Below are 554472 nucleotides of genomic sequence, written 5' to 3' on the forward strand. Positions count from 1 at the left end.
CGGAAAGATGAGTAAAAGCCAGGAGAAAGGGGGTTGGCACAGCGGGAATACGGTGTCCCAGGCAGTGGGAACGACCCACACAAGGGCTGGAGACAAGAGGAAGCAGACACCTTCGAGGGCCACGGAAGATCAGCGTCCCCAGGGCAGAGGGGACGAAGGGACACCGGGGACCCAGGAACCACTGGGGGATTTAAGCCTCCGCGTCACAATCAGATTCCAGTTCAGAGACATCTGTATCTTCTGTTATCTTCATCGGATTTTCTTTTTAATGTGTATTTATTTTTGAGAGAGAGAAAATGCAAGCAGGGAGGGGCAGAGAGAGAGGAGAGAGAGAATCCCAAGCAGGCTCAGCTGTCAGCGCAGAGCCCGACGCGGGGCTCGAACCCGTGAGCCTCGAGATCCTCACCGGAGCCAAAGTCGGAGGTTTAAGCGACTGAGCCACCCGGGCGCCCTTTTTTTTTTTTTTTTTTTTTTTTTTTTAATCGAAAGGGGAAAATGTATAATATATTTGACTATGAAAGCCGTTGCACGAATAGCCTGGCTTTAAAAAATATTTAAAATATTTTCAACAATCAAATCTCTCCCTGCGAGGTGCTTTCCGGCAGCAGGGGAGGCTGGGTGGCGATGTGGCCTCCCGGTCATACAAAGCGGCGTTTGGAGAAGGGGCCTCCGGGGAGGAGAAACACAGATCCTGGGAAGAACACCCACGGCTATCGAGAAGGCCTGTCGCTGTCACCCCAGGGCTAAAACTTACGCATTAAGGAGCGCATGGAACTCAACCTCGGCCGGCCGTCTGCTGCGGGCCCGGCCCGGGGAAGGCAAGTCCCACAAAGGTTCCACGAAGACGCTGCATTCGGGGAGCGGAGACGTGCTCATTTCTTTCCCTCTTAACACTGCCTCCCACCCCAGTCCTGACTGCACGTTTGTTTGAGTCAGGATCCAACGAAGGTCCACGCCGTGGAGGGTTAATCTAACACAGACGCTTAACATACGGACCATAGGTTTCTCCTTTGTTCCTTTCTGTCTCTCTCTTTCTCTCTCCTCCCTCTCTCTCTCTCCCTCTGTCCCTATCTCTGTTTCTGTCTCTCCTCTCCCCCTCCCTCTCTGTCCTTACAATGTATTTATTGATGGAACAGAGTTGTTTGTCTTGGAGAGATTCCCACAGTCCTGGGAGTCTATTTTCACATGGTCCCTAAGTAGTAATGCACATATATATTTATACATGTGTGTGTGTGTGTGTGTGTTTAAAAACCACTACACTAGGGGCGCCTGGGGCCGGGGTGTTCAGTCGGTTGAGCGTCTGACTCTCGATTTCGGCTCAGGTCATGATCTCATAGTTTTGTGGGTTCGAGCCCCGTGTCAGGCTCTGTGCTGACAGCTCACGGAGCCTGTTTCGGATTCTGTGTCTCCCTCTTTCTCCGTCCCTCCCCTGCTCGCACTCTCTCTTTCTCAAAAATAAATAAACATTAAAAAATATATAAAAATATGGGGGCGCCTGGGTGGCGCAGTCGGTTGGGCGTCCGACTTCAGCCAGGTGACGATCTCGCGGTCCGTGAGTTCGAGCCCCGCGTCAGGCTCTGGGCTGATGGCTCAGAGCCTGGAGCCTGTTTCCGATTCTGTGTCTCCCTCTCTCTCTGCCCCTCCCCTGTTCGTGCTCTGTCTCTCTCTGTCCCAAAAATAAATAAACGCTGAAAAAAAAAATTAAAAAAAATATATATATATAAAAATAAAAAATAAATAAATAAATAAAATAAATAAAGGGCGGGGGGCAGACTGCAGGACCCTGAACTCCGCCTGCAGGAAGGGCATGGGGAAGAGAATTCCCGTTCTCTGAGCACCCCCTTGCCCAGAGGCTTTGTGTGGGTACCAGATGTCGTGGCATAGTGGCTGAGAGCGTGGCTGCGTGAGCAGTGTGGGCCGTGAGGGGGCATCGTCCACACAGAAGTTAACAGGGATACCTGGGGGGCTCGGTCGGTTAAGCATCCGACTCTTGGTTTCGTCTCTGGTCGTGATCTCACGGTCTGTGAGTTCGAGTCCCACACGGGGATTCTGCTCGGGATTCTCTCTCTGCCCCGCCCACACACTCTCTCTCTCTCAAAATAAATAAACTTAAAAAAAAAAAGAAGTTAACGATGGAACCAGCTAAAAGTTGATCTGCTTTTCAATTTGTAATGGTGTCACTGAGGTATAAGTCACAGGCCACACGGGTCACGTGTCCCCGATTCGGTGTTTCTTAGTATAGTCGCAGGTGGTGACGCCTTCACCGCCACCTAATTCCAGAACATTTCTGTCAACCTGAAAAGAAATTCTCTATTCCGTTCTCACCATCCTTCCCCATTTTCATCCAAGTCGGTATCCCTACGCTACCTGTAAGCTGCCCCCTGTCCCTTGGGATTGGCCTACACTGGCTATTTCTTCAGACAGATGGAACCCTACCGTGTGTGGCCTTTCGTGACTGGCTTCTCTCACTCTGTGTGATGTTATCAAAGGTCGTCCGTGTTGTCCTTTCCTCTTTTTTATGGCTGCATAATATTTCAGTGCGTGGCGAGACCATTTTGGTCGATTCGTTCATCCATCGATGGCCGTTGGCTGGTTGACACGTTGGGCTATTATGAATAAGGCTGTCGGAACCATCTGCGTATAGGATTTTGTGCGGGTCTGTGTTTTCGGTCCTCCGGGTTGCAGGGTCATATTATAAGTCCACGTTGAACCTCCTGAGGCTCTGCCAGGCTCTCCAGAGTGGCCGCCCACGTGACACGCCCCTCGGCCGTGTGTGAAGCCTCCATTTTCTCTACGTCCTCACTAACCCTTGTTTCTATCTGCCTTTCTGGTGACGGCCACGTGTTCTGAATACAGGTCCCTTATCAGATACGCGATTTGCACATATCTTCTCCCTCTCTGTGAGTTGTCGTTTCACTTTCTTGGTGGTCACCTTTGGAGTGGGAAAGTTTTCAGTTGTGACAAAGCTCAATTTCCCTGTTTTCTCTTTCGTTATCTGTCCTTTCAATGTCATTTCGGAGAGCCGTTGCGTAACCCACAGTTATGAAGATTTTCCCCTAAGTTTTCTTCTAAGAACTTTTTTTTTTAATGTTTATTTTTAAGAGAGACAGATAGAGTGCGAGTGTGGGAGGGGCAGAGAGAGAGAGAGAGAAGGGGGGAGACACAGAATCCGAAGCAGGCTCTGGGCTCTGAGCTGTGAGCACAGAGCCCAACGCAGGGCTTGAACCCATGAACTGGGAGATCATGACCTGAGCCAAAGTCGGACGCTTGACCGACTGAGCCACCCAGGAGCCCCTCTTCTAAGAGTTTTGTAGTTTTATCCATTGTGGCACGTAAGTCTTGGATTCATTCTTAAGTTTGAGTGTATGGTGTGAGGTAGGGGTCATGCTTCATTCTTGTGCATATGGCTGTCGAGTTATCCCAGCCCCATTTGTTGAAAAGCCTATTCTCTCCCCATTAAGTGATCTCGGAACCCTTGTTGACAATCGGCTGACTGTAGAGGTGAGGGCTTTATTTCTGGACTCTCGGTTCTCTTCCATTGATCTCTGTGTCCCCAGCCTGAGTGACCGTAGGTTTGCGCCAGGTTTTGAAATCAGGGCAGTGACCCTCCTCCAGGTTTGGTCTTCATCCTGGAGATTGTTTTGGAATTTCCCATATGAATTTTAGGTTGAGGTTTTTCAGGCTCTTTTTTATTCTGAATAATATCACTGGTAAAATCTTAAGCGTGGGGCCCAAGCGCCAACGTGCCCGGGTTGATGCCTTTGGTCCTACCGCGTACTCGCCGTGTGACCTTGAGCAGGTTAATGGGCCTCTCTGTGCCTCATCCATCTCAGGCGTACGATGTGGATGATGAGTGTTCCTGCCTCGTGGGGCTGCCACAGAGATGAAATAAGCCGGGACGGGGGAAGGACATCTTTGCGTATAGCACACTGATGGCCCTTGGCGAGCCTTAAAATATACTCTTACCGGGTCCCCAACCCCAGAAGGTTCGATTTGATGTGTTCAGGTGCAGCCTGGGAAAGGTGTTGTGGCCTTTTTTTTAGTTTGTCTTTTGTTTTTTTTTTAACTCCCAGGTGATTTTACAGGGAAGTGCGTGAAGGACGACACAATCATCCCCGCGTGGCGAGGCACCTGTGTGCTCACACCAGGTTCGGGCTCCGGGATCCAGAGAGGACACCTCCCCTGACCTCAGGACGCCAGACAACTTGGCAGGCGGGCAAAGATTCAGTACGGTGAAACGCAACGTCACGACACAACGCGAAATACGGCGACGTGGCCTGAAATGAATGTAAACGGTCTCGTCAGAAAAATTTCGGGAACAAGGCGAGCCCCGGGGGGTGGACAGCGCACGGAGACCACCGGTCCGGAGTCCCCCCTCGTGAGCTGGTGGAGACCGGAAATGGCCACGCCTCCCTCCCGGGCCGGCCCTGAGGACTGAACGAGGCATCCACGTGGGTGCGGCCGCCCTGACATTCCGCCACAAGAGGTGTGGCCGGCGACAACACCGATTTATTGTCTTGCCGTTCTGGGGGTCAGCAGCCCTAACACGAGGGTGTGGGCAGGACTGCACTCCTTCTGGGGAATCCAGGGGGGACTTTCCTGCCCTTTCTCCAGGCCACCTGCACTCCTGGGCTCGAGACCTCTTCCCGAATTCTCAGGGCCAGCCGAGAAGCACCTGCCCGTCTCTTGCTCTCTGACCCTGCTTCTGTCACCCGTGTCTCTGACTCGGGCTCTCCTGCTGCCCTCCTACAAGGACCCTCGTGATGACATGGCCCCCCCACCCAAGCCGGGACGTGGTCTCCATCTCGAGATCCTTCCGTTACCTCTGCGAGGTCCTTTGCCAGGTAAGGTCACGAATTCGCAGGTTTCGGGGTTTAGGGTGTGGATCTCTTCGGAGCTGTTGTCCTGCGGACCCCGACGGGGATGGTTAGCACCTGCTGATCCCGTCTGACCTGCCGGGCAGTCTGTGTACCAACCCACAAGGCCGCTCTCGGGGTTGCAGTGTTCCCAATTCGTCAGCGGGGCCCCAGAGGCCCCGGGTCACCACAGCAGAGGCAGGACCAGCCGTGCGCGTCTTCCCTGTGGGAACGACCCAGGGGGTTTCGGGCCACATTTGAGTTAGAGGAGCTGTCGGAACCGATCGCGATTAGCACGGAATAAGCTTCACTGACGATCGGAGGCGAGATGGCGAGAGGGACGGTGGTCTCCCAGGCACGCGGGATGCTGGGGCCCAAGGCCTCAAGGGGTCGGGGCTGGAATATTTGGCGACAGAGAGGGGCCTCGCTGGAGAGAAGGCTCCCATCGGTGGGGAGGCCTGAGAAAGCCTTGAATACCGAGCCTCGGTGTCTACACTGGATCCCTTAGGCAGTGGGGAGCCACAGAAGGTGTGTGAGCAGAGGAGTACCATGAGGAAGGGGGCTGTTAGGAAGGCTGTCCCTCAGAGGCTTAAATGCCCCTCCCTTCACCCACAGCAACCTTTCTACCCCCGGCATCCCTGGGGACCGCCTGGCCCTGGCCCTTTGGGAAGAATTAGGTCCGCTGGCACCTCGTTCCTGTGCTCGGGGACCACTTGGCGGCCGGAAGCAATGCATTGTCATGCTGGCCTCCGGGATTTCCTGCAGCAGCCCAGCGGCCGGACGGGGCTTTGTGGAAATGCTCCCCGGAGAGCCCCATGCTGCCTGGCCAGGGTCAGGGTCAGGCCCAGCAGGCGGCAGAAGGGGGCGTTGCTCAAAGCAAAGGGGACCTTGGGGAAAGGGCCTATGCAGGAAGTGGGTGCTCTCTCCTCATTGGGCCTCGGGACCTCCAGAGCCCTGCCCACCGGCCTCCAGGCTCTGGGTGGGGGCCGCCCCCCAGCATCCTCTGCAGGGGGTGCCGTGGCTGTGACGGTGGCAGGCTCTCCTGACCCCAGCTGGCCGTCGGCTCGCCTGCTCTTTGCATCCAGCAGACATGACATCTGGGACCTCAGGGACCTCAGGACGTGTCCCCCTCCTCATCAGAAGGGCCCTTTGGACCCCCCTGCGCCGAGAACGTGTGAGGCTTGTCACTCCTGGCCTCAAACTGCTTTTGGCTGAGAGTAAGGACACACGCTGGCCAAAACGGAATTATATTTATACAAATAGTGTCCACCCAGTGCCGAGCAGCCAGGAGGGGCTCAATAAATGGGCGTCGGGGGACGGGGGGGGGGGGGGCGGTGGGGGAGGGGAGACATCCTGCCGGCCCACCACGCCCCCAACCACGACAGGCCACCTCCCGAAAGGCTCTGTGGCTCAAGGCTACGATACCCCAGGGGCCCGGCCTGCCTCCCTGCAGCCTCCAAACCCCAGCCAAGGCCATGTAACGTGTCCTATCGCCAAACGTCCTAGGCTCGTCCGCGTTCCCTGTGGCCTGGATCCGGACGGGGCCCCGGTGGTTCTATGAGAAGCCGGCCGGGGCCTTAGCGCGGGGCCCCGGGCGGAGGTGGGGGTCAGCAACCTGATTCCTGCCCCAGGGTGACTGGGGGAAACACCTCCTGAGCCCCCAAGCCTCTTTGGTGCCTCTGTCCCACCACCGGCAACACCTGGCCCCCCCGTTGTGCCCACGCACATGCCTGGAGCCCGGGGACCTTTGACAACAGCTGTCGTCCGATTCCCGTTACTGCCGAACAGGGGACCGATTGGGGTGTTTCTATCCACCTTCCAGATGCCTCTGAGCACCGCTTGTCTGCCCCGTGGACCAGAGTGGAGGGCAGGTGGGCAATGTGGCTGCGTGACCTTGGACGAGGCCCTGTCCTGCTCTGAGCAATGCCGGCTCCCCTGGAGAGTGCCCCCCCTCCCCGCCCCTGCCCAGCGGTGGGGCCCGGAAGCTCTGGGCCTCCCCTGACCCTCGGCCCCGCTGGAGAGAGGAGGAGAGGACAGCCGTGGGGTGTCTCTCCATTGCCAGGGAAAGCCACCTCCTCCTGGCCGTGCGCCGGGGTTCACCTTGGTGAAAACAAGAGCTGCCATTAACTGGTCACCTGCTGTGGGCGGGACCGTGTCGGGCCACCAGCCTGGGCGTCTTATTTGGCCCTCGGCGTCCTGGCAGCCAGGTGCTGTCATTGGCACTTTACAGACGAAGCCCCTAGACTCAGGGAAGGGTCGCGGCTTACCCAACGTCACCCAGCTGGTCAGGTGGGGCTGGACTAGAAGCAGGGACATCGGTCATCCTCTTTCTGTGAGGGCGCTGTGGATTCCCCCCCTCAGCGGGGGCACAGTGCTGTCCCCGAGAAGGTTCTGGAAAAAAAAACCTAAGCAATAAACGAAATGATTTCCAGCGGGGGGGCATGCTACGTGGGGGCATCTCCAGGAGGCGATCGGAGAGTACCTCTCGGAAGAGGTGACTTTCTCGTTGATGCTGTGCTGAGCTTGAGAACAAGTGGGAGCTTTGGGTCCAGAGGGCATGAGGCCGACCCCCGGGGCCGAGAGGGTGGGGAGGCCGCATGTGGTCCGGCTAAGCCCACACTGCACCGGGTGCTGTGGGAGAGACAAAGAGCCCTAAATCGGGTTTCCTGCCTTTGAGGAAATTCCAATTAGATGTGAGGTGCGATGCGGAGGCGTGATAAGTGGCTAACAATGGCAGGCAGGGGAAGAAAGCTAGTAGGACCAGCCAGTGAGGGCACGGGAACCCAGAGGTGGCCGAGGCCCTGCGTGGGCTCTCCTTCAGTCCTCGGCGCTGGGCAGGGTGGGGCGGGGAAGGGAGGGGAGGTGTGGTCAGGACCCCAGGGGACGTCGAGGGCAGGGTACGAGTGTCCTGTGGCTGCTGTGACAACCGGCCACAGTCACGGTGGCTTCAAGCATCACAGACGTATCCTCTTATGCCGCTGCGGGTCGGGCGCCTGACGTGGGTCTCGCGGGCCAGCTGAGGCCGGCAGCATAGCTCGTTCCTTCTGGGCACCCCAGGGGAAATCCGTGCCCCTACTTTTTCCAGCTTCCAGGGGCCACTGCCTTCCTTGGCCTGCCGCCTCGCCCTCCGTCTTTAAAGCCAGCCTCCCAGCGGCCTCATTTTCCCTCTCTCTGCTTCTGACTCTCTGGCCTCCCTCTTCTAAGAACCTCGCGATTGCACTGGGGCAACCCAGATACCCAGGCCAGATCCTTTCACGCTTAGGGGCGGACGGCCCATCCCAGGTGAGCAAGGGAAGGATGTCCCAAGAAGGGCAATTGTGGGGACAGCAGCAGTGGGGATGTCACTGCAGCACCCAGCAGGCGCTTAATGGATGGATGTGGAATGAACGAACGAGTGGGGTCGGGTGCGGGGGAGACAGCCGGAGGCCCGGGGTCCCACGCGAGGGAGAAGTAGGGGCAGCCGAGCTGTGCCCATGGATGGAACTGCTGGCTGGGGTTGGGGATGGACAGAGCCCCCCCACCCCCACCCCAACGGCGCCCTTTCCGCCATAATGGCCCTTGAATCTGACCAGTGACCTCGAGCCGGCTATATACCAGCCCGGGTCTGCTCTGGGATGGGGCAGCCAGGACTCACACCGTTGAGGGGCCCTATCGACTCCTCCCCCACTGATGGAGGGGCCGTGCCCTCGACAGCACAGGCAGTGGTTGGCTGAGTTTGTCCTCTCTCTGCCCCCCAGCCCGCTAGCTCGGTGCCGGGCGATCGGACCCACGACTGTTGAGTCAGGATGCCCCCCCCCCCGGGCTAGGTGATGGAAATCTCAGCGCCACCCTGCCCCCAGACCCGCTGAGTCAGACCCTGCATGTCGTCTTCTTTTTTTTTGTTTTTTAAAGTTTATTCATTGATTTTGAGAGAGAGAGAAAGAGAGAGAGAATCCCAAGCAGGTTCCGCACTGTCAGCGCGGAGCCCAACGCGGGGCTTGATCTCATGAACTGTGAGATCGTGACCTGAGCCGACTGAGCCCCCCCAGGCGCCCCCAGAAGCTGCATTTCAGTAAGGTTTCCAAGTGCTTTGGCTCCCGCCTGCCTGTCTGACCCACAGAGAATCGGGAGGCAGAACAGGGCGACCCCGCGGGCCGGGGGGCCAGGCGGGGGGACAGGCTGAGCCGTAGAAGGCGGTGTGCCTCTGGAGGGGTGGGAGGCAGCAGGCGGACGTCGCCGTGATGGGGCAAGAGCAGCGACACCGATAACATGGTGTCAGAGGCGCCAGCGTTGTTCCATTCTCCAGATGGACGGAGTGAGGCCCGGTGGCTTGCCTGACCCCACTCGGCTCGTCTGTGGCTGGGCCAGGATGCAAATCCAGAAATCCTGGCTCGAGGCCTTGCGTGGAGCCCACCTCCAAAATGCCTCCCTGAGGCACCAGGGAGCCCCACACGGTTGGAGGGCAAGGGAGCGATGTGAGCAAAATGGACTTTTTTGGAAGGCCGAGTGGGGCAGCGGCGTGCTGATGGGTTGGCTGGGGGGGGGGGGAACCCGTGTGTGTGTGTGTGTGTGTGTGTGTGTGTGTGTGTGAAGGGCAGCGGGAGGTGGGGGTGGGGTGGGGAAGGGGAGGCCCCCATGGGACACGGGCCTCCAATCCAGGCGGCAAGCGGTGTGACCGCGTGGGGCGGGGCCGGCGCGGCTGAGACGCGGCCAAGAGCGAGGTCTCGGGACAACCGCCAGGGGGTCGAGGTGGCCACCTAGGGCCGGGCACGAGAGGCCGATGGCTGAGTCCACGGGAGAGGTTTGGCCACCTGGAGACAGACGCCCACGCACGCGGGTTTCCCTGGCTTATTTCTCGCTATGCCTTCCTTACCTCCTCTTTCCCCGCGACTCGGAACAGACTGGAGTCCCTGGGAACTTCCTGTTGCCAGGCCGCCTCGCGGCCCTTCCTCCTGGCTTGGCCGGGGGGGGGGGGGGGGGGGGTCCCAGGCAGGCCACATCCTGCCACCCGCTGGGAGCGCACAGGGACACTGCTTGGCGTCCCCTCCCCTCAGATCTATTAAATTCCAGAGGGCAGAGGGCGGCCTGCAAAGGGGGCCCGGGGCACACGTGCCCCTCCGTGGAGGCCCTGAGCCCCCCAGATGTGTGTCCTGCCTGGGGGTGCGGGCCGGCCGACCGTGGCGGCCTGCTCACCTAGCCCCACGGGCTCACAAGTCTGCCAGCCTGGGCCGGTCGGTGGCTGACCTTGGGCGGGTTCCTCAACCTCTCCTGGTTTCCTTCTCAGTAAACACGGGGAGATTAATAATAATAAATGTTAAAAGATTCCCATCGGATGGGATTGTTTTGAAGATTTCTTGAAGATAATGAACGTGAAGGTCAGAGTAGCATTACAAACACGCTCATTACCATTTTTTCCTGGCAGGGATTGGCCTGAGGGCCTGGGGAGATCATGGTCAGAAAGCTAGCTACTCGCGGATTAACAAATGTTGGTTGAGCACCTACTACGTGCCAGGCGGTTGGTTGAGTACCTACTATGTTCCAGGCCCGGGGGAGAGAGCCATGCCTGGGAATAAGCCGACAAGAGCCCTGAACATCTCAGTCCTTTATCCTGGGGACTGGGAGCCCAGCCCTGCGCTCAGTGCTTCCGTGGGCCATCTTGTTCACCCTCCCCACCTTCTTCTGTGAAGAAGGCATTATTCCTGCCAGATTTTCTCCCCTTTTGAAAGTTGGGGCAAAATTCACATCATCTAAAATTCACTCTTGTAACCATTTTACATTAAAATTCACTATGAAATTCACTATTGTAACCACTTTAAAATAAAAAATATTTTATTTTTTTTAATGTTTATTTATTTTTGAGAGAGAGAGTGTGCCAGCTGGGGAGGGGCAGAGAAAGAGAGAGAGACACACACACACACACACACACACACACACACAAAATCCCAAGTGGGCTGTAGATTCTGAGCTGTCAGCACAGAGCCCGACGCGGGGCTCGAACCCACGAACCGTGAGAACGTGACCTGAGCCAAAGTCGGAAGCTTAACGGACGGGGCCACCCAGGGGCCCCTTCACCGTTTTAATATGCGCGATTCTGTGGCCTGTGGTGCATTCTCCGGCTTGGGCAACCACCTCTGTACCTAATTCCAGAACATTCCATCACCCGGAAAGGAGACCCTGTGCCCATCAGCACTCACCCCCGCCCCCTCCCCAACTCCCGGCCACCGCGGTCTGCTTTCTGGCTCTAAGGATTTGCCAGTTCTGGACAGTTCACGCCGATGGACTCCCCCACGGCGCGCCCCGTGTGTCCGGCTTCCGTCGCTCTTCCGTCGCTCAGCGGGGTGTTTCCACCGTCCAGCCACGTCGTAGTGGGTGTTAGGACTTCGCACCTTTTTACCGCCGAATAATGCTCCGCCGTGTGGATAGACTCCGTTTTGTTTATCCATCCACCTGCTTGGGGGCGTCTGAGTTGTTTCCACTTTTTCACCCCCATTTTATTTTATTTTTTTTAAACGTCTATCCATTTTTGGGACAGAGAGAGACAGAGCATGAATGGGGGAGGGGCAGAGAGAGAGGGAGACACAGAATCGGAAACAGGCTCCAGGCTCTGAGCCATCAGCCCAGAGCCTGACGCGGGGCTCGAACTCCCGGACCGCGAGATCGTGACCTGGCTGAAGTCGGACGCCCAACCGACTGCGCCACCCAGGCGCCCCTCACCCCCATTTTAAAGACAATTGGAAACTGCATCCAAACCCGCTACTGGCCTAAGGTCCACACCTGCCCGCGACCCAGAAATTCCACCCCGAGACCTTCACCCGAGAGAAACGAGAGCACACGTGGACCCCAAGAGCTGGTAAGCCACACCGGAAACAGGTCAGATGTGCAGGGACAGGGCGAGCGCGCTGTGCTCCTCGTGGGGCAGGGTCCTGTCCCTCCACAGAGAGGGAGGGATGACAGAGTCCCACGGGGCCTCGGAACAATCTCAGAAACCCGACGCGGAGTGAAGGAACCCAGACCCGAGAGTGCGGGTGGCTCCGTTTGTACGAAGTTCTCGAGAAGCCAGACGTGCAGTGACAGAGAGCAGATCAGCGCTTTTCAGGGGCCGGGGAGGGGCACCAGGCAAGATTTCGGGGGTGACGGAAGTGTCGTTTGGATGGGGGCGGCAGCCACACAGGTGTATACGGGTGTCAACCTTGACTTATTTTTTTAAGTTTACTTATTTTGAGAGAGAGAGAGAGAGAGAGAGAGAGAGAGAGAAAATCCCTAGCAGGCTCCGCACTGTCAGCTCGGAGCCGGGTGCGGGGCTGGAATTCACAAAGCGTGAGGTCATGACCCGAGCTGAAATCGAGTGGCAGCGCTTGACTGACTGGGCCCCCCAGGCGCCCCTGAACTTACTTGAAACGGATCTATCTTAGCGAATACACCGCGCCTCCGTAGAGTCGGCTCAAGAAAAGCAGCTGTGTGTCCCTGCCCCCACACCCACAGTCCTTCCTGGCCCCACTCTGGTCCCCATTCTCCGGACGGGGCAGGCTGGGCCCCTTTATTCTGCCCGGAGTCTGAGTTTGCTGAGCCCGCGGGGCCGGCACGTAGGAGGCCCTGCTGCCCGAGGCTTGTGACCCCCCCGATATACCCTGGATGGAGCGTAGAGCCCAGATCCGGAGGCTCCGTGTAGAACCCGGGCCCGAGGCCGCACCCTCCCTGGGACCGGTGGCCAGGCCTCCGTCTGGACCCTGGGGGCCTGACCCCCGGCATTCTTCATGCTGGTGGTGTAGACATGTCCGCACGGCGGGGCGGTCAGCCCGGCGGCACCTGCTGAGGCGCATCACTTCCCCCTGGCGGGTCCACGGCCACCCCCTCTCCACCTGGAAAGGAGGAAACTCAGGCTCCGAGAGGTGCTGTCCGTTGACCCGGGTCTGTCAGCGGGCGAAGGCAGAGCCGGGGTTCTGACGTGCAAGGAATCGGCCCGAGCAAGTGTGGGTCAGAACGTACAACGCTGATGTCGGGGGCGGTCTGGGCGGCCGGGGCACCCGCAGTCTCGGGTCACCGCCCCCGGGACGGCCCCAGGGTCTCCTCCAGCTGCTCCCCCAACAAGGGGCCGATTCGAGGTGATGCGGGTGACAGGCTGGCAAGGGCCGTGGGCAGGTCTCTGTCGGGGAGGTGCTGGGTCTCCGTGTGTGTGTGTGTGTGTGTGTCTGTTTCTGTCTCTCCCCGTGTCTGTATCTCTGACTCTGTGTTTCACCATGTAGGTGAGGTCGTTTTGTCTGTGTGTGCACCCACGTCCGTCTTCGGATGTCTCTGTCTCTCTCTGTTTCTATCCATCTCATCTGTCTCGTTTTGTTTCCGTACCTCCTACTGTCTCTTTGTTTCTGTTCTCTCTCTCTCCGCCTCGGTCTTTGATGAGTGTCTGCCTTTCCCTGACTGTCTCTCTCTGGTGTCTGTTTCTGTCTCTCTGTAGCTCTGTCTCTCTCTGTAGCTCTCTGTCTCTGCCGCTCTCTGGTGTCTCTGTCTGCTTCTGGCTCTGGTGGGAAGAAAGCCCTTCTCAGGGCGGGGACCCGAAGGAGGGGACGGGCCTGCCCTGACCTGGCGCGGCTCCTTCCCAGGCCGGCTCTGGCGCCTGTGGGCCGGTGGGAAGAGGCATTCGGCCCAGGGAGGCCAGGGCCTGGCAGGCAGGCCTTTCCCGGGACGGGCCCTCCCGCTCCCCGCCCCCCTGCAGCTGGCTGCCTTTCCCTCTCCCTGTGTTTCCAGGGCCTGCGTCCGTTTCAAGGGCTCCCACTCTGCGTGTCTTGGGGCCCTTTGGGGGGGGTGTCCAGGCCTGGGCCCCACCCCTTGGTGCAGCCTCTGGCCTGCCTTGTCCCCTCATGGGAACTTCCCAATCGAGTGCCCACCATCCTCCCCGTCCTGTCTCCCCTTCTTGGCCCCTGTCTGGATGAGCTGCTGGGGACCCCCCAACAGCTTTGAGGATTGAGGCCATTGGCAGGACCCCAGAGGTCAGAGGCTCCCCCCCTCCCCCCAACCCGGGCAGGGCTGGCCGAACCGGACTCCAGAGCCACCAGCCCGCCCAGAATAGCTATCTATTCAAAAAGGCAGAGCCCAGCGGGCCGGACGTAACTTCGGAGGTGACCGACCTGAATTCTCGGCCTATGTCAGTTACTGTGTGTCTCCAGGTTCAAGGTCGTCGTCTCCCAGGGAGGCTGAGACCACAGCCCGTGGCCGCACAGATGTCCGCAGTAAACGTCAGCCAATCATTCCCCACCGACCATCCTGCCTGGCAAGGGCAGTGCTGTGCCAGGAGCACCTGCCCTTTGATGGGAGGGCCAGAGGGCAGGCACGAGCTCAGGGCTCTCAATGCCTCCTCACGAAGCGCTCTTGCAACGGAGACTTGTGAGAATCAGCACGCACTGACAAGCCGCTGTGCGTCCCGGGCTCTGTGTCAGGCTCCTGGGGTTCCTTCCAGGCAGGCAGTTCCCACCCGGAAGCCCCCACCAAGGGCCGTCCGCGCGTCCCCTGGTCCAGTGTGGGGGAGGTACGTGGCCTGGCGGGAAGCAAGGGGTCAGGCCGGGCCGGCTGCCTGGAGGAAGGGGCCTGCGAGGGGGCAGAGAGTAGCACAGGGTAGAACACTGTAACTGTGGCTCCTGCCCGGCCTCCCTCCCTGCCTCGGGTGGGTCAGAAGCTGCACGCTTCCCCCCCACCCCCCCAGCGTCCCCCGGCGGCCTGGCCCTGGCGGCCACACACCAGGGTCCCAGCAGCTGGGAGGGTGACAGCTGGGCCCTGCCCTGGTGACAGGTTCCAACATGCTCCCTTCCAGGGTGGAGGCAGATTCGGAGAGGAAGGAGGAGGGGCCCCTCAGAGGGTCGAGGGGGGGCAGCTGGGGATCCAAGGGACTCGGGTCTGTGTCTGGGCTTGCCCCGCGCCTGCTGGCAAAACCCTTGGCGCGTCCCTTCCCCCATCTGCAAAGGGCCGATGATCGTGACCCCGCGCAAGGTCGTTCCAAGAATAAAATAAAAGTCTGTGATGCGGAAGCTGAATGAAAGGACCAGCCCGTAGCCCCCAGGGCGGTGACCTTTCATACCACCGCTCTGAGAAGTGGGGACGTTGAGGCTCAGAGAGTTTCACCCTCTCAGGTGTTCAGAGGCAGGGCTAGGGAACTGTGTTAAATTTTGCTGTCTATATGGCGTCTCCCCGCTGGATTTATAGGCTCCCCGAGGCCTTATTTCTGCAGCCGGCAGGGAGCCCAGTTGATAAACGGGGAATCAATGAGCGAATCGACCGATGTGAAGCTGTGTGATCCCCTTTGCCTCTCTGGGCCTGCCTTTCAGTATCTGTCAGGTAAAGGACGGGTGCGCCCAGCTCTGAAAAGCTTTTAGGCTGAACGCCGGCAACGCAGTGCGGAGAACTGCAGGTCAGGGCCTGAGCACGGGGACTTTCCAAGGTCCCTGGTCATTTTTAGCCTCCCTCCTAGGGGACAAGCGACCCGCGATCTGTCCTCTGCCCGGCCCGCGCTCAGCGAGTTCTTTTTCTGGCTGTATGAACTCAGGCCGCGTGCGCAGCCAAAGTTAAACTCAAGAGGGCTGGACACGTGGCTTGGGTGGGGAGTCAGAACAGATGGCAGGCCACCTGTCGGAGGGGTGGCTGTGGAACAGCAGCTCCCACCCAGTGGCCCCTCTGCCGCCTGCCCCCCCCCCTCCACCCTCCCGCCTGCCTCTAGGCCTGTCTCTCCTCCTCCCTGGGCTCCGTGCACCCCTGCATCCTGCAGGCCTACGCTGGTGGGGAAGGCAGCATTTCCTTAGAGCCCGCTCCTCAGAGGCTGGAGGGAAAGCGAAACTCAGGCGAACAAAGCCAAGGGGGCTTGGGTCACCCCCAGAAAAGACCCGAACGGGGCCGGGTGCCCATCTGCTCCTGAGTCTCCCCACACCCCTCACCCACCACTGCCTCCCCAGAGTGAAATGTCACCAAGTCTGTGGGCATTTAAAGATTTGAGGCTCCCAGGGCGCCTGGGGGACTCCGTCAGTTAAGCGTCCGACTTCAGCTCAGGTCATGATCTCACGGTCCGTGGGTTCGAGCCCCGCGTCGGGCTCTGCGCTGACAGCTCGGAGCCTGGAGCCTGCTTCGGATTCTGTGTCTCCCTCTCTCTCTGCCCCTCCCCGGGTCACCCTCTGTCTGTCTCAAAAATAAACACCAAAAATTTTTTAAAGATTCGAAGCTCCTATTATTTAAAAAAAAAATCACAAACCAATATATATGCACGGTTCGTGGTAGAAACCTTTGAAAATACAAAACACCTATGAACAAAAAGAAGGAAGCCACCCCCCTGGCGGGTACATCCACTCTCGGTGTCCTATCTTCTTTCCGTGGACGCGCAGATCGTGTTTTCCAAGCTTTTGCTCTCGCAGTATCGGTGTAATCCCCCCCATCAACAGTGAGGCTACCGTGGCAATCATTTGGGACTCCTGTGTCTTTACCCGGGACTCAGCCCCTCATCAGAAATGCCAAAATCGCAAAAGCTCGAGGAACGAAGTTTGCGTGGAACCCGACCGGTCGCAGACATCTGCCCTGAACTGACGTGAGGCCGTTTATAGCCTCTGTTTCCCTGCCTCAGCGCGAAGACGCACATGTTTTGCTGTAGAAATATCCGTGAGTTTGGTTCAAGGTGTTGTGTCGGACCCCACTGAGGTGAGTGCAGTAACACTGTGCAGGGTTAGCCGCGGAATTGTGAATTCCGGAACTCGTCTGGTGGCACGGAGGTGTGCTCTTGAGTTTTAACGGGGTGGATGTGTTGGGAGCTTGGCGTTTGCTGGGTGTGCCCTCTCTGCTGGTGTTTTGTATGTGATACTCACGTCAACACCGAGAGAGGGCCCTGTGTCCTGTTCACAGGTGGAAACACGGAGGCTCAGGGGGTCAGAGTTGAACCCAGATCCTTGGCTACCAAGTTCAAGCACGTACTGCCTCCCTGCCTCCCTCCCCGCTCTTTCCCGATACGATCTGAGACCCAGGGATATCAGCGTTTTTCTTTCTTTAAAAAAAAAACAACAAAACAAAACGTGTAAACCTGTTTTTCTTTTAAAAGTTTATTTATTTTTTTTCAACGTTTATTTATTTTTGGGACAGAGAGAGACAGAGCATGAACGGGGGAGGGGCAGAGAGAGAGGGAGACACAGAATCGGAAACAGGCTCCAGGCTCCGAGCCGTCAGCCCAGAGCCCGACGCGGGGCTCGAACTCACGGACCGCGAGATCGTGACCTGGCTGAAGTCGGACGCTTAACCGACTGCGCCACCCAGGCGCCCCAAAAGTTTATTTATTTTTGAGAGAGAGTGAGTGGAGGAGGGTCAGTGAGAGAGAGAGAGAGAGAGAGAGAGAGAGAGAGAGAGAATCCCAAGCAACCTTTATGCTGTCAGCGGAGAGCTCGGCACGGGGCTCGAACGCGTGAACCTCAAGATCGTGACCTGAGCCACACATCAAGAGTTGGACGCTTAACTGACTGAGCCGCCCGGGTGCCCCTGATATCTGTGTTTTTCGAACTGTGGTCCGTGCCCCCTGCCTCGGGGGTCCCCGGATACTCCAGGCAGCAGCTTGCCAAGCAGACTCGTGGCGATCCTGGGGCTCTTCAAGGTGGAGACTTTCTGCCCTGCGCCCCGGAGACTGGGGTCAAGGGAAATGCTGTCCATGATAATGGGGGCTCGGGGGCTCCAAGGTCTCTGTTTTGTCTCAGTTTTTGCCTCTGCACCCTGCTGCCAGATGCATGTCAACACCGCCGGTTCAGGAGCCCCAAGACTCTGGAGCAGCCCGAGGACTACCGGGCACGCCCTGTTGGCCTCAAAGTCATGGCTGGGAATGGGCTCTTCAAACCCAAGCCATTAATTTTGGGTCACAGAGCTCAGTTCAGAAGCTACCTCTCCTGCCCACTCCCTTTTCGGAGCCTGGCCTTCTTGTATGTTTTGGGGACACAGGACAAAGGTCCCATGTGAGCACAGCCACCCCCCTCCCTGTGCTTCTCCTCAAAAGAATAGTTGTATCTTTTGTCTTAATTCAGCCTGTCCGTCTTCCCTTGCTGCTTTCCTTTTTTTTTCTAGGAGTAAATTCTTCCTTCCTCCCACCAGCAACTCATCTATCCGTCATCCCTCCCCTTTCCTTCCCTCTGTCCATCCATCCATCCATCCATCCGTCCGTGCATTCTTCAGTAAATGCTTACCGAGTGCCCTGTCAGTGCTGGGCGTTATGCTAGGTTCTGGTGTTAGAGAGACAGTGTTGAACAACAACAAATGTCTGGCCCTTACTCTCATGGAGCTTGCAAATTTGGCAGGGGCTGGGTGGGGGGGGCGGGGGGAGACAGATGTGAATCGAATAACCACACTCATGAATTCACAACTGCGAACAGCCCTAAGTGCCCAGAAGGAAAAGAAATCACCTAGCATATCCCAGCGGTCCCTGAGCCAGGCCTGAGGACCAGAGAGGGCTCCCGTGAGGTCAAGACCCTCCCTCAGGAACCCAAAGATGAACCGGGCACCATCAGGAAAAGGACACCCACCCCAGGTGGCTCAGGAGAGGGAATTAAATGAAGGGACCTGGTGACAAAAGTGATAAGCCGGTTGTAAGAGATTAGGAACCACAGAGAGCTGCTGTCACCTCCCCCCTCCCCGCCCGGGCTGGAGGGACAGAAAGGAGTGTTACTGGAGCCACCGCAGAAATATGCCCTTTCTGGAGACACTGCCCGAAGCAGAGAGGGAGAGACGTGGAGAGGGGAGAGAGGAGAGAAGAAGAAAAAGGAAGAAATACCCGGCCTCTCTCTCTGTCCGTCCCTGGGTCTCCCTCCAGGGCCTCCATTGGCTGAACCTAGCGGGTAGTCACACGGCGGGGGAAGCTGGGGTATGGAGTTTGCAGGGCCCGCCCGCAGAGCAGGAGAAGGGTGAGGAACGACTTATGTCTGGCACAGGCAGGAATTAAACAGGCACAGAGGGGAGGGAAGCAAGTTCCCGTTCCCGACAACCGCGACAGCACGTGCAAAGGCCCTGTGAGGCAAAGCGCGTCGTGCCTCCTAGAAAGGCCAGAGCACCGGGAGGGCGGAAGAGGCCAAGCGGAGTCCTCGGGTCTCCGGGGGACCTGCTCAGGCTCCGGCAAAGAGGGGGTCTGACCACCTGAGAGCCATGAAACCTGAGAAGGAGGTTTTAGGTAGGAGGGAGGCCACGGCCGGATTTGTACTTTTGAAAAGATCACGCGGGCTCCAGCGGAGAGGAGAGCAGATGTGAGGTGCCCCCAGAGGGGAAGCAGGGGGGAGGCCTCTGCTGCCCCTCCCCCAACCTCGGCTTCCACCCCGAGCCAGGGCCCCCCCCCCCGCCCCGACTCCTCCCCACCCTCTGGCCGCACGCACCCCGCCGCTTCCTATAATGCGATGTTCTCTTCCTTGACCATGTGTTTGCCTTGCTCTTAAATCTTTGCCCCCGGAAGTGGCCTCCCGCTCAGCCTGCCTCACCCGCCCCCTTCCCCTCCGCTAAGCCCCCCCAGCTGCCCACAGCCCGGGCCAGGGTGCCAGCCACCACGCCACCTGTTCATGGCCGTTTTCCCCTCTCCAGTGGCTCAGCTTTCAGGCCCGATAAATATTAATGGCCGTGCAGGGTCGCGGGTGGCCCCACAGGGAGATAGTCTTTCTGGAAGGCGTGTCAGGGTGCCCAGCCCAAGTTGCCGCGGGACCCCGGGGGCCTGATCCCGGCCTCCTGCCTGCCCCCCACTTGCACCCCTTCAGGGGGCGAGCCCGGAGCCTCGGGAGACCACCCAGAGCATCAGACTTGCTCTGGTTCTCTCGTGAGGCCAGGGCCGGTCATCACGGGAGCCAAGCCCTGGGGTCCCGAGCAAGGCCCGGGGTCAGGAAGGAACACTGGAGCTCCTGGACAAGGGCACCTTGGCCTCGAAACCATAAACCCGCCTTTCCCGAGGGCTCGGAAGAGCTTTCAGCTGAGAGGTTCCCCCCGACGCCGCGTGCGTGCGGCCTGGAAAGAGCCAGGTCCCCGGGCCTCGGCCCCTCCACCTGTTAAGTAGAGGGGGTGGGCTGGAGAAGGTCCCAAGCCTCAGCTTTCCGAAAATACATACTTCTTTAAGGCAGGAGCCATTCGGGGAGCAGCCGGGGAGAAACAGACGGTCCCTCCCGTACCTTCCGCGGGGGCGGTGCGTCTGTATTCAGAGGGGCTCCGGTCGCCCCACGGCAGTTTGGGGAAGCGGCGCCGTCGTTCCCCACACGCGTGTGCGCTCGGAGGTGTGGCTCCGTTCAGCCACTTGCCCGGGGCCGCGCAGAGAGTAAGGGGCAGGGCTGAGACTTCCATTCTAGGTGCTGACATCCAGTGGGGACGTAGCGTCGTGCTTGGGAGGGTGGGCCCTGGGGCCTGGGTTCCAGCTCTGTCCCTTAGAAGCTGTGTGATCTCGGGCAAGTGGCTCCGCGCCTCTGGGCCTCACTCTCCTCATGTACGAAGTGGGAATAACCCTAGCCCAGCCCGCCCCACCCCCCGAAATACGCTTTGAATCCCGGGGGGGGGGGGGAGCGGAGTCAGGACTCCAAGTGGGAACTGGGGACTGTAAGTCACTGTTCCTGGTGAGCGCCGTCCTCTCGACAGCTGGAATGTTCTAAATCATTCTAAGACCTGGGCAGATTGGAATTTTAAAATGTGTTTCCCCTTTTAGAGCAAGCCATGCCGGAGTATTTCTGGCCTCTGAAAGGAATACAGTTTCAGAGCCGGGTCCGAGAAACCACGCGTGCTAACACCACCCAAGGAAAACACCGACCCCCGGGCCCTTGTCCTTTGCGGCCCGTGTGGGCTTCGTGGGGGCTGCCGGGCAGGGAGACGGCACACGGGGTCGGGCTGGCGAGTGGGCGGCTGAGAGCGGGGGCGGGGGGTGGGGGAGCCAGGGAGCCCCGGGTGTGCCGTAAGCCACCCCGAACGCGGCTTCCGACATCTCGGTACGCACAAATGCCCTGGGGTCTGCACTCGTGCACCCAGAGACACGGTGTGAGTGTTCAACAAAAGGCGTGGGCCAGAACGTTCAGAGAAGCTGTTCGTGTCAGCCTGAGACAGGACCCAGCCGAAAGCTCGTCTAGAGCGGTAACGGGTGACGGGCGCCCGGTGGGGGGGCTCGGTCGGTTGAGCGTCTGACTCTTGATGTTGGCTCAGGCCGCGATCTCACGGTCTGTGGGATCGAGCCCCACGTCACACTCTGTGCTGACAGCACGGGGCCCGTTCGGGATTCTCTCTCTCTCTCTCCGCCCCTCCCCTACCCCCTTTTTCTCTCAAAACAACTAAACTTAGAAAGAGAGCGGAACGGATCAGTTACGGCATCGTCACTGACGGAATACTATATAGCAAACAAAAGAAAAGAAAGAGAGAGAAGAGAAGAATCCAGTATGCCTCCAGGAGAAAGCAGACAGGGGTTTCACAGGCATAATACAGAGCCCAAAGCCAGACTCAAAGAGGATATATGACATACTTCTATTTATATAAGGTACAAAGACAGTCCTTATGCTAAGTGAAAAAAGTCGGGCACAAAGGACCACAGAGTGGACAATTGCGCTTAACTCGAAGCGTTCCGGGCAGGCAAACCCACAGAGACACAGCCGATTAGGGGTTGCCAGGGGGCTGGGGTGGGCGGGAGGGGATGGATAAAGGGTACGGAGTTTCTCTGGGGGGTGGTGAAAATGTTCCGAAGGTGGCCGTGGTGGTACACACGTCAACGTGCTAAAAGCCACTGAGGTGGGGGCTTGTGTGGCGTGAGAATCACGTCGCAATAAAGCTGCTAAAAAGGTGACAAACCAGTGTGGTGTTGGAAGCCAGGACGCCCGGGGCTCTGGCCGTGGGTCTTTACCCTTGGTGGGGGGCGGGGCCCGGAAGGGACCCAAGGGGGGGCTCCTGGGAGGCTGGACCTGCCTTCTTTCTGGGTGCTGGTGACACAGATGTGCTCGGTTTGTGAACCTCCCGCAAGCGGTCCCCATACGGTGATGCACGCTTTTCAGGGCCGCGCGGCAGCGAGAGGTGTTTAGAAACGAGCCCCCCGGGTTAGGACTAGACACGTGCGTCGGCCTCGCTTCTCGTCCCCATCGTGCGTCTGGCACCAACCGACCACAGAAGTGAAAGACCAGGGCAGGCGGGCTGGCGGGCCGGCCTTCGGTGACTCAGAGCAGCTGGAAAGAATCTGTCGCTGCTGGCCGCCAGCCCCCGCCCCCCGTTAGCCAGCGCCCAGGACCTGCCGCAGCCCCCCGAGGGTTCCGGGCCCGAGGGTGAGGGAGCCGGGCTGGGTGGGGCCCCCGGCGGAGCCATAGACAGGACTCGAAGGCGTCCAGGAAGCGCTGGCCGTTAGCCTCTCTGGCGGCCTCCGGCGAGGGACAAGGGTGCCTTTATTGCAGAGGATCGGGGAGGCCGGCCGGCCGGCCAGGAGCTGGGCACACGGCAGCGTGGATGAGAGCAAGACTCCGAGGCCACTTCCCAGCCCTGTGACCTTGGGGACGTGCTAAGCCTAAGTGTCCGCATCAGTACAATCGGGTGACAAGAGTGCCTGTTTTCTAGCCTGTCACGGAGGCTCATGAAGTCAGCTTGGAATCCAGCACACCTCAGCGGCCAGCGTGGCACCCTGGGGGACACGGGCTGGTTGGCGTGAGCGCCTCCCGCAAGCCATGCACCCCTGAGGCGGCTCGTCTGTTCCCAGCCCTTCTGTTCCCAGCACTCCCCCTCCCCCTCCCCGTGCCCTACCTTCTCGGGGAAACCTCCCTGACCTGGAAGGCTGGCAGCTAACCACATAAATGATTGCTGTGGATTCTGTGCAGCAGACCAGGGGGCTGCAGAGAACCCAGCAGCCCGGGAGCGTCTGAGTTCACTCGAGATTTATGTGGAGTGTTTGTCCCCGCATCCCCAGCCGCGGGGCCAGCCTGGCGATCGTTCATCAAAGGGGTTTTACGAGGCCCCGGGAGTTCCTGGCAACAGCCTTGGGTTTCGAGACGGAGGGGGTCGGGGGGGACGGTGTCACCCAAGGGGAGACTGGGCTGTTTGCTCCCGGATTCTTCTTCCTGGTGGACGGGAACCACGCGAGGCTTTAAAGGGCACCCAATTCTGCTCTTGGGATGTGCACCCCCACTCACGGGCGCCTCACTGGAGAATGCAGGCAGTGTTTACTTTGGTTTTTAACGAAGCGCTTTGCGGCTTTCCGGGGCGCATCTATCTGCACGGGGGTCTCGGGCCCCCGTGACGGGAAGGTCGCCCTGCCCCCTCCACTCCCCAAAGCTCTTGTATTAGAAAAACAAGGGGCGCTAAGACAGGGTCACCCAACATGCTGTGCGTTTTTAATGTTTACTGGCCCGCGTCGAAAGTGCAAGGACATTTCACTATGAGGGCCTGTGCCTCTGGGCCTCAGTGTCCCTGTGTCTCAAATGGAGAGGACGATTCCCGCTCTTCCTCCCCCCCCGCCGCCCCCACTGCTATGTCATGTGAGCTAACGGGTGTGAAACGGCTCGTAAGCCCGAGGCCCCCATAAATCCCGGGGATTTTTTTTATTGTTAATGGTTGCATTCCTTCCGTCTGAGGAGGACAGACTTCTGCCGGTGGCCTGCCATGTTTAAAGCTCTTTCTGAGAATGGCAAAAAAGTGCTTGCTTCATTCTTGGGGGGTGGGGGGAGGAGAAAGAAAGAAAAGAAAAAAAAAAAAACAAAACCAGGGCAGTCAGATGATAAATTTTGTTTTCCTGGTCCCCAGTGAGCCAGAGGCCAAACACAGCCTCTGAAATAGCCAAGACAGGCCAGCCTGCAGAAGGAAACGGCCCTGGGAGGGGTGCTTGAAACACACACATTGCAGTTTCGAGGGAGGACCCAAAGGGCAAAGGCCCCGGGGAGAAGGGGGGAGGCTGGGCGCCTGGAACGGACTCGGCCTCCATTGCCGGCCCCCGCGGGGGGAGCGGGACGCTGGCAGCCGGCAGGAGCGGCCGGGCAATTCTGGAACTTGGAAGGCCTGGGGAGGTTTTGGCATCCGAAGGTCAAGCACCGACGGAGCCCCAGCCACGTCCCTGGCCTTGACACCGTGCGACAGCACAGGGGAAGCCACTCAGGTTCGGCCCCAGTGGGAACAGCAGGCCCGGAGGCAGATGCACCAAATAACGTGCGGTAAGTGCGCAGAGCCTGGAAAGTCGCCTCGCCGGCAGGGTGAGGGCAGATTCCTGTGGTTTCTGGGCCAAGACAACCCCACAGGAAGCTGCGAATCTGAGATGCGCCCAGATGTTCCAAGCTGACGGCCTTCTGGTCTCCTTCAGAACCAAGGTGGGGCGCTTTCTTGCCGTCTGTCCATCCGCAGGACCGGCTCTGCCCTTGAGCACCTGTCGCTGCTTCGAAGCCCACCGTCCCCCACGCCCGAGGAAGGAAGATGGGGAGTGCAGGCAGTGGTTCATGGGGCCCGGGGGGGAGATGGGGACCCTCTTTCCAGCTGCAGGGAGGCCATGTGCTCAGAGCGGGAGCAGGGGCGTGGCTCTGCTGGGGCCGGGAGGCTGTGGCTCCCAAGCGAGGTTAATACAAGGGGGCCTCGACGCATCTCATCTTCTGGCACGTGTCCCACCTGTTTGCGTCCAGACGGGGACCCATCAGGGCCTCAGTTGCCCCGGGTGTGAAACGGGGAACACACGTGAGGCACCGGAGGCCATCCCTGCCCCGACGCACCAGCATCTTTGGACTCAGGAGAAAGCTCGTCTTCTTAGCTAACAGCCAGGGAGCTACAAGGTGCCTGGGCTCTAGCTCAGCGGCACCAGGCTGTGCGACCTTGGGCCTTGACTTGTCTTCCCTGTGTCTCTGTCTCCTCACCTGTAAACCGGGGGTACGGGACAACCTACCTCACAGGCTGGTCGCACAAATTTGGTGAGTTTACATCTGTAAGGCACAGGTCCCGGTGAGATTCACATTCCACCAATGTGTCCAAACACAGCTATTTCCGGGTCCGTGGACAGCGTGTTTCACCTGGATTGTCCCAGTTCACCCCCCTCCCAGCCCTCCGGGACAAGCCATTTTGTCATCCCTGTTTTGCAGATGGGGAAACTGAGGCTCAGAGAGGCTAAGTCGCAGACGAAGGCCACACAACGAGTAACTGTCACACCGCGCCAACAGCCCCACTCCTCGGTCACCCACCCACAGATGGCCAACCATCATCACCTGCCTTTTCCCTCTGATCTGTGGTCACCTGCTTCCTGGTTGCTGAGATGCGTGCCAGGGGACTTTCCTGAGTCACTGGTCATTGAGGGAAACAAAAACATCCAGCTGGATGCCTCCCTCCTCCCACCCCGGGTCCACTTCACACACACACACACACACACACACACACACACACAGAAGGCACATGCTGGGGAAGTTCCGCTTAAAGACCAGCTTAGCCAAGAAAACTCCCACCTCCCTCATTTTGTCCTGTTGACCCCTGTGGCCCTCCCCCCTCACACAGAGCCACAAAGGGGCAACACACACACATTCTCACTCCCAACGTGCCAGGCCTCTGTGCCCAGGGCATCACTCTGCCTCAGTTCATGGGCACACACACACAAATCTGGTAAGGGTCACCACCGCACCGTGCAGAGCAGGAAACTGAGGCCTGGGGCGCTAAGAGGTTCGTCTGACGCTCACACAGACAGAAGAGGGACGGGGCAGGATCGGGACCCCAGTGCACGGGACCCAGGCCCTGAGTGAGGCCCCAGATATGTGACCAGCAAGCAACCCAGACCTGGTTCCTGCCCCGGGGGTGCGGGGCCCGGGGGGGTGGGGGGACGGGTGGGTGGACCCAGGCTGCAGCTCAGGGAAGAGTTGGACAGAAAAATAAATAAAACCAACAGCAAATTCCTTTGCCAGTGAGTTGAGACAGAGAACAGCGCGGGGGACCTGCTTGGGATGGCGAAGGCAGGGAAGCCTTTGAGGGAAGACGCTGCAGCCGAGGCCGCAAAGGTGAGCAGCAGTCGCACAAAGAGAACCTGCAGAGGCATTTTGAGGAGGGAGGAAGCACGAGCTTAAGGGGTTCACGGGTAACCCCACGGGGATCTGCATTTCCAAAGGGGCACGGTTTCACCGGTAACCTCTCGGTCTGTGTGGGGCTTGACGGTTGTGCTAGGGGCCCAATGAGTGGACCTTGCCCCTTAACGTTTCCTCATCGGTTCCCTCCTGCCACCAAAATGCCAGAAGCAGGGAGAAACCCTTGCCCTGCCCCAGCATTCCTTGGGGACAGTTTTTGCTGACGCAGCTCTTTTCTGGGTCTGGGTAAGGAGCTGCAGTACTGGGTTTCCAGCGGCGTTGGTGCTGCTGATGATTTTTTTAACTCCTAGAGTGTGACCCCTGGAATACGCTCCAGGGGTTCCCAGGAGGTGGCCCCTCGCCCTTGTTCTGCTGATTTATAATGCGTGCCCCCCCCCCCATGCCAAGGGGGAAGCCTAGGTTTATTTACGTGCCAGTGTCCCGGAGGGCAGAGGGCCCACCTGGCACCTTTGTCCCTAGGCTCACTCTGGGTTCCAGCTGGCAGGCAGGGACAGCTCACGGTCAACTGCTCTGAAGTCAGAGACTCAGAGACTTGAAGCTGGAAGAGATGTCATTTCGTAGATGGGAAGAGGAGGCCCAGCGAGGCCTGGGTTCGCACAAGGGCCTCCCAGCCTGAGCCAGGGTGGTGGGGAGGACAGAAGGGGCCCGGCCACGGGACCACGTTTGCCTGGCGTGGGGCTTGGAGTCCACTGCCTGGGGCTGAATCCCTCCCGCCACTCCGGAAAAGTAACTTAAACCCCCAGTGGCTCTTTTTTTCCCATCTGTGAAATGGGCAGGTGTCAGCACTCAACCCAGAGTTAGTTACTGGGGGCAGGCACTGGGCTGATGTGTAGAAAGTGCTTAGCATGGCCCCTGGCACGCAGTCGGTCCCCTGCCAGAGCTCCTAGTTATTAGGAGGAAGAAAGGGCCCAGAGTTGTTGAGTCACTTGCTCTGGAACACACAGCTCCGAGACACGCAGGACCCTTTCTGTGCTGCCGGTGGGGCTGCAGTGGCCGCGGGGCAGCGGGGGGGGGGGGGGGGGGGGGGGGCGGAGTTGTGTGTCAGGTTAAGGACTCCGGCCCCCTGACGGCGCCTTCGCCACCACGTCCCGGGAGCCAGGGAACTGCTCCTGTTCCGTCTCCACATTCGGCGCACTGGACCCCGAAAGGTGCCCCAACCCAGGGCGCCGCAGGGCCGCCAACGGTCCTCCTTCGCCCCCCACCCCCACCCCCGCCGCTTTGAAACGGGGAGGGGGCCGCAGCGCCCCGAGCCGCCCCTCCCGAGAGCCACTCTCCCCCCCGCCACCCCCCCTCACGGGGCTCCTCGGAGTCTCGGCGCCGGCCGCGTCCTCACCGGGCTCCTCCCGCGCGCCCCGCTCGCCCTTTACTTAACCGCTGTCCGGGTCGGGGGGGGGGGGGCCGAGCGAGAGCGAGAGCGAGAGACGGAGAGAGAGAGCGCGGGCCCCTGCCCGGGGCGGGATCCTCGGCGCGCGGGCCCCCGCCGGACACGGCCCCGACCGCGGAGCCGCCGGGCCATTGTGCGCAGTCCGGGCGGCGGGGGGGGGGGGGGGGGGGGGGTGGGGGTGGGAGGGAGCGCCGGGGAGGCGGGGCGGGCGCGCGGGGGAGGGCTTCCCCGCCCGCCGCGCGCCCGCCCCCCGCCCCTCCCCCGCCGCCCTCCGCGCCGCCCCGCCCCCCTCCTCCCCAATTAAATGACCCCACGCTTTGGCAGGCGCCGGAGCTCGCACATGCGGCCGCCGCTCCAGCCGCCCGGGGCCCGCCGCTGCCGCCGCCGCCGCCGCCGCCGCCGCCGCTGCCGCTGCGTTCCGGGCGCGCTCGCCGCGGCGCCGCCGGGGGCTCGGCAGGCCGGGGGGGGGGCGCCCCCGCGAGCGGCCGTGCGCCCGCGCCCGCCGCCCGCCGCCAAACTTCGCGGCGCGCTCATGCCCCACGTCGGGCGCGGCGTGGGCGGCGTGGGCGGCGGGCGCTGAGGGCGGCCCCGGGGGGCGCGGGCGCACGGGTGGACGCGGCGCGGCCATGAGCGGGCGGCCGGCGCCGCTCTCCCGCAAGCAGCGGCTCATGGCAGCCGTGGGCGAGCGGGCGGCGGCGGCGGCGGGCGGCGGCGGCGGGGGCGGCGGCGGCGGCGGCGGGGGGGGCGCGCCGCTCTCCTGTTTCATCTGCGGCGGCGGCATCGGGCGCGGCAAGGAGCTGAAGCTGCAGGTGAGGCAGCCGGTGGCGGCGGCGGCGGCGGCGGCGGCGGCGGGCGCGGGCGCCGCGGCCCAGCCCTTCTTCCCGTTCCTGCAGCAGCAGGAGCCGGCGCCCGGCGCGCGCGAGCTGTGCCCGGCCGACGGCTGCGTGCTGGTGTGCGCCGTGTGCCGCTGCTTCCTGGGCGAGCAGTGGGCCGCGTTCGAGCGCGCCCGCACGCCGGTGGACAAGCGCATGTACTGGCTCAAGCGGCCGCACCAGTGCGACGCGGGCGCGGCCGGGCGCCGCGGGGCCGCCGGGGGCCCCCGCGAGTGGAACGTCGCCTACGCGCTGGGCGGCGCGGCCGGCGACGAGACGCGGGACTCAGAGCTGTCGGAGCTGTCGGACACCGACCCCCTCTCAGAGCCCGAGCCGGCCGCGCGCGACGCCGCCAGTCCCCGCCGGGACGGGGCGCCGGCGGCGGCGGCGGCGGCGGGGGCGGCGCGCGGCCCCCCGGGGCCCGGGCCTCGCGCGGGCCGCTGCCAGGAGTGGAGGCCGGCGCCGGGACCCCCTCCGGGACAGGGCGACGCGGAGGAGGAGGAGGAGGAGGAGGAGGGCGTCCCCTCGAAGCCGCGCGGGGACGGGGAGCCCAAGGCCGGCACGAGACGCCGGCGGAAGACGGCCGGGAGGCACTGGGTCCCCGAGGCCCGGGCCAGCGTCCTGAGGGGCGTTCAGGACCCTTGGCAAGGCCCCCCGGTCCAGGCGGCCCCCGCGGACGGCGCCAAAGGAGTGCCTCCGGGCACGGCCGCCAGGACTCCTCCGGAGAGCAGGCCGCGCGGGGAGACCCGCGGGAGCTACTGCATGTCCGAGGACAGTGACATCAACATCACCAGCGAGGAGGAGCCCCTGCCCGGCGCCAAAGAGAAGGAGAACGGAGGCGCCGGCCCCTGGGCTTCCCCGGAGAGCCGGGCCGCGCCAGCAGAGGGCCTCTGCTGCTACATCTGCGGGTCGCCGCTGGCCCCGGCCTCGCGGCACCAGATCCACGTGCAGAAGCAGGAAAAGTTGGCTCAGGCGCCCTTCTTCCCCTTCCTGTGGCTGCACAGCCCCCCTCCGGGGGCACAGCCCATCAGCGAGGGCGGCAGCACCCTGGTGTGCCCCTGCTGCTTCTCCTCGCTCATGCAGCAGTGGCAAAGCTTCGAGCTGGCCAACGTGCCGGTCCTGCAGCGACTCTACGTGGTGCCCCTGAACAGCCATGCCCCGGGCATGGCCTCCAAGGGCCGCCGGCTCCCCAGGGAGGAGGGCCCGCCCGCCGGGGCCCTGCCGGAGGCCTGCTATCTCTGCGGGGAGGATTGTACCCAGGACGCCCGGGCCGTGGCCTCCAGGATCCTGAACGGCACCCCCAGGGGCTCCATGCATTTCCCCTTCCTCAGCCTCCTGCCCCGCCCCCCCAACGCCCGGGGCCCCAACAAGCGCTGCGAGGTCCGGAGCTGTCCCAAGTGCTTCAGCGTCCTGGAGGACGTGTGGGCCCTGTACCGGGCCTGCCACAACGACGAACTTATCACCTCCGTGCAGGGCTTCCTGGGCAGGTACCACCAGGCCTTCTCTGCCTCGGACCCCGCCCTCTCCGAGCCGCCCGCGTCGGCCCCGGGCAGCCCGGCCTCCGTCTGCTACGTCTGCGGGGCCGAGCTGGGCCCCGGGAAGGAGTTCCAGCTCAACGTGAACCCCTCGGGCCGCCTGGGCGAAAAGGAGCCCTTCTTCCCGTTCCTCACCGTCTACCCGCCCGCCCCACGCGCCAGGCCCGCGGACTCCACCGGCCTGGTGGCCACCTGCGTGCTGTGCTACCACGACCTGCTGGGCCAGTGGCTGCAGCACGAGGCCCGCGGCGCCCAGCACACCGTCAGCGCCTGGTCTCGACAGTACCGGGTGGAGACTTTCGTGTGCTTCTTCTGCCGGCAGGAGAAGGAGCGGTGTCTTGGGCTGAGGGCCGTGCGGGTCGCCCGGCTGCCGCTGTTCCTCTACACCCTGCGAGCGAGCCACAGCCTGCTGGTGGACGATGGGCGGCAGCTGATCATCGGCGCCTGCGTGGAGTGTGGGACCCTGGTGTGCGCCGGCCAAGGGCTGGCCCGCCAGGGGCCCCTCGGTTGGAGCTCCCCGGCGGCACCGGCGATGAAGGTAAGCGGCGGTTTTCTCTTTGGTCTCTGCGATCCGAGAGGGGAAGGAAGACGTGTTGGTTTCTGTGCCTCTGCCGGAGAGGCGTTTGTACTGGTTCTGTGTGCCGCGTTCCAGTAGGAGGTGCCCTCCTGGGGCCGCCGGGCTGGTGCTTGGGGGACAGCGCCGGCCTGGCCGAGCTGGCAGGCGAGTGGAGTTGGGGGGGGGGACCGGTCTTGTGGCAGAACAGGGCCCTGCGGAAAACGGCAGGCACGGGCCTGAACTTGAGGGTGTTTGCGGCGAGCGGAGTCTGTCACACGGAGGAAGCTCGGGGCGCGTCTGTCATCCGCCTGATAACATTGGTAATTAGTGCGGCCACGCGGGTCACCGTGAGGTCTCTGCACTAACCCCTTTGGAAACGCAGCAGACGTTGGACGGTGCTCTCTGCTCCGGCGCTCACACTGTGTAGTTTCTGCAGCTTTCCACACCCAAGTTCACACTTGTCCTGTGAGACCCTTTGGTTGCCTAAGAGCAGATGGAACCACATTTTCAGATGTGGGGGTTTGGGACCCTGGGGGACAGTGGCCTGAGCAGACTTCCCCCCCCACTCCCCTCTGCAGCGGGAAGAGAGTCTTTCTTCTCTGCAAATCAGCTGTGCAGAAGGAGGTGGGGGGGGGGGGCGTGCTGGCGCCCTGTTTATAAGGCGCCTGCCTTCACGCTGCCTGCCCCGGAGGAGCCAGACGGGGCTCAGTTAATTTTGGATCTGCCTCTGCAGAGGCCGAGGCAGGACCTGCCCCCAGCAGGTCTGGGGAAGTAGGTGTTTGTGAGTTGGGATCACCGTCATGGCCGAGGGGGCCCTGAACCCTAATCCCCGCCAGAGACCGTGAGACCGGCCTGTTTGATCGGATGCCTGTCATGGTACGACGTCGCGGGCGTGGGGCCCGTGACCGGTGCTTGCTCTGTGCCGTCGCACTCTGCCCAGGCTACCTTCTCTGCACGCGTCCCCTTCGGGCCGTGGAGGTGTCACTGGGGGCTTTGTTGGGCCTCTCGTTCTAAACGGGGGCACACATCGCTCCCCGCTGTGGGTGCGGACTCCTCGTTAGCAGCACGCGGCGGTCCAGCCTGTGGATCTGCTGCTGGGAATCTAAAGCGGTTTCCGGAAGGGCCAGGACTTGGGAGGTGAGCCCGGCTTCTGCGCTTGCTACCAGATCCCCCGCGTCTGGAACAGTGCCTGGCTCAGAGTAGGCGCTCCGTAAACATGTGTTGCGCCACCAGCGCCATCCCCAAGCATCCCACCCCGTCTCCTGGGAACTGAGCACGTGAGAGCACGTGTCTGTGCTCGTCCCCCCCCGGTGCGGAGCGGAGGTTCGGAGCGCCTGCCGCGGAGGGCCAGTGTGCGACCGCCGTGGGCATTCGGATGCCCCCGGAAGGTCAAGCCCTTGGCGCCCGGTGGGACCCTCCCATCCACCTGATGTGCCGGGCAGACTGTTCTAGAAGGCAGGCCAGTTCCTCTGTGAGGCTGTCGCTTCGCGGGGTGGCCGCGGGTCTCGGGCTCCGTGGCGGTGCCGCGTGCTGGCCACAGCGCCCTCTCTGAGGTTTCCGAGTGCTCTCTGCACAGCATCCACGCCGTGGCGAGTTTTTCCATTGTTGATTTGCTCACTCATCGGGAGTTGATGAGCTGCCAAGCGCGGGCCTCGCGGGCAGGAACTTGAGGAAACAGTCCAGCTGGGAAGGTTGGGGTGGAGGGGAGCCTCGTGGGGATGAAAACGCAAGCCGGAGTCTGCCCGGAAGGGGTCAGCGTGAGTTGGGGAAGGCTGGCTGGCTTGCTCGGTTTGGCGCCATTTCCACAGCGTCTGCTCCTGGGAGGCCTTATTGCCCCCATTTCGCAGACGAGAGTCAGAGAAGTCAGGTGGCATCGGTGACCGTCCCACAACCAGTAGAGGCGGCTGAAGTGGGTCTTCAACCTACGTCTTCCCAGCCCCGAGCCCCACTCCGTCCTCGGGCGGGGTGCGGTGGAGAGGGAGGGGTCAAGGGTGAGGAGGTGCGGAGGCAAGGGGCGACCAGAGGTGCTTAGTGGGGATGACGGTGGGGGGGGGGGGGACGAGGCTGGTGTGCATGGAAGGCCCCAGAGTCAGGCACAGGAGGCAGTTTTGGAGTTGGAGGCACAGGGGAGAGAGAAAAAGTCCTTGAAAGAAGGCTTGGAACGCGCCGGGAAGAGATCCACCCAGGGCTGGGCCGTGGCAGCCGTCCAGGTGGGTGGCGAGGCCATCAGCCTTGGCGGTGGGGGGGCGGGGGGGGGAGGCGGGATGGGGAGGGCAGCCGCGCGGCTCCAGTAGTCAGAGGGAGGACGGGGGAGCATCAGCTCCCGCCTGTGAGAGGGTAGAATGCCGGAAACTCAGCCTCCTGCCCTTCCTTTCTTCCTCCCTGCCATTCATTTAACAAATGTTTATGGAGCGCCTACTCTGAGCCAGGCACTGTTCCAGACGCTGGGGATCTGGAGGCAAGTGCAGCGCCTTCAGTGTCGGGGGGAGGGGCGCGGAGCCCGGCCCAGAATACCACTTCCCGTGGAGCCGTAAACAAAGCGGGGCCGGGGCTCTCCAGAGGCGCCACGGTGGGCACGAGGCCTCAACACAGTGCGGCTGGAAACAGACCCGGGACTCCCGGCGGGGGCTGGCAGGGTTCGCTCCTGCCAGCCCCTGAGCCCTGTCTGTCTCCGCCGTGTGGTTTGAGAACTTGGGTGGGAGTGGCCAGGGGCATTGGAAGGTAGCCACAGGGAAACCACTGAGCCGGAACGGCATGTTCCGGAACCTCGGCTATACCGCCTCCCGCGATGCCTCTGTTGTTTCCTGCTCAACGTTCATTCATTGGTGAATCAGCTTTAAACAGTGTGAAAGAACATGGAGAAAGAGAGGGGACGGGAAAGAGAGAGAGGAAGAGAAGGGAAAGGAAAGAAGTCACCGACACCCTCTGTCGGGATCGCGTTTGCGGCTTTTCGGTCCAGCCGAGCGCACGCCTCCTGGAGGGCACCGTGCCGTGTAAACCACCAGACCTCTGAGCCGGCCGCGTGCACAGGACTGCGCTTGGGACGCCGAGGTGATCCTTCCTCTGGAAGGTCTGGGGTCTGAGAGTGGCTGGTGCCCGGTGGGAACGCGGGACACGCTCATTCCCTTCTCTGTCCCTGAGGTGCTGGCGACTCGGGGTTAGGTCTCTGGGCGGCCCCTGCATGCCGCCATGTCACGGCCTCTGCCCCCCAGCCTTTCTGCGGGGGATAAGGGGTCGGTCGTCCCTCCCTCTGGAGCTAGGGGGCACAGCCGGCCAGGCTGCCCGAGATGGCAGCTGGGGACGTGATAGGGATGATGATGCCTTTCTAGAATGTTCTCCGCGTTCCAGACCGTGCCACGTGCTTCCCCTGTGTTCACTCTTACTGAGCCCTCGCCACAATGCTGCTGAGGCAGGTGCTGCTGCCTCCGTTTCATACCGGAAATGACGACTCCAGAGAGGTCAAGTGACTGGCCCAAGGTCGCTCAGTTGGTAACCGCGGGACCAGCATTGGACCCAGGAGGCCCGCTCTGGCGTCTGTGCTCCAGCCTCTAGGCTCTCTAGACCCCGGGGCTCCAGCTGTGAAGGGGGGAGTGCCCTGGAGGGACGTGGTCCTAATTTCCCCTGCACGGGCCCCACCCCCTCCCCCAGAGCAGCTGAGAGGCACGAGGTCAGCTTGCACGGGCCCGAAGTCCTGAAGGGCCCCCGCTGGCCGGCCCGGACGTCCTGTACTCCCGTTCTCTGCCCTGCTGACTAGTGGCACCCTTGGGTTTTGCTCTCCCAGCCCGGCTCTGGTGTTCACATTGCAGCTGGGACCTCCCGCTGCTGGTGGGACAAGCCTGCCCCCGTCCCCGAAGGTCCGCCGCGGGACCCCTCGGCCTCCTTTGCAAGTCAGTTGGCGGGCGGGCCGCCCTGCCCTCTTCCCGCGGTCTGTCCGGGGAGCGTTCCGGGGACTGGAGTGTGCAGCTGCTTACCTAACCGCACCCTGGCCCCTCACGGAGGGGACACCCGGCCCGGCCCCCGGAGCGTGGCCTCCGCACCCAAAACAGGTGTTGCTGCCGCGGCCCCTTTCTTGTCTCCAGGCTGACATCTGAGGCCCGCAGAGAGCGCCTGTCATCACTTGCCTGTCGGGGCCGGCACGCACATCTGTTTCCCCTGTTCCCCGGCTCTCGGCGCCCACACGGCTCCGTGCTCTTCAGGGAGGGCCTGGCAGCCCTTCTCCCCAGCCCGGTGTGGGCTCGTGGGACACCTAGGCAAGGTGACTGGAGGCGGGGAGCCTTCCGGAAGATGCCGGGGTGGGCGGGGGGCGGGGGCAGCCCGGCTGGGCCGACACTGGCACCCTCTCTCCCTGGCGGCAGCTGGGCAGTGACTGGGCTTTGGGCCTTTCTCAAGCTCCCACCGCCTCCTCCGAGGGGAGGGCTGTGCTTTTCTTGGCACGTTGGAAGCCATCTGCTCAGAGGAGTGAGCTCTCCAGACGCGCCTTGTCCTAAACCTGGAGGTGATCGGAGGCAACTGGGAAAGAGGAGGTTGAGGCAGAAGGTTTCCAAAACTCATCCCTCCCTGGAAGCAGGGAGGGACAGGGGCAGGGCCGCAGGGTGGCCGTCTTTGGTGAAGTCCAGAATCCTCAGAGCTTTCCGGCCCCTTCTCTGCTTAGATCTCTCGGGATCTTACTCTTGGGAGGTTAGCTCTCTGTGACTGTCTTTGGAGGATTTGTAGGTTGTGGGCAGGTTTCCCCAGTCGGCACGTCTTCTGGGCTGGGGAAGCACCCATGTCTGGAGATCACGTTCATTTTCTGCCCCTGGTCCCTATCCTGGTAGGGACGGGGAGAGGGGTGATACGTCTGGCCCCCGGGAAGAGTATCTAGGAACTTGGCCTCCCATGGCCACGTAGCCCCAAGTAGGAGGTTGACGGGGGCCGTGGTGGAGGGAGCTTCTCGCCATGTGACCTTCGCTCAGTTTCCCCGTCTGTCAAAATGAAAGGTCAGGGCTTCAAGGGTCGCAGGTGGTTTGCATTTCACACGTGAGTGTGACTGACGGGTGGGGCTGTGTTGAGAAGGGATGCGGGGCCGTCTGCCCTTGCTGGTAGAACGTCGAGTAATTTATCGGCCGTCTCTTCTGCAGGGTTAGGAAGGAGAGGGCGCCTTCCCGGGGTCTAGGTTTTCTTTATTTTCTTTTTCTTTTTTTCCAGCTGTGCTGAGGTATGATTGGTATATAACATTGTGTGAGGTTAAGGTGCAACACGTTGGTTGGAAACATTTATATGTTACAAAACGATCACCACCGGTCTCACCACGTCGCTCTTTTCTTTCTTTTTTCTGTGCGTTTAAGATCTGCTGTCTTAGCAACATTCAAGTATGTGATACAGGATCAGTAGCGGTAGTTACCGGCTGTGCGTTAGACCCCCTCCCTTGGTGATCTTGAACCTGGGAGTTTACGCCTTCCTTCAGTATCTCCCCCGTCTCGTGGGGTCGGGGTTTTAAACTCAGGGTATGACGTGGGGGCCCCTCTCGTGATATTCTGTCCCACGTTAGGGTCAGGAAACCTCTTGGATCACCTTTTGGGGGGCGACACTATGCCAGGGGGCCCAACAAGCCCACAGCCTAATGCCACTTTGCTGGTGTACTTTTTCAGCAATACGAGCTGATTAGACGCATAGGTTTTGAAAGAAATCCCGGCAGTTCTGTGACGGGGACACAGCTGCCTCGTCCCTGCTCATGCTTCTACTCTTGTCCGTGGCCGCCCGGGAGAAACACACATTCCACCCAGCAGGTCGACAGATGTTTGCGTACCTACACGGCAGCAGGCGCTCTGAAGACGTGCCGTGGAGTCAGGCGGGCCCTGGGGGGCGGCGACAGGCTCTGGCCGTGGTCGTGCGGCGTGCCGAGTTCTGTGCTGGGACCTGCCGGGAGCTCGCAGGAGGGTGGGAAGCTGGTGTGTTCAGGGAAGGCTTCCTGGAGGAGGCGCTCTCTAAGCTGAGTCCGAAGGCTGGAAAGGACTCAGCCGGGTCCATGTGAGAGTCACGTGCTCCTGGGGAGTATGTACAAAGGCCTAGATGCGGGGAGTGGGATTTGCCTGAGAGCCAGTTTGAATCCATTTGAATTTTATACCAGTGACTGGGCCCTAGCCCAGCCTTTTAATCAGAATCTCTAAGGGGTAGCCCTGGGGCCCCTGGCATTTTAAAGCTTCCAGAAGATTCCGGCACTGCGGTAAGGACTGGTGAGGGAGGCCATTGTAAGCATAGCCCAGGAATTTGGGACTTTTATCTTGAAAGCTGTGCCGGTCGCTGAAAGGATTCTATTCTTTTGTTCAGTCTGTCTGTATGAAGCACCTGCTGTGTCCCAGGCACTGTTCTGGGCCCAGGATCCCACAGTGAGTAACCCAGATGGGGTGCAGGGAGGGCTGTGGCTGCGAGCAAATGAGTGGGCAGGGGGAGGGGGGAGGGCTGGGGGCTGTCACCTGAGCCAGGAGGACGGTCTGGGCAGGGGACCACGAGGAAGCTGGGGTGCCAGAGGGCAGGGGAGGGGGCCGGTCAGACAGGCCTGGCGCCCTGACCTTGCGAAGACATTGTTTTTGTTTCATCTGTTTTTCAGTTGAGATGTGATTCACACACCATAAAATTCACCCTTTTAGAGCCTACAACTCAGTGACATTTAGCTCATTCAGGGAGTCGTGCGGCCACCGGCACTGTCCGGTCCCCCCCACCCCTGCCAGCCCCGCAAGCACTCGTGTCCCTTCCGTGTGTGGGTGTACCTCTTGTACATTTCACACACACGCAGCCACGCGACTCGCGGTCTTCTGTGCCTGGCTCCTCGGACACAGCGCGCGTCCCCGGTCTGCCGCGGCCATAGCAGGTGTCAGCACGGCGTCCCCGCACCGATGGGCGTTTTGCCCACCCGCGCCTCGGCTGGCGGACGTGGGCACTGATTCTGTTGGCCCCCCGGGGACCATGCTGCCCTGAACGCGTGCAGGTTTTCGTGTGGACGCGTGTCTGCGTTTCTCCTGGGGAGACGCCCCTGAGCAGGGATTTGCTCAGTCCCCTGGGAGCTCTGTGTTTCACGCTTCCTGTTCAGACTTCCCACCAGGGAGTTTAGTTTTTGTTTATTTATTTTTAATGTTTATTGTCGAGAGAGAGCGAGAGAGAGAGAGAGAGAGAGAGAGGGAGCACGAGCAAGGGAGAGGCAGAGAGAGAGGGAGACACAGAATCCGAAGCAGGCTCCAGGCTCCGAGCTGTCAGCACAGAGCCCGACGCGGGGCTCGAACCCATGAACCGTGAGATCGTGACCTGAGCCGAAGTCAGAGGCTTAACTAACTGAGCCCCCCAGGCGCCCCTAGTGGGTTTTAATGACACAGTACGACTTGGGTGGTTCCGTCGGCTAAGGTCGACCAACTAAACGTGACCCCGGCCATGCTCCTAGCCTAGGTCTCCTGACGTCGAATTTGAGTTTGAAGGTGGGAGTTGGTCTTCTCCCTGGGATAAGAGGGACTGTGTCAGGAATTGGGATGGGGCTGGGGCGCCCGGAGGGCTCAGTCAGTCAGGCGCCCGACTTCGGCTCAGGTCTTGATCTCACGGTTTGTGGGTTCGAGCCCCGCGTCGGGCTCTGTGCTGACAGCTCGGAGCCTGGAGCCTGCTTCGGATTCTGTCCCTCTCTCTCTCTCTCTTGTAAATAAACATTAAAACAATAAAAAAAAAGAATTGGGAAGGGGCTTTGGACTCGCTCCAGCCTGGAAGGCAGAAGTCCCGGGTTCTGAGCGTCAGCACTCACAGTGGCCGCAGGCAAGACTCTCCCCCGGTCTGGGTCTCCGTTTTCTGTCTGTGAAATGGGAGTAGACAGTGGCCTGCTGGCTGGGCCCCTGGGCTCTTGTACCGCTGCCGAGCAGTAGCCATCTCGTCTTTCGGCCCCGTCGGCAGGAGCAGGACCGGGGGGTGTGTGGAGAAGACCCCCGAGACAGACGTCTGGCTTGGCTCTGAGTCCCGTGGTGCTCCGGTCCCCTGCCCCCGCCGCCCGGGCCGCGTGACGTTGCTTCCCTGCTGCGGCAGTGACCGCTGGTCGGGTTGGGTCTCTTCCACGAGGTGCCACAGCCTCAGACAACTGGCACAGAGGTCGCGGTCAGCGTGTGGCTCAGCTGGGCCAGGACGGGCGTGCTGGGACCCCGGGCAGGAGCGGGCAGCGCTGGGGGTGACTGTTTCCGCCTGGTGGGCTGTTGGGTGAGGGTGCAGTGGGGGCGAGGGAGCAGCCCGCGGCCCAAGGAGGGCCCCTCAAGGGTAGAGCCCACGGTGGCCACAACACCCCGCCCACCGGTTAGTGACAGCTGTGGGGCAGAGCCGGTGACGAGGAAGGGCCCTGGGGTTCCGTCCGTCCACCTGGTCCCCATGAAGACACAGCGAGGTGGGAGGGGACGGCGATGACAAGCAGAGCGTGTGCCCCGTGGAAGCCTCCACCCCTCGTGTCGGGCAGGTTCTCCGATTTTGTTGATGAGGAAGTTGAGGCACAGAGAGGGGAAGTCACTTGCCCAAAGTCACACAGCCGGGAGGTACAGGAGCTGGGATTTGAACCGGGCCATCCGGCGCCAGTGTCCAAAGGCTTCCCGTGGCAGGTGTGTGTGGGTCAGCGCGGGGAGGGCTCAGGGCCCAGCCAGGACCTGGCCCCCGTGGGGGCAGGGGAGGCAGTGGGGATCTAGGAAGCCTGCCTGGAGGGGGGGGTCGCATCCCCCCCCATGCGAGCGGGGGAGAAGCAGAGAGAGAGAGAGAGAGAGAGCGCCCCAGGCGGGTTCCATGCCACCAGCACAGAGCCCAGTGTGGGGCTCGATCCCATAAACCGTAAGATCATGACCTGAGCTGAAGTCAGGAGTCGGGCGTTTAACCGACTGAGCCCCCCAGGCGTCCCTGGGCGGGTTTTAAATCAGCGGTGAATCCACAGAGGTCTTCCCTTTTCGAGTTTATACGCCAGTCACGCCATTCTAAATGTTATTTTATTCTTTTAACGTGGTTGCTGCTGACTGTCAGTCGATTATACCGTAGGAACCGCCTCAGTGTTCGAAAGGTGTCTTCAGACCGCGTTGCGTTTTACATTAAAAATGTCACGCGCTTCATGGTGGGAAACGTGGGGCAGGTGACAGGTGCGGTTCACCCCTGCCTTGTGGGTCACCCGACCGTCTCAGCTCCGTGTCCACGGCTGCCCACTGATGGGTCGTCAGCCCCAAACCTCCGTGGGTCCCGTCATTGGCCCCACTCTGTCACCAGCCACGCGGGGGACCTTGGGGAAGATGCCAGTGTCCTCCCCGGGCTGCCGGTTCCTCCCGTGACTGTGGGGGGCGGGGTGACCTGCGCTGTGGATGGGTGGCATGGGGCCCATTTTTCAGATGCAGAGACCCCGAGACTCCTGAACCTGGGAGTTCGGGATCGAGTTACAAGCAGTGAGTGCGGGAGCTGGGACGCCGGGACGAGGGAGAACTGGGTGGTCCGGCTCCAGGGCCTTGGCCTTTCCACCCCCGCCCTGGCTTAAGTAGCACTTCCTGGGGCTGGCAGGGACCTGGCCTCTCTCCCGCCCTGCCCTGGGGTAGCCGCACAAGCACCCGCTTCCAGAAAGGGGTTTCGGGGGAGGGGGTCGGAGCATTGACACACGGCAGCGCTGTTTTATAGGCCGCCCCGGACCCGTAAACCTCGTCTCCCGGCTTCCAGACGAGAGGCTTTGTAGACGGGGATTAAGAGGCTTGTGTGGGTCCTGATGGGCTGGAGACGCAGGCAGGTGGGAGGCAGGCATGGGCCTTCCAGATCCCCGGGCCAAGCAGGACTGGGGCAAGGGGGCACCGGCGCTCCTGGGGACCACAGCACAGCGGCCACTCGGGGACAAGGGAGGCCGGGAGGAGCCTTCAGGCAGTGGGGGCTCAGCTGGCCTGAGAGCCTGGCTTCCCACTGGCCACAGCAGCAGCTCCTTTAATCCGATTCCTTTGGGCGACTGGGTTCCTCCAGGCTTGGCCTCTTCCCTTTCTCACAGTCCCGCGCTGTTCGTCCTTTTGTGCGATTATGCGACGTCCCGGGACCGTTGGACACGGGAGGCCCCGGGCCTTCAGAGCGAGGGGCTTTTTGCGGGGCTCCTGGCCGCTGCTCCCGCCCCGAGGAAAGCAGCTCGGCCGTGGGGGCCACCCGGAGGCACAGGGTGGAGTGGCCTGGATGTCCCTGGGCCACCAGCCCTGCAGAAAGCGGCCTGGCCCCTTCCCCCGGCCCGTTGCCTGCGGAAGAGAGGGGGTGCCGTTCTGGAGACAAAGCCCCCACTTCCCCTCTCGTGCAGGAGCTGAGAACTTGCCCACCGGACTTGTGCGTCCCCAGCCAAGCACGGAAGGGGGCTCCCGGACTCCCTCCCCTCAGCCCTGTGGTGCGGAGAAACCCGGCCCTGGGCTGGTGGTGACAGAGCATCAGACTGACCCCAGCGGCCTTTCTCCACCTTCTCACGCTCTGCGTGTCAACAGGGGGCTCGGTTGGCGGCCCCACCCTCCTGCTTCCCGTCACCCCTCGCCCTCCTCCTCTTGAAGCTCTGCATTTTCTTCCCTTTGCAGAAACGCGTCGAGGGGCGCCTGGGTGGCTCGGTCCGTTAAGCATCCGACTCCGGGTCTCGCCTCGGGTCGCGATCTCGCGGTTCCTGAGATCGAGCCCCGCTCGGGCTCTGCGCCGACAGCTCGGATCCTGCTTGGGACTCTCTCTCTCTCTCTTTCTCTCAAAATAAGTAAACAAACTTCACAAAACGTGTAGGGCGGTCGCGGGCCTGGTTTTGCCAGCTCCCGTGCCGTGCGATTGCGGGTTCCTCCCCACGGATGGGCGAACCCGGGTCCCCGGTGACCGGTTACCCGTCTCTCGCCAGGTGCCCGGGACACCGGGACCTTTCTCTGGGGGTTAAGGACTGGCTTCCGGGCAGCCCCACGGAAGGCGGGCGGGCGTCGCTGGAGGCCCGCTGAGTCAGGACAGCGGCTTGCGGGGGGTGTCGCGGGAGCCCGGAGGGGCCCTTCTTCCTGCGGCCTCCCCCGGCCCCCTCCACGTGCACAGACATCCTGCCCACGTCCGGCACCCCCCCCCCCCCGCCCCCCGCGTTCACATCCTTCTCTCCTACATCCTGTGCCCGCGCACCCGTGCGTGCCCCGGGACGTGTGCGCACAGGCCGTGCTGCGTTCTCGGGGCGAGTCGTCCCTTTTCCCCCCTCTAACGGTGTCAGCGTTTTCCTCCTCGCTGAGTCTTGTAGGCACCGCACGTTTATGACTGTTGTGTCCCTGATGCGTTGGTGCCCTTGTCGCGGTCCCGCGTCTCTCTCCGGTAGCATCTCGCGGTCCGTTTTCTCAGAATTTCCCCCGCCTGGAAACGAGGCCCCCGAGGCTCCGAGAGGGAGGGCGGCCCCCCCCCCCCGACGCCACCCAGCTGCCAACACCAGGCGGGATGCGCCCTTGCCCGCCGCTTTCTCCGCCCCGCCAGCTGCGTTGGGGCCGCACGTCTGGGAGAAGCCCCTTCCCGGTGACTCTCTGGGAGCCTGCGTTTCGATGTCATCGCCGTCAGGCGGCCAGAGCCGTGTCCCCGCCCGCCCTCGGCCCAGGACCCCCCAGGAGCCCAGCATCTGGCCCGCAGCCTGTGGGAGCTCAGCGGAGCATGCTTGGAACACGCTCTGGAAACTTCTCACCAGACTCTGCTCTGGAGCTCCTCGCCCTCCCCGCCCCGTTTGGTGGGACCGTCCCCAGCGTGTTGGGGCGGACCTTCTCGGCGCTCACGCGGGGGAGAAGCAGTTCTGTGGGCGGCAGGAGAAATGTTTCCCCCTCGCTGGCTTCTGCGTGGGCCTTTTGGAACCTGGGCCCAGTCCTCCTCCCGGTGGCTTCACCCCGGCCTGGCCCGCGGTCGGGAGCTCCCCGGGGGGGGCTCCATGCTGGGGGCCTGCCGGTGGCCTGAGGCATCCCGGCTAGCTCCCCTGGCCCGGGTCCTCGGGAGAGCTGCCTCCGTGTACCTCCGTGGGGCATTGTGGGAAACTCTGGGGCCCTGCAGGGAGCCTGGGGGGACGTCGCCTCAGAGCCGTGTGTGTGTGTGCGTGCGTGTGTGTGGGACGTGACGCGCAGAGTCCCCAGCGGGGGCCTGGCAGGCAATCAGGACTCCAGCAGAAGTGGCGACCAAACTGCTGGGAGCAGGGGAAGGAGAGGGAGGCGTCTGAGGCCCCGCTCACAGCCCGTTGGCCTCAGAAGGCCCCCACCAGGGTCGTGCCTGTCACGTAGGGGGGGCTCCTGGTTACCCTCCCGTGAACCTTGGCCTCAGCTGCAGGGAATCCGGGCCGTGTTCCGAATGACCCCACCACGGAGCTGTGGGAGGAGGCAGCACGGGGGATGCGACACCTGGAACTGTCCTGGGGCACCTGCCATCTGAGCTCTTGTCACTCCTTCTCTGGGTTCCTGGTGCCGCCTGAGGGAGCAAGGGGGCATCGGGGCAGACGGCGGAGGGCCCTTCCCGGGACTCGTGGCCCGGAGACGACCCACGTTCGCAGTTGGTGACGGTCGGCAGGCACCTGCCACCTGACCGCCTGTCTGTCGGTCTGTCCGTGGGCCCCGCTTCCTCTTCTGGATGTGGGAATTCCCACGGCACGTCTGCCACGGGGCTCGGGACATCGTGCGTGCCCAGCAAGTACCGTTTCGTAACTGTTTTTGCTACGGGCCGTCTCACTCCTCGTTCTGGAGAGCTGAGCCGTGGAGCTCAAACACACAGGGATCTGGACCCTGTTCGTGGAGGGAGGCGAACCGGGAGGGGCCGCGCTGGGGTCGGGCCCCAGGAAGACCCGTGCTTCTCACGTACGTGTTTCTCAGCCCTCAAAACGCAATGCAGAACCGGGTGCATACGTGTATTTTTCTGGGGAGAGGGTCCGTAACTCTTGTCATCAGGCTCTCACGGGGGTCGTGTGGCTCCCGGTGGGGACAGAGCCACTGCCACGGGCGCGCTTAAAAGCGCTACGCGCGTGCCCAGCTCCTCGTTATTGCTTGAAACCCCAGCCTCGTCCCCGCCGTCGTGTCTTGACGTCTGCTCTTTCTTGCACTTTGCCGTCTGTTTCTTGCTCCGGGACACCTTCCTTTGCTAACTCCCGCCCGCTGGAAGTTTCTCCTCCCTCCTGGCTGCCCGAGGCACTTGTCTGTATGCAGCTTGGTCACTCTCGGTAATAACTTTGTTCCGTGCGGTCTCATGTGGTCTTCTCACACGTGTGAGCCCCGTCTCTCCCACCGGATGGAGAAAATAGCTAAAATTGGGATCGGTATCCTTTGACCCTCGTGTATCGAACACGGTGTTTCCTTGCAGCCCACGGGAGCGGTATTCCTGAGGAACTTTGCGGCAAGATCAGAGTCTCAGAGGATAGGAGCTGGGGGAGGGAGGGATGAATGGAGATGGCATTAAATATATGTTTTTAAAAACCACCAGAAAGGAAAGTTCTGGGAGACGTCGCTGCCCGAACCACCTAGCTTTGTCCGCATTTAAAAACCTGCTCCAGGGGCGCCTGGGTGGCGCAGTCGGTTAAGCGTCCGACTTCAGCCAGGTCACGATCTCGCGGTCCGTGAGTTCGAGCCCCGCGTCAGGCTCTGGGCTAATGGCTCAGAGCCTGGAGCCTGTTTCCGATTCTGTGTCTCCCTCTCTCTCTGCCCCTCCCCCGTTCATGCTCTGTCTCTCTCTGTCCCAAAAATAAATAAACGTTGAAAAAAAAAAAAATTTTTTTTTTAAATAAATAAATAAATAAAAACCTGCTCTGGTCGGTGACCTTGTGTTCTTCAGCGGATAAGAGACTTGGCCGCCGTCTTGATGTCCTGAGAGAGAATTATTCCATGAGGTTTATTTCTTCTTGTGTCTGTTCTGGTAATTACTGTTTTGTCAGGAACTTATCCATTTCATGCAGGTAGTCAAATTAATTGGCATCACTTCTGTAGAATATTCCCTTAGTATTTTTCTTCTTCTTTTTTTTTTAATGTTTACTCATTTTATTTTATTAAAAAAAATTTTTTTTAATGTTTACTGTTGAGACAGAGAGAGACAAAGCATGAACGGGGGAGGGGCAGAGAGAGAGGGAGACACAGAAGCTGAAACAGGCTCCAGGCTCTGAGCTCTCAGCGTAGAGCCTGATGCGGGGCTCAAACTCACAAACCGCGAGATCATGACCTGAGCCGAAGTCGGACGCTCAACTGACTGAGCCACCCAGGCGCCCCTAAGTGTTTACTTATTTAATTTAAGAGAGTGTGTGCACTTGTGTGCCCTTGTGCAAGCAGGGGAAGGGGCTGAGACCCAGGGAGAGAGAGAGAATCCCAAGCAGGCTTCAAACTGCCAGCACAGAGCCCAACACGGGGCTCAATCCCCTGAACAGCGAGATCAGGACCCAAGCTGAAATCAAGAGTCAGAAGCGTGACCAGCTGAGCCACCCGGGCGCCTCTCTCTATTCCCTTAGTATTTTCCTAATGTCTGTAAGTTCTGTAGTGATGTCCCCTCTTTCTTTGGTGATGGTGGTAAGTGGTGCCTTCTCTTTCTTCTAGATCAATCCAGCTAGACGTGTATCGATGTTACTGATCTCCTAAAAGGTTTATATTTAAGAGACTGTGCCTTTTAAAAGTTTTTTAACCAGCCCATTCGGGCTTGGAATGTAATGTCTTTGGGGCGCCTGGGTGGCGCAGTCGGTTAAGCGTCCGACTTCAGCCAGGTCACGATCTCGCGGTCCGGGAGTTCGAGCCCCGCGTCGGGCTCTGGGCTGATGGCTCGGAGCCTGGAGCCTGTTTCCCATTCTGTGTCTCCCTCTCTCTCTGCCCCTCCCCCGTTCATGCTCTGTCTCTCTCTGTCCCAAAAATAAATAAACGTTGAAAAAAAAAAAAAAAAAGAAATGTAATGTCTTTTATGCTTGTAGCCTCCCTTGCTCTGTTTTTGCAAGTGTAGATGAAACGTTCGTGAGGCCACTAGGCCCTTTTCCAGGTTATTAATGCTTATGGGAACATTTTCCATGCCTGATCTCCTCTCTGTCTGTTGAGTCAGTGGAGGTGAGAGTGATTTCTGTCCATCAGCCTGCTCTTGTGACCTCGCTGGTAGTCAAGGTGGGACGTCCTTTTGCTGGAGGGGACTTTATCAAACCTTGCGTGAGTAAGGAACATACTAGACTTAAACATTTTTGAACGCGGAAGAGGAAAACTGTGTTATGTCAGAACCACAGATGCGAAGGATAACCAGCTGTCTCTCGTGTATTAATGGCTCTCTTATTTGGAACATATGCACGTAATAGCGACGTGTTGTTTTTTATTATACAAAATATTCACTGTTAAAAAGGCCCGTGTCTTCCCATACTTTGGCTACAAAGTATATTTTATCTGTGACCGTGGTTGCAATCTCTTGTTTCTTTTGTCTTTGCATTCATGGCAAATTTCAGAGCTAGACTCCTAGGACGGGGAGGAAACTTTGTGACTCTTGAGTCCGACAGCCCTCACTTTTGTCAAAGACCCTGAGGTCTGGGGAGTGGGTGGGCCTGGCCCCGGGCACGTTGGAGGCTGAGGCTGGACGCAGGTGCCCTGGGACATTTCTACTCCGTCAGCCACAGCTTTTCCTCTGGCGACAGGTGCTTGCGTTCACGATGTGAGGGGCATGGGATCCCCAGCCCTGGGTACAAAGGTGGCACTCGGGAGGGCAAAGCCAGATGGCGAACAGCACCCTCTGTACCCACCGCCCTTCCGTTTCCAGGACCTCCTTGTGTCCCCTCGGGGCCCTGGGAAGTTTTTTTCCTGTGGGAGTTGCATTCTCTAAAAAAAAATAATTTTTTTGACAATAGCTTTATTGAGATATTATGAAATTCACCCTTTTAAAGCATGCGGTTCTGTGGTTTTGTTACATTCACAGAATGGTGCAACCATCACCACTAATTGTAGAACATTTTTCATCACCCCCGAAAGGCACCCCAAGCTCCCCTCCCCAAGTCCCTGCGAGCACTACTTTCTGGATGGATATGCCTGTTCTGGACGTTTTCTAGGGATGGAATCATACCACACGTGGCCTTTTGTGGCTGGCTCCTGTAGCTTAGCGAAGGGCTGTCCAGGGTCACCCCTGCCCTCGTGCCCTGTTACGACCGAATGATATTCTGGCGTGTGAATGTGCTGCATTTTCGGTCCATCCATCCGTCGGTGGGCATTTAGATCGCCCCCACCTTTCGGCTGTTGTGATTCCCGCCACGAACATTTGTGTACAGGTGTTGGCGTGAGTGTATTTTTTTTTTCTCTTGGGTGTATTCCTGGGAGCGGAATTGCTACGTCCTATCATAACTCTGTTTAGCTGTTCGAGAGACTGCCAGACTATTTTCAGAGAGGCCGCGGAGGTTTAGATCCCCACCAGCGATGCGTGGGGATTCTTACGTGATTTGCTTTTACTGTTTTTTACTGTTTTTTAAATGTCTGTTTATTTATTTTGAATTCTGTTAAATGTTTTATTTATTTTTGAGACAGAGAGAGACAGAGCGTGAGAAGGGGAGGGGCAGAGGGAGAGGGAGACACAGGATCCGAAGCAGGCTCCAGGCTCCGAGCTGTGAGCACGGAGCCCGACGTGGGGCTCGAACCAGCGAACCGTGAGATCATGCCCTGAAGTCAGACGCTTAACCGACTGAGCCACCCGGCACCCCATCTATTTATTTTGAGAGAGAGAGTGAGGGTGCGCGTGTGAGTGGGGGATGGGAAGAGAGAGAGAGAGAGAGAGAGAGAGACTTTCCCAAGCAGGCTCCGTGCTATCAGCCCAGAGCCCGACACAGGGCTCGATCCCACGAACGGTGAGATCATGACCTGAGCCAAAGTCAAGAGTCAGAACCTTCACCGCCTGAGTCTCCCAGGTGCCCCAAGTGTGATTTGCTTTTAAATGAGATGCAGAGCAAGCCTTCTGGTTACACTTACTGATACAGCAGTGCACGTTCAACAGATGTTAGAGTTCTTTTCTAGTCTTGAGCCTTCATATCAAAAGAAGATTTCTGGGGCGCCTGGGCGGCTCAGTCGGTTGAGCGTCCGACTTCAGCTCAGGTGACGATCTCACCGTCGGCGAGTTCGAGCCCCGCGTCGGGCTCTGTGCTGACGGCTCGGAGCCTGGAGCCCGCTTCGGAATCTGTGTCTCCCTCTCTCTCTGCCTCTCTCTCTGTCTCCCTCTCTCCCTCTCTCTCTTTCAAGAATAAATAAACATTAAAAGGTTTTTTAAAAGGATTTTAATGCTTTCTATTTCGCTTTTAAAGGTGACGGATCCCGGCTCCGACACTTCCTGTGAGGTCTTGAGTAAGTAACTCCTGTGCCCCTTAGTTTCTTCCTCTGTAAAGCGTTTGTGATTGAATCAGCCTCGAAGAGGGGGCCGAGTGGATTCATGCGCCTCAAGCACTCAGCCTGGTCCCTGGCAGTCGGCAAGCTCCGCATAAGCGCTGGCTGTCATCTTGACCTTACGATCGCGTTGTCGCGGTGGGGATTTGGGGGAGCACTGCGCCCCAGCCCGGCCTCACAGCTCCGCGGCAGCTGCCGTCGTGGTTTCCTCCTCCTGGGCGCCACCGGGGCGTGTGTCCAGCAGGTTGAGACGGGGCCCCCACGCGGAAGGAGCGTCCCTAACCACCCCCCCACCCCCCACCCCGCCCCGAGCGGATTGGGACTCTGCAAAATGCATTCAAGGCGATGCTGGAGAAGCTTTTTAGCTTGAGAAGATGTCCTGGACCTTGTGACACTCAGACCCTCCCTCGGGGTGGGTGTGGTATGGCGGCCTGGAAGGACGAGACCCTGAGGGAAGCTTCCAGAAGGTGAGGGTGGGAGCATGCACAGGGAGGGGCCCGGGACGAGGGAGGAGTTGGCACCAAGGGCTCAAGGGATCTTACCTGACAGTGTTGAGTTTTTTCCCTGAAGTCTCACGTGTTCGGTGTTGAAAACTTAGGTGATAGAGACTCAAAGGACGTGATGAAAACTCCCCGTGATTCCATAACCCCGAGCTTCCAGCCCACTTGTGCTGTGACTTCCCTAGCTGAGAGGTGGGGGACAGTGGCAGGATTCGTAGGGGAGACGGGGCAAGTTAGAACGTGTCAGGGCAGAGGGCCGGCCGTGACACAGTCCTCGTGGCACGGAGCGTCCTTGGAGGAGGGGCCAGATAGTGACCACTGTTCGTCTGTTGCTGGACCCCCAGCTGGTTTCTGGGTTTTCACAGATGTGGGCTGCTGGCTAGTAAGCCTTCTCGAACCTCGTCTGCCCTCCCAGAAGCCTCTGCCCTGGGCCCGTCCCCGTCCCGGACCCCCCCCCCCCGCCCCCCGCCCTCTGGTTCCCATCGAGTGGCCCCATGGACCGCCCTGGCCTTGCCCCATCGGGCAGCGGGGAGCCTGGGGACTTCCTGGCCCCCCCGCCAGCCGTGCAGTAAGTGGCCAGAGGGGCATGAGACCAGGAGGGGGCAGTTTTCTTCGGCAGCCTCCGAGTGGTTTCCGGGGACTGGCAGCCGGCGAATGGTGACAAGCCCCCGGTGCCGAGAGACCACGGGAGCCCTGCGCTGACGGCTCCGCCGGGTTCGTTTCTCTGGGCTGTTGTTCAGGCTTTAGCAAGAGAATGAGGAAAGCTCCCGAACATCTCCTGTGTTCTCCACGTTCTTCCGTCGATCCTGTTCTTCAGGGTTGATTTACTGAACACCTGCTATACGGTTGGGCGTCCCAGAGGGAATGATAAAGACACCGTCCTGTTGAGTACGTGTGACGTCCCCATGCTACAGGTGTTAGTTGGCCGGCTTCATTTAAAACAAAAACAGAAAACTTAGGGGCGCCTGCGAGGCTCAGTCGGTTAAGCATCTGACTTGGGCTCAGGTCACGATCTCACGGTCCGTGGGTTCGAGCCCCGCGTCGGGCTCCGTGCTGACAGCTGGGGGCCTGGAGCCTGCTTCGGATCCTGTGTCTCCCTCTCGCTCTGCCCCTCCCCTGCTCGTGCTCTGTCTCTAAAATATATAAACATTAAAAAAAAAAAAAAAAAAAGGATGGGGGAAGGCGGTATTGTCTAAAAATTAAAAAAAAAAACAATCTTATCTTGAGATGATTGTAGATTGACATGTAGTTGTGAGAAGTAACAGACCTTGGGTGCCCCTCCCCTAACCTCCCCCAGTGGCGGTATCTTGCATAACCGCGGTCCGATGTCACAAGCAGGATATTGACCTCGACACAATCCCCCGACCTCGTTCAGATTTCGCCAGTCTTACACGCACTTGGACACGTGCCTCTGTGTGCGTGGTTTTTTTTTTTTTTTTTTTAATTAAAAAAAATTTTTTTTCAACGTTTATTTTTGAGACAGAGAGAGACAGAGCATGAACGGGGGAGGGGCAGAGAGAGAGGGAGACACAGAATCGGAAGCAGGCTCCAGGCTCTGAGCCATCAGCCCAGAGCCCGACGCGGGGCTCGAACTCCCGGACCGCGAGATCGTGACCTGGCTGAAGTCGGACGCTCAACCGACTGCGCCACCCAGGCGCCCCATGTGTGCGTGTTTGTGAGTGTCTCCGGGAGTGTTTGTGCCTCTGTGTTCGTGAGGCTGTTTCATTTTATGGGGAGGAATTGAAGTCCTGGGGCCCCGGCCCTGCCCAGGACCCGTCCGCCAGGGCTCACACAGAAGACCTGGGCTCTCCGTCTGGCCCCTCTGACTCCACGTCATGACTGGCTCTAGGAAGAAAAGTCAGGGTTACTCGTCGCTGCCCTTCCTGGACACGGTAACCCTATCGGTCTCTGCCGCGGCCGTGAGCCGAAAACCCAGACAGGCTAGAATCATAACACGTCGGTGCCGAGCCGCTGGCTTCTCCATCTCCCAGAAAACCGGGGCTCCCAGAAGGGAACAGTCGCCTGACCTCACCCCACCAGCTGGTCGGGGGCTGGTCTGAGGCCGTTTCCTCTAGCTCTGCCTGCGGCAGTAACCGCAGGGAACTTTTTCCGAGAGGCGAAAGGAGAGAAGTCCCTGTTGAGCACGAGTACCAGGCTCAGGATTCAAGTCAGTTACCAGGGAGATCGCTGGAGGACATTTGGGAAGGTTTCTGGGCAGGAGAGGACTCTGGACGCGTCCGGGGTGACCTCGGACGGTTAGCCTGCCCCCGGGTGTGTGCCAAGGGACACTGATGACTCGGGTGTTGGGATGACTTCTCCTCCTTGCTCACGTGTGTTTGGGAACAGGTTATAGGAATCTGTGCTGGGTTGTGCGCGGCAGGACTTATCAGTGCCTTTCATGCTCCGACGTTCGCTCTGACCCTCCGGGTAGAGGACAGATTGCTAATCTGCATCATGCATTTCGGGAACTGCTCGCTAAGACACTCTCCGACATGAGATTCTGAGAGTTCAGGACATCCATCGCTCTGCTGGGGCCGATCGTGGGACCGGCAGCTCTCAGATAAATGTGGAGGCTCTTTCTCGGCACGGGAAAAACAGCAACGACATGACGAATGGCAAGCGGGATGCAGATGTGCTCACCCCCCGTGATCACAGCCTTGTGCCTCTGCGTGTGCCTGTGTGGACAAGCGGGGGAGGTCGGCCGCCTTCGGTTGACAGAATTCCAGGTGATTTATTATTTTTAATATAAGATTTTTCTTTCTTAAACCAACAAAGGAGGTTGGGCTCCATTCACTGGGGCAATAAAAAGCCATTGTGTGTTTGAAGCAAGGGTTGAGGGCGACCTAACAAAAGCGGTTTTAAGAGAATTTTTCTGTGTGGTGTCGGGCAGGCGAGCTGGAAGGAAGGAGACAGGCAGAGACCGCTGGGAGACGGCGGCCGGGGTCCTGGCCTGGGCAGGGGTGGTGGCCGAGAAGGGAGAGCTGCGTGTGGCCTCACGGCTTCGCAGTTTCCCAAGGCCCAGAGAGGTTATGTCACTTGCCCTGAGTCACACAGCTGATGGCCTGCAGACCCGAGACTTGGAGACAGTTCTCCGATTTCCGAGTCTTGGAACATTGCCACCTGGCACATAGCTGTCTTCATCTGCCTCGCATTTTCGCCAGCATTCAGGGTACGTACTGCTAATCTACGCTGTAGAAAACAAGGCTTGTGTGTGTGTGTGTGTGTGTGTGAGAGAGAGAGAGAGAGAGAGAGAGAGGGAGGGAGGGAGAAGGAGAGTCAAGATGTCCGTTGCAGCATAACCCCCTGAATTTCTCTGTGACGGAGAACATTCAGCACATCCCAAGGCCCTGTGGCACCCTGAGCGTCACGGAAAGGTGGAGGCATTGAGACTGTGCCCTGTTTTAAGGGTTAGCAGCTGCTTTCCGGTCACTTCTGGTCTGTAGGCCCTTGTTGGATGCTTTTGGGGCCAGAGACGCTTGGGAATTTTTCGGCTGGTGGCCAGCGTCTTTCGTGCAGAGGCTGTATTTCACCTAACACCCAGTGGGGCCTGGGCCGCACAGGGTACTTGTGCAAAACATGTGAATAGTCACACCCAGTGTGCAAAAAGCTGAGACTACAAATAGCCCCCAGGCCAGGCAGGTTTCGCCGCCAAACGAGCTCAGAAAACTTTTGGTTTCCAGAAGTTTGGGCTGTGGGGGCTCTGGGGAAGGGTTTCGGGATGGGTGCTGTGATTGCCTCCACGCGGTAGATGCCCTTGAATTACAGAAAGCCCGGGGTACGGGAGAATCTCGGTTTCCGTGACTGGGAGAAAGGTCCGCTCCTGGATTTTTCCACAGTGTAGAAACGTGGGGGGCAAGGTGGTGGGCGCCTGGGGGGCTCCGTCGGTTGAGCATCTGACTTCGGCTCAGGTCATGATCTCGCGGTCCGTGAGTTCGAGCCCCGCGTCGGGCTCTGGGCTGACAGCTCGGAGCCCGGAGCCTGCTTCGGGTTCTGCGTCTCCCTCTCTCTCTGCCCCTCCCATGCTCATGCTGTCTCTCTGTCTCTCTCTCAAAAACAAATAATCACTTTAAAAAAAGTTGAAAAAAAGAAACGTGGGGAAGGAGTCACATCTGATCGTAAGCCCAGGCGGCTGCCGGGGTCGGGTGACAGAGAGCCAGGAAAATGATCGGCCTGCTGTTCACAGACCCCTGCACTGCTTGACTGCGGTGAGCGTGTTCCTTCTTAAATCTTAGAGAAGGAGAGGGTGGCCCCCAGTGTGCCCATTGTCCCCCCCGTGCCAGGGGGCGTTGGACACTCACTCGTATTCGCTCCGTTCTTCCCCGGTTGCTGGCAGCCGGGCCTGCCCGGGCCTCAAGCAGCTCCGTGAATCCGTCCAGCAGCCTGTTACCGTCCTGCACAAATGCCCCCGGTGGCCCCGGGAGGGACTCCCGGAGGCCGCGAGTCTAGACGGGATGCATCCCCACGTTCAGAAGCCAAGTGGATCTTTATTAAGTTCGGAAAAATCCATTTTTAACCGAATTTGAAGGTCACCCTGTGCTTAGGTTTCTGCCCCGCGCGCTGAGAGGGACCGTGTGACCGCAGCACTTGCGGACCGGCCACAAGCCTTGGGGCGGGCCACGCTGTTGTCAGGGGTCCCAGCACCCCAGGACGGGACCCCCCTGGCCGTCTGGTGTCCTCGGGCCAGCAGCCTGCTTCCCGAGGGATCAGAGGAGGGACTGGATGTGATTCTTCCATGGATCAAGCACCGATTGAGCGCCGACTGTGTGCCAGACGCAGGAAGGACCAGGGGCTGGTCCCAAGGGGCGCAGAGCCCGGTGGGAGAGCTGGACGGACGGACGGACGATTCCAGGACGGCGGAACGAGGGCTGGGCCGGGGCGGCATCCGGGGTGAAGAATGTGGGAACACACGTGGGGCGGGGAGGGGCGGGGAGGGGCGGGCCGGGCTCTCTAGCTTCAAAACCCCACGTCTGTATCCTGGTCTGGGGCCCAAAACCCCAAAGAGGTCCGCACCTCCAAGCGCAGTCCCAGAGGTTGGGTGAAGGGAGCCCCCGACGGTCACGAGAGAGTCAGCCCGTCCTCGGCGCTAAAGTAAACGCGTCCGTTCGCCGGGTCACTTGGCAATTCCCTCTCAGGATCGAGGTTCCGTGTCACCTTGGAGCGGGCCCCTTCCCTGGGGGCTCCTGTCTCCTGGACGGACAGCGGGAACGTTCTGAGGGCCCCGACCACGGCACGGCCGAGAGCCCGAGGCCGGGAGGGACCGGGGTGGGCGCGGACCGCACGGCCGGCCCGGGGCTGGCCCTCAGCTTTGCAGCGGGAGCCGGGCTGTCGTGAGCGGAGCAGCGGTCAGCACGAGCGTGTTCACACGTGGCTCGGCCACGCCTCCGGTGTGTGACGAGCGTACGAGGCAGCTTCTCAACGCAGGGTCCACGGCAAACCACCCAGCCGAGTGTGTTTTCTGTAAGGAGGCCTCAGTTCTTGCTGCCCAGGGCACCCTTGTGGTTGGGGGGGGCCTCACGGGCCGCGGCTGCCTGGGGCACCCGGCTGTGGCCCTCGGGGTCCTCGCTGCCTGGTTGCGAGTGGAGAGGTGGGGGGGGGGGGCAGGAGGCGGGATCAGGAGCCCCACCTGCCTGGGCCTGTGGCCTCCAGCCCTCTTCGTCCCTCCTCTCTGCTGTCACCCTGTTGGGGGAGGGGGGCCTCAGGGCCACAGGGCGCCCCGGGGGAGGAGCCCTTGTGTCCCTTGATGTACAAGGGGAGGGGACCCTGCGTCTGCCGGCTGGATGAAGGGCTGGGTGCCCAGCTGGCCAAGTGCGCACGTCTTCCAAGCGCCCGCTGGGGGCAGGCTCCCACCCGGAACCGGGCAGGGGTGCCCGTGGCCGTGGACAACACACGCCGGGGCCTCTGCCTGCTGGGAGCTGACCTAGCGGCCAAGGAGACGGGCAAAAGAGAAGCGAATGAGCAGAGCGTGGGCAGGTGCGCCTGACGGTGGCCGATGGGGTAGCTGGGAAGGAGGTGGCCCGGAGTCCTGCGGCCGGAGGCTTGTCCTGGGGAGAGCGCCAGCTGCTTCCCCCGTGGGGAGACCCTGGCGACTTTAGAGGTGCCGTGCACCTTTTCCCCTGGTCAACCCTGGACGCCACCGTTTGATTCTGAGGAGTACCGCAGAGACCCCTCCCTCACCTCCCAACGCCCCCCCCGCCCCCCCCCAGCTCCTGGCTCCCCGGGCCCCCGCACCGCCTTCCTGGCCAGGCCTTCTCTGCGTTGGCAAAGTATGAGCTGGGGCGTGGGGTGCCTTCTGTCCCCCCGTGGGGCTCGCGCGGAGCAGAGCGTGAATGCCTGGCCCGTCGTTCTGACCAAGACGCGAGGGAGGGAGACGCGCCGTGAACCCCCTCCCCGAGACTCCCCGAGACTGTGTATTGTCTCCCAGGCACGTTGGCCTAACGGCGAGGAGAGACCGGTTTGTTCGCCAAGACTCTCCTCCTCCGTTTCTGCGTAAATACGCGGTGTTTCCTTGTCCAGCAAAAAGCGTTGGGGGCGGGGACTCAGAGGTTGTGCCTTCTCTCTGAAGTCTAAGTGTGGGAGCTCGGGATCCAAAAAGGATTCGTCGGGCACGTTCTGTTCGGAGGGCGTACTTCGCCCACTTAGCCACGGGCAGCAGGGAACGTTTGCGAGCAGGAGTGCGACGTGACCGCAGACAAAGCTGACCCCCGTGTGGAGGCCAGGGTGGCATCCGGAGGCTGGTAGCCGAGAGAGCGGGGGTCAGGGGGAGACTACTGCACCAGTCCGAGCCCAGATGTGGGGGCAGCATGGATGGCCGCTGCGGGGTGGGACGGGCCGGGCCCGGAGACAGACTTCCAGGCCGGAAGACGTGGCCGCCTGCTCTCTCTGACTTCGCCCTGCTCTCTTTTCTCCTAAATAAAAATAGCCAGGACTGTCACCCTGTTCTCTGCCGTTTGGGGACAATCCCATCTGCTCCCCTGCCTGCTCCCTGACACTTTGTCACTCTCTTCCTCCCTTTCCTTCCACCTTCGGATATACTTGGGTCTCATCTTTGTCACCAGCAGTGTTTGTCCTTGCGGGCCCAGTTTATCTTTCCACGTGGGGCTCCAGGGTCCCTCGCGGCAGGGACCTCTCGGAAGACTCCTTGGGTGCCTGTTTTCACCTGGGCGCCCTCCTTGGAGCCCGGATGTGCTGCACGAGGGGCCGGGCCCGGCCTGGGGGGAGCGGGAGGCCGAGTCATGCCTCGTCCGGCCACCCCCTGGTGACAGGCCACAGGCTCCTGGCCCCGGACCGCCCCACAGAGGATTTCTCCCCAGAGGCTCACGCCTTGGGTCCCGTCCTTTCCTCTGGGAGCGGGTCCTCTGGGGCACCTGAGCTCACATCTGGCTTTGGGCCTGTCCCCGAGCCCCCACCTCCTCCCCTGGACCCCCCACCCCTGCCCTCTTCCTGGTACCGCGTTCAGGATGACCACTGTGGGCCTGGCCTTGACCTGCGGGCCTTCCACTCGGCCGTGCGAGGGGCGGGGAGCAGTGAGCACGGGAGGCTGGGACAGGAGGAGGGACGCGTGGCCTGGGGGGTGGTGCCACCGCAAACGCCCTGCTCCCCTCCCCGGGCTGGGCCTCCCCTCGGGAAGGCGGTGGTCTGGGCACACAGGCTTCGCAGGACACGGAGAGCACGGGAGGAGCGGAGGGCGGCCCCGAGGCCCATCTTGCCGGTCAGGAAACTGAGGCCCGTGAGGGGGGTTTTCTGTCGCGTAACAGCTTTGCTGAGACGCAACTCACTCATCCGAGGAGCACTGTTGAGCGGCCGTTGGCGGTTCGTGGCCCCACCTCCGCGGTCGGTTTTAGGACACCTGCGTCAGCCCGAAGGAAACCCCGTTAGCAGCCGCTCCGCACTGCCCGCCCCCAGCCTGGGAGGGACCCCCGTCCCCGCTCGGTCTCCCCGGGTCTCTCCGCTCGGCACGTCTCGTGTGAATAAAGCGACACGGTCCCCCGGCGACACCGCTTTGCACGTTAGCACAGAGCTGACCCTGAGCGGGGCTGTCCCCTCTGGGACTCCGGTGTCCTCAGCAGCAGAACGGGGTCCCGCAGCCCCAACTCCCCTGCCGCAGACACCAGGCCTGCCCCCCTGCCCCCCACGCCGGAGAGGTCAGACCGCTGGCCCCAGGCTGCACAGCAGGGCCAGGACCCCGGCCCGTGTTTGGCCCACTGCTCCCCGCTCAGGCTTCGTGGCCTTGCTTCTTTGTCTCTTCCTTTGGGTTCTTCCAGCCCGTTCGTGCCCACCGTCCTGACGTTCTGTGGTGGGGGGGGGGGAGCGGCAGCCATCACGGCCGCTGCTCGCTGCCCGCCCTGCTTGGGCAGCCCGTAGTGACCTCTTGTCCGCGGTGGGGTGTCCCTGCGAGCCCTGAGGGGAGGGGGGAGGCCGCACAGCCCGGGATGGGGATCTGAACCGAGCTCCAGGTCGCCCGCACCCCCTGGTTCGTTCATTCGGCAAGTACCTGTCGTGCCCGGTTGACGTCTGGCAACCAAGAGCCGGCGGTTCCCAGAAGCAGACGCCGCCCCTCCCTCTCAGAGCTTCCTTTCGCGGGGAGAGAGACAGTGCGAGTCACGGAACCACACCAAGTGTAAGCTCAGAAGGAGAGGAACGCGGTACCTGGCAAGTAGGGGATGGAGGCCTTTAACTTCGTGGAGACATCTGGAAGGCTTCCTGGAGGAAGTGACTGCTGATCCAAGGGCTGAACAACAGGGGAAGTGGACCAGGTGTTGGAGGGGGTGCGAGAGCATTCCAGGAAAAGAGCTCCCAGGGAGTGCAAAGGCCCTGAGGCAGGAGAGAGGCCCATGGTGGGGAGGGAGGCTGTGTCTATAGACGAGGCAGGCAGGGCTGGAAACACCAAGATACAAAGGGCTGGGGGGCTGGGGGGGTGGGGGCCCCACGGAAGGGTTTCAGCTGGGAGTGACATGGCTAGATTCGCCGCATGAGGAGCCTTGTGATTCTGGAAGGTACAACGAACACGAAGGCAGCAGGTTTTCAGCCTGATGTGAACCAGCAACCGGGGCCGTCCGGGGGCAGAGACACAGGGGCGACTCCCTGGGGCTTGTGTGACCACCTGGAGGCCCCAGGTGGCCTTTAGGCTGCGCAAAGCATCTATCTGGGGGGGGGGAGGTGTAGAGAAAGGCTCTCCCCCTCCCCCACCCTCTCCCCGCCCTTCTGCAGGCGACAAGGACTCCTGGCGCCCTCCCCGGGGCTGGTTCATTCACAATCTCCCGCTGCCTCCTCCAGGCCTCGAGGGTGGACGTGCTGGCCCCCCGCCAGCCCAGCCTGCGGGCCCAGCGCCCCCTCCCGCGACACCCCCGCCCCGGCCTGCCCTTTCTTTATGGCAGGCCCCGCGCTAATTCCCGGCGCAGAGAGGTGGGCCCGGGGCCGCGGCCAAGAGCGGAGAGACTGTTTACTGCCTCCGGCGGCTCTCGGCTCCAGCGGTCCGGCGGGCTGGCCTCGCGGTGACATGTTTATTCTCCAGGCCTGCCGCTGGCCCCGGCTCCTGGCAGGGTCCGGCGCGGGGCTCGCGGGGACGGGGACGGGCTGGCGGCTGGGGGCCGCTCACGTCCCCGAGCCGCTGTCTTCTCTTCCTCCCGTTCTCACGTTCAAGGAGGCAGAACGAGGGCTGAGGGCACCGTCCTCCCCCTTCAGCCAGGAGCCACGCGCGGGCCTCTCCCGGGAGACCCCCTGCAGGCAGGGTGTTCAGGGCCCGGGTCCGGTCCGTCTGCGGCTCGCCAGGTGGGTGGGTGCCGCTGGCCAGCCTCAGTCCCTCGGTCCTTCGGCAGATCCGGGCCCCCGATGATGGCAGCGAGCAAGACAGAGGAAGCCCTGTCCCCCGGGGCGGGCGGCCCAGCCGGGAGCGGCCAGTCGTGCCCCGGCGGGGATCCCCGAGGACCTGAGGGTCGTTCCCAGGCCCCCCTTTCCGCAGAGCCGTAAAGCACCACATACAAGATTCGGCACCGGCTGGGGAGTTGGGACCCTTGACTGGCCAGAGACCTTGGGTGATTCCTGCTGTCTTGCCTCAGTTTCCCCGGGGCCTCTCAATATTCCTTCCGGATCTGGGTTCTTGAGCTCCGGGGGCGAGGGGCCACCCCCCGTGGCTGGGGCCTCATCCCGCAGCGTCTCAGCAGGTGCTCCTGTGCACCGGGGAAGGACCAGCGGGCCGGTGCCCCCACGAGGCCTGCTCCCGGGCCCGGAGCTTTCTCTGAGACACCGGTCCTTAAAGGCAGCCCTTCCCTCGCCCACCGACCTCTTGCTGTCTGCTCTCCTCGCTCCTTTGGGTCTTTGCCCCACACGCCACCTGTCCCCTTTCAGATGATTCCACGGGAATCTCTGGGGTCCCCAGACCCCGAGTCGGCAAGCTGCCTCTTCAAAGACCAGCCGGTAAATATTTCAGGCCGTGTGGGCCTGTCTCTGGGTTTCTGCCTTATATTCTTCTTATTGATTGATTTATTTACTTATTTATTTAACGAATACTCTCTTAAAAATGTAACAAGTGTTCTCGGCTCAGCTGGTGGGTGGCAGACCGGCAGGGTGGGGTGGGGGCTGGCTCTGTGTGTCAGCGCACGTCCCAAGTTTGTGTCGTCCGGGCACTAACCGTGGCCCGGGCCCGCTGAGCTGCCTACACCCTGGCCCCATTAACTCTGATGACAGCCGTGTATGATAGGCGCCATGAGCCCATTTTACAGATGAGGAAACTTAGGCCCCAGGGGATTAGGGAACCTGCCCCAGGTGTCACAGCTGGTCAGGACAACACCAGGATTTGTCCCTAGACCACCAATGTCTTATTGGTTTATTATTTTTTTAATCATTATCAATGACCTCTTTTTTTTTTTAATGTTTATTTTTGAGAGAGAGAGACAGAGCAAGAAAGGGGGAGAGGGTCAGAAAGAGAAGGAGACGCAGAATCCGAAGCAGGCTCCAGGCTCTGAGCTGCGAGCACAGAGCCCGACTTAGGGCTGGAACTCACAAACCGTGAGATCGCGACCTGAGCGGAAGTTGGATGCTCCACTAACTGAACCACCCCCCAGGCGCCCCTCCAATGGCCCCGTTTTTAACCGCAGCGCCTTGCCACATGGCTGTGGGTGCCTGACTTCTCTGCCTTCTGCCCGCACCCGATTATCCTGAGTGTAAAGGAAGCCCAGGGTCTGTGTTCTGTCCCTGCCTTTTTCTGAGTCTCTCTTGGGCTCCAGCTGGCACGTATCCCCCTGGACATCTGCCCCCTCCCATCCTTTCCCCCAGTACCTTCGCCCGCCCCAAATTAGGGAGACGAGATGGCCTCTAGGGCAACCCAGAGTCCCAGGAGCAGCTTCAACAGCACCTGCTTCTCCACGGCCAGCCCACGGGTCACGCAAGGCAAAGCGGTGTCCCTTCGGCTGCTTGGCCCACACTCTGCAACCTTATATCTGAGCCACGTGGGCTCAGCCATAGCACGTGACCCGAGGCAGGGACGAGGAGCCCCAGGCAGGCAGCCCAGACGTTGCCTGCGGGGCCTGCCCCTGCGGTGGAGGCAGCTGAGGCTGGGAGGGCCCCTGGGAGAGGCTGTCCCTCACCCCTGGTCGGGTACCAGGCACCAAGAGTGACCCATTGGTGTCCTGAACCAGCGGGCCACCAGAAGCTGGTTCTGAACTTTCCAGCATCCAGGGTTGCTGTAAAAAAAAATTAAAAAAAAAAAAGGAATTCGGACAAGTAGTTGAAAGGAGAAAGAAGGCAAATAGTAAGCACAGACAGAAGCATTTCCGTGAAAACGGTTAAAATACCGGAAAAGCAGTAGGCTCTGATGCTGGTGACACTGCGTCAGCGTGGCTCATTCCCCCTGGGAGTGACAGCACGAATCTGTGTCATACGTTCTCTCCCCAAACCGCTCGTCCACACGCGCCCAGGGCTTTTCCAGCCCTCCGCGGTTCGACCTGCAGTCTCGTTTCTGAAAACCCATCCTAAGGAAGTAACTTGCAAGAAAGGAACACGACCAGGTGCGCAGAGGTGTTCTTTGCTCTATTTGTCATCACGGGGACAGCTCCAAACGTCCACCGGCACGACACGGTTAAGGAGAACTACCGTGGGCCCCGTGAGCGGAATAGGACGAGGCGGTGACAGACCGCCGGGGAGGCCCCTCCGGCACATCAGCTCCGTGCTGGGACCTAACGCTGAGTAGAAAGACGCAGGTTACACAGCCGCATCCGTGCCTTGGTGGCAGCCGTGAGGAAGCATGTCTGCGCGCGTTGGGGCTGGAGGAGGACGTGCGACGCCCATGACGCGTCTGTGTTCAGGAGGTGAGGGGCCCGCCCTCCCACCTGTGACACTGTCCCCAGCCCGTCTTCCTAAACGCGAGGGAGGCGCTTTTGCCGCTCCCGAGCTGGGACGGGTCTGGGCCTTGCTTCCATCATCTGGGAGACGGGGTGCACCTTCGCGGCTCCCCTGGCGGCTGGAGGGTCTGGAGGGGCCTGCTTTGCAAGCCCCCTGCGGGTGACCACGCGTGACTCTGCTTGGAGCTGGGTTATTACCAGCCTCCCCTGGTGAGACCAGGGGCCCCGGCCTCTCTGCTGGGGGCCCACCAGGCAGACACGGGGTGGCCTGTCCAAGGCCCCACAGCTCCCGCGAGCTGCAGCCGGGCGCTGGCCCGGGCCGTTACCCCGGTTTCCGTGCTGCCACTTGGGGTAGAGCATTCCGGGGCCTCCTTCCTGGCACCTGATGGGACCTTTGGACTCTCGGGGTCCCGTGGCCACGGGGAGCCGAAAGCTTCTGTGCCGCCGGTGCCCCTTGAGACACGACCCGTCACGTGGCTTCCATTTGGTGGCGGATGCCTGACGTGGGCTGAGTCGTGTCCCCCGAATTGCCCCAATCACCAGCGCCTCCGAATGTGACCGTGTGTGGACACCGGGCCTTTGAAGACGGGATCCAGTTAACACGAGGCCATTAGGGTGGGCCCTGGCCCAGCGTGAGCGTGACCGGTGTCCTTGTGAGCGGTTGGGACACAGGTCCGGGGGAAGGGCCTTGTGAGGACACGGGGAGAAGGCCACGTCTCCAGGCCACGCGGAGAGGCCTCGGGAGAAAGCCGCCCTGCCCCCCGCCGGGGTCTCGGACCCGCAGCCTCCGGAAGGGGTGTTGAAACCACCCGGCCCGCGGGGCCTGCCTGTGGCCGCTCTGGCAAGCTAGCTGCCCCCCAGACCTCGTGCCGGGACGCCCGCCCGCTCCCAGGTGACAGCGGAGGATCTCGGCAGTGCATGAACGCTGGACGTTTCCCGTCGGGTGTCTAGAGCACGTCTCCCGCTGTCACAGAATAGCAGTGCCCGGACCCCGGCGGCCGCCGCCCGCATCTCTGCCACCACCTGAGTGCCCTCGTCAGCGAGGCCGGCCCTGCCGTGCGTGCCGTGTAAGGAACGTGTCCCCGGCCCGGGGGAGCCCGGGCTCACACCCTCAGGAGCCCCCCTGAGGGGACCCCGTGACCTCAAAGGCCATCTTCCGGGCCCAGACTCTGCGCTGGGGTTCTCACGGGAGCTGAGAGCCTCTGAGGACCCCCTCGGCCTGGGGCAGGGGATAGGGGGCAGGTGTCTGCGGGCGGCCCGCGCCCACGGGCTCAGAGGGCGGAGGTCAGCGGGCTGCGCTGAGTCAGTTGTGTGGGAACGGGGGCCTGGGTCGTCCCCACTGGGATTTTCTGTGCCCGGGGAGGGAGGGAGGGAGGGAGAGGGGGCGAGCGAGCGCCGGTAAGCGAGGTGGAGGGTGGAGGCCGTCCCGGGGCGTCTCCTGCCAGGCTGGGAGCCGGCACCGGCGGCCTCCCTCCGGGTACACGGTATCCCATAATAGGGGCTGGCTGTTCGCAGTCCAGAGACAGAAGAAAGATTGACATCATGCGAGTATCGGGTTCGGTGACTGGAATGTCCGTCGGGCCCGTGTCCACAGGAGCGGCTTCTCCTCCCCCGGCGGGATCTGCTCTGGCGGCGGCACCGTGTGGGAGCCGAGCATATGGGGTGCCGTGTCCCCCTCGCTCACATCCGCCGACCCCGCGAGTGCGGCCTTATTTGGAAACGAGGGCTTTGCAGATGGAATCAAGTTACGGTGAGGCCACCGCCTGCTGTCCCCGCAGGGAGAAGGACACATGCACGCGCACACACACACACACACACACAGGCCACGTGAGGACGGACGCAGGGATGGGAATATGGCAGCTACGAGCCACGATCCCCAAGCGTGGCTGGCAGTCACCAGAAGCCAGCAAAGGCAGGAAGGATCCGCCCTCGGAAGGCAAGGGGCCCCGCAGGCTTGGACTCCTGCCAACTGAGAGAGGGGATCTGGGACCCACCCGGTTTGGGGAGTGCGATAACGGCAGGCCTGGGGCACCCTCCCGTCGGGCCTTCCCCTCCCCCCGCGGCCCTGGCACCTTCCCTCTGGCGGCCTGCGCCCACGCCAGGAGATGAGAGCGTCTTCCGTGCGGCCCCGTGGGATGACAGCGGGCGGCACGTAGTGGGGCTGCAGGAAGCGTTTGTTGAGTGGCTGCGGGGGATCCCGGGGGCTGTGGCAGGAGGACGGGGGCGGGGCGGGGGTGGGCGGGAGGAGGAGGGCAGGGTGACCCTCGGAGCAGACCCTGTGGCCACAGCAGGGCGGCCCCTACCCCTCCCGCGCGCGCCCTCTCCGCCGGGCCCAGGCCTGGCTTCTGCGCAGGCCCAGCGTGGGCCAAGTGTGCGCGTTTCAGCCTCCCTCTCCCGCCTCTTGCTGGCTGCCTGGCTGTGGGTTTTCTTGGGGAACAAGCGAGGCGGCCTACGGGAAGAGGCGTGCCTGACCACCGCGTGGGTCCCGACGAAGGCTGATCGGGTTGATGCATAGGTGGGGCTCCCGGAGGCAGGGGGGCACGGTGGTTGACGGCGTGGCGGTCGAGGGGGGGCCGGTCTGATCGGGACCTTGGCTGCCCCACTGCTGTCCTGGGGCAACTTGAACAACTGACTCTACCCCTCTCTGCCTCAGTCTTCCCGTCTGGAAAATGGGGGCGAGGAGGCCCCAACCTGACAGGTGGCCAGGAGGGGGCGAAGTGTGGCGGGAGCCTCGCACGGGCTGTCGGCGAAGCCGGGAGGTGGGAAGGGGGAGAGCGTGCCTGGCGAGGCCGTGCCTCGTCTGCGTTTCCGGGCGAGGCCATCCAGAGGCGGCTTCTAGGTGCAAGAAACTGGTCACCCCTTGGAAGGGCCGTGCCCTCCGCCTCCCTCTGGGTCTGGCGGAGGGGACAGGGAAATCCCAGGCTCAGAGGCAGCATAGCGCCTCATGGGAGAGGTGGTGGGTGTTCAGACCTGTGTGCTCCCCCCCCCCCATCCCGCCCCGCCAGGGGTACCATGGATCATGGGATCAGGGGTAAGATTGGGGTGCCTGCTCACCCCCACACCTCCCTCCTGGGACCCAGTGCCTGCCTCAGGGGACGCCTGGCAGGGTCAGAGGGCGGCCTGCTCAGCCGGCAGCCGGGGCCCCGGTCACCGTCTCTGTCCTTCTGGGCGAGATGGGGGGCTCCCCAGGAGGCGTCTTGCCCTGCCGTCCGTCGTTTCTTTCCTTCCTGTGTTTTCCGAAATTGCCCCGTGTGCCTGGGGATCGCCGGCCCCCATGCTTGCACCCCAGGGCCACCAAGAGGCCTGCCTGATGCCCATTGAACAGATGGGATCACTGAGGCCTGCCCAGCTGGTGTTTCTCATTCTTTGTTTCTGGCCTGGGCCCGGGGGAGGCAGGCCCCCGCTGGCGTCCCGGCCCTGCGGCCCCGGCAGGAGTTGACCTAGGGACAGGTGGGCCGCCCTCCCCAGGGTGGCCCCCGCCTGAGGGAGGGGCATCCCTGCTGCTGTGTTCGGTGCTCCAGGTGGGCCCCGGGCCGCCCGGCCTGCGTGTGCTGGCCCGGCGTGGGGCCATCGCCCCCTCGGCCCGTCCCCACAGGCCTTCCCCGTGGGCGAAGCCACGCAGCGTGACCCCGCGGCTGGGCGTTGGGAGCGCCTCTCGGTCCCCCTTTCCAGTGGGTGGCTGTAAACATAGCACTTGGTTTCAGTTAGGCCCGGGCGGGCGGGGGTCCGGTTTCCCTGCTCCTGGAGGAATCACCGGCCCACACGTTGCCAGGAGGCTTGGCTGGGAGAGGCCAGCGCGGCTCCAAGCCGGCGAGCGGGCGGCGGCACAGATGGAAACTCGATCACCCGGCTCAGCAGACTGTTTGATTTATTTTAAAATCAAGCAGATGGCTGCTACAGGGGTTTGTTTGAGTTCAGCGCGGAGCCGGGCCCGCGGCCAGGAGCCTCGGGCAGATGTGCCAAAACTTTTCAATGACTTTGGTCGTCAAACCACCTCTTCCCCTCCTGTTTGAACTCGAGCCTCGCCACACACACGTCGGCCTTCCAGCACCTTCTCCCGCGGCTGCGGTGTGCGCCTTGTCCGCTTCTCTTTGTCTGTCTCGCGGCCTGGGTCTCTGTCTTTGTCTTCCCGGCTTCTCTCTCTCCACTGAGGGTCTCTGTGTTTCTCTGCGTCTCTGTCTGTCTCTGTGTCTCTCTCTCTGTCTCTCTGTTTTTGTGTCTCTTTGTGTCTGTCTATCTCTGTGTCTCTCTTTGTCTCTGTGTCCCTCTGTGTCTCTGTCTATATGTCTCTGTCTCTGTCTCTATCTCTGTGTCCGTTTGTTTCTGTGTCTCTGTGTCTCCTTCTGTGTCTGTCTCTCTATCTGTGTGTCCTCTGTGTCTCTCCCCACCCCTTTCCTCAGGAAACCTTCTCCAAACGTCCTCCCTGCTCCCTGGCTCCTTCAGCTTCCTCCTCCCCCACCCCCTCCCCCGCCTGTGCCCCCACAGCAGCACCCCCCCCCCCCCGCCACTCCTCCCCAGCCCAGCAAGGCACATGGGAGAACAGCCAAGCCTTTGTGGCCACTCCGCGTCCTCTGGGCTGCCCTCTCTCTGAGACACCATGGCTGGGAAAACCAGGCCCCCAACCGTAAAATCCCAGAGGAGACCAGCCCTCCAAGGTCAAGTGGCTCGCCCCTGCTCTAGGCCGGGAGGCCAGGGGCGGCCTGCAGCTGTCCCTGCCGGGGGGAGGGGACCAGCCTGGTCACCCCTGAGGAGCCCCCTGTGTGGCTGGTTCGCCGGGGAGGTCAGCTGCAGGCTGCTGGTGTGGGCCACGCTCCCCCAACACACACGCACGCACACAGCTTTTGCACAGGACGACCCACCCCCCCCCACGCCCCCGTAGGGATTAATTGGTCCCCTGTTCAAATGGCATCAGGCCCCAGACCCCCAGCCGGAGCTGTCCCCTCACCCCCATCCCCTCGGGCTCTGCCTGCACCGCCCTCGCAGCAGCCCGGGCTTCCTAAACACGCCAAGGATTTAAAATAGCAGCCGGCTCTGTAAATAACCAGCGTCCAGAGAGCGGTGCTCTGCAGGCGGGTGGGGCGCAGCCCCCCAGCCGCCGGGGCACCGTGGGGGTGGGGGGGTGGCTGATGGCACTCGGGCTCCTCGCCTGGGCGGGGCAGGCCCTGGGCAGAGACGGGGTGGGGTGGTGGGGTGGGGTGGGGTGGGGAGGTCCGCTCTCCGGGTGACCTGGGGGGAGCTGACTCAGCTGCCGGCCCAGCCCTTCTTCCCCAGGGTCACTGCTATCCGCTCTCCGATCCCTTGGCCAGCCTTAGGGAGGGCGGGGAGGCCGACACCCACCTGGCCAAGGGGCAGCCAAGGGTCCCCCCGGGGTGCCTGGGAGAGGGGGAGAGGGCAGGATGCTGGCTCCGCAGCCCCCATGCTCTCGTCCGCGTCCTTGCCGGCAGGGGACCTGCCCTGACCTCCACTGCCCTGCGCCCCCACTGAGGCCTCCTCGCCGCAAGCTCATGTGCCTGAGGGCGGAGGTCCCGGCCTCTTCCTCCATCAGACGCCCTCCTGAGCTGGGCCAGCCAAGACCTCAGGGATAGATTTGCCCGCCACGGCCAGCCCCTGGGATGGGGCCGGACCGGGACTCCCCAACTCCGGCCGGCCCCGCCGGTGAGCTGGCGAAGTGACCGGGACCACAGGTTGGGCTGCGGGCGGTGCCTCTGGTCACCGGACCTCTCCGCCGCCCCTCTGTCTGCTCTCCGGTGCCTGAAGCTGGCCCACCAGCAGCTTGAGGTCTGGAGGAAGACTGGTGGGGGTGGGGGGGCGGGTTACACCTATTTTTCAAAACAGCCAATCCCCACTCGCGCCAGCCGTGTGCCAATGTCTCTGTCGGACCAGACAACTTGGAAATTGTAATGAAGTGTAGCCCTTCCTCAAGCCCAAACGAGGCCCTGGGAGCCGAAAACCATGGCCCAATTAAAAATGCCTCTGAGGCTCACCGTGTAGCCTGCGGAGGGAGGATGGTCCCCGCTGAAAACCCTCTATCCAGGTGTGGGAAGCTTCTGTTTATTTATTTTCTGTCTCACTGGTCTCCATCTGTCCTGGGGGCGGCCCCTCGGGCCCAGCCCGCCTTCCCTTCCCCTGCAGAAGTCTGGGTCCCCTGGCCGCAGGGCCCCATTCATACAGTGACCGCTTCTCCTCGCTCTATTTTGATTGCAGAGGAAGCTAAAAATTTTCAAACCGTGTCCTGTCTGTCCCAGAAGCACGCTTGTGAAACATTTCCGTGGGTGGCGTTACCGGGTTGATTTTGATGGTTTTCCGCGTCCCCGTACGAAGGAGAAGTTGGTTTGTTGACCAGGCAGGAATCAGAGCTGTTGCCACCTGTTCTCTCTCTCTGTCTCGGAGAAACGCAGAAAAACGTGTGCAGTCCTACCGTCATCGCAAAGTATAAATTCTTCAGGCTCTTGGACTTGATAATGCCACATGGGACCAGCACCATTTTTTTTAGTGTCTTTTTTTCTTTGTGTATAAAATAAACACGATGTAAAAGTTACCACTGTAGCCGCTTAAAGGGTATAGTCTAGGGGCGCCTGGGTGGCTCCGTCGGTGAAGCATCCGACTTCGGCTCAGGTTTGTGGGTTCGAGCCCCATGCTGGGCTCTGTGCCGACAGCTCAGAGCCTGAAGCCTGCTTCGGATTCTGCGTCTCCCTCTCTCTCTGCCCTTCCTCTGTTCGTGCTCTGTCTCTTTCTCTCAAAGATAAGTAAACAGTAACAAAAAACATATACGTCTTTTTAAATACAGGGTGTAGTCTGGCGGTATTAAGTACGTTCACGCTGTTGTGCCGACCCGTCTTTTTCCAGAGATTTCTCATCATCCCGTACCCATTGTCAGTACCATTTTTAAGATGCTCTGGAGGAAGATCGCTTCCCTGGACTTCGGCTTCCTGGGGCAATGCCTGGCGCATCTCAAAGGCAGAGGAGGGACCCTACAGAGGTTCGACACCCCGATGCCCTGCGGAGAACAAAGGAGTCGGAACCGTGTAGGAAAAGCCATGGCTGGTGATGGCAGCGAATATGCAAAGCCCGAGAAGGGAAGAAGTGAGGGAGACAAGCTTTAGGAACATAGAGGAGAGATTCCTGGAGCCAAACTCATTAAAAAAAAAAAAAAAGAAAAAAACTCCTCGGTTTGGTCGGCAGCCGAGAAACATTTTTATATTTGGGTTTAGCTCGAGGCTCTACAAATTAGCGTGGTCTGTTCCAGTTGGAGTTTGTAACTTCGTTCGGTTTGAGTCTGACTCCCCAGCTCCCTGGATGCCGTGCTCTTGGCAGGATCGAGAGGCTTTAGCGTTCATTCCGCAGATGCTCGGTGAGCGCCTACTGTGTGCAGGGCGCTGCTCCAAGCAAGGGAGATGTAGCCCTGAGCCACCCGAACCCACCCTGGCCCCGGTCGGGTGTATCTTCTGCCGGGGAGCAGTGGAGCCTTGGAGGGTCGGAAGCCGTCAGGGAACGGGGGCTCTTCAGACATTGACCGGTACATACTGTGGTCGAGGGGCCTCTGAGCAAAGCCCTGACTGGGGTGAGGGGCAGACCAGTGAGGAGCGGTCCTGGCAGAGGAAACAGAAGAGCCATCAGGGCGGGAGGCCCAGAGGTGGGAATGAGTTTGGGGCTTTTGTGGGGAAGCAGGAGGCCGGTGTGGATGGCAGGGAGGAGGGAGAGCGGGGTGTGGGGGTCTGAGAGGTCAGTAAGGGCTGGAGGACGTGGCTCCTTGGGAGTGCACTCTAAGCGCGAAGGGCGCGTGCTTGGGAAGTTCCCCGGGAAGTCGTGAGCTGATTCACGTAGCCCCCTGCCCCTGGCAGCTTGGGGGAGAGCAGACTGGAGGGACCTAATAATTAATATTATTTTTAAAAAATGTTTTAACGTTTAATTATTTTTGAGAGAGAGACAGAGCGTGAGCAGGGAGAGGGAGAGAGAGAGAGAGGGAGACACAGAATCCGAAGCAGGCTCCAGGGTCTGAGCCATCAGCACAGAGCCCGGTGCGGGGCTCAAACCCACAAACCGCGAGATCATGACCTGAGCCAAAGCCGGATGCTTAACTGACTGAGCCACCCAGGTACCCCAGTTAGTATTCGTAATGATATTGAAGGGTACATTGAGTCCTGTCGGGGTCACCTCTTCCCCTTCTGGTTGCTCTTTGATCGTCCTATTTCAAAGAAGTTCTCAGTTTGGAACTGCTGTCTGGAACGCCTCACGCTTGCTGTGTGAGTTAACCTGCCATGGTGTAATGTTGCAGCTTAAAGCAACAAATGTTTATTATCTCCGCAGTTGCGGTGGGCAGTGGCTCAGCCAGGTGATTCTGGCTCCATGTCTCCGGGGGAGACTGTCGCCAGTATGGCGCCCGGGGCTGCGGTCTCAGCGGAAGGCTCTACTGAGGCTGAAGGGTCAGCTGCCAAGGTGGCACCCGCACACGCTCCCTCACACTGGTGGCTGGAGGCCTCGGTCCGGTGCTAGCTGATGGCGAGAGGGCGCAGTCCCTTGCCACGTGGGGCTCTGCAGAGCAAGTGGCTTTACCAGAGTGAGTGATCTAAGAGATGACCAGGAGGTCTCAGAAGCCACACGCTGTCACTCCCGCCATGTTTCTTTTGCTGGTGGTGAATCACGGAGTCCGGCCCATACTCAAGGGCCCCACCTCGTGGACGTATTTTTAAACTACCACACGCTTGGTGATCTCTCTTTTTAAGAGAGAATAGGCCTCAGGCCCAGAGCCTTGGTTGGGAGAAGTATTTGGCTAAGGTTGAACAACACTGCTTTGTTTTTGTAGGATGTGTTTTTAGGGCTACCTTCTATTTATGTTGTTTAATATCAGTTTTCCTTTTACGGTGGCCACATACGTTTTAAGCTTTACTGCAGCTCAGAAAGTGAGTTGACTTAAGGAAAACCGTGAAATAAGAAATACTACGTAGAATTAAGGTGAAGACCAAAGAGAGCGAAATGCCAGGGAGCGGGCAGGTAGAACGTGGCGGCCGAGTCTGGGGACCGCTGGCGGCCGGGTGGCTAGGCGTGCGGGCTCCGGAGCCACACTGCATGGGTTTGCAGCCTGGCTCCGCCATCTGTAGCTGGGTGGTTGCGGGGAACGATCTAGCCTCTTGGGGCCTCCGTTTCCCCTCTGATAAAGGGAGGGAGCAGTGTGCCGCCCGGTGCTGCTTTGGAACTCAGGTTGCGTGGAGATTCCACGGCGAGGCTTGGCCCGGGGCCGGGTATGTAGCAAGTGCTCACCCAGCATCCCCTGCTAGGAGATGATTCGGTGCTTTCAGCCTCAACACACTGTCTGTGGGGCTGGTCCCGACGACCCCAGTGGGTGGGGTGTGTGTGCACGCATGTATGCACACGTGTGTGTGTATGTGTGTGTGGATGGAGTGCTAAGGAGATACCTCCCCCAACACCCGCCTCCTGCTTAGAGCAGCGGTAGCCTTTGCTGGTCAGGGTGGGGGCATCTCCTCTGTGGGGTCTTCATCTGGTCAGAAGACTGGGGTGCCCCATGAAGGAGTAAGTAACTCAGGCAGTGGTCATTCCCCCTACCCAGTTGCTTGCCTGCCTGCTCATCCACCCTCCCTCCCTTCCTCCATCCATCCATCTGGGTGGCCATCCATCCATCTGGCTGGCCATCCATCCATCTGTCCATCCGTCCATCCGTCCATCCATCCATCCATTCGTCCATCATCCATCCATGCATCTAGCCATCCATCCATCTATCCATCCATCCAGCTGGCTGGCCATCCATCCATTCATCCATCCATCCGTCCCTCCATCCATCTGTCCGTCTGTCCATCCATCCATCCATCCATCTGTCCATCCGTCCATCCGTCCATCCATCCGTCCATCCATCCATCATCCATCCATCTGTCCATCCATCCATCCGTCCATCCATCCGTCCATCCATCCATCATCCATCCATCTATCCATCCATCCATCCATCCATCCATCTGGCTGGCCATCCATCCATCTGTCCATCCGTCCATCCGTCCATCTATCCATCCATCCATCCATCCATCCATCCATCCATCCATCCATCCATCTGGCTGCCCATCCATCCATCTGTCCATCCGTCCATCCGTCCATCTATCCATCCATCCATCCTTCCATCCATCCATCCATCCATCTGGCTGCCCATCCATCCATCTGTCCATCCGTCCATCCATCCATCTGGCTGGCCATCCATCCATCTGTCCATCCGTCCATCCATCCATCCGTCCATCCATCCATCATCCATCCATCCATGCATCTATCTATCCATCCATCCATCATCCATCCATCATCCATCCATCCATCCATCTGGCTGGCCATCCATCCATCTGTCCATCCGTCCATCCGTCCATCCATCCGTCCATCCATCCATCATCCATCCATCCGTCCGTCCATCCATCCATCATCCATCCATCCATCCCTCTTGTTGCTTTCTGGGCAGCCATCCATCCATTTTTCTTTCCTTTCTATTGATCCATCCATCCGACAGCCATTAGAGTTTGCGCTGAGGACGTAACAGTGAACAGCACAACCCCAGCAGCCATCAGAGAGTTCCAGCCCAGTGGGGAGGCGTGCACGCTGTGAGGGAACGGAGAGGCGGTGGGTGTTCTGTAAGCGTAGTGGGCACCTCCTGGGTGTAGGCGTTATGTTCAGTGGAGACAAACACCTGTGGACCTCTGGACCTCACGGTGGGTGTGTCCACAGGACGCAAAGTGTCGGAAGCAGGTGTGGTCAGCTCTGCCTTGCAAAGGAGGCAGTACCTGAAGGGGCTCTTGAAGGATGTGCGGGAGCTGACCGGGTAGGTGGGGGAGCAGGGGTGATTCCGGCAGCATGAACGCATAGGCACCTTCGGGGGAGTCGACCCAGGTGAGGCGTGTCTGGGAGGGGAGTGGGCGGGGTCTTAGAGGTTGGGGCCAGAGTGGGGGTGGTTGGGTCCCGTGAGGGTTGGAGAGGATAATTGTAGGCCAGAGAAAACGGGGGAGGGGAGGTTCCTTTCAGGCCAGCCAGGTCGCGAGATCTGTGAGCCCCGAGAGACAGAGATTCATCCATTTGCACACTCATTCACTTAATTCCCTCAGCGTTTCCCCAACACCGACCATGTGCTGGCCCCGGGGGGATGCGGCAGGAAACAAGGCAGGCAGGGTCCTGCCCTCAGCAAGCCCACCGGCTGATCTGATGGGAGGCCTCACACATCCGTCAGTGCCAGGAGAGGGTCATGCTGAGCAGGGAGGGGTGTAGAGGAATCCCCGTAGGGGTGGGGGCTGCCGCCGCAGGGAGGGGCCAGGCCGGCCTCTCCGGGGAGGTGGCAGGTAAGCAGAGGGGCTGTGGGCAGAGAACAGCACGCTACAGGAGGCCCTGTGGTGGGTGTGGGCCTGGCCTGCTGGAGGAGGTCACTTGGCTCTGGTGACACATAAGGTGGCTTCTGGGGCTGCCGTCGGGAGTCAGGGATGCGGAGGACTCTGCAAAGGGTTTGGTTTGTTTCTTTCCCGTGGGTGCTGGGGAGCCACTGAAGGCTGCTGAGCAGAGGAGGGTTGTAAACACTGTTCTTGGGCAGCAGTGTGCAGGAGGGGGAGGGAGCCTCCCTGCGGCCGGAAGCTTCTGGGAATGCTGAGTCAGTGCAGTTAATGCCCTGGCTTTAAGGCCAGCCAAGCCCGGGTTTGAATTCCCGTCCTTCCGTGTGCTTGGCTGTGTCACTCGGGGAAGGTACTCGCACACCCCGAGCCTCAGTGTGCTCACCCGTGAGATGGGAACGACGACAGCGCCCGTCTCGGGGCCCTCGCGGCGAGGCGGGCGGCCTTGTGCGTAAACAGCCAGGCCCCTGCCTGCACGACGTGCCTGGCGTCGATCCTTCCGGTTTCCCCGCCCTGGGAGAACCACGGGAGCGGGCAGATAGGTGGGGGAGGGAAGCTCCCTCGTGTCTCATTAGCTCTTGGAAGAGGGGGGCCCAGCAAGGTCACATCCTCACGCCCCACGGACCAGAGAGTGGAAGGGGTCTGCTCGGAAAAGGACGTGGTGCGGAAAGATGGGAGCCGCCTTCTGCCTCGGTTTACCCTGCTGCAAAGCACCCCGGGCCTCCCCCCACCCCCACCTCCCGGAGCCCGGGGCGTTGGGCCTCGCTGGAGAGAACACACCCGAAAGAGTTCCCTGGCCCCCAGCCCAGCGGCCTCTCCGAGCCGTGCAGGCAGCCGTGCAGGGCCTGGGCATCCGCCGGGCCAAACAACTGTTTTTGACTCACTGCTGCGAGGCTGCTAAGTGCAATCGCTTCCACGCTCAGCTCCGGCGGGAGGGGTGGAGAGACACCCGCTTGCTCTGGCGAAGGTGGTGCCCGCTGGCCGCGAGCCAGAGAGCGCTGCCTGCGCGGAGCTGGGGGGGCATCTCCGGATCGGGGCCGAGGTCCCCCCTCCGCCCCCCAGGCGCACAGGGCGCCCACCTTGTGGGCTGCCGGCCTGGCTCCCGGTGGGCAAGGGCGGCCCAGCCAGCGGGCGGCGGGCACGGCGGGCGGGCTGCGTCATCGGCAGGCCGGAGCCAGCTGCTCCGGCCTTGGCAAGGCGAACACAGAGCAAGTCCACCGCGGTGCCAAGGCCGGGAGCAGACTCCCGGCTCCTGTTCGGCTCCCGCGGGCTGGGCCCCTGTGCGCGCCCGGCTTCCCCCGGCCCCGGCCTGGCCCGCCCCTACCCCCACGTTTTCTGAGTCATGGCACCTAATGTCAGTTGGACACTTTCCGTGTGCCACGCGCTGTGCTAGATGGTTTTCAAGCCGTGCTAAATTCTTTTTTTTTTTTTAATTTTTTTTTTCAACGTTTTTATTTATTTTTGGGACAGAGAGAGACAGAGCATGAACAGGGGAGGGGCAGAGAGAGAGGGAGACACAGAATCGGAAACAGGCTCCAGGCTCTGAGCCATCAGCCCAGAGCCCGACGCGGGGCTCGAACTCACGGACCGCGAGATCGTGACCTGGCTGAAGTCGGACGCTCAACCGACTGCGCCACCCAGGCGCCCCAAGCCGTGCTAAATTCTTAAGACTCACGGGTATTAGCCCTGTTTTATGGAGGAGAAAATGGAGGCACAGAGGGGTTAAGTAGTTTGCCTGAGGTCACACAGCCAGCAAGTAGTAGACCTTGGATCTGAACCCAAGAAGGCTGGTTCCGGAATCTGTGCTTTTTTTTTTTTTAAGTTTATTTATTTTGAGAGAGAGAGAGAGAGAGAGAGAGAGAGAGAGAGAGAGTGTGTGTGTGTGTGTGTGCATGCAAGCGTGAGCAGGGAAGGGGCAGAGAAAAAGAGGGAGAGTCCCAAGCAGGCTCCATGCTGTCAGCACAGATCCCGATGTGGGGCTCGATCCCATGACCACAAGGTCATGACCTGTGCCGAAATCAAGAGTCGGATGCTGGGGGCGCCTGGGTGGCTCGGTCGGTTAAGCGTCCGGCTTCGGCTCAGGTCATGATCTCGTGGTCTGTGAGTCCGAGCCCCGTGTCGGGCTCTGGGCTGACAGCTCAGAGCCGGGAGCCTGTTTCGGATTCTGTGTCTGCCTCTCTCTCTGACCCTCCCCTGTTCATGCTCTGTCTCTCTCTGTCTCAAAAATAAACATTAAAAAAAATTTTTTTTTAAAAAGAGTCAGATGCTTAACTGACTGAGCCACCCAGGCGCCCCCAGGATCCGTGCTTTGATCTGCTTCAAGAGACCACCTCCCGCAACCGGTAATGAGAGGGTAAACCCCCGCCCACAGTCCCAAGTCTACAAGAGAGGACTTTTTCCTTAAAGTAAATTCAAGCATGATTCTCTTGAGTCTGTCCTCATGGTGGTAAGCTGGCTGCCGTGGCTCCAAGCATCACGTTCTCACATGATAACATCCAAAAGCAGGATGGGAAGGGGAAGGCGGCTCTCTTGTCTTTTTCCCTTTTGGGGAAGAGTGTTTCCCAGATTTCAGCAAACTTGAGTTCACTCGTCCGGGGCTGGTCATCTGCCCATCTGTATTTGCAGGAGTGCTGGGAACATGAATATCTGACCTTCTCAGACTTTATGGGGGACAGACCGTGCCATCAAAAAAGAAGGGGGACGAATGGCTGGTGGGTAGGCAGCCTAGGTGGCTTGTTTCCATCACTGATCTTGGAGCAGCTCTGCACTGCAGGTGTTGTCTCCATGTAACAGATAGGGAAACTGAGGCTTAGCGATAACCTGCCTTCCCCTTTTGATCCCATGCTGGCATTGAACGTCTGGGCTCTGTGGCTTTCTTCGTTGTTTGTTTTAGAACTGCCTCTCCAGCTAGGGGGTCAGCCTCTGGCAGGGAAGACCAGGATCTGTGTGTCTTTTGGGTCTCCTTGTCTGATTCCGGGATGAGCACCCGGGAAGGTTCTAGGTCACCTTATACTGCATTAGGAGGGCTTGTGTTGCCCACGCCCCTCCCTGCTCACACGTGACATGAGCCCAGCTCCCAGCTGGCTGTAGCAAACAGTCGGGAGCTATGAAATCGACGAGGGTCGCGCGGGATTCGGTCACCCTCGGATCCTGGGCTCGTTGGGCTCTCTCCAGGCCTCTACTTCCTCCTGTGTGTGGGATTCACTCGTGGAGTGGGTGGTTCTCTTCACATGCACTCAGAGATGCCCACCAGCGGTTCCAGGCTGACCCCTGGCATGACCCAGAGTGGGCAGGAGAGCAGTTCCCTTGCTAGTGGCCCGGGGAAGATTCTGATGGGCCCAGCCTGGGCCGCCTGCCTGCCCCTATCAAGGGAGAAGGCGTGCACTCGTTGACCGCCCCGCTCGGCGAGGAGGGGCCCAGAGATGCTGGTTAGGTACAGGGAAAAAGCTGCTTACTACAGATGTGCGTGGGTAGAAGGACAGAAAGATGGAAAGACGGACGGGTGGATGGACGGATGGACAGATGGTTGGATGGACAGGTGGAAAGAACAGATGAGCGGATGGATGGCTGAGTGTGTGGAGGGACAGACAGACACGTGGATGCTTAGATGGACGGATGAATGGATCGGTAGTTGGACGCAGGGGTGGAACAGAGTTGTGACCGGACAGCCTCCCTTAGGGGCTGTGTGTGGAGCCACCCGTGTGAATAGCGTGACGGCTACATCGGGTCCTCCTTGCAGGCACGTGCCTGCCGAGGTCCCAAGGCCCATCTGAACCTTGACAGCTTCACTTCTGTATCGAGGTCACTTCTATTCCTTCCTGCCATGAGTGTCTTTTTTTTTTTTTTTTTTTAAGTTTATGTATTTATTTGAGAGAGAGAGAGAAAATGTGCCGGTGGGGGAGGGGCAGAAGGGAAGAGAATCCCAAGCAGGCTCCACGCTGCCAGCACAGAGCCCGATGCGGGGTCTGAGCCCACGGACTGTGAGATCGTGACTCGAGCCGAAGCCAAGAGTGGGACGCTCACCCCACCGAGCCGCCCAGGCGCCCTCCCCCTAGGAGTGTCTTTAATGACCCTTAACTGCTCCCCCAGCACAAAATATGCCTTGGTGGCTGCCGCTCGGTGCTCTCCTCTGACAGCTCCAGGGGCTGTCCCCAGCCAGACTTGCTTCCCCACGGCTGGGGCTGGGAGACGGAAAGCAGCGAGGCAGGCGTTGTGGTGGACAGGCCAGCGCGCAGGTGTTGGCCTTTGCTGCGTCCCTTACGGGGCACGTGCTTGTCAGCACAAGGCCACGCGGAGCCACGTACTTCCGTGACTCCTTCCGCGGGAGGCTACCCTAAAGGACGTGTACAAACCCCAGTGACAAGCCCTGACCACGAGGCACTTCCTGGGGGCGCACCCCCAAAACTCCAGCCCTCTTGCCTGAGTGCAGATGTTCTGCCCATGCGAGCCCCAGTCTGCTCCCCTCGAGCTTTGCCCAGGATGGATGGCGGCTCAGGGTGTGGACGGAATGGGGAGCAAAGAGGGACAGGACTGCTTCCTGGTGCCTTGTCCTGCTCAGGATGTGGGTGTGGGACAGGTCCTCAGGCTGGGTCTGCTGTCGGCAGGGCCCTAAGGCGGCTGAGCTGGGCTCCCGGGTGAGGGGTCAGGAGAGAGAGAAGGCGGTCCTCTTCCCCCACCCGGCGCCCTGACCCTCCCTTGCCGTTTCTTCCTGGGTCTGGGGCGGGAGGGGTCCTTCTACCGCAGCCCCCTGCCCTCTGTCCGGAGCACCAGCCCTTTTTCGTTGAATATTCAAATGTCACCTCCTCCTGGAGGCCCAACTGCTCCGCTGAAGAAACTTCTCTCCACCCTGGCTGCAGCTCCAGGATCTCAACCCTGCATTTCTGTGCTTTGTGGTATGAGCGGATGAATGAATGAATGAACGGCCCCAGGGTCCGGTGTGTAAGGTGCACAAGCCTGGGTAGGACACACACGGCTGGGCTTCCGGGGCCGAGAGGGCGGTGGGCAGGCGGGGGCGGGGGCGTCTGTGCTGTGGTCCCGGAGGCCGCTTGGGTGGGGGGGCTGCTGGCTCTGGACGGGGTCCCTTCCCGGGCCTTGTTCTCATCCGTGAGATGCCTTCTCACCCTGGAGAACCCTCACGGTCCCCTCCCTCCCCGCTCGCAAAGGCAAGGCCTCTGCCAAACCGTGCTTATCAGCCAATCATTAATTCATTTCCTCATTTTTTATTAATCACCCTGCCCACCAGCCCAAGCTTTGGCTGGGGACGAGAAGCCCCCGAGAGGGACCAGGATGACGGAACTGCAGCCCCAAGCAGAGGAATGTCAAGCTGGAACCTGGCGGGGGCCCTCCAGGGGACGCTGCGCGGGGTGGCTTGGCCTTCGGGGATGTTTCGAACTACTCCAGGGCCCTGCTGGTCTCCTCTCCCGGGGAGGGAGCTGCTTTGACAGCCGCGTGTGTGTCCGGGCATGTGTGTGCACGCGCGTGTGCACCACGTTGTAGGGGATACGTGTGGTGTGAGAAGCGTGTGCCTGTGTGTGTGGGTGTGTGTGGTGGGTATGTCGTGTGTGTGCGTGCACAGCCTGTGTGCAGAGCACGCATGTGGGGGTGCCGCGTGCATCTGCGTTCACAAGGCGCACGTATGTGTTTGTGTGTGCGTGGCGGGGGGCGTGGGGGGGGGGGGGCGCTGGCAACAGAGGGACTGACAGGGAGTTTCTTTGGATGATTAATGGCCTTTGGAAGGAGGCGCCGAATCCATCAGACGCTCCTGGCAGGTTCTGAGCTTGGCATCCTGCCCACCTTCTGGCTGGACCAGCCCAGGTGAGGCTGTGTTCCCAGCCCGGGTGGCCCAGGGCTGTGGGGTGGGCCCCAGCGGGGACAGAGAGCCCCCTTCAGAGTTGCCTTCGGCTTGGCCCGCCCCAGCCCCCTCCAGCCTCGCCCCCCACCCACCCCGTACACAGATGGCATCGGCCACCTGGGCAGCAGCACAGAACGCAGGTCATCAAACCTGCCCCCCCCCCCCCCCGCCGCCGCCTCTGGCCGTGACATACAGTCATAGTGAATGCAGATTCCCGGGCCTCCCCCACAGGACAGGCCAGTGCCTGGGAATCTGCATTTCTAACAAGACTCCCAGGGGGGGCTGATTCTGGAGGGCTTTAGAGCACATGTTGAGGAACTCACCCAGAGCTACAAGGGAGCCCGGGCTGGGAAGGCGCCCTCCCCTTGTTCCTCCTGTATTTGCCCCTTGGGCATCCATTCTCTCTGCCTCTCATTTGCTCAGTGCCCTGGACCACTGCCCTGTTTTAATAATAACCCTGTCTCTTACTAGCTCTGGGACCTTTCTTCTTCCGTGCAGTGGGGTTAATATTGGCACCAGCCTCCTTGAGTTCTCTCAGGTTCTTGGAAGGACTGAAGGAGCCTGCAGAGTTCCGTAGGCATCTGAGACCCCGCTGTTCTGTGCCCTGGCGAGGTGTGGTTAGACTGCGCACTGCGGCGGGGTGGTCAGGGAGGAGAGCGCCATCCCAGGTCCCAGTAGCATCTGAGCTATAGGACTTCTGCGCCTTCCTAATTTACAGATCAGAAGACCGAGGCTCGCCCAAGGTCCCAGGGGGACAGAGTCCCAAAGCCAGGGGCCTCACTGTGTCCTTGGCCCTCAGGTGGGACATGGGTGAGGTTGAGGCTGCCAGCGCCCCCAACCCCCACCCCAGCAGCTCTGAAAACGCCAGCCGGGCAGGCGGGGCTGGAGGGCTTGGGAGGCTCTACAGCCCAAGCCGCCAGCAAATCCAGCCCAGCTGGGGGATTAGACCGCATCTGGCTCGGTTTACACCCGAGAAACAAAGGCGGCTGCCGGCGCCTTTATCTAGGGAGGAGGGGGCAGGAGGGGGGCTGCCCTTGGCCCTGTCGGGGACCTAGATGGAAGGGAGGAGCGGAATCTGGGCTCTGATCCCCCAACTGCCTCCCTTACCGTCCCCCCGCCCACGACTCCAGGCTGGTGACCTCACATCTCCCAAATGGAGGGCAGGGTGTTCCCTGGGGTGGGGTGAGGTGGAGTGGATAGCCTGGGCGGGGAGGGGGGGCGGTGAGTTCCCTCATGGCAGGGACAGGGAATCCTAGGAGCCCCAGGCTCCGCAGCTGGGCTTCCCACGCAGCTGGCCCGACGCACAGTGGGGATCCCCAACCTAGGGGCACGTAGTATGCCTGCCCTTCCCTCCGGCCAGGACCCCAAACAGCCCGTGGTCTCTCAATCCCGGAAGGGAAGCGGCCAATACGGGAGAAAATGAGAAAATCAGAGCACGCCCCGCGCCCCCCCCTTCCCCCCCCCTCCGCCTTCCAGGGACGTATGGGGGGGCGGGGGCGCTGGGTGTTTTCGCTCCGCCCCCGGGGGGGTTGGCTCGGTCCCCCAGGGGTGGGAATGGGTTCTGACCTCCCCGCCCTCGCAGACACCCTGGTCCTTCCCGTCCCCACTGGGGGCAGGGGTGGGGGGGCTCCCCCGCAGCGGGGGGTGGGGCTGGGTCCGCCCCCTCCTCCCCCTCCCGCCCGCGGGAAGCGGGTGCCAGGCGGGCGGGGGCGGCCGGTGTGTGCGCGGCTCGCCGGAGCCAGGAGCTGACCTTATTAGCCGGGGGCAGCTGTGCGCCGCGCACATCTGGCAGCGGGTACCCCCCGCCCCCCCCCACGGCCTGGCGTTACCTTCCAGGAATGCTGGCAGCGCCGCGCGCATCTGGAGCGCGTTTCTGGGGGCAGCCGGCGCCCCCTCCGGCGCCTGGCCCGGGGCTGGGGGTGGGCGCCGCCCCGCCCGGATTTCCTGGCTCCTCCCTCCTCTTGCCGCCGCGGTAGCTCCCGGGCCGGGCCGCCCGCCGACCGGAAAGGGTGGCTGCCCTCGGCCTCCTCCCCGCCGGGCCCCGGGTGAGACCCCTGGTGGGGAGGAGGGAACCGCGCCCGCCCCCCGGGGCTGTGGGCCCTGGGGCCGCAGAGGCTCATTTCAGCGTCGAAATAAGATCAGAAAAAGTCTGGGAGAGCCCACAGCGGTTCACGGTCACATCCCTGGTGTGGCCTCGTGGGTGTTCATCTCTGGCCTGCGGGGCCGGAAGTTCTGGGGCCCGTAGGGAAGGAAAGGCCGCGAGAGAACAGTGCGGGCGGTCCGAGCGGAGCCGTGTAAGGCCCTCGGGAGGGCGGCCCTGTCCCTGCCCAGCCCCTCACTGCAGAGCCGTGTGGCCTTGGGTGTGTGGCTTAGCCTTTCCTTGCCTCAGCCCCATCTGTAAAATGGGCCGGTCAGGGCACCTACTTCAAGCAGTCCGGTTGCTGTGGTGTCACAAAGGGCCAGGGCTGCGGTTCAAGTGGAGAAAAGAGGGGCGTTTGGGAGCCAGAGAAAAGCGGGTGCCTGGGCCCTGGGTGATGGAGCCAGGGTCAGGAGCGGAGGTGCGTTGGGCCAGCATGAAGGCTGTGAACGGCCACTCCCGGGTGCCAACACCTGGCATCGCTTGGGCTTTGTGGCCGGACCGTGGGGAGCTCTTGAAGGTTCATGAGCAGGAGAATGGCCTGTGGCCCCCAGGCAGCATTTCTCCGGCTATGAGTGGAGGGGCCTGGGGTCTATAGCAGAATGATTTCTGCCACGTGCACAAGGCCTAGACACTGGGACCTTGCTGCCCCCGCCAGGCCCCCCGGGACCTCTGCCCGGCTCTCCCTGCCCCCCCTTCCGCGGGTCCCACATCCTTCTCCCTCCCCTGAGTGCACTCACCACTGCGATCTCACACCAGGAGTCTTTGGTTTAAAGCTATAGCATCTGCCAGAGGGGAGGAGGGAGGCTCCTGAAAGAGCCATGGGCAGAGGGGACAGGATGGGCCATACGGCGGAGGGACTGGCTCTGGCACAGGCTTGGAGGGGGTCGTGAGCGTGGGCACCGTGCAGGCTGTCTCGGGGAGGGGGATGGCTGTCCGGCCAGCTGGAGCGCTGGGTGGGGCTGGAGTCCTGAGAGCAGAGCTCAAGGCCCGGTTGACAACTTTGAATGCATGCTGTGGGGGTTGCCCTGTCCTGAAGGTAGTAGGGAGCCATTGAAGGCGAGTGAGCGGTGGGTCTGCTGGCTAATGCCACTGCAGCCACTCCAGAGCCTTGAGTGGGGCCTGGGGCATCCTAGGAGGTCCCGAGTGACTGGCTGAACGAATGCGTAAAGGGTGCCGGAGGGAAGCCAAGGGCTTGACCACGGGCAGGGGCAGAAGTGGAGAGAAGTGGACAGGAGAGGGCTGACCCCAGGGGTCCTGGGCTGGGCCCCCCAGCCAGCGGCGCTGGCAGACCCAGGATGGTGTGGAGTGTCAGCCGTGGGTGCAGGAGGACCCCTGCGTGGTGGCATCCTGCCAGGGGCACTTTCTCTGCCCAGGTTCCCTGCCCAACCGGAAGAGCCTGGGGGCCTCCCCGGCCCTGGCCTGGCGCCATAGGGCACCCGGGGGGCCACCCTCCAGCCCAGCCACCCGCCAGCCTGCCCTGACCTCCTCCAGACACCGTGTCTCGCCTGCCAGCATCTGCTGCCTCTGCTTCCTCCCTCCCCCAGCGCATGTTTGTTTTTCTTCCAGAACCATCGCCTCCCACGGAGGCGGTCATCCAAAGGAGGTGGTGTTCTGGAGACATCCCTCTGCCCTCCGCAGCCCCACCATGCCTTGCAGCCCTGGAGGGCATGGTGTGGGAGGCTGGGGCCCTGGGTAGGCAGGCGGGCAGGCGGCATCCTGGGGCAGCCGGGATTTCGTCAGCCCTTGGCTTCTGCTTCTGCCGGTGGCATCCGCAACATGCATGTGAGTGGCCTCTTGCCTGGGCGCGTCCTGGGAAGGGGCTCTGGATGGCCCTCTGCTTGTCTTGGCCCTTCTCCCTGCTCCGTCTCTCCCCCCTTGGAGGCATGAGGCCAGATTTGGGTCAGGGCTCCATCAGGGGAGGGCCCCGGGACCCTGGGTTCGGACTCTCCCTGGTGGCCCCAGGACCCTGGGCCCGGGTCTGGTCAGGGCAGGGGCGTCTGAGGGGTGCCGACGCCTGCGCCTCTCCTGCAGCTTGGCTGTGCCCCCTTCCTTCCCAGTTTCTACTCTCAGTCAGGTCACCCGACAGACACATGACACATCTACTGTGTGCCTCAGCTGGCGAGACCCGCCCTGCAGGGCAGCGCCTGGGGAAGGCGGTGTGGCCCTTGATCAACGTTAGGGAAAGCCACCGGAGGGCAGTAGGGAGGGTGCCACGACCGGGGCTGGGCTTGTAAAAGGCCAGCATGACTCGTACGAAGAAAGGAAGCAAGGTGGCAGCTTCCCAGGGACAGACGTACCCGGAGCGAGGCCGGGGGTGGGAGCAAAGCAGGCAGAAATGCCTCCCTGCCCCGCTTGGAAGGCAGGGTGCAGGAGGGGTGGATGAGAGGGTGCTGGACGAGCCACTGGAAGGGGCTTCGGTGGGCCCCGAGAAGTCCCGCCAGCCCTTCCCCCTCCCTGCAGCCTCTCTGAGCGAGGGCGAGGGCTCAGACCCTCCCAGCAGCCCCTGTGTCTTCGGGGCCAGACTTTGCTGCTGAACGCTGCCTGCAGCTGTCCAGGGAGGCTGTGACCGCCGAGGCCGAGAGAGGTAGGAGGGATGAAGCCAGCAAGGCTCCTTCTGGGTAACTCTGTCCCCCTCCGAACAGTGCTGGGGGGAACCACGCGGGGTCTGTGATTTGCCATTGCTTGTGGGCCAGCAGACGTCTGTTTTTGTCGCTCCTGAAGGCCCCACATCCCAAAGGGAGGGCTGGCCGGGGATGGGGTCCGGGATCTGTGCTCGAGAATCTATCCCAGGGGACCCCAGGACCGGCCGACCAACCCATCAGGACGACGATGCTACCTTGGGAAGGGACACGAGGAGCCCTGGGGGGCTAGAAATGTTCTGTGTCTCAGACCCCTAGCGACAGGGTACCTCCGTCAGGCGGGTCACTGAGTCGCGTGCATGCACCTGCGTGTGGGAGTCTGTACCCCGAGGGGGAGATACAGGTGAGAGGGCCTGGGAGATTGAAGTCTGCAGGCCTCTGGGACCGCCCGTCAGCGGGGTGGCTGTTTTTGCCCAAATCACCGAATCTCTCGGAGCCTCAACTTGCTCATCTGCAAAGTGGGGACGTTGGTGTTGCCCTCCCAGAGTCTGAAGGAGAAGCAAGTTAGCCCAAGTACAGTGCTCACCTGTTGTCACGCTCTTCCTGTTGGCACGGGCCGGGTCCTTCCCGCATCCCCACAGATGGCACAAGGGGTGTTCTCACCCTGCTTTCCACCATCCTGGCTCACTTTTGAAAATTGCCTTATTTGGGGCGTCTGGGTGGCTCAGTCGGGTAAGCGTCGAACTCTCGATTTCGGCTCAGGTCGTGATCTCTCTGCTTCATGGGTTCAAACCCCACATCCGGCTCTGTGCTGGCAGCACGGGAGCCTGCTTGCGATTCTCTCCCTCCCTCTCTCTCTGCCCCTCCCCTACTCATGCTGCCTCTCTCTCTCCCAAAAAATAAATTCAAAAAAGTAAAGAACGCAAAATCAGAAAAAAAGAGGCACCTTATGTTACAGAGCTGACACCGGAGGTCCTGAGGTCCTGTCGCCTCCCAGCCCAGCTCGGGATGCGTGAGGAGGCAGGTCCCCATCCTCCCGGGGCGCTTGTGCTAAGCCTGCCCACTTTGGAGCCAGACCAGGTTTGGACGTGACTCGGACCCCATCCAGCTGTGCACTTTGCCTGCCCTCTCTGAGCCTCGTCTGTGCATCAGTTAAACGGGGCTGATGGTCTCCACTCGAAGGGTGGCGGAGGGCTCGGTGCAGGGGGCCCAGGCCAGCGCCTGGGCCGCACAGACGCCATGTCGCCTGTGTTCCCCGCACGGCCTCTCGGTTCCTCCCGTCGCCCTGGGGCCCAAACACGCACACCTCTTCCCACCTCCACGCTGAGCTCGAACTCAGGTGCCGTGGGAGTGTTCCTACCGTGGAAATAGGCAGGTGCTGCGAATCTGTGTTGTTGTTTTGGTGTTGTTTCTGCGTTTCGGCGAGCTGGTGGTTAAGCATTTACCGCGCCCCATCGGGGGAGGGCTGTGGGTGACTCTCTGAAGGAAACGTGTCTTTTCGCTGGTGTTACACCCCCCCCCCCACCCCCCGCCCAGGGCCGCCACGGAGGAACAGGCCACACAGCCCTTCAGCAACAGAACGGGGGTTCAAGCCGAAGTCTGCAAGAATCCGGAACCCTTTGCTTTAGCTACCGAGCCCTGCAGAGAGAGTCAGGGAGGGCTTCCTAGAGGTGGCGGGGCTCACAGCCAGGCCCCAAAGGACTCTCTCCCCCAGATCTATCCCCAGCGCTTGCTTTAGGACTAAGAATGGGCCAGACCCTCTTCGTGGCGTCCTCCCCAAACACTTCCTGGCCCGGGCAGCCTGCCCATCCTTTGTGGTGGCTGCTGGGGAGGGAGCCAGCCCCTGGAAGGCCGCTCATCTCTCCCAGCTGCTGTCGGCAACCCCAGTCGGTCAGCTGAGTTCCCTGCTGCCCCCCACCGCGACACCACCGGCCAGCCCGCTGTGACCCGTCCTGGTGCTCCCGCGGCCACCCTGCTGCCTGCACCTCGGAGCTCCATGCTTCTAAGGGCCCACAGATTTCCTGGCACCCAGGGGTTTAATGCCTTCCTGGTCACATGTGCACATGGCTTCCGCCCCTCCCCAGCCACCCTCCTGTCCCTTCTCCTCCCTCCAGAATCCCGCAGCCCTTGGTGGCGCCCCCTGCCGGACCTGGCTCTGCCCACAGGCCTCGGTCGCCTGTTCCCTGGCCGGGTTCTGATGCCAACAGAAGGAACCAGTGGGGCTGGGCGGCCTGGGGGTGAGCACTGAACTGCCTGCAGTGGCGGCGGGTGTCATGTGAGGGGAGACGCGTGCCCGTAGCCCGGCCAGTGCTGGGGCGGGAAAGGGGGCTCCGGGAGCAGGAGGCATCAGGCAGCCGCCCCCCCACCCCCCCACCCCCCACCTGCTCTTAGAAAAACCCAGATGCCGGCGCTGCCTGGGGATCCGGATTCAACTGGTCTGGGGTGAAGCCCGAGCTCAGCTGGTAACTTGCAAAGTTCCCCCAACTGACAGTAATGCACAGCTAGGCCGGGGACACACAAGCGTCTTGAGGCTGTTGTAACAAACGATCACAAACCTAGTGGCTTAAAAACAACACACATTTAGGGGCGCCTGGAGGCACAGTCACTTGAACGTCTTTTTTTTTTTAATTTTTTTAACGTTTATTTTCAAGAGAGAGACAGAGTGTGAGCAGGAGAGGGGCAGAGAGAGAGAGAGGGAGACACAGAATCTGAAACAGGCTCCAGGCTCTGAGCCGTCAGCACAGAGCCCGACGCGGGGCTTGAACCCACGGACCGCGAGATCATGAACTGAGTCGAAGCCAGATGCTCAGCTGACTGAGCCACCCATGTGCCCGAGCGTCCAACTCTTGACTTCAGCTCAGGTCATGATCTCAGGGTTGCAGGATCAAGCCCCAAGTCAGGCTCTGAGCTGAGCGTGGAACCTGCTTACCATCCTTTCTCTGTCCCTCTCCCCAACTCGTGTGCGCTCTCTCTCCTCTGAAAAAAAAAAAAAAAAAGTCCTCGCATTTATCGTATTAATAAAAAGTGTGCCTGGGTAATTTCTGAATAGTAGTGTCTGGAAGCCAGAAGTTCAACATCAACCTCACGGGACTCAGATCAAGGAAGGTGTTAGCAGGGCCGCTTCCTTCCGGAGGCTCCTTGGGAGAATCTGTTCCTGTCCTTTTTCAGCTTCCAGAGGACTCCGGCCCCTAGGGAGAGAGACACATACGGGAGGGGAGCCCCGCTTGGGGACGTGCATCCCTTTGACCTGACACTTTTGCTGCCGGGACCACGTCCCCCGCTGTCGCTCTCCCCAGAGGGGCTCTCGGGGGGCAGCGGGCGCGTCCCAGAGCAGCCTGACCCGTGTCGCCCAGGCCCTGTGCACCTGGTGGGACCGCAGGTGCCGGTGTCCCGCCAGAGAGGGTGGCCTTGAAGTAAGCCGAGCCGTGCGAGGACGTCCGTGCGGCGGGCAGGGCTGGAAACCCCCAGAGGTGCTTCGGCGGGGGCCCAGGAGCAGATGGTTTGCGTCTTAACAGGTACGAATGGGTGTGCACACCTACACGTGCGTGCCTGGCAGATTTGCGGGGATGCACGGCCCGCTGCGGACAGCAGCCGCTCCTGGACGTCTGAGGGACCCTCACTTTGCGCTCCACGCTGTTTGGCCCTCTTAAAGCATGTGTCTCGGGGCGCCGGGGTGGCTCCGTTGGTTGAGCGTCTGACTTCGGCTCAGGTCATGATCTCACGGTTTGGGAGTTCGAGCCCCCGTGTCGGACGTTGTGCCGACAACACGGAGCCTGCTTCAGGTCCCCTGTCCCCGCCTCTCTGCGCCTCCCCCGTGTGCATTCTGTCTCTCTCTCTCAAAAGTAAGCATTAAAAAAAAAATTAAAAACTATGTGTCTTGGGGCGCCTGCGTGGCTCAGTTGGTCAAGCGTCCGATTCTTGATTTCGACTCAGGTCACAGCCTGACAGTTCGTGGGTTCTGGCCCCTGCATCGGGCCCTGCGCTGATGGTGTGGAGCCTGCTTGGGATTCTCTCTCTCCCTGTCTCTCCCCTGCTCATGTTCTCCGTCTCTCTCAAAATAAATAAATAAGCTTGAAAGAAAAAGAAGGAAGCTTCCTCTCACGGCCGGCCGTGGGAGGGCTGCTTTTGCCAACAGTGTCCCCGCACCTGCCCCATTGTTGTCGTTGCAGAGGGGCTTCCTGACACTCCCCTTTTTGGCCCTTTCGATGGGATTTATCGAGATAAAGCTACCTGCCTGCATCTTGGTTTTAAAGCAGTTACAGTACGTTTCTGAAATATTTAATTCTTAAAATAGCCCTTATCACTCCCTCCCACTACCAGCTAATTTAGTGCTTTTTCTATGTGTGTGTACCAGGATGGGTACAGATGGGGACTTCCAGTAGAAGTCGTCGTCGTCCCCCCCCCCCCCCGCCCCCCTGCCGGAGGGACGAGGTGGGGGTGGGGGGCCCTGCCTCCGGGTCCAGTCTGGCAGTTCCAGGAGATGAACCCTAGGTGGCGCCAAACCCCCAAACCTGCAGTTTGCCTTGCTTACCAGGGGTGTGTGTGTATGTGTGTGTGTGTGTGTGTGCACGCGTCTGTGCAGGGGTATGGGGGGTGGGGGTGGCTGTCTCCTGCCCCCACCTCACCCGTCCTCGGACGCGATTAGCAGATGTCTAGGGCCAGGCTGTGATTTATGTTCCTGGTCGCCTAATTATTCCCAGCCCCGGCGGAGGAAAAATAAAATGCTTTGCAGGACCAGGGAGCCCGAATTCCCGGCCTGGGGGCTCCGGGACACCGGGCCCAGCCCACCAGACCTGCCTGGGCCGGGAAGGGAGGCTGGGGGGCAGAGCTGGGTGGGGGGGTGTCTGTCACCACTCCGGAAGGCTGGCAGGTGCGGGGGTCAGCCTTCCTTCCAGGAGCTGCGGCCCGTGTGTGCCCCATACTCAGCCCCAGGCAGCTCTGTGGGGGGGGGCCGGGTTGGGTCACCCTCGCTGGCCCGGAGGCGGCTTCCCAGGACACTGGGAAGAGGAAATCGTAAATCCTCACCCCAGGACCCTAGCACGCCCCCCCACCACGCGTCCACCCCTGGTATGCTGACTGCAGGTGTCCTTGGCTCCCTGCGGGCCTGTGTCTGCCGTTCGTGCTGTCCCTGCTGCCTAGAAAAGCGCCCGGTGGGTAGGGAGTGCTCAGTAAATATTTGCGCTTGGGTTGGATGGACAGACAGGTGGACGGCGGGTGGTGAGCCCGCGCTTGGGGAGAAGCAGTGAAGCAGTGGGGCCCCCGTGGGTGGCTTTGTTCCGGAAAGGCACCCTGCAGGCGTGGGGCCGCGTCGCACTCGCCAGAGGGGTCCCGGCCTGGGCTGAGCTCCCGGTGGCTTCTCTGGCCTCCTCCTGGGGAAGGCTCAGGCCCTCGCGCCCTGGGGGCCGCGCTTTGTCCCCAGGGGACTTGATGCTCCTGGAGGCACTATGCTGGGGTTCAGGAGCGCGGCCCTGACCTTGGGTCGCTGGCCCTGAGCGCCGGTGTGGGGCGCCCCAGCCTGGTGGCCTCGGGCAGCCTGGCCACTGGGCCTCCGCGTGGAGCCCCCGTGTTGCCCCGCGGGGCTGCTCCTGGGACCCAGAGCGGGGGTGCGGGGAGGGGCTGGTCTGGAACTGCCGTGCAGGTGCCCGACCCCTGTCTTCTCCTCGGGACGGTGTCGGACAGCAGCAGCAGCCGGGCCGGACGTGCCCCTGAAGGCCTTCTGCAGAAAGGGCCTGGGCTCCTTTGGGCCGCGGGAGCCTTTGGGGAGCAAATCGCTCGGTGCCGTGGGGGTAAGGCCTGGTGCGAGCCGCCCTGGAAGGGCTTTCCTGTGGCCCGCCTGCTGTCCCCCAGCCCTTCCTGCCACCCCCCCCCCGACCCTGCCTGCCCCTGCCCCCCCACCCTTCCCGTCGGCCCCCACCCCCACTGTCTGCCCCCGGCCCTGCCCGCCTGCCTGCTTGCCTGCAGGGCTGAGGGCACTGTGGGGCCAGCACCGCTGCAGGGGCAGGCTGACCGGGATGCGGGATGCGGGGCTCTGGCTGCTCATCCGCAGGGGACCCCGATGGGCAGGTGGGCTGGCCCGTGCAGTGCCCCTCAGAGAGCTCACAGCTGCCGCCTTGTCCCTGGCTCCTCCCCCTCCTCCTCTCCTTCTCCCCACCCGTCCTCCCCACTCCTTCTCCGCTCCCTTCTCCATCCACTTCCTCCCTCCTCCCCTCCCCCTGCTCCTCCCCCCACCCATCGTGCTCCATTTCTCCTCTCCTTCCTCCCTCTCCTCAGCTCCCTCCTGCCTCCCTGGGCCCCTCTCCCTGCCTCTCTCCCCCATGTCTGTGTATCTGAATCTATTCCTTCTACCTATCCTGTCTCTCTCGGCTCTCCCATCTCCTCCTCCGTGTGTCTGTCATTCTCACATCTCTGTCTCTTTCTCTCCTTTTGTTTCTTCCCCTTTTTCTAATTTTTTTTTCAATCTTTATTTATTTTTGAGAGAGAGACAGCGTGTGAGCAGGGAAGGAGCAGAGAGAGAGACACAGAATGCGAAGCAGGCTCCAGGCTCCGAGCCGTCAGCCCAGAGCCCGACGCGGGGCTCGAACTCACGAACTGTGCGATCGTGACCTGAACCAAAGTGGGACGCTTAACCGACTGAGCCCCCTAGGCGCCCCATCTTCCCTTTTTTCTGTCTGCCCTCCTCTCTCCCTCTTTCCCCCCTCCCTCTCCTCCTCCTCCCTCTCTCTCTCCCCTTCTTTCCCTCTCTCTCCCTTTCCCCTTCCTCTCCCTGCCTTCCTGCTTCTCCTTCTCTCCCTCTCTCTCTTTTTCTCCCCCTCTCTCCTTCTCTCTCTCTCTCTCTCCGAGCAGCTGTTACCTAATAGGCTGTTAATGATGATACAGTAAGTAGAAGGCAGGGTCCTGGGGGAGCCGCCGTGATCTGTGTAACTGGTCTCGAAGGAGACAGAAGTATCTAATATTTACACACAAGCATTAGTCCTTTGGGAACCTTATCTTGGCTGGAACGGAGCCGGGAGAGGCGGCTCTGACCGGTTCCGTCTCCCCCCCCCCCCGCAAGCCCACTCCGAAGGTCTCTGGTCAGTGGTAACCCCCCCCTTGGGACCGGTATGCCAGGCCCTGGGCTGAGGGTCCTAGAAGGCACAGGCTCAATGCCGGGGGCGGTCGGGTCGGACCCGCCTGGCTGGGCGCTGAGCACTCAGCCTCCCCTCCAGCTAGCGCTCAGGGGGGGCATGTCGTGGCCAAGAGCAAGGCCAGTGCTGAAGAACTCAGGACCTGGGGGGGGGACAGGGAGACACAGACACAGACAGGAGATGTGGTTGAGCCTCTGGATCCAGCCATGCCTGAAGTCCTTCATGCCCCAGACTCTTCTCTTACCGAATCAACAAAACCCCTGCTTTGCCCAGCCTGCGTGAGGCCCAGTGACCCCTCCTGCCTTAGCCAAACACGACGGAGTCGTAAGCAAGAGTGGCGTTTGTTCACGTTTCGTCCAGCAGCCCAAATACCTACCGGAAGGAGCAAGGCTGCTCCAGGGGGAGGGGGCAGGGCCAGGGCCCGCTCCCAGCGGGCCCCTTCTCCAGGGGAACCCCGGCTTTAGACCTCCCCCGTGGCCTCACGGAAGGAGCCACGGGGCCCAGCAAAGCGAGGTCACTGGCTGGCCCTGACTAGCTCCTGCCACTTGCTGGGTCCGGGCTGGTCCCACGTAGGCAAGGAGGACGGCGTTGGCCAGCTTCCGAGGCTGGGGGACTGAGACACAGCGCCGGGGAGCAAACCGGGACCCCGAGTTCCGGGCGGCCGGGGAGCAGCTCTCTCTAAGGGCGTTGCCAGCCTACAGCACCGGGACCTCGCACGGCGGAAGTCACCAGCAGCAGGACGGCCCTTCAGAGGGGAGCTCTGGGCTTCCTGCCCCTGCGTGGGGCCGGCAGGCGTCCAGGCCGGCGCTCCCGCTGCCCAGCTGTCCACCCAGCGAGTGGGACACCCTGGCCTTCCATGCGGCCGTCCCCGAGCTGCGCCCTTAAGTCGTGCTTCCCCGGGTTCTGCGAGCCCCTCGAGCAATTTACCGAATGTGAGGAGGCGGTCGGGGGAGCCCCCAGTTTCTAGTGGCCGGTCAGTCAGAGGCGTAGGGGACCCGGACTTCAGTCGGCGTGTGACTCGAGGCGCTTCCCTGGGACTGAGCCGTCCCCCGGAGGGTCGGGGCCGACCGTGGTCATCAGTGGCAGGACACCCAGCCCCGGTCTGGAGCCTGCAGAGTTGCAGACGTGGTGGTTGGTGTAGCAAAGCCACACGTTTGGTGTGAGAAGCGTCCTGAGGGTGTTTCCCCGACCGCCTGATGGTCCGGCTTCGCGTGAGTTCTCTGTGCCCAGAGGCGAGTGCCAGGCCACCGCTCGGGCCCACGCGGGGGTTCGGCGGGAAGACGGACGGATGGGCCCCCACAGCCCGGCACCCTGTGGCTGCTGATGCCGTAGGGCTGAGACCGGTGTCGCCGGGTGCCCCTCCCTGCCTCAGTTTCCTCATCTGTGCAGCAGGGATGACACCAGTCCCTCCTCCTGGGCTGGCGTGGGGTCCACGGGCGAGTGTGCAAGGCGCCCGCCTGGACCTGCGTCACGCTCTGTGGCGTGTCTTGTTACGTTGGTCGCCATCCTGAGGCCGGCCCGAGCTCCCGGCCGTGCCCTCGAGAGACCCTGCCCTCATCCCTGCCCACCGCAGAGAGGGAACGCAGGCGGCCTTTCTTTCACGACGAGCTCAGACCCCTTTCTACAGGTCCTTGCCCCGGGTGGCCTCGTGGCCACCCCCGTGCCACACCGTCCTTGGCAGAGGCCCCTGGGGAGCTCCCCCCGCCGCCGCCCCGAGCCTTCCCCGCCCCGCCACCAAAACCGCCTTGCCACGGAAGCTGGGCGTCCGCACACACCCGTCTTGGTTCTCTGATCGTAAAACGACATGTGCTCGTTCCTCTTAATCTTAATAACGTCAAAATCACTCCCAACACCTGAAAACCATGCGTGTGTGTGAGTGCTGTTTCAAGTGCAGTTTTTAAAGGGCGACTCACCCGTTCAGAGTTCAGTGGGTTTTAGAATAGTCCCAGGGGCACCCGGGTGGCTCAGTCGGTTAAGCATCCGAGTCTTCTCACCTTTTGTGGGTTCGAGCCCCTTGTCGGCTCTGCCCTGACAGCCAGAAGCCTGCTTGAGATTCTCTCTCTCCCTCTCTCTCTCTTTCTCTCTCTCTCTCTGCTCCTTCCCCGCTCGTGCCCTCTCTCTCTCTTTTTCTTTCAAAATAAACCAACTTAAAAATACATACCTTAGAACAGTCACAGATACATGCAGCCATTGCCACTGTCTCATTCTAGAACGTTTTATCGCCCCCCCCCCCCATCCCTTGCCCTTAGCAGCTATTCCCTACTCCTCCGCCTCCCCAGCCACCAGCAGCCACGAATCTGCTGTCTTGGTGGGTCTGCCTGCTCTGGATGTTAGGTCATCCCGGCTTCTCTCACCTGGCAGGGTGTCGGGGGTCCGTCGACGCCGATGCTGTCGCGGGGGTCAGGGCTCCCTTCCTTGTGCGGCCGAGTATATACTTCACGGGATGCATATGCCACGCGCGGTTTGTCTGCTCACCACTGGTGGGCGTCCCGGCTGTTTCCGCTCCGGGCTGCCACCTGTTAGACCTGCCGTGACCGTGGCGCCTGCAGGTTTTGCGTGGACGCGGGTTCGCCTTGCTCTTGGGTGCGTCCCCCCCGGGAGTGGGGTTGCCAGGTGGCACGGTGGCTCCAGGCCTCGGTGCTCTTTTGTGGCAGAATCTCTCCCCGCCGTTCCAGGCTCGCCCCTGGGCTCTGTCCGGTCCGCTCCTGGACGCCCCGCCCCCGCCCGGGATAATGTAGCCTGTCCCTACGGGGAAGGTCTTGGGTCTTGTCTGCCACCGTGTCCCGGTCCCGAGTACAGCGGCAGGGGGTCAGTAAACACTGGAGGGTGGTGGCTGAGCCTGCGGCCTGGCGCCGCCCCCCCCTCCCCTCCCCCCCCCCCCCCCCCCCCCGCCCCTCAGCCCCACCCTGAAGCGGCCCCATCAGAGGCAACGAATTCCCTGCCCCCGTCTGCATCCGGGCCTTGCTCCCATTCTGCTGGTCCTCTGGGTAACTAGGCCCTACCATGTGCCAATCTCAGAGAGACTCCGTGCTCTCCCCTGCACCCCCCGGGCGGGCCCAGCCAGGCGTGGGCCTGAGCCGGCCGGGCCGGGAGCATCCCCTTGCCTGTGATGTGGGCATGGTCACCTGTCTGACACAGAGGGGGCTCAATGCTTGTTTGATAGATGGGAACGTAGCGGTCAGGTTGACCTTCCTGTCCCTTGCGCCAGCAGTGAACATTTATCCAACAGGGTCAGACTGCTGTTTCCTTATGATAAGTGAAAAAAGCCTCAATGCTGGGTTCCCAAGGACGGTAGCCTCCCGCCAGGCCACGCCCCCGCCAGACCACGCCCCTCAGGACCACGCCCTCGCACTAGGCCACGCCCCGCAAGGCCACGCCCTCTCACAGGCCACACCTTCCTGGTCTCCTCCTCTGCGGCTCCTCAAATAGGTTTCCTTCCAGCGCGTCGGGTGATGGCCTGGCTGGAAGATGTCTGTGCCACCCTAGAAGGTGGCCAAGGGAGCATGAACCCGGAAAGTGCCCAGGAACGCGGACGACAAAACTGAGCCCCACGCTGTGAGGCTGATTCCAGGCGCACAGCTCACTGTCCAAACCTTGATGTCCGCGTCTGTAAGGGGGGGGGGTCCCAAGTCACCTGTCTCAGGTGTCTGGTGAGGATCTGTAAACTCACGGTCTCGGAGCACTTCTGTGTGCCAGGCCCTGCGCCGAGCCCTGTCGGTGTGTGGAGGGGCCGGATGGCGTTTCCTGAGGTGTACGTTTGCCCGGAACCTGAGAGAAGGTGACCTTGTTGAGAAGGAGCGTCTTTGCAGATGTAACCAGTGAAAATGAGGTCGTACTGCGTTAGTGTGGACCTAAATCCAATGACTCGTGTCCTTATAAGAAGAGGGGACTTGGAAACAGACAGAACGGCACGTGAAGACAGCCACGCGGGGAGAGGGCCACGTCAAGACGGAGGCAGCGATTGGAACTCGTGGCCACAGAGGGCCGGCCGCAATCAGAAGCAGCAAGGGGCAAGGAAGGGCCGTCCCCTAGAGCCTTGGAAGGCAGCACGGCCCTGCCCCCACCTTGATTTCAGACCTCTGGCCTCCAGACAGTGCGAGAGGACACTCTGTGGTTTTAAGCCCCCGGCCTGTGGTCGTTGGGTGTAAGCCCTGGAAAAGTAATGCGGTCTGCTCGTCCACGTTGTCCACGCTGCCTTTGGCTCCCCCGAGAGATGAGGGGACTGAGGCACAGAGAGAGGTGGAGTTGGGCTGCACAGCCTAGCAAGAGGCAGAGGCAGGATTGCACCTCGGGGATTCAGATGCCCGGGTCCCCCAGTGAGCCCCTGTAGTGTGGGGTACAGTGACCCTGCCCAGTACCTCGGAGGTACTCGGTGTGAAATGCTCCGTGGAGCTGCCTCGGCCTGGCTCCTGCAGGGGAATCGGGCAGCATTCAGGGGCTGATTCTGTTATTACACGCTCAGTGTTACCTCCTGCGCGGTGCAGAGCTCTGGAATGTTCCTCCCCTCCCCCGTCACTGAGGACTTGTGCGCCCACGTGCTTCCTAAGGAAATCAGCGCCAGCTACTTTGTGGTTTAAAGGGACGAGCCCCTGCGTCTGTCCGTTTGCCCCTCAGCTCCCCACGCAGACCCCAGGCCTGTCTGCAGAACGCTGGAGCTCCGGGGAACCCAGTTTGGGAAGCAGAGTCAGTTTCAGGCTTCGGGCCCAGAGTGCCCTTCAGAAGACTTCCCTGCTGAGGCTGCCAGAACAGGAGGAGACCAGCTGGCTGTGGTCTCGGAGGGGGCCCTGAGGCTCTCCCAGGGGAGGAGGAAACGGCAGGGTGTCGTGGCGAGGGGACTCACGCAGGCAGAGCTTTGGACGACTGAGCGTCCCGCCAAGCCGAGAATTCCCCGGGGCGTTGCCCGCGCGCTGCTCAGGCTAGAGACGCTGGTCTGCCCCGTGAGCTGTGTGGCCGCAAGCAGGTTGCTCGGTGTCTCCGTTTGTGGTCTGTGATGTGAGCTCGTAGGCCCGCCTCCCCCACCGGGGCGCTGGAACCCCTCGGAGCGGCTCCGTGAGCGGCTTGCTCGGTGGAGCAGTTGGGGTGAGCTCCAGCTCAGAGGCACCCCCACCCCCGCCAGCAGGCTGCTTGCGGGCCCGCTGAGGATGCTGTGACAGGGAGAGCATATGGCTGGCATATGCCAGGCAGGAACACGGCTGCCCACGGGAAGAGGCAGGAGGAGTTCTGGAAGGGAGGGAGCTAAGCCGTCGGTGCCCGCGACACAGTGCGCCTGCCTGGCCTCCTTGGCACCCGTCAGGCCTGGTTCTCCCAGGGAGGGTGTGGCTCTGTTCTGTTTGGCACTTAGGGTGCTCTGGGGGGGCGGGGGCCTCCTGGGGTGATAGGGCAATGTGTCTTCTGCCCACTAGATGTCGCTGTGCCCTGCAAGATCCGGTTGAGCCTGTGGCCTAACAAGCCTGGGGGGCGGGGGGGGGGCGGGGGGGGGGCTCCTCTGCAGTTTTCGCCGGGGACCCCCACCCAGCCCCCTTCTCAGAGCCGGCGTTGCATGGGCTGATTCCTGGAGGAAGAGTTTAACTTAGCCATGCGGCAAAGTGGGGTAGGCAAGGGTGTTGCCGGTAGAGGGATCTGCATGTGCAAAGGCCGGGTGCCATGGGCTTGGGGACAGCAGAGGAGGTTCCGGGTGGCTGGAGGGGGACCTCGCCATTGTCCTGCTGCTTGGCCAGGACTGAGCTCTTATACGCGCCAGGCAGTACTCAGCGATCCTTGCAGTTACCCCAGAAGAGAGCACTGTTCTTATCCCCGGTGGGCCTGGCGCTCAGACAGGCTAAGCAACTAGCCTGTGGTTACCCAGCCATGAAGCGGCGAAGCCAGTGTGGAGCCCTCTCGCAGGGCAGTGTTGGAGGTAGGGGGAGCAGGGGGTGGTCCTGGGTGCCCTCTGAGCCCTCTGCGGCCCTTAGGACCCACCCTTGGCCCCTCTGGAGCCTTGCCTACCACCCTGTCCCGCCCTCTGCCCGCCTTGGCCCACGTGCCCTGCAGGCCTTGTCCTCTTGGTGCCCAGGCTGGGACATGAGTGGACCCTTAGGGATGATCCATCACCCCTCCCACAGTGCCCGGCACACGGCAGGTGCCCAGGCTGTGCCCTCCTGCCTCTCGGGTGGTCCCTCAACATGGCTGCACCACGGGGAGCTGTCCCCTGAACCCCCAGGAGGTCTGGCAGTGAGTGTCACAAACTGAGACAGATGGCCCTGGGCCCTCGGTGTTTAGGGACCTCTGCCACCAACCGGAAGACCTCTCAAAGGTCCCTCCCCACCTTGCTTGCTGTAAGTCGAACTCAGGCCACACGATGGGTGACAAGGATAACTTTCTGGAACAGTTGCCAGGCAGGAAACATCTGCAGTGGGAGGCTTGTGGACCCTGGGCCCCGTGGCCAGAAGAGGAGAGGACACAGGAAGGGGGCTCTGGCCCTGGGCTGTGCGTGGGAGCTGGCACAGGGCCCACAGCCACCCCGAGGGCACGCGACAAGGACACGGGGCGCATCGGGTCCTGTCCTGCTCACGGTACTAAGCCCCCTGGGGACGCCCAGGCCTGGGACAAGGGGAGGGTCCGGAGCAGCCCCCGCCGAGGCGGCAGCCGGCGTGCCAGGCAAGGGCCTGACGCGCACCCCGATCCCGGCACAGGAGCAGATGGGCAGGGGGAGGGGGGTGGCGGTAACAGTTGGCACCGCTGGCTTCCGGCTCCCCCGAGGCGGCGGGTGTGAGAGGCAGGGATGGGAGCCGGTGGCAGAAGCCCAGCCTGCTGTCGGCGCCTCCCCTCCCAACCTGCCTCCTCGGCCCTTCCAGAGGCTTGTCCCCGGGAGGCCCGAGAGTCGGAGGCTGGGCTCAGGAGGGCGAAGGCGCGGCTGGCAGCCCAGCGCAGCCTCGTCCTGGCTGTGTGGCCGGAGCCACCGAGGACACCCCTCCTGGCCCACCCCAGCCTCAGTTTCCCCATCTGTAGAATGGGGTGGCGGCAGTGAGTCTGGAATCCTGGCTCCTCCGTGCGGGGCTGTGTGGCCTTCGGTAGGTCCTTACCCTCTGTGTGTGTCCCCATCTGTTAAACGGGAGACTTCTCGTGAGCCCGTGGCGTGTTTGTGGGCAGAGCAGTCGGCGCTGGTAGCTGCCTGCAGGGGGAGGGCATGGCGGGAGGCACGAGCGGTGGGCTGGGTGCCACAGCACTCGCAGCCACGGTCATGGCACACACGGAAGGCGTGGTCTCCGTAGCCGGCAGTGGGCCCAGCGCTTTGCGCGTGTGAACTCAAACTCACGGCAGCCTTAGGTTGGGTCCCGTTACTGTTGCGGTCTTACGGACGGGGAAACTGAGGCAGAGCCCCAGAGGCACTTGCGTAGGGCCGGAGCTCTGCGAGTCCGCTCCAGCCCGGCAGCCTTCGCTCACCTTCCGTCCCGGGGCCTGGACCCCGATGCGCCTCCTGCCTCCGCCTGATCACGGAGCCCACCAGCCCAGACCACCTGCCTGTTCCCGTCCCCAGCCGGGCCGCCGGCCGCGGGGTCTCGCTCCCCGCTCGCCTGCCCTCTGGCCTCAGGACGTGCTCCGAGTGAGCAGGGAGGGTTTCGCTCCAGAGCCTCGGGGTCAGGCCACCAGCCACACGTGGCCCCGTGGCGAAAGGCCGTTCGCAGTCCAGTTCCTGCGATCCAAGTGCTCGGCGCACACACGCGGCTGGTGGCTGCCATGTTGGCCAGCACAGATCCGGAACTTTCCGTCATCACAGAATGTGCTCTTGGAGGCGCTGCCTAAGCGATTAGGCCTTTGGGTTGTTGGTGGGGGGGGAGGGGGTGACGTTTGCTGCCCTGTCTACGGGGCGGGGAAGGACATGCTGAAACCGGTCTCTGCCGGCTCAGCCCGTACGTTTCACCAAAGCTCAAAGCGGAGCACGCGGTCTGAGAAAGGGTAGCTCTTCACGTGTGCGTGGTGTGATTTGTGGCCGTCTCAGGATACGAGCGATGAAATCATATTTGGTCCAGCAGTTTGCCGATCGCTTCGAGCTGCACCGTCTTTCTGGACACATGGCACGTTTATCTTCGTTCTTGCAGGCCTTGGTTTCCACATCTGCAGGAGCACCATCTCCCGGGCCCCCAGCTCGGAGACTGCGGGAGGCCCGGTGCGGCGGCGGGGAACGCAGGGCCCGGAATGTTCCTCGCTTGGCCCGGTGACCTTGGGCAACTTTGGCTCGCTCCCGGGCATCGGTTTCTTCGTCTCTAGAATGGGTAGACTCACCCTTGCTGAGCTGAGCATCCAATCAGGGAGTGCACGTGCAGGCCCCCCGGGGAGGCCTGGCGGGAGCAGGGGACCTGAGGGACAGAACGGGCACACTGGGCCGGGAGGCCCCTGCGCCTGCCCGCGCACCGTGAAGGCCGCACAGGCCCCATTTGTCACAGGGCCCGGAAGAGCCCAGGGCACGTTCTCCGCGGTGGGAGGGAGAAGGACCCGGACGGAGCTCCCCAACACGCATTTTCCTGGCACTGTCTTCAGAGCGGGGCTCCACATTCTTCCAGGGGTGCAAGTGAGAGCAAGAAACATCCCGAAGGGTGTGTGTGTGCTTCCTCCCGTGTCCGCAGGACCAAGTGTGATCTCAGGGGATCCCTGGCCCAGCCCGGCACCCGGCAGCCTGCCGTGGTTAGGAAGCTGCCCGTTTGTTCCTTCTGCCGTGGGGCACCTACTCCGTGCCGCGGGAACAGTGTGCGTGGCCCGTAGGGTGCAGCCTCCCGGGGTGTGCAGCCCGGCCCCCCCTCGCCCCTGCCCTTCCTGGCCAGTCTCCGGGGCTCAGGAGGCATCAGAGAATTCAGGCAGGGGCCCCCGGCTCCACCCCCGGGTGTGAATGTCCACGTCCCCAGCGTCCAGCCCTGCCGGGTCACTGACCCCTGCGGGGTCACCACGCGCGCTCTTCGGAAAGTGACACGGCCCGTCACCGTCGGCACTGGCGGCCCCCAGCCCCACCCTGCGTGGCCCCTGGGCCCCAGCCCGCTCCCTGGGGGGAAGCCAGCCCCGCTCCTCTGCTGCCAGCTGGCCTGGCCCTGCGCGGTTGCCATGGCAATCCTTCAGCACGTCGGCGGGGCCTGCTGCTCCCCCTTTGCCTCTCTCTGGGGCCAGAGCCCCTTCTGGGAGGCCCCGGGGGCTGCCGGGCCGAGGAGAGGTTCTCGGAGGCCCCGTGGGGTCCTGGGCCCCGGCCAGGCCTTGACTCCTGCTGACGGATGGGAGCTCCGGGCAAGGAACCAGGGCTCTGGGGGCGGCCAGCGAGGAGGTGGGAGCCGGGCGACAGAGACATAGAGGAAGATAAGCCAGGGTGGGGCCTGGTGCCCCTGGATCTCCCAGGGCCTGGTTGACCGCTCCCAGCTAGTCGTCTGCGGCACCCTGACCTCCTGTGCGCAGCACCTGTGACCTTGTGTGCTCCCTCCTGTGTGCCCCCCCACCGTGTGCTCCCCCCCACTGTGCGCCCCACCCCCACTGTGTGCTCCCCCCATGTGCCCTACCCCCACTGTGTGCCTTACCCTCACTGTGTGCTTCCCCCCCCCTCACTGTCCTCCCCGTGTGCCCCCCACTTAGTGCCCCACCCCCACGGTGTGCCTCCTCCTGTGTGCCCCCCCACTGTGTGCTCCCCCCACTGTGTGCCCCACCCCCACCGTGTGCTCCCCCCACTGTGTGCCCCACCCCCACCGTGTGCTCCCCCTGCCGTGTGCCCCCCCACTGTGTGCTCCCCCCACTGTGTGCCCCTCCCACTGTGCGTCCCCTCCCACCCCCCCACTGTGTGCTCCCCCCACTGTGTGCCCCACCCCCACTGTGTGCCCCTCCCACTGTGCGTCCCCTCCCACCCCCCCCACTGTGTGTCAGAAGCCAGAAGACTCTTTCCTTCTGAGGAAGCCTAAGGTCCAAAAGCAGCCCTAGAGGGACGTCAGAATAGAGACCCCAGGCAGGGCTGCCTGAGAAAGCTGGAGGCCCTCCTGGAGGCGGAGAGGGCTAAGCAACTAGACGGAACTGCACGGGGTCGGGATGTGGGGCTGCTCTGGGCTGCAGCCAGACTCCCTCTGAGGGGCTGCTGTCCCTCTGGAAACCTCAGTGGCAGAGGTGGGGACCCTGGGAGAAGGAAGAGCCCGAGGGAGATCCATGTGTGAGAGGCGGGCGGGCCGGACCCTTGTGGGGGGCTCTGCTGGAGGGGGGGCCCTGATCCGGGCTTCCTGGAGGTGGCCACCACCCCCCCCCTGGCGTTAATTTGGCTGGAGCTGAAAGGACAGAGGAGGTGGGGGGGTCTAAGTAAGGGATGGGACAGGGCCACACACCCCCCCCCCCCCCAGCACAGCCTCTGAAGGACCCTGGGTGGTGGTCCCAGACCTGGGAGGCTCACGTGAGGGGCCCCGTGGCAGTCCACTTACCCTCCCAGCAGCACGGGGGTGGGGGCTTTTGGGGGGGAGGGGTAGCTCCAGCCCCTCCCCCTCCAGCAAGCCCTCCCAGCCACCTAACTTTCCCATCGCCTCTGGTCTTGGGGGTCGCACCAGGGCTTTAATTTCAGTGACCTTGACGCTTGTCAGGTCAAATATTTCAACTCGGCGGACTCATCTGGCAGGAGCGGGTTTCCATGGCAACGGAGGTTGACCCACAGGGAGCCTCCCCGGCCCCCTGAGCTCTCCCCCCAGGACGGACACCGCCTCTCTGCTCCCGCCTGCGCGTCCACAGTCCCGGCACTCTGGGCGTTGAGTCGCCCCTGCCCTCTGTGTGCCCATCACCCCCCAGGCTGCGCCACGCAAAGCCCAGGATTGTGTCTGGTGGGGCCCCCGCTCCTGGCACCGAGCACATGTCACACGAGCACAGGGGGCTGTTGTCCATGAGGACACAGGGAATCCATCTGTGGCCTCGGTCGTCAGCATCAACATGAGCTCTTGTGTTTTTCTGGGGACATCTGCTGACCGTCCCTGGCCCCGCCGCAGCGAGAAGGGGAGGGTGCGGAGAGGATCCGAGGCCTGGCTCAGCGTTTCGGGAAGGATTCAGCCGAGACAGCCCGTGACACCCGGCTGCACAGAGGCGGTGTGCCAGTGGGCCTCGTCCCGCTGTAGGGGCGCGGGTCACCTGGAAAGGGGCCTGCCGCGTGAGAATGGGCTGTTCAGCCGCTATTTTGAGCGACCGGCGCTCACTTCCACCCCGCAGGGCCTGGCGGGCCAAGGCCACCCCCGGAATTCAGGTGCTGTCCTCCCGCCCTGGGACGCCGTGTCTCTGCCTGCGTTCCAGCAGCCCCGCTCGCTGCCTTCCTGCCGACTGCACCTGCACCGCGGCCCCGACCGGCGCTTGCTGAGCGCTTGCTGTGTGCCAGGCATGCGTGGAAGCCGTCGTGTGCGTGATCTCGCCCTTGCTGCACCCCGCGAGGGCTCTTGGGGGGGTGGGCGTCCCGGTGCCACCCCTCCCTGGGTGTGTGACTTCGGGGACGTGACTGCCTCTGGGGGCCCCGGCGTTCCCGATCCGCACAGTGGGCTGCTGCCGGACCTCAGGGAGGGAATTCGAGTGGCATTTCGGACCCTGCCTGGCTTCCGGTCCGGGTTGCATCAAGGTCGGCAACTCGCGTGCTTCTTCCTGGCCTGCGGAGAGGTGACCTTGGGTCACGTCTCCAAGGTTCTGACCGCCAGGCAACGCTTCCAGCCGGTTCTAAAATGGGGTCCCCTCGGGGGAAGTGAGAGCAAGCCCGGGGTGAGGAGGATGTGGCAGCCAGCATTTATCGGTCCCCTTCTGAAGCCGTCCGTCCTCGGCTGTGTCCACGGGACCCAGCAGATGCCCTGGAACAGGTGCGGGACAGCAAACATCCCCTCGGGTGTGTCTGTGCTTCTCGTGTTCACTGAATTCTCCTGATGACCCTGAGGCCGGAGCTATTACGATCCCCGTTCTGCAGATGGAGAAACTGAGAGGGGTTCAGGGTTGGGCCATCTTCGCGAGAACCCCCTGTGACTTGTCACGCGCTCATGCTGTCCCCGTGGTGCTGAGCACACCAAGTGCATTCGTCTTCTAGGACCCCACCCCCACCCCCAACCAAACCTTATGACGGAGAGGCCGTTACCACCCCCGCTCTACAGACGGGCACACTGAGGCCCGGGAGTGCCTCGCCCCAGGTCACACAAGTAGCGAGGGGCAGAGCCGGCCGTGAACCCGGGGCCCCCGGCGCCTCCCGGAAAGCCCCGCTCTTCGAGAATAATGTCGTTCTGGAAAGTGACGATGACAAATTATTTTTTTAATGGTTTTAATTTATCCCCCTTTCCTGGGAGAGTGTCACAGCCAGTCTGCCGCTCCCTGCCTCCGCGAGCCTCCCCGTCTCTTGTTAGTGCCTCGGCTTTGAACATATTTCCTTTTATCATGTGGTGACACACGGTGGCAGAGGGCGATTCCGGGAGAGATGGTCGGGGAGGGGCCGGGCTAGAGTTTGCCTCGCTCCTGACAGCTAATTAGCTGTGTGTCTTAGCACCGGGGGGCCTCTCGTATGGCAGACATCGTCGCACGGCCCTGACGCTGCTCGCCCCGCTCGCTGCAAAGCAGAGGAGACACGCCGTGGCCTCCCTCCCGCATCCCCCCAAGATTTCCAGGGTGACGCTTTCCGTTTTGGCGATGCCTCTGGACTGCTGGGTTCTGTCTGTGTTGGCTGGGGGTGGGGGGAGGCGGGGGCAAGGCCACAGAGGCCGATCCCTGGGGACCGACTTTGCCAACAGTCAGCGGGGCCCTCCGGCTCGGGACACAGAGCAGAGCGGGAGTCCGAGGCTCCGTGTGACCTCGGGCAAGTCCGCTGTTCCCGAGGCTCACTTTTCCCACCTGCATGTTGGGTGCGGGAGCCACACCGATTCGGGCGCCCTGAGCCTGTCGAGAGACCGTCCCGTGGGCGAATGTGCTGCGGACGAGCCAAAGGAAACGAGCAAGCCTCCGGTTCCTTCATTCCTCCGATCGGTGTTTACTGAGCACCTACTGTGTGCCAGGTTCTGCTGTAGGCGCTGGGCTAGCGCGGGGATGGAAATGGCTGCTGACCTTCCGGGAGGAAAGAGACAGAAGGAAGGATAAAGGAAGGAGGCAGAACGAAGGATAAAAAGGCTCACGTATGATGGGCTGTCTGGGAGGGGTGCCGCAGAGCTCGAAGCTCCTGACAGCTAATTAGAGGTGATTAGAGGCTTGGAGGGAAGTGTGGGTGGGGGGCGGGCGGAGAGTTTAGGGCAGGAGATGGGGTTACACCTCCCAATAGCAGTCAGGAAAGGCCTCATTGACATCATCGTCATCATCCTCATCAGTGAGTGTTACTCTCGTGTTTATTTACAGGGATCAATAACAAAGATCATCAGCCCCCTCCCCTTTTTTAAATAAGTTTCTTCCCTCCCCTCCCCTCCCCTCCCCCTTGTCAGAGAAACAGTCTGTGACTTTGTATCTTTTCGGGCGGGGGGTTCTCACGGGAGCAGCGTCAGGGGCCCCTGGAGAGGTTGTTAAAACACCGAGAGCTGGGCCGCCCCCAGTTTCTCATCCCCAATCTGCATTTCTAACAAGTTCTCAGGTGAGAATCCCTTGTCTGGGCCAGGAACAGGCTTGGCTCATGCATTAAAGCCTGAATTTCTCGTACCTACAGGATGAGAGCCCCTGATTCCTGGGGCAGACGCTGCAGAGGCATCGAAGATCAGATCAAACTGTGAAATCGCCACCTTTCGCGGTTCGCGTGGGCTGGCTTCATATATGCCGGGTCTAAGCAGCCACCCTGGCCTCCCAGAGCTGCTGGCCAGCAGGGAGCACAGATAATGCTCAGCCTGGGCATCAAGGAGGGCTTCCAGGAGGAGGAGACGCCTGAGTGACGTTTCCATAGACTCCCAGTGCCTCCGGGTGGGGAAGGTGGGTTGGCTGTTCCAGGGGACGTGTCGCTTGAAGGTTAGGAGTTGGCGATCCTGGGGCACAGCCTGCTGGGGGGCTAGAATGGGGCCCCGCTCCAAGGCCTCCAGTGCCCTGCCGGGGACATTTCACCCTAAGGGGCTCATCCTGGGGGCTTCGGACAGATCAGGCGTAGCATCTTTGTGCAGACATGTGTCCTGGATGTGGAATGTGACGTCTGCCCCCTCCCCCAGATTCTTTCTGGAGCCCATGGGCCGCCCTGGCCTGGGGGGCGGGGGGCGGAAGTCCTGGTCTCGAGACCAGACATCCTAGGCCCCGACGCGGGTTGCTGTGTGAGGCCAGTCTGGTGGCTTGGCCTCTCTGTGCTTCCACAGCGGCCTCTGAAAAGTGGGCGGGTACCAGCACAAGGGGCGTGTCGGGCCGTGGCGGAGGGTGGTGTGGGGCCAGCGGGTGTTCACTGTGCAGCTGACGGGGGCAGGGGGCGGGCTCCTCCCCGTAGCGCCACATTGGGAGTGGCCTGAAGGGGGGACCGATACCATTTGGTTCCTCTCAAGAGCGCACGAGCAGGGGAATCAGACCGCCCAGGGCCTTCGGGTAGAGGCAGGGAGCGTAGATGGGGGCCGGAACCCGCATCCGTGCCACAGGACCCGGGTCCGTGCCCAGGCCGCCTGGCGCGATGGTTTCAGGAACGAAGCAGAGAGGACCTTGCGGCCGCCCTCCTGTGGGGGAGGCAGGCGGGCCACTGGGATCTGGCCGCCCAGAAATGCCGCCCTCCTCCCCCTAAGTCTGACCTCCCAGGACTAGTCTCTACCCTCCAGACCCCGCCCACGCAGACCCCGGCCCAGCCTGGGCCCTCTTCTGGTCTCCTGAGTATGCCCAGCCTATCTCTTGTATTGGGGTCCCCCCAACCCCTCCTTTGCCCTCAGATGAACTCCTTTCAGGCATCACCTCCTCCAGGAAGTCTCCCTTGATTGCCCTCTCCAGGTTGACTTTCTGGTAACCGGTTTCACATCTGTCTCCCCCGCCACCAGCCCCTAGCCCCTTGCTCCCCTTGCCCCTGCCTGGGCCACCTTCTCTCCTTACTCTTTGTCTCATTCCAAGGCCGGCCTCATTTCCCCTCCTCCAGGAAGCCCTCCCTGACCTCCACAGTCTCTGCAACGCGTTTTATTTCTCAGCTCTGAGGTCCAGGGCCCTGTGCCTTCCCTGGCCGCTGCCCCACAGGGTCAAGGCCCTCGATCCTGAAGCACAGGTCCCCGAAGAGCCACATGGGGATTCACGGTCCACCTGGGGCCACAGACCCGTCCCGGAGGCCCTGTGCCCTCAGCGTGTGGGGAGCTGCCTCAGTGAAAGAGAGGTTCGGCCACCTGCTGGGGCACAGGGCGGCTGTGGGGCGCACACTGAGCCACCGGCTGGCCCTGGGCCACTGCTCCCTCGCCACTGCCGGGGTGGGGGGAGGGTTCTGGCTTTCCTCAGGGAGGAGGGTTCTGATCAGCTTCGGGGGCTGTCTGCTGTTCACCGGGAACAACGTGCCCAAGTCCTACCCACACCCTAGGTGTGCGAGCTTCACGTGAGCTGCAAAAGCAGTTTTCCGACGAACATCCCAAGGTTGGGAGGCGAGGTTCCAAGTCCATGGTCACGGGGCAGGTGTGGGTCCAGATCCAAGGCCCCGAGCCTTGACGTTCTCTGGGTACCACGTGCCCCGTGCTGCTGGAGAACATTTAGCGCACTCCCCGTGAGAGTGGCTTGGTGGCCTGCGGAGCCCCAGGCAGATGACACGGAATGATGGATTCCAGGCCTTGGCTCCAGGCTCCAGAGGGAGGAAGGGAATCATTCATGCTGTCAGGGGAAGGCCGTTCCAAGGAGGCCACGGCTCCCCGGGGACGTGGAGGGGCACCCACCCCACTCGGCCCAGGAGAGGCCTCCCCCTCGGGCTGCAGGGCACCTGGGGGCTGCGGTGGCCTGTTTGTGCCGCGGGGCGAGGTGCCCCCGTCCCGCATCTTTTCTCTTTTCGTCCAGGAAGGAGGGCTTTGAACGGTGAGGCATGCGTGGCCTCGCTCGTTGCTCAGTTAGGGACACTGAGGCCCGAGGAGCAAATTAGCGTATGGCAGAGCCCGTCAGGACGTCAAGGAGACCTTTGCCCCTTACTTACTCTTACTTTTGTTTGGCCACATCGGGGGTTGCTAACAGGAAGCCCTCCGGAGCCGCCCCAGGGCCTCCCTCTTCGCGGGCAGGGGTGACAGTGTGCCCCCGGAAAGGAAGCCGGTGGTGGGAGTTGAGCACGCCCTCCCAGGGCTCGACAGTGACTCCTGCGGTGGCTGTGCCTCCGTCCGAGGAGTGGGGCGGCCTGTGGCAAAGGCCTCCTGCATGTGGACCCGTCCCCTCCCGGCTTCGAGGTCACTTCCATTGTCGCACCCACTTCACAGATGGCAAGACCGAGGCCAGCAAGTCTGTGTTGCTGACACAGCACGTGGGAGACAGAGCTGGGGCCCAGCCCCTCCAGGATGGGGAAGGGGTGGCTCGGGGACTAGGAGAGCAAGGGGGCGGCGGGATGGGGGGCCCGTGGCTGTGTTGGGGAGGGTGGCAGGCAGAGACGAGGAGGTTCCAGGGGCCCCTGACGGATGCGGCCCCTCCGACTGTCCCGGGATTTCATCCCAGGAGAACCTCACCCAGGCCACGTCTGACACCCGACCCGAGTCACGGAGTTAGCGGGTGGGGAGCTGCGTGACTGCAGGCACCCCCGCCCACCCCCTGCCCCTTCCCCCCTCGTCCCCCTTCTCCCCTGCTACCAGGGGGTGGGGGTGGCTGTGCCCTGAGCCACAGGGCTGTGGGTCCTGGAGCAGCCAGCTCCTTCATGCCGCAGCGCCGGGGCTGTGTCTCCCGCTCAGCTAATTATGTGGAAAATTGGAAGAAATTGCACGAGCCTTGGTGGGAAATGAGGTCAGGGCTGAAGGTTATCGGAGCAGCAGCGGTGGCCGCCCGGCCGGCCTCCCTCGAGGCGCCAGGCCCCTCGCCTGAAGCAGAGCCGTGTCCCCCCCCTCCCGTCCCAGAACCGAGGTCCCCAGGAAGGGGGGGGGCGCAGCAGGCAGCTCCCCTCCCCCCAACCCCAGTGTATCCCCCCAATCTTTGAAAATCCAGAAGCGAAGCGGGCCAGCCTCCCGCCCCCTCCCCGCCGGCCCACCGAGTCCGCTCGGTTCTCGGTCACGCCCTTGGCCGCTCCCCACGGATGCCCTGTGGGGGGGGGCGCTGGGCAGTAGGGGGCTGGCCCTGGGCGATTCGGGCACTGCTGGGGGCTGGCGGGCAGCGAGGGCAGTGAGTGGGCCCGTAGAAGGGGTGGGGAGGTGCCTGTGCACACGGGGTAGAGCCGCGCCCCTCAGCCGCCGCCTCCAGGCTGGCACCTTACCCTGCCCTCTCTTGCTGCGCCCTCCTGGACAAGAGGCAGCCGCGTGTGTTGGTTAAACGTGGCCGGTGGAGCCAGATGCCTGCTTCAAACCCTGTGCCGCCACAGACTAGCTGGTGACCTTGGCCAAGGTGCCTGTCTGCGCCTCAGTTTCTTCATCTGTGAAATGGGGATAGCAGAAGTGCCCGTGTCAAGCTTAGATGAGTACTTTGTATACGGGGCTCGGTTGGCCGCCGGGACCTGCTGGGGTTTGTCATGGTGGGTGAGGAGGGGGTGGTTTTCCTAGCCCCCCCCAGCCCCCCCCCGGCCCCCAGACAGCATTCTCTCCTGCCTCTGTGCCGGCCCAGCGCTGGCCCTCCTGACACCCCGCTGGCTGGTCCATGCCGAGGCCCAGGACCGGCTGCTCTCCAGGGACGGGTCCCTGAGCCTCTGGTGCCAGGCGGGGCCCGGGGCACGGCGGTGTGGAGAGGTCCTCCAGCACAGGGCACCTGTCAGCTGTGACACCCCGCAGCCGTACCCCAGACCCTCCTCCTGTTAGTAAAGATGTCAACAATGACAGTGCCGGCAATGCTCATCATGTCACACGGGGACCGCGAAGCCCCGCCTTACCCACCCTGCACTTTGCCCGCGGCCCCTTCCTCCCCTCCCCTCCCCTCCCCAGCCAGCGCCCTGCCTCCACGTGTGTCCTTGGTGGAGAGTGGCGTGGGGCACTGGGTCTCCCTGTTCTGGGGACAGCGATAAGTCAGAAGCTACAAACCCCTCAGGACAAAAGACAGCCTTTATGGGCGTCCAGGTGTCTGACCGAACCCTGTGCAGCTGTCCGGGATGGGAGTGAAGCCCCGAGGCTGGCCTGCGACTCTGCTCCTGTTAGGATCTCGGGGTGTGGCTGTCCCGAGAGCGCCCCCACCGGGGCCTGGACGGTTCACTCGCCTGTGCAGACTGAGCTGGAGGGGTCCTAGCTGTCCCAACTCTGCATCCGTGTGGGAGACCAGGCGTTTCCCTCCAGCCATGCCTGCACTCGGGGCGGGGGGAGGGGGGGGAGAACCCACGGCAGACTCTGGGGTCCCCACGCTCTCTGCACACTCAGGGCTGCCCAGACTCGGGGTCTGAAAGACAGGATCCGGGAAGCCTGGGGGGCTCAGTCGGTTGATCGTCCGACCCTTGGTTTTGGCTCAGGTTATGGACTCACGGTTCGTGGGTTCGAGCCCCACGTTAGGCTCTGTGCTGGCAGCGAGGTGCCTGGTGTGGATTCTGTCTCCCTCTCTCTCTGCTCCTCCCCCGTGCTCTCTCTCTCTCTCTCTCCCTCCCTCAAAATAAATATTTAAAAAACTGAAAAATAAAAGACAGGATCCGTCTGTACCCCAGGTACACGGGAAGGATCTGATTTTAATGACCGAGGTCCAGGGAGGGCAGGGGAAGAGCGGGCTGCCGAAAACACAAGAAAAGGGAAAAGGAGGCAGTGACCTTCTCTGCTCCGAGGGCTTCCCACGCGGTGACCCCGGGGTGGGCATGAGCTCCATTCTACAGATGGAGAGACCGAGGGCAGGGTTCAGAAAGTTGCCCACGGCTGTGCTGAAACCCCACCATTCCCACCATTTTTTCTCTTTTTTTTTCCCTTCCTTTTTTTTTTTTTTTTTTTTAAATCACCGCACTATTTAATATGGAGGTTGAGGGATGAAAATAAATGAGCTGCCCCCACCTCCAATTTCCTCCTGATTGAGAGGTGGCGGCCTCCCGAGGGCTGGCGGGCCCCTCCCGGGGGAGCATCCCACGTCCTTCGTCGGTGTCCCGACACGGTGAAATGCCTGCCCCTGGCGGCATCAGAGGCTGGCTGGGTGGTGGGCGTAATTGACTTGTAACATGCAGACCGTGACAGGCTGTCATCTGTGTTGGGCTCAGGGTAGGAGTGCACCTGTGTGTGTGTGTGTGTGTGTGTGTGTGTGTGCGTGCACGCTCTCTCCCTCTCTCCCTCGTGTTTTATGGAGATGACAAACAATCTTTCCTGATTAGGGAGAGCCTTGCAAACGCTGTGCAGGTGGCACGCGGGGCTGGGGAACCTGGGCACAACAGGGGATTCGTGACCCCCTGGAGCCTCCTCTCAAGCTCTGCCTGCCCAGTCCCTCCCCTGCCCACCTTCGAACCCAAGCCATTGGCGAAGGGCTCCCAGTGCCCCTGAAAAGTGCCCTTGTGGGGTACTCCTCTCGGCAGCAGACTGCCCTGGGGTCTCGAGGCAGGCAGTGGCACCGTGGGAAGGGTACCTGTGCCCCCCCCCCCCCCGCCAGACACGCACGCCCTGTGTCGCTGATGAAGCAGCATGTGGGCTGGCACAGCCTGGAGCTGCCTTCCAGAGACACCGTTGAGGGCTTTTGGAGTCGCCCAGCCCCTTTTGCAGCTGTGGAAACTGAGGCCCAGAGAAGGCAAGTGACTTGCTCAAGGCTGCACAGCTGGGACAGTGGGTCTCCACCCCCATGCTCTCCCTGTGATGCTGCTGGTGGCCTGCCCTTCAGGGCGGGGGAGGCGTCCTCCTCTAGAGCCACCATGGCCACCGGGGACCAGGCAGGTGCTGGGGAGTGACCTTCCTGGGGCTCCCGCTTTCCGAGCAGACGCCTAGGACGCCGACCCCTCGTGGTGCCTGCCGCCACACGGCCCCTCGGTCTCTGCGGGTGACAGAGGCTGCCCTGGGCACTCCTCCTCTCCAGGGCCACCTCCGCCCGGGCGGTGACCGGTTTCCTGTCCCACTGACGTCCTTTTCCTCCCCGGGGCCATTTTTCTTGGTGACCCCAGGGTTTCGCTCCCTCTGCCTGGGTGACTCTGCGAGGACACGGCTCGCGTGGGCATTTGGCACAGCGAGCTCCCGACGCCGCCGTGGCCAGAGGTGGATTTTTCCATTCGCATCTTCTTTTCAAATATTTTCAGAATCTGGAAACAATTAAAGCGGCCCAGTGGGGGCCGATTTTATTCAATCAAAGCTCACAGGCTGTCGCGTTTGTTGGATCGATGCTGCCCTGGGCCGGCCGCTTTGTTAATGCTCTGTCCTGCGTGCAGCCTTGAAGGAAACTCAAACCGGAGGGAGGAAAAATCCATTTAATAATCCTTGGAAGCCCGCCTCCCACAAGCTGCAGAGACTGTCGCCCTGGGTGTTTCCGGGGTGGGAGAGGTTCCTGCGTGAGGTCTTGCCATCCACTCCAGAAAGAGCAGTTTCTAAATGTGCCCGTCTGCAGGCTGCGACAGCCTATCCATCCGGGCCAGGCAGGCAGGAGGGGGCGGGAAGCGGGCGCCCTGTGCCAGCCACGCCTGGCTTCTGATCTCCGCCTCACCTTGTAGCAGCGCGGCCAGCCCGGATGCTTTATTTCTCAGCGGGAGCCAGTCCCCCCGGGACTCGTGGCTCGTGTGGAGGCACAGCAGATGCCGTCAGGCCCCGCCTGTGCCCCGTGTCCCTTACCGCTTCATCTGCAGGTCTCTGGGTGCTTCCGGGGCCCCGGGAGCTGAAGATGGGCTACTGTTCTCTACGTGCCTCTCTCTACGGTGTCCTTGCCCCCCCCCACCCCCGCCTCCGTCCCCGCACCTGCTCTCCTGACATCCCTGTCACGCAGAGACCCCCGTGTGCTCCCGGGGTCGAGGAGGGTGCGCAGGCTGGCCCGGGGACTCGAGGTCCTGGGAGCTGGGGGCGGACTGTCATTCTAGTTACTGGCATCGGTGATCTTTAAGGGGCAAAGGGAGAGGCCTCCCCAAAGCCTGGAAACCCTGCCCGCACCAGGGAGTAACCGACACGGTGAGCCCTTTACAGATTGGAAAGCCCTCAGCTGTCACTCTGCGTTCTGGGACTCCATTTTCGCCCCTGTCCCGAGTGGCAGGCGGGGCTGTGAGACCAGGAGCTGGAGGGAACCAGGAGCTCACAGGGGCCGAGGGGCTGACAGGGTCACAGGCCAACAACGGGTCTTCTGACCTTTTGCCCCCCTTCCCCCTGCCTGGGTGCCTGGGACAGAGACCAAGTGGGGAGGGCAGCGTTGCCTGGAGGGAGGGGTGGTCTGGGTCACGTTCTGGGTCAGTCTAGGGAAGCAGGCGGAGGCCCCAGGGCAGGGGTGGGGGGACCTCGGGAGTACCTGCGGGGCCCTGTGGCCAGGCCAGCATCTGTGGGATGCCTTCTTTCAAGGACGCTTTCCAGGGCGCCTGGGGGGCTCGGTCAGTTGAGCGTTTCAGCTCAGGTCACGATCCCAGGGTCACGAGATCGAGCACCGCCTCAGGTTCTGTGCTGAGTGTGGAACCTGCTTGGGATTCTAAGACTCGCTCTCTCCCTTTGCCCCTCCCCTGTTCATGTGCCTGCTCGCTCTGTCTCTAAAAATATTTAAGGACTCTTTCCTTTTGAACACGCAGCCCCCCCCTCCCCTCCCTTCTGCTGGAGGTCGCTCCCCGAGCAGCCTGTTGTGTGGGCAGCTGCCAGCCGGACACAGGTGCACGGGCGCCCCGCGTCCTGTGCGGCCTCGGGCCGGCCACTGGCTGAGGGACAGTCAAGCCCAGGCTCTCCTTGAGTGCATGGCTGTCCGTTCTTGGCACGAGGGTTCACTCTGCACACTTTGCGACACCGCCAGAGGTGCTTTCCATCCTCACCCGCGCCTGGGGACAGCTGGCAGCGGGGGTGGGGGCGATCCCACGCCTGGGGCAGCTGGTGGGGGGAGGAGGGGAGTGGATCCTGTGCCTGGGGCAGCTGGTGGGAGGGAGGGGGGATCCTGCGCCTGAGGACAGCTGGTGGGGGGGGTCCCGCACCTGGGGACGACTGGTGGCGGGGTGCGGGGGTGGGATCCCACGCCTGGGGACAGCTGGTGTCGGGCGGTGGGGGAGGTGGATCCTGTGCCTGGGGACAGCTGGTGGGGGTGGGGGGGATCCTGTGCCTGGGGACAGCTGGTGGCGGGGGACGGGGGTGGGATCCCACGCCTGGGGACAGCTGGTGTCGGGCGGGGGGGGGGGTGGATCCTGTGCCTGGGGACAGCTGGCGGCGGGAGTGGAGGGGATCCTGTGCTTGGGGACAGCTGGTGGCGGGGTGCAGAGGGAGGGGGGATCCTGCGCCTGGTGACAGCTGGCAGAGTGGGGGGGATCCGGGCGATCACTCCCCCAAGTCAACGGAGCCGCATCTGGCCTTCACCATCCTTGGAGTTAATCCTTTGACAACTTTGCCTGTTTCTTTCCGGGTCTGAAGTCTGTTCGTGTTTCTGCTTCTTCCTGGGTGAATTTTGGCAGATTTTACTTTCCTCGAAAACTGCCCATTTTTGGTGTGATCTTTGTCCGCGCCACCGTTCAGTTGCACACGGTGTTCCGTAACCCCTGGGCACCTGCCAGGTCCACGGATCTGCCAGCCCCTTCCCGCCCCAACCCTACGGCTCCTGGCGGGGCTCGGGCGCAGGCTTGAGGACCTCAAGGAGGAGCGGGAGGGACCCTCACGGCCCTGTCTGTGCTCAGGCATCCCTGCTTCTGCTCAGGCGAGATCGGAAGCCAGGACTGGCTGAGGGTTGGCACGATAACAGCCTTGAGGTGAAGGATGCCAGCTCCGGGGCCACGCAGACCTCAGAGCCAGGGGACCACAGGCAACGACTCAGCTTCTCTGGGCCCCAGGGTCCTCGTTTCCAACATGGGGTGACCATAGCTCTGTGTCGTCATCTCTACCGCGGGGTGACCGTCACCGGCTGCACAGAGGGTGGGAGGGTGGGAGGGGACATCACAGCCAAGTGAGGTGAGAAGGGTGAGTCTTTGTGTGTAATTAACCCTAACAAACCTGACTTTGAAGCATTTTTAAGGAGCCGGTACGGCAGCATGAATCCTAAGAGCCAGAAGCTAGAATCTGCCCAAATGTCCATCAACGAGTGTGAAACCAAATGTGGTCCATCCGTACTGTGTGGAAGATTTGCTCGGGCCCCGAAAACCTCCCGCCGAGTGACAGACGCCAGCCCCAGAAGGCCATGTGCGTGTGATCCCATGCATAGAAACATCCAGAACAGGCAAACCCGTGGGGGCAGTAGGCAGGCTGGGGCTTGCCAGGGGCTTAGAGGGAAGATGGGGGGTGAGTGCTGATGGGGACAGGGTCTCTGTTTCCGGTGAGAGAAATCACACCCAGGGAATGGAGTAAATGCTACTGAATCGTCGAAGACGGTTAACACGGTCAGGGTCGTCTTGCGTGCAGATAGAGCGGTATGCTCATTGACGCGTGGCCATGGTGGCCCTCAGGAGGGTTGTCTCCGTAGCTTTGGGGCCAGGGGCCCAGCACTGTGCACTCTGCTTCCTGCGGGGTTCCGGAACCGCAGCGGGGGTACTGGCCGCACCCCTGCCCTCTGCTGGCAGGGGTGGTAGCTGGCTCAGTCACGGCCGTGCTGACGAGGCCCAGCTGCCCCAGCCTCCTCTTGCCAGTGGGAGGAACCGAGCCCAGAGCGCCGGTCTGGTCTGGTCCGGTGACCGGCACCTGCCCCCGGGAACAGGTCACCTGCCACCCGCTCGGTACAGACAGCCGAGCCCTGGACCCCGCAGCCTCCCAGGGCCTTCTGTAGCTCGTGGGGGAGCGGAGGCACCTCCCGTGGTCTCTCCATCAGCAGACTGGAAGATCACAGCGCCCCTAATTACAGCTCGTCGGCTGCCCGTGTCCCGCGGTGGGAGGTTGTCAGACACGAGAGGCCACACGCGGTTCTGCCGGGGCTGGCCACAGGGCATGGCAGGCAAACGGCAGCCAGCCGCAGGCGCTGACCGGGGCCTGCTCTGGCCCCGCCTACCAGCAGAGGAAGATTCCAGAGCGCGCAGCCTCAGGAACGGGGAGGAGGGTGGACAGTTCCAGGCTAGGACGGCCAGCCAGAGCCCCAACAGTCCGGCTCGTCAGCCCTGAGGGAGGGCGGGACGTGGAAGCCGTGTGGAAGGCAGGCCGGGGGAACGGGTGGGAGAAGAAAGCCTGGGCCAGGGGCCTTGAGAAGCAAAGGCCTGGAGGCGGGGGGACTGGGACCCCGGGACGCTGAGGGGTGCGGGCCCCCCGGGCACTGGCAGGGAGCGTCCTGAGGGAAGGGCCTTGGCCTGAGTCTAGAGCCTTCTCACCAAACTCATAGTAAATATCCACTGTGAACCACACCAGTGAACGGAGAGAAGGTTCTGGAGCCATCCCCCCCCCCCCCCAACCCCCAGAGCCATGAGAGTCAAGGATGAATTCTGCGGGTCTGTCCTGGGAGGTGCGGAGCCATTCAGGGCGCGGGGACCCCCAGAGGCCCAACCTGGGTGCCTTAAGCTCATGCCTCCCTCCCAGGCCCCAGACCCACTTGGCCGCTGAGCAGAGGGCACACTGGGGTGCCGAGCCCCACGCCCCCAGCAGATGGCGCCCTTGGCCTGGGCAGGGAAGGGGCTTCTCTGGGACCGGGCAGATGGCTGAGCAGATGCCCTCTGGTCCCCGTTTATTTCTGCACTTTAGGGTGCAAGGCCTCACACAGGCCCTCCCTCCGCTCCTGCACGGCTGTGGGCAAAGCCAGAGGGGGCACTTCCTAAGTCCCTGGGCCTCAGGGTCCCCCTCTCCACAGTGGGCATGTTTCCTGCCTCAGAGGGCGGGGAGCCCGTAGGTAATTGAGCCGTGTACTGGCACAGCATCTGGTCACCGAGAAGGTCGTCCTAACTGTGAGACTGCGTTGGCAGGGTTCCCGTCCCCACCTTTCAGACGAGGAGAGCAATGGAGGCCCAGAGAGGTTGCGTTCCTTGCCCAAGGTCACACAGCTGGGGGGACTACGCCAGGCGAGCTGTCTCACCTTGTAGGGCGGCTGGAAGGCCCTTCTGGTGGCTGCTGACTTTTGCTGCACCCTTGCTGTGTGAACCCCTGACGCAGACCTTCTCACTTAGGCCAAAGGGAGAGACGGAGGCAAACCGAGGCAGGAGGACCTAAGGAAGTCGGCCCAGGAGACTCAGAGCTCCCGTGCGGTGGGCGAGGAGGTCTGATCCGCAGCGAGACTGGGTTGGAGCCACTCATTCAGCTGACAGTTTCCCGAGCCCCTGCTGTGACCCAGCCTGGCCGCACCCCTGCGCCTGGCGGCAGGGACATTGGTGAAATCAGTAACCCACTAAATGGTCGCGTGCTAAATGGGGCTGTGCAGGTGACCGAGTCACCGAGTCACCGAGGCCGGTGACTGCCTCGGGCAGCGTTCAGGATATTTGATTCAGAAAGGGTGGTGGGGTCGGGGAGGAGGGCGCTGAGGGCCGGCCAGGGGCAACTGGCCAGGAAGACAGTGGAGGATGCAGAGGTGGGGTGGGCCGTGCACCGGGGGGAGACCCCAGGTGGCCCCAGGACTTCCTGCTGCGGGGTCATTGGCTGGAGCCTGCTTGGAATTCTCTCTCTCCCCGCCTGTCCCCTGCTTGTGCTGTCTCTCTCAACATAAATAAAACTTTAAAAAAATAACGTAGGTTTTCAAAACAAAATTACATGATCTTGGACTGACTTACGCTTCCCCTATGAGCATGAATTTGTGAAATTTTTTGTTGCTCTCTTCCTGCTTCAAATGTTTTGGGGGATGTTTTCACCCCCAACGTCTTAAGACGCAGATGACGTGTTAACGTGGTGTTGAACGAGAGGTTTCCGGGCCTTTTCCTCCAGCTTTGGCGTGGAGCGCCGCGGCTGAGACGGAAGGGGGAACAGTGGGGAAGGAAAGGGCAAGCTTGGGGTCTGAACCCCTGCAGAGGGGACCCCTGTGTCCCCGCTCTCAGTGATGAAAATCCTGCTGCCGGGCCGGCCTGCCTTTCATCCCGCTGAGAGTCCCTCCCCAGCCCAGAGCCTTGGCTTCCTCGCGTGTAACGGGGCTCGTGCCGTCCCTGCTGCTTCCTGGGTCGTTGGGGCACATGTGTCCCGTATCCGGACACCTGTGAGGCTGCCCGGCGCTGTACCCGTATTGGAGGTGGTGGTTTTCTGAGCGCCCGTTTTTCTCGTGCTCACTCAAGTCCCTGAGACTGTGCCCCTCCCTTGCCCACGTTTGGGTCGAAATCTCAAGAAAAGCCCCTTCCCTGAATCTCAGAGCTGACGAGGGGCTTTCATCGGGCGGGGAGGGGGGGACGGATCATTAGCCAGGGGGATGCCTCGTGTTGAGTTTAGGCGTGTGACTCCGGGAGTCATTGGATTCCGTGCACCTGCAGAGTTGGGGGGGGTGCAGTTGAGGCCTCCCAGGCCCCAACAGCGCTCTTTACCCCAAGGTTTGCTGAAGTCAGCACATCCGTTGGCAGTATCCCCAGAGCGAGGTCCGCAGTGCTTGTCCCAAAGCCCATATTATTTCGGAGCCGATGGGCGTGGCCCTCAGGCCGCGTGCACCCAGCTCCTGCCTCTGCCTGCCCCGTGACCTTGAGTGAGTCCCTCGCCGGTCAGGATGAGGCCCCTCTGCCCCAGAACCCGCCCCCCCACCGCCCCCCGCAGACACCAAGGCTCTCCAACTCCACCAGTAAGGGGTCGTCTTCCAGAAAGGTGAAGAAGCAAATAAACCCACAATGCCAGCTGCCTCTCTCTGGACACAAGCACCATTAAGCTTTAGAGCTGCAAGGTACCTTAACAGGCCAGCAGTTCTGAACCTCGTGGGGCGGGCAGGACATCCAAGGCCTTGGGACTCCTCCGAGGTCATGAATTCTTGACAGCAGGAGGGCGATGGCTTCTTCCTGGAGCCACTGGGCGGTGGTGCTCACAACCCAACCCCAGGCTGGGCCACAGAACAACTCAAAGCGGTTCAGTTAATTAACCCTCCCAGCACCTCTCCAAAGGAGATAATTATTACTCATATCCCCTCCGTAGGTGGTTAAACCGAGGCCCACAGGGTTGAGCGAGTGGATTAAATGCCCAGCGGAGAAGTTACTGTGCATCGAGGCTTAATCTAACCTACCTCTTAATTAGTCCAGGCCGGGAGTTTCGAAGACCAGTCTCAAAGACTCTGTTTTTGTTGTCTTGTTTCAAAAACCACATGCACCACTCGAAAAAGCAAAAGAAAGTCCCAGAAGAATGTGAAGCTCGAACCCCTCCCCCAGTCCACCTGTGGTGGGGTTTCCATGGGCAGGACTGAAGCAGTGGGTGTGGCGGGGGGGGGGGGGACAGTTACATCCAGAAGGCTCGACTGCCCCTCTAGAGAATGAGCACCCTCCTGGGCTCTGGGTGATATTCTGGGACAGGAGGACGGAGAAGGGGGTGCGTTAGACTGGGGTGCTAAGCCTTGTCACCTGTGCTTTGGGGAGATCGAGGAGCGGGATGGAGTCACCTTGTCTGAGTGGGGCGCGATCACTATGACACGGGCAGGGTTAGTTAGCCGGAAATCACGGGGTCCCCGGGGTCAGCCCACATGCAGGTCGTCCTGTTCCCTTTCCCTGGAGCTTTGGGGGCTGCATTCGCCCCGTGTAGGATCTTGGGGGGGGGGCCACCCAAACATCCGGGCTCTTGGCCGTCATTTTTTGTAACCATCGCTTTACGTTGAGTGGGTGGCCCGCCTGCCTCCCGCCGGGGTTGATAGATGTTAAAGCCTTTCTCCCTCCAGACTTGTGAAAGTTGCTCGTCTTTGGGGGGACCCGCGGTGTTTACAGAACCGGGTTAGAGCTGCCAATCCAAGACCGTCGAATGTCTGAGTCAGAGAGGACCAGAGGTGTCCCGGTAGCCGGCTGGTTTGATGACGGGGACACTGAGCCCCCAGAGGAACGGGGCTTGCACAGTGCGCGTTGCTAGCAGCCGGGAGGAGCCCCGAGGCTCTTGTTTTCCTAGGAGGGGTTTTGTCGCGAGTTACGACTTCTCTCTTCCTGGTGGTACTTTCATACTTTTTCCACACCGGGGTTTCTTAAGTCTAGATTCACCTTTATCACCTATCGTATACGGTTTAGTTTCCTGGTTAATTTGTGTAACTCGGTGCTGCGTTAACACCCGACGCCACGTGACTAATCGCCCCCACCCCCACCAAATGCTTAAGACCACGTTGACTGTCTCTCACGATTTGTGTGGGTCGGGATTTCGGAAGGGGCTCCGCAGGGCAGTTCTGATGTAAGGTTTCCAAGAGGTCGGCTGGGTCTGGCGTCAGCTGTGGGCTGACCCCGGGCAGCAAGATTAGCTTCCAAGCTGGCGCCTTCACTTGGCGGGCGGGTTGGGTCCAGTCTACATGGTGGGTCTCTCTCCACGGGGCTGCGTGAGTGACCTTGCAACACGGTCAGCAGCTCAAGAGAGCACGGTGGGAGGGTAACACTTTGGTGACCAGTCTTAGAGTCATGAACTGGCCCCTTGTCGCGGCTTCCGGGCCACCCAGGACCCCGCCTTCATCTCACTAGACCTCCAGCGCCCCCTGCTGGCTCTGTCCCTAACCGAGTGCTGAGTTAGCCGAATCTGAAAACCCTGCTGGGGGGGGGGGGGGGGGCCTTAGAAGTCAGAGATGAGTGGGTGCCAGCCCTCTGTGCCCAAGTTTCACGTGAATCCCAGCTGGGTCTCTCTCTCTCTTGTTTTTTTTTGTTAGTTTATTTATTTATTTTGGGGGGGGGGGGGTGCAGAAGGAGAGGGAGAATCCCAAGCCGGCTCCGTGCTGTCAGTGCAAGAGCCTGATACGGGGCTCGAACCCATGAACTGTGAGATCCTGACCTGAGCTGACATCGAGCGTCAGATGCTTGAGTGAGCCACCCCCCCCCCCGCCCCCAGGTGGCCCTGGGTCTCTCCCTTTGCCTTCTACAACCACAGCAGCAGATGACCATTCGCACTCTTATTCTGGGGCGTGGGGGCCCCCAACACATGCTCTGAGTTGGACAGAGGGGTGCCTGAGGGCCCCAGCGAGCTGGCTCGTCCTGAGTCCTGGGACGCCCCCCGCCCCCGTCCGGGGGGGGGCTGAACCGCACCGTGCCGCCTCGTCAGGCCCGTAGCCCAAACCAAGAGGCAGCACCACAGGAGAGAAGAAAATATTCGCGGGTGTTTGCACAGCCGCAGCCGGGTCCTGTGCCCGGGACCCTCCCCGGCCTACTAGCTCAGCGCCGCCCCAGACAGCCCCTGGGGAGTGGATGGGGAACCCGAGGCCCAGAGAAGTGAAGTCTCTTGCCTAAGGCCGCGCAGCAAGGCAGCAGTGGCGCTGGGACTCGGCTGCAGGCAGCGTGGCCTCAGGGCTGGTCCTCTTACCCCTTTGCCGTGTGCCCTGGGGCCCGCCCCGCTGGGCCTCGGGTCCTGTGCGAGTAAAATGGATTGGAGGGGGTTGGGCAGGACTGCACGTCTCCTGCCCCTCCCGGCAGGTGCATGCCTGCCCTCCGCTGTGGCCTTCCTCCGGCTCAGAAACACGCTGTTGTGCTTTTTAAGGTGCCCCGGCGCGGGAGAAGGGCCTGCGGGTCAGCGGGCTGGGAGCACAGAGGATGTGCCCGACAGGTCCTCTGTAGCTGCAGGATGACTCCTGGCATGTAATCACAGCGTGCGGCGCGGGGACAAAGAACATGACAGCGGAGAGAGATCAGACGGAGAGCAGGCGGGAGAGGGCAGGGGTGGGCGGGAGCCGGGCCAGAGCCCCCGCGTCCGTCCGCTCTGCCCCGTGCCCTCCCCTCTGCTCCTGCCCAGACGCCTCATCCCCAGGCAAGCAGCACCTCCCCGGCCCCCAGGACTCTGTTCTCGAAGCCCTGGTCTCTCACGTGCGCCAGTTAAGGGACGTGCCGGCTTGACGATTCTCGGGGACGAGCCAGCGAGGGGGATGTCAACCCAGGGGAGGGTCGTGGTCTGCGGCCTGCTGGGATCGCGCAGGCGGGAGGGACGGTGGGGAAAATGGTGGAATAAGGAAGGGAAGGGTGGCCGATGCGGGCCGAGGGCCGGCACACGGGGCCACCGTGCGGCAAAGGTTGCCTTCCCGGCCGTGTGCGCAGACTGGGCAGCAGGCGGGAGACGGGCATCGCGGAGGGTTCGGCTCCCTGGTATCTGGGCTCCTTTTGGTGTCGGGTCTGTAGTAAGAGACCAGAATTTGGAAGAAAAAAACTGGTGAACAGAGAGGGAACGGGAGAAACAGCAAGTTCTCGTCTGCACGCAGCTTAGTAACCGCCGTCTGGGGCAGGAACCAGCAATGGACGCTGACATCGACGGACAGAAGTAGGATGGAAACGGGACGTTGGCATCGACGCAGTGTCCACAGGATTCTCACGGATCGCAAAGGGGAAAGTGATCGCTTCTGGGGCGCCTGGGGGGCTCAGTCGGTTGGGAACCCGACTTGGGCTCGGGTCACGATCTCACGGTCCGTGAGTTCGAGCCCCGCGTCGGGCTCTGGGCTGACGGCTCGGAGCCTGGATGGAGCCCGCTTCGGATTCGGTGTCTCCCTCTCTCTGTCCCTCCCGCCCCTCCCCCCCCAAAAAATAAATAAACAGTAAAAACAAATTTTACCAAGTAGTCATCCACATAGGTGGACGTATCTATGCCAGGTGATCAGTGATGCCATCACCAGGTGTGACGAATGACGTCACGGGCCCCCTGATGTCACACGCTGAAGGACACAGTGTCGCTTCTGGGCTCTTGCCGCCCACCGTGGCCCGTTTGATTAAGCAGGATGCTTCCTGAGCTCGCGGACTCTGCCCCGGGAGGGGGTTCGGGCCAGCCTCTCACCCCTCGGTGAGTCTGTGCCCCAGCGGCACGGCCTCCCCAGAGCTTGTCAGAACTGCAGAGTCCCGGCCCCGGCCCCAGAGCAGAACCTGCACTCTGAGAAGACCCCTGCCCCCCTGTGCGCCCCACACACCGTAGAGGCCGCCGTCCCGCTCTCGAGAGCTGTCACGCATCTTCCACACCTGGGAGTGCGTGGGTTTGATCCCCTTTGAGTCTCGACGTCACAAGCAACCACGCGGGAAAGCAGAACGTCAGGGCACGACCCTGGCAGGGGAGAAGTGGACGGGGAAGCCGAGGGCTGTTGGGGTGAGGCCGGTGATCTGGGAGACTGGGGGGTTCCCTGGACTCTTGGTGCACAAGAGCCGAGCGTCCTGACGAACCCCAGAACCCTGCCTCGCTCGCCCGGGAGGAGTCAGCAGACCCCCCCCCCCACCCGCGACAGAGACCAGCCGAGGCAGAGGGCTCCCCCGAGCTCGTTAGCAGGGAGCACAGTGGCCACTTGGTATTTTCCAAGGGAGAGTTCGGGGGGTCAGCCCGCGCGTTGGCACGAGTTCTCCATCTCTTTGACAAGTGACTCATTCGAAACGGGAACATTTATTTGAGGGAACGCGGGACAGTGGAGGTCTGGAAGGTGAAATGGGGGTGTCTGTGTCCACATTCCCGGCCGGTACGTTGTCTCCCCAAAAGTCCCTGCCGTCCTCCAGCTCGCTGAGCCGGGGACTTGGCGCCCTGGGGTGTCCGTCCACGAGGTGGGCTTCCAAATGCTGGGCTCTGCACCGGGAGACCCCCGTCCCGACAATACGTTATTGTGGAGCGTCTGGCCCGGAAGGCTGGGTCCTGTTATCATAAATTAAGAGCAAGCACGTCTGAGCTGTAATAATCATCATGAGGAGTTCTCGGGCTTGCCAGAAATTATTTGGCGCTGAGGTTTACATATCTACTGGTCCAAGTGCCCGACAGCTTCAGATCGGATTGTGCGTGCGTGCCTGTGTGTGTGCGTGTGTGTGTGTGTGTTTGGAAAGCTGAAAGATTGAGGGGCTATTTGAACATCTGTTGTGGCATCACTTGGGAAGTTTAAAGTCGGGCGAGTTTGTGTGATCAGCCAGAGGGGGATGTTTTATTCCCTGCGTAGGGAGTTAAAAAAAAAAAGCCAACCAACAAGTGAGTGCTTTCCTGGTCCCTGGGTGGGGGTCTCGGGGTCTCTCGGGGGCCGGGACACAGAAGCAGTTCCTCCTGAGGATCGGCTGTGGCAAAATGTTCTCTCACCTGGAAGGGCAGGGGGCTGCGGGCTCAGGGGTCCTCTCCACCTCGCCCCGTCCGCACACCCGGCTCTCGACGCCTCTGGTCTCCTCCCCCCCTGCGTCTCGGGGGACGGGGACAGCAGATGAGTGTTCTGCGGTATCACTGAGAACTCTGGCTTGTGCGAGGGACCAGCTGGAGGCAAGCGCTGGGGTCTGTGGGAGACAGATGGCTCTGTCAGATTTGGCTCCCGGAAACTGTGCAAGACAGGTGACACTTGGCGGGGCTGCGGAGGCCTGGGCTCCCAGGGTGGCCTTGGAGGCCGACTCGGTGGGGCCAGAGAAGCAGGAGAGTGGGGGGACCTACTGCCTGCCTGCACTTTGCACCACGCACTCCAGGATTTTGTGGGAGGACCTTGGAGCTTCATGACCACTCATGATCTCACGGCATCCCATGAGGCCTTTAGTGGTCGGCCATACCCCCACCTCCGGCCTGATCTCCTCCCCTTACTCCGTTCTAGCTCAGCTGTCTTCTTGATGTTCCTCCCCAACACCACCCGTGTTGCCACCGCAGGGCCTTTGCACGTACGGTTCCCTCTCCCTAGAATGCTCTTCCTCCTAATATCTTCGTGGCTCACTCCCTCACTGCCTCCGGGTCTTTCCACAGTTGTTGCCTTCTCTGTAGGGCCTCTCCTAACCACCCTCTGGAAAGTTCTAGCCCCCAGCTTGACAGCCCCCACCCCAAGTGCTATTTTTCTCCTTTACTTGTGTTGCTGACACGTAGTTTTACTTGTTTGGTGTCTGTCTCCCCGACTCCACTGACACCTAAGGCAGCCCCATAAGCCCCAGGTTGGCCCGCTTTGTTCATGCCTAGACCAGTGCCTGGCACACAGTAGGCGCTTAATAAATATTTGTGGAAGGAAGAAATTCAGGTCAGTGAGAAAGCAGTGCTCCCACTGCCCGCTTTGGGGCATAGTTTTAAACTTATTTTTTAATTTTATTCATTTTTGAGAGACAGAGCATGAGCAGGGGAGGGGCAGCGAGAGAGAGAGAGACAGAGAGACAGAGAGACAGAGACAGAATCCAAAGCTGGCTCCAGGCTCGGAGCTGTCAGCACAGAGCCTGATGCGGGGCTCGAACCCAGGAGGGCTTCCCGGAAGAGGCGGCGTTTGAAGGAAGGCCGGCCAGGGCGCTCCAGGACGAAAGGAGACCAGGTGAATCGTTCGAGGAATCTCAACGGCGCTTACAACACCAACACCGCCGTCCCCTCCCACGTGGGACCGTAGTCCGGTGACCCGCCCAGACTCCCAGGCCTCCTCTCCTCCCATGACCGTCATTCCTCGGAGCCCATAAGGCTGTCTCCTCTTTCGGGAGGTCGGGGATCGATTTCTGGAAACAGCCAGCAGTGGTTGCTGCTGAGCCGGGGATACACCAGCTTGTGGGGGCCACGTGGAGAAAAGCCAAGAAGCAAATGTCAACCGATGAGGCTCCTTCTCTGGGGTGACCCCCCCAACCAGCTTCCAAGGCAGAACCCAGAGAGGAAATACCAAAAGGGGTGAGGGAGGCCCGACTGTCCGAGAGCTGCGAGCGGGAGGTTTTGCCAAGGACGCAGCCGTCGGTCATGCGCTCGGCACATCCCCTCGCCCTCCTGACACCGTCTCCTGAGAAGGGATTTCTCATCCCTGTTGGCCTGATGACCATCTAGGCCCAGAGAGGCTGACGACTTGCCCAGGGTCACGCAGCTGGGTAATTAAGCAAGATTCAAACCTGGGCAGCCCCGCTCCCGGGCACATCTGGCCGTGAGGCCTCCTGGCACCTGTTTCTGCTTCTGGAACGGTGGCAGGCTGAGCAGGCTGTCTGCTGCTCACCCACAAGCCCTTTCCTGAAGCTTCTTTGGAGGCTGCTCCTGACCCACTGAGACCTCCCGGCCCCGCTGAAGCCGTGATGCAAGATACAGCAAGACGAGGTGGGAGGAGGGGCCCGGGAGGGAGCATTGACTCCCGCGGGGCCAGATGTGACAGCTGCTGAGGGCTGCGCATGGGTCAGGACTGGAGAGATTTAGGTGCGGTGCACGGGTCCCCCTGGGGTCCCCACCCATCAGAGCCCCCCCCCCCCCCCACCGACACGTACATGCGTGCGTGAAAGCTCCAAGCTGCTCATTCCTGTTTCCTGAAGGGACACTTTGCGGAAGGGGCCCCGAGCCCATCCCTGTTCATTGCCCCTCCAACTCCTCACCGGGAGAGAAGGCAAACCCAGAGCCGGCCTGGGCCCCGGGGTCTCCCGCCCGGCGGGCCTCAGGCCCCCCGCCTTTCACGATGGCCTTTCACGGCAGTGCCAGGAAGGGGGGAGTAGGCGGGCTGCGGCCGGGACCGGAGGAATGAGGCGGGGACGTGCCCGCCCTGCCGTCAGCAGCTGGCAGACAGAGGCCACCGGGACGCAGCGCAGGGCGGCAGCGGGCAGGTGGGAACGTGAACAAGTCCCATCCCTGGCCTGCCCTCCCTCCGGCGGGCCCAAGAGCCGGCGCCCGGCACCGCCAGTGCTGGCCGAGGGTCTCTCCAGGTGACGTGGGGGCTCTGTGTCGCCCGCTGTCCCTGCCGGGCCGGTCTGGCGGGCATGCACAGCGCCTGCACCCAGGAGCCGAGCGTGCGGGTCGCTGTGTGACCTGGGCGAGGCCTTTAACTTTACCGAGCCTCGGTCGTCTTCATCTGTACAATGGGAGGGTTGCCTGGTTCTTACGAGGTGCCGAGCAGCTGTCCGATGCTTGCCGAGTCGCTGGGGAGGCGGCCTCCGAGCCAGGGCCTGCACAGGGGGAAGGGATGGGGCCCCCGGCGGGACGTAGGAGAAAACGCAAGCCAGCGCTCCCTCTCCCCGCGATGGCTGAGGGCCCCTGAGCCCCAGGGTGGGGCGCCCCGACTTCCCCTCCAGCGAGGATGCTTGCTGACCCGGCTGGTCACCGGCTTGCGTTCGCGTCTTCGCGGTGCCTTCTCTGGTGAAGCTGGAGGAGGCCGCGCTTGGGGGACCCGGCCAGGAGCGGGGGGTCTCAGGGTGCAGTACCCCGGGGCAACAGGCCCCCTCTGGAAGGTGGGCTGGGGCTCAGGCCGGCCCGCGTGCCCCACCTGAAGGCCTCCTTCCTGCCCTTGTGCCCAGGCGCAGCGCCATTAGCCGGCCCCAGCTCGTCCCGGCTGGCCCGTCTCCGGTACTCCCCTTGCTGACCTCTGATCACGCCTCCTTGTCCGCTTTACGCCCCTGACCTGACGTGCCCTTACCTGGCTACCCACCCAGGAGCACGACGCCCTCGGGGATCCTTCTCCAGCGAGCACCACCTTGGTCTGGGCCTTTCCGTTCGGCGCTGATCGCCTCCTGCCTTACGCGGTTGACCGAAACGTCAGCGGGTCTCTTTCCTGCACCTGAACGCCTCTGGAGAGCAAAGGAACGTGCTTAAGACCTCTATCAGTCGGTGGGCACTCTGTTTGTGATTTGGGGGCTGCCATGTGAAGTTGTGCTGGTGCCGCACTGCACAAGGGTATCAACTGCAATCCAGCCTCTGAACGGCACACCGGGCCACGTGTCCTGGAGCGAGAAGGCCCCTCTCTCTGACTTAAACCTCTGGCTTACACCGGGCTCCCCTTTTTGATCATAATCTGTACTGCTAAGCGGCTCTGCGTAAAAACTTGGTGGGGGCAGAGGCAGACAGAAAAGAAGAAAGGATGCGGTCCCTTGCTTGCCGCCCCGTAGGCTCTGAGGTGCCTTTTCGTTTGTCCCGCCGACCAGATGGCCAGGAAGGGCCGCGTCCGAGACTTGTCTGCCCCTCCCACGGCCGCCGGGCCAGTGTAGGAACCCCTGCCCAGCCTCCCTTCGGGAGGACGAGCCGGGCAGTGTGTGCTCGCGACTCCGGGGAGGGAAGCGGGGAAGCGTTTCTTCACCGTCAGGCCCAGAGCTGCTCAACTCAGAACAGGGGCTGCTGGCCCCCCGAAGAACGGCAAGAACAAGGCCCTTACGTGACGCGTCCCGTGCACACGCAGGGCCTCTAGGGACTCGAGAACCCTCACCACAGCCCCGTGGGGTAGTTGCTAGCATGATCTCAGTTTCACAGCTGGGGAAACTGAGGCCCCGAGTGGGTCTGTCACTCAGCAGAGCCAGCGTCCAGACCGGGTCGCCTTGCTGTAGAACCCAGGCCAGTGAGGCGTCCGGGACCCCCAAGCCCGCCTGGAGCTTGGGTGAGGAGGGGTGGGGAGCCGCAGCCACTGCCCCCCCCCCTCCCCGCCCCTCCCCTGCCCTCTCGGCCCTGTCCGGCTCCTGCCGTATTTTCCGTCCTTCCTGAAGCAGTCAGGCGGCGCCTTCTGGATTCTTCCGTTCGTTGGAGCAGACCTATTGCCACCCTGGTGGAGAGCAGCGCCCCGCCCCGCCTCCCGCGTGGCCCCTGAGCGCGTCCCCGGTGTGAATGCGGCACTGTTTGCCCTCGGAGGGCAGATGTGCCCGCAGGCCCGGGGCCACGGCTCAGGCTCGCGGTGTGTGGCCTCGTCCCAGCCCTTCCCCGCCGAGGCAGCCCCAGCTGCTGACTGCGCCCCTGACCCCGGGAGCCCTTCCCCATGCTGTCCTCGCCCGGCAGAAGGCTGGGGGTGGAGGTCAGGGCCGGCACGGCCGTCCATTGGCAAGACGCGACAGGCCGCTCTGTGGGGTCATTAAACTCCCGGCCGGGCTCTGCCCTCCTCCCTCCCAAGCCCAGAACACACTTCCTTGTCACTCTGACCACAAAAGGCTTTTATTTCCCTCCATCTTTTATTGGCACTGACTCTGCGTTGCCGGGGTCAGGCTGCGGGGACTTAGGCAGGAGTGACAGGCCTGCTCTCGACCCTCAGAGCCCAGTAAAGAGGCCGGAGGTAAACAGAGCAACCGCCCTCCGGGGCGCCCGGGGGGCTCGGTCGGTTAAGCGTCCAACTCTCCGTTTCGGCGCGGGTCGTGATCTCGTGGCGCTCTCGTGGTTCTCGTGGCCCTGCGCCGTGAGCTTGGGATTCTCTCTCCCTCTGTCCCTGCCCTTCCCCTGCTCGTGCGCACACGCTCTCTCTCTCTCCCCCTCCCAAAATAAATAAGCATTTAAAAAAAAAAAAAAAAAGAATAACTATCCTCAGCCTGGGAGGTGCCATCGTCCCACATCTGTGGCTGGTTGCTGTGCCTCTGCGGGGAAGCTCCTCAACCTCTCTGGGCTTTGAGTTCTCATCTGGAAAACAAGGCTAATAATAGAGGATACCTCTCTCGTGAAGAAGTTTTTGCGTTTGCATACAAATAGCATTGTTTTCTGTTTTGGTTTTTCATCAGCTCCATTGGGGTATAACGCGCAACAGGGCGTGGGTTCCTGGCACGCCTGTCCCCCAGCACCTGCCTCCGGGTCTGCATTGTCCTCTCAGCGACTCGTGTGGGTCTGGCCAGCCCTTTGTCCCAGCTGCGGGGTACCCTGCGTGTGACATCTCGTCCCTGGCGCTCTGTGCTCACGCAGGAGACATCCTCGGGGGGGGGGGGAATGGGGGGGGCTGAATTTCTGGGGGACTTTGCCAAACCGGTTGCATTGGCCTCTCCTCTTCCAGGAGGGTGGGAGACAGTCCAGGCCACGTCCTCACCATTGTTCGCCCTCAGCGTTGGGCACTGGGACTGGAGGGGGGCCCCGTCCCCGTCTGCAGGTGGCAAGAATATTTCCTTGGGCAACGTCCGGTCATCTGCAGGGCATGACGAACGTCCCCGTGAAACGTAGTGGCTTAAATCAGCCTGCATTTCACCGTGACCTCCCAGCTTCTGGAGCCTGACTGGGCTCAGCAGGGGGCTGGCACTCAGGGTCTCTCATGCGGCACAGTCACGGCGGCCAGGCCGGGGGGGGGGGGGGGGGGGGACCGATCTTAGTGAGCGGAGAGCGGCGTTTGTAAAGCCCTCCCGTGTCCATCGAAGGCCGTTTTCGTTTTCAGTCGCACCTCATTCGTCACCACCCGATGGGGAGCCCCGTCGCCAAGGCTTCACCGGCATCTTTGAGATCTGTAGTCCCTTCTCTCCCTCTGTCGCTGGCACCCTGGGGGTTTTGTCATCACCCCCAGAGCTCATTTGGGGGAGCCCGGTGACTTGGAGGTAAATCGCTCTCCTGCATCTAGAAACACGGGGACAAAAGTGAGAAACGGGCCTGGTCACTTTGAGCTCGGTTCAAGGACCGCATCCCGTGAGCTCACGTCAGGACGGGCCACGTACAGGAGGTGAGAATCTCCTTCTCCAGGGGGGCCTGGACACCACGTGCCTCTCAAACTGTAAGGCAACTCACGTCCCCTGGGATCTCGCTAGGAAAAGCGGATTCTGGGGGCACCTGGGTGGCTCCGTCGGTTGAGCACCCGACTTCGGCTCGGGTCACGATCTCACAGTTTGGGGGTTGGAGTCCTGCATCAGGCTCTGTGCTGACGGCTCGGAGCCTGGAGCCTGCTTCCGATTCTGTGTCTCCCTCTCTCTCTGCACCTTCCCCACTCACGCTCTGTCTCCCTCTGTCTCAAAAATAAATAAACATTAAAAAAAATTTAGACAAAGCAGATTCTGATTCCCCTGGTCTGGGTGGGCCGGGGACCCTGCAGGTCCGGCAGCTTTGGGGACAGAGCCGCCGCTGGCTTGTGGAGGGCTTGCTCTCCGAGGTCAGGAGCCTAGACCTGTTGTCTGCCGCCTCCTCCGAGATGTCCTCAGGGGACACACCCAGGGTGTCCAAGAGGACACACAACTTTTTCTCTCCACCCCTCCAACCTGGTGACCTTCCAGGGTCTCCCAGCTCAGCCAAGGCGTCACCCCTGCCCACGTCCAGCCCATCCATCACCTGCCCGCCCAGGTGATTCCAGAACATTCCTGAGTCTCTCCTTCACGCCCCGTCTCTGCCACAGCTGTGGTTCCAACCGTACCTGCCGAGGGACTCCCGCCGAATCTTGGCCAGAACACTAGCAGGCAAGATGTCACCCCGGATGGTCTGAGATTCCCCCCTCAGAGTCCCCTAGGGGGCGGGGCTGCGGGCAGCAGCCCCCAGGACTTCTGTGCTCGGGCCCCGGCGTACCCTCCCGTGGCAGGTGGACCGGCACGTTCGTATTTTCACTGCTGTTGTCCGGGGGCAGGGGTGGGTGGGGTGGGGTTACACCTGCCTGAGCGTCCCCGACGTGGGCCTGTAGACCCCCGAGGGGTGCGTGGGAGCCCCGCTGTGATGTTCTGGGGACCGTTACTCTGCCTGCCACACCCGGCTGACCAGCGGCCCGGGAGCCCCGGGGACCCTCCCGCCCTGAGAAGGGGGTGTGGGCTGGCTGTGAACCTGCCACCCAGGGGCCGAGGGAGCCCCGAGCCAGGGGTGGCCTGGGGTGGTGCCCAGGGCCGATGACGCAGAGATCCGACCTTAGGTGAGTACCTTCTGTTTCTCAAGGTCGACGGGCCTGAAGAGCATCTCTGCGGCACTTTGCGGCCAGCCTGGGCAGTGGGACCTCCTGGGATAGAGATGCCAAATGCCAGGAAGTTGCCCTTGGGGTCTGGAACACCCTCTTCAGCTGGCTGATGTCCTTGGTCTGTGTGAAAGGGTCCCTGGGAGGGACATTGTTTTGTCCAGCCCTGACAAAAGAGACCTCATAATACTGTCAAGTAATTAAACGGATTCAGGCCCTGCTGATGGAAGGGCTTGGGTGTGGACACTCCACTGCGGGTGGTGAAGAGCCCACAGGATGGGCTCAGGGGGAGTCTAGGTATTTTCGTACGTGGCGTTGGACAGTTTTCCTTCTTGGCTGTCAAGGCCAGTCCCCTCCCCCACCAGTACCTATGGCTGTAGGCAGCCCCTCATCTCTCCGTGTCTTACTGACATTCCACGGCCAGCCCCGCACCCTCCCGCCGTGCGGCTTTACCCTCTGGTCAGTGAGTTCGTTTAGTGGACGTGGACCGTGCTGGTAAAACAATCAGACCTCGCCTTTGCGCGCTCATCCTTAGGAAGGAAAATGCGTTTGGGGTTGACCTGGCAAACCGAGGAAATAGGCGGGCCAAACAGCACCTTGGTGCTTAACAGCCTTGGTCCTGAATGTCAGCAGGTGCTGAGTCTGCTCTGCGGCAGAGCAGAATTCCCGTGTCGATCTGGGAATTGGCTGGTCTTCGGGGCAGAAAGCTGCTGGAGGGCAGAGCTGGGGGCAGAACCCAGGTTCCTGGGTCCTGGGCTGCCGTGCTTGTCCCATCGGGCCTCCCTGTGTACCCCCAGCCAGCAGCCCTCACCTGGCCACTGAAGCTGCGTCCTTGACCACGTCAGGTGGTGAGGTCAGGTGACTTGCCCGAGGCTGCGGGGAATGTCCTAGAGCAGGGCTGCGTTCTGGCGGGGAATGTCCTAGAGCAGGGCTGCGTTCTGGCGGGGAATGTCCTAGAGCAGGGCTGCGTTCTGGCATCCAGGGAGCTTGCACTTGCTTTCAGGGTTCAAGGGCAACGTTTTCCATCGGAGACCTCTGGCCTGCACCTTCCGGCACAGAAACGAAAATGGTTTTCGATGTACTTGACCATGCTGCTTTTTATCGTATTAAGGTACATATACACCATAAGGTTTGCCATTTTAACCATCACACGTAGTTTGCGGCCTTAGGTGCCTTCGTGGCCTTGCATCGTCACCACCCCTGTTTCCAAGACTTTTTCATCTTGGCAAACAGAAACCCTGGCCCCATTCAGTGATGACCTCCCCCCGCTCCCCCACCGCCAGCTGCCGGGAACCTCTACTTTCGGTCTCTGTGACTCTGCCTGTTCTGGATATTTCGTTTCGCAGAATCTCACGATATTTGTGCTTTTGTGTGCGGCCTCTGTCCCCTCAGTGTGGTGTTTGTCAGACTTGTCCCGTTGAGCCTGTGTCTTCCGGACGTTATTACTCTTCACGGCTGAGTAATATTCCATCGTGCGGCTAGACGCGATTTGTCGACCCGTCGTCTGTGAAGGATTGCGTTTTTGAGCGCTCCCCTTGCACGCACGCGCCTTCCTTCTCAAGGCCCTCGCCCCCCGAGGGTGCAGGAGGAGGCTGGAGGGTCTACACGGTGAAGAACCTGGGCCCCACCACCTGGCACGCTGCCGAGCCAGGACATACCTCGGTGGTTGCACTCCGCACCCCGTACCTCGAGCCCCTGGCCCGGCTGCCCCCTGGCATTTGGGGGTGCAGTGCCCTGGAGGAGGAGGAGAAGGAGGCAGGGTCGCAGGGACTGACTCACTTCTCTGGCCTTCTTGAGTGTGGGATGAGAGCGTTCGCTGAGAGGGTCCAAGTTTACCTTCCGCCGGGGCTGCCTCCTCCCTGCATCCTTGCACCATGCGCGCCTCCTGCACGGGTCCAGCCGATGGCTCTCCGAAGTGACACAAAACCTCCCCAGAGCCGTAGGGCTTGCCCAGGACCGCCCTCGCCTTTCCTTCCCGTCTCTCACACGGCGCCTTGACGTTTGGAGTCAGGGAGGTTGCCAAGCCCGCTGCAGGAATGTTTATGGTTGAACCTCCCAAGTTGCGTCCCTGTTGCGTTTTACAAGCCACGCGGGCCTCGCACGGCGTTGCCCTCGGCGAATGTTTGCTAATAACCCAGGCGGTTGGCAGAAGTGGCCTTCACCGGGGTGGGGGGAGATGTGTGGGATTACTGGGGGGCACTGGAGGGGAGCCCCCGGAATGGGGCAGCCCCCGGGAGATGGGCTTCGGGGATAATGAACGGTGTCCAGAAAATACAGCCCCCTCTGAAAAACCTGCCACTGAACACAGACTTTTTCTGCCCTGGCTTGTAGAATCCACAGCTTAGAAAAAATGAGACGGGGGCGGGGGGCAAAATGGGCAACAGACAGGAAATCCACCAAAGGGATATTGCGGGGGCCAGCCTGGCTTGTCTCCGTTTCGTGACTTCCAGGTGGGACAGTCTCCAGTTCTGTTGCTGTGTCTTACGTGTCTGTGGCCTTGCACCTGGGACCTGTCCCCACCCCACCCCCGCCCCCCCAGCCTGGGCACACCTTCCTTCCAGCTGCAGCTGGCCCAGAGACCCTCTGTTTGTCTCACGAGATGAGCACAGCCAGGAGCCCACCGCCTCGCCCTCCTCCCTGCCCGCGCATCCCCGGGCTGACAGTCGGGCGCCGTGCACGAGCCGGCTGCTGCCAGCGTAGCTCCCGGTGACACGGGTGACAGAGAGCAAGCCTCTCTGGGCTCCGTATGCCCCGGGCAGACGGCTCTGCCCACCTCGGTGGGTCAGAACATCCAAAGCCCAGCAGAACCCTCCAGGCGGGGGCCCTCGCAGACCTGCCCTCCCAGCTGAGCTGCACGGCGGCCTCCGAACAGCTGTGGACGGCTACCCCGGGTCCTCAAACCTCCCGTTCCAATTTCCCATCCGAGAATGTCACCTGAAGAAGGAGACGCGGCCCCGGCAGGGAGAGAGGAAATAAAAGGGAGAGAGAGCGAGCTCGAACGCACACTCTAATCTTCGCTCGGTGGCTCAGCTTTCAGGAGCCCCAATTAATCATTATTAATTTAATCCGGGATGACTCACTCGTCCCGACAAGACTCAGCCACGATTTATCCCACCTGCTAAGGGACGACCTTATCAGAATTCAATGAATTCGTCATTGCGTTAAGCGAGGACCCTAATGAATCTCTTGTCTGCCCAGTTTACTGAGTGACCGTCGGCCACAAATGGCTCCCAGCCTCCCCGCCCCCACGGCGCTGCCATCGGGCCTCTCACGGACTGGGGGAGGGGGAGCCTGGGGGGGCCGCACTCAGGCAGGAGGTCCCAGCCTGCCCCCTTCTCCAGCATCCAATGAGAGACGGCGATTCTCCGCTCTGTCACCAGCTGTGTTCTCACAGGCATTTGGGCGGCAGGATCACCAGGGGCGCCGATTGGAAATGGGGTTGCAGGGCCTCGCCCCCCCCCCCCCCCCCACCGGGAGCTTCTGGTCGAGAAGGCGTGGCCGGGGGCCCAGGAGGGTGCGGGTTTACCCAGCAGCCCTGGGGATTCCGGTGCGGGGCCCATACGTCTCAGCCCGAGAGCACCGTGAGCCCCTTGAGGCAGGGGCCTTGATGAGGCTCAGTGTGTTCGTCAGGACAGGCGAGGCCAGCTGCTGCGACAAACAGCCCCGCACCCTCACGCGTAATGCAGCAAAGCTTACCCTCATCCGGGCATCGTGGTTCAACAGGGGGTTGAGGGGGCCTTCCGTGAGATGGTTCGGGGCCCCGGGCGCTGCGGTCTCCCGGGGCCTGGAAGTCCCCTGCCGCTGGCCCAGCTGCCAGATGGTGGGAGAGGGTGCGGTGGTGATGTCACTTCTGCCTATACCCCGCTAGCCGGCTCAGTCCAGCTCAAGGTTGGGGGGGGGGAGATACTGCTTAGCTGTGTGTCCAGAGAGAGGAAGCCAATCTGGTGAGCGTCCAGCCACTCTCTGCCTCACCCGGGCCTCGGGGAGCGCCCAGCCCATGCCGGCCTCCGGGCAAGGCGGCCAGGTGACTGAAGGGCTTGCCATGGGGCGCGTGCCTTAATCTCGGCGGTCACTCTGATGAGGCCGATCCGCGGGGCTCCAGGACTCCCCCCAGCCGTGGTAGCGCTCAGGTCGGGGTGCCTCCTGGGAAACGGAGGCCCGTCCTTGGGTTTCGGTGGCCATCGCTACCCAGATGTTCCCAGAGTAGAAGGCTGTCGTGATGTCCCTGCTCAGCTGCGGTCAGCGGGTGGGGGCTGTCCTCGTCCCCTGCCTGTCCGCCTGGTGATGCTGAGCGTCGCCTCCTCCTGCAGGCAGACCTCCCTGTCGCCCCAGGGCACTGAGATGCCCCTTCCTCTGAACCAGACCCAGCGCCTGTGGTCCCGGGACGTCTGCCCTGCACGTGGGCAGCAGAGCCCAGTCCTCGCAGTGCTTCCGCACTCGTTGAGCGTTTGCTGTATGCCGAGGGTTCCACCTGGACTCATTCTCTTGGCCTCCACAACCACCCTGGCTAGCAGCTTCTGCGGTCACTCGCACTTTATGGACAAGGGAGCTGAGGCCCAGAGAGGTGAAGCGGGCTGCCCAAGGCCACACAGCTCAGCAGTTACAGACCGGGTTACAAGTACGAAGGCCAGGAGCAGGGCCGTGGAGCCAGGCGGCCGGTTCACAGCCGACAGCTCTTCTCAGGCTCCAGGAGACCCAGGGAAACCGGGCCCTGCCTCAGTTTCCCCATGACTGAAACGGGCTGTGAGGGTTACAGGAGAGGAAGTATATGACCCACCTGGCACGGGGAGTGCCCAGTAAGTGTGGCCACTGCCTGGCCCTGCTTGAACCCCGAGTCCCTTGGAAACTCTGAGCGCAAGGGCTGTACCCTATGCTTTTCCAGGCTGTCTGCAGAGCCAGCCACGGCATCCTTAGAGAGGAGACAGCAGAAGGTGCCTCTCTGCGGGCCAAGCATATGGGACTGGGCGGCCGCTGTGCATCCTTCTGCACCACGTGTCCCCAAATCATGGAATGTCAGGGCTCCCAGGAACCTCAGACATAGCCTTCCTGTTCCGTGGTGGGGAAACTGAGTCCCAGAGGACGGAGGGGATCAATCACATCACGGTTGTGTGTAGAGCTCCGAGTCGTCCCCCGGCTGATGCCTAGGCTTGTTTTCTTTGACGACCCACAGCCTGGGGAGGACGGGCGCTCTGGTGGGGTGGGGCGCCCTCTCCGGAGGTCACTGGGCCCCCTCCCGGCATCACAGGGGAGACAGGGTAGCCGCCAGGAGCAGCCCCATTCCGTGTGTCAGGAGAAACGCCAGGCCCGTGACTTCGGAAAGGCAGGGAAAGGGGGCTCTTGGGATTGGAGACCCCGTGAGCAGCTGCCCCGGTGGGGGTCCCTTTGCCCCGAGCCGACCAGGCCTGGCATCAGCTGAGACCGTGAGAAGCCGCCGGCTGGCAGCTGGGTGTGACGTTCCCGCTGGACCCAAGCAGCACGCACGGAATACAGATGGGGCAGGCCGGGGCGCTCACGACCTCGCTGGGAACAGTGTCCCTAAAACGTCCCGCGGCTCTGGATCCTGCCCAGCTCCGTTTCCGAATCCTCTGCGTGTGGGGCTGGGGACAGGGGGCGGGTGTGGATGCTCTGGAGTGCTGGCCCGGTCGGCAGGTGCGCAGGAGGGCGGCCCCACCAGACAGCAAGTGCCGGGAGCCGTGTGGCTCCAGAGAGGGGCGAAAGGGTCCGCGATGCTTCGTCCCGGGCGGCGTGGCCGTTGTGGCTGCGGACTGGGTGCGTGGTGTGGAGTGTGAGTGATTTGTTCTGGACGGGGCCGAGGGCTCCCCTGAGACTGCGGTGAAGTTCCACAGCTAGCTTGGCAGTTCAAGGCCGTCCAGACAGGGACCTGCGTCCACCCCGGGGCGAGGCCGCACCCAGGCCAGTTCAGGGAAGCCACCGGAAGCGGACAGGGTAGCTTTTAGGCCAAGCGTCTTCCAGAGAGAGGAGAGGGGCCAGACTGAGAGGTGGTTCACCGAGAGGGAGGGAGGGGGCTCCCGGCCCCCCTGCCCGTTAGGCCCTGGGGCACCAGCGCTGCTTTGGGAGAGAAGGAGGGAGGCCCGGCGTCCGAACCCAGCTCGCGCCTTCGAGTATCCCAGCCCCGAGTGCCAGGTGCGGGGTCTGCAGGGCTGGGCCGCACAGCCAGGCTCTGTGCTGAGGCAGATGGGCCGCCCCAGGCGCGGGGAAGGCTTGGCCACGGTGCACCTGCTGACACGCGGCCCCTAAGGGGCGTGAGCCGGTCTACGCGGGGTGGGAGGCGGGTGCTCCCCGTCGAGGCTGACGGCTCTCTGCCAGAGCCTCCACCTTGCTCTCCTTCCTCTGCCGTGTTCTCTCTGCTTCAGCATCCGCAAATGTGGGAGGAGGTCCGCAAGGCGGCCCCCGGCCCCCCACCCCCAGGTCCAGGCTGGGCTGTGTGCTGGGAGCCCTCACGGAAGTCCAAGCGGAAGGCTGTGACGCTCAAGTTGTGGTTTATGATCCTGAGCAGGATGGGCCGAGGTGAGAGGCACACAGGGCAGCTCTCGGCCGCCCCCTCCCGGTGGGATCAAGACAGTGTTGGCCCCTCGCGGCAACGAGGGTGACCCACCCATATGGCGTGCTGCCAGCTGGAGATGCTCCCCCGAGCCTCAGTGTCTGGAGGGTTTACTGGGCTCGGTCGCAAGGGCATGGCTGACCACCCAGGTGGCCAGGCCCCCCCCCCCCGTAGAAATCACTGACGCATGGACCATGCCGTGTGGCCCATGGCCCCAGGTAAACAAAGACCCTCTTGCCCAGGGCATCCCAGGGACCCGGAGGTCACCTCCCAGGAGCCTAAGGCAGGGGACCAGACCTCTCTGGGCGCTGTTCATTACTTGGGACTTTTAGCAGTTGGATTCAGCTCTGTTGAAGCCAGTAGAAGTTTCTCGAAGGGAAGGATGTGGTAATTTCCTCCCACAGTAGTAGTGGGCCAGCAACGCCAACGGCATCCTCCGGTGGCAGGGGGAGGGCAGGGGAGGGATTTGGCCATGAACTTCGAGGAGACCCTGAACGAGCGTCCGAGGGTCTGTGTCCTCATATTTGAACTAGAAGGTAGAGCTCCTGCCTCTCTGGACTCAGAGGAGGTGCCCGAAGGGGCCCTCAGGACCTCACTGCCGCGTGGCCGATAGCTCGGTGGTGAGGGCCTGGGGGTAGGAAGGGCTGGCTGGTCCCCTCTGTGCCGTGGACCCCAAGCCCAGCCCTCCAGGAGGACCCTGAAGGGGCCTTTGGGGGCAGCTGGGCCAGAGAACACATTTTACTTTTTCAGACCCTGGAGCGAGTGTCAAAACAGCCTCTCTGCTCCCAGGCCTGGAAAGCCATCCTGGGAAATGGACATGCGTGGTAAGCCACAAAGTGCACGGCTGACCACAGAGAGGAGGACAGAGCCTTCTTTTCCACCGTTGGAGAAAGGCTCCCAGGACTATCAACGTTCCTACGGCAATCAGTCCTTAACAGGAAATCTTTCTTTCTTGTTTATTAAAACTGACTCCCCACCCCCCTCAACAGGTCTTTGAGACGCAAGCCTGGCTTTCCACTCCTGCGTGTACCCCGAAAGAACGGAATATATACGTTCAAGTGAACAGTTCTCCGATTCTGCAGGCCAGACAGCCGCCCTGCGTGTAGTCTAAATCAGAGAGGTTGACCAGAAGCCTTTTGGGGGGGGGGACACGAGGGCAAGTTCAGCATTCTGAGATCCCACTTCGCTTACCACGACCCACAAGGGAAGGTTCCCCCGGCCGGGGACCACGCTGTCGTGGATGGGGTGATAGGCATTTCTGCCGACTCGGGACTCCGAAGGCGCTCGGACGGGTGCGTGGCGGTGCCGGCAGCCTGATTCAGTTCGGCGACGGGTCGCCGGTTCGGCGGTCAGCGGGGGCTCCCGAGTTGGCCTGGGAATTCGGGTTTGATGCTGCGGGCCCGCGTGGGACCCGGGGACCCGCATCCCCGACAAGCTGCCCCGAGGGATGCTGAGGCTGTGGGCCCGGGGCCCACCTTCAGCTGCTGCTCTCTTGAGCTGGCACTCGGGAGGGTCACTGTGCTGGGCCCCCCGCGTGCCGGGGCCTGGGGGTGAGGCGTGGACGCGGCAGAGAAGCACCCATTGTGCCCGTGGCAGCTGATGTGGTTCCAGCTGGTGGAGAGGCGGGCGCCCCCTCCCCCGCCCCGGCTCGGGAACAAACATCTCTTCTTACAAAAAAATAGAAAAGGAGAAGTGACAGGGGCCGTGGCCATGCTTTCCACATGACCTGCCGGGGAACAGAGCGCGTCTTTGTTAATCCAGCCGTCTGTCGGTTGGCCTCTGCATGGAGGCATAAGCCACTTAGCGCCGCCTCACCCCTGACCCGCGTCGGCGCTCGGCTGGGCCCCGGGCCCGGTTGGGGGGGCCTGGCCCGCGCCCCCGCCAGCTGCCCCCGGTGCCGGGGGGAGGGGGGCAAGCAGAGCCGTCCTGACGGTGACAAGGGAGGCCCCGGGGAGGGCTGTGCCCTAGCGGGGGCGCCGTGGGGCTCGAGCATCACCCGAGGTTTTGGGGCCTGTAGCTTCTGGGGGGACCTCACTTTCCTCCTCAGGGAAATGGGAACAATGGCCATGGCTACCCCGCACTGGGTGCCTGTGAACTTAAACGAGTTAAGGTTTGTAAGTCAGCCGGCAGTCCTCGAGAGGGAGGTGTGTTTATTAAACCATCCTTCCCCTTAGTATTTTCGTCGCCCTACCCTCTCTTTTCGTAAGGACGGGATCAGCCTTCCCTACCCACCGACTCCGCTCCCCCCCCCCTCCCCGGCCCTTCTCTCAGACCCTGTCACCTGTCCTCCCTGTTCCTTCTCCCTCAGTCGCCCTCCTCCCTGCTCCCGGGCATGCAGACACCCTCCATCAGCCGTCCCCGGGTTCAGGGGGGCCACGCCATCCGGGGTCCGGTGGGGCCTACGGAGGCCCACGAGGGCAGCTCGAGGAGGATTCCTGGCTGGGGAGGGCGTTCCCAGCCCCGTCTGGAAAGGGCTGTGCCCAGTCAGGACGCCCCAGGGAGGGACACCCCACCCAGGACCTCAGGTCGCGCTCCCGCCGAAGTCCTGAGTCCGGAGGTCTGTCCACGGGGCTTGGGGCACACGCAGGGGGGCCGGCGGGACCCCTCTCCTCTGCCACCGCAGCCCCGTACCCTTCAGCGCCTTCCCACTCGGATCCACCTGGGCAGGAACGATCTGAGGCTAAATATAGCCCCCGCCGGCCTCTCCTCCACGGCTGTCAGGAATGGCTGTAGGTCTGTCAAGAAGGATTAGCTCGCCTTCCAGCCGGTAGTGGTTCTGATCGCGGGGGAGGAAGCCCAGGCGGGAAGGACAGCCCGCTGCTGCCCGGTGCCAGCTTCCAATTCCAGAGGCCTCACAAGATGGCCCATTTCTTGGGTCCCCTCCTCCCCCAGCAGATGGGTGGAGACCTTAAGCCTAGGGCCAGTGACCCAGGAGGGCCAGAGCGAGGCCCAGAGGAGATGCCCCCTCCTTCTGCCAGGCGCTGGTCTCGCTGCCAGGGTGTCTGGGGGCCCCGGGCGTTCCTGGGTTTATGGCCACATCCAGCCGAGTCTCTGTCTCCACTGTCACGTGGCTTCTCCTCTGCGTCCCCACCTCTCCCTGTCCCTGTTTCTTATAAGGACATCTGTCATCGGATTTCAGGCGCACCCTAATCCAGCACGACTTTATTTTAACTCGAGTCCATCTACAAAGACCCTGTTTCCGACAAGGTCCCGTTTGTAGGTTCCGGGAAGACATTCGTTTCCGAGCGGGGGGGACTGTTTACCGCGGTACATGGGGCCACAAAAACAGCCCAGACCCCGAGACAGGGGCACAGGAATGCTGCCTCCTCCCAGGAACCCTCTGGAAAGTTCTTTAGATTGCTCTGGGTGTTTGCAGGAGCCGGAGGAGGTCTCGTCCACCCAGGTCAAGGAGGGGCATCCCTGGGTCCCTGTCCCCATGCTGGCCTGGCCTGGCTGGCCTGGAGTATTTACTGAGTGGCCTCCTGGCGGGCCCCCGAGCGGGGGATGGAGAGGCCTCAGGACCAACAGGGGCTATGGGTCCTTGGAGAAGGGGCCTTGCTGGGACTGATGCCCCAGGGACCAGTAGTCCCTCAGCCCTGGCAGGACGTTCCTGCCACCCAGACAGGAGGGAAACCAGTGGGGCCTCCCGGGGCTCTTTCTCAGGCCGGGAGGGGCAGGCCCAGCAGTGACCTCTTGTCCCCGAGACCACAGCTGGGCATCCACAGAGCGGGGTGGGTTCTGGGTTCAAGTCCCCACTCTGCCCCGTCCTGGCCGTGCCCCGTCTTCCCACCCAGGGAGTGGCCCCACCTGTACCCGCGGCACGAAGGCCGTTGTAGGGTTGAGTGAGTTAGTCTGCGACGTTCTCCTGGGAGCGCCTGCAGGGCCCGGGTCAGAGAACCCTCTCCCTTCCCACCATCCTGCTTCTCCTCCAGCTGAACCCCCATTGCCACGTGTGTCCCCTTCAAGGCCCCGAGACACCTTGCTCACCCCTTGTCCCGTGTGGTTCCATGCCTGGGAGGCAGGCCCCGCCCGAGGACCACCCTGGGTGGGTGTCCCGAGATGGCCTGCCTGCTTGGTCCAGGGCCAGGCCATCTTGGCTGTCTCTCTTTCGTGGACAAGAGCGCCTTTCATGTCGGGTCTGAGGAAGCCAAGCGGAATAATCCCACCCCTGCCTCAGTGCCCCTTCCTGCCTCCTCCCTGCCCTTTGCCGTGAGAGGATTTCCTGCCCTGCTGGTCACCACAGGACAGCTGCTGGGGCATCATACCCGGGGGGAGCAAGGTCTCGGCCTGAAGCAGGACTCCAGGGCCAGCTCAGACGGGCACTGAGGGCTGAGGCCAGGTGGCCCCAGGCCTGGGCAGTTGCACAGCTGTAGAGATGGGGTCTGGGAGCTGCTGGGGGCTCTCATGCCAGGCCTGGCCTCCGCCAGCCCGCAGCCGAGGCTGAGCTGACGGTATCCACCCCGGGCCGCTGGACCCCCACACCTGCTCACTTTGGGGGGCTGAGAGGCCAGGGGACCTAAGACAGAGGTGAGCAGGTTCTAGGGTGATATGATAATGCACTGGTCCCAGCCAGGGTGTGCTGGGGAGTGGGGGGTGAGGGTGTGGCGGGAGGGTGAAAGAGAGAAAGAGAGAGCTGGCTCAGAGAGGTCCCCCTCCCGCCCTCGCCCCCCCCCCCAGTAGTGCCTCATGCAGTGGAGGGAAGGAAGAAGAAAGGAGAAGTCAGTCTGCTAGCTGGGGCCACGAAAACAGCCCAGACCCCGAGGCTGTGTGCACGTGCCTCCCTGAAGTAGGGGGACAGGAATGCTGCCTCCTCCCAGGAACCTTCTGGAAAGTTCTTTAGATTGCTCTGGATGTTTGTTTTAAGCTCACAACTCGGGGTGAAAAGCAGACAGGAAGCACACACGGCCAGCACGGGGGGTGGGGGGGGAGGACAGCTGGGGGCCAGATGGCGGCATGGCAGGCACGGCAGGGCTTTGGTAAGGCTGCAGGCCTCGGAGGCAGCCAGGCCGGCTGCCCACTGTCCCCTCACGTGCACACACACACACACACACACACACGCACACGCACGCACACACACACACACCTGGGGCCCCTCCGTCCTCTGCTGTCTGCTCCCTGAGACCTGCCTGCTCTGGAACACTCCCAGAGGCGCCCTGCCATCCTGGGTCATCCCTCCCTGTCCCCCGGCACAGGCACCGGGCTCTCCCCAGCTTGCGGTTTATCCTTTCTTTCCCGAGTCTTATCTCCCCAGACAGGATTCCCCGAGGGCAGGCACCAGCGTGGTCTCTGTCTCTCGGGTACCTTTCAGGGCATCTGGTAGGAGAGACAGAGGCCGTCTTGGGGCCCAGCCTCGGTAGCTGAGAGATCCGGGGCCTTCACATCTCGATCACGAGGCCGACTGGCGCTATCCCCACGTTTACCCTGATGTATCAGAACATCCAGCACATTTGCATGGTGTGGAGGGACAGCCGGCCACAGTGTTTCCAATGAGAGCCAGCTCAGAAAACCTGCTGTGCGTGCGTGTCCTGGGACCAAGCAGAGGCCTGATTCAGAAATGTCCAGAGTTCCCAGCTCTGCCCCGTCTGGACACGAGCAGCCAAGGCGTCCGGTGACCTTTGGCTGTCTTTAGTCTTTAGTGTCTTTCTCAAGACTTGCAAGGACACCTCCTGTACAGTCAGATTTGACCACTGAGGGGCGCCCACGGGGCTCGGTCAGTTGGGCCTCCGACTTTGGCTCAGGTCACGATCTCACGGTTCGTGGGTTCAAACCCCACGTCAGGCTCTGTGCTGACAACTCGGAGCCTGGAGCCTGCTTCAGATTCTGTGTCTCCCTCTCTCTCTGCCCTCCTCTGCCTGCACTCTGTCTCTGTATCTCTCTCTCGAAAATAAATAGATATTTAAAAAAAATCACAAAATTAAAAAAAGTTAAAAAAAAAAATTTTGACCACTGAGAAGGAGACAGAGTTGAGGGAGAGGGGATGCGAGGCTGGTGGCCACACTTACCCCTGCCTAGCCCTGAGGGCCAAACAGCCTGGCCCATCCTTGAACCAGACCTGGGACAGCAGTGTGGAGCTGACAGGGGCCGCCAAGGCCCCCGCTCTCTGGAGGGCAGGGCAGGTGCGGGGCCCCAGGTGGGAGGGGAGAGGGGGGGAAGGGAGTGGCCGCACCTGCTACGGTATGTTGCCCTGAAGGGCTGTGCCCTGGCTGCTCCCAGGCCACTGCTCAGGGCCACAGAGTATCCCAGCCGGACCGACGCCAGAGGCCATCTGGTCTGTCTGCGGGTTTCCAAAGGGTCAAGTGATTTACTGGAAACTTCATAGCAGCCAATTAACTTCTACAACAGCACCCCTGCACGGTAGAAATACCACGCCAGGGGCGCCTGGGTGGCTCCGTCGGCTGAGTGTCTGACTTCTGCTCAGGTCGTGATCTCACAGCTCGTGAGTTCGAGCCCTGCATCGGGTTTGCTGCTTCGGTTCCTGTCTCTCTCTCTCTGCACCTTCCCAGCTCGTGCCTTCTCTCGGTCTCTAAAATAAATAAAAACATTAAAAAAAAAAAGTATCACGCAGGCCGCACATGTAATCTTAATTTTTCTAGTAGCCCCTTACAAACAAGTGAAAACATTCTCCTCCTCATCACAAGGAAAAACGTTTTGTAACCGCACGAGGTGATAGATGTTAACGAAGCTCATTGTGTTGATCGTTTTGCGGGACATACACACATCAAATCATTATGTGATGCACCTGAAGCCAATACAATGTCGTATGTCGATTATATCTCAGTGAAACCGGAGAGGAAAAGTAAAAACGGGTGAAATAAAGTTTAATATGTAGCCCAAATATAATCAGTTTAGCGTGTAATCACTGCATTGAGTTATCAGTGAGATCTTTTCATAGCAAACGTGGTGTGTCCACTTACGGCACATCTCGAGCGGCCCAGGGTGCATTTTGGGGGCTCCAGAGCGACATATGGCCCGTGGCCATGGCGCTGGATGAGCGGGTGTGGGACCCAGGCCCCCGACCCCTGTTCCGGGCACTTTCTCTCTCCCTGGTGCCCGAACCGGCGCAGGTTATCCTGCAAGTTCTCATCCCCGACAGCAGAGGGAGCTGCTCACAGACGGGAAGGGGTACTGCTCGTGGCCAGTAGGGGGCAGTGTTAGGCCAGTGCCCGGCGTCTTTCCGCGGGCCAGGCCACCAGCAAGGGCTGCACCTGTCCTCCGCAGAGGGGCCACAGAAATAAACAGTCGGTGGTCTTTTGCAGTAGATGGCGGGGTTGGGAGCCCCCGCTGCCCCACTCCCCCGTCCTGACCCCAAGGGGCTTTGCAGGTGTCACGGTCCCCAGTGGCGTGGTGACTTGTGTCCCTGTGTGTCTTGGGAGCGGAGAGGTGGTATCGTCTTGGCAGGAGGACCCGTTCTCTCGCCAGGGGCGTGCCGAGCAGAACCTGGGCAGGTGTGAACACCTGTCCGGCTCAGGTAACCCCATCCGGCTTGGCTGCGGCCCAGCACCGTGTAGGGGGGAAGGCTTCACAGAGTCTAAATATTGAATGAACTGTCACTTGAGTCAACGGTAATCACAGCGGGAGCCCAGCGGGGGCATCCTAATGCTCGCCTGCCCCCTGCGATCACGGGGCTCTGCAGGAGGGGACCAAGGCCCCCGCCCACTGGCGGCCTTCGATCCCTCCACGGGGGCCTAAGGCAGAGGCACATTTCTCCCCTAAGTGTACGGAAAGGTCTCCCACCCGTGTTGCTGTGTGTCTATTAAGCCACCAGCGTTTACTGAGCACCAACTGTGTGCTCTGAGGATAGCTTGGGAGCAAGGCTGCGCCTTTGTGGGGGAGCCTCAGGGAAGGTGGGCAGCTGGCAGGTGCTGTGGGGGCCGCCCCTCCCGCTGCTGACACCAGGCGTCTGTTCTGATTGGTCAGAACCTGTAGGCACCCCGCCCCTCCCAGGGCTTGCCCCTGTTCCCGCCTCCAGCTTCTGGAGGGGACGGGGGCCCATGTGTGCCAGCAGCTGGCAGCAGGAGCCGGGCAAACCCTCTAACCTCCTCCCCCTCGGGTGGCTCAACCCAGGTCCACACGGCCCCCTGCATCCCCGGAGGGACTGAGTCCCCGCCACCCACGGTGTAGCCTCAGGAGCAGTAATGTGCCCTCCTGGCTCCTCCCATTCTTGTCTCACCCCCACCCCCGTGCATCACGGTTCGGTTCCACCCCAGTCGGGTCTCAAGGTCAGCTTCTGGGGCACCCAAATGCAGACAAGAGCCCCCATCTTACCAGTTACCAAGTGTCTGAGTGTTCACCCAGTGCCGGGGGTCCTGGGGTGATGTGGGCCTGAGCGGAGCCTTTGAAAGGACGCAGAAGGTTCTAGAAGGCTGAGAAAGAGGTTGGCAGGCCAGGCAGGGAGAATAGCGTCTGCCCAGGTCTGGCGGTGGGGCAGGGCAAAGTTCAAACAGGGCAGGTGAGTATCCGCACAGAGGCCCTCCCGTGGTGACGCGGCAGGGACCTGCGTCCGGGCGGGCGGGCCACCGTGGGAGGGGGCTCCTATTGCCAGGCCCCGTAGGAGATCCAGCTCTGGGCAAGCGGTGGCCACCGGAGGGTTTGGCTGCCCCGGGAAGACCAGTCGTGGAGCCGTCCTGGGCCTCTTGTACCATCTGTAGGATGCAGATGACAGCAATGTCTGCTCACGGGGACCGAGCACACGGGTGTGCAAGCACTCGGCACGGTGGCAGGCTCGGCCGCACGGGCGGAACACGGGCGGTCACCAGGGGTGCCGGCGAGGCCTCGTGGCACATGGCTTCTCAGCTCCCCTCCCCCCTCCCCGGGGACGCGGGCCCCCCAGGACTGGCTGTTCCTGGGCCGACGTTAAGCGACCTTGGGTCTTAACGTCGTCACCTCTGATGATCTCGGAAACTGCACCAACTCCCCAAGCAGCGTGGCTCCCGAGGAGCTTATAAACCAGGCCTCGTTCTTTAGAGCCGGCGGGGCCGAGGGGGCCCCGGCGCTCACGTGGCGTGTGGCCAAGGGTCCGGTGGCCGTGTCTGTGCCGGGAAAGCCAGGGCGGCCTGTGGCTCGGGCGGGCGCGAGGGGGTCACCCCTGATTCGACGTAGGGCCTGACACCGCCCCCTTCCTCCTCGTCCGCCCTGCCCTTTGGGCAGCTGCCTGGGGGCTGGGCAGGGGTCTCAGAGCTCTTTCCCCGCCACCGGTGGACAGAAATCTGTGAGGCAAAGCGCTCGAAAAGTGGACCTCTGACCTTAGGCTTGCGGTCGGTGGGGCTTGCACACCAGTGGGGCAGCGAGGCAGGAATCCTTGCGGAAGCTTCCGGATTGAGTGACATCAGAGCTCAGGCTGCAGCAGGCGGGAAGGCAGCTCCTGGGCCCCCTCCGTATCCACCTGACAGCTGGGCCTCCAAGCGTCTCCCCCCTTCCCTGCATCCGGCTGGGGCGGGATGGCGTGGGTGCGGCCGCCCCACGAGGTCACTGTGGGGAAGGCTCCTTGGGCACATCCCGTCGGAGTTTTGTGGTTACCACAAACACACGTTCACAGGGGCCGCAAATGCCGGCCCCGGTGTCCCATTCGCTAGAATAGCGCTGAACCTTGGGCGCTGTTGTTTGTGGAGACACCTCGCTGGGTGCCTGGCAAACACAGGGTGCTTCATAAATGCTTCTTGAGTCGGTGGGTGATCTCTGCCTGCACCCCCAACTCGACCCGCCTCGTCCCCGGGCTTACCACTGGCGAAGCGTGTCGTCGACGCCACCTCTGACTCATCTCTCCTTCCGGGCTGTGTTCTTTGAAAAAAAAAATTACAGGTTCCGGGATGGATAATGACAGGCTCCAGCTTTGCAGAGGAAAAATCCGTCTGGGAAACTGTAAATAAGGCAACAGGGAGAACCAGTCCGGGCCGGCGGGTCCATTTTGCTGTCGTTTCGGGCCCCGGGGCCTCCGGAGGGGCCTGGGTGGAGAGTAGAGTGGGCGACTCCCCCCACCCCCCCCCACCCCCACCCCCACCCCCATGCAGGGCCCTGATCTCCCACAGACGGAGCGGACGCCTGGCATGTGGATGGCCCAGCAGACATGTGTCACTCGGGGGCTCTTGGGGGAGCACAGGCCACGGTTTCTCCTCCAGGATGCTGCCCCCATGAGGCGCCTCTGAGGCTGGGAGCCGGGTGTCAGAGATGCTCACCTGAACTCGAGAACTCAGAGTCAGGGCTGGACAGGGCGGGCCGCGCGGTGCCACGTGGCCCTGGGAGATGCCCATCGGATCGCGCCATCCTTGCATCCGAAGCACCCAGAGTCTGCGTTGACCCGCGTGGCTCCCCGCACGAAAGGAGAGCCCTGTCCCGGGTGTAGGAGTGCCCCACGTGGCCCTGACAAATGAGCACAGACTGGGAGGCTTACCAGAAATGTTTTCTCCCTTAGCTCTGGACATCAGAAGCCCCCATGCAGGCCCCGGGGCGGGGGGCGGACCTTCCTACCTCTTCCAGGGCTTAGCGGCCCTAGGCGTCCCTTGGCCTGTGGCCACGTCCTTCCAGTCTCTGCCTCGGCTTCCGCCTGGCTGCCTCTGTGTCTGTGTCCTCTCCCCTTCTCATTAAGACACTTTCACTGAATTGGGGCCTGCCCTCATCCGGTGTGATCTCACGTCAACTAATTATATCTGCAAAGACCCTACTTCCGGATAAAGTCACATCCTGAGGTCCCAGGGGGACGTGACTTGCTGGGGGATGCTGTTGAACTCAGTACACTCAGCCCACCGAAATGTGATGTGACCCCTCAGCTGGCTCTCTCGCTTCCTTTCTCCCCACGCTCCCCCACGACCAAGGTGCTTGTGCCTCAGGGCCTTTGCACTGCCGGTCCTCCTGCCAGGAAGGCACTCAGAGCTCCCCTCCTCACCTTCCTCAGGGGTTGGCCCTCCCAGAAATAACAGTTCATCACATCAGTCCTTTGTCCATGGCTCTGGTTTCCTTCTCGTGTGTCACAGATTCATTGTCAGTCTTGTCCTTTCTAGGAGTCCAGAAGACGAGGGACCCTGTCTGTCCTGTTCACAGCTGTATTTATTCCCAGCTCCTAGAACAGTTCCTGGCACTTAGTACATGCTCAGCTAATCTGTAGCCTGATGAAGGCTTACGTAGTTCGTGCTCAGGCTTTATGGGATACAAAAGGGTCCTTAAAATGGTGTATGCAGGGGCGTCTGGGTGGCTCAGTTGGTTAAGCGGCCGACTTCGGCTCAGGTCATGATCTCACGGTTCGAGGGCTCTGCGTTGGGCTCTGTGCTGACAGTGCGGAGCCTGCTTGGGATTCTCCCCCCCACCTCCACCCCTGCTCTCCGCCCCTCCCCCACTTGTGAGCACACGTGCCCTCTCTCTGTCTCTCTCTCTCAAAATAAATAAACTTAAAAAAAAAAACATATTCAGCAGCTTGACCTCAGGGGCCTCGGGCCAGGGGGGAAAGGGAGGGGAAGCCAGGAGGTCAGCTCCTTGCACCCCGCCCCCTTGCAGTGCGTCAACTAGCCTACCCGAATCTGTTTTGTGTGTTTGTTATTTGAAAGTGGGGGGGGTGGGGGGGGGACAAATTCTGCTGCGTGCAGCTGATTGAATTCCAATCTAGACCAACAGCCCCACTTTTCAGATGAGGACGGGGCGGGCGGAGCAGGGACATGCCCGGTCCGGTTGGGGGAGAGCCAGGTTGGGGGAGAGCCAGACGTGTCTCTGTGACACCAGGGCGGGGTCCCCGTCTGGGCCTGACTGCGGCCCCTCCCTCCCCAGGCGGCTACGGGGGACTCGGCAGCTCAGAGCCGGCACCAGGCTTGCGTGGGAAGGCGGCCGGGGCTCTGCACCCAGCAGCTTGTAGGTCAGAAGGCCTAGGTGGAGCGGACCCTCCCAGCCTCCCAGAGCACAGCGTCAGTTTCCAAGTTCAACACTGCTGTCCTCCAGAGGCCAGCTCAGTGTCACGGGGCACACTTCCAGGAAACAGAGCATCCCCAGCCGTCGCTGGCGGCCAGTCGCGGTCTGATAGCGCCTGATGGGTCAGCGCCCTGGACGCCAGGGGCGGGGGGCTGGCTGTGGCTTTTGGCGGGGGGTGGAGGGGGGGAGCAGCCCACCCAGAGTGGCCAAGAACTCCCTGAGCTTTCTGGAAACAGTGTAACCGGCCACACTGTTTGCACTGCCAAACCCTATTGCTAAGAAAAATAAATACATAAACCTAATCAGAGGTGAATTTGCCACATGCAGGGACCAGTGAACTGTTTACACTGTCGCCTTGCCATTAGCCAGCGTCCATGGAGGTCGGCTGGGTCCAAGCCCCGGGGCCCTGGGGACGTCGTTCTGGGCCCCCCAAGGGCTCCAACAGGCAAGGGCTGTTATCTCCACTTGTCATTTGAGGAAACCAAGGCTCGGCCAACGGGTGGGGTCGCGGCTGGTGAGAGACCCCCCAAGGACTGGACCCCCGCTGTCTCCGGAATAGCCGTCGAAAGGGAAAACAGAACAGGGCGCCATTGTTTGTGGCCTCCAAGCCCTTGTGGTTCACGGTGGAGCCAGGACCTCGGAGGACTGCCTGGGACTCTGAGCGCCACGGTCTCCAGACCAAAAATGAGGTCCGTGGTCCAACAGGGCAATTCTGTGCCATCGCCAAGGGGGAGACGCGGTCGGAGAGACAGCGTTCAGTGCCAAAGACTCGGCATTTCTGGAACCTTCCGATGGTAGGTGGGGACCACGGGAGAGCGGGATCGGATCCCCTGCCTGCTTCCACTGCCCTTAGAAAAGGTGAAAGGTTAGAGGTCAAGCGGGCCCCGGAAGACTAGAACTTTCAAATCAGATTCTCCGGAGGCCGTCAGGCTGAGCCAGCTTCTGTACATTTGAAAATGTTACATTTTATGATACAAATTATATCTCAGTTTTTTGGGGTTTTTTTGTTTTTGTTTTTGTTTTTTAAAGCGTAGGGGCACCTGGGTGGCTCAGTTGGCTGGGCGTCTGACTCTTGGTTTTGGCTCAGGTCACGATCACACGGTTCCTGGGATCGAGCCCCACGTCGGGCTCTGTGCTGGCAGCTCAGAGCCTGCTTGGGATTCTCCAACTCCCTTCTCTCTCTGTCTCTCAAAATAAATAAGTAAACATTAAATAAGTAAATAAAACTGGAAAAGCTTTGCTGGCAAGGGCATGCTTTGGGCCTGGCCTGCATGCCTTCTTTCTTTATGTTCCTCGCTGCTTTGACCTCTTGGGGCTCACTCTCGTCACCATCATGGTTTTCAGGCCAAAAACTGGGTCCTGTGGATTTGGTAAAGGGTATCTTCTCCTTGTTTTTTAGAACTATATTCGCGTGAAGATTTTTCCAGGCACAGAAAAATGGGCCTGACAGTTTGCGCTTACCATCTCTCCATTGGAAAAAGTACGTTTTCTGGAACCAGGGCCCTCCTGGCCTTGTCGGGATGTGGGACCCTCGCAGCCACTGGGTGGGTGAGGACTCTGGAGCCGGTGGCTGTGCCTCGGTTTTCTCATCTGTAAAATGAGAATGAGTGCTGTTGGGATGACGGGTCCCCTGGCCCTTGCCACACAGGTGGGGGAACTGAAACCCCCAGAGAAGGGAATTCTCAGGTCACAGATTTTCTCCTGCCGCGCATTAGATTACTGGAAGGATGTCATCTTTATTGTTGGGACCCCCCCTTTGCCTCTCAAATCCCTGGATCCCTGGCCACACCTGAATCCCGCCGACCCCCCAGGCCATGTCCCAGAAGACCGCGGGACAGTGCTCTATGTAGTAAGCAAATGCAAGGTAACTCAGCACCGCCCCCCCCCCCCAGGCCAGGGAAGTAGGGCAGCAGACAGAGCTCCCTTGTGGTGGCCAAGCTGCCACCCCCTCCTCTCCCCAACCAAGCCCCCAGGAAGAGGAAGCCGCGGAGGTTCTGGCCTGGGTGGCATCCTGTACCCCAGGAGGGAAGGGAGGCCTGGAGGGCCTGGCTTCCTGTTCCCCTTCTGGGGGCGTCTCCGAGCTGCAGGCAGAGCCAGCTGAGCCAGATAAAGGCCCAGCGGGGGCCCTCTCCCAACAAAGGAAGCCCGAGGAGGCCTTTTCTCTCCCGCCTAAACTCTCCAAACGCCTTTCAAGCTCCCCAGCAGACTGGCGGGCTATTCAGAGGCGAGGCGGGGGACGTAACTACCTCACAAATGGGGTGGGAGGCGCCTCTGCCTTCCAGCAACCCAGAGGCAGACCCATTGATTTTTAAAAGGAAACAAACAAAAACCCCCATGATCTAGAATATTCTTTTCAGAGTGCGGGCCCCTTTCTGGGTTCTGCAGGGTGCGTACCCGGGAGGGGAGTGGAGAGACAAGATGGGCCTGGGGGGGGGGGGCCCTGCCCTGCCCCCCTGCCGTGCCTGTCCCCCCTCCCCCTCCTCGGGATCCTTGAGCCTGTCCTGTGATTTACGAGGCCTGCCACCGGCCCCGTGCAGCTGGCTGTGCCTTCTGGGGCCTCAGCTCCACCCAGTCCCCTGTGCTGATTGGATGGACGGGGACGGAGGCGACCGTCCAGACCAGCTGGCCGCTGTCTGCCCGCAGCCTCCAACTAGGAGACGCTGGGTCTGCGGGAGGTCGCCCATGGCCTCCAGGATCGGAACCTTCCAGTGGGGCACGCATTCAGTGGGTCATTGCCCCAGCCCCTGGTGGAGCCAGAGGCGGGGGGAGCACCTCTGTTTGATGTTTGCACTCTGCCCTCTGCCCCTGCTCCTCCCTGCAGCGCCCGGGGCTCCCCGGAGAGGGCTGTGGGCTGTGGGCACCACCCTTGACCCTCCAGCAAAGTCTTCAGCTCTTCTGCACAGCAGCTTCCCATCTGGAACATGGGGGCCAGTGCTCGCTGCCTGCCTCCCAGGACCGTCGTGTGAAATCAGTCCAGAAAGTGCCTGCATCTACCAGTCTCGCTCCCCTGGGGCCACAGTAGGGGTGCTGTGAGGGCGTTGGCTTGGAGAGGTAAAGCCCCAGAACAGCCTGGGCTCCCACGGGTGCTGGTAAATGCTAGCCCTGGTGCCCTGCCGGCTCGGGGGACAAGGAGTGGCCTGCAGGACACCAGTCAATCCCTGGCACACGCTGCGCCCCCCCCCCGCCCCTCCCCCTGCCCCGGGCCTCCGACTCCGCTGGGCTGTTGGGCGCCTCCTGGCAGGGCTGAAGCCTGCTCGGTAACGAGCCCCTGGGGCGCCGCAGGGCGCCTGGGAGAGGGCAGGAGAAGGTTCGCTGGTGCCGAGGCTCATTAAGCACTGCTGTTCAGATGGGGATTAGGCGGGAGCCAGCCCGCGATTCCTTGGGTTTGGTTATTAAAGGCTCCGTGCAAGGTAAACACCAGGCGCTTCCTTTCAAAGCCGCACCTGCTAATTAGAGGGCAGGGAACTCATTAAAACAGTAACTCCGAGGACTGCCTGGGAAGGAGGGCTGGGGAGTGGGGGCTGAGCAGGGGAGAGCCTGGAGCAGAGCCGGCTCCCTCTCCCCCCCCATGGTGGGCGGGGCCAGGCTCCAGAGGCAGGTGCAGAGTCCTTTCTGTAGGGGCTTGGCGGGCCCTCTGGCCCTCACCTGCCGGTATCCCCGGTTGCCTTGGTGGGCTCATGGGGTCCCATGTGTTCTTCCTGTGACGGGGGGTGGTGGGGGGTGACAGTCATTAAACGCGTGCTGCGCTCGGCTGAATCATGGTCCCCGAGATGTCCATGTTCTAACCCACGGAACCTGGCCCGCGTGACCGCCTATAGCAGGGGAATGTTGCCATTGTGCTTAAGTTCAGGACAGGGGACAGGGAGGTGGTCCTGGATGATCCGTGTGGGACCAGTGTCCTCACAGGGTCCTTACGAGAGGGAGGTGGAGGGATGCTTCAGAAGAGGAAGCAGGACGCGGGAGATCAGACGGGGCTGGAGGAGGCGATCAGGGGCCGGCAGCCCAGGAGCCAGGACACCTTGGACTCGGGAGAGACGGGGAGACGCCTCTCCCCGGAGCCTCCAGAAGGAGCCAGCCCTGCTGATACCTTGACTTGAGCCCCGCGACGCCCCGTGTGAGACGTCTGACCTCCGAACTGTGGGGGGAGTGAGTTGTGCCGGGGGAAGGCACGAAGTGTGTTTCATAATGTGAAAAATATTTCATACTTTAAAGTGTTTTTCAATAACATGTGTCTCGTCCCTAAGTCCGCCCCTGTTTCGGGCTCCTCCTGCTCCTTTTTGGCAAATATCTGTGGCCAAGGCCTGGGGCCTGTGGCCAGACCTTCCCTGTGCTTGGACTGGGCCGTGGGGAACTATGGCCAAGGTGAGGACGTTCTAGTCTCCCTGCTCAAGGCACATGGGAGCCGGTAAGGCCCACATTTCCCAGCCTGGTTATGGGGCGGGAATGAATGGGACCAACCCGACTAGGAATCCGAGAGACTACATTCATGCGCTGCTGTGTGACCTTGGGCAAGACACCTACCGTTTCTGAGCTCAGGCTTCTCGCGTGGACCATAAAAAGCCGCTTCTGATCTTTGCAGCTCCCTTAAGGACGTAGAGCCCATTCCGGGCCTGGTGGGGGCGGGGGGGAGGGGGTTGCGGGCCTAGGGCCTCCTGCTCAGGTGGACGCGGAGACATTTAACGAGTCCGTGTGTGGGGCACCAGGACCTCGGGATGAAAGGAGTGTGGACGCCTGACTCACCTTTATGGCCATTCTGTGCCCTCCGGGGGCTTCCTGCTTCGGCGTGGAGCTGGGGCCGCAGGTCCGGTTTGGCTGCCTCTCGGGAGCCGGGGCTCCAGACCCGTGACCCCAGGGGCAGCCTGGTCCACAGAGTGGGGCCACATGCGGCCAGTGGGACCCAGGCACCAGACCGCGCTCACGCCTGCAGGCAGGAAAAAGCAACGGGAGTGCCATCTTCAAGGTGCTTGTCGCCCTGCTGGGAGAGGGGACTGCCGCTCAGTGTGGTCCCACCGGGCCGCCGCTTTCCAGAAGGGACAGCAGGGGCTCCCAGAGGTGACGTGGCTTCCCTGAGGTCACAGTGCGGTTCACAGCCAGCTCTGCGGGCTTGCAAAGCTGGAGCTCTGGATTAATATGATTAAACGTCCTCTCCTGTTTGTACCTGCCCTGCCCTGCCCCCTCCTGTGCTCTCCTTCTCTGTCCTTTCCTCCCCTGCCCTGCCCTCCCCGCTCCCCTCTCTTGCCCTCTCCTGTCCTCTCTTCTTCTCCCCTCTCCTCCCCTGCCTTCTCCTGCCTTCCCCCGCCCTCCCTTCCTCTCCCCTCCCCTGACCTTCTTTTCCCTCCCCTCCCCTGCCCTTCCCTGTCCTCTCCTCCCCTCCACTCCCCTTCCTTGCCTCCCCTGCCCCACCCTCTCCTGCCTTCCCCTGCCTTCCCCTGCCCTCTCCTGCCCTTCTTTTCCCTCCCCTGCCCTGCCCTCCCCTCCCCTGCCCTTTCCTCTCCTGCCCTCCCCACCCTTCTGCTTCTCTAGGCCGCAGTGAGACCAGGGCCTCGCTGTGTCCTGACTGGTAAACACGAGCCTTTTTCAGTAGTGAGGGGAAGGAGCGTTTGCTCCCACAGCCTATTTAGTTATTTATGTGGAAACGCCTGATTCGGTCTCCTGTCTGTGCCTCTCTCAGAAACCCCATCTCTCCTTCAAGAGGCCATTCTTGACTTCTGTTCACCACCACCACCCCCCCCCGGGTACCCCCAGCCTCGGCAACTTCCCTCTTCCCCCCACCCCCAGTCACCTCCCCTCCCTTCTAGCGTTTACAGGATGGGCTCAGGCCTGCCAGCCTGCGGTGAGCCTCTGAGTCCCCCCAGAGACCCCAGTAAAGATCAGGTGGTGCTCCAGGGCCGGGGGACCTGGGAATCTGTATTTCTAGCAGGTTCCCAGCGTGTCCACTGCCCAGTAAGCTCCCCATCGTCTCTCCCTGCAGGAGGCTTTCAGCCTGCCCCTCACCTGTATTTGCTCTCAGAGGCCACCGGCCGCTTCTGGTGGCTGTTAGTGACCCTAAAAGCTAGTGACCAATTCTCGGTCTGTGCTGTACCCCCGCTGCCCCCAGTTATGTCCCGGCAGCCTTTCTCCCTTCTATAAGCCCCTGCACCGGGCAGTTCCCACCAGACGAGCGGAACCGGAGGGAGAGGGGTGTGAAGGTGCAACGATGGCGGGGCTGGCCGGCCAGCCGGGGTGGGGGTGGGGGGCCAGGATCTGCAGGTGCCCGGCTGTGGCCTCCTCCAGGGAGGCCTCAGCTGTTTTCGGGGCTTCCGGCTGAATGAGCCAGGGCCACACAGATCATCTAGAACCGTCTCCTTACTGAGAGTCACCTCCGCCTGGACCGCAGTCATGTCTGTAGGACACGTTCCCCGCAGCACAGACGGGTGTGGGGCTCGTGGGCGGGAGGGGGGCCACACCTCCATCTGCCTCCCGAGCTGCCCGGGATCCAGCTCCTTCTCTCCTTCGTGCCCTCCCGAGGCTCCACTGGGCCTTGCCTGTCACTGACCCAGCTGCTCCCTTCACCTCCGGGTCTCTCCTTGCCCACAGACACAGCGGTGTGTGGGGCCAGCCCCACACCACTGTCCGGGCGCTGGGCGCAGGCCGGCCTGTCACCCCTGGGCCGGCCCCTCAAGGCCGCAGGCCCCCTACGGAGCCGGGCGGGAGGAGGGCAGAGCTCAGGCGTGGGGCGGGGGGAGGGGGGGCTCCTGTCTCAGAGTCGTTTCCAGGGAGGCAAGCGGGCGAGTTCAATCCGCTTTTTAATAAATGAGTCCTTTGATCTGGCAAAAATGAGTACTTAGCGAGGAGCCAGCGAGTTGGCACCGCGGCGGGCGCTCCGCCTGGCTGAGCGTGTGCCCACCCGGGGCTCTGGAGCCTCAGGAGGTGAAGGCCGTGCTGGGCAGGAGCAGGGTCCCAGAAGGGCCAGGGCGCGTGCTTCCTGGGGCACGGGTGGCATCCCCGGGGACGGGGCGCTTCCTGCCCCAGACTCGGTGCCTGGCTCCTCTCCCCCAACCCCAGTGAGCCTCAGCTTCCTGGGCCATAAATTGGGGCTATCGGCCCTGCGCTCTGGGGGTCTCGGTGTGGCGTGCCACCATGACGCGGACAGAGCGGCAGGGACGTGCCTTACCCGCCCGTCGTTCACCCAGCTCCACCGCTGGTCCGTTCGGTGGCTCTGTGGCCACAGGAAAAGGCACCGGCCTGAGCGCGCTCATCTGCCAGCTGGAGACCCGCTCTGGCCCGCTCCAAAGCCCCCCCGCAGTCCCCCCCCTCCGTGGCCACCTGGCGGCCGCGCCCTATGTCATCGTCAGGGCCTCCCCTTCGCGAGCCTCCGTGCCCAGGAAGGTGCCTGGGGGCTTGGCGTCCCCTTAATCCCGACCAGCCCCTCCAGGTGTCCTCAATAATCCAAGTGGAAACTTAAAACGCGTGCTTCTGAGGCTGGCGCCCCTCGGGCAGCATCTCTCCCGTGGACAGGCTCCCCCTTTAAGGTGCGTGGAGCCTCGTGGTCCTGTGCCCTGTTCCAACAACGACGGCACCGGTGATCACACCAACGGAGGCGAGAAAGACAGGAGGGGGGAAGGGGGAGGGGGCCGTACCCATTTCAGAGCCGGGGACCCTGAGGCCCAAAGAAAGGAAGCCGCAGCCTGGGAGCAAGTGTGGCCCTTAGCCTGCTGTTCACATCGGGGCTCGAGTAAAGAGTCCCCAGCATACTCCCGGCTGCCGGGTGGGCGGATTCCAACAGCGGGAGGTGGGGCACGGGGGACTCCCCCCCCCCTCCCTTGGGCTGTGCCAGGAGAACAGCCAGGCAGGGCTCAGGGCCCTTGATGGCGGCGGGGTGGGGGGTACCTAGGCATTCTGGAATCCCAGCGTCTTGGGACCGGGACAGAACAGGGCATGGGGACTGGCTCCGGCATGGGGGCCAGCTGGGGTCCTCCTGGAAGTTTCCAGGCTGTGCCTTGGGCCTTCGTGATCACCAGGGGCCGTTGGCGGTATCCGCGGACCCATCTCTGGCTGTGTCTGACTCGGTGGTGTTTGGGGCTTGGCTGCTGGGTTCTGAGCTTTTCTTCCTTCCTTTGATTAGTCATTCAACAAACATGTATGAAGCCTGGCTCCAGGCTGGGAGGTTAACAAGGGTTTTTGGTCAAGGAGCTCCCAGTCTGAGCACCAGATTTAGAAAACAGTTTTCCAGGAGCCAGCACTAAGGCGGGGGGGGGGGGGGGGGGGGGGGGGGAGGGGTTCCTCGGGGCGGGGGGTTGGTGCCCAGAGCTGCTCCAGGAACTCCTGGACAGGACAGAGCATCACAGCCCAGTATGCACCCGGCCCGCTTGCCCGAGCTGTAGCCACGCTGCCCTTGGACTCCCCTTCAGGATGGGCCCTCCAGCACAGCAGCATGCTCAGGGGACCGACAGGCGGGGGCCGTGCACGCAGGGAGACCTGGGGTCCTGGAGCGGAGGGTGTGGCCCCTGGCCCCACAGGCTCTTTTTCCGGGGGACACTTGGGGAGGGCCGGAGCTGGGGGCGGGGGCGGGGATGTAATCCAGGGCCCAGGGCCGGGGTGCCGTGTGCCCGGGTCTCAGGTGTGGCTGACGTCCATCTGATGCTTGAAACGGTTTCAGGAGGTGGTATTTTTACTCTGCGCCTTACACGCTGGTATTTTTATTCTATCCCATTTCCTTTTTAAAAGTTGTTCTCCTGTGGGATATGTCCCCGAGTTTGAGAGACCTGGGGCAGAGGACAGTTCAGGCTGTTCCCACCTCCGAGATTTGGGGGTGCCAGAAGCGTCCCTGGACCCCCGTTCATCTTTGCCCCGAGACCAAGAATGCACGAAGCCAGCCCCCTGCACCCCTCTCGGCCTCCTGTGTCCTCGGTCACCCAGCCCCTCCGCCCACACCTCTGCAGCGGCCGGTGGTGGGTCAGTGGTCCTTTTTCAACACGGTCAGAAGAGACCCAGCATCAGAATAAAGATCTCGACCGATGGACGTAGGACCGCAGGAGGGTCCCTTCCTGTTCCTGAAGCTTCCTGCTTCCAGGCTGTCCCCTCACGCCCCCCACCCCGCTCACCAGGCAGGGACTGAGAAAGAGCCCACCGGCCCTCCCTCCCCCTGCCCGCTTTACCCTCACCGTGTCCTGCTTCCCAGTCTCGGAACAACAGGTGTTTACCCTTCTTGGTCTCCAGAGCTCACACCTCCCTCTGCACCTGTCTTCGCTCAAAGCAGCCATTTGTATTAAGTCGGTCAACCTCCTTTGCATGATGAGGGGTACCCCAGGGCCCCCTGGGCTTTCCGGGCCGTTTCGAGGGACAGTTTCATGTGGAGGGGAACAATACAGACCACGGATGACAGCATGTCAACATCTGGGTGTGATTCGGGGCAGCTGACTTAGCCCCTCCGTGCCTCAGTCCTCTCATCCGCAAAATGGGTACATAATAGCAGAAGCTACCTCATGGGCGTGTCAGGAGGGGCGAGCAAGTTAAGATTCGTAAAGCATTTGAACAGCGCTTGCTGTGTGAAATCAGATGATGTCGAACAATTGTCTTAAAGCGTGGCTGTAAGGAGACGTAAAATCATCTAGGCCTTATTGGGCGGGTCCTTAGAACACAGTGTTCTAAGCATGTGTGTCTGAGGCCATATTCCCCCCCCCCCCCCCGAGAAGTGGCTACGGTCATTATGACCATTTTACAGATGACAGAGTGGTGCCCAGAGAGGTTTAGTAACTTCCCCGTGGCCACACAGCCCCTAGTGAAGGAGTCAGTTCCTGAAGCAAGGTGAGCTTCATAGAAGGAGGCTGAGTATTCCGGCTGCTGTCGCTTGAGGACCAGTGAGGCAGTTGTGCAGAGCTCGGCCAGTGGGACGTGGGGCCCACAGCAGCTCATCCCGCGAGCATCGCAGGTTTTAGCAGTCGGGCAGGTGTTTGAGTGAGGTCAAGGCTGCGCAGGTGGCCCGGGCCCGGCCCAGGGGGCTGTCACGAGCAGAGCGGCTACCATGAGGGACCACGAGGCCCCCGTGCACCCGCTCCCCTCTCCTGGAGGGCCACTTTGGCACCCAAGGGATTTAGCTGCCTCTGGCGTCATTTCCCCCCCGGAGCCGGGCACTTGTCACGTAATTCCCGTGCTGTTTGCTGTGACTGCCGCCGATTATCCCCCTGACGATTTGTCCTCGAGTCTACCCGGGCGTCGAAGCCAAGCTAGCAGGCCTGTCGTTCCCTTCGTAGGGCATCTCTGTCCTCCGGAGGAGGGGCACACGGGGGCCCCCCGTGGCTCCCCTGAGCAAGCGGCGTGCAGACTGCCCGGGCCCTCGTGGCCTGCGTCCGGCCGTCCCTGGAGGCCCCCTGCTTGCTTCCCTCCTTTATACGCCCTCCCGCCTCAGTCAGCCAGGACTCCGGCCCCTTGCTTCCCTTCCATCTTTCCGGGGAAGGCAGCAGCCAACAGCCCCGAAAATCGCCGCCCCCTCGAGGCCCCTTCCATCCTCGGATGTCTGTCCCTGGACCTGGGTGTGTGCACCTGTGGGTGGCCAGGGAGAGAGAAAACGAGGGTTCCTTCCCATCTTTCCCTTTAGTCTTCCTTTTGAAGGAAGGGACTTGAAAGTCCTTTGCCGGCCAGATTCTTCGATTCTCGGGTTGCGTCCTGACGCAAGACCGCGTTCGGAGTTGCGTTTTCGAGGGGTTTCTCGTGTGCCCGCGGACCCGGAATGAGGGGCCGTGCTAGCATGGGCCTTCCCGGAACTCACCCCGTCTCGCTCGCTGCTGAACCCTCAGCGCCGAGAACAGTGCCTGGCACAGGGCAGGGGCAGAAAAATTGTCTACAGTTAACGACTGGGGCCGTTTTGTTCTCGGATGCCCCCCCCCCCCGCCCCCACGCATACCCGGCACCGCTTGGAGCGCACGCTGGGGGCTTTGGGAAGCTTAGGGAACCTCCCAGTCTCAGCAGGTGAGGCCGAAGCCAAAGTCGAACTAAAGTGTACAAGTTACCTGAAAATTAGCGGGCGCGCAGGGCCAGCTCCCGAGGCCGCTGTCCACGGGGCGTGCTCTGCATTCGGACTCAGCCTGCTCTCCAGGTGTAGGGCTGAGGGGCGCCGGGCAGGGCCGGGCGGGGGATCCTGGAGGCCGATTAGCCCCCTGCTCCCCGCTCCGCCCACCCCGTTATCCCTCCAGGCTGGGTACGCAGCCTCTCTGGGCCTCCAGACTCCGTTCGGCGTCTGGAAAATGAGCATGATGATGACAGGGTCTGCCTCAACGGGTTGTTGCGAGGGCTAAGTGAATTAAAATACGTGGAAAGTACTTAAAGAACGGTGCGGAGCGCAGAGCAGATGCTATCCCCGTGTTTATTATTATTTTATTGCAGTTACGGTTATTATTCTCCCGCACGCTCAGTGGAAACCTTTCCGGCTACGGAGAGACGGTCCGCCGCCGTGTACCGGATCGTGCGGATCCTTGTACGTTTCCTGGGACCCCCGTGATTAACATGTTGTAACGTGTGCGTTTCAAGCCGGCACCGGCTTCAGGAAGCAGGGCCTCGCCGTGGTGGCTGGCCCCCCGCTCGGATGGCCTCTCCCTGGGGGCTGCGGGACACCAGGGACACGCGTCCGGGGGAGAGTCAGCAGGGCCCCTGCCTGCCGGCGGACTGCAAGCGCAGGGGGCAGGTGAGCGAGCGAGGCCGTGCGCGCGCCCGCGTGCCTGTCGGCCCCGCCTCCAGCCCCGGTCCTGACACGGTGGGCGGGGCCGGGCCGAGCTGCCACCGAGCAGATGCGACGTCCCGGGAGGCTGTTTGCTGTGGCTGTCACCATGTTTCCACGATCCTGTGACAGAAACCCTGCCCCGACGTTAATTTACATTACAGCCAGTGCACCCCCCGACGTGTGTTTTTAAAGGGTATAATTTCTATCAACTTCAATTAGAGCTATTTTTATTTTTGTCACTCTGAAGAATTTCCCCGCGGTTAAGCTGTCGTTTTTCACTATAATACCCCTGGCAAGGGCTGGGGAAAAAAAAAAATTAATAGTCTAGTGATCACTTAGCTAATGCACTGTCAGCACTTGATAAACTGACTGCCCTGGGTGAGACGGCCCAGTTCCTTCCACAGTAATTATGTCATGTTCACCTGCAGCGGGCAGGGCCCCTCTGGTGGAGGTGCGGGGCTCCCCACGGAGCCCAGGGCAGGCACTCCCCCCCAAATCTGTCTTTGCGGTAATTTAGGTGCCCCAGGGTGGACGTCTGCCCATCTTTCTGGCTGTGTGGCGTTTGACAGGTTGCTAAACGTCTCTGATCCACTTTGGAGAAGGGAGCATACCATAAAGGTTACCGCTCATGAACCCCCTGACCTCCCTAGCTCGGGGCAAGAAAGGAGGTGAGGCCAGAGGGCAGGTGCATGGGGAGCACGGTGCCTGGTAAACGGGGGCACCGGGGCCATCCGTGCACGGACAGAGGGATGTTTGCGAGCCCCGGATGAGGCGTGGCAATTAAACCAGGCACCCGCTCCGAACACAGGAGGGGCAGGCATGGGGCTCTGATGGGCCGTGAGCCTGGTGTGGGGACAGAGGGAGCGGCCGCACCTGCAGGAACGGGCCTTCCGTCACCTGAGTCAGGTGCAATAAAGAGGAAGGACCCGCCCTTGTGTCCAGCGCCGTGGCGAGGCTCCAGGGATTGTGTGGTGTGGCCCCTGTGTGGCTACGTTCACACAACATGCTGGAAGTGATGGCCGCAGGAGGACACGGTGGGAGAGTGTCACAGAGCGCGCCCGTGACCCAGCTACCTGTGTCTGCACCGTGGCGGTGAAGGCAGGGGCCAGCGGTGACGCCACATGGGACAGAGTGCGTGCACACACATGCACACACGCACACACGCACAGGCCAGGCTGGGGTGGCATCCTGTGATGGCCTGTGATGTGGGGCCACGATTTTGTAAGATGTCCTCCTGGGGGAATAGCAGGAAAGGGGACGCCAGGTCTCCGTATGACTTCTTGCAATCACATGTGAATCTGTAAGTGTCTCAACAGAAAACATTAAGATTAAAACAAAAACAAAAGCTGGGTCACATCTCTCTGGGCTCCCTCCAAACGACAGCCACAGCCTTTTACGGGACCCAGGAGGCCCCCTGAAATGTCACCCCTTTGCTTCCCTTGATCTCTGGCCCCACAGGCCCCTTGCTGTTCCTCAAACACACTGGGCACACTCCTGCCTCAGGGCCTTTGCATGGGATGTTCCCTATGCCTGGAACCGTGACCTTACGCGTCCATGTCGTCCCTTCCAAGACTCAGATGTCTCCTCCATCCGCCGTGTTGGGGACATCGTGGCAGGGCCTGGGGTTACCGAGTGCCGCCGGTGGGGAGGGTAACAGTCTGGGCAGGTGTGTGGCAATAGGGGTGAAGACACTATGGGAGGAGGGCTGGGGGGGGCGGCCAACTCCTCCTGGGGAGGGGAGCTGGGGACACAGACCACGGAAGCGGGCACACCCTTGGCTGAGGAGGAGGCAGAGGATATGGGGGGAGACATTTCAAGCAAGAGGGAGGCACGGGGCATTGGCGGGGTGGGAGGAGGCCTCGTGGGCATTGACGGTGGCTTCTGCCCCGAACCCTGAAGCGAACCTCGGCCCTGCCCCTGGGGAGCCAGCACCATGTACAGATGGGGAGGCCAAAGCCCAGAAAAGTAGAGTCACTTGCCTGCAGGCACACAGCTCTTAGGCGGCCGAGCTGGGATGTGAACCAGGCAGGATGGTTTCTGCAGCTGCCCTCAGCCCCTGCAGGACGCCTGGAGGAGAGAACGGAGGGTAAGGAGTCCAGTGGTACTCGTGTGGGTGACAGGTGCCTCAGGACACGTCAAACTAGATAACCAGCCTGGCCCCACCGTTCCTACTTCTCCTAGCCTTGCCTCTGCCCCCGTCAAGGCCTCAGCTCCCCTCCTCCCACAGACCCCTCTTCCCCCGCCTTTTGGGAATAGCGGCAGACGGTACACCCCGTTCCCCACCGCCTGCGGCCGCGCAGCCTCCTTGCTGCTTCTAGAACAGAGATCCGCAAAGCGCAACCCGCGGGCCACATCCATCAGGCAGCCTGTTTATGTACAACCCATGAACTAAACGTGCATTTTACGTTTTTAAAGTTGCAAAAAAAAAAAAAAAATCAAAGGAAAAAAATTTCATGATGCGAAAATTATACGAAATTCAAATTTCCGTGTCCGCAAATAAAGTTTTATTGAAACAGCCACACACTCTTATTTTCATGTGGTCTAAGGCTGCTTTAGCGCTACGATGCCAAAGTTGAGTAGGTTCAACAGAGACTATAATGGTCCTTAAAACCAAAAATACTATCTGGCTTTTTCAGGAAAGGTTTGTAAGCATGCTCCCACCTCAGCGCTGTCACATTTACTGTTCCATCTACCGGCCACACCCTTCCCCCACATACCTATCTCCACGGCTAGCTTCCTTGTTTCCTTCAGGTCTCTGCATAAATGGCCCCTGTCCCTGGGGCCGGCCTATGGAGAACTCTAACTTTACTCACCCACCCCCCTACCTAGGCTCTTCTATTTGCCTTCCTGGCACTTTCTACAAACTGACACATGAATATGCCTGTCACTCCAACCTCTCCAACAGGAAATTTAACTGTTTTGTTTGCTGCTGTATCCCAGGCACATTGTAGGCATCAGGTGCTTAATATATGTTTATTGGATGGATGGGTGGATGGATGGATGGATGGATGGATGGATGGATGGATGGACGGACAGATGGCCAGCCGGATGGATGGATGGATGGATGGATGGATGGATGGATGGATACATAACCAAATGGATGGATGGAGAGATGGATGGATGGATGGACAGATAGCCAGATGGATGGATGGATGGATGGATGGATGGATGGATGGATGGACGGACAGATAGCCAGACAGATGGATGCAGGCATTAGGTGCTTAATATATGTTTGTTAGATGGATGGATGGATGGATGGATGAATGGATGAACAGATGGCCAGCCAGATGGATGGATGGATGGATGGATGGATGGACGGACAGATAGCCAGACAGATGGATACAGGCATTAGGTGCTTTATATATGTTTGTTAGACGGATGGATGGATGGATGGCCGGATGGATGGATGGATGGATGGATGGATGGATGGATGGACGGACAGATGGATTGATGAACAGATGGCCAGCCAGATGGATGGATGGATGGATGGATGGATGGATGGATGGATGGACTGATAGCCAGACAGATGGATGGATGGATGGATGGATGGATGGACAGATGGACAGATGGCCAGCCAGATGGATGGATGGATGGATGGATGGATGGACGGACAGATAGCCAGACAGATGGATACAGGCATTAGGTGCTTTATATATGTTTGTTAGACGGATGGATGGATGGATGGCCGGATGGATGGATGGATGGATGGATGGATGGATGGATGGATGGATGGATGGACGGACAGATGGATTGATGAACAGATGGCCAGCCAGATGGATGGATGGATGGATGGATGGATGGATGGATGGATGGATGGATGGACTGATAGCCAGACAGATGGATGGATGGATGGATGGATGGATGGATGGATGGACAGATGGACAGATGGCCAGTCAGATGGATGGATGGATGGATGGATGGATGGATGGATGGATGGACAGATGGCCAGCCAGATGGATGGATGGGTGGATGGATGGATGGATGGATGGATGGATGGATGGATGGATGGACAGATAGCCAGATGGATGGATGGATGGATGGATGGATGGATGGATGGATGGACAGATAGCCAGACAGTTGGATGCAGGCTTTAGGTGCTTAATATATGTTTGATGGATGGATGGATGGATGGATGGATGGATGGACTGATAGCCAGACGGATGGATGGATGGATGGATGGATGGATGGATGGATGGATGGACAGATGGCCAGCCAGACGGATGGATGGATGGATGGATGGATGGATGAATGGATGAACAGATGGCCAGCCAGATGGATGGATGGATGGATGGATGGATGGATGGACGGACAGATAGCCAGACAGATGGATGCAGGCATTAGGTGCTTAATATATGTTTATTAGATGGATGGATGGATGGATGGATGGACGGACAGATAGCCAGACAGATGGATGCAGGCATTAGGTGCTTTATATATGTTTGTTAGACGGATGGATGGATGGATGGCCAGATGGATGGATGGCCAGATAGATGGATGGATGGATGGATGGATGGCCAGACGGATGGATGGATGGAGGATGGACAGATAGACAGGTGGGTGGGTGCATGGTTTGTTGGATAGGTGGATGGGGTGGATGAAAAGCTAGGCTGGGCCTAATCACATGTCTCTTGGATGCCACGTGGAGAGTCAGAACTTTGGTAAAGGGTTTTACGTCAGCAGGATGAGTGATGTTTTGGGAAGATCACTCAGACCAAGCCATGGCTGGGGATGGAGTGGGCCGGGCTGTATGCCCAGAGACTGATGGGAGGCTGTCTCCCTGGGAAGTGGGCCTCGGCAAGGGTAGGATAAGGGGACCCCGGGAGAACCGGGGTGTCAGACAGAGATCGGTCCAGCTCCCCGTGCCAGCCTCCAGCAGGTGGCCCTCCAGGTTGATGCCAAGGACTCGGGGGCTCCATGTCCCCGGGGGCTCTTGCCTGGGCTGGACTGGGTCACTGACAGCACTCTGTTGCCTGCAAGGCATTAGGGAGCGCTCTTGCCTCTGGGAACAGGAGACTCCTGCATGCAGCTTTCTGCCCTGTCCCAGGCCATGAGAGGGAATCGCTGCCTCAGAGGCCTTCCTTGGGGGAGGGAGCCAGGGACCTGCCTTCTAGAATGTTCCCTCTGGCCGCGAGAGCAGCAGAAGCGGGGCCTGCCTGCCTCTGGCCAGTTCCCACTGGCCCGCCTGCGGTCCGGATACCTCCCAGCCTCCCTGTGACCCCACCCTTCCTGGCCACACCTGCCCCACCCAGATGTGTCTCCCGAGGCTCCTGGTGCATTAACGGCAGACTCTGGCTTTCCAGTAAGGCTCTCCGAGACATCTCACGCCACCTGCCCATCCCACAAAATGTGGCCAACGCCAAGTTACCCTCTCTGGGCCTTGGTTTCTTCATCTGTATAACGGAGCCTAACAGTTGCTCCCGTCCCCACCCCCACCCCCCACCCCGACCCGAGGAAGTCTAAGGTTTAATGGGCCGACACCTGCCAAGATTAGCAAGAGGCCTGGCCCCTGTAGGTGCTGTGGGTGCACAGCTGCCACCAGAGCCGATAGGCAGGCGAGCCTCGCACTTTACGGTCGTGCCGCACGAGCTTTCCACCCCGGCCCTTCGGAGACACCGTGTTCCCGGCTTGGCAAGAAACCCCCGCTTTATCTGAACCGGGAGGTTCTTCGGCCCCAGCAGCCCCAGGCCTTGATCCGGAGACTTTCTTTTTGCAGCAGGTGGAGTTGGGGTCCCTCGTCTCCCGGGCTTCCGGTGTGTCAGGCTGTGCTAGGCTGAGTCCTTGTGACCGCCCAGGCTGTGGGTGTGGGTCTCCGCACCCCCCTTTTACGGGTGAGGAAGCTGAGCAGGCTGGGCGACCTCCGTCTGCCTCCCGTCCTCTGAGCCTCAGTTTCCCCCTCTGTACCGCAGGTTAGTCATACTCCCCCACCTGAAGGCGCAGCTCTGGGGAGTGGTTCTGTGCATGCTTCGCAGATCGTCCAGGTGGGGAGTCGTGACCCTCTGTCCCCTTACGTGCTTGTGGCAAGCTGTCACCTGGCTAGACTCGAAGCCGGGGACAGAACCTGGCTTTCATTTTTCTGAGTCCTGGATCACGTGTCCGCTTGGACTTCTCTTGTCCTCCAGGCTGGACGAGCCTGGTGCCTCTCCCCCTCCTTCCAGCCCCTGAGAGGTGGGAGCACCTGGGAGGGCTCAGGTGGGGAGGAGAGTCAGATCGAGACCCCCGGCCGAGCCGGCGACCCTCCCCACCCCACCCCCACCGCCCCGGTGCTGCAGCCGAGCGCCCCTAATTGCTGTCACAGATGCGGCAGCCACCAGCCTCTCCAGCACGATCTGCTGTGTCGCGTGAGCTTAATTAGTCCCTGATTACTCATTTACTGGGTGCTGTGTGTATTCCACATCTAATAACTTTCCAATTACGCCCGGTCTGCGCCGCACATTTAATAACCCTTTAGTTGTCTGCTTATCGGGGCCTCTGCATTCAGCAGCCCAGTCTCCCCCTGACCCGGAGCCTTAGCGTTCCCTTTACTGCAGTGTTTGGAGTTCTCTGCTTGCCGTTACGGGGCTGTTACAGGGAATTAAGGGGCGTCAAATTCCGTGTTTGGGCCTCTGATGCACCAGCTCGCGGTGCAGAACAGGGAATCCCACCAGACAGAGCACATTATCTTTGGGGGTGGGAAGGGGGAAGGGCGCCCCCACGGCAGGGCTGCGCCGTGTCCCCTCACTTCCCTCCCGGGCAGGCCTGTGACCCCCGTGTCCCCCAACAGGCAAGAGGTCTCCGGCCGGCTCAGCAGGCGCCCCTTAGCCAGGCCCACCCAGCCTCCCAGCCAAGGCTCACCTCCGGCCATCCCTGTTTGGGAGGGAGGTGACTTTCCTCCCGAGCTCGGCTTCCTGCCTTCGCCCGATTTTTCCCTGGGGCAAAGGGAAGGCCGTGTTCTTTTGCGCCATCGGGACCCTGGCGTCTCCTCCTCTCCTGCAGCCCCACACCCTGTCTCCTTCTCTCAGCCTCGCTCCCGTGACAGATCGGTCACAGCCCATCAGCAAACCCACTGCCGTTTTCCCACGGCACAAACTTGCGTTCTGGAGACCGCGGTCCGGCCTTGCCGTGTGTCTGCTGTGGCCGTGAGTATGGGAACCAGGCCCTGCTAGTATTCAGTGGGAGGCAACTGTGTGCCACGCACTGGTGGGTCTAGGTGCTGGACAGAGGCCACAGCGCTGGCCTGATTCTCAGCTGTCATTGTGACCAGCTGGGGGACCTGGGGCCACTGTCTTGACCTCTCTGTGCCTCAGTTGCCTCCTCTACAAGGTGGGAGTTAAGGTAGGGCTGTTGGAAGGATTCAATGGGCCGTGGATGTCAGGCGCTTGGTGGGCCCCTGGCGTATAGCAGGTGCTCAGGAAATCTAGGGTAGGCATCACTCGCCCATTTTCCAGAAGTGTCACCTGAGCTCAGAGCAGTCATGATTGCCTGTCACCCTTACTTATGGCAGCAGCTAAGCAGCTCAGTCCCACATCTGCTTTATTCGAGGCCGGCACAGCTGGCTTCCTGGCGTGCCTCCTGAGCCCACTTGGAAGAAAAATAAGATTCAGGGTCGTGGTGGAAAGTGGAGGGACCCCTGCCCCAGTGACTGCAGGGACTCCAGGCCGGCAGTCGGGGCTCCAGGCCGGCAGCAGGCAAGGGGGGCCTGGAAGGTGGCCCTCCTGGCTGCGGCCCAAACCACCCAGAGGCCAGGCGGGCCCTCCAAGGCACCAGAGCCTTCCCCAGCACACAGCCCTCCGGGCTTCGTGGGGTCCGCCGGCCGCCGCACCCCTTTTCCTCTTGCTCCTAATGCTTCTGTTTGCAGCTCATGAGACCAGCTGCCATTTCTTGAGCACCTACTACGTGCTGCGTACCTTTAGCATCCGATTCTCCCCACTGTCCCTTTGGGCAGTAGACGCTCACCGCGATCACGCCCACTTTATGGGAGACGGGACTGAAGCCCGGCGAGGCTAAGTCACTTGGCTGAGATCTCCCAGCCGGGGAGGGTGGCCGGGACCCAGCGTGCACCCACGCGGGGAGACTGAGAGGTGGGGGTCTGGCTGGGCCCCCCGGGAGGGAGGCGGATGCGGGCTCTGCCACAGAGGCTGCCGGAGGGAGAAATCCTGGTGTCCTGCCCAGCCTCTGGGCTGCTCATCCCTCAAGCTGGAACTTCCCCGGTTTTCAAACATACATGCCGTGCAGGCTACAACACGGATGAGCCCGGGACGCGTTGCTGAGCGAAGGGGCCGCATACCGGAGGGTGGCATATGAATGGCAAATGTCAGAACAGGCAAATCTGCGGAGACAGAAAGGCGACCGTGGCCGCCAGGGCTGGGGAGGGACGACAGGTGACTGTCAGCGGGTCGGGCCGCTATTTGGGGTGACGAGAATGTTCTGAGATGGATTCTGGCGGTGGTTGTGCGACTCTGAGTGTGTTAGAAGCCCCTGAATTGTATGCTTTAACTGGGTGAATCGTGTAGTTACGTGAATAGCTCAGTAAGACGGTTTTTAAATTTTTTTAATGTTTATTTATATTTGAGAGAGAGTGTGTGAGCAGGGGAGAGGCAGAGAGAGGAGGAGACAGAATCTGAAGCAGGCTCCAGGCTCCGAGCTGTCAGCACAGAGCCCAACGCGGGGCTTGAACCCACAGACCGTGAGATCATGACCTGAGCCAAAGTAGGACGTTCAACCGACTAAGCCACCCGGGCGCCCCACAATAAGATTATTTTTTAGAACAATCCCCCCCCCCCCCCCCCAACCGACTGCTCCGAGATACTGCTGATTTCCAGGGTCCCCAGGCAGGGAACAGGGTATGCCCCAGGCCCCGTCCTAATAGTCCTTTAAATGGAGACAGGCCCTGGGGTTGGAACTCTTGGCTGTGTAGAGAGGGCACTGTGAACGTGTGGGTTCAGATGCTTTTGTTTAGTCAAGAATTGTCATCCGTTCGGCTTTGAAACCTGAGGAAAGGGGACTTCACCTCCGCTCGATGGTCTGGCTGGAACCTTGGCCTCCACCTAACGTGAGCCGACACGAGATAATCCGTATTCACAGGACCACACGCACCCGGCAGCCTTGTCCGTCCGTTAATACTGACTGGGCCCCACCAGGAGTCACGGGCAGCTGCTGCTGAGCACGGAGAAAGGGGGTGAAATCCTTTTACCTCCCGGAGGAGCTAGCCCAGAGCGGGGACTGGCCTCCGGGCCCCTCGTGCTTCTGGCACACCGCGGTGCCAAGGAACATTTGTGTCTGGGCCCGGCACTGTTCAAGAGCTTGATGTGTTGTATCAGTTAGTTATCCACAGCTGCTGCGTAACAAGTTTTAGCAGCTTTTAGCAACACATTTATCGTAACACGACGCGGCCGGGTCCTGCGCTTGGGGCCTCACGGGCTGCCAGTGGAGGCGACGGCCGGCCGCGTGCTCATCCGGAGACTCAACAGGTTCACTCAGGCTGTTGGCAGAATTCATTTTCCTGGGGGACACTGGGCTGCTACGAGCTCCCACGTACAAGTGTTTGCGTGAATGTGGGTGTGGGGTTCTCTTGGATACCTACCCGGGAGAGGAGTCGCTGGGTCACGTGCTAACGCTCCGTGTGACCTCGGAAGCAGTTGCCGGCCCAGTCTCCAAAGCAGCTGCCCCATTTTACAGTCCTACCAGCAGCATCTGAGGGTTCACACGGTGTCGTAACACGTTTTGCACTAGTTGCCAACGCTTAATAATCATGAGAGTGCGGCTCTTAAAAGTGGATTCACAGCCTCCTCTCGAAGAATCAGACCTGGCAAGATGGAGCTCTGTCCCCTCCATGTAATGCCCGTGGCCCCGAGACCGTTGCCATCCCCCTCCAGTCTCAGCTACCCAGTACCTTGTTCACACGTCACTCTCCTGGTCCCTCAGGGATGAGTTCGAATGTCTCATCCCTCCCCTCCCCCCTCCCTTTCAAAGCCTGCTCCCTTTGAAGGCTTTGTTCAAACTCCACCTGCTCCAGGAAGCCTGCCTGGATTTCCCCAGCCCCCGGGAGGGCTTCTAGGTCCCACAGTGCTTGTCGTCCGCACCCCTCTTGCCCAGTCAAAGCCTCTTTTGCCGCCTGTCCGTCTCTGCTGGAAAGCCATGGCCCCCAGTTGGTGTGTAACAGCTGAATCTTCTCCCAACTGCTTGGGTTCAAATCCTGATGCCTCCAGTTACAGGTAGGAGCCCAGGTCACTTTGTCTCTTCATGCCTCTGTGTCCTGGTTTGTGACAGGGCTGTTGGGAGGATTAAGCGTGACACATAGGTGCTCAGTAAGCGGGGTCCCCCTGCCCACAGCTCCCCCTTCTGGGAGCCACCCCTACCCTCCAGGGGCAGCCCCGGGCTGCCTTCCCCCAGCAGGACCCTGGTCCCCAGGCTCCAGGAGGAGAAGCAGGAGGGGGACCTCTCCCCTCTCTCCCTTCCACCAGCCCGTGGGCAGGGGTCAGAGCCCGGGCCCCCCACCGCCCGCCTCCCCTGCCCGCCAGCCCACCCCGGGGGGCTTTCAAGAACGCGGCCCTGTTTGGCCAGGTGCCAGCCCCGTGGAGAGTCCCCAGGCTGGCTGGACAAGCCATCCTGTGACTAACGGTGGCCCCAGCGGCCTGCGCCTGGCAGAGTTCCCCCAGGTGACGAGGACAGGACTGTAAGAGCAGCTAACACCCAACAAGACGGGGTACGGGTGCGGCTCCGGGGTCCCTGCCGTGCTGATGGGCCCCCGGCCCCTGAGCGAGCGAGCCAGCGAAGGAAGTGTGCTGGGCTGGGGTGCCGCCTCCTCCTGGCTCCAGCCTAAGCCGCCAGCACGCCCGTGGGATTTGCGGGGGCTGTGGTCTGGGCCGTGTCACCATATGGATCCCATAAATTAAAGCATGCCCGGAAACAAACGGTAAACGTATCGCCGCTTGCAGGGAGGGCTGGCGGGGCCCCGGCTCGCCCGGGGGATTCTGGGCCATCCATCTCTCTTTGGGCACTTTGGTTTCGTGGCATTAATCCCTAACTGGATCAACATGGAGTTGTTTTCCGACAGCCATACCGGCCCTGGGGCTCAGAGGCGGGAAGTGGGGGGTCGCCAGTGGCAGGGACTGGGCCCCCAGGCACTCGGGGCAGGGCCTGGCTCCCCCAGGTTGGAGGTGTTGAAGTCCTGTGGGTTGGGTCGACCCCGCCTCCGAGTCTAGCGGCTCTGAGGCCTCTGGCTCCTCCGCGCCCCTCTCTGAGCCTCGGTTTCCCCAGATGTGGGAGAGGGTGAGGCAACCCGCATAGTCAGGGTCAGAGAGACAGAAAGTGGGATGGTGGGTGTCGGAGGGTCTGGAGACTTAGAGCACACCAGGTACGAAGTGTCTGTTTGGGCGAGAAAGTTCTGGAAATGGGTGGAGGTGACTGTTGCCCATGGTGAGCAGTACACTTAAAAATGGTCAAGATGGGGGGCGCCTGGGTGGCGCAGTCGGTTAAGCGTCCGACTTCAGCCAGGTCACGATCTCGCGGTCCGTGAGTTCGAGCCCCGCGTCGGGCTCTGGGCTGATGGCTCAGAGCCTGGAGCCTGTTTCCGGTTCTGTGTCTCCCTCTCTCTCTGCCCCTCCCCCGTTCATGCTCTGTCTCTCTCTGTCCCAAAAATAAATAAACGTTGAAAAAAAAAATTAAAAAAAAAAGATGGTCAAGATGGTAAATTTTATGTGAGATGTATTTTACCACAGGGGAAAAAAAAGACAGGACGCCTGGGTGGCTCAGTGGTTAAGCGTCCACCTCTTGATTTCCGCTCAGGTCGCCATCTGGGCTCTGTGCTGACAGCTCGGAGCCTGCTTGGGATTCTCTCTCTATCTTTGCCCCTCCCCCGCACACGCGTTTTCTCTCTCTCGAATAAATAAACTTTAAAAAAAAAGAAAGCAAGGGACTCCTGGGTGGTTCCGTCCGTTGAGCGTCTGACTTCGGCTCAGGTCACGATCTCGCGGTCCGTGAGTTCGAGCCCCGCGTCGGGCTCTGTGCCGACGGCTCAGAGCCTGGAGCCTGTTTCAGATTCTGTGTCTCCCTCTCTCTCTGCCCCTCCCGTGTTCATGCTCTCTCTCTGTCTCAAAAATAAATAAGTGTCAAAAAAATTAAAAAAAATAATAATAATAAATAAATAAAAATTTTTGAGAACGAAGACACGGGTGGGGGATGGGCTGACCCCCTGCAGAGCGGACTGAAGCTTCGCTAAGTTAATTGTTACGGTTATAATTAACTAGCACGTAGTTATTGCCAACTCCTGGCAGGAGCTGAGGGGGCTCAGGGAGCAACGGGGCCAGCGGGTGCGACCCCAGTACCCAGCGGCCAGCCCGGTGGCCTCGGGCAGGGTTCACTGGGCAATCTTCCCACTGGTTTTGCTGGGGACCGGCCCTGTGCCGCCCTGAGCCTGCCCAGCTGAGTCCTTGATGGCCAAGCCGGGCCATCGCGGGGGCGGGGGCAAGAGTGGCGTCCGGGGGCCCACCCACTGGGCACCTCTGGGCAAGTGTGCCCAAGACTCACCATGTCCCCTCCTGTCCTTCCAGGTCACCTCTGCATCTCTGGAGGCGTCGACAGCCGTCCACCCCCCAGCCAGGGAGCCTGAGCCCCGGCCAGGCGCCCCAGCAGAGAGCACGCCCAGAGGCCCCAGGACAGCCCAGGAGCCGGGGCCCGCCCGCTGTCAGCAGAGCGGCTTGGACGGGGCCGGAGCAGACCCCGCAGGCGCAGGTAGACGCGGGCGCTTTTCCGTCCCCGGGTGCCGGCGCGGCTCATGCCGTCCCCGGCAGGGAGGGCGGCTCCCAACACGGAGCTCGGGCACAGACCTCCGCCCCGCGGTCTCTCCGCATGGCTCCGGTCTCCCTTAACTCGCGTTGGGATTTTCTCGTTCACGCTCCTCGCGTGGTGGTTTGACCAGAATCCCTTGCTTCCTGACTCTCTCGTCCTGGATATTCACAGACGGCCCCTGTTTGTTGTATTTATTATCCGTGATGCTACGGTACTCACCCGTTCGTCTTTAAACGACCCCGAATGGGGCGCCAGCACCCACTGCCCACCCGCCAAGACACGCCCTCTGCCTGGACGGGCCCCGCCCCCAGGGGAACCACCCGCGGGCGCGTCTCTAACCGCACACCTGTGTTTGCCCAAACCATGTTGATCTACGTTTCCTGGCGGTTTGGGCCGCCTCTCAGCCGGCTGCCCTCCCCAGACTCCGCGGGTCCCTCTGTGTGGTCGCCGCCCTGTGCTGCTCCGGCGCGCGACCCCGTGTGCGCCCTCTCTCCGCCAGTGGTGCAGGGATGGTTTCTGGGCTTTTCCATCGTGGATGCGCAGGCGCCGGGGCCTGGCACACATCTGTCTCCCGAGTTAGCCTCAGCTGGGCCAGGGGGAACCAGGGCGCGTGGCTGGGGGAGGACGCTGCCCACCGATCCCGTCGTGCCCATCTCGCTCCCACCGCACCAGCCGCGGAGACCCCGCCTGCTCGCCCATCTCGGCCCTTTCCCTGACGACTGTCCCTCCTTGGGTGATGGGCCTGTGAGTGTAGAGTCCGGAGGGCTGCGCTGCGGGGCCTGCGGGACCCGGGCCGGGGGCAGTGAGTGGATCCCAGGCAGGCCGTTTGGCTGGATGTGGGGGTGTGTGGGCGTCTGCGTTCTTATCCGGGGAGGGTCCTAAGAGCAGGTCCTGAGGCCGTATTTCTTTCCACAAGAGCCCTCCGAGGGGGTCCCTGTATGTGTCCCGCCTGTCACTGCCCAGAGAGGACTGAATCCTGAGACCCGTGCCAGCCCCCAGTGTGAGCCCACGCTGAAAGCGCTTGTTAGCGGGCCAGGGCTGGAGGAGACGGGCTGGTGGATGTGCGGAGCGGGTGGTGGGGACATCCGCCTCCAGGACAACCCCAGTGCCTACCCCTTTCTCTCCGTGATGTGCTCTGGGCAAGGGGCACAGCCGGAAGACCAGGGGTTCACGGGTCACGCAGCCCTCTGAGGGATTCCCAGACCCTGGCAGAGGGGCACGCGGGCGGTGGGCGGGGCACGCAGGTGGTGGGCGGGTGCTACGGGGAGCCACGCCCCCTGGCACCCGGGCACTCAGAGCCCTGGACCAGTGTCTTCTGCTCCGTGCCTGCTCTTCCTCATCTGAGAAATGGGAACGAAGGCTAATTGGGGGAGGCGGGGGGGGGGGGGGGCTGGCTTACAAGGGCAGACGTGGGTATCCACTGGGATGGAAGAGCGTTTAGTGCAGGTCTGGCCCCGAGTGCTGGCACGCGTGGGCTGGTGTCAGCGCCCCGGTCACCTGCCGCGCCTCTTCCAGGCAGCGTGGAGCATCCTGGAGGCTGCTTCCCTGCCCTGCCCCCTCCACCGCAATCCCGCCTCGGTTCTGGGTAATATCCGGCAAAACTTGACCGTTGGGGACTCTCCCCTCCCCCCGCGGGCGCACACAGGGCCAGACCCGGGCCTTGGGCTGCCTGGGGCAGGGCAGGGGCCCAAGGCCCCCGTCTGCCAGCTGCTCCTGTCAGGCTGCAGCCCTGCCCGGAAGGGGGTGGGCAGCTTCACAGCCAGAGACCTGCCAGGAGCACAGTCCTGGAGCAGGCCCCTCCCCGGGAGGCCGCTGAGGCTGCTCAGAAACGTGACAGTGACTAATGGTTTATTACGCACCTGCCACCTCTCATCGGGCGCGCAGGCACAGCCCCCGGGTCCAGCTGTGCACTGCCAGCTGGATGGCGGGCAGGCACCGGGGGTGAGCGCGTGCAGACACCTGGATACGGGAGCAGGGACGCCCAGGAGCGGACCCAGACCCAGCAACTACGGCGCGCACGAGGGGCCGCACGCAGGCACGTACATACAGATCCGTGCGCACGAGGGTCCGCACGCAGGCACGCGCGCACCCACGGGCCCCGGGCCTCTCTTACACGGGCAAGTAAACACGCGTCGCAGACACACACGTACAGAATACACATCCCTATGCACACACACACATACTCACACACCACTTCCTCTCTCCAGAGCTCTGAACCCCTGTCCCCCCAACTGTCTGTCCCTGCCCCCTCATGGTGGCTTCCCCCCAGTGCTCCCTGGGGCAGGGGCCTTTCCCAGAAGGTCTGGGCGGCTACGGGCAGATCGAAGGCGTGCATCTATTGCCTTGAGGGGTATCTACCCATCGCCGTCCGTTTCTGACCCTCGGCTCCCTGCAAACAGCCCGTAGGCAAGGACAGCAGTGTGTGCGAGGAGGCTGTCACCGCAGGAACCCTGGTGCCAGGTGACTGGGCTGAGTGCCCCCAGGGACACGGGTCGCCACCCTGCTTTGTTCTCTCCCAGAGGCGGATGCGGCATGCTTCCGAGTGACCCCCAGGATGTGGTCACTTGTTGAGTGTCGGGAGTTTAGCTGTGGGGCTGCAAGGGAAGCGGGGACCTCAGGCCAGGATTCCTCAGGCGGGCAAGGAGTCTCCAGCCGGTGGGAGAAGGGCACAGCCGAAACCCGGCCATGAGGCAGCCTTCCTCGTAGGGTGACGAGCCCCCAGGCTCAGCTCTGCCCGAGACTGTTCAGCCCGTAGCCCAGGCTGTGCCGTCTGCGTGTGGTATAAACTCCAGCGAGAGGCTGCTCCCAGTTCAGCACGAACGGATGGGAACAGGCATTCCGGACCAACTATCATTGTGCCGCCGCGGCCTCCTTGGGAGAGAACCGGCACGATCTGCTGATGGGCGAGGGTGTGGCTTGGTGTCCGAGACCCATGCAAAGTTCAGAACCTTCCCAAAGCGTAGCCGCCCCAGCTGCGAGTAGTTCGTGGTAAAAATGAGGTCTTCCCGTAGCAGGATGTCAGTGGGATGAATATCAAGGAGCCGGCCAGGGTTGCCATGCCAGGCTGTGCAGGTTGCACACTGCACAACTCCAGGGTGTGCCATTCTCCTTGTGTCTCTGTGAATGTGCTCTCTGTGTGGTCATCCTGTGCAGCCCCATCGTACAGCTAAGTGGTGGCCCCATAGTTGTGCCGCACGGACCCTAGATGTCCTTTCCGAGTGGTGGAACGGCTTCCAAAGTAGCTCCTAGTATCTTTATTAACAGAGACAATGGAAGTCACAGACCCCTTTCCTGGAGTTGCCACGGGGGCGCAGGAGACCAGGCCCCGATCGACTCTCCAGGGACAGCCGTGTTCCCAGGGCTCCTCTCTTCCTCACTCGCCACGTCGGGGGGCCGGGCCCCGTTGCGGGTGGTCTCTGGGTTCCTTCTGTCCCCAGAGCTGCGGCTCTCCTCCCACCCAGAAAGCCTCCACTCGCATTACTCCGGGCTTTGGGGACCCCGGTTCGTGGGGCAGGGGCGAGCAGGAACGGGGCTGCGGGGTGGGAGGGTCAGCGAGCGTATCTCACACCCCCCTGGCCCCTGGGTCGGCCCAGCAGGTGCCCGACCTCTCCCTGCTCTCATGACCCACCATGGCGGTGGCGTATCTTGGAAGAGGTCTGTCTGACCTCGTTCCTGCTGCTGCCGTTCGGGGACGACCACCGACCTATGTCTCCAGACAGCACACACGTACCGCCTTGCAGCCTGGAGGCAGGAGTCCAACGTGGGTGTCCCCGGCCTGAAAGCAAGGAGTGGGCAGGGCTGCGTTCCCTCTCCGTTCCGGCTTCGGGAAGCTGTGCGGATTCCCCAGCTCACGGCCCCTCCTCCACCTGCACCGCGGGCCACGCCGTGTCTCTGCTTCTCCACGCACATCTCTGCCGCCTTCTTCCACCCGTGAGGGCCTCGTGTAACCACAGGATAATCCAGGGTGCTCTCTGTCCCCAGGTCTCCCTTACTTCCCCTTTGCCGTGTGAGGGACCCTTGGGCAGATTCACGGGTTTCAGGAAATAGGACATAGACGTCTTTCGGGGCCATGATCCGGCCGATCCCAAAGTCACTCGTAAAATCGTTGGGGCACCCCCGCCTGCGGGCGCCCTTACAGGCGACCCTGAGCCCGTTGTGGTTCCCGGCTGGGGGATACCGGGTCCCGGTTTCCCTTTCGCCTGTGTCTCTGCCGCCTCTTGGCTTCTAGAATGCTCTGATGCCATCGCCAGTGGACGCGGGCAGGAGAACACATAGGAGGAAACACTGGATGCTCCCTCACCTTGGCCTTGAGGGGACCCACGTTTCTTCCCGTTGGCCTGAACCAGTTCCCACCACATCCGGGTGCCAAGGGGGCCAGACGGTGACAACAGCCCGCTGCAGGAGGGGCCGGGCGCCGTTGAGGGCTCACTGGTCATGTGTGCCCCAGCACGCTGCACCGGGCTCCGAGAGCTTGGGGCCGAGCCTTGCTGGTCCCCCGGACGCCCTCCCCGGGTCCCTGTGTGCTTTCGGGGCAGGGCTGGGCGTCCTCCTGTCCTTGCAGGGGCAGGAGTGGGAAGCCTGGCCCCTTGGCTTCCAGCAAAAGACGCATCTTACCCTCGGGGGCTTCACCTGGAGTGGGCTCCTGCCTCCTCCTCCACTCCCTACTCCCGCCTTCTCCCGCGTCCCCCTGGGTGCTGTGCCTCGGAGAACACTGGCACACACGTCCGTAACTCCTTTTCCGCTTCCAAGAAACCACCTGAGATGGCACATTTCCCGGGACCGTCCTGCTCAGCCTTGTCTGTGCAAACGGCAGGAAAATGCATGCTCACCTCTGCTCCCCTCTCTCTCCAGCACCTCCCGCCCCCCCCCCCCCCCCGCCAGGGACACCGGGCAGCTTTGCTTTGCATGCAGGTGCTGGGGCTCACCCAGCTCTCCCGGGAAGGATGCCCTTCAGAAGTCAGGCCGAGGGCACGAAAGAAGGAAGCCAGTGGAGAATCAGGCGGGGTCCTAGGAGCTGAGCCCCTCAGGCCCGGGCCAAGTCCCCGCAGAAGGGAGAGCCGAGCGGAACATAGCACTATGACTTGCCCGGAAGTCGAATGTACGTAGGTGCCCGCCGCGGGGCTGGTTAATTTGGGGGGTTCCTGCTCTCTAGGTACAAATCCCAGCCCGTGGTACCAGGCAGACGGCCTCCCCGTAACCCGGCTCTGTCCCTGCGAGTGCCCACAGGAACACCCGAGCTGGCCCCAGCCCCCCCTGCCCCCCCACCCCTGCAGAGAGCGCCTGGTGGCCACCTGAAGTCCTGGCCCCACAAAGGCCTTTGTCTCTTGGTTGGGCAAATGGGCTCCCGGCAGCAAGGCAGGGCCTTCCACTTGGGGACTTGGCTCAGGCCCTGAGAAGTGCTTGGCAGGCCTTGCTCGGGGCGGGTGCTGGTGCCGAGTGCTTTGACAGAGGACTCGGGGGACTGTGCCCCAGCTGCCAAGTGGCAGCCGCTCGGAGCGCCCAGGGGCCGGCTCGGCCGCTGCTTCTCCAGCCCTGCCCGCGCCCGCTTGCCGGCTGCGATGGCAAGGCCCCTTCTGGCAGCCCGAGGGCCTCCCGAAGCCCTCACCTCTCTCCCTTCCCTTGTGGGGCTCCGGCCAAGCTGGGATCCGAAGTCTGTTTTCTCTGCGACAAGCCGCGTGTTTATTTTCTCAGGAATTCGGGTAACGCCGGGGAGCTCAGAGCCTGCAAGTCGGGGCAGGAGGTTGAGGAAGCCAGGCCGCCTTGAGGGGCCCTTTGCTGGTGGCTTCCTGTCTCCCCGGGAGCGTCTCTGAATCCTTCGCGGGGACTCACCCCCGCGGGCCTGCAGACCCTTCTCTCTGTGGCTCGGCGGCTTACCCAGGGTGCTTGGGGACTGCAGCCACCAGTTTGCTACCGTATAGGTTCGTGTGGCTCAAAGAGCATCATTTCCAAGCCTCGCCGTGCCCCACACCGACTTGCGCCGTGCCCTGATTCAGAGCAGAAACCACGTGAAGACTGGGCGTCTCTCCCAGCAGACCTTTGCTCGTGTCTTCACCATTGCCTGTTTTGCACATCTGCACTGTCATTTACGTGTGTGCATTTGTTCACAGACATTTATTGAGCGCCCACCGCATGCCGAAGACCGTGTTGGGCAAAACATGTGACGCCAGGTGGTGTTAGGTGCCGTGAGGAAAAGTAGGGCAGGGGGACCCAGGGAGGTGACAGCTGCGGCTTTAGGCAGGGTAGACACAGAAGGCCTTGTTGAGGCGGTGATGTCAGGCAGAGAGTTCCAGGCCACCGGGAGAGCAAGTGCAAAGGTCCTGGGGCAGCCTGTGCGCAGCACACTTGCCCTCTTCGTGGGACCACGTGTTACTGTCTGTCGTCTTTCGCGCTCCTGAAACTGGCACGGTTCACGTGATAGGTGCTCCGTAGACATTTGTCAATACAAATGTCTAATACGAGGTTTCAAGTCAGCTAGTGCCGGGGACCCGGACGGGGGAACGTAACGAGAAAATGTGATTCTTGTACGCATAGGGGGCATACATCTCCTCAGGCTTCCTGGACTGGGGGGTTGATGTTCCAAGCAGGTTCTTACTCCGTTCCAGAACCTCTCTTCCCTCTCAGGGTGCTGCTCTAAACTATAAAATTCTATGGGGCGCCTGGGTGGCTTAGTCGATTAAGCATCCGACTTCGGCTCAGGTCATGATCTCATGGCTCGTGGGTTCGAGCCCCGCATCTGGCTCTGTGCTGACAGCTCAGAGCCTGGAACGAGCTCTGTATTCTGTGTCTCCCTCTGTCTTTGCCCCTGCCCCTCTCATGCGCGCGCGCGCTCTCTCTCTCTCAAAAATAAGTACACATTAAAAAAAATTTTTTTAAATAAACTATAAAATTCTAGGGACCACTGGTGGCCCTTCCAGAGGTTTGACATGTTGGGGCCAAGGACACTAGGTCACCTGCACATGTCTGGTTCTTTCTCCCCCTTGAACTCGGATGACTGAGAAGCTGTGAGCTCCCTGGATCAAACACACAGGAGAGCGTTCAATGAGCAGCTACTATACATCAGGTGCTCTGAGCCTAGGGAGTTATCTTCCTGGTCGTACAGCTTCCCTGCAGCTACAGTGACACATGACCGTGAACTCAGGTTTGTTACCTTCCAGCCGGGGGGTCGGAGGCACGGGCAGGTTGCTTCCTTTGGGCGGCTGTAGTCATTGCTTTGCCAGCTTCCGAGGTCCTTGGCTCATGGCTCCCTGGCCACATCACCGCAATCTCTTCTGTCCTCAGGTCGGCTCCCATGCACCTGTGCCCCCCTCTTACAAAGACCCTCGTGATTGCATTGCCCGCCCCCTCCCCCCCGCCCGGATCATCCAGGGTCATCTGTCTGTTTCAGGGCCATTAGCTTAATCACATCTGCAAAGTTCCTTTGGCCAAGTGATGTGATACATTGACAGGTTCCAGGGGTTAGAACACGCCCGTCTGTGGGGGGCCATTATTTGACCTGCCACGCCAGACGCTGTGGCCGGGCTGAGCTGGCCGTGTACCGCTGTGGGGCATGGGGCGCAAGCTCTCGACTGGAGAATGGGCAGGCTGGTGGGGACTGCGGCGGCCTGCGGGGATTTACTGGGCGCTGACTCTATGCCAGGCACCCCTGTGGACGCTTTGCCAGGACCCGCCCCTCAGGCTTCGTGGCCACGCCCCAGGGGGACCCGAGACAGCCCGAGCAGGTGCACCAGGGGTCTCCCTGGGCCACTTTCTTCCTCTGGAACGAGAGGATGATGACAGGACCTTTCTCACGGGGCTGTTGCTGTGAAAGCGACCTGAGTTAGTAGGCTCCGCCTTTACAACGGGGAATGGGGACCCTCGGGGGTGCTCTCACCAGCCCGGCCGGGAAGCGTCCCGGAAGGGGCTGGATTCCCACCCATTCCAGGATGGTCTCGGTGCAGTTTGGTGTTTTCTCAGGTCGGGGCACAGCTAAGCCCTGGAAAGGCGGCCAAAGCCACAGCCCTGGGGCGGGTGGCTTCCTGCCCCGGCCCCCAGGCTGCCCTGGAATCCCCCTCAGAGTCCCCCCGCCCCGCCCCAGGGACTCCTGCCTCTGCTCCTCCACGGCCCTTCCTCCCCACCAGGGCTGGACCCTCCTCGGCTGCAGCATCGTCCCTGTGTCCCCTCCCCGTCCACGGGGCACCCGCCGAGGCCTGAGGTCCCGAATCGAGGGCACCGGGCCTGCACCCCTTCCTTCGGCCTGGGCTGCACCGTCCTTGGCCCCTGTCTCCCTGCCATCTGCCCTTGGCGTTCCTGACCTCTGGGAACGCGGCCACACGAACGGCTCCTTGTGCCTGGGGCGTGCCAAGCACACCGCGGGGACTTGGCGTGCAGTAGGGGCTCAGAATAGATGCTGAACGATTGTACGAATGAGCAAGGGTGACCTTGGGGGGCACTGGGACCCCCGTGGGATCCGGGGTCTTGTCTGCTCCCCGGGACACGGCCATAAGTACCTTGGCCCGCCGGGTCCGCTCGGAGAAGCCCGGGGGGCCCGAGTCTGCACAGGGAAAGCAGAAAGTGGCGACCACGCTCCCGCCGCCCTCCTCCCTCCAGAGCTCTGTGTGCAGCCCGAGGGGGCGTGTGCCAGGGTGGGCGGGGGCCTGGGAGGGCCGGAGGAGGGCCCGCTGCCCACGTGCTCGTGTCGCGGCTCGCTGGGCAGCTCGAGCACGCGCGCTCTCTCCCCACGGACTTTTCCGGAGTCTGCTCCCGAAACTGAATTGCAGAGCTGAGAGCCTGGCCCTGCTCCTCCTGGCCCTGCGGCTCCGCACCCCCCTCGTCCCTCCCCCAGGACGAAGGTTGCTGCTCGAGGCCGCCGGGCCGGGCGGGGGTGGGCAGGGTCAGGGGCTGGGACAGGCAGTTCTCATGGACCAGAAGAGCCCCAAGTGGAAAGTGCTGCGCCCGGGTGAGTCCCCCGGGGTCGGCCCCGTGCATGAGCAGGGCCCAGGGGACTGATGTCATGTCCCCAGGGGCCAGAGCGATGACCCCAGTCAGGGCCCAGGGGCCCAAGGGCAAGCACTGGAATCCTGAGGGGGTGTAGCAGGGCACCGAGGCGTGGCAGCAGGTACCCTAGCCGCCCGGGGCCTCCCCCGGTGTGTGCTCGATGCCCCTGCCCCGGGCACCCCCTCTTCCCCATGCCAGCTCTGGGCACCTGAGAGGAAGCACAGAGGAAGGTCCCTGAACCCTCCCCTCCCTTCCTTCAGAGGAGGGAGCACCCGATGCCCGGGACGGGGCCAGGTCTAGAACCCGAGCCACCTCCTGCTTCCGGAAGGAAGTGGGAGGAAAAGGGGGAGGGGGAGGGATGCGAGCCAGGCAGATCCAGAAGGCCGAGGGCACATGCGTGGTTGGGGCTCAGTCTCCAGGAGATTCCGGGAGGGACAGGCGTGCATGGCACAGGTGATGCCAAAGCCCTGGAGCTCCCGTTCCCGTACCCGGTGGGGTGTGAGGGCTTCTCATCACCTCCCCTCCCCTCTCATCACGGCCAGCCTTGGGGGCAGCACGGACGTCTTGCGGGCCCCCCAGCTGGCAGGTGGGAGGAGGCACAGACTCCGGGCCTGACCCTGCGCGCCCTGGCCTGGATTCGGTCTGATCCAGGAGGAACGCACGGACAGGCACACTCCCCTGCTCGTCTGTAGATCGGCCGGCCGGCTGTGCGGTAGTGATCTCCCCGACCCTGATAGTATTCAAGCGGAGCCCCCCAAACCGGTTGGAGAGTCGAGGAAGGGCAGCGATCAGATGGGACGCTCTCAGATTCCAGGTCCCTTCTCCGTGCACCTTGTCTGTGCGACAGGAAGGGCCATAGCAGGTGGCGTTTAGCGAGCACCTACTGTATACCAAGGCTGTCCGCCCACGTGGCAGGCGCCAGTTCACAGAATCCTCACAGCGCGCGGTGAGGTAGGCGCTGTTCTCCCTCCCTCCCGGCACAGCTCAGCCCCGCCTCTTCCAGGAAGCCTTCCGCGATTGCTCCGTCCCCGGACCCTGCCTTTTTCTGTCGTGGGAAGGGACCTTACTTGGCTTCTGCTGGGTCTAAACCGGGGCACTGTGAGAGCAGAGGCGGTGGTGTTACTTCTTGTGTGGGATGTTAGGGGGGAAACCAGGGCTGTCCCGGGCAAACCAGGACATATGGCTGCTCAGCTTGTAACATAATCACTGGCTGTTTGGGTGTCGCTTTTTCTGGTTCTTTCTCGCTGTTATTTCAAACAAAAGACAGAAACGGGAAGGGGAAGGAGGGAGAGGAACGAGCGAAAGGCACAGGCCCTTGGGTCTGCTCCTCTCTCAAGGAGTCTCACTTTCCTCATCTGCAAAGCGGGGGTGCTGGCCGCAGCTGCTGAGAGGGTCGCGGGGAGGAGTGGGTGAGGCAAAGCGCGTAGCCAATGTTCGGTGACAGTGTCGTCGTCGCTGGCACGTGTCCCTCTCTACCTGCGTCCCTCCGGCACCGACCCGGTGCCCGGGAGGGTCTGTCGTGTGCTTCTTGCCGGCCGCCTAGAAGAGGCTCTGCAAACACAGGTGCTCAGCAAACCTTTCTAGGACAGGTGGGTGGATAGTAGAGGATGAGCAGGTGGCGGGACACGTGACTGATGGAGAACGGCTAAGTCTCCTCTCCTCCCCGGCCGCCTGGGGCGGTGTGACCGTGGTCCTGCCCCCGTGGCCCCCGTGGTCACCCACCGCCAAGGCAGGGCCAGGCTCCTCCGCGCCTCCTCCGTTAGGCCCTGGCCGCCTCCCTCCCCGCCTCCGGGCACCATCAGGATGGGCCAGTCTCGAGTGGGTTTCCAGGCCTCGTCACCCCGGCCGTGTGCGACCGTGTGTGTGTGTATGATTCCGAGTTTGTGGGTGTGCGCGTGCCCGGCAGGCCCAGCGGGCGCGGTGGCCCCTGTGGCTTCGGGCCGAGGGAACGAGTGAGACGGCGGCTGTGGCGACCAGCCAGGCCTGCCGTCCCGGAGGGTGTGAGGACGAGGTCGCGACACACGTCTGACCTGCTGGCTTGGGGGCGGGCTGTGCAGGAGAAGGCCCAGGAGGCCAGCTTCTGGGACCCCAGCCCCCTCCTGCCGGGCGGCCCTCTGCCACCAAGCCGGAGGCCAGGACAGACGCACAGAGTCCCTCCACCCCTTCGCCTCGGTGACGGTGGCACCACGGTTTCCCTTACGGGGGCCGAGAGACTGTCCCAGGCACCCCTCGCTCCCCAGACGTGGTGTGAAAAGTGGATCTCCGGACCCGGCCGGCCTGGGTTCGAATCCCGGCACTGCCACTTAGAGCTGTGTGCCCTGAACGAGCGTCCTGCCCTCTCTGGGCCGCTGCCTGCTGTAAACCCCACGGGTGGGGGCTGCAAGGGGGCGAGGGTCAGGGTGTGAGGCCCTCGGGACCACCCAGCTCGGCCACGTGGACGGTCAGCATCCTGATTGTCACTGCCCCCTTGTCTTTGCCGTTGTCTGGAAGCATCTGAGCCGTGTCACCTCCCGCTCCACCCACAGCCCACCTCCTCCAGGTGGGGAGAAGCGCAGGAATCTCAACACCCCGACTGGGCCAGGGAGGACCCCCTGGGACCCTCACTGGGCCTGGGGTGGGGGACAGCCCACAAGTGAGACCCAGCTCCCTTCTCTGGAACAGAGTAACTGCTCAGAAACGGGCTGGAAGACATCCTGGGGGCAGCCCCTGGCCTCTGCTCCTCTCTCCCCCTCACCCAGTGAGGTACAGGAAGGGCAGGAGCATTTATTAAGCACCAGCTGCGTGGGGAAGGAGCATTTATTAAGCACCAGCTGCAGGCCAGCTTTTAAGCCATTTGCCCTGTTTGCAGATCAGGAAATAGTCTCAGTGATCGGGGAGGTTGGCCCCGGGCAGATACAGGGCCCAAGACCAGCCCAGCAATTCTGGAGCAGGAGTGTCCACCAGGAGCCAACCTCCACACTCCGGGGCGGCCTCTCTCCCACCTCCTTGGGCCCAAGCGACCGCCCCCTGAGCCCTCGGGGACCCCAAGCGCTGCTCCAGCCCCTCCCCAGCGTCACAGCCAGCAAACCCTCTGCAGCTTTACTCCCTGCACACTCCCCCCCGCCCCCCTTCCAAGCATGGCCTCAGGAACCAGACCACATGGGCAGAGGTGCGCGCCCTGCCCAAGGCTCAGTTCCCCGGGATCTCCTTCTTCCCCGGGGCCCGGGAAGGCCACCTGGGGCATGGTTTCTGGTGCGGAGTGAACCCTGGTAACCTCGGGCCATCTGGAGCCTGCCGCCGTGGCCCTGCCCTGCGGCCACCACCCCAGGGGCTGGTCTGGGATGAGCTCGGTGACTGGGCGGGCTGGGCTGGCCGCCTCGAGCCTCCCTAATGGCAGGTTTGGGCACAGACAGAGCCTGTGGCCTGGTGGCGTGGGACGGCGGCTTCGCTCCCCCCACTGCCCCCCTCCCCGCCCGCCGTGTGGTCCCGGCGGGGACACGTGAGCACAGCCTGGCTCTGTCCTCAGAGCTGTGGGAGGCGGGCTGTCACCGCGGGAGCCAGGAGCTGGAGGTGAGCCCAGACGTGGAGGACGGCAGCGGGTGTCTGCGCCTTCGCCCCTCAGCACCAGGCCCTGCCAAGCCACAGGTGCCCCCCCAGCGCAAGCTGTGAGTGGGAGTCTGCTGGGTGCAGGGCTGGGGCTGCGCGGGGGGAGGGGGGGGGCTCTGCGAAGGGGCACGCAGGGTAGCAGAGAGGGGGTCTTCCGGTGGGGCCAGCTGCCCCGCCCTGTCCTGGGGGAGGAGTTCGTATCCAAGGCGACCTGCAGGTTGGTCCGGAAACCTCCCTGCACGGCCACCATCCCGGGGGGCGTGGGTCCCGCCGGGTTTCCGGGCTGCCCCCACCACGGGGCAGGTCGTGCACCGCACAATCGCAGGGGGCCATGTGCCGTGGCCCAGGGCGTCCGTCCCGCCTTCTCCACCAAGCACATTTGGATTTTCGGTTCTGAAATCCTGGCCACCTTTGATTGTAAGCCCGGAATGTCGGCGGGATGGCGCGGGTGAACGACTGCGGGTGACGGGCACGCGTGTTGGGCCGCACAGGGCGCGAGGGCTCGGGGCGCTGCAGGAAGCCGTGACCATCCCTCCGAGCACGCCGGGCATCCGATCCTCCTCCGGGATCCGTGTGTCGGGCTCCGTGGGTACCGTGCCTCCCTGCTCCCCGCCCCGTGCCCTCCGTTGCCCTCCTTGCCAAGATACAAAGTCCTCACTCTAGGACTCACCGATGGCCTGCGGGCCGAACAGAGCCTGGGGAGGGAGACGCCAGACGAACCCTCTCCCGGCTGTGTGACCCTGGGCCAACTGCCTAACCTCTCTGTGCTTTCGTTTTCTCACCTGAAAAGTAGAGGAGATCGACTACCTCATAGGGGTGTGGGCAGATTAAGTGGGATAGTGACGGAGGTACTTGGAGCAGGGACAGCAGGCAGAGAGGGCCGAGTGCTCTTCACTCCGCGTGTCCTGGGCAGAACTCCCAGCCCCGCGCTCGCCTCTGACCCTTGGAGGTCAGAGGGCGCCCGGGGCGGGGGGCAGCAGCAGGCTTGGCTTGGGGTAGGGCCCGGATTCGTAAACACGTGCAGGGTCGTAGGGGGAGGCCTCCGTCTCTCTTGCTCCCTGGGAGCTGGGGGCAGAGGCGCCCCACCCCCGCCGTGGTGCAGAGTTTGCTAGAAGGTCTCTGCTGGCGTGCACGAAAGCACAGCGGCTGCGGTGGCCGCTCAGTCTTATCTCGGGTCTTCCGCAGGCGGCCCTGTCCCCGGGAAAGGGGTTTATCGGCCTGGGCGTCTGCATCCCAGCGGGCTCGGGGACACATGTGGTCAAGCGGATTTCCCTGGGAACGGCAACCCATCCCCCCCAGTGCCAGCGGCCAAGGCTAGGAGGGCCGGGCCAGGGGCTGGAAAGGGAGGGAAGGGAGGGAAGGCAGGGGGGCGCGTCCACCTGACCCTGACATGGCCCCCTCCCCCATGGTGGGACCTGAGCCGCTCAGGAAGGGCCCGGCTTCTAGACCCCCTTCTCAGAGCCCGTGATGTTCCCTGGCCCGGGGCACTCGGTGCCCGACACGCGGCTGCCCGTCCCCTCAGGCCGTCTTTGGGCTGGCCTCCCAGCAGCAGCCAGTGTGGGAGGGTTGAAGCCAGAAGCCCATTTCCGGGCAATGAGCTGTGGGAAGGCCACCTAGCCTCCCTGACTCCCCCACTAGGGCGCAGGGAGACACCTGCTCTCTTTGCTGGGACAGCAGCTCTGTGCTTGGAGCGTTTACTGCACAAGAAGGCCCGTGCTTTGCACGGATTCACTCTGTGACTTCTCCCCACGACTCCAGGGAGGTATGCACGGTTATTGACCCATCTGAGAGACCACAAGACTGAGGCCTGGGAGAATCGTTGCGCCCCGTGGCCTCGTACATGCCCCGGGTCTCTGGGCAGGCCTAGCAGGCAACTTGGGAATGAAAGTGGCCGCCTGTCCCAGTGGCCAGCCTGGTCCCCAGCTATCCAGGTGTGTCAGTGCCGTTCCACTATCTCCTCCCCTCAGGGAGAGGTTTTACTAATCCGGTGGTGCAAACCGCCAGAGACGGGACCTCAGAGTTAAAATATCCAGGCTGGGAACCCAGCTCTGGCACGTACTGGCTGGTCAAGCCTGGGCAAGGCACCTGGCCCTCCTGGCCACGCAGGGGGCCGTGCACCCTTCCCTCGCTCCAGAGGACGCCCCCACCTCGTCCCTGCTGTGGCCGCTCCCTGGGAGCCTTGGGCCCCCCTTCCCTCCCCTGAGGTCTGTAGATGAAACCACGCTGTCTGCGGGCTTCCTGTCTGCCTCTTCTTCTTTGTTTAATGTTACTTGTTTTTGAGAGACAGAGAGACAGAGCGTGAGCGGGGAAGGGGCAGAGAGAGAGGGAGACACAGAATGGGAAGCAGGCTGCAGGCTCCGAGCTGTCAGCACAGAGCCCGACGCGGGGCCCGAACCCACGAACCGCGAGATCATGACCCGAGCCGAAGTCGGACGCCCAACCGACTGGGCCACCCAGGCGCCCCTCCCGTCCACCTCTTCTAAAGTGTCCGTTCTTCCCCGTCACCCGCCTATCCTGGGCACAAGCCACCACCCACTAGTGTGCTTAGCAGATTTTCCCGCTCACTGTTGGCTGTCCCCACGGGCAGCACAGCTCCAAGAGAGCAAGCATCCGTGTCTGCTTCTGCCCCCAGCACCCAGGGCAGCGCTCAGCGCACAGTAGGCCCTCAATAAATACTTGCCGAACGAAGGGATGGGTGTATCGGCAACACAGGAAACGGAGAGAAGGCTCACAGCTTCCCTCTTATCGACTGTCGCCCCCACCTCCCAGCACATAGTAGGTGCATCCAAGTATCGGTTTCCTTCCCTTTCCCCCAGGCGAGCCACTGCTCAGTCTCCCAGGCCTCTGGTCCTTGTGGGACCGCTGAATTCTCGCCAGAGCAGAACCAGCTGCCTGTTCCTGCAGGCATTTCTTCCCGGCCCCTCCCGGCAGGTGCCGGCTCAGGTTTTGAGGCCTGGAACCCACTCCCTGGTGGGCTGGCAGACCCCTGGCAGGCCAGGAGGGAGCCTGGGCATGTGCTCCCTCTACAGCCTGACCCCGGGGTCTGGCCAGAGCCCCGTGGCCACGGCCCAGGAGGTGAGGGAAGCAAGTGGCTGTGGGCGCTTCTGCTCCCGCTCCCTGGAGATAAGACCTTGGCAGGGTCCAGGGCGCGGCCATCGAGAGGGTGCTGGCCCACTGGCCTTCCTGCAACCTTGCAGCACGCAGCAGGTGGAGGCGCATCGCTGAGGCAGTCCCGGAGGGCTTCCTGGAGGAAGAGAGATGGAGCTGTGACTTGAAGGATTCCAAGATGCAAAGGAAGTTGGTTAAGGTCTTGGAGACAGAGGGAGATGATTCTGGGGTGGGAGGGGGTGGTGCCCCAGGGCCTCATGTAAATTGCGGAGATGCTGGACCACCCCCCCACCCCCCGTGTCCCCTCTTTGCCCCTGGATCAACCCCATGGTCCTGCAGATAAGGAGACTGAAACCGAGGGGGGGGGTCAAGGTCACAAGCAAGATAGAAGCGGGGGCGAGGTGAGGCGAGGGAGGCCCCTCCCCACCCAGTTGTCCCCACCTCCCAGCTTCTCCCCTCTGCCCGCCCCGCCCCCCATCTCCGTGGCCCTCCATCGTGATCCAGTTAAGAGCTGTATCGTGGACATTTGGTCTGAGCGCGGTGCCACATGGTAACGATTTGAAATCCTGACATAAACACACTTAACAAATTGGCTCCATTGGGTGTGGCCCCGGATCTAATTAGATACAATTAATAGTCACTAGGGGCTCTGTGTCATCGGCCCCTGATCCATCATCCAGCCCAGAAACCAGCCCTCTACTCCTCCAGCCGGGAAGCGCCGTCCCCAGGTGGGGAAGACTCCCTCTCCCCATTCTTTGCATTTTATGGGGGGACCTGTGGGTTTCCGAGTGGGTCTGAGAACCCTCTGGTTTTCTGGTAACATCTTTGCAATGCATATGAATGCAGCCTTTTGGTATCGAGATGAAATTTGCCTAACGTAAAACTAACCGTTTTAAATATTTTTTAAATTACTTATTTATTTTTGAGAGAGAGAGAGTGAGAGAGAGAGAACAAGGGAGGAACAGAGAGAGAGGGAGACACAGAATCCGCAGCGGGCTCCAGGCTCCGAGCTGTCCGCACAGAGCCCGACGCGGGGCTCGAACCCACGAAGTGTGAGATCGTGACCTGGGCCGAAGTCGGACGCTCCACCGACCGAGCCCCCCAGGAGCCCCTAAAACTAACCATTTCATATGGCACTTAGTGCGCTCGGTGTTGTGCGACCGCCGCGTCTATCCAGTTCGAAACCATTTTCCCCGCCCCGAAAGGAAGCCCCCTTACCCATCAGCTGGCGTTCTCCTCTCCCCTCCCCCAGCCCCAGAACCACTAACCCGCTTTCTGCCTCCGCGGGTCTGTGTTTTCCGGACATTTCGTATAAACGGCATCTACAAGACGTGATCTTCTGTGACTGGCCTCCTTCGCCAAGCACGTTTTTAAGGCTCATCCACGTGTAGCGTGAACAGTCGTTCATGCCTTTTCCTGACTGAGTAATATTCCGGCATGTACGTCGGTCACATATGACGTGTTCATTCTGCCGCTAGCGAACATGTGGGCCGTTCGCACCTCTGGGCTGTTGTGAATAACGCTGCTGCGAATAGACGCGTACAAGTTTGACTTCCAGCACCTGGTTTCAGTGCTTTGGGCGATCCGCCGAGGAGTAGAATCTACTAGTCCGTGCGATTAACTTCATTTGAATTAATAAACGCGTATAGAGCTCTTACTAGGTGCCAATTTAACATTCGCGACATCCCTAGGAGGCGGGCACCGTCAGCCCCATTTTACAGATGAGGAAGTTGAGGCTTGGCAGTCGGACAGTCAGGACTTGAACAAGGCAGCCGCACCACGGCGGGTCTCACTAACGCGGAAACGGGGCCAGCAGCTTTGGGACGGTGACTCACTTCTCAGGGCCTCAGGGCCCAGCCCACAGGCCGGGCCCAGGAGGACTCACTTGTGCCAACCAGCCTTCAGGCGCCTGTTGGGTAAATCTGGGGCCGGTGTTTCTGTTTGTAGCGAGAAATGTCTGCACAGAGCACGCTGCCGATGGGCCGCTCTTCTTGTCCGGGGCACCCCGCTCGCCTGGGGGCCGGGCCTCGTGCAGGGCTAGCTGGGGGGGGCGCCCAGAGAGGCCTCCCCGAGGCCCAGGAATAGACTCCGGCAGCGTGGGCTCCCAGCCGACTCCGCTCTCCAGGGTGCCTGCTCTCCACGGGTGCCTCCCCTCTGGGCAGGCGGGCGGGAGGGCAGGTTGTCCACTGCACATCAATCACACGGCCCCGGCCTGGCTGGGCGCCGCCCTCAGAATGTGGTTATCTCCCAGCCACACGCCGCCGCGGGGCCCGGGGAGCACAGGCGGCTCCAATGGCTTATCTCCCCGTCTGGTGCTCCCTCCCCGGTCCCTGAGTCCAGCCTTATCTCGGCATCCCGGGCCCTTCCTTTACCCAAGAGCCCTGGCCAGGGCGGGACGGGGACCCGGCGTGGGCACACAGAGCTCGCTGCCCGAGTGCACGTCCTCTCAGCCTCGTGCGGGCGCACGCACACGCACCCTGCTGGGCGTCTCTCTCGGACACACACACACACTCCTGTCTCAGGCTGGCCTGGGTGACTGCGGGTTTCCCCAGAAGCTGCCCACACTTGCTCGTTCATGCTCCGTGGGTGTCCGTCTGCTTGGGGAGGGGAGCAGAAGCCAGGAGGAGACAGCAGCAGGGGCTCGAGGGGGGGGCTGGGATACCAAGGGCCTGCCACGGGGGCGCCTGGGGGGCTCAGTCTGTGAGACGTCTGACTTCAGCTCAGGTCGTGATCTCGCAGTTCGTGGGTTCGAGCCCCGCGTCGGGCTCTGTGCCGACATCTCAGAGCCTGGAGCCTGCTTCAGATTCTGTCCCTGTCTCTCTCTGACCGTCCTCTGCTCACGCTTTGTCTCTCTCTCTCTCTCTCAAAAATAAACGTTAAAGGGGCGCCTGGGTGGCTCAGTCGGTTGAGCGTCCGACTTCAGCTCAGATCATGATCTCGCGGTCCATGAGTTCGAGCCCTGCGTCGGGCTCTGGGCTGACGGCTCAGAGCCTGGAGCCTGTTTCGGATTCTGTGTCTCCCTCTCTCTGACCCTCTCCTGTTCATGCTGTGTCTCTCTCTGTCTCAAAAATAAATAAACGTTAAAAAAATTTAAAAAATAAATTAATTAATTAAAAAAAATAAATAAACGTTAAAAAAAATTTTTTTTAATTAAAAAAAAAAAAGTGTCTGCCATTAAAGAGATACCCCCCCCACCCCCGCCAAGAGCAGAAAGGCATCCCGCTGGAGATGGGAGGGCCCTGTGTGCCTCTTGCCTGCAGAGCCTGGGGGCAGAGGGGACTGTGGGTGCCTTGGCTCAGAGGCTGGTCTCACCGGTCCGTGGCCGTTCCCTGCCACCCCCAACTTTGGCTCAGATTCCGATTGCTTTTCCCCTCGGAATCCAGTTAATATCGACGATCCCTCTGGATCTGGAAGCCGTCCTTTTTTCCAAAGCAGCTTCCCAGGGCCGCCCTCCCCAGGACTCACCGCCGACCGAGAGCCGGTCTATACCGCTTCCCTCCATGGGCAGGGACAGGCCCAGAGGGGTAGGGATGTGCTGGTGAGGACCGCCCAGCCCAGGCCCCCTGCTCCAGAGACCCCCTCTGAGAGGAGAGGAATATGCCTCACGCTGGCTGAGCCCCGCCCCCCCCCCGCCCCCCCATGCCCCGTGAGGATGTGGTCGTGCGGCAGGCTGGCCTTCATCCGGCAAGGGTCGGGCTCCGCTTGGAGAACCTCTCACTGGCCCCGTAATGTGGCTGAGACGCAGGGGCGCTGGCTTCCCTCCCAGCTCTGCTGTTTGCTTGCTGTGTGACCTCAGACCAGTCTCTTGACCTCTCTGAACTCTCACCCATCCCGCAGCCTCACCCGAGAGACCGCGTGAGCTCCTGCTGGTTGTTCAGCGATGGGCCTGCCCAGAAGACACACGGAGCAAAGGAGTCTCAAATACTGACAGAGAAAAGATTTCGGGTACCTGTCCCTCATCCCCGGAGACCTCCCTTTTTCTTCTCGTTCAAGCTGGGACCTGTGCAGCCAGAGGCTCAGCCCCCAGAAGGGCCGAGAGCTCACAGCCAGGCGTGTGGGTAGAATGTTCCGGATGCCTGGCAGGCTTCATCTTCGGGGACTTGATGAGCTCTGGTTAATGAAGCCCAGGGGCCTCCTGAGGAGACGCGAGGTGGAGGGGTGGGGCCCAGCAGGGACGCACATCAGGCCCCACCCGAGTTTTACTTTTCTGCGTCTGGAGGGATCTTTGGCAGGTGACCAGGTGACCAGGCCAGGGCGGGAGACCCGCCTCCGCTGGGCCAGATCAGCGAGCTGGGCACCTGCCCCCGCCCTGCCTGGCATAGCCAGATGTCTCCAGAAGCACTCCCTGTCACGCCAAGCCCTGGCGGCCTCTGCCAGATGGGAGACAAGCCCCGTCTCGGCCGGGAGGCCCTTTGCCCCAGCAGAGCAGGGCAACTTGGGCAGGTGTTTGGGGCGGGGTCTGCTGGGGCGTGTCCGGGCAGGAGGCCGGTGTCTCACAGCACGGCCCCCACCGTCGGAGTCTGCCGTCGCGACACCTGGGGACTCCCCGGTGCACGGAGTCAGGGCCCGGTGGGAGACGCTCGCCTCCTGCCCCCACCCCTGGCGATCGGCCCCTTCTTAGGGTCCCTGGGGAGCGAGGCAGGCGGCAAAGCGGAGAGCCACAGCTTAGGCGGAGGTCTGGCGGCCGAGCGGCTGGGGGGTGGGGGGTGTCTGCAGCCTGGCGAGTGGCCACCCCCACCCCAGGGTCGGGCTGGCTGCTGATGGATGGTAATGAGACCCGGGGAGTCTGATGAAGTTCATTTTTCACCTGTGCGTGCTTTTGCCTCCCCGCTCTCTCGAGGCAGCCGGTAATCCATCCCGGAGCCCTTCAGAGGCCTCGGCGGTAATGGGGTCATAGATCACTCCCTCGTGGAGACAGCTGGACAGGGGAGCCGAGCCATTAGGAATGACCGCTGGTGACCCGCGGGCCAGAACGCTCCGGCTCTGGCTGCAGCTCCAGACGGCGGGAGGCTGTCAGGGTCGGCTCGTGCCCCACGAGGGGGGCAGCGGAGGGGGGGGACCCTCCTCCCCGAGGTGGGGAGCTCCTGGGCCCAGGGTGACGCCTGTCCGGGGTCCCCGGTGTCTGGGTGACAGCTGCCCCTTGGGTCAGGGTCTCTGTGTCAGGTCAGGGTCGACAGGTGTCTGCTCAGGGCCCACCCCCACCTCCCACCCTGTTTAAGTTCGGGCGACGGCTGACGGCAGGTGGAACCCCTCAACGTGCCGCCTTGCCCCAGGAGCTCAGCGGTGGGGCAGGTGCCCCAGGTCGCCCACGTATACAGCCCTCCTGCCCCAGAACCAGAGGGGGCAGCTGATTCTGAAGGGGGCAGAGGGCCCATCCCGCCTGGTTGAAATCCTGCCCCGCTATCTCACTTGCTGTGCAAATGGCCAGTCCCGTCATCCTCTGCGGCCTCAGTGTCCCCATATGTAGCGTGGGACAGTAACCCAGGCCTTGCGATGGTGCAACGAGCCATTGTGTGTGGCATGTGCTCCCGACAGCACCAGGCACCTGGCACTCTGGATGTGGGGTCCGGTCTTGTCGTTGTCGGTGGCAGCATCATTGCTTCACAGCACAGGCTTGGATCCTGGCTGTGTGACCTTCCAGGAGATCCTTACCCTCCCTGGGCCCCAGCCTCTCGACCTGTAGGATGGTGACGACGGGACGGAACGGGCTGATTCGTGAAAAGCCTTGGAAGGGAGACTTCACGGAGCTCAGTGCCCCGGAAGGATTAGCTTCCCCCCGCCCCCCCCCCATGCTACCCTCCTGGGATGCTCTTTCCGGAACCTTCTCCTGGGGTTCTCGTTATCAGACTCCACCCCAGTGGTGTGTTGGGGAAGAAGAGGGGGCCAGAGCGATATTCCTGGAACCCGTACCTCTGCTGGGTCGACTTTGGGAGGGGCCGCGACTCCCCCTACGGTCACCCCTACCCAGCTGGGTTTCCGGAAACGGGTGCTCGAGGGCTGGAATGATCAGCACCCCCCTCCGTCTTCTTTCCAAGCCCCACCGGTTGGGCACCCCCTCCCCCCTCACTGCGAGGGCCCAGGTGGGGTGAACCTGTGGAGACGCCTCCGGCACCTCCCTCTGGCCCCTGCGGTGGGCAGGCGGTGCCCTTGGCCTCCTCCAGGACCAGTCAGAGCCTGTGCTGGGTGTGCCCGGGGGAGCTGGGCCCACAATGGGCAGTTGTGTGGAACCAGAGCCACACTGGGGAGGGAGGGAGGAGGGCCTCCCAGTCAGTGGGCCTAGATGCTGGGAGCCAAACACTCCTCGAGGCAGCCCTTCAGTGACAGGGCGTCTGTGTGGGGAAACTGAGGCACAGAAGTTTCTGGGGCCCACCGGGGCCACGCAGCATCACACATGAGATCCTCTCGTGCCAGCTCCCCTGAGTTCTTGCCACTCTGAGTAGGGGGCACTCTGGAACCACCTGGAGACCACAGAGAGCCGTGCGGGGTGACCCCATATCGTGGTCTCGGGCGTGAGCTCCCCCCAGCACCTGAGGGTCCAGCCTCCAGGCCCAGCCTAATTTCTACAGCAGCCAGCTTCCCAGAATCGCCCCTTCAGTGTCCGGCCTCCTCACCCCTGACCTCCTGTGGCCCGGTCTCTCCTGGTCCTGCTGAGGGGCCTTTGCACTTACTTGGAAAGGGCCAGGAACTCCCTTTCCCCGGAAGTTTGGCGTGACTGGCTCCTTCTGCCCTTCAGGCTTCAGCTTAAATGTCACCTCCTCGATGAGGTCCTTCTGGGTTGCCTTCCCCAGAGAATCACTCACTCTCTTCTCACCTTGATTTGCTTTCTTCCTCCGACTAGGCGCTAATGACCGCACATTTGCTCATTTGTCGATTTCCTCTTTTTTAAAACATCTGCCTCCCTTGGCGAGAACGTAGGGATGGGAGAGCTTGCCCGCCCCTCTGTGCACTGGTGTGCCCCCACAACGTGGGATAGTACCTGGTAGGGACATAGTAGCTGCTCAGTAAACACTGGCTGCCCAAACCGGTGAATGGAAGGACGGGTGGACAGAGGAAGAAGGAGGGCTACGGAAGGAAGGAAGGAAGGAAGGACGTCTTGATGGTTGGATGGGCGGGTGGAAGGAAGAAAGGAAGAGAGAGGGAGGCAGACAACATCGAGGCTTCTTCCCTGGACCCGATTCTGCCCATCGATGAGGGACAGCGCAGGGAGGGGGCGTGGGCTATGACAAGGTGGCGGGAAGGCGGCTGAGACGAGGCGCCTCCAGGCAAGGCCACAGGTGCATCACGAGTCCCAAAAGGTGGAGGAAAGCTGGGTCACATGGAGTCCTCTCTGAACCTCGGGTGGCTCTTGCTGACGGAGAGAGGGAACTGGGCCCGAGGCCGCCCAGCCAGGTGCCGGCGGAGGAGTGGCCGGCCGCCAGGCACCAGCTTGGGCTTGCGTCGCCTCATGTGAAGCTGTCTGATGCAGCAGAGCCTCGCGGGGACGCTGCCAGGGTCACAGCAGGGCCCTTGGGGGCGGGGGGGGGGGGTGTGTCACGTGGATTTGCATGGGGTTTGTGTGCAGGTGGCCTGAGACCCGGCTGTTCCAAGTCCCTTCGGGTGGCCCCGTCTCTGCTTTTCTTCCTGCCCCCCGCCCCCCGTTTGTTACCCTTCCGGAGACCCTGAGACAGGGAGCAGGAGGCTGCCCTCCTCTGCCGGCTGAGCCTCCGGGATCTCCTCTCCTGTGTCAATAAGAAAGATCCCGAGCAGTCACGGAGCCCTTCCTGCCGAAGCCCCCGTTCCCTGGTTAGCACGAAGTCCTCACAAAGTACGTGAGGCCGTCCCCATTTTACAGAGGGCCACACGGAGGCTCAGAGAGGGGCGTCACGTGGTGGGGAGGCGCTCTGTGCGGACTGGGGCCCGACGGCTCCCAGGGACCCCGCAGAGCCAGGCCCTTTGCCCTCTTCCACGGGAAGAAACGGGCGCTGAGGAAGCCTGAGGGGGTCGGGGCATTAGCGCCAGCGGCTGCTCCCCGGGAGGGGGCGTGCGCCAAGACGCATCGTGCTCCCCCTCGGACTTCCGTGTCCCCAGAATCCGGGACTGTGGCTGGCAAGTGGTGGGTGCCCAGTGAGTGCTTAGCGCCTGTCGTTTCGTGAGTCCACAGACGCGGCCCTGCCCAGGCGGGAGGACACCATTCGGGTGAACGGGGTGGGGGGGGTGTTGCTCAGCAGGGGTTGGAGGCCGGTGGGGGGGTGGGGGGCTGTTTGCCTTCAGGCAGGGACGTCCGGGTCAGGGTCAGACCTGCCTGGGCGGGCAGCTGAGCGGGGCCACGGCCTGGCCAGGGCAGCGAGCCCCCCGTGAGCCCAGATTCCGAGCGCCGGCGCTGGGTCCCGCCGTATAACAAGATGATGGGTTAGGGTCAAGCTGTGGTCCCATAACTTGTTGGGAGACGTTTCAGAACAATAAAGGTGTCCGGCTTTATATCCGCTCGTATTTTATCCCGGCTTTAGCCTCTCCCGCTTCCTTGCCTTGGATTTACTGTGCGTCTGTTTTAAACGGGGGGAGGTTGACTCCAGCGCTCCCCGGCGGTGCCCGTCCCCTCCTGCCCGCCCTGGGGAGCCTGGCCCGTCACGCTCCCGCGCTGGCCTCCGCCTGCTGAAATATTTACCTCCGGGCGCCTCTGACAGCCGAGCTGTCTCCTGAAGCAAAGGTGATTGGCCCGCCGATATTGCGACGTGGCACTTTGTGTCTGCTCTCGACACGCAGCACGCTCCCCTCCGGCTGGGCCGGCTGGCGGGGCGGGCGCCACGGGGAGGCGACAGCGGGCCGCTCGATCACGGGCGCCCGGGGGGTTGACACCGGGAGGGCGCCGGGCTCCCCCTTTCCCGCCCCCACCCCGGGCTGTCAGCCCAGCAGGCTCCCGGAGCGGCCAGGAAAGAACGCGACAGACCCACGACAGACCCACGACGGAAGCGGTCAGGGCAGCGGACACGGTGCGGGACTCTGCCGCGCGCTGTAGGTTTACGGGCGCGTTTCGCACCTGCCACCCGACGAGACGGGCGTTTTTGTCCCTTGTCAGTTGGAGACGCTGAGGCGCGGAGAGAGAGGCAGGCGTGCTGCGTGAGTGTCCTGGGGCTGCCGTGACCAAAGGCCACGCGCCCTGTGGGAGGCGGGGGGCGGTGTTGGAACAGCAGAAACGTGTCCCTTCACAGTCTGGAGGAGGGGTGGGCAGGCCCGCACTCCTCCCAAAGGCTCCCGGGCAGGATCCCCCCTGTCGCTCCCAGCTTCTGGTGTGGCCGGCCATCCCGGGTGTCCCCTAGCTGGTGACCGCATCCCTCCAGCCTCCGCCTCTGCCTTCACATGACCACCTTCCCTCTACGTGCCTACAGCCAAAATCCCCCTCTTATATGGACGGCAAGCCTTAGATCAGGGCCTCTGTGGTCTGGTATGACCTCATCTTAATTATACGTGCAAAGACCCTGTCTCCATCTGAGGTCACACTGGTTCCAGGTGGACATGCGTTTGGGGGGGCACAGTTCACTCCAGTATGCTTGCCCCCAGTCACGGTACCAAATGCTGTTGGGCCATGCTGGCATCTGCTAAGCCTGCCCTAGAGCTCACCCTGTAGAGAATTCCCTAGAACCCGATGGTTCCCGGATCTCTATGCTCCGCGCTGTTAGCTGGCTATGCCCCCACTCCGGGTAGGGGGTGACATCCCCAGGAGCGACTCCTACCCAGGAAGTAGAGGCATTGGTGGATAAAACCCCTCCTCTGTGTCCTTGCCAGGGTCCCCAGCAGGCCTGCTCTAGGTGGCCCCTGTGTGGCCCTCCTCCCTTCCCCATCCCACCCTTTCACTGCTTCCCATCCTGGAATCTCCTGACAATCAAACCCCTGGCATCTGAATCCTTGTCTCAGGCTCTGCTTCTGGGGGATTGCAAATTAAGACAATACAAACACTAAACATAACAAAACAGCCCACAGGGGTAACTGAGACCGTTTAACCATCTAATGCCCGCAGCAGGCCCAGGGGGCAGGGTTGCCAGATTTAGAAAGAAAAACAAAACAAGAGCCCAGTTACATTTCAGCTCAAGATAAACAACGAATACGGTTTTTTGTACAAGTATATCCCATGTAACATTTGGGATATACTCGTACTAAAAACTACTTTTTGCCTAGGATAGGGGAGGGGTGACGGAGAGTGACAGCTGACGGGAGTGGGGTTTCTTTCTGGCGTGGCGTGTATATTCTAGCGGACCGTGGTGACAGTTGCCCAGCTCTACGAGTAGGCCAAAAACCATGGAATTGCATACTTCAAATGGGTGAATTATACGATATGAAAATTGGCTTAATAAAGCTGTTACGTTTCTATGTTATTCGGTGTTTATCTGAAATTTAAATTTCACCGGGTACTCTGTATTTTATCCGGCAACCTTGTTAGGATCCCCAATTCACAGATGAGAAAACTGAGGCCCAGCCAGATAGCACAGCCAGGAAGCAGTAGAAGGGACTGGACCCGACCCAGGTGATCGATCGGCCTCCTTAACAATTAGGGAACGCTGCCTCTGGGAAGCCGGCAGATCTCCCGGGGACGCGGAGTCTGAGGCCAGCAGGGGAGACAGAAGCCAGGCGGACGGACCCTCACAAAGACGCCTTTCTGTCCACCCAGAAGTGGGGCCTGTGCCTCTCAAGCGGCCGAATCCCGGCGTGGCTGGGGTTTCCTCTTCTCCCCTCTGTGCCTCCTTGGGCTCAGCCTCCTCCCTTTGACAGGACTGCAGGCTGGTCAGAGGGAGGAGGGTCGGACAGAGTCCAGGCAGGTGCCGCGGCTGCAGGCCAGCGGCTGAAACCCTACAGCTGCCTCCTCCCGGAGCGCCCGAACCTGAGGCGTGCCACCCAGAAGGGGAGGAACAGCTGGGTCTGGGGGCCCCTGGCCGCGTCAGGCCAGAGGGGAGGTGGCGGTCTACACCCTCCCCGGGCCGGAGGCCGCACGACCTGATGTCTGTGACTGACGCATCACCCCCTTTGAGTCTTGCTGGCGGTGGTCACACAGCTCGGGCCCGCACGGTTCCTGGCACACAGTAGGTGCTCAGGACCTGCTGCTTCTCTCTGGAGCTGGAGGGCTGCTGGGGCCGCCGGAGGGTGTTCTGTTGACCTCGTTTGCAGAGACGACCCCCCACCTGTTGCTCACGGAGACAGGTCTGGAACCTTCCGGGACAGTCCTTCTTCAGGCTGTGGGTGATTTGCAGTCCCGCAAAGGCCATGGGAGCCACACCCGTGAGAGAGCAGGTGACTCCAGGGCTCCAGTCTTTTCGGGGGTTCTGGTCCAGCACCAGGCAGCCCCCCAGCCTGGTGGCCCGGCCTGAGTCGGGGGCTTGCAGCGCCCCCCCCTCCACCTCCCCGCCACCTCTCACCCTCCCCCAGCAGGTGGGCGTCATCGCAGCCAGAGGGCAGCGGAGGCTTGGCCGCCAGCCCCGGGGTCCCTTCATGCTGGTCCCACCCTGTCTGGGGCCCGACGGAGGGCTTTAGGTTGTGATGCAGGCAGCAGTGGAATCCGCCCCCCGCCCCCCATCCCAGGGACCTTCCCGATGCTTCTGCACTTAACGTACCTGCAGACAAAGGAATTGATGAAATGCCCCCACCCGTTGCGTCAGGCTGGCGGGCCTGTTTGCCGGCTGCCGACTTGGGGGTTTGGGTCATGGGGTTTTGCTGGCCTCCCCAGGACAGTGACACTTGAACCGCCTGGCACAGGAAGCTGGCCTCCAGGCGGTCCAGGAAGGCCCCTGTCCTGCCTGCTGCCCACAGACTTCCTCGAGGGTGGGAGTCGGCCAGGGGGCAGCGGGAGCGGGACGGAAGGAGGTCAGGGCCTGAGAAATGAAACGTTCGTGAATGCAGGCCCGGCACTCACAAAGTAGGGCAGAGCCATTAGAGCTCATTAAAGTTTAATACCTGTCGGAGCCCCTGTGGCCCCGGCAGACACAGTTCTAATGTGATGGGTGGAGAGGGGAATTCTCAAACCATCGCGGAGGCGGGGGGCTTGCTTTGCTCCTATGAACAGGAAGAGGACAGTAAGGCTTTGAGCTCCACCAGCTGCTGATTGGGTGGGCTCTTGGGGGGGGGGGGGGGCGGGTCTGCCCCGGGACTGTCCCCTGGGGCTGCTGCGTTTGTCCCAGACAGGCCTTCCCCTCCTCTCCCTCTGTGGTTCACCTCGGGGCTCCTGGCCCTGCCGGCAGCCGGGTGTGGGCTCCCCCTGCAAGCCCCTGGGGGACTCAGCATCAGCTCAGCTCGTCTGTCTTAGCCAGAGTGGAAAACCCCTCATCTCCCCCCAGAGCACGTTTTCCTGCAGCGAAGTAAACCTCCCCCGTCCCGTCCCGTGTCCCACCGCCTGCAGGAAGCCAGCCTTCCCTGGGCACCGAGAACGCCCTCTGTGCTGGCCCCGCCCCCTTCCATCAGCATACCGAGCTCAACCGAGGGCAGGCTGGAAGCATCCTGGAAGTCTTCCTGGAGGAGGTAGCGCTCTAGTCGGGTCTCGAAGGACATGCATGGGAATTAGCTGGGAGTTCGCAGTCGGGGACGGTGAGCATGTGGGGAAGGCAGAGGCGTGGGCGCGTCGAGGAAGGGAGGCTGGGGGGTTGGGCCACAGCAGGCGGCAGCAAGGTGGGAGATGAGCCGGAAGGAGGGTCTGGGGCGAGTCGGGGCCAGCCCTGCACGCCAGGCCGAGTTTGGGCATTGCCCTGACCCCTGGTCTGAGAATCGAATGGATCCAGCTTAGAATAATCTAAGCCTGGGCAGCCAGGACTTGAGGAGAGCGTTGGCTATGGAGCGCGTTACAAAGGAAAGGAAGGAAGAGACAGATTATGACGTCCCTCCCGAGCAGCAGGCTCTTCCGTGTGAGAAGGTTGGCACGAGTCTCCCCATCTCACGGGTGGACAGACTGAGGCCAGTGAGCGGGTCCAGTCTGCCCTAGGGCGGAGCAGGAGGAATGCAAAGGAGCGTCTCTGGGCGGGCAGGCCCGGCCGTGCTGGACACAGGCTGGCATGTGCACCAGCCGGAGACACCCTCCCGTGGCCGGTGCCCAGGCCTGCGGCTCCGGCTTCTGGCCGGGCGCCATGCCCAGCCCTCACCGCAGCGGCTCCAACGCTCCATTCTCACCAGGGCTCCCCAGAAAACCCTTTGCATCTTTCGGCTCACCCTTAATAAATGCTCCCTCCATCTGTCACCTCCGCCCTCCCCTGCCCACACTCTCCAGGGGCCTGCCCAGAACAGCTCCGAAATCATCCACCGCCTGCCTGCTCCCGGCTTCCTCCTGGCCCGCTGCCGCCCTCCCCGCGCCGCCCTCCCTGGGCCTCAGCCCCATTCCCAGCCTGGCCCAGAGCAGAGCGAGCCCAGAATAGATCTAGAGAGAGGGGAAAGCCACAGCGTGCAGGCCTGCAGAGGGATGTCTTGGGGAGTCCTGCGGGACCTGGGGTCGCCCCAGACTAGACCCAAGACCCCCACCCGGAGCACGGTCCGCTGAGCTCCGAGGTGCCCTGGGGTTTTTCCTGCTTCCTCTGGAACGTTCTCTCAGGTATTAATAGGGCTGTGGAGAGCGTCCTGTCAGCCCCGGGCAGTCTGCTCCCAGCCTCGGCCCGTCCTGCTCGCTCACAGCTCACGGTCCACAGGGAGGCCCCCCTGGGGTCCCCTGGGAAGAAGGTGGGGTATAGACAGCCCCGTGCCTTCAGCCCCAGCCCCCCAGCCTCCCCCAGCCTCTTCCACACAGGCTCAGGCGCCGGTGGGGGGAGTGGGCGGGTGTATCTTGTTTTAAGAGACAGGAAACATTCGGCCGCAGGCCCCAGCGCAGACGGGCCCCCGAGTGAACTCCAGACCAAAGCAGATCTGCCTCCGCTGTGGTGCCGGCTCCCTGCCCGAGAGCCCCGCAGCACCCACTGCCCGCTGCGTGCGGGAGCCGCCCCCCCCCCCCCTGCCCCCGGCGCCCCTGCGGCCGCGGCCAGAGGCCCTCTGCCCACTGCCAGGCGCCAGCCAAGGAACCCAGCTGGCCCAGGGCCCTGGCGGTGCTCTCTGCTCCCTGACTTGAGAATGGGGAGGCTGTGTGCGGTCTGGGGTGGCCGGGCCATTTCTGAGTTGTCCCAAGGGCTCGGGGCCACCGTCTAGGGTCTGCCCGCCTGGAACGTGGCTGCGTGGGGGTTACAGGCCCACGGGGGGCTGGAGCCACAGGAGGCCATGCCTGGAAAGGGGGCTGCCGCCTGTGACCCTGGAGGCAGCGAACTTCAGATGACAGGGAGAGAGAGAGGGAGAGCCAGGGACCAGGAAGGGACCAGCTGGCTAAAGCGGGGTGCAGGGGGGCGTATGGAGCCAGCACCCTGGGGCCCTCCCTGGCTCCCTGTCTCCCTGTGAAGTCCTGTGGGGAGGAAAGGGAGGGGTGAGGCTTGCCTTCCTCACACACGCGGTCAGGGGCTCTCATTTCCTCCCTTTCCCAGACGGGGAAGTAGACAGCAGCTCAGAGAGGCAGAGTGTGGGACCCAGAGCCACCCAGCAAGGCTTGCCGGCCCCAAACCCCTGCCTCTGCACACACACACACACACACACACACACACACACACACACTCCTTTGTGTCTGCCCCCTGCTGTGGGTGTGGGGCTGTCCCCTCCCGCCCCACAGCCCACAAGCAGGTGCCTGGTGGCCGTGTTTCCTTGCATCGTCCCCGCCCAGAGCACGTGGTCCCCGTGGCCCGTCTCTTGGAGGGACTAATTCTGGAAACGGAGCCTTCCTCCCAGCTTCGGGAGCTGTCACGTCCGAATTCACGAGGTTCCAAAGTCACCTTCTGGGCAGGGAGCCTAGGTTTCTGACTCAGCCCCTGGGCCTCCCCAGAGCTTCTGGCAGCGAGGGCGGCACCACCTGCCGGCCGAGCCGCCATCTGGCCCCGCTCAAGGACACCCGTCAGCTTCACATCTGGGGCGTCTTCGCTCCAGCTTCTCTGGGGACCTGCTGGCCTTGTGCTTCAGGATTAAAATGACAAGGGAAGGGAGCCCCTGGGGCAGGTCTGATTTATTTCAGGCGGTCCCCTGGGACCCTCCCCGAAGCCCTCACGGAAGGAGGCGGGAGGCTTCCACAGCGAGAGCTGCCCCCCACCCCCCTGCAATCAGCTTTACAAAATCCCGAGGCCCGGGCTCCATCCATGGACGAATTACTTTAGAAACTCCGGGTCAAAGCTTCTGGGTGATTCCGCGTGCCACCCAGGCGAGAGCCTCGTGTAGATGCACCTCGGCATTCTAGAGCGAGCCGGGTGGCTGCGGTTCAAACCCCAGGAAGTGGTGTCGCCTCTCTGTGCCTCAGTGTCCTCATCTGCAAAATGGGCGTGGTGGTGGTACTGACTCCCACGGACGGTGGTGAGGGTTCGATGAGTTAGTGCACGTGCAAAGCCCAAGTGCCCACTGGGTGTGTGGGGTGGGAGTGTTAGTAAAGTCATTCTTCGTCACGGGGGGAAGCCGGGCAGAGACGTGAGAACCCACTCCCTCCCAGGTCAGGAGGCGGGGGCTTGGAGGTGGCCGGGCTGGGTTCAATCTGAGCCCCACTGCTGGCTGCCTTTGGGAAAATGGTGGCATCCCCGTCCGCGTCTGCAGAGTGGGGATATACCTGTCGCCCAGGGCTGTGGCAGGAATAGATCGAGGTAACACAGACCTCAGTGTCCCCAGCTGTGAAATGGGAGCGTAGGCTAGGATCCAGAGACCAGTTTCAGACGCCCGCAACTCCGGTGTCGTAGCTGAGAGGGCGAATCGGACCGCTCAGCCTGATGCGGGTTCCCGGGCCAGGGGACAACATCCCTCCCTGTCGCTCGGTCCTGCTCGGAGGAGTGCGTGCGCGTGTGTGTTTAGATGTGTGTGGACACGTACGTGACGAGTGTGGTGTGCAATTGTGCATATGTGGCCGCGTGCCATGTGTGACTCGTGCGCGTGCCGTGTGCACAAGTGTTTGTGTGTGCTCCATGCAAATACGTGTGTGTGCGTCTTTGCACACGCATGTGGATATTGCGTGTGCCGCGCAGTCAGGGGCCCTCCCGAGGGGCGTCAGCCTCCCCTCCCGACTCACACTCACAGGGGGCTGCCTGGTTCGAAGGCCCGGCCAGGGTGCCCCCCAGATCCGAGCCCCCCGCCCCTGCCCGCCACCCCGGTAGGGGCCCGTGGCCTCCAGAAAGCTGTGCTTCCAAGGGGGGGTTCCGTCCCCAGGGGCTGCAGGGACCTCACCATGTCTCACTGAGAAACAGTAAGCATTTGGCAAAGGATAAATAAGAAGGACAGGGGTGCCTGGGGGGCTCATCTGGTTAAGTTCAGCTTCAGTCATGTCATGATCTCACAGCTCGTGGGTTCGAGCCCCACGTCGGGCTCTGTGCTGACAGCCGGGAGCCTGCTTCCTATTCTGTGTCTCCCTCTCTCTCTGCCCCTCCCCTGCTCATGCTCTCTCTCTCTCTCTCTCTCTCAAAAATAAATAAAACATAAGAGGAAGCAGAAAACGACTCCCACATCCCCACACCGGCCTCGGGAAGAAGGCATTGCCAGCATGGCTGTGCCCCCTCTGAGTTCCCTCTCCCCCGCTCTGGTCCCCGCAGGCTCCTGGATAAGCCTTACCGGTTTTCCCAGCTCTCCTGCCTCGCTTTCCTACCAAGCTTTGTTGGCGTGAGTTCACTGAGCACCTGCTAAGTACCAAGCATTGCCCTGGTCATGGGGGATACAGCAGTCAGTGAAGCAGATCACGGCCCTGCCTTGTGGGTGCACGAGTGCAGGTACTCTAGAGAGTTCGGGCGAGGAACAAGCAAGGCACATGTGCGAGGCTTCTAGAACGACCCCTGCAGGTAGGAAACGCTGTTCCCTCCCACCTCCCATTTTGCCGGTGGCCGAGAGGTCACTGCCGGCCAGGGGCAGACCCTGGACCCACTCGCAGCCGGGCTCCGGAGAGCTTGCCCTGGGAGCAGCGCCCGTGGCCCTGGGACCCGTCGGGTCAGCCCGCCGCAGGCAGCGGCCCCGAGTGAACCCAGGCAGCCTGGGCGTCCTGGCCACCCTGAGCCACCGACGGTTAACGATGGCGTAATTCCTCAAAAGTCAAGAAAAAATATGGAATTGGCCCCCGAAGATTGCGCCAGCCCTCCCCCCTCTGCTGACACTTTGAGGTCATCAACGGTAATGGGAAGGCCCGGAGTGCGTGTGCGCGTGTGTGTGCGCGTGTGTGTGTGGCCGTGGGGGTGGGGGGGGGCTTAGAAGGAGACTCTGGCCAACCCGACCCAAACCACGCCAATGCCTGTTTGCAGGAGGAGGCGGCTGGGCCTGAGGCCTGCTTTGCATACCCAAATGAGCAGGAGTGCAAACCCAGAGACCCTGCGCTCCTGTGGCCCCCCCAGGGACCCCTCCCTGCCCAAGACCTGCGCGCGGGTTCCAAACCGCGAGCGTGGGAGTGCGGGGCAGGCGGTGCCCGGGGACGGGAGCTGGCTCTCTGACCCCCGCCAGGTGGGCGCGGTGGCAGGGAGGGGGCGGTGGGGACCCCGCCCGGGCAGGAGAGAGAGGGAGTGAGCCTGATGTCATGCATTATTCAGCAGCTCCTGATTTCACATTATTCTCCCTGATACTTTTACAACCTGTCAGTAAATAAAAAGATTCTACATTATTTATAGAAACGGAGCAGAATTGGCCACGAGGATTTAGTATTGCTATTATTAGAGAGTCCTTGGGACCACGGGGACGGGGGGACTCAGAGACACTGCCGCCCCAGCCGGAGGGGAGCGCAGTTTGACTTGCCGACCTCAAAGGTACGTGGCTACCTTCTTTGGGGGCGCCCCCCCCCCAAACTCAGGCACCGGCTAAACCAGCTGGCCCGGAGGCAGGTGGCTGTCTACCTGGCTGGCAGGTGGGTCCCCCCCCCCCCGGGGAAGACTGACACCTGTCCTGGCAGCTCGGCCCCTTCCAGGGGCAGGTGGCCGTGGCTGCGGCCACAAGGTGGTGAGAGGGGACCACCTGGGAGAGAGAAAGAGTGCTGGGTGCCCCGGGGGCCGTGTGCTGAGTGAGGCATCGCAGGACGTGTAGGAGGCTCTCCTCCCCGAGTGTTTATGGAGCACCTTCTGTATACACAAGGCTTTGCTCACAGCGTCCGGACAAGGCGTGTGCCCCCCAGGCGTGTGTTGCGTCGACAGTCCCTTTGTCCTCCCGCTGTCAGGCCACGGGTCCAGTGGGGGTTTTGGAAACGGCGACGGCAGACCGTTCAGAGGACGGACGACCTCTGGTGCCCCACTCTCCACGTTCACGGACGCTGGATCCTGCCCCGGGCGCTTGCCCTGCTGACGCCTGGGCTCCCGTACGAGGCACATGCTGCTGGGCAGACTGGCCACCAGCCTGCTGTGAGAGCAGCGTTTCTCGGTCTGGGTTCCAGCAGCTCGCTCCCCGAATCTTTAACCGTTCTGCTCTCTGTTCTTTTTTTTTTATAGAATTTTTTTTTAAACATTTTATTTATTTTTGAGACAGAGAGAGACAGAGCAGGAACGGGGCAGGGGCAGAGAGAGAGGGAGACACAGAATCGGAAGCGGGCTCCAGGCTCTGAGCCATCAGCCCAGAGCCCGACCCGGGGCTCGAACTCACGGACCGCGAGATCGTGACCTGAGCTGAAGTCGGACGCTTAACCGACGGAGCCACCCAGGCGCCCCTCCGCTCTCTGTTCTTAAGGCAGTCTAAATGCAATTAATGCGAGCAGATGCTGGCCGCGGACGACCGCCCTCTACGTGAGCATTTCTGGGGCGCTCGGGGCCTGCGTCCGCGCCCGGTCACTTCCCCACGGGGCTCGCCTCGGGATGACCGTGAGTCCTGAGTGCCGCGCGCTGGGTTTCTCAGAACCGGAGCCTGGTCGGAGGGGGCAGCCATCTCCCCCCCCCCCGCCCCGCCAGTCCTCCGGTCCCCAACCTGAGAACCCCGGGCCCAGAGAAGGCAAGAACTGTATGCCGTTCCCCCGTGAGCCCAGCGTTCGGCACACAGTGGGTGCCCTACGGTGTCTGGTGTGGAGTTGGGCAAGAAAGGTCCCCGTCCTGGCGGGGGTGGGGGGCAAGCCTGTGGGTCCCCAGATGGGAAGCAGCCTGCTGTCGGGACCACAGCATTTCCCAGACTGAGCCCAGATTTCCTGTGCCAAGAACCCCCCCCTCCCCCACCGAGCTGTGACCCAGGTATCGGCCGGGACTGCGGGCTTATCTCTAGGACCCGTTTCCAGCTTCACTGGCAGGACTCGGTTCCTCGAGGGCTGTTGGACCGAGGGCCTCAGTCCCTTGCTGGATGTTGGCTCGCGGCCTCCCTTGGCTCCTTGCCACGTGGCCCTCTCCCACGTGGCGGCCCCCAGCGTGGCAGCCTGCCTCATCGAAGCGAGAAGCCGGGAAGGCAAGAGAGCAGGCGTCGGCGGGAGAGGGGAGCTGCGGTCTCCGTAAACTCATCCGGGCGGGGACGTCCAATGTCGCTTTGCACTCTGCTCCTTAGAGGTCAGTCCCTAGGCCCAGCCCCTCGCTGAAGAGGCCCGAACCCCGGACGGGGGGCGGGGGGGGGGGCTGGCCAAGCGGTCCCAGCGATGAGCATTCCGAGAACAGAGGGTCGCCGAGCCGGTTGACCTTGGGGTGTTGACGTGTGTGCCTTGCTTGGTGTTTACGGGGTCACCACCCCGGGGATGGTCGGGGATTCGGGGGACGGGTCTGCTAAGGCACGGGGAGCACGAGGTGAGGTCGAGGGGCTCGCCCTTGGCCTCTGCAGGCAGGGGTGTCCAGGAGCTGCCGCCCCGCTGGCCCCCCTGGCCCTCCGGGCGTCGGGGTGGACTCCCCCATTTGTGGGCACAGGTGCCTTCCCACGGGCCTGCCACCCAGGCCACGGCTTCAAGCCCCCGTTGTCCCAGCAGATGTCACTCGGGAGCCCCCGATTCGCGGATGAAGTGATTAGGGACGTAAGGGGAGTGACTACGGGATATGAAGCTGCCAAGCTCTAGACCCCGCGTCCTGGGGCGACCGTCACGAACTCAGTGGCGGAAGACAACAGACATTTACTCGGTCGCGGTTCAGGAGGCCAGGAGGCCAGATTCAGTCCGTGGGTGAAACCAAGGAGGGTTTCCTGGTGGCGGGGGTGCTCTGGGGCATCGGTCCCTGGCCTCTCTCGGCCGCTACATCCCGGCCTCTGAAGGCAGCCTCATCCAGCCTGTGCTCTGTCCTCACGTGGCCTTCTGTGGCCATCAAGGCTCCCTCTGCCTCCCTCTTAAAAGGATGCATGTGACTGCATTTTGGATGATCCGGGCTAATTCCCCTCATTCAGAGCCTTAATTTCACCACACCTGCAGACTCCTTTTTTTTTTTTTTTTTTTTGCGCTTTCTATGGTAGCGTCTTTACCCTGGCCCTAGGTTCCAGGGCCTAGGACACGGACATCTTTGGGAGGAAGCCAGCCCTGGCTTCCATTTGTTCAGGTGCGGTTGCAAAGCTGAACCTTTGACCTACGCGTACGAAGTCAGGTTTCTGCTCACGGCAGTCCTGGCTTCTGGAAGGTTCCGTGTGGCTGGGACCCGCAGGGGACACCCTTCCGAGCCCCAGCTGCCCTGCTTGCCTCATGGCTGGCCCGGGGGGGGGGGTCAGATGCTTGTTCCTGTTTGACGGCCCTTGTGTTTCCACACATCCTGCCAAGCAGCTGTGACACTTAGTGGCTGTCATGCTCAAGTGGGTGGCTGGGTCCCTGGCCCCCAGCCCCAGGAGGGCAGAGCCAGGCGTGGGGTCTGCACGGTAGCGAACAGCACGGGGAGGCTGGCTGTTCCCCCCGCCCCCTCAGGCAGGAGCCCTGTTTTCTGAGCTCCCCGTGGGGGGACACTATGGGACGCCTGTGTCCTGAAGGAGAACCCGCGGTAGCTGGGGTGTTCGTCGGGGGTTGGGGGGGGTGGGATGAGCAGCTTCAAGGACTTCTACCCGGGAGGGGCGGCCCTGGGCACTAGAACGGGATGTTGCTGAAGACACGGAAGATGGATGTCCCCACCTCCGCAGCTGTCATCCCCGAGGACAGCAGGCCACTGCTGCAGTTGAGTTTGGAAAGGCCGCCTTTAACCGTGAGTGTCCGTGACACCCGATACCAGGGGCTATAGTCCCGGGGTCCCTGTGGCCTCCAGACTGCCTTGTCCATGCACTCGCTGGCCATTTTTCTTTTTTAACATTTAATTATTTTTGAGAGAGACACACACAGAGTGCAAGTGGGAAGGGGCAGGGAGAGGGAGACACCGAATCGGAAGCAGGCTCCAGGCTCCGAGCCGTCAGCACAGAGCCCGACGCGGGGCTCGAACCCACGAACCGCGAGATCACGACCCGAGCCAAAGTCGGACGCTTCACCGACGGAGCCCCCCCGCCAGGCGCCCCACACGGTCGCTTTTATTTATTTATTTATTTATTTATTTATTTATTTATTTATTTGTGTTTAATGTTTATTTATTTCTGAGAGAGAGACAGAGCGTGAGCAGGGGGAAGGGCAGAGAGAGAGGGAGACACAGAATCTGAAACGGGCTCCAGGCTCCGAGCCATCAGCACAGAGCCTGACGCGGGGCTCGAACCCACAGACCGCGAGATCACGACCCGAGCCAAAGTCGGACGCTTCACCGACGGAGCCCCCCCGCCAGGCGCCCCACACGGTCGCTTTTAGCACACGCTTCCAGAGCACGGGTATCTGTATGTTACATGCACGTATGTACCGCTGTCCCAACAGCCTGGGGCCTTAGAAAACTGACCCCAGAGGAGGAGTTCAGAAAGGATTCAGACATTCGTTCAAAGAACCGTCCCTCCCGGAACTCCACGCTCCCTGGCCTCGCCGTCGATACCGGTGCTCCGCCGCTGAGACGTCGGGCCAGACGTGTTTCTCACACGTTTAGGTCTGCAACCCCCCATGCGACGTTTAGGTTTTGTATCGCGACCCGGGCCCCGCGTGCGCAAATGCATCCTTGACGCAATGGGTAACGGACTCTGGGGTTTTCCGCGGAAAAACGTCTTAGCCCATTCGCACAGACCGGCTTCGCGGCCTCTCCACGGGTCTCCACTTGGCAATCTGGCGACAGAGGTGCGTGTGGGCTGGTGCCACGGGGCTTCGGGGAAGGGAGAAGGTGTTGTGAATGAGATACGAATAGGTATGAGTAGACTGAGGCTTGGGAGTCTCGTCTCCCCCACCGTCCGGAATCCCGAAAGGGGAGGTGGGTCCTCCTCGGGTGCACACGACATCGGGCGCTTGGAAACTGCGGAGTAAGACGGTAGTGATGAGTGAGTGAATGAATGAACCGATGCCCTGGAGGTGAGCTGGCACAGGCAGGGGCGGGGACCCCTGCGCCTGGGGGTCCAGCCCAGCCTCCCCGGCCCTGCTCCCGCCCCCCACCCCGGGCTGAAGCCCACGGCCAGCCCCCACCCCACCCCCCGCCGCCCCTCCCCATCTCCCCCGCCAGCCGCAGTCCCAGTCCCCAGCAAACCCTCCCCCGGCAGGCGGCCTCCGTCGACCCCCGTCCCTGGGATCTGCTCTTTGAGAGAAGATTCGCTCCCTCTGCCGTTGGCGGACCCGCAGCAGAGCCGGGGAGAGTCGGAGGCAAGGCCCCCATTGGCCTCCGGAACTTAACGGCTCGTTCCCCTGTCCTGAAGGTGCTTTGCTGCCAGCCTGGCACTGACAGTTTTATTGGCAGGCGGGCCTGCTAGAAGGATTGGAGGCTATTTACAGTGTTGAGGCCATGGCTTTGCGAGGAGACAGTTAACATAAATCCGCATGATGGATCCGTTATCACGTCATTGAACTTGTGGCGGACCCATCGAAGGCCAAGCAATAACACACTGTTTCCTGGGTTTGCACAGCCCTGGGATACATTAAATACACTTTATTTATGGCTCACCACCGCTGCACTGTGGGCAGGAGAATGCAGCTTTTGCAACTACCGTCTAATTTTATGATGAGCATTAAAGCCGGGCCTATAATTTGCACCTTTTTATTCATTAGACAGTGGTGCAGCCATAAGTCAGAAAGGCCCAGGGGTTTAGATGCAGATCCAGAAGATAAACTATTGACAAGCCAGATGTATTTTTACATTAGAGCGCCTTTACAATAGTTTATGTGGAGAGTGGAATATAAATTGCGTTATTAAATATGAACCACTCTTGCAGCCAGTGCTTGTGAGCAGAAGGAGGGAGGGGGCTCGGAGCCCGGCGCTGGGAGGGGCCGCCTAATTTCTCAAGGTTGAACGTGTAATTCTGCTCCGTGGGGTGTTTTGTTTTGTTTTGTTTTTCCCCTTTGGACCCCACGTGGGAGCAAACGGCGTGATGGGCCGGGCTGACCCGCTTCTGAGCAGGCGGAAGTCGGGGTTCTGCTTTCCGCCCGGCTCCTTCCGGGGAGGGGGGCTCGGCTGCCGGGCCAGGAGGGCCTGTGCCCTCGGGAGGGACCGCGGGCTGACGGCGGGGGTGGGTGCCGCCTTGCTGACCGGGCGCACGGTGCTCCTCTGATTCTTAACGGACGTTCCAGAAGCCGGTGGCGTTCCTTGCTAGGAGTCTGGCGGGAATTTGAGGGCTCCCGGCGCTGCGCTTTGGCAAGTCCCTGGGTTCCTGGTCCTGGACCGGCTTGGTGGCCCCGGAACTTGCCTGTCGCCTAGGGCTCCTCAACCCTGCTGCTGTTGACTTGTGGGGCTGGGTCATCCTCCGAGGGAGCCGTCCTGTGAGCTGTGGGATGTCAAGCGGGCCCCCCCACTCGGAGCCACTAGCCCCCACGCCCCCAGCAGCCGCGTCCCTGTCCCCCACCGTCTCCTGGGAGTGAAGCAGCCCAGCCACCGATAAATCCCGTCGGGTGCCTCAACTTACTGTCACCAGACCCAGGTTCACGCTGCCTCTCAGCCATCGTCACCACTGTGACTTTCGCTTTCTTGGCCTTTGTGTCCTCACCTACAAAAGCACGGGGTCAGAGTACATACTGGGTTTCTGGCTTCCCGGGCGCTAAGTTCCGCTCGTTCTAGAAGGACTGGCACAGGTGTGTGGGGACAGCTGCAGGACTCCCACCCTGACTGCTGGCCCCAGCGTCTCTGTGAGCGGGTTCGCCAGCTCTGTTCCCCCTGGGGAGGCCTTGGCCACATGTGGTCACACGCTCAGGTGGCATCCCTGGGAGACCGATCCCGAGTCCAGCGGGGCTGGGTAGGGCTCAAGGCCCCGATATTCATAAGGTTCCACGGGGCTTGATTGGGGTTCTCCAAATCTAGCGTCATCAGCACCCCCTGGAAGGTGGGTTGAAATCCTAATTGCCGGGCCCCAGCCCGGCCTTTCTGACTCCGTGGGCCGGGGGGGCAGCCACAGAGAGAATCCGTGGACCAGAGGAAGCCACGGTGGGGGCAGGGCTGCTAGAAATGGGCCGAGCAGGAATCTGTTGGGCTGCACGGAGCGGGTTAACCGCCTGGGTGTGGTCTCCACGAGTGGAAGCTGCGAGACTCGGGACCCCAGGGCTGTGCCAGGCTGCCCCTGACCCCCGGCTCCTTCAGAGGCAGACCACACGGCTTGCTCACCGCCTTTCCCCGCACACTGGTCCCCTCAAGTCCTCTCCGTTGCCCATGGTGGACTGCCGGTCTCCCTTCTGGCCGCCCGTCCAGATCGGCACTTAGCACAAGCCCCGCCTCCTCCAGGAAGCCCATCGTGACTGCTGGAAACTGCCAGCACAGACAGGCCACCGCCGTCTGGGGGGGGGGGGGGGCGGTGTTGGGGACAGTTACCCCTGAGAGGATGGGGTGCAGAGCTGAAGGGACGGACAGCCTCCGCGTCGTCCCTTCCAGGCCGCTGCCCCAAGATCTGCCGGGGCAGTGGGGAGAAGAGACTGGGGTGGGCCAGGACAGCAGCGGGGGACCGGAGCAAGACCCGGCGGTTTGCAGGGCCAGGGTAGTCGCTTGGGAGGGAGTGGCCGGAATCCGGCTACCTTTGGACTGTAGCGTTGTTGGGACTTGGGGGCAGGTCAGAGGGGGACACCAGAGGAAGAGGAGAGCAGAGGTCCTGCAGGTTTTGACTTGAGGCGCTGGAGGGACAGTGTTGCCAGAAGGAGCGCTCTGGGGAGAAGGAGAGGAGCCCCTTTCTGGCCACGTTGAGAGATTCTGCTAGACGCTCAAGTAGAGATCCAGTTGGCAGTCGCGTTAGAGTCTGGCGCTCCGAACGTGGGTGTTCTCCCCACACAGATGGCGCATGAAGCTGGGAGGCCGGGTGGGGGGACACCTGGCAGTGAGCGGCGGACGGGGAGCACGAAGCCCCGGGGAGAGCTGGCCCGGGCACTGCAGCGAGGGCGCCCTGCCCTGGGGACAGCTCTCCCCGTGGAGGGCGCGTGGACGTCAGCAGGCGCTCCAGACTTTAGCAAGGGACCGTTTCTCCCTCGCCTGTGTGCCACGCTCCTCGGCCTCGAAGGCCTGCTGCGGTTGCCCCAGGGGAGTCTGAAGCCCCTCTGGTGCCCAGGCCTTACCCCAGAAGTCCCGACAGACGGGGTCTGCGTGGGGGTCATGCAGGGGGAGTTTTGAGAAGCCCCGAGGGACTGGGGTGTGCAGCCAGGGCTGAGAACCCCCGCTCCGGGAGCGCCCAAGTCGTGGGGCGCTGGCGGGGATGGTCGTGGCTGGGATGGTCGTGGCTGGGAAGGTGCCTGTGAGACCCGGCCGGGACTCTTTGGTCCCTCCTTCTGCTGGTAGTTGTCACTGTCACGGGTCTGGGAAGTGCCCGGCGACGTTCCTCGACTGGAGCCTCAGAACTCTCTTTGATTTTTGTTTTTAAAATTTTTTTTTTTTTTTACATTTATTTATTTTTGAGAAACAGAGAGAGACAGAGCACAAGTGGGGGAGGGGCAGAGAGAGAGGGAGACACAGAATCCGAACCAGGCTCCGGGCTCCGAGCCGTCAGCACAGAGCCCGACGCGGGGCTCGAACTCACAAACCGCGAGATCATGACCTGAGCCGAAGTCCGACGCTCACCCGACTGAGCCCCCCAGGCACCCCTCAGAACTCTCTGTGGAAATAGCATCTTTGCAGACGCAGTTAGTTTAGATGAGGTTATACTGGATAAGGGGGGTGGGGCTTAAATCCGACACTGGGGTCCCTCTAAGAAGGCCACGTGAAGTGGCCAAGGGTGCGGGCAGCCCCCCGAGAGTGGAAGAAGCAGAGAGGATCCTCCTAGAACCTTAAGAGGGCGTGGCCCTGCCCATGCTTTGATCTGGGACTCGGGGCTCCCAGACTTGGGGGAGAATGCCTCTAGGACGGCCACCGGCCTCTCACACGGGGCCAGGCATCTCCAGGGCCCCCGGGAGAGGGTGGGAGGCCCCTCGAGCGGCAATGTTGTGAGCCTCCACCAGGGGGCGCCACTCGGGCCCATAAGCCGCCCCCCTCCCCCTCCGTGCTCCCACTGTGTGCCTCCCCTGCTGTCTGGTGCCCTGCCGGTCCAGTCATGTCTCCTGACACTCTGGGCCTCAGTTTCCTCTTCGGCCAAACAGGCAGAATCACAGTACGTACTCAAGGGCCCTCGGGAGGCTTACGCTTAACGTTTAGGGAGCACCCAGAAGGCACTGAGCGTGGGAGCGTTTGGGAAATACACCCCGGAAGGAGAGCTGGGCAGGTGGGGGTGCAGGCGGGGCCCCGGCCTCTCATGGACCAGGTTTCCCAGCCCTCTGGGCCCAGGACGGGGGCTCTGAGGGCTGTCTCTGGCCTTGGCCCCGGATCATGGTTGGATGGGGACCCGGGGCGTTCACCAGGTGCCTGCTCTCCACGGACCACCCCAATTCTCCTGTCTCTCCGGCCCTGGACGATACACCCCACAAAGGAGCACAGCAAGTAAGGCGCCGACTCCCCCCTCATTCAACGCGGAGTAAGCCAAAGCACAGAGAGGGGCGGGGCCTGCCCGGGGATGCACAGCCGCCTGGGGTCCCGAGGCCACCAGACCCGGAAGTGCTCACTCCGTCGTGTCTCATATCATCCTTGCCGCAGCAGCCCACGCCCCGGGGGTGTGCGATCGCCCCGCCGTGCGGCCGTGACCCTGAGGCCCGAGGAGGCTCACGGGCCCAGGGCTTAGAGGATGTGGAGTTGGGTAAACCAGCGGCCCCGGCGAGCTCGTCACTGACGCATTCAGGACCGTTGGGCGGCTACTTCCTGACCACAGAGGCTCCTTCCTTCTGAGAAGGCGGGTTTCCTGAACCATCTGCCCCTCTTTCTGCAAAGCTGTCCTCGTGCCTGGCCTCCGCGTGTGCACATGTGCACCTGTGCCCGCACAAGGGGTAACAGCTAGTGTCGCTTTTTATACCACTTGCTTCCCCAGAGGCGGCGGGAGAGGTCGGCTGTATTTCCGTGCTTCTCGTTTCCTTTGAGCTCCCCCCCCCACCCTCCCCCCTCCCCACCCCGGGGGGCCCCGACTCAAGAGTTTTCTTCCCAAAAGAACCAACAGTGGTGGGCATTCACTGAAGGCTTCCCCGGGACGGGCCTCTGTTCAGTCCACACCGCACCCCCCACGACGTCGGCATTTTTAACGTCCTTGCCGAACACCTCCAGGGGGCACCCTTCCTGGCATGGTCCTGGTGAATCCGCAGAACTGACCGTTCCTTTGTGTGGGGATGAGCCAGTGTGGGAAGCCGGGTCTGGACCCGTCTGGGGACCCGAGTCCCCGGCGGTGCCCCCCGCCACCTCCCCAACCCCCCGGCTGTGTCTCAGGCCCGGCTCGCCCGCCGCAGCCCCCGCCACCCGCATCTGGGGCTGTGATGCAGCAGAAGCTTCTTCTAATGGGTTAAGTGACTTTGCTCCAGACACAGTCCCGTTTACATTATCGGCATGAATAAGAAATGAAAATCTGCAGGGGTGACTGTCAGCTCCTCCTGTGCGTGGCTCCCAGCAGCTCTGACAGTGAGAGGCTCTGAGGAGAAGGGGCCACTAAATGAGGGATGTCAGCTTGCTCCCAGGGCGGCCCAGCAGGTGGGGGTCACCTGCAGGGAGCAAGGAGGAAGGAGAGGCCAGGAGGCAGGGAGGGGCGTGCGGGGAGGAGCACTGGGCCAGGAGTCCGGGCCCATGGCACACATGCTTATCGAACAGCCAGCCGCTCTGTGCCTGATGCCGTTCTGGCCCCCCAAAATTTTTCTTACGAAAGGGCCTTGCCGTCACAGATGGGCATGACCAGAAAATAAACGTGTGCACAAAGTGATCCATGATCCAGGCAGAGTGTGTGATGAGGTCTTTGGAAACCGTAAGGCCAGGGGAGGGCAGGAAAGGGACACGTGGAGCTGAAGTCGCAGGAGGTGACATTCCAGCCTGAGGCTGGTGAGGAAGCAGAGGGCACGGTAGGTGCAAAGGCCCTGAGGCGGGCAGTGAGGAGAGGGGTGGGTGAGGCCGTGAAGCAGCCGGGACGGGTGCTTGGAGGCCCCTCAGGGCTTGGGCCTCTTTCTGAGCGGAGCGGGAAGGAGGCTTTCAGGTGCCCCGTGGACGGAGCGCTGTCGCCCCGGGGTTGGACTCGGTGGGCCCTGGCAGGCAGGCTTCGGGGGAGCAGCTGCTGGAGCCCGCTGGCTGTTCATTAACGAGGCCTGGCCGCTCTGGGCTCCAGCGGGGCAGGGCACGGCACCCTGCTCCCCCACCGGCTGCTTTATCTTGGCAACAGATTGCACAAACCCCACAGCTAATATTGAACTTGCCTGGATTTTAAAGAGCAGCTGTAAACAGCACCGCTCCCGGCCCCCGGCCCTCTGATCCCTGCCTGCGGAGGGCAGGGTGTAGCTGGCCCCAGGCCCCGCCTGGGCAAACACTGCAGAGGGCAAGGAGGGCAGAGCCAGTTCCGCGGGAACCAGAATCGAATCCTCTGACCTGCCCCCCTGAAGAGTGAAGATGTTCCTTTGGGCGGGAAGTGGCCGGAGGGACTCCTGTCTGCAGAGAGAGGCAAAGGTCCCAGACAGGCTGGGGAGCCATTTCCGGCCCTGCGTGGGCATCCTGCCCAAGCAGCAGCAGCAAAGCCAGGCCTCTGCCCTCCCCCGTGCCCGCTCCCATAGGCCAGCTCTAGCCTCAAGCCCCCTGGGGACGCCCAGCCGGCCCCCACCCCTGCGCGGGGCTCCAGGCCTGGGCCCCCGTTTCTGGGCTGTGGTCACCTCCTGCTGTACCTGAGAGTCCCGGGGGGAACTTCAGGGCCCTGGGAGAGTGGGCACCCGTCTGTCTGTCCGCTCGCCGTCCCCACCCCTGCTGCTGCTGCATGCAGAGCTCTCCCCAGGTGCCTGCCCCCAGGTCATCGCGTGTCTCGAGGGGGCCCCTCTGAGCCCCTGGCCGGTGTCCGTCCCGGCATCCGCTGCCCACAGAGCGGGGCTGAGCTGAGGACACCTCCAGAGGTGGCGCGTCCTGCCCTGATCGCTGTCCGGGCCGAGCCCCTAGTGAGACCCGAGCCCCCACTCCCCAGGGCTCTGCAGGCCACACACCAGCCTGCTGTTTGGAGCTGTTGTCTACTCACACGGAGAATGTTCTGGAGTCTCTTGAAGGAGACCGAAAGGCAGCTCTGGTCTCCCCAGCAACAACGACCCCGTGCGTCCCTTCACTCATTCATTTGTTCGCTTACTCAGTCGGTCCCTCGGGACCGTCTTCGGCTTCCCTGTGTGTTCTCAGCACCGGGGCAGGAAGTGGGCCTCAGCCCCCCACCGCCCCTCGCAGAGGCGGGGGCCACATGTCCCTGTTGGAAGTCGAGGCTTGAGATGCAGTGTCAGGGCTGATGTTCGAGGCAGTTCCCCTGTTCTACCCGTGGCCCGCCTTCCGTTAGGGGACCGGGGGTTTCCTGGAGAGAGGCCGGGCCTTCTGGAAGCGGCTGGCCCGGGCCTGGGCCTGGGCCATGGGACCGGACTGTGTCGACATTGTAAGCGCTGGCCCAGCCGGACTCGTTGGTACAAGCCACACGTTGACCCTCCAGCCGGTGGGATCCGCCCGCGTCACGCGGCCTGGTCCTCGCCCGCCTCTGGCCTCCGGGGTTGGGGGCGCCCACCCACCCGCCAGCCGCCGTCCCTGTCCCTTCCCTCCCAGCCCTCCAGGATCTCGCTTAAATACTTTAAAACAATCTAAAAGTAATTATCACGAACAGGCTGCTTGGGAACACCTGCTCCATCCGTCCCTCGGAATCACTAATGTGCCCGCGCTGAGCGCTGACAGGCATCGGGCTCCCCGCGCGTCCCGAGTCGCCAGATGCTCCCGCGCCACGGCGCCCCCCTCGCCCCCCGCCACGTGGCACGGCGAGGGCCGCCCAGGCCCGTGTTCCTAGCACAGCTGTCACAGCGATCAGTAGGAAAATCATCACCCCACGAAGTCATACATATGGAACATCATATTTGCAGAATATTTATTTTAACATGTGTCAGGGCCTCCTCGGGTTGCAGGCAGAGGCTGTCCCGCACGTACGGGCGGCTGCGGCTTTCCTTTCATCCCAGAAGACAGCGGGGCGGGCAGAGGGCCAGGCTGGCGGCGGAGGCAGGGGGGCGGGGCTGTGCACCCAGGGCTCCAGTCGGCCCTCCCTTGGTGCTCGGGCGCGGGGGGCTTGGCGGTGCCCCGTGTCCCTGCCTGCCCCTGTGCGGTCACAGCTGTCGCACAGCTGCCCGTGCCGTGCCGTCCCAGCCAGGGGCCCGAGGATGGGAACCGCGTGAGGTATTTCAACAGGAAGAAGCTCACGCAGGCCGCGGGTGGAACGGGCCGAAAAAGCAAAGGGAGGACACACAGGTCCACCCCCGGGGGCCGGGTTGCTAGAAGCCAGGAGCTTGGCACAGGAGGAGCTAGCTGGGAGCCAGACCCCAGAGGAAGGGTGTTGCTGGGCTGGGGGCCGCACCCCTGCACACCCAGGGGACACCAGCACCCGGCCCACCCTCCAAGGCCGGCCAGGCCAGCCTGCCTTCCAGCACCTTCCTAAAGTCACGGCAGCCCCCATTTATCAGGCTGTGCCGGGACAGTCTTAACTCCCTGGCCTCCCGATGCTAGGACAGAACAGTTTTGTTCCTGAATCACGGGTGGAGAGTTCGAGGCTGAGACGCAAGTGACTCACCTTGGCCGAGAGTCCACAGCTTCCGAAGCTAGACTTGCAGTCAACGCTCTCTCAGAATTTGTGGGAAAAGGATGGATGGATGATAGATGACGGCGGCTCTAGGATCCTCATGTTTTAGCGAGAAGGGCTCGAAGAGGAGGCCGGAGAGGGCAAGGCGGGACACAGGCGTGTCCCACACATCTTGCTTTGAATCCTGACTGGAGCCTTGGTCTGCTCACCTGGGAAATGGAACCATGAGCTTGTCTACCCCATGTGAGCCAGGACCTCCCAGGAGGAATGGGCGCGGCACGGGTCGGTTCTGTGCCCACCGTGGCACACCCACGGCTCTAAGCACACGCCGACACACAAAACACACAGACTCGAAAACACACACACACACACACACACACCCATCATGCTGCATAACTCCCGAGAACACGTGAGGGAGCAGCAGACATCTGTGGGCACCTGTGTTCCTGCAACACACACCTGCAAGCGAACGGAACGCGCAGAGCCACACGCAGGGAGACGTAGCCCCGGCCACGTACACCTTCCCACGACGCGCGACTCCTGCCCGGAACGTGCGTCTGTCTGGGGCACCTTCAGAGAATGGCCCGTCGTGCCAGATGCCCGTGATCATGTTGTGGTGGGTGTGTGCCCAGCACACGTGCCAGTACCTGACCCTCGGAGCATAGAGAAGGCCCAGGCTGCTGCCCAGAAGCGATCTCTCCTGGATGCCTTGTGCCCGGGGAGCCAGAGACCCTGTATTTACCCCAGGGGCTCTGGTAGCCGTGGGCGGACGGGGCGCAGCTTGTCCTCACGTGTGACAAGTGTGAATGTGCTAATGAGGCACAGCGCGTCCCCCCTGCTCCCTCAGCAGCTTCCCATGGCTCATGTGCCACTGGGGCAAACCCAGAGTCCTTACTCTGGCCGCCAGGCCTAGTGTGATCTGTCCCACAACCCTCAACCCCACTGCTTCCCTGTCCTCATTGCCTCCCGCACTCTGCCTGACTTGCTCTCCTGCAGCCACACTGGCCTCCTTCCTGGTCCTCAGACATGCCCCAGGGCCTTTGCACTCACTGCTTCTGCTGCCTTGAACCCTCTTCCCGCTCACACGCATCTGCATGATCCCTGGCCTCCCTTCCTTTTTATAAGCGCAGCCTTGGTGAGACCTCCCTCCCTCCCTCCCTCGGGCTCTCTGTTTACCTTACCAGCTCTGTTTTTCTCCAGAGCTCTGCATCATAGCTGACACATGCACGGATGTGCGTGTTTACTTATTCCGCCTCCCCGCTGGACTTCTTCCGCCCGGGGCGTTATTACCAGGGCCGTGCACGGGGCCGTGAACCGGGCAGGTGCACAGTAGGGGCTGTGCAGTGAGCGACTGTTGGCGGGTCTCATTCATTCTTCTGTCCCCTCCATGACCACATCAGGGGCTTAGCCTGAGCCCGGCTCTGGGCCAGCTGTGCAGCAGGATCGTAACAGCGTCTAGCACTTTCCAAGCCCTCTCAGAGGACCCGGTGCTGGGCCGAGAGCTTCAGTGTTCACTCCCTGAATCTCCACAACCTTGTGAAGCACGGAGCCCGTTTCGCAGATGGGAAAACAAGCACAGACATACGCCGAGGGATACCGTTTAGCCCCTCGCGGTCATTTGGAGCGGTGAGGCCACGCAGATAGCGAGACGAGCCATCCTTGTCCCGACTCGGGGAGTGCCTCCTGTGTGGTCGTGACCCCAGTGCGGAGGAGGGGAGAGGCCCACACAGAGAGGTCAGGCAACCTGCCCGAGATCCCCCAGCCTTGGGAGGACCCGCTCAGTAGATTCCTGGAGGGAGCCCGACCGGAGGAGGGCCGAGGGAGCCCCGCCTGGTGATTCGGAGACTGAGTCCTACCACAGTACGTCCTCGCCACCTGCAAAAGCAGGCCAGGGAGGAGGTGGGTGAGCGCAGCTGGTGAGCTGGGCCCACACAGTGGCTCTCAGCCCGGGCTCCCAGCCGCGGTCACCTGGGGAGCTTGACAAAATACAGGCACCCGCCTGCCACCCCCAGAGATTCTGGCGTGATTGGCTGGGGACGCGGTGTGGGCACGGAGATGTGGCACGTGGCATTCACCTTACATGTACAGTTGGAGGGACTTTTACGCACGAATACGCCTGCGTGACCTCCGCCCAGGTCACGGTCCAGACCGGTGATTCTCCGACTTGAGCGGGTGTCAGAGTCCCCCCGGGGGCTCTCCCTCGGGCACAGCTTGCTGGCCCCAGCCCCGGAGTCTCAAGTTCAGCAGGTCTGGGATGGGGCCCGAGGACCTGCATTTCCAGCAAGTTCCTAGGTAACGCTGCCCCTGCTCAGAGATGCCGCTGTGAGGACCACTGACTGACACAAGGCATTCCCAACCCCCGTCCCAGAGGGCCCTGGGCGTGAGAATGTTTAAGGGCCCCCAAAGAGATGCTCCTGGGCAGCTAAGGTTGAAACCTCTGCCTCAAGGGGCAGATTTCTTTTTTTTTTTTTTTAATGTTTATTTATTTTTGAGAGAGAGAGCGCGCACAAGCAGGGGAGGGGCAGAGAGAGAGGGAGACACAGAATCCGAAGCAGGCTCCAGACTCCGAGCTGTCAGCACAGAGCCTGACGCGGGGGCTCGAACCCACGAACCGCGAGATCGTGACCTGAGCCGAAGTCGGATGCTTCACCGACGGAGCCACCTAGGCGCCCCTCGGGGCAGATTTCTTATGTCCAGCGTTCAAACCCTGTGAGCTCGGCTCCAAATTACAGGAACCCGTCCAGGGTGGTCATGTGCAAAGCCTCTCCTGTCTAGCCCGACAGGCGGAGTGGCCAAAGGAAGAATGTCCAGGAGCCAGAGGAAGAGGGAAGCCACCTGGGGTGGACTGTGGCCCAGACCATGGTGGGGGCGGGGGCGGGGGGGGGGGGGGAAGCTTGCTCAGCCACAGCTGATTGCTGTTGCAAGATGGCGTGTGGCAAAATCTTTTTATTTTTTCAAGAGAAGCCAGAAGTCCAGATTTTTCTGTCAAATCTGATTTTCAAATGTTGGCAACTAATGCGAATATACAATTCTCATGTTACCACAGGGCAAAAAAACACAGAAAACCCCAACCGCAGAGCCTGCTTCTCTGATCCAAGCACCTGCCGGTCCCCCTCCCCCTCCCCCCCCCCCATCTTGATCCTTTGGGGCATCAGAGCTGGAAATTGGCCCCCGGAGGGGATGGGTGTGGTGTCTTCCCCCTGGCTCCCCTCTGACACCTGGCCTTGACTCTGAACCCGCCTCCCCAGAGCTCCCCATAGCGGCCTCGCCTTCCCCCCCACCCCCTGAGCCCAGGGCAGGAGCAGGCTGCCTGGCACCCCCCAAGCGCCCAGAACCCAGAGGGCTTCGGGCCCCCTGGTCCCCCAGCCACCCACGCACCCTCTCCTGACAGCTTTATCAAGCCTCCAGCCTTTCCAGCCCCATTGTTCCTGACATCTGTTTCGGTAAGTGATTAATTGCAATTAGCGAACGGTTTGAAAGCCGGGAAGAATGCTCAGCAGAAAGCCCATCAAGATTAATGAGTGGCTGGGTTGTCAGGAGGGGGCATTGGAGACGCACCGCCGCAGCGGGACCTGGTGGAGTCGCTGTCCTCCGCCCCCGGCAGGTGCCGGGAAGCAAGTGGAGGCGACGCCCCCGCGCTCCACGCCCCTGCGCTCCAAGCCCCCTACCTGCCCCCACAGCCCTCCTCCCCGATAAACGACCACTAGATGATTTCTCATCAAAATGCATGAATTACCCACTAATAGGCTATTAATAAAGCCCTTAGAGTGTCATAAGATTAGGTTCTGAGCATGCAGAATGGATTGCAGTGCTTCCAGAACATTCCGCCATTGGCTGGCGCGGGAGCCGCGCCCAGAGAGGGGAGGCGGGGGGCGGGGTCGCCTGCCCATGGCCCTTCCGCCACCCATGACATCACCAGTGGGGCCCAGCGAAGGGAAATCGCTCTTGAGGTAGGAACGCTCAGCTGCGCTCACCTCCCGCGGGTAGAGACCTCGTCGGCCGGGTGTGGCCTGCCCACCGCGCCTTCCACCGTCTCGCAGCCGTCCTGGCGCCCGAGCCGCGCGTCTCAGACGGCGGTTGGCACGCGAGCACGCCCCGCGCAGGCCTCACCCTCGTGTCCCTGTGCTGGGGCGCGTGCACACGCGTGTTGTCGCGAACCTCGCTTACAGTGGCGGGCGCCACGCCACCTCTGCGGTTACACCTTCTGTGCATGGCCACGGCCCCCAGATCCCTTCTCTGCCCGTTTCTAAGGATCGTAGTTGTTCATCGAGGGACACATATGTGTTGGGTGTTTTACATGCATTGTCTGCAACGCTGTAGACGGGGAAACTGAGGCTGGGACCATTTAAGCAGCAGGCCCCAGACACAGAGCGACAGAGTCGGGGCTGTCTCACTGGAGATCGAGCCTGGAAGTCCGGAGTGGTCACCCTGTGCATGGAAGGGCCTCTCGTTTTTGTTTCTTTCTAGTAGGCTCCGTGCCCCACACAGGGCTTGAACTCTTGACCCTGAGATTGAGGGTCACGGGCTCTACCAACTGAGCCAGCCAGGCGCCCCCGAAGGTCCTCATTGTTTACCTTGTGCTTTTTCAGGTCTGCTTTGGGACCTAGGTGGTGATCAATCTCCCTCTCCCAGAGACTCTTCTGGGGACATTGGAAGGGGGCCTGGAGATTCTGGGGGACTCAGAGCTCAGACTCCGGTATCGACCCAGGCAGATGCTGTTACTGACCATGAACTGCAAGACGGCAGCAAGTAATCGGGCCCGTGTGGGTTAAATACACCCCCGGCTTCGACTATAGGCGCCATTTCCTTTTCCTTTAGTCTCCCAAAACCTGAATGAGGCAGCCCTTAGGCCCATCTTCCAGACGGGGAAACTGAGACTGTGGGAGGCTAAGTCACCTGGGGCAGGTCGCCAGACATAAAAGGAGGGCTGTGCTTTGATTAAGCTCAGGTCTGTCTGATCGCAACCCCTGGGTTCCTTGGGTGGATGTTGGATGGACGGACGGATGGATGGCCGATGTTGAGCGGATGTTGGTTGGTGACTAAATGGAAGAAGACACTGGCTCTATGAGGGCAGGAAGAGCCATTCTTCCCATCTCCCTGGTGAGGAGAGATGAGGTGAGCACAAGTTCCGTAGGGTTGCGGCCCAACCCCTCACCGTACCAGGGAAGGAACTGGGTCTCAGAAACAGGAAGGGACTTGCGGCCGTCCAGGGTCTGTCAACAGCAGATTTTGAGCGTGGCCTCATCCCTATAACATAACACCTGCCCACGCTGGGAGTCGCGTAAGGGTGTGTGCTCAGACGTCACTCAGTGGCACCAGGTCACATTCCACCTTCAGGTTGTGGGGCTGCAGGGCCCTGAATCTCAGGGATATGTTTTGCAAATTTATTTAGTTTCTGGTGGCTCCCCCCCCCCCCACCCCCAGCCTCTGTGGCCTTACCTGGATTGGGGTTAGCCCAGGGTTAGTTGGGGGGGAGGTGCTGTTTGAAAGGTCGTGCCCTCTCTACCCTCTAATCCCACCCCTCCTCTGAGCTTCAGCAAGCATCCCTTGAAGGTAGCAGCAACTCAGTTCTGCAGGAGTTTTTCTTATCCTGATTTTACTGATAGGGAAACCACTCCGGGAGCTCAAGACACTGGCCTCAGGACACACAGCTGATAACTGGCTCAACCAGATGCCTGCCCGGAGTTCAGGCTGGGGCATCAGCTCAGTCATTAACACTCTAGTGCGATTTTGTCAGCCGGAGCCTATCCCTGGAGTATTTACGGCTCCAGCTTGCTGTTGAGGGGAGGCATGAAAGCCGCTGGTGTGGGGGTGAGCCTGGGGCGGGGGTGGTTAACCTTCCCGGTTTCTGGGCAATCCCTTGGCTGGGCCCAGCCGCTGGGCCTCACTGACAGGTCCCGGGAGAGAGTCCCTCTCCTCTTGAACCGGGGCGAGAGCTGAAACTCTGGGTCCAGAGGGTTAAGGCGCGGACGGGGCAGCCCGGAGGGGGAAGGCTCTGACCTCCCGGGGAGTCCCCGGAGCCAGCTCCCGCCCCAGCCCGGCCAGCTGGGCGCGCGGCCCAAGCCCGGGAGGGCCCGTGGGCGCCGGCCTCGCCGCCGGAGGGGCGGGCCGGCGGCCTGGAGGGAGCCCCGCTGGCCGGGCGCCCTGGTTCCCGGGCAGGGACCCCTCGCCGCGGCGGTCCCCGGGACGGAGCCCGCCGCCGCCGCAGCCGTCCGCGGCGGGCGATCCGGGCCGGAGGGGCGTTGTGGGGGGGGGGGGGGAGCTGGAGCGGACGCGAGCCCATCAATAAGGGACATCTGCTTTAAGAGGTGGGGACAGGGAGGGGGAAGGTTACTGCCGGGGTCGCGCAGCCCCCGGCAGCGCCCCGCACCTCCCCGGCGACTTTTGGCCTCCGAGCAGATGGCGGGGGCGGGGGGCGCGGGCGCGGGCGCAGACGGCCGGCCTCACGTGTTACCACACCCACGAAATCCCAGGGGGGAGGGGAGCGAGGAAGCAGCCGCCTCCCCTCCCCCCTCCGGGGCCATCTGATCTTTCTCCCAGCGGACGCCTCAGCCCGGCCCTGTGGAGGCGCCTGGGGTCACAGAGGCCCCCTGCCCGCCCTCCAAACGATCCCCCGCCCCCAGAGGAAGTGGGGGGAAGGGCGGGGAGAGCCCGAGGGGACCTTTTTACATGTAAATATGAGAACTGGCCTCCTGGAAAGGCTTTTTCCCTCCTCATTTTTATTTCGAGAAAGCCTGATGTTGCCAAGCCCGGGGCCTCCTGCTGGACCAGGAGGCTGCCGTCTGGTGCTAGGAAGGAGAAATGAGGAAATAATGCCATCTAGGGAGCCGGCACCCACGCCCCCCCCCCCGAGGGGGGAGCTATATGTTTGCACAACCGGGTGGGCTCCACCCAGGAAGGAGGCGAGAGGGGGCAGGCCCTGAGGCCTGTTAGAAATCTGAGCCTAGGAGGGGATCTGGGTTGGGCTCCCAAAGCTTCTACTCACTGCCTGCCGTCCGGGACTCCGCCTGGCCTCAGTTTCCCCACCTGTAAAGCAAATGTGCTCTTGGTACACCTTTCTTCCGGCTGAGGGGGGTCAAGGAGCCGGGCGGGATGTCCCTGAGGCCGGATCCCAACCCCTAGGGCCCTAGGATGTTTGTCTAGTGACTGCCGTCTCTGGGCTGGGATCCTCCCCAGATGCTTTAGCTGTGTGGTGTCGGGCAAGTCACTAAGCCTCTCTGGGCCTCCAGCTTCCCGGATCCTAACAGTACTCCCTCCCCTCACGCCGCAACAAATGATAAGTACCCTTCGTTATTTTCGTCACCGCTCAGTGTCTGCTTCCCTGAAGCTGTCCCAGGCTTGGGGAAGGGAGGTCTGTGCTCCGCATCCTGGAGGCTGCCGACCTCTGTCTGTGTCTCTGCTTGAATCGGACCCTGTGTTTGTGCCTCTGCCGCCCCCATCGGACCAAGCCCCTACTCGACACCCCCCTCTTTTCTACACTCCCTACAAGGCGTCTAACACATAGTAGGCACTTTATAAACTTTGTGGAATGAGTGAATGAATGAGTGAGTGAACGAATGAATCCACGCATCTGTCGCGAGGGGCTGCGAGCCCGGCCTGAGGGACCCTCGTGTTTGAGGGCCTCCTGGGCCTTTGCTCCTCTCGTGCAACGTAGCGAGTGTGGTCTCCAGGGTGGGAGAGCAAGGAGGAGGGGCTGCGTCCTTGCCCGGTCCTGTTGGAACCCCCAGGCCCACACCGGAGCCTCCGTGGAGGGCAGCTGTCCTCCACGGAGGTGGTGGCCCTGTTCATCGAACCCTCCCGAGACCCTCAGAGGTAGGTGCCAGCGTCCGCTTTCGCGGATGGGCACACTGAGGCCCAGAACGGCCAAATCACTTGCCCAGGCTCTCACAGCTAGAAAGGAGAGGGCAGAACAGAAACTAAACAGCTCCCGAGCTTACGTGTCCAGAATGCGGCGGGCATTCTCAGGGAGCGTCTGTGAAGTTGGTGACAAGACAGGGGGCCGAGCTCACAGAGCTGCGCCCAGGTCCGCGGGCGCTGAGGTCGTGTGCAGAGATGAAGGCCCAGAACCGGCCGGTGCGGGCAGCTGCTCCGGGCCACCCAGCGTGGCCTCCGGCCTGCCCTCCACGCGGGCCACCTGGATAGGTGTTGGCCTGCGCCCCTGACCCGGGCCCTCCCCGTGCAGCGGGGCCAGCCGGGATCACCCGCAGGCCCAGGGCAGCATTGCACCTCCCCGACCTCCCAGCTGGCCCCTGGAGACCCCCTGGCCTGGGCTGTCAGGGGTCACTGGCAGCCAGTCTGTCTGCAGGCCCCAGGGGCTGTGCCCTCCCCAGCCCTGCTCCCTCACCCGGTCCTGACCTGGACGGTGATTTATGTGGTGGCTGCAAAAGGCCACTTGAGGTGGGGCCCGGGGACAGGGGCCGGGACAGCCGGGAGGCGCCAAGGATGATGGTGGAGGCCTGCCCCGTGACCCCGGGTGGCTGTGGGGACAGCAGCCCTGTGCAGCCTCCCCTGGGCACCACGGGGCCTTGGCTCCCGCCATCTGGCTCTCCCGGTCCCGGAGGCGGGGAGCGCCCCCCATCACTGGCTCAAATGGCGGAGCGGCAGGAGGGGGAGAGACAGATAAGCACTTGCAAGGGGGCGAGTGCGCCCCCGCCCCCACCAGGCGCCAGGCTGAGGCACTTTGGAATTCTGGGCCTGTGTCAGTGGGGGGCGGGGTTCTGATGAGCCTGGGGGTCCGGACTTGCCGGATGAAGCCTCCGCATCCCGGCACAGACACGGGTGAGCGTCCACACGCGTGCACGGGGACGCCCACACCTCCATACACAGGCACACGGGCACACGTTTGCAGTACACGCAGACACGTCGGCACAGGCACGCACACTCGCCCACCCATGGACGTCTCTGCCCTTCCAAGGGTCACCAGCCCGCTGACAAGCAAGTTCCTCCCTCCGGACTTGAGAGCTAATTCTCTCCTACTGGACCCTCGACGCCTGCCCTGGCCCACCTCTCCCTCCAGCAAAACCTTTTCCCAGAGGAACAGGCCTGTCTCCCCGGCCTGCCCCCAACCTCCCCTCCACCCCCACCGCCCCCACGGCCTCCCTTCTCCCTGTAGCCGTCAGAGGGGAGCCCACTTCACTCAGTCAAAACCACCTGGCTTACGGCAGCTTCCCGTAACAGGTGGAATAAAATCCCAAGTCCTTATGACACCTTAAATGCCTGGTGTGGTCCGGCAGCTCCAGTGCCCCCCCCCCCAGCTACCCCCACAAGGAGCCCCTGCTGCAACCCCACCAACGGCTTGTTCCATGCTGAACAGAAGATCTCGTTTCTGCCTCAGGGCCTTTGCACTTACCGTTCTAATAGTCTGGTACTTCCTTTCCCCTAGAGAGTCTTTGGTTGCTGAAGTTGTGTCCCTTGATTGTCTGTCTGGCTGTTTACTCTGTGGCTCCCCCAGCTCAGCATCAGCCCCGTGCAGGCAGGAATTTTGCCATATTCTCTGGGGCCTGGAAGAACCTGGCGCACGTGCGCAGTAGACGGTTGATAAATGTTTGTTGAGCGAATATATAAAGGGTGTTGTGATGGACTCATTGGCCAGTTCAGAGCCGCCGATGCGTTAGGAAGCAGGGGGTTGAACCTGACTGTGGAGGTAAACTGAGGCTGGCGGTGTGCAGCCAAGGATTCGTCCAGAATTTCAGGAGAGGGGTGTCTGTTCTCCCATCAGGGCTTGTCCTAAATCCAGGGCGATCGCATCTCCAGACCCATCTGCAAAGACCGTATCTCCAAATAAAGTCCCCTTCTGAGGTTCCACGTGGATGTAATTTGGGGGGGATGCTATTCAACCCTGCGTGGCCCCCATTCCCTTCTCCGCATGCTGCTGCCTGCCATATGAGGGGCCCGGGGGCGGCCACCCTGCCCACTGAGAAGACTTGACATCTCTCTGAAGAGGGGAGGTCCAGCTTCCACCCTGGGGGCCAAGGACAGGTCTCCTGGTGTGGCCCCCAGCAGGCTGAGGTGGAAAGGGGCTCCTTATTACCTGTCCCCACTCCACTAGGGGAAAGCTGCAGCCAGAGCCTGGAACTCTCCCGTCCCCGCTGTCCTGCACAAAGACAGTCCAGTCTGCTGTGACCAGACCGTGCTGCAGATGGCCAATGAGGGCTGTGTAGCTCTCGGCCAAGCCATGGCCTGGGGCGCGTCACACGGGTCCCAGTCCTGGCCCCAGCTGTGTGACCTGTGGTCCGTTTCTTCACCTCTCTGTGCTGCTCTCCGATCTGATACCTAAAGATGGTGTCCCGGGAGAGGACTATCAAAGGAGGAAGTGTGTGTACTTAGATCTGGGTCCGGCCCCAGGTAACGTTTACGTACGAGTTAGGTATTGTTACGATGGGCACAAACTGAAGCACCCTGGCAAAAAAAAGAACAAAGCTACAGACAGAGGTGTAGGACAGCCGAGGAGGCGAGTGTTAACAATGTAGCCGGGCCGAGCGCAGCTGCCCTCCCGGCCCCTGTTTTGTGACCACGGGAGAGGCTGGGGCAGTAGGAGCCCCAGTGCTGCGAACCAGCCCAGCGGAAAAGCGTGCAGCCGGGTGACCTTGTGGCAGTTCCCAGCCTCTCTGAGCCACAGCTTCTGCCACGGGGGTGGCTGCGCCCACCTGTGTGCCTTGTGGCACCCAGAAATAACACAGAGGCTTGGAGCGCCTATCTGGAAGCGGGGCAGGCCGGTTCGGGGCGGCAGGGAGGGGCGTTCCAGGCAACCGGAAGGGCCTAAGTCTCCCGAGCTGGCTGGAAAGGACTTTGGGGAGGCCGGAGCCCTGAACCCCGTAGGGGAGACCACAGACACGCCTGGAAGGATGCTCAGTGCCTTTTCCAGACGCATCCCCTCCTCCAGTCCGGCAGCATCCCTAAGGTGCGTGCTGTAGGAGGCCTGCCGAGTCTGGTTTACTTGGAGAGCAGACACCGGGCCAGCCGGGAGGACCTGGGGTGGCAGGGTGTTCTTGTCGTTGCTCTGTTTCCTGGGCCGCAGCCCAAAGGGCAAAGGTCATGGCTCACAGTGCCGGGGTGGCCCCTGGACCTCTGCAGGCTGCGGGGTGGGGGGGGCGAAACTTTCAGCCCCTACACACACGTATGCACACACACACACACACACACACACACACACACACGTGTACAGAGATTGGTGCTCACAGAGACCGATATGCACACACGCACACAGACACGTACGTGCGCACACGGAGACGGGTCATGTGCAGAGACATGCGCGTGAACGCACGGGCACGCACGCGCGCTGCAGCCGGGGCCCCGGGCTGGTGGAAAAGCTGCCTTCTCGACATAAACCTGTGGCAGCTGGAAAGACTGGAAGGCACCTGGCCTCAGGCCCGACCTCCCGTCCAGCCAGGGGGGACCTCCCGCCCCCCCTGTCGCCCCGGCCTCCGCGTGGGTGTCGATACCCGTGTCCCTCCCGCGGGCTTTCTTTCCGGGACCCGGTCTCTGGAGGCCCCGCCGGACGTCAGCCTGCAGGGGTCTGGGGCGGCTCCGGATTCCTGGGGCTCCCCCCCCCCCCCACTCTCCGCACGCCGGGAGGCTGCACGGCGCTTCTTTTCTGCACGCCTGGCCCTTGATCTTCCCTGGCTTTATCTTCCCGCCTGCATCGCCCTGGGCGCCGCACGGGGCCCCTTGCTCTGAGCCGCCTGGGCCGCGCGCTCCCCCGCGGGGCTCCTGCCGCTTTCTCTCCGCTCCCGGGAGCACCTGCCTCCTCGGGTCATTGGGGGCTCCGCACCGGGTGTGGTGGGCGCGGCTGTGAGCACCGTGGAGGGGGGAGCCGCTGCGCGGGCCGTGGGCCACCAGCTCCGCGGGAGGGGGGGCGGGCGCAGGGGCAGCACGTGAGCGCCGAGCGGGAGAGGGACACGGGACCCCGCGTGCCCGGGGGGCCCCTGCTCGCGGCCCTGCACAGGTGCAGGCCCAGATTCTGTTGAGCTAAGCTTTGCGTGGCGGGCGGCTGGCAGCGAGCTGCTGAGCCTTCCAAAGGTAGCAGCCATCTGCACCGTGATAAAAAGCCCCGAGGATGATAAATAGACAAGTCGCACTTTTATTGGATTGCAGTTCGGGACCAGCCACTTTGGGTTTGGCACTGTGTTAACGACAGATTTCTGCTTCCCTTGCAAGGCCTGGCCTCGCGGGGAGAGCGCCAGCAGCAGCGGCCTCCTCCTGGCGGGAGGGAGAGCTCCCCCTACCCCCTGGCCCTGGGCAGCTGGCCTGCCCCCCCCCGCCCCTCCCCGTCCCCCTCCCCGCCCCTGTGGGTTTCTGCCGGGGGGCCCACCTCACGGCCCCTGGGGTCAGGCCGAGCGAGGGGTTCACATCCCAGCCCTGACGCCTGCCGGTTGTGTGTCCTCGGCAGACCAGCTAACCTCTCTGTGCCCCATCTGTGAAATGGGCAAACACCGGCATGCACCAAACAGGCTTGGGAGGCTCTGTGAGTAATGGCTGCGTGCGTAGCATTTGGAAGAGCGCCTGGAGTACATACGGTGAGCGTTATGTAAATATTAGCTGCGGGTATCCGTGCCACCAGCATATCATTATCGTTGGGGTTCTTGCTTCCAGAGAGCCTGGCCCGGCCCTGGCATCGCACCGCAGGGGGCCGGGTGGGGTCAGGTCAGGGAAGGGGGGGCTCATTCCCGGGAGGACCCCCGCTCTCCCAGGATGCCGAGCCCCCCCACCCCCACCCCGTGCATCCGTGCACTCGTTGAGTAAAGTCTCTGGGAGGCAGTTGAGGTGCTCTGTGCCTCGGTTTCTCCAGGGGTCGAGAGAGGACAGTATCAGAAGTTCCCGCACAGTGTCGGTGACGGGCGTCAGTGGGATGGTCCGCGGTAACCTCCGGGGCCGGCGCCTGGCGCCCAGTAGGTACGCGTCAATGGCGACTCCTGGCGTGGGCGGGGTTTGGGACACTGGGGTGCCGGGGCGTCAGGGCAGGAATGAGAAGGGCACGAGGGCTGGCCCAGGGCAGGGCGCCTCCCCAGACGGCCACCAGTGGGTTTGCAGCACATGGGGGGCCAGGACCTGCCGTGTGCCCGGCCCTGGGGGCCGAAAGATCAACCCGGGAGATGCCTGGACGGGACAGATGGAAGGTGGGACGGGGAGGTGGGGCACGTCAGCTGGCATCTCAGCCCGGGTTGCCTTGTCTGTGTCCCCGGGGGCCCTCCCGGGCCGGTCCTGCGGCTCTGCCTCCCGGCCTCTGCTGTCCGCGCCTGACCTTTTCTCTCCACCTTCCCCCACCCCGCCCCAGCCCCTTACGGAGCCCAGAGTCCCGCTCCTCGGTGCCCCTGACGACATCAGGTGCTCTGTGTGCGTGCCGTGCGCCCCACCGGGCTTCTGTTTCCGGCCAGGACGCGAGCCGGCACTCCGGGTTCTGACCCTGAGTGCGCCCCCAAGGCCCTGGACCCTCTCAGTGTCCAGAGAGCCAGGCCAGGCTTACCGGGCCTGCTCTCCGCCCAGACTTTAGTAGACGACATGGGTGGCAGTGTGCAGTCCGCCTCCACTCCCTTCGTGGCCCGGGGTCCCCAGCATGCGTCTTCCCCCCAAGAGGATTCTCCCTTCGGCCATCAGCAGCGGGGGCATTCCAGCATGCGGTGAGGGATGCCTCCAGAAGGGGGCCCAGCCCGCATGAGTGAGTGGTGGCCAACAGCTTGGGCTCCCGAGTTCAGATCCCGGCCTCACCCCTTGACCTTGGGGAGGCAACCTCTAGAGACCTTGGCTTTCCAATCTGGAAAGTGGGGCTGCTCCACGAACCGGCCACACGGGACATGGGGGTGCTCGGGACATGCCAGGCGTTTCCCCCCCTCCGCGGGGCAGACACCTGCCTCGGCCTGTCTCCCCATTTCAACTTCACCATGACCCCGTGGGTTGGCCGTCTTCCTGCTTCCCAGATGGGGCGAGTGAAGCTTTGCGGGGCTTAGAGCTTTTTCAGCATCTTCTGGTTAGCAAGCCGCAGGGAAGGAACCGAAACGCCATTTCCCCCGCCCCAGGCCGCGATGAGTGTGGAAATGCTCCCGAGACGCAGCGAGCCAGGATTTTAGGTGTGAGGCCCGCCCACGGGGTGCCTTCCCAGGCACAGCTTTGAGACGCCGTGTACCCAGGCAGGACTCAGCCTGGTCAGCAAATTTGCAGAGAGAGGCCTCACCTGCTGTCACATACGCCCTCACGGCCAGGCTGCCGTGCTGTCTCCTGGTGGGGCCGACGCAGGGAGCAGCCGCCGGAACCAGGGGCCTGCTCTGTCTCCGCCCTGGGGACCTGAGTGCAAGACTTCGCGGCTGGCAAGCGAGGGCAGGGCGGCCTGGCGGCTAGCGACGCCAACTCCACAGCCCGGCTCTCCTTCTGGAGCCGGCCCTGGGCCCCATCACTCGTCCCTGGCCCATCGCCCTCTTTAGAAAAGGACGTACAGGCCTCAAAAGCCAGATAAGAGCCATTCGGGTCCGAGCATCTCCAGCCCACTGTGCATTCGGACTGCCCGGGGAGCTTTGGAAGCACGGCTGGGCCCGACCTCAGGGATCCCGCAGCGAGCTTCTGGGTCTTTCCGTAAGGTCCACAGATGACTCCAGCGCACAGGGTGGAGAACCCCTGACCTTCAGGAGCCTGTGCTCTGTATTTATTTTTGTGTGTATGTGTGTGTGTACGTTTATTTATTTTTGAGAGACAGAGAGCAGGGAAGGGGCAGAGAGAGAGGGGGACACAGAATCCGAGGCGGGCTCCAGGCTCTGAGCCGTCAGCCCAGAGCCCGACGCGGGGCTCGAACCCACGAACCGTGAGATCATGACCCGAGCCGAAGTTGGGCGCTCAACGGTCTGAGCCCCCCAGGCGCCCCAGGAGCCTGGGCTCTTTAAATAACTGTCGCGTGTTTGAAAGGTGGTATTTCAGAAGCACAGAGAGACCGACCGCAAGGGAGGAAGGGAGGGAGCATTTATTGAGCGCCTGCCGTGTACCCGGAGGTACTCCAGGTGCCCGACACATGCCCGCGTTCACCCCGGTGGACGTGAGACCCAGAAGAAGGGGGGGGGCAGATGTACCCCTTGCCTTCTGGTGCCTCCCAGAACGAGCGACCCCCGACCTGTGGCCGTTTCTTCCCCCTCGCTCCCGCTCACTGGTCTGGTGCCTCCTCCTCCCTCCGCCCGCTGAGTTCATCAGACTGGCGGGGGTGGGGGGGGAAGGGGGGGTGGGAGGGGGCCGCGGACCGCCCCCCCCCCCCCCGCCCCTGCAGCCCCGGGCAGGAAACCACCAACGTGCTTGCGGGAGAGGCAGGCACAGCTGTCGCTAACAGGTGAGCCCTTCCCGAGCCGCGCTTCTCCCAGGGCCTCCTGGAGACATCCGTAATGAAGTGCAGCTGTGAACTCCGGTTTTGGGTCAGAAAGGCAATTTCTCATCTCTCCCCGCAGCAACGGCGTCGAAAATCCGGGAGCTGTGTGCCTCCTCCCCCCGCCCCCCCACCCCCGCGCCCGTCGCCGCCCCCCGGCCCTCGCCCACCGGAGCGGGGGCTCCGGAGGCGGGCGTCAATAATGACGCTGTCAGAGGCAGGTGGCCCGGTGCGGAGGGAGCGGGCTCGCGGGGCCAGCGAGGCGGGGGTAGAGGAGCAGCTGGCCGGGGTGCTCTGGGAGGCGGGGAGGCTGCTTTTCCTCTCGTTTTAATTGGTCTTTGTGACTCTAACGGCAGGCCCGATTCACCTAGTGGCAGCGTGTGGGCTCGGGGCTCCCGCCGCGCTCCGCATCTGAGGCATTCACGAGGCGCCAGGCAGCTGTTCTGGCCTAACCGACGTTTCTGGATGGTGCTGGGCCTGGAAGGGCCTGGAAAAACAAAGCCGGGGGTGTCTGGGGGAAAGGCAGGGCCCTCGCGGGGACGGGGGCCTGTGGCCGGGGCGACGCAGCCCGGGGGAGCCCCGGCTTCCGGATGGGGGCCTGTCACGCCGCCTCGGGCACAGGTTCACCCGAGGAGCCAGTTCCCTCAGGCCCAGAGGAGCCCAGGAGCGCTCGCCAAGTACAATCGATGGAAATAGGAGCTCCCCACTCCTCAGGGTGGGGGCAGAGCTGATAGAGCTCCGGGGCCTCGTTTTTCGGCCAGCTAACCGTCCCCTCGGTGAGCACAGGGCTCCCCAGAGGAGGCAGGCCGACGGTCACGGTGCTTGCGGATGGGAGCTCTGGGCCAGCACGCCTGGCTTTGCATCGCTGTGTGACCTTAGAGAGGTGGTTTGACTTCTCTGTTCCGGCTCCCCGTGAAACGGAGAGCTTGGACGAGAAGAGTCACTTCGTGCATCTGAGGACGACGACGTTCCGTCGTGTTCCTTGGCAGCCTGTCCCCTGTCCCCGGTTCCTGCCAGCACAGATCTGTTTTCTGTCCCTCTGGCCTTGCCTTTAAGATGTCACGTGGTCGGAAGCGTTCCCTGCAAAGACCTTCCCGTCTGGTGGCCTTGGCTTAGCCCTCGAGATCCGCCCGGCGGGCGTGAGAGCATCGGGGTTGCCGAGGGGCATTTGGTGGCGCGGACGCACCACGAGGGGTCTGTCCGTTAGCCCAGCGGTGAACATTAGGGTGTTTGCTTTGGGCCTTAGTCCCTCGGGCTGCTGTAACGAAACACCAGGCACCGGGCGGGCTCAGCAGCCTCAGCGGCAGATGCCGACAGAGCTGGGAGGCGGGGATCAGACTCTGCGCTGGGTGAGGGTCTACTTCTGCTCGCAGACGGGTGTCACCTCTGGCTTGTGTCCTCTTGTGTCTCTCCCTCTGTTTCTGAGGACCCCGATCCTATCAGGGGGCCCCACTCCCGTGACCTCCTCGAAACCACTCACCTCCCAAAGGCCCCACCTCTGAATACCATTGCGCTGGGACTCAGGGTTCAACAGATGCCTAATGGTGGGGCCGGGGGGGGGGGGGGGGGCGCAGGTCACGAACGTTCAGTCGACAACAGCAACTCACAAGGATCCCGTGCAGTCTGTGGCATCGCTGTCCCCCCTGGTGACACGGAAGCCCAGGGTCACGCCCCCAGCCTCCTCCCTGTCTCGTGTGCCCTAAGCAGGAGGGGCCCGCGCCCCACGACCCGTTGTCTCCCAGCACTGGGTCCGACCTTGGCTGAAGATGCCTCTTTGTCCCTGCTGGAGACTCGCGGCCAGCGCAAATAATTGGATTTTAATAAAACGGACGGGAGTGTGGAAGCAGTTCGCCACCCTGGCCTGAGCTGAGGCCCCGCAATTAAACTGATTATGTCTTGGGAGTCAAGCTGTCTGACTCTGCATCCCTAATTTGGCGCTGCCCGGGGCCCTGACAGCACGCTTGTTTATTTATTTACCCAACTTTCACGAGCCGGGACATGCCAACGGGGCCGGGGTAATTAACTGGGGTGGTGAGCCGGGCCGGGCCCTGTGTGTTCCCACTCCGGCCACCCACCTCTCCCCTGCCGCCAGAGCCCCTGGCCCGGAGGCTTGGGGGAATCCGGGCCCCCTCCCTCCCCCAGGGCTCTGATGCGGTCGATTTGGGACTGTGGCCGGGCCCCTGTGATTGTCAGATCTCCCCCAGGTGAGTGCGACTGGCAGCCCCTGGCCTGTCGGACACGGATGCTTCTAGAATCCCAGAGTGGGTGCTGCCTCCTTCCCTGGGCTCCTTCCCCGGCTCCCGTGGGCACAGGCTGTTCCCACGCGAAAGCCTGTGGTTGTCTCCTCCTTACGGCTCACGGAATCCTGGAGAAGGATCCGCGCACAGGGACCCTCAGGGTAGATGTTGCCAGAAAAAAACATCTGGTGGGTGGGACTCTGGGTCTTTTCCGGGCAGCGTGTTGGCGTTTTCTCTCCCCGTGTAGTTTGTTAACAAACATTTATTGAGCACCTCCTTTCTGCCAGATGACCCCTCGCTGCGGGGGTGGGGGGGGTGGGGGGGTGGAGACCTCTGCATTGGTGGGGGGCGGCGGGGGGCTGCTCCCTGCCTCCACCACCACTCTGCCACCCTGCCACCCTGTGGGCACCACGAGTTGTAGCTGGAGACCTTGCCCGCCCTGGGAGTGCGTTTGGCAGTATTTGCCCCCTTGCCTCTGTGTCTCAGGCTCCATGCCCCCCAAGAGGTGTCCCAACATTGCTGGCTTTGTCCCGGGCAGCCCGGCCTGGGCACAGACCTCCTCTATTAAAGGGGGGTGCTGGGCTGCCAACCACAGAGCACTCTCTCAGTTCCCACCGTGGATGAAGGTTCCAGATTTTGGCATCGGCATGGCTGGGCTGATGAGGTGGTGAAGGGAGCCATTATGGGGAGCTCTGCAGTGCGACTGCCCCAGGCAAGGGGACCCTGAGGAGCGGGCAGAGCCCTCTGCCCCTCTTCCCTTCCCACAGCGCCTCCTCCTCCCAGGGCTGTGCAGAGTGTTCTGGGAGCGGACACAGCGTGAGGGCTCGGCTCTGGGTGCAGGCTGCATCAGGGGCTTGATGAGCATGATTAATTGGGAAAGGGGAGGCTGCAGGGAGACCCGGCACCAGCCACGCAGGGGTGGGGGCTGTGGAGCCGCTCGGTGAGCGCTGGGCCCCCTTCATCAGGGAGTCGGGGGAGGGTAGGGCAGGCCCCATCAGGTGGTGACCCAGGGGCCCGGGAAGGGAAGGGGTGGCCCTCGCCTTTCCTGTGAGTGACCCCGCCCCATGCCCTTCTCCCCCCCTGCCTCCCTTTGCAGGAGGAGGTCACACCCCACCCTAGTCTAGGAAGACCGCCCCCCAGACGCACACGTGACTGGGGAAACCCATAGGGCCAGCCCCACCTGCCTGGTGCCCCTCTCCAAAGCCTTCTTGCCCCTCAGAAACCCTCACGGTGGCCCCAGGCCCCTAGCCTGAAGCCTGGAAGCCCTTGCGGGCAGCTCGCAGCTGAGTCCTGCCACCTGCCCCCGGCCGGGGCTGAAACGCTCTTCCTTCCCAGGGGCCCCCGAGAGTCAGGCCCTGCCCCGTGCACGTCACAAACACCTATGAACTTCATCCTCCCCAGAACCGTGGCAGAAGGTGCTTGTGGTGGTCCCATTTTCCAGATCAGGAAGCGGACCCCGAGAGAGGCTGACAATTTGCCTGGGGACACAGTCTTGCCAGGTGACAGAGCCGAGACTCGAGACTGGAACCTGGGTGTCTGCTTGCCCTCGGACCACGGCTCCTCCCGGCCGGGTCTAGAGGAGGCTGACATCTCGTTGAGTGAACACAGTCCTGGCCCTGAGGTCGGGGAGGAGATGGGCTCTTTCCTGCTCTGTGTGTGTGTGCACGCGCGTGTGTGTGTGCACGCGCGTGCGTGTGTGCAAGGACTCAAGGCAGCCCAGTGGCCTAAGGCTAGTGCGGCGTCTGTGGGTAGGGAAGATGCCGCTGGTGAGCACACAACCCTCGGTTCCCCTCCCGGAGACACCCTGGGGCAGGCTGTGCTCTCAAAAGGAGACTCGGCCACCCCACCATTCACCACATGAGGACAGGGTCCTGCTCCCGCTGAATCACCGTGAACGCCTCCCGCGGCTTCCGCAGCCTTCTCTCCAGAAGACTGCCAGTTGGGCTCTAAGACATCTTCCGATAAATGAGCCTCAGAAGTCGGTGTCCTGGGCTTCCTGCCAGCCCGGGATGGCTGGGGAGGGGAGCCAACGGGTCCTGCCTCCCCTGCTTTTTGCTGTCCCCAAGAAAGGCAGCTGGGCCAAGAGGCAGGCAGGGCGGGGAGAGGAGAGACAGGGTGGTGTGAGGCCCCGTCAGGCTCATCTGGAAAAGGTCAAGCCCCCAGAATGGGCCGGGGTGGGGGCGTGGGTAGGGGGGGCAGTGCGTCGCCATCCCGAACGCAGAAGCGGGGGCCCCGGGCCAGCCCGCCCCGAGAGGTCTGTTCCCACGTGAAGACCGGTGCTTGTCTCGTCCTTATGGGTTCAGGGAATCCTGGGGAAGGATCTGAGCACAGGGGCCCTCAGCTGCAGGCCTGGATCTCTCCCTCGCGGCTCTGAAATGTGCCAGTAGCCAGGCTCGGGCAGTCCCAAGTTCTCGGCCTGTGGGGGCAGGGTGAGGCAGGGACGGGCTTCCCTCCTAGGGGCCCCCATGCGAGCAAGGCGGTGAGGTCCTCAGGCCACAGGAACGAGACGCAGGGTGATTCGACCTCAGCCCCCAGGCGTCCAACGTTAGCACGGCTGGACAGGGGGACAGACGTGGGGCCGAGGGAGCTGCCCTGAGCGCAGGGAAGGTGACCAAGTCTCGGTGCTACCCCCAGCTTCCCAAGAACAACAGACTAGCGACTGGCATTTCCGATGAACGAACTCGCTGGGCACCCCGCCCCATTCTGAGTGACGGATGAGGAAACTCCAGACCCTGTGTCCAAGCGAGGTGTGCTCAGTTTGCCTGGGTCCTCTTAGTCCTGTGTTCTCAGGCCCTGGGGGGCTCTGGAGGCTTCTGGAAGCGACCTCACCCGGCCCTGCTTGGCTGGTGGTTTCTGCACTCATTCACCCTGAACGTGGCATTGGGGCCAAGTCAGCGGGCAGGCAGAGTATATATGCGGGATAAAGGGAGTTGGAAAATAGCTGGTCAGGATCTGGGAAGCCGCAGGCCTTTCGTAGAGCGCCATGACCAGCCCATACAGGTCCTTTATGACTCTTCCTTGAGGCAGACAGAACCCGCGCTAGGTGTGTGTTGATGAGCAGAGTCAGGGTGGGGTTTCAGCTCCCGTTTGGCATCTCACCTAGGTGCCGTTGTGCAGTGGACAACTTGGACAACTGTGCTTGGCCACCCTGCTCCCAGGGCTCCCGTTGGGTCCCATTGCAACCCCGCCCCCACTTGGTTGTTAGGGGTTCAGAGCACAAACCCAGTACCACCCAGGAGATTCTTCACCCTAGGAAGAGCGGCGTGCTCATGGCCACTGCCCCGCTTGGTCTCTTTTGCCCGTGTGTTATATATCTCGCCATGTGCAGGGCTGAGCGAGTGTTTACCGTCCTCTCCAGATGAGGGCACTTTGCCCAAGCTCACACAGTGAGCTAATGGCGCAGTTGGAGCCTACGCTCGGGTCTCCTCCCAGGAGCTTGTCAAGAGTTCCCACCAGGGAGCGGCCCCCACAGTTCTCCACATCGTGTTCTCTTCCCTTTGGGATGAAGAAGAGGGGCTTCCAGGACCTCCCACAGGACACACCTCCCCCGCTTCCTGGCCACGTGGCCGGCTTTCCCCACAACTGCTCCTCGGGGATACACAAGGACGCCCCCTCTCGCTGTCAGCAGGGCGAGGACGCCATCGGTGGTGGTGGGGGCCCCACCCTGGCCGCTGGGAGTTCTCCCTGAGCTTGGGGAAGGAGCCGGCTGCACCCAGCCCACATCCCTGGACCAGAGAAGATACAGATCATCTCGCCTGAAACGCCAAGCATGTTCAAGGCCAGACAGGCTGGCCAGGGAGAGCCTGCGTCCCTAATCCTTACAGCCGCTTCTCTCCGTCTTGGCTGCACGTCGGAACCACCTGAAATCCAGAAATACTGATGGTTGGGGCCCATCCCCAGAGATCGTGATGTCACAGGGTCAGGGATGGGGCCCCAGCCTGGAGTTTTACAAACTCCCCAGGTGATTGGCATGTCTGGGAGAGATGAGAACCACGCTCACACCGAGACGTATACAGATGCCTGTCCACACGGGAGGGACACCAGACTACACCTGAAACTGAAACGTTTGCTCCAAGAACCCCCCCGATGAAATGCAGTGCAGTTCGGTGAAGCCCAGCATGATGTCTGCAAAGGCAGCCGAGCAGAGCAGAGGACAGGGGACTTGGGATGAGTGGGGGAAGTCCTCTTTGGGGCATTGAGACATGGGACACACACATGGGCAGCCACGGTCCTGCAGGCCTGAACTTTCACAAGGATGTGGGCAAACCCAGGAACATTCCGGGACCTGGGACTCTGATGGGGAACGAGCGGAGGAAACCAGGCTGGGGTGGCGGTGGGGGGAGACTCTGCTGGAGGGTGGGAATGGGCTGCAGGTCGGTACCAGGTTCGCACCTGGAGGGGGCTGGGGAGGGGCTGGCCCAGGGGCGGGAGTTGAGGGGATTTCAGTTCAGCTGGAGCAAACAGTCCTAAAGGAGCAGCCCCAGCTTGAGCCGACCTCCTGGGAAGGAGGGTTTCCAGGGTGGAGGGGAGACCCAGCCGTCCGCCGGGAGCCTGTCTGAGGCAAGGGCCGAGCTGGGCTTTCTTGGGATAGTGTTGGCCTGGGCCTGGGCCTGGCTTGGCCCGGGTTCCTCCCACCTGGGCCCTGCAGAGATCTGGGGCTGGATGATTCCGTGCGGGTGGCATCTGCGGAGCGCTCTGCCCCCTTCTTGGCATCTGCCTCGTGCGGCATCTGCAGACCTTGCCAAATATGGGGGGGGGGGGGGAGGGGCGGGACCATCCCCTGCCCCGCTGAGAATCACCGCCTAGAACAATGGCTGCCCTCAGGAACCCCCTGGGTGCTTTCACGCTGCCTGGGTCCACGCCCAGAGGTTGATGTCATGGGTCTGGGTGAGGCCCAGACAACCCGGGGGGCTAGGGGTGGGGTGGGTTCAGATTGCCCCAGGTGGTTCTAATAGGCGGCAATCTTCGAGACCCCCAGGGACAGCTTTGTGGCTCCAACTTGAGTCAGAAGAATCACCTGGGCGATGGCTCCAAAGAATGCGTCCCGGTTTAATTAGAAGCACCTGGAATTCTCAGGCGCAGGCGAGTGTGGGAAACGCCGAGCCCCTGGCGGCGTGAGGCTCCAGGAGGCTGAGCCGAAAGGCCTTGGCTGGCCGGCCACGCTAGGACCTCGTGTGCCTCCCGCTGCGTTTCCTCCCCCCCCCTCCCCCCTCCTCTTCCAGCCGGGGTCTGGGCCTCCTGCTCACCTCCCCCACCTTCTCCTCCCCAGTGACATTATCCCAGTCCCCCCGCCCCTGCGCCAGCCCCTGCGAGCCCGCCGGCAGCCGGCCCCTCCTCCCTCCTCTCCTCCCAGCCGGTGGCTCTCAGCGCCGGCTTGATTTAGTAGGCGTTGGAGGAGAAAGGCAGCTTGAAGAGTCACTAAGAGCCCCGATGCTCGCCAGCACTTATCTGGAAAGGAGAGGCCGGCAGCCCCAGGGAGGGAACTGGGGCGTAAGAACGCACCTCTCCGTCGGGGAGGGGGCGTGGCAATCCCGCCGCCGTTCCGGCGCTCCGCAGGGTCACGGGCACCCCAGGCTGCAAGCACCCCCACCCCAGCGGGCGCCCGGGGGGGGGGGTGGTGTGCTGCCCCTCCCTACCACACCCCGCGAGGGTGGAGGGGGCAGAAGCTGCCCCTGCAGTCGCCTCCTGCGGGTGGGGCTCAGCTCCTTGCAGCCCCAGGTCGGGGAGCTCAGAGACCTTGGGTGGGGAGCGGGGTCCTGGGGCGGCCGGCCGACGAGTGGAGGGCGGAGGAGGGCCCCCCCCACCCCCCCCCCTAGCCTTTTGGTGGTTTGACCGCCCTCCTCTCCTGGTGCCCGTCCCCCCCCCCCCCCCACCTCCCTGATGAAAAATACAAAAGGAAAATGCGCCAGTGCCCAGGTCTGGGGAGCCCCAGCCCGCGGGATGGAGAAATGAAAAGCGGCCCCAATTAGAGGCTTTGGTTCTGCAAACTTGATGCTCGGCACTTGAACTGTCACGGCGGAGCCTTAATTAGCAGCGGCGGGGGAGAGGTCAGGAACAACTCAGCAGTCTTGACAAGCGCGTTATCAAGTGCAGGGGAGCGGGGGCTGCCCGGGGAGCGGGCGGGGCCGCCGGGAGGGGGGAGGACGGCTGGGGCGCCGCGGCGCGCGGGAGGTGGCGGGGAGGAGGCGCGCGGCCCGGCCGAGCGCGAAGGGAATAAGATGGTGGCCGCGAGGCGGCCGCGCGGCCACGGCGGGTGGTGCGCGAAGCCTCCGGCGAGGGCGCGCGGGCGGCGCGGGGCGCTCCCGGGGGCGGCGTGACGGGCTGCTCGGGCCCTCCCAGGCGACGCGGCACCTCCCCCGGGTCCCCACGGCGGGCGGACGCCCCCGGCTGCTCCTGAGCCCCCCTCCCCCCCGGTTCCCTGTTCCCCTCTGGGGACACCCCCGGCTGTCCCGTGACCCCCGATCCCCAGTACGGCCCCCGGCGCGTAGCGGGCGGAAGGAGCGGGCGGCGCGCTTGGGCGCCCCCCCTTGGTGACCCCCCGCGCCCACGCCGCCGGCTATGCCGGGAAGCCCCTCCTAGAGTCCCCCGCGGCCCCGGCGCGGGGTAGCACACCATGCTCGGCGCGAAGACCTGGTCGAACCTGCTGGAGAGCCTCAGTAAGTGACGGGCTTGCCGCCCGCGGAAGGGGGGCGGGGAGGGGGGGGCCGGGATGGAACTTTCTGGGGCGCGCCGCCCACCCCGCCTGGCCCCGTGACCCCGGATTACCTCCGGGTTCGTGCACGTGCTTCCCCAGGGACGCCTCCCGCCGCCGCCTCATCCTGTCCACTCGGAAAAGAAACCAATCGATTTATTTTTTAAAGTAGAAAAGCCCCATCTGCTCGCCTGTCTGGCCCGTCCGGGACCTGGGGAATGAGAAGCGTGGAGAATCCCCAGATTTTGTCCAGGCGGGGTCGCAGGGCTGCCCTGGGGCCTGCGTTATCCGGCTAGTTAGCGAGCTGGGCCCCTTTGTGCCTCCGGGAAACCGGATCCAGGGGCAAATTACGGTGTGGGGGTGTGCCCCCCCCCCACTGTGTTTTATCACAACCTGCCCTCTTTCCAAGCTATAGTAGGCTCACCCTGGGCCCATGTCAGCCCTCTGAGTGGGCGAACTTTCTCACGGTGTCAAGGCTGTGACCTCGAATGGCTGGTCGCTGGCTAGGTGGCAAGAGGGTAAGAAGTGTCAGGCAGCCTCCAGTCCCTTTTGGAGAGGGTTTAGCAGGATTCGGACGCCCGGGGGGCACCCCTGCCAGCTGATTAAAGTGTGAACGTGGTGTTGGGCAGGCAGCCCCCAGGCCCTTGGCTCCAGCCAAGGGCAGGCGTTGGAGGGTGATGGAGAGAAGGCAGCGGTGGCCAGAAACGCGGGTTACCCAGGTTCTTTCAGGTGGGGTGACTGAGTGGGTGGGATGATGACATCAGCTCAGCCCCCCCCCCCTCCGCCCCTGTGAAAGAAAGGTTAGGCACCTTGACCTCCAGGTGCCCCCCGCCCATGGCCTTCTCGTCTAGGTGGGCCAGGCTGGGGAGAAGGGAGTGGCCAGTGGAACCTGCCAGGCCCCAGGTGCCCCTCCTGCTCTCCGCCCAGCCCCTGGCTCACCCTGCTGGGGTCTCCCGGGCCCCCTCCTCCCTCCCAGCCCTGCGTCTCTCTGTGCCTCTTTGAACTGCAGCTTTTAAAGCTTTTTGCCTTTTGAAAACTCGGGGGGGGGGGGGGGGGAGGAATCGCTTGCGGAGAGGTCGCGAACAGTTGATGATTATAGTCCAGCGGGTAGAAAGAGCTTAAAACAAATCCCCGTCCATCAGATGTCGGCTTAGGTGGTTCCCAGTGCTCTCCTGGGGGGTGTCGGGGTGGGGGCTGCAGCTTAGACCCTCTTAGTGTTTGATCGGCACTCCTCTCCGCCGGCCCTTCCTCCTGGGCCCCGTGGGGCCTCAGACGCCCCAGAAGGCCCCCGGCCCGGTCACTCAGCACCTCCAGAACCTCAGTTTCCCTAGGCGGCCCCGGGAGGACGATTCCGAGGGTGTGCGCTGCCTGGGGACTGTCGAACCGCAGGCTTCGCACACCCGTATCCACCGGTCTCTTTGGAGCTGCGAGGGTTTTACCTGGTTCCCGGAGCCCGACTGTGGTGGCAGTCGGAGGCTGCGTGAGGAAGGCTGGGTCAGTCCCCTGGGGTCTCCAGACAGCCCCTTGCTGAACTCCAGCAGGGTCTCCCTTGGTGCCGGCGCCAGGCCTCACGGCAGGAGGTCTTACTGTTGCAGGTGAGGGAACTGAGGCTCAGAGAGGTTCAGCTCACTACTCAGGGTCACACAGCTGGTGAGGCGGTAAGGGGAGAGGTCATGGTGGCCCCGGGCAGTTCTGCCCCAGGACCACGTCCCCGAGCCAACCACGCACGGCCAGAGAGATCAGTCCCCTACTCTACCGCAAACTGACGCCATCTGTCAGGTGTGAAGTGAGGGCTGCTTGTGGCCGGCCCCCTGCCCACCATTCAGAGTCTCTCTCCAGCCCCCTAGACCCTGTGTCTTGCTGTGGCTTGGCCATTTCTGTCTCTAAGTGCCGTTGGCCGCTGGGGAGGCTCCGAGCAGAACGGCAGAGTGCCAGACCCCGGAGAGCCTGTTCTCTTACCCCCTCCTTGCTGTCTGACTTGGGGCAGGTGACCTAACCTCTCTGTGCTGCAGTCTCCAGCTGGAGCAGACGCTGTGGTTCTCCTCTTCTGGAAACAAATGCATCAACCCAATTAGAAATGGCACCTGCAGGCTGTCGGGTTCGTAAATGTCAACGGGTGTTAACTTTTTCTTCCACCTGGAAAGGACGTGGGGTTGGGATCATCCCGTCTACAAGGGGCTGGGCTCTGGGGTGGGGTGTGGGTTGCAGCGAGAGGCTGGGGAAGCCGGCACGCGGCCTTGGTTGTTGAGTCCTTCCCAGAGCAGGCAGGGTCCTGGGGCACCCCCAGAGGGCCCGCAGGGGCCGTGTCAGCCCGTGGCCCTTTCCCCTCGCTGCCAGTGCTGATGGGCGCAGACCAGGCTCCTCCCCTGAGACTTTGCAGCCTCAGAGGGCCTGATGGTGGATCCTGGCAGCCGTGGGAGGCGGGGATGGTGTTTGTAAACCCTCCCGAGAGGGGCTGGTGACCGCCTCCCCGCCATCGAGGAAGACTCGGTGGGGGTTGGGATCATTTGTGCTTTTGTCTTTCAGTAAGTAAACCAGACGAGCCGTTTCCAGGTTGGCAAATACGTTTTGCTTTATTTGGGGTGGGAATCTCTGGAGACCCTCAGCCGGGAAAGGAAGAGGCAAATGAAGGAAGCGGGACTGAGCAGGTGGTTTAATCTCCAGTCCCGGGCTCAGCACAGGCTGCGGCAGCCGGGTGGGAATGCCAGGCCCTCGTGAGTTAGCCTGGGGCTCCTGCCTGGTCTCAGTTAGGAGTGCCAGTCTGGAGCCCGATGGCTGGGGTTCCGTTCCTGGATCTGCCTTCCTGGCTGTGTGTCTTTGGGCAAGGTGCTCAACCTCTCTGGGTCGCAGTTTCTAGGGCCGCACGACAGAGCGTCCTCACGTAGCGGCTTAAAACAACATGTGGTTTGCTCGTGAGTCTGGGGTACGGCTAGCCGCTGTCTCTCTCGGGTTGCCTGTGGCCGCAGTGACACGGAAGGTGCTGGGCTTCCCCCCTGGCCTTTCTCTGCTCCCCTGCCAACTAGTAAACGTTAATTCTTCTCAGAGCCGGGTCCCAGAGAAACTCTTTGCGTCTTAAGTGACCTGGGGGACAGGGCAGAGGAGAGCGTGTGGGAGGGTCTGTTCACCTGCTCCGCATTAGGATTCTCTCTCTGCCCTTCCCTTTGTTTTTAGTGACCCTTGACCTTTAAAGTCTGCTCTTTACGCCCCCCACCCCCACAGTCTCTGGCCTTCAAGTGCCGCTGTCTACCTTGAAAGCCTTGACCGAGGGGCCCTCATCACCTCTGTGGTCTCTGATGTGTGTGCGTTTAGGGATCCTTGAGCCACAAGAATGGGAGATTGCCCTGGGGAGCAGGGAAGGATCCAGAAGCAAATGCATGACCTTGGCTGGGCAGGCACTTCCCTTCTTGGGCCTCTGCCTCCCTGACCCCCTGTGGAGGGACCTGCCCGGCTTTGGGTCCTCACCTTGGACAGCTCTGCCAGGGACAGGGAGGGCCGGCTCGTCTCCCCGCCCCCTCCCCCATCTCCCTCCCGCCAAAGGTCATTAGGGACAGAAGTTGGCAACAGGGACTGTCTTTTCCCTTCTCTCAATGTCTAAGAGTCTGGGCTCTGGGAGAAAATGGGGTGACACTAGGCTTAGTATGCTGGTGACATTTTGTAGGTGGTTTTTACTAGGGGAACAGTGTCCCCCCAAATTCATGTCTACCTGGGACCTCAGAATGGGACCTTATTCGGAAATGCGCAGTTAGTTGAGGACCCAGAGGTGGGTTCTTCTGGGTTAGGGTGGCCCTAAATCCAGTGACTGGTGTCCTTGTAAGAAAATAGATAAGGGAGTGGCTCCTGGGGGGCTCAGCCGGTTGGGCGTCTGACTCGATTTCAGCTCGGGTCATGATCTGGTGGTTTGTGAGTTCGAACCTGCATCAGGCTCTGCGCTGACAGCGTGGGGGCTGCTTGGGATTCTCTCTTTCCCCTCTCTGCCCCTCCTCCCCCTTCTCTCTCAAAATAAACAAACTTTAAAACCCTGTTGTTTCAAGGCAGCAAGTTTATGGTCATTTGTTGTTACAGCCCCAGGACGTGAATACTTCCTCATTACCCCCCTTTTATGTATCTTTAAGCTTTTATGTTTTTTTTAAGCTTTTATCTTTCATGTCGTGATTAGAACTTCCATCTATCCCCCAGGGACTGCAAGGACCCCCCCCCCTCCCCCCCAGTATTGTGAGGTGGCCAAAAGTGCAGACACACCTGGCTTTGGAGACCTGGGAGGCTGGGCTGTCACTTTCTCTCTGGTCCCCATTTCAGGCGGGAGAGATGAGCGGGTCTGGCAGAAAGGAAGACCTCTTCAGTCTGAACTGAGCCCCCCCAGGTTCGGCCCTGGCCTCAGGAGACACCTTAGCTGTCACTTGTCACTGTGGGAGATTAGGGACGCCAGAGGACTGGGGACGAGGTGGGGCAAGGAGCCAGCGTCTTCTCCCTGCCAGAGCCCCCCCGCCCGGGTCACATGCCGGACCCTGTCCTCACCATCGCCAGGGGCCTGGAGGCTTGTCACTCTTGGTCATCGCCGGCCTGAGATGCTGTCCCCTCTGCCCCCACGTCCCCTCCCTCTGGGGTGAGGTGCGTGGCCTCTGGGAGCTGGGGTCCCCTCTGCAGGAGCCCTGTCTGTATTGCTTGGTGGTTTATCACCCGTCACCCCCTCCTGGAAGGCCGGCAACATGAGCCAGCTGGTACCCCAGCGCCCAGAATGTGCTGGAACGTGGCGGACTGACTCCTGAGGGCCCGTGAGGCCTGCGGGGTGCCTGCCCCTGATGCCCCCGCGCCCCCAGCCCTGCGCTCTGGAGAGTGAGCCCTTTGGCCTTGTTACTTCTACACCTGCCAGCAGCCAGCAGCCCGACCTCATCCGGCGCTGGGCAGACGTGGGAGCCGAGCAGGCACGCAGGGGCAGGGCTGGGATCGGAGTCCTTCCTGGGTCAAGTTGCCCCTCGGGGTTTGCTGCAGCACAGACCTTTGACGCCCTGCCCGCCCGGGTGCCTCTTGCTGGGGCGTGAAACCCCTTACGTGGGGCGGGGAGACCCTGGAGTCCCCTGGGGCGGAGAAGCAATTCTGCGGAGTCTGGGTCTCAGGAGGGGAGCGGCGGGGATGTGGGGGGACCGAGTAGCAGTCCCCAGGGAGGTGCCGCGGGGGTGAGCGGTGGGGCTGCCCTGGGGGAACCTAATCGGAGACGATGAGAACAGCGTAACGGGTGGTGGCTTGGTGGCTTCCTTAGGAGGAAGCAGAGAGCCCGAACGGAACCTGGGGGAGAGAAAAAAGACAAAATAAAACCCGGTGAATTTTTAATAGCGATTATCTCCTGACACATAGCGCGTGGCCATCTGGCAGACACACAAGCCCACTGGAGCTCGATGCTGGGGGCGGGGGAAGGGGCGGCGGGGGAGGGGCTCCTGCTGGCAGGCCCCGCGCAACGCGCCCCCTCCCCCACCCCCTCAGCAGGCAGGGGTGAGTCCGGGGAGCACCAGGTGCCCGCCCGCCTCTGTGGCCTTTCTTAGCCTGCCCCCTCCTCGTGTGCTAGACCCTCTCCTGGTGACCCTCCTTCCTCGGCGGACCTGCGGGCAGCCCGGGGCTCCCAGGGCCTACCGGTGGCCTGTGCCAGCCTGTCGAGCGTTCGTTCGGCCCTTGGTTACTGAGCTGCCACTCGCGGCCGCACCCCGGGATGGACCTTGAAGGCTCAGGGGTGCCAAGTCTGTTTCCTTTGTCACTCACGAAACGTTCAGGTGAGGGGTTACATCTTAAAGCCATCGGGCGCTGTTGACGTTGTGGGCCGGATGCTGCTTTGTCGTGAGGACGTTCGGCAGCATCCCTGGCTTTTCCCCAGCACGTGCCGGTTCCAGCCCCCAGGTGCGACAGCCAGAAAGGTTTCCAGACGCTGCCCGCTGTCCCCCAGGAGGGCAAAATGGTCCCGGTTGAGAATCACTTAGCTTAAGGTCAGTGGGGGGTTTCCTGGGGTTGCCGTAAAAAAAATTACCACAGACTGAGCGACTTAAGGCCACAGAAGTATATTCTCTCCCAGCTCTGGAGGCCAGAGTGCTGGATCAAGGTGTCGCAGGGCCACCCTCCCTGTGGAGTCTCTGGGGAGGGTCCTTCTGGGGCTCTTCCAGCTCCTGGGGGCTCCAGGCGTCCCGTGGCTTGTGACCACGTCCCTCCAGTCTCTGCCTCCGGCCTCCCCTCTGTGTGTGTGTCCAAATTCCCTCACCTTCTAAGGATACCAGTCATTACATCTGGGGCCACTCTAATCCTGTATGACCTCATTTTATCTTGATTATATCCGCAAAGACTCCATTTTTAAATAAGGTCACATCCTGAGGTTCCAGGAGGACACGCGTTTGGGGGGAACGCTACCGAACCCAGGATGAGCTACAGACGGCACCTAGAAGGGTGAGCCAGCAGGCCTGGGTGTGGGCAGGTGCGTTCCGCCCAGACGGTGGCTGTGAGCTGAGGTTTAAGACCCTGGTTCACCTGGAGAGAAGGTTCCGGCAGGGCCCCTCCTGTTCCAGTTCTCCCCAGGCCCATCTGGAGAGGTTGGTAGCCGCAAACCCATTTCACAGAGCTGGAACCTGAGTCAGGAAGTTGGGGGCCTCCCTAAGGCTGCCCGCCATGTTTACAGGATCAGGGAGACCCTGTGTATGGACACAGCCTCCCTCCCCGGAGTGGGCGCAGCTCAGCCAGCAGGATTTGGGTCCAGGGCTGGTCCTATCGCTTGGTGGCACCTCTTGTGGGTTGAACCGTGCCTCCAGAAAAGATCCGTTCACAACCAGGCCCCTGGTACCTGTGAACGTGACCGTAGTTGGAAGTAGGGCCTTTACAGATGTGATAGGCTTAAGATGAGGTCGTGCTGGGTTACGACCGGCCCCGATCCAGTGACCGGCGTCAGGCACGCGGTGACAGACAGATGTTCGGATAGGATGCCTTGCAGCACAGGCCCCATGAGACTGCAGGGCTGCGTGTACGAGCCAAGGAACGCCCTGGGTGGCCGACAATACCAGGAGCTGGCAGCTGCAGGATGGGCCTCCCCCACCCAGAGCCTTGGGCGGGGGGAGTGCGGACCTGCCACCTGGACCTGGGCTTCAGGCCCCCAGAACCGGGACGACGTAAATTGCCACGTATTGAGCCCCCGGCATAACACACATTTGCTGGGTCAGCCCCAAGGCACTAACACTCCACGTCCCAAGAGGAACCGAGGACTTTGGTCTCCCTTGCTCATTTCGGCAGTGTTGCGATTCCCCAGGAGTCTGTCTTTCTGGGGCGGCCAAGCCAAGGAAGAGAAGGCAAGGTCACCCTCTCTGGACGCCGGCCTCCCAGGGGCCACGTCCATGCCGGACCGGGAGGGGCTGAGGCCCGGGACCAGAGCCGGCAGCCCTGGGCGGCCTCCTAAGGGCTCAGGATCCTTTCACTGCAGAGAGGGGTGGCTAGGATGCCATACCAGGTTTGCAAAGGAGAGGGAACCTTCTGAGAGTTCACCTGGTCAAGAAGAGGACTTGAGGTCCTCTGGGGGGAGCAGGAGCCCCCCCACCCTGCCCCCCGCCTCCCCACCAGGCCTCTGCAGTGACCCCATGGCGAAGGATGAGGTTTCCAAAGCGGTTGGCCGTTGTGTGAGCCCAAGTGAGGTGACCGGCCAGGAATGGAGGTGCCGGGAGCCGTGCCCGTCTCCCCTGGGCTCTCTGGAACCGCCTGCCATCCCCAGCCCCCCGGCCGGGGTTCCCCCTCCTCCTATGGCTGCAGGTGAGGGACTGGAGTAGGTCTAGGCAGTGAGTGAGAATGTTAAAGCCATACGTTCTCAAACCCCGAGTTGTCTTCAAGTGCAGGTGCTTTGGGAAGCACGTTATAGGGGTGAGCGATGGGGACGGGTTGTGTTGGAGGTGACGAGTGTCCTGGGGCTGCTCTAACAGGCTCGCAAACTGGGGGCTTCAACACCATTTATTCCCTCCCCGTTCTGGAGGCCAGATCCCAGGATCCGGAAGGGCTGTGCTCCCTTTCAGGGGCTCCAGGGAAGCAGAAACCTCCCTTTTTTCCCTTACCGCTCTGGGAGCTGGTGGGCTTGAGGCTGCATTTCTCTGCTCTGTCTGGATCACCCAGGTGGTCCCAGAGACAAGGTCCCATTCATAGGTTCCAGGGGTTAGGACGTGGACCCGTGTTTTGGGAGGGCCGCCATTCAGCCCACTGCAGTGGGGTCACTGAACACCTCTGTGACGAGTGACTGGTGCCAGAGCTGGCCAAGCCAACAGCTGAGGGAGAGGGCTCCGGGCAGGACAGTCGGGGCAGAACCCTGAGTGGGGAACATACTTGAAATGTTCAGGAAATAGCAAGAGTCCCAGTGGGCGGGACAGAGGAGAGGAGAGGACGTGGCCTGCACCGGGGTCCAGGTGGGAGCCCTGGGAGGTTTCAGGCAGAGGGGGGACACGGGTCAACCTCCCTTCTCACGGGATCCTCTGTCATCACGCGGGGGGTGGAGCCCAGGGGCCAGGGTGGAAGCAGGGGGACCAGTGAGTTGGCTACTGCACCAGTCCGGGCAAGAGGTGCTGGGGAGGGGGGTCCGGGCGGCGGAGGAAAGGAGGGGCATCAGTTTGGGCTCTCATCTGGAGAAGGCACATCTCCGTGCACCATGAGCAGGGAGAACAGCTAAGAGGTGCGGGGAGGGGGGTGGGGTGGGGGGGCCTGGGCAGCAGGGATGCCAGAGAGACATTTCGTTTCTCTGCAGCATTTCCCACAATTACACCTGAGTGCCTTTTGCTGATGGTCTTTCCCGGCTGCGGCCAGAGCTTTACCCTCGTCGGTGACCTCTTGTCACCGTCTCCCCACCACCCTCCTCACCCCCCTTCTGTCCCGAGCTGCCTCCTGCCTGGAAGCTGAGCCTCCAGCCACCTCCCCAGGGCTGCTGTGACGTCTCCGTGCCGCTTCCAAAATGATGCTTTTGATGCCCCATCCTGCAGCCTCGATCTCTAACGTATTGGACGAGCCCCACGGCGCTGATGAATCCGGGGCTCGGGGTTCGGCGGTCTGAATCCTGCTGGAGTCTCCCCCTTGGCTCTGTTCTCCGGACGGCCCTGGTTTACCTCCTGATTCAGCCGGGGCCGACCCCACATCCTCCGGGCCACAGCTGAGGTGGCCCAGAGACGATGTATTGTGACTTTTGCAATAACGTTTCCCGTGGATGAATCGACCCGCTCCAGGGCCCCCTGCCTCCTGTGTGCTTGGCCCCCTGTGGACAGAATGCTGACTTTTCCTTCTCCTTCCCCCTTTCTCTGCCCTCATCAGCCAGGTCCCCACCCTCAGGGCAGCCAATTTGCAAGGAAGCGTGCGTGCACACACATCTCCGTAAATCTTTAATCCACGGTGGGGGGGGGGAGGGACCTCCGCAAAGCTGCCTTTCCCTGGCGGGCAGGCAGATGGGTGGCCACCAGACCATGCACAGCAAGCCCGAACACTGCTTCCTCCTGGGGGTGCTGGGCTGTGTCCGGCCACATCCAGACCCCTGCAGGCTGGGCCGCCAGGGAAGCAGAAAGATGTCCGGAGGCAGGTGAGGGCAGGAGCTCAGTCAAACTGAGGCAGAGACAGACTTCCGTCTCAGAGCCCGTAATGATGCTGAGGGGTGTCCTTACTGCCCCCAGCCCTCAGAGGCAGGTGTATTTGCGACGCGCACGGCTCTGTCTGCGACGCCGGCCAGTTCAGGACCCCACGTCCGTCCGTGGCTGTTGGAGCCCGTGTCTGGTGCCTGGGCCTGTGACTTCCCGGGGCAGGAAGTTGGCTTAGGAGGAAATGGGGCTCTTGGATTTGCTGGGGAAGAGGAGGAGGAACCTGCTGGGAAACATGCTCGAGGCCTGCAGGGCTCCTGTCTGAAAACATAACGGGCGCCCTGCGGGCCTGGGGTACCCGGCGGGGGGGGGGGGGCAGGTATTTTGGAGGAACCCACCCGGGTTGGGATGCAAACGGGTAGGGATGGCGGACCCCCTTGCACGTTCTCTTTCTCCACCTCTGCACACACACCTGACAGTCCCAAAGAAGGCAGGCACTGTGCAGCCTGGGATAGCACCTTGCGTTTTATTTCATTTCTTATTTCATTGCATTGCATTATTTATTTTTTTAATCTAGTTTTTGAGCAAGAACAAGCACAAGCAGGGGAGGGGCAGAGGGAGAGGAAGAGAGAGAATCCCAAGCAGGTTCCACGTGCAGAGCCTGATGCGGGGGTCAACGTCACGACCGTGAGATCGTGACCTGAGCTGAAATCAAGAGTGGGATGCTTAACCAAGCCATCCAGGTGCCCCAGCATGTTGCTTTTCAAACCCCATGCTGTCACAGCCTAGTGGGGACCTCTTAGGTGTTCCGGGGACAGAATGGAGCAGGGAGATTTCTATCAGCCCAGGTGGAGGTCCTGGCAGCTACCACCCTTGCCTTATGTTCCTGTCTCCCGGCCTTTGCACATGCTGTTCCCACTTTCCGTAATGCTGTTCCCCGCCGACCCCGGCTTTTCCTTCAGATGGAGCATTTCCTTGGCCCGCTTGGTACAGACGTACTCATGGGACTTCCTGATTCTGAGCGTCTCCCTGCTGAGCCGGGCCACACCAGGGCAAGGGGTGGTCAGCTCTTTGGCTCCAGGGCCTGGAACACGTATGCAGGAGGTGCTCAGTAATGATCCTGGGTAAATGTTTCATGTGTTTCCCAACTATTTAGCCAAAACTGAAACTCCGAGAGACCGTCCCCCGCGTGCCGGCTGCCTGCGAGTGATGTCCTCCTGGCCGGGGCCGACTTGCCCCCGTCGTTCCCCGTGTGGGCGCCACGAGCCTCTGGGCCCTCCGGAGTCCCTTGCTGGACACCGAGTACGCTCCACGGGTTAGAGTTGACGTAGCAGTCGTACGGAGATGTATTTCACGTTCCATACGATTTACCCGATAGAGCGTACGAGTGCGTGGTTTTTATACAATTACAGGCTTGCGCGGCCGTTACCGCTGTGTCCTTGAGAATGCTTCTGTCACCCCGCTGAGAAACCCTGAACTCGTTCGCTGTCACTGCTTATCTCCCCGCCCCCGCCCCTCCCCCACCAGCCCCTGACAACGAGCAGTCTACACTCTGTCTCTGTGGGTTTACCCATTCCGGACATTTGCCATAAAACGGAATCCTCAAATGTGGGCCTTCTGTGTCTGGCCTCTTTCACCGAACCACGTTTTCCAGGTTTGTCCTGTAGGACCGCCTTCCGTTTAGCGGCTGAGTAACACTCCAGAGCACGGACGGGCGTATGTCGCTTATCCGTTCGTCCGCTGGTGCGCATTTGGGTGCCCTCCACGATTTGGCCGTTGTGGACGTGTTTGCACAGGTTGCTGTAGGGACGTCTGTTCTCAGTTCTCTGGGCCTGCAGGTGTTTCACCGGCCCCTCCCCTCCCCGTCCTGTGGACTTCCCGTTGACTGCGGGGCCACCGGGGACAGCTGGGGGTGTCCGTTGTCATGGTGGAGTGACTGTTTCTCGCGTGTGACCGGGTGCCTGGACGCCGGCCCTGGGCATCACAGAGGCCTCAGCCTCTGTACACACGGTACATAGTGGGGAAACTGAGGCTCGGGTCCACCTGCTTGCGTCTGCAACGTCAGGACTTATTTCCTCCTCGGGACTCTCCGGGGCCCTGTTTCCAGATCGGAGGTCCCAGAGCTGGAGGGCCGCCAGCTGCTTGAGCTGGCCGGGCGGGAAGCGGCGTGGCAGGGGAGGGGGTGTTGCTTTAGCGGGTCCTGGGTCCCGGCTGCTCCTGAGCCCGTGTTCGGAAGCTTCAGACACTTACAACACCCCCCCCCCCCCATGAAGTCTGGACTGGCACTGTTCCCACGTGACCAACGGGGACACTGAGGCACAAGAGGCCAAGTCACACGCCTTGGTCGTCGGCCTTCGCTGTCAGGGCCAGAGTAGAACTCGGGCAGTTTGGCTGCAGATTCTAGCACCTAAACCCCGACATCGTGCCACGCGGGTGAGAGGCAGATGTTTGGATGGGGACAAAGGGAAATTGTGGGGCCCCACTGGGCGAGACGAGACTTTGTTGTTCAGAGGCTTCTGTGTCTGTTTCCTTTTTTTTTTTTTAATGTTTTTATTTATTTTTGAGACGGAGAGAGACAGAGCATGAACGGGGGAGGGTCAGAGAGAGGGAGACACAGAATCGGAAACAGGCTCCAGGATCCGAGCTGTCAGCCCAGAGCCCGACGCGGGGCTCGGACTCACGGACTGCGAGATCGTGACCCGAGCCAAAGTCTGATGTTTAACCGACTGAGCCACCCAGGCGCCCCTCCCTTTTTTTTTTTTCACGGTTATTTTTGAGAGAGAGAATGCGCGCATGGGGGAAGGGGGAGGGGCGGAGAGAGAGAGGGAGACAGGATCCATGCTGACAACAGGGAGCCCGATTTGGGCCTCAAACCCACGACCGACCGGTGCGGGAGATCATGACCTGAGCTGAAGTTGGACGCTTCACCGGCTGAGCCACCCAGGCGCCCCTGTGTCTCCGTTTCTTACTGGCTGTGTGACTGGGGCAAGTCTGGGACCTCTGGAAGCCTCTGTCCCCCACCCCTTGTCTGCCCCCACGTCCCTGGGGGGCCCTACTGTGGTCTCCCCCATTCCTGAGCCCACCTCCTCAGGACTTGGTGCTCCTGGGGGACCCAGCGGAGCCCCCACCCAGACCCCCAGCCACCCCCAGTGTCCCGGCGGCCTGTCCCTGATCTGCTTTGGGTGTCTGCCTTCCCAGGGGACACGGCAGGGACCATCCACCGAGGGGTGTTGCTTTTACAGCTGGTGTGGCGAGCGGTGGGGGTGGCCGAGGCTCCCCAGGAAGGGTAGGGGCCAGATTGGGTGGCCGGCACTGCCGGGGGGGGGGTGGTCCCAGGCCCCCCAGTCTGGTTTTTCTGCTTGACACCGCCCCCCCCCCCCCCCCCCGCCCCAGCACCGCCTCCCTGACATTACGGCCCGGAGCCCTCCACCCCACCTCTCTCTGCTCCGAAATCAGTCCCACGAGCAGCTGGGTTCCTCGCCTGGCGAGCTGCCCCCAGGGAGCCGCGCGTGCAGAAACCAGCGGTCTCGTCACCCCCCTCCCGGGACAGTGTGAGCCACCTCGTCTCACGTTTCAGTTTTGGTTTTTAGCCTTTGCCCTCGCTGCCTCCCTGGGCCGAATGGCCTCCCGCCTGCAGCTTTGGCGACTTCCCCTTCCCGTCCGCCGTCACCACCGATCCCGACACCTCTTCCGCAAACAGCCAAGCCTCGTGGAGGTCGGAGCCAGACCTCCTGGGCTCAAGTCCGGACCCTGCCACCGGCCAGCTGTGCAGCCTCAGCCTGTGGCTTAGCCGCTCTGTGCCTCAGTTTCTCTTGCCATACACCAGGCAAAAGGCACCTCCCTTTTTGAAAGAGTGCTCGGCACATGTCTGGCTCCCCGTCGGTGGTTTCTGTGGTGGGAGAGGCAGGGGTTAACTTGGGGTGCAGAGGGGGTGATGCCGGAGCCGGGTTCTCAGGGCGTCAGTCTTCTGGATGGATGAGGAGGGGGTGAGAGGGCACTCCAGGTAAAGGGAGCCCCAGTCAAGGAATTGAAGTCCGTCCTTCGCAGATGGACCCCTTCTCCGTCCCCGTGGACGGTTACTGGAGAGGTTTTACTTGAGCCGAAGTCCTCCGTCGTGCACGTGTGCCAAGGTTGGGACGGTCCACACCCGTTGGCCGGCAGCACCCGGTGTGGCCTGTTGCCAGGAGCCGAGATGCGTTGGTGCAGACGGGTTCCGGGAGCTTCTTTCCACCTCGGTGCCACTGATCCTGCTGCCAGAGCAGGTAACACGCTTTGGAGGACCTGTGCCCCACGCTCCGGGACACGAGGCGAGAAGCACAAGGTGACCGGTGCCGTGTGTGCTCCTTCCCCAGCGACGGAAATGAGGAGACCCTGTGTTTTCGCTGCCCTTTGACCGATCAGGAAACTGAGACCGAGAATCGTTGCTTGTGACTTGGCCGAGGTGAACAGCTGGGAGGTGACAGAGCTGGGACACGGCCCTGCCCGCCCCCCCAGCACCCACCCCTTAGCCGTACAGCTTGAGGCCTCTGCAGACAGGCTGGCCCTTCGCCGCAAGGGCTGGGGGCTTGGTGTCTGGAGACCTGGGGGTGGGCGGGCGACCTGGCCTGAGTCATTGCGCCCCTGGGTTTCACATTCTCGCCCGTGAGACGGTTGTGAGAGGCCTTTGCAAGCCAAGTGCCCTCCACGGTCTGCCTGTTGCCATTAACTGGAGAAGAACAGTGCCACAAACCACCAGAACATTCCAGAACCTCCTCTGATGAATCACTCAGTTCCACTCCTGAAACCCTTATTTTACTACATGTTAGCTAACATGGATGGGGGCGGGGGGAACATTCCAGAAGCTCTGCCAATGGGCTGCACTGAATCTGGGGCGCCCTGGGTGGTGCACCATTCTGCCAGGTGAGAGAGACAAAGAGAGAGCAAGCACCCACGTGCCTCTGGGCGAGGGGGGCGGGCCGCGAGCGGGGCCTGGCAAGGCGATGAGGCGTGGACGTCCAGAAAGCCTGAGGCTCAGCTCTGGGAGCGGGGACCGGCGCCTGGCAGCCCGGGCTCAGATCCCCACCCCATTCCTCACCACTGGTGTGAGCTTGAGTGAGTCGTTCAGCCATTCCGTGCCTCAGTTTCCCCTCCGTCGAATACAGGTCATGGCGGTCCTCACCTGCAGGGCTGCTACGGACCCTGAGTTAGAAGGGTGGGAAGTACCCAGTCAACGCTGGACCCCGTTTGCACCTCTCACTTCCTGTCTGGGTGGGTGGCGGGAAGGGGAGAACAGAAGAGTGTGGGTGCAGAGGAACGTCTGTGACCTCTCTCTGGCCTTCAGCCCTGGGTGAGTCCCTCAGCCTCCCCATGCCTCAGTTGCCCCGTCTGTAGTTGGGGTGGGAAGGGGCCCGCCCCGAGGGCTGGAAGAGCCTGTCTGGCGCCCGAGCCCCGTCCTGGGCCTGGCACACGGCAGGTGCCGGTGAGCGGTCCTTTGCGCCCTTCTCCAGCCCCGGCTGCGCCCCACCTGGCCGTGCCTGCGGCTCGAGTGTCCCGGAGGCGGCAGGCGGAGACCCGTGGGCCTCCCGGTGCGCACCTGAGAACCTGCTGGCAGGAGTGTTTGCTTAATTAATCGACTTTGCGAGAGGGAGCCTGTCCCCGTGTAAATCTATCGGCAGCCTCCCGTGCTCGCTGCCGGATGCAACGAACCAACGAACGCAAGACTAGACTTTAAATAAGGGTGCGGCTGTTGTTTGAATAATTGAAGAGCGCCGAGGAAACGGCAGCCCTCGGCACAGCGTCCGTGCTCCGTCCCGCCCGCGGCCAGCTGGCCGTCCCTGCCCGCACGCAGCTCTGTGCTGCCGCCGGCCCCTCAGCCCACGGGATGGAGAGGCTTTCAGGCCCGCGTGCTGGGTGGGAACCCCCGGCTGCCGTCGCGAGAGGGGTGTCGATCGAGTGCCCCCATTTTGCGGACTGGGAAACCGAGGCCGTGGTGGTTAAGAGGCAGAGTGAGTGCCTGGAGGCCGCGGGCTGAGCCCGGCGAAGCGGGTTCTGCTTTCCGGTTCCGTGGGGGCGCTCCAGACCATCTTGTGTCGTGCGGGAGGGTCGTCTGTCATCTGGGCGTAGTTTCCCCGGTTCTGATCTTTCCGATGTGCCGTGAGGGAGGCCCTCGCGCCTCTCTTGCCTTTGCGAATCCCCTTTGAACAAAGGAAGCAGGTGTCGCGAGCCCACGGGCCCCGGGAGGGCTCGAGGTTGGGGTACTCACTTCCGTTTCTGCTCGTGAGTGACAGCTTCCTTCTGGACGTAAGCTGGTTTTCTAAAAAAATTAGCTGATGTGAGTTCTCTCTCCAGACACAAAACGACCGGTTGATTTGAAGTTGGAAGTAAATCATGCGGGGGTGCCACGTGGTGGCAATCACCATTGGCCCTCGCGGGACCAGCCACGGAGAGGCCACGTCTCGGATCGTGACAGGGGACGTCAACGCCTCCCGCGTGCTGGGCCAGAGGGAAATGGCTCACCTTCCTCACAACCCTCCAGGGAGGTTGCGACTTTCCTGAGTCTTGCAGATGGGGAAACGGAGGCACAGAGAGGCTAAGTAACCCGTATCCCGCAGCAGAGCTGGGACCGGAACCCAGGCAGCCCGGCCCTGAGCCCCCTTGAGCCCCAGCCTCCTGCTTTCTTGGCCTCTGCTCTCTGGAGACATGTGGGGGTGCCGCCTCCCCTGCGCCGGCCCCCCAGGCCTCGGCATGGCTGCCCGTGAGCCCCGCCTGAGGCATCTACCCACCTGCTCCATCCGCATTCAGCCCTGACTCCTCAGCACCTGTCCTTGGTGCCGGGTCAGGTCACCCGCTGCCCAGATGGGGTGGTAGGGTCACTTGTGCCGCCACAGACAAAGGCAGGATGTATGGTTGTCAGAAAACCATGTGGAACATTCCAGGCAGCATTCACACTCCGCACCCCCCCCCACCCTCCCCAAACAAGTCAGGGTCGGGGGAGGGGCAGCCTGAACCTACAGAGAGGCACCTTGGGGCCACCTACCCTTGGCTTCCTATGCCCTAGAGGCCCCCATTCCAGCCCCTGCCTGTTCCCAGAGGACTGCGTAGGCCCAGGTCCTGCGTCCAGACTTTGGGCAGCGTGTTCCCAAAATAGGGGGAAGTGGAGAGCACCGGCCTCCTTCCCGCCGCCCCCCCCCCTTCACCCTGCCTTTATTTCATTTTTTGGCGCAGGGAAGGAGGGAGGGAGGCGGCCCTCTGAGTGCTGTGTCTGCCCGCAGTTCCTGGGAGGACCTCCTTCATCCTGCAGACCTGCTCCCCGGCCGCATTAAGGACAGATGGATTACAGCTAATGAGCCTGCTTGCACCATTAACACTCGAGAGCCTTCCCGGGATTAAAGCCGGCTCGCAGCCCGCCGGGGCCGGCTTGTCACTCTCACCGTGGCGCCGAGGCGCCTGGCTGTGCATCAGTGTGCCCTAATTGTTCCTGTAATTGGGAGCCCGATGCCAGCTTCCCCCGGGGAGGGCCGGCTGGCGGGAGCTGCCCACCGCACCCCCACCCCTGCCCTGCCTCTCCCACCCACCTCACCCCTGCCCAGCCCACCCTGGGGCATGGGGGGGGCTCTCCTGCCCCCCTGCCCTTCCACCACCTTGCACCTGTGCCCCGTCCTGAGCCTGGCCTGGGGGTGCTCCAGCTCCGCAGAGCCCCGTTCCTGTCCCCGCCCTGTTTGCGGGTGGGACGATGATGGTGCCCCGGAGCCGCGAGGGGGGCCTGCCCGGCGGCGGGGTGGACCCGCGCGGCCGGCCCCCCACGCAGCCTCCGTTGCGCTCACCTGCGCTGCCTCGCCCACGGCCCTTCGCTCATCCCTGGAAGCGCGTGCGCGCGTGCGCGCCCACGTCTGCTCGCCCACGTGCACCCGCGCTCGCGCGCACGGGTCTCCCCGGGGGCGCGGCCCCTCCCGCCCGGCGCCCCCTGCCGCACGAAGAGCCGGGGCGCTCGCCGTTGGCGATCGGCACCGTGCGGACGCCGCGGCGCTCCCCGTGCCCGGAGGCCGTGCCAGGCGGGTGCAGGAGGGCAGGCCGCTTCTGCGCCGGCGTGGGCTTGCCTCTGTGCGAAACCCTCCGTGGCTCCCCGGGGCCGGCTGGCCCCTCCCGCAGCCTTCCCTCCCCACACGTCGCCCTGTCCTCACCTCCTGCCCCCGCCCACCCCCCGAACATTGGGCACGCAGCCCTCCCTCCCTGACTCGAGGGAAGAGCCCGGCTGCTCCCCTGTCTGCACGCTTTGCTTCTGAGGGCCAGCTGCTCCGTGTGCGTTTGTTGGAATGAGTTCGGGTGTTGCTGGATGTAGGCTGCAGAATTCAGGCTAAGACAGAATTTGTTTTACCAGTTTCTCACGCGCCTAGGGCCGTGTCCAGCTTCGGGGAGAGGCACAGGCCCCTGTTTCCGTTTGGTGTAGGCGTCCCAGGGACCCAGGGGGTCCGCTCAGTGCTGGGAAGCACCGGGGGGAATCAAGCGCAGGGATCCTTCAGCGTCCTGGAGATTCCAGAGGGTTCCAGATGCCGCCTCTGCCCCTCGGTGCCGTTGGGAAGAGACAGCAGCCAGGCCACGCACCCCCTAAATGGGCTGGGTACCAGCAGCACCCTGCAGTCACCACCTCCCCGCCCCGGGGAGAGCGCTGTGTTAACTCAGACCTGGGGGGGAGCCCGGAATGAGTGCGCGTACCTTGCCTCGGTAAGCGTTGCCTTCCTGCTCTTTTCTGGAGAGCTCAGTCACCCACGAGTGTGGAGAAGTTCAAGTACCGTCTTTGCAGACCTGAGTCCTGGGCCCCTATGGCTCATCCCAGCCGCGAGGGGTCGTGTCTGAGAGGCGTGGAGGTCCTTGTCTAAATTTGCACCCTGGGCAGATCGATTTGACAAACACTGAGGGCTCGTTTGAGCAGGGCAGGTGCAAACTCATTTCGGTCTCCTGGGAACCTCGTGACTCCTTCCGTTTTTATCTCTGTGTTACAGATGGGGAAACAGAGGCACAGAGAGGCTAGGTGACCCGCCCAGGTTGCACAGCAAGGAATGGCAGGCCAAGGTTTGAACGTAGGTAGTATGGCCCCAGGTTGACATGGGACCCCCCCCTCCCCCCCCCCGCCGTGCTGCCTGGAATAGAAAGAGGCAGGGAGCCGGGTGCTCCGAGGCCCAGGCCGCGCCCTTGGGAGGAGAGAGGAGAGAGGGGTGACGTGGTAAATCCATCGGTTTCTTTGTCTCTTAGAATATACAGGTGACTGTGGGTGGGCTTCAGGACAGGGCTGGTCCCCAGAGAGGCCAAGCCACAGTTACAAGTGGAACTCTGATTTCCTGGGAGGGGAGCGGGACTGGAGACTGAGTTAATGATGCGTGCTGCCTGTGTGACGAGCCTCCACGAAGGTCCTTCCAGGCTGTGCACAGGGGAGGTGCTGGGAGGGTGGCGCGCCCGGCGAGGGCAGGGGAGCTCCACGCCACCCCCACCCCTCGCCCTGGGTATCTCTTCCATCTGGCTTTTCCTGAGTGGTATCCTTTATAATAAACCAGTAAACAAAAGTCAGGCGTTTCCTTGGGTTCTGTGAGCCGTTTTAGCAAATTATAAACCCCGAGAAGGGTGCTGACACTCCCTGACTTAATGCTGGCCAGCCAGAAACACGGGAGGAGGGCTGGGGTCTGAAGGCAGGGCCGTGGGGTGGCAGCTGCGAGTCTGCCCCGGCCGAGCACTGCCTGCTGTAGAAAGCCCCCCACGTGGTGTCTGAAGCGTTGTGAGTAGAGAGGAAGTTTCTGGGTACCTGGCAGCACGGCAGCCCCAGGGCAGGGACAGGTGCACGGCCCAAGGGAGGCAGGGTCTGTGGGACCTTGGACAGTTAATGTGCCCTTCGGGTCTCCGTTAAGTACGGTCCCCCATAGGCTGCGGTTCCCAGCCTTGGGAAGGGCCGATCAGGCTGTGGTGACACATCGCTGGTGCCCCTCTGTGTCACCCACCTGTCACTCAGCTCTGCAGGGCAGCCCTGTGTGCGAGGGGGGGGTCAAGAGGCCGAGGCAGCCCCACTGCCAGCCATAGAGGCCTCGAACGGGAGCAGAAGAGGGGGGCCTGGGAGCGTGGCTCTAAATCGTGTAGGGAGCCAGGCCCAGCCCCACAGTGACCTCATGGAGGGCTTCCCGGCTGTGGAGGCGCAGGAAGAGCGAAGCAGTTGGGCTGGCTTCTCCGGGGCGGAGTCTGTCCTCAGGGAGGACACAGACCCGCCCACCGAGGTGTCTGGACGGCCCTTCCGGCATTGCTCCCACATCAGATACCCTCGCACTCTTGCAGTGTTTTCTCCGCTCAGTTCAGCTCCGTGCAAGCTCCTACCGTGGGCTCAGAGTACGGAGGGACATTACAAGACCCTGATCCCTGGCCTCTGTTTCTCATTCATTTATTCACACAGCCAACACCTATCAGAGTCTGCGGGGCGCTAGGCAGGGTGTTAATCTCTAGGAAACGCAAGGTCAAGTTGAGAGGGAGTTCTGGCTTATCCCTCCCACAGCACATCCAGACTTCCTGCTCCCTGCCAAGTATTAAACTGACCGGCTTGGTTACAAAATGCTCGTAGCCAGGGAGAGGGCGGATGTGCGAGCACCCAGTCATAGCGGGAAATGCCTCAAGAGGGGGTAGTACAAGATACTACGGGAGCAGGCTTCCCGGAGGCAGGGAGTTGTACTGGGGTTTTGAAGGATGCGTAGGAGTTTGTGAGGTTGAGGACAGAGGACAGAGTGTTTGAAACCCCGTGAGGGCTCTGGGAAACGTTCAAGCAGACCAGAGAATCAGACGAGGGCAAGAATTAGGCAAGAGTGGGGAGAGGGTGGGGAATGAGCTCTTGGGGTTGAGACGGGGCCAGACTTGGGAGGACGTGCGCCGTTTGGTCGGTGACGGGGGAGGGCCCGTGAGGCCGAAGCAGACTGCAGACTCCAAGCCCTGTCCCCAGGGGTCTGATCCGGTGTGATGGCAAATCAAAGCCCTGGGTGCTTTTAATATTTTTTATCTTTGCTTTTCTTTTTTTTTTTTTTTTTTTTGCATTGATTCTTTCTGCCTATGGCAGAAAATACGCAAGAGAAACAGCCTAGAGAGCCTGCCCTCTAGAACAGTCTGCAGTGGTGGAAAATATTTCGCAGCTGTACTGTCCCATGTGGTAGCCGCTCCGTACATGTGGCTTGTGTGCCTGAGGAATGGAATTTTAAATTGTATTTAATTCTAATTAGTTACTTTGAATTTAAATTACCGCCTGTGGCCAGTGGCTACTGTGCCGGCAGCAGGGCTGTGGAGTGGAAATAAAGCCCCCTCTCGGCCCCCAGCCACCCCATCCCCCGCCTCGCTGGGCTTTGAGCCGGGCCCGTTTGATTGTTCTGAACAAGGGCTTTGCCGCCGAGATGTTTGATGTCCTTTCTGTCCACTGCCCTTGCTTCTCGGTGGGCGCTGTGGGTTTATTCCAGCAGCTGACGGAGCCCGCCAGGGGACCAGGGGGGTGCCCATGGCCGGGGTACCCACCCTGCCTCTGCAGGTGCTCAGAACAGGCTGCAGGAGCCCACAGGCAGAGACGGAGGTGATACGTCACCTCTCCCAGGAGCAGGGACCGTGCAGCGCGCAAACCAGGGGTAGCACGTGGCCTAAAACCCCACCGTGAGCCTTGCCTCTTGTGGTTCAGTTACTGAATGGCCCAAGTTTGCTTTAGCGGAAGAGGGGTCCAGGGGCGCCTGGGTGGCTCGGTCGGCGGAGAGTCCGACTTCGGCTCAGGTCATGATCTCGCGGTTCGTGGGTTCGAGCCCCACATCGGGCTCTGTGCCGACAGCTGGGAGCCTGGAGCCTGCTTCGGATTCCGTGTCTCCCTCTCTCTCTGCCCTTCCCCTGCTTGCGCTCACACGTGCTCGCTCTCTCTCTGTTTCTCAAAACTAAATAAAGACATTAAAGAAGAAGACGGGTCCCACACGGCTGTGTTGCTGGTGTGGCGGCTCAGATTCCGTCTGTACCGGGTTGAATAGTGTACCCCAGATATTCATGTCTACCCAGAACCTCAGAACGGGAGCTTATTTGGAAACAGGATGTTTGCAGAGGTAGTTGAGTTAAGACGCTGAATGGAGATGGGCCCTAAACACATTGGTTTCCCTGCAGCAGAGGAGAGAGAGGGAGGAGGAACAGAGGGGGAGGGAGGCGGCCGTGGCCCAGGGACGCCTGGAGCCCCCCCGAAGCTGGAAGAGGCGGGAAGGATCTTCCCCTGAAGCCTTGGGAGGGAGTATGACCCTGCAGACCCCCCAGTTTCCGACTTCCGGTTTCCCAGAACGTGAAAGAATGAACTTCTGTTGTTTGAGACCCCTGGTCTGTGGCCCCAGACGACACGCAGCGGGCCTGGTGGCACTGACTTGTCCCTGGCCGCCTAGCGGCCCCTCGCTGGGCATCTCCTGTGCTGGGGTGTGCCCCTAACTCCATGCTGAGCGGAAGCTTCTGGAAGCCCCTCGTACCTTCCGTGTTAGCTGGACGAGATGCACGCTGCAAACCGGAGGTGGCATTTCGTGTTGTCTGAGGTGGGTCAGAGATGGTGCTTTACACACCCCTCGGCCTTGTGTGGACGGAGGAACCTCAGGGTGGGACGCATGACGTCTGTGGGAAACACCCATTCCCACACTGGGCTTTGGAGGCCCAGGTTATGACCTTCGTCGGGTCAGCCCCTTCGGGCTTCCAGAGGTGAGCGTCACGTGAGAGGGAAGCAGGCTGGGGGAGGGCCCTGGAGGCTGTCGCCATGGCGACGCCAGCCCTCTCCTCCCAGCCAGGCTCACTGCCCCCCCCCCCCATCACCCCCCTGCCCTCACCACCCTCTCCAGGGTGCCGGGCCAGCCCTGCGGGCCACGGAGGGTGACCCTGCGAGGAGGTGGCCCCACGCCCGGCAGGTGCCGTGGCCGCCCCGACTCTGATCCCAGGGCTGGGCCAGAGGGTGTTGCTGGCACCCCAGCTCCAGCTCCGAGCACCGAATCCATCAATAGAAGAGAAGGCTCTGTGCAATAATAGCGTGGGGCCTGCCGGGCAATTGATTTAAATCATTTTATAGAGAACCTATGTAAAATAAAAAGCCTCTAATCACATTTGTATCCATTTGCAGGCTCAGTAAATCAATTTGAATTGAGCTGGGTGCCACGGTTACAGCTGATTAGCGTGTGTATATATGGTCAAATTAATGCCGGCCAAGTCTGCCGGATAGGGGCGCAGCCGTCAGCTCCTGCCTGAGCCGCTCTTGGGGGGAGGGGGGCGGGGGCCCCGGCCCGGACCCCGACCACGGGGGACACGTCTCTCCTCCTCGCTCCGCCCTCCTGGGGACCCCCCAGCTGTCCTCCAGGTGGCTCCTGCGGGTGCCTGGACGAGGAGATACGGCTGGACCCCGCGTGCACCCACCACACCCCGGGGGCGGCGTCCGCGCAGCTGGAAAGAGCTCTTCTCGCAGCTTCTCCCGCAGCTCTGCCTGGCGCCTGCCTGCCCACGCCCTCGCCGGCAGTCCTGGGTGAGCTGCCCCAGCCTCGTTCACCCGGGTGCCTCCTCGGGCCGCGTCCCCGGGGCCGGGAGAAGGGACACGGGGTCCGTTTACTTATAACCTGACCGCTGTGGTGCGCCAGGGCCACGTTGGAACCACACAGAGAGCGATCCCTGCCCTCGGAGCAGACGACAAACCCAGTACTTCCGTAGGAGCCGTGGGGGTTCGAAGCTGCAGGTGCCTCGGGGAAGGCGGCAGGCTGCAAATTGGAGAAGCGAAGGGGTCAGGGAGCTGGCGTTGGGGGGAGGATTTGTGGGCGGCCCGGGTGTCCGAGAGAAGGTGCTCCTGGCAGAGGGAGCGGCCGGAGCAAAGGGGAGGTCCGGCGGGGCCCACGGGTGACATGACGACAGCTGGGGCACGGGCCGGCTCGCAGGTGCGGTGACAGGCCACCACACGGGCATCCGTGGGGGGGGTGGGGGGATGGGGAGGAGCGAACGGGCCAGGTGTGGCCCCTCTGGCTGTCCTGTGGAGGGAGCAGGGGAGGGCAGAAGCGGGGACACCTAGGGGGAGGGGAGGGGAGGGGAGGAAAAGGTGAGGGGTGTCCTCTTGAGAGGGGACAGCGTGGTGCCCTGGACCGCGAGGGGACCTCCGAAACCCTGCGTGGGCTGAACTGAGCAGGGGCGAGGAATCTGGATGGGGGTGGGGCCATGTCGTCCTGTGTCCCTTACTGGGGGGATGCCTTCCCTGTCTATGTGGGTCAGCTCGGTGGTGGCTGTGGCCTGTGGCCCTCGTGGACAAGAAGTGCTTTCTGTCCTCGTGCCCATGTGGGTCTCGAGGTGCTGTGGGTGCCCCGGGGCACCTTTCTTCTTGCCAGGTGCCATTGAGGCTCTGGGGAGCTGACCCCTGGGCCGGCAGCCAGGCCCGGAGAGCCGGCCACCACTGGCCACCCCTCAGAGGCCACCAGGGACAGTCCTGTCCCACCAGGGACAGAGCACCAGGGTCCACGCTCCTGCTCGGCCAGAGCTGGCTTTTTGGCTGCGGATGCTGGGATCTCGATGGCAGGTGTATCTGACCCGTAAATAAACAGAGTCTGACGCTTAGATGAGTTTGCTCTGCTCCCCAGAGCCACCCAGACAGGCCTGAGCAGGTCTCGCCCCAGTGCTTCGTGGGCTTTGTCCCCCAACCCTCTGGGCCCAGCCGTGCCTCTCCAGCCCACCCTCTGCCTCGTCTCACCGGCCCTCCCCCAGGATTCCCGCAACGAGGGTGGCATCCGTAGGTCCTATGTGGTGCTGGGAAACGCGGCACCTGTTCTCGGGGGCCGGCCCTTCGTTCGACGAACGTGACAACTGCAGGAGGCTGGCACCTTCCTCTTTTTTTAAGTTCCGTTCATTTGAACGATCTCCACACCCGTTGTGGGGCTCGAACTCACAACCCCAAGATCACGAGGCTCGTGCTCGTCCGACTGAGCCAGCCAGGCGCCCCGAGGCTGGTACTTTTACTTCCCCGGTTTACAGATGGGAACGGAGGCCCAGAGAGGTTCAGCAATTTGCCTGAGATCGCACAGCTCGGAGGTGGCACAGTGGGAATTCGAGCCCAGGTGGTTTCCAGATGCCACGCCCTCAACACTCTCTATCGGGTTGCCTCCCAGAGGGAGGCTCGCCCTGGTGTCTTCTTTCCCAGAGGCATCTGTCCCCAAGGGATCGTGCCACATGATCTCACTGAGCCTTTCCTGCCCCTTCCTGAGGTTGCCTGGCCTGGTGTTGGGCCCAAACTCACGTATATTCATCCTACGAGCATTTGTTGACCACCTGCCATGTGCCAGGTTCTGTGTGTGTTGGAAGGAGTACGTGACAAGAAACTCACCGATTATAGGCGATCTGGTAGTGATACATGCTAATAAGAAAAGTACAGCCAGGGCAGGGGACAGAGAGCCAGGGGGTTGACGTCGATGGAGTGGCCAAGGGAGGCCTGCATGGGACTGGCTTTGAGCCTGAAGGAAGGATGCAGGCAAGCCCTGTGATGTCCAGGGAGTGTGCTCTATGGAGCTAGGGGGGCATGTGCAAAGGTCCTGGGGCAGGCCCTTACCTCAGCGTATGCCCAGCAAACCTGGTTTGAGGTTTTAGACTCTGTTCGTTTCCCCGGGCTGCCGAAACACATTATCCCGAACGGGGTGTCTTAAGGCAACAGAAGTGGATTGCCTCCCAGTTCTGGAGGCCGGAAGTTTGAAATCAAGGGGTTGCAGGGCCGTGTTGCCTCCAAAGCCTCTGGGGGAGGATCCTTCCTTGCCTCTGCCTGCTCCCGGTATCTGTCGGCACCCTGGGCGTTTCTCGGCCCGCATCACTCCAGTGCTGCTTCTAGAAGTCACACATCCGTCTTCTCCTAGGGACGCCGGGCATATCGGATGTGGGGCCCGCCCCGAACTGCTCGCATCCGCAAAGATCCCATTTCCAAATAAGGTCCCGTTCTGAGGTTCTGGCTTCACCCCACTACGGACCAAAGGAGACCCTCTCCCCTGCTGGTGAGGAAACAGAGCCCAGAGCGAAGCACCTCGCGTGCGTGAGGGCCCAGCCCGGCTCAGCCTGGCGCGGAAGCTCGTAGGTCAGGCCAGCAGCCTTCCTCCGGGCTGTGATCACACAGGACTCTGTCCCGTGCTGTTATTTAGGACATGGCCATTCTAGTGTTCCTTGGCCCTGTTGTCGGGAGAGAAGGGGAGGGACAAAGTCCAGGAGGACGTCATCAAGCGGTTTTGGGAGCCCCCCCCCCCCCCCCCCCCGCCATGTGTTCCGAGGCCCGAGGAGAGAGCACTGGATGTGGAGTCCAGGCCCCTGTCTGGTCCTGGCCTGTTGCTCACAGCCTGAGGGCTCCAGGATGCTTTGCTCTCAGACGGCTGGTAAAAGACGGTCACATCTCACTGGGTTTTGCGGCTCAAATGAGAACGTGCTTTGAAATCTTTCAACCGCGAAGGAGGCAGCTCAGGCCTAATCAAGGCCTCCCAGAGGCTGTGACCCAGCGTGGGCCGTCTGTCCCGCTGGGAGGGCTGCTGGCGCCCGGGGACCGGGGGCAGTTCGCCCGACGTCCTATGGTGTCAGATTCCTCGTTTGTCACGAGGCACGACAGCACCTGCCTCAGGGCGTCATCAGGGGTCCCAGGGAATCGATCGTTCTGGGGCCAGAGTCGGACCCCACTGCAGAATGCCTCCAGATGCTTGTGTCTGGCGGGGAGTGGGGGCACGACCCGGGGCAAGGGTCTCCTGCTTCATTGCCCTGGGGCCTGGGCCCCACGGTGACAGTGACTTGACCCCGCTCCCCGGAGGTGAAAGGCCCCCACCTTGCAGCCGGCGGTAATTCCCAGAACCATCCTTCTTCCGCCGCCCTGCGCCTCTGAGTACCGTCGTCGGGGATGAGCGGGCCTGTCGTGGGCCCAGGCCGGGAATTGCTACAACAGGTTTATGCCGCGTGAGCGATGGTGTCTCCACCGCTCACGGTCCGTCACCGGGATCCACAGCGCCACGGACGAGGCTTCCCAGAGAGCAGAGCAGTCAAGCAGAGAGGCAGGTCCACCCAAGGGCTCCCAGAGGCTCCTGGGGCTGGAAATGAGCAAAGCAGCAGCCAGGCCAGGAAGCTGCTGGAGCCCAGGTCGAGAGCAGACATGCAACCGGGGACAAATCGGCTTATTTGAGGGGGCGCTGGGACCACGCTGTCCGTGGCTAAGAGCAAGGCCAGAGTGCTGGGGATATCCGGAAACTGTCATTCGGGGTCAGCCTCCCTGGAGGGTGTGCGCGTGGCTGGCTGCAGGCGGGAGCGGGCAGGAGAGGAGGGGGGGGCTTTGCTGGGAACCATGCCCTGCCTGCTGCCTGTCCCCCCACCCCCCCGGCCGGCTGGGGGTTCAAGAAAGCCTTGGGGGCGGTGTTATTGCCTGCACCCGTGTAGTGCCACGGAAGCTGTCGCTTAGTGTGGCTCCGCGGGCGGCGCCTGGGGCACTGAGAGTGATCCAGGCAGCGAGCGTTGTTCTGGCCCCGGACCCCCTTCCTCCTTGACCCGCTGCGGTTTCCATCAGGGATTCTGGAATGCCGGCACCTGTGTAACCTGAGCCAGAGGCCGCAGCTGTGGGCCTCAGTTTCCCCATCTGTGAAATGGGGCCGTGGAGCTGTCCAGCAGGGGCACGGATGTTTCTATAAAGGAGATCCTGGGTGTGAATCCCTGGGCCCACTGCCTGGCACAGGGTCAGCGTTCCCTAGAAAGCATCTGTGCTGGGGTTTTAAAGTCAATACTTAGCTTTTTTTAATTACAGTTTTTTAAAACATTTATTCATTTTTGAGAGGCAGAGCACAAGCAGGGGAGGGGCAGAGAGAGAGGGAGACGCAGAACCCGAAGCAGGCTCCGGGCTCCGAGCTGTCGGCACAGGGCCCGACGCGGGGCCTGAACTCACGAATCGAGAGATCGTGACCCGAGCCGAAGTCGGACGCTCCACCGACGGAGCCCCCCCGGGGGCCCCAACTCCTCTGCTTCTTAACCTACATCTTCGTCATGGCTACGCGGGCCCAGTCTCCAGATGAGATCCGCGTCACGGATCCCAGGGGTTGGCGCATGCCCACAGCTGGCTGGCACTTTGCTCAGGTCACAGGATGGGGGGCCCCGGGACGCGTGCTGTTGGCTCTGGAGTGCTTGCCTCTGCTGGCACAGTCTCGGCACCCGGCATGGCAACGGTTCAGTCTCTGTGACCTCCCCGTGAGGGCAGTGCCCTGGCTCTCCCTGTTTGCAGATGGGGAAACTGAGGCCCAGGGAGCTGCTCTGGTTTTTTCCTTGAGGTCCCACAGCTGGGAGGCGGGGGGTGGGGGGGGCAGGTGACCCGCGCTCTGGGACTCGTGCCCCCGCCCGCGGTGTCTCCTGCTCAGGAGTGCCACACATCACCAGGCTGGGTGGGACCCAGGTCCAGAACCCAGGAGACAAAAGGCAGAGGCTCCACCAGCTGACGAAGAGCACAGGGCCGTGTAGGTTGGCGGGGGAGGAAGGTCCTGGTGCCCAGCCACCCACTGGTGGCCTGGCCGTCCTCCCTTCTGTAGCACAGACCTGCCGGTTATGATCTGCGTCTCCTCGTCCCCAAACACACACACACACACACACACACACAGGTTATATACGTGTTCTGTATACATTATATGTATACGCGTCACACGCGTTATGTATACACACGTGGGCGTGGCCCTGAGGGGCAGGAGTGTGGGTTTGGATTTGCCGGGTTTCTAGACTCCACTCGCTGGCCGCACCTCCGAAAGCTCTTCCCCCTCGCGGGGACAGTCTGGTCGCCCGGCCGCAGAGGGAGGCCCGCCTGGCTGCGCCCACTGCCCCTGGGGAGCTTCTCCGCACGACCTGTGCGCCACAAGAGGCCCTTTGTCCTTTATTCTGGCGGTTCCTGATAGCAGCAGGAGCCACGCGGTGTGACGGTGGGGGCGGCCGGGTCCCCTGCAGGGTCTGGCCCTCTTCAGCTTGGGGCAGCTGAGGAGAGGGACGCCGCGCAGCCGGCCGGGGTTGCTGGAGGGCCGCAGCTGTGCCCCGTTTCGGTTCCAGCCGAGCGAACGGCTGTCCGGCCCAGCCACCTGCCCCGGGCAGCCAGCACGCGCACCTTGCCCCTCCCCGGCAGGCGGCAGGCATCCCCAGCCTGAGTGACTGGAAGCTCGGTCCGTGGGGCGGTGAGCGGGTCTGGGGAAGCTCAGCAGTGACAATGCCTTTGGCGGCGAGGGGGCTTCTCTAGAAGGAGTTGAGGCCAGGGGTGGGCACTGCAGGGTTTTGAGCAGGAAGGGAGCCCCTTCCCGGGCCCCGTGTGCCAGTGGGGCTGGGATTCCTCAGAGGTGGGCCTGGGCGGGCGAGGTGGGCACAGCAGCGAAGGAGGCGTGAACCAGGGGCAGGAGAAGTCACGCTGGCGCCACTGAGAGAATGCCAGCCGCTGTCACGGAGCGGGGGCCACGTGGGTGGGAAAATGTTTTCAGTGCTGTTTCGTGTGAATGTATTTAATACCACCGACCTGCGCACGTAGACCTGGTTAAGGGGGTAAGGTTTGTGTGCCGTGATTAAAAGTAAATAATTTTTCTTCGGGGGTGCCTGGCTTAGTCGGTTAAGCGGCCGACTTCAGCTCAGGTCATGATCTAGTGGTCTGTGGGTCTGAGCCCCGCGTCGGGCTCTGTGCTGACAGCTCAGAGCCTGGAGCCTGTTTCAGATTCTGTGTCTCCCTCTCTCTGACCCTCCCCTGTTCATGCTCTGTCTCTCTCTGTCTCAAAAATAAATAAACATTAAAAAAAATTTAAAAAAAATTTTTTTCTTTGAAAAAAATTTTTTAATGTTTATTCGTTTTTGAGAGAGAGAGAGAGAGACAGCATGAGCAGGGGAGGGCAGAGAGAGAGAGGGAGACACAGAACCCGAAGCAGGCTGTGTGCCATCAGCGCAAAGCCCAACATGGGATTTGAACCCACAAACCATGAGACCGTGACCCGAGCCCAGGCTCGAACCCGTCGGCTCACCCGACGGAGCCGCCCAGGCGCCCCTGAAAATAACTGTTTTAATTCCACATGCGCTTGAGGTCACCTGCGAGCGCCACTTTTTACCCGCGACGCCCGCCCCCGAACGTAACAAAACAACCACAGTCGTGGTGAAATGCACAGATGCCACAGCCTGGCCGTGAGACCCACGGAGACGCTCCTTCCCTCAGATGCCAGAAGCGCCACGTAGGGGTTTAGGCCAAGGAAGCAGGTTCTGACACCAGTAGGGGTAGAGACGTGTGCGGCTGCAGCGGAAAACTGGCACCACCCTGCACAGCCCCGCACGGGCACCGGCCTTAGCGTGCTCGCGACTTAGGGCGTCCCCGCGGTGGTCGTCCCCGGGACCGCGGGCGTCCGGAAAACAGCGGGCTGCCGGGTGCACGGAGGGCTCCCTCAGCCTGGAGAAAGGTTTGTTCTCCTTTCCTCCTCCGTCCTTCCGGGGAAGGGAGAAAACAAACGTGGATGTGTTTTGCAGTTCACGTGGGCTCCCTGAAAACCTCCAGAGAAGTGATAAACAGATCTCTGCATCCTGGTGCTGGCTAATTTGTTTTCAATAGGTTTCAATCAATTACGTGGGGGTCCTCGGAAGGGGAAGTGAACCAGTAATTGGCTAAAATAAATCACTCAGCACTTCAAAAGCCGCTCTCCACTGAGAGGGGAGCAGCCCAGCCTTCGATTAATAAACAGGCACGCTCGTCCCCCACCCCCTGGGTCCCCGGGCTCCATGGGAACCGCGCAGCGAGGGTCCGGGAGGAGGGGCGCGGCGTGGCAGTGATGGATTCGGCCACCCCGCAGAGGTCGCCCGTGTCGGGTGTTGCCGCTGTGTCGGCCAGCCGCACCGCTCTGCCCGGCTCTCCTGTGGCCCCGCGGGAGGGTTCGTGGGGCTGTGTCACCAAGTGCCACGACCGGGGGCTTCGACAGCCGAACTGGTCTCCCACATTCCGCAGGCGGAAAGAAGCCTGGGCTCAAGGTGTGGGCAGGGCCGTGCTCCCTCCAGAGGCTCCAGGGAGGACCCTCGCTGTCGCTCCCGGCTTCTGGTGGTGGCCGTCCTGGGTGTCCCTTGGCTTGTGGCCCCATCCCCGCAGTGTCTCCTTCTGCCTGCACACGGCCTCTGCCTGTGCACAGCGTCAGAGTGCTGTTTCGGGAAGGTTCCACCCTGCCTTCGCGTGACCCCGTCTGGGCCTCTGTGCTGATCACATCTGCGAAGGCCCTGTGTCCAGATAGGGCCACATTCAGAGGTACCGGAAGCCGGCGTTTCGGGGCGCCTGGATGGCTCAGTTGGGGTTGGTTAAGCGTCTGACTTCGGCTCAGGCGGCCCAGTCATGATCTCACGGTTCGTGAGCTTGAGCCCTGCGTCGGGCTCTCTGCCGTCAGCATGGAACCCGCTTTGGAAACTGTCTCCTCTCTGCCCTTCTCTGCACGCGCACGGCCTCTCTCTCTCTCTCTCTCTCTCTCTCTCTCTCTCTCAAAGATAAATAAACACTTAAAGAAAGAATACGAGAAAACAGGGTTTTCACATATCTCGGGGGGGGGGGACACAGTTCAGCCCACCCCCCCTTTCGGGCAAGGGCCTCGGAGGGCGGGCTGCCCGGTGGCGGATATGCCGCCCTCGCTGCCTGTGGGTTTGGAACGGGAATCCTTCCCCCAGGTGGTGCTCCGGGAGCACGGTGGCCCCGCCTGCTGTGCTCCTTCTCTGGCGTTTGGAGATGACTTCCCCTCCGGATGAGTGACTATTTCTGAGTCCCCATCGGGCCGGACAGAGCTCTCCTCTAGCCCCTGTGGAGCCTGGTGGAGGGAGGGAGGGGATGGTGGGGGGAGCACAGCCCCGCTTCAGCCTTCGTGAAAATCATCCGTGAGCCACCAGCATGCGTCAGGCTCATTATGGGAGGCCCAGTGGGGGAGCTGGGTGCCATGGGGAATTCTCTGGCAGGAATAGGGGGGGTGCTCAGTGGGGGACAGCGGGAAGGGATTGTATACCCTGCAGGCGCTGAGCTTGAGGGAAGGCAGCCCACAGCGGGGTAAACTGAGACCCACCCCCTCCTCCCCAGTACCGAGCACGAGGCCCGGCCAGAGGGACAGGTCAGCGTGTGGTGGCCCGAGGGCCGAGGTTCCAAAGAGCCCCTGAAGCCTCGTGCCCTTTGTGACGAGGACCTGGACACGTGGATCTTCAGCTTTGACCCTGACCCTTCCTGACGTCCGGGGGCGAGGCAAGCTGGAGCGTCACGGGGTCTGTCCTGCACGTGCCTTCCTGAGCCCCTCACGTGTTTCAGCTCCTCTGCTCCTCTGACCTGCACACCACACCCCCCGCCGCCCCGCTCCACCGTGTGAGAGGAAGTAGGGCTGTCCCATTTTACAGATGAGGAAAACTGAGGCTTGGCTGAGTCACGGCGCTTGGCATCCAGGCAGAGCGCGGCCTGACCTGAGAGTCCCTGCCGTTCACGGTTGTGCCCCGGGAAGCAGAGATTCCGAGGGCACCTGCCTTCCTCACGGTTGGCCGGAGCCCGGGTCTCAGGGTTGTGGTCCCGGTTCTCGGCTTGTCTTCTGTCCTGACTGAGTCCTCAGTCCTCGAGGCTGTATATGTGCCCCAAGGCCGAGCGGTCCCAGGCGAGCCTGCTCCTGACCCACGGACCAGATCAAGCGCCTGGGGTCGAGGTCCAGAGGCTTGAGCCGGGCAGGTAGAATGGGAAGGGCTGCATCTAGCCTGGCCTGTTGGGGGGCCCTCCTTGAGGCTCAGACAAGATGAGCATTGAACAGAGACAGGCAGTGGCCCTGGGGGACTGGGACCGGGAAGTGGGGCGTTCATTCTGAGACAGGCCAGAACATACAGCAGACTGTGGTCTCAGATGGTGTCAGGGATCGTCAGAGGGAAGACGTGGGATGCAGGGATGGGGTGATAGGGATGAGAGCAGGGAAAGTGTCTCCCCGCCCCCACCAAGGAGGAGACTGAGCTGGCGCCCGAACAGAGAGGGGGAGGAAACCACGTTGGCATCTGGGGGAGGTGGTCGCATGGCATGTGCAAAGGCCCTGTGGTCTGAGCGGGTCTGCTGCAGAACAGCGCGACATGGATACCACCGAGCGAGTGGGGGCCAGGATTCTCTCTTCTGGGTGGCTTTCTCTGGCCTGCAGGGATCGCTGGTCTTTGTCACCGCACCGCCTGCCGGCATGACAAGGAGGGTGGGAGGGAAGCAGCCTGCAGCTGAGATGGGCAAGGGCAGGTGCGGTCCCTCCCGACTCGCCTCCCCGCCCCGCGCCGGGCTCGCTCCTTCTCCTGCTCACAAATCATGGCTGCCTAATGAAGTACCATGTGCCTCGGAGGCACTCCAGGGTCCCTCGCTCTGAGCCGGGTCAGAGCCCCCGCGAAATTACAGCTGTAAGACACGGGAAGGGGGAGCGGGGCCTCTCACCCCGCCTGTAATTACGGCCCACGGAGTGCTGATTGCCACAGTCCAATTAATTAAACACGGCAGCGGCCCAAATTATGATCCCTCGCCTCTTACCGAGCAGTATTTTTAACCTTAACTGTCACGGCCGAGCTTAAATTTCCTATCTGGACAGAAGTGTCACCTGTGGGAGAAGGAGTGGTGTTGAACTGCACATCGCCGGTGACAGACCCTGTAATTAGAAACTGTAGTGTCCCCGAGACCGGTCTTTAAAACTGTCAGAAGCCAAAGGGCCGTCATTTGCTACAAGACTGTCATTACCCGCGAACCTATTAGCTGCAGGTAAATAACATATTATGCTGGGGACAGAAAGCAGGCAGGTTGGAGAGTTCACTGGTGCTTAATTAGGACCCGCGGCGCAAAAGGCGGTCACCTTCTCCCTTCCTTCATTAACAGGGAGGGTCTGGTGTGGCAGTGGTCGCGGGAGGGAGCCCGGATGCTGACCCTGCAGAAAGGGCCAGCTCCCTCGTGCACCGCGCCCCTCCGCCCTCGTCGGCCGCCCATCCACCCCTCCCACGCCACGGCCGATGCTGATCCTGACGCGGGGGCAGGGTGTGTGCGCGTCCCTGGGCAGAAGAGAGGGTGGGAGGAGCAGACGCCTGGTTTGACACAAGGCATCTCGTGGGAGGGGGGCCTGGATGCTCCCTGGGGCCGCCCTCAAAGCCCGGGCTCTGGATGGGGGAGGGCGGAGGGGCGAGGGTGGCCGTCTACAGTTTGTAAAAGCCTGTCCTGCCCAAGTGCGCCCAAGCTTCCCGATGTTCCTCCCCCCTCCTCCCCCCCCCCCCGGGGTACTCAGAATGGGGACGCCCTGTCAGGAGAGGGCTTCTGGGGTCCTGGAGGCCAGCTCCCCACCGGGCGGGGTGAAGACCAGCCTGAACCACAGAGGATTCCGACCACCGGCCCGACGTGTGTCCAGAGAACGTACGGGGAGCTTAGGAAGCCTGCGAGGTCTGGGGGTCTGGGCTCAGGGTGGGGGTCAAGTACTGGGTGAGGCTGTTTAGACAGACGTGGGATAAATGGGTCTGCCTGGAGGCCTGAGTCTGTGGGAACAGAAAGCCTGACGCAAACCAGCTAAACAATTGGGGATTTTTAAAAAAGTTTTTTTTTTAATCTCTATTTATTTTTGAGAGAGAGACCACATGTGAGCAGGGGAGGGGCAGAGAGAGAAGGAGACGCAGAATCCGAAGCAGGCTCCAGGCTCCGAGCCATCAGCACAGAGCCCGACGCAGGGCTCGGAACCACGAACCGGGAGATCGTGACCTGAGCCAAAGTCGGGTGCTCAACCGACTGAGCCACCCAGGCGCCCCAACAATTAGGGATTTCAGTGTCCCCAAAGAAGGGGTACAGAGGTAGGTCAGGCCTGACTGAGGCCTGGCTCTGCCCCCCGTGGACGAAGTCCTTGGGCTGGGTTGTTAGATAAATGAGTTTAGGAAGTTGAAGTTCTGGACGGAAGTGACAGCTCTTGAATCCCTGGGTAGGGAGTCCCTTCCGTACCCGGCCCTCGCACACCCCACGCCCTCGCCCACGTGCCTGGCTGCACACGCACACCCCCCACACCTGCTCATACACGCACCCACCTACCGTTCCGGGTTGGACCGTGGTGTTTTGAAGAGTTTGCACCTTCCTCTGCCCTTGTGTCTGTGGGGGGACACACTCAGTGGGCCGCTGCCCCTGGAGGTCAGGTCTGAGCTGAGCACGGTGAGCCGCGTGTGACCCCACGAGAGGTCCCCGGGGAGGATAGCGGTGCCGTCGTGGGGGGGTGTCGCGGAGCCGGGGTGATGTGGGTGCACGGAGCACGGGCGTCTGTGGCCCGGGTGACCCAAGGCCGTGTCCAGCCCAAACTCCCACGAGTCTCAGAACCCCGCTGCGTCTCCTCCTGCCCCGAGGCCACCGTACTTAACCACATCCGTCGCACCAAATGCACCCGAGGCCCGTGCGTGCCCAGGACTCTACCCGGGGGCCCCGTCCTCACCGTGCGCCCTCCTGCAATGAAAGTGGCCTGCAGGTGCGAGCCCTGGCTGGAGGCCAGTGAGTCAAGGGCACACTTTTGCAGTCAGCCGAACAACTTCAACGTTGCTCTGGCATCTACTGCGGCCGCGGCATCCATCGGTGGCCGTAAAACAGGCCCGTGACCTCTTCCTTGCAGAGGTCAAACAAGGTGACGTGTGAGAAACACCGGTTCCGGGTCCTGCACACAGACACACGTCACACGTTATCCTGGACAGTATCGCCAGATGCTTCCAGAAACTCTGCCTTCCGAGGATCAGAGAGCAGAAGACCGAAGGGTCTCCAGGTCAGTGTGCAAGCTCGGATCCCCTCTTGGGTGCCAGGCTCCGAGAGGGCACCCACCACCCGCCAGGAGCGACCCGCTTCCGGCCGTCCCGCAGCAGAACGTCCCGCGGCCGCCCCATCCAGCAGCATTTGCTGCCGGGCTGGGAGAATGTTCCGGCTGTCCAGCTCAGTCACCGCCAACCACTTGTGGCACTTGAGCCCTTGAAACGCAGCCGGGGAGACCCAGGAACTGAACGTTTCATTTCATCCCATTCTAATGTTTCAACGTCGATGGCCGCGTGTGGCTGCCTCCTGGGACACAGTTCCGTGGGGACGCTGGGGAGGAAGCAGGCCATTCTGCGCCGGGAGGGAGGGAAGCCTTTGCAGACGACAGGGACAGGTCCGAGCTCAGCCCCAGCGATGACGAGGAGGTGGGACCCACCAGAGAAGGGAGGGAAGGAGGGAGGGAGGGTTGTTCCAGGAAGAGGGGACAGAAGGAGCCAAGTAAGGGGCCTGGCCGGGCGGCACTGCATCCTGAGGGGTCGTGCGCGGGCTTCTTGGCGGAGGCCGTCCACGTCTATGCGGTTCTGAGCCCGGGGGGGAGGGGGCGGGGGCCCGTGGTTAGCAGCCCTGTGCCTGGAACCGGGCTAAGCCTTCAGCCGTGTGCCCCCCGTTGGTGCGTGCGAGAGTCCGTTCGCTCATGCGTGTGTGCATCCCGCAGCTCTTCCGAGAGTCCCTGGCACTTGCTGGGAGAGGCAGCCACGCTCACGGTCTGCTCTCCTGAGCCTCGTGGCTCCGTGAGGGGACAGAGCCGTGGAAGCCTGCCGTCCCCGTGCCCCGGGTTTGCCGCGAGCTGACGCCCCCTTTCCTCCGGAATCACGCGGTCCCCCACCCTGGGAAGCCACAGCCCCGCGGGCCTGCCAGCCCACGGTGCCCCTCATCCTTCCCTCCTCTCCGGGGTGCACGGGGGGGTGCACTTTCTCGAGCGCGTGTCGTGGTGACATCTGGTCGGCCTGGCTGGCTGGCTGGGGAGATCCATCAGCCGGCCTCCTCGATGCTCGCCAGCCCGACCCACGTTTTAATTTGCCAGTCTGTGGGTTTCCTGTACGTGTATTCATCTATATTTGTGTCAGGCGAGATTGCTTTTGTCTTCCTCCGCCTGCTAATAAATCCCTCTGTCGATCTGTGGCCTCAGCAGTCAGCTTAGCGGGTATCCGGTTTGGAAAGTGAGTTGGGGGCGGTGGTGGCTCAGAGAGACGACCATCCCTGTGCAGCCGAAGCCGGGCCTCTCTTTCCCCACCCACACCTGATGGCTGCTGCTGGGGGCTGGGGGGGGGGGGAGGCTGGGGACGCTGGGCTGGCCGGCCTTCCCCGCCGGACTTGGGGGGCTCCTGCTCACCAGTGGGCTTTGTCACTGGCAGTTGTGACCAGGCCCCACAGGCCGGGGCGGCTTGGACAGCAGAGATCTGTTTTCTCACGCTTCCGGAGGCTGGAGGTCCAAGGTCAGGCAGTGGGCAGGGCTGCTCTCTCCCTAGGCCTGTAGACGGCCTCGTTCTCCCCGTGTCCTCACACGGGCCTCCCCTCTGTTCGCGTGGCTGTGGCCTGTCTCCCCTTCTAAGGACACCGGTCACGCTGGACCAGGCCCACCCTAATGATCTCACATGAACTGAAGGTCGTCTGTGAAGAGTGCTGGGCGTCAGGGTTTCAACACAGGAATTTTCGGGGCCGGGTTCAGCCGACGCTTCCTTTTCAGCTGTCCGTGAAGGGTGGTATTCATCAGCAAAGTGTGTGTGGGTGCACCCCTCGTGCGCGTTTACCAGCCCAACTCGCCGTGTGACCGGCACCCGGGTAAGAAACCCACGGACCGTGGCCAGCTCCCAGGGGCTCCCTCGGCCTCCAGGTCAGCCCCTGTCCCCTCGGGTGGCCACTGCCCCGACTTCTAAGCCCAGGAGGTAATTTTCCAGTCAGTGACGTTCCGGGAGTGACGTATTCTGGGTCGCTTGGGCCAATCGCTGCTGCCCCGTTTCCCCACCACTGGGGGCAAGAGGGGGAGAGGCCGTGGGAGCAGACGCGACCCAGCTGTCCCCGTGCCCGGGCCTCGGGGTGGGGCTGGCCGGCGTGGAGTGTCCGGCCGCTGAGGCACAGGCTGGGGGGTGGGGCGCGTGGTCACCCGTGAATTTGCTGTGCTGGGGGAAGTTGGTTTCTTGGTTTGTTCTCAGCAGAGTGAAACTCGCAAGAACTCCGTAGTGCTTCTGTGTCCTTCACCTGTCCTTCATCTCGGCGCCCTTGAACTTTCGCGTGCATACTCGGGGAGCGTGATGTGCGCGTCCGGTCTGCACACGCAGCTGCCCCTCGGAGCCTGTGGGCGAGGCGGACACCGTGGGTGGCACGAGCGGGTGGGGACCTGAGCTTCCAGAGGTGGCAGCGGCGGGGACGGGAGCTGGGACCCGAGGGAGGGGAGGGTGGGGATAAATAAGCTCCACAGAGGGGCGAAGGCTCACCTAGGAGGGGCACGGCACGGACAAGGGCCGGAGGCTGGACCAGGCAGGCCGTTTGCGCGGCGGGAGCCCGGGTCTGCGTGGACATGTGCAGAAAGCCAGCCGGCCGGGAGGCTGTATCTGTGCCGTGGGCGACTCTGAGAGCCAGATTTTGGGGGGCAGTAGTGAAGTGCGGTCTGGGGCGGCTGTGCCCGGGGGGGCTCCCCCCGGGCCAGCTCCTGCTCTGCCTGGGCCTCCCCCAGAACAGCGGGGCGGTGCCCCCTTTCTCCCAGGGGCCCGGAGGCGGGGCCTGAGCCCTGTGCTGGGGCGAGGCCTACGTCCCCACGGAGGAGCCTCTCAGGCCAGCTCCCGGCCGAGGCGGCCGTCCTCCTCGCTGCCCACCCCCGGGGCGTCCGGGCCCCCATCCCTGGCTGCTGTGCAGACCACTGAGCTCCCCTGCCCGGCTGAGTTCTGCGTGGGGAACTCGCCCCGGGCCCTCCCGCCACACAGGTTACCTGGCAGTGAGTAAGCACCTCATAATTGCACGTCTCGCCTGCACTGAGCAGGGAGAAGGCTCCATCGAAGGTGAAACAGTGGCTGACAGCAGGGGGGGGGCGGGGGGGGCACTGCTAACCGGACGCCCCTGCCCCACCCCTCCCCCCCGCGTGCCGTGGGCCTCGCTCGTGACGGTGCGCGTGTGTGCGCGTGGGTCCCTGCCTCCCCCGCGGGGGGCTTCGAGGTGCTCAGACCCGCGCGCCCCCCCCCCCCCCGCCCCCACATCCCGATGGCCCCTCCTGATCTCTTCGTCCCCTGCAGACGGTCTCTCTGACAGAACCTGACAAGAGCCATTTCCAAGATGGATTGATTCAATTTAGCACAAATTTTTGCTGGATTTGGTGACGTATGGCTCCCTGTTGGAACCGCATCAAATGTGCCTCCAACGAGAGAGGGTTTATTAGGCCAGGCGCGCCGAGCAGGTGGGGCCCTGGGGGCCGAGCGCCTCCAGCGTGGACGCCATCTCGTGGGCTGGCTCTGGGGCCCCCTGGGGCCCCCACGCGCCCCCCTGTCCCGTCATTAGGGGGCCGCTCGGCCCAGCTCAAAGGGAAATGCTTTGTGAGCCGGCTTTCCATTATCCTCCAGGGGCTGGATTTCCATTCTATTCCCAGAAGCAAAGTTTTGCTGCTTGGGGGACCCCACCGTGGGAGACCCAGAGCTAAAGACGTCTTCCCTCTGGGCTGATAAATTCTTAATGGAGGCTGCAGCTTCAGCAGGCACAGCACCGCCCACGGCTCACCCCCGGCCCGGAACCAGCACCCCAGTGTGTGTGTGTGTGTGTGTGTGTGTGTGTGTGTGTGTGGCCCGTACATCCTGCCTCAGCCGGGGCGCACACCATCGACGACAGCCTTGCATGGCCACCTGCTGTCGTGTACAGGAGCCCAGGCTTCTGGACTGGATACTCAGTAAAGGCTGGAGGCTGCTTCTCATGGTCACTTGCTGGAAGAAAATACCGGAAAGCAGTGGGGGAGAACGCAGCTTGGTTATTAGGAAGCCAGGGCGTGGGTGCACGTGGCTCTGGCCTTATTCTAGGATCCTTCTCACAGCCCCTGTCCCACAGGATCAACAGTCAAAGCCACTGCTAACCACACGGCCCCCCACGACCCCAGCCAAGCTTTCTGCTCCCTCCTCCTACAGCTGACTCCCCGCTTCGCTCCAACCACACCCACCTCCTTGCTGTTCTGTGAACGTGCAGCCACAAGCCCGGAAAGCTCTCCTGAGATCGCCGCACGGCTCACATTCCCGGCTCCTTCAGGCCTTCGTGCAAAAGCCAGCTGCTCGCCCTGCTGAAATGTAGCCCTCGGTTCCTCTCCTGGATTTGTTTGCCTTTGTGGCGATCACTCTTTATTCTTTAGTCACATGCACACGTAAGCTCCCTGAAGACGGGGATTGCTCTCTGTTTTCCTCTCTGCTGTATTTCCGGTGCTCAGCACGGTGCCTGGCACTCGCAAGCGGTTGGTAGATGAGGTTGCTGACTGAGGGAGTGGATTTCGTGGCCACCGGGGCTGGACAAACGGAAGCAGGGACCTCGCTGATTTTCCCTCTGTGCGTATGGTAGGCTGGAGACTGCCCCCCCCCCCCCCCCCCCCCCCCCCGCCAACATCCGTGTCCCGATTCCTGGGACCTGGAACTGTGACCTGATTTGGAAAAGGGGGTTTTTGCGGATGTGATGAAGTTAAGGACCGTGAGGTGAGGTGATCCTGGGTGACCCGCAGGGGGGCCTGAGTGCAACCATGAGTGTCCTTCCAAGAGGGGCCGAGGGAGATCCAAGATGCAGATGTGGAGGAAGCTTGAGGGCATGGAGGCCGAGCCTGGAGAGAGGAGCCCGGGAGCGCCAGCAGCCGTCACAGGCTGGGAGGAGCAAGGAAGGATTCTTCCCTAGAGCCTCTGTAGGGAGCACAGCCCTGCCAGCACCCGAATCGGCCCAGCGATGCTCCTTTCCAACCTCCGGCCTCCGGAGCTGTGAAGAATCCATTCGTGTTGTTTTCATCCACCAAGTCTGGGTGGTCTGTCGGGGAAGCCGCGGGAAACGCACGCAGGGCCCGGCACTATTTAACACGACCTAGAAGTCAGCTCCAGTGGCACTGTGGGGTCTGCACAGGCGGCCGGGGGCTCAGACTGTCCCCCCACGGCCAGCCTTCCCCAGCCGCTCCGAGTCTGGGTCTCTGCGTGTGCCAGAAGCAGCTGGATGGAGACGGTTCGGGGGGTGGGGGGGGGGGAGCACTGGAGAGGGTACACGTGGTGCCCAGTGGGGATCGCTGAGCGGCAGTCAGGAGTCACGGGCACAGGGGGTCTCGCTGGGCCCTGGGGTCACCCTGGGGCTCATCAGGGCCCCCTGAAAACCACGCCTGTGCCTCCAGCCACAGTCCTTAGAGCTGTGGCCCCCAAGGAACAGAACAGGTGGCCAGGGAGGAATCAGAGCGGTTGGGAGGGCTGGGGTGGGGTGGGGGGGGCGGTGGGCAGCGTCTGACACCGTGGCTTGGGCCCTTCAGGAAGGACCCCAACCCGTCCGGCTCTGGGGGTAGCCGGCAACCTGGTGGTGATTTCCATGTCACCCGCCATTCGCCATTTGTCTATGTGGGTGGAGCCCCAAGCTTCAAAGTGACCACCTGCTTTGCTGACCCGGCCCCTTCCCCGTCACTTTTTTCGGGGGTTGCTTTTGATGGACGTGGTGTTTTCCCTCTCTTTTGAGGCAAATGGCTGATTGATTGCTTTTCGTCTTGTACTTTGAGTAGCTGTAAGAGCTACTTTATATAAACATCAATTACCAGCACGTCATAAATTAAGGGTCCCCCACACGGCGGGCGCGGTAGAGACCAGCCCCGAATCACAGCGCTCCCCTGGCCCGCGAGCCTGGGCCGATGCACTTCGTCATGGTGGAGGGCGCAAGATGCTGACTGAATTGAGTCTGTAAGAGGGACCCCTGTTTCACACCTGCCCGTCCCCGGCCTGGTGATTTGGGGAGAGTTGGGCAGGTCGCTAGCCAGCGCCTTTGGAAAGTCCATCCCACACCTCTTGTGGCCCCAAACCCCCGCATTTGGCATCCAGATCACCTTGGGGACCTTGGAGGCCTCCGAACCACCCTTCCATCCTGGCCTGTCTGCTTGCTCAGGACGTGGCTGCTCCGTGGCTCTGCTCCGTGGTCCGTGGGCCCGACGGGGGGGGGGGGGAGGGGGGCCACCCCTTGCCATCGTCCGGGCAGGACTCCGCGCTGCGCCCTGACTCCCGTCACCGTTGGGTCTGCCCTTCCTCCTCCTCACGTGCAGGGAAAGCAGCTGAAAGCACGTTCTCGCTCTGTGCCAGGCTCGCTTCCTTCCCAGCTCTGCCTTTCGCAGCTGGGTGACCTCAGGCCGCGTATTCAACTTCTCTGTGTCCCCGTTGGCTCCTGCGTATAGTGTGGGAAGAACGGTGTTCCTAAAGGCCCGGAAACAGGGGCTGTCACCTGGGCACGTTAGCTGTCCCTGCCACTGTTGTCATCGGCCGCCACACCCCACGTTGAGGCTCTCCCTGAGTCCACCCCCAGCCCCACCCCACTGATGAGAAGCTTTTCTCTCCCCACCAACCCCCTGCTGCCCCTGAGCGCATTCCCAGGCCCCCACATGCCTCCCTGTCACTGGCCTCCCCGCCCCTTGTCTGCCCAACTTCTAGAAGGACTGGGGGGGACGCCCGCTGCCTCTGGCCTCAGCCCCACCCTCCTCTGGGAAGCAGGAGGGTCCGCTGCAGCACCCCAGCCCCGCACTTTTCTCTCTTTCGGAAGCGGTTTGCTTTGGAGGCCCCCCCCAGGTGCACACCCTGGGCGGGGGTGGGGTGGCATCAGAATCCCGGGAGGGCCTGGCAATCTGCATGTCTGCTCCCCAGGTGATTCTAGGCTGCGACCGGGGCTGTTGGAAGCTCTCGAGAGCCAGCAGGGACTCACCTCCTGGAGGACTCCTCTCCTGCTCTCCCCTCCTCCCTGGGCTCTCTCGTCTCTCTCTCCTCTCTCGCTTCCTGCCTCCTCCCCCTCCCCACTCTCCTCTCCTCCTCCCACCAGGTCAGTGTCAGGGGAGGAGGACCAGGAGACCCCCAGGACTTCCCTGGAGCAAATCTGCTGCCCTCACTCCCCTCCCTCTCTTGTGTCTGTGAGTCCCCCCCGCCAGGGTGTCCCCACCTGGAGCTCCCCCCAGGACAGCTCTCCTGGAGGACGGAAGAAGGCAGTTAGGCCTGTGCAGGGGTGGGCAGTCCTGGCTTAGCAGCACCCCCCGCCCCGCCCAGCCCTGTCGGGGAGCAGCGAACCCACTGGAGGTTTGGCACAGCCCCCTGAAAGGCTGCCAAGCCCCGCTTCTCACACAGAGACGCCTGCCCAGCTCAGAGACTCTGCAGCCCATTGTTCTGGGGAAGGCCCTGTTGCCAGAACCTATTACGGGATGGAGATTTCTCAAGTCCAGACCACAAGGCCTGGCCGTGAGTGCCCCCTCCGCCCTGCTCCCCAAGGTTCCGGAGCCCCCCGCCCCTGCCAGGCAGCTGCTCTGCCCCCCTCCCGCCCCTCCTCTGCCTGTGTCTGCCCCCGGGGCCTGCAGAGAGCCTGGGAGCGGAGGTCGGGGCTGTTGAGTCAGAGGCTAGGCAGGGATGTGTGCATGCACGTGCACACACGTGTCTATGCGTGCACGCACGTGTGCACCTGTACGTGCACACACGCGTACAGGCACATCTGTGTGCGTGCGCGTGAGCATGCGTGAGCCCGCACGTGCACGTGTGTGTGTGCGCACACGCTCTGTCTCGGGGGAGCCCTGGAGCCGCCCTCCCGCTCCCAGGGCGCCTCCCGTTGACGGATGAGCACTGATGTTTCCCAAGCAGCATACCAGCTGCCTGAAGTCACAGCTCTGCTCGGGCTTGTCCCTGTCCCCGGGGGCCTGTGCTCCAGCCCCGGGGGCGGCCGGGCGGCAGGGCCTCCCCTCCAGCGGGCTCCTGTTGGACGGGGTTAAGCAGTGAGCTGGCATTACCAGGAGGAAACAACTGCTCCCCTCAGCTCCTGGGTCTGGGGTCGTTGTGGAGTCTGCTGATGAGTCCTGGCAGCAGCGGGAGGGTGGGGGCCGAGAGGAGGCAGCGGCCTCAGGCAGAAGGCCGCAGACTGCCAGCTCGTGCCTGTGTCCTCTCAGGGCCCGAGGGCGCTGCTTTCTGTGGGTGGGGGACCGCCTGAGCACGTGTCAGGGTGGCGGGGCTGGAGACGCCCCCGCGTTCATCCTGGGCTCCCCTCGGCCCGCTGCGCAGGGCTGGGGTGGGAGGGCCCGGGGCAGGGGGGCAGGGTCTGGCTGCAGAGGAATGACGTGCCTGGCAGCGGGCAGGGCTGGAAGGGGGGGCCCCGGGGGCAGTCACCCCGCGGGCCCACGTGTCTGCGGTCCGGCGTCTCCTTGCGGCCAGCACATCCTCCGAGTCAAGTCTTTGGTCCCAGACCTTCGCGCACAAGCCTCATGGGGCACCGGGCCCGTCGCGTGCTCTATCCTGGAGGCCCTCGAGGCAGGGGGACACAACCGGGTTGAATGTCCTTGGTCTAGCCACGTGACCTCCGGGTGCCACGGTTTGCTCATCTGTGAAATGGGGCCGTCGGGGTGCCGGTGGTCAAACAAGTGCCCGCACGCAAGTGCTCCCAGGAGCTGCCTCCCCGCCTCCGTGCCTCTCGCCGAGCCACTGGCCTGGAGAGGGGATGGGGCAGGTGGCTGACCGCCTCCCCACCACCCCCCCCGCCCCGCCCGAGCTCGGGCGGGCCCTCCTTCCCCGGCTCGCCCCCCCCCCCCCCCCCCCCCCGTCCTGAGCATCCCTCTCTCTTTTTTTTATCTTGCCAGCAGACAGAGCGCCTTCCAGTCCGTCATCCCATTTCATTTCTGGTCTGCGGAGAGTGACATTTACATATTAATATTTTCCAAGGGAGCCCCGTGCACGCGGAGCAAGTGGCCTCACATAATGTGAGGGAGATAAAGCGGAGGCTCCTCGGTGAATAAGGACAAATGAAAGCCGTGTGGCCGTGAAAGGCCTCGCATTTGCCCTGTCAGCATGTGGTACATCGGCTCAACAACTGATTTAGCGCCCCTTCCTCCCGCCCAAGGTTTATCTCCACTTACAGAGGACGCGCTCTTTGTGAGGGGCCTGTCCCTTGGCTCTGCCTCCCTGTCACTTCCTGCCGCCTCCCGCCCGGGCGCCAGGGACGGCTGTGGCCGCGATGCCCCGTCGGGGCCGGCAGCAGGAACTCAGGCTGGTTATCTCTCCCCGGCAGAGGCCGCGTGCGCTGGTCCCCAGGGCCTCCGGGCTTCCTGGGCTGCAGCGCCCCTCGGCGGCCGCCCGGGCAGGTGCAGGGCCATTCCGAGAGGATGAGGGGGCTCCAGGGTCCGGGTGCCTGGGTCCGGGAGAGCGAGGGGGCGCCGGGGTCCGAGTGTCAGGGTCCTGGAGGGCAAGGGGGGGTCTCTGGGCCATGAGGATGCTCACAGGTGGAGGGGACAGGGCAGCCACAGGCGTGGGGCAGGGAGGGCGCCCCTGACCTGGGGCCTGGACTGTTCTCTGTGCTTTGTCTGCATGGTCTCCTTAACCGGGAGGCACAGTTGTGACTGCCAGCGTTTTACGCAGGGAAAACCGAGGTCCAGAGAGTGGAAGTGGGCCGCCCAGGGAGGCTCCAGGGTGGCCACATTCAGCTTCCAGCCCCAGGCCTGCCTGAGGCCAGCTGTCGCCCTGAGACCCCGTCCCCCCGCCCCCCCGACCTCGGGAAGGGAGAATACACCACGCAGGGGTGAGGTTCAGAGTCAGCTATAAAGTCAAACCTTGGTGTGCACGGCCTCGTCCTCAATCCCTCTGGGTGCGGGGGACGCTTCGCGTGCAGAGAGGTTGGTGTGTGTTTAGGGCCCGTGGCTGCGTGAGACGCCCCCCGGGGAAACGCCGGTCTTGTCTCTCGGTCTTGTCTGTTGGTCTGTCCGTCAGTTTGGGGGAGCCCCTCGAGGACTAATGAAGGGCACCCGTGGCACCCGTCCGGGGGCGGCCTGGTCCAGTGGTGCTGAGAAGAGAGACCGGGTCATGTAGGCCCTTGGGAAATGCCAGTTCCTTTTCAAACAAAGGCCAGGGTGGGGGGGCTGTCTGGAACCTCCGACAAGAGCCCCCCCCACACGGCCATGTTCCCCATCCCCGACCCTCGCCGCCGGAAAGGCCCTTAGACCAGCTCCATCCAATGGCACTTTCTGCAACGATGGAATGTTCTAGATCTGCACCGTGCGGTACGACAGCTCCCAGCCACGTGTGGTTATTGACCACTTGAAACATGGCTCGGGCAGCCAGGGCCCTGAACTGGTGACGTCATTCGGTGCTAGCTGATTTAATGGGGGCGTCCACATGTGGCTGGTGGCTCCGGGGTTGGGGCCGGATTTGGGCTGGGTCCCCCTGCACAGGATGGGCCTGCCCTCACTGCGTGGATCATGGCCCCGCCCTCACTCCGTGACCACAGACCTGCTCCCTTTGCAGGCCTCAGTTTCCCCTCTTTGGGATGACAGAGCAGCGGCCTCAGGGGGCTACTCTGAGGCCTAGTGAGCTCCCTGACGGGTCACGGTGTCCTGGACGGGGCTGGTCCCAGGCATCCTGTGGCTGTTTTCAGCTTTGACCGTCATCGTCATTGCCACCATCCTTGTTCGTGACTGAGGAGTCCTGAGAAGTCCCGTTCTCCCTGACGCCGGTGGCCTGCGGCCTTAGAAGCCTCGATGTGGATGACGTGTGGGGGAGGGCCCGTCTCTGGACTCGGGAAGGACCCCTGGGGACCCACAATGCTTTGTGCTCTGACCTCCCCAGGTGCAAGGGAGACCAGCAACCCCCAAGAGAAGGCCCAGGGGTGTCTCCAGAAAACTCGTCTAAACAATCTTTTGGGCCCTGCTGCTGTTTTCACTTCCACCTTTTCAGAGGCTAAGAGCTCCCCCGCCCAGCTTTCTGTTCCTTTCATTTTATGCCAGAGGCTAAGGCTCTGTGGATAAGGATGGACCTTTGAGGGAGGGAGCACGACATTCGACATTCCACATTCGTTGTCTTTGCTGCAGGACCCGAGGGCAGAGTGGGGCCCGGCCCCTGCAGGCCTCTGGTCTGCTGGCCGGCGGCTTGGCCCGGAGAATGGTTGACAGGTCTGCTTTGCGACAGGGGCTGGGAGGCTTGAGGAGCGAGTCTGGGGTCTTCCGGAAGACCTCGGGATTGACTGAGTTGCGGCAGAAACTCTGACCCCGAGGCTGCCCTTCTAACTTGACCGGTGTGGGGAGGCGTCCGACCCGCTGACCTCTGGTTGCAGTTCAGTGATGCTTCCGGGGGGACCCAGCGTGGGGGGCCGAGGGCACTGGGCCCGGGTCTGGAAGCTGGCTTCTCTCGGGACTTAGAGATTAAAACTGCAGAATGGCCTTCCACCTTCACCTAACCTTGAACTTGGCCTCTTGGATGAGAAATTGGACCCCAGAGCGAGTCTGTGATGCAGCCAGGGTGGTGTCGAGGGCTCCCGCCTCAGGGTCCTGCCCTGCCCTGCCCTCCCCGTCCAGCCTCCCCTCCCTCCTGCCTGCTGCAGAGTAGCTCTGGGCACGTTTGAGACCTCCGTGGACCTCGGTTTCCTCTCTGCAGTCCCGTCCCCGGATCCCCTTCCTGCCTGGGCACCCTCCCCTTGCATTCGGGAACGTGTGTTTGCAGCCTCCTTGTTCTTCCAGCCCCCCCCCCCCCCCCCAGAGGCCAGCGTTTCTGTCTCAGTGTTCTTACCCCGTAAAACGCCGAGTGTGCTGGCGCTGAGCCCAGGGGGGTCTTGAAGGGTTTCCACATACTGTTTTAAGATCCTCTGCTAATGAGGGCCCTGCAATGCCAAGTGTTCCCATGTCTGTGCGTGCCAGCGAGAAACTGGGCACCACTCACAGCAGCCAGTGGCATCTCCTAGCGAGCGACAGGGCGGAGGCACGGGCCCCTTGGCCGCCTTCCTGTGGAGCCTCTCCAGGGCCTCCTGGAAATCCCAGGCGCCCTCATGGGAAGGGGGCATTTGGAGCCGGGCCGGGCCCTGCCGGCCAGGCGGCCTCCCCCTCTCCGAGCCTCAGTTTCCCCACTCACAGCAGGGGCTGCCTGAGCCAGGACGGGGAGGGTAGCGGCTGTAAGGATTTCCTCAGGCAGCCGGCAGCCCCCCACACCCTGCCTGACCTTAGTAGATGCCCCCTCCCCCTCCCGCAGGCCCCAGGTGGACTGTGGGATTTGCCAGGAAGTGGCTCGTCCATTATGCCTCTCGCCTCTCCCGCTGTTGAGGTCAGCTGCGAGACAGAAAGCGATGGGGGTGCCTGTCCCCACACCTGCCCGAGGCCTGTGGTCAGGACGGGGGCGGGGCCCGAGGCCCACCCGAATCCCAGCACCCCTCAGGGTGCAGCCTCGCCTCCCCTCGATGCCCGGCCAGTCCCCACCTCGCTGCCAGGGTCAGCGCCCTCCCTTCCTGGCTTCCTCGGTCCAGTGTGGCCGCACGGGCCCTGGGCCACTGCTCTCACCCTGCAGATGAGGAAACCGAGGCACCCGGGCGAAGCGACTTGGCCAAGGGCGCTCGGCTGCAGAGTGGAGGAGGGAGGGTGTGCGCCCACCCCAAGGGCCGGGCATGTGCACGCACCCCAGCTCTCTGGCACTCAGCCCAGGGGGGCCGCCTCTGCCCCCTGCACACGCAGGAAGGTGCCGGGTCAATGTTCGCGGACAGGCTGACGAAACGACCTCTGGGTTGAGGGAGTTGGAGGGGGACGTCTCTAGGGACTGAAGGAGGCAAGGCTGGGGCACCCCGAGAGCCGCCTCCCCCACCCACGCCCTGCAGCCCCCAGCTCTGGGGGCTGAGACAGTTGCTAGAGGGAGGGACGGGGCCCCTCCCTCTCAGCCGTCTGCCCCTGAGAACCTTCCACAGGTTGGCGGTGTCACCGAGCGCCTGTTCCAGGCAGGGTGGGGCGCCCACATTTCTGAGACTCCCCGCTCTCTGATGCCAACACAAGCCTGCCTTCTCTGGGGGCGGGGGGACAGGGGGTCTTTGCTCCTTGGACATCAGCAGAGGAGGCGGTGGGGGAGGGGAGCACGGTGAGAACTCAGGCCTTGAGACCAGCTCCATCTGGGATCCCATCCCAGTCACGTCTCCTGACGGCTGTGTGGCTTTGGGAAAGGAGCTCAGCCTCTCTGAGCCTCTGCTTATCCAGAAATCGGAGCTGCCTGTGAAGCACAGAACAAGGTGGCGTGTGTATAAAGATGTTTCTGGAATACGGGAGGCACTCCTAAGTGCTAGCGTGGCCATGATTATCGAGGGCGTTGATAGATGGGGCCTTGCTCCCGGGAGGAGGCCCTAAGGGCGCTGAGGCCACCTGAGTCACCTGTTTGGGCCAGCCTCATGCCCTGGGCAGGAGGACCGGAGGTAGGTGTGTGGAGCGGTGGGACTGGCAGCCACGGTTGAGGCCAGGAGACCAGGGCGGGGCATGCCCGCGCCTGCTCGCAGGGTCCAGGAAGACAGGTATTGTTTGAACCTGTCCACGTCCCGGGGCTGAGAAGCTGGGGCCAGGCCTGTAATTACAAGGAGGAGAGGGCAGAGGGGCCGGCCGGCTTCCGATGGCCTCGTGACTTCCCGTGTGCGCAGGATGCGGTGCGGGAATCTACACACCGGGGAAACTGAGGCAGCCAGCCCACAGGGCTCGTCCAGGGCGGCTGGAGCCTCATCTGCACATTTCAGGGCTCTCCCACCACGCCCTGAGGCCGCGGAGCAGCCGTTAGTGAAGCCACAGCAGGAGTAAAGCTAATGAGTGGGCTCCCCCCCCCCCCACCATCACCAGCTCCCCTCTCTCTCGACAAACAAGTCTCTCCCCAGGGAGACCGGTTCTCGTGCTGCAACCAGCCCTCCCGTTGCATCACCGAGGCCCGTTGGCCTGTGGCGTTTTACAGCCTCCAGGCCTTGGTGTGCAGCCCTTGGTGGGGGCAGGGAGGGGCCTTGGGGCAGCTTGGTGGCCTCGTGCTGGCCTCCCTTGGCCCTGGGCATCTCCACCCCGGGCCGTGGGATGACGGCTTTGGGGACACACAGGGCCCCTCCCCTGGGGTTAGCTCCCCGCTCCCACCCACAAGCCTTCGTTGGCAGAGGTCCCGAAGGGCGGTGAGCGGAGTGGCTGTGTGGGAGAGCCTGCTGTCTGGCTGGTGGCAGGCAGGATCCCGGGGGCTGAGGAGTGGGGAGTTGGCCAGACTTCCTGCCTTGTGGTTTGGCCCCTCCTGCCCAGCGCGCGATGCCCTCGATAGGCCGGCCAGCTTTCCTTGGGTGGGGGGCGGGGGGGCCGCTCCCCGTGGAGTGCAGGGCACTGCCCACCAAGCTGAGAGCCGGGGTCCCAGACCGAGAGGGGCCCAGCCACACTCCCGGCCTCTGGGGGTTCCGTTTGCTCTGTGAGGGGCGGCGTGCGTTGTGGTTCGACCCTGGACTGTGCCCCGGATAGCCGGGTTCCCGTCTCGTCCCCGCGGTTGCTAGCTGTGTGGCCCAGGGCAAGCCGCGTAACCTCTCTGGGCTCGATCGTCCCCTGCCTGCACGGGGCTGCTGTGGGGCCCACCTGCGAACGTGCCCGGAAGGGACTCAGAGCGGCACCTGGCGCCTCAGACCTCTCACTGGCACGAGGTAAACGTCTCGTTCTGCAACCCAGGGCCTGCGTGTGGAGGGAGGAGGAGGTCCCCCAGGACGCCCGCCGGCGGCCTCGGGTTTGCTTCGTTGACTCTGCTGGCAGTGACGGGGCCGGTGATCTGCCAGACGTCTCCTCCCAGGGTCCCGAGAAGATGTCACGTTCCTTGTCCCCCGGGCCCCGACACCAGGGTGTGATAGTCCCGACCAGGTAGCGTTGCTTTGAGGGGGGCCCCCCGTCTTGCTGTCTTCCCCTGGCCAGGCAGCAGGCACCCAGATTTGTAATTTGCTAGCAAGGCTTTTCTGCACCCCCCTCCCCACCCTGTGCCCGACACCAAGCCGGCAGCCATACTCATACCTGTCGCGTTTATTGAGCACCTATTATAGCCCAGGGCTTAGCTTGGTGAACCTTGAGCCTGTGAGACAGGGACCCCCGCAGGCGGCCCCCGCCAGGCCCCTTGCTCACAGCCACGCGGGAGCTGCAGACACTGACCCTGGTCTCAGTCCACGTATGGTGGTGAGGCCGGGCAGACACAGATGTGCTGGTGGCGGGGACAGACCGACAAAAGCCCTGTGGAGCCGTGCCGTTCGCCAGGGCGGTTAGACGCGAGCGGTGGGAGGACCAGAGGCTCCCCGGGAGAGCGGCCTGGTGGATGGGACAGAAAGAGGCCCCCAGGTAGAGGCAGGAAGCTCGCGGGGGGTGGGGAGGTGGGGAGGGGCCGGGCGCCCACCCCTTTTCCAGAGTCGAGGCCCTGGTCGCCTGGGGGGGGGGCGGGCCCGCCGGCCCTGGTCGCCCTCTGGCTGGGACCTCCGCTCACTTCTGATGATGGATAAAGACGTCCACTCTCTCTCACACAGGCGACCAGAGCCGATAATTAGCTTTTAACCTGTCCCTGCCGTTAACTCGAAAAGGCCACCATTTGTTCCAGGGAGCTGCTAGAGTATAAAGAACTGAGCATGGCCAATTTTGTTCAGGATGAATTAAGACTTGTAAATGTAGAATGAGTTCATCTATTTAATTAAGTAGCAGCAATATGGATGTTAAATTAAGTTCACAGCAGACGTGCCAAAACAGTGTTGTAAAAATACTGTCGGGGGCACGGGGATTTGGGGAGGGGCGCGGCTGGCCCCCTCCCGCCGCCTCTGAGGGGCCCTGTCCCTGACCCGGGTGAAGCCCTGACCCGGTCCTCACCTCCTGCCACCCTTGAGCAGCCGAGGATCCCCTCCAGCGGGCACAGCGTAGCCCCAGACAGACGCACCGTGCTTCCTGGGAGGCACCGTCTGCCTGGGCTCCTCCTGGCCCTCCTCTCCCCCTGCCCGCTCCCCTCGCCTGTGCGGGGGGCACTGGGGGGCTGCTAAGGGAGGCCCCTCTGGCCCGTGACCGTGGGCAGGTGCTGCCCTGCGTGGGGAGGGGGACAGAAAGGACGGGAGCCTGGCTGGGGAAGGGCCCTCCACCAGCAAGGAGGGGGAGCTGGCTCCCAGCGGGCGGGCAGGTGGCGGGGGGGGAGGACGAGGCCACCTGCCGGAGCTGGGGCCCCAGCCCCCCCCCCCCCCCGACCCTCTCTCAGCAGCCCTGGCTTTTCAGAGAAGGGGGTCACTCCACGCTGGGGGGGCGGAGACCCCCTGGAAGGCAGCCCGGGGAGTCACTGTGGCCACATTACAGCCCCCCTAGGTCATTAGCGCCCCGGGTGGGGAGCGGTGGAGGGCTTGTGAGCGACAGCAGTGGGCTCATTACGAAGCGCAGGCACGCGGAACCTGGAGGACAACACGGCAGACCCTGCCCTCCAAGATGGCCGTGGACCCCCCACCCACAAGCGCCTGTGGGAGGGGTAGTGGGAGGAGGGAGTGGGGACAGAGTCGGGGATGTTTCTTAAAGTAGGGGATTTCCTCACCGGGTTTTAAAGGATGAATAGGAGTTCACCTGGCAGGCGGTGGGGGGCGGGGAGAAGAAGGGCATTCTGGGAACGGAGAGAAGAGCCACGTGCTGAGCACACAGTAGGCGGCTCATCGTGGAGGGAGGACCAGAGACGCACCCGGAGAGACGGGTAGGGATGTGACGGGGCTTGAGTGTCGTGCTAATAAGCAGCTTGCAGGGACCCTGAAGACGGTCACACGTTCGGCGCCCTGCTCGCCTGGGCACATGGCAATTAGTGGGTCCAGTGGACAACCACTATCCCCGAGCTTATAGTCAGAGAGAGGCCACAGATAAGAAACCAGAAAACAGATAAATAAGCATTAGGTTGGATGGGGGAAAGCGATAGGGAGAAACGGTACCAGGGTAAGAGGGATCAAGCAGGGGGAGCTTGCCGGCTTTTTATGGGGTGGGGGGGTGGCGGTCAGGGAGGCCTTTCTCTGACACTCTTTAGCAGAGCCCGGGGCGGGGGTGGGAGGGGGGATGTAAAGTGACAGGGACGTCTTGTTTGCGGCAGTCCCAACGCGTGCCTCTTGCTGGCTCCAGCACGGTTGTTAATAGAGCTCCTTTGTGGATAGAGGAGATAACACAGGTTACAACAAGGGAAGGGCAACTGCAAAGGCCCTGAGGCAGGCGGGACAGCCAGGAGGCCATCGAGGGGGAGAGAGGTGGGCCGAGGGCAGATAGCACAAGGTCCCAGAGAGGGTTGTCAAAGGCTCGGCTTTCACTCAAAATGAGACGAGAGCCACGGACGGTTCTCTGTGGCGGAACAGGCCTCCTCGGGCTGCCGTGCCAAGAACAGACTGCAGGGGGCGCCGGCGGCAGCCGGAGGCCAGGGAGGAGGCCCTGTCCAGGCAGCGAGGTCTGGGTGAGATGTAATTCAACTCCAGACGCGTTTTCAAGAGGCGGGTGGGTCCTTTCCAGGGTGTGAGAGCAAAGGGGGTCAGGCTGTTGGGAGATTTTCAGCAGAGAAGGAGCGCGATCCAGTGTGTGTGGGCAGCTCGGTGGCAGGTGGGTGGGGCCTCTGGCAGAAGAAACAGCCTCCTGGTTGGGGCTGGTGGAAGGTCCTGGAGGCCTCAGTATCTGGCCTGCAGCTCTGCTTGACTTGGTTCCCACACAGCGTCTTGCTTATTTTTAAAAGCGTATTGCCAACACTTAAAAAACAGGAGATTTTTTTCTTTTAACAAGTCGAAATCTCTATTTACGCTGGGTCTGCGTTCCCGCTCGGCACCTGTTGGCGGGAACTGCCCCCGCTTGTGCCCGGAAGGGGCACGTGTCCTTCTGTTTGCTCCAGACACCCGTCTCGGGAATGCAGGATCCCCTAGACTTCACCCTGCTGGCCCCCTTGGCCCAGCCTCTTGTGCAGTGTACAACCTGCCCACATGTGTCTGGCCTCTCCGCCCCGATTGGAACCAGCCCTTCAAGTTTGGTAGGAAATGAGAGGCTTGTCAGGAAATCTCTGCGAGTTGTGCCTGCCCTCCTGTCACCCCTGGCCCCCCAGTTTCCAGCGCAGCCGTCTGCCTTGGCTCCTCGAAGCCTGTGGAACCATTTAAAAGGCTCCTAACGATATTGATCAATCTCTCTAAAATGGATTATCCCGTTTGCCTCCCAGCCTGACTGGATGCCCTGGGTAAGATCAGAAAGGAATTATGTTAGCCGGAGGCAGAGGGAGCAGGGGTGAGAATGTATCTCCTCCCCGGTGATGCAATCTTATCAGAGCTGAACTTTACTCTCCATCTTGGGATATAGGATACTTTGGGGATGTCGGAAAGAAATAATCATCTTACGATTTGCAGCCTGCTCGACACCGAGCCAGCTGGGAGGGGTGGCGGGGGCCGGGGAGGCTGGAGCGAGGACCATTTTTCGTTGGAGCTCTTCCCCGGAGAAATCAAGCCCTCTTAGAAATCCCTCTGGGGCCCCAGCCTTGGGTGGTGCGCCTGCGACCAGCTCCGTCAGGATTATAGCCCCGCGCTGCTGGCCCAGGGGACAGGCACGTTCATTAAAATTTGAAACACAAATGGAAAATTGCTACCTGCAGCCTCTGTGAGCAACCAGCCGGTGGATCTGAGTTCCCGTTAATGGATCGAACGCGGAGGGAACAATTACAGCCACCACCACGGCCATTCCTTTGGAGCTAGCGCGGTCTCATCCCAACCCGTCGGAGGCGGGGGAAGAAGCCACGACGTCCACGCGATGATGATTATTTTCCTCTGTCCCAGTGCTGAGATCCCAGTCCCCCCCACGCCACCATAGGGCACTTTTCTGGGCTTCTCCGTCACCCCGCTGCCTGCAAGGCATGAGCCATCCATCCCTGGGCCCTGTTGGGTTTGTCACCTACGCATTGGTACACGTTTGCCCCTGGCTGGGTTTCGAGACTTTTATTTGGGAGGTGATCCCCGGAGATGCAGCAGTGAGGACAGCAAATAAGAAAGGGAAGAAGCTGGTGCGGAGGCATCGCTGAGCCCGTGCGGGCATCGGGAGCTCAGCCTTGCTGGGGGCCCCTTAGAGGTGCCGGGGAGCGGTCCTCCGTTGTCCGCCGTCCTGGGGCGGAGAGCGTCGGGTGCACCGTTCGCTGCCTCCGTGCGGGGGTGGGTTGTCCAGGGGCTGCCGGTGGGGAGCTGATGCTCCAGCAATGGCTTCCGTCCCCTGCCACCTCCTGACCTGGGGCAGTGGGTGGCCCTTACTTCAAACAGACAGCTCTGTCGTGCACACGTGAGCACAGCTGATCCCAGCCAGTCGGAGAACAGGGCGGTCAGTGCACACGGGGGCCGCAGAGGCCTTTGCGTGGGTTTGGGCAGGAGAGAGAGAGGCCCTCTGCTAAAAGGCCCATCCTGGATGGGCTCCAGCTCCCCAGGACCCGAGGGCTGGCGGGGTGGGGGCGCCCCTGAACATGGGGACAGCGCCAGTGGCGTCCTAAGCAGAATACCCTGGGAGCTGTGTCCCCGCCTGGCCCTCCCACCCTCACAGCCTTGCCGGGATGTCTTTCGTGTGCACTGGTGTTTATTTGGCCAAGGGCTGGGTCAGGGACTTGGAGTCTGAGCTGTTGTAAGGAAGTGGCGGTGGGGGGCTCCCTTGTCCCCCCCCGCCAGGATGGACCGGATGGCCCTGGGTCCTGAGACAATGGGCCAGGGAGGAGCCAGGTGCTAGGCCCAGGGCAGGAAAAGGACGACTTAAGGATAAACACAGACCCGCCCGTGCAGATGAACTTGGACTTGGGCTGCAGGGAGATTGGCAGACTCTGTCCCTCCCCCCATGGAGCCTGGGGAGGGGGGGGGGCGGTTGCAGAGGCCGGAAGGGGTGTCCTGAAAGGATGACAGTGAGTGGAGAGTGCCTCGTACATTAGCTGTCCCTTCTTGCAGCCACCCCCACAGGGAGTGTCATCATCCCCACCACACATGTGGGGAAACTGAGGCAGGGAGGAATGTGCCCAAGGCCACACAGCTAAACAATGGAAGAGTGAGCTTTGTACCTGGGCTCTCCTGCTCCAGACCCCTCAGTAATAACCACTGTGCCACCCTCACTCTTAGAAGCTGGGCTCCCGCTGCCCCCCCCTCCCCCCCCCCAGCTTTGCTTCCAGCTGTGACCCTGGGCAGAGGCTGGGGGGGAGGTGGGGGGGAGGACGGATCTACCCCTCTGGTCTGGGGCTCTGGACTCCCAGGTTCCGGCAAGATTCTGCCGCACCTGCCCCCGTGGGTATTTGTGGGGGTGGGGGGGTCACGTCTGTTCTTACACGTGTGTGACAGAGGTGGGGGGAGCTGCGTGTGGCACAAGACTGGTCTCACCTGCGAGTCATGTGCCCGGGGCCTCCGGGTTCGTGGTTATTGTCAGCAGACTTCAGGGGCTGGAGATTGTCCCCACGACATTACCCTTGTGCCCCTGAACCGGCCCTCGCACAGACGGCCTTGACGCCCGTCTTCCAAAGCAGGGGACCCACGGCAGCCCTCTGACACGGGAAGAATATGCTCGAACTCTGTGTGTCTAATATCTTAGATACTCTTTTTGCATGGGTTTTATAACGGAGAGGTTGTTAATGTGTGCAACGTAGAAATAACTGGGAAGCGAACGGACGTACATACCGGGACACGAGAGTTCAAAGTTTGTTTTGTTCTTACTTCCAGAATCAACTTTATCGGATACGGTTTGCGTCCGGTAAACTACAGGCATCTCGAGAGTTGTGGTCATTGGCCTCTGACGCAGGCATCTGTCTGTGCTCCCGCCGCCCTGGTCCTCGTGCAGCACGTGGCCCTCCCTCCAGAAAGTTCCTTCCCAGGTGCACCGACCCAGTCTCTCTCCACCCCAGCCAGGTGGCCACCGATGACCTTCCTTGACTCCAGGCTAGGGTCTCTCCTCCTTTTGACTCGGTGGCAAAACAGCCGAAACAAAACTTAGCGTCTCATCTGGTTTTACGCGGTCAGTTCAGCAGCGTGAAGCACGTCTTCACTGTCGCACGACCCTCGCCACCGCCCGCCTCCAGGCCTCTTCCGTCATCCCAAACGCGAACTCTGTCCCCATCGGCCCGCGAGTCGGCATCCGACCAGTGCGGGGTCTCCGGGGGTGGCATCCTTCGGGACCTGCCTGCCTGCGGTCCGTGACGGGCTTCGCGGGCGGAGCGTAACGTCCCCGGGGACCATGCGTGTCGCAGCGCGCGTGGGGGTTTCGTTCCCTGACGGCTGTGTGTGCGTGGCGTGGGCCGTGAGCCTGTGCCTCCACGACGCTCGCCTGGGTGGTTTCCACGTCTCAGCCCCCGTGGCCGGTGCTGGCGGCCTGTTCTAGGCCTGCTCTCTCTCCGTGCTTCTGGGCGTTTCCTAGGGGAGGCGCGCCCGCCCCGGAGCCTCACGGAGCCACCTGCCCTTGTGTGTGTGGCTGCCTTTGCGCGACCTTCCGTCCTGATGTTTGTCCAGGTTGCCACGTGTGTCCGTGTTTGTTCTTTTCCTTGCCGAGCGATGTTTCTCTGTGGGATTCCGCATGGCCCTTGGCCGTCCTTTTACCGACGGACAGACACTCGGGGCTGTTCTGGGGGTGAGGAGTCAGACGTGCGTGGCTCCAGCTCCCTGCCCGCGTCTGTTTCTTGGAGCTGAGGTGTGCATAGCCCTCCCCTCCCAGCAGCCAGCCGGACCAGCTTCTCCTGGGTGCTGGATGGTTCTGGAAACAGAAGGGAGATGCGGCCTGCCGTTGAGACCTCAGAGGCCACATGAGGGGCCACCTACCTACGGGCTGGGACCCCAGCAAGGCCACCTGGGGAACTCCCGCCCTGGGGGCTGAGGGTGGGGTTAGTGGACTTCTCTGGAAGCCCCAGGCCCATCTCTGCTTAGGTTGGGGGGGCGGGGAGGGGGGTGCTTTTCCAGGCCACCAAGGGGAAGCAGTGGAGGGTAAAGGTCGGCCTCCTTATCAGGGCTCCCTGGAGGGAAGAATAAAAAACAAAGCCACCCACGGCCCTCTGGGCGTGACAGTTTGCTGATAAGAGGAAGGCTGCCTGGTGGTTTGGGATGACACTCTGAAAGCAGAAGTGAGTGAGCCCTTTGCTAATCTGGAGCTGCATGTGGCCGAGACCCCAGTCCCGCTGGCAGGGGCCAAGAGGCCAAACCAACCCGCCCTGAGCCCGGGCCCCTCGGGGACCATTTGTTCACCCCCTTCCCCCACTTTGCCTGTGTCGCCACAGGGCCTGGGGGATCAGCTTTCCAAAGTCCCTCGGATGTGGGCCTCCGGGCCCAGCCCTGCCCCTGCTTCCTTCGGCCTTCTGATGTGCATTCATGGGGCGGCTGCTGTATACAGGCTGGGGGGGCCTGGGCTCTGGGCTTTCCAAATGGGAGACGCCCCATAAGGGCTGGGCCGTGGGGACAGTGGCTGCAAGAGGGGATTGTGACCGTGCAGACCCCAGGGCCATGAAAGGGGGGGTGGGGGTGGGGGCGAGACGCGGCGAGGATATCTAAGGGAGAAGTGTCCCAAGGAGGGAGGGCCAGGAACTGCCTGAGGATTAGGATGGGCCGGGTCAGCAGCCAAGCTTCTGTGGGTTTGGCTGAAGGCCAGGAAGTTCTGAGTTCTCTGTGGGGCTCACTGGCTTGTTTCCTCTAGGGAAGTGGGGTGATGTGCAGGTTTGGACCTGGGCTTCTTCGGAAAAGGAGTAGTGGGGCCGCTCCGGGTGGTGTGGAAGCGTGGGTGGCGTGGAAGCGGCCGGGCCCCTCCTGAAGCCAGGGCCACCACCCGCGCTCCCAGGCGGGAGGGTCTCCAGGGTGTCTGCCCCTTGCCGAATGTCTGCCTCCGCGACCCCCCTCCCTCTGTCGACCTTGGGCAGGGACCCAAGTGTCTGAGACACGGGGATGTTAGCCATACCTCGTCGATGGCGGAAAGTACGAGCCTCCCGGGGGGCCCGGAATGTTCTCCGCTCTCCAGGTGGTAGGTCCTTCATCCACGCTCGGAGCTGGGAGGAATCTGAGGTCCAGAGAGGTCCCGGGTGGCAGGTGGTGGTGGGTTTGAACACAGCCTGTTCGTCCCTGGGCTCCTACCCCTGGGGGGCTGCCTGGGCAGGAACGGCTCCCTCACCTGTCTCCCTGCATCGAGGAGGCAGTGGCCAACACAGCCCCGAAGTGGCTGGGGAAGCAGGCCTAGCCTTGGCCACCGTGTAGCCCGGGGACAGTCACTATCGAGGATGCTCCTGGGTCACAACAGGGAAGGTTCCAGAAACTCAAGCCCTGGCATGGTCCCGAGCTGGCAGCGAGGGATGGATGAGGGATGAGGGACAGATCAGGGGACGCCCTGCAGGGAGTTGGAGAAGGGGGAGGTGAAAAGGCCTGAGGCATCGCGCCCGACGGGTGGGGCCTGGCACCCATCCTGGAAGTTCCCAGGGAGGGGATGAGGTGAAGCCCACTCCTTTGGTGGCTCATCAGCAGCCCCAGACAGGGTCACGGGGCCCCAAACTGGGGCTTTGGGTCATCTGTGCGCCTCCGCGGTCCGCCGTCCCCGTGACAGCAGATAATCGAGGTTTGGCTGATCTTGATTGTGATTTTCACAGGCGTCTGCCCAGGCAGGGGGGCAGGAAGAGGGTGAGACAGAGGAGCGAGGCTGTGCTCCCGGGAGCTGATTCTCCGTGCGACTCAAGCTTTAAAAATTCAAGGGCCGGGGCGCCTGGGTGGCTCAGTCGGTTGAGCGCCCGACTTTGGCTCAGGTCATGATCTCACAGTCTGTGGGTTCGAGCCCCGTGTCGGGCTCTGTGCTGACAGTTCAGAGCCTGGAGCCTGTTTCCAATCCTGTGTCTCCCTCTCTCTCTGCCCCTCCCCCAGTCTCACTTTGTCTCTCAAAAATAAATAAATATAAAAAAATTAAAAAAAAAAAAAAATTCAAGGGCCGAAGGAGGGGACTCGAGCTGCAGAGCCGGACCCGCTTGCGGTCACCCTTGCTGCCGGGGGCTGCCTGGGGCCTGAGCGCTTGGGCAGGGCCACCACCCTGGAGGCCTTCCAGACCCGGCTCCCACGGAGCAGGGACCCGCACTCCTCGGAAGCTTCCGGAACCACGTTCCCAGTCCAGGTTATGGCCCCGTCCCTGTTCAGAGGCAGCTGCCCCGGGCGGCTTTCGTGTCCAGCCTGGGTATCATTCGTTCATTCACTTAGTCAGTACCGAGCCCCCACCGTGTGCGAGACATCTGGCTCGGTACTGCTGACCGGTGGTGACGAAGCCTAGTGAAGTCCCAAAGAGAAAGACAGGAGCACACATCTGTCAGGTGTAAATGCAGGGATAAAGTGCATCAGAAACCCCACAGTGGGGTGAGGGGGTGGGGCAACGGCGGGGAGGTGGAGTCTGGGAGCAGACATGAAGGGAGGGGAGGGATGGAGAGAGCCTTGTGGGTAGCTGGAGGAAGAGAGTTCCAGGCCGAGGGCACCGCCTGTGCAAAGGCCCTGAGGCGGGAAGAGCCGGGTTGGGGCGGGGAGGCTGGTGTGGCTAGAAGTAGAGGTGAGGCGGAAGGGCAAGGCCAGGGCCACGTCTTACAGGGACCGTGGAACCAGAGTCTCTCAGGGGTCACCTGGCCGCCTGCTTCGACTGCGGCTGGAAGGGGAGGAGAGGAGGCACGGAGGCCATTCTGAGCCATTGCTGCTCTACCCCAAAGCCACCTGTGGCCACCCGGCTGGCCCCATCAGCAATGGGTTTTTAATTATCTAAATATTGCCTTTGCCCTTTGCTTCCAGCCGGGACTGCTGCGCTCTGCAAAAGGCAAATGGCTTTCAGTGGCTCTACTTGGGGGCGCGGGAAGCTTTTCTCCCTGTCTGATTACAGCGGAGTATAATCTGCTTGGTTTTATTGTTTAGAAACAATACAGCAACGTGGCAGGGAGTTCAGAAAGTGGATGTGGCAGGGAGGGGGGCAGAGGTAGCCGCCGTCACCAGCAGCCACGCACCTCCTGGCATCTGCTGGCTCCATCCAGGCCGCGGTGTCCTTTGTTTTTCAACTGCGTGTGACGTCGCGTGGGTCCCGCTCGCGGGGGCGGGGGGAGGGGGAGGCTTGGCCAGGGCCTGGGGTCTCAGCTCAAGGCGTCGGAGGCAGCCGACCCGGGAGGCAGGCAGGGGGTTCGATCTGGGGCTCCGCCACCCTTCTGAGGCCCCAGGGGGGAGGCGGGGCTGCGGGAGGGAAGAGCAGATGTGACGGTGGTTCTCCCGGAGGAGGTCAGATGCCAGGCAGAGCCGGCTTGTGGGAAAGGGGGGGGGGGGCAGGTTCCTCTGGCACCCCGTCCTCTGGCTACACCACTCAGGCCGCCCCTCTGCCCTCCCTCCCCCAGCCCCCCTCTTGCCCACCTGTCCTCCGCCAGCCCCCCCCCCCACCGCCACACCCCTTGGCCGAGGGGTCCGGGCCTCTCCGCTGGCATCTCCGTCGCCCCCTGGTGCCCACGGGGGCCACCGCTCTCCTTCCCCCTTCTCCTGGCGGCCTTGCCCACTCCCGTAAGTGGCTTAATTAAGGAGCTGTGCAGTTTATTTATGTATGGACCTCGCCTAATTGGCGTGTTTGTCTTTCCTCATTATTCCCAGCTGGACAGAGCCGTTTGAACAACAAATGCAAGAAGGCTGGATTTCTCCAACACAGTGTCTATTTTTGAAAGGCTGCTCGGTGCCCCCGCGATTAGCCGCGTGCACATGTTTGCCGGCTGCAGCCACATGCCCGTAAGCACTTAATTGTGGGTGCAGTTAGTCAAGGCGGGCAGCTCTCTGCAGATTTCAGGGGTGAGGGGACCTAATTACACCTGCAATTGAGTGCTTCAGCGGGGACAAAAGATGCCTGTTCAGCTAATTGCAGCCACCGAAATTGCCCCCCCAGAAACAGTCCTTGCTAGATGCTCCGGGAGCCAAGGCCGCGAGTTGTAATAAAGAGCGGAGAACTCGGAATTATAGCGGTGGGGGGTGCTGGGCCGAGCCTCAAGGACTCGGCGTCTCGAAGCCGGTCATTACACCCTCAGGGCCGTTTGTTTTTTTTCTTTTCCTCCCCCCACCGTGGAGGCTGCTCGGTGGCTGGTTCTTCCGCGAGCACCTGCCTTCACACGCGGAAATGTCACACCGAAGGGAAATGGGGGGTTGACGACGCCCTGTCGCCCGCCCGCTCGCGGGGCGGTGTGAGTCACCAGTCTCGCCTGCGGCAGACCCCGCTGTGCCTTCACCCCCGACGGTCTCAGGTCCCGCGTGTGTGTGTCACGCGTCCCCCCGACAGCCACGGAGCTGCCACGCGAGCCGGCCGTGGTTCCGGAGGAGGCGGAGGGGACCGGCAGGGCCCTCGGGGAGCCCGCGTTCTGGGGCGGCCTTAGGCCGCGGCACCCGTCCTGTGATGGTCTCGTCACCCGCAGGTCCCGTCAGGCTTTCGCTTCTCTGTCGGAGCCACAGGTTTGTGCCGGCCTCTGGAGTCACGGCGGGCCTGCTTGTTTCGCCTGTTCGTGCTGCTGACGCTCGGTCAGGAGGCGTGGATCTCTCGTGCGCCTGTGCCCGTTGTATTTGCAAAAAAAAAAAAAAAAAAAAAAAAGCGGGTGTAATTTGAAGCCTGAGATGAAGGTGCCTTCCTTCAGGGGGTCTTGTGTTTGTTTCCGGAACGCTGTTGCTCTAGAAGCGGCTCCGCCCAGGCCAGGGCTGGACGAGCCTAGGGCGACGCTAGGGGCTTCCGCACGAGGCCCGGCCGGCTCCCCCCTCCCTCTTACCCTGAGCGGGGTGGCCCTCTGGGGTCCTGCCTCGTTACCGGCAGGGTCTGCTCCACCTTGCGCAGAGGCCCCCGGCTTTGCTCTCTGTCCCCCTCGACCCTTAAGGCCATAAAAACGGAAGTTCAGAACTTGCCGGGTCTGCGGATGCGCTCAGGGCCGGCGTGGCCTCTGTGGCGAGTCAGCTCCGGGGCTCTGACGTCCCTGTCCCTTTTGGCCTGGCGACTCCTTACAGTCTTGTCAGCGGTTTGGTGCTTTGAAGAAACGGGGGGGGGGGGGAGGGGGGCTATTTTTATCCAGCTTTTGGGGTTGATTTGATGGGTCGTTACTACGAGAAAACAGGAAGTCCAGGCTGCTGCTTCTCCCAGTTCAGGGTGGCAGTGGGGGTGGGGGGTGGGGACAGAGCACTGGAGGAACGACCAGGGCTGTGCCCAGCATAGAGGGTGAGAGGGAGTGGCAGCCACCGCGTCCAGAGTGGTCTGGGAGCCCTTCCTGGAGGAGGAGGAGAGCGGCAGGGAAAGGGTGTGCAGACCGGCTGGGCCCCCCCACGAGGGCCGACTGCAGCCCAAGGCCAGCTTGGATGGGGGTCTGCTGAGATTCAGCCCACAAGGAATGCTAGATCCCAGGCCAGGGGCCTCCGCAGGGCTCTTCTCTGTGGGGCCCCGCCAGGGGCAGAACCTGGGCGCTTGGCCCGATGCTGCGGGGCTGAGTTACAAGCACTTCCGGAGTTTGGCTGGCAGGGGAGGGTCTCACCTGCCCCGATGTCCCCCCCCCCCGCCCCCTTCTCTTCTCCTGGCCTCCAGTGCCTGCCGTCCTACGCCACGGCAGAGCCACCGGGGTGGCCCGGAGGTTATCTATCCCGGTGTGGCCGCAGAGTGGGGCTGAGACCTTGTTTCTCTATCACTCTGGATAAGGGTGACACCCCCCCCCCCACCTTGCTGCTTGTCATCCGCGTGACCTTGGGCCCGACCCCTCCCTTCTCAGGCTCGGTCTCCCCACCTGTGAAGGGGGCAGGGGCTCTCACTCCCCAGCACGGAGGACAGCCGCACCGGTGGGGAAGGTGAGGCGGCCAGCGCTAACAGTCGTGCAGTCCGGGGACGCGTTGGCGGGAGGCACGTTTGGCTCTCGGGCCGGAGAAGGCGTTTCAAAGGGTGCGCGTCCCAGAAGGGGGTCGGTTCAGAGTTCTAGCAGGGCAGGGCCTCTGCCGTCCGCGAGCTCCCCCGTTTTGACCTCTGGGGTGGAGCGGGGGAGACAGAGCCGTGCGCATGTCGGCTCCCCCCCCCCCCCCACCAGTCAGGGCTGGGACGTGGGGAGGGTGCGAACCCACCCTCGATCGGCAGGCGAGGGAGGAGAAGCGACTTCCACCGGGCAGCTTTCTCTTTGGAAAGCCGTTCTGTTTCTTAAATGTCAGAGCGAGCAGATGGTGTGTCTGAGTTTTATTAATCATGGGCTCGCGGAGCTGGAAGGCCTGGGGGATCATTTAGTCCGAGCGTCCTACCGAGGAGGAGACTGAAGGCCAGAGAAGGCCAGAGCCAGGCTGCACCTGTGACGGGGGCTGAGCTGTGCCGGGACCCAGATCCCCCCCCCCCCCCCCCCCCCCATGCCCGCGTGCCTCCCACTCTGCGGAAGTAAACAGGTGCACTCTCCCCTCCGCCTCAGGAACAGCCGTCCAACTCCCGATTAAAAGCCGAAGCAGTGTTGATTCGGGGATGATCCGCCCCCAGGAACAACCGGAAATCCTGCCTTTGGGACACATGGGTCAGGGCTGTGGTCGCCCACTGAGAACGTTCCGGTCTTGGGGCACCCTGCAGCTCCAGACGAGCTGGGGCTTCCCAGGTGCTGCCAGGAGACTTAGGGTCACGAGGCCCAGGGGACCCAGCCACTCAGGGCCTGCCTTGTTGGGGGCCCTGCTGGACCCACCCCTTGACGGCGATTCCTCTGGGCCACGTAACTCCTCCCAGCCCCAGCCCTTGACTGAGACTGTCCCCGCCCCTCCGTGGCAGCTGTTGAGACGGACGGTAGCACAGGGCACCCGGAAGTTCACCTCATCACATGATGTGATGAAATTGAAACCACCGTTTTGGCCCAAGTGGGCAGAATAGCTCTTTTGTCCCGCCTTTCCCAAAGACATCCTAGAGCTGCTCCAGTGAGTCACGAGATGCTCCAGCCGGGCCTCCAGCATGGTCCCGTGGAGATAGTAGAGGTGGGGCTAGATCACACTAGAGTGTACATGACTGATAGCCTATACTTTGTTCTTCGTAGCAGGTTTTGCTTAGGTTGGAGAGAAGGAGGTCTGCGGAGATAAAGGACAGTGACTGAGAGGCCCAAGGCACCAGGGTAGCCCACATAACCCGTTGGCGGCCTTCACCCCCCTTTGGCCGTATGAGCGCCTTCACATCATCGCGTCCCTTCCTTCCTGGCCCTGTTAACTGAGACACAAGCCTGTCCCCCCTTTGGAGCCATTGATTCTAAGCAGCATCGGAGAATCTGGGACGGCCGGAAGGCCCCATTCAGCCCCTCTGATTTTTTATGTGGTAAAATCGGGGCCGAGAGAGAGCGGTTTTTTGTCCGAGGCCGATGGCAGAACGGGGTCTGAAACCCTGGTCCCGCAGCATACTGGTGGGGTCCCTTAGGCTGCATTGATGGCTCTCAGCTGGGGTGAGTTTGTGCCTTCGCCCATCCCCCGGGGGAAATTTGGCCATGTCTGGAGAGATTTTCCTTGTCGCGATGGGAGCGTGCCCCTGGCATCCAGTGGGTAGAGGCCAGGGATGCTGTTCAACATCCCACAGTGCACAGGGCCGCCCGCAGCAAAGAGTTCTCTGGCCCCGGGGCGCCTGGGGGGGGCTCAGTCTGTTAAGCGTCTGACTGTTGATTTCCGCTCAGGTCGTGATCCCACGGTTCTTGAGTTCGAGCCCCACGTCGGGCTCTGTGCTGGCGACTCAGTGCTTCGGATTCTGTGTCTCCCTCTCTCTCAGCCCCTCCCCAGCTTGCTTGCTCTCTCTCTCTCTCTCTCTCTCAAAAAAAAAGAACTCTCCAGCCTTAAATGTCAGTGTGCCGAGGGAGGGAGCCCTGGGCCACATCCGTGCCTGGCCCAGGAGCTAGTCTCCAGGAGGATGTCTTGAGCTGGGGACATCCCGTGGGTTCAGGCGGGACCCACCGGAGGGTGGATGGACGGTCAGGCCGTGGGGGACAGCGGGGACAGGGTGGGCCAGGCAGATGCTAAGGCAGGACGTGGCAGGGCTGAGCCAGGATTTCTTCACGAGGTGAAGCTAGAGAAACATGCAAGGGCCCCGGGGAGCCCCTCTCGGACCCCATCGTGCTGCAAGCCAGTGCCCAGCCACCTTTTCAGACTCGCATCTTGTCGGCCAGAGGGCTACACAGACCCAAAGCAGTTAGGCCCAGGGGGAGACAGGGAGATGTGCGTGTCATCCACAGGCGGGTAATTATGCCCCCCCTCCCCTGTCACTCCTTCCCCCGCAGTCCCCAGCAGCAGGCAGCAGGGAGGGCTGCTCACAAATGCCTTTTTCGCCTTGAACCGGCTTCCGCCTGGTCCCTGGTGCACAGGCTGCGGGAGGGAGAAGAAAGCCTCGTCGGCTTGGCCCCGGGCAGCAGACCAGGACAGTGGCCGGAGCCGAAACCGAGGAGGCAGGCCCCACGCGGGCTGTCGCCACGTCCCCAGAAGGTGCCTGTGGGGGGTTGCGGGAGGCACGTTCACGCCAGTGTGTTCCCTCCCCCCGGAGACCTCCCTCCCTCGGCACTGCTCTGTCGGCTCCACAGGAAACAGAACGCTGACAAGAGCTGTCGCGGATTATGAATGGACCGCCTCCAGAAGTGGCCGGCCTTTGTCCCCGGGAGGCGTGTGAGGACAGGCTGGGAAGGGCAGGGGGTGCTTTTCGGGGATGTGCCGCGTGCGGCCCCGGCGGTCCCCAACACCGTCTCCTTCCGATTTCTCCGGCCTCCACGCAGCCACGAGAAGGGAGCCCCTTGGCCGTGGCCACCCATGTCGCTGCCCGAGGCTTGTCCCACCGCTGTCTCAAGGAGGTCCCCAAACACGGATCTCGCCGGCAGTCCGCTCCAGCACCGGGCCCGCACTGGAGGCCCGATGCCTGGTTCTGCGCGTTGACCGCGGCCGTGCGATGGACTTGCCCTTTGGCTTTGTCGTTTGTCTTGCTTTTCGTTAAAAAGGGCGTCTGAGCTCCAGCCTCTTTCCCGGCTCTTACCCGGCTCTTAAGGGGAACACCACAGAGAGCAGCTTAAAACGCAGGGTCTGGGGCTCGGAGGCAAGCTTTCCTCTTACCGGCAGTGTGACCTTGGGCAAGCCGACTTTATTCCTCTGGACCTCCGTGTTCGTATCGGAAAAATGGGGATCCTGATGAAATAGATAATGCACTTAAAGTACCCACTGCAGTGCTGGGTATTAAGTAGATGCCTGTCAAGGGGACCTACTGGTAACGTGTTCGGCTAACAAAGGCCCTGAGTCCCAGCGGCTCATCGCACTACAAGGAACGGTTTCCGACTCACATCGGAAACTAGACAGGAGTAATTCTCCACCAGGTGTCCCCGTGACGTACATTCGGCAGGAGGCCGCGTCAGGGGCCTCTGCTCTTAACCACCTTTGGGGGGTCTGGTGGGGGCGCTGCGTGTTTTAGACGTGGGTCCGGGTCGTCCTGGGAGCGGACATCTGGGAGGCAGACCCAGAAGGAGAACACCGAGGCTCCCGCGGGAGGTGGCTCGGGGCCAGGCCTGGGAGTGGTGAGTTATTCTCTTGGCCACCACTCGGTCATCCGGCCCCACACATGTGCATGCGAGGCTAAGAAATACCGTCTGGGTCTGAGCCCAAGAGGAGAGAGAAACAGGTTCGGTGAAAAGCTGGCCGCGAGGGCTCCTTGCTATTGTTACCCCAGGCCTCACGGGGCGGCTGGGACGCAGAAGGCCAGCTAAGCCCTCGGTTCATAGGCTGATCTGGCAGGGCTGGTTGGCCGTCCCCCGGGCACACGGCCACACCCGATGATCCCTTACAGCCCAGGCTGCTGCCCAGACCCCAGCCAGCACATGTGGGTCACCAGGGAGGAGACGGGAGGGTGGGCAGGTCACTGGGAAGCCTCCCCATCCCAGTGGGTGTTGACTGCAGCTTCGCGGAGGACGGGCCACCTGACCACGCACCTGTGCGGGGGTCCTGGCCCCTTCATGTTAACCCAGGCCCTCGCTACAGACCTGAAGGAGAGGCTGACCCCGCTGGCCTGAGGCCCATGGCGTCCAGCCCTGGACGCCACCCAGGGCCTCCCTGGGTTGGCAGCACGGAGGGCATTCATTTCTACAAAGCGACAGAATGTATTAGTTCCCCGTGGCTGCTGTAACAAAGTACCACAGACCGGGTGGCTTAAAACATCAGAGATTTATTTTCTCCGGTTGCTGGAGGCCGGAAATCTAAGACCAGGGTATCAGCAGGCCCAACACACTCCCTCCGAGGGCTCTGGGGGAGGATCCTGCCTGCCTCTTCCAGCTCCCGGGGCACCACGTGTCCCCCTGGCTGTGGTCGAGTCCCTCGTTGCTCTGCCTCCGTCCTCGCGTGGCCTCTCCGCATGCATCTTCTCTTGTCTTTTTAGAAGGACACTTGTCGTCAGATTTAGGGCCCACTCTGATAATCCAGGATGACCTCACCTCAAGGTCCTTAACTTAATTCCATCTACACAGACTCCTTTTCCCAATGTGGCCACAATCGCAGGTTCCAGGCGGACGCGGGTTTGGGCGGGACCGCCGTTCAACCCACGGCACGGGGGTTAGCTGGAGGAGGCCCCCTGAGGCCTGGCCCCCCACAAGATGGGACAGCACAGCCTGGGCGTGCACTGGAGCCCCTGGGGGATAGGAGAGGAAAGGCGGGAACAGCACACGAAGATGGGAGCCAGGCCTGGGTTTGCAGATGTCGTCGGGAGGGATGCTTGGATGGAGCTCCCCCCCCCCCCCACCTCCCCATTTCTGTCCGGACCTCTCAGACCTGCCTGTCTTGAGACTTAGAACATTCGCACGCCGTCCGGTCACCTAAGGACTGGAGCGGGACAGACGGGGCCAGTGGGTGTGTCTGCTCCCTGTGTGCCCTTTGGGTGAGTGGCTTCAGGTCCAGGGGCCTCGGTGTCCTCATGTGCAAAATGGGGTGACGGTCACTGTAGGTCCGCCTCCCAGGGTGGGGACAGGTGCCAGATAAGATAACACCCTTAGCCAAGCACGTAGCACGGAGCCCTGGGTGTACTGGGGCCCCATCAATGGCTGTTATTATCGCTATTTTTCAAAACGCAGGAGTAATTACAGCTGTATTTATGGAGTCCTTACTGGTTCCACCTGGATAACCCGGAATGCAGGAGTCATTTCATCCCATCTTCCAGGTGAGGAAACTGAGGTTCAAAATGGTGAGGTCACCACCTGAGGGCACACAGTGGGTGGCCCCCCCCCCCCCCCCCCAGCTGAAACTTGAACTCTGGCAAGCCCAGCTCGAAGCTGGTGGTTAGGAACCTTGGCTCTGGAACCAGCTCAGGTTGAAATCCCAGCTCTACCATTTACTGGCTGTGTGTCCTTGGGCGGGGCCCTCGACCTCTCTGTGCCTCATCTAGAAAACGAAACGCCTAATGGTGACCTTGAACAGCATTGTCATGAGGATCCAGTGAGTTCCCTGTGAAAAGCGCTTAGCACAGCAGCTGGCAAAGACCGAGTGCTCAGGAAACATCAGCTGGCACGATTATCCTAAAGAGGGAAGTGGAGGGGGCAGACCCAAAGGGGCATTTCAGGTGAGCCACGCTCCCGGCCTTCCCTCTGCTCCCTTTCCTGGGATCCCCGGGGAGCACCTCCAGGTGTGGTGGTGGCCTGGTGGCCTCTGGGCCTGGCCCAGGTGGCCACCGGCGTGCCGGTGGGGACACAAAGGCAGCAGGCCCCGGGAGCCGGCCCCCTCCCCGCCCGGCTGTGCTCTCCAGACCCCGGCTGCAGCCTCAGTGTCCTCAGCACGTGTGGGGAGGCTATTTTTATGGCGTTCAGCTGACGCTCTTGGCCGGGGAGGCTGTCTCCGTCCCCGCGCCGTGGCGACAGCAGCCCCGCTAGGGGGAGTCTGGGCCCCCTCCATTTTGAAGGAGCCGCAGGGGAGGGGCGGGCGGGGGCCCTGCATCTTCAGAGTGGGTGTCTAGGGGGCTCCACTCGGCTTCCAGGGAAGCAGCCGGCAGCCCCCGGCTTGCTTTCCCCTTGAGAAATGCAGCAGCTTTCTTTTCCTTGCACCCTGCCCTGGACAAGGCCCAGCGTGCCCTCTGACCCTCGGTTGGCTGACAGCGTGGGCAGGGGGCTCTCAGGGAGGCAGTGGGGAGCGAGTTTGCCGGGCGGTGGTCCCAGCTGTAAGAAGGGGCCCTGGAAGCTCAGCCTGCCCCCCTTCCTGCCTGTTTTCTAGAAATGCCCTCCTTTTCCCCAGAGGTGAGCTGATACAGAGGCGGAGGGTCGTTGCCACGACCGGCCTCTAAGAGAAGACAGGGGTGGAGAGAGATGTCCTGTCCTTGCACGGAATCCCCATGAGGTTCTGCCCTTCTCACCTGGTCCAGGTGTGGCCCAGACTGGCTGCCCTTCTTGCCCCTCCCCTCTCCCCGCCTCCCCCCCCCCCCCCCCCCCCCCCGGCAGGCCATCGCCACCCTCAGAGGCGGGGCGGCTCCCCTGGGACTCAATGGCCATAGTGAGGAGTTCCAAAAACCACAGCCAAGCCACAAGGGCCAGTGGGAAAGGGAAAATCCTTCCAGCTCATCGTTCAGCCACATTATGGCAAACAAGCGAGCCATTCAGCGGACAGTCTGCCCGCTAAGCAGGCTGCTTGGCACGGTGGGGGTTTTGCTTTCTATTTTTCAGCTGTTTTGGCTTCGGGTCAGGAGCTGTGGTGCAGCCGCCCTCCCCTAGTGGCGCTCACCTTTTCCTCCCGTACAGATGTCCCTGTCACCAGGAAATGTCACCAACCTACGTGAAGCCGCCTAGACCCGGGGCCAAAGGAGGCTTGGTGTCACTAGACTCCAGCAGCTCTCACCTTCTTCCCCGGGGAGTGGCCAAAAGCAATTAGGGGTTGGCCTGGGCTTTTGAGATAATTCAATGCAGGCATTCAGATGCTCATAGGGAGAGATGTGTGCCTTCCTCGGGGAAGCGGAGAGGCTGGTGCTGGCCCACCAGTGTGGGGCCTCCTACCCCCCTCTTACGGCTCGCCCCCCCACCAGCCGGGCTGGCGGGGAGCCTCCCCCAGGCTCTGCCTTGATTCCCCCGCCCTGTTTCAGTCCTGGAGGGCCCCCGACTGGCTGTGTCCAGAGGCCCTCGCGTAGAAGCCAGGCCAGTTGGAGCTGGAGACCGAAAACCCCTTTGGCATTCCCCTGGGGCTGGCGGCGTTCTCCACAGGTGGCTCTCAGAAGGCAAGCTCCTTTCTGGCACCACCTTCCCCATTTTAGCAGGGGAAGGGGGGCACCCAGTGGATTGGGGGAACATCCCTCCCTCTGTACCCTGCCTGTGATTGGCCCATAATTACAGGTTTATTGCCTGTACAGCTATTGTGTAATGACATGTTTGCAAATTAATTTTTATGGCTCCTGCCATTAGCATATACAGTAGAGGAAGGTTTAGTATTAATTACTAGGTTGTTCCTGTAATCCCGGAGAATTAAAAACCAATAAAAGAATGACAACAGAAACTGATAGTTTAGGGTCTTTTAAAAATAGTTAAAAAAAAATTTTTTTTCCCCAAAGTAGGACCAGAGATTCTCCAAGCTTAAGACGCACTTGGAGGGGGCGGCCGCTCAGCCGGGCCCTCCCGTGCGCGCCCCGGTGCCCCCCACTCCCAGAGGGGCGCAGATTATCAAGTGTGCCTGTGATAAGTGGGTGATAAATGGAGGGGAGGCGAAAGCTGGGATCCCGGCCCAGGCCGAGCCGAGCCGAGCCGGGGGCGGGGTGCGGGGGAGGGGGGGGGGCGCGCAGGTGCCGAACCCCGACCCCACCGCGCCGGGGCCGTTGTCTCCCTCGCCAGGCCGCCAGCGGCGGCAGGCGCAGGGGGAGGTGCGGGGAGCGCCGAGCGCGCCGCCACGCAGCCCCGGAAACAAAGGGCCGCCGCCGCCGAGGGCCGGGCGCGACCTCCGGGGTCAGCGCGGGGCGGAGCGGCCAGATGTCGGCGGCGGGCGCCGGCGGCCCCGCGCGGCCCGTTTCCTCCAGGTCAGCAGCCCCGGCGCCCTCCCGGGTGACCGCGCGCGCTCGGCCGCCCGCGGGGAGAGGCGCCGGGCGGGGCGCAGGGGGCGGGGGAGGGAGCAGGGGATTAAGAGATGCTCCTCGCACCCCCGGCCGCCCAGCGGGCGGAGGAGGCAGCCGCCGGCGTGCGGCACCCACCCAGCCGTTGGTGGCGGCGGGGCGGAGCGCCACCTCTCTCTCGGCTTCGTGCGCTCCGCCCAGCCCATTTAAGATCCTCCGGGCGGGGGGAGGGGGGGGGAGGTGAGTGGCATTGAGGGGTCAGGAGGAACGCCTGGTGCCCCCACGTCTTCCAATTTGCCCTCCGGAGCTCTCCTCTAGAGTATCATATTCCGGGAGTTCAATTGTCATCTGAAGCCGCCGCGTTTAGAAGGGACCCCCGGGCTGCCGCTGGGGACCCCTGATTTACGCAGTGGCGGGAGAGCGTTGGCAGGAACCCAAGCCTGGCGTGACCGCGGAGCCCCGCCCTGCGTACCTGCGGGCTCAGGTCTGTTCCTCAAACCTGGATGGTTGTATTTGGGGTCAAAGGTGACCCCTCTGTGTCACCCAGCCGCGATTCCGGCTGGTTGTGCCACGGAGGGGCCCTTCGGAAGGTGAAAGGGCTTGAAAATAAACGGTCACATCCAGAGGCAGCTTTGCAGCGTGCGTTAAAGAGTGTGTGGGGGCGTGGGTAAAGGGATCCTGTCTCTTTAAAATCGCTGGGCTGGACAATGAGCGCACAGGATGTGGTTTGGCGGCAGGGTTTTTTCCCCTTCGATTTGGGGAATTATCACATGGGGCCTTCTTGAGCTGGTGTGAAAGAGAGGCGGCGTGGGGAGGAGAGATACAGACTCCACACAGTCACTCACACACACTCTGTGCAGTTGATCGTTCTCTTAAACCAAATTAGCCAGGGCTCTCGTTACTATGGTGCAGCCGGGGCTTGCAGAATCCCAGTAATAGCATTTATTAGGTCTATTTGCCTGGAAGCATGCCTTTCCGGATCTGATAATGCACCAGTGCAGGGAGAGTGTGGAAGAAGGTATCAGGCATTTGATTACACTTGCAACAGGGATTTTTAAGGGTGGGGTGCGAGGAAGAGAAAAGGAGAGAAAGAAGCCGCCCGCCTTAGGAGCTCACCCGGGCTGGGCGGTGTGTGCCTTTCCGCAGTCCCGCGTGGGTTCACAAAAGGCGGGCCAGAGCTCCCCCCCCCCCCACCCCGCCCCACTCCCCGGGCACGGTTTGGGGATTCTCCTCCCAGGCCCCGGCGGCGGGTGAACTCCGGCTCCCGCAGCTGTCAGCCGTGGGTGGGGAGGGCGGGCCGGCGGCCAGAGCGCAGAGTTGGGCAGCCGAGGGGGGCCCGGCGGCGCCCGCAGCCGCCCACTGTTTGCAAACGGCCCCGCTTTGGGGCAGAGCGGAGCGCCCCGCTGCCAGCAACGGCAGCCTCCCCGCGTTTGGAGAGGGGAGCCCAGCTCTCGGCGCCCCGATCCTAGTCCGCACGGATCCGCTGCCCGGCTCGGCGGCCGCGCTGGGGGAAGCTCGCAAGTGAAACTATTATTATCGCCCTGCAAAGCATGGAGCTCTTGGAAGACGCCGCGTAGAGACGGAAGGAGCCGCCGCCGCCTGCAGCCGCCCGCCGCTGCGCCCCTACCCTTTCGCTTTCATTAGGGGAGACAAATCTGCTGTCAGGCAGCCAGCTTTCCAATTTACCGATAATGATTCTTGCATGAAAATTGATCGAGGGGCTCTCCACCGCCGTGCGCTCTCGCCTCCCCGCTCTCCTCCTGCTCCTTCTGCCCGGGCGCCCGAGCCCCCGCGAGTTCTTTCTCCTCCTTCCCCCACCCCTGCTCTCTGAGTCAGTGGTGGGACGCCGGCCCGGGGAGATAACCAAAAAAAAAAAAAAAAAAAAAAAAAAGAAAAAAAGAAAAAGGTTTGGGGGGGGAGTTGTTGGTGGCGAGAGGGGGAGGGGAGCCGGCTCCTCGGCCTGCTTTCTCCTGCCGGAGACTTGTTTGCAATCGCTGCCTCTTTTATTTACGAGAAGAAATCTCCCCCTCGGTACTTCTTGGCTGTTTGGGTATTAATTTTCTCCTCTCCCCTCTCTCGCTCGCCCCCTCCTCCTCTTCCCCCACCCCGCCCCTCCTCACCCAGTAGCTAAGGGGAAACGAAAACAAAGCCGATTTCTCCTTGGCAACAAGAGATACCCCCTCCCGCCGCCCCCCCTTCCTTTTTCCTTCTGGTTCTGAACGTGAAACCCTGTTGGAAACAGGTCCCTTGACCCTCGCCCTTGACATTCAAATGGCTGAATGGAGGAGAGATTGCTACTCGCACGTCTTGGGGCTGCTTCTCTCTCTCTCTCTCCCTCTCCTCTCTCCTTTTTTTCTTTCAAATGAGTAATCCCTGAAGATCTTAACCCCCCAATTTCATCACCCTCACCTCCCCCCTTTATTTTTCTCGCGCTCCTCTCCGCTCTCCCGCCTGCTTCCCTCCGCCGTGCGCCCCCCTCCTTTTTTTATTTGCATCTCAAGTCCAAAAGGCAGAAAATACACACGCGGCGAAGACACCGGGCAGCCGTGGAGGCTCCGGCCCGTCCTCGGTCGTCAGTCACCCCATTGTGGATCTGCCCGGGCCGAGGTGGCCGAAACTGCCCGGGCGCTGGCCCGAGAGAGAGCCTTTTCATCATCTTAGGGAGGGGGAAAAAAAAGGGAAGAAAAAGACATTTTTCTCCGTCGCTCTCGGGATCTCTCTTCTGTCTTTATTTTATTGTTTTGGACATTTTTGAGCGCCTGGGCTTGGACGGCCCTTTTTGTCTCACTGCTGGGTTAAAAAAAAAAAATTTTTTTTTTTTTTTTTTTTTTTACCTTCTTCATCCCTCTCTGGCCACTATGGAATTCTAATTTGAATCATGTTTGGATTGAAGCCGCCACTGTATTACTTACCAGGTAAGCGAGCTGTGCGCCTCCCCGGGTCCCGCGCGGCGCCGGCGCGTCCCGGACCCCCCACCCCTCCCGACCCCCCCAGACCCGCACAGCCCGGGTCGGGGCGGTGGGTCGGCCGAGCGCCCCCCCCCCCCACACACACACCCCCCTCCCCCGCGGGCGGGCGCGCGCGGCCCCGCCGCTCCCGCTGCGGTCCAGCCGGCGGTGTGTGCGCTACGTGCGGCGGGGAGCGCCCACCCGGCCCGCCGCCCCCACCGCGCCGCCGCCGGGGGTTGCGCGTCTCGCTCCTTTTGTCTGCCCCGAGCCGGCTCCGCCGCGGCGGCGCTGCGAGCGGCCGGGGCGCGCTGCCTTCCAAGGTGAATTAAGCACCGGGTGTGAAGTTACTTTGCCGCAGGCCGCCCCGATCGGGTGGCAAGCGCCCCCCTCCCGCCCCCAGCCTGGGGCTTATTTTCCTCTGCCTCCCGCCGGCCCCTTGCGCGCGAGCGTGGCGCGCCTGCCCCCCGCCCCCCTTCCTGCCCGGGTTTCCCTGGAAGGTTTTGTTCCTGCCGAGGTCGGAGGAGGGGGCCGGGGAAGCTCCGGAGGGTGGTTGGCGTGGCTTCCTGTTTCCCTAACCTTCCTGCGCGCTGACAGCAGCCTGCCGTGTAACTTTCTGTTTCGGGGCAAGTCGTGCTTGTAACCCAGAGTGGAGGGGCGGAGAGGGGGTGACAGCAGGAGGTTTGGGGAGCCCCTCTTGAGTTCACCTTATTTGGACTTTGCGACCTTAAAAATAATTACATGGAGGCTAAGGGGAAGCCGGGAAGCCAGGGGTTCCTGGAGAGGGAGGCAGGAGCCTTGGTGATCCTTAGGCCCTCGGGCTGCCTCCTTGTCACTCCCTTCCAGTGCCCCCGGGGTCAGGAGCAACTGACTAGGCCTGCCCTCCCTGGGCCCCTGGCGCGCAGGTCAGGAAGGCATGGCAGCGAGTGACAGCTTGTACTGGGAACAAGCTGTTTCTATTTTCCCTTCTTTGCTTTGAGAGTTTCGTCTTTGGGAGTTCACACAGTTCCCGTGGAAGTTGGGGCCACCGTGGATCTGGGGGAGGGGAGACTGGGGTGCTGCAGGGAGAAGGGGAACTTCCTGGGCTCCTGTGGGGGCTTCTCAAATTCTGCAGAAAGAGGCTGGCCGCGGAGGGTAATTTCTGCACTGTTTTGCTGGGGAAAGGTGCAGGTGGCTGGGTGTTGGGTTTTTTCACTGCACGTTCAGGAACCCCTGTCACTTTGGCCGAGGCTCCCACAGAACCCCTGCAGTCCCTGGGAGGAGCGTGGGGGGGGGGGGGGGAGGAATGGCCTGGACAGGACCCAGCTCTTCTGGATCTGGCCCTTGCTGCCCTGGACCAGGTCAAGGGAAGAGGTCGCCCAAGTGTCCCACAGACTTTAAAAAAAGAAGCAGGAAAGCCTGATGGGTTCTGGGTGAAAAGGGTACAGTTACTCTTTCTGAGCTGCTTTGTGGCTATTGTAGGGCCCCAGCCCTTCCCAGAAACTGACAAGGTCTGCATTTCATGCTTACTGTCTCCACCGCTTGTGTGAGGAAGAATCGTTTTCAGGGTCTGCGCTTTATTTTTGAGGTCTTTTTCCTGCAATGCATGTGCAGCTCTTCCCCTCCGTCCACACGGCCCTTCGCGGATCTGAGGCACATGAGAACCGGGAACCCCCAGTTTGCACAAGGGTTCTGTTCCAACCCCGGGGCTGACGAGCGGGGGCGGTGCTCAGAGCCGTGTCCCCCCTCCCCCCCCCCCCCCACAGGAAGATACCAGAAAGCCTCGAGCTGGGGAGATGGATGCATCAGGGCTCCTGGAACCCAAGCTGTGGCTGTAGCATTGCTGCTGTGGCTGCTTTTCAGTTAGTTGGCCTCCCCCCACTCCCCCTGCACGGGGAGCTGCTGGGGGGGGGGAAGCAGGGACAGTTCCTTCCTCTGTATCTATAGCCCCCCCCCAGTGCTGCGCCTTGCCTTGTAGACACAGTACATGTTTGTGGCAAGAATGAATCTTCTTAAGTACAGGGCGTCTTGAAAGCACAGGTGTTTGTAATCCACACCCTACTTCACCTGCCATTGGACGCCTGCTGGAACATACTTCATCAGGTGACCGATTTTCTATTTACTCTTGGAGCCTCTGAAAAAAAAGGAGGAAGTGTCAGGCTAGGAAATTCGAAGCAATTAAGGAAAATCAGTCTTGGCTGGTGTTAAGCCCTCGGGGGCAGCGGGGTGAAGAAGGCAGGTCTGGACCCCCGGGGGAGGTCAGGGCTCAAGTCCTCCTCGGCCTGTGCAGGGGGGGGCTGTCACCCGGTTCTCCCCTCTTTCTCTCTGTCTCTCAAGTTTTCCCTTTTTAAATTCTCCTACTAGGGTTTTTGTACGTTAGGATTGTGGCGTCAGAGCATAGGGGCTCAACTGAGAAGAATCGTGGGGAGATGCCTTCGCTTCTCTGGGCTTCTGTCAGCTCAGAGTAGTCAAGGTGATAGTCAAAGGGAGGCCTGGTTGTCCTGACCCCTGTCAGGCCCCCTCGGGCGTGCTTTGCAGCAGTCCCCCCTGTGAATCTCACTCCCACCCCTGAGGTGGGTGCTGGTGCCTGCCCATTTCACAGATGAGGAAAGTGAGGCTCCGAGGAGCTAGGGGATTCGACCAGCTTAGGACGGAGCTGGGGTGTGCAACTGGCCACTGCCCCCCACACTGCCCCGGGACAGAGGGGCCTGGTGGCACCCCTTACAGCAGAGGTCTGGTACCAGTGCTCTGGAGCTTCTGGGACCCGGTTCTGTTCTGCGACTGCAGAGCCCAGGGCCCAGAACCTGCCCTTCCGGCCCTCACCTCCCGCCCGGGGGCAGTTCACAGACTGCTGTTCCTGTTGGACCCGAGACAGGATTGAGGCTGGTGGCGGCACGTTTGCAGCCTCCGCCCCTTCTGAGCTGCCACCTCGGGCAGGCGGCCTTAAGCTCTCGGGGACTCGATTTTCCCATTTGTGCAATGGGCTCCAGACGTGTATCCAAGTCAGTATCCGTGCGAGGCAGGGGTTGGCGATCTGTGGCCCACCGCTTGTGTTTGTAAATAAAGTTTTATTGTCCACGCCTCCTCTTTCACGGAGTGTCCGAGGCAGCTTTTGTGCTACAACAGCAGTGTCGAGTAGTTGCAACAAGGCTGGTCAGGCCTGAAATATTTATCGTCTGGCCCTTTTCAGAGAAAGTTTGCTGACATCTGGTATAAGGGATTAAATGTGCGAATTTTTACAGGGCACCGAGGACAGTGCCTGCGATGAAGTTAACACTTAGCAAGTGATAGCTATGATAAACATTATTACCATGTTTTTTTACGCTTATTTATTTTTGAGAGAGAGAGAGGGCACGCACACAGGTGAGCGGAGGAGGGGCAGGGAGAGGATCCCCAGCAGGCTCCTGTCAGCATGAAGCCGGATATGGGGGCTTGAACCACGAATTGTGAGGTCGTGACCAGAGCCGAAATCGAGGGTCGGACGCTTAATGGACTCAGCCACCCAGGTGCTCCCCCCCCCCCCCCAATTATTACTATTTAAGTAAGCTCTAGGCCCGACATAGGGCTGGAACCCACGACTCTGAGATCCAGAGTCACATGCTCCACCAACTGAGCCAGCCAGGTACCCTCCAAATTATCATTAGTAAGGTGGAATTATTTGCAGAAACTCACAGGGCTCCTTAGTGGTTGGACTGGGACTTGAACTCACGTCTTTGGGCCCGACCCCTGGCCCCCGGGACACAGCGTCTGACCTCTGCATCCTTCCCTGGCAGAGGTCAGGGCTGGTACCCGTGGGAAGGGAGCTGGGGACTGGCGGATGGGTGGGGTCTCCAGTGCTTCTCGGAAAACTTCCGGTTCTGTGTGCTCGTGCGCCCAGCTACCCCCTTTCCTGAACTCCACCAGGTTGCGAACTCCGTGCGGGAGGCGACCGGGTGCTTCCTTGAGGCCCAGCTCGGCGCCAGGCCAGTGACGACAACAACAAACACAACAAGGAGGGACGGGTGGTGGAGGCTCTTCTTGCGCGGTGCCCGCTCCGTCGCAGACATGGTGTTCGTGTGACCCCCCCCCCCCCCCCCGCCCTTGCCAGCTGAGGACACTGAGGCACGGCGAGGTTGCGGTCAAGTGGACAGTCGGCAGCTCGGCCAGGCTGTGACGGCAGGCAGTTTGGCTCCAGAGTCCCTGCTTAATAAATATTTGTTGAAGGAGAGCGAGGGAGGGAATTGGCCGTTGGTGGTGGTGGTGATGGCGCCCTGCCGGCCCCCTTATCTTGTTCCTGGAGTTCACGGCGGGGCGGGGGGTGGGGGGGGACTCCCCAGCTGTCAGCTAACCCCACCCCGGCCTCATGCTGAACTCTGGGTGACCCAGGCTGCCCCTCGGGATTGACTGTCCACTGCTGGGAAGGACACTCCAACTCCAGGGAAGAAACTGAGGCCCAGAGAGGGCTGGGGCTTGGCCCAAAGCCACACAGCCTGCTGGTGGCTGCTCTCAGAGATTCTGGGTCCCCCTCAGAATACTTCCCTTGCCCCCAGCAGCCTCCCGAGCCTTTGACAGGCTTGCAAGGGACTTGGGCTTCCCCTGCGGGGAGCTGAGGGTGCCCAGGCCGCCTGTGGGGAGCTGCCTGGATTTGATTTGGGCGCCCAGACCGCTGCCTGAGGCTGGGTGTGGGTCCCTGCGCAGGCCCACCTGGGCCGATGGAGGGGGCTGGAGGGGCCTGGAGGCGAGGGCAGGCCGCCAGCCTTCCCCCCACCTCCCCTGTCCTCAGGTGTCTGCTGGGGGGGGGGGGGCGGAGCTGGGAGGGGGGGTGATGGAGCTCAGGCCCGGCTTCTGGCCTGACCTGGGAAGCTGCTGGGCGGTTAGCAGAGCCGTGGCTTTGGGGCGGGCTCTGGAACCACCCAAGGCCTGCTCTGGGGGCAGGCTGGGCCTACAGGGATCTGAGTCAGATAAAAGGACAACATTGCTATTTCGGTTGTGATTGAGAAAGCTGCTTATTTACAGCTCAGAAACTCAGCGGGGACAAGCATTTCGGCTCCCATCTAGCACTTTCCAGGCAGTCACTAATTAATCTTCTGATACCCCTGAGACCTGGGGAGGGGCTGCCACATTTCCATCTGTCGGCTGGGAAAGCCAGGGGCCTTTTGTCCCAGCTGTGGCCCAGCCCTTCTCCGAGGGGCCTGCTCTGGTTCCCACCCCCCTGCTCAATTTGGTTCTCATTAAGATTTTTTTCCTTGCTTAAATGTGTTGTTGTTACTCCATGGGTGGGAATCTGATACAGCCCCCTTGGAAACTCTCCTGCTTCTTATCTCCTTGACTCTTGGAGTCAGGAAAAGTTTCTTTTATGCTCCTGGAGCAAAGAGTCATTATGATTCCTGGATTCCTGCCCTCGACTGGGGCAGGGTGATTCTCTTCCTCCGGTGCAGGGGTGCAGGGGGCAGTGGGAGGCTCGAGGGGCAGCTGGCCAGGGCCACCCAGCTCCCAGAGGCCGAGCCTGTAGGATGAAGCCTGTAGACCTGGGCTGCCTTTCCAAGTCTGGTGCTCCATAGCCCTTGTCCCACTTGCCCCTGGATGTGGACATGGCATGCCCACCCCCCCTCCCCCCCCCGCCCCCAGGGGCAAGTGTGGACGGGCCCCTCCAGTCATCTGGTCTACCCTGGCATTTGCAGCTAAGAAAACAAGGCTCGTAATTCTCCTTAGACTTTTGGTGACATCGGGTCGGTGGACGGGGCCTCTTTGTTTACAAGGGGACGTCCTCTCATCATCTACTTTGCAGGAAAAAAAAGAAAAAAATCAGGCTTTTATCACCCCTAAAGTAGCCTTTCCCAAAGGGTGGCGGAGCCCCATGTTTGAGGATGTCAGCAAAGCAGTCGCTCATCCATATTTGGGATTGTCTCTCCTTGGTGGTCTAGCTACACAATCAGCTGAAATTTTGCAGCCATGGGGTGGGGGCCGGGGGGGGGGGGTGAGTACATTAGAAGGGAAGAGGGAATTTGGGGGTGAGGGAATAAAAATGGATGCCGTGCTTTTTTGTGTGTTTTTAAGAGCTCCATATAGATTTAAAGTCCTTTTGTTAATTTAGGAACATAAAACCGTGTGATGTATAGCTTGCTTTGCTCGTAAAATTACTAAGTGTGGCATATTTAGAGCTGTGAGAGCTTGGGGTAAAAGGGAAAAAAAAAATCAGTGAGACTTTTTTTTTTTTTTTTACAAGTCTTGAGGGGGAAAATGCGTTTTTCTGGCTTTTTCCCACTGATGCCAGGCCCTCCGCAGCTCTGGCTGGGATTGGTGGTTACCCTCAGCCCAGATCGCAGCCAAGCTGGAAGCTGGAGGGGGTGCTGGTGTGGGCTGGCCGGGTTTGAGTTAAGCCAGGTCCAGATCTCGCCCCCAGAGCCCGAGTCCACCCCGTCCCAGAAGCCCCCGGCCTGGAAGGAGCAGCGGCTGCCCTGTCTTCCTCCTGCCGAGAGACAGGAAGCGCCCTCTGACCAGGCCTGGACCGCCGCCCAGTGGGCATTTGGCCACTTGCTTAATGGCCTGCAGGGTTGGGAAGTCACGGAACATTGGACTTGGAAGGGACCTCAGAGGTCAGATGGCCCAGCCCCTCCCTTCTCTCCGTTTGGTGGTCTCCTACGGGGCCTGGGTTCTTAGAATGTTGCTTTTCACGTAGACACACATGTGTGCATGTGACCCCGTTCTCCCCTCCTGGGGCACAGAACAGGTCTGTGCCCCCTCCCCCAGCCGGGCAAGGCTCCCCCTGCGGGCTGCCAGGCCCTGCACTCTGTTGACCTACGTTGGCGGGAGCGGCAAAGGAGGTCTGTGTCTTGTCCCCTGCCTGCTCCGGGAACAAACAGGGAGGGAGGCGAACGAGGACGGAGTGCCCTGGGGTCTCCTGCGATCACCCTGGTGGAGGAAACCCAGGAAGGCTCCTCGGAGAAGGTGGCATTGAAGGCCGGCCTTGGAAGGGAGGACCACCGAGGGGGTGAGGCTGAGTGGAAGGAGGCTGGTACAGTGAAGAGGGCTGAACCAACAAGAACAGAAAAGCTGCGTGTTCAGGGTGCCTCCGGAGTGCTGGGGACTGAGCGCCGGCCATTCCCACCCTGGTGGTCGCAGGCGTGCGGGTTGAGAAGTCCAGGGGCACAAATGCTGGTGTGTGCAGAATCTTCTGGAAGCACAGGGGAGGCAACTGTTGGGATTAAGCTGGAGGTGGAGGCAGTGTTGAGAGGCCGTGGGGAGGAGGGGACATTGGGGCTGGCCTTCCTACCCGCGGGCGGCCCCCCCCCCACCCTCACCTGTCGGGCCCTTGAGAGGGAAGGCGGCCACTCCTACCCTGGGGCTCGGCAGTGCCATCTAGTGGCGGGGTTCTGAAGCCTGTGCGCCCTTCAGAGAGCTGTGGGCTCCAGACCCCAGAGGCCAGACAGATGCGTCCGGACCAGGGGGCAGGGCAGACAGGGCCCAGCTGGGAAGCAGAGCTGACCCCTGCAGGGGCCGGGGGCCTCCCAGGAAGGATACTTTCAGAGGGAGGGGAGAGCTTGGTGAGGCGGAATAAAGCAGTGGGGGAGGAAATGACCCCCTAGGGTGGGTGGGAGCCACATTTTGGAGGGTCTTGGTGTCATAAGGCCAGTGACACCTGAGTTGGATTGTGTTGCAAGGGGTGGGGGGAACCCAGGGCTTTAAAGCCGCGAGGTTCTTTCTGTTCTCTCAGCGCGGGTTTACAACGCGCCAGGCACCGGACCAGACGCGTGGAAATACAGCCGTGAAGCCCCCGAGGGCCGTCCCTTCCTGGAGCGGCTAGTTTGGGGGCCAGCTCGTCGCACTGTGTCCCCCGTGGGAGCAGGGGAGGGGGTGGGGGTTGCTGGAGTGTGGGTGGAGGCTACTTTATCCCGGTGGCCGGAAAGGTCGGTGTTAGCCTGGTGAAATGTGAGGGGCAAGGACCCAGGCTAAGGGTCCTGCATGTGCAAAGGCCCTGGGGCGCCAAGGCACGTGCCGTGGGGAGCAGGGTAGAGATGAGAGGTGGGGCCGTAGGCCTTGCCCTTGAGCACCCCTCCGGCTGCGGGGCTCAGGTAGATTCCGGGCGGTCGGGGCAGCAGGGACACCAGGGTGCAGGGACTGCCATGGCCCCAGGCGAGAGACAGGTGGCAGGCTAGACTGGGTTGGCAGTGTGGAGGCGCTGAGAGGTGGGGAGAGTCTGGAGGTAGAGACGGATTGGATGGCAGACCGCCTTGGGCCCATCTGTTTGGGGAAGATGGCTCCAGCAGCCAGCAGAGGCTTTCCTTCGAGTGAGGGGCTCCTGCGGGAGGAGGGCGGGCTGGGGGGCGCCTCTGAGCCCGGCGTCTGCAAGGAGAGGTCAAAGTAGTCAAGGCTGAGTGTGGGCTAGCGTCTCAGCGGTTCTCAAAGCGGGGTTCCCCAGCCAGCAGCATTGGCACCGCTTGGGAGCTGTCAAGAGGTACAGATTCTCGGGGGACCCCCCCCCCCGACCGTCCCGAGGCAGGTCTGGGAGTCGGTGTGCCGACGAGCCCTCCAGGGGATTCCCATACTCGTTCAGGGCGACAACTGGTCTGACCCTCGTCCCGACTATGCAAACTGAGCCGCTGGGTGGCTGAGTTCCCGAGGAAGATTGGGAATGGGGTTGACATTTCCTTGGAAGGGGGTCCTCGGTGAGTGAAAGCCGCCCCCCACCCCCAGCTTCAGCCCATCGCCACTGCAGCCGGGTGTAGAGGAATCGGGAAGGAAGGGTAGCCCGTCTTCCAGGTGGCCTCCTGGAGGAGGTGGTAATGACCGAGGGCTGAGGGCTGAGGTCGGCCGTGGGCTCTGCCTGGCGGGCGGGGCCAGCTCAGGCCCTGCAGCTCTGGTCTTAACCAGCAGGGAAGCTGGGCAGAGAGCCTTGGGTTCAATTCTGCCTTTGCTCCCCACTGGCCATGTGGCTCTGGGCAGATTCCTTCTGTTCTCTGGGCCTCGCGTGTTTGTTTATCAAATGCCGCCAGTGGGGTCGGCGTGAGCGCTCGATGGGTCAGTCTGTGGACCGAGCGCTCTAGGACCCTTAGCTTCGGGGGCTGTTCCGGCTACGGGCCTGTGTCTCAGACTCTGGACTGGGGTCCGAGAAGGGGGCCCTTCCCGAGAGACCTGGCTGAGTCATTCTTGACAGGGGCAGTGGCCGGGCGGGGAAGGCACTGCCCCTCGGCCCCCGTGGGGCTGGGCAGGCCAGCGAGGAGTTCAGGGCCACTTTGCTCAGACTCCCGAAATGGCTGTCGGCCAGCCGGGGCTCACACAGCGGCCTGGTCACAAGATGGCAAGTTCTGAATAAGTAAAGAAGAAACAGAATCACTTTGATCAGATGGTCCCAGCTCTTCTCCCACTGTCCCCCCCCCCCCGGCCCCCCACCGTCAGAAACGCCCAATCGGGTGCACCCCAGCACCCTACGTCTTCTTGGATGAAGGGTGTCATTGCCGGACCGTCCTCCGTGGAGGGTTTCCTTTTAATGAATTCCTTCTCCGACCTCCCCACCCCGAAGGACTCCAGTGTCACCCTCCAGCGAGTGGCCGAGCCCCAGGGCCCACAGCACCTTGTCTCCTTCACTGGGGCCCCTTTGAAGCTGCCCGCCACTCGTCCCCACCCCCTTGTCACTCTTGCCCTATAATTCATTTAGGATTAGCTTTTAGACCTTCTCGCCAGTCCTAACTTCTGTTGCCTTGGTAACTGTCAACCGTTTGCTGGTTTCCCGTGATTATCTGACAAGAGGAAGGGGGGGGGGCGGGCGGGGAACATAAAGAAAGGGGGAGGAGACAGTGCCTGGGTCTTAATCGAGCTCACTGGAGGGGCCCAGCGGGCGGGCTGCTTGCTGGGGGAGCAGTTGGGTAGGTGAGGCCAGGGCGGCAAGCTGCGTGCGGGAGGGGTGCGGTGGGGTGGGGGGGCGGTTCACACAGGCTGCCCCCCACCCCTCTGGGAATGAGTGCGAACGGTATCAGGAGCCTGCTGGATCTTCAGGGCCCAGGGACAAAGGTGTCACCCGCCCCCCCCCCCCCTTTCCCTTTTGGGAAGTTTCCACTGGCAGATGGATTTCAACCCGTCTCCACTGCAGCACCAACCACAGGATGCCCGGGCAGGGGTGGGCAGGCCAGACCAGACGGGCAGCCGGGGGACGGGTGCGTGGGTGTGCGGGGCACCAGGCCGCCCGGGCTGGGACGGAGGGAGTGTCCGTGAGCACGCGTGTGACCACATGGAGCGATAATCGTGGATGTCGCGGCTGAGCTCAGGAGCTCACAGAGGGCGCGGCGGGCACAGCTGGTCTCTGCCCCGGGACAAGGACCGCTGGACGCAGAGGGGTTTCGGCGGCCAGCCCCTGGACCCCTCTGAGGGCCTGTCGCGCTCGTGCCCGGCGGTTCGTGCTGGCTGGTGGCTCGCGGCTGCCTCCCCGTGACCCCTGCGTGTGGCTTGGGCTTCCTCACGACCTGGTGGCCCCGGGAGAGCTGGTACTTCTTAGGAGGCAGCTCGGGGCTCCAGAGGCGGATGTCCTGGCCCGCAAGGGGGAAACTGCACGGCCTCTTAGGATCTAGCCCCGGGGCGGGTCACGCCGTGTCACTTACGACGCCACGTTGGGCACGTGTGGGATCGCGGCCCACCCACCTGCGGTCCCCGTTTCCGGGCCGGCGGTGGTGGCCTGGCCTTTCGCAGGGAGGGGAGAAGATTTCGTGCTCTTCCAGAGTCAGCTTCGAAAGTGTCCTCGAGATGCTTCCGTGGAGCAGAGGCCGGGCGCTCTGACGGCACCTTCCGGGGCGGGTTCGGGTTCGGGATCGGGTTCGGGTTCAGGTTCGGGCGCCTTCCTGGGCAGAGGGGCCCCCCCGCTTCAGGTTCACCAGCCCTGCGTGGATGAGGGCCGTCCCTCGAGGCGGGGGCACTTTTATCCGTCCCGGCAGGAAGACCAGCCCCCTCAGCGGCATCCGTGGGGCGACGCCAGTGCCTTGTGGGGAGCTGCTAATGAGCTATGCCTGGTTTTTATGAAACGCCGTGGTAAATTATTAATTTGGGCCAGAAATGAAAGTGTACAACCGGACGGGCTCATGAATATTCATCCTTGACTCTAGCACGCCAGGGTTGATCAGCGGCTGGAGCAGCCAGCCCCACTCCTGACCCAGATTCGGGGCTAGTTCTGTGGGGAGGAGGCCCTCGGGAGAGCCGTGCTCCCCTCCCTCAGTTTCTCCGTCCGTCGATGGGGCTGATAACCCACAGCCCATCGGCACAGTCGCGGCTAGACCGGCCTGAGAGAAGAGGCCCTAAAGTCAGAGGGTTCCGGACCCGGCCGGTTGGCACTGTGCAGTTGCCAGTGATGTTGATGTCTCTATGACGAGGGAGAGAAGCCCCCACGCCCCACTCCTCTGCTCCTGTCTTAGGGTCTCCTGGGGCTCAGCGCTGGGGAGCCCCTAAAGATGAGCGTCCCGTCGATGGGCACCCTTTGGTTCTGGAGCCTGATTGGCGTTAGTGCCGCTGAGGGCCCTCCCCCGTCCGTGTGTGAACCTCGTGGTATGTTAGTATCCCCAGCTGGTTCTGTTCCTAGGGTGGTTCCTTACTCCTAAGGGAGCCTGGCGCGACAGGAGAGCTCAGGGACTCCAAAGCAGGGCGGCCAGGGCTCGAACCCGGACTCCGCCATGGACTCCTTGTTAGGTCGTGGGCGGGCTGCTCAGACCGCCGCGGTTTGCCTGCGCCGGTGCGGAGCGTGGCACTTCCTGAGCTGGCTGGGAGCATTGAGAGGGATCGAACGTTTCACGTGCCCCTCGCGGCGTGCTAGGCTCTCTGTGGCGTTGACCTGCTGCTGTTGGCGTTGTCGTTACTGTGGCTCTCGTCATCTCATTTCCTGCAGGGATTGGAGCTCGGGGGCTAGGCGCGCCCTGGCCTCCGCGGCTCGGTGCCCCGGCACAGGGGGCATTTCCTGGGGACCGCAGTGTTGGGTTAATGTGTGTTTTCCCTGCTTCTTGGGAACCGACGCGGTGTGCCCGCGGGGAGGGCCTTGGAACCACATCAGGCTCGTGTGGCTTTCAGTGGGTCCCTCTGGGGTCCTTGCACCTGCCCTCTGCCTGGACAGACGCCTTTGTGTTGCAACCCCCCCGGGGACTGCCTCTGCGTGGATCTGAAGCCACTTCCTGCCTGAGGTCCTGGGGTGGAGGTGGGGGTTTCGATCCTCTGCTTGGCAGAAGAGGACACGGAAAAGTGAGGTTTCTGGCAGCTTCCGGGGTTAGAGCCGAGATAGGAAGTGCGGCCGCGGGTTCCCAGGGTGAACCAGCCACCCCTTCGGCTCTGGGGGGGGGGGGGGTGGGCGGCTGACCGGCCAGATGGGATTCAGCGTCACCTGTCTGAGCCCCAGGCCCACAGGCCGCTTTGGGGGCCTCCGCCAGGACGGGGGAGTTCTGGGCGGCCTTGGCCCTTGGCCCCTGTGAGCCTTCGGGGCCTTGGCATCGGGGGAGATGGTCAGAGCCCAGAGCACGTGGGAGGCTGCCAGGTGTGTGGCTGTGGGAGGGAGCGTGCTGGGGGAGGAAGGACCTCGCCCTTGACCTGCCTCTGCCAGGGCTTCTCAGGGGCCTCGAGGGTCCGCAGGTGGGCTGTTGGCAGGCTCTTGGAGATCTGACACCTGCTGTGTGACAAAGCCGATGCGCCCCAGCGCGGCCTGCAGAGAGGTTCATGAAAAGCCTGTGAGGTTTTATTTGCCTTATTGAAACCAATAACTCCACCCGCCTGCTTTTCATCCTGGTTTTGATGCCTTTGACTCAGGGCTCTGTCACCTCCCAGGTGCTCTGCCCGGAGAGAGGCAGTCAACGGGTCAGACCGGTGGGGCGAGCCGAGTGGAAGGAATAATAAAGCAAATAGCCCGCAACCAACTTTGTTCTCCTTGCCCCGGTTTGGAAGGAGCTGCTGGCTTCTTGCCGCTGCTGCCGCTGCCGCTGCTGGGGCAGCTCCCGAGCACCTGCTGGGTGCCAGGCCCGAGAGGGGCGGAGGGCGGGATCGAAAGTGAGTCACAGGTCATGCCTTCAGGGCCCTCCTGGCCACCTGAGGAGGGGAGGGACTTGGCCGGGAGTGGGCTGCAAGGTTCTGGGCTTGGAAAGATGCAGCCTCCGGGGGCTCAAGAGGACAGAAAGTTCTCGTGTGGCTGGAGAGATCTGGGAGGACTTCCTGCGGGAGGTGGTGTTGGAAGCAGACATTGAAGAATCAGGGGGTTTGCAAGGGGGAGCAGCCCCCAAGGTCATCTGCACCCTCCCCAGGCTCGGTGGCACGGATGTGGCTGGTCCGAAGGCCACACGTTGGCCTAGCCACACGTGACCATTGACACATAATTATTTTTTTTTTAAGTTTATTTGTTTTTGAGAGGGAGACAGAGCGAGCGCGGGAGAGGGAGAGAGAGAGAGAATCCCAAGCCGGCTCTGCACTGTCAGCGCAGAGCCCGATGTGGGGCTCGAACTCACAAACCACAAGATCCTGATCTGAGCTGAAACCGAGAGTCGGACGCTTAACGGACTGAGCCCGCCAGGCGCCCCCTATTGAAACATAATTAAAATGAAACAGAATCAAAACTTTTCCTCAGTCACACCAGCCCTGTAGCTGCGTGGGGCCAGTGGCCACCTTGTTGGACGCCCTGTAGGGCAAGAGAGCTGTCCGTCATCACAGAAAGTCCCCTTGGAAGGCCCTGGGCTCACGATCTGGGGGGGACGCCTGTAGGGGCCGGGAGGCCCCGGGGAGCCCGAGGAGGGGTCTTGGCTGTGTTTGGAGCCATAGGGACCTCCCGGAGCAGGGAGGTTGACCTGCCTGCAACACTGGACACGGGAAGGACGGGAGCAGAGGGGGACAGTCCAGAGGTAACGAGAGCCCAGGTGAGGGAGCCCTGACAGGGGTCAGGCCGGCGGTGGCACGTGTGGGTGACAAGGGCCATGGAGGAGGTAGGAGTGAGGGACATGAAATGGGGAAGTGAGTTGGGATGGGGGTGGGGACAGAAACCGCCAAGTGACAGTTTGATGATGAAAGGAATCGTTTCCATTGTCACGTGGCCCTGGACCTGTGGACCAGGTGGAGCCTGGAGCCGTCCCCGTCATTCGGGGGGTGTGCGTGCACAGGCTCGGGGTGTCTCCTTGGGAGGTCTCCAGGCTGGTTCTGTCCCGTGCATGCGCACACGCACTCCAGTTCGCTGTCTCGACGCCCCTGGCGTGTGCCTTGCCTTTGTGTGAGCACGCCTCTGGAACGAGCCTCTTCGAGTTCTCACCTCTCCCTGCTCGGTGTCCGGGGTGGGGGGGGGGGCCTCTCCCGCCCCTCCAGGCCCCGGCAGCTTTAGCATCTCAGTGACATCCTCCCGAGTGCTAGAGACGATCCGGGGGAAGGGAGGCCTTGAGTCACCCAGAGGGCTTCCTGGAAGAGGCGTGGGCTTCCCTCTGTTGAGCCAGGGCGTCGCAGGTGAGCGGGATCACAAGCAGAGGCCTGCATGTCGGGCTAACTTGGACCGTGAGGAGGGGGTTTGGACCGTGATAGAGAGCGTTGGGGTTCGGGGGCACAGCGGGGTCTGGTACGGGGGTACCTGGAATCATGGGCAAGGGGGTTAAGGGGCCTCCCGTGGCCACCCCCAGCCGAGTCCTGCCCCATGCGTGGATTGTCTGCCCCCCCCCCCCCCCGGCCGTGTGACCTTGCACGGGCCCTTCCAGCTGTCTGGGTTTCAGGTTTTTTGTTCGTTTTTGTTTTATTTATTAAGAGAGCGAGCGAGCGAGCACACAAGTGGGGAAGGGGCGGAGAAAGAGACTCCCAAGTAGGCTCTGTGCGGTCGCACGGAGCCCGACGCAGGGCTCAAACCCGTGAACCATGAGCTCCTGACCTGAGCTGAAGTCAGGCGCTTAACCGACTGAACCACCCAGGCGCCCCTCAGCTGGTTTACTCGTTCAGATAAAACCCACACACGGTGAGTTTAGAGGGTGCCGTTCAGGGGGTTGTAAATACACTCACAGACTTGGGCGGCCGTCACCACTACTTGGGTCCCGAACATTTGTCACCCCCCCCCCCCCCAAAAAAAACCAAATCCCTGTCCCCAAGCCGGGAAGCGGTCATTTCCCGTTTGACCCCGTCATCCAGGGCCTAGGCCGCTGCTCCTCTCGCGCCTGGCTCCCCGGGGCTGCCTGTCCCGACACGTCCCGTCAGTAGAGTCACATAGGACACCGGCTTCGTCCGCTGAGCCTCGTGTTCGTGACGTCATTCGCGGCGTAGCGAGGGCAACGCCGCCTTCCCCTTCACCGCCGAGTCGAACCCCCCCCCCCCCCCCCCCCCCGTGGGGACGGACCACTTCTGGCTTGTCCCTTCACCCGTTCGCAGATGTCCGCGCCCTTTCCCCCTGTCGGCTGTTGGAACCACGCGGCTGTGAACACACACACACGAGCTTTTGTGCGAACCGGTGTGTTTTCCCCGAGCCTCTGTTTTCCCAGCTGTGAAATGGAGCAGCGTCCTGGGACCTGCTGTTTTTCTGTATCCGTGACGTACGCGACTTGGAAACTCTAAGGTGCTCCGGGAGGGCCACCCTGGCCGGGGAGTCCAGAACAGGTGGCCGTCCGTGCTCAGAATGGACCCGCTGTGAGTGAGTGTCTGTCGTGTGTGTCTGGGGAACCTTCTGGGAATTTATTTGAGAGAAATTCCTGCACAGCCCAGTTCCATAGAAGAAGGAGTAAAATGCTGGGACACGTGGGTGACCTCTGCCGCCCTCGTCTGGGGGTTTTCTGGAGAACTCCGGCAGGCATTACTTCCTCGGTCGAGGCAGAAGTGAGACAGCCAGCCCATGCTGGGTTTCTGGAGGATGGGTTTGGGAGAAGCCCGGTCCCCCTGTGCCGGGGGAGGGGCACCTGGGCCTCCTGTCTGGTTCTGACAGGCAGCCCCCGGAGCCTGAGTTTTTCTTGGCCAGCCTCCAACTGGTACAGCGCTGGCTTGGCCCTGAGCTCTTGTGGGACAGAAAGGAAGCTATTGAGGGCCGGCCGTGGGAGTTGTAAACTGGATAAATGGCCCTCCAGGATGCTTTTCCGCAGCTCTGCAGTGAGAATCCAGCCTGGGAAAATCCCAGTGTCCGTGATGCGGCTGCAGCCCAGAGAGGGAGAGTGGCTTGCCTGGGGTCACACAGCAAGGTCAAGCTGAGCCAGGAAGGCTCTTCCTGACCCCAGTCCGCGCCTTTCAGCAGCTCTGAAATCCTCTCTCGCCCTTTGACATAGCCTCTTCCATCCCATTAAAACCCGAGGCTTACTCCCCAAAGGCCAGCAGGAGCCACACTCCACGAAGCTGCCCCTTCCTCTGCGTGACAAGGCCCCGGGGTCAGGAGGCCACTGGAGTGACCTTACAGAAGTGTGCCTTCCAGGCCCCCCTCCACCCTGCTGCTAAAGGGCTCCCCAGCCACCAGGCCAAGAGCCTGCGGTGGAAGGGGGGGGTTGCAGTTTGGGGAATGTGGCAGATGTCCTTTCCAGAAGGCACAGAGCCGGCCTGCCCTCCTTCCAGCCCTGCTGAGATTTTGGTGCAGGGGGGGGGGGGGGGCGGGGAGGGGGGGCGGTTCTCTGGTGCTTTCTATGTGCCAGGCCCCCTCACCGATCTGCAGCAGGGGGCCGGGGCGGAGGCAGCCGGGGGCGTTTGTCCCCGCCACCCTGGAGACCCCGGGGGACCCCCTGAGGAAGCCCTGCAGGGTTACGGGGTCTGCGGTCCCGGCGCCCCACGTCAGATTTATCAGGCTCGCCTGTGCACCCTCCTGACAAGGCCAGAGCACCCCCCCTGCCCCGCCAGCGGCTTGCTTAAAAGGTTAATCCCCTCCCTCTGTGGCTGCTCCCCGCGCCCCCCTCCCCCTCCTCCCCCGTTCTTTACGCTCCAGTTAATTAAATGTGGCTGCCTATTGTCAGAAGACAAAGTTGGATATTTATTACACCTTGGCGCTCCCGAATGTCAAAGGCGCACACAGTTCGAAGACACACGGGCAGGGAAGAAGTCCAAGCCTACGTCCGCAGGGTCCAGGGCGGGCAGGCCGGCTGCCACCACCCCGTGTGACCCGCAGTCCTTCCAGATTTGGCTGCAGCTAACCAGCTTCCCCTACCACGGGCCTGACATTGTGTGTTTCCCCCGGTGGCTCTGGCAGGATCGCCAGGAGATCTGTTATCTGGCATAAACATCCTGGTCCCACAGATTATTTCACTGGAAGGAATTAAAGACGCCGCTGAAACGTACACAGACCCTCCTTGCAGTTTCTTCTGGGGGGTTCGGTGGGCCGGCCCGAGGGAGTGTCTGCAGCACCCCCCCCCCCGCCCCGCCACCCCAGCACCGGCCCAGGCCAGGGAGCTGGGACACCCCCCCCCCCCCCCATCAGCCTCCCACCTTCCCATCTCCTGCTTGGCTCTTGGCATTCCGTTTTCACTTGGCCCTGCAAAAGCGACATGGCTAATCGTGATTTTTTTTTTTTCCATGTGGGGAGGGGAAATATGGATGCATTCATTTTATAGTCCCCCCCCCCCCCTTAATAATAATGCTTTAAAGATGTCTGACATCTGTAAGTAACAGCTGGCATCCTGTTATGGAAGAATGTCCTTTTATTTCAAAGCAGGTTGAACTGTCATTAATAGTATAATTAGGTGATTATCACTATATAGCAGAAAACTGCTTAATTGCAGAGATCGTTTTTCTAGGATTCCCGTCTTTTTATGGTTATATTTGTTTTAGCTGTTTGAATTTTCATGATATTTTGGCATTTGGTACGTTGCCTCATTTTTGTGTGTGTGTGTTTCTTCTTCCTGTTTTTTAACGTGTCTGACAGCTGTCTTCGGGAGCATTTGGTCCCGAGGAATCTTCTGGTGTTAAAGCATTACCTGGAAGAGGTTTCTTACCCTGGGGCCCTGTTTAACCCGCTCTGTGCCAGGCTGGCATCCTCCAGGAGCAGGCCCCCGGAATCCCAGGCGCCCTCTGATTTATCTGATCCTGCTGCGGATAATAGTGTGAAATTAGGCATTTAACCCGAGAGCCAAGGTTGTCTGTTAAGAGGCCCCTTTTACAATGCAATTTATTTTTATGGCGCGTCCTTAATACACAATGTTACCAAATGCTTCTGAGTTGCGTGGATTCCGGAGAGAAAGGCGCAAGTGAAGAAAGGGACGTGGTCTCGGATGCAGCTGGATGTCGGGCATAAATGGGTTTGACAGAATCCAGGAGGAAAGAGTTTTATCTTTCTAAACAGCACTTTGAGTGAAACTGAATGCGGAGGTGAGATTGTCCTTTAAAATTTTTTTTTAGATTTATGTATGTTGAAAGAGAGAGTGTGAGTGGGGGAGGAGCAGGGAGAGAGAGAGAGAGAGAGAGAGAGAGAGAGAGAGAGAGAATCCCATGCAGCCTTCCGCACTGTGAGCGCAGAGCCCAGAGCGGGGCTCGAACTTGGAAACCGCGAGATCATGACCTGAGCGGAAATCAGGAGTTGGGCGCTTAACCGACTGAGCCATCCAAGCGCCCCCAAGGTCGCCCTTTAAAAGCAGGCAGGAGCCAGGTGCTGACCTGCTCTGCCTGAGACACCCATATTCTCGGGCTCGCCCAGCGGTGGGGACGCGGGCTGCGCGGAGTCCCAGAGCGGACCCCGGAGCGCAGCCTCTGTTCCACCCCGACTCCCAGAGCGGAGTTCCCTTTCTTCCTAGAAGCTCAGCCCTCCCAAGGGCGGGGCTGTGTTACAGGTGTCGTGACAGTGTTGATGCCCGACGACGTAGGTTGTTAAGCCTCTTTCCTTCCTACGAGGTCAGGGAGAGACTCACTAGCACCTGTTCCCTGAGATTGTAGTGTGGGTTCCTGGCTCGCCTTGGCCGAGCCCGGCGTGACCCTGGGAACCTCATGCTTCTGCCTTGCATGGCCCCTGCAACCCCCCAGGGAGGTTCAGCAGGCCCCTGAGGCCCCCCCACCCTCCGGCTGATGGCCTAGTTCCTAAGAGCAGGCAGGCCCTCCCTGACTGCGGGCTTTGCGTGGGGCTTTATACCCCCTTCCCCGTGTCCCAGGCAGGAAACCAAGGTCCTGGAGGCGGGCTGAGCTGCTCCTGGCACCATCGTGGGGCCCAGCTAGGGGTAGATGCAGGCAGGTGATGGGTGACGTTGTGGAAGGCAGGTCACAGGCCCGCCCTATATAAGTGCCTGGGACCCCGCCAGGAAGCGCCTTACTGAGAAGTGGGCTATGCCTTCAGGGCACTTTTGTTTTCCTCTGCTGTCCCTGGGCCTGCCGCCCTTCTGAGGCTGCTGGAGGGAGTGATCTGGAGCCAGCCGGAGCCGACAAGAGACTTGGGCCTGGCCGGGACCCCGCCCTCCTGCAGCGGGCCCCTGTGAGCCCCTGCCGGGCACCTTGCCTAGCTGTGCCTGCGTCCGTCTGTCCGTCCGTCTGCTGAGTGCTCTCACCTTCCCGTATCTCAGAGGCGGAAGCTGAGCCTGGAGAGGCAAAGTCACCCATCCAGGGTGTGACAGCGGCCGGAGGTCTAGGGTGTCTGGGCAGTTCCGCATCACCAGCTCCAAAGAGCTCCAGTGTCAGACTGCCTTTCCCTTGGCACTGATGGTTTTTTCCCACCTTTCAAAGACATTCTGGGGGAAATCAAGGTGCCCCCTCCCCCCCACAGCAGAACAGATAGAGGCCCAGATTCAAGATTGTCCCTGGACCATCCCACCGCCCCCTGGGTCTCCAGAACTTTGTAATGCTCAGCTGGGGCCTTCTGAGACGGTCAGAAGCCCAGTGTCTGGCTCCTGAGGGCAGGAAGGCCAGCTTGCCTTCCTCTGCTTGGCTCCCTTCTGCAGAGCACATACCTGGACCCAGGAGAGACTGGGGTTGGCAGCCACATGGATGGTGGAGGGCAGATCAGCAGGGGGTGCTGTGTGGCTTTAGGCAAGTCCCTTCCCTCTCTGAGCCTCTGTTTCTTAGCTGCCAGCCACCTGGTGTTGGGAGGCTGTTAGCCTTTGATCTGCTGGAGGCTTGTCTGCTCCTCCTCCCTGCTCCTGCCGGCACCCAGGGCCTCAGGAGGGACTGTCAGAGCAGCCTGCTGTATCGTGTGTCGGCGCCTGGGAGGGGGACGCTGGACAGCCACCCCTGGCTTCTATGGCCAGAAGATAAATAACCCCTAATCAGTGTTTCCACCTTAAGGCCCCTGATAACATTGGAAGCATAGCTGCTGGGCCCTGGTGTAGACCGGGGTAGCAGCCTCACTCAGGGCTGGGGCAGTGGGAGTCGGGGTAGGATGACTCGGGGCCACAGCCTGAAGCACCTCGGCTACCAGTGGACAAAAGCACAGATCGCTTGGCCCTTAGTCCCTCTGTGCCAGGTGGCCGTTGGCCGGGGCTGGTACCCATTTTGCAGATGGGGACGCTGAGGCCTGGGGAACTTTCTCCTGCTGCCCGGCTTGTGTGCCTGGCCCTTTGCTGATCTTCTTTCCGGTTTTCACAGCAAGAATGTGGTAGCTGTTACTAGTTTTCTGGTGCCCGGAACAGAAGCCTAGCTGGCTAAACCGCCTCTGAAAGCCCCGTGGACGGGGAGTGGTAACAGTAGGATCCGAACCCAGCCCTGCTGGCTGAGCAGTCCCTTCGGGTCACATCAGGTGGCTCCCCCTGCTCCAAACCCACCTTAGAATAAAGGCCAGCGGTCTTAGCAGCATTGTGTGCCATGCCCCGTGTCCCCCGACCACAGGTGGTCCCACCTCAGGGCCTTTGCACATGCCGTGACTTGCCTCCCTGCATACACTCTTCACACACCTGACATGCGTTTTCTGTGTATTTTGCTGTTTATCTCCCCAGCTGGACTGTAAGCTCTGCCAGAACAGGGAGAGATGTGGTTTGTCTTGTTCACAGTTGTATCCTGGTGCTAACAAAGTACCTGGCAGGCAGTAGGCACTCACTCACGCCTGTGACTTGGAAGCCGTGCCTCACTGCAGGTCACAACCAGTCTGTGGCTCGGGATCTGCCGTACCCCCTCCTCGGGCAGCTTCAGCAGCGGGGACCCGGGCGATGCCAGCGCCGAGCGTGGGCGAGCCAGAGCGGGCTCCCAGATGGGGGTGGGACAGAGAGGCCCCTCCCCTCGGGGGTGGGGCTTAGAGAACCACAGGGCCCTCCCCCCCGGGCAGGGCTTCCGCCTTGGGGTGGGATGGGGTTTCTGCCCGATCTAACCCACCCACTTCTTTTGAAATTCTGGCTGGGGCCAGCTGGGGGCGGGGGGTCAGTCACAGACACAGCAGCGCTTTGTGTCCTTGGAATCCTTCTGTGGCCAACTTGTTGGGGAGGGCGCTTTGTATTGTAAATTTCCACCGAGTAATTATGTCTTAATGTATGATAATCCAGCTGGCCGGGTTGCTGGGCAGCCTGTATCAGCTGGGAGCCCGGGCCTGCTGTGGGCAGGGTGGCCGGGGTCAAAGTGACATGTCCTGGAGATCTGGGGACAGCGGGGTTTGCCTGGGTCCTGCTGCGTTGCTCCTGCGGGACCTAGGCTGGGGCTCCGGGGATTTGCGGGGACCTTGAGTGTAGGGGTGCGGGGTGGAGGGCCGCTAAGGGTTTGTTCCTGGCGTGGTCCCTTACCTGTCCCTCATCCAGGCACGACAGTCCCCAAGGAGCCCCGTCTCAGCACCTCTCCCGCGGTTCCTGTGGCGTCTTAGGTCAGAACCAGCCCTGAAAGATGGTCCAGGCCCTGCTTGGAGTCATGGATGGGGAGCTGACATTTTTGAACGTTCGCTCTATGTTGGGCCCTGGGGTTCCAGGACTGAACTAAGCAGACAGAGATTCCTGAACTCCTGGACCAGGCGTGGAAGTTGGGGAGGTAGATAACGGACAAGATAAATAAGGTATGTGTCTCGCAGTTACAAAGGAAAGATAACAGTGTGTGTAGGGGGAGGGAGGAAAGGGCGAGGGGATGGGTGCAGGTTTCAAGTGGATGGGCCAGGGTGCGCCTTGTAGGGAGTAATAGCCCTGAAGGGAGTGAGGGAGCCGCCTTGGTAGACTTCTAGGGGAAGAGCAGCCCAATGAGCTGGCTGGCATGTGCAAAGGCCCTGTGGCTGGAACTTCACTAAGTTGCCAGCTCTGAGTATCTGTTCCGGAGATGTTCACAGAGCTTCCGCAAGCTGCGGGGAAAGGAAACCAGAACAAGGGGGGACTTGGGGTCGGACGGGTATTCTGGCCCTGCTGTGGGAAAATCTGTGGCGATGAGGAGAAAGAGACGGGCTCAGAGAGAGAGGGTGAGTGGTGGGGGAGTACGTGCAGGTGTTCTGGAAGGGCCTTTCCTAGAGATGCCACGGGCCTTGGGTAGCAGGTGGTAAGTCTCGAAAGCCGAGGCTGAGCCCGGGACAGGGGGGCGGGGCAGAGCTGGGGGGCAGGGCTGGTGTCTCTGCAAACCTGTAGGGCTCGGGTATCCTCTGCCTCTGTGGAGACACGGAGCCTGCCAGACGTCAGCCAAGGGGACACGTTGAGCTCAGTTTGACACGTGTCCCAGTCGATGCCCAGAGGGTCCGGTCTCTTGCCGGGCCACACAGCCTGGCATTGGTGGCTGACACACAGCGAGGGGGTGGGGGGTGTCTCTGTTACGGATGGAATGTTTGTGTCGTCTCCCCCAAATCCCTCAATTTAAGCCCTAACCCCCAGTATGGCTGTATTCTGAGACGGGACCTCTAAGGAAGTAATTCGGGTTCAATGAGGCCACAGGGTGGGGCCCTCTTCTGGTAGGATCAGTGTCCTTGTGAGGACAGACCGCAGAGAGGGAGCCCCCTTTCTCCTTCATGGGAGGACACAGTGAGAAGGGGACCCTGTGCCACCCTGCCGGGGCCTTGATCTTGGACCCCAGCTTCCAACGGGTAAGGTCCGTTGTTGAAGCCACTTGGGCCGTGTGGTGTTTTGCTTTGTGGCCCAAGCAGCCCGTGACGGTCACGAGGCCCCCGATACAACCCCCGGGCTTGATCTCCTGTGTGTGAGCCCGGGGACCGTGTGTGAGTCCCCCGGGAGGGCTGTGTATGAGCCCGGCAGGTTGGCCGACTTGCCTTCATGAACGGTTTTAATAAGGGTTTGGGGAAGCCCCTGCTGGCCTGGTGTGGGGGTCCCGTCTGTCCCTCTCCATGAGGAGCTGCAGTGGGGGGGGGGGTGCTGAGGAAGGGTGCTTCCTGACGGGGGGGGGGGGGCTTTGGCAGGGAAGAAGCCGCCTCCCTCCATGCTGGGAACTAGGCACGCGGCAGCTTTGGAGAGGGAGGGGAGGCAGGGAACACAGACTTTGGGGTCAGGCCCTTGACATCAGGTAGCTGGGGTCCAGGATGCTCAGTGTCCCGGGGCCAGGCCGGTGCCATGTGGGGCCATGTCCTAAGAGCCTGTGGAGCCTGGCGGTTGGGCCCAGAAGGTCCTGGGGAGCTGGGGAGACCCTGGCTCTCTGCTGAGTCTGGATGGGACGGGCGGTGCAGAAGCCAGAGTAAACCTGGGGGCGTGCTCCTGGGAAGGGAGGGTGATGGGCCCTGTCCTGTTTCTGTGCCACTGTTGAGGGGTGGGACCCTAAGGCAGGCCCCTGGGGAACCTGTTCCTATGGGGTCTTTGCTCCCTGACTCCATAGAGGGTGTGTGTGTGTGTGTGTGTGTGTGTGTGTGTGTGTGTGTGTAGAGGGACAGGGACAGGCTGGTCAGTAACTTGGCCGACCCATGGGGACTGAGCCTTGCTTCACCCCCGTCTCTGATCCCAGGGACTAAATGTGAGTGTCAGCGCACCACTGCAGCTGCCTGGAACTTTCCGCACTCTGTGCATCAGGCTGACCTCCGCCCTTCAGTCAGCGTACCCTTCCTATGAGCTGGAGGCCTGGGGTCCCCTCTCCTGTCGTTGAGGCCACTTGGGTCTTCGTGGTTGCGGGTTCCCAGCCCCAGCCGGCTGCATCTGAAGTCCACGGAGTTTAACAGACACAGAGTCCCGGGTCTCCTGCCACCCAGCAAATCGGATGCGGGAGACTCGGGCTGGAGCCTGGGGGTCTGCACCGCTCCAAGCCCCCCGCCCCGACTGGACGGTCACTCAGATGTGGGAAGCAGATACCGCCGGTGTGGGTTGTGGGGCGTGGGCCTCGTGGAGACTCCTGGCCCCCTGCGAGCGGGCTGCTGGTGCGGAATCAGGGGGGAGGGGGCCGGGGGCGCACGCACGTGCAGCCGCTTCTGCGCGAGGCCTGGTGTCATCTCACATAAGACTCTGAACCTGGCAGATGTAAAAGGATGCACTTAGCACCCCAAACAGGGCTCTGCAAACATTGCCTCCTCCCCGGAGGTGTCGGCACCCCCCGGTTAATGTGTCCCGGCACAAAGGGAGCGTGCCAAGATTCCGCGTGACCTCGGCTCCTCTGCGCCTTCGGGGTAGCCGTCTGCCGCAGGAGTTGGCCGGGGTTCAGGGGGCTCGGGAAGCCCCCCGCGTGCTGGGCCGCTCGCGACGCCAAGCGCGGGAAAGGAGGTGGTGTTCTCTCTGGGAGCTGGCCGGAGGCCGGTCACTTGGGAGAGGACGAAGCTTCCTTGGCCCCAGATCGGTAAGAGGACCCCTTTGGCAAGGGGAGGGGGCCCTCCTGGCTTGCTTCCGCCTCTGGGGGGCCCTCCGGAACACAGTCCCCACCATGCACCCTGCCCAGGGGTGCCCCGAGCCCCGGCCCCCCTGTGTCGTTAAATGGAGATTCTTCTCTCCACGGTTCAGGGCGCTGGGGGTGGGCACGGCCGTCCTGCACACCCCCCTCGCCTCTTAATGCCTTCCTACCCCCAGCGCCCGTCTGTGGAGCCTGTGGTTGGTCGGCAGCCTGTCATTTAGCTGTTCCGAGCCAGCGATCGGGAGGCAGCACAAACTGTGGCATTTGCTGAGCGTAAAAATTCAATTAATTCCAGAAGGCAGATTAAATATAAGTGAGTTTTAATAATTTGCTGTAAAGTCGGAGGATTACTGGGGGCACGGGGAGGGAAACCACACATGCGTGCGCGATCAGGTTGCCGCGGCCGCGGGGCTGCGGGTGGAGCCCCTCACCCTCCCGGCGGGGCGCTCCCCCACCGCCCAGAGGCCGCCCGCCAGAGGGTGCTGTCGTGGGGTCTCCGGGCAGAATGTACAGGACCGGTGGGGCTGACCCAGCCTCCCGACCCCCCCACCCCGTGCACCCCACGCGGGGGAGCCGGCAGCTGAGGGCACAGGCGGCCGAGTCCTTCCTGAGTGACAGCACGTGCCCAGCGGGGCGGCCCCTTTGCCCCCGAATCTCTCTCTCTCTCTTTTTTTTTTTTTTCTTGCCTGCCTGTGGGGTCCCCCAGAGTTGACGGCTTCCAGTCCGGGGCCCGGAGCTCGTGTCGTCGGTCGTCCTAAGTTTGGAGGGCGTAAAGTGAGAGGCAGAAAACTCCCGTGGACCCTCGGTCCCCCCGACGCACACAGGACCCACACGCTCACACGCCTTCACTCCCGTGTGCGCCCGGTCGCACGCACACCACGGTCCTGTCCCAGAAAGCCAGTAGGTTGGTCGCCTTCCTGACTTGCCTCGGATTCGGATGCCTGCTGTCCGTGCCTTTTGTCTTCTCCCACTGCCCAAACCCAGAAAAACAAAACAGGAGGCCTGACCCCCTCCCTGTCCTCCTCCTCGTGCTACCCAAAACGAGGCCTGACCCAGAAAAGGCGATTGGTCGAGGGGGCTGTCTGGAGCCTGCCTCTCCGGCCGCCCCTGCCCCAGGGGAGGCAGCGAGAGAAAGGAGGCAGGCAGCTTTTATGTCAAGACAGTGATGGTCCAGTGAGTACAAAATGCTATTTCAAAGCCAGCGTTCATCACTACCATTTCCCACTGTGATCTCCATAGATTTCTTTGTCTCCTTCAATTGGCCCTAATTATGGAACTGGAGGCTGCCTGATCAGTTTCATTCTTGTCATGAAATCCTGAGGGCACGCACGGGGACGGGGACACAGGCTCGCCAGCTGCACAGCCCGGAGACTGGCCTTGGGTCTTTGTGTGCGTGCGTGCGTGTGTGTGTGCCTGTGTGTGTGTGTGTGTGTGTGTGTGTGTGTGTGTGTGTGAGCGCGTGCGGGGGGGGGGGCGTGTGCGCGTGCGTGTGCTTAGAGACCTGCTCTCTCCCCCTCCGCTTGCTCCCCCAGAGGCCTGGCTGGTTCGGTGCCCCTCTTTTTTGGGCAGGAGTGAGTTCCCAGCGGACCTCCCAGCTGAGAACTGGCTAGCTGGGATGTGCATATGGTAAGCAGGCTGGGATGCTGGCTGCCACCGACTTGAACACCTGCAAAGACGAAAGCCACAGCCAAGCGTGGCTTTACCCTGCCTTCCCTCCACGCTCCCTCTAATGCCCTAATTATGCCGTGTTTGTTTCAGTAATTCACGCTCTCCGGGTACTGATCCATCAATAATGAATGTATTACCTGTCTCCGGGTAAGGTTGGGGAGATCCAGGATGCTGCTTTGAAAGCGTCTGCGAAGCAGAAGGGTCGGGGAGGCAGAGAGACCCCCCCCCCCCCCCGCCCGCAGCCTTCCTCTCTCCCAACCCTCCTTCCTCAGATGGCAGCATATTTGGCAAAAGGCATCTGAGCCTGGTACTTGGTACAGCTTTTCCGTTCCCCCTCCGCTTTATGCCTTTTTAATATTTAAAGCCATCATTGGGCTGAGCGATAAAATTCTTTCAAATCAAATTTTATCCTCCAATCTTGTGCTCTGCTTCCCCCTCTGGCCGGAAAAGTTGGTGGGGGCAGTGCTGGCTGAGCAGGGGTGCGGGGGGGGCGGGCGGTTCTGTCGGAGGGGAGCAGGTGCCAACGTGGAGGCTGCCGAGGCCGCCCCCCCGCCCCGCTGCCCATCCAGCATCCAGCCCAGGCCCCTGTGGGCTAAGTAGTGGGGTCTGCGTGATCTGGACTGTGACCAGTGACAGGCCCACCCAGGACGGACCGGGGGAAGGTTGATGGACCCGAGGACGTATTCCAGGGCCAGATCCTGTCGTGTGGGGCTGGATCCCCCCTCCTCCCTTAACAAAACCAAAAGGCGCGATGACCTGTGTGCAGTTTGCAGGGAGAGGGGAGAGAGGGGACAGCCGTAGACCTCTACCTGCTGTTGTCTCAGGAGCTGGCCCGGAGGACGGGACCATAAAATGGGCTTGGCCTCCAGGCACCAGCCTCCCCGGCTCTGCCTGCCAAGCCTGTGTGGTGCTGGCAGCCTGGAGCCCAGAGGTCGCTACCTATCGGTCCCCAAGGCTTGCAGGGACCAAAGGCCTGTCTGGGATGCTCCCCGCTCTGCCCTGCTTCTCTGGCTCCTGAAAAGACGCGCTCTGCCTGGGCTGTCTTTCTCCTCTTGCTGTTTTTGGTGGCCCTCCCGCATGGCAGACGAGGTGATGTCTTCAGGGTACCCAGGGACGCAGCCCGGTGCTGGGGGCCTGTGCCAGGAGACCCCATCGGGGACGCCAAGGGCAGCGGGGTTCCCCCGTGTTGCCAGCGCTTTCTCTAATGCCTTGTTTTGGGATGTCGTTGTCTGGAGGTGTCTTTCTGCCCGGCTGTACCTCTGTGGAGTGGGATACAGCCCAAGTCTGGAGCCTTCCGCTGTAACTGCAGCCTGGCATCAGCAGGTTGGGACCCCATCCTGGTTCTGATCCTTGCTTCCCGAGTAGTCTTGGGCAGGCCACCCCCTTCTCTGTGCCACAGGCGCTCCTTTGTAAGGCTGGTGGTGAGGACAGCAGCAGCCGTCCTTCCTAAGTGATTCCTTGCCAGGCACCGAGCCGGGTCCCCGGTCTATACCTCTTCTGGCTCGAGGATGCCACGCGGTGCCTCCGTGAGGAGCAGGGACTCCGAGCCGGCCTGCCTGTGTTCACTTCCGGGCTCTTACACTTACCAGCTGCGTGACCTCGAGCAAATCGTGCCACCTCTCTGTGCCTCAGTTCCCTCGCTTGTAAAATGGGGGTGATAGAAGAGTCTCCCTCGTGGTGAGAGGTGGGGCTTTGCAGGGAGTAAGTGGGAAGTCCCCGGAACAGCAGGTAGCCATTATTTCGTAACCTTAAACCTGCCCTCTGTCCCCCGCTCCCTGCGCGGGAAGATGCGATCCTCGTCCGAGGCTTACCAAGAAAGTGACTTGTTTCACATCCGGGGTCCAAGAAGGCTGATCAGCTCCAGGAGAGTCCCGGGGCCGCTGTGGCTCGGGACCCCAAGCTCTGGCTGAAATGGCACAAGCGTCCTCTCTCTCCGCTCTGGAGGCCTGGGGTCCAGAATCACGGAGGGACCAGCAGCGCTGGTCCCTCTGAGGCCGTGAGGATCTCTGTTCCAGGCGCCCCTCGGCCTGTGGACGGCCGCCCTTTTCCCGTCTCCTCGCGTCGTCCTCCCCGTGTGTGTCTGTCTGTGTCCAAATTTTAAAACGACACCAGTCACACTGGATTAGGGGGCCAGCCTGCTCCGGAATGACCTCATCTTTTTTTTTTTTTTTTTCCCCAGAATGACCTCATCTTAACTAATTAAATTACATCTACAATGACCTTATTTCCAAATGAGGTCACATTCGGAGGTCCTGGGATTAGGGTTTCAGCCTATGAATTTGGGGGGTGGGGGGGAGGCACAGTTCAGCCCAGACCTCAGCATGGCCTCGGACCAAGGGGTCCTTCCAGCTCTAAAGCGTGAATGTGCCCTGGTCCCAGCCAAGGGCAGTTCCCTGGATGCCAGGGGAGGGGAGACCTTGCTTCCCCGGCCCCCTCCTGCCCTCTCCTTTTTCGGATCCCTCCTCCACCTGGGGTCTCCACCATCCAGCCCAGGGTGCGTGCTGTTCCAGACCCCGCCCCCCCCAACAATGGAGCCTTTGCTCTGGGCACCAGATCCCCACTGGCTGTGTGACATGGCCAGGAGTCAGGACTGCTCCTTGGAGGTCACTCCTCCTGCCCCAGGGGGTTGGGGGAGGCACCCTACAGAACACGTGGTGGCAAACCTTTTAGTCTTAAGTAATTCCAGCAAGTAACAAGGGAGGCATAAGTGCCCGCAGTTGCCAGGGGTCCTGATGTAGCTGGTTTTTATTGAGCAACCTCAGTTCAGAGCGTGGGTTGCTCGACGTCTGTCTTTCTCATTGGGAAAGATGTCGCCCCTCCAAGGCAGGGAATTGGTGGGGTGGCGGTGGGGGGTGCCTCCATCACTTAATAGGCTAGAGAAGCAAGAACAGGGATGGCCCTTGGCCCGGGCGGGGCTTGTGGGGTGCCGATCCCAGCCTGGACACTCCGGCGGGGCGACGAAACCCCCACTCCCGCGGGCGGGCGTCTGGAGGGCCCGGCTGCGTAAAATGAAAAAAATAAATACGAGCGGGCGGGAGAAATAAAGGGGGAAAACAGCGATGTGGAGCCCCAATTGCTAGCAGATGGTGCTGGTATTAGGAAAATGAAAATACATGCAGTAAATTTGCTATTTGCCAGTGTTAATTTCTTATCCCAAGGTAAAACCTTCCCCCTGGCCCTAGTCCTGCCATCTGCCCGTTCATAAAATACATTACGGCAGAATTGATCGAGCGGCAGTGTGCATGTGGGGCTCCGGGTGGTCGGGCTCCAAGGGTGGAGGGCGGGGGACACGGACGCACCTGCTGGGGTCCTGGGGACCAGCCCCTGGGCCTCCCGCCTTCAGCCCAGGTACGTTGAGCTATGCATCTCAGGTCATGACCTTCGTTGGCTTGGCCCCGTCATGGAGCGGAGACCCGGGGTGTGGGGGGTGGGGAAGGCTGCTGGACCCCCGGAAGCTCTCCCACCTGCGAACCCACTCCTGACCCGCTGGTTCCCAGGGAGTCGGTGTTAGCCAGGCTGGCGATACTTAGCCCGGGGTCCCGCCCCCCCTGGTTTCCTGGGCTCTCCCTTGGGCCCCCGGCCTCAGAGCCTCCCATGTCTGGGCAAGCAGAGTTCAGGCTTTGCAGGACAGGCAGCCCCTGGACCCTGCTTCGACCTCTGCTGTGGCTGGGCTGGTAGAGCCTGCCCCTGTGATGCTCCCTGCTGTCTACAGAGAGAGCCCCTTCCCTCCATAGGCCAGAAGCCTAACCAGTGAACCCACCCTTTTGGGGGTGGGAACAGTGTCCCCACTGGTTTCTTGCGTCCCACTCAGTGCCCACCGCCCCCCTCGGGAGAGCAGAGCCGGGCCAGCCCGGGGAATGTGCCCATCGCAGCTGCCGGGCAAGCCCTGTCTACCTGCTTTTCAGAACGTGATGTCCCCCTTGTGGCCTCAGTCCAGCTGTGTTGAGTGAGGGTGGGCCTTTGAGCCCCTGGGGCCCCCAGCCTGGAGCAGACACAGCACGTGCTCAGGGATGACCGGTGCTCCCCTCCCCCAGGGTCCTGGTGCTCCCCCTCCTTCCCGCAGCGTGCCCTGGGGGACCGGGGGACCCAGCCTGGGCCGCTCTGTCTGCTAATTACCAGTGTGGGAACGGCTTTATGGTCTTCTGGGGCCCTGAGAGAGCCCCCCACATCTGGTCAATTAATGCTGAATCTGTAATTCGGATGACATACAACCCTAGCCGGCTCTCCAAATGAGGCGATTAAAAGGCTCTTCCCCTCCTTCGCTGAAGAACAAGCAAAACCGGGACCTTCTTTATTTCTCGGGATTGATGGGCCCTGCCCGCGCCCTTTGCTAGGACAAGGATTATCAGGAATACCTCCGTATTTCCCGACTTCGCGGGCGGCGTAAATCTCCTATCAACTGAGGCAGGCGGCAGAGTGCTCTCGGGGGAAGGGGGAAGGCCGGCCTCGGCGGGCGGGGTGAGGCCGCCCCTGCCGCCCCTCCGCCCCCTGCCCTGCGCCTGGCCGCCCTGACTTCAGGCCCCCACCCTCCTAGCCAGAGCTGGAAGTGTGCTGTGCCCCAGCGTCGTCTCTGGGGTGGGGATTTGCTTTGGAGGGGGCTCCCAGCACCTTGCCCTGCGGCTTGAGACCCCGGGGATGCCATCCTGCGCCTGCGGGCACACACGCGCGCCCACTGAGCCGCAGACCCTCCAGTCTCACGGGCAGAATTGGCCGTGGGCGGACGGGCCCCGGGCCAGAGCCTGGTTGGCGCTTCCCTGGCATCTCTGGGAAGGGGTGGCTCCCTGCTGGTGTTTTCTTTTTTTGGCCAATTAATTGCCGCGAGGAGTAACATTTGTGAAGCATTACAGGTGAGTGCGTGAGCAACAGTGTGAGAGAGCCCGCGTGTGTGTGTGTGAGGCCGTGAACAGGGGTGTGAGTGCGTGGAGGATAAGCCTTCGGGGGCCTGGGGCACACAGAGCGAGTGGGCGGGAGTCTGGCAGCTCCTCCGCGGAGGGAAGCCCGCCCTTAGGGTCAGGCCCCGGTTCCCGCTTTGGCCCTGCCGTACCCACTCTGACCCTCAGCGGCCCGCTTTGCCTCTTGGAGCCTCTTTTTCAGCCGCAGGACGTCCCCAAGGTGCAGTGGGGATAGATGGTGTGTGTGTGCGCTGAGCGGCCCGGCAGCAAGGGCACTCGCGACGGTGTTCTCGCGGGACAGGACAGACTCTAGAACCGGACGGAGGGGGAAGTGGCAGCTGAGTGTCCCTTGGGGGACAAGGCGGGGGCTTCAGGAAGGCCGGTGGGACAGACCCCTCGCCCTCGCCCTGGCGGTCGAGGCCACCTGAGACCCAGCTGGAGACGCCCAGGTCGCCTGTCCTTTCCACCCATCTCCAGGGGCCCCAGGTGTGGGTCTCACCTTCTGCCTTGTTCTCCCCGGTGTGTGAAGAGACATGAGGGCCACAGACCCCCTGACATCCTGATGGTCTTTGGGTAGAGGGTCCGTTGCTGTCCTCACACCGTCAGGAGTGCCCCTGACCCCAAAGTGCACGGTTCCCTCCAGGCTGCACCTGCTTTATTCCAGAGCTCCTGAAGGTACCCCAGGCATGTGAATGTTTAGGCAGGGGTTCTCTGAACTTGCTCCCCTCCCCCCCCCCACCCACATTGAGCCCGAGGCCCCTGACCCAGGAAGGGAGGGGGTGAAGACAGCCAGTTTAGACAAGGAGACAAGACGTTTGGGAGCCCAGGGTACCCTCCTTCTGCTCCCCCCTTTCCCTGAGGGCTCTCCGTCTTGGTGGGGAATTGGCCTTTTCCTGGAGAGAGCCATCCCTCTCCTGCGGCCTCGCTCGGTCGGGGTGCTGGGAGGGTCCTGGAGAGAGTCACAGGCGTGGGCCGCAGTGGGGGACCTCCCCAGGGGGCCCGGTGGGAGCTGCATGCCCTGGGCCCCGGGCTGGCTTCCACAGGCCTGGGCCAGTGGTGCCCCTGGCCTCCCGGCGGTCGGCAGGCTGAGCCGTCAGCACTCAGGCCTCACCAGGACCCCCCCCCCGTCTGCTGCTTTGGCACATTCTCACTGTTCTTAGGAGCGGTGCGTCCTTGGTTCGTTCTCCTGCATACGTGAACAGCCAGGCTGCTCTCTCTCGGTGCTGGGGACTCATCCGTGAACAAAACAGACAGAAATCCTGCCCTCCCACAGCTTACCTTCCAGCGCAGCGCCGTCCCGTGTAATGTCTTACGCCGGTGGAATGTTCTAGATAGGTGATGCCCAAGTGGGTGGCCACCACTGACGTGTGGCTGTGGGGGACTTGAAGCGCACCTGTCGTGATGAGGAACGAAGCTTTTTTTTTCCTTTTAATTTAATTTTAATTTATTTTCAGTTTAGCGCCGGTGGCCAGTGGCCCCCGCCCCTGGACGGTGTGCGAGGACCTTCGGGAGTATTGGGGGGGGGGAGGGTTTGCCTTAAACACAGCGGGTGCAAAAATGTCACTCCACCGGAATGCAGCTCCTTCAGCACGGGGACCTTCTCTTCTGTCCGTTTTCATGTTGAACTTCCAGCCCAGAGCTTGACATCTCAGGGGCTGCTAACAGTTGTGGAAAGAATGAATGCATGGCAGTCCCAGCTCTGCCGTTTGCCAGCTGTGTGACCGTGGGCAACTTGGTTAACCTCTCTGTGCTTCAGTCAACGAGAATAATAGTGCTACTCCACAGGGTGGTTAGGTGGCTTTTGGTGGGGGAAACACCCAAAGCGTTGGGAGCAGGGTGTGGCTTGGGCGCTCAGTAAGTGCTTTTGTTCACTGCTTTTGTTAGTAATTGAGGAAACCAGCCCCGAGTGGTGGTTCCTGGGGCATTTCCACTGGCTGCTGGTTTCTCTCTTTGTCCCTCCTCCCTCCGCAGGGCCGTCTTGGGGAGACCTGACCACATTTGAATATTAGCGTCACCCCTGCTTTTAGACCTGTAAGGATTGGAGAAATCATCTCTAGTTCCTTTGTTTGGAAACTCAGCCCAGAGACCCTAGTGACCTGGCTGGGATCACACAGCTTGCTTGGTCAGTCAGGGAACTGGGACCCATCCTGGGTGTCCCAGGTTCTGGACTAGCATTGTCCTTGTTGGTCGTCTACCTGAACAGACCTGTCCTCCCAGGGCAGCTCTGCCCACGGCCTGCCACGCAGTTGCTCGCCATGGGGCAGTGGCGGGGGTGGGGGCGGTCCGCTGGAGGGACAGGCTCTGGAACGGAGGGAAACACCCTCCCCTCCAGGAAGGACGCTGCCCTGGCAGGCTGGGGGCTTGGAGGCTGACCTGGCCTACCCACATCTGGCCCTGCAGCCTCCCAGCAAGGCCACTTAGGCAAGTAACTTAACCTCTCTAAGCCTCAGTTTTCTAATCTGTGAAATGGGGCCACTGGTGCCTTGCCTCAGAGCTGGTGGTGAAGAATGAAAGAGAGAGTTCGCTGCAACCTGCTGGGCTGGGGCTGGGAAGTCACCGGTATCATAGGGCCTTGGATGGAGGCACTGAGGTCCCCTCCTGTCCCTGCACCCCTCTGGATTCCCCAGCCACCTTCACAGCGCCTGGAGCGTGGCTGCCCACGGCCTTGGCACTTGGAGTCAGCCTGGGCCGTCCAGCTTGGCCTGCCGGTCGCCCTGGGGGTGCCTCCCCACAGGGCTCAGGCTCAGCCACCCCTGGCCGTCTGCAGCTCCTGTGGGGACAGCTGCCCTGAGTCCCCTGTCCCAGGCCTGATGTCATCTCTGGGGGCAGCCTGGGGGCCTAAGCCGGGAGGTGCGGTTCCCACAGCCAGATCCCCTCCCTCCGCCCCTCCTTCCCTCCCCTACTCCCTCAGCCCCTTCTCCTCCATTCTCTCTCTCTCTCCCTCCTGCTCCCCCCACTGCCCGGCCCCTTAGCCTCCCCTCCCCCCCAGGCCCCTCTGCTCCCCCCGGGGGCTGCCCTGTGCCAGCTCCTGCCTGTGTGAATGTCTAATCTCCAATTTTATTCGCTGGGCTCCAGCCATTTGCATAATCTACATAGTCACCCTGGTTTTAATTGCCCACAACTCTGCAGAAAGATCATGTGGTTAAGTGGTAAATCATAATTAGATAAATAATTGGTTTGGCCACAGCAAGCTGCTTTTGTTACACCTGCCATCTGCTGGACCCGTTTTTTCTTCTGGCCAGAACAATGCGGTTCTGATGACAGAAGCATGCTGCTTCTCTCTTACGGGGGCGGGGGGCTGGGGAGGGCGGGCGGGCGGGGGCTTGAGTGGAGGGGCTCGGAAGCAGAGCCTGGAAAATTGCCCGGTTGCTGGGGTCCGCGCCTGGCCTGCGTCTCTCATTCGCCATTCATTACCCGGCTTGGTTAATGCATCAGAGTGGCAAATTTGACTTCTTTGCAGAAAAGGGAGGGAGGAGAGAGGCCCGGGGGGGGGGGGGGGGGAGGGAGGGAGGGAGGGATCCGGTGGGGGCTGCCCAAGGCCTGGCCCGCCTGTGGTTTGGCTTGGCGCCGTGGCTCTGACAGGGCAGCGTCCCCCCCTCCCCCCACCCCTGCTGTGGAGAGCCTGGGAGGCTGGCAGGGGCAGGTGGGCAGAGGTTAGAACCTCACATCTCTGCCCATCCATCCGCTCTTTGCTGGAAGCCCCATCTGTGAGCGCCGGAGCCTCCGGGGGAATTGGGGATCCTGGGCTGGCCAGGTCGCCTGGCCGGGGCCTTCCGCGGGGACGCCTGCCTTGCAACCATGCCTTCCGCCGAGCCTCGGTCCCCAGACCACGGGGAGCTGTTTCGGACGGCCCTGTGTGCACTCATTCACGCCTGCACGGGTTCATCCATGCAGCAAGCGTGGGATGGGCGTTTTCCTCCGTTATGAGTTTGGGTTCCCGATTCACTCCACGGGTCACCCTCGCTGTGTGACTCGAGCACATTTCATGGCTGTTGCTTCATCTGTCGAACGGGGACCATAATTGTCCCTGCTGGTGGGCTTGTTGGGAGCATCAAAGGACGTGATATGGATAAAGTCTGCCAAGCGACCGCTGCACTAAGCAGGTCCTGGGTACCTGTGGCTGCTGAGGTGTGTGACTGCTAATTACAAAGGCTAATTAAGGGGACGGCCCTGGCGCTGCCCTCCGCTAGCGACAGCGGAGGCCGAGCAGAGTGTGCCAATGGAAGGGGCACCCAGTGTGGTGGGAAGGAGCCGCGGGGAGGGGAGGGCAGGGGGCTTGCCCAGACCTGTGCCTCCCTGAGTCTGAGTCTGCTCCAGACGGACAAACACAGGCGCCCCCTCGCCTGCCCACAGGCCCCTCGGGGCCCCCTCCGCGACAGCGACAGCGCTCTCCCTGAAAGGACTTCCCCAAGCCTCGCTGGCCCTGCCAGGCTCCGGCATCCTGTCTTCTGGGGTTTGCATCAGGAGAGACCCAGGAAGCGTCCTTTCTCTGCGGGGGCTCAGCTTACAATTGTCTGCCTGACAAAAGGCAGCCTGAGAGCTCAAGGCCCCTTCCCCAGGCGGAGACCTAGCCCCGGAGAGAGTGATAGGCCTGCCTCCCGGCTCAGAACCCCTGGGGCAGATGGCTGGCCCTGGTGTCATGATCTTACTGACCAGAAAACATTGGCGTCTTCCTTCCGGCAAACTCACTGATGACTGTTGGCAAAGCTCTGGACGCATTCTGGAATGGCAGATATTTTCTGTTTTTTCCATCCATCCGCCCATCCATTAAACAACTTCCTCCCTCCCTCCCTCCCTTCCTTCCTTCCTTCCTCCCTCCCTCCCTCCCTCCCTCCCTCCCTCCTTCCCTCCCTCCCTCCCTTCCATCTTTCCTCCCTTCCTTCTTCCCTTCCTCATTCCTCCCTCCCTCCTTCTATCCATCCATCTATCCACCCATCCATCCGTAGCCCCTATACTTATTCTAAAAGTGGGATCTTCTCTCTGGCAGATCCCGGGCTGCCTCACCTGCTGCTCTGTCACACCTCTGGGAGGGTTGCACCTGCTCTCCTGACCTCATCGTGGTGTCCCCTAAAGGGAGTGGGGCAGACCCCTTGCTCCCTCGGGAAATGAGGTGTCAAAACAGTTTCCCAGTTAGGAGTGTTCTCAGACTCCTGTGATGTTTCCAGACCACGGTTTTCCTGGAGACCCCCTTGAGGGCAGGACTCTGGACTCACTACCGCTCTGTTCTTTGGGAAGCCCTCCATTCCGATATGCAGATGGTTTTCTCCATGAGCCTGCCACGTAGCCTCTCAGACTGAATATCAACCTGTGGCTAGGAAAGTGGGTCATTTTTATATTCCGTGCCGTCCAGTACGGTAGCCCGTGTTCCATCTGGCTGTTTTCAATTTAATTTTTACATTTTAACTTAGATAAACTCAGGGGTGCCTGGGTGGCCCAGTCGGGTAAGCGTCTGACTTCTGCTCGGGTCGTGATCTCACGGCTCGTGGGTTCGAGCCCCGCGTCGGGCTCTGGTGCTGACAGCTCGGGGCCTGGGGCCTGCGGCCTGCTTCGGAATCTGTGTCTCCCTCTCTCTCTGCCCCTTCCCCGCTCGCCCTCTGTGTCTCTCTCTCTCTCAAAAATCAGTAAATGTTAAAAAAAAATTTCTTTAAGTTAGGTAAAATCAAACAACATTAAAATTTCAGCTCCTTGGTCTCACTGGCCACATTTCAAGGGGTCAGTGGCCACACGTAGCTGGTGACAACCGGCTAGGACAGCTCAGAGGACATTGCAGCCATCCAGAAAGTTCTGTTGGACGGCACCATCCTAAGCATATTCACAAATGCAGAGCCTTAACTGAGAGGCTGTCCTCAGTTGGTACTGGCCTCAGAACTTTCTGGATTCTCCCACAAAGAGGGGGAAGTCCGAGCCCGGAATCAGATTTGAATTTTCATCCTGTCCGTGGTGCTGTGTCGCTTGAATCAGATCACTGAACCTCTCTGGCGGATAGGGGTCAGATCTGGGGGGCGTCTGGAGGAGGGGGTGTTCTTGCGGTCTTTGGAACAGAGAGAGGAAAGGGAGACCTGGCGGGGCACAGATCTGGAATGCTCCCCAGGCTTGGGGACGACGTGTTGGTTAAGAACGTAATGTAAAAGTGTGTGACGCCCGGAGGGCTGTGGTCCCTCCGGCCTGAACTCTGGACAGTGTCAGGGAGAGCGTTCCCCCCTTCTGCAAAGACGGTCTGCAAGGAAAGATGTTTTTCTTTCTCCTCCCGGGCCTGTGTTCTGTCTCCTGTTCCTTCGCTGTGTCACCTCTCAGAGAGCAGGCCGGACAAGGTGGCCCCGAGGCTCTTTGCTGCAGATTCCTGCCTTCTGTGTCCCATGGGCCACCCTGGGACTTGGCTGCCTCTCCCCGCTCTCCGCGGTGAAGGAGCCCTGGCCTGGTCGCCTGGGGGAGCGGTGAGAGTGCCCCCTGCCTTGGATCCCCCTCCTCCCCTCCCAGATAGCAGGCCTGGCTTTCACTGCGGTGCCCACACACCCCCAGAGAGCCTGACTCTCCAGTTCTGTGTCCCTCCTCCACATACGCACAGAGAAAACAACTTGGATCTTTCGGGAATTGCCAGGATAATTCACTCGTGCTGACGAAAGCACCGGCATTCCAAAGAGCTGAGTGGGGACACCTCATCCCCCTGGACCCCAGCTCCCTAGCCACCTCAGAGGAGCCAGGGGACTGTCCCTCCCGGGGGTCGCCAGGCAGGGAAGGGGCTCCAAGCAGGTGCTCTGGGCTGGGGCTGCTCCCCCAACAGCTGAGCGCCAGGGAGGGGTGGCCTGGTTGGCGGGAGCTTCCATTCTGGGTTCGGGGGCACCAGCCCCCTGGTGTGCGTGTGCAGTCCCGGAATGGAGCGAGAGGTGTGTGCGCTGTGCCGGAGAGAGAGGCCGTGGGCGAATTGGGGTGACAGGGTGGGGGGTGGGTGGCTCCAGCAGCCACAGCGCCGTGGGCGCCCCCCACACCCTCCTCCCTCCCACTCCCCCTAATTATTTTCCTCGGATGCTGTGAATTAAATCTAACAGTAACCACAGGAGACGGCTCCGGGTAAGGCCCGGCTCACATCTCCATGCGCCGATAGAAGTTGTTAAATGAATAATGTTGACTTACGCTGGGGACCCAATTCTCTCTGAATATAATTCCCCTTCGAGTTTCCAGGGAGCTTCGTGGAGAAAACGTAAAAATAATAAACAAGTCTCCGTATCAGAGGTTGGTAATGCTGCTTTGAATTCTTTTGGGGGAGAGAGGCGGGGAAAAATAAGTTAAAATTAATTTTTAAAAGAGGATCACGCCCCAAGTCAGATGTCAGAGCAAGCTGGGACGCCGAGGTTCTGGAAGGGTGAGCCCCAGGGCTCCCCCCCCCCCCCCCGCCACCTGCTGAAAATGTAGGTCCCTGGGCTCCACCCGGGACCCACCCCCCAAATCAGAAAGTGGGGGAGGTGCAAGGGGGGGGCGGTGCCCCTGGCAGCCCGCTTCCTGGGTGGGGGGTGGAGCTTGGAGGTCACAGGTTAATGGAGCAGTGGGCTGGGCCTTGAGGGCCACTTCCTGTGCAGGCGCTGCCCTGGCCAGCTGTGACAACAGGTGCTTGAATTTCACCTGTCTGGCTGTTCTGCGTCGCCGAGAGAAACCACACAGGCAGTGGAGGGGCTGGGAGAAACGCTTTGCATGGCCCCTCCCTCCCTGCCCCTCCCCCCTTCCTCTTAGACCCCGGCCAGATGTCACCTGCGAGAGAGGTGAGCTTGCCTGGCATGGCCAGGGCCCTGAGACGCCGCTCTGTGCAGCGGAAGGGTGGCAGTTACCCCCTTATTCCTCCCCCGGGGACAGAGGGCCAGGCAGGGACCCCTGGGAGCATCTGAGGCGGAGACCGGGGCCCTGCTCGTGCACCCTGCACTTGGGGATGGCTTCCAGGTGTCGTGCCAGCTGTTCCTCGCCCAGCCGCGTGCAGCCTGCTGGGGACACCGGGGTCACCTCGAACAGCGCGGCTTCCAGCGGGACCTGCTTGTAAGGCGCCACCCCGGGTTATTAGCGAACAGCAGTGGCCGCGCTCACAGATGGGGTCAGGCGGCGTGGGGACTTTCCCAAGGTCAGGAAGCAATTTGCAGGCCGAGCCAGGAATAGAACTCCTGAGCTGGGCTGCGCTAACCCCGGGCTCAAATTGCTAGCCGGGCAGGTCTGTTCGGGGAGCAGCGGGGAGCAGGCCTCGGGTCAGGAGGGAGCCGCCACGAGCCCTGTATGTGGGCCAAGGGGAGGGGCCGCGAGCTCTCATCCCTGGTGGACGCGGAAGGCCCACTCGGCTGTTGCCGTCCATCCTGCAAGAGGAGGCCGGTTTGAAGTCCGGCCTGCGGAGGGAGGTTGGTGTGGAGCGGGGATGGCAGCTCGTGGCTGGGAAGGCTCTCGGGGCGCGGCTGTCTGTGTATTTCTTGTAAGAGCATCGGGAGTGTTGGAAAAAGCCACCGACTGGCGACTCTTTGCAGAAGGCTCCGGGTCCTCTCGGGGTGGGGGGTGGGGGGAGGGATCGGTGTGGCCTCTGCAACGGCTGATGGAAAAAACTGCGTCCTGACAACTCTGGAAAGGCCCCGGCGTTCTAGCAAGAGAGGGTTCCGGGTGTACCTTCCCGGAGGTTCCCACGTTCTGGTTTTGGCTGGGTTTCTCTCGGGGCAGGAAGGATGCGTGCAGCCTTCGTTGCTGGTAAAGGTGTGTGTCCTCCTAGGGGCTTTCTAATTTCCTTTAAATCCATTCGGCAAACGTTTCTTTAAGAGCTGGTGAAGGCCCAGAAATAAGCGAGGCTGCGTTGACGGCTCTCCACCACAGTAAAGAGTGCTGAAGTCACCCCGTGCAGGGGAAGGTCGGCTTCCACTAGAGGGGGTTAGAGCCACGTCCAGGAAGGCTCCTTGGAGGAGGCGGAATTTAAGCCAGGGCCTGAGGGAAGAGGTAAGCTGTAAACCAGGGAGATTTGGGGAGGGCTGGGAAGGGTGCACCCCGCAGTGGGTGCCGCCTGAGCAAAGGTACGAGATGCTCTTAAGTCCGCAGTAACCTGTGTGGAGAGGATCGGGGAACACGGCCAGGACAGGCAGGCGTGGTGGGGGCCTCGGGTGTGTAAAGACACTTCCGGGGGTGGGGGTGGGAAATGTGGGGAGGAAGAGACACGGGCGCAGGGAGGGTGCTGGCTCACAGTGGGACGCCCAGGTTGAGAGCGGGGTGAGGCGGGGGAGGCTGCTCGGCCTCTGGTGCCAGGCTGCGGGCCCTGGTGGGAGGCAGGGGTTCTGGGATGGGAGCATGGCGGACGGAGGCCAGAAGGGCCACGCAGGAGGGAAAGCCAAGTCCCGTCTTGGGGCACACAGGTGGAAATGGAGAGAGGAGACAGTGCACCAGTGCCTCCAACCTTCCGCTGGGGGCCCTGCGGGCGCCTGGGCACCTCAGACACCGGGCGAAAAGCACCAGCAGCTTCCAACAGAGGAAATGACGCTTTCAACGTAATCCTCTCTCTTCGATTATTTCCAGTGGGGAGGCCAAATTATAAGGACATAAATACGACAAGAGCTGGGGTGGGTGGCCAAGCCCTTGGCATTGACCTATTGTCCCAGGCCGCTGGTGGGCAGCGGGGGCCGAGCCGGGCCTGTGCTCTCTCTCTTCGGGCCTCGCTCGTCCAGTTGGCCGGCAGGAAGGGGGCACCGGGGGTTTGATTGTCCGGGAGACAGCTTGGGATTTTAATAACAGGCGGTAGATGAATTAATCCAGGAGTTTGTCAGGTGCTGACATCCTGAGAGGTGGGGAGAGGGGGCCGAGGGGGCGGGCCGTGGGAGGGGAGGGTGAAGGTCTAGGCTCAGGGCCGCCGGTTCACCCCTGCTCAGCCTCCTGTGCAGGAGCAGCGTGCCTGTCACACGGTAAGCACTCCCCACACCTTAGCTGCTGCCAGGAGGGATTCGGCAGGCGGGCGGCGCGGAGGGGGAGGCTTGAAGGCACTGGGAGGAGGGGCAGGAGCACCACGCCAGCCAGTGGTCTACTGACCAGGAAGGTAGGGGTTTTCCCAACGAGAAGACGGCTGATTAATGTTTACAAAGAAGGCTTCTTCCCAAGAAGCTGTTGAGGGAACCACCCAGATTTCTGTGTCCACTGGGTCTCGGGGCGGTGAAGGAGGAACCGGGCCTCCGCAGCTGAAGGTGCGGGGGGTTATGGGGGCCGTCTCGCTGCCCTGCCTTAAGGGGCCACACTGGCCTCAGGTGAGGGGGCCGGGCTTGGAGGGCTCCCCCGCCACCAGTGACCCCCGGCCCTGCCCACATCACAGCCGGCCGCTTTCCGGCCAGGTGTGGCCAGGTGTGGCCAGGTGGCAGGAGCCCGGCTCTGTGACAGGCGTCTGCCTTTCCCCATCAGGACCTCCCCCTGGAGCCGAAGGACTGTTGTGGGGCAGGACAGGGCACTGTGAGCCCCCCCACCTGGAAGGCTCAAAGGTCAGGGCTGCAGAGACAGCACTGAATGTGTCTGTGTGAGGGGTGGGAGCCTGCGGGGGCAAAATGCCCGGGAGACGGGCGCCTGGGGGCTCTGTCGGTTAAGCGTCCGACTCTGGCTCAGGTCATGATGTCACGGGTCATGGGTTCGAGCCCTGCGTCGGGCCCTGTGCTGACAGCTCGGAGCCCGGAGCCTGCTTCCGATTCTGTGTCTCCCTCTGTCTCTGCCCCTCCCCCATCTAACATTTGAAAGAACTTGGTTTTAAAATAAGCTCGAACAGCACTGGCTTCTCTTGAATCGCAGTGTGACCGGGAGTTTCCAGGGGATGCTCGTGTTCAGGCCTCTGCGAAAACCGGCCCTGCCGGCCCTGCCCCAGGGGACGGGCAAGGGGGCTTCAGCCCAGATCTTATTTTAAAATGGAGGTAGAGGGGCACCTGGGTGGCTCAGTCGGTTAAGCATCCGACTTGGGCTCAGATCATGATCTGGCGGTCCGTGAGTTCGAGCCCCGCATCGGGCTCTGTGCTGACAGAGCCTGGAGCCTGTTTCAAATTCTGTGTCTCCCTCTCTCTCACCCTCCCCTGTTCATGCTCTGTCTCTCTCTGTCTCAAAAGTAAACAAGACGGTAAAAAAATAAAAAATAAAAAATAAATAAAATTGAGGTAGAATTCGCATAACATAAAATTACTGATTTTCTTTCTTTCTTTCTTTCTTTCTTTCTTTCTTTCTTTCTTTCTTTCTTTTTTTCTTTCTTTCTTTCTTTCGAGAGCGAGCAGGGGAGGGGCAGAGAGAATCCCAAGCAGGTTCCGCACTGTCAGCTTGGAGCCCGATTCGGGGTTCCATCCCATGAACCGTGAGGTCACGACCTGAGCCGCAGTCAAAAGTCAGATGCTCCACCAACCGAGCCACCCAGCCGTCCCCAGATGGACCATTTTAAACTGAACCACTCAGGCATTCAGTACATTCACGAAATTGTACAACCACCACCTCTATCTTGGTGCAAAACGTTTTTTTCGCTTCCCCGGAAGGAAACCCTGTCCTCCTTAGCACGCGCTCCTACCCCTCCCGTAGCCCCCAAGTCTCCCCCGCGTTGTGCCTCGTGTCAGTATTTCACCCTTTTTATGACCGAGTAATATTCTGCCGTGTGGCCAGGACCTGGGGTTTTTTAAACCCACGTATCATTTGATGGGCACGCAGGTTGTTTCCAGGTTCCGGCCACGAATGAATACCGTTCATGGACAGGGTTGTCCAGACGTGCGTTCCCACGCGCCGCGCCTTGGAACCTGTGTCAGGACGCCACGTCTCTGTGTGGCTAAACCACGTTTGTGTATCCCCTCATCTGGGGCGGGGGGTGGGGGGGAGACGTTCCGGTGGGTCGGGTGACTTTTAAAGACGCATCTCTGAGAAGGAAGTTCCGACTAGGCGCCACCAACATGTAAAAAACGACGAAACCAAGGGACTTTGGTGGCCGGCCAGTCTCCACCCTTTTGGCTCTTCTGCAGACCCTGCAGGAGACCGTCCAGGAGGACAGTGCCCGAGTATTTGACTCCTGGAGGCCTCTTCCTGCGTATGGGCAAAGGCAGGGATGTTCCTGCCAGGATGTGCAACAGCGACACCCCCACCCCCCCCACCCCCCGCCCCGTACTGGTGCAGTCGCCTGCCTGGCCTCCCTGCCCATCTGAGAAGCGCTTCCTCGTGAAACCGAACGGGAGCGCGTCTGTGGAGCTGCAACTGTGTCCCAGGCACCGTGCGAGGCTCTTTCTGGTTTATGTTCTCATGGAAGGCCTCACGAGAGTCGCGGGAAGGGTTGTGTTGCTCGCCCGACAACAGCAGGCAAAATTAGGGTGAGGTGGCGATGTGCCCAGCCAGGCGGGGGTCGCGCAGGCTTATTTAGGCCAGTGTCTCTGGCCTCAGACCCTCTATCCCCACGCTCACGTCCCTCCGGATGCCAGCTTGCTCTTTGGACGACCATCGGATGAGGTCGGTGCAAAGATGCCCAGTGATTTTATGCTTAGGACGAGGCGGTGGGAAAATCTGCGGAGGGTGTGGAAGCAGGTAAGTGGCTCCAGAGGGTGGTGCCCTGGGGAGAAGAGGGAGATGGGTGAAGCCGAAAGACAGCTGGTCTGGGGCCTTGAATGCCGAGCCAGGACGCTGCTGGCCCAGGAGTCCAGACGGCGCCGCTGGGACTGTGTTCTCCTGACGGGGGCGAGTGGCCGGTGAGGATTTTGCTTAATGGGCCTTGCTGGCCACCACTGTGGGCCGTGCCCCCCACCCCCTGCCCGGAAGGTTCCGCTCCTGCCCTGGGAGGCAGAGCCTGGGAGCTCGCGCCTGTCCCACAGCGCAGGCCCGCCAGGTAGATGGGATTCGGGGATTCTGAGTGCTCTGCGATTTCATAAAAGCCTGCTAAAATAAGACCACTCAGGAACATATTCTCTCCTGCTTTACATCACAAATGTTGACAGTAGGAAAATGTGGCCAGGTTTCTCTCAGATATGAAAAATGGGAAGTAGGCAAGCCAGGAAATGAAACCCAGCCCCCCTACCCCAGACAGCAGCGTGGAGGAGGGGGCGCCCTGGAAAGCGGGGTGATGTCTCTGCGCGTCCACTTCCTCACCCAGACGATAAGGCGGCGAAGGGGTCGAGTGCCCTCACCCAGCCGTGCCCTAAAGGTGTTGGGAGGCGGCAGGCGCTGGGCCACCGTGGGGCGGGGAGGGGGGGGACTCCTTGCAAACCGTCTTTTTCCGGAAGCTTCAGCCTGGGGGCCGTTTCCCTCCCTCCTCCAGGGGGCAGGGGGGAGAGACTGGTTGTGGAGGGGAGCCCAGGCTCTGCCCAGGTGGCCGGGGGATGGGCAGCGGTTCAGGCGGGCCCACCGTGAGGGTGGGGGACCCCGGCCCGGCAGGCTCAGCTGGGAAGGGAATTGCAGAGCCCCCAGATGGGGGTGGAGCTAAGGAGGTTTGTGCGTGACCCCGTGGGAGGGCCACCCGGGTGATCCTTGTCCCGAATGGCATCTTGCAGGTACTGGGTGCGGGGGGGGGGGGGGTGGGGGGTGGGATGGGGGGGTGGGGGTCGCCAGTGGCAGAAAAGCCTCTGCGGGCCCCCAGGAGTCGCTGCCCCCTTCCGTCTCCCACCCCCTCTCCGCCCGCGTTGGCCTGGCCCCGCCGTATAAAGTTTAAAGGTTTTAAATGCAAATATTTCTCTTTTATAGATGCCAGCTGTCTCCAGAGAGCGCGTTTGCTCGCAGCTCAACTTTATTGTCCAATTAGCTTCCCATATCTGGGTCCCGGAGAGCCCGGGGGCCGGGGGAGGGGGGCACGGCTCCCGCGGCGGGGCCGGAGCTGGAGGCCGCCCCCAGGGGACCCTGTGTGTGTGTGTGTGTGTATGTTGGGGGGGGAGCGGGGTGGACGGGCTGGGGCGGGGGTGGGGGGGCGCCTTTCAGAGGCCGGGCGCCGGGCGAGGCAGGAGCAGGGGCGGGGGCCGTTAGTGGCAGGGGTGTGCTTTTCTTATTTAGAAGGAATAAAGGCAGCCCGCCCCGCGCCCACTGGCTTCCTTTTAGTCCCTCTCGAGTGTCCCCTCCCCGCCCGCTTCCCCGCCGCCCGGCGGCTTCCCCATTCACCGGGGCTCGGCGGCGCTCACAAAGCGAGGCAATTAGAATTGAAAATCTATGCAAAACAGCTGTTAACTGATTGTAAGGGAGTGCAGCTGTGTGCCGAGTGCAGCTTGGAGGCTGGCGGAAGGGCAGGAAGTGCTGGGGCAGCCCGGGGTTAAGAGGCAAACTCCCGTCACCTCGTCCGAGGGAGCCGTCTAGGCCTTAACCCTTGCTGCTCCCCTGCAGGTGACCTTGGCTACCGCGGGGCCGGGCGCGAGGGCGTGGGGGCGGGGTCGGCCCCCAGCACCGCCCCCCCCCCGCCGGCCCCGCCTTCCGCAGGACCCACGGCTGGAGAGGGAGGGCGGGGCGCTCTCTCCCATTCCACACCCCCCCCCCTCCCCCGGCGCCGCCCTCTCCCTCCGTTTACCGGTTCAACAGATCTGCGGGATGTCGGAACGCGCAGGGCGTGCCAGGGGGCTGGGGCTGTGTCGCCGCTGCTGTCCTTCTGCCCTCCAGGCCGCCGTGCGGGGGAGGGGAAGGAGCCCGGACGCTCCAGTAATCACCGCGAGGCCCAGACTCCCCCTCTCCCGGCCTGCCAAGGGATGCTCCCTCCTGACCCACAGGGTTGCTCCGTGGAGTGAGTGGCCTGGGGATCTGTGTTTCTCACGGACCGCCCCCACCCCACCCCACCCCTTCACATTGTCTGAGACCCACTGCACTGTGGGACTCAGCGCCCGGAGGGATGAATTCCAGAGGCAGGGAAGGGAAAAGCCTTCTGGAAAGAGATAAGATTTGAGTCCAGCTTTGAAGAGGGAGAGGTGCTCTGGGCAGTGCTGGCTGGAAGGAGAAAGAGAACTTCTGTAGATCAGGGGTGGGGGTCTGGTCGCTGGGCTGGAAGTGGTGCCTGGCCAGACCTTTGCTGCTCCGGGTGGGGCCCCACGCACGCAGGTGACACCCTTGGGCTCGTGGCCTTGGGGAGGGTGGGCCACTCAAGCTGAGGTGCTGCACAGGTCCCCAGGTGTCAGGCTGTGCGTGATGGGTCCCCCAACCCCCCAGGGGTGTCTGCAGCAGGTAATTATTACAAACGGCTGCCACGTACAGGCAGACAGCCCGGGTCTGGATCAGGCCTGGATCGAATTTGTGTACCCTAGGCAAGTTAATTAACCTCTGGTCTCCTAGCCAGGCTTTGTAATGGAGGTCACCCGGTCCACCTCAAAAGGCCCAGGCTGAGCTGTCTTGGCACGTGTTGGGTGTTTGGTAAATGGCAGAAGCCATATCCCCTTCCCACCCACGACGACGACGTCCGGGTCCCTGATGCTTATTTGCCGATAAAGGTGCCGAATGAGGTGGCTGCGGCCATGTGACAGTGATGGTGTCCTTGTGTGCTGGGAGCACCTGATCGGGGCAGAGGGCACTGTTAAAGTGCTTGAGCGTCCCGCTGGCCCCACAAGGACGCAGGATGACAAGGACCAGGACTGTGGGATTCCCTCCGTGGTGCCAAGGGCCCGTCACAGACCAGGGGCTGGCACCTGTGCTGGGACCCGGTAGGAAGCAGTCCCTGCTAGTGCCCACACTCCTGGGAACTTCACCTGGCCCAGGTAGGTGCCCTTGCGGTGGTGGTGGGTTGAGTAGCCGACCACCTCCTGTCTTCTCCATTCTGCGCTGTCCTGAAGCGACCCCCCCCCCCCCCCGGCCCCGACAGCACTTTGGCACCGATGTCTGTCGCCTGGTCTCTGAGGGCAGCTGAGGGCTGGCCTGGCACTTTGTTTTGTTTCCTGGAGGGCGCTGGCACTTGGTGCGTTTGTTGACTGACTGAATGCCCACCATGGTGGTTAGAGGCACCCCTTTCTTTCCAGCCCATCCCTCTGTGCCTCTCCATCACGCACCTCCTCCTCAGTTCCTAGCCTCAGGTGGTAGGCAGGTTTAAGAGGTGCCCGGGGCTTGTCCTCGACGGAGGGTTTTTCATCTTTTTGGCCATGCAGACTTCACAGGCTCCCCGAGGCCGGGCTGGATCTGCAGGGATCCATCTTGTAGGGGCTCCGAGCCCGGGGAGGGCGGTAGGAACCCTTCTTTCTGCACCAGGAGGCACAGTTGAGATTGGCAGGGGGCTGACGGTGCAGGGAAGCATGCACCCGCATCCTGTCGCCCCTGGCACGTAGGAAGCAGAACCCTGGTGCAGGGTAGGGGCAGGTGTCCCAGCTCAGGGAGCTGTCCCCACGTTGGCCCCCCGTAGGACTGGCCCTGGCACCTTGCCCTTTTACCCCGAACCTTTTGTCTCTGCCTTCTGTTTCCCAGCAAATGGGAAGGAGGGAGGGGAGGTCCTGGGAGGCAGAGCGGTGGGAGCTGCTGAGGAGGAAAGAGAAAGAACGCGCCTTGGAGGGAAATGGAGGGCCGCCAGCCTGAGCCCCGAGTGGCGGGAAATTAGGAGTCAAGCTACAAACCTCGTTAGCGAGGAACGCGGGCTGCAGGAGAGCAATTCCCACCCTTAAACTCGGAGGCCGTGCTCCCGGATTACTAATTTCCTCGAGCTGGGCGCGCTGACAGTGAGTGTCATCCGTCTACCCCCACCCCCCTGCCAGTCCGCCTGGCGGCCGCCAGCACAACTAAACCGACGCGCACTCCGCCGGCTCGTTGCTGCCCCCCGGTGGTCGCTGGGGTTCCCTGCAGCGCCCCCCCCCACCCCCACCCCCCTGCCTCCGCGGCGGTGCCGGGCTGGGGAGGAGACTCCAGGTGTGAGCGGCTCCCCTTGCACCAGGGCCCGCGTGACCTTGAGCAACTCTCGGCCTCAACTTCCTCATCTGTGAAACGGGACCGGACCACCCGTCTCGCAATCCAGTGGAACCAGATGTCTACACAGGACGGATCCTCCAACTCGAAACATGAACCAAATGATAACCTGAGTGGCGACCCCATCACTTTTTGCTTAGCTGTCGTGGGCCTCTTCAAACAGGTGGAAGAACCTGGGCCGCCTTCCTCACAGGGCCTCCCAGGGTTGAAGGGAAAAAGCGGATGCTGGGTGTCCGTCCCGGCAGGAGGTATTTGGAGGCCGGCCTGGAGGGCCTGGAAGGGCCAGCTGGGAGGAGCCTCCCCGGCCAGGTGCGAGATGCTCATTTGCATGTGATTCCCCTCCCCTCCCCACCTCCCCCGCAGCCTGAAATTCAGGTGGGAAAGCGTTGGAGCAGCCCCAGAGGTTTTTAATTTTGTTTTTGAGGCCCTAGGCTTGTCGCCGAGCTCTCTCCTGACTCCTCCCTCCCCTGCCCCCGCCGGTGTGTCCCGGCGGGGACGGACGCTTCCCCTCCCCCCGCGCTCTGGCGGCCGGGGCCGCGGTGAATCTGCCGGCCACTGCTGGGCATACATGACCGGAGGCCGCGCTGCGGAGATACCGTGCGGTGCGGTGCGGTGCGTAAGGCGTCGGGCGGGGGCCGAGGCCCGCAGGAGGCCGGTGGTGCAGGGGAAGCGCCCCTCCCGCGCGGTGTGAGGGCCGGCCGGCGCCCGCAGGTAGGAGCCAGTAACGGCCCCCCGGCCCGGCCCCGCGGGTCCGTTTCCCTTTTCGTTTGTGGTCGGCTCGGAGCCTTGTGCAAGGCGGGGGGCGGGGGCGCGACCCGTGTGCGCCCCCACTCCGTGTGCCCCTGCTGGCGCGAAGTCGAAGGTGGAGCAGGGGAGCGGGTGGCTTGGGGGCGCCCGTCGGGGCCCTGCCCCTCGGCCCGCAGCGGGCACATAGGCGGGTTCGGCTCCCCGCTGGCGCGGGCCCCGAATGCTCCAGGCCCGCCAGCGTCATCTGGAACAGATGGATGGGGGGTGGCAGGCGCCCAGCGCTCCCTCCCATCGCAATCCGGGCTGGCGCGGGGAGGGAGAGAGAGGGAGGGAGGGAGGGAGGGAGGAAGGCGGGGGAGGCTGGGCCCGCGGGGCGGCAGCGTGCGCGCCTGCCAAGCGCGGCGCGGGCATGTCCCGGGGCAGGTTTGGGGCTGGCTGAAGCGCGGGCTGGCACCTGGGTCCGAAAGTTGAAACCCGCCGCGCGGCGCTGGGGTGGGGGTCCCGCTTGACCCCCGGGCTCAGAAGTATGAAAGCTGTAGATTAGAGACTTTTCAAAAGGGAACGTACAGGGAGAGACCCTGGGGCATCGCAACACTGCCGGGAGCTTGGGACGCGCGCGGGGTCAGACCCCGGGGCGCCGGAAAGCGCCGGGGCCAGGGGCGTTGGGCGAGGCGTGCCCCATTAACCCGGCGCTTCCTGGAGACGCAGGCGGCGCGGGGGTGGGCTACAGGCTCCCGGTCTGCGCCCAACGCCGGTGGGGGCGGGGCGGAGCGGGGGTGGGCTTGGGGGCAGGAAGGCTGGGGCCCGCAGTCCTTCGCCTAGCCGCCTGTGGGTGCCCAGGAATTTCAGGACGCTCCCTGAGTCATTCCAGTCTGTCAAGTGCCTGGGTGAGGTGGGGGGGGGGGTGCCAGGAATGGGGAGGCGCTGCGCTGGGGCCCGAGGCCCAGTGGGTCTTGCCAGTTTCTGGAGGCGGGCGGCCTCGCCTCTGACCGCAACCCCAGCTACTTAATGATCCCGCTGGTGGAGCGGCGCCTCGATGGACTCCCCAGCCTCTGAGACGTGGGTTCTTGAAAGAACTGCCCCTTGGCCCGGCGTGTGGCCTTCCCAAAAGTTACTTCTAACAACGGGAGGGGGCAGTTCCTAGAATTTGGGCACGGGAAGGCGCAGAGGCTCGAGGTTTTCACATTCAACCCTTGCAAGTTGTGGCTGTAAGGTCACGAATCTGGAGGGGCGGTCGGGGAGGATAAAGCGCACGGCCTATCTTGTGTTGCCCTCACCCCACCCTGCGCCGCCGCCAACAGGCTCACCGGCTCCAAGAAAGTTCTCCTCCCAAAGGCCTCCAGACCATGAGTTTATCCGCTCTTTTTTGGGCCTGCTCTGTGCCAGACACTGTTGTAGGCACTGGGGACGCGGTGGTCACGAGACCTGCTAGGGCTCTGCTGGCGTGGCGGTCATGTTGGAACTGACCGACCCCTACTTGTGCAATTAAGTGGCGGGCCTCGGACACTAGTGTATCTGGGACCCCTGAGCGGTCGAGCCGGGGGCCCCCCGGGAGCCTGAGGGTGGCACTTCCCCTACCTGCTAGTGTCCTCGACTCACCTGGCCGGTGAGGCCGGGGAGGGGCGTGTGCCCGCGCGAGTGTACCCGGGCGCCCGTCCGTGCGCGCGCGCGTGTGTGTGTTTGCGGCTGAAACCCGACACCTCCCGCTGGCTGAGGTCAGGGAGCCTGGAGCGAGCCAGTGGCCCGGGAGTGGGCGGCGTTGCGCTTGGGTGTGTCCTCGGCGGCGGCGACAGCAGCAGGTGTTTCTTGGCCGGGGCCCCGGAAGCTCCACCTCCCCAGCGGCCCGAGCCGCCGCCACCGCCGCCGCGCAGCCCGGGGTGAGATAAGCAGTTTAGACAAACACTGGGCGACGGTGGCTCCAGCATGTGTCAGCCGAGGCGGAGCTGCGGGGCCCTGGCATGAAAGGTGAGCGCGCCGCGCTAGGCGGGGGCGGGCGGTGGGGCGGGGGGGGGGGGGTCTCCGCAACCCCCCTCCCCAGTCCACCGCGTCTTCTCCTCCAAGTTCGCGGGTTCCTCGGGGTTGGCCGCCAACGGCTCCTGGTCAACTTCCCCCGGAGTGCGAGCGGCGATAAGAGCCGAGCGGGCGGGCAGGCGACCAAAGGCCCCCCGCCCGCACGGGTCGGAACCAGGGCGGCCTGGCCCGGGGCGGGGACACAGGCCGCCACGGGGCTCGGGCTCGGGCTCGGGCTCGGTGGCCGCTCCCGGCGAGGGGCGTGTAAGGGTGCACGCAGCGGGAGAGGGGGACGGGAAGCTAGGGGGCTCTGGGCGAGCTGCCGACGCTCCGGAGCCGGGGCAAAAACTTTGCGGCGGTGGCGGGAGCGAGGGGGGGCGGCCGTGCACCCCCACGGCAGGTGCCGGCGGCGGCTGGAAGGGGGGGGCGGAGCTCGCGGACTGGGGACTCGCGGTTAGGGTTTTTGTCTTGCTCCCCTCCCCCTCCCCTTGGTGCGGGGGAGACCGCCGGGAGGGCGGAGCTGCAGGCTCCCGGGTCTCCGACCCCCACACTCTGCTACTCTGCTTCCCAAGGGCCCGCCCCGGGCTCCGCTGCTAACCCCCCCCCCCCCCCCCCCCCGTGTTGGAGCGGTGCCCCTTCCCCTCCTCCTGCCGAAGATGGCTGCCCCAGCCTCGGAGGTGGGAGGGTGGTTGCATCCGCCGCCCCCCACTCTCGAGCTGCCCTTTTTCCCTCCCCAGCCCTTCCTGCTCCGCCTGGATGCGCCTCCCCGCCCCCAGCCCTCCCGGGCCCGCGGCCGCGCTGATGGGCGGCGAGTGGCCCGACCGAGTGGAGCCGATTCAATTATATTGCAGCACCAGAGACACCTCCTCGGCCGCCCGCCCGCCTCTCCAGCAGGCTAATTAAATTCCCTTCGTGGAGGCGGAGCGGGAGTTGGGCTCGCCCTCCGCGGCGGCTCCGGGTGGGGAACCAGTGGACCACTTGAGAAGTGTGCAGTGGAGGCTCCCAGCGCAGGTCGTGGGGAGAAGGGGGGTTCTCGGGACTGGGGGGGGGAGATGCCTCGGGCACCTCCCCCATCCAGCTCGCTGGGTCCGGGAGACCGCTTGCGGGAGCGCCGGCTATAAGTTTTGAGGGCTGAGTGCCGGGTGGGGAAGCCGCGCGCCCCCCCACCCCACCGCAAGCTGGCCCCCAGCTGGGTGGTGGCTACCAGCCGGGAGTTGAGTCGATTTGGCCGTTGTTTTGTAAACTAGCCTTTGTCAGTGGAGTGCATCTAAAATACATTAAACCCTTGTTAACCCCTGCGGTGCCTTATCTGGGGCCCACACAGGTCGGGGTTTGGAAACAAAAAGCGAGACCACCAGATGAAAAAAAGGACTCCTTTTGTGAAGGCCCCGGAACAAAGGCTCAGCTACTCTGGGTGGGAACCTCCCGGCCTAAGCCGATTTCCAGGAGGCGGAGATGGTGGGCCAGAAGGTCCTGGTGGGGTGCTTGGCCTGGTTGGCCGGCTGGCCCCTCTCCGCAGGGACTCTGTGCCCTCCCCCCCACCCAGACTGGAAAGCGGAGCGGGGGTGGGGAACCCCGGGTCAGCAGCCTGTTTATGGGTCTCGGTCAGTGTTACTTAAGCTTGGGGCACGTAAAAGTTGCTCACCCTGTGTTTACAGGCCGTCTCCACCGGTGGGGACGGCGGAACCTGAGGCACAGGCTGCCGCCTGACTCAGCCGGGCCACGCCACAGGTGAGGGGGCCCAGGGCGCAGGCTCCGACCCGGCCGGCCGGCCGTGTGTCATCCCTGCTGCCTGCTGTGCCGGGAGTCTCCACCCCGCCCAGGTGGACGCGGAAGCGAGCAGGCCTGGCTCTGCAGAAGCCTGTGCCGATCTCAGTAGCCTGTGTCCGCATGGTCCTGACCCCTGGGTGGAGTGTTGGGGGGAGGGGGTGCTGATGGCCCGTGCTGGGTCGGCTTTGTCACTTCGTGTCGAGGCAAGGTAGGAACAGTGCGAGAAAGGCAAGGTGGGGGCAGCTGGAGCAGGCGGGGTTTTGACACCTGGGAGTTGGCTTTCTGTGAGCCCTTGGGAGCCTGAGTCCGGAGCTGGTGAGAGAGAGCAGCCCCGCCTGCGGAGGAGGGCCGGGGAGAGGGGTTGTGGGGCCTGTCCTGGTTCCAGGCCCCGTCCTCTCTGCGGGGCCAGACTCCAAACAAGGCAGCAAGGGCTGCCCTCTGGTGCAGGCCCTGACCTGTTGGGGACGGCTTTCGGAATCCTGGCTTGTCAAAGTTGCGAAGGGTTCATATAGATCCCCAAGCTTGGTTTTCTAAGCTTGCCGAGTGGCCCGGTGTCCCCGAACCCAGCTAGGCCACAGCCTCTGGGTTCCTGCCCTAGGTTAAAGAACGCTCGGAGTTCCCCAGGTGATTCTGCTGTGCAGACTGGGGCGCAGAACCGGTCCCCTGAGGGGTGGGCAAGCAGAGGGGCTTGGAGGCCAGCACCAGAGCTCACAGCTAGAAGAGGACCCCTCTGGACCCTCCGGTGGCCTGCACAGAAGTGTCGCCTCGGGCAGCCCTCTGGCCGCCAATGACTTCCCTGTCTTTGGGGAAGTTCAGGGGCTTCAGATCCGATAGAGCCTTGTGGTTTCAAAGCAGGAGGCGCCTGCCCCTGGGCTCTGTCCGCATCTCCCACCGGAGGCACCAGAGCAAAGTCTACGCAGCGCCGCTCGGTGGCAGACCTGAGTCCTGCACCTCCAAACTTGAGCCCTCCCCAGTTCCCATAAGTTCCTAAGTGCCCTTGACCCTTGGGCAGGTGCTGTTCTCCTTTCCTGCTCTGGAGAAGGAGGGGCCTCTGGGCTCTGCGTCCCTACCTGAGGGCTGGGTGCTGGTGGCTCCTACTTTTCCAGAAGAATGCCGGCAAGACCTGCCTGCTACCTCTCTTCCTGCCCCAGGGACTCGCAGGGGCTTGCGGAGTCAGCCAGCAAGGCCGGTTTTTCCTGGCCCCGTCTGAAGGCTTGGAATTCCCAGCTTGGGTTACTCGACGTCCACACTGGGCTGGGAGCACGTTAATTATCTTTGTTATGGCAACACAAGCTGGCTGCCTGTCCCCCCCCCCCCCCCCCCCCCCCCCCCCCCCCCGGTGTGCCAGGAGAGCTGTTTTTTAACCTGCAGGGATCCGTGTTTCAGGTGACATTTCAGCTTGGCCGCTGCGCGTTCATTCCCCGCCTCTCTCGGAGCGCAGCGTGGCCCCCCCTCCCCCCAGCTGCCAGCTTCACTTCCCCACACTGGCCCTTCTCCCGGCCGCCGAGGCCACAGGCGGCGGGAGGTGACGTTTCAGAGTGTCCCTGTCAATGAGAATTTATTGAGCGCCTCCTATGAACCCAGCCGGCGCTCGCCGCTGGGAGGTGTAGGGACAGATAACACAGGAGCGGCCCTTTGCACACCTGCCAAAACTCAAGCCAGGGGCCTTTTAATCTCCCCTTTGCAGCTTCTCCCCACCACCAGGCACTCGTCCCCGCCCCCTTCAGGACGGAACCACGCAGCCCTCCCCCTCCCCCCACTGAGTTTGTACAGGCTGGCCCTGTCCCTGGCATTCTCCAGGCGGCTCCAAATCTCCTGGGGGCCCCGACACCAGCCCCCCTGCCTGCCCTTCTGGAGGCCTTGAGCATAGCATGTTCCCAAGTTCAGAGGGGAAGCGACTGTGGGGCCAGGGGAAGTGAAAGCAGCCTCTGGGGAGCATGGGATGGGGGGGCAGGAAGTGGGGGTAAGGAATTCCCCCCCCCCCCGGGGAAGGTGATCTGGGGTCCTCCCCAGGAAGCCTTTTTGCCCCCGAATCGGATGGGGCAACCCCGTGAACCCCAACAAACATCCCCTGGGGACTGGTACCACCTCGCCTGACCGGGGCAAGTGGTGGGGAATGACCGTGGGCGCGGAGGTCTCTGGCCACCCCTGAGACCCCATCCCCAGGTTGCTGGAGGGCTCTCGTGTGTGCCTGGGGTGGGATCCCGAAGGTGGTTCTCCCCCCTGGCCTGGGTGCGTCGCATGCGGTTCCCCTAAGGGGGCCTGCGGAGTTGTATTTGGATGGATGGCTTCCGTGCCTGTCTGGAGCTCTGGCCAAGCCTGCCGTTTCTGGAACTGGTTCCTCCGGCTTGAGAACTTGACATATGTGTGGAATTGCACGTTGCAGCATCTCTGGGGCTGCCAGACCTGGGCACGGGGCATCCCTCCAGCTGTCTCCCGTCTGTACCTTGGGGGTGCGGACACCTTCCCCGGCTTGAGGATTCAGGTGACAGGTGTGCCACGCACCTGTGAAAGGGCACCGCAGGGAGAAGCTGTGAACCTCGTAGGCATGGGGTAAGCCCCCAGCAAGCCTGGAGGGAGCGCCTGGGTGGCAGCGTCCCCCTCTGTGTGTGATCTCGTGCACGGCGCTTCTCTGGGCCTCGGTTTTCTCATCTGTAAAATCGGGTGGCAACCGAGGACACCTGTGTTCTCAGGCTCTTGGAGGTCAGGTGCTCTCCTAGAAAAGCTCGGGCAGCGCCTGGCACAGAGGCTCCTGTATGAGGGTTTGCCGGAGAAAGCATCCCACGTCCTCTCCTTTTCGGTGACCCCAGGCCTTAAATTATAAAAGCTGGAAGGCCCCGTTCTCCCCGCCCTGCATCTTGCAGTCGCTTGGTGTAGGGACGGGCTGCAGCCACTTTTCCGACCAACACAAAGGCTCGAGATGCCAGATCAGCCCCTGCTGACCCTGCGGTGCCCGGGCCGCACCTGCCCCCACGGACTCCAGCCACCCTGCACGTGCGCACCTCCCTTTTCCAGCCGACTTGTTCCTCCCCCCCGGCGCTGCCCTTCCTGTCCTCAGATGGCGGATGTGTGGCCTCAGGCAGCAATAAAAGGAATCGATCGGTGAGCTTTTGGTCAGGGCGGTATCGACGCCGGGCAGGTTAAGCCGTCCCGAAGGAAAATCTCTGTGTCAAACTGAGGAGGACCAGGCCTCCGCGCGGGGTGGGCAGGGGCCTCCTTTGTGCTGACCCCCGAGGTGATCCAGGGCCCCCGTCTAGCGCTCCACCCAGCCCCTGCGGGGGGTCGGACAGATGCCTTCGTGTGACGCGGGGCGCGGACTGGTGTTGGCGCTGTGTGTTCCCTTGAGGGCCTGTGAGGTTGGGGGTCAACCCCATCTGGCCATTAGCCTGGAGAAATGGGGGCCCCAGGGGGGCTCAGGCCCGCCGACCTGTCGCTGGTAATTGGCAGAGAAGGAGGAGGCAGCTAAGCGATGGGAGCTGGGAGCGGCTTCATCCCGCTGAGTTCCTCCGGTGCGTTTATCTTTGCGTTTTGGTTACTGTTGTGTGTGTGACACAGGTGGTACGTGGGGTACATGCGGTACAGGTGACCTGGAGGCTTTCTCTGTTCATTGACTAGACCAGGCGGCCCTCAGGGAAGATACAAAGTTGGATACAAAGCCGAAGTTCTTAGCCGCCTGCCTGGGAACATGGGAGGGACCTTTTTTTTTTTTCTATTTTTTTTTTTTTTTTAACGTTTATTTAGTTTTGAGAGCAAGACCTAGTGTGAGCAGCGGAGGGGCAGAGAGAGAGAGGGAGACACAGAATCCCAAGCAGGCTCCAGGCTCTGAGCTGCCAGCACCGACCCAGATGCGGGGCTCGAACCCGTGAACGGTGAGATCATGACCTGAGCTGAACTTGGATGCTAAACTGACTGAGCCACCCAGGTGTCCCCTCTTTTTTTTTTTTTTTTTTTTTAAGTTTATTTATTCTGCGACAGAGTGAGAGGGTGCGCAAGTAGGGGAGGGGCAGAGAGGGAGAATCCCAAGCAGGTTCCGCACATTCGGTGCAGAGCCCTCCGTGGGGCTCGAACTCCCGCACCAGGAGATCACGACCTGAGCTGAAGTCAGACACTTAATCACTTAATCGACTGAGCCACCCAGGCCACCCCATGGGAGGGACTTCTGTGTCCCTGAAGCTGCAGGGCTGTCTGCTTGCCCCCTGCCGTCTGGAGTGGGGGATTCACAGCTCAGAAAACTAAAGCATAGATAGCATCTGCCCCCCGCCCCGCCCCCCCTCCCCCCCATGGGATGCCTGCAGCCTTTCACGAAGGGTTTCCAGTGAGCTCTGCTTAAGCTCCCATAGGGCGGGTAGGAGGAGCGGCCTGGGATTCTATGTCCAGGCCTTGCCTTTCTGAGCACGTGTAAACTCTTAGCATCTTGGACTTTCTGCCTAAATATGTCTTACAACATTTTATAAGACCGGAGGGCCTCTTTAATAGGATCGCCAGACCCTGCAGCCTGTCAGTCGGGCACAGGCCGTGCGTTTTACCCCGATAGCTGGTTTCCGAGTTGAAACCGATAGGCCAGCGTTGAGTTCCTCCTGCTGTGCTGTGCCTGGCGGGGGGCCCACGCCAGCGCGTCTGCAGCCGGGGTCCGCTGCACATGTCGGGGTTTCCTGCTGCCACCAACAGCTGCCCCCGCACCGCACGCTGGGAGCCCCCCTCCCTCCAAAAGGTGCGTTCACACCACGGGACCTGCCTGCGGAATAGCTGTGAAGAAGGGAAAAGGCCGAGGTGTGAAGGTTTGACATCCTCGACGATGTTGCCAGATTGCTCCCCGAGCGGTTGTGGGGATGGTGTTTCTGCCCACCCGCAGCAGCCCAGACCGTTCTCGGCCCGGTTCTGGCTCAATGGGCTTCTCTCTGCACACCTCCCCAAGGGGCCTTGGCCCCCCCAGGGCATTTGCTGACCCCATGAGCAGAAGAAAACCCTTCGTTTGGCAAGTACCTGTTCCTCAGGCTTTTGTGGCACCCACGGTGTGTCCTCGGGGTAGACCGGGCTGCTGCTTGCTGTGTGACCCCGGAGAGCGGGGTTCGAGGTTCCAGAGGGTGAAGATTGGCGCCCGTAAGGTCCAGTTCTGGGCCCCAGCATCCTGCTGGGGTTCCAGGAACCTTACAGGTTCCCGGTTGGAGCCGTAGAGGGATTTGTGTTTGTTTTCAGAAGTAAAGGATTATTTAGGCCCGGGCAGTCAGCTCCTGGGCAGTTGACGGAGGACATTTGGGGACAGAAGGACGTGACTGGCCTGGCCTGGCCTGTGGCAGGGTTAGGACTGGGAGCTCATGGTAACTGTTGGTAAGTGACGGCCCTGTTACCGGGTCCATTTTGGCTGCAGGATGGTTTTTTCGGGGGTGGGGGGCATTTAGTCCCCTCTGGGCATAGTACACAGGGCTTTGAGGTTGGTAGATGAGCCCAGGAGGAAGTACCATCAGAACTTGGAGGTTTCTGGATCTTTTTCTTGATATTCTGGGGGGTTTTTTGGTTTCTTTTTGCCTGGGTGTGTAACATTGGGGAAAGGGTGTTAATACTCACAGTCTGATACATAAGGAGATCTATGCTGTCGGAGCCTATAACCTGTGTTCACGGACGTCACTCATACGGGTGGGCCTGGCTTGTGTGGATTTGGTAAATCTGTATGCAGAATTCAGTAGGTACATTTTCAGCGGGAGAGGCTATATAGTCTGCCACTTTGACCATCACGATAACGGACCTTTTTTACAAAAGCAAAACTCTGTTGGCCTGAGCGCACGTCTTTCCAGAGCTGGGGAGACCCACGCTCCGTACTGAGCACGCACACCGGCCTGAGACCGTAGGGAGCAGTGGGGACCTGGGACAGGTGCCCCTCTCAGGATGATGGGCTGGTGGCTTCCAGTTTTGTAAGAGAAACCGGCATCTTCATTTTTTCACTTGAAACCTTCCATTTCGAAATGTCCATTGATTCCCCTTTAAGCAACATGACGTCAGGCCGAATAAAAACAGGTTGACGGGTAAAAGGAGGCCTGCTTAGCCTCTGCCCCACTGCCTCTAGTCCCCCGCTCTCCCCCCACCCAATCCCATTACCGATAGGGAAACTGAGGTTCGGACCACCTCGCAGCGCCCCGCTGAGAAGTGGTGTTGGGAGCCAGGCCGGGAACTGGTCTTCTGGCTGGTTTTTCAACCCGCAGTGCAGTCCCCTGCCTCAGCCCCCGGTGGTCCTGCAACATGAGCCCCCAGAGCCGGCCCTTTCCCCCCCTTCCCTCCCCCCCGCCCCCCCCCCCCCTTGCTGGTCTGAGGACCTGCCAAGATGTGCCCATGGCCTCTTGCCCCTGGGGGCTGGGGCTGCGGGTGCAGACAGCTTTTGTCAACACCTACTTTGTGCTGAAGCAACCGTGCTCTCTGCGGCTCCGTCACCGGAAGCAGGCGTCAGGCAGGAGCTGTTCCAGCAGGGACCCCTGGCGCCCACACCCACTGCAGTGAGGGCGCAGGAGGCAGGGCCCAGGCTCTGCTCCTCAAAGTCTGGACTCCCTCACCCCCCCTGCCCCATCAGGTTTTGTCCATTTAGAAGACCTGGCCTCGACCCCTGCCCTCCTGGCCTCTTCCCCACCTGCTGCCCCGTGGAAAGTTGGAGGCTTTCAGTGGCCGCCTCCTGGCTGGGTTGGGTTTCTCTCCTTCGGGACCTCTCCTCTGCTTCGGGCACCTTTGACCCCCACCGGCTTCCTGCACCCCGTGCCTCTGGAGTCCACTGAAAGGGCTCCTTTGTGAGCAAGACTCAGCTCGGAGGTGGCCTGGTTAGCTCAGATGCCAACGGGCACATAAAAGGGTCCCAGTCCGGGGTTGTCACCTGGCCCTCAGGTGGCTGCAGGGGGGATACCCCTCCAGCCAGGAGCTGTGGGGACCTGCGGGGGGGTGGGGGGATCCCAAAATCAGATCCTCGTCCTCGCTCCCGGGCCGTATGCCGATTGTAAAATGGCTATGGCACAGAGGCGGGTGCCCTGCAAGGAACCGGCCGTCACAGGACTGGGGTCTGCAAAATGGGAGGTGACCCCGGTGACTGACCCTCCCCCATGTCTTCTCATATTTAAAGAGAGGCTGCCAGTACAGCAGCAAGGAAAAGTGGGTTCAGGTCCCGGCCTCTTGCCATGCAAGCCTAGACAAGGGCGCAACTGTCCCCGCCTCTGCTTCCCCACCTGTAGAGTGGGAGTAAGAGGCAGGCCCCTCGGGATAATTTGTGGTGGGGGGCTCCTTGGCCCTGGGACCCCCGGTGGCCGCCCGCCTCCAGGAGGTGTGGAGAAAGCACAAGCATGGGGTGGGAGGGATCGCCCTCTCCTGCCCTGGGACTCCGGGTGGCCTGTCTGACCTCGCTGCCTGCTGGGTCTGTTCAGGAGTTACTGCATGATGTGAAGCTCGGGGCCCAGCAGTCCCTGCGATTACGGCTGCTGTTCCTGTCTGGTGTTCGGGAACGACTCCTGGCGTCCCGGATGCTGGGCTGCAGCCTTGACCCTGTCTCTTGGCCTTCTCTTGCTTTATTAATTGTACGCCTCCCCGCGGCTGTGGTTCCTGCCTCTGCCGCCCCCTCGGGATGGCTGGCCGCCCCCTGCCGCTCCAAGCCGATCATCTGTCCAGGCTCCTCCAGACGCCGCAGCCGCTTAGAGTAATCGCTGTCAAATGTCGCTGCCATCTGTTGCCTGACTTCTGTCCGTCGCTTCCCCCACCCCCCGGGCCTCTGGCTCTCCTGATCTTTTGCAGCCTTGAACCTCCACCCCTAGACTGTCCTTGGCCATCTCTGTGGCCACCTGGATTGTGGCTCCCACTGGGAGGGGGCACCCCTCCCAGGAATCTCCGCCTCACCCTGCTGGGTTTGCCCCTTGGCCCAACCCGCTCAGCTGTTACCTGGTACACAGGCACCAAGTGACAAGTATGTGTGTGTCGGGGTGGGGGGGGGGGGGAGGTGGGGGGGGTGGTCCTGTCCTGAATGCTCCTGTCTCCTGTTTTCCCTAGAATCTGGATTCTGCTTCCCTTCTGCACCCCTCCCCCCCCCCCACATTACTAACATGGCAGTGGGGGGAGGGTTGAGGCTGGGGAGAACCCTAAACGTCCCCCACCCCACCCCGTTGTGCACCATTCACGGCTGCTGCGTGGGCATTCTGTGCCCTGGGCTGAACCCCACTCAGGGTTTACAGTGGCTGTCGGGTGACCCCGGAAATTTGCTTTGGAAACAACCCCCCTGTGGTGCCGGCTCTGTGGGGGTGAGCTCCCATTCTCATTGATTGGGGTTCTGGAGGAGCTCATAAGCTCCTGCCTTTGGCATTCTGTAGTGACCTCACACTGCTGAGTGACAGGTCTGCGGGGAGGTGGGGGGGGGGGTGGCGGCCGTGTGGGAAAGCCAGCCTCCTTGTTACTTGTTCCGTTCCGGCCCAGGGTCTCCCGTGGGTGCACAGGCTGGCCTCCCCCTCCCTGCTCCTTGCTCTGTCTGCTGTCCTCTCTGGTTCCGGGTCAGGATTAGCCTTGGGGAGTTAGTCCGGTTCTGGGACGTGGCACCAGAAGGAGGCCCCAGTCCCCTTAGGAACCTGCAGCCGGAGGGGGGCTGTCCTGAGCTGGAAAAGGACATCGGGCCTAAGCAGGCTGTCCTGTGCATCCGGACAGGAAAATCTTCCGGACTCCCCCACCCCCACCCCCAAGAAAAATTGCTTCGTGCGAGTGAGCTCAGAACACGCCGAAGGCAAATAAAATAATGAATTTATTATGAAGCCGCACAGGCTCCCAGGATCACGTGGCACCCCACACCGCAGCCGCCCACCGGTCCCGGTCTCCGTCTCCAGGGCAGGGTGACCCTGGCCTCGTTAGGGCTGCGGGAGCCCCTTTGGGGGTGTGGGGATCGCCAAGCACGTGGCTCGCCCCCCCCCCCCCCAAGCCTGGGACGCTTTGTATTTGTTCACAAACATTTCTTCCGGTGGTAATGAAAAATTACCAGGAGGGGCGATTAGAGCATCCAAGTCCAGATTGGGCGCGAGGGGCAGGAGAGCCAGGGCCCCGCTGGGCCCGGCCCCGCGGGGTGTAATTACCCCAGGGGGGGCCGTCAGGGGGAAGGGGCGGACCGGTGCTTGAACCCGGAGCCAGCAGAAAATTCATCTCAGCTATTAGCTTGTAATTACAGAGCAGGGAGGGAGCGGGCCGAGGTCTGGTGCCGCGGATGAGCCAATGAAAGGAAGCAGTAATTACGGGGTCTGCGGGAGGCCGTTGTGCTGATTAATACGCCCTCCACCGTCGCGCAGAGGAGGGGGCTGGGCGGGGGCCATATTTAATGGAGTGTCGGGGGGCCTCCCCCCATTGAAGTCCTGCCTCTGGGAGCTTTGGGTCCATTCCGTAGGACGGGAACAAGGTGGGTTTCTGGAGAACAGAGACCGTCAGCCGCACTGCACTTGGGTTTTCCTTCCTTGCCTTTTTTTTTTTTTTAAGCTTTGTGCTGCTTCTGGCCATATTAGAAACGTAGGCAGAAGAGGAAAAGTATTGATCAAAGACACCACGTTGGGGAGGAGGAGGAGCGGGAACCGAGAGGGCCTCGCCTGCCCGGTGGCAGCTCTGAGACGGGGCGCCCTTTGCCTCCGCAGACTGGCCCTGTCCGTGGAGTGGGGGCCGGGGCACTTTGTGGGTGCAGACAGCCCGGTGGGGTTTGCTTCCTTCCTGCCCTCGACCTCCGGCATCGCGGTGGGCTCTCGGCTGTGCTGGGACCCGGGGGGCAGAAAGCTGAGGCTCGGGGGGTGGAGGGGGGGCGTCCTGGCCCCTCTGTGCGAAGGGGCCCGGGAGCGGTCACATCTCACCTCTGGTGGGATCTCTCCTCCTGGGGGCTGGAGCCCTGTCCAGAGGAGGGCAGGAGGGGAGGAGGGGGGCCGCATGACCCAGTCGCTGGTGAGCCGCCCCCCGCCTTGGCCGGCCCCCCAGCCCTCATCCATCATCGCCCTCCCCACAGTGGAGCTTACTCCCAGCTGTTAGGATAATGAATTTACATGAGCTGATAATGTAGACAAGAATTCAGGCAGCGGCCAGGAGCACAGAAGCTAATAAGTACCCCTCTAATGAGGGCACGGGGAGCAGGTGCCCCAAGTTCCTCCAGGGCCTCCTGAGGTGCAGGGGCCACCCCAAAGCCCACCGTCCCCTCGGCCCACCCCTGGGGACGCCCCGGCCTCAGCCAGAGAACACCTGTGTGGGAGGCCGGGCTCGGCCTCCCTGGGCAGGGCCTGGGGGGCAGAGCAGGGGGGTGTGGGCCCTAAGTGACCCCAACCCGTGACAGAGGGGCAGGGTGGGCGGGGGCTCCCCCGAGGCTGCGTCGAGCCGCTGTAGATCCGGGGCGACCCTTTGCCAGGTGTCAGGGGCCCGTGAGGTTGGCCTGTGCCGGGTGCAAGGGTGCTGCCACCCCAGCCGCTGGTGGTCCCCGGTCCCTGCCCTCCCGGCAGCCTGCGGGTGCGCCCGCACACGCTGGGGAGCAGGGCTAAGTTTAGCTCCTTAATGAAGTGTCTGGGTTGGGATTCTATTTTAAGTGACCTGACATCAGCAGGAGCTTTCTTGGCTTACAGCGCCCCTGGAGCCCACGGCCGACACCAGAGCAGAGATGCTGGCTTGGGGGGACCTCCTCCCCCCAGGAACCCAGGGGGGCTCCTGCCTGAGCCCAGGGAGCAGGTGCCAGGCTTTGAGAAGGGGAGGGCAGGCTCAGCTGGGAGGGGAGGTCACTTGTCGCCAGCAGGAATGTGACCTTGCTGTTCAGGGGGCAGCTGCCCCAGGGAGGGGGGAGGGGCCAGCAGGCAGGGGCCTCCTAGCTCCCTCAGCCCCTGCACCTCGCCAGAGGAGGCCCCGGTCGGGGGGACGCCCCGGGCTTCTGGGGGGGTGCCGATTTCACGTTGGTGACTCTCTATCTCTTTGGCGACACCCACCACCCCCGTGTTTTCAAAAGCCTGGTTCCTTGCAGAGAAATTACGACATAGGCACAAGGACAGAAGTGAGACCTTCGCTCCCCTCGCTGCGACTGAAGACCACCCCCCCAACACCTTAGGGGGCGTGTGATGTCTTGGGGTCTGGCCTGGGATTTGTCCGGTGGCCGCTGACTGCCTGTCCCAGCACCTCTGTGCCACCGTGCCCAGCGCTGTCAGCTGGCGGTCACAGCAGGTCCACTCGGGTCACCAGCTGGCCAGCCTGTCACATGGCCACCGAGCAGTGACTTCACATCTGCTCCTGGGCCTTGGGGACCGGTCACTGGGATGTGGAATAACCACGTTGCCTACCCTCACTTCCCCACCCCTCGTCCCTATCTTGACATCAGTGTGTGGTGTGGGCTGCAGGGCAGAACGGGTTTGGATCTGGGCCCTGACCACTTTAGTATAAACAGGACGCAGGTGCCGTGTTCCCGGGATCTCAGTCCCGCCGTTAACCATCTGTCGGCCTGTGGATCCAAGCGTGTCTTGCCCCATCTGTAGAATGGGCACAGTGACGCCTTTCTGATAGGATTGGGGACTAAAGAGCCTGGCTCTCTAAGGAGTAAGGGAGCAGGGAGGCGGTGGTTGATGGTCTCTGATGGCATCGGGGGAGGGGGGGGCGGGGGGCCCGCTTTGGAGACTGGGGGTAAAGTCACAGGGTATTTGCAGGTGGTTGAACGTCTGCAAGTTCTGCCCGAACTGGGCTCCAAGAAGGAAAGGGGATGGGGAGAGAACTGGAGAGGGCAGTCTTGGTCAGTGGAGCGTGTGGTGCCACTGTGTTGGTTTTCCAAAGCTGTGTGACAAACTCTTCCCAGACTTAACAAACATTAGTGGTGGCGGGGGGGGGGGGGGGGGGGGGGGGGGGGGCGGGGGAGGGTCCGCGCGTGACTCAGCTGGGTGGGTGGAGCTCAGAGTCTCAGAGGAGGCTGGGATCCAGCTGGCGGCTGGGGCGCCTGGGGCTGCGATCTCATCCGAAGGCTCCACCAGGCTGGGGGAGGAGCCGCGGCTTTTGTCCGGAAGCATCCTTTTTCCTGAAACGCGGGAGTCTCTGCAGCCTGTTTGAGTGCCCTCAAGTGATTCAAGAGGGCGGGTGGGTGGCACAAGGCCACGGTGCCTCTGGTGGCCTGTTCTTGAAAGGGACAGACTGTGTCTTCCACCAAACTCCGTTCAGTAGAACTAAGTCTGTAAGTCTGGCCCGCATTTGGGAGAAGGGAATTAGTCTCCGCCTCTCGAAGGGATTAGGTGGACGTATTTTTAAGCTACCTTGGTGACAAGTATTTTAGCCGTGTGTATGTGCGTGCATGTGCCTGCCTGCTTATCCCTCCCGAACGGGTGTCACGGTCAGGCCTTGGACTGGGCAGCTGCTGTGTGGGCCCAGGAGACAGGGTTCGAATCCTGGGCGTGCTGCTTGGCTGTCTGTATGACCGGGACCAGGCTGTGAACGGCTCCCAGGATGCTCTGAGGTCTGTGGGGCGGGTGCAGTGTGGGTGGTAGGTGGTGGTTCTGCAGGCCTCTCCCAGGCCCGTTGGGAGGCGTCCCAGGAGGTGACTCAGCCAGGTATAAGTGACGTCCCCTGCGGTCCCTCCTCGCACACCTCGTCTCCCCGGCAGCCCTTTGTAGGGACAGCTTTCCGTGCGTGCTTTGCCAGGACCGGTGGGGCCCGGTGCGCTTTATCCCGGGCCTCATCCCCCAAACAGGCTCCGTTTTACCGCGTAGCACCTCCGACTGGTGGATACGCTCCCCAGAGCTCCCATCAGCCCGCCGGGTGTGGGTGCTGCACGGGGCCCGGGGGAGGACTTAGGTGCCGCCCGCATCAGCGTCCACCCACTCAGGAACGCGGAAGTGGCTCTCTGCCCAAGGCGTGCATACTAGGGTGTGCAGTCCCCAGCCCGGGGAGGGGACAGTGACATGGGCTTCTGGTCCACAAAGCCAGAAGCTTGTGTCCTGCTTTGCGGAGACTGACTTGTGTGGCCTTGGCCAGCCTCCTTGCTCATCTGGACCCGTGGTTCTGCCCTCTCTGCAGGCTGATCACTGTATGTTAAATGGCCCCTGGCGTGCCGGGCACACTCTGAAACCCCTTCATGTAAATTAATTCCTTGAGGCCTCTCAAGATGAACCTCACGAGGTAGACTCTGTCTTTTCTCCGTTTTGTAGACAAGGAGACAGGCCCAGAGAGGCAGTGACTTGGTATCTGGCAGCCAAGTGAATGCAAGACTTGACCTTCGGGCCCCCGTTTCCTTACGCCGGGACCATGGCCACGCCTCCCCCGCCACGCCTTCCCCGCCACGCTGCCTACTGGAGGAGGGGCTGGCCCACTGCTGAGTTCCCTGAGAATGAGCCGTGTCTGACGCCTGTGTTTTTCTGGGGATCAGGCTACGGGGGAAGGGACGGCACACCCCCGCTGGAGGGGCGGGTTTCTCTGCTGGGGTCCGCCCGCCCGCCGCCGTTCCAGAAAGAGGAGGGTGCGTGGGTCAGCCTGGGGTCCACGCTGCCTCGGCCGCTCAGTGGAACTGTTGCCTCAGAGCACCACTGACCAGCCACCCACGTGACCTGCCCCCAGCCTGGCCGTGGGCGCAGGGGCTCCTGTGGGGGTCTTTGGTTCCCACACGCAAGCCTTCACCCGAGAGCATGGTGTTCCCCCAAGCTCACACCTGCCTCAGTATTGTCTTTTCTGCGCCGGCCCGCTCACAGGAGAGCCGTGGCTCCCGAGGACCCTCCCCGGGTGACTCTGGGCGGATGACCCTGGGCGTTCCTGGAGCCTGCCCCTCCCAGGTGTCCGTCTGGGGGGTTGGAAGTCAATTGGCTTCTTTCTGCTCACGACCTGTGGCCCCTGCCAGCTGGGAGGCCATTGGCCTTGATTTACACCCCTGGAGTGCACCTACGGCGAGGGGGGGGCGGGAGCGGGGCCCGGCTGGGCAGGTGCCCCGAGAGGGCAGGGAACGTTAATGGAAAACTTATTTATGGTGGTGCTTGCTCGCCGCCTGATACGGAGCTGGGCCTTTATTGATCGGCCACTCGGGAGGCAGTTCAGCCTCCTCGTCGACACGTAGATGGGACTTGAAAGGGCTGGGGCTGGGGGCCCGTGGGAAGGTGGCCGTGTCCTCCCCCGTGGCGTCGGGTGTCACCCTGGCGGGCACTGGCTCCTCAGCTCCTTGGACAGTGAGGCCTGAGCCCGGTCCCCAGCGGGAAGCGGGGTTTCCCAGCCATGGTGGTTTAGAGCCACAGTTTTCAGCCTCCGGGCAGGGTCCACGGGGCGGCCGGGTCCACTCCCCCACGTCTCCCGCGACTGCCGATGGGGCTGTTCCGCGAGGCACCTGTGCGGGTGGACACCCACCGGGATCCCGCCTGGGGTCAGATCCCGGGTCTGCGCTGTCTGCCCGCGTGTTCTCTAACACGCAGGCAGGAGCAGAGCCAGGCTCACCAGCGTCGTTGGGGTGGGGGGCAGGGTGCGCGTGTGGCTGGCAGAAACCTTAGGAGTAGCCGTGGGGCTGGCTTCGTTACCGTCAGCGCGGCCCTCTCCCTTCCCGCTGGGTCCTTTCCGTCGCGAGGATGCGGCCGTGTCTTACTGTCCCTCGCGCCCATCTCGGGTGATGCCGGTGGATGTTCCGGGCTGTGGGATCTTGCTGTCACTGGGGTCCCGGGGACGCTTGAGGCTCTGATTACGGATCTGGGGTTCGGGGGTGCCGTGAGCCCTGCTCTCTCTGCCGCGCCGGCTCTGGCCCGCTTTGCCTGTCCCGCCGCGGCCGTCCGGGTCTGCTCCTGCCCCCCCTCCCTGCATGCTGCTTGCTGGCCCCGGATCCCCCTGGACCCCCTGGACTCCTGGACCCCCCCCCCCCCCCCCCCGCTCTGGTGCTGGGCCCTCCTACTCTCCGGGTGACCTGGTTCTTCTTTTCCTGTTTCAGGCATGAGCCATGAGCCCAAGTCCCCTTCACTAGGGATGCTTTCCACCGCGACCAGGACCACCGCCACCGTCAACCCCCTCACCCCCTCGCCGCTCAATGGCGCCCTGGTGCCCAGCAGCAGTCCCACCACCGGCAGTGCGCTGTCGGCCCAGGTCGCGCCGTCCTCCAGCTTTGCCGCCGCGCTGCGCAAGCTCGCCAAACAGGCGGAGGAGCCCAGAGGTAAGAGGCGCGGCCCCTTCTCCCGCCAGGCCTCGGGGGAGCGGGTGCGGCGGCCGGGGCGGGAGAGCCGCGTCCTTGGGGGTCTGGAGGCAGGGCGCTCGCGCCCTCGCAGCTGCTCAGGTGTCTCTCCTGCTGCTTCGTTCCGGCGGCGGGGGTGGGGGCGGGGGGCAGCACCGTCCCGGACCCCCCCCATCCCCACCTGGCCGCCTGGGCTGTGCTTCTGCTTCCCGTTCCCCCCGCCGCCGCCTCGGTCCGGCCTGGGCTCCAGGAGGCGCCGCGGGGGTGGCCGGCGGTGGGCAGGGTGGGTGTGCCGGGCCCCCTCCCTGGGAGCCGGCGGTTCCCAGGCGACGCGGCGGCTTCGGGCTCTGCTGGAGCGCATCTCTGGAAACCCACTGGGTCTCGGGGTCGGGGTGGGAGGGGGGTCTCTGGGACGGCTCCCTCGACCCGGACTGTTACCGCTTAACGCGCTGAGGCAAGGATTGTGGATGGGTGGGTGCTCCCCGGAGGTTTGGAGCCCCGGCTCCTGGTGTCGCTTGGGTGGTGACAGGCTGTGTGGCTTTGGGGAAACGCTGACCCTCTGTGAGCTTTGGTCTTCATACTGTGAGGCTCTCTGTGCCGCTGGCTTCGGGCGCTTCTGGGGATGGTCATCCAGTTGTCCGTGTTAGTCCTGGCCAGTGGCTGCTGCCTGGACGAGTCGGGTCGGAGGCGGTCTGTAGCGGGGGCCGCGGGGACTCCTGAGCAGGCCTCTCCCACAGCCTGTGGACTTGCTGCTCGGAGGTGGGGCTGACCTCTGGGCAGACAAAAGCAGGGACCCGAGTGTCTCTGCCTGCTGGGTGCCTTGCCCGAAAGACCCAGGCGTTGGTGTCCAGGGCCCTCGGCGGGGGAACGCGGGTATGGGAAGGAAGTGTGTCTGTTTTCACAGGCCCCCGGGCCTGCGGCTCGGCGGACGGGACGTCTGCCCCGACCGGGACGGGCTGGGGGTCTCCTGGGTTCGGAATCTCGCCTCCTTCCGGTCGTTGGGCGGAGGAGGAAGCGTGAGGGGATGAGCTTAGGATTGACAGGGTGGGCACTGGCCCGGGAGAGCAGCCGCTGGGGCCTGATTTCGCGTCCACCCGCTGTGGGCCACTCCGTCCACCTGGGCCCAGCGTGGCCGCTGGTGTCGGCACGTCCCTGCTGTTCCTGCCACGCAGCTGGAGAACAGATGTCTGCCAACGGCAGCCGGCTCCCCGCACGGTGGTCTGGGAGGCGCGTGCGCAGTGGGGACCGGGCGGGTTGAGGCTTGCTGGTCCCCTCAACGGTGAAGCCCTCGTGGCAGAATTTGCCCGCCACCCCCCTGGCCTGGCCATCTCCGTCCTCGGCGTTCACAAGGGTCACGGGAGCATGCATGCTGGTTCCGCTGGGGCTGGCTCGTCCTGGGGTGACACCTCCCGTCTGCAGAGGTCGTGGCCACGGAGCGGCACATTTCCTCCTCGTGGAGGCTGCAGGGGAGAGGTCTGCAGACGGGGGCTCACGGGAGGGCCATGGGCACAAGGCAGGAGCCTGCCTCGATGGCCCTTGTCCCCTTTCTGCTGCCCCAGACTGGCCCCAGCGTCTGGCTGGAGCACGGGCCAGCGGGCAGTCAACCCGTAAGAGCCTCCCGGGGCCCGCTGGCCGGGAACAAAGCGTGCTGCAGGAGAGGCCGGGCCCGGTGACAGGGCGCTGCTCCCCACCGCACATTCGCCGCCCTGGGAAGAGTGACTGCGGCGAAGGGCCGGGTGAGGGACGACGGGGAGCGGCCACGCTGGCCACGGTGCACGCTGTCGTGGGAGCTTGGCCTCTGCCGCCGGCTGACCGGAGCCACCCGCGTCGCTCAGATGTGAGGGCTCGGGTTTGGGAGGCTCAGCATCCGTGGACCGTGGAGCGATGTTTGAACCCCGGGATGCCCCGCGCTCGGGTCCCACCGTGTGGGCGCCGGGCCCTCATCACGCTGTGTCCTGAGCACGGCAGGCTTCCTGGCGGCCGTGAGCAAAGCCCTGGCAGGGAGCTCGGTTTTCGGTTCTTTACCTGATCCCCCCCAGTCAGGCCACGGTTTGACAAACGAGGAGGTGCTGTCACTCGTGAGCATCTCTGGGCCACGCCCCGGGTCTCACTGAGTCACCCCAGCCGTGACCTCTCCATCGGCAGAAGCGGCTCACAGTCCAGAGTTGCCCATCATGCAGATGGCAAAGCTGAGGCTCAGGGAGGTCAAGTCAGGAACCCCGGCCACACAGCTGGCGAGGACGCGCCCTGTGCCCCATGCTGCTGCGGCTGCTGCGTAGGCCTGTCTAGGTGGGCTTGGAGAGCCGGAGTGAGGGCTGCAAGCCTGGGGAGAAGCTCCCTCGCTCCTGGACCCACCTCATAGGTGCAGGGGGCACTCGGCAGTCTGTGCCTGAGGCGGGGGCCGCGGGTCGTGTGGACTGTCGGCTTCCAGAAGCCTGGGTGCAGTGGGGGCGCAAGGGGAGAGCCAGCTGGCCCTACCTTTCCCTCTGGAACCAGAGAGCCGCTGGGGGCTTGGTGGTCGGGGAAGGGTCAGGATGTTTCTTAGATTTCCAAGTTGTAACTCGTTCGGTGTCGTAAGAGTCCTCTCCCCTGGTTTTTAGTGCATTCGGAGTCGTGCAGCCTTGGGTGCTAATCCCAGGCCACAGCACTGCCCCTAAAGCAGCACTTAACCCGGCAGCGGGCCCTGCCCCCTCCCCTGGCCCGGGTGGGGGGCGCACAGCGCCAGCGACCGGCTTCCCGCGCTCCGCCTGATGTGCCAGGGCCGTCCCCCTGCGGCGTGCCAGGACCTCGTTCCTTTTCACGGCTGAACGACCTTGCGGCTGGCTGGCACCATCCACCTGTCACTGGGCGTGCGAGGCCGTCCCCCCTTCATCGAGGCGGTGGCGTGTGTTAGTGTGGGCCGTGTACTGGCCGGTCGCCCGCTGTGTTCTCGGCCTGCTCTGGCCTCTTCTCCGTCCGCGTGGCTGTGGGCTGGGCTGGGCTGGGCTGGTCCCTCGTCCAGGGCAGCAGAGGGGGATTTGGAAGCCGCGGACTGGGGTCCGTGGACATCACGGCCTCCAGCCCCTCTCCCCGGGGCTCCTGTCTCTGCAGGTACCCCCCCTACCGTGCCCAGGAACGTGTGGTTCCAGCGCCCCCACCCCAGCCGCCAGGCCCACGGTGCCAGCCACGCGCAGCCTGGCGCGTCTCCCACTCCCCTTTGGCCCTCTGTCTCGCCCCCCTCCCTCGCCGTGAAGCGTCCCCTTATTTCGAGCCTTGGCCCAAGCTCGCCCCTTCGTTTCTTCGGCTAATGTCTTTTCTCACGTGTGTCCCAAGGGTGCAGTTCAAACGTTCAATTCAGAGGAAGTATTCCGAGTGCTGTGAGGCTGGCTGTACCCTGAGAGGGGACAGAAGAGAGAAATCAGCCCCTCGGAGGGGCGTTTCATCTGTCCCGGGGCTCACGATGCCGCCTTTCCTGCAGCCAGGCCGCCCCGGGGGGGGGGGGGGCGCGTAGGACAGAGATTCCCGCTGCTCCTGAAGGGGCTGTGGGCGCGGCCCAGGGCCTGGACCCGCCTGACCCTCTGGCTCATGTCCTTGCTGGGTGACCTGGGCACCTCGCTTGACCTCTCTGAGCCTGTGTTTTCTCAGGTGTCATCCTCCTAGATTTTGATCCAGGGAGAACGTACTAGCGGCCGGCATAGCAACTGTGTACCATGGCCGTCATCCCCTACCCCTGACCACCCCCACCCCCACCACTCCTCCCCTGCCATCGCCTCCTCTGGCCCCGCCCCCACTCCACGGAATTCGCGGTCGGTCGCTGGATTGGACCGGACTCTGGGAGTGACCCCGCCCCTCCCCTCTGAGGGTCAGTCGCCACGGCACCTGCCCATCTGCTCCCACGTCACATGCTTTGTCGGGGCGCTCAGGGTGGCTGCTGTCTCCCGGTCCCTCGTCTTTACTCTTTGGGACAAAGGGGCGCCCAGCACAGGGAGTGACCGAGCCCACACTGGCTACTCTTTGGGTCTGACCCCAGTTGGTCGCAGCTGTGCCCGTGGGACCCTCTCTCCGAGACCGGCCAGAGGGCGGCCCCACTGAGCTGAGGCGTCACGTGGGTCCTTCTCCTGATCCTCTGGTGGCAAAAAGGACGTCTTCCCGGGTCACTCGACCCACTGTGTCATCTGGAAGCTACTAGGCCTGCCTTGGCCTGGCCGCCTCCTCCCTGCCTGTCCCCCCACCAGGGCCTCTTCTGGACAGAGACAGTCCCCCCTCCTCCACGGGCATCTGAAGCCCAAGTTTGAGCCTTGAATGAGCCCCAACCTAGGCATCCCAAGACCCCACCGACCTGGGGCAGGTCAGGACCTCGAACCCCCAGAGTGTCCCAACCTCCTCTCGGGCCTGCCTCACAGGGCTTCTCAGGCTCCCCAGTGGCCCTGTGTGCCCAGAGATGCCTGTTGAGTGACTGTGTGAGTGTGTGAGTCCGTGCCCGTCAGTCAGGAAACTCCCCCTGGAGTCTGACACCTGCTCGCCTGCCCTGGGAGTCGCCTTGCTTCCGGGTGGGGGTGGGGGTGCTGCCAGAGGCCCTGACGCTTCCCCTCTGCCCCCTGCAGAGGGCGAGCCCAGGAGCCCGAGTCCCTGCTGTCCCTGAGCACGAGGAAGCAGGGGCCGCGGCTCTGACAAGCTGAGTGGCAATCTGCTCGCGTCCACGCTGCAGCAGGCGGGCTCCACGACGCATCCTCCGCCGCTTGGCGAAGCGCAAGTCGCCTGGGGCTGTGCGCCCCCCCCCCCCCCCCCCCCCCCCGGGAACGCATCGGGCCAGTTCTCACTCGGACTCGCTGCTTGTCCCTGCGTGCCTGGCCCACCCTTCCCACCTTCCGGCTGCCCCACACCCACGCCCCTGTCGAGGCCAGGTTTCTGTGGGCAGCCCGTGCTGTGGCCCCAGGACCCGGCTGTGCCGGGCGGGGTCTCCTCGGGCGGCTTCGGGGGCCCCGGTGAGGCAGAGGGAGCGGGGTGGGCTCGGTGGCTGCCCTGGGCTCTGTCGGGTGACCGAGCAGCCTCCGCCAAGCTGGGTGGCCACCGTTGGGTGGCCAAGCTGGCGGACTTGAGTTTCTAACTCTTCAGGTCCAGGGCCCCAAACGCGGGTGCCCCTGTCCAGAAGCTTCCTTCCACCCCATTCCTTGGCTGCCTGCCGCATCTCGTCTCTGGCTCTGCAGGCAGAGGGTCTGGTTACTGGCAGGCCTCGGGCTGCTGGAACCGACCGAGGTCCTGTCCCCGAGCCCCAGGGCCCTCGTTGAGGCCGGAGGCGGGACTCTGCCCCGCCCGCCAGTGGCCCCTTAGAGTGAGGGCGGGGCTTCCTCTGACACCTGAAATCCTGTTTCAAAGAAAACAGCAGAACAGATCGGCAAAGAGAAGATCCCGCCTAACACGCTGGCCACGTGTGTGTCAGCCGTGTGTTGGCAAGGCTCCCCGGGGTGGCGTCTCCCCGCGGGATCTGCCGCCCCATCTGTCTCCGGGCACAGGTGTGAGCTCGCCGTGCAGGGAGACTTCTGCCTGCAGGGCCCTGGGGATTCTGGAGGCAGGTGGGCAAGGGAGGTCGGGGCTGGAGGAGCGTGAGGCCAGGGAGGGGGGTGGCCAGTGGTGCAGCGGGCCTCCCCCGGCTGTGGTGCTACCACACTGACCTCCCTGGTCACCGGCCACCTCTCCGGAGCCCCCTGCCCTCCGTGTGCCCTACCCCGACAGCGTTGTCGGCAAACGTAGGAGCCCGCTGCCCTCACCTGCCCACTGGCAAATAATGAGCCCCCGGAAACGCGTTTCATGAGAAAGACCCACACCCGGCCTTTGATGGTCTGGGTTTCCCTGACCATCCCGTGAGGGTAAATAGGGCCCAGGAACATGCCGGTGGCCGTGTGGCGGGACAGGGTCCTGCACTGTGGAGGTGCGGGTGGGGAGAGCCCCGGGCCCGGAAGCAGGGATACAGCTGCCCCGTGACTCTCTCGGAGCACCTCTCCCCAAACCCACCGGTCGTGGGAGCCGTTGACCCCGGCTGGGCAGGGGCAGCCCTGCGGGCCGTCCCTGCCTCCAGGGGCTCCCCGTGGTGTTTGGCCCCTGGAACCTACACACTTCGATTGCACAGGGCACGGGGCCACCGTTCTGTTCTGTCGGGCACGTTCTGGGGAGACGGACTCTGGGACCGTCTGGGTTCCGTCCACCTGACACCCTGCCGGCTGGGAGGCTTCCCACGGCCCCTCGGCCTTGCAAGCAAGGGGGGGCGTACTGATGGCCAGTCTCCTTTCTGGATCCAAATGGTGCGCGCCCGCCAGGCCTGGGTCCCCGAGTCCTGGTTGGAAACAGTGGTGGCCGAGTCCGGGGAGGGCAGAGGGCAGCCCCAGAGCTGCGGTCACATGCCCTGCGGTCTGCCTGGGGACCACCCGGGGTGGACCTGGGACAGAACAGACTCCGGGAGGGAGAGGAGGGCCCTGGCGAGCCAGGGACACGCAACGTCCTTGATGCCTCTGCCCCCCACCCACACCCCACCCCCCGGTTGTCGCGGCCGTGGGTCCCGGGTCAGCGCCTCTGCTGGTTGAACCTGGGCACAACCCCGCCGAGCTCGGGTGGCCCAGCTACAGGGACGGAGGACGTCCCAGCGGCCCTGTTTTTCAGGAGACCAGCCTCCCGTCTCGCCCCTGTCTCCGGGAGCCCGCCTTGCCCTCCGTGCCCTGCAGTCGGGGCGGGCGGTGGTCCTGGACGTCCAGCGGGTGGTGGGCATGTTCGTGGCAGGCTCAGCGCGTGTCTAGGAGAGCCAGCGGCCGTCGTGACGCCGTGGTTTCGTTGCCAGGCCTCCCCCCCCCACTCTCCCCTCCTGAGTCTGGGGTCTCAGCTGTTAATTACACGTGCCCGGCGGCCTCGGCGCTCATCCTCCAAGTCGGGCGGCCGAGGTGACGGCGAGCGCCGCCTCCTGTCATCCCCCAGCCGCACGCGCCCGTGGACCGGCTCCCGCCGCGCGCCTCCAGTTAATTAGGGCGGTCACGGCCTCCTGCCGCAGCGTGAAACGGGGTCGGGGTGGCCGCTCGCTAATTGTGGGTGCGTGGTCAGGGATCGATCGCCTGTTCTGGCCGGGGAGGGACGCCCGCCGCCCTCCCCCCTCCCCCCAGGGGATTAGGCTGCTAATTGTCGGTGGCCTCCCGGTCCAAGTGCACCTGCGCCCCCGAGCTCCCCCGCCCCTCCCCCCTTGGTGATTAGGAATGAGGTTAATCCAGGGAGGCGAGCTAATGGCGGGGCCCCTTCAGAGGGGGGGCTCGGAGGCCAGGAGGGTGGTCTGAGGGAGGAGGGCCCCTGCGACCAGCGGCCCAGAGCCTGGCGCTTGCAGGGCGGGGTGCGAGGCCCCCCCACCAGAGCCACATCTGCCTTTGACCCCAGCTTTTCCTCCAGGCTCTTGGCAGCCTCTGCCGTGACCGCAGGTCCTCCTGCTGTGTGTGTGTTTTCCTTCCTGTTTTGGGTCCAGAGCACAAACGTCCACCCTCTGCCCCCACGAGCTGAGCGGGAGATGAGCTGCGAGAGCAGGAGACACAGCAGCCTCACAGAGCCCAGAGGTGGGCACACGCAGATGAAAGGGGTTTCCGCATAGGGTAAAGCAGGAGTCAGCCAGAGGAAGGAACGGAGCCCTGACTCACGGCTGCAGTGTGGACAAACTAAAACACCGCCGGCTGAGTGAAAGGCCAACGCGGAAGGTTCCACACCATGTGATTCTGTTTGGGGGAACCGCCCGGAGTAGGGACGTCCTTGGAGACCAGACGGATTGGGGGCCGGGGTCTAAAGGGTACAGGGTTCCTGTTTGGGGTGATGGCTGCACAGCTGTGAATACGCCGAGGACTGAGGAATTGTGCACTTGAGATGGGGATGGGGGCCGGTTTCTGTGCTGAGGGAATTAGGTCAGTAAAACCATTACAACGCCAGGGGCGCCTGGGGGGCTCAGTCGGTCGGAGCATCTGACTCGTGATTTCCGCCCGGGTCCTCATCTCCCAGTCTGTGAGATCGAGTCCTGCATTGGGTGCAGAGCCTGCTTGGGATTCTGTCTCTCTCTTTTTCTCCCTCCCTCCCTCCCTCCCTTTCTCTCTCCCTTCCCCCCGCCCCCCTCCCTCCCTCTCTGCCTGCCCCCTGCTCTTGCCTACTCTCCTGTCTCTAAATAAATAAACGAACTTTAAAAAATAAACGAAAGTTAAAAATTTAAATAACTTACAGTGACCCCACAGGTCAGGAAAAAGCCCCTGCTGTCGCACAGCACCCCCCTCCCCAGCGGGTAGGACCGTCTGGATTCTTGGGGGTGTTGGTGGAACCCACCCGCGTGGCGGTGAGGGTTGTGGCTGCTTCCTGTCCTGCCCCACCCCCCCCCGCCAGGCGCTCGACCTGATAGCGACTCTGTGTCCTTGTGGCCACGTGCAGGCGGGCGTCGGAGGAGCTCCCCATGGAGGGCTGGGGGGCGGGTGCTTTGCTGGGTGCGTACCCCTGAAGAGGGGGAGTGCCAGGCCAGGGAGAGAGCTGGCGGCCTGAGAGAGATGTACCCATTTTTCCACAGTTGCACGAACCTGGGTGAGGGTCCACGAGAACCATTCCGGAACCTCAGGGGGGGTCACTTTCCAGCCGGGAGCTCCGCTCACAGGGCTGGCCGGATTAGCCTGTGACACCCCACCTGCCTCCTGAAACCGGCTTCGTAGCAGGAGGGTGGGGAGTCACCAACTTGACCAGACAGTAGCTTGTCCTAAAACCCCAGAAGCTGTCCCCACTGGGAAGGGAGGGTGGCCAGCGTGTGATACTGGCTCTCCCCCGGTGGATATGACATCTGACCCAGCTAGCTGGGGCTGGCCTGGCCGACTGGGGGTTGCAGCATTCTTGGGGTGTGGGCCGTGGTTGCTGCTTCATCTGGGGGGACTCGGGGTCGCAGTTCAGGGCCAGCAGCCCTCAGGCAGCTCCTTCCTGCCCACGTGGCCAGGCACTGACAGCTGGGGTCTGGGAGCCCGGGGCTCCCTGCCTCGGTGTTGTTACCAATATTGCTAGCAGAACGAGCTGCTGGGCCACTCTGGGGCTTGGCCTGTGGGGTTGGGGCGGGGTGTCTCCCCGTGGGGCTGCTTTGTACAGTTGCCCATGCTGTGCACAAGCCTAGGGAGTCACGTTGAGGAGTCCTGGATGGAAGCACCTTGCTTAGGGCAAGGCTCTGTCTTGATGTCGCTGGGGCCTTGATGTCCGGCCGCTCTGCTTCCTGGTTATGCCGCTGAGGCCACGCGGGGCCACGTTCCCAGGGCCTCTGGGGCAGAGAGGAGAGATGGCCCCACGGTGCCGCCCTGGCAGCCGCGTGGCTGTCTGCGCCCGCGAGCCGGAGGCTGCCCTGCCTCCCCCTCAACACAAAGGTTCCATTTGGTAACGTGAGCGTGGCCGCTTGAGATGGTGTGGAGACGAGGGTCCCTCGGCCCCGGGAACGAGGCACGTTTGGAGCGAAATCCAGGAGGACGCCTGCAAACAGATAGGATTCTCCTTTCGCGAGGGGTTGTCTCTGCCGACGCTGCTCCCTCTCTCCCCCGACCCGCGTGGGGCGCTTGCGGATAGAATGGGCCATCTGAGCCCTTCAGAAGGGTCAGCGTTTGCCCTTTGAGTCCGCGAGCAAGACGGGGCGTCCCCGGGCTGCGTGTGATTGTCCGCGTCCCGGCTGGTGGAGCACGTGGCCGCCTGGGCCCCCGCATCCCACCCCCTGTGGCCACAGGCGAGCGTGTGCCCCTTGCCCGCCCGGCGCGAGGGCGTCCCAGGCAGCCTCAGCTGTGGTTTGTGCTTTCAGATGCTGTGGCGTCTGCCCGGGGTCTGTGTCGGCCGTCTGTGATGGGGGTGGGGACCACCGGCGTCGTGTGGGCACGTGACGGGGGTCTCCCTCCTCCTCAGGGTGCGGGGTGTGTGTGTTTGTGCGACAAACTTTGTTGAGCCTGGGTGGGGATCTCGGGGACCCCCCCCCCCCCGACACTGCTGGAGGCCCCAGGGCCGGGACGTGCCTGAGTCACAGGGAGGTCAAGGCTGGTGCCTGCTGGAGGTGGGGACCCAGGAGCAGGACGCGCTTGAACACAGTTACTGCCCAGCTCATACGCTCCCCGTCCTGGCCGACCCTCCCGGGGGAGCAGCCAGCCAGCTTGGCCGTGCACCCGAGCTTTCTCCCTTGGGACCCCAGAATGCTTTCCCCCCGGGCCCTGCCCACCCCACCCTCCATGCCGTCTAGAAACCCCGGGTCCCCCGCTTCCTGACTCTGCCCACCCCATCCCACCTCCGGGGGGACCTCCGCTGGGTGTGATGTTGGGGTACAGGATTCCTTTTGGGGGGACAGAAGCGGTCTGGAGTCAGGTAGCAGCGATGATCACACAACCCAGTGAATGTGCTAGAAGCCACCAGTCTCTACGCTTTAAATGGCGAATTAGGTCTCAGTTTTTAAAATTTGAGAACAGGCTGCAGTTGATATTTGAGAAACGAAAAAGAAAGCGTCCCTCGGCCGCTTCTCTGTGTCGCTGCCTCGTGCCCGGCCCATGCAGCCCTGTGACCGTTGCTTTTGCTGGCCGCTCGGGCATCCTGCGTGCCCTGCCTTTTCCTGCAGCCCCTCTACCAGCAAGTGGAGGGCTCGGGGCCTGTTATGAGCTGGGGGGGGGGGGGGGAGGGTTCTGGCTCTGGCCTCGTGGAGGGGGGGTCCGGTCCGGCTGCTGTGTTGACCGGGTCCCACCCAGCCAGGGGCAGCCCCCGACGGCGCACATCCTGCCTGTGTGATGTGGGACATGGGCTCGTGGCCCTGAGCTGCGATGGGACACGTCTGTCATGTTGGGGCCCGTGTCTCCGTCAGCGTCCGAGGGGGCGGCCCTGCCTGCCTACCCTCGCTTCGGGCTGGGGCTTGGGTGAGGGGCGCTGGGCCGCGAAGCCAGAGAGGGAGTGCGGCGCGGCCCGAGGTGGCCGGGGAAGCAGATTCCCTGCCTGTCCCCAGGCTGCGTGGGGCTGGGGACAGCCGGAGCCCTCCGTGGGCGTGGCCCCCGCTCAGCCTCCCGCGTCCTTCTCCCGCAGGGTCTTCGCTGAGCAGCGAGTCGTCCCCCGTGTCCTCACCGGCCACCAACCACAGCTCTCCCGCCAGCACGCCCAAGCGCGTGCCCATGGGCCCCGTCATCGTCCCCCCTGGGGGCCACAGTGTGCCCAGCACACCCCCCGTGGTGACCATCGCCCCGACCAAGACCGTCAATGGCGTCTGGAGGAGTGAGAACCGACAGGTGAGCCGGGGGGTGGCCGGGGCGGGGCGGGGCACAGCTGCCGGGAAGGGGGGGCCCGTCTCGGGATTGCGGCCGCTCCCCCTGACTCGCTCTCGTGAGCCCGACCCCCGTGCGGGGCAGGACGACGGGACACCCGCCCGGAGGGCCGGGTGTTGGAAGAGAATCCCCGGGCTTCAGTCAGGCCGCCAGCACCGAGCACCCCTCCAGGGGCTCCCACGACAGGTTTATTCTTTGTGTCCCCCGAGGCTGGGGGTCTGAGACCCCGGCCCCGGCTTCCTCCCGAGGCCTCTCTCTCTGGCCTGTAGATGCCGTCTTGTCATCCGGGGCCTGGTCTGCTTTCTCTGACGACACCGGTCCTGTGGGATCGGGGCCCGCCCGAATGACCTCACCTTTAGTTACCTCCTCCAAGGCCCCGTCTCCAACACGCTCCCAGGGTTGGCACTCCACCCTGAGAAGTTGAGGGGGACACGGCTCAGTCCGGAGCCCCGCGTGAGCCCCGCGTGAGGTGCTTCAAAGGTGGCAAAGGTGACACAGGGTAGCTGTTCTGATTACCTGCCGCTCGAACACGGGACGGAAGTGGGGAAAGGGCCGCTGGGTGTTCTCGTGTGTCCCTCTTTCCTATTTCTGTCCTGGCCTCTGAAGGCCCCGCACTTGGGGTTCCCCTGGGTGTGGCTGTTGCCACGGTGTCCTGCCAGTGTGGGAAGCCTGGGAGGGTTCCTTTGTTCCTGCCTCAGCTGACCCCCCACCCGCACCCGGGTACCCCTAACTGAGGGGGGGGGGGGCGGAGCAGGGGTGAGAGGATACTTCCGGGCTTTTCTGCTGAGTCCCCAGAGGGGTGGTAGTACTTAGAAATACTAATTAGTTAAGCGACCGACTTGGGCTCTGGTCATGATCTCACGGTTCGTGGGTTCGAGCCCCGTGTCGGGGTCTGTGCTGACAGCTCAGAACCTGGAGCCTGTTTCAGATTCTGTGTCTCCCTCTCTCTCTGCCCCTCCCCTGCTCGTACTCTGTCTGTCTGTGTGTCTCTCTCTCCCTCTCTCTCTTTCTCTCAAACATAAAAAAAAAATACCAGCTAAACCACAAGAAAAGTGGAAGAGGGGAGTCAGTTGGGCACCAGCCTCCCCCCACCTCTACCCCCTGGTCATCCAGTAGATAGTAGATCTGCCTTTCTTCTGCCCTGGGGGTGGGAGGGAGCCAGCCTCGGTCCACAGAGGGGGTGGGGGTGACCCTCGGGCAGGGTGAGGACCCTCCTGGGTGTGGCCCTGGCTTGGCCCCATGTCCGAGGTGGCCATTGCTTAGCCCTCTGTGCAGTTTGAGAGCAGAAGAAACCAGGTGGGGCCTGGCGGGCAGATTCCAGCCAGAGGGGTTTGCAGACCCCTGAGCTGCCCCTGGGCCTGGTTCGAGGGAGGGTCGGGTCTTCCCCGGGACCTTCTGCCTCCGGAGGGACTCTTTGCCTCTCGCTGTCAGCCGCCTGGCGATCCACCTTGACCTCAGGGCCCCAGCCACCCGACTGGGACCCTGACTCGTCACCACTCCTTGCCTCTCCCGGACTCACTCGGCCCCGGGTCGTTTCCGGATCCTGCCCTGTCCCTGGCTCAGCTGGTGACAGCCGCCATGGGACGCCTCCTGTCTTCCCCTCCTCCAGCACCTGTGCCCTGGCACCCCGCGGAGGGTCCTGACTGCCTCAGAAACGTTTAGTAGCCCCAGAGAAAGGGCCGTGATGGATCTGCTCCGGCCATTTACCACCACGGCGCTTAATGAAACACTAATGCCACCAGGGAGGGCGGCGGGAAGGGAACTGCATTAGCAGATGATGTATGGCTCATCAGCTTCTCACAAAGGCTCAGTGGAGAATGTAATCCTTCTGGGGAGGGGAGGCGGGGAGGGGAGGCGGGGAGGAGAGCCGCTTCCCCAAGTGGTGGCACAGGAGTGGGGGGGGGGGGGGATCCCGCAAGGTGGAAAGGCGTGGGGGCGGGGCCCTGGGCCTGTCACCGGGGTCGCCAGGGCCCTGTTTCCCAGGTAGTGGGAGCTGCAGAGGACAGCTGAAATGAAAAATGGTCTATTTTCGGGCTAACAGAGCATGTCGGGCCTGTCTGCCTGGAGCCCTCTCTCTAATCACCAGAGAAGGATTTTCCTCCCTCCCGCCCACCCCCTTGCGGCCCTTTCACCTCCGCGGCTGTGCCTGCGGCCGCAGCCCTGAAACAAAAGCCGCCCCCAGATGCTCCCTGCCGCTCGTCTGTCTGCCAGGGCGGCGGTGGGAGCCCGGCGCGCTCCTGGGGTGCCCCGCGGTGGCCTGGCCCCGGTTGGGGGCTGCTCCCTGGACCCCGGGGCAGCCCCTGCGCGCCCCCAGAGGGCCGCCCCCGTTCCCAGGTGCCTGTCGCAAGCGTGGCTGGGCTCCAGCCAGACGGAAGGCGTGTGGGTCCGGCCCGTTGCACCCCCGGCTTGCCCGCCAGCCCCTCCCCCAGGCTCTCCAGCGCCTTGTTTGTCCTCTGCCGCTGGGAAGGTGCCATCTGGCCGGGCCGCCTGCAAGCAGGGCTTTGTCCCGCTGAGGGGGAGAAGGGGCTGCCGGGGCCGGTGCGCCCGGGGCCCCTCCTGCGTGGCAGGGGCCGCCCCGGGGGCCCTTGCCTCTGCCTCTGCCGTTGATTCCGCGAGCGGTGGGTGACGCACGTGGAGGCGGGTGACGGCCTGGTTTGGGGAGAGCCGCCCGGAGCTTCTCCCCAGATGTTGTTCTAGGGTCCAGGACCCCCTCCGAGGATTCTGTGGTCTTGGGTGGATGGCCCGTCCCCCCCCCCACCCGGCTGCCATCTCTGTCCTGCTCTGGCCCAGGGGGGGCGGGGGTTGTCCTGGCCAGCCTGAGGGCAGCGTCCAGGGTGCCTGGAGTCCCCTTCAGTGCTGGGCACCCCCTGTTCAGTCCGTCCCAGACCACGGGCACAGGGCCTCCTCCGGCCCACAGTGGCCCCCGTGAGGCCAGAGCGTGGCAGCAGGTGGGTGTAGGGGCTCGTGCAAGCCTGCCTCGCACCAGGTGGTGGGCGTGTGGGCGGACCCGGCAAGCCCTGACCTGGCAAAGGCCCCTGAGACGCTGGTGTGGGCGGGCGACCGGCTGCCGCTTCACCCTCCTCGCCTCCGTTTCCGCCCGTCCGTCCCTGTCACGCTGGGAGCCGGCGCTGCGATTGGGACGCTTGACAGATGGGGAAACCGAGGCACGGGGCCGTTATGGGTCTCATCCGGGGTCTCCAGAACCGGACAGGAGCCGTCTTCAATAAGGCTGTGGGGGGAGCCCACCCTGCTGTCCACATAGTTGTGGGCCCTTGTATAGAAGTCTCTGGAAAATCGGGGGCTGGGAGTTCTGGGCTGCTCGCTCGGACCTCGGATGTGGGTGTGGGTGCGTGTGTCCCCCCCCCCCCCCCCCCCCCCCGCCTTCGGGGAAGGGCGAGTCGGAATTCGCGAACCTGCAAGGACCCCGCCGTGAGCGGAGGGGCTGTGCCAGCGTGTGGGAAGGAACAGATGTTGCCGCTCATTAAAAATTCCAATCAGCGGCCTGTCTCCTTCAATTAATTATCACTGATGTGTCTTCTGGAGGACCGGGGAGGGCGCGGTGGCCTGGCACCGGCCTGCCGGGTAGATGTGTCTGTCGGCCGGGGCCTCCTTGCCTGGCCCCCGCCGTCCGCTCCTGCCCCACCTCGCGTGCGGGCCTGAGGCGGCTGCTGGGGTCAGAGGGTACGGCCGCGGAGATGAACTTGGGGCTCCGCTGCTCACACCCCTCAACCGAGCCGGAGGGCCTCGGGCGTTAGGGGGGGTCTGGGGAGCGGGAGCATCTCGGCACGGGGCTCGGCCTCCAGATGCCCGGCGGTCCACTCCTGGACGCGTCCCTCAGCCTGCCAGCTCCTGGAGACCGTCAAAGGGCCGTGGCTCCCTGTCGTTTTAGGGGTGCCTGGTGTTTCGTGGCACGGCGGGAACACCGTGGTTTGCGGGTTGACTGGCCTGGGCTCTACCCCCTGAGTCCCGCCTGCTTTCTCCCGGCCCTGGTTTTCCGCCTGCTGATGGGCGCGGCCAGACCTGATGCCCAGGGGAGAGCCCGGCATCACAGCCCGTGCCCTCTCTTCTCACCGTGCCGCCTCCTCCGTGCAGCGCGTTTGGGTAGAGACCCTCCAGGAAGGCGCACCTCAGAGCGGGCGCCGAAACCTGGCCCCGCGCCCCTGCCTGACTCCTGCTCTCTGTCCTCCAGCAGGACGCCGGCTCTCGGGGCGGCGGCGGCGGTCGGGAGCGCCTCATCGTGGAGCCCCCGCTGCCCCAGGAGAAGGCGGGGGGCCCCGCCATCCCCTCCCACCTGCTCAGCACCCCCTACCCTTTCGGCATCTCCCCCAGCTCCGTGGTGCAAGACTCGCGCTTCCCACCGCTCAAGTAAGTGCGGATCGGGGGCTGGGGGTGCAGGGGGTGCGGCGGGCACGTGCGCCTGGGGTCTGGATCCCGGGGGCCCCGGGGCGCCTCCCGGCCATGGGTGGCAAGCCCGTGCCCGCTGCCGAACGGCGAGGGCCACGCAGGCCCCAGGAGCCAGCAGTGGCTGCCTGCCTCTCGTCAGCGGGTTCCCCCGCCCTCCGCCGTCCCTCCCTCATCCACCCGTCTCCGCCCCCGCAGCCTGCAGCGGCCTGTGCACCACGTGGTGCCCCCGAGCACCGTGACCGAGGACTACCTGAGGAGCTTCCGGCCCTACCACACCACCGAGGACCTCCGCATGACCTCCCTGCCTCCCCTGGGCCTGGACCCGGCCGCCGCGGCCGCCGCCTACTATCACCCCAGCTACCTGGCCCCGCACCCCTTCCCCCACCCAGCCTTCAGGTGAGACGCCCCAGTGAGTCCTCCGGGGCCGTCCCCCCACGTGGCCTCACGTCCTGGGGCCGGGCTCTGCGTCTCGAGCAGCCCCCGCACCTTCCGAGCTGGCTGCTGGCCCGTGGCGGGAACCCTCCCCCCTGCCCCCTGTGCCGCCAGTTCCCCTCTTGCTGGCTGTTTCACTGGCGGCCCAGCACACGGCCTCGCTTAGACGAGGGACCCTTGGCCGCGTGACAGAGAAGCCCCAGGGGCAGTGGGCTCCGCGTCTCTGCTCTGTGTAGGGGCTTCCCGAATCCCGACCTGGCGAGTTACGGGGAGCGGGCTGCTGCTCGTGTGGGGCCTCGGACCTCGAGCTGCTGTTGCCCAGCGGCCCTTCGGGCTGGGGCTTTGGGGCTGGCCGCGGCCGTGGCCTCCGTCTGTGGGGCCTTTGTAGGCTCGCGGCCCTCCCGCCCTGTCCCCCGCGCTCACGGCACCACATGTCCCGGGGCGCACCTGCTGACGGGGCCAGGGTTTATTTGCTTGGCCTTTGCTTCTCACTCAGCCCCGTCTTCCCTGCACAGGATGGACGACTCCTACTGCTTGTCAGCCCTGCGGTCCCCCTTCTACCCCATCCCCACGCCCGGCTCCCTGCCCCCGCTGCACCCATCGGCTATGCATCTCCACCTGTCCGGGGTCCGCTACCCCCCCGAGCTCTCCCACTCGTCCCTGGCGGCGCTGCACTCGGAGCGGATGTCCAGCCTCAGTGCCGAGAGGTAAGCCGCGTGCCGGGCTGGGGCGGCCCCCCGCGCTTGCCGCCCCGACGGAGCGGCTGGGCCAGCGCCCGTGTCCGCGGTCTCCTCGCCCGCAAGGTGGGGGCGGGGGCGGGTGCCCGGCGGCTCTGTGGCCCACCGCCCGCCTCCTGGCGCGAGCGCCCGGTGAGGCTTGGGGGGCTGGCGGCGGCACGCGGTCCAGAGCCCTCTGAGTCCCTCGGGGGTTAACGAGAGCGGGGCCCCGTGCACCTGCTCCCGCTGTGCAGGTCGGGCTGCCGGGGTCCCGCTCCTGGGAGTTGTCGCCGGGGGCCCGTGTCCGGTCCCCTCTGGGTCCGCACGGGCCGTCACCAGCTGTTCCCGTTTGCCCGCAGGCTACAGCTGGACGAGGAGCTGAGGCGCGAGCGGGAGCGGGAAGCCGACCGCGAGCGCGAGAAGGAGCGCGAGCGGGAGAAGGAGCGCGAGCGCGAGAAGGAGCTGGAACGGGAGCGGGAGAAGGAGCGCGAGCGGGAGCTGGAGCGCCAGCGGGAGCAGCGGGCCCGCGAGAAGGAGCTGCTGGCGGCCAAGGCGCTGGAGCCGGCCTTCCTGCCCGTGGCCGAGCTGCACGGGCTGCGGAGCCACGCCGCGGAGGAGCGGGCCAAGCCCTCGGAGCAGCTGACCCCCACGCGCCCAGGTACCGCGGCGGGCAGCTGCCGGGCTCACCGCGTGGCTCTCCCCAGGCCACAGCCTCGAGGTGGCTGCTGAGCAGGGCGCGAGTGGGGAAGGGACGCGCCCTGGTAGTAAAGCGCGGCGAAAGCGTTAGGAGGTGGCGGATGAGTTTTGAGGCTTTTCTTTTTTTAACCTACTTTGTTTCGTTGCGAGTACACGCGATCAGACTTTTACAAGGGCTTGTGCACGACGGGCGGGCTCGCGTGACTCTGGAGAATTCGGTCTGCTCTCGTGAGCCGGCGCCTGCCTGCTCAGTCCGGCACCTGGCAGGGCCGCCCGAGAGCAGCGCCCGCCACCGAGTGTCCAGGGGTGGGGCGGGGGGGGGTGTCTTCCTGGAAGGGCGGCAGGAGAGCAGGGGAGGCTCGGGCTGGGCCCGGGGCGCCGCGGTCCTGCCCTGACGGCCTTTCCCCCCCACAGAGAAGCTGAAGGAGGCAGGTCTGCAAGCCCCGAAGCCCGTGCAGCACCCCTTGCACCCGACGCCCGCCCCCCACCACAGCGTGCCCAGCCTCCTCTCCAACCACAGCATCTTTTCGCTGCCGGGCAGCAGCGCGGCCACGGCCCTGCTGATCCAGCGCACCAACGAGGAGGAGAAGTGGCTGGCGCGGCAGCGGAGGCTGCGGCAGGAGAAGGAGGACCGGCAGTCCCAGGTGTCCGAGTTCCGGCAGCAGGTGCTGGAGCAGCACTTGGACATGGGCCGGCCCCCGGCGCCCGCGGAGGCGGAGCACAGGCCCGACAGCGCCAGGTGGGGCCCCCAGGAGGGAAGGGGGGTCCGCACGCTGGCGTTCGCCCGCGGCCTGCCGTTCGCCCGGCTTCCCGGGTGCTTCCGCTCGTCCCTGCTCTGACCCCGCGAGGAGGTTGAGCCTCCGAGCAGGGAAAGGAGGCGCTCGGAGGGGCCTGTTCCCGAGAAACGGCGCCGGCCGGAGCCAGGGCCTTCCCGCAGAGCCCGGCTGTGTCCCTGCAGGGATGGTCGTGGCACTTGGGGGGGGGGGGGGGTGGTGCGTGAGAAGCTCTAATTGACGATTATACCCATTCTTTCCATCTTTCTCTGCTTTCAAGCCCAAGCGTTTTTTAATGAGAATAACGGGGACTGCGTTTAATTTTTATTTCAATAAGAAATCAAGTTCGTTGCTGTTGTAATAATAGCCACTTGCCAGCCCCGGATTCCCCGGGAGGCCGTCCCTGGGTGCCCCAGCTGGGGACGAGTCTTGCCTTGTGAGCTGGGCCCCTTTCTGGGTCGGAGGCTCTTGGAACGTCCGCGTGCTCCTTCCCTCTTTCGCTCGGCTGGGCTGGCGTGACTGGGGGTACGTGGTACCTGGGCCCTCCACCCCGGCTGAGTGTTCCCGCAGCCGACAGCCTGCAGCGAGGGTCCCCTCTGCTTCTCTGAGGCCCCACAGAGGCCAGGTCTCTGAGCCCCCTCACACCCCGGGGCCTGGAGAGCAGCCAGTGCCCCTCGACACCTCCTGATAAAACCTGGGTGTTCCGGCTCCCACGGGGGTCTTCCTCTGCCCGAGGCCCCAGGATCCCAGCCCTGCTGCCGCCGTGAGCCTCCCTCCGCCTCGGGACCTAGCAGGCCTCCTGGCCTCCGTGGTCCCAGCTCGCTCGGCCTTACAGCAGTGTGAACTTGACATCTGATGGGCCCTTGTGTTCTGAGTTAGAAAACCATTCAGTGCTTGGCTCTGGGGCATGAAATATTTATCCCACTGATGGGTTTTCCTTGGCTTGTTTACCTAAGGACACACGGCTTCTCGATCCCTCTTGTCCTCTGCTGATCCCAGGTGCCGTGGCCTTGGGGTTTTCTCCCAGCCTGTGTTTGCGAGTCACGTGGTGGCTGTGGTGAAATGTCCCCCCTCCTTGGCCAGAGCCCCAGGGCCCTGCTAGGACAGTGGCAGAGCGTCTAGCGGGTGGAAGGTCCCTTCCAGGTCCCACCCCGCCTGAGCGTCAGGGGCGCGATGCCCCGGCTGGTGGCTGGGCTCCCTGAAGCCCAGGTGGGTGTGGCTTCTGCCCTGGGGCCCCGTGGGGTTGCCGCCCTTGCTGCTGGGGAGCCCTGGGGTTGAGTGACAGCACAGACCCGTACTAGCTGTGAGGGCCTCCCCCAAAGCCGGCCTCCCCCCCCCCCCCCCCCCACTGGGCTGGGCAGGCACCTGCGGGAGGAGAGTGGCACGTCTGGGGGTGGGTGCCGCTAACAAGACCACGCCCGTGGCGTGGGAACCTTGTCCTCTCCGTGACGGGTCTGCCCGTGGAAAACAAAGACAGGGGCCTCTCCTCACAGAGTTTCGGGAAGCGGCGGAACAGAATAAGCTAGGTCACGGGTGGGACACTGGAAAGGAAGCAGGTCTGGCCTGAGAGCGTCTCTCTGAGGTCAGCAAACAACGTCTAACTTTGAGCCTCTGTGTCCTCTCGGAAGCAGGTCCGCCCGAACCTGCCTTAGCTGTGTGGAGGGCAAGCAGAACCCACAGGCGGTAGCCTGCCCGGTGGCTTGGAAGGGGCTCTCGGGGGAGTTCCCGTTTGGGCCACCCCGAGCCGCCTCTCGCCCCCGGGTGGGCAGCCTGGAGGTGACCGCTGCCACGACTCACGGCCTGCTCCGCTCGCTCCCCAGGCCGGGACCGAACCGTCAGGAGCCGGGCAGCCGAGACCCCCCGCAGCACTTTGGCGGGCCCCCGCCCCTCATCTCGCCCAAGCCCCAGCACCACTCCGTGCCCACGGGCCTCTGGAACCCCGTGTCCCTGATGGACAGCACCCTGGAGACGCGGCGGGCCCCCGAGAGCCACCCCCTGCACAGCCACCCCGCCCCGTTCGAGCCCGGCCGCCAGGCGGCCGTCCCCCTGGTGAAGGTGGAGCGGGTCTACTGCGCGGAGAAGGCCGAGGAGGGGCCCCGGAAGCGAGAGGCCGCCCCCCTGGACAAGTACCAGCCGCCCCCACGGGAGGCGGGAAGCCTGGAGCCCCAGGCCTTCACCCACGGGCCCGCGCCCTTCCTGGCGGAGCTCGAGAAGTCCACGCAGACCCTCCTGGGCCAGCAGCGGGCCCCCCTCTCCCAGCCGGCGCCCTTCGGGGAGCTCCCCGGGCCCCTGAAGCCGGGCTCGCCCTACCGGCCCGCGGCCCCCCGGGGCCCCGACCCCGCCTACATCTACGACGAGTTCCTGCAGCAGCGCCGGAAGCTGGTCAGCAAGCTAGACCTGGAGGAGCGCAGGCGGCGAGAAGCCCAGGAGAAAGGTGGGGTGTCCCCGGGGGCCCTGACCTCCCGGGACCGGGGCGCCCCCCGCCCCGCACCCCCGTTCCCGCCTCCCGCTACTCACGAGACAGGCCGGGGGCCCACCGGCGCTGTGATGGCACAGGCTGTCCCGAAAAAGCCAAGTGGGAGACGGTTCCACAGACAAGCGTTTCCAAAGTGAGGAACCGAGGCTGACGAGACGGTTTTAAATATTAATCGTCCGGCATAACGGGGGAGGAGGCTGTCGGCAGAGCAGGCCTGGGCCCGGCGGGGGCTCCTCACGGGGGTGGGGGTGGGACAGGAGGTCTGGCCCCCTCCTCCTCCCGCAGGGGTCGGGGTTCAGCCAGCGGGCCCGGGGTGAGAGCGGCTGTCCTCCCCCCCCCCCCCACCTGCACACCCTGTCTGCCCAGGAGGCGTCGGCGGCTGCTCCAGAACAATGTCTTTTCTCCTGCTGGAAACCGCCAGTCCTGTTGAACTCAGCCTCTTAGCCAGAAGCTGGGGCCAAGGCCAAGTTTTCCCGGCTTGTTGGGCTAGGCTAGGCTCAGGGCCCAAGAAGTATTTCCCTCTGCCACTTGCCTTGTGAGGGAGGACGAGGGGGTGCCCCGGGGTGCAGGGGTGCTGCTCTCCACATGTGCGTGCCCTGAGTCTGCGGCGGGGACTTGAGTGTGCCTGTCCCCTCCTGAGTAGTGGACCCAGATGGCAGGAGGGACTGGATGTGCATGAGTGGCCTTGGGTTGCCGAGGACACAGCCCCAGGCCTGTGTGACGAATGTCCCTGCAGAGGGATCCGCTCAGGCCGCCTCAGCCTGGTCATTTGGGATCCGAGGGAAGCCTGACGCCTGCCTTCTGCATTTCCCACTGCCCCCCTCCCTCCCCCCCCCGCCTCGAAGTCCTAGGGCTAGGGGTTAATGCACGTTTACGGCTGGGGTAAAAGGAGTCTGGGTCGTGGGGTGTGCAGAGGGGCCGCAGGGCTTGGGCTGAGGGGGTGCGTCTGCACACACGTCCCAGAGACGCCCTGCATGTGTGTCCGCCGGAGCCCTGAGGCTTCCGGCCCGGCTGAACGGGGCCATTCTTGCTGCCAGGGTACTACTACGACCTGGACGACTCGTACGATGAGAGCGATGAGGACGAGGTCAGGGCGCACCTCCGCTGCGTGGCCGAGCAGCCGCCGCTCAAGCTGGACACGTCCTCCGAGGTATCTGGGATCCCGTCCCCGCCGGGCCAGGGGCTGGGCTGCGGGCGCCCCCATCAGTGCCTGCTCCTTGGCCTCGCTCCCACCGTCCCGGTCAGCCCCACACCTGCGGGACCCCTGCGTTCTGACCGGCCCCCACCCCCGCCCCCGGCGAGCCGTCGGCCCCGAGTTCGCCCGCGCGTGGGCTTCAAGGACTCCAGGAGGGCCCCTGGGACGGTGGAAGCAGGCCACGGCCGGGGCTTTCAGACTCCTTTGTTTTCTTTCCCGATCTAGAAGCTAGAGTTTTTGCAACTTTTTGGCTTGACCACCCAACAGCAGAAGGAGGAATTGTTGACCCAGAAGCGGAGGAAGCGGCGGCGGATGCTGAGAGAGAGAAGCCCGTCGCCCCCGACGGTTCAGAACAAGCGGCAGACGCCTTCGCCGAGACTCGCACTGTCCACGCGCTACAGCCCCGACGACATGAACAACAGCCCCAACTTCGAGGAGAAGAAGAAGTTCCTGACGATCTTCAACCTGACTCACGTCAGTGCCGAGAAGAGGAAAGGTAGGACCGGGCGCGGGGCTCGCGGGCGGCCACGAGACTGCGGAGAGGCAGGGGCCGTGGGCCCCCGGGGGATGTCCCGCACCTCGCTCTTGGTGCAATCTGAGAACACGGGGGCCCGGAGCTCTCTCGGTTCCCTCCAGCGCCAGGGGGGCAACCGCTCGGCTCTCATGCGCCTGCCCCGGGGTCTGTCCCGCATCTAACTTCTCTCCATCCCAGACGCAGATTGCCCTGGTCAAAGCGCGTTTGCTCTTGTCGCGTCCCGGGTGGAACGGAAGGCTTGGGGGTGGGGGGGGGTTCTGTATGTAAAAGTCGCTGCGAGCTGGACTTGCAGTCAAGCCACTCTTGTCACTTGTCAGACCTCCTGGCACCTGGGACGGCAGGCGGGGCAACCCCCCAGCCCCGGGTGCAGGGGGAGGTGCGCCTGCCTGCGCAGTGGGCGTTTCTGCTTGGCGGGTGCCCACGGGAGGCTTCTTGTTCCGGCCACAGTGGGCTCGGGGCTGTCTGTGCCGCCCGGCAGAAGCAGCACACGCTGCCTTCAGACAGTCTGCCCTGGAAGACGCTTCCAGATCCTTCCGGCCACCCATCCGTGTGGGGGCCGACTCTTTGGGCCAGAACGTAGTGCAGAAGAGGGGTGGGGTCTGAACACTTTCTCGTATCCCTTTCCTCGGTCTGCCCCACACGCTCGCTTACTTAGCTCCAGGATGTGGGTTCAGCTGAGAACCCGGCCTGTCTGGGGAGCTCATCGGCACGCTTCCAAGCCCTCCTCGCTGACCCCAGGTGGTCACTTCTCTCTGGAAAGAAGTCGGAAGGAAAGCGGACCTGCTTCCCGGTGCACGTAGTTGGCGTGCGGCGATTTCCTTTTCGTTCTTAACCAGTAAACTGGGCGTCTTGCTTTCTCTTAAAGAGACAGTGACATGGTGGGCACCAGGACCAGTCCCTGGGAACAGCCACAGTTCTGTTTGTAAAAGAGCATCTTTTTGCCTGACCTGAGTCCTAGAGGGAGCCACCGGTGATGCAGCCACTTCGTCGGACAAATGCCCCTGCAACAAAAGCTCGCAGTGGCAGACATCACAGGCTCTGGTTCCGTCTCAGTAGATGGCAAGCGTCCTGGGCCGCGGAGGACGCGCCCCGAAGCAGCCTGTACTTCCGGGGTGCTGGGTGGATCTTCGGGGTGGTTCTTCTGTGTTGGGAATTTTTTTTTTTGTCTCTTAAGTAAGAACACATCCTTGGAAGTCCTCTCAGAAGGTCATAGGAACCCGTTATTTTGCTGTTACACAGCGATCTTTGGAATGCATCTCTAACGCTCTGCAGAAGCTGAGCGGAATCTGGGCTCACCCTAAACCGAAGGCTTCTTTCCTTAAACACAGCCTGTCCCTTGGTGCTTGCTTTGCTCCTGGTTTAGCGAACCTGCAGCTGCCGGGCACGGCCTGGGCTGGACGCCTGCTCCCCTCTCCTCTCGGAGGTGCTACGACCGTGGTGTTAATCTCGGGCTGCTTTTCTCATAGACAAAGAGAAACTTGTTGAAATGCTCCATGCCATGAAGCAGAAGGCACTGTCCGTGGTGGTGGCGGACCCGCTCAGGAACTCTCCGAGGGACAGTCCTGCTATCTCCCTGAGCGGTAAGGCCCAGGGCGGGAAGGACAGCCCCTTCCGCCCCCGCCTGGGACTGTCCCACGGGCTGCCCGAGGTCAGAGGCGGCCGCTCAGGGTCTCTTCTTCATCACGAATCTTTTCCTCCTGGAAAGGGTGTCTCTCGGTCTCTCTCGTTCCCTCCCTCTCGCTCGCTCGCTCTCGCACAAGCTTCCTGCGCCATCGGGAAGGCTGTTCTCTGGACGGAGCAGGAGAGCGGGAAGTCAGAGCTGGGAGCCCAGGGGGCGGGTCCCGGCTTCCGCAGGGCTGTGTGGCGGGGCTGTGTGCGGCGGTTCGGGGCAGGCCACGGCCGTCACCGCCAGGGCCTCGGGAGCCCCAGGCCCCGTGTTTCAGCACCTGCTGCTTCAGCCCTGCTGCGGCCCTGCGTTCGCGCTGCTCTTGAGCTTCTCTGTCTTGCTTGTTCTGCCCTCAGGCCTCTCCGACACCTGCTTTCACTCCTCTCTCTCTCTCTCTCTCTCTCTCTCTCTCTCTCTCTCTCTCTCTCATGCTGTGCTGCTGAGTGGAGCAGGAAATCTTTTTGGTCCGGCCCTGCTCTCAAATCCTAACGTGGTCTTTCTTGTCGGGTTGGGCCTCGTGACTTCTACCTCTTGGTAGCCACTTGCTTCTTCCTTCAGATTCTCTCTCTTCCCAGATGCCTTCCTGGGGTGCCTCTCAAGGACGGACTTGCCGCTGAACACAGCCCCACCTTCCAACCGCGTGCGCTCACGAGGACGTTTCATTACACGGTCCCCCGGGTCTCTGTCCTTTGTGCTAGGTCTTTCTTAAACGTAAGCTCTGGAGGTCAGGGTCGGCCTGTTGGCTTGGCGCTCTTAACATCTCCCTCGCTTTCTGTCTCTAAAAGAACCAGCCACGCAGCCAACCTCTCTGGATGCGGAGAAGCCTGTGGGTGTCGCTGCTTCCCTGGCTGATGTCCCAAAGGCCACGGAGCCTGGGAGACTGGAGCAGCTGCGGCCCCAGGAGCCTGCTCCTGCCGGCGGCGAGAAGGCCAGGCTGAGCGAGGCCCCCGGGGGCAAGAAGGGCGTGAGCATGCTCCATTACATCCGGGGCCCCGCGCCCAAGGACATTCCCGTGCCGCTGTCCCACAGCATCAACGGGAAGAGCAAGCCGTGGGAGCCCTTCATGGCGGAGGAGTTTGCACATCAGTTCCACGAGTCTGTGCTGCAGTCCACCCAGAAGGCCCTGCAGAAGCACAAAGGTAACGAGGCGGCCCGGCCCGGCCCTGCTTCCGTGTCACTGCGGCAGCTGGGGCTCGCCCCTTAAGCTCGTCGCGCACGGGGCCCCTGCGGCGGGGCCGAGAATTCTCTGGTGCCGGCGGGAGCCCGGGTGATGCTGGTGTCCCCGGTCTACCGACCGCCCTCCAGGAAAAGTTAGCAAGTGACGCCGTCTGAGTTGAGTTAGAGGCACTTCCTTTCAACTAGGCCGGGTGAGGGGCCTCCCCCGCACGGATAGGATCCGGTCCTTCTGTAGCTCGGTGACTTTGCACCATTGCCTCCCAGACTCGCCTGGGAATCTCCCCGCCCTTTGATGACTAGACCCAGCAGGTGTTTGCTCCAGCGACCCCAGAGAGCGTTTTGTAACACCTGAGCCCCCTCCGTTCACTGCCCTCAGACGATTTGGTGGGAGAACAGGGGTCCCGACCGCTGGTTCTCACGGAGTCAGAGGTTGAAACTGATTAGGAAAGAATCCCCGGGGATTAAAGGACTCTGGACTTTAAGAGAAACTTGCGTGTGCCCCAACAGCCAGAAAAAATAACGGGGTTATTAGGCCCAAGCATGTCTGTCCCTGCCAGCCCTGGGAGCTGGGTAGAGGACGTGTCTGTGGACTCAGGTCGGGTGCCGGGTCGGCACCAGCCAAGTTACCGCTGGCATCGGTGATGCCAGGATACCCAAAGGCAAAGGATGGCCGTTTTCGCAGTGAGAATCGGGAGTGCTTCACTGGATGCGTGTCATGAATTTGCTGCGAAGAATTCTCCTTTGCAAGGAGAGTGTGTTTGGACGAGCTGGCTCGGGGAAAGGCCCCGTGCCCTTCCCAGACACACCTCACAGAGGCTTTCCTGGGGCCCTAGGACCCACGTTTCCTGCCTTGTTTTACACCGGCCCTTTTCTTGACGTGTAACGTGCAGCTGTTTCCTCAGGAGTTTGTTTTTTAAGTTGATTTTGAGAGCAGAGCAGGGCACGTGCTTTGAGCGGGTGAGGGGCAGAGAGAGAGTCCTGAGCAGCGCAGAGCCCAGTGTGAGGCCCGGTCTCAGACGGCGAGCCGAAGTCCAGTCACTTACCCGACCGAGCCACCCAGGTGCCCCATTTCCTCGGACAAGTCCACCGAGCGCGTCCCAGAGGCCCGCAGAGGCTGCTGTCTACACTGGAGGCGGTGTGCCCGCGTTAGAACACGCCCCGCCGGGCCGTGGTTCGAGGCAGCACACGCCTCCTGTAAACGGGTCCCAATAGCAGCTGACGCTGGATGTGACTGGGGGGGACTGCGGGACCCCGGGGCGGGCTGCACACCTACGTCAGGCCCCATTTCCTGGCACAGGACACTGACACTTGGGGCTTGGTGTGGCAGAGCTCACACCCTCGTTGGGACTCAGTGCAGGGCTGTCGCGGTCTCTGTGGCTCTGCGACCTTGCCGTGGAGCGCCATCTTTGATCTCTGAAGGACGAGGGCCTGTGACCTGCCCGTTCTCCCCCCGCAGGGAACGTGGCCGTGCTGTCTGCGGAGCAGAACCACAAAATGGACACGTCCATCCACTACAACATTCCCGAGCTGCAGTCGTCCAGCCGGCTCCCCGTGCCCCCGCACAACGGGCAGCAGGAGGCCCCCGCCGGGAGGAAGGGCCCCCTCACGCAGGAAATGGACCAGGCCTCGGAGGACGACGACGAAGACGGGGAGGAGGACGACGACGAGCCCCCCAGGCGCAAGTGGCAAGGGATTGAGGCCATTTTTGAAGCTTATCAGGAACACCTAGAAGGTATGGGCGTGGGCGCAGGGCCGCGGGGAGGTGACAGAATGCTTACTGGACCGCCCCGTCCCTGTGGGACCTCACTGCTCGCCCGGGGGACGGTTTGTGTGTGGTGACCCTGGCGCTCGGGGACCGTCCTCAGCCACTCTGCCTGTTTCAAGAACTGTTGTCAGGCTTCTGCAGGCGCCCCAGCTTCCAGACATGAGGCCCCTGTCACTGGAGAAGTTTAAGTACCGCTTGTCCCCACCCAGCGTGACGGCCCACACGTGGGCTGTGCTTTCTGTGCTGTCTGCCGCCATACGTATAAATATCCCATCGGCCCTGACTGTGGCCGCACACACGGGGCCTGTAAACAGGAGGTGTGTTAACTCAGCCGAGTGCCTCAAGGCTGCTGGCGGTTCCCCCACAGGCTCGTCGCCCTCGTGGGGCAGCGGGTGGGGTCAAGAGGCTTGGGCGCTATCCTTGTGCTTCTGGCACACTGCCTCCTTTCCCTGCCCCTCGGTTTCCTCAAGAGGACTCCCATGACCTCCAAGGCTGCAGTGCTGCGGCTCCCCCGTGCTCCCCCCTCCTGGCTGGATCGGAGTTGGGGAGCACCAGTCCTGGCCGGCAGAGTTCGGTATCCAGAGCCAGCGTAGAGCGTTTTTTATTGTGACGGAGCCAAGCGTGTCCAGCTTCTCTGGGTTTGGTTTTTGGTGCCTTGTTTGGGAATCCCTCTCTGCCCCAAGGATGTGATGATTCTGTCCATTTTCTTAAATTCACGTTTCGCATTTCTTATGCCTAGAATTCATTTGACTTCACCGTTCCCACCGGGGCAACCCCTTTTCCTGGCGGGTTTAGGCATCCTCCTGGCTGCTCCCCGTGGGCCCCCTGCTCTCGGCTGTCCGCAGGCACTCACCTCTCGGACAGCCCCCCTGTTCTTGGCCCTTGGGCTTCTCCCAGGGATTTCAAGGTCGCCGCCTTGTTTGCGCCACCCAGAAAATCCCTATGCAAATTTTCAGTTGTGTTGAATTTACAGATTTGGGGAGAATGGATCTTTTTGATGATGATGTTATTCCGTGAATCTGGCATTAAATTGCATTAAGTAACTTTTGCTGGCTTTTTGCCATGAGCGGGGCCTTTTTTATTAGACTTATTTAGGTACCTGGTGCGTTTTTCAGTTTTTGTTGTCCCTTATTCCTTAGGTAGTCCTAGCTGGTCAGACCTTCTGTGATAGTTTAGTTCTCTCCTTGAGCGCTGGGCTCTTGAACAGAGAGTGGCAGTGACAGAGAGCCGCTTCTCTGGTTTATGCACCTTGGGGACAAAATAGAGGTCCTCATTCCTGCCGAGTTGGCCGCAGAGGACTTGTCAGAGTTCGTGTTTCCGGTGGAGGGTTCAGCTTTCGTGTTTCCTGATGTTGCTTGTTCAGGGCTGCCTTCGTTAGCGCTTTTCCCAACTTCAGTCTGGGTTCTGAGGGGGCAGGAGGCTGCTTGTAGTGCCCCTCCTTGCGCCGTCCCTTCTGTAGGCTGCCCGCTTGCTCTCCCGGGTCTCCATTCTCAAAACGCTTCATAGAAAAGCAGGGACTTGTCCTTGACCCTTGCAAGTGTGAAGCCACTCCTGTGAAAAGCAGGCCCAGTATCTTGTGGCAAGGCAGAGATTTTACTAATTAGAATTCTATTTTCGGTTTCTAAGTTTACTCTGGCCTTGTAGCAGCTTATTACAAGCTCTCAGACCTCTCACTGTACCCTTCCTTTTGAAAAACTTTTTGCAACCACCACTTTCCCCTTAAGGAGTTCCTAGTAGTCTTTTGGCTACTTTTGGCTGGGTTTCCCTGTGCCCGTCAGAGGGCGGGGAGCAGTGTGGCCCTGAGGAGAGCACCGCAAGAAGGGTGACCCCGGCCAGGCCTGTGGCCCCTACACACACACACACACACACACACACACACACAGCAGCTCGACGCGGCTTGTCTTTTCAGAGCAAAATCTGGAGCGGCAGGTGTTGCAGACGCAGTGCAGGCGGCTGGAGGCACAGCATTATAGCCTCAGCCTCACAGCCGAGCAGCTCTCTCACAGCATGGCGGTGAGTGCCACCGGGGAAGAGGGGCCGGGCAGGTACCTAAGACACAGCCAGCTTCGTTGAACCTAAGCTTGCGTCTGTCCCCCATACAGACAAGTTTTGAGGGGTGGGAATACTGCTCCTAGGAGGCTAACAGGTGTAGTCTTGGGCGGGGAGTTCAGGAGCCCGAGGGTTCCCCGAGATTGAGCTAAGGAGAATACCCTGTTCACTTACAGGGTATTGGTTCTGGAAGGGAGAAGAGGCTATTTGCATATCCCTTTGGGGGAGGTGTTACCCGTATGTCTCCCCCTACGGTGACTGGCTGAGGGGGATGGAAGACGATATTACAGGGGGAGCAGAGCTCTCGCACCCCAGCCCCCTTCCTCCTGCAGCCGATGACGTGAGCAACTCCCCGGCATCCTCCCGGCACGTGGGGACATGGGGTGCAGCTCTTGGCCGGTCCTGAGCAGCCACAGTTGTGTAGTATCAGCTAATTTTTAAAATCTAAGGGTTGGTGTTGAGCCAGCAACAGACCCTGGTTTTAGGAGACGGACCAGATACTGGGAGAACCCAAGGCTTCGGTCACGGTTTGAATTGGTTCTTCCAGAGCCCACCGCCCGAATGCTGAGCTGGGAAGGGGAAGTTTCCAGACTAGAGGTTGGCCTTTCCCCCCCGCCCCGGTGCATTCGTGCATCACACACACTTCCTTACCGTGAGATGAGTGTTTTACCTGAATCAATCTCTCTCTCCAGGAGTTGAGGAGCCAGAAACAGAAGATTGTTTCCGAGAGGGAGCGACTCCAGGCAGAACTCGATCACTTAAGGAAGTGCCTTGTGTTGCCTGCAATGCACTGGCCTAGAGGTTACTTTAAGGGATATCCTAGGTGACGGTTTCCCTTGTGCTAGGCCGAACCTATAGTATAGAAATATTATCTATTTTATTACCTTGAATATTTAATATTTTTCACTGGGAGGTTTGAAGCTTAAAATTTAAAAAAAAGAAAAAAAAAAAAGAAAAAAAAAGAGAATGTGCCATGCATGAAGCAACGGACTCCAGGCCCCAGAAGAACGAACCTGCCTTGACTTCAATGCAAGGAATCACCTTTGTCATTCAGCGAGCAACCGACTAGGACGCCCATCGTTCTTTTTGTTTGGTCTTTTCTTTTCTTTTGAAAGGTGGTTTTCTTCTTCCCCCACGCCATTATTTTCTAGTCTGAAAGTGAAGGCTCCCTTACCAACACTAAAACCGTATCATTGAGGGCCCCTGGGTGCGGAAGAACGGATCAGACCGACTGTGTTGGGTTTCTGGTGTGGCCACGCGGCTCCCCGCCTCCTCGAGCCCCCCGTCCCCTTCCGCCCCGGCGCGGGGTCGGCCTCGCTCCTCCCCAGGACGGAGACCGGCTTCGGCAGAAGGAAGGTGGGGTGCATTTTCCTGGCAAAGGGCTTATTTGTTTGTTACTTTTCTGCAAAATTTTCTCCGAAGCAACAGGTCCTAGGAGCCCACAAAGCACCAATACCGAAGCCTCACCCACAGGCTTTTCCCCGGAAAAGCTCTTATCTAAAGTGCATCACCCAACTGAAGGTACCTTTTTACTACTCCGTGGGGGAAAATGTACAGAGCTCTATGTATACATACGTTCACACCCACGAAATTGTTACTGCGGTGGGTTGTGTTTTCATACAAACGTAAATTTTGAGAGAAAAGTCAAAGGTGCTTCAGCCTTGTACTGTGTATATATATTAAAAAAAAAAACAAAGTTTTGTATGTTTTTATTACTTTAATTATTGTTATAAAAAGCCTGCCATTTTTAAATATGTGGTTTGGGGGATTTTTGTTTGTTTGTTTTCCTGTTTGGGGGTTCTGTTTGTTTTTTTGCTTTTGTTTTCCTGGGCAAAAAAACTTGCTTTTAGTGTTTGTACTGCTGCTGGTCAGGACATTAAACTATTGAAGTGTTTTTAACAATTAAAGAAGAAGAAAAGTCAAACAGCTTACCACTGGCGCCTATGCGATCACTTCGTTTTTGAGTTGCACCAGAAAGTGACGTAGAAAGCCAGGTGTTGTTCCTTCTTACCTCCTCCTGTCCCCTCCCCCTGGCTCTGGGGCGCAGACAGAACCAGTTGCTACTGTGGAGGGGCTCGGCCCCCGGCGGGCAGAGGCCGCCCGGTGCACCCGAGCGCGCCCGCGGCTCCGCCGAAAGAACCTGTCAGGAAGGGAGCGAGTTCTGTGATAGGATTCTAAGGTGTCTTACAGCAGTCTGAGAACAGGTGCAAAGTAGAAACTTTAGAAGCTTTATTTAGATGCAAAGCTTTGTAAAAGCCTAAAAGTAGGTAAACCATGTCTGAGCTGAACTTCCCCTCCTTTCGAACTTACTGTCCTGAGCACAGGAGCGGCTAGAAACCGGGGAAGCCATCTCTCTTCGCGCAAAGCAGTATTTCCTTCTCGGCCCCGTTCCAGCTCATCCAGGCAGGGTCTCCTCTCGCCCGAACGGGCCCAGACCCGAGGCCCAAGCAGCCAGGGGCGGGTCCGTCGGGGGTGGGGGTGGAGGCGAGAACCTTGCTGGCCGCGGTCCCTTTCACCCTGGGTCAGGGACAGGCTGGCCGACCTTCAGGAAGGCTACTCACTGGGCTCAGTGGCCGCGCCCTCGGCACCAGACCTTAGCTGTGCAGAACAGCTTGCTGGCAGATGGCATTGTGTTGCTTTATCTGTTCCCACACAGTTTGCTTTGTATGTCTGCCAAGAATCTTCTAGTTATTAGCAAACTCAGACAAAAAGTGCCGCCAGTATTATCAGCAGTCAACAAGCGCCTTCCTCTCCACAAAAACGACTCGAGAACGCAGGCCTGTGCTGCGGGCCTCCCCTCCCCTGCAGAGACACTGGGAGCCCAACTCGTTCCACAGGTGGGGATAGGTGTTGAGAGGGGGCTCGGCTGCGAGCAGTCAGGGGACGAGGTGACCGAATTTCTCCCGAGTCGGCTGGCTCGTTCCGGTCTGAAAGAGCAAGCTCAAGGGCTCCACCTCAGCACCCCACTCCCCGCCCTCCCCCGGCCCCGGAAAAGGGCCGGACGCCCCTGCTAAGCAGCTTGGGGAGGGCTCGAGGAAACCGCCCCGCCCCTCGCCATCCGAGGGGAGCCCCCTGTTGGGGTGCTGTTACAGGTCGAGGGCCACGCCCATAGGGGGGCGGTCACCACCCAGGGGTGGAAGCCGTGGGTGCAGCTAGAAGGGCTCCGCTCCCTGCCGCTGGAGACTAACCGCCTCCCCTGCCTTCCAGCCTCGGTCCCTCCTCCTCCCCGCACTCCCACCTCAGTAGAAAGACAATCAGAATACAGACCAGTAAGGCAGCACGAAGAAACTAAGGAAGGGAAGAAAGCAGAGGTGCACCACGAGGACCTGGCTTTCCCGTCCGGTGGCTAGTTTTCGTTTTCAGAGGGTTTGGAAACAACAGCACCACCTCTCTTCAGTTTGGGCTTAAAAATGGACAAACGCGTGATCCTTGTCCGCTATTTCACGTTGAGTTTAAAAGACAGAGTTGAGAAGTACGCCAGATCTGCTCTAGAGCTCATGACGTAACCCGGGTCAGTATTTTCGTGGAGACCCCCGTCTTGCACGACCGTGTGTCTTCCTGCCGCCCCTGCGACACTTGGCTGCCGTCCGTCCTCAAGGGGACTGCACTCCGCTTGTGAGGGTCCTCTTCCAAAGTGGGGTCCTGGGGTTCTGCATTTAATCCCATCCTTAGAAACGAACCGGGAGCCCCCGAACTTGGCGCTTACGACCTGATCCTTTGAAAATGTTGTTTCCTCTAATTAGAGCCAAAGGGACATAAAATCATGACCTCCGTCCATGATCTCAGATAAGTGACCAAGATAGGACTTAACAGGATTTTTTTTTTTTTCCTACAGAATATAGGCTAAACACTTCATTGGCATTCACATTCTAATAGATTACATCCTTAAGGAAATTCCAAGAATACTTAGAGGAGCCGGCACTCTCGGCAGCGGAGGATCCTAGTACAAGAAGGCCTGTACGTGGAATGGGTTTTACTCCAGTAGCTCGATTAGGCTGCCAAATCTCAAAAATCAGGCGCCCCCTTTCCCCTCTGAGCGGTCTTCAAAGTAGAAAATTCCAGGGATCCACCACAAGATGGAGATGGTCGGCACAAGCCAATTCTGTAACTCTTAGCTGTGTATTAGCCACTTAGCAGCGGAAATATCCCGCACCCCACGGAAACCAGTACCTGACTTCTCCCGTCTTACAGTAGCCAGTCCCAACTTTTTGATCCAGCACTTAACTTAGACTCCTTCATTCTGCCTTGACCTGAGGAAGGCCACGCTGATTGGTTGTGTTACTTTGTATGTGCCCTGTGCTCACTTGCTAGAACAGTAAAACCAGTACATGGGAGGGAGGAGGAATGCCTCGGTCACTCTGGGGGCAGTTTAGATGCTGTGAAATTAAACCTGTTCTAAGTGTACTTGTTTGAATTAATTGTATTGTAATATTATTTGTTGAATGTAGTAATTAGGTATTTATGAATATATTGCTGTAATTTCTGACAACATCCAAAAAAATAAAATCTTCCTAAATCATGTTAAGAGGCAAATCTTTTGTATGTCCTAATAGGGCCAAAAAAAAAAAAAAAAAAAAACCCAGCAGCCCAGCCGTCTAGCTTTAGAGGTAAAATGTGAAGACAGGTTTTAAAAGAAAGGTATTAAGGGGTGAGGTCTGAGCTCTACAGGACTCCTGGCTCTCCCCAGTACCGTGCGGGTTCATTCCAGAAGAGTCCCCAGATGAAAAGGCAAGTCCTGTCATCCAAAAGCAACCCTCTGAACTGTCCCCTGAAGTGACAGAGAGCAGTCTTCTCCGTGTCTGGCCCTCCAGTGCTCAGATAACAACCATTGGCTGTTAGTTGGAGGACAGCTGGGGAGCGATCTGGAACGGAGAAACAGTGCTTGAGTCACGTCAGGTGAGTTTGAGCTTTGAACACTAAAGGGCAAACACCAGAAGCTGTTCCTTCTGCTCAGCTGATCACGCGTGTAAAAGTGATCACTCCGAAAAGCCCAAGGGAGAGCAGGCTCCTGACCGTGCTACTATCAAAAGCCAGCTGGGTACAGAACCTTCTATCCTTTGTATGCCTCCAAAGCATCCTTTCTCCCCTCAAGGTAAGGTAATTTCTAGAGCGATTCTAAACCGCGATTGAAAGGTATTTCTCCTCGGAAAAGAAATGATCCTTCCTTGAGACACTGCCTTCAGCCAAGTCTCTCCTCTCCATCAAGGGCAGCAGCACAGGCCCTCCCAGAACAATGCCTTGAGCCTCGTCACGTGCCCCAGAGCACACAATCCATTTTTCCCACGCTTTCCTTTAAGTTCTTAGTTCATGAATCTCCTTGTGAAAAGTCTACAGGGTCACCACAAGTCAAGTCCCTGCAGAACCTTTACTCCTTCCTTTGTCCCATCTCCAGCTTACTTATGGCCACCTTTCCCAGGCCCCGGACTTTCTTCATTCTGTTCTCCTAAGGCCTTTTCTTCTCATACGGGCCATGTCTTGCAAATCTATGTTTGGGTTCATCTTTTCTTTGTATAATCAATCCAAGGAATCCTAAATCATGCCAAGGCCACATGTCCTGCCACCTCCAGAATGGCTTCTGAGTCCAAAGATGACCTCTGGTGTGGTCTTGTACGTTTTTTTCAACTTTGAGAGCTTACGTGCATGCACGCACACACACATGGCAAGCGGCAGAGAGAATCCCGAGCAGGCCCCATGCTGTTAGCGTGGAGTGCCACGCGGGGCTCAGACCCACAAACCAGGAGATCATGTCGAGTCAGACGCTTAAGGTACTGAACCACCCAGGCGCCCCGCTGGCTTTCCTCCTGATAAGCAGCCCTGCACCTTAACCAGAAGTACCCAAGAGAACAGTCTGAAGATTACCCCTGATCTCCATTTGATCAGTCAGGCCATTTCAGCCATGGGACTTGCTCTCTTGGTAGTAATGCAGAAGAAAACCCCAGTTCAAGAATTGGGCGGATTCCAGCTTTATTGGGCTCAGATGGTGAACTGTGTCCTTCTCTGTGAGCAAACCCAAGGAGAGGCTAAGTTTCGCCCAAGAGATCAGCGTTGGTCAAGAAAGGAAAGTCCTAGGCCACATCGCCACTCCTACTGTATCACTCTTTAAAACACAAAACATCACCGAATGCTCACCCACACGACAGCCACCGGGAGGCCGGAGGCTCTGCTAGGAAAGATCACATGTTTCACCAAAGCTGCTTTCTTCCCCCCCATAAAAGAACAGCTGGCTCCCAGAGACAGATGTGGAACTCAAGTGTCTCGATGACTGAGCACGAACCTGTTGCTTTCCACCAATGTCACGAACCCATTCCTTGTTTTGGTACACAGTTTCTCAGGCGTTTAAAAACGGTTCTAGAACACTCCAGAAATAAGAGTGCCCCCACCACGTCTTGGGCACGCACACATACCACCTGGCACGCCTGCGGCCGGCCTTTCTTTACAAATTCGGGTCTTTCTCTAGAAGTCTTGCGACTGGACACTCTCCGAAGGTTGCAGGTTTGTACGGAGTTTGTACATGTGATTGAGCGCTTGTGTGAGGAAAGCCCCGCTGCTGTTGATTTCCATCAAGGTCAAGTTATCCAGCTAAAACGCAAGAGAAAACCGACTGGGTTGGTTGAGGAGTGTTTGACTTGAGAAAATGTAAAATCTACTGAGAGGGGGCGTCCCTCCGCCCCGCCCCGCCCCCACCGCGCCCACCTTGGCATGGGCCTCCTGCTGCCGCACGAAGCTGTCCGCAGACACCCGCAGTTTGGCAATGCGAGTATCCCACACATCCTTGATCAGGGTCCGGATCTCATCTGCTTTCGGGATGTTGTCTGAAGCACTGAGGGAAGCAAATGTGAAAAAAAAAATCACATAAGGAAGCACTTGATAGACTACAGACGGCAACATCTGGGGAGAAGCGGCCTTTACTTTTTAAGCAGGCTCCACGCCCAAACGGGGAGCTCAAACCCACCACCCGCCGCCCACTGAACCAGCCAGGTGCCCTTCCAGGTAGAAGTGGCTGTTTAGAAACTGCTGCTTGGGCTCAGGGGAACACGAGCCGTTATAAACACAAAATGCGTTTCCCTTTGTTTTCAGTTTGAAGAGGTAAACGTTTCTGGCAGGTAAGCTGGGTGCCAAGACAATTCAGCCACCATCCATCCGCACAAAGTTACTTGTGCTCATGTCAGCTGCCCCGCGGCAGGCTGCAGCGCGAGACCTTCGGAGAGTAAGCTGGAAGTCGGACATCCTCTGTCTCAGGGTAACGGAGTGTTCTGTGCCGTAGAATGTCCGCCTTGAATGAAGTTGCTTCACGGGCTGGCTCAAAGGTCATGACTTCCCTGCTCACGCCTCCTCGTGTATCCAAGGGCTGACAACCCACCAGGGGAAGACAACAGCTCTGTGCTGGCCACTGGGCTCGCACCACAAAGCAGTTCTGGCCTCCCCAAAGCTCTGAAGGCTAGGGACGGTCCCAGTCCACAGAGAACACGAGTACGCTTACAGAAACCGAGGAAGAAACTGCGCATTAGCATAAACCCGGCAAACCTCTCTCCAGTGAATTCTGGGTAAAAGTTTGGAGTCAGCAAGGGTCAGTGTGACAGCCGTCCCGTTGGGAGCTAGATTTTCAACTAACCTTTGAAGGAGAAGACAAAAGAGAAGACGAAAGCAGAGGCCAACACCATCCGCCACCAGGCATGCTGGGAAAGCTGAAAGTAGCTTGTGATTAGCAGTGGAGAATCAGTGGCATAGAATCTACACGGTGGATTGGATTGAAGACCCAAACATTTGGATCTGACGCTCTGAATAGCAGGTTAAGGAACAAAGGACCCCAGCTACTTTGTGAACTGAACTGCAGAACAAAGGTAAAATTAGGGCCCCTGGCCGAATGAGTTACAAAGAATTCTCCGACAAGAGTTTCGATAGGAACCGCATACATAAGACACTGAACTTCAGAAACTAAACATGTTGGGGCGCTGGGGTGGCTCAGTCGGTTGAGCATCCGACTCTTGATTTTGGCTCGGGGTCACGATCTCGTGCTGCGTGCGATCGAGCACGGCGCCTGCTTGGAATCCTCTCTCCCCCTCTCTCTGGCCCTCCCCTGCTCGAGCTTGCTCAAAAAATAAAGAAACAAAAAAACAAAACAAAAACTAAAGATGAGCAGGCCCCTCACCTCGGCGTCCGTATTTTCCCTTCCAAGTCACCTTCTCTGCTGCCCCACGAGGCTCTCAGATCCGCTGGACACCCTGCCGGGTCCTCTGCAGCCCCAGAATAACAGCCCGGGCTCCCCTACCCTTCACACCTGCCCCAACCGCTCTGCTTCCCCAAACATAACAGGTCCCTGCCTCCTACTTGCAGCGTCCTCTTCTCTCGGCAACTGTCCCTCGTTTTTCAAGCCAAGGATCCCTTCTCTGGCACCAGCAGTCGGCTGCATCCCGACATAATGGGAACAGCACTCCTCAGGCTGCCGGTCAACAGGCTCACACCGCTCGCCCACGGACTGGGTGTGTGACCAGGGGACAGGCAGAGGGGAGAGGGAGACAAAGAATGCCACACGCCAACGTGGGGCTCGAACTCACCAACTGTGAGATTATGACCTGAGCCAAAATCAAGACGTGGACGCTTAACTGACTGAGCCACCCAGGCGCCCCACGCTTTTGTTATTTATTTATTTTTTTGTTTTCAGAGAGCAAGCACGCAAGAGAGGGGGGAAGGGACGGTGGAGGAGGGGGAGAGAGAGAGAAACTTAGGTCCCAGGCTCAGCACAGGGCCCAACAGGGCGCCACGGAGCCACCCAGGTTCCCCCCATTTTGCAGATGACATTCTAGTGTCTCCCAAGTAAAACTCATCCACGCTTGCCTGCCCCCCTCTACTGACGTCATTCGTTCATTCAACAAACATGTGCACCAGGCACCGTACTAGTGCAAATTAGTCCCTACCCATTCCCACTAGCACTGGGGTGGGGGTGGCAGGGCACAGCCACACGAGTGACTACGAGACCACAGCTGACAAACGCCACGGGGCTACAGAGCTGCCGAGGGGACAGGCACGTAGAACCTGTGAGAGAGCCCCCGTCAGGCTAAACCAAAGGAGGGAGCAGAGAACAGAGGGACCTACTGGACACAGGGAACACAGTACGGAAGCCCCGAGGACCCTGGTACGTGTACAGAAGTGAGAGGCCGACGTGGGAATCAGAGGGAAGAGGGTCTAAGAGCCGTGAGAGAAGGCAGGAGGAGCCCAGGCTAGGCGGCGCTTTGCAAGCCGTAATCAGGACATCAGCCCAAACCCCGGACAGGCTCCAAGGAACAGGGGAGTCCCAAGCGGCTCCGTCTTTAAAAGACTACTCTGGGGCGCCTGGGGGGCTCAGTCGGCGAAGCGTCCGACTCTTGATGTCGGCTCAGGTCACGATCTCCTAGCTGTGAGATCAAGCCCCATGTCAGGTTCCTTGCCCGGCGTGGAGCCTCCTTACGATTCTGTCCCTGCCTCTGCCCCTCTTCCCAGCTCGCTCACTCGCTCGCTCGGGGGGGAAAAAAAAAGTTTTCCTCTTGAACAACAAAAAAGCAGCAGCCAACGGGGAGCCAGAACTGGACACAGGGAAACAAGAAGTGACTGCACTAGCGGGCTTTCATTACAGCTAGGGTTCCGAGTGAGCGCGAGCCCTCTGGCCTTTCCTGCGGAGGCCGTGCGAGAACTCCCGCGCACAAAGACCGAGGGGTAAAGCTTCACTCATAGAGCCCAGCTACGGTCAAGAACAAAGGCTGGAGAGGACAATGGAGGCTCCCACCTGGGTCCAATGCCAAGTGACAGAGAGCCGAGGGATTGCCTAGGAGAGGGAAGGGTGGGAAGAGGAAAGGGAAAAGGAGGGAGCCCAGGCAAGGGTGCGTGCACACACACGCCTCCCGGATTACCGATCTGAGGAACCGGGTGGCCAGGGACGCCGCTGACCCCAGAGGTAAACGTGCGACAGGACAGGAGGGACAGGCCAGGGGAGGAGAATCACGAGTTGTATCCCACAGGTGAGCTCTAAGAAGGGAAACGTACTTACTGATTTAACAGGAGTTTGGTAAGTTCCATGTAGTAAGGGCTAGGCATAGGGGTAAAAGTTTCTTCCTTTCGCTCGTGATCCCTAATCTTCTCCAACTTTTCTGAAATTTAGAAGGGTATACGTTTTACCATCACCACACCCAGCGTATTTTTTAAGCCTTCCAAATGAACCAAATGTCTATTACCTATTCGATTAACTAACAAAAACATGAAGAAGAAGAAAACACTTTTTGGAATAACACACCAGTCACCAGATGGTTCAGGGTCTATTTCCCCCAATATTTCTCTTATGGAAGGTGGCAAATTTCCTTCACCGTTGCTGCTGTGGCCCGCAAGGTCTATTACTAAAGAAAGGACGTCAGAGTTCTTAGGGAAAGAGCACAGCGTCCTGCCTTTGATGCACAAAGGGACCGGCTGCTGGAGAAACTTACTTAGGCATCTTCCAGAAGAGAGCAAGATGGCTCTACACCGCGGCCACTGCGGCCGGGGCGGGAGGCGGGGTGAGGACGCTGGAGGGCTGAACGCTCACAGCCGGAGTCACTCGGTGGAGCCCAGTCCCATCTCCCTGTCTCACTGGTCTGAGAAAGTCCTGAACCTGAACTGGCCGCTGTTGCTAAAGGACACACACACACACAACTATGCTGGGGGGTCTCGCTCTCAGTGGTGGCCCCCATGCTCCCCTGGTGCCATACTGCAGCCCAAAGTTCGAGCCTCACACTGGGTGTAAACATTCTCCCGACGGCAAACCATTTTTCCAAGAGTTAAACTTCCTTTCTTCGACCACTCAGGGGGGTGTGTATTCTACCCTTCCACCAACACAGCTCACCAAGACCCCCATGGCCTCTGCTCAGCCAAACCCAATGGTTCCATCTGTCCTCACATCTGACAAAGATCAAACCTCCTCAGGGCAGATTTATTATTTGATTTCTGGAACACCTGTCTCGCGGATTCTTCCAGGCCTTCCTGACCTCTCTCTCAACACTGGGATATAGAGCTCAGCCCCCTGACCCCTTCGCCACCCAAACCACATCCCACGTGGCTTCATCCTGCCTCATTTAAATACCATCTAAACACTCCTGATGACCTCCTCATTCATATCCCCACATCTCCCCTTCCCAAGCTCCCTGACCAAAGACTCCTGCTCACATGATTTCTACCTGGATATCCAATAGGCACCTCCAGTGTAACATGGTCAAACCCCGACTCCTGGTCCCCACCCCAGCCCTCACACTCCTGCAGTCTCCCCCAGCTCAGGGAACAGCACCTCCGTATCCTTCTGTAGTTCAGGCCAGCAACCCTGGCAACCGTTTTTTGTTGTTGTTGTTTTTAAGTTTACTTACTTATTTTGAGAGAGAGAGGGAATCCAAGAGGCTCCATACTGGCAGCACAGAGACCGAGGCAGGGCTTGAACTCATGAACCGTGAGATCAACACCTGAGCCGAAATCAAGACTCTGACGCTTACTTAACCAACTGAACCGCCCAGGCACCCCCTCCCTGGCATCCATTCTTAACTCTCCTCTCAGACCCCACAGCCCGTCCTTCAGCAAATCCTGTGGATTCTTCCTTCAAAATACACCTAGGAGCACCTGGGTGGCTCAGTCAGTTGAGCGTCCAGCTCCTGACTTGATTTCGGCTCAGATCATGTCACACTTTGTGGCTTTGAGGCCTGAACAGGGCTCTGCGCTGACAGCGTGGAGCCTGTTTGGGGTTCTCTCACCCCCTCCCTCTCTGCCCCTCCCCTGCTCACACGCTCTCTCTCAAAATAAACAAACTCAGATACGCCTAGACTCCAACCACGTCTGCCCACCTCCAGCAACCGGGCAAACTACTCTCAGCCTGGGTTACGCCTCACTGCCCTCGCCCCACGCACATCTTCTCTGTACAGCTGATTCTCCTCCAGTATCTAAATCAGTATGAAACACCTCTGTTCAAACTCTGCAACGCATCGAAAAGACTGACATCACCCAATGTTGGCCAGGACGCGGAACAGTGGGAGCTCTCCTACACTTCTGGCGGGATAAGTGACAGCCCAACCACTCTGGAGGGCTGGCTGACAGTTTTTTACAAAGTTAAGCACAGTCTGCCCTGTGACCTGGCAATCTGCCACTCTCGGTATTTACCCAAGAGAATTAGAAACATATATCCACAAAAAGACTTGGACAGGAATGTTCATAAGAGCCTCATTAGCAATGGCCCAAAATGGGAAAGGATCCAAACATCCGCCAACAGAACAATGGGTGACCGAACTGGAGTACTCTACCGTGAATGAAACACTGCTCGGCAACAGAAGAATGACGTAATGGCATGTGCAACAGCCTTAAATAAGAGAAGTCAACACCTACCAGGTGATTCCGTTTCAAGGACACCCAAGAGCAGGTGGAACTCCGCTATGGCCGAGGCATCGGAAGGCGGCCCGCTCCCGGGCCGAGCCTACTGACTAGTGCTGTCTCACTAGCACTCACCCCAGTGTGGCCTCGGCCAGTGAGAAAGCTCGGGTTAACGCCCTCCACACCTTCTCTGGCCCTGACGGGCCTGCGACAAGACAGCCTCTGCCCCTGTCACCTTGGGTCTGGATGAACCCAAGCTGCCAGAACAGGAAGTAGCACTAACAGAGCCAGACCTGGCAGCGTTCGCTGCTTTGGCAAGAGCCCCTCAGCAGAAGGAACTGGGGGTTACCCTTTGTGGCAGACCCACCAGGGCCGCCAGCCCCCACCTTTAGGACCGGAAGGAGAAGATGCCCACAGTCTTTCCGGAAGTGTACTTGAGAGTGGCTGGCTCGGAGGGTCCTTGCTTCGAGGAGGGAGGTGCCCCCGAGTGATTCCCAATTGGCAGGGGATAATCAAAGTCACTCAGAGGCCGTTCAAATTCCGTATGGACCCCCATTCCAAATAAAATGAACGTTCTTTGCTAGAACGAGCCGCTTTTGTCTCAGGTAGGAAAAAGACCGCAAAGGCTCAGGATGAAGCCTGTCTGCATTGTTGTGTCTCATTTTCTTTTTTACGGAGCCATAATTAACGCACCATACAACTCACCCATTTAAAATGTACAATTCGACAGTTTTGAGTATATTCAGAGCTGGGTGTGATCTTTGGGTCTTTTTTTCACTAGCATCATGTGTTCAAGGTTCATTCAGCTGTAGCATAACAGGTACTTCATTCCTTTATATGGCCAAATAATATTCCCTTGTTTGGGATGATGCATCAAGAGGACTCTGCGCCACATGCTGGCCTATAGAAGTATTTTCTAAGTAAACCGTATCCCTGATGTGGGGCTGAAACTCACGACCCCAAGATCAAGCGTTGCATACGGAACCAGCCAGGGGCCCCAACAGAGTTATCTTTTAAAAGTCCCAAGAAATGCCCCTTCAACGTCGTATGATAGTTTTAAATGTAAAGCAAGTTGAGGGGCACCTGGGTGGCTCAGTCGGTTGAGCAGCCGACCTCGGCTCGGGTCACGTTCACACGGTTCGTGAGTTCAAGCCCCGCGTCGGGTCTGTGCTGACAGCTCAGACTGCAGAGCCTGCTTCAGATTTTGTGTTTCCGTCTCTCTCTGCCCCTCCCCTGCTCATGCCCTGTCTCTCACTCTCTCTCAAAAATAAATTAAAAAAAATAAATTAAAGTTGAAATATCTTACATTCAAAACCTAAGCGAACATTGGTATACATGCCTCAAACCAGCGTGACATTGGTAACAGCCGTGAGCGAACTCTGCCAGGTGAGTCTCCGACCACTCATTAACTTCAGCTGATCAGCGGCTGGTGGCCTGCGTGGAAGGGGCCCCCTGCTTCCACCCGAAGGGCGGGGGTCACCCCAGCTCTGCTCCACCCACGTGCTTACCCACATCCATCCACTCAGGAGGAATCAGCCGACACTTCTGTCTTTGTTTCAGGTTAATCGCCAACCACAGAGGCACCTCCACCGGTAAGCCGGGGTTGAAAGGCCCCAGGTCCCCCTACCAAAAGAAAATCAAGCCCCCAGTAAGACAAAACAGGGCAACGAGCATCACCGGACCCCACTGCTGTCCAACAAGAGAAAGGGCGCCGCACGAGCCGAAACCCAAAGAAATCTAAAAGCCCAGCTGCGAACACAGACCCAGGGAGGCCGCTCCAAGCGAGGGAGCAGAACTGTGCTCACCTGCGCACACCTGGCCAGCCCACCGGGGTCCGTTTCAGGGAGGACGGCGGGGAACAGCTGAGGGGCCGGGCCCAGCCCGCGGACTTGGTCTCTCCGGGCCCAGACTCACAACGTCGCCCCATCTGTTCGTCCCCTCGTCTCCTCGGCGTCCCTCGCCCTCCGTTCCCCCCTCTCGTATTCCGACCCCCCTCCCCGCCTTATTCCCCCCGGCCACTCAGGGTTCCCCCACGACCACTCGGCGTCCCCCCACCCTGTACTCCCCCCGCCCAGCGACCACTCGGCGTCCCCCCACTCCGTACTCCCCCCCGCCACTCGGCGTCCCCCCCACCCTGTACTCCCCCCTCCCAGCGACCACTCGGGGTCCCCCCACTCCGTACTCCCCCCCCGCCCCTCGGCGTCCCCCCCACCCTGTACTCCCCCCTCCCAGCGACCACTCGGCGTCCCCCCACTCCGTACTCCCCCCCCGCCACTCGGCGTCCCCCCCACCCTGTACTCCCCCCTCCCAGCGACCACTCGGCGTCCCCCCACTCCGTACTCCCCCCCCCCCGGCCACTCGGCGTACCCCCCACCCCGTACTCCCCCCCCCGCCACTCGGCGTCCCCCCCACCCCGTATTCCCCCCGCCCCCGCCACTCGGCGTCCCCAATCCCGTACTCCCCCGGCCACTCGGGGTCCGCATCCGTACTCACCCCCCCCCACCCCCGCACTCCTCCCCACCACTCGGCGAACTGGAGGCCAGGCGTCCACAGAAGCTCCGACACTAGGGCCTTTCTCAGGAGTTGGGGTCTGAGGCAAATGCCCGGCCCAGCCCTTACCCCGATGAGGTAGATCTTGTCCAGGCTGAAGTTTGGGATAATGGTAACCAGCTCCTTCTCAGCCAAAAACTCCACTTCAGCCGCGTCCATGCTGGCGCCTCCCGCAGCCCTTCAAGGTCCAGGGAAGCGCGGAAGCCTCAGCTTTCCCGCCACCGCGCGGGGCCCGGCCCCCGGCCGGAACGAGCATCGGCAACCAATAGCAAAGCGGCGCTCTCCCCTGAGCGGCGGGAGGCGGGGACCGCGGCCGCTTCGAGCCTACGGATTGGCGAGGGTCAACTAGGCTGAGAGCAGACCACGCCCCCCCGGCTGCGTGCCGCGTCCCCAAGCCGCGGGGCCCCGGCCCCGCCCCTCAAGCGTCGCCGTCCCGCCCCTCTCACACCCCAATCCCGCCCCTCCCGCGGCCCGGCGCCGCCCCTCTTATGGCGTGACCATACTCCTCTCGCGGCCCGCCCCCGCCCCTCCCTGATAGACCCCGCCCCCGGCCCCGCCCCTCTGGCGGCCCGGCCCACCCCCTCCCGCGGGGCGGCCCCGTACCTTTCGAAACCAGGCCCCGCCCCCTCACGTCCCGCGTCGACGTCCTACCCCCCTTCCGCGTCCCGGCCCCGCCCGTCTCCCGGCTCCTCCCCGCCCCGCCCGCGCCGCGGCCACACCCCCTCCCGCGACCCAAAGCGTCCAGACCCCGCCCCCTTCCCACTCCTCTCTCGGGCTGTGCCCCTGGTTCTGCCCGTCCTGCTGCTCAGCTGTCACCATGCTTCCGTGTCCATTCACCTGTCCCGGACGCCTACTCGCCAACACTCTGATTCAAACTGTGGGTGGAGTTCGGGGGACGTCTACATTGGGTCCCGCACAGGGCGAGGAGTAAATGCATTTATTATTAGGCCACGGCGTGACCTGGCTGGACAGACGGCGCCGGGGCCCCAGCGGAGTGCAGGAAAGCCTAGTTCTCTTAACTTCACAGCCTTCTGTCCTGTCTTTACATATTGGTCAGAACCTATAAAATGCGCATTCCTCCACCCCACCCCCATATTCCAGCTCAGAAAGTTCGGGAAGAGGCTCAGAGTTCGTACGTGGGCAAGGACCCCAGGCGAGTTTCCTGAAGGCTGCTGCACAGTCCCTCCACGCGGCGAGCTTTTGTAACACCCGATAGTGCTTCTCACACTCTTCTCTGTCAGAATCCCCTAGAAGGTGTCAACGTGGACGCTTGTAGAAACTGAATGTTAACCAGGGCCAGGAAAGCTTGCTGGGAGGTGAAGCTGCTGGTTGCAGGCTAGAAGGGACAGGCAGTGGGCTGAATCTGAACCCTTGATCACTAGGCCCTGGAGACAGGCGGATTCCAGTGTTGTGAATGCGACAGGAAAGCTGCCCCACCCCAGGTAGCCCCATGTTTTCCTCCCTAGGCCCCCTGAAACTTGCGCCGTGCACCTGCCTCCTGTAGGGTTGCCAGAGAGATGAAGTAAGGCCATAATTAAGTTCTGCCCACCCACATGGCCTAGAAAGCTATGTCTGCTGTTTATCTGCTTTGGAAAATCTCCTTCATTGTATGCCATTTATTAAGACAAACACTTTCAAAGCCTGGCTGTCTCAGTCTGTGGAGCAGGTGACTGGTTTTTTGTTTTTTTTTTTTTCTTTTTGGGGGGGCGGGGGGCTCAGGCCCCTGCCTCTTTTTTTTTTTTTTTTTTTTTTTAAGTAATCTCTACACCCAGCGTGAGTCTTGAACTCATGACCTTGAGATCAAGAGTCAGATGTTCTACCAACTGAGCCAGCCAGGCACCTCAGAGGGAGCTATTCTTGATCGTGGGGTCCTGAGTTAGAGCCCCTCGTTGAGCGTGGAGATTTTTTGAAGGAAATAAAAGGGGGGGAAATAAATAAAAGGTCCCTCTGGATGCTGTGCGACGGAAGGCAAGTGACTGCTTTGAACCTCAGTGAATGAGAAGAACCCTGGGATGTTTGGGGAGCGGGGGGAGCTGCGAGCCACCTGGTCCCTCCTGAAATAGAAGCTCCCTCAGGCATCTGCAGAGGGTGTATGCCAGCTTGTCTGGGTTTTGACTGATAGGGGAATGTTTTCTTGACTGGCAAATATTTGTGCTCCGCAGTTGGCGAGGCTTCCCTCCCTGATTTTCACAGCCTGGAAAAGAGCAAAGGAAAAGAGCTGGTGGGAAAGCTGAGGTTCAGAGAGACCACGCACGATGGGACGAGTGGAAAAGCTAGCAGAGCCCGGGGGCCACATCACCTGAGTCTCCTTGTCCTCGTCTGTAGAACAGGGGCAGGGCTGCCCTTACCCCACTGGGCTGTTGAGAGAACAAGATGAGACGGTGAGCATTACACACTGCAAAAATGATGACATCTTCGAGTCTCAAACAGGAGCATACGTCGGGGTCACCTGGCCGGGGGGGGGGGGTGCGGTTAAATGTGTTTCCATACCCAGAAGCATGACTCGCAACAGTTGAGAGGTGGAAACCACTCAAATGTCCTTCAACCGAGGGACAGAGGAACGAAACATAATCTGTACATACTGTGGAATATTATTCAGCCACAGACAGGAATGAGGAACTGATTTGTCTACAATGGGGATGAACCTTGAATTCATTATGCCACGTGAAAAGAGCCAGTTACAGGGACGCCTGGGTGGCTGAGTCAGTTGAGCGTTGGGCTCTTGAGTTTTGGCTCCGGTCAGGATCTCATGATCGTCCTGCTTAATTAAGATTCTCTGTCTCCCTCTTCCTCTGCCTCTCACCCGCTTGCCCTTTTGTGCTCTCTCAAAATAATAACAAAATAATAATAATTAAAATGAAAATAAATGGGGACAAGGTGACAACCTTACTGTGCAGAAGAATTCCAAACGATGTCTATAGAGACTCTGCCCTCAAGAAGGTGGATACAGGAGGGGCACCTGGGTGGCTCAGTCGGTTAAATGTCTGACCCGGCTCAGGTCATGATCTCGCGGTTCGTGGGTTCGAGCCCCACGTCGGGCTCTGTGCTGACAGCTCGGCGCCTGGAGCCTGCTTCGGATTCTGTGTCTCCCTCTCTCTGCCTCTTCCCCGCTCACCCTCTGTCTCTCTCTCTCAAAAATAAATAAACAGTAAAAACAAAAACCCAAAACTATCAAATTCATCAAAAACTGAGTCTAAAAAACTGTCACAGAGTGGACAAGCCTAAGGAGACATCACTCAATGTCACTAGGGGTCCTGGAACAGAAAAAGGACATTAGGGAAAACCTGAGCAAATGTGAGTAGGAGTGAAGATACATAGAAAGGATGCAATCTTGCCATTTACAACGGCATGGATGGAGTATAATAAGTGAAATAGGTCAGAGAAAGACAAATAGCATATGATTTCACTCATACGTAGAATTTAAGAAATAAAACAAATGAAGAAAGGAGAAAAAGAAAGGCAACCCAAGAAACAGGCTCTTTTTTTTTTTTTTTTTTATGTTTATTTATTTTTGAGAGAGCTGGAGAGACAGAGTGTGAGCAGGGGAGGGGCAGAGAGAGGGAGACGCAGAATCTGAGGCAGGCTCAGGCTCCGAGCCATCAGCACAGAGCCATCAGCACAGAGCCCAATGCAGGGCTCGAACTCACAAACCATGAGATGGTGACCTGAGCTGAAGTCGGCCGCTTAACCGACTGAGTCACCCAGTCTCCCCGAGAAACAGGCTCTTCAGGACAGAGAACACACTGATGGTGACCAGAGGGGAGGTGGGTGGGAGATGGGGGAAATAGGCGATGGGGATTCAGGAGGGCACCTGTCCCGATCAGCACCGGGTTGTGTGAAAGTCTTGAATCAATGGATTGGACACCTGAAACTCATTAACTAACTGGAAATAAACCTTGCACCTAAAAAAAAAAATAATAGTGTATCAAAATTGGTTCATTAATTTTGAGAAATGGATCAGAGTAGGGCAGGGGGAACTAGGTGGGCACTCTATGGGAATCCTCCATAGTATTTTTGCAACCTTTCTGGAAATCTAAAGCTATTCTAGAAAAAAAAAAAAGAAAAAAGAAAAGAAAGAAAAGTTTATTTAAAACCATCTTGGGGCACCTGGCTGGCTCAGTTGGTGGAGCATGTGACTCTAGGTTTGGGGGGGGGGGGTCATGAATTCAAGCCCCAGGCTGGGTAGAGGGACTACTTAAAAAAGAGAAATCTCTCCTTTAGGGGCTCCCCCAGGCATCTAAACACCCCTGGAATTGAACCTGTTGCCTCCTTCAGGATAGTCAGGGCTACAATACCTTCGGTTACGTTAGAATTCAGCCCGGCAGAATGGCACTCGGAAAATGAGTCAGCATCTTGGACTTGGGACCTTAAGGCAGCAGACCTTTCCTACAATGACACAAGTGTCCTAGAGCTGCCCCCTCCAGTAAGGCAGCCACTTGGCCCCATGTGGAACCTGAACATTTGCAGTATGAGCCACAGACTCAGGCCCGGGGTCCTCTGAAGGGTCAGGCAGCCTTGCGTCTGACGTTGGGCCCGCGACCCGCCGACGCATCCCCCGCAGGTGATTCTTGGGCTGAGCGTGTTTGGGAAGCACCTGTGGCCCATCTGTGCAAAGCGTGTTCATTCAATCCTTGATTAATTTACCTTAAAGTCTGAATCCCGGCCACGTGAGGGCGATTTTCTTCTAGGGAGGGGAGCGGCCCAGCACGGTGACGAATTGCCCTGCAGAGTGGAGGAGGTCGGGGAGGCACCACCTGCTTGTACAGGGGAATCACCTGCCCTATGCCCAGGCCGCACCTGGACTGAAGGAGTCACCACCTCTGGGGCATGGCCCGGCCAAGGCTAAAGGCCCCTGAGCTGATAAACGGACTCCAGGCTCGTTCCTGTGGCCTCTGGGAGGAGCCCGGGGGAAGCTGTGACTCACAGCTGGTGTCACCAGGAGGGGGCTGGAATTATAGTCACGGCTGCAAAAGGGAAATGCAGACTGGAAAACACCTTCATTCCCTGGTCTCGGCTGAAACAAGTCATTAGATAGCTCAGAGCAGGGGCCTGATGATAGGGCAGGATGGCTTCCCTAATGGGGACGGGCCACCCAGCTGAGCCCCAGGAGCCTGAGAGCCATGGCTCCCACGTGGGGGGCTGTCTCCCCTCCAGGGGCTCCAGGGTGAGGGTAATAACATGACCTTCTGGCCAGCAGTGACTCTGACCGACAGGTTCAGCTGACCGGCTCCAGCTGTGGCCCACTCCGAACGTCACCACCTCCCGGAGCCACCGCGGGGCTTGGGGGAGGATGACACAAGTGATGCTCAGAGGTGAAGTCTCCTACTCTAGGCGGGAGTGGCCTTCCTCAGGACGGCCCTCGAGGCACCAGTCTCCCTGCTGAGTGTGCAGCAGAGGCCGGCTCTCCAGGGCCTGCTGGGTGAGCTGAAGACAGGATCCTGAGCTCAACGAAGGGCCTTCGGAGGGATGCAGGTTGGGGCGTGACAAGAACAGACTCACGTCTTAGGACAGAGCTGCTGTGGACGCAGCAGGCGTGGGGTGCGGTCTAGCCACGGGAGGCTGGAGCAGAAGTCCAGGTGAGCCGTGGCAATGGCCTGGCCTAGGGCAGCCGGCGGGGTGGGGTGGGGGTGAGGGGTGCCAAGAGTAGGGACCGTCTAAAAACAGAGCTCAGAGAGTACCTGCCGATCCAGAAAAGCCCTGCAGCACAGGTGGCCAAGGCGGTTCCATCCACCTGTGGCTCCAGGCAGCCGCCCTTCCCGGGAGGCCCCGAGACCTTCCCCCTCCAGGCAGGCCTCCAGGGTTTGGCGGGGGGAGCCATCCTGCCAGCCGCTGAAGCACATCACGGCTGAGCCGGGCGCTCTCAAATGGCTCCGACGTGGTGCGAATACACTCTTGTCTTTCTGCCATCTGCTGCTGTCATTAAAAAATTACATTTCCATCTGTTTTCACGCTTTTCTCCCCTCCCAGCCTCCCCTCCCGGAGGCATGCAGCGTGAGTCCCTAGTCAGGGGCCGGGACGTTTCCCTCCCCTCCTGGAAGCTGGGAACTTCTCCGGGACACGCCCGGGTTAGGGGTGACAGGCTCTCTCGGCGGCCAGAGCCCTTCATGCCCCTCCGTTTCCTCTCCATTCGCCACTTAACCGCCACCCTGCTCCACACGCCAGCGACACACACTTGGGGGGGAGCCATTTACAAAGCGTTTTTATTGTTGGTTTTAATCGGTATGCACCACTCTGGCATCACAAATAAATGAAAAATAAACTACAGACATTAGTACCCATTTCCCCCAGGATGTATTTAAGGAAGAAGAGAATCAGGAAGTGAGAATCGGGGAGCCATGCTTTGGGCTCAACTAAGTCATCATTCTAGACCAGCTCCAGAGAGACACCCACTCCCCACCTAAATATAAGCACCCCCCACCCCCCGCCTTTAATTGAAAGAGGACTTCGGCTGCCTCCATTCTGACCTCAAACTGTTTTTTGTTTTGTTTTCTGCAGATTTTATTCTGGGGGCGCCTGTGTGGCTCAGTAGGCTGAGCCTCTGACTTTTTTTTTTTAACTTTTGAGACAGGGGGAGAGAGAGAGGGAGGGAGAGAGAATAGCAAGCAGGTTCCATGCTGTCAGCACACAGCCCGATGCAGGGCTTGAACTCACAAACTGTGAGATCATGACCTGAGCCAAAATTGAGAGTCAGGTGCTTAACCGACTGAGCCACTCTGGCACCCCCCGACTGTTTTTTTTAATGATTATTTATTTATTTTGAGAGAGAGAGCGCGCATAAGCAGGGGAAGGGCAGAAAGAGAGGGAGAGAGAATCCCAGGCAGGCTTCTCTCAGTCATTACAGAGCCCGACACGGGCTCAATCCCAAGAACCATGAGATCATGACCTGAGTCAAAATCAAGAGTTGGTCACTTCACTGACTGAGCCACCCAGGTGCCCCTGAGTGTCTGACTGTTTTTTTTTTTTTTTTTAACTTTTATTTATTATTGAGAGATAGAGACAGAGCATGAGCAGGGGAGGGGCAGAGAGAGGGGGAGACACAGAATCTGAAGCAGGCTCCAGGCTCTGAGCCGTCAGCACAGAGCCCAACGCAGGGCTCGAACTCACAAACTGTGAGATCCACCAACTGTGAGATCACAACCTGAGCCCAAGTCGGACACTCAACCGACTGAGCCACCCAGGTGCCCCAAAAAGATTTTATTTCTTAAGTTATCTCTACGCTGAACGTGGGGCTCGAACTCACAACCCTGAGATGGAGAGCCGCACGCCCCACCAGCTGAGCCAGCCAGGCGCCCCTGACCTCAAGCTTGCTGCTTTGGGTTCTTTCCAGTAACTCTCTCCGCTCAGGCAGAAGACCCTGAGGGCAGAGCATCCTGTGATGGGAACAGAAGCTGTCCCCTCAAGTGATAAGCCCATCAGCCCTGACAGCCCGCAAGACCTCTCGTGACTGACCCCAGACAGTGGTGCGTTTGGCTTCACTGCCTACCTGCACGCACCCACCCACCTTTGCCCCACACTTTCCTGAGATAAACTGGAAGTATTTTCTGGAAGTATTTTCGGCACTTTGGAGAGTCTTTGAGTCGCTGGTCTGCTGTCTTCCCAGTGTCGGCCTCAGAGGAATAAATCCCTTTCCTGTCTCTGCCTCTGGATATTGTCAGCGACCGGCGGCCAGACTTGGTCTGTTGCGGACCGCCGGGGTCCAGTGCTCGGGCACCCCTGGGCCCCGCGGCTACACAACGAAGGGTCAGGTCCACACAGAACTGAACAACTGCACAAGGTTGTGACCACACAGGTGGGCCTGGTGGCTCTTCTCAAACACAGCTTTGCAAACATCAGCATTAGTGGGCACCTCTAGGTTCTGTGTGTTCGTACATTTAAACTCCCCCCCCCACCCCAAACCTAGCTACTATCCCTGCTTGAAGGTCAAGGACACTGAGGCTCCAAGAGGTGAACTCACTTGCTGAAGGTCGCCCAGGGACAGACGGGGACTCAGGCTGGGAAGCATCCCGGACTTCCCAAAACATAATCCGCATTGGAAGGAGATCCCTACTCAAGGATCCCTACTCAAGAGCGCACACTCAAGTTCGAGAAACACTAGGGTAGACCAGAACGTTCCTCAGGGATGCCTCAACGACACCACCAAGGGGACAAGGGCACGGAAGGCGGGGGGTGATAGTGTGCTAACTCCCATCCGTAGGGAAAGACGGATGCTCCCAGATGTGTGAACTCCCCGGCCCTGGCAGCTGACCTTGAGAGCCCCCAGCTCACCTGCCTCTGCTCCAGAGAAAGCCTTGGAAAGAATCGGGCAGGTGGGGACACCGGGGTGGCTGAGTTGGAGCCCCACATTGGGCTCCGCCCTAACAGCACAGAGCCTGCTTGGGATTCTCTCTGCCTCTTTCTCTGCCCCTCCCCCGCTCGTGTGTGTCTGTGTGTGTGTGTGTGTGTGTGTGTGTGTGTGTGCACGTGCGCTCTCTCGGTCTCAAAATAAATAAACTTAAAAAAAAAAAAAGAAGGGGCGTCTGGGTGGCTCAGTCGGTTGAGCATCCGACTTTGGCTGAGCCCATGATCTCGCGGTTTGTGAGATCGAGCCCCAGGGTCGGGCTCTGTGCCCTCAGTGCAGAGGCTGCTTCGGATCCTGTCGCCCTCTCTCTGCCCCTCCCCTGCTTGCACTCTCTTAAAATAAATATTAAAAAACAAAAAGAATGGGTCAGATGCTTGCCGTGCACCCCATATTCATACCTTCAATGTCCCACAATACTCAGGTGCCCGTGGCACTGTCTCCATTCCCCGGATGAGGGAACTGAGGCCCAGAGCTGTTGGTGACCTGCCTGATCATACTACTAACATTGACTGTTCATTCCGTGCCAGGCACCGTACAGGGGTTTTACACAGATTATTTTACTTAATCCTCAAGATACTCCCCATACTATCCTCTCTTTCTGGGTTAAAAAAAAAAAAAGGTTCAGAGAGGTCAAGTGACTTTCTAAGATCACACAGCAAAAGGGTCCTTGCTGGTACCCACTCCCCCCATTCTTTCTCATGGCTCCTATGAGGGCTGCAGTGGGGTGCCCGGCCCCCCATTTTCATGCCCTCCCTGGGCGAGAGCTTGCCCTGAACAGGCCCCCTCCACCTCACCACTCCCTTGTGGGAAGAGAAAGCCTCCTTGAAGACAGAGGCAGGTGCTGGGCAGTGAGCAGTGTCATGGGGTTGACTGCAGCTTTGGGTGCAGATGTCACCAGGAAAGGTCCCCGTCCCCTTACTCAGTGGGCAGCCACCCGAGGATGCTGGCTTTAGCACCGATCAAGCCTCCAGCTACAAGAGGCCAAAAGCCCAGGACTGGTGTGGACACCTTGGGCCCCGTGAGAGCAAGGGAACTCACCCTGCCCCTGCGAGCAAGCCACATCCAGCATCCTGGGACCGCACAGCCTCTGACCAGCCCCTCCTGCCGGGGCTCCAGCTCACAGCCCGCTTCCTGTTGCCATGGGCACTAAAAGCCTGGGATGAAGCCATGATTAGCCGCAGCAGGTTGCTGAGTGGGCTGGAGGCCTCTAAGCTGTGCCCAGGGAGACGTGGGGGCTCCCTGCCGGCCTGTAGGCTGAGCTGGTCTTCAGGGCTCGTGCCCAGCCCCAGCCCTGAGGCCCAGCATCCCCCTGGTGCCCAGAGTCATGGACTGGGGGGCCCCCCGAGTCAGGAGCAGGAGCTGAGAATACCCTTGCAAGGCCTGGCTTGTGCTGTGTGCTCCTGACGCCCTCCACGAGAACATACTGGAGAGGTGGCTGGCCACAGCAGGAGACACACAAAGCTGATTTGAACCCAGCTGCGGCCTGACAAAGCTCAGCTCCTCACGGCCACCCAGAGACCAGGGAGTGAGACACGGAGGCTTGCTGTTCCAAGCCGCTGAGTTTGGGCAGCATGTGTGTGTCCATCTGTTTGTGTTGCTGGAACAGAAGACCAGAGATTGATGACTTACCGACAAAAGAAACGGATCTCTCACGGCTCTGGAGGTCGGGAAGTCCAAGATCAAGGCACCAGCACATTCGGTGTCTGGTGAGGGCCTGCTTCCTGGTTCAGAGCTGGCCGTGTCCTCCCACGGTGGGATCTCTCTGAGGGTCTCTCTCGTAAGAGTGTCAGTCCATTCCTGGGGGCTCCACTCTCATGACCTCGTCATCTCCCAGAGGGCCCCCCCCCCTTATACCATCACAGTGGATATTAGGTCTCAACATATGAATTTGGGGGGTGGGTACACATTCGTCCCACAGCAGGGGTCGTTTGTTACACAGCAGTATCACAGCAAAAAGAACACTGACTCATACGCTATCTCTAAGCATTCCCTCCAAGAGTATCTTAGAAGTTCAAGGGCACCTGGGTGGCGCAGTCGGTTAAGCGTCCGACTTCAGCCGGGTCACGATCTCGCGGTCCGTGAGTTCAAGCCCCGCGTCAGGCTCTGGGCTGATGGCTCGGAGCCTGGAGCCTGTTTCCGATTCTGTGTCTCCCTCTCTCTCTGCCCCTCCCCCGTTCATGCTCTGTCTCTCTCTGTCCCAAAAATAAACGTTGAAAAAAAAAAAAATTAAAAAAAAAAAAAAAAAGTTCAAAGTGCTCCGAGGTGTGCCTGGCACACAGCTAGCTGTACGAGTGCTAAATAGTAAGCACCTTGGGGTGCCTGGGTGGCTCAGTCGGTTAAACAGCCAACTCTTGATTTTGGCTCAAGTCATGGACTCATATTTTATGGGATTGAGCCCCACGTCAGGCTCTGCGGTGTCGCAGAGCCTGCTCGGGATTCTCTGTCTCCCTCTCTCTGGCCCTCCCCCACTCTCTCTCTCTCTCTCAAAATAAATAAATAAATAACATTAAAAAATAAAAAATAAAAAACCTTGAATGCCTGTTGTGAGCTCTGGGAACAGGCTGGTGTATGAGACTGTGTCACTACCTTCTGGAATTTTCTTTATTTTTAAAAAATGTTTATTTATTTATTTTTGAGAGAGGGAGAGAGAGAGAGAGGGAGCTCGAGCACAAGCAGGGGAGGGGCACAGAGAGACCGAGAGCGAGAATCCCAAGCAGACTCTGCACTGTCCGTGCAGAGCCTGATGCGAGTCTCCATCTCATGAACCGTGAGATCATGACCAGGGCCAAAATCAAGAGTTGGATGCTTCACCCACTGAGCCACCCAGGCGCCCCATGGAATTTTATTTTGTAAGAGTCATGTGTCAGGGCGCTGGAGGGTTGGCTGTGGGTACGATCAGCCCCAGCTGGTGGACGGGGGTGCCCGATCACCTGAGAACTTGCACGTCAGTGATTATGACACAGGGAAAGGGCGTCTCTCTCATAGGAGACGGGTGGGACAGACAGGGTGCTGTGGCGCTGGGGCCAGAAAAGACTCCCAGCCGGCAAGGCCCGTCGTAGAGGAGCACCAGACTGCACGGGGCTGGGACCCAGGGACAGGCAGTGCACGAACGCGGTGACAGATTATGCTTTCCCAAAACGGCCCCCATCTCCCATCCCTACGCTCTTCCTGCAATGTGCCTTTGACCTTGTTCCTTCCATCGGACTGGGGGGCCGGGTGGGCTCCACGGAAGAGGCTCCGATGGCCCGAGCTGCATCTCAGTGCACAGAGGGCCACGTGGGCGGGAAGCAGGGCCAGGGAAGGCCATCCCTGGGACCCACGGCAAAGTGGACGTGCGGGCCCTCGTTCAGCATCCAGGTCAACGCCTGGGTGGCTCAGTCGGTTGACCGTCCGTCCGACGCCGGCTCAGGTCATGATCTCAACGTTTGTGAGTCTGAGCCCCACGTCGGGCTCTGCTCTGACAGCACTGAGCCTGCTTGGGATCCTCTGTTCCCCCCACCCTCTCTCTCAGCGATAAACAAACACTAAAGAAACCAAAAAAGAATTGCAAGGCCGCAGGGCCTCAAGGCAAGCGCGGGCCCTCCTGAGCGCGGCACTGCACTGTTGGACTGTGCAGGCTGCACAGCCGCCGAGCAGGCCTCGACTGGGGGCCCACCGTACCCACCAGGGGCGCTCAGCCTTCCAGCGCACCCGGGGTCCTCTGCAAGCCTTGCCTCTGCCAGGGGCCGGGCCAGAAGTGCCGGGTGGTTCCGGAGGGCCCGGCCAGGGCCAAATGGAAGGAGGAGGACACAGACCCCCTTCCTCACCCCTCGGGCGGGGACGGCGCTGAACGGGGCCCAACACCGCCTCCCCAGAGACCCCAGGGGTGACTGGCTCCAGGACCCCCTTGCCGGCTCCTTCCCTTCCCTGCCTCCCTCCTCGTGCAGTATAGAAGGAACCTCCCGGAGAGGTCTGGCCTTTGCCCTGGGCTCCTGGGAGGTGACCTCTAGGCTCTTGGAATGTCCTGCCCGATAAGAGTGTCTTTGTTTACCTGGAGCCTTGGGCCGCGAGGAGCAGTCTAACAGTAAGATTTACGGTAAGCCTGAGTCACTCCCTACCGGCCTGACCTCCAGAGGGGCTGGAGACTGAGGTCACCACGTGGGCGGCCAGCCAAGTCTACGTGGCCACCCCCTCCCCCGGTGAAAACCACAGACACCGAGGCTCAGGGTGCTCCGGGGGCTGGCGGGACCCGAGCGTGCGTCATCGTGGTTGCTGGGAGAATCAAAAGCTGTCCACGAGACCTTCCTGCGAGCTCTCTTCTGGGCCCCACCCTCGTCGGCTCTGCCCTTTGCGGATGGTAATCTGCATTCTTTCACTGTAAGAAACCATAAACACGCCCGTGGTGGCGTTTCTGAGTTCCGCGAGTCCCTCTGGTGAATCACCGAACCCCCGAGTGGTCGCGGAGTCCCCTGCACGGTACCTCCCACCCCCCTCCCTCCCTGTGTGCTCCCGGATCGCCTTCCAAATACACTCTTTTCTCACAAAGCCTCGGCTCAGACGCGGCGCCTTCAGGAGCCCGGCGAGCACAGCAGGCAAACCCGAACCAACAGAAGCCACGCGGTGTCGGGCAGAAGCCAAACACAGGGGTCACCACCAGAACGGGGCAGGACGGGGACGCTAACAACTTAACGTCCTTGAGAAAAACGAAACCCGAAACCACTGCCTCCCATCCTAGACGTGCATTGTTCCCAGGATCCCACAGCTGGCAAGGACAGAGCTGGGTACGTGCCTTCGGGGCAGCGAGCAGGTGGAGGGCCCGAGACCAACCTGAGGCCCCTGCGGCCCGCCCCGCCCCGCCCCTCCGCGTGGAGGGATCCTCAGAACCTCTGCACCCGCGTGTGCTTGGTCTCCTCTCCAGCCCAAGCAGCCGGGCTCGCCGATCGTTACAGATGGCCTTTATTTATAATGCAAAAAAGAAATCAAAAGCCACTTTTTGGGCTGTTTCGGTAGCTGTAAAACCACATGTACAAAACAGTCACTCCTCTGCAAGGAGTTCTTGAGTGTGCCCGGCTGCGTGGCCCGGGGCGCGGGGAGGGTGAGCGCGTCCTGACGGCCGTCGCCACGGCTCCGGGGGCAGCACGAATGCATGGGCAGTAGAGGTCCGGTCCGCTCAGGGGGGCCTGGGAAACACGGTTCCCGACGCAAGCAGGGCTCCTTCCTTGCTCGTCCTGCGACCTGCCGGGCACCAGGAGCCTTTGTTTTCCCGTCCAGGGGACGCAGCGCATCTGTCCCAGGCAGCGTCGCCCCCAGGGACTTGTGGAGCCGGGGCCGGCTGGAGCAGGAGCCGGGGAGGACGCTCTCCGACCCGTGCCCCTTCCTCAGGCTTCGGGGTCTATGTCTCCGTCCTCTGGGCACGGCCCTGCCTCGTCCAGCCAGACTAGGAGAAAGAGAAGGAATCAGCGTCTGGACAGCCACCCGCCGCACGCAGAGCTCCAGGGCCAGTATCTCTGGGCTCCCCCCGCACAGTGGCAGTGGCGGTAAGGATGCTGACGGGGGGCCCCGGTGACACTGGGTCTCGTGGGCCTTCCCCACGCACCCTCCACCCACACCCAACGCAGAGCTCGCCCGGGGCCCCGGCTGAGGTCCCTGGCGTTGTACCCTGGGCCCCACCCCCGACTTAGCATCTTTCCGGAGGGGCCTTCAAGCCCAGAGCTGGGCGGGGAGGTCCACACCTCCACGCCTCTGTCCTAGAGAGGGAAGTTGAGGCCCAGAGAGGGGGAGAGCTGCTTCGGGTCAGCCAGGGGAGCCCCACTCCTCACCACCTGCGGAAGCCCCGGGATCTAATCATCACTCAGCCAGCAGCCCCGGAGGAAGTGCTACCCAGGTCTGGTGGTCTCCTCCAGCCCTAAGTGTCACTGGGGAGGGAATATCAACAACACGGCCACTGTGCAGGGCGTGAAATCAGACCCCGACCTTGTCACGAATCCCCCCCAACCTCTGAGGCACTATTTTACAGATGGGGAAACTGAGGCTCGGGGATATAGAGCCTCTTGCTGACGGTCACAAGGTGACAGGCCACAGAGCAGGGGTTCGAATTCAGGGTTTTCCGACCCCGAGGTCTGTGCCCTTGATCCCCTGCCTCCATTCTCTGCAAGGGGAAACGCGGAGAGACGGGGTCTGAGCAGATAGGACAGGAGGGTGACCCCCTGGCAGTCTCTGCACTGATCTGCCCCCCGAGCTGCTTAAGCTTAAAGGGGCCTCTCCTGCGAGCTCAGGGCCTCTGACCTCATAAAGTAACCCCAAGTCTCCCCACACCCACATTGGCTCTGGGGGCCAGGAAGGTGGTTGCGAACCCATTTTACAGATGAGGACACCAAGGCTGGCAGGGAAGAACGCCTAACGGCAGCCTGCACTGAGCTCTCTGGACACTGGAGCAGGAGCCTGGGTCTTCTCCCACCTTGCTGTGTGCCCCTGGGTGAGTCACTGCCCCTCTCTGGACCTCAGTTTCCCCATCTGTAAACTAGAGATAAGGGTGGTACTCATGAGCCTCAGGGTTGGAAGGAGAAGGAGACATTATGAGAAGCATTCAGCCCGGTGCCTGGCACTTGGGAAGGTGACACAGGAATGTGACCCAGTGTGAATCACTACTGAGAATGGCCCAGCCGCAGTCCCTGCACAGGGCTCGACCCAGAGGGGGTCCAGTGGCTTCCTCCGGATCCTCTAACCCTGGTGGGCAAGCTGAGATCCAAGCTTAGCCCTTCTGGAAAAGTCTATCCAATCCCCCATGCCAGACTTCGCCAGCCCCACGTCAGCCTTGTGTCTGTGTCCCCCGCAGGAGCCATCAGGCGGGACTGGTGTCGTGATGGCTGGTTGGCTGAGTGATGCTAGCCGCTGACTGGGAGGGCGCCTGGCCTGGGGCCCACAGAGCGAGCTCCGGACCACACCGCTGGGTCTGAATCCCAACCCTGCCACTTACCAGCTATATGGCCAATGTCTCACCCTCTCTGGACCTCAGTTTCCCCATCTGTTAAACGGGGACGAGACCGGGACCTAACCCAGAGTTACCCTGAGGACTCCACAAGAAAGTGTGCTTACTGCTAACGCCATCATTATTTTTTATTACTATCATTCATGACAGCAGCCTCAGCACTTAGGGCGGGCGTGGCTCGGTAAATCTCTTCAATGAACAAATGAACAAGTTGTCCCACCGGCTCCAACAGTGTCCACAGAGGGGCAGGTGGGGACACCGGTCCACGTCTCTCTCTGGGGACAAGTCTCTCTCCTTGACCCCCCCCCCCCCCACAGCGAGCTATATGTAGAAGGCCCGGAGACAGGCTCGGCCCAGACACGGTCTGTCCTGTCCACTGATCGGCTGTGGCCAGCGAGACGGAGCACCCGTCCCCAGCTGGCGGGGGAAGGCACAGCCATCCATTACCTTGCTGGGCTCCCCCAGCCCCATCCATCAGTCGCCCCGGCTGCCGGCAGGGGCTGTCTAGCTAATTACTTAATATGCCACATCTTGCTGAGGCTGGTACACGCGAGGGGCCCACGGTGGAACGGACGCAGATTCAAGCATAAATTTTTAACAAACCCCGGGTAGGTGGGGACGTGAGGTCAGACCCACGGCACACGAGGCCGGGGGGGGGGGGTCCCCAGCCAGGCCCCCCAGACACGCTCGGCAGTGGTGGTAGGGCGGCCTCACCTGTCTGCCCGGAGTCCCGCGGCAGCATCATGCCCGTGGGGGTCGGGGGGGTGATGATGATGTTGGGCACGTCCAGGTGCTTGTCGCTCAGGACGGGGGCCTCGTCATGGCTGCTGCTGCTGCTGCTGCCACACATTTTAAAGCCTGAGAGGGCAGGCCGTGGGACGCACACGTACACACACGACAGGGAGACAAGCATCAGTGGCCGCCGGGAGCCCCCGGCTGCGGGCTGCCTGCCTCCCTCCCTCACCGCCGCCTCTCAGCAAGGAGGGGAGTGCTGGCCTCGCTCCGCGCAGGGGGACGCTGAGGCGCAGGGCAGTTCAACGGCCCCTCCGAGCTTGCGTCGTCCAGGGAGGGCACTGAGTTTCGCCTGCTTTGTTCACTAACGTGGCTCGGGTGCCCGGAGCAACGTCTGATACCCAGAGGCCCCCGGAACACGGCTCTAAAGTGGGACACGGAGTGCAGCATGAACCAGAACCGGCCCGTCTGCTGCGCGGAAGGAACCCCTCACGCGGCCACTCCTCCCCCACATCCCCTTCTGGAAGGGCGTCTGGGAGATGCCCAAGTTCTCCCTCACGCATCTGACTGGATTCCCCAGGGGAACCGTCCGGGTCTGGAATCTTCTCTGTGCAAAGATTTTCTGATTAGGAATTTGGGGTCTTCAATAGACACGGGGCTAGTCAGGTTTTCTGTTTCTTCCTGTGTCAGTTCAGGTGAGCTGGGCTTTCCCGGGAGGAATCTGTCCATTTCTTCTACTGTTGGTGGATTCCTTGCCCTGTGGCTGCTGCTAAGTACCCACGTCACCCACGCCACACCCTTGCTCCGTCCTTCCCGTCCGAGTTAGGGGACCCTGACTCTCTCCTCTCCCTCAACGTCCCAGCCAACCTAACCCATCACAAGCCCGCAGATGCCATCATCCCTCGGTGGCTTTGCCGTCCTTCTCTCTCCCTTCTCAAGCCCCTAACTAGCCTCTCTGCCAGAAATCGCAAACCTGATCATACCGCATACCTGCGAAACCCTCGCGGCCTCTTGACAACTAGCTACAAGCAGTTCTCAAAGCGTGTTCCCTGGAACACTGGCCTCCCGGGGTTCCATGACCAAATGGGTTTGAGAATAGCACATGTTTGAATGTTGACTGGACCCCACCTAATCTATCTTTCTCTTGGGGATTCTCATGCATGGTAGAGAATTAAAGGCTCTGAGAAGTCCTGCAGTAGGGAGGCAGCTCTTTAATTGACTTTCACCCTGGGCTTCCTGAATTTAAGTAATCTTGGGGTCTGTTTTTGGAGGAATGCCTGTTGCCATCTCACAGAACCGTGAATTGTGAAATACACGTTATACACGTTGGGAGATATTGATCATGAATTGCAGCCAACCCCCAGCCCAGCTTTCAGCCTTCATGATCTGGCGCAAACGACCCGCAGCCTCATTCCCCGCCACCGGTCCACACTCCCGATACTGCTCACAGCTCCCCAAAACTCTGGGCTCCCGACCCAATTCCTGCCTGGAATGTTCTTTCTTTCTTTACCAGGGGAATGGGCTCCTACTCACCCTTCAGAGCCCAGCACACTGGGCTCTTCTTTGGGGAAGATGTCCCAGCAAATGCGGTCCCTCCCTCCTTTGTCCATCTACACGGATTCACTCCTCAACCTTCTTCCAGCACTGATCAGACTGTATTGAGACATTAGTTCTTAATGCTGTCTCCCTTTACCGTGAGCGTCTGGAGGGCAGCCAGTGACTCCCTCATCTGTGATTCCCTTGGGCCCGGCATAGCACCTGGGAGACAGCAAGCAGACTGCTTCACATTGTGAATGCGAAAGGACCTCAGGCACCACCGAACTGGGTGTGAAAATTCTGGTCTCCGGGCCCCTCCCCTTTGGTTTCACCCCAAACAGCCTCCAACTGGGATGACATTTGCTCAGGCATCTCGGTCCCGGGCCACGGCAGCAGCTGAGGAAATGGGGTCCTCGACGGCCCCTGTGGGGCCAGGGCGTGGCTCTGAGGCATGTCCCCAAGAGGTGGCGTCTAATTCACCTCCCCTTTGGTGTGCAGGGTCTTAGCAAGGCTCCCAGCACACGGAATATGATGGAAGGCCTGGGTGGGGCTTCCAAGATGAGGTCACAAAGGACGCCAACTTGCTCCTTGCCTCCCGCCCTGGGGGAAGCCGGCCGCCACGCTGTGAGGACCAGCGAGCAGCCAGCGGGCTGGGGTTGGGGGAGAGCCCGCGCGGTGAGGAACGGGGCCTCCTTTCTACCGGGAAAACGGGTCCTCCAGCCCAGTCAAGCCTTTGGATGACACCGCAGCCCTGGCTGCCAGCTTAAACGTCGCCCCACAAGAGACCCGGGGCCAGAAGCTCCCACTAGGTCATTCCTAAATTCCCAAGCCACAGACGCTGCGACATAATGCCTAAGCCACTGAGTTTGAGGGCAGTTTGTTGCACAGGATTGGAAACGGATACAGTCCACATAGCCTGCCCCGACCATAGGAGGAAGGGGCAGGAGGTGCACGGTGGGAACAGCCAGACCCTCTGTGTTGTGGGAAAACCACAAGGGGCTTCTGAGGGCGGCCTCTGGTCACCTAAGGGGTGTTCCTCTGATGGGTGGCTCGTGCCTGGTCTGTCAGAGACAGTCTGTCCAAATCCGCAAAAGCATGAACGTCAGATGACCGGAAGCAATGGAATGAGGCCGAATTCTTGGCCCATCTGCGGCGGGGCCTGGGCTGTGTGCTCAGAAGAGCTGCCCGTGGCTGGCACAGTGGCGAAGGCACGGGCCCTGAGTCGGGCTGGCTGGTCACTGGCGGTGCGACCCTGGGCAAATCACATCTCCTCTCCGGGCCTCTGTGTGGTGAAGAATTTACCCGTGCCCCAAAAGAGGTCCAGCCTCTGTTCTCGGCTTCCGGGAGGTGATCTCTAAGCCCCTGGGATGCCAGGCCTGGCGGGAGAGCCTTTGTGTGTCTGGGGACCCTGGGCACATTGGAGAGTCCAGCCACGCGGGCTTTGGGTGACGCCCAGAGGGACTGGAGACAGACCCGCCACACGGGCAATCAACTGAGCCTCTGCAATGGGGTTCAATGTACTCGTGTCCTCTGCTGTGACAAAGCACCACGGACCGTGGGGCTCCAACAACAGAACTTGACTCTCCCCCAGTCTGGGCACCGGAGGTCCGAGACCCAGGGGCCAGCAGGGCTGGCTCCTTGAGAGGCCACGAGGGAGACCGCGTCCCAGGCCTCTTTCCCAGCTCTCAGTGGTTTGCGGACAACCTCTGGCGTTCTTTGACTCACGGACACATCACCCCGGTTTCCGCCTTCTTCTTCACACGGCTTCTCCCTGTGTGTCTGTGTCCAAATTTCTCTTTTTGTAAGGACACGAGTCATACTGGAGCATAATCCGTAATTATCCACATTGGATCATCGCCCAATCCAGTATGACCTGTTTTTAACTTTACGTCTGCAACGACCCCGTTTCCATATGAGGTCATGCTCTAGGGTACTGCGGGCTAGGACTCCCATATGTGAATCAGGGGTCGGGGGGGACACAATTCAACCCGGAACACGCACTAAAAACTCTGAACACCGAGGCTCAGGAGATCCTCGCCGATCGGCACCACTCCGTGTGTGCGAGCGTGCGCGTGCGTGTCGCATGTGTGTACCAAGAAGGTAACGCCTCTGTGATCCCGCGGTCAGAGACAAGGAGAGCTCCGTCTGGAACTTTCCTGGACTCCACCCTACGCACCGCCTCACTTGGCCGACTCGAATCTGTGTCCCTTCCCTGTAATAAACCATAACCACGAGTACAAGACCTTTCCGTGAGTTCTGTCCTTCCGGGGAACGATCGAACCCCTGAACCTGCAGCTGGTGCCAGAAGTGAGGGTGTCCTGTGGACTGTGTTCCCTCGGACTTCCTGTTTTCGCTGACAAAGCGGGGTGGTCGGACCCCGCTCCGCGGGCTGGGGCGAGGCTGTCCTGGCACACGGCCTGCTCCCAGCGGCAGCCTTCCCGCCCCACGCGGCTTCCTTCTGCACTCACACCAAACTCACGGCCGCAGTGACGCCCCAGGCCCCTCCCCATCCTGAACCCTGATCCTATTTCCTCCCTGGGGTGGTGCCGTGCCCCCCTCTTCCGGCTCTGCCAGGCCAGTTATTCTGCAGGTGGAGACCGTATCTCCCCACCAGACTACGAGTCCCTGGGGAGCACCCACCAAGGCTGCTGCCAGCCTGATCTAAAGCCGTGCTTTGCAAGCCTCCCTTAAAGCAGCACAAGCCGGGATGTAAAACAGACAAAAGGAAGCCTCCAGGAGGAGGCCCTCCTGTAATCACTGGTAATCACTGACATTCACAGGTTATTTGCTGCGTGCCAGACTTCTCCTTCGGTCTTCACTGCTCCCCCGCGAGGTGCCAAGTCTAACCAGCCCCATTTCACAGACGTGGAGACTGAGGACCAGAGAGAGGAAGAAGAGCCTGCACTCAGTTGAACAGCTAGCGTGTGGTACAGCCAGGATCCCAACCCAAAGCCAATCTGCCTGACTGCGAGACCGGGTGGTCTTATAATTCGATACAATGTAGCTGGCAAACTTTCTGCACAGGGCCAGAGGGTACATATATTTCTCATATATTTCTCGCTCCGGGGCTATGCAGTCTGTGTTGCAACTGCTTAACCTTGCCATCAGCACAGGAGAGCTGCCGCTGACAGGGTGCAAATGAATGAGTGCGGCTGTGTTTCAATAAAACTTTATTTGCAAAAACGGGAAGCGTGCTGGGTTTGGCCGTGGTTCGCCAGTCCCTGCCCTGTGCCATCCAGAAGTCAGGGAGTTTGGATCTGGAATGCGCCTGAGGTCCTAATAGGCAGTAACAGAACCTCAAAAGCCTGAGGCCGGTTGATGCCGAAAACAAGAAGGAAATCCCAAACCTGGCTCCTGTCCTATAGGGACAGTGCCTACCTCTGAGGGGTGTGGGGGTGGAGAAAATGAATGAATTCACAAGCGCTTGCCCAGAGAGCCGGGGGGGCCTAGAGTGTGCCCCATCCCTGTTAGCTTTCTCTATAATCATCCATAAAAAGCGTCTCATGGGGTGCTGGCAACAAAAGGAGGCTCTGATTATTGTTATCTGTAACAGGAGGGAGCCTCCCTGCTCTGTCTTCAAGGCCCCTTCCTCCGAGAATATTCCCAAGTTCTAAAATAAAATGCTAATGGAGAAGAGCCACACTCCTCCCAGGGCCCCCACATTTGCATTTTAACGGGTTCTGGGAGCTTGGCGACAAAGCCCACTTTCTTAATGGAGAAGCATAAGGTCACTCAGTGGGCCCTGGAGAGATGCTGGAGGCAGGGAGGAGGGAGGGGAGGGGAGAGGGAGGAGGGCAGAGGGCGGAAAGAGGGAGGGCAGGACTCCAGAACCTCTCGACACCCCCCACCCCCACCCCCGGGGGCTGCCCAGCCTCCAGCAGAGGGAAAAAGCTCTCAGGAGATAAAGTCTACTTTGGGGATTAAAAACAAATGCCAACCGTGCCCCAGACAAGGAGCTCATTTGTGCTAAAGCCAGAATTGTTACTCGTTAATTATGTGCCCGCCTCAGGCCATTAAAAGCCCATTTCCTGAAAGCGTTGGGTTTGGCTGGGATTCCAGGGGGCCAGGCCCCGAAGAGGCAGGGGACTGGGAGCAGATCTCAGCACCCCAGCAATACTGAAAGATCTCGGGGTGCCTGTGCAGGAAGCTTGGGGCGGGGACTGGCGGTCACCTGACCTTGACTGGGCCCCTGCTCTGGGGCACACGCTGTTCTTGGCCCTGGAGAAGGAGCAGGCCAGGCAGCCAAACCCCGGCCTGTGGGAGCGGGTGAAATGGGGAGACGCTGTGCTCGCGGGCCGGACAGACATTCTCCTGGAACCTGGTTCTGCTCTCTCCCCGGCTCCAGGGAAGTGGTTTCCCATCTTGGCTGCCCCACGGGGACTCATCTGGGAAGTTTGCTGCAGGGCCCCACCCCCAGGGAACCTGATCTCACTGTTGTACTTGGGCCACCGGGATTCTTAAAAGCGTCCAGGTGAGTCCAACAGCCAGGGCAGGGAGTCCCCAGGCTAGGGTGACCGTGGGGACACAGCGGCACCACTCTGGGCCTAGTTCCCCGCCATAAAGGTAGGGTTAATACCAGTCTCATAGGAATGAAACACTGGTGTGGGGCACGTGCCGGCCAAGTGTCAGGGAAACGGCCAAGGGTGACCAGCTGGCTGGGGCCTGGGGGGGCCCCCGGGTTGGGGGCCACTGCAGCTTTGTCACACCCCCCTCCCCTGGGTGGATACTAGGACCCTGGCCGCTCTCCAGGTGAAGAAAGAAGGTGCCAAGGATGCGCACAGGCTGCGTGGCTCCAGGCCTGCCCCTTCTGGTGTCAGCCACCACCTCCCAGCCTTCAGAAGCCCCAAGCCAGGCCTGTGCCCTGCTCAGGACGCCCCAGCTCCCCGGGGCCAGGGCCTCTTCCCCTGCAGCTCTCGGGGGGGGGGGGGGGGGGGGGGGGCGGGCGGGGGAGGGGGCCCAGGCCACTCGGAGGCCACAGCGGACACCTGCTGCCTGCAGCAGGCATCGTGGCTCACGGGCGCCCTCTGCTGCTTCTTTTGAAAATGGCGCATGGGCCGGCACCCAGCTTGGAGACCCAGCAGCGCACAGCGTGACTGTTGGGCTTGCGACGTCGTGGGGGCCAGAACGTACACCTGGGCTTTGGTACAGCTGGCAGGGACTCCACCTGTTTGGGCCTGGTTTCCTCCCCTGCGAATGGAGGTAACTAATGGCCTCCACCTCCAGGGGGTGCTGAGGGCTCTAGGACCCACAGTGGGGGCTGCGCTCCAGCCGGGGGGGGGGGGGGGGGGGGGGGGTGCGGTCATTAAGTGCGTTTGCTGGGGAGAAACCCAGAGTCGGTAAACACACGGGGTCACAAGGAGCACGGGATTCTACCCTTAGCACTCGCTCATTGGTTCAGCCCGAATTAAGTACCTGCGGGGCGGGTGCACCCGGCTGATACTCACAGGCCCCCGAGCCCACCCCCGCCGAGGGACAGCTGGAGTGGGGGCGGCTCTGACAAAATACTCCTGGTTCCAACTCAACACCCGGAGGCGCGTCTTCCGAACTGGATTGGAATGGCCACCGGCTCGGGAACGAGGGAAGACGGAGTCTGACTCCGTCCTGCTGGCCGGCCGTGACGTCACCTGGCTTGGCTCCAGCCTTCTCCCCCGACGCTCCGGTCCCCTGCGACGCAGAGCGGGGGCCCAGGGAGGTGCTCCGTGGGCAGGCACGTAGTGTATACCTACTGTGTGCTGGGCCTCATATTGGGGGCCGGGGACACAGCAGGGAACAGAAGGGTCCCAGCACGTGCTTCTCGGGGCCTTCCTCCACCTCCAGGCCCCACTGCAGAAGTGGGACCCGGAAGGTTCCAAGGTCAGCCCGGAAAGCAGTAGAGAGGCCCCTCTGCTGTTTCAGGCCGCAGGCGGGGGGGCTCGCGCTGCTGCAGCTGGGGGCTGTGTGACCCCCCCCCCCCCCCGGGGAAGTTATCATCTGGTCCTCCCAAGGAGGCCGACAGTGCGAGAAGCCCATCTTCCGGATGCACACACTGAGGTACAGAGGAGTCCGGGACACCGCGGCCTGGGTCATGGGGGAACTGACGGGGACCCTGCCTTCCCAGGGGCCCGGAAGCAAATCAAATAGTGTCGGGAGCCTGGGTCAGTATTAAGAAGCGGATGATAGGAAGGAGCCCCCGGATGGCGTTAGACGGTGGGAGTCAGGGATTCCCGGAGAGGCTGATCACAGAGTGGGAGGAGAAAGGCGGGGAAGGTGAGGGCACTTGGGTCAGCCCCAGCACGCACAAAGGCCCCGGGGCAGGTTCAGGGTGCGCTGGGGCCAGCACTCACTCCTGACCGGATGTCGGACTGAGCGCAGGTCTTTCAAGACACAAGCCTACCGATGCCTCCAAGGGTTCCAGATGCACTTCATTTTTTTTTTTTTTTTTTTTTTTCATTCCAATTAAGCAGAAAGCCTTGCACGATTACGGATGAGGCCAGGGCAGTGAGGGCGGTTTTACCTTTTCTAGGCAGCCTGGGCCCAGTGGAGACAGCAGTGGATGTTTTAAATCTCTTTTTAATTAAGGAAAAAGCCCCAGCTTGCGTCAGGGATGAACTGCATGAGCAAGAGCCCGGGAAGACGCGCCAGAGAGAGGGAAGGGCAGGCAGGTGGGGTGGACGTGGCCGCCACCGTCAGCCCCCCTCGGCCCGCCCACCTGCCCCCAGCGCCAGGGCGGACTCTGGTGGGCTCCCAGCCCTGAGCCTCTCCGGAAGGCTCCCTGGGTCTCGGCCAGGGGGGTGGGGGTGCAGTGAGAACCAAAGTCAAAGAAAGCAGGCAGAGCCCCCGGCACGGGCCCGGCTCACAGGAAATGCTTGGCGTGTGCAGCTCCGCGTCCACACCGCTGACGTTTGGGACAGACTGTGTTTTGTGGAGGGGGCCTCCCTGTGCACAGTTAGGGCGGCTAGCCCTGGCCTCCAGAGGCTGTAGCAGCCTCCAGCCGTGACAACAAAAGATACCTCCAGATGCCACCGGTGTTCCCCGGGGGTTGAGTTGGCAAATCAAGTGCAAATAATTTTTTAGCACAAGTCCCACGCAATATTTGGGACACGCTGGCACCCGACAATTATTCCTCGTTTACCTGAAATTCAGATGTAACTGGGCATTCTGTGTTTTCCCCCTAAATCTGGCAACTTGGCGTGAGGGGGAGGGGTGCAGAATCCCCCCCAGGCGACAAGCGGAGAACCACGGTTCTAGCTGTTACTAATTGCCACAAGAGCTCTGCCGTCCAGAGCGGGTGCCTGGTAGCCGTTGGCCTCCTTTGTCCCGAGTGGCCTGCCTGGATTCGCGGGACGGGGCTGCAGGATGGCCAGAGCCACAGGGACTGGCATCCCCACTCTGCCTTTTGCCGGCTGTGTGGGCTGAGCACCTTTCTTGCCCTCTCTGAGCCTCTGTTTCCAGACTCACGGAGGGGATAAGTGAAAGGGGGCTATCCACCGGCCTCCCTTACTAGGACACAGATTTGAGCTTTCACCCAAGAGACTGGCCTGTAACCCGCAGGGCTCCCGTAAGGACACGTGATGCTAAGTGAAGGTGTGTGGGGCCCGCTGGCCACTAGTGGGCGGGGCCATATCATTAGGGCTGTCAGCACAGCCACTGGGGCCACCGCACGAGTCGATGCCTGCCAGTCCCAGAGGCAGACGGTGAGCGGGACTGTCCTGAGCAAACATGTGAGCTCCTGGGGAGCCTGGGCCCTGAGGACAGGCACACGTCATTCCAGGATCTGGCGCCCGCTGGGCACAGAGCTACCAGCCTGCCACTGCCCTGCACACCCTGATGCCAGGCAAGTACAGCGAGCCTTCTCAGAGTGCTTGTTGCTCTGCACAGGCAAGGGGTGGCGCTGCCCACAGCCGGAGGGCACACTGGCCTCCGTGGAGGGAGAAGACAACGAGGACCACCCCCCAGCACCTCGTATGGAGGGCCCGCCGCGCCCGGGACTATCTAGACCACAGCCCTGAGGGGGTGGGGGAAACTGAGGCAAAGACAAATCATCCCACTTGCCCCTGATCACACGGCCGCCGCCCACAGCACACGCCCATCCTACCAGAGGCAGCACCGTGACGGCTGTAAAGTTCTGGGTGGTGACCCAGGACATGCAAGGCTGACACACAGGAAACTCTGCACCAGCTCTGCCCCAGAGCGTCCCCCGTGGTCCTCACGTTGGCGCCTGGGGCGGGCGGCAGACCAGCCCTCACTTCACAGAAACGGAGGCCTCCGCCTTGGGCCCCAGGACACACGGGGCTCCCCGGTGACTTCAGAGAGGGTCTCAGACGAGTTTCAGGCGTGGCCTGGGCAGCGCAAAGCTGCTTGCTCCACACGACAGGTGACAGGTGACACGATCAGGCACAGGAGAAGCTATCGGTGCGGTCAGGGGTCGGGTATCTTCCCCAAGATACCACTTTGCACCCGTGAGACCAGCGAGGAAAACAAAGGCCGTTAGCGCTACATTAGCTCAGTCATTCCCCACGCGGTGGGGACTCCTGAGGCCACGCGGCAAAACTCTCAAAACGACAAGGGCAGGCGCGCTGGCACGCTCCTACCCAACGGCGGGTCCACCGCCACCACTCGCGTTGGAAAAAGGAAAGGAATACGGCCAAGACCATGTCTGCACGTGCAGACATAGAATATTCTGGAAGGCGACGCAAGGAAGCAGTGACCATGGCTGGCTCCAAGCAGGTGGTCAGAATAGAGGTAAGGGCAGACTTACTCTTTACTACGTATCCTTTTTGTTTTTTTTTAAGTTTATTTATTTATTTATTGAGTCGGGGTGGGGGGGGGGGGAGAAAAGCATGGGAGGGGCAGAGAGAGAGAGAGAGAGAGAATCCAAAGAAGGCTCTGCACTGTGAGCACAGAACCCAACTCGGGGCTCGAATCCATGAACCGTGAGATCACGAACTGTGAGATCTGAGCCAAAACCAAGAGTCAGATGCTTAGCCAACTGAGCCACCCAGGCGCCCCTTTCCAACATATTTTTTGGTACATTTTACATTCTGTACCATGGAGGTACTTTATATATTCAGAAAATAAAGTGATAAAAAAGAGAGAACGCTTTCTAAGGAAGGCTAACATAGAGAGACTTAGGTAGTAGGAAGGAGAAAGGTGGGCATTGTGGTCACCGGGCCCAGGGAAGCCAACAGTGAACCCCACAGAGTCCTGGGGTGGGGACACCGGGTCTAGCTGGTCCCCCTCCCGGGCCAGCAGCATTGGCAGCTGGAGTCCAGCCCGCCAGGTTCTGCTCTCAGCTGACCCCCCAGGCACCCTGTTCTTCAAGGCTTCTTCACTGAGACAGCCGTGGTGACTGCTTTGTGAGTCCCCTTCCTTCCAGAACATTCTCTGTCTACATATGCAAATTCTTTTCCTTTATCCCCCCGAGTGGTGGATTTAGACCCCCCCCCCCCCCCCCCCCCCCCGCGGTCCTGCCCCTTGTTCCTTTCACTGAACCGTGCGTGTGGTTCTCCAGCTGCTCAGAAAGAGTGGCCGGTCCTTTTTCATACCTTCGTGCTCTCGCCTGCATGGCCCACACTTCTGACCCACACGTGGAAGGCCCATGGCCAGGACGCCAGAGTGGGCCGCCAGGAGCTGAGGCTGGCTGTGGGGGTGGCTATGACTTCAAGGACAGGTGTCCTCAGGGCTCGTCCCTTTGTGGCTCAGCCCTGTCCCCCAGGACCAGGCTAGTCCCCAGCCACCTGGAGTGCTGCCTGCTGATGGGCCCCTAGGGCCTGCCCTCCGTCAAGCTGGGAGGGGCCAAGGTGTGGCGATCGAGGCGCTCAGGGCCAGGCACACCCACACTCCCCTCATCTCGGCTCTGCCCAAGGTCATGCCCCTCCCAGTGTAGCCCTCCACCTTGCCCAGTAGATGGGCAGGTAAAAGGCCCGTCCCCCTTGATCTAGGACAGGTGTGTGGGGCCATCTCAGGTACAGAGCCCTGGAGCTGCGTCCAAGCAGGTGGGACTGTGGAGGCATAGCTGGTGCTCAGAAGCCCAAGCCCGCCCTCGGGCCACCGGCTTCTATGGCCAACCTTAGGTTGGCCCCTCCCTTCCTCCCTAGGACCGCAGGGTGCAGGTGGGGTCAGCCTGAGCAGGACACGGGGCTAGATCCTGGCCATGAGCCTGGAGGGCTGCGGGCTCTCCTGCGGGGACAGGGCACGGCCAGATGAAGTTCCATCTGCTTCAGCATTTAAGACCGGCTCTGATTACCCACCCCTCCTCTGAGTGGGTGGGGGTCTCCCCGCCCTCCGAGCCCCTGCCTTCTGGGTTTCCAGCCAAGCTAACCTTGTCGCCTTGGACAGCCAGTCCCTAGCCCAAGCTCCACCTGAAAAGCAAGGGCACTGGATCCGAACGGTGGTTCTCACCCTGGGCTGCACAGGCGAATCAGCTGGAAGGCTTCGTAAACACACTGGTGCCCAGGGCCCACACCCCAGCTGAGTCCTAACCCCCCCGGGAACGGGCCAGGGCTGCACCATTTTGAAAGCCATCCATGTGATTCTGAAGGGCAGGGGATGCTTCGACCCCTGGTCTGCACCGATTCCCGTGCTTCCTGTGACTAATAAAAGACATTCTGGGTCCCACGGCTCAGCTATCATGGCCCTGCCGGCCCCCGTGACCTCACCTCCTCCTGCTTGGCCCCTCATTCCTGCCACACGCCCTTCTTCAGTGCTCATCAGCTCACCCAACATGTTCCTGTCTCAGGGCCTTTGCACCTGCTGCTTCCTCTGCCTGGAACACTGCCTCTGCATGGCTGGCTCTGATGTACACACGGCAAGAGGCCCTCAGCCGCCTCGTCCCCACTTTACCTCCTTTTACTGCCGTCACTGCAAAATCTACCTATCTGGGTCTCGTGCTCACACACTCCTTTCTGCCTCTCCTATGTGGGGGCAGGGACTTTGAGCTGCTCACTGCCCTTCCCTGGGGTCTGGTGCAGTGCCTGGCATGTAGCAGACACTCAACCACAGATAGAAGGTCGTGCTAGAACAGTGCTGGTCTGGGCTCTGTCCTCCACAGGAAGGGGGTGCAGGGGTAGCCGGCGAGGTTAGGGGGTGCAGGGGTAGCCGGCGAGGTTAGGGCCCCCCCCCCCCCGCCAGGATCCCCATGGGTGGGAAGCCGCAGCCCACTGTACAGACAGGAACACTAACACTCGGTAAACGGAGACACTGACCTTGGCCATCTTCTGCCTCCAGGTGAGCCCCACCTGTCACCTTCCTTTCAAAGGTATGAAGCCCCTAACTCGTTCTGAAAACTGCTCCAAATGTACCGGCTGAATGGATGCCTTTACAACCCCCTGTTCATGGAGCTCCCAGCCCCCACTGGAGTAAAGCCCAAGTTCTGCCCTCCTCCCCTCCCACCTGGCTTCTTCTCTCCTTGAGTACCTGCTGCTGTCCGCTCTCCTTCCCCACTCTCTCCCAGACCAGCTCTCGCAGGCTTGCTTGCTGCCAGGCTCTCTCTCTCTCAGGCTCTCTCTCTCTCTCTCCCTCTTTCCCCTCTCTCCCAGCTGCACAGCGGCCTTGCTCCTGTCTGAAGCCCTGTATCCAGCCCGGGGTCAGCACACAGTAGGGATGCAATCAATGTTTGTGCAATGAACGGTCCCCAGACGGACCCCACCGGCAGCATCGGGCGGCTGGAACCAACCGTCTGCCCTAGACGGGGCCGCGGAGTGACTCTCATCTGCGCCGGGACCCGCAGTGAGTCCTGGGCCTCCCGACACCAATCGGAAGAATGGGCATCCTGACTGCCAGCCCCAACCACCCCATGCCTGGGTTACAGGCCGAGTGGGGGAGAGGCTCTGAGCCCCTGCTCAATTCCCCTGCAAGGGAGAAATGCCCTGGGCAGTCGGGGGCGCCGGGGCGGGCATGCCCGTGTCCCTTCTCCCCACCATCACCATTGTCACCTGCTCAGAAGAGACTAAAAACCCCAACATCGGCCAGATCCCAACAGTGGGCCGTCCTCCCAAACAGCCAGCCGGTCCTCCTCAAGATGGTCAAGGTCACGAAGACAGGAGCTTCTGAGAAACCCTCACGACCAGGGGAAACTGAGGAGATGTGACAAGTCATGGCAAGGTGGGCTCATGGGACAGCGAAGGGGCTTGAGGGGCAAATGGAGGAAAACCCAAACAAAGCATGGAGTCCACTTATACTAACCTGTTGGAACTGATCTGCTGACCCGGATGAAGGGGCCAGTGTGCTAACTCTCGGCGAAACTGTAAATTTGAAACTGTACTTCAAAGACATTCTGGGTCCCACGGCTCAGCTGTCATGGCCCTGCCTGCCCCCGTGACCTCACCTCCTCCTGCTTGGCCCCTCATTCCCGCCACACGCCCTTCTTCAGTGCTCATCAGCTCACCCAACATGTTCCTGTCTCAGGGCCTTTGCACCTGCTGCTCCCTCTGCCTGCAACACTGCCTCCGCATGTACTTCCTGTAAATCTAAAACTGTTCTAAAACACAGTCGTTAAGACACTTGACCAAGCCACCAACTCTGGACGCAGTCTCCATCTCCTGGTCCCCTTTCCTCCCAGCCCCACCTGGCCCCAGGTGGCCCCAGAAGGACAGTCGGCTGGGACCAGCCCGGCCCGGGAGCCCTGTCTGCTGGGTACCATCTACGATATCTCTCAAAACCTGGCCCAGGGGATGTCCTCACTCATCATTCCACTTCACAGATGGGGAAGCTGAGGCTCTGATATAGGCACTTAGAGCACACCTGGGATCCGAACTCAGCTCTCTTCAACCCCAGAGCCCCGTCACCAGTGTTTCCCCAACTTGAGCAGGCACCGGAATCCCCCAGAGGGTTTGCTAACCGCCCCCCCCACCACCCCGAGTTTCTGACTCAGTCGTCTGGGAGGGTCTCACACGTCCGACCGGTTCCCAGATGACGCTGAGGCTGCAGGTCTGGGGACCCCACCGAGAACCACACAGCCCTACCGCGCTGTCTCCCGGGCAGCGCCACCCCACGCTCAGGCACGGGGAAACCACTCACCCCTCCCTGCCGCCTGCTGAGCCCGCCCCTCCTGCCCGGCCCTGTGACCCGGGGCCTGTGCCTCGGTCTCCCCATCTGCGAAGTTACCTACACTGCCCAGCTGTAGTGAGGATTAAAAGGCAAATCCGGGGAACTCGTTCCAGGAGCAGCTCCTGGCTCACGGGGAGGCCGGCCACGTGCCTGACCTTGGATGAGAGGGCACGAGGGAGGAGCTCTTTGGACAGTGGAGCACTCCCACTCGCCACGGCTGCTCCCGCCAGGTCCTCGGGCAGCAGGACCCCACTCCCAGGGCTCCTCCGTGCCCACTCGCCTTGGGGACCGGAAACCAGGATGTGTTTCTTTCCCACACCACACCCTCACCAGCTCCTGCCTCGGGCGGGGTCTCTGCCATCAGACCGAAGGGCACGCTCCCACCCCTCGCGCAAGGGGCTCAGGGGTGAAGTGACTGGCAGTGGGATGACGGGTGTCCCCCCGTATCCACATCCACCTGGAACGCGACCTTATTTGGAAACAAGGTCTTTGCAGATGTGATTAGTTAAGAACGTTGTGATGAGATCATCCTGGATTTAAGGCTGGCTCTAAGTGCAAGGACAGGTGTCTCCATAAGAGGAAGGACACAGAGACAGGGAGGAGGCCGTGTGGGGACAGAGGCAGGCAGGGAGGACCTTCCCCTGGAGCCTCCGGAGGTCCTGTGGTGACCCCGCGGGCACCCTGGTTTTGGACTTCTCATCAAGTTCTGATCAAGAATTCACCATCGATCCTAACTATGTGGCTGGGTCACTCGGATTTCTGGAGTTTATCCCAAAGAAGTAATACGTTTAGGGGCGGCGTGGTGGCCTGGTCGGTGAAGCGTTCGACTTCGGCTCAGGTCACGAGCTCACGGTTCGTGGGTCCGAGTCCCATTGTCAGACTCTGCACTCACCGTGCGCAGCCTGCTCGGGATTCTCGCTCTCTCTCCCTCTCTCTCTGCCCCTCCCCAGCTGTGCCCTTTCTCCCGCTCTCAAAAATAAATTAACAAAAAAAAAGGAAATAACAGTTAACAAAATCGGAAATGAAAGATGACCAAAACGGCACTATTTACAAACGCAACAAACTGGAAATGACCCAAGACCAACTGTTGGCGGAAGGCGACACAGGCATCAGAGTGTGGAAGGCCGCGCAGGGCCCACACTAAACACGTACGGGTCTCGGCCCCACAGCCGGGTGACGGCACGCCTCTGCGGGCGGCGAGGGCAGAGAAGGTAAGGTGGACAACTGCGTGCGCTGTGCAAGGCCCTGGCGGCAAGAGTCAAACTCAGGCTCCGCAGAGGAGGACGGCCTGGGTGGTGTTGGTGAAGCACAGAGAGCAGGTCCTGTGCCCAGCTTCCCCCGCCCCGCTGCCTGTCCCTCTCAAGTGGCCTGCCACCTCCAGGGATCACGGCTGTGAGAGGCTGGTGTGGCTGGTGGCAGGCCTTGCCCCTAAGAGCTACAGTGAAAAATATGCGAGCAGACCTCCCTCCACGGCATTGCCCCTGTCCCGGCACTGCCCCTGTCCCGGCAGGTGGCTCCTCGGGGGGGGGGGGGGGGGGGGGGGGGCCAGGCTGGAGGTGGCCCTTTGAAAAGCTCCCAGCGCCAGGAGCATTCGGCCTGCTGCCCTGCAGGGGCTTTCCCGCCGGGGAGGGGAGAGAGGGCGGCGGTGTGGTCCCCAGCGCCCGGGCGTCCTCCCCTGCTTGGGCCCCAGAGGTTCCTCCAAGGCCTCGGTTTACTTGTCAGAGATGTGCTGGGACAGCAACCCAAAGCCCTGGACCGTGGGGGGCTGAGTGGATACCCCAAACGTGGCCTCTGCACACGAGGCACTCTCACTCCGCCTGAAAGAGGAGGGCCTGAGCACATCATGCTGAGTCAAGTAGGCCAGTCACAAGAGGACCGATACCGTACCACCCACTCAGATGAGGTGCGCGGGTGCCCGGGTGCCCGGGGGAAGCGCTTTCACCGAGACAGAAGGAAGGGCGGCGGGAGGCGGGGCTGGGAGAGGGGGCGGGGGCAGAGTTCCGGTCGGTCCGCAAAGCAGAGGCGGGTTCGGCCGCACACAGCGTGAGTGCGCTTGATGTCACGGCCCTCACTGTCCGCTTACACATGGTTAAGAGAGAGAACTTGATATTACGTACATTTTGCCACGATTAAAACCCAAAACGATAAGCTGGCGCCGAATGCCTCCTCTGTGCCCCGCGCTGGGGAGGCCCGCAGCGAAGCCTGAAGGACGATGGTCCTTGAGCTCCAAGGGCGGAGTCTGGATGCGATGGCTGGCCCTCCCCCCCCAGGTGTGCGCTCAGCAGGTGCTCCCCCCCCCCCCCACTCCTGCGTGGGCTCAGCCTGCGGCCTCAGAGGGGCCGGGCCCTGGAGGGAGGTGGGCTGCTTCCGCCTCTCCAGCATCCCCGTCCCCACTTTGCAAACGACACCCTGTGGGTGTCCAGGGGAACCACTGCCGCGCACCTGCTCCGCGTCTTAGAGAAACTGTCCATCAAGATGCCCCACCCCCTGGGCAAGGGGCGGGGCCCATACCCGAAGCGGGGCCCATCAGATGTGCTCCTGAGCTCACCCATCCCGGCAGGGGGACTGAAGGTGGTCCTTCTGCCTGGCCGGGGCCTTCCCACACCCCTGACTTCCTGTGGCGAAGGGATGGGGCCAGGGACACCCCCAAAACATCCAGGAGGTGAGTCAGCTCTGCGGGGCATGCCACCCACATGGGCGAGGGAGGGGCCACCAGAACGACCCCCAGGTTTCAGGCTGGGAGGCGTCTGTCACTGAATAACGGGCTTCGAGGGGACAGGTCTCCCTGTGGACCTGGCTGGACATCAGGGGCTAGGGCACAGGGCAGATGTCTGCACTGCCTCTGCCAACACCTACCACGTGCCACCGTGACGCTGTGTCCTTCTAGGACCTTCCCCGGGCCCCGGCAGGCCGAACCCCCTATGCCGGTGACACCAGGCCCGCGGGGTGCAGAGCAAAAATGCCGTGTGTGTGTGCCCGGCTCTTCCTCCCTTACTCTCCGCGGTTGGGATTAGTCCCCCTGAGGGAGAAGCCAAGGCCCAAGGGCACCGTGGCCACGTCCCTCTCCTGCCAGCGGCAGGGAAGGAGGAGTGCTGAGAGTCACAGCCCGCATATATAAGGCACCTGCTGTGTACAGATGCTGCCTTGACTGGCGGTGCCCCCTCCCTCTCCGGGGTGTGCCTCCTGCTCTCTCCTGCCTCCTTCCCGCACCGCCCCTACCTCCCTGGGCCCCAGAAGAGCTGGTGGGGGAGCCGCCCCCCTTACCTTTCAGGCAGGACAGCTTAAGCCCCATGGCGGCGCGTCCGCAGGCCTGCGGAGAGAGAAGGGGCTTGCTGGGTGCTGGCCATGTGCGGCCAAGCCCCCCCCACCGCAGCCCCACGGGTGCACAACAGGAAATAGTGGGGAGAGAAACCGCCGGTGACTGGCGAGGTCAGGGTGCGTGCTGGCTGCATCTGGGCTGAGTTTGCTCAAAGATGAGCCTGTGCTGGCGGAAAAAGCTTTCAGGCGCCTCGGAGCTAAATATACTGGAGGTCCTGGAGCGTGGGGTGCAGCTGAGGTGAGGGTGTGGTCGGGCCGCCCTTCGGAACCGAAGCCACCTGGCCTTTCCGTTAAGGGGCTGCTGGCTTCAGAAGCAGCAGGGCGGGGGGGACCCTTGGCCAGGCTGCAGGTGGCCCTGAGCCCGCCGTGACGGGCTCACCCTCTGTTATGGTGCGGCCGCTCTTTATAAATGCGCGTGCTTTGGAGATCTAACAGATTGAGGCACCCGGGCCTTAGTCCGTGGGAGTTAAAACTGTCCCAAGTGTTCTCACGATCTGCCGGCCGACTGATGGATAAAACAGGGGGCAGCTGATGGGGTATGCGCCTGACATTCCACAGCAACAACCCCGGGAGATGTTACTACTTCCCCATTGACAGATGTGGAAATCAAGGCTCAGAGAGCTGGTGTCCCCTGCCCGAGGCCAGCCAGCTTCCTAGGAGATGGGAGCTGGGGTTCCAACCCCGGGGCTGCCCCTCCAGGGGACTGTGCCAGGGAAGGCGAGGCTCTTGTTTTCACCTCTGAGGGTCCTTGTGTCTGAGGGTCGATGGGGGCGGGGTGCTTATCCCTCCTTTCACAGGGAGCTGCCTGTGTGCCAGGCTGGGGAGGGGAGAGGGATGGAGGGGGCCGGCAGGGGGGCCCATCATCTCCTCGTCCTGCACAGAGGCTGGCACCGATGCCTAGGAAATGCTGGGGTCCCCCAGGCGTCCATGACGTGGGCTGTGCTGGCCCCCCCTGGGAACTTATCAGTCATGCAGCATCTCGGGCACACCCAAATGAATCGGTATTTTAACAAGGCCCCCTGGGAGTCGTGTGCCTGTTAAGGTCAGAGATGCTGGCTCTGGGCCAGAAATTGTGGGGGTCTCAGCGTGGAAGATGGGGGGCAGTGAGGGTGTGGAGAAGTGGCTGGAAGTCCGGGAGACACGCAGGGTCAGGAGATGGGGGGGCGGGGGAGGGGACTTGGAGGGACCCAAGGGGAGGGCTCTGATTTCATCCAGGCTGGGTATGTGGGACAGGCAGGAAGGAGGTGGCCTGGAGACACCTGCTGGGGGATGGGCTGGGGACACGAGTGGGAGGGAGGGAGGGAGACAGGGCAGGGGAGGGACAGACACCCGTGGAGCATCTCTGACTTGGCCGGGGCCTGGCTCAGCCAGCTGACCACAGGCAGCTTCCTCAACCAACCTGGACTTCACTTTCCTCATCTTTAAAATGGGGAGGATGCTCTTGGAGGTGTCACTGAGCAGCATGGAAAACTGAGTTATCAGGGGGGCACAAGGCTCAAGAAGTGTCAGCAGCTGTGGTTTATGACAGTCCCAGAGAGAAGACGGGTCTTGGTTTCCAGCAGGGGGTCTTTCTCCAGGGCTGTGCTGTCCCGAGTGTGGTCCTGGCCCAGAGGCCTGGGACAAGAGATCACCGGGAGCTCATGAGAAATGCCAGCTGACGCAGGGGAGGCTCAGCACAGCTGCCGAGGCACGGGGCCCAGCAAGATCGCCTGGGCACTTAGCAAAATACCGATGCCTGGGTCTCACCCCAGAGCTTCCGGGGTAATTGGCCTGGGGTGTGGGCCTGGCACTGGGATTTTTAAAAGCTCCCCAGGGGATTCTAATGTGTAGGATGAAATGCCATGGAAAGGGTGTCCTTCCTCAGGGGGAGAGGAAGGGCTGGGCTGGAGGAAGAGAGAGCCCGTGAGCATAACGGGTGTTATTTCTGGAGCGTTCACTGTGTGCCCAGCACCCACCAGAGCTCCTGGACCGAGATTCCTGGTCAGTTAATCCTCCCAACAGCCCTTAGGGGTTGGGACCATCCCCACCTCACAGAGGAGGAAACACAGGCACAGAGAGATGAGTTTGCACAAGGTCTTATGGGTAGCAAGTGGCGGGGTCAGGATTCAAACACGGCACTTTGGGCCCTAGAGCGACAACACTTCCAACCACAGGGCTGGGCGGGGGAGTGGTAGGCAGGGGGGTGGCCTAGACCTTCCCTCTGTCTCTCCCCACCCTCCTCGGGGCTGGGTCTCCGGCCCAGGGGTCTGCAGCCCTGAGGTCGGGCTCACGAGCAAATACAGCCAGGGCCCACACTGGCCACTGTAAGCAGCCCGCATGACATCACGCTTTGTATGGTGCACTCCACTGATGTCACTGTGTGCTTCTGGGTGGTCCTCAAGTGGTGGCCACAGTGCACCCGACAGATCGCACGTGCATCCCATCTCAGGGGTTATAGTTTTTAAAAAACTATTTATTTTGAGAGAGAGAGAGAGAGCAGGAGCAGGGGAGGGGCAGAGAGAGAGGGAGAGCAGGAGGAGGGGAGGGGCAGAGAGAGAGGGAGAGCAGGAGCAGGGGAGGGGCAGAGAGAGAGGGAGAGCAGGAGCAGGGGAGGGGCAGAGAGAGAGGGAGAGCAGGAGGAGGGGAGGGGCAGAGAGAGGGAGAGCAGGAGGAGGGGAGGGGCAGAGAGAGAGGGAGAGCAGGAGCAGGGGAGGGGCAGAGAGAGAGGGAGAGCAGGGGCAGAGAGAGAGGGAGAGCAGGAGCACGGGAGGGGCAGATAGAGAGTGCAGGAGTAGGGGGAGGGGCAGAGAGAGAGCAGGAGCAGGGGAGGGGCAGAGAGAGAGAGAGAGAGGAGCAGGGGAGGGGCAGAGAGAGAGAGAGAGAGAGAGAGAGAGAGAGAGAGAGAGAAAATCCCAAGCAGGCTCTGGACAGTGCAGAGCCCGACTGGACGCGGGGCTCGATACCACGAAGTTTGAAATCATGACCTGAGCTGAAATCAAGAGCCAGTGCTCAACAGGCTGACCCCTCAGACGCCCCCCCATCCCAGGGTTTAGACAATGGTTTATGAGGAGGTCTTCCTGGAGGAAGCGATGCTAGGATTGCTGTAAAATGCCCCAGAAAAACCACCACCGTGCTGTGGGTGCAGGGGGAGGACACAACCAGGGCAGGGGGGCCGACACTGAAAGGTGAGAATATTCGTTATGTATCTCTGTGTTTGTTTGAAAAGCACTACAAGAGTAAAAAAAAAAAATTATCTGTAGGCGACAGTATGGGGTCAACGCTCAGTTCTCTGATTTTTATCACTGGACCGAGTGTGTCAGAGACGGTTCCTGCCCCTAGGACACACACGCCCAAGGGTCCAGGGCCATCACGCCTGCAACTGAACTCTCAGCTTGCACAGCTGGAAAGTCAAAACACGCATGTGTATGTGCAGAGGCAGAATGTGGCCAAACGTTCATCTCTGGGGAAGGGCGCGAGGGGCACCTGGTGTTCCTGCAACTTTTCTGGAAGCTTGAAAGTATTTCCAGGAGTCAACCAGGGAAAAAAAACGGCAGAGACAACAGGGGTCCCGCAGCCCCTGTGCCCAACACCGCTGCCTCCCAGCGGTGGCACGGGAAGTTTTGTGCATCGGACCCCGGTTTCCTGGAAACTTCTCTGATGTAGTGGGAGGTGTGCTCTATGCTGTGCCGGGAGCACCACCTCCCTAAGAGTTGCCTCGAATTGACAGGTGTCGTCCCAGAGCTGCCTTGTAGCTTAAAAAATACCCGTCTTGGGACGCCAGGGGGGCTCAGTCGGCTCAGCGTCCGACTCTTGATTTCAGCTCAGGTCATGATACCATGGTTCATGAGATAGAGCCCCACGCTGGGCTCCCCACTGACAGCACAGAGCCTGCTTTGGATTTTCTCTCCCCCTCTCTCTCGGCCCCTCCCCTGCTCCTTCTCTCTCCCTCTCTCTTTCTCAAAATAAATAAGTTTAAAAATAACCACCTCAAAACACCCAGCAGGGAAGGAGGGAAGGAAGTGGGGAAGGGAGAGGGAGGGAAAGATGGAGGAAAGGGGGAAGAAAGGAAGAAGGGAGGGAGGGAGGAAAGGAAGGGGGAGGGGAGGAGAGGAAGAGGAGTGGGATGGAGGGAGGGGATAAGGGGGGGACAGAGGGGAAGGGGGAGGGGAAGTGGAAGGGAGGGGGAAGGGGGAGGGGGAGGAGAGGAAGAGGAGTGGGATGGAGGGAGGGGATAAGGGGGGAACAGAGGGGAAGGGGGAGGGGAAAGGGGCGGTGGGGGGAAGAGGAGGGGAGGGAGGGGGAAAGGGAGGGAAGTGGGGAGGGGGGGAGGAACGGAGGTTGATAAAAGAACAGCCGATCAAGCAGGCAAGAGGCAGAGGAAGCAGGCGTGGCCCCAGCTGGTGCAGGGACACAGGACAAGAAGCTGCACCAGGGTCAGGCAAAGGTGGCACCTAGGGGTCGCGTCAGCGTGCAGCGATTCTGTTTCAGCTTTCTAGAATTCCCAGGTGCAGAACGTTCACAAAGCATGTTCCTCATCCCAGCGCCCCGCCAAGCCTCTCCTCCTCCAGCTCCTCCCTCCCCACGGGACAGAAGGTGGGCGGCAGGTGGGGAGTGGCCCTGGGGGTCGAGGAAGAGCTGGGGTCCCAGAGCTGTGCGACCTCAGCCAAGGCACTTCCCTCTCTGAGCCTGAGGTTCTGGAGTTCGGCCCCCCCAGGCTCTGTGTCCTGGTCTGTGAAACAGGCATCCTGCCAGCAGCCTCAGGGACGGTGGCCACTGTCACTGTCAGTCACTGTCACGGAGCAGTCCCGGGAGGGCACTGCATCAGAAGACTGCCCGGGGCATCCCGAGTTGGGTCCAGAGGAGGAGGTGCTCCCCGGGGTGACCCACTCCCTCTGGGGTGGGGGGTGGGGGCTGGGGACGGAGGGCCAGCCCGGAAGAGGCCACGGATGCTGCGTGGGAGAGGCCCCGCGTGGGACGGGCTGAAGCTTGATTCTACACCTGTGTGAGTGGAGGCCTTCCTTCACGGTCATTTTCACGGCAATGACAGCTGACTGATATCAAGCGAATGCTTTTAAAAAGCCAAGTCTTGAAGCACCTGGGTGGCTCAGTCAGTTGAGCGTCCAACTTCGGCTCAGGTCATGATCTCACGGTTCATGAGTTCGAGCCCCGCATCGGGCTCTGGGCTGACAGCTCAGAGCCTGGAGCCTGTTTCAGATTCTGTGTCTCCCTCTCTCTCTGACCTTCCCCCGTTCATGCTCTGTCTCTCTCTGTCTCAAAAGTAAATAAACGTTAAAAATAAATAAATAAATAAATAAAAAGCCAATTCGTGAGCCTAGATGATTATAAAAATTACTCCGCTCAGGGGCGCCCAGGTGGCTCAGTCGGTTGAGCGTCTGACTTTGGCTCAGGTCCTGATCTCACAGCTGGTGAGTTCGAGCCCAGCGTCATCGGGCTCTGTGCTGACAGCTCAGGGCCTGCTTCGGATTCTGTGTCTCCTTCTCTCTCTGCCCCTCCCCTGTTTACACTCTGTCTCTCTCTCAAAAATAAGTAAAACCCCTACATTTTTTTTTAGAAAGTAACGATTTAATGGGAGAAAGGAGATCTAGCGGGAGGGGTCCCCCCCCTGGGCTCCAAGTGCAGTCAGGCTAGTTTAGGTATAAATGTTCTCTCTTTCACACTTTTGCAGGAGTGTGAAAAACCTCCCTTTCATATTGAATCGGGCTGTTTATGTTCCCTTGGAAATATCAGATTGTTAATTATTTGCACAACAGCTTGAAGTAGAACAGGTTCTTTCTTGCACCCAGGCATAAAAATCCCCCTACGCCAAACGGCCACGACAGGGACAGGCAATGATACAAACTTCCTTCCTCCCGCGGTGGGGGGGGGGGGCCCTGTCCCTCCTCTGCGCCATCAAGATAGATGGGGATCAGCTCTTTGCACACCACACGGCGTTCTCTGAAACCACGAGCATCTCCAGGGCAAGGACACGCTTGGCCAAGTTGTCTGTGCCTGTTTTCACGGCAGCCTTCAAGACACTACCACCGGCCCACAGCAGTGAGTGCCTGCCGGCTCACCTACGGGTTCGCAGTGCAAAGGGAAAAGTCAACCGGTTTGTTCTCTGCACAGAGCAGAAAAATTAAGGCGACGCGCCGGCTGGCTGGGGGGCCGGAGCGGGCGGGGAGGTGCCTACTTCTAGAAGGCTGGCCCCTGGGGGTCTGTCTGCTGATTCCCTTCAGTTCCTACTTTTGCAGCTCAGAAGCTGGGCTCTAGAGGGGGAGGTAAAATCTTTCTGGAGTGAATCATACAGGTCTAGGGTTGGAAGTGGCCGTAGATAAACGGTTCCTGATAAAATCTAGAGTGTCCAATTACAGCATGGGACATACTCATATTAAAAATCCTTCATCATTTATCTGCAATTGAAAACTAACTGGGCATCCTGGTTTTTGTTTTTTTTTTAAAGATTGCTTTTTCTTTTTTTAAAGTGCTTATTTTTGAGAGAGAGACAGAGCGTGAGTGGGGGAGAGGCCAAGAGACACAGAGTCCAAAGCAGGCTCCAGGCTCTGAGCTGTCAGCACAGAGCCTGACGTGGGGCTTGAACCCACAAAACTGTGAGATCGTGACCTGAGGTGAAGTCGGATGCTTAACCGACTGAGCCACCCAGGCCCCACTTCTTTTCTTTTCTTATTTTTCTTTTTTCTTTTTTTTTTTCCTTTTCTTTTTTTAAAGTAGGCTCCACACCCAATGTGGGACTTGAACTCACAATGCTGGGATTAAGAGTCCCATGCTCTACCAACTAAGCCAGCCAGGTGCCCCTTAAAAATTTTATTTTGGTGGCACCTGGGTGACTCAGTCCATTGAGCATCTGACTGTTATTTCGGCTCGGGTCACTATCCCAGGGCAGTGGGATTGAGCCCTGTGTTGGGCTCTGTGCTGAGCATGGAACCTGCTTAAAATTCTCTCTCTCTCTCTCTCTCTCTCTCTCTCTCTCTACCCCTCTCCCCTGCTCGCAATTCTGTCTCTCTCTAAAATTAAAAAAAAAAAAAAAAATAGGGGTGCCTGGGTGGCTCATTCAGTTAAGTTCAACTTCGGCTCAGGCCACGATCTCGCGGCTCCTGGGTTCGAGCCCCGCGTCGGGCTCTGTGCTGATGGCTCAGAGCCTGGAGCCTGCTTCAGATTCTGTGTCTCCCTCTCTTTGCCCGTCCCCTCCCCATGCTCTCTCTCTCAAAGGTGAATAAACATTAAAACACTTTTTTAATTAAAAAAATAAAATTAAAACAGTAACAGTAAAAAAGATTTTAAGTAATCTCTACCCCCAACTCGAACTCGTGACCCCAAGATCAGGAGGCGTACGCTCCACCGACAGAGCCAGCCACGGGCATCCCGAATTCTTATTTGCTAGAGCCGGCAGCTCTACACAGAGGCGGCCGTCGTTCTAACATGGGTCTCCCAGATGAGGACACGGAGACCCAGAGAGGGAAAGTGAGTGAAAGGCAGAGTCCAGCTGGAAGTCTGACCCTGGTCTCTGCAGAGCCACCTCCCAGAAGAGATCAGAATAACCCTCTCGAGGTGGCACCTCCTGAACAAAGACCTCACCTGAAGCCCAGGGAGAGGGCAAGGGGGAAGCATCATAGCTGAGGAATTCGACACTCTGCCTAAGTGGGTGGGCCCACGGCAGGAGGGAACCAGGTGCCGCTCCCAGCCAGTGGGGGTGGGGGGAGGGGTGGGGAGGAGGGGGGACCTGGGCAAGCTGTCCACACCTGGGTCCGTGTTGCAAACACAGGGGAGCAGATACTAACAGGCTGGGCACACTGGGCTCCCCGTAGGCACAGGGAACATCTTGGTTTTCTTCCTTCTTTAGAAAAGGCACTTTCTTTTTGTCACAGGCTTAGAATTCCTGCAATTCCAGCCAGAGGGTCTGTGCCGGGAACAGATGCTACGAGCGTTAACACGCCTCCCATCCTGGTACACAGAGTGCAAAACATGAACATCTCCTGGCCTTTGCCCGAGGGCCTGCAGGAGGCTGTGAGCTCCTCTCCGAGAGACAGCGCGGGGACAGAGAGCCCGGGGACAGCTGCCAGGGGCCAGCAGCAAGTGAGAGAGGATGGGGGGCAGGGCACACACTGACATTGCCAGCTACTATTCTGTCACGGCACAGGGTGCTTCCCTGTGATTGACCGTGTAACTTTGAGCAAAATACTTGCCCACTGCCTGCTTGGGCCTCTGTGTGGTCAAGTTCAATGCTTATGGTTTGTGTACCTTTTCAAATGTCATATGCCAATAAAGTGTTTATTTCAAAATAAGAAATATGCTGTTAGAAGTCAAGATAATGGTTAATGAACCACGGGTTAATTTTAAAACATGTGATTAAACGGGCGCCTGGGTGGCTTAGTCAGCTGAGCATCTGATTCTTGATTTCGACCCAGGCAGGTCATGATCTCACAGTTCGTGGGTTTGAGCCCCACGTCAGGCTCTGCCCTGACAGTGCAGAGCCTGCTTGGGATTCTCTCTCTCCCTTTCTCTCTCAAAATAAATAATCATTAAAATAAAAAACATGCAATTAAAAAAAATTTTTTTTAAGTAAGCTCCACACCCATGGTGGGGCTCGAACTCACAACCTTGAGATCAAGAATCATTTGCTCTTCTGACTGAGCCAGCCAGGTACCCCCCAAAACACGCAATTGTTTAAAAAAAATTTTTTTTATGTTTATTTTTGAGAGAGAGAGGGAGACACAGAATCTGAAGCAAGCTCCAGGCTCTGATCTGTCAGCACAGAGGCCGACATGGAGTTCAAACCCACAAGTTGTGAGATCATGACCTGAGCCGAAGTTGGACGCTCAACTGACTGAGCCACCCAGGCGCCCCATGCAATTGTTTTTTTCCAGCAGCCTTGATGACAGGAGCCACAAACTACCAGCCCACAGCAGTGAGTACCTGCCAGCTCACCTCCTGAAGGTTTTCAGTGTAAAGAGAAAAGTAAACGATGCGCACTGCCTGTGGGGGACAAGGAACCAGCACTGGCTCCCAGGGAAGACTGTGGCTGGGGGTGGGGGTGGGGGGGTGGTGTGCAGGAGGAGATTCCTGGGGGAGTGCTACTTCTGGATGTGGGTGCACGCTTTTGATGTGCACATATTACCACGTGTATATGGTACCGTGATAATATTTTAATGGGTGGTGGGGGGGTTTGCACTTGGTGGTCCCAGAGGCCTGGCCTTGCCTCTTTCCCGCCCCATGACCTTCACAAGCCTCTGTGTCCGCATCTGTAAAATGGGGATAACACCAGTATCCGGTCAGAGGATGAAAAGGAACAACACAGGTGATGGGACCAGTTCCCACCACGGGGGCTCGCTCCATGTTCAATAGCACTGCTCTCTTTCCATGCCAGCTGAGGGCAAGTTCCAGGCTCAAGTCCTCAGAGGGGACCTAAACTCCAGCTCAGCGCCCACTGAGTTGCACCCCACCAGCAAGGGCTTCCAGGGAGAGGAGATTAGGTGGTGAAGCTTTCAGCCTCCTTGGGGCTTGCAGAGGGATTAAGTCTTTCCATAAATACACTGCTTCCCTCCCTCCCTCCCACCCTTCCACCCATCCGGAGGAACCGGTACCCAGGGTGGGGACGAAGAACCCAAGGTGGGTGTGGCCCGGACAAGGTAAGTGGGAGGGCTGGTGCAGGGATCCTTGGGGGCTGGGCAGGAAACACCAGGGCCTGCCAGTCCAGCCGCGCCTCTCTGAGCCTCAGCTTCCTCATCTGTAAAGTGGGGTGCTCGTCCCACAAAGGCTGCACGATCTCAGAAGTGCCTTCACCCCGCTGCCTTCCATCTCCCCTCTGGCTGCTCAGCCGGCACAGGCTGACCCTGCTGTGGGTTCCGCCCAGGCCCCAGAGCCCGGCGCCTCGGGACAGTCCGACCGCCCTTGACCCCGCCCCCCACGCGGCCGAGCGAGCGGAGCTGCGGGTCTCCCTTAATGAGAGCCTCCCCGGGTTCCGCTGAGCTCTGCCTGCCCGGAGAAGGCGCGCGTGCGTTCACACTGGTCGCCCTTTGCGGTTGCAAACCTGCTTTGATGCCCTGGGAGCCGAGGGGGCCTCTAAGTGAGGCGGCTCATAAATAATATAGTTTGAAATACTCGATCGAGGGGAAATGGTTCCTCTCGAGGCCTCCTGCCCCCACCCCCGGCTGGGCTCCTTTCCAGCTCTGAGGAATGGCGGTCTGGCCCATTCCCGAGGAACTCGTGACAGCGCGGGGTGTCGGCTGGAGAGTGGGGGACCAGAGGCGGCCACGCGCGGACACACCCCCCACCCGCCCCGTGTAAGTTGCAACACGGCCAGAGGGGCCCAACTCTGCCCCAGCCCGCGTCTCCGCAGAAAAGTCTGCGAGAAGTTAGGGGGACGTCCGGGCCCGCGAGGGTTCCCCGCCCCCCTCCCCCTACCGCCCCTCGGGACCCTCTGGCCTCCCCGGGCGCGCCCTTCCCGCCGCGGGAGCCGGCGGGGCGTGGACGCCGCTCGGGGGACTGCGGCTCTCGGGGACCGCGGCGTCCACTGGAAGGGGTGGGCGGGCAGCGCGGGGCACTCACCGCTTCCTGGGGGGCTCACTGCGGAGCCGCGCCCGGGGCGCACGGGGCCCACCCGGGCGCTGGTGGCGGCGGCGGCCGGGCTCCGGGGGCCGCGGCGACGAGCCTGCAAGAGAGAGCAGCGGGGGTCATGGCCCGGGCCGGGTAGCGCACTGGGGTCCCCGCTCCGCCCCGGCCGGCGCTCCTGGCCGCCGCCGCCGCCGCGAGCACGCCTCCCACCCCCCCCTCCCCTCCCCGGCCCCTCGGGGCGGTGCCGCCCGCAGCCCCGCCCCGCCCGCGGGCGCCGGATCGCACGGCCCGGGCGCGGGGGCGGAGCGGGCCCGCCCGCCGCCTCCCGCCGACCGTGCCAGGGGCGCGCCCGGCGCCCGCGCCTCCGGCCTCCCGCCTCAGTTTCCTCTCGCCCTGCCCCGAGGAGGAGGAGGAGGGTGGGGCCCAAGGAAAGTGTGGGCCCCTCCCCGGGGCTGGGTGCCAAGCTCCCTGAAGCCGTGCACCCCTGCCCGGAGGGGGGCGGGGCGGGGGGCGGCGGTGCGTGGAGAGGGGCTCCGGGGTCACCCCGTACCGTGTGGTCATACTTGAGTCGGCCCCGTCGCCCGGCTGCAGGGAGGGGAGGCTCCAACATCCCCCATCCCCAGTCCCCTACCCCTGCGCGGGGCCCTGGGGACAAGTAAGCAACGTGCCCCCACGTCTTAGGGGAGCTACGGGACCTCGGATGGCCCTCGTGATCAAAAGGCAGCCTCCCTGGTGTCGGGGTCTGGCCCCTGTGCTCTCTGCCCGCGCTATCACTCTTCACCTCTGGAGGTGACAGCTTCAGATATTTGCTGATACCCAGCTGGGAGTAACTCCCCAGTTCCCCTCCCGGTGGGTACAGAGATCTTTTATCCAAATGGGTTTCTTAGGAGGCTCCCTGGTGTGGAGGTCTCGGCTGGCACCCACCCAGCTAGCCAGGAGGAACAAAAGTGTCCCCTCCCATGGGTTCTTTCTGTCCCTGTAGAAGTCCCTCATGCCAGCTCCATCTAACACGCCCAAGGTCTCCACACCCTGTGCTGTGTGTACTTCTGGAGGCTTGGAAGGGGAAACTGAGTCACAGAGCAGGACAGTGACACTCCCTTGGCGAAAGCAGGAAAGAATTGAGTTGCAGGAAATAGAGTCAGCATCCTAGCTGTGTTCGCCCTTTGAGTCATTCCTAAAAATGCTGCAATCTTTTTGTATCAAAGTCAGGAGTGACAGGTAGAAATGTATCCTGTTCCCCTCCCAAAAGGACAGAAGGGGACAGGGTTAGGGACAGGATGCTCCTTCCATGGGTCCCCACTGGGAGGGAAGGTGGGCTGCCCAGGGTCTTGCGTCCTGGCTGTGAGCTGCGGGGCAGGGCTGCTCGGAATTGTCTCCTTCAATGGTGGCAACACAGGTGTGGGGGAGGCCCTGGGGACGGTGGGCACAGCCACCAGGGCCTTGTGCCTGCCAGGTGGAGACCAGCGAGGCCTTTCCAGCAGGCAGAGAAGTCCTCGGCCGGCTGAACGGATGCTCGTTGTGAGATCAGCATTTCCGGGCCTCGGTTTCCACAAGGGACAAATGGGGATCTATTCGTGTCTACAAAACCTTTTGGACCACTTACTCTGCGCCAGGCACCGGGGAACCCCAGTGTGTAGGATCACTGTCAGTGACAGCGTCACCTATGCGCGAAACCCCCACGTCATCACCTGCTCAGGACGGGCCCTGCGAGGGGGAGACCCTGATGCTCTCTCCATTTCCCCAGGGGGCTGCGGCACAGGCCAGCTAGTGGACCGAGGGAGAGACTTTGTCCCCATTCAGGGCGGGAGGTTGGGGGTTGCTACCGAGAGGTGGCCAGGAGGATGCGTTTTGTCAACAGCAAGGGTTGAGATGAGGAATGCAAACGATCCAGTTTAACTTGCTCCTCCCCCGCCCGGCTCCCCCTCCCTCCCCCTCCGTCCCCCGGGGAACAGGAGGGGTTGTGCTTCAGTGTGTCAGAACTGCTCAGGGTCTGCACTTGACATTGACATCCTTCCGGGGCTGGGTCATTCTCTGTCAAGGGGGCCGTCCTGGGCACTGTGGGATACTGAACGGCATCCCTGGCCTTCACCCCCTGGATGCCACTAGCATCACGTCCCCCTTTGCAACTTGTGACAGCTAGACACCTGTCCACTGGGGGGCGCAATCACTTGCTCATCCCCTGAGTGGATTCCAGCGGTTCTGGGGGGGGGGGGGGGGGAGGTGAACAAGCAAATAAATGAAAATGCATAAAGCAAACGTCCAGGCCCAGGCTCACCCCAGGGATCCCGGCCTAATTGGTCCAGGCAGAGCCCAGGTAAGGGTGTTTTCTAAAAACTCCCAGGTGACACACGCATTGGCTGCTCCCATGGAGAACCTCGAGTCTAACGTCAGAGTCCACTTGGCAGACTGGGGACTTAGGGACACATCAGCCAAGTGCCGTGTGTGACACGTGTACAGATCCTGATATGAAAAGGTATTTGTGAGGTAACAGTGGAAAAAGGAACAGAGTCTGGGTATTAGATAATATTAAGAAATTATGAATTTGAGAAACAGCTGGACGTAGGGGAAGGGAAGGAAAACTACGATAAAAACGGAGAAGAAGGCAAATTATGAGAGACTCCTAAATACAGAGAGCAAACTGAGGGTTGACAAGGGAGGTGGGGGGGGGGGATGGGCACTGAGGAGGCCACTTGTTGGGAGGAGCTCTGGGTGTTGTAGGTAAGAGATGAGTCACTGGATTCTACTCCTGAAGCCAAGACTACACTGTATGTTAATGAACTTGAATTTAAACTAAAAAAAAGGAATTATTACTAATTTTAATAGATACGGCAGTGGTATCATTGTGCTTTTAAAAGCTCCTGTTAGCGATGCGTATGGAAGTGTATTCATGGGTCAATTTGGTATGAGGAGCAGTTTGTTTTAAAAGTGTCCAGGAAAATAAAAAGCTGGAGGAGAGGGGTGCCTGGGTGGCTCAGTCGGTTGAGCGTCCGACTTCGGCTCAGGTCATGATCTCACGGTCCGTGAGTTCGAGCCCCGCGTCGGGCTCTGTGCTGACAGCTCGGAGCCTGGAGCCTGTTTCACATTCTGTGTCTCCCTCTCTCTCTGCCCCTCCCCCGTTCATGTTCTGTCTCTCTCTGTCTCAAAAATAAATAAACGTTAAAAAAAATTAAAAAAAAAAAAAGGTGGAGGAGAGAGACAAAGCAAACGACGGGAAACGTGGATAGTTGTCGAAGGTACGTGGGTGTTCATCAGGCTGTTCTCTCCACTTCAGTGTGTGTTTGCCACTTTCCAAAGAGAAGCACCTCACGGGCTTAGTCGGTGGAGCTTATGACTCTTGATCTCGGGGTCGTGAGCTAGAGCTCCACATGGGGTGTAGAAATCACTTAAAGAAATCTTTAAGAAAAGAGAAAAGAAAATTTCCAAAAATAAAAAGATTTTGGTTTAAAAGAAAAAAAGAGAGAGAGAGAGAAAGAGAGAGGGCCTATGTGGGCACTGTTCTCCTGGCAGCCGGGTGAGGTACCCACCCCCTGGAGCTTGGGCTTGGTGGGGAGGTGGGGTGGGTTCTGGGAGCGGAGGCTCACCTAAGCAGCCGTTACTGAAGAGAGGAGTGGGCAGCCCTGAACCTGCAGGCCGGGGGCCCCACACCAGGCCTGTGACCAGAATCACCTGGAGCTTTGGGAAAAGGCAGGTGCTGCAGGCCAGGGGAGGCTTCCTTAGGTGTGGGCCCGGCCGGGCGGCTGTGAAGTCAGGCCCCTGACACCTGTCCCCGAAGCCCTTCCTTTTCAGCCCCAAACCCCTTGGTCTGCAGAGGAAGTAGGACGGTGGGAGCAATTCCTCCCGGCCCAGCCCCTCCCCTGGGGATGAGCCCAGCAACAGCTTCCTGTGCGGGATTCAGCAAGAGTCCCCAGCCCTGACAGGGTGCCTGCATGTGCCAGAGGCTCTGGGCTCTAGTGGGTGAACAGGACCGTCGAGAGCCCTAGCCCCGTGGACATTAGGGGCTGCACACTGAGAAGGAAACTAAAATGGTAGGAGGCTGTGAAGGGGGGTGGCGGGGAGCTAACACTTTGCAGAAGGTGGCCTTTCCGGAAGCCTCTGGAGGGCATCAGGAGGAAACGCTAGCTTCGGGGATTCTGGCTTCAGGGTAGGTCCCAAGGAGGGCAGAAAAGGGAGCACAGTTGTAGGACAACTTCCTCCTCCTGAAACATCTCCTCCCCCACTGCCCTAGCCCCGCCGGCCCCTCCTGACTTCCAGAGCTCTGAGCAAGGGTCCCTTTGCCAGTGTGGAACCGCAGCCTGTCGTGGGTTCACCGGCCATGTCGCTGAAGGTCTGTCTGTCACTAGCAGGTAAGCCCCCAGGAGGCAGGGACCAGGTCTGCTTTGCTGACGGTCACATGGTTGGCAGAGTGCAGGCACTCCACGCTTCAGGGAGAATGGGGTGTGAATGAATGGACGAAGAATTACAAGTCCTCAGAAGGGTTCTGGGGGACTAGGGGACCAGATGCGTCCCAGACGCTAGGGCCCATTCCCAAAGGGAGCCATCTGCCAAAGTGCCAACCAGCACAGTTGGCTGGGGGAGCTATAGGGGAGAGCCCCTCTCCGAGGGTGCTGTGCCCAGATACAGGGAGGAGCTGGTCCTGTCTCTGTGACCTGGTCACTTGGGGCCCTTCTCAGTTGTCACAGAGGGGCTGCATGGAGGAGGGTGACAGTCCCCATCTGGGCTGCATCAGGAGATGGGGCCAGAGGCCACGGAGAGGAGGGGAGGTGTGGTTGTTCCGGACACTTTCTGGGCCTAGACGGACATCAGGCAGGCCCGAGTCTCAGCGGGGACCAAGGGTGGGCTGCGATCTGGGATTATCGCAGGACAGCCTGTGATATGGCACAGGGTTGGGGTGGGGGGGCGGTGGTCCTGCAGTCTGGCCTCCTAGCAGACCCCACATGGGTCTGAGAAGCTTGGGTCTTCCTGGTCACTGTGATGCAACCACCCTGTACCCTGGGAGCACCACCGAGTCACGGGTGGCTTGGAGGGATCTGGGTCATCTGACAATGGCAAGTCCCCATCAGGTGACAGCAGCCCCAGCCTGTGTCATGAGCTGCCCAAGAACCACCTGGCCGAGCCCACGCATCCCACAGAACTGGGAGGAAATAGAACACAGTCGTTGTTTCAAGCCACTTAGCTTTGGGACATTTGTTACACGGCAACAGATTGCTGAGACAAGCTTCTACGAAGTGCCAAGCATAGATGGGATCTGAGTTAATGCTTTGTTTAAGCTTGGCCTTAGTTTGTTGCAGTTAGATTTATGAATTATTCCACATGTCCAAAAAAGCACAGAGCATGAGAAAATGTACACCTACAACTTGCTATATTTGCTTGGGTTTCTGTTGTTGCTGTGACAGATACTCGAAGCTCTGTGTGTCCCCCTCCCCAATCTCATCCCCTTCCCTGCCTGTCCTCCTGGCTGTGAGGCTGACCGTCCTGCTGTGTGCCCTGCTGGATACCTGTGCACTCACAGACGGTCTGCAGTTGTCTGGGTTTGCCTCTGGAGGCGCCTTGCCAGGCGGCGGGCCTTGACGTCCCATTTTACAGATGCGGAAATGGGGCTCGGAGAGGTGGACCGAGGATGCCGGGCTGGAGAGGGGCAGGGCTGGCCTCTCTCGCCAGGACCCTCCAGCACGGGGCGAGTGGCAGGTGGCTCCTTCTTTCCGAGGGAGCTTTGGTGTGCGTGCATGAGCTCGCACCATGCTGCGGGACGTTGGGAACGTGGGCCATGGGACTGGGGATTGGGGATGGGGCGCCTGGAGTTTATTCCGCGGATGGGAGGGTGGACGGGAGCGGCCCTGGCGAGGCCACGGCCCGGGGCCGGGGGCCGGGTACACGGGACTGGTTGTGCCATCGTCTCCCTTTTTAAATCACAATTTTTCCTTTGTATTCATTTCATATATTAAGCGAAATGCAGATAAATGCGTTCTCCTTCACACAGGACACAGTAAGTGTTCTAGATATAAATAAACACTGGCTGGAAACACTCTTGCCAATGTGAGTCTTACAACGATAATTCAGTCTTCTTCAAATGTCTCCACATATATGTTTGAAAATTCCCTAAGTAAAAGTTACAAAAGAAACACAGGCCCTGGGGAGACAGGCCCCAGGAGATGGGGACTAACTAGGTGGCTGCACAGGGGGACGGTCTGTGCTGGGCTGTCTGCCCCACAGGGTCCCTCCCCGAGAGCCCTTGCTGCTCTGAGGTCGTCAGCAGGGCCACAGGGGCTCAACCCCACCCTGGGGAGGCTGAGACGCCCCCTCTTCACGCCCCAGGCTGGGTCTGGCTCCCTCCTCAACGCTCCTCAAATGCCCAGGGCCCTCCAACCTCCATGACCACACTGTCCCAGCAGTTTTGTGCCCCTGGGGGATGGTGTGAGGGCTTGGCTGGGGGCCGGCAGCAGTGAACGAGTCTCATCCCTGCGTCCTGGTCGGCACGCGAACCTGGGGAGTCGGGAAAGAGCCTCACTTTGCCTTCGGGGAGCAGCCGTAACTTTGGGAGAACCAGACAGATTGGAGCTCACGCCCGTGTTGAGCTGGCCTGGGTGCCGGGCCCCACGTTAAGTTGCGTGGCCTTCCGAGGCAGACGCCTTGTACAGAGGGAGGGCTGAGGCCGGTAGCGGTGCCTCACTTGCCCCAGGGCTTGGGCTGGAGGTGGCAGGGCCTGGGTTTCTACCCGGCAGTCAGGCGTCCCTCGCCGCCCTCCATGCGCGCTGCGGCCGGAAGTCGGCGTGTGAGCGCAACTGTCCCTGCCCGGGGACCATCGGCGCTGCCCGTCGGGGGAGAGGGCAGAAAGTGACCACAGGCAAAGCAGCATCTGCCCACAGATGCAGAGTCACGAGATTCGATTTATACGTCACCAAAGTAAAAACCTTCAAGACACACCATTACAGAAATTAACGGACAAGCCACAGACTAGAAGAACTCATTTGCGAATCATGTATCCGAGAAAGGACTGAATACAGAAAGAGGCCTTAAGACTTAATAATAAGGAGGCAAGTAACTCAATTAAAAACTTAAGTTTAAGGGGCGCCCGGGGGGCTCAGTTGGTTGAGCCTCTGACTCTTGATTTCAGCTCAGGTCATGATCCCAGGGTCGTGGGATCGAGCCCTGAATTGGGCTCCGCACTGAGCGTGGATCCTGTTTGGGATCCTCTCTCTCTCCTTCTCCCTCTCTCTCTCTCCCTCTGCCCCTCCCCGCTCATGTTCTCTCTCTCTCTCTAAAAAAAAAAGAAAGACACTTAAATTTAAGTTACAAAATTACATTCAAAACAGATCTGAATAGGGGCGCCTGGGTGGCTCAGTCGGTTAAGCGTCCGACTTCAGCTCAGGTCACGATCTCGCGGTCCGTGAGTTCGAGCCCCGCGTCGGGCTCTGGGCTGATGGCTCGGAGCCTGGAGCCTGTTTCCGATTCTGTGTCTCCCTCTCTCTCTGCCCCTCCCCTGTTCATGCTCTGTCTCTCTCTGTCCCAAAAATAAATAAACGTTAAAAAAAAAATTAAAAAAAAAAAAAAAAAAAACAGATCTGAATAGACAGGGCACCAGAGATGTAGGCGGGGCAGGGAGCATGAGAGAAACGGAACGCTCAGGGTCGTTAGTCATCAGGGAAATGCAAATGAATGCCACAGGGAGGTGCCACCTCACATGCATCAGGGTGGCCGTCAGAGTAATTAAGGGACCCAGCACATGTTGGGGAGGCTGTGGGGAGGCTCTGCCATCACTGCTGGGAACGTAAACTGATGCGGCCACTCTGGAAAGCAGCTGAGAAGAGTCTTCAAAGGCTAAACATACCATGATTCCACCCGGGGGGGGTGGGGCGGGGAGCGGGGGGCGCAATGACATTCTGGGTCCTCACAAAGACTGGTGCACGCATGCTCACGGCGGCTGGATCCACAACCCACAGGTGGAAACAGCCCGGTGACCGTCCAGCGAGGGCATGCGGGGCGTTACTGAGCCGCGAGCTTGAGACCTGGAAACGCTCACTTCAGTCGGATTGAAAACTCTCGAGTGTTTGAGTACGCAAGACGGTGAGCACTCAAAGCTGATGTTAACTTTGGGAAGTTACTTTTGGCCAAATATTTCAAAAGAAAAATTTTTTATTGTTGATTTTTGAGAGACAGAGAGAGACAGAGTGTGGGCAGGGGAGGGGCAGAGAGAGAGGGAGACACAGAATCCGAAGCAGGCTCCAGGCTCCGAGCTGTCAGCCCAGAGCCCGATGCGGGGCTTGAACTCACGAACTGTGAGATCATGACCTGAGCCGAAGTCGGGTGCTCAACCGACTGAGCCTTCCAGGCACTCCTAATAGCCAAATATTTCAAATGCAAAATCACAGAAATTATTTTTTAAAAAGCTCCAGAGCCAATGGTGTTTCATGGTAGGTGTGGGTGAGACTTTTCACCAGTGTCCAGGACTCTGGGGTGAGGCCTGGCAAGGCAGGAGATTTGGAAGCACCAACCTGGGCTGGGGTTGGGGTCATGAGTGTGGAGAAACAGGAGGAGTCCCTGGCGGGGGCAGGGATGAGATTTGCGGGTGGGGGGACAGAATGGGGCGTCCCTGAGGGGTCAAGGGCTGGATATATGGGCAGTGGATGGGGGACAGGAGGAATCAAGGACGGGTCCCCATCCTGTGTCTCCTTCAGCCCGTGGGTGAATTTGCTTTGTTGAATTCATTTCTATTTTGGCAAGTTCGAGCAAACAGCAGATCTTAGAACCATCTTGAAGACAAAAACATTGGTACTTGGTGATCTGTAGTGAGTTGGTTGTTTCTGATCGGCACTCTTGTTCGTGTACTAGTATGTTCTAAAACGACAGCAATGCCACTTACGTGAAGTCATGTCTGGGGACCTCACCTGTCCACACCCCGAAGCCCTGTGCCAAAGACCACCCAGCGGTCAGAGGTAAGACCCAATCCAAACCTTTTGCCTTTATTTTACATATTATTGAGCAAGTCTGGTTTCTCCAGCTCAGCTTAGAGGGAGTCATTTCAGACGGGGTCTGGATGGGCCAGGGGAAAGCGAGGGCAGGGAAGGACATGACCGCAGATGCCCTAGGCAGCAGGGGCGGATGAAGGTTCTGGACCAGAGAAGAACGAGGAACTAGGAAAGCAGACCCAAGGCCCAGAAAGTGTGGCCCCTGGGGACAGCGGAGACACAGTCTTCCATGCTCAACAGGGCCTCAGGGTGTCGCCATTCAACTGTCCAGCCTCGTACCTACCGGTCACCATTTGTCACGGAGAAAAGGATGAAGGTCATTGGCAAACATTTCCCACGTAAAACCATCAGACTACGTGTGAGCACCGTGTCTGACGGGTGACATTCAGTTGCCTGAAGCCCTGAGTGACAGATTTCTTCCCAGAGTCCAGATGGGTGAGCTTTCTGCACATTTTGGAACGAGAGGGGAGCCGCCGACACTTCAGACCGGGCTCCCCGCTGCTCCGGGGTTACTCTGCAGGGCACCCCAAGCTGGAAGCCTTGGGGCTCTTTGTTCAAGCTCCGCCTGGCTTAGCCGCTCCACAGGCAGCTTCAAAGTTAACCTTTCTCAGGGCATCACGGCGGCCCCGTGGAGTGCAGGGCCCGGGCACCTTGCCCAGGGGCCGAGCCAAGCTTTGGTGTCCTTCTTCCTCGAGGCCTTGGGCAGGCACAGCGGCTGACTCACCACCCTCCACAGTGTAGTCCTGGCCTCCTGTGGGCTTAGGGACAGCGCCGGCAGGGTAGGGCTGGGAGGGAAACGAGGGTGCTCGCCCAAGGGGGCCCGAGCCTTCCTGCAGGACATTGTTTCCATGGTCGGCGTGGGGCTTTCCGGGAGGCCCTGCTGCGGGGGGGGGGGGGGGGGGGGGGGGGGGGGGGGGGGGGCGGGGGGCGGCCGGCAGTCTGGCCCGGCAGAGCCCGGGCTTCTCTCCCAGGCAGCTGGTCTCCAGGGGCCCACCCCTCAGTCCCTGGAGGCAGGGGGCCAAGGGGCTCATAGCTCTCAGCCTTGGCACAGGCGCCAGGGGTGGGGCCGGGGGGCCCCAGCTATGCCAAGGATGTCTTCCTCTCAAGTGTCTGATTTCACTCACTCATTCATCAAACGCTCCCCGGGCGCCTGCCACCAGGCACCTGCCGGGCAGACTGTAGGGCTGCATCATCCCACAGAAATCTAACTCCTGCCCCCGGTGCCGCTTACAGATTTCCTAGCAGCTTTGTTAAAAGGAGTGAAAACAAGACAGGCAAAGTGCATTCTAGGGGTCTTTTTCGTTTAACCCAATGTCTCCAAAAACGATCGTTTCAACGTGTAATCGGCACGCGGCCTGGCGAGCTGCCGAGGCCGGCCCGCATTTGGCGACCGAGGAGACCCCAGTGCACACCCACCCGATGGACGCCAAGTGCCGGCTCTGGCCGCGGCGCTGAGAACTCTTCCCAGCTCGTGCGGTGGAAGGAAGTGGGCAGCATCTGGGAAGCTCATCCCCCGCCGCCCAGCCGCTCCACCGAGGGGTCTGTGTCCTGGGACACGCGCACGAGCAGGCAGGCGCGGGGCTGTTCGCCCAGCACCGTGGGTCAAACCGCCAACTCGGAACTGCCGTCCGTCAGAAGGATGAACGGACGCCCTGGGGCGTGGATAGGCGGTGACCTCATTCGGCGGAAGATCGCACGGCGGCCAAGGGGACGCGACCCAGACCTGGGGGTGTCCGCTCGGGAAATACTCAAAGGCACAGCGAGTAGGGAAACGCACGGACGGCGTGATGTCGATTGGAACACTTTGGAAAAAAGACCAAGTGGAAGTCGCACACCCCCGCAACGCGACCCGACTCGCGGCGAGGCACGCCCCGGCCTCCGGGGAGCACTGGACTCCGGGAAGGGGGAGAAAGAGGAGGGAAGGGGGAGGAAGCCAGAGGCGGTCTCAGCTCAACATTTTAGCTCCGAGCAAAGTCAGCAACCGCGGCGAGGGGCTCCTGAGGGTCGTACAAGAGCGCGCGTGAAGGTGTTCTCTGAACGAAAAAATAAAGAATGGCCTCGCGAAGGTCACCTGCCCACCCCGCCATTCGGGGCCCCCCCCCGCCAAAGATGGGGTGAGAGTACCTACATCACCCAGCTGATGTGGAGCCAAAGCGTGGCCATTTTTTCATGACCAGCATCTGGTAAGAATCGCAGCCGTGAATATTTGTGGAGTGCTTAGTGTGTGCCCGGCACTAACGAACCGGGCATTTTACAGATGAGGACACGGAGGGCGGAGAGGTTGCCCACCGTTGCCGGGGTTTGAGCTCAGCCAGCCAGATTCAGAACTGGCCTTTTCACTCCCTTGCGCCTACTCAGTGCTTTCCTTTCCCAGGACGCGGAAACCACTTTTCGAGCCTGCGGGTGGCAAGTCGAGCCCGGTGCTCGGGGCCCCGGCTAATCCCCGGAGAGGCAGGTGGGTCTTGCTCTGGCTGCAGATGGCCCTCTCCTGCACGGACAAGCCCGCCTGGGGACCAAAGAGCCACCTGCCGACTTTAGCCCCTGCCCCCGCCTCCCCACCCCCATGTGGCCAGCACACCAAGTTCAAAGGAGTGCACCAAGTTAAGACTGAGGCCATCAGCAGCCCCACCTTTGTCTCCAGCTATAAAAATATTCACCAGGATGGGAGTCTACACGGAAGGGGGTTCTGAGTCCTAGATCCACCTTCAAGGTTCCCCCCCCCGCCACCCCGCCCCCGGGGCCTTGGAGAGCGGCTCACTTGGCTGGAAGGCCTGGCTGCCTCATCTGGGGAGCAAAGGAAGTGCCTGCTCCCCGCAGCATAAAGACAAAACCCGAAGGCTTGGAGGGTCGCTGCTGGGCGGCCACACAACTGGGCAAACAGGTGAACGTCGTCTTCCTCCCGGGGCGCTGCTCGCCGACAGCGAGAAGAAAGTGAACTTTCTTTTCAACATTCCATTTAATTCCAGTATCTCATTTAAACTGGACCGAGTCCCACTGAAGTGTGGTTGCCACTTCTTTCTCTGGTACAACCGTCTATCATCTTTAGGTCAACCACCCCCCCCACACCAGGGTGTATCTGGCTTCTGATAGAAGACAATAAAAACCCAGGTTTAAAAATTCACAAGCAGAGGTCCAGAAAAGTGTCTGGCATCCCGTGGGCACCCAGGAGGTGGTGTTACGTATTGAGAGAAGTTGCATGGTGAGGGCAAGTAGAGAGGGCTCTTCCTAAAACTTAGAGAGGTCTGGAGATGGGGCAGGGGACGGGCTGCTCTTCTCTCCAAGCCCCTCGCAGATGCCCCTGCGAGGCTCCCAGTGGCAGCCCCCTTACCTCTAGGAGAAGAGATCAGCGGCCGTCTTGCGTCTCAGGCTGGGGACGGTAGCTTGTGTTTCTGGGATGGCCATCTGGGCTGTGGCTGCTGTCCCCTGCTGGCCTGGCCCTCGCCCGACTCTGCCCATTTGGACTAAATGCCTGGCCTTTGCAGAGAAGGGAAATTATCTCTAAGCTCAGGCCTTCCAATGGCCCCCGTGACTTTCGGAAGCTTACTCCGTGCGATTAATCCCTGGCTCATATCCCCAGTTCCCGGCCTTGAGGACAGAGGAATGGACAGACTGGAGATAGAATCCACGTGGCGAAGGGAGTCAAAACCACGACGGTGGCGGGGGGGTGGTGGGAAGAGGTGGAGGAGGTCACTATTTCTGAAAAGCTCTCCTGGGAAGGAGGCCCTGGGGGCTGCCGCCAGGGTCAGAAGGGGATTGCGGGACACAGCTTACGTGTAACAGAAGGGGAAATTTCTGGCAATCGGAACGGGGCGATGAATTGCCTCGAGACCCAGTGAGTCCCCAGGTCCGGGTGTGCCTGGCACTCTGTCACCACACTGGGGCGGGTCTCCCCTCGTGAGGGAAAGCAGAAGAGGCGGGGTGCTCCAAGGACGCCCGCGTGAGGTGCTGACAGGCAGTGCCGGGGCGAGAGGGCAAGGCTGATCCTGACCTGGGGGCTTCGACCTGTCACAGGCCAGGGCAGAGAGCAGATGAGCACAAGGACACGCTGTGGGCGGAGCCACAGGACTTCACACGTGGCCAAGGGCTGTGTCTGGTAATAAGACAGGCCTGGCCGAGAGCAGGGATTTCCAGTAAGCTGGTAAGAAGCGAGTCAGCCGTGGCCAAGGACGAGCCAAGGACGCTTGCTCAGGCCTGCGAGGCCCACCTGCGTCCAGTCGCCATGCCGCTTCTGGGAAGGCAGCAAGCAGATGGGCCTCTTTTCCCAGCAGGCTCCCCAGGCCACCACTTAGCTTCGGAGACTCGGGAGCAGGAACGAGGGCATCGCTATAAGGCTCTGGGCCTGCGGGAGTGAAGAGCGTTCCTGGAACGAAAGCCTCTGTGGACCCCAGGAGGCCGAGGCAGCGGAGGGGCCCGGGGGGTACTGGCGTGCTGGGCCGTCCAGGGGCCGACAAGCAGCCGGAACCAGAGGCAGATGGGGCTGGAGAGGGGCGGACGTGGGTCTCCTGCTCCCCGTGGGAAGCCTCGCTGTCTGAGGACCTGTGACTCAGGCCCTGAGGCTGTGCCCTGGTCACTGCTGTGGGACACCTTTGTGACTCTCCCTTCCTAGAGTTTCTTTAGGGGTCCCGCAATTCCAGTGCTTCAGCAAATGCTGTGCTAGGGTGTGCAGTCCGCGGGTGTAGACGTTGCTGATGGCTGAGCTCGGCCTCTGCTCATCTCACCCGCCCCCCCTCCCTTGGCCACTTCAGGTGGCATTCGTCATGACAGAACCGATCTAGGGGACAGGAGCTGAGGCACCGTTGAACCCAAGGTCCCCGGGGTAAGCGAGGGAGCCCCAAGGCACCTCTGAAGCGGGAGGGAAGTGGCCACGGGGCCATTTTCCAGGCCGGTCCAGCCTTCTGCAGTTCTGTTGGCTGCACGAGTGTCAGCACCAGCCTGGCTCAGCCGCTCTCCCGCCCCTGCTCCAGCAGACGGGACGCAGGTGAAGCGGCTGCCACACAGAGCAGGAAAGGCCTGGAGGACCGTCCTACCTGCCTTCAGTCCCCTCAGCCCTCGCATCCTCAGCTGGGATCTCAGTCCCTGTCCCAGGGCCCGGCCGGCAGCAGCAGCAGAGGCCTGGCCAACCCCGCCTCCACTCGCACCTGGTGACCGTGTACTTCCTGCCACAGGCGCACCGCAGGAAGGAGGCCCTGCGTTTGGGGCTTTCGTATCCTGTATCCTGTCAGAGCCTGGGTGGCTGGGTGGCCAGGCCTGTCAAGGGCAGGGTGGGGCAGGTCCCCAGCAAAGGCCCTGTGGCCATGGACTGGGGAGGTTTATGCCTGCCCTGGGGCTGGAGGTTCCTGCTTCAGGAAAGCTAAGTGTGTCCCCAGGAAAACAGTTCCCTGGCCCTGGGAGGGGTGGGGGGCTGGTGGATCCGTCCCTCTGAGGGTGAAGGTGAGCCACGATGTGCCTGTCAGCCTGTGGCGCTCCTTCCCCAGTGACTCAGCAAACCAGAGTGGCGGCCCAAGCGTCTGGGGTGCCGGGGAGGCCTGGCCCCAGCTGACGGCTCCGGTGGAGCGGGGACGATACATGACAAGATTTATTCAGCTCCAGGCTTAGCCAGTGACCCTCGATCTCCCACCCAAATTAACCCACGCACAGTGAGACAGAGAGCCCGGCTCTGCGGCGGGAGCTCGTCAGGGGTCATTTCCAGGCCTCCTCCCTGCGGCGTGTTTCCGGGGGCCTGGAGTGGGTCTGGGTTCCCCGGCGGGGGGGGGGGGTGTTCAGCGAGCAGGAGCAGCTGCTGGCATCTCCGGGGGGTGGCAGGTGAGGTGGTCAGGGAGGCCCCAGGGAGCCTCTTGGTCGTCAGCACAGACGGAACTTGCACAGAATAACGTTTCCCTATTCTGAGTCTCTGGAACGTTCCTCCCCTGCCCCCACCCCCCCATGGAGCCTGTGCAGGCAGCACCCCGACTTCCTCCCTGAGGCCTCAGGGATGCGAATGGAAACTGTGCAATACTAGGCAGTCAGCTGAACCCTGGCCCCCAGGCCCAAGCCCCATGCCTGCGGGTTCCCGCACCCACTGCCGGCCTCCTCCAACACCTGTGCCTGCTCCTCTGTGCCCACCCCATCGCCCCCACCCACACTGCTGGGGCGGGTCCCTCCCTGCCACCCTGGCCCTGGCTTGGTCCTGCCTCCCTGACTGCTCAGGTGGGCACCCCCCAGGGACGTGGCTCTTCACCTCGGCTTCCAGCTTCCCCAGAGCGATGGCTCTTGCCTATGAACTCAGCCCCTTCCTGGCCGCAGAAGGGGGCCTGCAGCCCTGCCTGCGTGCGGCCCGTGTGCACGGTGGGCTGCTTGGGAGAAACATCCGGGAAGGGAGCCAAGGGACCCCTTGCTGAAAATGGGGAAATGCGCAGGTAGGTCCTAACTTCCTTTGGGTCCTGGGCTTCTCCCCATCTGCCTTGCTGTACCGGTCCCACAACCAAAACACCCTCCTCCCCTCTTCTCTGCTTCCAGCCTCCCCACTGTCCTGGGATCAGCCCTGCCTCGGTTGCCCTCTGCCTAGCTGTGAGCGGTGGCACAGAGCGTGGCTGCGTTGGCAGGTGCACCAGCCCACCTGGATAGCTGCACTTGAGTCCATAATTATGACGAAGAACACCACCATCCCTCCCGGATAATCCTGTAAAGCCTGGATGAACAGTGCCTTCCTCCCAGGGCTCCAGCCGGCACAGAGCCGGCTCATAAAGGCGCCCCAGGTCTCCAGGACTGTCGAGGAGCCCTTTTGAAAACTACCTCTTAGCACAGACGTAATTTAGCAGAGAGCTTGACCACGGGGCAGCCATTTTATCAGCAGGATCTGCAAATGACTTTGGGCTCCTCAGAAGGCAGGTGCTGAGTAAATTCCAGGCATTATGGGTGATTAAGAGAACAATTCCACTCTGGAAAGACTAGGTCTGAACTTCGGGACAGGACAAGGAGGGAGGCCGGGATGGCGGAGGCAGGCGGCCACAGGAGGGGTCTTCCTTTAAGTCCTGCAGAGGTACATGTCCTACGTAGGCTGGGAGAAACCCAGCCGAGGTCCTCACATCAGTAACTGCTGCTCCCTGTTTGCCTGGGCCAGGCATTAAAGTGGAATCTCAAGCTTCCGCTACTCCAGGACCGAAGGAGCCGGATGCTGTGTCTCGGGGCGGGGGGTGGTTCTGACCCTGAGTCACGGTTGTGTGAAGCGGTCCGGGGATCACTGGGGCATTTGAGCTGTGCACACGGGGACGGTTCTGCTTCCTGACATTTTCTTCCCGTTAACAAACAGACTCCCGTGTTTTTAATTTGCTTCCCCTTGATGACATTCGTGGAGCACATTTTCATACGCTCGCTGGCTGTGTGGATATCTTCTTTTGGGAAGCGCCTGATCAGCTGGGCTGTCTATTTTTAAAGACTGATCTGTAGTTTTTTAATATATTTGGGTAGACACATTGGAGTTTTCGGCTGAGTAACTGTATCATAAATCTTTTCTTCTGCCCTGTGGCCTCCCTTTTCACAACCCTGATTATGTCTTTTAAATGAACAAAAGCTCTTGATCTCAACAGAGTACAACGGATTGTTTCTTTATAGGTCCTGTCGAAAAATCTTTGCTGAGCCCATGTCATGAATACATTCTTCTGTTACCTTCTGGAAGCTGTATCGTTTTAGACATAGACCAATAATCCACGAGATGCCACCACAAACCACCAAAATGTCTGAAATTAAAGACCGCCAACACCAAGGGTTGAATTTAGGAGACGAATGTAAGTGAGCAACGTAACAGTTCGGAAATAAACTGTTTATGTACTCCAGCAAATATGAATTACACTCTTATAGGGTTGATAGGGGGTGGGAGGGAGGGGAGGGTAGGTGATGGGTATTGAGGAGGGCACCTTTTGGGATGAGCACTGGGTGTTGTATGGAAACCAATTTGACTATAAATTTCAATAAAGAAAGAAAGAAAGAAAGAAAGAAAGAAAGAAAGAAAGAAAGAAAGAAAGAAAGAAAGAAAAAGAAAGAAAGAAAGAATTACACTCTTATAAAGGGGTTTCATGGCACATCTCTTTTCATAAATTCAAATCTAAGACTTGAGAATTCAAAGATCCAGAGTTCCGACATTTAGGGAGAGGTAGTTAGAAGGATATCAGCAAATGGTGAGAGTTCAGATGACTTTTAGTTTGTACCTTTTTTTGTCTGAGCTGATCTGCAGTAGGTCCCTGTGGGTATGTCTTAATACATGGGGGCCAGGGCGGGGCTCTGGGGAGCCACATGAGTCTCACTATAAAGGCACCTCCTGGAAAGGAGCAGCACAGGACAGACTGGAGCCCAAACTTTGAAAATTAAAGACGCAGGGCACCTGGGTGGCTCAGTCGGTTAAGCGTCCGGCTTTGGCTCAGGTCATGATCTCAAGGTTTGTGGGTTCGAGCCCCACGTCGGGCTCTGTGCTGACAGCTCAGAGCCTGGGGCTGCTTCGGATTCTGTCTCCCTCTCTGCCTTTCCCCGCTCACACTGTCTCTCAAAAATAAATAGACATTACAAAACAATTTAAAGACGTGTAGGACACCTCAGAAGGCAGAGGGAGTGTTAAGACATTGACCTTGCTCTATCATCCTGGGTCTAGGGCTATGAGATTGTTCAAAAGCCATCAGTCTGTTTCTGACTGTTCAAATGTGAAGCATACATTTTGTGCATTGTGTGTGTAATATGTTTTAAAAAAGAAAAAAATCAAAGAAGCTCCCCGCTGAGACAGAGTTCACTCAGGAGCCCTGAATTCTGCCAGTGTGAGCCCGGTCGAGCTGTGAGTTCTCAGCTGCTGACCTGCCTAATTAGGTTTCACAGTGCCAGCCTTATGGTCCAGCTCCTCAGGTCCTGGTTGTCTGGGTACCACTGGGTCAATCTCTGGATTTCTGTGGATCTGAATCTACCTGCCACAAATGCCAACTTTTGGGCCCAGAATCTCAATGAATTGGGATGCTTGGGGTCTGGGCCCAGGAATCTGCACAAATTTCCTAATATTTTCCTTGTATTTATACCTTCTATATCTTAAATTATGTCGTAAGGTCCTCCAAGTTCTTTGCATCTCAATATCCAAGGACATCACTGCACATTTGACTTTCTACCTTGTCTTTGGGGGGGAGGGGGACGGAGGATGGGGGCAGGGAGTAACTTTATTTCTTTGCCATCTTCTGACATGAGCATACACTGACGTCACAGTGAGGACGCAAACGTGTTAGCACCGGGCTGGGGCTTTTCTGCTCCCGGTCTCCTAGGAGACGGGCCACACCTGGAGCCCTTGCCTCACCTTCCCTTCTGGTCTGTGTCTTGGGCAGACACGTCAACACCCGTGCCTTGGTTCCCCCTGCAAAACGCAGACGAGGCCCTGTGACATCATAGCGGGGTTGGGAAGGTAAACGTGAGGAAAGGGTTAGATATAAGCTGCTGTTGTCTTTCGAGAAGGCTGCTTTCGCTTACTTATTCATTCGACAAACGTGCCCTGGATGTCTACTGAGTAAGCACTCTGTTCTTTCTCGGTCCGGCCTGGAACCGCGACAACATGAGCAGTGAAGAACCTTCCTCAGCGCAGCCCTAGGGTGTCCCGCTAAGTGCCAGCACATGGGGTCTTCACGACGTTCCCGCAAACAGGCGTCACCGCCCCACGTTTGACGGGACACGAGACACACCTTGCACGCAGCCGCAGAGCAAAGGTGGCAGAGCTGGGGTTCACACCTGGCACGCTGGGCCACTCACTGCCACACAGCCCCTTCCGCCGGCTGGCGCCAGACCCTGCTGCCTCGTGCGGTCACCTAAGGCGGGGTGAGGCACGGCGGGAGGCAACGGGAAGATTCTCCCTTGTGAGAAAATCGACTCTGAGACGGTCGACTCTTCTCTAGTAACGAGGCAGATGCAGAGCAGGGACCCGGATGGCACCAAATCCTGTCCACCTCGGGCTTCACTTAATCCTCAGTGCCCGAGGAGCATCCAGGGCCCTCGGCGAACTGGCCAGTGTCCTGCCTCGGGACAGGCTCCCCGGCCACTGGGGACTGTGCCAGGCCAGGAGCCTTGCCCACGCAACTTCACGATGATTCTGAAATGCAATTATTTACAGGTTTGTAATTGGTATCTGGAACGTTTGTTCAGACAGCCCTAAATATAGTATGTTACTCTCTCTGCTTTGCGAGGCAACACAAGTTTGAGCCAAAGGTTCCCTCCAGTCAAATTCAAGCGGATGCTTCGCTGGCACCAGACACACTGCTTTCAAAGCAAAAGACCAAGAACACAATTCTTGGCAGCTCTAGAGCTGGACTCGATCTCATAATCTAAAGAAAAACCTTCAGGTCCCTGCAAGGAAACAGCCACCCCAACAAGTTGATCCTTAAGGAACAAAAGGACTCTCAGAAGAAAAGCAATTTATTCTAAGACACAGAAAGCTGATCAGATTTTGCATCCCATTCGAAGGTATCTTCGACATTTTTTTTTTTAAAAATTTTTTTTTTTTTTCCCAACGTTTATTTATTTTTGGAACAGAGAGAGACAGAGCATGAATGGGGGAGGGGCAGAGAGAGAGGGAGACACAGAATCGGAAACAGGCTCCAGGCTCTGAGCCATCAGCCCAGAGCCCGACGCGGGGCTCGAACTCACGGGCCGCGAGATCGTGACCTGACTGAAGTCGGACGCTTAACCGACTGCGCCACCCAGGCGCCCCTCTTCGACATTTTTAAGGAGACACAAGTCAAGATTATGGGGATAAAAATATTCAAGTTACCCCCTGGACTCTAAAGCATATGCAAATGAAGCCGGAGCGCTCTTAACTGCCTACCTGAGAGTTGCCAAGGGGACACAAACCATCATTTGCTGCCAGGCCTTGTCGGTATTGAAGGGAAAAAAAATCCCACGTTTAAGAGGCACTGAGTTGATGGAAAGCCTCAAGAAATGTCAACTAGTCAAACGGAAGTCTATCTTTAGACTGCGCTCTCTTTGCTAACGTGGCTAAAAATGCCCGCAGGGTACAAAGATTGATTCCCCTGGCTCTTCTAGCATCTGCCTACCATAATGTCATAAAGTAGCTACTGTGTCAAGATACATACAATACCAAAGAGGGGCCCTTACGGAAGCAAGCATTTTTCTTTCGTAGCTGAGAATCATCACATGCAGAAACAACAGGTTTTCAAGTGTATCAGAAAAATAAGCTGTACAACCAGAGCTAATTACACAAGGACTTTTTACACCAAGGAGGCTTGAAAACACCAGATGCCGGGAAAACAGACTTGAAGATTTAAATTGCGGGGCCCCCGGGGCGGCTCAGTTGGTTGGTTCAGCGGCCAACTTCGGCTCAGGTCACGATCTCGCGATTCGTGAGTGCGAGCCCCGCGTCGGGCTCTGTGCTGACAGCTCAGAGCCTGGAGCCTGCTTCGGATTCTCTATCTCCCTCCCTCTCTGCCCCTCCCCGGCTTGTGTTCTGTCTCTCTCAGAAATAAACATAAAAAATTTAAACTGCTCAAGATTTCTAAGTTGTTTTGCATTCTAAATCACCCTAACTCAATTAGAATTAGCAAGACTGATTTTCTTCTAGCAAGCACAGCGCTTTTGTTATTTGTGAAGTTCCTGCTGACTTTTCCACGTTCGGTGTCCCCAGTTCTTCAGGCGACCATGGTTAGAAATGGAAATGACATTTTTTCCATTAATAATTTATCCTGCCCGTTTCGTACTGGATGGGTGCTATGGTAGAGACCACAACATCCACCAGGGTGATTCTGAGCACACGGCTGGGTCTGACGGGACATCTCTGCACAACCACACCCCGCCCCGCGCCTGCCCTCAGATCCCTTCAGATTTAAGATTTTGATGGACAGAGTTTCTCAGTACACGAATATGCTTTGTGTCATTCCTTAAAGCCTTTTCTACAAAAAGGCAAAGGAAGAATACAAATGCGTGGCTACCGGGCAGCTTCTCACTTTTATCCTGGGGAGGAAACAATCTGGTTCTTGGCGCCAGGGAGACCACAGGCCCGGGGACCTTACCACAAGGCTGGGTGGCGAGGTGGGGGGAGCCCGGCACGGGCTTCTGCTGTTTTTACAAGGATGTAGGAGGTGTGTGCACTTGGGAAATGTGTTTTTGTTCTTCTAAACCTACATTCCTCCTTTTGGAATATTTAACACGCTTTCTTCTGAAAACCTAAGGCTGACTCAGCCGCAGAGCGGGAACCTGGTTCTAGGCCGAAATCCAGACAGGAGGGAGGCACAGCTTTCCTGGGAAGCTGGTGGGAAAAATGAGCACAAGAATCCCACAGAGAGGTGAACACAAGGTACAACAAGAGTCGGTCTTTAAAATGCCTCCCGAGTTACAGCCCTGGCCACACCTCCATTCCACCCAGCTCTGCCAGCTCCCCTTGGCCTTGGGCCGCTGTAGCACGTGCTGGTTTTAATCCCAGGAAAAGAGCTTTCTTTGGTGGTAAATGCTCCCTTTCTGAAACAAACACAGACCCACTCGGAACGAGACGGCTCCCCGCTCTCCGACCCGTCACCCCTCTGTCCGTGTCCTCACGTGAAGGAACGCCAGCTTCAGAAGCTAAGGGGGAGAGGTGTCTGAAGAAAGGGCGGAGAAAAGGACTCCTGCAGGAGAGAAAAAATGCCGCGGTACCATAGAGCCCCCTCGTCCTCTCCTCGGATTGCATTACAGAGCTTGACCACCTGTTCCAACCACAGAGCTCGCGGCGCTCTGTGAAGCGTGGCGAGTCTAAGTTTGGTGTTGCTTTTGTTGCTTCAAATACAAAAGAAACAATTACAGAACAGATTAGAACCATTTGGATCATCATGCGAGTGAGTTAGGAGTTGGGACTGATTTCCGCCTTGCAAAGGTCATCTTAATACGGTTCCCTTTTCCCTTTTTCGGTCCCACAGGTTCACGAGCTTTCTGGTTGACTGAGAAGCATCACAACCGTGCTCCCGCGCGAATTCCTACTATCAGCAGTGGCTGTTTTTACCCTTCACGATGAAGGTTTCTCGGGCGACAGTGGCATCGTTCCCACTGTGTGGTCGCGGCAGCGACGTGCGCCCGACGGGTGTGGGGCCGCGCGGTTCAGGGCTGCAGGCTCCCCACTGCGGACACCAGCCCGCCATGCACCCGATCCCGGGACCGGACACGAACCCAAACGGGATGAAAAGCCACAAACACTCAAGTACCAATCTGGGCTTTTTCTGTTAAAGGTAGTTCGTAAGACTTAAGAAGCATTCTCTCCAGATTATAAAAGGTTAAAACTGTTTAATAGGAACAATCTTGGACAGGCAGAAACAGCTTTGACTTGGAGGATTAGAGCAACATACAACTGGGAAGGACTCCACAGGGGCAGTCGGATGGGACAGTCTGCACCCCTCTTCTAGCGACTGCATTAAAAAGCCGGCAGATGGACATCCTGCCCTCTGTCAGGACACGTGCCACCTCTGAGAACGGCCAGCTCTCCACACGGGCTATGGGAGAGATGTTATTTACACTGAAAAATAGCTTTCTTCTTCCGTGCAGTGGACGTAGCCAGACAGCAGTCACTAACACCCCTCCCTAGCACAGGTGCAGGACAGCTTTATTGATCTCCGGGTTTGTCCAGTCATTCCGAATGTCATCTAGGTGGTTATCGAAATCCACAAGTGTTTCGTACGACCGGCTGTCCAGGAGCGACGCGGAGATCCTCTGGGCCTCTGGCCAGTCTTCACAGTAATCACTACAAGGCGAAACAGGAGAGATCAGGCCCTCGGCAAAGAACAGGTGGCTTTCCAACAGAGCACACAGAAAACCGGCCACACACACAGTGGGACAAAGGAAGACAGTCACGGATGCCAGCACCCACGAATGTTTTAAACAAAGATGTGCCTAAAGAGCACGGGGCATGGTTGAGAAACGAAGGAGCCCCTTCCAAACGAAATTCTGAAGAAGCCGGAGGGGGATGGCAGATGCTTTCAGAGTGCTTACAAATAACCACAGCAGAGGCCCGAAAAAGGGGGCCCGGGGGCGGGGCGGGGACCCCGGAGTAGCGCTCAGCTTCTCTCAGGAGCCAGGGAGCATGCACGCTTTCTGTGTGAGGTCTGCACACCCCCCTGGAGAATACGCTCTCTCGAAACCAGAGGCCGGGCCGGCTTTCCCGTGGGAGCAGCCCCCAGCACACCGCACGGGGCCGCCGCGAGGACACGGCACTCACTAGTGTGGGTCTCTGCACCGCCACTTGTTTTCATGGTGCTCGTACACGTGGATCGTGGGAACCACGCAGTCCATCGTGAACTTGGTGTTGTCCACCTGCGCACAAGACAAAGGACGCGCTCGTGAACAGAGCTGATGGGGAGCGGCAGCCGGCACCCTGGTGGAAGGCCTCAGGCGCCTCCTTGTGGCTCGAGGCGGCAGCCGAAGCCCCCGGCCCGGACAGACACCCCCACACGGTGCGCGGACTCCGCAAACCCGATGCGTGCCATCACACCTCGAGTGGCCCGAGATTAACTGTTCGGAGAGTAAGTACTCAGTACCTCACATCTTTCTCACAAAAGCAGAGCTTTGCCCCCCTGTTAGAAGTCTGTCTGAACTGAGGTTGTGCACCAAGGGTTTGAGGTTTGCTACCGTCTGCCTGACTTCTTCCTTCCCTCTGGGCTGTCGGCTGCTCTGATTCAACGGCTCTCACACTTGAGCGTGCATCAGGATCATCTGGAAGCTTATTCAAGCAGCCTGCTGGGCCCTGAGAATCTGCATTTCCGACACGTTCCCAGGTGGTGCTGATGCCGCTGGCACAGAGCCCCACTCTGAGGACCACTGAGCTGGAACGACCGCCCCTCCTGGAGGCGTGGAGTGGGCCGCGCCCCAGCGGCATTCACACTGCGCCTGCGGTCTGCAGCCGGGAGGAGGCCACGAAGGGCGGCACTGGTCTGACGGAGCCTCTGCGGAGAGGAGACCGCTTACACGAGAAAGCTCCGCGTGAGCAAGAGAACGCTCGGCAGCCGGTCCGGCAGCAGAAAACGCGACAGCGCCCAAGAGTGACTCACCATGACGAGGGCGGTATCGCCGAAGCCCTCGGCGATTCTGGAGGCCACCTTCTCTGCAACCTGGTTCGGACTGCAAAAGACGCGGCAGTGAGCTGACAGTCGTTCTAGTGGACGCCGTCCAACGGTCTCCCCGGGGGCAGGGCTCACAAGCACGGAGGCAGAGGGCGGTGCCGGTAACCTGTGCGCGCTCGTCACGCCTGCTAAGGCGGCTTCTGGCCGTCGCGGTCAGCCGCAGGGACTTGTGCCGAGGGTAGGGAGTGCTGTCGGGCCACGGGGAGCACGGCGCGAAGCGGGCCCTTGCCTTCCGGCAGAGGCACCCTGAGCAGAAGGGCCCCCTGGAGCCAGAGGAGAGGAGAGCGCAGCACACGCTCGGAGCTCCCGCCCTCTGACGCCTCCCTGGCCGCCCGCTTCATCACACACCTACTCACAGAGGGACTCCATCCACCTCTCGGCTGCTGGCAATGGAGTCGGCCGCCTTTTCTTTTTAAGGTTAAACATTTCTAGGCCATTCCAAATCTTCTCCACGCTCGTCAGCCTCCAATCGCTGGCTCCGGCCCATCCCGACCTCGCTAAGTGACAACTTGCACCCCTGAGTCCACAGAGCAGACTAGAGAGGCTCCCGCAGCATCCCTGCACTACCCTCGCCACCCTGGCTGTTTTCTGATCCCATCTCAGGCAGAGGCCTCCTCGCACCCGGGGGCCCCTCCACGCAGACCTCCTCCTCAGGGTCTCCTTTAGTGGCCCCTGCCCCGCTCCAAATCTGAGCCGGTCTCTTCCTCCATGGGAAAAAGCACTGTTTGCCTGGTTCCCTCTGTCCAACCTGTCTCCTTTCACCCGTGTTTCTGAAATTTCAGCCAATCTCACTCTTTAATAAGCCGGCAGTCTTGTCTCTTCGTGCCACCTGGGTACCCACCCCCTCACCTTCGAGGGTCTGCACCCCGGAGGCCTGCCAAGCACCCTCATCCTCCCCCCGGCCCTGCGGCCCAGCTGGAACCTCCCGCTCTACCTTCTCTGACTGCCCACTCCCCCTTGACCCTCACCGGGTGCTGGAGACTCTTCCCTTGCCTTGGCTTCCTCTGCTCTCCTCCCACTCACTGTGCTCAGGCTGTCACCCTACACCTGGGTTTTCCCAAAACTGCTTCCTAACCGGCCTCGTTTTCTAGGCTCTTATTTCGTGTATCTTCAGATCAAACTTCCTAAAATGAAACTTCCAGTCTGTTTCCTGCGACTCATCAAAGCTTGGGAGAGAAGAGTCCGCTGTGCTCAGCCTCGTGCGTCCCGCCTTCCTCCCTGTGGACCAGCTACCGTTCCTACACACAGGAGCAGTGCTTTGTGTGTCTTTAGCCTCAGTGCAACGGCCTGCATACGGTCTCCCTCGCGTGCTCCTCCCCGGCACTCACACTGTTCCCTGTTTGGGATGCCCTTCCAACCTGCTCTCTGCTTACCGAATCCCTTCCCGCCCACGATGCCCAGAAAACTCTGTTCTCGCCACACTGCCCCGGCGGGGGTCCATGTGGCCTGCCTCTAAACTCTGTTTATTCCTGAAGCGCTTTAACACCTAACCCTTGGCGCACAGATCTTTCTGTGCATCTTATTTTTGCCCCGCACAACGAAGAGTCTCAGCTTTTTGAACCAAGGACGGAGACATAATATATTTTAACGGCCACAAAATCACATGGATAATTATGGGGTTTACCTAAGGAAACATACGATTATGCTGTGACTGAGCTGGGGGAAAAAAAAAAGTCCGATTAACAATGTCTTAGGAAAATGAGTTATTTTATTTAATTACTCCATTTTCACGTCCAAAATTGAGAATTTGCAGTGATGTGATGCCTGTAAGTCTGCAGGATTAGAAAAAATGACGCAAAAACAACAAAGCAGTCTAAAGGAGAACGGGCCCCAGGGACTGCTGTCCCTCAGGCCACCACGGAAAGCCTGGCAAGGGACGCACAGCCGTGCCGCATTTACCAGGAGCCGGCAGGCGCCCAGTTACCACGGCTCGAGTGGCGAATGGCAAGGAGGGGGACTGGAGCCACGGAGGAGGCCTGCCTATTCACCCATGAAACGCGGGCCAGACACAATCCGACGTCCCTAACTCACGCCTCAGATGCAGAGAAAAGAAGTCGGTGTTTGCTAAGTGATCTTCTGAGACTCGTGAAGCTTCTGCCATGAAGACGCTTCTAAAACCATCGTCCTAACATTTATGATGATCACTCATAGTAGCTAGCGACTTTTATCAGGAAGGGGTCAAGAAACATTCATTAAAAACAACAACCTCTTCAGATGCCCCGAAACTCAAATTTAAAACGCATTCTTTTGAAAAAAGTCAAATTGTAGTTAATGAGTTGAAAAAGTATTTGAAAGAAATGCCACTTTACAGTTTTTGGCATCACGCCCTTACTCTCAAATCCTGACCAGCCTCAGCCCTGACTGCATTCCTCACGTAGGACTGTCACTTCATGGGAGCAGCGTCACCCCCTTGCTTCTTCCTAGGCCGGGTCACCCCCTTGTTCCCGTCAAGACTCGGCTCAAATAAACCTGCAGGCGCACCCTGGAGGCAGAGACCCCTTTGCCAATCCCCTTCCCCACTCGCAAAGCCAGAAATCTGCTTGAACTGAGATCGCACATTCTCGACCTAAATGCTTTTTTTTGAGCATCTAACCTCAGGCCAGGGCGCTGTGCCTGGTACTGACGTTCACCCACATGTAATCTGAATTAGGAAGCAAAACACCAGTCATTATCAAGTACTATAATAAAACTTGACATGATGCCCTTAAGCTTAATAAAGTAGCTACAAACATGTTACACCTCAAAATATTAAAATATGGATCGGTTTTTTTAAAAACTATGTTTCCTGGGGTGCCTTGGTGGCTCAGTCGGTTAAGTGTGCGACTCTTCATTTCAGCTCGGGTCATGATCTCACGGTTCATGGGTTCGAGCCCCGCGTCGGGCTCTGTGCTGACAGCTCGCAACCTGGAGCCTGCTTCGGATTCTGTGGCTCCCTCTCTCGCTGCCCCTCCCCTGCTCGTCCTCTGTCTCTCTCACTCTCAAAAATAAATAATAAAACATTAAAAATAGAACTATGTCTCCTATGTTGTACTTTTCATCTCTGTGGCTTATTTATTTAAATTTTATTTATTTATTTTGAGAGCGAGAGAGGGAGAAAGAGAATCCCAAGCAGGCTCTGTGCTGTCAGGGCAGAGCCTGATGTGGGGCTTGCACTCAAGAACTGTGAGATCACACCCTGAGCCAAAATCAAGAGTCAGATGCTTAACCGACTGAGCCACCCAGGTGCCCCTTGTGACTCATTTATTTTGTAATTTAAAGTCTGTACCTCTTAATCCCCTTCATCTATTTCACCTATCCCCCCACCCACCTACCCTCTCGTGACCACCAGCTTATCCCCCGTATTTAATAGTTATTCGTTATTTATATTTATTACTATTAACAAATTTTTTTTTTTTTTTAACATTTATTCATTTTTGAGAGTAAGAGAGACAGAGCATGAGCAGGAGAGGGGCAGAGAGAGTGAGACACAGAATCCGAAGCAGGCTCCGAGCAGTCAGCGCGGAGTCTTACGTGGGGCTTGAAGTCACAGACCGCGAGAACATGACCTGAGCGGAAGTCAGACCCTTAACCAACTGAGCCACCCAGGCACCCCTATTATTTTTAAAAAGATTTTATTTTTAAGTAATTTCTACACCTAACATGAGGCCCAAACGCACAACCCCGAGATCAAGAATCGCATGCTCCACTGACGAGACAGCCAGGTGCCCCAAGAGTTTAAGATTCCACATGTAAGTGAAATCATATGATATTTGTCTTTCTCTGGCTTATTTCACTTGGCATAATACCCTTGAGGTCCATCCATGTTGTCAAAAATGGCAAGATCTCATTTTCTATGGCTGAGCACTATCCTATGTGTGTATATACCACACCTTCCGTATCTGTTCATCTACCGATGGGCACTGAGGTTACTTCCACGGTCTTGGCTACTGTAAACAGTGCTGCGACCAGCGGAGCATGTATCTTTTCTAATTAGTGTTTTCGTTTTCTTTAAATACCAGTACTGGAATTACTGGGTCATATGGCGGTTCTATTCTTAACTTTGGGGGACCCTCCACACTGCTTCCACAGAGGCTGCACCAATTTGCATTCTCCAGCAACAGGTCCTCTTTTCTCCACATCCTCACCAACACTTGGTATTTCTTATGTTGTTGATTTTAGCCATTTTGACAGCTGTGAGGGGACATCTCATTGTGCTTTTGATTGGTATTTCCCTAATGATGAGTGATGCCAAGCGTCCTCTCTGTTGGGACTGTTGTGCCTTCTGTACGTCTTCTTTGGAAAAATGTCTGTTCCTCTGCTCATTATTTATTATTTTTTTTGGGGGGGGAGTGTTGAGTTGTAGAAGTTCTTTCTGCATCTTGGATATTAACCCCTTAAGGGTTACGTCATTTGCACACATCTTCTCAAACTCACTCGCCTGCCTTTTTTTGTTGGTGGTTTCCTCGGCTGTGCAAAAGCTTTTTCTTTTGGTATAGTCCTAGTAGTACATTTGAATGATCCTTTTTTGGAAAAAGCAATCATAGGACTAGTAATAGTAACAGCCCAAAGCTGGCACTTCCAACCAAGCACAAAGCTAAACATGATATACGTTGCTTCCCTTTGTCCTCAAGACCGGTTTCTGAGGCGTGAGCTGTTACCACCATTTTACAGACAGGACCACTGCAGCCCAAAGAGGTGAATCAAATCAGTAGGTCATCTGTGTTTCGAATCCAAGTCTACCTGACTGTAAGGCCCAGGCTGTGAGACAGTCCATCAGCTGGTATTTCTAAAAGAAGGACACATCTTAAGTTAGGTCTGGCTGAGACACAAGTGAAGGTTTTCCCGGCAAATAGTATTAGACACGGACGTTAGCGTAATCGTAGCTCCTGAGCTTCCAAGCTGTGTGTGTGGCGTCTGTGCAGTGACCGTGTCTGCATGGACTTTCTCCACCGGAGTGTCGTGAGGGTTGGAAAGGATGACACACAGTCCTGGCACACACACTGGGAGGATAAGTGCCCCCCCCCCCCCCCAAATCTAGCAGAGACTCATCAGAAGGGACTAAAGGGTAACTGGCCCTCTTGTCCCCCAGCTCTCTTTAATCCCCCTACAGATCTGACAAGGGCCTCTTAGTAGGCACGTAAACAGACATAGATGAGAGAATGCGAAACCTCCTGAGCAGAGCAGGTGAAGGAAATGGGAAAGTCTAGATTACGAGTCGCATGAAAATGGTGTCTGGGAAGGAGAAGGCTGGGCTGGGCTGAGGTCCAAATAGAGGCAGGAAGACGGAGGCGCCATGAGCCACACAGGCACGCAGATGAGAGCCGTGCACACACACGTGGGGCAACCATGCTAGGCCGGGGTTTGGGAGTGTGCTGGGTGGGGAAGGAAAGGGAGGCTTCTACACTTAACACACTGGTGCCATTACCTCCTGCCTGGTCTCCTCGCCTTTCTGCGAGAGCACCTGTGGGAGGGTATTGCTCGGTTCAGGAAACCTCCTTCCGAGGACAGCTCCCCACTGCTTACAAAGTGCAGTTCCAAAGGCCTTAGAGCCCGACCTTTCTAGGGTTGCTTCCTAGCATTTCCCTCCGTGTGCGCCCTGGATTCCTGCCCACTTCCGCCCGGTGTCTACCTCACGCATCCCCTCTCTGGACGCTCTTCCCTCCTCTCTCTACACGTGAACCTGACAAGCCCACTCCCGGGTGCCCGTTCAAATGACACTGCTCCCCGAGGGCTTTCCCGGTCATCCCCACAGAGCAGCTCCTCATTGCTCTTGCTGCGAGAGCCTCTGCACCACCCTCACGGCGTGCGTGTGGCCCTGGGCCGGTCCTTCTGGGCCCGGTCTTTCACGTAACAAAGACCGAGACCACAAGGGTCCCGTGAACAGGTCTGGATCAGAGACGCAGCCGTGGTGTCATCAATGCGCGGGGGGCTGATGGGATCACATGCAGAAGGAGCCCGTGGAGGAGTGGTGGTTCCCGGGACCACAGAGGCCTGCATGTTGCCATCCAAGCAGGGGCTCTTGCCAGGGTTGTCTGGAGCCCAGCACTTGGCTGGTCACGCTGCCTCCCCGTGAGTCCTGCCCGCACCCAGTCCCTGAAGCACGTCTGTGCCTCATCAATGACAGCAACACCTGGTCACCGGCTCACTGCGTTACTTCCTAAAGTGCTCCTGAGTCCATTCCCTCACTTATGCTGAGCAAGTGGGTGCACTCCGGGCATCCCAGGAACTCTGGGACCGTCCACTGCAGCCCCCAACTGCTTGGACGCCGGAGTCAGTGGCTCTGACGACGTGAGCCAAGCGAGAGGGCCGTGCTGGGCACCTCCCATCTGTGCCTGGTTTCCGGCTGGAGGAAATCACAGGGAGATCAGAGTACCGACTCCTCTGGGGCTTGCCCTGCTGGCCGTGTCCCTAGAGGGACTGCTTCTCTTGAGGTGCACGTCCTTACCGCCCTCTTCCCCTCGGTCCCTCTAGGCACAGGGCTGGTGGTGCTGCCTTCTGTCCGAGCCCTCCCCTCTGGTGAGTTCCCTTACACGCTGCCCAGACCTTCGGAAACGACCCTCGGACCAGCCCTCCTCAAGTTATCCGAACATCCAGTGTGCCGTCCCTGTCTCTGTGGAGGAGGAGACTAACGCAGGAAGCGAGCGAAGTCCTCGCCTTTGCTCACTAGTGAGAACCAGGGGCCCACAAGAAGGAAGCTGCAAACACTACATCCTCATCACGGTACAGACCCCAAGAGCACCAAACCCAAAAGTTGTTTTATTTGTCCCCAAAGACGGCAGCAGTCTTTCCTAATGCTCGGCTCTACACCATTCCTAGCTGGGATTGGAATCAGAGGCCCCTGACTGTCGCTTTCATTGTGTCAATTCCCTTCAAGCAAAATACGGATTATACAAAACTCAATTCCAAATTAATGGAAGTGTCACAATTTCTGTTTGGAAGTTAACCACACCGCAGCTCCTCTCAGACGCTATAAACGAGCACGGAAGGCGAGGAGGGGTTTGTTCTCACAGAGCCTACCGACGGTCAAGAGGCGCATCAGAGACTGTGTGTCACATGATCATTCTTTCACACCAGAGGGTTGTGGCTTGGACATACCTGGCATCCTTGACTCGTTCGTTAGCTTGGTAATAACCGGCGATCACATAGCTATTATCTTTGCACCATGAATCAATCTGAAAGAGACAAACATTGGGAATAAAAGATGAATGATTTTCTCTTAAATGTCACCTCTTAATAAACACAGGAGACCTTGCCCCCCGCCCCCGCCCCCCACCCCCGGACAAGACACAGTATAATCCCTGAATCCTCGTCCCCAGGAGAAAGCTACAAGAAAATGGGTGCTCCCATGAGAAAGGCCACACTAGCTTGCTGTCCATGGTCTACGGGAGGCCACATCACTCTCACTGAGGGGCCCCAATGCCCACACACGTTGCACAGAGGCAGCACTGCAGGGAGGTGGAGGAGGGGACCATCTTTACCCACCTCCTCGTCAGATACAAAGAATGGAGGCATTCTGGAGTTTGAACAAGCCTTCAGATACCGGAAATCGATCCCTCACAGAGAAGCAAACTAAACCTATACATTTACACAGCCGGGGGCAGAGCCAGAATGGAATCTCGGTCTCTTGAAACCAAGTTTTTTTATATTATATTTAAATTTCTGTATTCCTAGCAACAAACCATGAAAACACTTTATGCTGGGATGTGGGGTAAACAGGCCACGGACATCTGTGGGCAGAGGCAGGTGGGGGTGTGTATGCATGTGCACACACACACACGCTCTCTCTCGTGCACTCAATTCCCTGTGGCATGCTTTTAAATGGGAGCACGGTGGCCGACTTTCAAAGTTTTTGTCCATTTTATAATGCCACTCTTCTCTCATCAGATTTAGCTTCTGGCAGGTCTAATCCCATTATTAAAAACAACAAAAGGTCCTCCTGTTTTGCCATAATGGAATTTTAAAAAATATTTTATTTTTTTAATGTTTATTTTTGAGACAGAGAGAGAGAGAGAGAGAGAGAGAGAGAGAGCGTGAGCAGGGGAGAGGCAGAGAAAGAGGGAGACACAGAATCCCAAGCAGGCTCCAGGCTCCAAGCTGTCAGTAGAGAGCCTGACGTGGGGCTCGAACCCATGAACTGCGAGATCACAACCTGAGCTGAAGTCGGACGCTCAACCGACTGAGCCACCCAGGTGCCCCTGCCGTAATGGAATTTTAATAACATACTGCAGTAAATTCTATTCCCAATCAGAAGAGGAAATAAAATTGATTCTCAGTTTTTTCATAGTAAATTAACTAGTTAAAAATAGTCTTCTTTCCTTAAAAAAAAACAAAAACAAAAACAAAAACAAACAACCAAAAAACAAAAACAGCTGTACTGCTCTTTTTCCTGAATTCTGGTTTGGGGCTCAGGCAGTGTCCTCTGTGACTAAAAGCAGACATTACCAGATGGTCCCAGTCCAAGGTTCCCTGCTCGCACAAGGATTAGAATAATAATTCTGGCCTCCTAAGAGCTCATGAATTACCATATTGGGTCAAAACCAAGGCTCAATGAACCAATTAGATGTTCTGGTCATCCACCCAAAAGACTAGGGCTATGTCTCCAAAATATTTATAATGGCTCTTTCGCCGTAACTTTGCTGCGAAGTACTCCACAATCACTTGTATTTTGTTTCTATCACTTCTTAAAGGCACGGATTCCAGAAACTTTCTGTTGGTACTTACAGCAGTAACTTCTTTCATTTTTTTCTAAAACTATTTTTTTGTAGCACCAAACGACATAGCCCAGCTCTAAACTTTGGCATCTGGCCCCATTCCCTGAACTCAAACCCACGATTAGCCCCTTCAACACTTCAGCATAGCCCGCCCTCTCAGCTTTTACTTCTATTCAAAGGCCAGCCTCTTGAGTGCGTCCTCGCTATCCACTTGAGAGGCCCTCTCCTGGCTCTCTGGTGAGGCTTGTCCTTCTAGCCAGTCAGAACCGGAGACAAATCTAAAACGGGTCAGCAGCGCTGATCCCTTCTGGAAACTCTAGGGAAGAATCTTCTCCTTGCCTTGTCCAGCACCTAGAGGTCACCCTCATTCCTTGACTGGTGGCTGCACCACCCTGACCTCTGCTTCGGTCATCACCTCTCCTTTCCCTGTACTGCCCCACCTGTCTCCTCCTTATAAGAACCCTGTGATTACACTGGGCTCTTCAGATCACCCAGGCTCGCCTCCCCACCTCAAGATCCTTAATTTCATCTGCAAAGTCCCCTTTGCCAAGTAAGGTCACGTATTCATGGGTTCCAAGTATGAGGGTGTGGACACGCCAGGGGATCATTTTTGGCTGACCACAGCTACGTTTAGTACAAGGACCACTACTTGCTGCCTGCTGCCGTTCTGACCACCCCGTGAGCTGTCTCAGCTGCTCCTGATCCAATCCTGGGCTGGAGGCAACAGTTCAGGACACGTCCCCCAGCAGAAACAGGTGGGATCACCTGTATCTGTGCTCAGGGAGCACAGAAAGTAACTGACGTGAAGGTGATTCTTGTGACAAACACAGTGGTCGAATCAATTTCAGCAGAAAAACAGCATCATGACCTCGAGCTTCTAAAACTCTCTGAAAAGGCTGCCCTAAAAGTGAGCCAGTTCATAAAGGCTCTGGCTTGGTTTTAAAACTTCTGAACGATTCAAACAAGGACAACTAAGCTTACTGTAAGGATGCCCGTGATGGGCATGCACACCCACGTCCATGGTCCACAGATAGACAGACAGTTGAAAATACAGAAAGGCAGATGTGGAAAAAAAGTTTTTTTTAAAAATGTTTACTTATTTGCTTATTTTGAGAGAGTGAGCGAGTGAGCACGCAAGCAGAGGAGGGGCATAGAGAGAACCCCAAGCAGACTCCGTGCTAACGGCAGAGAGCTCGATGTGGGGCCCGAACTCACAGACCGTGAGATCGTGACCTGAGCCAAAATCGAGAGAGACGCTTAACTCACTGGGCGCCCCAGGCGCCCCAGAGTGAACAAGCTTTAATAAGATGGAAGAGTTTTCCTTGATGGTTTCAAAAATGGAACCAGACCTCACCAGGTGAGTGACCTGGAAGGCAGTAAAAGCCGTGAGCACAAGACGAGCAGTGTGAACAGGGGAGGCAAGGAGGGGGCGGGCAGGTGGTGAGGGGCTTCCGAATCCTCAGAAAGCCCAAATGGCTTGTTAAGAAAAGTCTTAGTGGATTTAAGAGGCAGCTCGCCCCGAAGTGGGGCAGGGCAAGGCAGAAGAACTGAGCGGCTGGCGTCTGATCTCCGTTCTCTGTGAGTCCACTTCCACGGTCCCTGCTCTCCCGCCACGCATCCTGTGAACAACCCACACGAAGACCACAGCTCAGGACGACAGCTCCACACACAGGGTCTGAATTCCACATTTATTCTTGTAGTTTCTTTTACTCGTCAGAGGCAAAAGGAGGACACCTTTACCGTGGCGTGAGCCTGCCACACCCTGTGCCAAGTGCCTTTTCTGGCTTGTTCCGTGTCAGACACATAGAACGACTAAAGGCACCAGGCCCCACTCGTTCATTGCCAGCTCAGCTGTGCACAAAGAATTACCAGCTTCTCTCTGCAAACTTGCTAACATGCGTGTGTGACATTATCATTTTCATAGCAGTATTACCTCCCTCATGCGACCGTGCCATTGCCATTGCCACAAAGCAGGTAAGGCAGGAGAAGAGCCACCCTGAGGAGGGCATCACTCCCACACGTGCCACCCACAAGCTGGGGGTGTCTGGGAGCCTTGCCGTCTGCGGCAACAAGCAGGTCTTGGGAGCCTAAGGGGAGGGCAAGATGCATCGAGAAGAAGAGTTGGGTGCTGATTCTCCACGGGATGGAAAGCAGCTGGATCCACGAAAGAGCTTTGGAGGTACATGGGATGGGGCGAGGGTGAAGTTCAGAGGGAAGAAATGGAAAGAGGGCCTGGAGCAAACCATCTCCGTCCCCCAGGCTAGCTGTGAACGTTCTGGAGGTAACCAGGCAGAGTAGGCAGGGGGCTTAGGAAAGAGCCAGAGGACAGCGGCCCATGCCAATGAGCACAGAGAAGGCACACATGGAGGCAGCAGAAAGAATTCCGGAGAAGAATCAAGGTGGTTAGACCAACCGGCAATTGAGAAAGTCATCTCAGCGGAATGTAATCAAAAGTTGCTCCGCAGAACCAGGAAATCAACTGAGGGCAAAAGGACGAAAAGGGATTAGAGAAACAGCAGGTCCACACTGATTTTCCTGCTAACATTTTATGGGTTTTCGCTATTAGAAATAATTCCGTCACTACCCACGTCAAAGGGTTATAAGGATAAATAACAGGCATAAGTGCTTAAAAAAAAAAATGAAAAGCACCCAGAAATGGAAGGATTTTTTTTTTAAATGGAAAATTATAATGAAAAGCTTTTCAAAGGAATCTGATGTTGCCCTTTGATGGACTGCTTATCAAGTCAGCCTTTCCCAGTTACTAAAAATAATTACAATATGAAACTCCCTGAATAGAAAAAAGCCATGAGAATGAGGCCTCATTTATACAGTTTCATGGATTTAGAAGCTTTATTAAAACCGCATCTTCCATAGCTGATATACTGATAAACTGTGGCTCCGTATGCTGAGACCCCTCATTGCCTTCAGGTTATAAAGTTGCTAAGTCAAAAGCTGAATGGCATAAACTTAAATACGTTGTGATAAAATTTTTTTGGATAGACTCAAATCGTAAATTTTCCCTTGTAACTTTGCTCTGAAAGTTACTTCATTTGTACTCAATCGTCATCTTTTTCACACCTGTCTAAGGCTGGGGCTGTGATTCAGGGTAGGTCAATATAAGAGGAGCCAATGTAACCCACCACTGCTGGGCAAGGGCGGAGCCCCAGCTTGTTCTTACTGCTTACAGAAGTTGTGGCCCAGAATCTAGTGCAGACTTAACTCTGCGGGACGGGACACTCAAACACCGAAGGGCATGTTTGGGGAAGTGCTCTAAGTGGAGAGTGAGGGCAGAGCGTAAAAGGGCGGGGGGTAAGATCAAGCAGGGCCCCACGCAGTACCCCTTTCCCTCTCTTCAGACAGCGTAAGTGGGGGAGGGCCAGGGGGAGAGGGACAGGGTGCCCCTTTCCCTCTTAACAAGCTGGTGGCACTGGGCCATTGTAAGAGTCTGGGTCTCCTCTGGGCATCTTCCCTCCCCAGCTAAGTGGTTTGGGAGGCAGCTCTGCTCCTTGGGGAAAATTCGTGTAAAGGTGACTCTAATGCAGTTGTTTGTAGTTAGTATATTTAATTCTCTCAAGCATTGTGTTTCTATCTTATGGACGTACTATAATCCTTTAACTCTACAAAGCTTAATTAAGAATAAGAATTAGAAAAATTCTTTGACAATTCCAAGTGAGGTTCAAGTTGTCTTTAAGACGCTTAGATATTTCATACGATTTTTTTTTTTTTTTTTTTTTTTTTTTTTTGAGAGAGCGACAGAGTGTGAGCAGGGGAGGGGCAGAGAGAAAGGGAGACAGAACCCGAAGCAGGCTCCAGGCTCTGAGCTGTCAGCACAGAACCCGAGGCGGGGCTCGAACTCATGAACGGTGGGCTCATGACCTGAGCTGAAGTTGGATGCTTAACTGAGGCCGTCTGACAGGATTTTAAATGGATTTAAAGAACATGCGTTTCCTTCAGACCCCTCTGGCTACTCCCCTGCCCATTCCCCTTCCATCCACCCTGAAAAAGCACCATCCGTAGCTCTCCCCTCATTCCACACACTGCCCCTCCCTATACGACCTGCTCTCATAGCCTCAACAGTCATTGCAAAGCCACCGTTCCCAATCTGCATCCCCAGCCCGTCCGTCTTCCAAGCTCCAGACCCATTTTGCAACATTCAATGCTGGGTCTTCATTTCCCCTCAACAAACGGCACCACTGTCGTCCAAGGCAGAAGGCAGAAATCGAGGCGCCCCCCTTGCTTTCTTCTCCCTATGTCCACGCTACGATCAGTCACCAGTCACAGAGTCCCGTGGGTTCTTCCTCCTCATTCTGTCTGACCTGTCCCCTCTGCATCCAGGCTGCAGTTTAGGCCACCTCTCTGCCTCTGGTCCTGTATGCACTTCTCCCAACACTCTCCTTGCTGCAGGCTGGAGCCATCACTCCAGCACACAAATGCGCCCGTGGAACCGACTCCAGTGGCGGCCCTCTGTCCTCATGATGGTGCCCGCACTCCCGTGCGACCTGCGGGTTGCTCTGAAACCTGCCCTTGATCCCCTAACACTCTACACTCTAGCTCCCCCTCTCTGCCATTTTCTCGTCCCCCCTCTGCCTTGAATGTTCTCTCCGCCCCGCCCCCCATTACCACTTCGGTGGCCCGCCTAGCCATTCCTTGCAAGTGCATTTCCCCAGGCAGCCTGCCTTCCCTGACTCGGCAAGCCTGGGCCAGCCCTGGACCTCACCGCTCTGCTCCAGCCCACATACGGCACTTATCGTTAGAGACGGTACTTCTGCTTGGAGCACGATCAACGGCTAAGCAGGTGCTGTGATCCACAGCCCTTTCCGCCCCCCCCCCCCCCCCCCCCCAGCACAGGCCTGGCGCACGACTGGAAAACTGAATAATCCTGCATCAGTGCTCCTGGGAAACCTAGTTCCCTGCAAGTGACTGTATTTCACATGTCCAAGCACCTGCAATTCCCTTGAGATCAGAGTAATTAAGGCAGCTGGATGAAAACACTTGCATCAACTGCCCCCCCCCCCCCCCCCCCCCCCCCCCCCCGGGCCAATTTGGTACTGGCAGCACATTCCCTCGAGAGCAGCTCGGGTGCATTTTATAAATACCTACTTTCATTTATCTCCTGCCCTGAGAAGATGTGGAGAAATGCACACAATGGTCCAGTTTGGCAGGCCCTCAAAGACGAGCCCCGTCGGCCTTGGGGGGCCATTTGCCCAAGGGGACTTCCTGCCACGGGTGTCCCAATTAGGACAATTATGAAACGGGCTCATTTTACTTGGGGTGAAGTACAAAGCATTTCTAGCCACACCTTCTCAAACTCAACTACCTTCTGTGTGAACTTTCTTAAGGATCGTAGTTTATATTTGTACTTAAGTGGAAACTAAACAGTATCTCAACTCAGATAGGAGGCGGCTCTGAGGTTCCGGTTTATTTCGCTCGGAGGTTTGAACATGTCCGTGGACCTCCCAGGTGGTCTTTTCCCTGCGCTGCTCCCCAGACCCTAAGAACTACTGCCCGGAGTTCCATTACAGTTGGTCCCTGAGCTAAACCTCTCCCGCACCGCACGTGCATACAGCAGGCGCTCAGCACACCCAAGCGCGATGGCTGAGAGGCAGGTCTGCTACCGCTTTTTAAGTTCAGTCTCCAGCTTTTGAAACCATGGGTGCGTCCTCTGGGGCGCCCGGCAGGCTCGGTCCGTGGGGCGTGCGACTCCTGATCTCGGGGCCGTGAGTTCGAGCCCCGCGCGGCGGGTAGAGACGACTTCGACAAAGAAAAACCACGGGCGGGAACAGACAGGCTCTCCTTACACGGCGGTCGCGCACGTTCAAGGGGAGGAGTGCCCGTCAGGTCACAACTACCTCTCCGAACGCGTCTGGACTCTCGAGCCGCGGGGCACTGCCCGCCAAGGAACCAGGGCGTCTACACCCAAGCCAGATACCCAACGGGCGCTGGGAGGCGGCGCGGGAAGCACGCTGCAGCGTCCAACTCCCAGCTCCTCACAGCTGCCCGCGCCTCCCGGTCCCCAAGCATCAGCGCGGTCGAGTCCCGACCCAGTTAGCGACAGCTCGTTCCTGCAAAGGCTACCGGTTTGAGGAACGGACCTAAAGCGCCTCTGGGGGCACGGCGGCCGCTCCGGCTGCGGCCCCGTGGCGCCAGGCCGAGCCCGCGGGGACACCCCGCTCTCCGCCACCGGGCTCCCGCCGGACACCCGCGCTTCCAGCCGGGGCCGCCCGCACGCTCCGAGGGGAGGCCGCCCTTCCCGCGCTTACCAGGGTGAGGGCCACCTCCAGCATCGGGGCGAGGGCCAGGGTGCCGTGGAAGAGGGGGATACAGTCCACGAAGAGGGTGTGGGGGGCCCCGGGGCCGCCCAGGGGGAGGTGCTCCTTGCGGGGCTTCTGCTTCTCGGCCACCAGCAGTCCGTTGACGGCGCAGTGCGGGTACTTGGCGCCGTGCAGCACCATCTTGCAGTAAGCCTGGGTGGTCAGCTTCACCCCGGGCATACTGCGCCCGGCAGGGCCCCGGAGGCCCCAGCGCCGGCTCAGGCCTGGATCCCCCGCCCGGCCGCCCGGCCGCCCGGCGCCTCAGCGGAGAAGCGGGGTGAGGCGGCGGCGGCCTGGCGCGGCCCCGCGACTGGCGGAGGCCCGCACGGGCCCGGCCCCGCGGCGGGCTGGGCTCCCCACACACTAGCAACCCGCCGGGGAGAAGGCGACGCGCCCGCCTCACACTCCACTCGCGCTTCTGGCCGGACGCCGCCGTAGAGCAGCCTCTCGACGCCGCCGTAGAGCAGCCTCTCGACGCCGCCGTAAAGCGGCCCGACCAGCCCTCTTACGACGCTGGCGGCGCTGCCCTCCTTCCGCTCGGGTGACCTCCGGCGCGGCCGGGTCCTCCTCGATCCCGTGGTGCTCCGCGCGCGCCGTCGTTCCTTTCTTCCGGTAGCGGGCAGCCCGGACATAGAGGGCGGTCGTGGCGGTCGCGGCGGGCAGCGTCCGGCGGCAGGTGAGCGGGCGGAGGATGGCGGGCGGCCCTCGCCGCGGGGTCGGGGAGGGCCAGGGGCCAGCAGCCAGCGGACGAGCGTGCCCGCGACCCGGCGGCCCGGCGCCAGCAGGGAGCGGCGACTGGGCCTCGGAGCCCTGTGACATTGAGGCCGGCCGGCGGGGTTTCGGGGCTCGGGGGCCGCCGGCTCGCGGCCTGTGTGCCGCCCCGCGGCATCCCGCCTGGCTGCACCTGCGCCGCCCCGGCCGTGGTCTAGTTTCGGGTTCTGACCTTGGAGCGCCCGCTGGCCGAGGGCGGGGCCAGGGGTCGGCGGCTCTGCAGCCTAGGCCGCAGCCCTCCAGCTACGACTGCGCGACCGCACCGGTTTAACGGGGCTCGGGGAGAGCCGCCCCGCGTCCGCCCACGCGCGGGCCAGGCCCGAGGAGAGAAGACGCAGGGTGCGAGCCAGTTCAGCCCTGACGTCATGCTTATGTTTATTGTGCGTTTTCCCAATGCGTTCGGCGTCCCTTTGGTCGTCAGCAGTCCCCTGCTGAAGTCCCCGTTTGGAAGGAAGGGGAGGTAGGGGAGATGGGCCCAAAGCCGGAAGGACCCGGGTGGGAGCTGGGTCATCCAGGTCATCGTCCGCGGACACTGGCAGTGGACCAGGCTGTATTTGCAGCCTTTCTGCCTGATGTCTTCTTCCTATTTTAGGCACCTGCTAGGTTTTTAACCAAATGCTCAGTTGCATGCAGTGCATGCCGGTACCTTTGAACTGTTTACCCTTTTCCTCCAGACAGTGGAGCCCGTCATGGTAGGTCAGCGCTTTAGGGTTTAGCTTTCTCAGTCTCCTCACTAAAATTTCTTTTCCTTGTTTTTTTTTTAACAAAGCCAGTTTTCTGCTAATTTCCTGTATATATATTTCCTGAGTATATATTACGGCGTTTGGCCTATTATGAAGCCCCGTAAAAAGGTGTCGATTGTTAAGAAAAATCTCATCCTCGGGTATTTTGCGAATTTAGAGTCGGTAACGAAGAAACAGTGGGTCATAGATGTTGGAGATAAAAAACCAAAGTTGCATCGACTTCCCAAATGCACTGGAATCCCCGATGGGTGTTTGCCCTTATTCATAGAGAAGGTGTGCATTTTTCTCTTTCAGAATGTTGGCTACCAGAGTGTTTAGCCTAATTGGCAAGCGAGCAATTTCCACCTCAGTGTGTGTACGAGCGCATGGTAAGTGTAACTTCTTCTAAATGGGCTGAGCTGATTTCATCCTGTTCCCACTGTGTGTGAGCTCCTGTGCCGGAGTTTCAAACACAGATGGTCTAAGGTGGCTCAGATCCTGATTCTGCTGTTGTGGGACTTCAGGGGGGGTATCAATATTTTAACAGGGCTTACCTCTAGATTATAGAGCATTTATGAATCATGTTGAATACTAGTCTGGATTTTTGCTTACACTGATATTTCCCCCCTTTTCCTTCCCTTCCCGTTTTTTTCAGGTTCAAGTTCCACCCCTTTCAAGAGATCTCCACCATACACGACTTTAATGATTTCCTCTCTCCCCCTGAAAAAGTCCCAGCCATTTATCTTAAATACCACTGCATTGTTGGGGCAATGGAAGGGAAGGAGCTTGGACTTCTAGCCTGAGCAGAATTTAATCTCATTTTTGTCTTGGATGAGCTACTTACATGTAGGAATCTCTTCTCACCTGAAATATATGTAAAGAGTTTAGTTCGTGCCCAGCACGTGGCGAGTTTAGTTTTGCATTTATCAAGCATCTTTGGGCCTTTCCCCAGGATGTTTGCAATCTGGAGAGGGACAGATATGTGAAGACAGTGTTTGAATAAGTGATGGACCCTCAGAAGAAACACTTACCCTGGCCTGGGGTTCAGGAGAGGTTTTTGGAGGGGCGGCTTCTCTGTGCTGAAGTATTAGCAGGTTTAACCTTATATTCTAGAGGAGAATGGCATCCTAGACGGAGAGAAAGCCAGCGAAAGGACAAAATGCAAATTACCATGGCAGGTTGTGTTAGGGAGGGGTCAAGTGCAAGGCTTGAGTAGTGATAACTTGGAGAGCAAGGCTTATGAATCCAGGGGCTCAATAACCAGTAACTGCTACTGCCTCAACTGCTTTTATGTGTGAATTTTTCCTTGAAATTGTGTCCTCGAATTGGTGATCCTGTCTGTTGTCTTACATTTTCCTACATTCCTTATATTGTCCAGGATAACACAGATCATCTAGTGAGAGTATCCTTGAAATGTTTGTTATTTAAATGGGGATGTAATAAAGACAAGTTTGTTGTTTAATTAGTAGGTGTGGAATGAAACACTCCTTCATTGTAGGAAGCCAGGGGTATCTGGGTGGCTCAGTCAGGTAAACATGTGACTCTTGATTACATTTCAGGTCAAGATCTCATGGTCGTGGGGGTGAGCCCTGCGTTGGGCTCTGCACTGACAGTGAGGAGTCTGCTTGGGATTCTCGTTTCCTTCTCTCTCTTGAAATAAAATAGACATTTTTAAAAAGCCTAGCAAGTCACTTAATGACAGGTTATATTTTGTTTCTGTTTTGGCTTTGCTTATATATTTTCTTAGCTTTGTTTAATTTAATTCGTTTGAGGTGCAGTTTACAGAAAGTACAATTTATCTTTTCTAAGCGTAACGTTCTGTGGATTTTGATAAGCTCACACAGCTGTGTAACAGCGATGCCAGTCAGGACTATGACATTTGCATCACTCCCGAAAGTTCCTTCACGTCCCCTTGGTCATTCTGGCCTTTCATAAGAAACCAGCTTCCTTCTCTTTACAGTGGCATTAGCCAAAACTTATTCTTAGTTAAATTAGTCCCTTTTTGAAATCCTCCGGTGGCTTCTCGTGTCTGGGGTAAGATCTGCACTAGGCCTCTGTGATGTTATCAAAGCAGACTCAAAAAGGAAATGACAGACCCAAGGCAGCTCTCCCGGGTGCTCAGGGTCCCCGTCCCCAGGGGTGTGACACATTCCTGGTGTGCGGCAGGCTGTGGCTTCTGCCTCAGAGCTCCAGAGTTGTTATTTTAGAATAGCCTTTCCTCACCACCCTTTGTGAAGTTGCTGCCTGGCCTACATCATCTTGCTTTGTCTGCTTGGAGGGCTGACATACTGGGGTTTCTCTGTGTCGTCTCTTTGCTTCCAGGATGGAAACTTTTTTGAGGCTGAGAACCTGCCTTTCTTCATTGCTGTGTTTTCGGTACACAGTACACAGGTGGAGAAAACTGCGGTCCATTGAATAGGTCTTGTCCTTTTTTTTTTTTTTTTTTTAGGTTTATTTTTCAGGACAGAAGGAACACATACACATGCGTGCATGAGCAGGGGAGGGGCGGGAGGGGGGGGAGACAGAGGATCCAAGCAGGCTTGGTGCTGTCGGCCCAGAGCCCCACGTGGGACTTGAACTCATGAACCGTGAAGTCATGACCTGAGCCAAAATCAAGTGTCAGACCCTTAACTGACCGAGCCACCCGGGTGCCCCCGTCCTTCCGTTTTTAGCTTTCACGCGTGGTGCCTGAATACACGGACTGGTTTTCCCCCTAAGACAGTAGCGCTTTGAAGTGCCACTGGCAGCCGCCTCTGTGTCTGGGTGCTTGTGCTGTGACACGTGTGATTGAGGGGGCCGCTCCTGATTCCCCAGATTTCCTCAGCAGAGGCTCAGGGAAAGACCCACCCAGCTGAGGACAGCAGGGAGAGCCCCTCGCTCAGATGCAAAGTCTCTTTTCGTCTCCCTCTTAAAGGAATGCTTGGTGTGCTAATCTTTGTGGGGTGTGGGGGACCAGGCCCAAAGTGCTGAGAACCCTTGCAGCCCTGAGACCACACGTTGGCCGTTCTTGTTCTAGAAAGTGCAGTTTTATGCTGGGAGTGTTCCAAGGTTGCGAGCATTCACATTTTTATAACTTTACTGAGAGGTGATTGACACGACAGACAAGGACCCATTGAAAGCGCCCTTCAGTGGTTTTGAATGGAGTTCCTGAGCTGTGCCATAACCATCGGTCAGTTGTGGAATGTCCTCGTTACCCCAGTTTACGTCTGTTTTTAGTGATTAATGGGAGCTGAGTGCTGGTTTACATTTGTTTCTTTTAGGCCACTCATTTTTATAGAACCATGGAAAGTAATTCCAGTCCTTTCCACCTTCAAGTTTTTGGAATCGGGCTGTGTATACATAAGTCACTTGCGCTCCAGAGATAAGCATCTAGAGAAATTGTGCTTTGCTTGAGGTGCAGCGATGGGTCACTGTTGTTAACGTGACCTGGGGGAGTGTGCTCATGGCGACTCTGCTAACGGAAGCGAAGCATTTTTGCAAGACCTCACTCCTCCAGACCAGTTTGGATCACAGCGTTTTCTTGCAAGCATAGGATGGAATTGAAAAAACAGCTTTCAGCAGTGGGAAAGCCCTAAATACAAATGGAGATACTCCTTTGTTTTCTGGTTTCTGAGCTGTTTCTCTTTCCTTGAGCAACACACAGACGCGTGCTTGTTTTAAGGCACTAAGATTTCTATCTCTTGGAGCAGAAATCCCCATTTTGTCCTCTCTCCACTGATAACAACTTGGGTTTGCTCTGCCGGGAGTTTTGTGTGTTCAGCTACGTGGACGTGTTAGCACACCAGCGGTTTATCTTAAAAAAAAAAAAAAAAAGTCCCAGGATCTTCTGTGACTTGCTGAGGACGTGACTGTTTCCTCGTTCTCTTGACTGCCGTCCCTTGCTTCCTGCTCTACGTGCGCCCCGATTCCTTTCCTCTGCTGTACCTTTTCTTTCTCCTGAGCCCCCGTGCCGTGACCTCGGACCCACGGGTCTGTCCGCTTCTGGCCTGTGAGCACCCACGGGCAGCCGGCTCTGTTCGCTGCTCTCAGCTAGAGCCGCGGTGAGCGTGTAACAGGTGCTCGGCCAACATTTCTGAACCTGTGAACGAATGACACCTTTGACACACCTGTGGGGGTAGTTGCGTCCCTCCTCTGTTGGGCGCGGGTTGTTTGTTTCTGGGACAGTAAACAGCGCCCTGTGTCTTGTTTCTGACCTTTGGACGCTTGTTTCTTTTACGAGTTTTCTGTCGATTTTGCTCTCCCTCCTTAGTTTGAATCTCCTGCAGAAGGGCCTTCGTGTAGGCCAGCAGGGCGTCCCGAGAGCCCCGCGTGCCCTCTGCGTGGTGCTGGTACGCGTGGCCCTGCCGTCCCCGGAGGCAGTTGGCCTGGCAGGGGCGTGTCGGCTGCGAGAAGGGCCGCGCTTAGCCGGCCCTGCACCCTCGCCCCGCCGTCTGGGCCTGCTTCCCCCGACGGTCCGTCGGCCGTGTGACACTGTGGCCTCAGTCCCTGGGACGACCGAAGTCTTCAGGGTGCACACGCCTGTCCTCGTGTGGGTTGGTCACTCGGAACCCGTGTGAATTTTCAAACACTCGTCGCTGTGTTTTGTAGGAAGCGTCGTGAAGAGTGAAGATTACGCTCTCCCGAGTTATGTGGACCGGCGTGACTACCCCCTGCCCGACGTGGCCCACGTCAAGAACCTCTCTGCCAGCCAGAAGGCCTTGAAAGAGAAAGAGAAGGCCCCCTGGAGCAGCCTCTCCATCGATGAAAAAGTTGAATGTGGGTCTTGAACCAGAAGTGTTGGCAGACCGTGTGAGAGAGAATGTCTACCCGGGTCTGGGCTGTGAGCTTGGGGGCGCCGCCCGGAGACCAGCACGGGGCGTGTCCCGGGGGCTTGTTCCGGGGCCCCGGCTCTGTGGGCTGGCCGCACCTCTGCCCGGGTCCCCGGGGCTCCGGTCCCCCAGGAGGAGGGTGCGGATACGGCTTCTTGGCGGCCCTGCCGGGTGGGCGGTGTCTGCTCTAACTTACTGACTGAAGATCAGAGACCGAAAGTCACCGTCAAGTGGCGGGGGGGTGGGGGTGAAACTCTGGGGACTCAATGGATCCTGCACCGTAACCCGAGGAGGAAGAATTCACTGGTTCTGTGGGGTTTTCGTGCTCAAAGCAGACTAGGTGCGTTCTGCCCCCTCCGCCACCCCTCGCACCCGGGTGGGAGAGCCCGTGCGTGTGCGCTGTGCCCCTCGCACGGCCTCCCCTCACCCGCCCCGACGGCTGTGCTCTCTCCCCAGTGTACCGCATGAAGTTCAACGAGAGCTTCGCGGAAATGAACAGGAGCACGAACGAGTGGAAGACGGTCGTGGGCGCAGCCATGTTCTTCATCGGCTTCACCGCTCTCCTCCTGATCTGGGAGAAGCACTATGGTGAGTGGGGGTCGCGGGGGGCCTGGGGTCTCGGGTCGCAGCCACGCAGGCCCAGGTCGGGTCGGCTCCACGCCGTCTACCGGCGCCCGGGAGTGGGCCGTGGGCGCCTGTGCACGAGGCGGGCGCCCCCGTTCTGGGGTCCGGCTCACGTTCACCGAAGCGGTGTAAGCCACCTTCTGACTTCTTCGCGGCGGGCCGTGCTCGGTAGCGAAGGACTTCCTGCTCTGTATGGCACATCGCCTTTCTGTGACGCTTTATTACTTTATTGGAGGACGGCGTCGGGAAGGTTCGGTCAAGGAAGAGGGTGTTGTTTCTTATCGAAGGGCTATTTCGACTGAATAGGGACTGTGTCTCCATAAGCAGAATTCTGGGTCGTTAGACCTCACAGGGTCTGCACAGAGGCCGTTGGAGTTGTCTGCTCGTTCCGTGCTACCTCTCCCGGGTTCTTTGTGTCCGGGCAGAATGGCTTTTTCCCGTTCCAGCCGGCTGTGATCCTGTACCTTTGGTCTGACCGTGGACGTGTTCCTCAAGACTCACAAGTCACTCGTGGTTTCTTGTTTGTGCTCAGCGCTAGTCTGTAGGCCCCCTCGTCTATGTCTTACAGAGCAGACATTATGCTCTCAGCTCGTGTTTCATTGATAACCTTTCGTCAACAGAGAATAGTTTGGAAATATCAAGAGTTGTCAGTGCCCAGAATTCAAAACCCGGGTGTGGGTGTGGGTGTGGGTGCCGAGCGGCAGACGACTTGGCTGGCCTGGCGGCCAGTGTGTTGGGGGAAGGCCTGACCCGTGTAACGCGTGGGCTTAGAAACGACCTGTCAGGTCGACGTTGTCTCATGAAATTGTTTTGGGCTTTAGTGTATGGCCCCATCCCGCACACCTTCGAGGAGGAGTGGGTGGCTAAGCAGACCAAGAGGATGCTGGACATGAAGGTCAGCCCGATCCAGGGCTTCTCAGCCAAGTGGGACTACGACAAGAACGAGTGGAAGAAGTAGGAGCCGCCACTCCGCCCACCCGAGCCTCGCCTCGCCTCGCCTCGCCTCGTTCCGCCACCCCCGTGCAGCTCAGCGCGGCTCCCGGAAACTGTTATGTTGCAGTACCGATGCTAATAAACGAGCAGTTTACGTGAACCCTGCCGTGGTCGCTTCTTTGGTGACTGTCAGCGCCAGTGCCCGTTGTTTGAAACGGTTTGTCCCAAGTGTCTGCTGCAAACATATCTCGGGTGTAGACGAAATAGCAAGAGTAAGTCGTTCAAGGGGACTTCATATAAAAACGAGAAACGTAGGGTCTTTGTACGTGGGGTGTTTTGGTTTTGGTTTCGACTAGAAAAGCTGGACCAGCAGAAGCCCCCATGGCTGTTTTTCTTCTGGGACCGCCCTCCCGCCTTGACATTGTCAGTGCTGGTTGGAGTGGGTGACCGTGGGCTTAGGAAGGGCGGGCTGAGCTCCGTCAGTGATGGACTTGGTTCCCTGGCCGCTCTCAGCCTTTTAGTTTAGAAAGCGACGTTGGAGTCCGTGCCAGGGAACTGGCATCATCCCAGCCCCAGCAGGCCCCCTCTGGGCTCATATCCCGCTGTCCTGCTCTCCCGCCTGCCCTGCCCGCCAGATCCCCTCGCTGATCCCTGGAGGCCCTGCCGAAACAGCAGAACAGATCCTAGAACGTTCCATGCGAGGAGCTGTGCAGAGGGCTGGCACAGAGGGGTCTCCCAGCAGCCTCGGTGGGGAGTGTGCGGAGAGTGGGAGGCGGCCTTTGAGAAGCGCAGCCGTGACTGTGAGGGGAAGTTGGCCTGGGGCTCGATCAGAGGCTGTCGCAGGTGGTTAGAAGGCTTGAACTAAGTGGCTGAAAATTCAGCAGGTTATGTAAAACCCCTGATTGTAGAATCGTCCTGATGGATTAGGAATGCCCTTGCTCCCTTGTTTTGAAGGGCCCACTGACTTCCCTGGGAGGCCCTCCCCGCCTTGAGGGGAGGGATGCTGGGATCTGCAGATGATGGGAGTCTGGCTGTGAGGGCCAGTGTGAGGCCAGTATAGCCTCCGGATGGTCTCACCTACAAAGCTCGGGCCTCCCGCTAGATGGTACCATTTTCAACTCTTTCCCAGAGTCGGGCCCTCCTGCATGGGCCCGAGGTGCCTGGCGTGGCCCAGGGTCACTCCTGACTCATTACCTGGCCCTTCTGACCCTTAAACGACCCACTGATTGGGAACCTACCCGGGCCAGGCACTTCAAGGCCACTGTCCCTCCACAGAACAACCCCTAGAGGAAGGGGCCTTTACCCCGGGTTAGACGATGGAGCTAAACGGGGCTAGAAGTGGAGGGAACTCGAGAGAGTCCTGGAGACGGTGTTCGAAGGTCCTTCTGACCCCCGGACTCTTATGCCGGAAAGCTCCAGACAAAGACTCCTTGAGCCTGGGGACTTTCTCTGGGGTAACCAGGCTTTCTTGGCCTGCCCTTAGCGTGTTGAAACCTGCTCTCTTCAACTTGCTAAGAGGGTTCTAGTTGTACATCAGTGTCAGTTTCCAAAATGTGACCGTGGAGTCCTGTCGTCTGTGTCCTTGCCCCTTTCCTGCCACCGTAGTGGCAGTTCAGGAGGGAGCAGCCATCCTTAGGCCAGAGGGCCACCTGACCTTTGCTCTCCCATCTGCATGCTGTGGGGTGTAACAGACCTGACCCTTGGGGCCCTTGTCCTCACGGGGCTCGTAGGAACACCGAGGACGAGTAAAACAATGGGCAGAATGGGAAGCTTCAATGATGCTCCTCAGGGATGATGGAGACAGGGTTGGGGTGGGCGTGGGAACAAGTTGAGGTTGGTTGGGGGAGGGCTCCCTGAGTATGTGACTAGTCAAGGACCAGCCAAGAAGAGCGTCAAAAGTCGTCTTGGGGTGGGGGTGTGGGTGGCAGGTGGAAACGGTTCCAGACAAAGGCCCTGGGAGGACAGAGCTGAAGTGCCATGCGGGGGCGGGGAGGAAAGAAGCTGGGGCAGGGCGCTGGGAACACCAGGGAGGCCGGGGCGTCCCTGCGCCCCTAGGAGTGGGGCTCCCGACAGACCCAGGCTTGGTCTCCACGTGGAGCCATCTGCAGAGCCCCCCCCCCCCCCCCTCCCCGGCAGCTCCTCACCTTTTGCTGGGAGAGTTCCCGGCTATTGAAATGCACCTTGTCCCTTTTTACTATTGTTTTTGCCTCTCACTCGTGTTCACCTTGTTACCAGCCCGCAGCTTTCCACCCTGCACAACTTAAAAATCATTACGGAGGCGCCTCGGTGGCTCAGCCAGTTGAGCGTCAGACTTGTGGTTTTGACTCAGGTCATGATCCCAGAGTCGTGGGATCGAGCCTTGTGTTGGGCTTTGTGTTGAGTGTGGAGCCTGCTTGACATTGTGTCTCTCTCTCTGCCCCTCTCTTCTGCTCTCCCTCTCCCTCTAAAAATATAAATAAATAAATAAGTAAATAAATAAATAAAAGTTATTCCCTGCAAAGGGACAGTCAACAGCAGACTTCTGAAACACAATCCTAGAAGGCAGAAGGCAGTGGAACGATAATTTCCTCTCGAATGACAGATTCCGTGAAACGGTTATAACGAGCAGAGAAAGCAGGATCTTCATAGGTGAAGATCAGCTTTTATTACTGACTGGTCTCTGGAGAAGTGCTGCAGGGCACGGTCGGGAAGAAGGGGATGGAACTCCGAGGGAAGGAGTGGGCCGCGAGAAGGAAGGGCAGAGGAACCGGGAGCCGTGAAGGCAGGTGCGCCCCCGCGCCGGTGAGGGCAGCGGTGAACTCGACGATGACAGTTGTGGGGGTGGGTGGCTAGCAGCATGGGGAAGGGATTCTAGGAGGATGGAGCCTGCAGCGACCTACTTCTTGAGTGTCTGTGAACCCCCACATAAAAACAGCAACTAGAGAAGCCAAAATCCGTACTGACGGTATCAGAAAATGAGGCAAGGAGGTATTACTCCCACGGAACACCCCTTCCCAACGATGGAGAGTGGAAGGCGGAAGCTAGGGAATATCAACTATGGCTCCGTGACCGGTCCACTTTTTGTCCATTCCTGCTTCCTGTCTGCTTCCTGTCGGCTTCCTATGGCCTGTCTGCTTCCCTACAGCTTGCGGTCTGCTTCTTTGTACCCCTTGTGTGTTACCGGGCGAGCTTCTTCAAAACTCAGTAGTGGTGGCTCCTTCCATCACGGCAGTTGAGTCTGGTCTCAGTCTTTCCCACGCGGGATTAGCCTAGCAGAGTTCTTCGAGAAGGCCTGGTACAGGGGGAGAGCGGTGCGCAGCCGGGCCTGGGATGTGGAGGAGTTTCTGTGTGCCATCCTGCCGCGGAGAGGCTGTCAGCTGGGGCTTTGAGGAGCCTGAGGCATCCCGGGTCCCATGAGGTATCACAGAGCGGTCTCCAAAAGGGAGTGTCACCATGGTGGGGGCAGGAGCATGGTCAATTAGTTTTTTTCGAAAAGAGCAATTGAATAGGTTGAACATGTATTTTTTTTTTTTTAAAGTTTATTTTGAGGGGTCGTGTGCGTGCATGCCTGGGGGAGGGGCAGAGAGAGGGAGAGAGAGGATCCCAAGCAGGCTCTGCATAGACAGTGAGGAGCCCCCCATGGGGCTTGAACCCGTGAACCGTGAGATCATGACCTGAGCTGAAACTAAGAGTCAGATGCTCAACCAGCTGAGCCACAGGTGCCCCGAACGTGTACTTTTTAAAATAATTTTTTAATGTTTATTTTTGAGAGAGAGACAGTCTGAATACAAGTGGGGTGGGGGGGAGAAGAGAGAGACGGAGGCACAGAATCCGAAGCAGGCTCCAGGCTCCGAGCTCTTGGCACAGAGCCCGACGCGGGGCTCGAACTCACGAACTACAAGCATGTGACCTGATGTGAAGCTGGATGCTTAAGCGGCTGAGCCACCCAGGCTCCCCTACGTGTATTTTTTTTTTTTAATAGTTTTTTTTTTTTTAACGTTTATTTATTTTTGAGACAGAGAGAGACAGAGCACGAATGGGGGAGGGTCAGAGAGAGGGAGACACAGAATCGGAAACAGGCTCCAGGCTCCGAGCTGTCAGCACAGAGCCCGACGCGGGGCTCGAACTCATGGACCGCGAGATCGTGACCTGAGCCGAAGTCGGCCGCTTAACCGACTGAGCCACCCAGGCGCCCCCCCACGTGTATTTTTAATGCATCTTTGATATTGGTATTTGAAGGAGAAAAAGATGGTTTTAGGTTAAGAGAACGTCGATAGCACTTTTTCTTTAAAATAGGTTTTTATTGCAAAATAGTTGCCAGTATTTTTACTTTAGTTATGTTATTTTTAGTACACACATAATTGTTCTTTTTAGTTTTTAAAAAATTTATTTAAAATATGATTTATTGTCAAATATCTTCCATACAACACCCAGCGCTCATCCCAACAGGTGCCCTCCTCAATGCCCATCACCCACCCTCCCCTCCCTTGCACCCCCATCAACCCTCAGTTTGTTCTCTGTATTTAAGAGTCTCTGATGGTTTGCCTCCCTCCCTCTCTGTTTGTAACTCCCCCCCCCCCTTTCCTTCGCCCATGGTCTTCTGTTAAGTTTCTCAAGATCCACATACGAGTGAAAACATATGATATCTGTCTTTCTCTGACTGACTTATTTCACTCAGCATAATACCTTCTAGTTCCATCCGCGTTGTTGCAAATGGCATGATTTTATCCTTTCTCGTTGCCAAGTAGTATTCCATTGTATATATAGACTATATCTTCTGTATCCATTTGTCAGCTGATGGACATTTAGGCTCTTTCCATACTTTGGCTGTTGTTGAAAGCGCTGCTATCAACATTGGGGTACGTGTGCCCCTGTGCATCAGCACTCCTGTGTCCCTTGGGTAAATTCCTAGCAGTGCTATTGCTGGGTCGTAGGGTAGATCTATTTGTAATTTTTTGAGGAGCCTCCACACTGTTTTCCAGAGCAGCCGCACCAGTTTGCATTTCTGAGATAGCACTTTTTTGATAGTGACTCTTGGAAACCCTTTTCAGATTCTGTCAAGTCTTCTGGGTGCTTTGAAATGCTTCACAAGTTGAAGCCAACATTACCTTCTTGCGTCTGACTTGCCTTCAGAGCGTTGGTTTCCCCCGGTGCGATGAACTCCCAGGACTATTCCTGCAGCCCTCACACGTGTCAGATGTGGGCTCACTCCACACGTCGCCTAAACCCTAGACCGCACAAAGGCTGGTGAGGGGCTGAGTGTGCCTCCAGCGCCTGGGTCCCGGCCCTGGCTTACCATTCTCATGCATCATTTGTTCACAACAGCTGGGAGTTATTCACTGCATTTTACAAAGTCAGGGATGGGGGCACAGAGAGGTGCAGTGACTTGGCTGAGGTCACACAGCCGGTAAAGGCAGTGCTGGGATTCAACCCCCCGGTGGCCTGCACCAGAGCCCCATCAGCGGCTGCTGTGGTGCAGTCTTTGCTTGGGCCCCTGGCCCACAATAGGTGCTCAGTAAATGTTTACTGAGTACACGTGTCCAAACTCTAGGACGAGTCAACCTCTCAGGATCTTTTCAAATGACTTCCTCATCTTCCTGTGACAGCCACCACTTCCTGGCCGCTGAACCAACCAAAAGTCGACACCCAAATCAGCCACAGTCGCTGTTGTCCAACTGACCAATCACATCACAGCAGCTCAGCCGTCCCTTCCCAGATGCTGCCTGTAGGGCAGCATCTGGGATGGATGTTAGGAATCCCATTCCTTCCATGAAACATAATCGTACGCGGTGCCACTGCCACTGTGAATCTGGTGCACAAGCAGGGTGTGGGCCGCAGACGGGGATGGAAAGCGACACTATCACCGTCGGGGGATTACGGTCCCCTGTAAGAAGCCGATGGGCGCTCTGGCCACCGCTCTCAAAGATGCACCCATGGAGGTCCAGGCCCAGTCATTGCTAGTCTGAGCCAGGGTGACCACCTCGTCCTGGCTTACCCTGGGACCTTTACAGTTTTAGCTCAAAAGCTCTGTGTCCCTAGGGTTGTCAATTACGTTGTGTCATAGGACACGAAGGCCGTCCTGACAAAGTCCCACGGGAAGCGCAGGAACTGTCCATGCAGGCGACCACACATCCCGGAGCCCCTTGGTCCCAGGGTGACCGGAGGGTTGGCCACCCAGCTGCAGAGCCGTGTTGAGAGCGGGCATCCCTCCCGAGGGCGCTGAAGTTCACGAGGAAGTTCACGGTGAAACAGGCTCTGTTCCTGTGTTCCTCAGCCCTGGCTGCGAGGTGGGGTCTCCTGGCGGCCACCTGAAGGCACTGAGGCGTGGGCCTCACCCTGGGGGTATCAGTAGGGGTTTAAAATCTCCCCCGGGTGACTCAGTGTAGGTTCGAACCGCTGTGTTCATTCCCAGGTTGCCTGGAGAATGGGTGGGACCAACAGACTTCTGCTCCAAACCGGGGCTCCTGAGCCAGACTCTCCAGGGGAGCGAACCTGGAGTAAGCAAGCCCCCAGGCAGGCGCTCTTGAGGCCAGGCTCCGGGTGGGGACACCACCTCCCCCGGACGAGCCTGGTGACCAAGGGGGGACCCAGCTGCTGAACTGGGCTGACGGGAGAGGTAGGGAGGTGTTCGGTGCGAGGTCCCCGCGTTGACACGGGCTCTCCCCCATCAGCAGGCTTTTGAACCTCACACCCTCACAGAGGTGGCACGGGGCTGGCTGTCATATCCCCTGTGAACACGAGGTGGCATCCAGGCTCCGTGCTTGTCCTGCAGCCCCTAGAGGTTGGCTCTGCCTTTACATTTTTTTCCCCCTTGTGAGACTTGTCTCCCGGAAAGCTGGAGGAGAAGTTGGTGCAATCTGGGTTCTGGACGGTGGCCTGAATCGTCCTGCTGGGCGTGACGTTCCTTTGAAAGTCTCGTGTCTGCTGGTGGACATTCATGGGCATATATATTGTAGTTTGCTCCACCACACGGCTGTATTTGTTTGAAAATGGGAGCAATTATTTCTGCAAATTGAGAGTGAAATGGAACCCCCTCCCCTTTTCCCTGGGGGAAAAGCTTTTGTAGGCTTCTCAGCACCGCACACGTCAGAGGTGAACTCACCTTCTCCGACTTGAGGAGCTCGGATCCGTGTGATCGGGCCCCAGATCTGCCTCCATCCCGGGGAAGGGGACGGAGCGAGATAGACTCCCCCTTTGTCCATGTCCCTACCGATGCCAAACCTCTGCGATTGGAAGGACGGGACCCCCGTCCTCATGGGTCAAGCGAGACGCATTTTTATCTGCTCGGTAAAGCCCAGTTTATTTCCGAACTCGTGTCGTTGTCAAATTACCCGTGAACTGCTTTCTACTTCCAGGCTCCGAGGGTGACTGTTATGTAACAGAGCTGAAAAACATCGTGTAAAAGGCCCACTTTGGAAATGGGGAAACAGAGAGCCTCCGGGAGCCGGGCTTGTGGGGTGGGGAAGCCAGGCCCGGAGTCTAGTTCTGGTTGCCCAGTAGCCTGGTGAGCGCCCTGCCTCTTCCTGCCTGGTGTCACCATCTGAAGAGGGTGTAGCAGAAGGACGGCTGCCACTGGGGAGCTGGGCGGGTTCCTCAGCCAACCTGCAGACTCCGGCCACACGCAGCAGCTCCTGAAATGCCAGCTGTCAGCATCCGCGGGGCTCCCGCAATGGACACTGCTGCTTTGTGGCCCAGGGTCTGTCCAGGTTGGTGATGCAGCTTCCCCATGCTGGGAACACTGGGGTTTTACAGGGAAAATGAAGTTTCCAGAGACCTTCTCAGGGCCTTCTTATGTTGACATGTTTTGGCTCTCAGCCTAAAGTCGCTGAGCCCAGGCTCAACCTCCCTGCCCCGCAGAGCATTGAGCAGTGCACGAGCTGCCTTCAGGGCCTTGCCTGTCCAGCTCCCCTGCCCCCAGCGTCACCAGGAGAGAGAGGCTTCTTATCCAGAGTGGGCAACAGCTTGGGTTCGCACTTCTGGCCTTGGGCTCTGGGCTTCTGGTCGTGTGTGGGGCAGCCTGAGGGACTGGGCTGTGTGTGTGTGTGTGCGTGTGTGCGTGTGTGTGTGTGCGCGTGTGTGGTGAGTATCTCAGAAGCCACAGGAGTAAACAGGGTATGTTTTCTTGGGGCATCGTTTTCACTCAAAGTTTTGGAAAAAAGTTCTAACTGTTTATAAGTAAAGCAAACAGGGATATACCGTAGAACGGAATGAAAAGCTTAAGTCAGTTTTAAAGATAAAACACATGACTTCAAAGAGATTTGCAGGGGGGCCAGTGGGAACTATCCGTGGCGGAGCTCTCCTCTGCTTAAGGGAACTTGAAGAATAAGTCCGTGAGCCACACGCATTTGTTAAGTACATGCTATGTGCAAGGCACTGAGGGACCAGGAAATGGGAGACACAGCTCCCGCTCACGATGGTCTCATGGTCGAGAGAGGGGTCTTAGCTTCATCACCACCATCACCGTCACCATTATTACCTTCTTCTTCATCTTAATAAACTTCAAAACACCTGTTTGCCTCCCACTGTAACCCTGGTTTCTAGGATGTTGCCTGACACCTATGAGATGGCCAATAAATACTTACCAAATGGGTGCTTGAGCATGACATAATCAAGCCAATGTCTGTGTTGTGTATCATCTCGGTTCCTGTTTATTGCAGCCCTAGAAGTAGGAAAGCACAGTTATCTGTTCTAGATGGGGACGTTGCGGGAGGCTGGACCCCTTCCAGAGGCCGTATGCCAAGTAAACGGTAGAGTCAGGATCTAGATCCTGGCGCCTGCGGCTCCGCCTTGCCCCACGGTGGCCTGAGGATCCTGGCACAGCCATCAGATCGGACTTGAGCTGAGAGGGCACGAGCCCCCGAGGCTGGCTGGGTCAGGACGGCTTTGATTTAGCTTCTCCATGGGATGCTGAGACGATCCAGTGTCCGGATGGCAGAGACGGCCGGCTGGAGTTGACCACATGGGTTCCGAAAGTGTGACAGCAGGGAACTCAGGCAGCAATTTCATGTTTGGGGATTCTTGGCCAGTAGCCACGTGGGCTTCGGGTCCCGCCAAGTTGTTTCTGCATGCGGTGTAGCTGTGCTGGGCTGGAGGGCGTCTCGCGGGGTTTTCCCTTTGATCAGGAGTTTGCTGAGGGCACCTGTAAAGCAGAGTCACAAGGTTGCCCTGGAGGACTTTCCCGGCCATTAGGGCCACTGCTTCCTGAAACCTCTCCGAGGCCCCATCGGAAAACACCAGCGTGGGATCCTCATGCGTCTGGGAGAGCTGCTGTTCTGGGGCTGGGACGTGATGGGCTGGGGAGACTGAGGGCCCACGTCAGGTGCCTGGATGCAGTGTTGGGTGCTAGCTTGTCGTCAGGGTTGGGCAGAATAGGAGTGTCCTGTGGCTACAGAAACAAGTTACTCCAGACTGGGGGCTTAAGACAACAGGCATTCACTCTCCCCGTTCCGGAGGGCAGAAGTCCAGAGTCAAGGTGTGCGCAGGGCTGTGCTCGCTCCGGAGGATGCAAGGAAGGACTTTCCTCTTCTGGTGGCTCCTGGCATTCTTGAGTTTGTGGCTGCAGCGCTTTGGTCCCTCACCCCATTGTCATGCGGCCTTCCCTGTGTCTGTCCAATTTCCTTCCCCTTTCTCTTCTAAGGACACCTGGCATTGGGTTTATGGCCCACCCTAGTCCAGTGTGGCATTTGTGAGGACTCTATTTCCAAACGAGGTCATGTTCACAGGGTCAGGACTTCACCGACGGGGGGGGGGGGGGGGCAAGGACACGATCCCACCCCCACAGATGGCATCGCTGCCCTCGGGCTATCCCACAACCGTCACAATAAACTACCAGACCATTTGAGTTTGGACTTGACTTAGGAGTTGGCCTTTTTCAGAGTGTAGGGGACGTTTTCTGTCTCTGCCCTGGGCCACGACCCCTTCCTCAGAGCACCACTCGGATTTCTGGTGGTGACTCATCACGCCTTGGACGGGGGCTGGGTGGGGGGCCTGGCCTGAGCCCACCGGGCATCCCAGTCCAGAGGGATCCGTTTGTGGACGGATGGTGGCCTGTGACCCCCCCCGCCTCTTGTGCACCATAGTCGGGGCCACTGCCGGAGAGGCTGGGGGAAACCGCTGCTTCTCCACCTGAGTCTGGACCCCCGGGGCACAGGGGGGTAGTGAGCCCACCTGACCACCAAGCCCACGGGGCAGAGTGAGCCAGAGATGGAGAAGAGAGTTGTGCTGTCTGGCGTAATTTGAGCCCTGGATTCAGCCTCACCATGAGCCAATAAATTCCTTTTTCCTCCTCCATCCGCTCAAGCCAGTTTAAGTTGATTTTTTTTAAATCATTCATAACAGAAAGAGCCTAATTAAGCACACGGGGTCAAACACTGGGAGTCGACACCCTCTCTGAGAATCCAACCAAAGCTAAGACTCCTTTCCCCAGAAGCACTATGAGCACCCACAACTGGGCCAGCGGTCCGGCGGGGTGCGGGCAATCTCGCGCTGAAACCGACCTGACAGAAAATGCTAAAAAGCCCTTGGATGCCACCCCGGAGTCTTTCCCGGATCTGAGATGGGAGGAGACAGAGCCCTGTGCCCGGGGGGGGGGGGGGGGGGGGGGGGGGGGGGGGGGGGTCTGCCTGCCTCCCAGAGGTACGGGAGCCCAGGGTGGCGGCATCAGGTATCTGCTCTGCACCTCGGCCTCCTGCTCAGTCCCGGCTCCTCCCCTTGCCACCTGCAGTCTCCTGGGCGGCAGGAAGTGGGAGGGGGAGGTGGGCGTGACCACGCTGGGGGTTGGGGGGGTTGGGGGGGTTGCGGGGGTGGGGGGCGGCTGCCCGGAAAGCTGGGCGCCCGACCCGGGATGGCTTCTGAGGATGCGGCCCCGCGGCGCTGTTTAAAATAAAAATAAGGGAAACAAGCCCGTGTTTACCGAGAGGGGAATGTGGAAACGGATGGTGGCGCTTCCCGCGGTTCGTCTGGAAGCTGCAGGTGCACGAGTTCCAGCAGGGAGGAGCCACCGGGTGCGGGGAGAGGCTGCAAGAAGCCGAGGGCGTGGTGCCCGGGCGCGGAGCACCGCAGTCACGCGGTCCTGGGGGGCCCGGGGGGGGGGGGGCTCCACCTGTGGTGGGGGAAGCAGCGTGGGCGTGTGAGGTGTGTGCAGCTGCGGCCCGGGGCTGCCCCGGCCAGCGCGGAGGGCTCTGGGGGACGCAGGGCCGCCAACTCTGCCTGGGTTTGGTTCTTTGCCGACCGTGAGGCGTAGACCCAGGAGATCCTCGGCCCCGGGGCCTGCCCTGCGGGGTCCCCGCGAACCCTACACTTGCACACGCAGGGTGTGCGCCCACGCTCAGGCACACGTGCATAGGCACACACAGCACAGTGCACACGCCCACAGTGCACGTGGACCCAGGGGTGTGTGCGCACACGCAGGCGCTCACACGCACACGCCCACGCCCGGAATGCTGACGACTCCATGTAAGTCTCCAAACCCCTCCACCCCGGATCCACCTCAGGATTTCCTGGTTAGGTGGTTCGGTGAATTGCGTTTCCCTTTGCGCAGTCAGAGTGGGTGGCTTTCTGTTACTTGCGGCCGAACACCTCGACTTGAATGCGCTTCGTGGGGTCAGTTTAGGGACCTTGTGCCTCTGGGGAGCGTTTCCGCCCGGGATCCAGTCCGCCCTTCCCGTGTGTAGATGAAAAGCTCAGGTTTAGCCAGGTGAGCTGTGCAGGCGTAAACAATAGCCCGCCACCCTGTGACCGAGCGTTGGTCACTGGCCTCCATGGGGTTTTTGACATAAGGATGTATCACCAGGGACTGCAGCAGCTGAATGCTGAGCTCTTTATGTTGTGAGTGAATTCTGTATTTTCGTCCACCTGCAGGGAACAGATCTTTCTGATGCTTACCCTGGAAAGATCCCGTTGGGTCAGAATCGGGGTCTCAGATGTCTGAGCGGCCCGTTTTGTTTCCTCGGGCTTGAAAAACACACCAGAGCCCCCCCCCCCCCCCGACTCCCCATCGCCATATTAGTGTGGCCCGTCGTCCCTCTTGGGCTTCTGATAGAGGAGGGCAAGGCTGTGCACATTTGGGGAGCGGCCTGGGCAGGCCTGTCCGCAAGGGCCAGTTAAGCCGGAGGGGCCGTGGCCGTGGTGCGGCCCCCAGAGGGGCTTTGTTTCCATTTTGTCTGCTGGGCACTTGGATCCTGAGGCTGTGTCTTGGGATAAATAGTGGGGCCCGGGGTCTCTGATACAAAGACCGCCAGCCACTTGGCCAGTGTTCTTCTGAGTATGGATTTCGTGTTAGAGAAGAGGCCTGTGCAGTTGAAGGTTTTCTTGGTTTTGCTTTAAAATTACGAAATATCTCAGACGTACAGAACCGTATAAAGGGTGATACAGTGAACCCAGCAGACCTGTCACCTGGCGTAAGAAACAAAACACTCCCCGGGGTCCCTTCTCGGTCACCTGCTCCGTCCCCCAGAAGTGACACTCTCTTCACACAAGGTGTTTTTCCCTGTGGGCATTTTCCTTCCCCAAAGGGGTGAACTCAGGACTGATTTCTTCACTTTTCCAAGGGACGCCTGAGCCTCCTGTACCTGTAGCCTTCTGCCCCTGTGGTGCTTGGGCCCCGGGGACAGTGCGGGGTGGACCCTCGTGGGTGAGTGGTCCTGGTTCTGGTCGACCTCCTGCCTGCCTCACCCAGGTCACCCGGGCCACCTCCCAGAGCCCGGAGCCTGCTGCAGCCTCCTCATCTAAACAGCCAGGGGCCCAGCCGGCGCCCCCACCTCCGCACGCCCCCCCCACCCCAGGGGGCTGGAGGGCTGTTGGGAGGAAGACGGCCGGGGCTCCCTCCTCTGATTGACAGGAGCCCTCGGTAAATATTAGGGGTTGTTATTATCATGCAAGCTCCGGGCACGTTCTGACGCTGTTTCTCAGGAGACAGAGGAGGGGAGCTGCTTCCTCCTCGTTCCTGGGGTGCAGGGTGCTGGTCCCGCCACCTTGGCTGGACCGTCATAGCCTCTTTGCACACAGACAGCCTTGGACTCCTTCCCCAAAATAAAAAAGCAAAAGAAAAGGGTTTCTTCATAAGCTGTTTAGCAACCCAGGGAGGGAAAAAACAATCAGAGACGTGGAAACAGCGCTGGGGGGGTGGGGGGGACCCTGTGCAGGGAGCCGGCGTTCCCTGCGGTGAGCCCGCAGAGCCGCCCGGACCACACGCAGCAGGAGCTGCACCCGCTGGGGAAAAGGGGAACAGGAAAAGCATGGCAGGTTGAGCAACTCAGGGCCCAGATTGGGGCCGTCAACCACAGTCCATGGACGCTGCAGCTGCCTGGTGTTTGCACAGGAAGCGCCCCCACACCGGGACGGGCGGGCCCCTCCGCGCACGCAGGGTGGGCGCCTCGGGGGTCCTGCGCGCTTTGAGGGCCCGGCTTCCCAGTGGGGGGGGGGGGGAACCAGGGCTGTGGCCCTTGCACACCACCGTGGAGCCGGCTCGGGGGGGGGGCCAAGCTTTAAGCCAGAGGGTCAGATAGAGGGAGGCTTGGGGGGGGGGCGCCCAGAGCTCTCACCCCACCTCGGGCGCACCTCTCCCAGGAAGCCCCCGGGACTCTCCCGAAGTCTATCGCCTCCCCACCGGGCACCCTTGTCGCGTTTCGCTTCTGAACGTCGTCTCCCCCTGTGACTGCTTTGGGGCTCGTCCATCCTGGTTCGGAACACCATACCGGTAACTCTGTGGGAGAAAGTGTGGAAAAGGAAAACAGAATTTACCCGCTCCCCCACCCCCCTCCGCCCCCCGGGCACCATAGCTCATGTAATTCTGCTAGAGTTCCTTCCAGACTTTTCCCCCTCGAGTGCGAGTTCTTGCATGTGGTTTAAGCACAGTCCAGACCCACGTAATCTCCTGAGCATTTGCCCATGTGTTTTTTGTACGTAGCCTCTTCAGCCCTGGGGGTTCGGACTGTTGTTTTAGTAGCAGGTTTTTAAAAAAGCGTTTGAGTGTGGAAAAAGGTCAAACACACACGAAAGCAGAGTGAGTAGTGAGAGAAATCTCCGTGCCCATCGCCCCGTGTTTATGCTTCTCAGCAAGTGGCTTGACCACCCTGCTGGTAACATAAAACATAAAACTTGCGTTTTAACCAGTTTTAAGCGTGCAGGTTCTGTGGCCTTAAGTACGTTCATACTGTTGTGCAAACATCCCCACCACCATCTCCAGAACTTTTCTGTCTTCCCAAACAGAAGCTTCCCCATCCAACAGCAGCTCCCCATGTCTCCCCCTGCCAGCCCCCGGGAGCCTGTAGTCTCTTTTCTGTCTCTGTAACCTTGACTACCTAGGTGCCTCATACAGGCAGAATAATAATAACATTTGACCTTTTGTGACTGGCTTCTTTCTTTCAGCACGATGTTTTCGGGCTTCAGGCATTAGTAGCATGAGTCCCAGGTCCTTTTCTTATGGCCGAACGATACCCCATTATATGTGTAGGCCACATTTTGTTTATCCGTTTATCCATCGGTGGCCCTTTGGGTTGTTTGACTCTGGTATTTTTTCTCCTAATGTTTATTTTTGAGAGAGAAAGAGAGAGCGCGTGCATGTAATTAGGGTGGGCAGAGAGAGGAAGACAGAGGAACCTAAGCAGGCTCTGCGCTGTCAGCAGACGGCACGACGCGGGGCCCAAACTCATGAGCCGTGAGATCCTGACCTGAGCCGAAGTCGGACGCTCCACCGACTGAGCCACCCAGGCGCCCCCCGACTCTGGTTTTTTAAGCAGGTTCCAGGCACCATCTTGTTCTATCCACAAATATGTCTAAATACCTAGAGATGCGGACTTTAAGCAGAAAAATCACAGCACAACCACTACTCCATCCGGACAAGTTAACCACAATTCCTTTAAACCACCTAATATCCAGGCGTTCAGATTTCTGATTTTCTTGTGAATGTCTTCCTAAAGTTGTTTGGCTCGAATGAATTAGGATCTAAAAAAGGTGGATGTGGGGGCGCCTGGGTGGCTCAGTCGGTTGAGCGTCTGACTTGGGCTCAGGTCATGATCTCGTGGTTCGTGAGTTCGAGCCCCGCGTTGGGCTCTGTGCCGACAGCTCGGAGCCTGGGGCCTGGCTTCGGATTCTGTGTCTCCCTCTCTCTCTGCCCCACCCCCACTCGCGCTCTGTCTGTCTGTCTCTCTCTCAAAAATCAACATCAAAAAGAATTTTAAGAAGGGTGGCTGTGTTCCTTAAGACTCCCTTGTCCTTTCCCTTTTCTCTTGCCGTTTGTTTGTTGAAGAGACTGGGTCCTCATCCTGCGGCATGTCTCCCGTGTGTCTCTGACGTGTCCTTCTGTCCGTCGGGGCTGGACCCGGGTCAGGGTCAGGTTTGGTAGGGGCGCTTCTGCAGGCACCGCGTCTCTCCTGCTGTAGTCCACCGAGTTTATTTTGCCTTTTTTCCTCCTTTGTGTTTATTGTTACTGCTTATTTTGAAACCACTTCAAGCTTACAGGAGCACATTTCAAAGAACGTTTCGGAGAACTCCTGTGTACCCTTCATCCAGAGACCCCATCCACGTTTCCCAAACGGTGGGGCCCTTGTTCCAGTCACGTGCTCCCTAAGGCAAGACCCAATCCAGGGCCGCTGGATCTGCCCCAGGCTTCGGTCTGGAGCAGTTCACGGGTTTCTCTCCTCGGCATTCACAGCCTTGAGAGGTTTGCTATTGCAGACTGGTCTTTTGTCAGATGCCTCTCCACTTGGATTTGTCCGACGCTTCCTCGCAAGGGGTGAAAGTGCACTAAGGGTGCAGCTCTGTGGCGTGAGGCACGTCCACGCTGTTGCGCAACATCCCCACCATCCATCTCTAGAAATTTCCCGTCGTCCCAAACACAAGCTGTGTCCCCCATTGAACAGCACCTGCCCGTTTCTGCCCACCCCAGCCCCCGGCTGGAACATCACAGCATTCTTGTCAGTGCATCCCGCCAGGGTGGGGGTGCACGTGAGGGTTTGGCCAGCCCGGTGGCATCGGCACTGATGACTCATTACTTGATCACTTGGTCACTGGCGATCACCGGATTGAGATGGCTTCGGCTGGGTCTCGCCATCGTGGAGTCACTTCCCCGCGTTTGCATTCGGCGAGTGTTTCGGGGAGCGGCACTTTGGGAAGATGTAAAGTCCTGCTCCCAGCTACTCTTTCGCTAATCTCAGTATCCGCGAGTATTTCTTGTTTTGGTCAGTCATTGCCGTTAGGATGGCCACGCGGTGGTTTTTAATTCCGTTGTTTCTGTGTGGCTGTTGGCGTTCTCCCGTAAGAAAGAGCCTCCTCTTTTGCTCCCTCGCTTATTCCAGTCGCCTCCGTGGGCTCCTGTTCAAAGCCAGCCTCTGTGACTGTCGCCGTTTATTTTCATCCTCAGCTGCACGTGTCTCCTAAGCCACTCTTGTCACTCCACCTTCCGCGACGGAGCTTGTCCCATACGCGGCAGGATCTCCTTCTAAACGTGGCCTCGTTCTCTGTGGCGGCTCTATCGGTGGACCCTTCATCTGCCTCCAGTTCCCCCAACAACACTGGAGGGGCCCCGTTCCCTCCTGGGAAGCATTCTGCTTTAGAAAGCTCGCCTTGCCAGAAATTTCTTTCTTCTTCTGCACCCAGATGTATCTTCTTGCGGCTTCTACGCCGTCCTTTCCCAAAGCCACCTTCCGGGGGGTCTCCTATCTGTCGCAGGAGCCGTGGAGCTGGAAGGCCAAATCTGAGGCTCATCCACCCAGCAGGTCACGGCATGGGCAAAGACGGCTCGGGCCCCCAGCCTCCCTTCTCTGGGTACAGGCTGTGGTTCCTGCGGCCGCCCTCCAGGCCACGGCCTCCGGCTCCTCTGGTCACAGCCCGGTCTCTGGGCGCCATGTCCCGAGTGAGCACGGGCTTCCCCGTGGCCTGGCTGGAGGGGACTACAGGCCTGGCCGCCCGCTGCTCTCGGCCCCGGCCGTCCTGCCCGATGCCACTGCTGTCGCATTTCACAGACGGCCATGTCTGCTGCTGGTGCCGCGGGTTACGGTTGGCAGGAGCCCCCTCCGCGGGCTTGAGCCCTCGTGTCTGCAGTACAGGTCGCCTCCGCCGGGGACGTGAGCGTCTGTGGGGTTATGCCAGGGGCCCCCGGGCAGGGAGGGTGCCCTCAAGTTAGGACGGAGTGCCCGGCCCCTTGGTCCACAACTCATTTCAGAGGATTTAGGGGGGAGGGGGAGGGAGGCAGAACCCAGGAGAGTTCAGGACCCCAGGTGGGGGCAGAGCAGCTGTCCCCACCCCAACCCAGCAGGGCCAAGGGAAGGAAGACATTTCTAGAACAGGAAGGAGGGAGTTCTCTCCATCAGGTCTCCTGGGAGGAGCACTGATCCTCGGGGCAGGGATGCAGCCTGTCGTATGGGGAGGGGCCAGCGGACAGAGGCCACAGCCCGATCCTCCTCCCTCCAGCCTCCTACTGGGCTCCCCATAGCTGGCTTTGGACACAGCGGAGGTTTGCCGATGGGGCCACGCAGGCTGGATGGAAAGCAGGTCTAGGGAGGCACACGGAAGATTCCAGCACAGACTTAGTGGATTTTGCCCGAGGTCTGAGGCGGAATTGGGGGTGGTGGCCGTGTAGCACCTGTGTTCTGGATAAGGGGTCTCAGCTCATTCCCCTTCTCTCTCTTTTCCCCTGTCCCCAGCCAGGTGCTCTCAGCCGCACGCGGCTCTGTGCGCGGTGTCTAATCCCCTGTCATCCTGTCCCCTCGCGGTGCCCTCCCCCACAGTGAGAGAGTGAGCGGGACGGCGAGTGAAGAACCACTCTCCACTGCGGGGCGAGTGTCCAGAGAGGCTGTCTGTCCTCCAGACCCGCTGGGGAACGTCTCCACCCCGCAGGGCTGGTTTCTGCCCCTCCTCAGCACACGGCTTGTCTGAAAGAGCCGCCTCTCCTGATGGATGGTGTTTTCCTACCGGGCAGGTGGTGGGACACGTCACTCGATTTATCCTCCTGCTTGGTCTGCTTCACTGGCAAGTGGAAACAGCGTCCGGCTGAGTATCAGTTGGAATCAAGTTTGGCTGTGTGGAAGGAAGGCAGGAAGGCAGGAAGGCAAGAGGGAAAGAGGGAAGAAGGGAAAGAGAGGAAGGAAGGAAGGAATCAAAGGGAAATAAATGAGAGGAGGAGTTCTTTCCCTAGACAGAAAATTGCTCTCGCCACATATGAGAACAAGAAAGCTCCCAAGGTAGCAGTTCCACGCTGGTATGGCTACTGCGTCCTGAAGCTTCTCCCATCGTACTGTTCTGTCATTCCCAGCACAGCGCCTCAGGGTCCAAGACGGCTGCTCAAGTTCCAGCCATCAGGTCTGCATTCCAGCCAGCCAGGAAGAAGAAAGGGGGAGGCTGAGCCACTCCCTTTTGCTTTGAGGAGAATGCGTGGAGGGAGCGAAGCACACTCCAGCTTACGTTTCATTTGTTGAAAAAATTAGCTTCTCTTGTTGAAAAACACTTCTGCAAGGATGCCTGCCAGATTTCAAGTGGGTGCCTCTGGGCATTGGGGTGTGCGGTGCTCCTGATTTTTGCCTGCAGACAAACTCCATCCTCGCCAGGAGGTGGAATCCAAGTCAGTGAGGAGGGAGTTGCTGCCCGAGGCCTGGAGAACGGGAGGGGTTCACGGAGAGAGGGGGCGGCCCCGTGGGAAAACAGGTGGGCCCGTGACTCACAGGGGCTGCCGTGCCGGCAAGGAGTTAGGACCCCGGCTGGCTGTGGGCCCTGGGGGTGGGGGGGTCCGGGGAGCCCGTTCCAACCCAACATGATAAAATGCTGTGGCAGCTACAGTTTTCAATGGGGCAGCTCGCTGAGGGTTTTCCCCGGGGAATTAAAGGGAGGACAACCTCCCGCCCCTCGGTACTCATCTTCCTGCTGTCCCGAGAGCCCCCGGGTGTCATCTCGTGCCTGAGCCTCTGTACCCCGAAGCTGAGCAACAGAGTGGGGGCAGCGGTATGTGGCCAGCCCACGTCCGCAGCGGGCAGGTGGCAGGACCGGGAAGAGAACCTGGGCAGTCCTCCTGCTCGGGGCCGGCATGGCCGTCCAGACAACCGGCCTGGTGTGGAGATACGCAGGCAGAGCCAGACGTGGCTTCCACACCCTCCTGGCTCCGCGGGTCCCACAGAGGGCGGTGGCAGAGCAGAGAAAGACTGGCTTCTGTGGTGCCGGGAGGGACTCAGCCCAACACGGAGCTTGGAGGGGGGAGAAGCCCAGAGACATTGTCTCTTCAGGAGGTGCCCAGGGCAGTGGGCGTCGCCTCCGTCCACAGTGTGGCGGGAGGGGAGGCCCCGTTTACTGCTTCCGTGTAGCTCTGTCTAGAGGGGAGCTGTGCAGGTGGTGTAGACAAGCGTATTCTGGGCCCGGGACCCCCAGCATCTCCAGTGCCCAGAAGTTTGTGTGTTTCCTGTGCTAGTCTAGGAGGTTGGGTCCTATGTCCTTGTTCTGCATCTTTGAGACGAGCAGGTCCTAGTGGAGCAGGATTGGTGGCACAAGGGGCCAGATGGCCTTCTGGAGAGGGTCCCCTGGTCTCAAGCCCCAGCCCCAGGTCCGCGTTCCAGAGCCTTCTCTGCAGAGGCAGGTGCTGCCTGTTGGGTACCAGGTTGGGGCTTGGGGTTCTGGCTGTGGGAACTCCTTGCCGGCATTGGCCCAGCTTTCTGGAAGGTGGGGTGTTCCTCGGAGGTAACGAACGGAAAACACGATGTCAGCCAGGAGAGCCCCGGCAGCCGAGCCGTGTGCCACGAGGGCTCGTGAGGCCGCGGGGGCCACGCGGGGTTTGGAAGTGGGGCTCGTGACCGCGACCTGGGAACCGTGGGCAGAGTCCCACAGCTCAGAAGCTTACTTGGGAGGTCCGTGTGAAAGCAGCCTGTGGGGCCATGCGGGGCACCCGCGCAGGCTCAGGCGGCACGAGGGGTGCACACGTCAGCTGAGTTCCTAGCCAGACTCCCAGAGTGACGTCGTGACGACGTCAAAGTGGTTCTGTCCTTGGCTCTGGAGTCCCAACTACCTGCAAAGTAGGAGAGAATGTCGTTCTGAGAATTCAAAACGCAAAGTTCTCAGTAGAGGGATTTTAAAGATCCTTTCTTTTGGAGAAAGAGGGCAACGGTCAGGAAGCCGTTGGCATCAGGTGCTGGGAGCATCCGGGGGGACGTCCTGAGCTGGTGGATTAGCCTGCATCCCCGGCACCCGTGGGACCGGACCCTGGAGGCCGTCGGGCTTGATGTGGAAGCGGCCATCGGTGAGGAGGCAGCTCAGGAGCCGAGAGAGCTTCGGCTCCCTGCCCTCCTTGGCGGGAGGGCCTTGGCCCCCAGCTCCTTGGCTTGGCGTCACAGAGCCACGGGGCCACCCGCCTGCGGGACGGGAGTGAATCACAGGCTGGACGCCGGTTTCCGGAGTTCTCCCGGAGGGGGCTCTCCTGCCCCTCGACACTCAGGGGCCGCTGAGCCGCCATCACCTGTGGCTTCCAGGACCTTGAATGACCACCGTCCCCCCCTCGCCCAACGGAGGCTAGGGTAAATAACCCTGAGGTCGGGTAACGGAGGGAGCTCGGAAGACGGCGGCTGTGTCGGAGCTCCGGCATCGCCACAAACTCCGTTCTTGATCAGGAGGACCCATTCCTACCCCCACCACGACCAAGGTGCATCCAGAAACACATCTGGGACCTTGGGAAGCAGTTGGCCTGGTGTTGAGCGTTTCACCGAGGGCCGAGCGGGAGAGGGTTGATTAATTACTGAGGGTGGACATCGACGAACGTCCCAAAGAGAGGGACAGGATGTTTGTCAGCGGGCATCGCGGGTGCGGGGGGACCCACAGGAGCTCCGGGCAGGCGAGGGCAGAGTGGGGGTCTCCGAGGTGGGGCCCCTGTGCCACACTCAGGGCATTCGTGTGGGCCGTGGAGGCCAGGAGACCACCGGGTCCGTCCCCGTGCACGGTTCCCAGACGGGTCCCGGGTGCGGTGACGACCTTGTCCCCAGGCAGAGTCCCTGAGAACTGGGCTCCCCCACTCCAGCTGTCGGCCTGCTGGTTTTCAGTTCCCCATTGGTCCTGCGTTCCCAGGGCTGCTATTGCCCCCCCCAGCTGGAAGCCCGGCCACAGGGCCTGCAGTCCCGGTCCTGCGGCCGACTCGGCAGCTGGGCCCGGGGTTCTGCGTGCCAGCGCCCGTCCCCGCCCAGTGGCCTGTGAGCGTGGGCCCTTGGAGGGCTGGGCGGTATGGGGGGGGGGGGGAAGACGGGGGTCCCCGGGCTGCTCAGCCTGAGTCCCTCCGAGCCTCCACTGCAACGTCAGCGATGCGCGACGGGGTGCAGGGAGGCTCAAATTGGACAAAGCGCGCAAACGCCTTGCACCAGATGTGGGCCGGCTTCCACCTTTCTCTCTGAAGGCGCCTCACGGACCTTCTCCCCTTCCCTGCTCTTCCTTCTTCCCCCCGCGGACGCCTCACTGCATCTCCACTTGCCGGATGCAGGACGCTGGGCCGCGTCCCCCGGCTCTGCCGCCCCCGAGCCGGGCCCCCACGGAGGGGTTCCTGGAGGTGCGTGTTCCAGCTTTCCAGGCCCTCGACGGGGGCCACATCCCAGCTCGGAGGACGTGGTCAGAATGAGAGGATCTGCCGTGGAGCCCCAGTCAGAGTGGGGGCCGCGTGGGGCAAAGGGGAGGCGAGGCGCCTTTTGGGGGAGCGGTTCTGTGCCAGCTGCAGACACACTGCCCCCTCCCAAAGCTCGGGGTGACCACAGGGGTGATCGAATCTGCCGGAAGTCAGGTCCAAAACCCCCTGCTTGTGTAACTCAGGGGTGATTCTTTTTACCGACAAGCTGGAAGCCAGACATAGTCCTAAGACCCAGGGGTCAGACTTATTTGCCCTCTCGCTGGGACATTCTGTGTCTACATCTATTTCCAGGTGGTGCCAGCCTGGGGTAGGAACATTTGTCTCTGGCCACCTCGTAGCGTGGACCCCAGGGACAGTGAGCCCACGCCCATGTCTGCAGAGGCCAAGACCTGAATATGGATCCAGCCTGTGGGATCATCTGGAGAACTTGTCCCCACTCGGGTGTGTCCCCGCACGGGCTCCGGGTTCTTAATTTTCCCCATGACGACAGTGAGGGGGGAGCCCCCAGTCTGAATGGCCTCCACACATGCCCCACATCGCCCCGTTGGCTCTGTTGCCGCAGCGAGCTGGGGACGGCTTGGTTCTAGGACCGGTTCGTGAGACCATCCCTTTTCCTTCCCTCCTCCACCCCCCCTTCAACCCAGTCAAGAGTCCTCGCCCTCCAAAGCTCAAGGAAACCTCCTGCTCCCCCGGCTGGAGCAAATCCTTCTCCCCAGAATTCAGGAGGGAGTGCCCTGCAAGAGAAGGAGAGCGGAGCCGTGCTCTCGTCCCCACCCCGCCGCTGGCTGCCGGGGGGTCGTGGGAAGGGCATTTTGCCTGTTTGAGCCCCATTTTCTCATCTGCCAAATGGGCCAAGTGTAGAAATGCACGCGGCGTTCTTGTGGGGATCACAGGGCCACAGGGCTGCCGGGATGCAGCGTAAGAAGGGGATGGGAAGCCAGGAGCCCCAAACCAGCCCAGCCTGTTCCTGTCTCGTGTCACTTTGGGAGAGTGAGTTCACCTCCTTGGGTACAAAATTTCACAGTCCTTCGAATGCGGGAATTGGAGACTCGAAGCTCCCTTCTCGAGCTTTGGACACTGTAAAGCGTTTCTTATGTTACGGCTTCTTCGGTATCGGGTACTTATCAGCTTGTGAATCACCCATCCACCTGTCCTCATCGCCAGCTTACCCCAGGCCGGGGACGCTGTCCTGTGCTCTTTGGTACTTCTGGGCACGTATGTGATTTTAAATCTGCCCTGTGGTGGTAAGATTCCAAAGTGTGTCTTTGAAATTTTGATCGCCTTGGACAAATGATTTGGGAGTAAAATCTTCTTTCTTTCAGTTCTGACACGTAGAATTTAAGAATATTTTCCCACTCGCGAGCAATCCTTTTCCGAGCTTACCTCCCTGTGGTCGACGCCGGTCGACCCAGGTCGAAGCCTGGGTACTTACGGTCTTTCCTCTCTTCCTCCGACGACTGATAACACGCCCCGCTGGCAGGGAAGGGTGTCCTCTGACCACTTATGTGGACCTGACCCGTGTCAGCTAACTTTGTGAAGCTCGACGTCAGAGGTTCTGCCTCTCCCAGAGCAGAGGCGACGGACTGATGGATCGGGCACTTGGGCCCTCGGCGCGGCCGAAGTCGATTGATTCCCTTTTGCACAGGGTGGAAGTTTCACGCGACTCTCCTTGAAGTACGCCCAGCTTGGGTAAAGCTTTCGCCCTTGCGCCGGACGGGGCAGGATGCATTCCACGTACACGCACTTCATCGCTGGGTGGGCGCGGGCACCTGCTGGGGCTGCGCAGACCGGGGGCTGGAGGCAGCAGAAGTGCGTCCTGTCGTAGCTCCGGAGGCTCCGGGGAAGGACCCCCGCGTGCCCTTCTGTCATCTCCCAGTAACCCCGGGCCTCCGTTGGCTGGCGGGCACGTCACTCTGGGCTCCATCGGTACCATCTCTCGGATGCTCCCCGTGTCCGGGTCTGTGTCCAACGTTTGGTCTTCTTCTCAGGCCACCAGGCGTTGGATTCAGGGCCCACGCTGCTCCGGCACGGCCTCCTCGTAGCCTGACGTCTGCAAAGACCCTGTTTCCAAATAGCGGCACACCCACAGGTCCAGGGCTTAGGGCTCGAACGCATGTGTTCAGGGGACGCAGCGCCACCCCCCACAAAGAGAGAGACCGCTTTTATTTCTCGTAGTCGATATAGCTGACACGCGGAGTTCATTCATTTTGGAAGCCCCATCAAAAAGTGTAACACGGAGGGGCGCCCGGGTGGCTCAGTCGGTTGAGCGACCAGCTTCGGCCCAGGTCACGATCTCACGGTTTGTGAGTTCAAGCCCCGCGTCGGGCTCTGGGCCGACAGCTGGGAGCCTGGAGCCTGCTTCGGATTCCGTGTCTCCCTCTCTCTGCCCCTCCCCTGTTCGCACTCTGTTTCTCTCTCTCTCGAAAATAAGTAAACATTAAAACATATTTAAAAAAAGAATGCTGTTTTCTTCTTCACTGTCCTCACCTAGAATGCCCTTCCCCTCCCTTCCAGGGTTGCGTTTTGTGGAGAAAGCATGAGGCTAAGCTGGGTTCCAGGGCTGCCTTGCCACTGCAAAGGGACAGGCACGTAGGCAAAGTCTGGGGGGAGCACGTGCCAGCTTCCGGAGCCCTCTTCCAGGGGGCACACAGGACACACTCAACCCCCAGCAGTTCTGTTCACCAGCGATGATGCTCCGTAGGGACTCAGCACCCGGGGTTTTATCCGGGGCCGGTCACGTGAGCGCCCTCTGCCTGGCACGTGCCCAAATCCCAGAGTCCCGGGACGAAAGCAGGTGCTTGGCCTCAACCACACCGTTTGCACAAAAGTGTCAGCACAGGGAGCCACTGTCACCAGCTCTGGGAGTGGGGGACCCTGCAACGTCCCAGATGCTGGCCAAGCGACCCTTCTGGAGGCCGCTGTGTTAGCTCGCGTCTGCAGGGCAGCCCTGCCCGGAGCACATCCGTGGCTCTCTTTGGCCTCCCCGTGACCACACTGCTGGGGTTTCGACATTTGGAACTTCCCAGACACATCCCCAGAACCCCAGCACCTGTCCCCTTACCCTCCCCTGTTTCTGGGTCCTCAAAGTCCTTATAGCAGACGTGTCGTTCTGAATTTTTATCAGTCTGTTCTCGCATGTGTCGAGCACATGGCTGTCCGTCCTCTCTCGGATCCCCCGGTACAAGCGTTAATTCTGTCGTCGGCGTTAGTGTTTCCACACCGGGATTTTCGGGGCACGAACACATGATTCTAGATCATGTATAAGTCCCTTGATCTCTCTGTCGCAGCTCAGTGTCTTTAGTGTTTCGGGTTGTGGAAATGTCTATTCCTTATCCTTGGCAATTGTGCAGTAGACACAGTGTGCGCACGAACTGCGCTTTCCCGCGGGTCCCTGCTTCCCAGACCGCGCCACCGCACTGTCTCCCTGTGTGGGTCTGCGGCCAAGAGCTCTGGCCCGCTGGCGGAAGGCCCCGGGGCTGTTCTTTAGGGACCAGGGCGCCCGTTAGGCACCGTGGCCACTTTCCTCTGGCACTCTCCCCTCCGGGTGGGTCTCTGGCACTCTCCCCTCCGGGTGGCGGGTTTCTCAAGGCTGTGCCTCCTCTCTCGCTGCTCAGATGCCTGTGGGTCTGAAGGTCACGTGCACTTTAACCCCGGCGTCAGACGGCAGACCTGGACGGGGCGGCTGGTCCCCGGGGCTGTAGCGAGCTCGTGTCTGGCTACCGACCTTGCCTGAAAGGTTCAAACGTTCGCCGCTTGGTGTGGCTTCCAAAAAGTTCCCACTTCTTAATTTCCAAGTCCTGATGGAAAAATCGGATGCGGGGGGGCGGGGGGAGGGTGGGGTGCACGGTCTCACTTCATGGGAAAACGTTTACCCCAGAAACACATCCCCCATATTATTCGGTTCTCTTTGTTGGTCAGTGGTCAAGAACAACCGAGTCGAGGGTCCTACCCTCGTTTGACGGAGACCTTACTCGCTGAATTGTGAGGGAGCATGGGTCTCCTCTCCCGGCCAGGTTCCGGCACATTCTGTGCACCTGTTAGCGCGCGCAGGGCACCGCTCTTCAACCTGGAGGAGGTCTTCTGTGTCCAGCTCAAGGGCACTGAGCTCGTCCCGTTAGGCAGTTTGACCCCCAATCTTCGCTGCACCTCTCTGGCCCACGTTTCTTTTCCTTCAAGGCCTTGCCCTGGGATTTGCCATCAGGAAAAACAGAGTTTGCATAATCTGGGAGCCCTGCTATTCACGGGCTGTCTGTGAAGGAGATCCTGGTCTCCGGTGGCCCTCCTTCCAGGCTGCTCTCTTGCAGTTCCTGTCCCATCCCGCAAGTGTTTACCCGAAGCCTGCTGCAGGTGGGTCGTGCTGGGCCGCACACTGTCAGGGTCACGGAACAGCCGGTGCTTTGGGTGTGTCGGCGGAAGTTGAGACACGTTCAAAGTGACCCCGAACCCAGGCCTCAGGCAGACAGGAGGTTAGTTCAGGATAGTTCTGGTGGGACAGGGTTTCCTGTCTGCTGCAGGGCTGGTTGCTCAAGCTGCCTGGGCCCCAGAGTCCCCATCTGGGACTTCACAGACCCAACGCCAATGTGAGGACTTTGCCCACCAGGGTTGGTTTGAAATGTCCTGTGTGTCCAGCGCTGCTCTGGATGTGTCGAGACGGTTTCAGGGGTACAGGTAGGGCTGTCTGAGAAGGGTGTGGCGGGGGGGGGGGGCGGGCGGGGTGGGAACCGCCTTTAGATCCAGCGGTCACTGATGGTCTAAAGGGTGCTCTGGAGGGGCGTCTGGGTGGCTCAGTTGGTTAAGCATCTGATGTCTCACTTTGGCTCAGGTCATGATCTTGTAGTTCGTGAGTTCGAGCCCCATGTCGGGCTCTGTGCTGACAGCTCAGAGCCTGGAGCCTGCCTGGGATTCTCTCTCTCCCTCTCTCTCTGCCCCTCCCCTGCTCCCACTCTCCTCTCTCTCTCAGGATGGTGGAATAAACTTAAAAAAAAAAAAAAAGAAAGATATTAAAAAACAAACAAATAAATAAATAAATTGCACCCTGGAGCCAGCAGCTTGAGACAGGGGTTGGGTGCACGAGAAGGCCTGAGCTGGAGTGGGTGACCTCTCAGGTGTGTCTGAGTTCGAAAAACCCCGGGAGACCCTACTGCTAATGGAAGATCTGGCGACTTCATAGACAGCCAAAAGGAGCCTGGAAATCCAATATTCCAGAAAACTGGCATGAAGGAAAAAAGAAGACCCATCATCCAGTATTTGTCAGGGGCCTAGATTGTGTGTTTAGGGCAGAAAAGCGGCCCGGCCCCGGGGCCTGGAGGGAAGCCAGGAGCTGGAATCGCCAGGTTCCTGCCGTGTGTGGGGAGTCGGGCCCTGTGCGGGCCCCGGTATTCTCAGCGGTGGTAGCTTGACTGTTCATCGTGCTTCCTCTCACTCTTCCAGGAGTGCCGTTTGGCACAAGGATGGGCACAGCCAACTTCATGCAAAATAGCCAAAACCTGGGAACAGTCCAGGGGTCCAGCCTTGGGAGAACGGGCAGGCAGACTACGGTGTTCCATATAGTGGGATGTTAGCCAGAGATGGAAGAAACGGACTGCCTCTCCTCACGGCAGCGTGCATGAGTCTCAGCGTTGTGCTGAGCGGAAGGAGCCCCACGCGGGAGCTGCAGGCCAAGCTCAGGGATGTGGCGGGTTTGGTTCCAGGCCACCACGATGGAGTGGGTACCTCAGGAAACAGAGGATCACACACAATAAAGTGCATACTACGGTAGAGTGAGTCAAATGAGTGTTCTGGTTCCTGGTGCGTATAAAAGGTGTGTTCACGCTATGCTGTAGTTTCTTTTTTTTTTTTTTTCAACGTTTATTTATCTTTGGGACAGAGAGAGACAGAGCATGAACGGGGGAGGGGCAGAGAGAGAGGGAGACACAGAATCGGAAACAGGCTCCAGGCTCTGAGCCATCAGCCCAGAGCCTGACGCGGGGCTCGAACTCACAGACCGCGAGATCGTGACCTGGCTGAAGTCGGATGCTTAACCGACTGCGCCACCCAGGCGCCCCTATGCTGTAGTTTCTTAAGCGTGCAATAGCATTGTGTTTAAAAAATGCACATACCTTAATTTAAAGACACATCACTGCTACAAAAATGCTAACCGTAATCTGAGCCTGCACTGAGTCAGAATCACTGATCGCAGATCACCGTAGCAAATATAATGAGAAAGTTTGAAATATCATGAGAATCACCAAAACGTGATGCAGAGATGAGAAGCGAGCCAAATGCTGTTGGAGAAAAGGCGCCGATAGACTTGCTCAACACAGGGTTACCACACATCTTCAGTCTGCAAAAACTACAGTATCTGGGGAGTGCAATAAAACGGGGTACACCTGTATATGGTGTGAGGTAGGGGTCCAATTTCGTCCCATTGTTCCGGCATACTCATTCACGCAGGACCCAGTGGAATCTTATCTTCGAGGAGATGAGCAAATCTAACCGTCACGCTGGAATCGAAAGCCGGCGAAACTGTCACTCAAGAGGGAATTATGAAACAAAGACATTTCAGCTGGAGATGCAGAGAGGTTCACCACCAGCAGTCTGCACGGGAAGACTGTCAGGGCCGTGTTCAGGGATGGAGTAATTGAACATAAATGGGAGATGTGCCCGGATCTCAGCTTGGCCCAGCAAGGACCCATTCCGTGCCGTGCCTTTTTTTTTTTTGATGACACGAGGTGGTCATGAGCATAGCCGGTGGTCTGACCACCTCTTCTCATGTTATTTTCCTCTGTCCCTAGGCTGGCAGAGGTTTGCTGGCTCAGGCCCAGAACCCCTGCTGGAGCCAGATTTTCTTCACCTTCACAGATTTGGGACACCAGGGGGGAATCTGCTCGTTCATGCTCCCTAAGTGGAAGGGAGAAGCTTTTACAAGAAATAACTTTTTCAGCAAATCCAGTGTATTTTTTTAACCTCTCACTTTTTCCTCCTTGCAATTGTGACATGTCTACATGAAATTGGCCACAGGAAGGAAGCCCTGTTCAAGAAGCTATTTTCTGAACATCCCTCTACACCCTGGATTTCACAACATGCATACATTTAGCTGGAGCCATGGGGATTTTGTGCCCCCGGGGCAGCTGGAGTTTGGGAGTCCAAACGATAGTTACATCTCCTGTGTGATGCTCTCATACAGACGGAAAAGGCGAGAATCAAAGGGTAATTAAATATTTATTTCGGAGAAAGAGGCTTTTCAGAACAGAAAGTCTAACCGCCTCTGGAAATAAGCCTGAAGTCAGAGGTCAAGCCAATGATATTCCACAATGGGGAAGTTAAGAGTTTAGAGAAGGACGAGGGAAAAATAGAATGACCCAACCACTGGGAGGTACCAGTGACTCAGGGCTGCTGCTTTTAAAAGTACCCTTTTGCTTCTACGGGGAGCCCAGGGTCATTGGTTTATGGCCCAAGGAATGTGCGGCCCGCACTGACGACTTACTACGATGTTTGCGCTCGTCCAGATGAACAAGGGGGAGTTACCCTCCAACGTCCCCTTCTGTCTCGGCTCTGGGAAACGCATACGGTCGGCATCGAGCGCTTCTGAACGTAAAAGTGCTACCCATTCAAGTCGTAGGCATGATCGAAACCCCCTGACTAGTGCCGGCCCAGCTGTCACCCCCTCCACGCACCTCTGAGCTCAAGTGCGCAGGCTGCAGCCCCCACGTTCGGTGCCTCCTGGGCACCAGGCACTCCACGTACGGCGTCTGCTCCTCGCAGTGGCTCCCGGGGGTGGCTACACCTGTCTGGTTGGCAGAGGAGGACACAGGCTCGGGGTGGCCGGGGGCCTTTTGAGGAAGGGCACGCTGCAGGGATAGTGGAGCGGGGCGTGACCACAGGTCTGGAGGGCCGTGCCCTCGGTGGCCGAGCTCACCTGTCCCCGGCACCGCGCCCCGTGCTCCGGGAGTGCGGCTGGAGTGGACTGGCCGCCCTCCTCATCAGCGTCCCCGAAGCGGGATGGACTGTGGCCACGGGGAGGCGCCGCGTGCTCCTGAGTCCCGCTCCCTCTGACCTGGCATCTTTGCCACGGCTCTGTTTACTGACGTGGCTCTGGAGCGTTCGGGGCCTGGAGACCATTGAATTCAGACTCGCCTTCTCGATCAGGAAACAGGTGCACGGACGAGGAACCGGAGGGCCACACTGATGCATCGGTGAGTGTTGCTGCGTAAGAAACTACCTCCGGACACCGAGGCCTAAAACAGCGCTGCCGTGTCGCTCCTCAGGACTCCCGCGTGCACTGGTGATCCTTCAGCTGCTCTCACCTGGCTCAGCCTCTCATCCTGGGCGTCTTCAAGCGACGGGGAGCACGTGCCAAGAGTGTAAAGGAGGACCTGCCTCACCTTGGACGTCACACGTCCTTCCTGCTCCACCGCACTGGTCAGGGGTGTCACGAGGCCCTCCCGGAGGGGACGACTAGTGACGTGCAGTCCGCCTCTGGATGGGAGGGGCCACAGAGCCACGTGGCTAAGCGGGGGATCGCGGGAAGCTCCCTGCAAGTAGGGGGCCGTTATTCTAACACCCGTCCAGACGATGGGACCAGTTCCCCGCAGAGGCAGGACTTCAACCCATGGACTTTCCAGGAGCCCCACCTGACTCACAGACGGGCTTCTGACTCCGAAGAACATCGAGGGGAGACTGGGTGTGTCCGCGCCTCCCCTCGGGACTGTGCCGAGCAGCGTCCGTTCCCCGGAGGTCCCACGGTACAGCCACCCGCCTGCCTCCTTCCTCCAGAGTATCCCAGGATGGGAGGGTGCTAACTCTCCCCCAGCAAGAGGGGGCTCAGCCGGGGCAGTGGGGACAGGAGAGAAAGCTGGAGACCCCGTTTATATTTCCATTTGCCCAAAAAGGAGATTAACTTGGCTACGTTTGTAAACGGACAGACAGGGGGACCTTCCCTTGGAGCTCACGTCAGGTGTTCTGAGTCCTGTCGGGACACAGAGGACCCTGAGGCAGGGGGACACGCCTCACAACCCAGACGACAGGTCGTGGCCCCTTGAGATGCGTGGTGTGCGCCTGTCTGGTTGAGCGGATCGAGGGTTATGCCGCGGTCACCCTTCACAACAGTGTACGGGCGAGACAGAGCACGACCGTGGAAATATCTCGAGTGGCGTTGACGCTCAGGGCAGCGTTCTTTAAAGGGTGGCCCAACTTGAGGGTGACTTACATGCTTTTCCATCGAGGCGCCGGTTCCAAATTGCTGTTTCCATTTCTGGGTATGAGAAGCATGTCTACCTGTAGACTGATGTGATTTCTCTCTTTGTAACATACACGTATCACTTATCTCCTAAGTAAATATTAAAATAAGCACACTTAATCTGCGTCTTTGAGGCGGAAGACATTCAGACTACGAAGAAAAAGATTGAGGGGCTCCCGGCTGGCTCAGTCGGTGGAGCATGTGACTCTTGATCTCAGGGTCATGAGTTCAAGCCCCATGCTGGGCATGGAGCCCACTTAGAATTAAAAAAAAAAAATTTTTTTTTTTTTAAACGTTTGGAATTTTTCCCATCGTGATGTGATTTCTGGGACTGAAAATGAAGTGGGAAAACCACAAAATGTTGCTTATCTTCACATCTGCGCCTTTGGACCTGCCATCTTTTATGTTTCTCCCGTACATTTTGTTATGTTTGTTCTCGGCTGCGAGTGACCGAGAGGGCTCCCGCTCTAGCTCCTTCATTTTCCTGTCTCAGGACCTGCCTAGCGCCTGGCCCGCAGGTCAGCACCTCGAGATCCTTTGTGGCTAAATGGAGTTGCGTCCTAACTGCTTGCTGTGTGCAGAGCCCCTCATGATGAGTGCCTTCTAGAACCTTCTGCGAGCCTGGGGCAGCTATGCACGGCACTTAACTGCATCCCCGCCCCCCCTTCATCTTTTCTTGTGGGGCTTTGGCGTAATTGACAAAAGGAGGTGCCTCAGGTAAACCACTCTTGTTCTGGGAGTTGAGAGATAGGCTTTGTTCTAGATTGTTCCGTTCCCTCAGCCTGGGAGTTTCTTGCTGAAGCCCTGCTAGGAACTAGGACTTCTCAGCTGTCAGCGTGCTTCCTGTGTGTGTGTTTGATGTGGCACCTGCCTCGTAACAGTACCTCGGTTTCCTTTCCTGTCATTCAAGGAACGGATTGGAGCAGAAGACATTTGAGGTCCCGTGCTAGTTGCCCAGGGCTGCTACGACGAACGACCACAAACCTAGCAGCTTCAAACAACACAAATTTGGGGGCACCTGGGTGGCTCAGGTGGTTAAGCGTCCAACTCTTGGTTTCAGCTCAGGTCATGATCTCGTGGTATCGTGAGTTCGAGCCCCGCTTTGGGCCCTGTGCTCACAGTGTGGAATCTGCTTGAGATGCTCTCTCTCTCTCCTTCTCTCTGCCCCACCCCCGCCCACACTCTCACTCTCTCTCTCTCGAAATAGATAAATAAACTTTAGAAAAAGAAAAAACAACAACACAAATTTGCTTCTGCACAGTCTGGAGGTCAGAAGTCCGACTTGGGTCTCGGTGGTTAAAATGAGGCCATCAGCGGGGCTGCGTTCCTTCTGGAGGCTCTGGGATGGATCTGTTCTGGCCTCTTCCAGCTTCTAGAAGCACCCGAGTCCCTTGACTCAGGGCCGCTCCTCCGTCTGCAAAGCCCAGCAACCTCTTCTCACGGCCCTGGTGATTTTGTGGCCCTGGGTCGTCCAGCACTACGTCCTTTTTCCAGGTCCTTAGCTCAGTCCATCCCTGCCCGGGTCCCCGGCCCCCTTCCCTCTTGTGTCCTTACGGGGATTTTAGACGTTCCATCTGCTTGCTCACGGCGGCGTTCGTTCGGGGACTTAGAAAGGGATGTTGGTTGATTATCCTTAAATGTAAAATTTCTCTCCTTTGATCCACTCTATCCACTTGCAGGCCGTGCGTTTGTCCAGAAGAGAGGGAGAAAGACCAACGCTGCATTCTAACCACGGGGGCTTTCCGGCCGGGCTCAGGGCCACGTGCTTGGTTAAGCACGCGGCCTCCTCACGCGACATCGTGCCGAGGGCAGCGCCAGGCTTGGGGAGCTGGGCGCTGGGGCTGTGAACCCTCCGTGAAGGCCCTGCCTGTAGTCAGACCTCGCCCCTGTCTCGGCAGCCAGGCCCCCCGTCTTCTGGTTGCTTCCGTTCTCCCAGCGGTACAGGAACCGGAGGCTTGAGGGGAGAACGTCTGAGATAGTTGTCCAGAGAGAGGAGAAGGTTAGAGAAGTGGCATGGCCACTGGACAGCAGGAAGGCTTGCCAAGGGTCGTGGACCGCATGGCCGCATGCCCCCCCCTGCAGCCGCGTTCGGACTCTGCTCCGCGCCGGGGATGGAGAGAGCAGAGGGTGGCATTTAGCCAGGCGTGGTGTTTGCTGAGTGGGTAACGCTGTGGGGGCAGGTTCCCCTTCCTTTTCTGTGGAGCCGGAGGGACCTTTCCCCGCGGGTTGAGGGTGCCTGGGTCAGAGGTGGGGGTGGAGGACCTCACGTACATCCAGAACGTCCCCAGCCTTCCCACCAGAGCCCAGCTAGACGGAAACGTACTTTCCTTCAAGGCTGCCGCTGATTTTCGTCTGACCCCGTGCACCACGTGGCGGGGGTTGAGGGGTAGGTGGGGGGTGGGCGTGGGCACCGAGCGCCAGAAGCTCTCTGTCCCGGCCCCGATCCCTCCACTAGGGACTCTTGTCCGAAGAGAGAACTTACCGTGAACAATCTTCATCTTGAAGGCGAAATTCTCCCATCACACTCGTGCTTCTGGCACAGGTGTCCGCCTCGTGCCCAAGAGATGGGGTTCACGAAGTAAGTATACGACCTCGAGACTTGCTTTCTCATTGGACTCGATCGGCTGGGACAGGGATGCATCAATACACGGTGCCCAACAAGCTCAGACCTGGGGATTGTGACCGAGCCTGGTCCGTCTCTGCCCCCGAAGACAGGCGACGGGGGAAAACCGGGGTGGAGGGCCTGAAGACCAGGGTTCTGTCTGTGCGCAGATCGCTCCTGACAGGTGTGACCTCCGCGCCTTTTATGGGCCACATTGTGACTCAGGCAGCCCGAGGGACTCCCCCATTTTCCGACTGTGGCAGGTCCCGCTGAACGGAAGTTAAGTGCTGCCCCATAGTTCAGTTTCCTTTCTTGTCAACTTCTTGTGAATCCTGCTGCTCTGATACTTGGAGCAGGTGGGGAAAGCCCTTCCTAGGAAATTTTTGGTGCTGTGGGGGCCGCTGCTCCTCAGCCTCCCGGAGGGCCAGGGCGGGGGCAGGTGGAGGGGGGCAGGTGGAGGGCAGGGCAGGGTGTCCTCGAGTTGCAGGTCCCTGGCCACGCCCAAGGGAACGTGGGTGATGCCTGGCAGACAGGGACTCACCCAGGGACCGCGGCACTCTCGTTTCAGAAGCCACGGGCCTCTCCGTGGGACCCCGTGCTGGGAGTGGTCTCGCGTGGGAGAGCCAAGGGGGCGACTGTGGTCTGGGGGCAGGTTTGAAGGAAGCAGGGAGAGGGAAGAGGCAGAGAAGAGGGGAAGAGAACTAGAGGGACTGAACCGAAAGGAAGAAACCAAGCTTAGTGGTTTTTAACTGGGTGCCTCTGGGGACGCTGGGCGATGTCTGGAGACAGTGGCAGTTGTCACGACTGGGGGAGGGGTGCCGCTGGCACCCAGTGGGTGGAAGCCCTTTCCAGCGCACAGGACGTTCCCCCCCCCCCGCCCCCCCCGCCACAAAGAATGACCCAGCCCCAAATGTCAGCAGAGCCTTGAAGTGACTCCAAGGACCGGCTGAGCCTGGAGGGCAAGGACCCCGTTTGTGTCCGACCAAGCTCTGTGGGAAAACCCATCTGACTGGGAACTTCTCCAATGGAAAAAAGCTCCCCCCTTTCTCCCCTTGAGCCGCAACTGGTGTGTGTGCTGTGGCCTTTGGGCATATTGTGGCAATGGAAAAGTTAAGTTCAGCTCTCAGCTCTGACTTGGATCTTTTCCGTTTGAAGCATCCTGGCTGGTCTCCGCCTATCCAGGCAGG

At 60.8% G+C, this 554472-nt stretch overlaps 5 protein-coding genes and 8 long non-coding RNA genes across 21 annotated transcripts; 5 read left to right on the forward strand and 8 right to left on the reverse strand.

Moving 5' to 3' along the window:
* Positions 1–27959: 27959 nt before the first annotated feature.
* GSE1 (Gse1 coiled-coil protein) lies at positions 27960–418155 on the forward strand. Of its 7 annotated transcripts, none has more exons than XM_045439892.1 (17): positions 27960–30175; positions 171560–171740; positions 384232–384450; positions 395518–395717; positions 399943–400118; positions 400353–400553; positions 401105–401296; positions 401665–401963; positions 402416–402740; positions 404595–405208; positions 406288–406400; positions 406713–406941; positions 408447–408560; positions 409432–409785; positions 411279–411554; positions 413497–413600; positions 414329–418155. In XM_045439892.1, exons 1-17 carry the CDS (start codon positions 28259–28261, stop codon positions 414461–414463), a joined length of 5649 nt encoding a protein of 1882 aa, XP_045295848.1. In that variant the 5' UTR covers positions 27960–28258; the 3' UTR covers positions 414464–418155. The 7 variants fall into 7 exon arrangements, with proteins under 7 accessions (XP_045295848.1, XP_045295849.1, XP_045295847.1 ...); XM_045439891.1 differs by having other exon boundaries at positions 28506–30175; positions 399946–400118; positions 406671–406941; XM_045439890.1 differs by having other exon boundaries at positions 28514–30175; positions 406671–406941.
* Positions 66372–73095, reverse strand: LOC123577725. Its single transcript, XR_006702050.1, has 2 exons — positions 72576–73095; positions 66372–67331 (listed from the first exon to the last, which is right to left on the reverse strand). It is a non-coding gene; the product is annotated as an uncharacterized LOC123577725 (long non-coding RNA).
* Positions 184428–189117, forward strand: LOC123577723. Its single transcript, XR_006702048.1, has 2 exons — positions 184428–185119; positions 185151–189117. It is a non-coding gene; the product is annotated as an uncharacterized LOC123577723 (long non-coding RNA).
* On the reverse strand, positions 222792–228292 carry LOC123577720. Its single transcript, XR_006702044.1, has 4 exons — positions 227824–228292; positions 224367–225500; positions 223371–223513; positions 222792–222902 (listed from the first exon to the last, which is right to left on the reverse strand). It is a non-coding gene; the product is annotated as an uncharacterized LOC123577720 (long non-coding RNA).
* On the reverse strand, positions 257069–258684 carry LOC123577721. Its single transcript, XR_006702045.1, has 2 exons — positions 257983–258684; positions 257069–257948 (listed from the first exon to the last, which is right to left on the reverse strand). It is a non-coding gene; the product is annotated as an uncharacterized LOC123577721 (long non-coding RNA).
* Positions 298659–300326, reverse strand: LOC123577724. Its single transcript, XR_006702049.1, has 2 exons — positions 300215–300326; positions 298659–299716 (listed from the first exon to the last, which is right to left on the reverse strand). It is a non-coding gene; the product is annotated as an uncharacterized LOC123577724 (long non-coding RNA).
* On the reverse strand, positions 412237–414418 carry LOC123577722. Of its 2 annotated transcripts, none has more exons than XR_006702046.1 (2): positions 414307–414418; positions 412237–413138 (listed from the first exon to the last, which is right to left on the reverse strand). It is a non-coding gene; the product is annotated as an uncharacterized LOC123577722 (long non-coding RNA). The 2 variants fall into 2 exon arrangements; XR_006702047.1 differs by having other exon boundaries at positions 412237–413160; positions 414307–414409.
* A 1428-nt stretch (positions 418156–419583) lies between the features above and the next one.
* Positions 419584–428810, reverse strand: GINS2 (GINS complex subunit 2). The gene is made up of 5 exons (XM_045439899.1): positions 428604–428810; positions 427493–427607; positions 423658–423757; positions 420330–420456; positions 419584–420215 (listed from the first exon to the last, which is right to left on the reverse strand). The coding sequence occupies exons 1-5, from the start codon at positions 428691–428693 to the stop codon at positions 420090–420092; spliced, it is 558 nt and encodes a 185-aa protein (XP_045295855.1). The 5' UTR covers positions 428694–428810; the 3' UTR covers positions 419584–420089.
* A 12981-nt stretch (positions 428811–441791) lies between these two features.
* On the reverse strand, positions 441792–486575 carry CE2H16orf74 (chromosome E2 C16orf74 homolog). Of its 2 annotated transcripts, XM_045439903.1 has the most exons (6): positions 485291–486575; positions 472994–473096; positions 462398–462443; positions 461251–461335; positions 444554–444675; positions 441792–442288 (listed from the first exon to the last, which is right to left on the reverse strand). In XM_045439903.1, exons 3-6 carry the CDS (start codon positions 462423–462425, stop codon positions 442230–442232), a joined length of 294 nt encoding a protein of 97 aa, XP_045295859.1. In that variant the 5' UTR covers positions 462426–462443; positions 472994–473096; positions 485291–486575; the 3' UTR covers positions 441792–442229. The 2 variants fall into 2 exon arrangements, with proteins under 2 accessions (XP_045295859.1, XP_045295860.1); XM_045439904.1 differs by lacking the exon at positions 461251–461335 and having other exon boundaries at positions 444554–444697; positions 485291–485556.
* Positions 476855–480134, forward strand: LOC123577729. The gene is made up of 3 exons (XR_006702051.1): positions 476855–477024; positions 477225–477342; positions 479863–480134. It is a non-coding gene; the product is annotated as an uncharacterized LOC123577729 (long non-coding RNA).
* An 8629-nt stretch (positions 486576–495204) lies between the features above and the next one.
* On the reverse strand, positions 495205–512485 carry EMC8 (ER membrane protein complex subunit 8). Its single transcript, XM_045439901.1, has 5 exons — positions 511999–512485; positions 504123–504199; positions 496977–497046; positions 496148–496242; positions 495205–495673 (listed from the first exon to the last, which is right to left on the reverse strand). Exons 1-5 carry the CDS (start codon positions 512227–512229, stop codon positions 495514–495516), a joined length of 633 nt encoding a protein of 210 aa, XP_045295857.1. The 5' UTR covers positions 512230–512485; the 3' UTR covers positions 495205–495513.
* A 130-nt stretch (positions 512486–512615) lies between these two features.
* Positions 512616–520067, forward strand: LOC123577727. The gene is made up of 5 exons (XM_045439902.1): positions 512616–512725; positions 513858–513931; positions 518130–518297; positions 518807–518938; positions 519796–520067. Exons 2-5 carry the CDS (start codon positions 513859–513861, stop codon positions 519930–519932), a joined length of 510 nt encoding a protein of 169 aa, XP_045295858.1. The 5' UTR covers positions 512616–512725; position 513858; the 3' UTR covers positions 519933–520067.
* Positions 520068–539744: 19677 nt separating this feature from the next.
* LOC123577730 lies at positions 539745–543059 on the forward strand. Its single transcript, XR_006702052.1, has 3 exons — positions 539745–541041; positions 541758–541907; positions 542789–543059. It is a non-coding gene; the product is annotated as an uncharacterized LOC123577730 (long non-coding RNA).
* The last annotated feature ends 11413 nt before the right edge of the window (positions 543060–554472 follow it).

The sequence above is a fragment of the Leopardus geoffroyi genome, chromosome E2, assembly GCF_018350155.1.
Source record: "Leopardus geoffroyi isolate Oge1 chromosome E2, O.geoffroyi_Oge1_pat1.0, whole genome shotgun sequence".
NCBI lineage: Eukaryota > Metazoa > Chordata > Mammalia > Carnivora > Felidae > Leopardus > Leopardus geoffroyi.

Bases quoted from the DNA above. Each gene is read 5' to 3' on its own strand.
- GSE1 (XM_045439892.1), top strand. From the start codon at position 28,259: ATGTACTGGCTCAAGCGGCCGCACCAGTGCGACGCGGGCGCGGCCGGG. The intron at 384,451-395,517 runs GTAAGAGGCGCG...CTTCTCCCGCAG, and splicing joins ACAGGCGGAGGAGCCCAGAG to GGTCTTCGCTGAGCAGCGAG. The intron at 401,964-402,415 runs GTACCGCGGCGG...TCCCCCCCACAG, and splicing joins GCTGACCCCCACGCGCCCAG to AGAAGCTGAAGGAGGCAGGT.
- GINS2 (XM_045439899.1), bottom strand. From the start codon at position 428,693: ATGGACGCGGCTGAAGTGGAGTTTTTGGCTGAGAAGGAGCTGGTTACC. The intron at 427,608-428,603 runs GTAAGGGCTGGG...TTCTTTTGGTAG, and splicing joins ACAAGATCTACCTCATCGGG to GGGGACCTGGGGCCTTTCAA. The intron at 423,758-427,492 runs GTAAGCACGTGG...TCTAAATTTCAG, and splicing joins TCCTGAGTGGATGGATGTGG to AAAAGTTGGAGAAGATTAGG.
- CE2H16orf74 (XM_045439903.1), bottom strand. From the start codon at position 462,425: ATGGGGCTTAAGCTGTCCTGCCTGAAAG. The intron at 461,336-462,397 runs GTAAGGGGGGCG...ATCGTCCTTCAG, and splicing joins TAAGCTGTCCTGCCTGAAAG to GCTTCGCTGCGGGCCTCCCC. The intron at 442,289-444,553 runs GTGAGGCCGCCC...TCTTTCTCCTAG, and splicing joins GCGGGACTCCGGGCAGACAG to TCTGGCTGGACGAGGCAGGG.
- EMC8 (XM_045439901.1), bottom strand. From the start codon at position 512,229: ATGCCCGGGGTGAAGCTGACCACCCAGGCTTACTGCAAGATGGTGCTG. The intron at 497,047-504,122 runs GTATGTCCAAGC...CGTCTTTTGCAG, and splicing joins GAACGAGTCAAGGATGCCAG to TCCGAACCAGGTTGCAGAGA. The intron at 496,243-496,976 runs GTGAGTCACTCT...TCTTGTGCGCAG, and splicing joins GCGATACCGCCCTCGTCATG to GTGGACAACACCAAGTTCAC.
- LOC123577727 (XM_045439902.1), top strand. From the start codon at position 513,859: ATGTTGGCTACCAGAGTGTTTAGCCTAATTGGCAAGCGAGCAATTTCC. The intron at 513,932-518,129 runs GTAAGTGTAACT...TGTGTTTTGTAG, and splicing joins AGTGTGTGTACGAGCGCATG to GAAGCGTCGTGAAGAGTGAA. The intron at 518,298-518,806 runs GTGGGTCTTGAA...CTCTCTCCCCAG, and splicing joins CATCGATGAAAAAGTTGAAT to TGTACCGCATGAAGTTCAAC.